General features: G+C 41.6%; 2 protein-coding genes and 2 long non-coding RNA genes across 10 annotated transcripts; 3 read left to right on the top strand and 1 right to left on the bottom strand.

Moving 5' to 3' along the window:
* Positions 1 to 222,168: 222,168 nt before the first annotated feature.
* Positions 222,169 to 330,012, top strand: LOC126458520 (ubiquitin-like modifier-activating enzyme ATG7). Its single transcript, XM_050095624.1, has 13 exons — positions 222,169 to 222,610; positions 222,719 to 222,914; positions 223,103 to 223,216; positions 233,555 to 233,808; positions 243,617 to 243,844; positions 247,732 to 247,876; positions 257,359 to 257,517; positions 266,177 to 266,365; positions 273,233 to 273,376; positions 307,791 to 307,906; positions 319,037 to 319,205; positions 329,399 to 329,518; positions 329,828 to 330,012. Exons 1-13 carry the CDS (start codon positions 222,408 to 222,410, stop codon positions 329,861 to 329,863), a joined length of 2,073 nt encoding a protein of 690 aa, XP_049951581.1. The 5' UTR covers positions 222,169 to 222,407; the 3' UTR covers positions 329,864 to 330,012.
* Positions 330,013 to 330,687: 675 nt separating this feature from the next.
* On the bottom strand, positions 330,688 to 576,290 carry LOC126458519 (nitric oxide-associated protein 1). Of its 6 annotated transcripts, none has more exons than XR_007585648.1 (3): positions 576,003 to 576,290; positions 342,280 to 342,389; positions 330,688 to 331,242 (listed from the first exon to the last, which is right to left on the bottom strand). XR_007585648.1 is itself a non-coding variant. In XM_050095623.1 (2 exons), the coding sequence occupies exon 1, from the start codon at positions 353,333 to 353,335 to the stop codon at positions 351,137 to 351,139; it is 2,199 nt and encodes a 732-aa protein (XP_049951580.1). In that variant the 5' UTR covers positions 353,336 to 353,426; the 3' UTR covers positions 330,734 to 331,242; positions 351,112 to 351,136. The 6 variants fall into 6 exon arrangements, 2 of the variants coding, with proteins under 2 accessions (XP_049951580.1, XP_049951578.1); XR_007585647.1 differs by lacking the exon at positions 576,003 to 576,290 and adding an exon at positions 431,780 to 431,929; XR_007585646.1 differs by lacking the exon at positions 576,003 to 576,290 and adding an exon at positions 351,112 to 353,426 and having other exon boundaries at positions 330,734 to 331,242; positions 342,276 to 342,389.
* LOC126458522 (uncharacterized) lies at positions 465,938 to 482,417 on the top strand. The gene is made up of 4 exons (XR_007585651.1): positions 465,938 to 466,034; positions 474,983 to 475,088; positions 475,220 to 475,389; positions 481,286 to 482,417. It is a non-coding gene; the product is annotated as an uncharacterized LOC126458522 (long non-coding RNA).
* LOC126458521 (uncharacterized) lies at positions 517,752 to 531,348 on the top strand. 2 transcript variants are annotated; one of them, XR_007585650.1, is made up of 4 exons: positions 517,752 to 517,909; positions 519,423 to 519,529; positions 519,692 to 519,794; positions 530,397 to 531,348. It is a non-coding gene; the product is annotated as an uncharacterized LOC126458521 (long non-coding RNA). The 2 variants fall into 2 exon arrangements; XR_007585649.1 differs by lacking the exon at positions 517,752 to 517,909 and having other exon boundaries at positions 519,412 to 519,529.
* Positions 576,291 to 576,716: the final 426 nt, after the last annotated feature.

Genomic DNA, 576,716 nt, shown 5'->3' with positions numbered 1-576,716 from the left:
TAAGTTTTTACGTCTGAATCATACCAAGACTAGCGAATAAGTGAAGTTAAGCTTCCGCTCTCAAGAGACAAGAGTAGCTAGAAAACAAAAAGAGTTACAATTTTTGTACCTTAATTTTCTTATAAATATTTTCTCTGCCGTCGAGCGCTCATACAGCTGCGACGGTATAATTTATATCTGAGGGCAGGAATGTAGCGCGGCGAAATTCAAAGTCCCGCTACACAACGTATATTAAATGTCTTATGTCTCGGAAACCATTAAGAATAGGGCTTAGTCTACATGAAGGTTTTTGTTCAGAATCACTGTCACCCCTCAAAGCATGTACTTTTCTTTCTTCCTGACTCAATCTGAATACGGGGAGTTGCGTCAGGATCATATTCAAAGTGGCATAATGAGTTAAGTTAGCATAATTTTTGTTATAGTCATTTGGAAATGTCAAAATTACGATAATAGCACCATGACCACTTTCGTAATAAAATCCGAGGTGCGGAATTAGCATCTCTCAGGCGAAGATTTGATTATTTGTAACGTTGTATAGTCATAGAACTATATCAAATAAAGAAAAAATATTGCATGACACCCTTGACTCAACAGAGCTTCAACTTTGTGATAGCATTGACATTCAGATCTTCCTAGCACCGCCAGAGTAAAGCTAGCAGCTGAGCTCTTGGTGCGTCTACATGCAAAACGTTCTCTGGCAGCGTCGTGAATCTATCTGACGCCAGCGATGCCCGCAGAGTGTGTTTCATCTCGCTAATGCAGCTGCTACTAATGTACCAGCAGCGAAGTGCGAGGTTTCTGATTTCTGAAAGCTCGTCTCCGCGGTGCATTCATTTAAGCTGGGGAGAAAAGCAAGGATGTGCAAGTTCCCTATAGAAACATGACTAAGTGCAACGATTTATTACTTAGTTTCAACCTGCTACGTATCTCTTGTACAATTAGTGTATATGTGAAAAGTGTCACATTGTGTCGTGGTTAATTTGCAGAACAAAACAGTATTTACGTTAATGGGGCAAGCTACCTAGGAAGTCGATAACTTGTGCCCTTTAAGTTATCATCGGGGAAGTACGACGAAACAGTCCTTTCTTTACTACACTGCATGCTAAATACCAGTACTAGAAATTATTTATCATCTTTGGCGTACAGTAACTATAAAACGATAGTAAAATTATAGCGTTTAATGGAGATAATCGTCACAACTCATGTGTCGTAACAGTTGTGGCTAATAAGAAATCAACAAATGCAGTACTGTAGTAAATCTACTTCTTTCTAGCATGCCGTGAAACATGTCGTCTAAATTTTTCCGAACTACACTGTTACGTATTTTTTGCCGCGTAACTCACTGTCAATGGAAAAATTACAATCACTGAGGGTATTTTAATTCCGTCTTCGTTCTATTTAAATAAATTTTTATTCCATATGCGATTGCAGTCTTTCTCGGCGTACTCCACTGTTGAATTCTTCTCACACTTCGCCAGAACATGATGGGTACGAAACTCATCAAAAGGTTGCGACAAGACGACACCGCCACTCGGCTGATACCCCGAGAAGAATTTATCAATTATTATTCTGTCTTCTTTTTATTGAAATAAAACGTCATCAGTGGTGTGTTACAAAAGACGTTTACAATTTGTCTTGCTTTCTAGATCGGGAAACTGTTCGTTACAAGGCGTTGATTTTTATATGTGATATTTCATGCCTGATGACGTCAGGAAATGCAAACTGGTTGCGCGTGTTTTGGTCATTCCTTCGTCTGACACTGTTGATTCTGGTCTAATCCCACACTGCTTGGCAAAATTATGCGTTTTTTATGTTAAACACTATGTAGTACAACCACTGTTTTTTTTGTATCCCTAAAAGAGTAAAAGTCGACATTTGTACCCAACTGTTGCTCGATCTAGAAAGCAAGTAAAAATTGAAAACATCTTTCACACAGACCACTGACGATGTTTTATTTCAATAAAACGAAACGCCTCCGGTGACAAAACTCGTATTTTCCTTTAGTTGCAAAAGCGGAATTAACTTAAATTGGAAAGAACACATAGAAAATGTTGTGGGGAAAGCTAACCAAAGGCTGCGTTTTATTGGCAGGGCACTTAAAAAACGTAACAGACCTACGAAGGAGACTGCCTACACTACGCTTGTCCGTCCTGTTTTAGAATACTGCTGCGCGGTGTGGGATCCTTACCAGATAGGACTGACGGAGTACATCGAAAAAGTTCCAAGAAAGGCAGCACGTTTTGTATTATCGCAAAATATGGGAGACAGTGTCACAGAAATGATATAGGATTTGGGCTGGAAATCATTAGAAGAAAGGCGTTTTTCGTTGCGACGGAATCGTCTCACGAACTTCCAATCACCAACTTTCTCCTCCGAATGCGAAAATATTTTGTTGACACCGACCTACATAGGGAGAAACGATCACCACGATAAAATATGGGAAATCATAGCTCGTACGGAAAGATATAGGTGTTCATTCTTTCCGCGCGCTATACGAGATTGGAATAATAGAGAATTGCGAAGATGGTTCGATGAACCCTCTACCAGGCACTTAAACGTGATTTGCAGAGTATCCATGTAGATGTAGATGTAGAAAATGCTCTCAGTAATTTTAAAGCAACTACGGAGATTATAGTCACACAATGAAGAATTTAAACAAAAATTATAATTCGGCCGAAAACGGGAAAAAATCAATATTTTTAATAAGACTAACTGCTACGCGTACGGCCACATCTCTCAGTGCCATCTGCCGGAGAATTATTCTCGCGTTATCAACTCTGAAAGAAACTGAGGAATCTCTCGTTTCATTTTATTTCCAAATGCAACTCGTGTCATAACAGATAATTTCTGAAGGAACCAAACTCAGACGAACATATTCACTGATGGAATAAACACATATCGTGTGACTCCCACGCTGATGCTACCCTTTCGCTTAAGACCAAGTGACTGCCAATCCCGCTATCTTTCCGGGCGCGGTGGCCGAGCGGTTCTATGCGCTATGATTTGGAACTGCGCGACCGCTACGGTCGCAGGTTCGAATCGTGCGTCGGGCATGGATGTGTGTGATGTCCTTAGGTTAGTTAGGTTTAAGTAGTTCTAAGTTCTAGGGGACTGATGACCTCAGAAGTAAAGTCCCATAGTGTTCAGAGCCATTTGAATTTTTTTTGAACCCGCTTTCTTTTCGGTCGATAATAGAGCGCCAAGTCCTGCAAACGACGTTAAACAATGGACCACGGAGGCTGTCCTTGATGCATTGTCAGTAACTTACATGCTAAAAAGTTTCCCATTGCGCACACTCATTGTTACTTTGTTGGGTAACGTTATAAAAACTATTTCGCTATTTTTGGGGCCGAGATGTAAGTAGAACTAGTTTCAAAATTTGCACGCTTATGGTGTTCAAACGAATGACAGCTATCTCGTAATGACGAATCTGCAAGCGGCAACGGCAGCTGCTTCACGATGTCTGCGATAGTATGAAGTAGATATTTTTCAAAAAAATGTTTGTTTCCCAGCACAATCACATACATGATGAGTCAAAACATTATGACCACTGGCACTGCGAACTTTAATGCCTCTTGGTGTTGTTGTGGGCACGTGACGCAGCATGGAAAGCATGTAAGCGGAAGAGAGACGAATGGGCAGTCACTATAGCAAAGATACGGGCCGCAAATGCGGAAAGCCACTGACATAAGCGGTTTTGACAAAGGACACATTGTTATGGTCATGCGGCTGGAAATGAGAATCTCTGAAATGGCGAAGCCGGTCGCCTGTTGGTGTACTGCTATCGTGAGCACCTACGGAAAGTGGTTGAAGAATGGTGAAACAACGAGTAGGCCGTATGGAATTGGATGACCACGTCTCATCACAAAACATAGAGGTAGGAGGATACCCCAGTGTGTAATACAGGATAGGCAGCGATCTGTGGCAGATTCGACGACAAGGTACGATGCTTGTGAAGGCACAAATGTTTCGGAGCACACCGTTCAAAAGCCGTTGATGCACATGGAGCTCCACATCACACGACCCCTACGTGCTCCTGCGGCATCATCAGCATCACTGAGTTTTCACCGTGGTGGCTGTCGAGTGAATCGCATTTCATGTTACACCAGCTCAATGGTAGGGTCCTTACACGCCGTCCTCCAGGCGAATGCTGCACAAAACATGCACTGCGCTTTATGTTGAACACAATGTAGTACTACCACTGTTTATTTGTATCCCTAAAAGAGTAAAAGTCGACATTTGTAACCAACTGTTGCTCGATCTAGAAAGCTAGTAAAAAGTGAAAACATCTTTCATACAGACCACTGATGATGTTTTATTCCAATAAAACGAAACCGGTGAGGGCAGAATTATGCTCTGGGGTACTTTGAGTTGGGCTTCCGTGGGATCTGTTGGGTAATCAAAGGCATCATGGCAGCAGTGAACTGCTGTCCTCGATGGTGAGTGTTCATCGGAGGTTTCATCTGGAGTGCCCCAGGGAAGTGTTGTAGGTGCGCTGTTGTTTCCTATCTACATAAATGATCTTTTGGATAGGGTGGATAGCAATGTGCGGCTGTTTGCTGATGATGCTGTGGTGTACGCGAACGTGTCGTCGTTGAGTGACTGCAGGAGGATACAAGATGACTTGGACAGGATTTGCGACTGGTGTAAAGAATGGCAGCTAACTCTAAATATAGATAAATGTAAATTAATGTAGATGAATAGGAAAAAGAATCCCGCAATGTTTGAATACTCCATTAGTAGTGTAGCGCTTGACACAGTCGATTAAATATTTGGGCGTAACATTGCAGAGCGATATGAAGTGGGACAAGCTTGTAATGGCAGTTGTGGGGAAGGCGGGTAGTCGTCTTCGGTTCATTGGTAGAATTTTGGGAAGATGTGCTTCATCTGTAAAGGAGACCGCTTATAAAACACGAATACAACCTATTCTTGAGTACTGCTCGAGCGTTTGGGATCCCTATCAGGTCGGATTGAGGGAGGACTTAGAAGCAATTCAGAGGCGGGCTGCTAGGTTTGTTACTGGTAGGTCTGATCATCACGCGAGTGTTACGGAAATGCTTCAGGAACTCGGGTGGGAGTCTCTAGAGGAAAGGAGGCGCTCTTTTCGTGAATCGCTACTGAGGAAATTTAGAGAACCAGCATTTGAGATTGACTGCAGTACAATTTTACTGCCGCCAACTTCCATTTCGCGGAAAGACCACAGAGATAAGATAAATTAGGTCTCGTACAGAGGCATATAGACAGTCAATTTTCCCTCGTTCTGTTTGGGAGTGGAACAGGGAGAGAAGATGCTAGTTGTGGTAAGAGGTACCCTCCGCCACGCACCGTGTGGTGGATTGCGGAGTATGTATGTAGATGTAGATGTAGAACAGTTCTGCGGACCACCTGCATCGCTTCATGCAAGAAGTCCCCCCTAGACATTGACTACCTTTCAGCACATTGCAAGGTCAGAATCGTACTAGAGTGGTTTGAGGGTCATTATAGTGAATTCACGTTGATGTCTTGGCCAGCAAATGTGCCTGATCTGTACCCACTGGAACACATATTGGACGCCAGCTGCGCGCCCGTAAACGACCGTCCCGTCATTTGCGGGAGTTGCTTGACCTGTGCGTAGCCGGCTGGAGTCACATACTTCTGGAATCCTGTGAATGACTTGTAAAATCCATGCCAAGAATCTCTGTTCTACTTTGTTAGAAAATCGTACTACAGTGGTTTGAGGGGCATTATAGTGAATTCACGTTGATGTCTTGGCCAGCAAATGTGCCTGATCTATACCCACTGGAACACATTTTGGACGCCAGCTGCGCGCGCGTAAACGACCGTCCCGTCATTTGCGGGAGTTGCTTGACCTGTGTGTAGCCGTCTGGAGTCACATACTTCTGGAATCCTGTGAAGGACTTGTAAAATCCATGCCAAGAATCTCTGTTCTACTTTGTTAGAAAAGTCAACAACACGCTATTAAACAGGTGGTCATAATGTTTTGTCTCATCAGTGCACAATTCATTGCCCATTTCGACTGTCATCGGTCATCTTCAGCTACCATACTGATGAGGCTGAACATTATGACCATGTGCTTAACGGCGTATTTGTCCACCTTTGGAAAGCAATACAGCAGTGATTCTGGGGCAGCATGAATTCGATGAGGCCGTAGTAAGTTTTCGGAGACATCCGTGCACGGTCATAAAATTTCTGTAAATTACGGGTGCAGAACTGGCGCCCCACAGCATCCCAGATACGTTCCATTCGGATCGGATCAGGCGAATTTGGTAGCCAATACAACAACGTGAGTTTTCTGCTATGTTCCCTAGACCACTGAAGCACGATTCTGGCTTTGTGACGTGGACAGCTACCGCGCTGGAGATGCTGACACCATCGGGGAAGATTTAAAGCATGAAAGGATACAGGGGGTGCGTAATAATGTCCACGTGGTCCACTGCTGTCATGGTGATTTTGGTTACTGCCAGAGGTTCCATCAAGGACGTAGTTGAAGAGGTGGGTGGGAAGGGGGAGGGGTTTCGGGCCCCCTCTATCGCCTAAATTAAATTTCACAAGATCTAGTTGCCGTAAATTCGAAAACGACAGATATTTTGATTTTCAGTTATTCTACGAAAAAGGGACACGCACTATCGAGATAGTCAGCAAAGCTATCGATAGAGAAATAGCGCTGATCGGCTATCGTCCATGCCTATTTTAGACAAGACCAATCGTTGGCCTTGCTTGAGCCCAGTTGTTGTTTTGTTATCAGTTCAGTTCTTAATTGCCGTTGAATTTAATGTAAGTGCTACTGCTCACTGTTTTTGTGTTCTGAGCTGTTGTGATAGCTTATGCATTAGTTTGTACCAAGAAAGAAGAGGAGGACTGATTTCGATTCGTCCGCTAGCGTTACGGCAAGTTAAAAGTGTGTACGCACTTCTACTATAGACTAATTACCTATCTATAGCAGTTTCATGTTGGCACTGGAGCCGTTAATTGTAGGCTGGTAGGACTTTGCGATTGCAATATTTTAGTATTTCACAAGGCAGCGAAGCGGTATATATCATTACAAATAAAATTAAATGAAAATAAATACATAAAAATCCACTTGAATTTGTCGGTGTCGCCCAGAAATCGCGCTGATAACAAAAATACCCCGCAAACGGCGATGGTTGCATTTCTTTGACAAAATGTCGCCCAATCCGGTCATCCAAGCGGTATTCATTTGAGAAAAACACTACCGATAGGAAAGAATGGGGAGGGGTTTCTGGAGAGCGGAAGAGGTATGTGATGGAATAACATTCTATATTTCTTTCGTTTCTGAAAGATTGTTTTTTCAGCTGGAATTCGTCCGAGCCAGCTGAGCCCTGCATCCCTCTTTCCCACTTTCGTCGAAAATCTATTTACGCTCTAGTAATACTGTAGCTGAAGCTAGCGATTGCACCCACAATTAAATCTTAAAATATGCATGAGATCATGCAGATGACTAAACATGCACAATTAAAGAAAAAACATGCAATGTCAGGCCGGCTGCGGTGGCCGTGCGGTTTTAGGCGCTGCAGTCCGGAACCGCGGGACTGCTACGGTTGCAGGTTCGAATCCTTCTCGGGCATGGATGTGTGTGGTGTCCTTAGGTTAGTTAGGTTTAAGTAGTTCTAAGTTCTAGGGGACTGATGACCTAAGATGTTAAGTCCCATAGTGCTCACAGCCATTGGAACCATGCAATGTCAGAATTCAATCTTTTGTTGTGACGCATTTTATTTTCTTTTAAAACAATGTACAACAACTCCTTTTTTTCCAAATTCTCCACCGACTTGATGTAGCTCTGTTCTGAACTAGCTAATCCTGGATCTGGGAGGCGAAGTAATTTGAATCCATCCACCGGCAACCTGTGGTTTTCCATTTTACATTTGAGGATTGGTCCCTTACATAGACCACAGGCAATTCCTTCCGAATTCCTTTCTTTCCTGACGGATTCCAATTCCCTTAAAGATGCTGCAACTCTGCTTAGATCATAAGAGCTGCATAGAAGGCTCGCCGAGCTTCTCTTCACAAAGTCCCTACATTAAAAGCGATGAGATAAATAATACAAATTCTCCTCATTTAGGCTCGTGCATTTCCCTGTCGGGACCTTCTTTCATGCAAAAAATGATCTTTCTTACATTGCAACAAGCGGCAGATGCATAATCAAGTGAGAAAATTTGGCGAATTCTAAGGATTAATTATTTCAAATCCTTCGTATTGTTCCCACCAAAAACGTTTCTAGCTTCCGTGTAAAATGCAAATCTCTTTATTCCAATAGTCTTCTCGGTAATAGTCAAGTTGTCCCAAAAAATTACGCTCGTCCACTGCCGATCGCTTCCTCAGCTCAGATCAAGACCGAAAGAAGAGCTTAAAATGATCTACGAGGGCGAAGCGAGATTGGAGCACGACTGTTTCTTAATGGCTTGCCAAAATACAGCACTCGTAAGTAACGAGATTATATGTCTGCTTGGTGAAAACCCAAAGTTCATCGTCGAATAAAATGCTTTATCGTTCTTTATGGAAATTTTCAGAATAACTTAGAAACATCGGTCTTTTTAAAGTTAACTTTAACAAAATGGTGTCCCCCACCCTTTGACATAATCCTCGCTACGTCCTTGGTTCAATCGAAGTGCGGGTGAATATCGCCATAGTAAAATCCTGCCAGTCCACAGTGTCACCTTCATTTGTGTTACTACCATAGGTTCCATAGAAGGCCAGGTGAATGTCCCTACAGCATAATATTGTCCCCGTATGGCTGCTTCTGCGACGGAGTGCATGTTTTAGAGCATCCATTTGCCTGCGCGACCATCAACCTGGTGCACCAAAAAATGTGATTCATCTGACCAGACGACATGTTTCCATTGACCCACTTCCCAGTCCTGATGACTGCGTGAACAATGCAGTGTAACTGACGATGTCTTTGGGTCAACATGAGAGCACAAAGGGCCCACCTGCTCCGGAGCGCTAATTCAAAAAATGTGCTCTGAATGGTGTGCTCCGAGACACTTGTGCCTGGACCAGCACTGTACTCTATCGTCAGATCTACCATACATCGCCGCCTATTCAGCTTGGCAGTGCAGGCTAGCTGCCGAGATCCACTTATAACCTACTGGAGGTTCATCATTGTCCAACCACTTTCTGTAAATGCTCACGATAATACGAACTTTGTCGTTTCCTAAATATTCGTTTCCAAGGGCGGTTTTCAAAATTTATGGCACGAATCATTGCAAAAATGCATCTAAATTTTTTGTACTTTTAATTTCTAGTCTAATGAATAGAGCAGACTCAGATATGGCCCATTGCAGAGTCGTGAGCTAGCGGTGTGGCACAGAAGTTCCCCAGTTACATACTTACTGGATAGGTGTGTGTGCATATGTTTCAGTTACCTCATGTGCCACAAGATCGATTTCGACCAAATTTGGTACACAACTACTTGCTGTCTTGTAAGAAGTAATGTGGGGGTAAGAACCATTTGCTCCCATATGAGTGAGAGTGGGGATGAAAAGAGTTGGTAGCCCATGACGTCTAAGTTGCCCTATACAACAGGTGTGTTTTGCAGGTAGTATGAGAATGCTTTCCAAGGGGTATACATGGAGATGGGCGCAGCTGAATAGAGAGAGGGCAGGAGGAAATCGATAGTGAGAGAGATGAGGAGATGGATATTGAGAGTGGGGAGGATGACATGGGCAGAGAAAGAGAGAAGGAGGAGATGGAGATATATAGGTGGAAGTAGGAGATGGACAGAGAGAGCGAGAGGCGGATCTGGAGAGACAGTGAAGAGAGAGGACAGAGAGGAATACTTTAGTCCAAAGTTGCCCAGGTTTAAGATCCATAAATGAGTAATCGTCATAATCAAGGAATAATTATCTCTCCCTGAAAACGTTAATATTCACTTAACGAAAAGAAAAGTCGCCCTGCAAATTAGTAAAATAACCATCAAACTGTCAATCATGCCTCTCAATGAAAAATAATGAATACCGAACATCAATCTTTCCAAAATATTCTGAAACACAGTTTTACATTGACTGCACCTCGTATCATCTAATTATCCTTTCTTTTCGAGAACAAGTCAAGAATAAGACAATCAATTATTCTGCCCTGATGCAACAAAAATTATTATGTCAGTCAGGAATGGATACAATGCTAAGACTTGGAATAAAAATTATTAGAGAATCTTAATGTTTCTCATCAACAGATACTGTGAGTTCTACAGTGCCCAGGGCGTCGTTGTTCTGCCGTCACCACCGGCCACCCCTCCTCCATTCAGGTACCGCATTATCTGATGCTTTGAAATACTGTGTGGTGGCTCTTTATTCAACCTGAAACCCATACTTGCTGCCTTAACAATATTACTCAGCAAACGTTTTCACTGCATCCACCTAGAGGTATTAATATATAGAGGGGAATTAAAAAGTGTATTTACGGCCAGCTGGCATAGTTGCACCGTTACAAGCTGATAAATAAAGATATGTGGGATAAAGCCCCCGGACCTGGTAAAAACCCACACCGACTTTTTGAATCGACTGCCATCGATTCAGGAGATGATCATAGGGTGACAGGTTTGTGTCATTGTAACTTATTGTTCCATAAGCCATGTTGCCTCTACAGCCATCCATAATCGCGAAATATTGTCGGTGCAGTGTTTTGTACGTGAACTGAACTCTCTATTATGCCCCATAAATGTTCGATGGGATTCACGTTGTGCAGTCTGGGTGGCCATTCGCTCGTTTTGTCCAGAATGTTCTTCAAACCAGTCACGAACAGTTATGGTGCGGCGAAATGTAGCAATGTTTGAGAACTTGAAGTCCATAAATGGCTTCAAATGGTTTCCAAGTAGCCGAACATAACCATTTTCAGTCAATAATCGGCTCAGTTGGACCAGAGGACCCAGTCCATTAGATGTAATCACATGCCAAACCGTTAAGGAGCCACCACTAGCTTGCACTGTGCCTTGTTGACAACCTCGGTCCATGGCTTCGTGGGGTCTGCACCACATTCGAGCCCGACCATCAGCTGTTACCAAATGAAGTGGGACTCTTCTCAGCAGACCACGATTTTCCAATCATCTAGGGTCCAACCGTGGTGATCAAGAGTCCAGGAGACGTGTAGCAGGCGACGTTGTGCTGGTAGCAAAGACACTCGCGTCTCTCGTCTTCTGCCATAGCCCGTTAGCGCCAAATTTCGCCCCTGTCCTAATGCATGTCCGTCGTACGTCCGACATTGATTTCTGTGGTTATTCAGGCAGTGTTGCTTGTCTGTTAGCACTAACAAGGGAACCTCCCCATCGCACCCCCCTCAGATATAGTTATAAGTTGGCACAGTGGATAGGCCTTGAAAAACTGAACACAGATCAATCGAGAAAACAGGAAGAAGTTGTGTGGAACTATGAAAAAATAAGCAAAATACAAAAACTGAGTAGTACATGAGGAAGATAGGCAACATTTAGGATTACATGAGCTCAGGAGCGCCGTGGTCCCGTGGTTAGCGTGAGCAGTTGCGGAACGAGAGGTTCAAGTCTCCCTTCTAGTGAAAAATTAAATTTTTTATTTTCAGACAATTATCAGAGTTCAGGTACTCACACATAATCAACTTCGCTCTCCAAAATTCCAGGACATGTTCAGATTTGCTTGGACATATACAGGATTTGACGGTCTACACACGGAAAAATTTGAAAACTTTAAGAACATATGTTTTGACAGAGCACAGAGAAAACTGTGCGACTGTGAAACCGTTGCATTCATTTGTTGCAGTTTATGTGACACTCTCTTACGTTTCCATCACTTTTTTAGGAGTGATTATCACATCCATAAGAAAACCTAAATCGGGCAAGGTAGAAGAATCTTTTTACCAATTTGCCAAGTGTGCAAGTTAGGTGGGTCGACAACATATTCCTGTCATGTGACGCACATCCCGTCACCAGCGTTGTATAGAATGTATCAGACCTGTTTTCCTGTGGAATCGGTTGACCTATGACCTTGCGATCAAATGTTTTCGGTTCCCATTGGAGAGGCACGTCCTTTCGTCTACTAATCGCACAGTTTTGCGGTGCGGTCGCAAAACACAGACACTAAACTTATTACAGTGAACAGAGACGTCTATGAACGAACGGACAGATCATAACTTTGCAAACATAAAGTAAGTAAACTGTCGCTTGAGAGTAGACTCGAACCAAGGACCTCTGGGTCCGCAGCTGCTCACGCTAACCACGGGACCACGGCGCTCTTGTGCTCATACCATCCTTTATGTTGTCTATGTTGCCTATGGACTACTCAGTTTGTATATTTTGCTTATTTTTTCATAGTTCCACACAACGTCTTCCTGTATTCTCGATTGATGTGTGTTCAGTTTTTCAATGCCGATCCACTGTGCCAAATTATAACTAAATCTGAGGGGGGTGCGATGGGGAGGTTCCCTTGTAAGAACTTTACGCAAACGCCGCTGCTCTCGGTCGTTAAGTGAAGGCTGTCGGCCACTACATTGTACGTGGCGAGAGATAATACCTGAAATATGGTATTCATGGCACACTCTTGTCCCTGTAGTACACAAAATATTGCATTTCCTAAAGGGAATGTTCCATTCTTCTAGCTCCGATTACCATTCTGTGTTCAACACTTGTTAATTCATGTCGTACGGTCATAATCACGTCGGAAACCCTTTCACACGAATCACCCGAGGACAAATGACAGCTCTGCCAATGCACTGCCTCGACCATGGGTATGTGTGATGTTCTTAGGTTAGTTAGGTTTAAGTAGTTCTAAGTTCTAGGGGCCTGATGACCTCAGATGTTCAGTCCCATAGTGCACAGAGCCATTTTAACCATTTTGAACCACCGGACTAGTTATATCGAACGACGTCATTACTTGACTTCAGACCTATTGCTTCAAGAAACTTGTAGTTTGCATGTGTTACTACTTTGATGTTCTGTTGCAAAGTGCCATGCTGCACATTCTGCACTTTGGTTTTATACCTCACATCCATCCTGTCCTGAAACACGGGAATACTACGGTCCCTGACTCATTGAAGCTCATTGCTGACGCTTCCGGTCCTTCAAGCCGATTCTGCCTCCAACAGGTCTCAACTTGTTGAAGACAACCTCACCTTCTGGGTCTCTGCACGTTCAAGGTCACTGCTGGTTCCGCTTTAGATATAGTGGTGCCGCGAAAATCGACAAGTTGATTATCCTGGTCCACAATATGCAGTTCCCGATATTCCACAGCGTGAAATGTTACTGGGAGTAAATAGCGAAGGTGAGGTCTCAACGGTCTTAAACTCTGTTCCCACTGATGGAAAGAATTCGTAATTGTGTGAATCAATCGGTTTTTGAGATAAGAATTTGTTGCAATGTTTTATTAGGATCCTTCTTCAAAACCTATTCTTTTGTGAAACGCAGTAGCCGTCCTATTCATCCTTTCTGGTTAAAGTCAATCGTTTCACTCGTTGTCTTTATTTCAGATTCAAGTGTATTGATTCTTGTACGTAGTGCAATCCCTTTTCCAGACCATTTCAAAACTTCATTTAAATCGTCAGTATCGTGTGCACCAGCCTCTATTTCCATTTATTTTCCACCATTAATTTTCAGATGAAGTTTATTGTTAGCCTCTGTGACACTCGGAATGCTATTGTAAGTCTCCAGTCCGGTAAGCGCAATATTCCATTCCCCTTTGCTTAAATCAATCGGTGGGAAGTAATTTGGGCATAATACTGGCATCGATCTTTTAAAGTCGGAGTATACGACATTGCATCTGAACCTTGACTGAGGGTGGATGCTTGATTCATCTCCTTATACATATGCTTCTTTATAAACGTTAGGATCAACATGAGGCACAAATGCGCACATGAGTGGGTATTAAACTCTTGTTAGAGATGAAAGTTGTAGAACACACGTCTTCTGTCGGTGTAGTATCGTTGTAGCTCTTCTGGCTGCTGCAAATCTCCAAATGAGTCGAAGTAGTAGACTTTATTTGTGTTTTTTACGCCACCTAGTGGGTTCCTAGTCCCCCAGGACGTCTAAATTCACAATTCCACATTCTCCGGATTTCCACATAGTCTTCGCAAATGTATCCCCCAAAAACACACTTCAGAACCTTGGAATGCTGAATTTTTTCCTGGCAAACTTGAGCAGATCTGTGTTTCTAAGCGGTCTGTCCGGTTGGATAGCTAACAGGTTATTTTTTTCTTTGATGAAGAGATTTAGTCTTTCTTGTATGGTTTTAGTGTGGTTTCAGATGTAGTCCTTCTCCGATGGCTGCTGCTTCCATCATGCGGTTATATCTTCTTGCTTCCTCTAGCAGTTCCTGGAAGTGCTGTGCGTTCTTCTCTGTTCTGGAAATAGCAGCAGCACCACCAACCAGCCAGTGAAACCATCACTGAGAGACCTGCGAGAGACGTCTTGCGTATTGGCGGAACCCTGGGTGCTTTAACCAGTCCTTTACGCTTCAGGGCACTTTTAGCTGCATACATTGCAGTCGGGATACGATTCTTATACACATCTGCCCTTACTTCTTCTTCTTCATAGTTGTCTTCTTCAGTGCACGACGTACAGCGTCCACAACTTGCTTGAAATTCACACCCAAGTCGAACTTAATTTTACCACACACAGTTTTGTCAACCACAAATGCTGCAGTGCGCTTTCCTGTACCAATATCCTTTCTCGGACGTATTGTCGTGGCTCTGTCAGTTAAAATTCAATCGGTAGCGTGGTGATCTTTACGTTCTGCGCATGCAGTGTCGTACCCAAACACACCTCGCCAAGCTGGTTAATCTCCATATCGCCACGAGCGAAATGTTTCTGAAGCTTTGTACCAGGTACACAGTAATTATACCCCGGTATGTGCAGTTCAGTGGGAAACTTGTCGAGAATACCACAGCCTCCTATAATGCGCCTCCTATCACGCTTGTTATGCTACAATGTCGGTTGTGCTCTGTGCATCCCATTATATAGCAAATCATCAGCGTCAATCCAGCTGCTTTGTGTTTCAGGAGAACCATACCATTTAACTATTGCTCCATTGCCAAGACGTCTTATGATGCGCCCTATGAGAAACATCTGTGGTTCTGAGCTCTTCTGCATTTCCTCTGTGTAAAAGCACCCTAAAATTTCAGTGACATTGCTATACTTTAAGATGCAAGTTCTGAGATTTGTTCGCAAAGCTTCGGAAACCGTAAATGACCCACTCGACCAATTTGGGAGGTATGACTTCTCAAATGTCTTATGTTTTGAAATACGTACCAAATCACTGATTAAAATTTCTGTTTACGTGACCCCAGCATTTTGGTACGATAGTACACAGTATGAGTCCATTATCGTGAACATCGATTGGTCTAATTTTTATTATGGTATGTTTGGTTCGATTACACTGTGCAATTATTTGTGGGAGGATATCTGTTCATTTGTATGAGAAGCGAAGGTTAAATCACATCCACATTTGACTTTTTATTGGCCTGTTCAGACGTTCCACGATATTCGCCTTCAGGTGGGTGAATATTGGGTGGAGATTTATTCCATAACGCTGCATCACGGTCTTACCTATTGTGAAACTCTCCACAGTGATCGGTCTGGAGGTTGTCCGGGCGTCGATTCTTCGAAGTGTGCATCAGACGCTCAGACACATCCGTGATATTCTCCCCGTTGCCTACGAGGGTATGTTTTGCGTGCGTGCTGGTTTGTGCAATTCTCGGAGTACTGTCTCCTTACTCATTCGGTTATACCTCTCTCTCTAAGCTCTGAAATTACTGAGCCAACTTCATTCGAATAAGTCGGACTGTCTGCAGCATCTGATGCCATGAGCAGTCATAGTAGGTGTACAGTATCATATCATTTGGGTCATCGTAGTATACAGGGTGAGTCACCTAACGTTGCCGCTGGATGTATTTCGTAAACCACATCAAATACTGACGAACCGATTCCACAGACCGAACGTGAGGAGACGGGCTAGTGTAATTGTTTAATACAAACCATACAAAAATGCACGGAAGTATGTTTTTTAACACAAACCTAAGTTTTTTTAAATGGAACCACGTTAGTTTTGTTAGCACATCTGAACATATAAACAAATACGTAATCAGTGCCGTTTGTTGCATTGTAAAATGTTAATTACATCCGGAGATATTGTAACGTAAAGTTGACGCTTGAAACCTCCGACGTTCAGTTGCGTGTTGTAACAAACACGGGCCACGGTCGGCGAGCAGCATCTGCAGGGACATGTTTACGATGACGACCGGTTTTACGAGTGTGGCTGTAGTGCACTGTTGTGGTTTGGTCTAGCTGTCGCAGTGTCCGCATGTAGCGCTTGCTGCTATTGTTATTCTGCATTCGTCTCCGCACGCAGGCCAACTGTAGTACACCGTGTTACCAGACGTCTGTGATAGTGTAGTGTTGTAGGAACTGTGACCATGGTGTATTCGAACTCTGAAAAGGCGGAGATGATACTCATCCATGGCGAGTGTCGACGAAATGCAGCTGAAGCCTGCAGGGTGTATGCAGAACGGTACCCGGACAGAGAGCATCCAACGTACCGCACATTGCAAAACATCTACCGCCAACTGTATGCAGCAGGTATGGTCGTAGCACGCAAACGGGTCCGTAACAGGCCCGTCACAGGAGAAGCGGGTGCAGTTGGTGTGTTAGCTGCTGTTGCCATGAACCCACACATGAGTACACAGGACATTGCGAGAGCCGGTGGACTGAATCAAAGTAGTGTCATGGGCATACTGCATCGTCACCGCTTTCACCTGTTCCATGTGTCGCTACATCAGCAATTACATGGTGATGACATTAATCATCGAGTGCAATTCTGTCAATGGGCATTAACAGAGAATGCGTTGCAGTTCTACCTGTTTACCGATGAAGCGGGTTTCACAAACCACGGGGCAGTGAATCTACGGAACATGCATTACTGGTCCGTGGACAATCCTCGCTGGCTCAGACAGGTAGAGCGACAGCGACCGTGGACTGTAAACGTATGGTGCGGAATCATTGGCGACCACCTCATTGGTCCTCACTTCATTGCAGGGGCCCAAACAGCTGCAACATACATCGCATTTCTACAGAATGATCTGCCAACGTTGCTCGAAAATGTCTCACCGGAAACGCGTCGACGTATGTGGTATCAGCATGATGGTGCACCTGCACATTCCGCAATTAACACTAGGCTGACCCTTGACAGGATGTTCGACGGGCGTTTCATAGGACGTGGAGGACGCATAAATTGGCCAGCCCGTTCTCCTGATCTTACATCTCTGGACTTCTTTCTGTGGGGTACGTTAAAGGAGAATGTGTACCGTGATGTGCCTACAACCCCAGAGGATATGAAACAACGTATTGTGGCAGCCTGCGGCGACATTACACCAGATGTACTGCGGCGTGTACGACATTCATTACGCCAGAGATTGCAATTGTGTGCAGCAAATGATGGCCACCACATTGAACATCTATTGGCCTGACACGTCGGGACACACCCTATTCCACTCCGTAATTGAAAACGGAAACCACGTGTGTACGTGTACCTCACCCCTCATGGTAATGAACATGTGAGTCAGTGAAAAAGACCAATAAAAAGGTGTTAGCATGTGGACGTAATGTGCTGTTACAGTCTCTTCTGTACCTAAGGTCCATCACCGTTCCCTTTGGATCCCTACGTAATTCGGTGCTCTCCGATACACACGATCGAACAGCGGAGGAGTGGTACCCAAGCGTCAACTTTAGGTTACAATATCTCCGGATGTAATTAACATTTTACAATGCAACAAACGGCACTGATTACGTATTTGTTTATATGTTCAGATATAAATAACGGGGTTCCATTTAAAAAACGTAGGTTTGTGTTAAAAAACATACTTCCGTGCATTTTTTTATGGTTTGTATTAAACAATTACACTAGCCCCTCTCCTCAAGTTCGGTCTGTGGAATCGATTCGTCAGTATTTGATGTGGTTTACGAAATATATCCAGCGGTAATGTTAGGTGACTCACCCTGTATATACTCAGGAGGCTGATTGCTGACTCTTTTATGCTGAATGTCAATACCATCAACGCCGCTATACCGACCTTCTAATAATGTCTCTGTATTTCGCACTGTGTTGATCTCCTGCTTTCCTATGTACACTGGTAGTTGTACTACTTCACCACACTTAATCGTATTTCACAACGGCTGTAAGGAACTTTGCATAGTAATCAGAATAACACAGGCACTGCAATATCGTATTTCTCTGCCAGTACTGGGCAAGCTACTTTCAAGGACAACGTCTCACCTTTATGGGAATGTACATAATGAATGTGCGAGTACAGGTCGTACATGCGTGGTAGACGACATATGGGAGTTTGGATGTCTCTGTGAGATGAGCACGGATAGCCGAATTGTAAGGTGAGCACTCGCGATAAGTGGAAAATCCTGGTTCGAGTTGCGGTCTGGCACAAATCTTCGAGTCGTCATTCCGTTTTACAGCTGATGGTTGTCCTTATTCGCAATTCTGAATTCATTTACTGGATGACCTTATGCATAGTTGACATATTGCTATGTACTAATTGGACTACTTCTCAGGTTGCAACTTACATGCATTTCGCTCATCCTTTACAGTTAAGTCATGTACTTTCTTTTCAGTTCCATCAGCCTTTACAGCTGTCTCCTTTCTGTCTCAGAATGATACGGGTGTACATCTCTAGTTTCTTAATCCTAGCATCTAATTCGTTGATCAGTCTCAGAAGGGTCTGGGCTTAGCTCCTTAACTTTGCGTTCGAGAGACTGAAATGTTCCATTTATGTCCAGACGCAGTATAGATCTATGTATACCCATCTTCTTGGGCTGAGTGCCTGACATAAGTGCAAACTTGTCCGTGGTGTGATGCATACTAACACAATCATCACATTTCCATAGCTATATACACATCAAAAAAAGTTTTGCATCATCCTGGTTCCCAGAACTCCTGAAGATAGACGATGATTGTGGGTATTGTCTCACAGACACAGTCCCTTTGAGTGTTCAGATTTGCCACTACACCCGCCCAAAGATGTAAACAAACTCGCATGAACAGCGCCTATTAGACGGAGGGGTTCGACAGCCGATCAGTTCCAGTCTTTCCATCTGGGAGGAGGTACACGGCTCGTGTCGTCTGTAGTTCAACCGTGGCTACACGATCAATACCGCGGTTCGATCGTGTCCGCATTGTTACTCTGTGCCAGGAAGGGCTCTCAACAAGGGAAGTGTACAGGCGTCTCGGAGTGAACCAAAGCGATGTTGTTCAGACATGGAGGACATACAGAAAGACGGGAACTGTTGATGACATGAGTCGCTTAGGCCACCCAAGGGCTACTACTGCAGTGGATGACCGCTACCTACGGATTATGGCTCGGAGGAAACCTGACAGCAAGACCACCATGTTGAATAATGCTTTTCGTGCAGCCACAGGACGCCGTGTTAGTCTGTATGATGCGCAACTTCACTCCCGAAGTCCATGGCGAGGTCCATCTTTGCAACCACGACACCATGCAGTGCGGTACAGGTAGGCCCTTCAACATGCTGAATGGACCGCTCAGAATTGGCATCACGTTCTCTTCACCGATGAGTGTCGCATATGCCTTCAACCAGACAAACGCCGGAGACGTGTTTGGAGGCAACCCAGTCAGACTGAACGCCTTAGACGCACTGTCCAGCGAGTGCAGCAAGGTGGAGCTTCCCTGCTGTTTTGGGGTGGCACTATGTGGGGCTGACCTACGCCGCTGGTGGTCATGGAAGGCGCCGTAACGGCTGTATAATACGTGAATTCCATCCTCCGACCGATGGCGCAATCATATCGGCAGCATATTGGCGAGGCATTCGTCTTCATGGACGACAATTCGCGGCCCAGTCGTGCACGTCTTGTGAATGACTTCCTTCAGGAAAACGACGTCGCTCGACTAGAGTGGCCAGCATGATCACCAGACATGAAACCTATCGAATATGCCTGCGATGGATTGAAAAGGGCTGCTTATGGACGATGTGACCCACTAACCACTCTGAGGGCTCTACGCCGAATCGCCGTCGAGGAGTGGAACAGTCTGGATCAACAGTGCCTTGTGGATAGTATACCATGCATCAATGCGAGAGGGCGTGCTACTGAGTATTAGAGGTACCGGTGTGTACAGCAATCTGGACCACCACCACTGAAGGTCTCGCTGTATGGTGGTACAACATACAATGTGTATTTTTCATGAGCAATAAAAAGGGTGGAAATGGTGTTTATGTCGATGTTGTTGTTTGTTGTGGTCTTCAGTCCTGAGACTGGTTTGATGCAGCTCTCCATGCTAATCTATCCTGTGCAAGCTCCTTCACCTCTCCTTGCCTATTGCAACCTACATCCTTCTGAATCTGCTTAGTGTATTCATCTCTTGGTCTCCCTATACGATTTTTACCCTCCACGCTGCCCTCCAATGCTAAATTTGTGATCCCTTGATGCCTCAGGACATGTCCTACCAACCGATCCCTTCTTCTAGTCAAGTTGTGCCACAAACTTCTCTTCTCCCCAATCCTATTCAATACCTCCTCATTAGTTACTTGATCTACCCACCTAATCTTCAACATTCTTCTGCAGCACCACATTTCGAAAGCTTCTATTCTCTTCTTGTCCAAACTATTTATCGTCCATGTTTCACTTCCATACATGGCTACACTCCATACAAATACTTTCAGAAACGACTTCCTGACACTTAAATCTATACTCGATGTTAACAAATTTCAGTCTACATTTTATATCCTCTCTACTTCGACCATCATCAGTTATTTTGCTCCCAAAATAGCAAAACTCCTTTACTACTTTATGTGTCTCATTTCCTAATCTAATTCCCTCAGCATCACCCGACTTAATTCGACTACATTCCATTATCCTCGTTTTGCTTTTGTTGATGTTCATCTTATATCCTCCTTTCAAGACACTGTCCATTCCGTTCAACTGCTCTTCCAAATCCTTTGCTGTCTCTGACAGAATTACAATGTCATCGGCGATACTCAAAGTTCTTATTTCTTCTCCCTGTATTTTAATACCTATTCCAAATTTTTCTTTTGTTTCCTTTACTGCTTGCTCAATATACAGATTGAATAACATCGGGGAGAGGCTACAACCCTGTCTAACTCCCTTCCCAACCACTGCTGCCCTTTCATGCCCCTTGACTCTTATAACTGCCATCTGGTTTCAGTACAAATTTTAAATAGCCTTTCGCTCCCTGTATTTTACCCTTGCACTCAAAAAGCACTCCGTCTTCAGGCCACAAGTGGCCCATCGGGACCATCATCCTCAGTTGAGGATGCGGATAGGAGGGGCGTGTGGTCAGCACACCGCTCTCCCAGTCGTTATGATGGTTTTCTTTGACCGGAGCCGCTATTATTAGGTCGAGTAGCTCCTCAATTGGCATCATGAGGCTGAGTGCACCTCGAAAAATGGCAACAGCACATGGCGGCTGGATGGTTACCCATCCAAGTGCCGACCACGCCCAACAGCGCATAACTTCGGTGACCTCACGGGAACCGGTGTATCCACTGCGGCAAGGCCGTTGCCTATTTTACCCTTCCCACCTTTAGAATTTGAAAGAGAGTATTCCAGTCAACATTGTCAAAAGCTTTCTCTAAGTCAACAAATGCTAGAAACGTAGGTTTGCCTTTCCTTAATCTTTCTTCTAAAATAAGTCGAAAGGTCAGAATTGCCTCACGTGTTCCAATATTTCTACGGAATCCAAACTGATCTTCCCCGAGCTCAGCTTCTACCAGTTTTTCCATTCGTATGTAAAGAATTCGCGTTAGTATTTTGCAGCCGTGACTTATTAGACTGATAGTTCGGTAATTTTCACAACTGTCAACACCTGCTTACTTTGGGATTGGAATTATTATATTCTTCTTGAAGTCTGAGGGTATTTCGCCTGTCTCGTACATCTTGCTCACCAGATGGTAGAGTTTTGTCAGGACTGGCTCTCCCAAGACCGTCAGTAGTTCCAATGGAATGTTGTCTACTCCCGGGGTCTTGTTTCGACTCGGGTCTTTCAGTGCTCTGTCAAACTCTTCACGCAGTATCGTATCTCCCATTTCATCTTCATCTACATCCTCTTCCGTTTCCATAATATTGTCCTCAAGTACATCGCCCTTGTATAGGCCCTCTATATACTCCTTCCACCTTTCTGCTTTCCCTTCTTTGCTTAGAACTGGGTTTCCATCTGAGCTCTTGATATTCATACAAGTGGTTCTCTTTTCTCCAAAGGTCTCTTTAATTTTCCTGTAGGCAGTATCTATCTTACCCCTAGTGAGATAAGCCTCTACATCCTTACATTTGTCCTCTAGCCATCCCTGCTTAGCCATTTTGCACTTTCTGTCGATCTCATTTTTGAGACGTTTGTATTCCTTTTTGCATGCTTCATTTACTGCATTTTTATATTTTCTCCTTTCATCAATTAAATTCAATATTTCTTCTGTTCCCAAGGATTTCTACTAGCCCTCGTCTTTTTACCTACTTGATCCTCTGCTGCCTTCACTACTTCATTCCTCAGAGCTACCCATTCTTCTTCTACTGTATTTCTTTCCCCCATTCCTGTCAATTGTTCCCTTATGCTCTCCCTGAAACTCTGTACAACCTCTGGTTTAGTCAGTTTTTCCAGGTCCCATCTCCTTAAATTCCCACCTTTTTGCAATTTCTTCAGTTTTAGTCTACAGTTCAGAACCAATAGATTGTGGTCAGAGTCGACATCCGCCCCTGGAAATGTCTTACAATTTAAAACCTGGTTCCTGAATCTCTGTCTTACCATTATATAATCTATCTGATACCTTTTAGTATCTCCAGGATTCTTCCATGTATACAACCTTCTTTTATGATTCTTGAACCAAGTGTTAGCTATGATTAAGTTATGCTCTGTGCAAAATTCTATCAGACGGCTTCCTCTTTCATTTCTTCCCCCCAATCCATATTCACCTACTATGTTTCCTTCTCTCCCTTTTCCTACTGTCGAATTCCAGTCACCCATGACTATTAAATTTTCGTCTCCCTTCACTACCTGAGTAATTTCTTTTATCTCATCATACTTTTCTTCAATTTCTTCGTCATCTGCAGAGCTAGTTGGCATGTAAACCTGTACTACTGTAGTAGGCATGGGCTTCTTGTCTATCTTGGCCACTATAATACGTTCACTATGCTCTTTGTAGTAGCTTACCCGCACTCCTATTTTTTTATTCATTATTAAACCTACTCCTGCATTACCCCTATTTGATTTTGTATTTATAACCCTATATTCACCTGACCAGAAGTATTGTTCCTCCTGCCACCGAACGTCACTAATTCCCACTATATCTAACTTTAACCTATCCAATTCCCTTTTTAAATTTTCTAACCTACCTGCCCGATTAAGGGATCTGACATTCCACGCTCCGATCCGTAGAACGCCAGTTTTCTTTCTCCTGATAACAACGTCGTCTTGAGGAGTCCCCGCCCGGAGATCCGAATGGGGGACTATTTTACCACCGGAATATTTTACCCAAGAGGACGCCATCATCATTTAACCATACAGTAAAGCTGCATGCCCCCGGGAAAAATTACGGCTGTAGTTTCCCCTTGCTTTCAGCCGTTCGCAGTACCACAACAGCAAGGCCGTTTTGGTTAATGTTACAAGGCCAGATCAGTCAATCATCCAGACTGTTGCCCCTGCAACTACTGAAAGGGCTGCTGCCCCTCTTCAGGAACCACACGTTTGTCTGGCCTCTCAACAGATACCCCTCCGTTGTGGTTGCACCTACGGTACGGCTATCTGTATCGTTGAGGTACGCAAGCCTCCCCACCAACGGCAAGGTCCTTGGTTCATGGGGGGATATCTATCTATATCGATATCTATTCCAATTTTCTGTACAGGTTCGGAACTCTCTGAACCGAGGTGATGCAATGCTTTTTTTGATGTGTGTATATAGAAACTCTTGGAAGTTCTGTCTATACCTACGGTCATTCAGTTTTCTTGATTTATCAATAACAAGAAACCCGCACTGCGTGTAATTCCAGCAATTACCTTTACAAAATCATTGAACGACATGTCGCTTCCTACATATGTCTGGTAAATGTGTTTTAAATTCACTTTGTCTTGTCTGAAAACTGTAATGAGTTTTGCATTATCGATCACAAACTGTTTCGGGATTCTGGAATATGTCGATTCTAATAAAATACGTCAATAACCACATGACGACCAGACAGAAACATCACAGAATTTGATCTTGGCTTTTCACAGCAACATCGTCAAATATTAACATTGTGTTTGGCTTTTTGGCTTTACTTTTTCTGAGGAGGGGATTTGACTGCTTTGACTGAACGTCGTATACGTTATATCATCACAGCTGCTTTTGCAGTAGCTGGTACTTGGGTTGAAACAGCGTTTTTGAAAATACACCCACAAGCTCAAAGTGGTCTCCATCCGGGTGTGTTAGTAGTGACATGCGAACATCTGTCTTGTCGCAGTTGCATGGACCTACAATTATCACTGGTATATTATTGTGTAGGAGTACCGCAACAATTTTCTTCTTCTTCTTCTTCTTCCGAGTTTCTTTCTCTCCATCACAGGACATGTCACTTACAACAAAGTCCTGATGCTTCACCCACCCAGCCATGATACTATGTCAGGTTTTGGTGTGTAATGGGCTTTTATAGAAAAATAATATATGTACCCACTACAGCGCAGTCATCTTACCGACTGAGCTGCAGTAGCTATGCCTTACATAATGACAGAGTAGTTAAATAAGGAAAACAACAAAAGTTTGCGATTATATATATACATAAGACAACGAGTGTCTGGGGCAGTTGTTAGATCGGTTACTGATGCTACAAAGGCAAGTTATCAGACAGGGTGTTTGGGGAGGAAAGGTCAATATTTCACACAGTGATAGTATAAGTAATTCGGAACAAAAAATGTTTTATGAACATAGGTCCGCAAATGCTTCGGTAGGGAGGTATAGGTATTGAAAGGAACTTTAATTCACGAAACTGATGTGCACAAGGTGAACGTGTACGCAATACAATTGGACCGTAACGTCAGTGAATAGAATGTATGGAAGAATGACTATTCTCAATTACCCAGTGACAGAATTCAAGTCTTTGGGCATTGTCGCCAACATCATGATTTTGGACACGCTGTATGTGAAACAGATACAGGTTTTCCGCATGTAATGTTCGCATACAAGTGTTTGTGGAACATTCACACGCAGGGACATTCATCGTATGCTCGTCCCGGGACTTTGCTCAACACTTACGATAATTTCTTCCTGTTCTCGCAAAGTTCGTTGACGTGCACGCTCGGACGAAAAATGTCTACTTGGAAGAGAGCCTGTTGCACGCAAAGTGATAAACACTTTGGTAAACACCCAGCGATCAGGTAATCGTCGAGACTGAAAGCTCCTGTGGTATTCTTCTCTTGTAGCGGTAGCACTACCGTCGCAGAAGCCATAAATATACACCATATCTGCGTATTCCTCATTACTGTAGACGTGTAGCATTGTTAGCAGCGCTTGTGCGAACACAGTTAATACCGTACACCACACAGCTAACCGATCCGTCGCCGATACACTACACAATGCGGCTTACACGGCACAACTGCGAAAACAACGGGTGATTGTACTACGTACGTCACATGACCATAATACGTTGTAGGTTGCATAGGGAAAACATGGCATGTACCCGTGCATTGTTTGCAAGAAAATCACGTTACGGTCCAGTTGTATTGCGAATAATTTCACATTGTGCACATCAGTTTTGCAGAATTAAGGTTCCTTTCAATCCCCATACCTCCATAACGAAGCATTTGCGGAACTATGTTCATATAATATTTTTTGTTCAGATTTACTTACACTATTACTGTTTAAAATATTGACCTTTCCTCCTGTGGTGTGCGTACTGTAAGACCTTTGGTACACACACCATCAGATTATTTGACTTGTCGCTCTAGCGAAATAGGCGAGTGTCAGCAATATGTCTCGTGGTCTTATCGTGGAGTGTTTATCTTCTGCCATTAGGTCAGACGATAGAAATGCCACTTGCACGCTTAGAGTAGCAGATTGACGGTGACCAACTTTAAACAGAACTTGATTAATTTTCACACACATTTATTAAAATAATAAAAATCATAGATATTACGTAACTTGATTCTGGATGCTGTTTACAATTGACAATCTGAAGTTCGTTTGGTCTTGGTACATTGATCTTATTCTCACATATCTCTGATACTTGACAAAGTGTCTACACATTTCTCTTAATGGCTATGTACAGGAATATGACAAACTTATTAGGCGCAGACTGAAACTTGACTACAGACTAATGCAGACTGACTAATCAGAGGCCTGTACACTTGTTATAATACCTTGCGCGTTCAGGTATCACTGCGTGAGTGTGATCCGCGAAGAGAAAAGGTTCTACGTTAGCAGCAATCTCATTGGCTGCGTTACATATTAATACGTGGATCGGCGGAAACAGAATTTGGTCCGTCTCTAAGACAGCGCCATCTCGTAGTGCGTAGACAGACGAGCGCTGCGCCTGCGCTGTTGTGCTTAGCGGGGCGCGCTCTATTGGGAAAGTTGTGTACGTGCTGACTATGCGGAACTATATACACAACACCTCCCCAAACATCCTATGTACATACAGGGAGTCCCATTTATCTTGACCACTCTAAATAACTGTTTGTCCAGATGCAAATTACAAAATGTTTCAAGCAAATGTACTTTAGCCGTCAGGGGGGGGACATCAATCAGCGGTGGCAGAGCGGTTCTAGGTGCTTCAGTCCGGAACCGCGCGACTTCTACTGTCGCAGCTTCGAATCCTGCCTCGGGCATGGATGTGTGTGATATCCTTAGCATAGTTAGGTTTAAGTAGTGCTAAGTTCTAGGGGGCTGATGATCTCCGATGTTAAGTCCCATAGTGCTCAGAGCCATTTGAACCATCAATCAACATCATTGCCTTCGTTGTAGCTTTGTTTTTTACAAAGGTATGAACAGCGGTATGACTTTTTTCAATGTAACCCTGTATTTTTTATTCGGTAATTCATTTCCCCTCGTACTGACCTATTCAAAAATCTATCACAGTGTACCATTCACTGAAACACAAAGTTATTAATTAGATAACACAACATTGACGTTGACGCTCCCAGCGCTTAATGCAAATACTCGGGGTAATGGAACACATCCATGAGCTGACGTTGACAGAGGACTAATGTAAACATAAGTAGAATGCCCATCCGTCAACCATCGTCACTTCAAGAGTTGTGTGAGTAGAACGTACACCAATGAAGAGGAGGTAGAAATGCTACTCATCTATGGGGAATGTAAATCAGCAGAGCGGTAATTGCAGTACTGATTTCTTATGTATGGGTACATTTAGTACAGTAGTTTAGTCCTTTGAAATAATGTTGTGTAGAGTAGCCATACAGTAAAGGCAGTCCTTCCTACAAACTGCAGCGACGTAACGTTTCTTTTATTGTTGTAGTTATTGAAGGTAGGCGAAATGCTACGCAGGCAGCGGAACTGTACAGAGAGCGATATCCTGACAAGAACCCACCTTCCCAACGGGTGTTTTCTCCTCTTGCTGCGACGCTACAGGAAACAGGAAGTTTCAACCCACGACAACGCAATCGTCGTAGCACCGGCGCAGACGAAGCTCCCGAAGTTACTGTTCACGCTTCAGTTGCTGCGAATCCACATGTGAACACAGAACTTGAACACAAGATTGCCATTCGTAAAACCAGTGTACATCGTATTCTTACACGTCACCGGTTCCATCCTTACCATGTGCACCTATATCAAGAATTGCATGGGAATGATTTCCAGAATTGTGCACAGTTCTGTCAGTGGACACAGCAGCAAATCCTCGCCAACCCGAACTTCTTTTCCAATGTTGTATTTACCGATGAATGTACCTTCTAAAACTAAGAACAGGTAAATACAGGGAACATGCATTATTGGTCCAGCGATAACCCACGATGGCTTAGACAGGTAAAACATCAGCGTCAATGGAGAGTTAACGTCTGGTGTGGGATGCTTGGTTCTACAATTATTGGCCCTTATTTCATCAATGGTAGCCTAAACGGCACAGCGTATGGTTCCTCCTCTTCTGGAAGAAGTGCCGCTAAGTACCAGAATGCTTTTGTGGTATCAACACGATGGATGTTCAACACATACTGCCTTGCGTGCACGTCGTGTTCTAACCGAAGGTATCCTGCCAGATGGAATGGTCGAGAAGGAACAGTTCCTTGGCCTGCTCGGTCTCCTGATTTAAATCCTCTGGACTATTTTCTTTGGGGATGCATTAAAGATGTTGTCTATCGTGATATTCCAACAACTCCAGAAGACATGTTTGCTCGTAATTTTCTTCAGCAGGCATCACTGGATGCGGTAAACAATTCTTCTATTCAACGAGTGCACCAGTGTATCGGTGTCCAAGGTCACCACTTTGAGCACCTTTGAATGTTCTAGTCCTGGACAATGGTACAGGAGAGTCAAAGTCAATTCTGTGTTATGTTTGACGAGTTCGTGATCCCGGGCTCAAAGTTACTGTTGTGTTATGTAATTAATAACGTTGTGTTTCAGTGAATGGTACACTGTGATACATTTTTGAACACGTCTTTAGGAGACGAAATCAATTACCGAATAAAAAATACAGGGTGCCACTTAAAAAAGTCGTACTGCTGTTCTTATTATTATAAAAAACAAAGCTACAACGAAGGCAATCATGCTGATTGATGTTCCCCTGACGGCTAAAGAACATTTGCTTGAAACATTTTGTAATTTGCATCTGGACAAACAGTTATTTAGGGTGGTCAAGATAAATGGGAAACCCATCTGCATTACATAAACAACAAAACCATTGATTCATTTTTTACAGTAACTGTTTCATGCAGTTACTGTTTCTTGCATACAGTAAATTCTTCGTATATTTCTCTCAAACTATGGCTGTTCTTAGCTCCTTCTTTTGACACTGTACTGATACACTATTCTAAATCGTCTGCATGCACACTATATGTAGAGGAATAGTTCACAAGGTCTTTATACACAGTTTTAACACACAGCAACCCACGGTTCAGTCTTAGTAGCACAAGGAGTAGCACCATCCATAGGCCAAAGAAATTTATAATGGTGGAGGGTTGCAGATAAATGTATCGACCTCCAGATCTCACTATGAGTGCCACACCGTTGCACAGTGATGTTACAGGTAGCGTCAGACCAGCACACTAATTGTCAGGAGACAGGGAATACTCAGAGATCATATATTGCTTGATATAGTGTTCTGCACGAAACAGTTCATCCCATTCCAACTCCATAAACTGCACTTTAACACTTCTTGATGCATTTTCAATCTCTAACACAACACTCCAGTCATGTCCACTGTTCCATATATACCAATATTTAAGCGCTTTGAACCGCTAGCTGTTAAATTAAGTTGAAGCGGAAACCAGTAGAACACTGAGAGGAGTCAGCAGAGTCTCATCCAGCACTTCAACACTCTGTCCTTGCAATACCATATACCATCAGAATGTTGCGGTATGGCACATAGTCAGAGACCAGTACTGACCTGTACAGTGTGGCATAGGGCCCCCAGCACAGTCCTTCTGAGAATCGGGGACTTTTTGTGTGTCTTCATTAAGCGAATCAAGTGGGCGAATCAAGTGGTGCTACTAGGGCTGCTGCTCCTGACAGGCCAGAGTTCGCTGCAGGTCCTGAAGAGCTGGTGGTAGTTGTTGCTGGTCCAGACACAATGGATGTTGCTGCCGGACCAGACACACCAAAGGGAGAAGCAAAGACTGACTGCGACTGAGGTTAGTGAGCTACGGTCAGGAACTTGCCTTGGAAGGAGTTTTCGCGTACGCTGGCATCCAGCAGAGGAAAGTTTGGGGGTTTCTCACGTAAACGCTGCTTTATTTGCTGTTGGGTCTGGCGGTGGCTGACGGCGCGTGCGGGGTTGGGTTGAGGTTGGGCTGTTTGGGGGGGAAGAGACCAAACTGCGAGGTCATCGGTCTCATCGGATTAGGGAAGGATGAGGAAGGAAGTCGGCCGTTCCCTTTCAAAGGAACCATCCCAGCATTTGCCCGGAGCGATTTAGGGAAATAACGGAAAACCTAAATCAGGATGGCCGGACGCGGTATTGAACCGACGTCCTCCCGAATGCGAGTCCAGTGTGCTAACCACTGCGCCACCTCGTTCGGTGGCGCGTGCGGGCCCAGCAGTGATACGCAACAGGAAGTGGGTACTTGGTGTGCCAATACCGTGGGCTGCTGCAATCTCCCCCCCCCCCCCCCCCGCTTCCTTCTTCCACCTAGTGACCACATTAAACAATGCCCAGCTCATGGAATTAATAAGCAAAGTCTTTTATGAAGATTTTGAGAGGAGTGAAGGTTACAATAAACTTTCAAGTTTACTTAGCTTGTCATGTTGAGATAGCTCCAGTTCTTTTTGTCCAGGGGCCTGATTCTTGAAGCTGAAAATCTAACATCAGGTTCTCACAGTTGGGTTGAGCTAAATTAATTGGAAGACTATTGCTGCAGAATTTTTTACGTAAATTTATTTTCCGCTAATTTTCTCACATTTTAGTATATCATACAGTACTTTGATTTTTCACATTAACAAAGCCAAAATTACATTGTTCGCACCTGTTATAATATAAAAAATACGTCCGATCACATCAGAGGCAAGCTTACGAATCTTACACTCTGCGGAAATAACAATATTCCAAAGGGTTTACAATTTTTCTTAACAAATGCATTCCTACTGGTTTTCGCTATATTATTAATTTCGATTATTATATCGCAAATGAATCCAGAAATAAACATAGTAAACAGTACAGGATTACTGGTTGGTTGGTTGATCAGGGGGAGGGGACCAAACAGCGAGGTCAACGGGCCCATCGGATTACGGAATGATGGGGAAGGATGTCGGCCGTGCCCTTTCAAAGAAACCAGCCTGGCATTTGCCTGAAGCGATTTAGGGAAATCACGGAAAACCTAAATCGGGATGGTCAGAAGCGAGTTTGATCAGCCGTCCTTCCGAATGTGAAATTAGTGTGCTAACCACTGCGCCACCTCACTCGGTACAGGATTGCGTAATTAATAATAGAAATTTGAAGTGTGCAAATAATACGTGTTTCAAATGTTACAAAAAAATAATTTTAACACTAGATTCAGAACTATTACTTATCGATTGTAGCATCGAAACTAAAATATTTTGTAAAGTAAGTCCTTTTCATAAATTTTAGCTTGAAATATAACATTCTGTGTATAACATTATATGAAAGTTTTCAGAAAAGCAACTGAGATAATGTTGACCTGTCCAAAATTCGAAAACTAATACTGGTCTCGACATCCACTATTGAGGAGTATGTCCCATTACAGGGTCCAAGTGGGCGTAGAGCAGTCTCTTGGACACTGACTCACAGTGCAGCCCAGTGAATGGGTGGTGCATGGGCGCGCAGTGTCCCATCCAGCACATCTGCCCTTTGGTGGGTGCAAAGATGGGATCCAAAGGTTTTAATAGTGTATTTACGTGCGGTGAGCCATGTTGACGTCGATTTTGTGATGGTACTCCTTGTGCAATCAGAGAAAAAAGCGATCTACACTCCTGGAAATGGAAAAAAGAACACATTGACACCGGTGTGTCAGACCCAGCATACTTGCTCCGGACACTGCGAGAGGGCTGTACAATTAATGATCACACGCACGGCACAGCGGACACGCCAGAAACCGCGGTGTTGGCCGTCGAATGGCGCTAGCTGCACAGCATTTGTGCACCGCCGCCGTCAGTGTCAGCCAGTTTGCCGTGGCATACGGAGCTCCATCGCAGTCTTTAACACTGGTAGCATGCCGCGACAGCGTGGACGTGAACCGTATGTGCAGTTGACGGACTTTGAGCGAGGGCGTATAGTGGGCATGCGGGAGGCCGGCTGGACGTACCGCCGAATTGCTCAACACGTGGGGCGTGAGGTCTCCACAGTACATCGATGTTGTCGCCAGTGGTCGGCGGAAGGTGCACGTGCCCGTCGACCTGGTACCGGACCGCAGCGACGCACGGATGCACGCCAAGACCGTAGGATCCTACGCAGTGCCGTAGGGGACCGCACCGCCACTTCCCAGCAAATTAGGGACACTGTTGCTCCTGGGGTATCGGCGAGGACCATTCGCAACCGTCTCCATGAAGCTGGGCTACGGTCCCGCACACCGTTAGGCCGTCTTCCGCTCACGCCCCAACATCGTGCAGCCCGCCTCCAGTGGTGTCGCGACAGGCGTGAATGGAGGGACGAATGGAGACGTGTCGTCTTCAGCGATGAGAGTCGCTTCTGCCTTGGTGCCAGTGATGGTCGTATGCGTGTTTGGCGCCGTGCAGGTGAGCGCCACAATCAGGACTGCATACGACCGAGGCACACAGGGCCAACACCCGGCATCATGGTGTGGGGAGCGATCTCCTACACTGGCCGTACACCACTGGTGATCGTCGAGGGGACACTGAATAGTGCACGGTACATCCAAACCGTCATCGAACCCATCGTTCTACCATTCCTAGACCGGCAAGGGAACTTGCTGTTCCAACAGGACAATGCACGTCCGCATGTATCCCGTGCCACCCAACGTGCTCTAGAAGGTGTAAGTCAACTACCCTGGCCAGCAAGATCTCCGGATCTGTCCCCCATTGAGCATGTTTGGGACTGGATGAAGCGTCGTCTCACGCGGTCTGCACGTCCAGCACGAACGCTGGTCCAACTGAGGCGCCAGGTGGAAATGGCATGGCAAGCCGTTCCACAGGACTACGTCCAGCATCTCTACGATCGTCTCCATGGGAGAATAGCAGCCTGCATTGCTGCGAAAGGTGGATATACACTGTACTAGTGCCGACATTGTGCATGCTCTGTTGCCTGTGTCTATGTGCCTGTGGTTCTGTCAGTGTGATCATGTGATGTATCTGACCCCAGGAATGTGTCAATAAAGTTTCCCCTTCCTGGGACAATGAATTCACGGTGTTCTTATTTCAATTTCCAGGAGTGTATTTAATTACTTCTATTTTACAAGACCTGCATCTTCAAAAACAGCAGAGAATGATGAACTTTTCCCACTAAATAAAAGAGAGATCCAACAACTGTGAAATGAATATTATGATATCGAGAGATCCTTTCTCCCCACCTCAGCCTGAGTCCTTTTCCCACAAGTTACCAGATGGGGTTGGGGAGGGGGAGTGGAATGTTGAAGGGGAGGGCCAGGGGATTTCCCAGAGGTGGAGGGTTAATTAATTTATCGATTTACTTAGTTTGTCAATTTGATACCAAAAGTGTGCTTGTATCAGCTAGTGGATTTCCCACAGATGCAGATGACGAAGAGGGGAGGGGTAGAGGGATTTCTCAGAAGGGCAGAACATACTCAGGGGGTCATAAATCAACCCCTAGGGAGTCATAAATCAACTAACAGAACAATAGATTAAGGGTAGCGGGAGGGGGTCATAAATCAATCGAGGTTGCCCCTGAATGTATGCAACCTGCACTAACTGCTATAACCAGGAATAACACAATAACCTCGTCAGTCTGGTTTATTAAATCACAAATCACTTTTTAACAATTATCTTAGCCACGCGTCTAACCAGGCTCACACTCAGAAGTAATGCATAATTAAAGTTTGGTTATACCAATGTCCAAATGTGCATAGTGGGGTGCACGTCCCGTAATTATTCTCAAGTCCAGTGAAGTTCAGTCTCTCCAAGTGAAGTCGCTAGATTTCCGCCGAGCAGCCAGGTAGCCTCGAATGGTGCGGCGAGTCATCCACAAGCAGCTGGAACACGGCGTACTGCACTTCCCGATGAGAACTGTCGTTTGCGGCGGCGGCCGGGTTTATATAAGGCTTGCTAGTTAATGGAGCCGTCGGCTGGGGTCGCTGTTTTCCATGGAAAACCAATCGCAATGATTCCTGGCGTAGCCAATTGCTGTGTGCTGACAAACGCGCGCGCGCGAAGGCGGCCAGCGATGGTAGCCGCGAGCCGCCCGGAGCAGTGCGGCCAGCGATGTATTTCTCGGCCACGTAAGGGAGCGTGCGTGTGAAGATGGCCAGTGATGGAAGCAGCGGGCCGCCCAGGGAAGTGCGGCCAGCGATGTATTTGGCGGCCGCGTACTGAAGCGCGTTGTTCGGTGTTTGTTAGAAGTGGTGTATACCACACTAACATAATGCACTGAGACGCCCATTAGCCTCGAATTCCAATGGAATGCTTCTACTGAGCTACACTTCGAGAGGCTCTGTACTAAGAGCGCTCTCTGCCGCCACAACATAGGATGGCCAGCTCCCGCCACTCAGCACACTTGCACTAGCAGCTGCAACGATATGACACCTTCGTTCATGCTTCAAATGGTTCAAATGGCTCTGAGCACTATGGGACTTAACATCTGAGGTCATCAGTCCGCTAGAGCTTAGAGCTACTTAAACCTAACTAACCTAAGGACTTCGCACACATCCATGCCCAAGGCAGGATTCGAACCTGCGACTGTAGCAGCAGCGCGGTTCCAGACTGACGCGCCTAGAACCGCTCGGCCACACCGGCCGGCGTTCATGCTTCATCCTTTTTGACATTGAGAAAGCTGGACTTCATTCCTTACTGCAATGTTTGTAAGTAGTCTTCATTCACTTGGAGAAATGCAAGTTAAATAAATCTTCTGTTCGTTGTGTTAACTCGCTCAGTAATCTTTTCTGCTCCAGTGCAGCTTTCCTACGATGACAGTTGCTGCACCACTGTGCACCCCACCTCTTCTCACAGTTGTGTACAAAGCCATACACACACTTTCAGGTTACACCATTAACGGTCCTTTCGTGGAGGAGAAAGCATAATTTTTGTACAAGTATTCTTAAGCATTACATACTAATTTACGAGACCTGTCAGTTCAGTATTCTGTTAGGTAACGTGGTTAGAGTACAAAAATGTTACAAAGGACTATTTCAATTTTTTTTACAATGCAGTCATTCACTTTTATTCATGTTTACTTTATTAAATGGGGCAAAGACCCACACTGAATGACTTTACCCCATTTCGTGGGGTAAAACCTACAACTTTTGTATGAGCTAACTTGTAAATTTCTCTGTTAGTAATAATCAGACAGTGGTGGTATTTGGCTGGTTTATAGATAACAGCGCAGACCCATAGATTAATTTTGAAATCGTTGGAATATCTATCCCTGACAAAACACAGCACACTGAAGAGACAAAAATCAGCAGATTGTAAATAAATAAATGTCGTGTGACTAGGGTCTCCCGTTGGGTAGATAGTTCGCCAGGTGCAAGTCTTTCGATTTGGCACCACTTCGGCGATTTGCGCGTCGATAGGGATGAAATGATGATGATGATTAGGACAACACAACACCCAGTCCCTGAGCGGAGAAAATCTCCGACCCAGCCGGTTATCGAACCCGGCCCCTTAGGATTGACATTCTGTCGCGCTGACCACTCAACTACTGGGGGCGGACAGCAGATAGTGATATGTACATATATAGATGTTGGTAGTACTGTCCACGCCGCACGGGATTAGCCGAGCAGTCTGCGGCGCTGCAGTCATGGACATTGCGGCTGGTCCCGGCGGAGGTTCGAGTCCTCCCTAGGGCATGGGTGTGTGTGTTTGCCCTTAGGACAATTTAGATTAAGTAGTGTGTAAGCTTAGTGACTGATGACCTTAGCAGTTAAGTCCCATAAGCTTTCACACACATTTGAATATTTTTTTAGTACCTGACAGCCTTTGAACGCGGAATGGTAGCTCGAGCTAGACGCATGGGAAATCGTTGGAGAGTTCAATATTCCGACGTCTAGAGTGTCAAATGTACTGAGAATATCAAATTTCAGGCATTACTTCTCATCACCGACAACGTAGTGGCCGACCACAGACTTGTCAGTGCTTTCAGACAAGCAACGCTGCGTGAGAGAACGGCAGAAATTAATGCAACACGTACAACGGACGTATCCGTTAGGGCAGTGCGGTGGAGTTTGGCGTTAATTGGCTATGGCAGCAGATGCCTTTGCTAACACCACGAAATCGCCTGCGGCGCCTTTCCTGGCTCGTGACCAAATCGGTTGGACTTTAGACGACAGAAAAACGGCACCCTGATCCGATGACTCCCGACTTCACTTGATAAGAGCTGATGGAAGGGCTACAGTATTGTGCAGACCCCACGAAGCCATGAACCCAAGTCGCCAACAAGGCACTGTGCAAGCTGGTGGTGACTCCATAATGGTGTGCGCTGTGTTTGCACGAATAATTAACTGGAAATGGTTAAGTTCGGCCACTTGGAGACCATTTTCAGCCATACATGGACTTTATATTCACAACCAACAATGGATTCTTTTATGGATGATAGTGCGCCATACCGCAATTGGTTTGAAGAACATTCTGCACAAGTAGAGCGAATGGTTTGGCCACCCTGCTTGCGCGACAGGAGTCCCATCGAGTATTTATTGGACGAAATCGAGAGGTCGGTTAGTGCATAACGTCCTCCACCGGCTATAGGAAGAGCATGGCTCAATGTTTCTGCAGAGCTTCCAGCGACTTGTTGACTGAATGGCACGTCGGGTTGCTGCCCTACGGCGGGAGGAAAGAGTTCTGACACGACACGATTTTGTCACCTCACTGCATTAGAATAACAACATTGAAGGGCTCTACTCCCGTCTACCGTAGTATGAAGTAATGCGGTATTTTTATTAAAAGCTCATGGAGTGAAATCTTAGGATGATTGAGGAATGGACAATTTTTTATTATTTATTTATTGCCAAATTATAGACCTGTTACCTGATGTTTAAAACAGGTCGTACTGTAACGTCTACGCTCGGGCGTACGTTAACTCTTTAAAGCCTGTACTATGGTAAGTTGACGGGCTTCACCTTATAAGAAAGGATTTTAGTAAATATGTTGACCGCGTGTACCTGAATGGAGGCAAAATCAGACTTACACCCACTCAGTAACAACAACGATACGTCAAGCAAGTCTAAAGTGCAACTACACGTTAGGACGGGCAAGAAATATACACAGCAGATGCTACCAATTGTTAATAATACGGTCGCCAGCCTAATTAGGCATTAAGTGAGTTTTTTCCTTGTACAAGTGGATGTACGTACAAGCATAACAACACGTAGTAATACTGCATTATATGGTAAATTTTAGAACCAGAAAAATCTACTGAACTAATATTTTCCCTTTCTGTACTAATTTGGACAAGCTATAAATACACAACATTACACTATAATGATTACTACAAACTGCGTTTTGTCTATTGATCCGACTGAAATCGGGCATAGGTTACCCTAGAAATAGCACTTTTGAAACACACATACAATGTCAATTTTAAGAAGGGTAAAACACTGATAAATTTAGTTTTTATATTGACTTTAACTTTGCTGGTCAAATCAGTTCAGTACACTTCAGAATTTAAATGAATAGAAAAGAAAAGGGGGGTTGGGGGGGGGGAGGGACCCTGAAACTGTAATTGTCACTGTATTGACATTCTTTGACTATTGAACTCATTAAGCACTCAAGGTTTCCAATATATGAATTACTACTCTTTTTGTCTTATTTCTTGCTTATTTAACTACCATTATTTTTGTCTCAAATTAATTATACTTCATTACTAAACCAATTTCAACATTATCTTCCAACTTTGTCAGACCTATGTTCTTTACTTGTATATTCATTAACAATAAAGTTCCTTAAACATCATTCAAGCATAGATAGGTCTGCAGGTAATTCTTATTAACATAAACTTTAACTCTTCATTTCGGGACACTCGGATTGCACAACATGTGGAAAGGACCCTGTCTAGGTTAGTGATGAGGATAATTAAATGATAGGACAATTCTGGTAAAAGTTAAGTTGTTATTGAACAGTCAGGAACAAAATTAACACTGATCCACACGAATACAGTACTAAATGTTTCAACCTGTTCGTGTCGATGCGGCGGTTGGCGGGCGGCGAGATGGCGAGGCGCACAGCACACGTACAATCACAGCTATGGCTCTTGATGTATCGGCACTTTGCTTCTTCTTAGCGTCACAATCCTTTTCCATTTAGTGCCTCTGGAATATAGCCATGCTGTATAGTCGTCGGAAACAGCACATCCGAGGCTCAATGAAATCACGTTTTCCAGGAGAGCCTCCTCGATCCAGAGCGTGTTTCTCAGACCGATGCCCAACTCCGACTACTCTGCTGAGCCCGTTATGCCGTGCAGCGCCCGTGTGCATTTTCCCGCGCTCGCCTGCCTCCACCTTTTACCGCTCCCCTACAGACAGGGTATTCACCAAAGGTTTTACATTCCACATATCCTGATACATTGCCTACGTATGGACCAGGCGCACAATTACAATTTTAAACATGTTACAATAGATTCAACATGGGTTACACTTCAATTCTGTTATAGCATTGCTTGAAATTTGACATAAATATTAATATTCACATCGAAAGTTGCTTACAGTTTCTTTAACATAATGACACGAAAAGAAAAAGAAATGAAATCAAAACATTGCTTACACTAATTTATGGAAAATCAGAAGAAAAAAATTTTTATATGTACAGTTGTTGTTACACTTGCCCTGTTTCCAGTAAATTTTACTAAGTACAAATTTGATGGGAACACTAAATTTTACATTTATACAGTGGTTCTGAATCTTTACGTGAATTTCCCATCAAAAAACAAAAATTTTTATACCACAAGCTTCCTTTCACTCACATTATATGGGTCTACACTTTTTAACATATCAAGAACATATACTTATCATTTACTTAAATGCCTTTGGCACAGTCCACTCTCCTATCACAACATTATTTAAATAGCAAATTACTCATTTTTACTAAATTTCTCAAAGAAATAATTTCAAAATCTGGAACACAACCACTTAACTACAAAAGCAAACACAAATATCTATACACCCTATAAGACAATTTGTTACTGCTTGCATTGAATGGCAGTCCATTTCCCTATTTACTAAAAAAAACACACACAATAATATTTAGAAAATTACTACACACACTTGCTGCCTATTATTCAGATTTGGGCAGCCCTTTTCACCTCATATTGTCACATCTCCTGTATCACACTTACAGTTCTCCATTGACCATTTATCTGCCCTCATTGGTGTTTGGCAGTCCTCTATATTATGACTCATACACTGCCCATTTTCATTTTTGAGAGTCCCATCTTTTATCTGGCTGATAGCATTTATCCTTTCTTTTCAGCCCTTTTTCTCCATACCTCTTTACATTTATAGTACAATTGGTAATCTGCAACTCACATAATTACATTAGTACACTGATATTGGTCTACCTAAGTTCCAAAGGTTAGTTACATTTGGCATAAATTAGCTTCAGCATAATATACAGCATATTTACTGTAAATTGTTTTCTGATTGTACTTAATTCACTCACTTCTAAGAACATACAGTTTCAGGTCCACAATATTTCTTACACCTAAAGGCCTTTTGGATTTTGGGTAGATCAGGTAGTAAGCATTATCGTGTGGAATGTTCTGTATTATATATGCTCCATTATAAATATTTTTAAATTTGGAAATTTCATGGTTCAGTTCACTAGATTTTTCATGGGTCTTTAAAAGAACATAATCTCCAATTTTAAATTTTGAAACTTTCAGATTTTTATCATGTCTTTTAGATCTCGATTCAGCTTTTTGCTTTGCCCTTTTTCTGACTAATTCTTTCTTTTGACTCAACCCCAAGCTTGTACAAGGCGGAAACTCTATTTTTTCCTCAATTAAACTTTTACTTCTGCTGCCTAACAAAATTTCTTCCGGTGGGAATCCAGTAGTTTCATGATGTAATGTGTTCATGACAGTCCCAAAGTCCAATATAAATCTGCCCCAGATTCTAAATCATGCCCCTTCCTGTTTTTTCCACAACGCACCTTGATCGACTGTGACATTGTCCCAAGATACGTTCCTGACCTGTGAACCATTTATATCTGGCGGCTTTTTCGGTTTCTGGAGTTCAAAGTCTTTACTTACTTGAACTCGTTGCAAAATAAACACTGAGTCGTCCGGTGGCTCTTTCTTTCTTTGTTCAGTCTCAACATCTGGATTTTGTTTTGAAACTTCGTCATCAATAGGTACAATATCGCAATTAGCTGTATTTCTATTATTTCCACTATTACCGAAATATTCGCCATTTGAACTATCGTCAGAATCCGACCATTCTGGATCGCTTTCAGGTTCTAACATAAAAGCTTTTCTGAGACAGGCACTGAGTTCTTCCTCTGCGTTTTCGTCAGGTTTAGATTTTAACTCAGTATCCTCTTTCGACAAACCGGCCTCATTATCAGCTTTACTCACATCCACTGTTACTTCATATTTAGTGTAATCCTCGTGGACTTCAATTACTTTTAGGTAATCACCTGCCTCTTCCCCACGGTGCCTTTCGGTAGCAGCTCGTACTGTTGGCGGATCGTTAATAGAAGTTACTTCCTCGTCAATGCTTAGTATTTCATCCTCCAATTCCTTCCTATCTTTAATCATCGTCCTATCGACAGCACGTGTATTCAGCGCGGCGCTATTTACTCTCTCCTCTTCAAATTTGGGCCACGTCACTTTATCGACGTCCCTACTATCTCCTTTTCCACTAACTAACTTCCTTGCCTCATACTCCTTCTTAAAATCCTCCCACTCACATTGCTTTAGGCCCTTGTACAGATCGTCGATCTGCACACACCAATCAGTTACTTCTGCTAGATCATTCTCGCCATTTACTTTTTTGCTAACACCGCTAACCGCGCCTCTCTGTGTCTCCACCGTTTCATCTATTATTTCCTTCGCCACGGAATTACCACTCGTAATGTATGCACCAGTACTTACGGCAGTGCTCGTATCTAATGCTGCCGCATTGCTATCGGTTTCTCTCTGAACAGCTGTTTTGCTAGGCTGGGCCATTGCCCTCTGATGCTCCACTCGCATGTTAACATGTAGCGCTCTGCGCGGCAACGATGACTCATTTATGCCCGCACCTGACGCTTGTTTCGCAACAACACGTTGCGTCTTTCCACGCCTGTCTCTAACCTGTCTCATAACTTTACTGTCGGTCCGGTAACATTTCTTAAATCGGGGCCGGTATGTACTGTCCGCTTCCGTTTGGCCCGCAACGTTCGCGGAAATCAGTTTCCCGCGTCATTATTATCTTGCGGGGTATACCCTCTACCGCGACCTAGATAACTTCCCCTTCCTCTTCCTCTGCCTCTTCCTCTCTGTATCACGTTGACGCGAAACCCTTCGCCGTCATTTCTCTCGTCATTGTTACGATTATTCCTGTTACCAATATTTTGATAATTGGCACGACTTTCGCGCCAGTGGTCTTCGTCTTAGACCCTTTCGAGAAACGCTTGGAAGCTACGATGATTGCTTCCCACGTATCTCTTCGAATCTTCTGGAAGCTTTTTATACAACTCCCATATTATTTCAGAATCTGATCTTCTTCCTCTTAAATGCGTCAACTTCCGGTACCAATATTCGCAGAAATCTTTTAAAGAATTCCTGCCCCTGTTATCATGAAGTTTGGCCATGATAAACTCGCGCCACAAATGATCCTGTTTTTGTTCGGACCAATATTCTTCCGTAAATTTTTGCTTAAATTCTTCGAACGTCATTCGTTCGGTATTCATATTAATTCCCCAGCGCTTAGCGTCACCTGCTAAGGCGCTAATTACTACGTTTATCTTTTCCTGATCAGACAAGTGTTCAGGAAATATTCTCTCGCAATTTTTGATGAAATCTAACGGATGCCATCCGTTATGTTTCTTGGCGGGATCGAAGCGTTCCTCACCTTCCAATAGCTTCGTAAGTGGTGTGCCATTACAGACAACACCAGGCCTATCTTTAATTTTACCCTCAAGATCGAAAATTTTGCCTTGAATTTTCGATGTATTTTGTTCACACTTTAGTACACATCCGGTCACCTTTTCGCCTAATTCTCTTTCAGTGTCTGAAACTGCCTTTTTCAACTGTGATATTCCGTGTTGACATTCGCTTACGATCTCAGTTTTAAGACCGAAAACTTTTTCGTCTACTTTCGTTTCAACTAGAGGCTCTACTTTCTCTTGGATGTTGAGAATTTCGACATCAAACCTACTGTTAATGTTGTCAATTTCCGCCTGCATAGTATCCATATTTTTGTTAATTGTGTCAATTTCAAATTTCATAATATTTACCACAGAACTTAAATTACCCACTTTTTGTTCTACCTGTTCTATTTGTTTACTAATTTTAATTCCTTGTTCTTCGACCTGTGCTTTAATCTGATTACTTTGTGTTTTAAGCTGCTCGTCAATGTGTGTTTTAAGCTGACTAACCCGTGTTTTAAGCTGATTATTCTGTGTTTTAAGCTGCTCTGCAACGTGTGTTTTAAGTTGATCATTCTGTGTTTTGAGCTGCTCTGCAATGTGTGTTTTAAGTTGATCATTCTTTGTTTTGAGCTGACTAACCTTATTACTGACTTGTTTTTGAAGCTGATCACTCTGTCCTACAATTTGTTTGGTTAATTGTTCAAATAAATCGTTCATGCTTAAAATTTTCATACCGTTTTGTTCTACGGAATCAGTGTGTTCCGATCCTACCTCAAAAGTTTCTTTCGGTTGTTTCTTTATCTGTGGAGAATCAAACATGTCAGTGGATTCGTTCACGTACCCACTATCGTCTAAAAAGTCATCCCCTACTTCTTGTTTTATCTCTTGCTGTGTTCGAAGCTATCTCGACATTTCAATCTGTTCATTAACATGTTCGTGATATTGTATATACGCCAATTGCCTTTCGCTAACGCCATCTGTTATCTGGCCGCGTAAACTCCTGCTATTGCCATGCGCTCTTCCATTACGCTCGGCACATCTACTCTGTCTACTCTCCCGTCCATACTGAATGCAAATTGCACTACACTATCATATTTGACGTTCATTGTTATTTATTTTACTAAATAATATTGCAATTCGTGCCACTGAACATCCACTGCTCGGTATTCACATTAATTTGTGACCGATAACAGTTGGATGTCCTGTCACCGGGAAGCCACTTGTAACGTCTACGCTCGGACGTACGTTAACTCTTTAAAGCCTGTACTATGGTAAGTTGACGGGCTTCACCTTATAAGAAAGGATTTTAGTAAATATGTTGACCGCGTGTACCTGAATGGAGGCAAAATCAGACTTACACCCACTCAGTAACAACAACGATACGTCAAGCAAGTCTAAAGTGCAACTACACGTTAGGACGGGCAAGAAATATACACAGCAGATGCTACCAATTGTTAATAATACGGTCGCCAGCCTAATTAGGCATTGAGTTTTTTCCTTGTACAAGTGGATGTACGTACAAGCATAACAACACGCAGTAATACTGCATTATATGGTAAATTTTAGAACCAGAAAAATCTACTGAACTAATATTTTCCCTTTCTGTACTAATTTGGACAAGCTATAAATACACAACATTACACTATAATGATTACTACAAACTGCGTTTTGTCTATTGATCCGACTGAAATCGGGCATAGGTTACCCTAGAAATAGCACTTTTGAAACACACATACAATGTCAATTTTAAGAAGGGTAAAACACTGATAAATTTAGTTTTTATATTGACTTTAACTTTGCTGGTCAAATCAGTTCAGTACACTTCAGAATTTAAATGAATAGAAAAGAAAAGGGGGGTTGGGGGGGGGGGGGGGGGGAGGGACCCTGAAACTGTAATTGTCACTGTATTGAAATTCTTTGACTATTGAACTCATTAAGCACTCAAGGTTTCCAATATATGAATTACTACTCTTTTTGTCTTATCTCTTGCTTATTTAACTACCATTATTTTTGTCTCAAATTAATTATACTTCATTACTAAACCAATTTCAACATTATCTTCCAACTTTGTCAGACCTATGTTCTTTACTTGTATATTCATTAACAATAAAGTTCCTTAAACATCATTCAAGCATAGATAGGTCTGCAGGTAATTCTTATTAACATAAACTTTAACTCTTCATTTCGGGACACTCGGGTTGCACAACATGTGGAAAGGACCCTGTCTAGGTTAGTGATGAGGATAATTAAATGATAGGACAATTCTGGTAAAAGTTAAGTTGTTATTGAACAGTCAGGAACAAAATTAACACTGATCCACACGAATACAGTACTAAATGTTTCAACCTGTTCGTGTCGATGCGGCGGTTGGCGGGCGGCGAGATGGCGAGGCGCACAGCACACGTACAATCACAGCTATGGCTCTTGATGTATCGGCACTTTGCTTCTTCTTAGCGTCACAATCCTTTTCCATTTAGTGCCTCTGGAATATAGCCATGCTGTATAGTCGTCGGAAACAGCACATCCGAGGCTCAATGAAATCACGTTTTCCAGGAGAGCCTCCTCGATCCAGAGCGTGTTTCTCAGACCGATGCCCAACTCCGACTACTCTGCTGAGCCCGTTATGCCGTGCAGCGCCCGTGTGCATTTTCCCGCGCTCGCCTGCCTCCACCTTTTACCGCTCCCCTACAGACAGGGTATTCACCAAAGGTTTTACATTCCACATATCCTGATACATTGCCTACGTATGGACCAGGCGCACAATTACAATTTTAAACATGTTACAATAGATTCAACATGGGTTACACTTCAATTCTGTTATAGCATTGCTTGAAATTTGACATAAATATTAATATTCACATCGAAAGTTGCTTACAGTTTCTTTAACATAATGACACGAAAAGAAAAAGAAATGAAATCAAAACATTGCTTACACTAATTTATGGAAAATCAGAAGAAAAAAATTTTTATATGTACAGTTGTTGTTACACTTGCCCTGTTTCCAGTAAATTTTACTAAGTACAAATTTGATGGGAACACTAAATTTTACATTTATACAGTGGTTCTGAATCTTTACGTGAATTTCCCATCAAAAAACAAAAATTTTTATACCACAAGCTTCCTTTCACTCACATTATATGGGTCTACACTTTTTAACATATCAAGAACATATACTTATCATTTACTTAAATGCCTTTGGCACAGTCCACTCTCCTATCACAACATTATTTAAATAGCAAATTACTCATTTTTACTAAATTTCTCAAAGAAATAATTTCAAAATCTGGAACACAACCACTTAACTACAAAAGCAAACACAAATATCTATACACCCTATAAGACAATTTGTTACTGCTTGCATTGAATGGCAGTCCATTTCCCTATTTACTAAAAAAAACACACACAATAATATTTAGAAAATTACTACACACACTTGCTGCCTATTATTCAGATTTGGGCAGCCCTTTTCACCTCATATTGTCACATCTCCTGTATCACACTTACAGTTCTCCATTGACCATTTATCTGCCCTCATTGGTGTTTGGCAGTCCTCTATATTATGACTCATACACTGCCCATTTTCATTTTTGAGAGTCCCATCTTTTATCTGGCTGATAGCATTTATCCTTTCTTTTCAGCCCTTTTTCTCCATACCTCTTTACATTTATAGTACAATTGGTAATCTGCAACTCACATAATTACATTAGTACACTGATATTGGTCTACCTAAGTTCCAAAGGTTAGTTACATTTGGCATAAATTAGCTTCAGCATAATATACAGCATATTTACTGTAAATTGTTTTCTGATTGTACTTAATTCACTCACTTCTAAGAACATACAGTTTCAGGTCCACAATATTTCTTACACCTAAAGGCCTTTTGGATTTTGGGTAGATCAGGTAGTAAGCATTATCGTGTGGAATGTTCTGTATTATATATGCTCCATTATAAATATTTTTAAATTTGGAAATTTCATGGTTCAGTTCACTAGATTTTTCATGGGTCTTTAAAAGAACATAATCTCCAATTTTAAATTTTGAAACTTTCAGATTTTTATCATGTCTTTTAGATCTCGATTCAGCTTTTTGCTTTGCCCTTTTTCTGACTAATTCTTTCTTTTGACTCAACCCCAAGCTTGTACAAGGCGGAAACTCTATTTTTTCCTCAATTAAACTTTTACTTCTGCTGCCTAACAAAATTTCTTCCGGTGGGAATCCAGTAGTTTCATGATGTAATGTGTTCATGACAGTCCCAAAGTCCAATATAAATCTGCCCCAGATTCTAAATCATGCCCCTTCCTGTTTTTTCCACAACGCACCTTGATCGACTGTGACATTGTCCCAAGATACGTTCCTGACCTGTGAACCATTTATATCTGGCGGCTTTTTCGGTTTCTGGAGTTCAAAGTCTTTACTTACTTGAACTCGTTGCAAAATAAACACTGAGTCGTCCGGTGGCTCTTTCTTTCTTTGTTCAGTCTCAACATCTGGATTTTGTTTTGAAACTTCGTCATCAATAGGTACAATATCGCAATTAGCTGTATTTCTATTATTTCCACTATTACCGAAATATTCGCCATTTGAACTATCGTCAGAATCCGACCATTCTGGATCGCTTTCAGGTTCTAACATAAAAGCTTTTCTGAGACAGGCACTGAGTTCTTCCTCTGCGTTTTCGTCAGGTTTAGATTTTAACTCAGTATCCTCTTTCGACAAACCGGCCTCATTATCAGCTTTACTCACATCCACTGTTACTTCATATTTAGTGTAATCCTCGTGGACTTCAATTACTTTTAGGTAATCACCTGCCTCTTCCCCACGGTGCCTTTCGGTAGCAGCTCGTACTGTTGGCGGATCGTTAATAGAAGTTACTTCCTCGTCAATGCTTAGTATTTCATCCTCCAATTCCTTCCTATCTTTAATCATCGTCCTATCGACAGCACGTGTATTCAGCGCGGCGCTATTTACTCTCTCCTCTTCAAATTTGGGCCACGTCACTTTATCGACGTCCCTACTATCTCCTTTTCCACTAACTAACTTCCTTGCCTCATACTCCTTCTTAAAATCCTCCCACTCACATTGCTTTAGGCCCTTGTACAGATCGTCGATCTGCACACACCAATCAGTTACTTCTGCTAGATCATTCTCGCCATTTACTTTTTTGCTAACACCGCTAACCGCGCCTCTCTGTGTCTCCACCGTTTCATCTATTATTTCCTTCGCCACGGAATTACCACTCGTAATGTATGCACCAGTACTTACGGCAGTGCTCGTATCTAATGCTGCCGCATTGCTATCGGTTTCTCTCTGAACAGCTGTTTTGCTAGGCTGGGCCATTGCCCTCTGATGCTCCACTCGCATGTTAACATGTAGCGCTCTGCGCGGCAACGATGACTCATTTATGCCCGCACCTGACGCTTGTTTCGCAACAACACGTTGCGTCGTTCCACGCCTGTCTCTAACCTGTCTCATAACTTTACTGTCGGTCCGGTAACATTTCTTAAATCGGGGCCGGTATGTACTGTCCGCTTCCGTTTGGCCCGCAACGTTCGCGGAAATCAGTTTCCCGCGTCATTATTATCTTGCGGGGTATACCCTCTACCGCGACCTAGATAACTTCCCCTTCCTCTTCCTCTGCCTCTTCCTCTCTGTATCACGTTGACGCGAAACCCTTCGCCGTCATTTCTCTCGTCATTGTTACGATTATTCCTGTTACCAATATTTTGATAATTGGCACGACTTTCGCGCCAGTGGTCTTCGTCTTAGACCCTTTCGAGAAACGCTTGGAAGCTACGATGATTGCTTCCCACGTATCTCTTCGAATCTTCTGGAAGCTTTTTATACAACTCCCATATTATTTCAGAATCTGATCTTCTTCCTCTTAAATGCGTCAACTTCCGGTACCAATATTCGCAGAAATCTTTTAAAGAATTCCTGCCCCTGTTATCATGAAGTTTGGCCATGATAAACTCGCGCCACAAATGATCCTGTTTTTGTTCGGACCAATATTCTTCCGTAAATTTTTGCTTAAATTCTTCGAACGTCATTCGTTCGGTATTCATATTAATTCCCCAGCGCTTAGCGTCACCTGCTAAGGCGCTAATTACTACGTTTATCTTTTCCTGATCAGACAAGTGTTCAGGAAATATTCTCTCGCAATTTTTGATGAAATCTAACGGATGCCATCCGTTATGTTTCTTGGCGGGATCGAAGCGTTCCTCACCTTCCAATAGCTTCGTAAGTGGTGTGCCATTACAGACAACACCAGGCCTATCTTTAATTTTACCCTCAAGATCGAAAATTTTGCCTTGAATTTTCGATGTATTTTGTTCACACTTTAGTACACATCCGGTCACCTTTTCGCCTAATTCTCTTTCAGTGTCTGAAACTGCCTTTTTCAACTGTGATATTCCGTGTTGACATTCGCTTACGATCTCAGTTTTAAGACCGAAAACTTTTTCGTCTACTTTCGTTTCAACTAGAGGCTCTACTTTCTCTTGGATGTTGAGAATTTCGACATCAAACCTACTGTTAATGTTGTCAATTTCCGCCTGCATAGTATCCATATTTTTGTTAATTGTGTCAATTTCAAATTTCATAATATTTACCACAGAACTTAAATTACCCACTTTTTGTTCTACCTGTTCTATTTGTTTACTAATTTTAATTCCTTGTTCTTCGACCTGTGCTTTAATCTGATTACTTTGTGTTTTAAGCTGCTCGTCAATGTGTGTTTTAAGCTGACTAACCCGTGTTTTAAGCTGATTATTCTGTGTTTTAAGCTGCTCTGCAACGTGTGTTTTAAGTTGATCATTCTGTGTTTTGAGCTGCTCTGCAATGTGTGTTTTAAGTTGATCATTCTTTGTTTTGAGCTGACTAACCTTATTACTGACTTGTTTTTGAAGCTGATCACTCTGTCCTACAATTTGTTTGGTTAATTGTTCAAATAAATCGTTCATGCTTAAAATTTTCATACCGTTTTGTTCTACGGAATCAGTGTGTTCCGATCCTACCTCAAAAGTTTCTTTCGGTTGTTTCTTTATCTGTGGAGAATCAAACATGTCAGTGGATTCGTTCACGTACCCACTATCGTCTAAAAAGTCATCCCCTACTTCTTGTTTTATCTCTTGCTGTGTTCGAAGCAATCTCGACATTTCAATCTGTTCATTAACATGTTCGTGATATTGTATATACGCCAATTGCCTTTCGCTAACGCCATCTGTTATCTGGCCGCGTAAACTCCTGCTATTGCCATGCGCTCTTCCATTACGCTCGGCACATCTACTCTGTCTACTCTCCCGTCCATACTGAATGCAAATTGCACTACACTATCATATTTGACGTTCATTGTTATTTATTTTACTAAATAATATTGCAATTCGTGCCACTGAACATCCACTGCTCGGTATTCACATTAATTTGTGACCGATAACAGTTGGATGTCCTGTCACCGGGAAGCCACTTGTAACGTCTACGCTCGGACGTACGTTAACTCTTTAAAGCCTGTACTATGGTAAGTTGACGGGCTTCACCTTATAAGAAAGGATTTTAGTAAATATGTTGACCGCGTGTACCTGAATGGAGGCAAAATCAGACTTACACCCACTCAGTAACAACAACGATACGTCAAGCAAGTCTAAAGTGCAACTACACGTTAGGACGGGCAAGAAATATACACAGCAGATGCTACCAATTGTTAATAATACGGTCGCCAGCCTAATTAGGCATTAAGTGAGTTTTTTCCTTGTACAAGTGGATGTACGTACAAGCATAACAACACGTAGTAATACTGCATTATATGGTAAATTTTAGAACCAGAAAAATCTACTGAACTAATATTTTCCCTTTCTGTACTAATTTCGACAAGCTATAAATACACAACATTACACTATAATGATTACTACAAACTGCGTGCCGGCCGAAGTGGCCGTGCGGTTAAAGGCGCTGCAGTCTGGAACCGCAAGACCGCTACGGTCGCAGGTTCGAATCCTGCCTCGGGCATGGATGTTTGTGATGTCCTTAGGTTAGTTAGGGTTAACTAGTTCTAAGTTCTAGGGGACTAATGACCTCAGCAGTTGAGTCCCATAGTGCTCAGAGCCATTTGAACCATTTTGAACAAACTGCGTTTTGTCTATTGATCCGACTGAAATCGGGCATAGGTTACCCTAGAAATAGCACTTTTGAAACACACATACAATGTCAATTTTAAGAAGGGTAAAACACTGATAAATTTAGTTTTTATATTGACTTTAACTTTGCTGGTCAAATCAGTTCAGTACACTTCAGAATTTAAATGAATAGAAAAGAAAAGGGGGGTTGGGGGGGGGGGGAGGGACCCTGAAACTGTAATTGTCACTGTATTGAAATTCTTTGACTATTGAACTCATTAAGCACTCAAGGTTTCCAATATATGAATTACTACTCTTTTTGTCTTATTTCTTGCTTATTTAACTACCATTATTTTTGTCTCAAATTAATTATACTTCATTACTAAACCAATTTCAACATTATCTTCCAACTTTGTCAGACCTATGTTCTTTACTTGTATATTCATTAACAATAAAGTTCCTTAAACATCATTCAAGCATAGATAGGTCTGCAGGTAATTCTTATTAACATAAACTTTAACTCTTCATTTCGGGACACTCGGATTGCACAACATGTGGAAAGGACCCTGTCTAGGTTAGTGATGAGGATAATTAAATGATAGGACAATTCTGGTAAAAGTTAAGTTGTTATTGAACAGTCAGGAACAAAATTAACACTGATCCACACGAATACAGTACTAAATGTTTCAACCTGTTCGTGTCGATGCGGCGGTTGGCGGGCGGCGAGATGGCGAGGCGCACAGCACACGTACAATCACAGCTATGGCTCTTGATGTATCGGCACTTTGCTTCTTCTTAGCGTCACAATCCTTTTCCATTTAGTGCCTCTGGAATATAGCCATGCTGTATAGTCGTCGGAAACAGCACATCCGAGGCTCAATGAAATCACGTTTTCCAGGAGAGCCTCCTCGATCCAGAGCGTGTTTCTCAGACCGATGCCCAACTCCGACTACTCTGCTGAGCCCGTTATGCCGTGCAGCGCCCGTGTGCATTTTCCCGCGCTCGCCTGCCTCCACCTTTTACCGCTCCCCTACAGACAGGGTATTCACCAAAGGTTTTACATTCCACATATCCTGATACATTGCCTACGTATGGACCAGGCGCACAATTACAATTTTAAACATGTTACAATAGATTCAACATGGGTTACACTTCAATTCTGTTATAGCATTGCTTGAAATTTGACATAAATATTAATATTCACATCGAAAGTTGCTTACAGTTTCTTTAACATAATGACACGAAAAGAAAAAGAAATGAAATCAAAACATTGCTTACACTAATTTATGGAAAATCAGAAGAAAAAAATTTTTATATGTACAGTTGTTGTTACACTTGCCCTGTTTCCAGTAAATTTTACTAAGTACAAATTTGATGGGAACACTAAATTTTACATTTATACAGTGGTTCTGAATCTTTACGTGAATTTCCCATCAAAAAACAAAAATTTTTATACCACAAGCTTCCTTTCACTCACATTATATGGGTCTACACTTTTTAACATATCAAGAACATATACTTATCATTTACTTAAATGCCTTTGGCACAGTCCACTCTCCTATCACAACATTATTTAAATAGCAAATTACTCATTTTTACTAAATTTCTCAAAGAAATAATTTCAAAATCTGGAACACAACCACTTAACTACAAAAGCAAACACAAATATCTATACACCCTATAAGACAATTTGTTACTGCTTGCATTGAATGGCAGTCCATTTCCCTATTTACTAAAAAAAACACACACAATAATATTTAGAAAATTACTACACACACTTGCTGCCTATTATTCAGATTTGGGCAGCCCTTTTCACCTCATATTGTCACATCTCCTGTATCACACTTACAGTTCTCCATTGACCATTTATCTGCCCTCATTGGTGTTTGGCAGTCCTCTATATTATGACTCATACACTGCCCATTTTCATTTTTGAGAGTCCCATCTTTTATCTGGCTGATAGCATTTATCCTTTCTTTTCAGCCCTTTTTCTCCATACCTCTTTACATTTATAGTACAATTGGTAATCTGCAACTCACATAATTACATTAGTACACTGATATTGGTCTACCTAAGTTCCAAAGGTTAGTTACATTTGGCATAAATTAGCTTCAGCATAATATACAGCATATTTACTGTAAATTGTTTTCTGATTGTACTTAATTCACTCACTTCTAAGAACATACAGTTTCAGGTCCACAATATTTCTTACACCTAAAGGCCTTTTGGATTTTGGGTAGATCAGGTAGTAAGCATTATCGTGTGGAATGTTCTGTATTATATATGCTCCATTATAAATATTTTTAAATTTGGAAATTTCATGGTTCAGTTCACTAGATTTTTCATGGGTCTTTAAAAGAACATAATCTCCAATTTTAAATTTTGAAACTTTCAGATTTTTATCATGTCTTTTAGATCTCGATTCAGCTTTTTGCTTTGCCCTTTTTCTGACTAATTCTTTCTTTTGACTCAACCCCAAGCTTGTACAAGGCGGAAACTCTATTTTTTCCTCAATTAAACTTTTACTTCTGCTGCCTAACAAAATTTCTTCCGGTGGGAATCCAGTAGTTTCATGATGTAATGTGTTCATGACAGTCCCAAAGTCCAATATAAATCTGCCCCAGATTCTAAATCATGCCCCTTCCTGTTTTTTCCACAACGCACCTTGATCGACTGTGACATTGTCCCAAGATACGTTCCTGACCTGTGAACCATTTATATCTGGCGGCTTTTTCGGTTTCTGGAGTTCAAAGTCTTTACTTACTTGAACTCGTTGCAAAATAAACACTGAGTCGTCCGGTGGCTCTTTCTTTCTTTGTTCAGTCTCAACATCTGGATTTTGTTTTGAAACTTCGTCATCAATAGGTACAATATCGCAATTAGCTGTATTTCTATTATTTCCACTATTACCGAAATATTCGCCATTTGAACTATCGTCAGAATCCGACCATTCTGGATCGCTTTCAGGTTCTAACATAAAAGCTTTTCTGAGACAGGCACTGAGTTCTTCCTCTGCGTTTTCGTCAGGTTTAGATTTTAACTCAGTATCCTCTTTCGACAAACCGGCCTCATTATCAGCTTTACTCACATCCACTGTTACTTCATATTTAGTGTAATCCTCGTGGACTTCAATTACTTTTAGGTAATCACCTGCCTCTTCCCCACGGTGCCTTTCGGTAGCAGCTCGTACTGTTGGCGGATCGTTAATAGAAGTTACTTCCTCGTCAATGCTTAGTATTTCATCCTCCAATTCCTTCCTATCTTTAATCATCGTCCTATCGACAGCACGTGTATTCAGCGCGGCGCTATTTACTCTCTCCTCTTCAAATTTGGGCCACGTCACTTTATCGACGTCCCTACTATCTCCTTTTCCACTAACTAACTTCCTTGCCTCATACTCCTTCTTAAAATCCTCCCACTCACATTGCTTTAGGCCCTTGTACAGATCGTCGATCTGCACACACCAATCAGTTACTTCTGCTAGATCATTCTCGCCATTTACTTTTTTGCTAACACCGCTAACCGCGCCTCTCTGTGTCTCCACCGTTTCATCTATTATTTCCTTCGCCACGGAATTACCACTCGTAATGTATGCACCAGTACTTACGGCAGTGCTCGTATCTAATGCTGCCGCATTGCTATCGGTTTCTCTCTGAACAGCTGTTTTGCTAGGCTGGGCCATTGCCCTCTGATGCTCCACTCGCATGTTAACATGTAGCGCTCTGCGCGGCAACGATGACTCATTTATGCCCGCACCTGACGCTTGTTTCGCAACAACACGTTGCGTCGTTCCACGCCTGTCTCTAACCTGTCTCATAACTTTACTGTCGGTCCGGTAACATTTCTTAAATCGGGGCCGGTATGTACTGTCCGCTTCCGTTTGGCCCGCAACGTTCGCGGAAATCAGTTTCCCGCGTCATTATTATCTTGCGGGGTATACCCTCTACCGCGACCTAGATAACTTCCCCTTCCTCTTCCTCTGCCTCTTCCTCTCTGTATCACGTTGACGCGAAACCCTTCGCCGTCATTTCTCTCGTCATTGTTACGATTATTCCTGTTACCAATATTTTGATAATTGGCACGACTTTCGCGCCAGTGGTCTTCGTCTTAGACCCTTTCGAGAAACGCTTGGAAGCTACGATGATTGCTTCCCACGTATCTCTTCGAATCTTCTGGAAGCTTTTTATACAACTCCCATATTATTTCAGAATCTGATCTTCTTCCTCTTAAATGCGTCAACTTCCGGTACCAATATTCGCAGAAATCTTTTAAAGAATTCCTGCCCCTGTTATCATGAAGTTTGGCCATGATAAACTCGCGCCACAAATGATCCTGTTTTTGTTCGGACCAATATTCTTCCGTAAATTTTTGCTTAAATTCTTCGAACGTCATTCGTTCGGTATTCATATTAATTCCCCAGCGCTTAGCGTCACCTGCTAAGGCGCTAATTACTACGTTTATCTTTTCCTGATCAGACAAGTGTTCAGGAAATATTCTCTCGCAATTTTTGATGAAATCTAACGGATGCCATCCGTTATGTTTCTTGGCGGGATCGAAGCGTTCCTCACCTTCCAATAGCTTCGTAAGTGGTGTGCCATTACAGACAACACCAGGCCTATCTTTAATTTTACCCTCAAGATCGAAAATTTTGCCTTGAATTTTCGATGTATTTTGTTCACACTTTAGTACACATCCGGTCACCTTTTCGCCTAATTCTCTTTCAGTGTCTGAAACTGCCTTTTTCAACTGTGATATTCCGTGTTGACATTCGCTTACGATCTCAGTTTTAAGACCGAAAACTTTTTCGTCTACTTTCGTTTCAACTAGAGGCTCTACTTTCTCTTGGATGTTGAGAATTTCGACATCAAACCTACTGTTAATGTTGTCAATTTCCGCCTGCATAGTATCCATATTTTTGTTAATTGTGTCAATTTCAAATTTCATAATATTTACCACAGAACTTAAATTACCCACTTTTTGTTCTACCTGTTCTATTTGTTTACTAATTTTAATTCCTTGTTCTTCGACCTGTGCTTTAATCTGATTACTTTGTGTTTTAAGCTGCTCGTCAATGTGTGTTTTAAGCTGACTAACCCGTGTTTTAAGCTGATTATTCTGTGTTTTAAGCTGCTCTGCAACGTGTGTTTTAAGTTGATCATTCTGTGTTTTGAGCTGCTCTGCAATGTGTGTTTTAAGTTGATCATTCTTTGTTTTGAGCTGACTAACCTTATTACTGACTTGTTTTTGAAGCTGATCACTCTGTCCTACAATTTGTTTGGTTAATTGTTCAAATAAATCGTTCATGCTTAAAATTTTCATACCGTTTTGTTCTACGGAATCAGTGTGTTCCGATCCTACCTCAAAAGTTTCTTTCGGTTGTTTCTTTATCTGTGGAGAATCAAACATGTCAGTGGATTCGTTCACGTACCCACTATCGTCTAAAAAGTCATCCCCTACTTCTTGTTTTATCTCTTGCTGTGTTCGAAGCAATCTCGACATTTCAATCTGTTCATTAACATGTTCGTGATATTGTATATACGCCAATTGCCTTTCGCTAACGCCATCTGTTATCTGGCCGCGTAAACTCCTGCTATTGCCATGCGCTCTTCCATTACGCTCGGCACATCTACTCTGTCTACTCTCCCGTCCATACTGAATGCAAATTGCACTACACTATCATATTTGACGTTCATTGTTATTTATTTTACTAAATAATATTGCAATTCGTGCCACTGAACATCCACTGCTCGGTATTCACATTAATTTGTGACCGATAACAGTTGGATGTCCTGTCACCGGGAAGCCACTTGTAACGTCTACGCTCGGACGTACGTTAACTCTTTAAAGCCTGTACTATGGTAAGTTGACGGGCTTCACCTTATAAGAAAGGATTTTAGTAAATATGTTGACCGCGTGTACCTGAATGGAGGCAAAATCAGACTTACACCCACTCAGTAACAACAACGATACGTCAAGCAAGTCTAAAGTGCAACTACACGTTAGGACGGGCAAGAAATATACACAGCAGATGCTACCAATTGTTAATAATACGGTCGCCAGCCTAATTAGGCATTAAGTGAGTTTTTTCCTTGTACAAGTGGATGTACGTACAAGCATAACAACACGTAGTAATACTGCATTATATGGCAAATTTTAGAACCAGAAAAATCTACTGAACTAATATTTTCCCTTTCTGTACTAATTTGGACAAGCTATAAATACACAACATTACACTATAATGATTACTACAAACTGCGTTTTGTCTATTGATCCGACTGAAATCGGGCATAGGTTACCCTAGAAATAGCACTTTTGAAACACACATACAATGTCAATTTTAAGAAGGGTAAAACACTGATAAATTTAGTTTTTATATTGACTTTAACTTTGCTGGTCAAATCAGTTCAGTACACTTCAGAATTTAAATGAATAGAAAAGAAAAGGGGGGTTGGGGGGGGGGGGGGGGGGAGGGACCCTGAAACTGTAATTGTCACTGTATTGAAATTCTTTGACTATTGAACTCATTAAGCACTCAAGGTTTCCAATATATGAATTATTACTCTTTTTGTCTTATTTCTTGCTTATTTAACTACCATTATTTTTGTCTCAAATTAATTATACTTCATTACTAAACCAATTTCAACATTATCTTCCAACTTTGTCAGACCTATGTTCTTTACTTGTATATTCATTAACAATAAAGTTCCTTAAACATCATTCTAGCATAGATAGGTCTGCAGGTAATTCTTATTAACATAAACTTTAACTCTTCATTTCGGGACACTCGGATTGCACAACATGTGGAAAGGACCCTGTCTCGGTTAGTGATGAGGATAATTAAATGATAGGACAATTCTGGTAAAAGTTAAGTTGTTATTGAACAGTCAGGAACAAAATTAACACTGGTCCACACGAATACAGTACTAAATGTTTCAACCTGTTCGTGTCGATGCGGCGGTTGGCGGGCGGCGAGATGGCGAGGCGCACAGCACACGTACAATCACAGCTATGGCTCTTGATGTATCGGCACTTTGCTTCTTCTAAGCGTCACAATCCTTTTCCATTTAGTGCCTCTGGAATATAGCCATGCTGTATAGTCGTCGGAAACAGCACATCCGAGGCTCAATGAAATCACGTTTTCCAGGAGAGCCTCCTCGATCCAGAGCGTGTTTCTCAGACCGATGCCCAACTCCGACTACTCTGCTGAGCCCGTTATGCCGTACAGTGCCCGTGTGCATTTTCCCGCGATCGCCTGCCTCCCCCTCTTACCGCTCCCCTACAGACAGGGTATTCACCAAAGGTTTTACATTCCACATATCCTGATACATTGCCTACGTATGGACCAGGCGCACAATTACAATTTTAAACATGTTACAATAGATTCAACATGGGTTACACTTCAATTCTGTTATAGCATTGCTTGAAATTTGACATAAATATTAATATTCACATCGAAAGTTGCTTACAGTTTCTTTAACATAATGACACGAAAAGAAAAAGAAATGAAATCAAAACATTGCTTACGCTAATTTATCGAAAATCAGAAGAAAAAATTTTTATATGTACAGTTGTTGTTACAGTACATCTTACAGTTTTCGTTTTTCATCTTTTTACAGTTTTCTTTTCTTTTGTTTTATCTACAACATTTACAAAGAATGATACTTTTCAAAATAACAATAATTTAAGGTTGAAATATAAATAAAATTTTGTTGTTTTTTAAGAAGAATATAAAAAGAAGATAGGATAGAGGAGAGATTTGCTAGTACCATCACCGAATGTGACTGACGGTGAATACCTCGGAATGGTTTCTTCGAGCCGTTTACCGCTAGTCACACACACACACACACACACACACACACACAAATGTTTATTAGTAGAGAAATAATGTTGCTTATCCTATTTATTACTGACCCTATATATTAACTACTGTAGGTGCCCATCCATGTACAGTGTTTGGTGTATTCTTGTCTAGATAGCCAGCACTTTTGCTTATTCCTCCTGTTCATCCTCATTGTCGCTACTTTCGCTGTCACTGTGGGTATCGCTGTCCATCCTCTGGAGATTGTTGTTACGCTGCACATAGGCATGTCTGTAACGTCGTGTCCTCATGTACTCTTCATGTGTTGTTTTTGAAGTACTGTTTGTCAGTGCGTTTAATTTTGTCCATTGTTCTTCGTCTCTTATTGCTTTGTATATATCTATGTCTGTATCTGTGTAGTCTAAGTGTAGTGCATGTCTATTGTTCGCGTATTGCCCGCAGAAAAAGACAGCGTGTTCTGGGGAACCTTCTTCCCCGCATGTGCATGAAGGTGTCTGCCTCAGACACACGCGGTTTAAGTGCGTGGGATAAGATCCGTGTCCGGTTAAGAAATGTACCATACCGCGGCTGGGATCGATATGTCTCATTCTCAACCGCTCCCCTATGTCAGGGAGGAAGTCGTGCAGTCTGCGTCCCTTATCACTTACGTCCCACTCACCTTGCCATGTACATCTACATCTAGCCGGCCACGGTGGCTGTGCGGTTCTAGGCGCTCCAGTCCGGAGCCGCGCTGCTGCTACGGTCGCAGCTTCGAATCCTGCTTCGGGCATGGGCGTGTGTGATGTCCTTAGGTTAGTTAGGTTTAAGTAGTTCTAAGTTCTAGGGGACTGATGACCACAGCAGTTGAGTCCCATAGTGCTCACAGCCATTTGAACCATTTGAACATCTACATCTACATTTACACTCCACAAGCCACGCAACGGTGTGTGGTGGAGGTCACTTTACGTGCCACTGTCATTACCTCCCTTTTCTGTTCCAGTCGCGTATGGTTCGCGGGAAGAACGACTGTCTGAAAGCCTCCGTGCGCGCTCGAATCTCTCTAATTTTACATTTGTGATCTCCTCGGGAGGTATAAGTAGGGGGAAGCAATATATTTGATACCTCATCCAGAAATGCACCCTCTCGAAACCTGGCGAGCAAGCTACACCGCGATGCAGAGCGCCTCTCTCGCAGAGTCTGCCACTTGAGTTTGCTAAACATCTCCGTAACGCTATCACGCTTACCAAATAACCCTGTGACGAAACGCGCCGCTCTTCTTTGGATCTTCTCTATCTCCTCCATCAACCCGATCTGGTACGCATCCCACACTGATGAGCAATCTAAAGTACAGGTCGAACGAGTGTTTTGTAAGCCACCTCCTTTGTTGATGGACTACATTTTCTAAGGACTTTCCCAATGAATCTCAACCTGGTACCCGCCTTACCAACAATTAATTTTATATGATCATTCCACTTCAAATCGTTCCGTACGCATACTCCCAGATATTTTACAAAAGTAACTGCTACCAATGTTTGTTCCGCTATCATATAATCATACAATAAAGGAGCCTTCTTTCTATGTATTCGCAATACATTACATGTATCTATGTTAAGGGTCAGTTGCCACTCCCTGCACCAAGTGCCTATCCGCTGCAGATCTTCCTGCATTTCGCTGCAATTTTCTAATGCTGCAACTTCTCTGTATACTACAGCATCATCCGCGAAAAGCCGCATGGAACTTCCGACACTATCTACTAGGCCATTTATATATATTGTGAAAAGCAATGGTCCCATAACACTCCCCTGTGGCACGCCAGAGGTTACCTTAACGTCTGTAGACGTCTCTCCATTGATAACAACATGCTGTGTTCTGTAAGGAGGAATGGACAAGAGAGGCTTGCATTTTTTTAGCAACTTAGCTTGCCTAAGTAAAAAACGGAAGCCTGCGGTGTTGTGTAAACAGTAAAGCTGTCGGCGGCTGACAGCACTCGCGGCGGCACGCAGCGGCGAAGACGCGGCAATCGATGCCGCGCCATGACGTGGCGTGCGGTCCCGACCCGCTGTCGGCTGCCCACCAGAGCGCCCACCAACCCCTTCCCCGGCGGCCGCTTCTAATGAAACGTCAATTTCTCAGCGCACGCCACGCCACCGCTTGGCGCCGTCATTAATTCTGGCCGCCACTCTCTCACCCCAAACACCCACCCCGCACCGCCCCCTTATTGCCGCCTTCCACGCAGAACACCCCAACGGAAGGAAGACGATAATTTTATCTTTCAATTTTCCCTGGTCGCCCTACATCATTTAGACTCCACACCCCCAGGTTCTTCCTTTGTTTTTTTGTGCTTCAGAAGTCTCGCTTTGCTAACAGGCTGGTGAAGCTTGTTCGCGGTACCTGTCATGCTGAGCCTCATGCTGTTCCAACGTGGTCCTATTTAATAGATGATAACGAGTAGCAGGTAAACAGCACAAACTTTAGGCAATTCCTACACTACCGGCCATTAAAATTGCTACACCACGAAGATGACGTGCTAAAGATGCGAAATTTAACCGACAGGAAAAAGTTGCTGTGATACGAAAATGATCAGCTTTTCAGACCATTCACACAAGGTTGGCGCCGTGGCGACACCTACAACGTGCTGACATGAGAAAAGTTTCCAACCGATTTCTCATACACAAACAGCAGTTGACGAGCGTTGCCTGACGAAACGTTGTTGTGATGCCTCGTGTAAGGAGGAGAAACGCGTACCATCACGTTTCCGACTTTGATGAAGGTCGGATTGTAGCCTATCGCGATTGCGGTTTATCGTATAGCGACATTGCTGCTCGCGTTGGTCGAGATCCAATGACTGTTAGCAGAATATGAAATCGGTGGGTTCAGGAGAGTAATACGGAACGCCGTGCTGGATCCCAATGGTCTCGTATCACTAGCAGTCGAGATGACAGGCATCTTATCCGCATGGCTGTAACGGATCGTGCAGCCACGTCTCGATCCCTGAGTCAACAGATGGGGACGTTTGCAGGACAACAACCATCTGCACGAACAGTTGGCTGACGTTTGCAGCAGCGTGGACTATCAGCTCGGAGACCATGGCTGCGGTTACCCTTGACGCTGCATCACAGACAGGAGCAGCGACGAACCTGGGTGCACGAATGGCAAAACGTCATTTTTTCGGATGAATCCAGGTTCTGTTTACAGCATCATGATGGTCGCATCCGTGTTTGGCGACAACGCGGTGAACGCTCATTGGAAGCGTGTATTCGTCATCGTCATACTGGCGTATCACCTGGCGTGATGGTATTGGGTGCCATTGGTTACACGTCTCGGTCACCTCTTATTCGCATTGACGGCATTTTGAACAGTGGACGTTACATTTCAGATGTGTTACGAACCTTGGGTCTACCTGTCATTCGATCCCTGCGAAACCCTACATTTCAGCAGGATAATGCACTACCGCATGCTGCAGGTCGTGTACGGGCCTTTCTGGATAAAGAAAATGTTCGACTGCTGCCCTGACCAGCACATTCTCCAGATCTCTCACTAATTGAAAACGTCTGGTCAATGGTGGCCGAGCGACTGGCTCGTCAGAATACGCCAGTCAATACTCTTGATGAACTGTGGTATCGTGTTGAAGCTGCATGGGCAGCTGTACCTGTACACGCCATCTAAGCTATGTTTGGCTCAATGCCCAGGCGTATCAAGGCCATTATTACGGCCAGAGGTGGTTGTTCTGGGTACTGATTTCTCAGGATCTATGCACCCAAATTGCGTGATAATGTAATCACATGTCAGTTCTAGTATAATATATTTGTCCAATGAATACCAGTTTATCATCTGCATTTCTTCTTGGTGTGGCAATTTTAATGGTCAGTAGTGTACATAGGGTCTTTTCTGATTTAGGAAGCTTCTGCATTCCGAATGTTATCTGCACACGTAATTTGATAAACATTGTCTACTTGTCTCCATTCTAAACTAAACTAAACTAAACTCCGTCTGAACAAGTCTTGGAAGGCCCAGCTGTACCGACCGGCCGCCGTGTCATCCTCAGTCCACAGGAGTCACTGGATGCGGTTATGGAGGGGTATGTGGTCGGTACACTGCTCTCCCGCCGTATTTCAGTTTACGAGACCGGAACGCTACTCCTCAATCAAGTAGCTCCTCAGTTTGCCTCACAAGGGTCGAGTGCACCCCGCTTGCCAACAGCGCTCGGCAGATCGGATGGTCACCTAGCCAAGTGCTAGCCCAGCCCGACAGCGCTTAACTTTGGTGATCTGACGGGAACCGGTGTTACCAATGCGGCAAGGCCGTTGGCACGTATCCATTCTAGAGGACAGAAGTATTGTTCTTCCATTTCGTATTGACAATATGATTAAGAAACTGCATATCATAAGGAAACGCGTGGTCCTGGGCACGTTCAGCTATCACTACACCTAATGGAATCTTTACATTGAGGTTACAAAACTCATGGGTTACCTTCTAATATCGTGTCGGACTCCCTTTTGCCCGACGTAGTGCAGCAACTCGATGTGATGTGGACTCAACAAGTTGTTGGTAGTCCCCTGCAGAAATATTGAGCCATGCTGCCCCTATAGCCGAGAAAGAGCTGCCGTTGCAGGATTTTGTGCACTAACCTATCTCCCAATTATGTCCCATAAACGTTTGATGGGTGGCCAAGTCATTCGCTCATATTGTTTATAATGTTCTCAAAACCAGACTTGAACAATCGTGGCCGGTGACATTGAGCACTGTCACCCACAAAAATTCCATCGTTGTTTGGCTACATTGAGTATAGGAATGGCTGTAAATGGTCTCCAGGTAGCCGAAGATAACGAGTTCCAGTCAAAGATCGGTTTAGTCGGACGAGAGGACCCAGACAATTTCATGAAAACACAGTCAACACCTTTTTGAACAGTTCTCGGGTATCCGAGCGGGTAGCGTCGTAATTTCTCCACAATATTTCGGCAGACATACACTCTGCCATCTTCAGGTGGTTCCTGACGAATGCTGTGCTGTTCCTCTCGGCGCCCTATATATACTAGCCGTTACCCCCTCCACCGTTCCTCTCCTGGCGTCTTTGGTGCGGCGGCTACTGGAGGTGTTGGGGGAAGCGGCGCCTGGGTCTGAACTGGGGTCTGCAGTCTCCCTGCTGCCGCCATCGGGGGCGGTCCTCGATCTCTGGGACCGCACATTTCTCTCCAGGTTGAGTGTCCCCTACGGCGGCAGCAGGGAGACTGCAGATCCCAGTTCAGACCCAGGCGCCGCTTCCCCCAACACCTCCAGTAGCCGCCGCGCCGGCCGCACCAAAGACACCAGGAGAGGAACGGTGGAGGGGGTAACGGCTAGTATATATATGGCGACGAGAGGAACAGCCCAGGGCTAGTATATATAGGGCGACGAGAGGAACAGCACAGCGTTAGTCGCGTGACTGAAATGGGCAAAGGCACATGATACACGCGACTGCGACAAGCCGCCACACGTCGCGCCAACGTGCGTTAACTGTGGCGGCGCGCACGCCGCAAACGCACGCAGCTGCGCATATCTGAAGCAGCGGACACCAACAACCGCCAAGAAAGCGGTACAGGAAGAAGAGGCAGCCGTCCCGCCACCCCCACCCAAGGGGGAAAACGGGGCGGCCGCGCAATCCCGCCCAGCGTCGCTACCGATGACGCCGTGGCCGCCCTCAAAGCCGCGATGGCGGCAGAGAGAGCGGCCATGCAGAAGGGGATCGTCGGTCTCCACCGGCAGCTGCAAGAGTTGCGGGAAGAAATCCGGACGACGCAAAAGAAGACACACGCCCCCGTTGCCACCCCCACGGTGGTACAACAAGTTGGAGTGGATGTGTCCACGCAAACGGACGTCGCCCCGGAACCTGTAGCAACACAGGAGACCGGGGAGACGCCCATGGATGTGGTGCAGTCCGTCCCGCCGCCGCCGCCCCATGTGGTGAAGCAGCAGCAGCAGGACAAACACAAGAGGCGGAAGGGATGTACTCCGAAACCATCCCCTCCCCGGACTTAACCAACCTCCCAGCGGTCCTGAAGAAGATCGCGACCATGGTGCGAGATGGGAGGTACGACGTCCGAAGAAAACCGTACCTTTTCGCGGAAGCGGAAGGGAAACGGAAGCCACCGCTTCCACACCGGCCGTTCGAGCTTCGTGGCGGATATCGGGCAATTATGCTCGAATTCGTCACGAAGAAGGACCTCCACACCATAAACTCCAACCCGATCTTCACGCCGCGGGACTGGGGCTTCATCTTGGAGGACGCGGTCGCGCGGCTGAAGAAAGAGGTTGGAGATGGCGCGAGGAAGCTCACACCCGAGCTGGAGTCCGCGCTGAACAACATAGCGCGGGATGGGAAGAACACCTAGTATCACAGGGACATCCAACGACACCGCCAGCATGTCTGCATGCTGGCAACCAGGATTTACGACCAGGCAACACGCAAGGACCATGCAGAACGAGAGGGAACACCATTCCAACAAATGAGGAACCTGGAGGAACAGCTGTACCAAGCTTAGACTCCATACCTCGGGCCAAGGTTCAGGCCCGTATGTTTAGCGTCAGTGTCAACAGCACAGCGTTCGTCAGGAACCACCTGAAGATGGCAGCGTGTACGTCTGCCGAAATATTGTAGAGAAATTACGACGCTACCCGGTCGGATACCCGAGAACTGTTCAAATTGGAAATATGCCGGTAAAACGTCAGATCGCATAACAGCCACACCGTTATGGAGCCTCCATCAGCTTTCACGTTGCCTTCTTGGCAACCTGAGCCATAGATTCGCCGGGTCTGAGCCACACTCGAACCGTGTCATCAGGCATTACCAACTGAAATCGGGACACACCTGACGAGGAATGGTTTTCTAGTCGTCCAAGGTGCAAACGACATGGTCACGAGACCAGGACAGGAGCTGCAGGCGATATCGTGTTGACAGCAACGGCACTTGTGCCACTCGTCTACTGCCACAGCCCATTAACTCCAGCTTCCGCCGCACTGTCCTAACGGATGCATTCGTCTTACGTCCCGCATTGATTTCTGCTGTCATTTCACGCAGTGTTGCTTGTCTGTTAGCACTTACATCTCTGCGCAAACGCCGCTGCTCCCGGTCGTCGGTCACTGCGTTGTCTGTGGCGAGAGGTAATACCTGAAATTTGGTGTTCTCGGCATACTCTTCACACTGTGGATCACGGAATATTGTATTCCCTATCAATTTCCGAAACTGCGTGTCCCATACGCTAGCCTAGCTCCAGCTACCGTTCAGCGTTCAGAGTCTATTAATTCCCATCGTGTGGCCATATAACATCGGAAACCTTTTCACATGAATCACCTGAGTACAAATGACAGCGCCGTCAATGGATTGCCCTTTTATGTATTGTGTTCGTGATACAACCACCATCTGTATACTGGGTAAATCACTAAAACTGGCACAGCTAATATTGCGAAATGGGAAGCTCTATTGATATGCGGTGTTCACAGAATGCGTTGGCTGTAAGGGGCTCCTGTCGCTAACCAACATACAGATTGTAATAATACTCAGAAAATATATTTATTGTGCAAACATACTCTTTTTATATCTAACAATGCCTATTAGTAGTAGGTGGGGACGTTGAGCGCACTCGCAGATAAATTTAATGATGTTTTTCTATTTTCTTATAATAGACTAGGCTGAGCACACTAGCCACCTACTTACTAACATTTTTTTATAAACGGATGCAAACCAACACACCCACAAAAATAAAAAATTTCAGAAATTTTCAACCAAAATTCTACGCTGCGAATCATATGTCCAATTCTTTCTGCCTTACATTACTGCATAAATAACTGCATCTTTCGGAATTTTCTCATTAAAAGTTGCACACAGCTTCATTGTTGTTTTCTGAGTAGCTAACACATTCATTCTTCTAGAGATATTTATTACACAGATAGGGTAATTTTGAATAACATCACCATTCAATTCTGTAGTTTTCTTAAAATCTAGGAAAGCATTATAAGCTACTAGATAATTACTGGCGGATCTAGATTCCACATTTCTAGAGGAAAAATCTCGTTTCTTCCATTTTTAATATAGATCTTCTGTAATTTAACATTATCGAATAAGGAAGAGTCAACTAATTAATTATTTTTCCTTTTAGTCCGGAAAACAACGAAGATGACATAAGGCATATCAAATTCTGCAGAGTTATAGAAATTTGTAATATCTAACTCAAAATTTCTTTTTTCATCCAATCTTGTTCTAATTCAAGCGAATATTCTTGTTCAAATTTAACAACACGAACACGAATTTCCATCGATTCTACAACAATTTTTCCCTCTTTTGGAAGTGTGGTCACATCTTCAACTCCAGCTTGGGTGTACTCTGACCAACGAAGAAAAGAATCTCCAGCACTTGATGAACATTTAAAATTAGTGTTAAATCTCCTTCCCACGTTGTTTCTTTATAATCTTTAAAAAATCCACCGAATAATTCTAATGTATAAAGTACTTCATTTTTCTTACTTTTTTATCTTTCCATTATTAAGAATATGGCCTTCCATGGTTAACTCATTGGCTAGAGTCGAAGTAAATCGAATAAGAGCCGATGAAGAAATAAACGGAAATTCTATTCTAGACAAAATATTGTTACCTTTCTTTATGGTGATAAATCGAACAGGTTTGCTACATCATTAACAATTAATTTTTATACCCCTAGTGATATGTGCCTCTACATCCTTACATTTGTCCTCTAGCCATTCCTGCTTAGCCATTTTGCACTTCCTGTCGATCTCATTTTTGAGACGTTTGTATTCCTTTTTGCCTGCTTCATTTACTGCATTTTTATATTTTCTCCTTTCATCAATTAAATTCAATATCTCTTCTGTTACCCAGTGATTTCTATTAGCTCTCGTCTTTTTACCCACTTGATCCTCTGCCACCTTCACTATTTCATCTCTGAAAGCCTTCCATTCTTCTTCTACTGTATTTCTTTCCCCCATTCTTGTCAATCGTTCCCTAATGCTCACCGTGAAGCTCTCTAAAACCTCTGGTTCTTTCAGTTTATCCAGGTCCCATCTTCTCAAATTCCCACCTTTTTGCAGTTTCTTCAGTTTTGATCTTCATTTCATAACCAATAGATTGCGGTCAGAGTCCACATCTGCACCTGGAAATCTCTTACAATTTAAAACCTGGTTCCTGATTCTGTCTTACCACTATAGAATCTATCTGTGACCTTCCAGTATCTCCACGCTTCTTCCATGTATACAACCTTCTTTTATGATTCTTGAACCAAGTGTTAGCTATGATTAAGTTATGCTCTGTGCGAAATTCTACCAGGCGGCTTCCTCTTTCATTCCTTACTCCCATTCCATGTTCACCTACTACGTTTCCTTCTCTTCCTCTTCCTACTATAGAGTTCCAGTCACCCATGACTATTAAATTTTCGTCTCCCTTCACTATCTGAATAATTTCTTTTATCTCATCATACATTTCATCAATCTCTTCGTCATCTACAGAGCTAGTTGGCCTATAAACTTGTACTACTGTGGTAAGCGTGGGCTCCATATCTATCTTGGCCACAATAATGCGTTCATTATGTTGTTTGTAGTAGCTCACCCCCATTCCAATTTTCCTATTCATTACTAAAACTACTCCTACATTACCCCTATTTGATTTTGTATTTATAACACGATATTCACCTGACCAGAAGTCTTGTTCCTCCTTCTACTGAATTTCACTAATTCCCACTATATCTAACTTTAACCTATCCATTTCCCTTTTTAAAGTTTCTAACCTACCTGCCCGATTAAGGAATCTGACATTCCACTGCCCGATCCGTAGAACGCCACTTATGATGATTACGTCCTCCTGAGTAGTCCCCACCCGGAGATCCGAATGGGGGACTATTTTACCACCGGAATATTTTATCCAAGAGGACGCCATCATCATTTAACCATACAGTAAAGCTGCTTGCAATATACAAAAATTTTTTTTCGTTGCACTTTTGTATCACATTTGATCACTAGCTTGTGGGTTCTCTGCTTGTTCGATAAACACATAACCAGCACGGTAAACACTTCACGTGGGATTCATGACGGTGTCACTGCTCTGCGTCAAATGAATTTGTTGATAAACATCCCATCGTCCGTGGCCTGCTCGGTAGGGCGACTGCGCAGAGAAGTGCTCTGGCGGGAGTGGGGAAAGAGTTGTTATGATGAGTACGCCGCTTGCTGAAGTACAGCGGCGGCAGTTGTGTAGCATGACTGGATGTCGCCATGCGCTTCTCGACGGAAAACTCGTAAAGTAGAGGATGACTAGTCTTTCTGTCGCAGTGTGTTGGTGGCGGTAACGTAGCATGAATGGTTGTCGCCGTGAGCTACTCGTCGGAGGATTCGTGAACTGTCGGATGTCACGTGTTGTGACGTTGGTTACCTCCCATGAGCCAGAGCAGCTTGCATGCTCTACATCTACATCCATACTCCGCAAGCCACCTAACGGTGTGTGGCGGAGGGCATTCTGAGTACCTCTATCGATTCTCCCTTCTGATGCAGCGGTGACGTACTGTCGCCACGTTACAGAACCTTGTCACTTTACGGATAGCGCCACAACAAAAACTAAATGCAATCATCACAAGCACACAGTAAAACCCAACATGGTGCAATGACGAACTTGAAATACATTCACAGTGTAATAATTAACATAGAAATTAATTTTGAAAATCGTCACATGTGATATCACCTCACAGAACTTGCAAAAAATCAAACTATTCATAAGTTCACTGTTATTAACACCTCACTAACAGGGAGAAAACTCAGCCAGTTTCTTATCCTAACTCAATGGGAAAAATCGTCAACCAGTCACTAATACTTAAATATCAGTGGCGCCTCTGGCGTGAAGCGTCATGTCTTTGGACCTGATGATCTTTGACTCTGAACCTTGCTAGCTCATTCAGCGCACTATGTTCGTACAGCCATATTGTATTCGCCTTGTTCGGTATTCAAATAAATGTTCATTCAACTGCAAAAGTGTGTTATTACCGATCTACGACTCATAATATCCACAATCGTACCGCGACATCGTCGTCGTGTGTTAGGGAATTGTTTTGCGCTTCTTTCATCATTAATAGACTTCGTGTGCCAGTCCACACTGTCTTCGGGACAATGGATCTATCAGTGTCGTTTTTTGCCAGTGCCTCGCAGCCTATTAACTGTGCTTGTGTTTTTACTAGTGTTCCTAATATACACTTGGTTAAATGTGAACAATTACCTGACCCCAGCTATGCCGGCTGCCACTTAACCATAACCAGCTCGACATGAGTGCAACTATGCAGCAATGGCCGCTTAGTGACATCGTGAACGAGAATCCAGTGAAGGACGTTGTGTTTCACACCTCAGTGACACAGTCTCCTTCGGTTTGGTTTGATATGCCAACGAAGTTCAAGAACTGTAACCCAGACATTCAAGTGCATGGGGTCACACATTCTTATTTGTTATTTGACTAACGTCTCAACATCCCCCCCCCCCCCCTACCGTACGCCGTCTCAGCGACGCCAGTCGCCTCGACCACGCCGGTTTCCATGCCCATCGCTCCATGGTCACACCACAATCGCCTTCCACCTGTGCCATTCCACCTGTGCCGGTTACCAGACCAGCCCCCCTGTGGCTGCACCACAACCACCTTCCACCCACTGCTGCAACGGCACCGGCCATTACACCCACGTCACATTCGCCATCGGACTTGTAGTTAGGACATATCGTGTCGTTGGTTGCACCTGCTCACTCCACATTGTGTGCTGCTTGTGTGCTGCCCTCAGGCTATGTACTATCCACCACTACTGCACTGCCAGTATAGGGGCTTCCTGCCCTGCTCACACAGATCTTCGCCTACCAGTGCTGCATCAACATCTGTTACACAGCAGGTTTCCTAAGCTGCTTGCATTGCAAAAGGACAACCCTAAGACTTGGTTCACATTGGTGGATCACCTAGTGGATATCCACGGCATTTTGAGTGATGACACATGTTTTGTCTGCCTGGTGAGCCACCTCCATGCTCACCTGGACTCATCAGGGTCCTACTCCTCTCACCACCCGTCTCGCCCAAGTATTTAACGGCGAAACCATTTCTCATCGAATGCCTTTCTCACCCACCAGCAGAGGCTACCCACCACATCATCCATGACAAGCACCTCGACAACCAAAACACGCCTTCGCAGCTTTGGCGGCACCTTTGTGCATTAATTGATGATCAAACACTACCAGACGCCATGCTGTGGACTTTGTGGATAGTCAAACTTCAGTCACACCTACAACTACACCTGCTATCTCACGTCGCCGACCCCTCGAGATTCGCCTACGCATGGCCGATCGGGCCTACACAGTCATTCGTCACTGACATCACCTGTCACAGACGACATCCTTGTCCCCATCAGCTGGCACGCCTCCACCTTCTGTTCCACACCCTGCCAGCAGAAACCAGTGTGCTCACATCAGCACCTTAGCTGACTGTCAGGAGCTGCCACCTAGTGGCCTACAGGATGTACTGCCTGCTGCCCCCTGACAGCCGCCAACCTCGCCCGAGCAGCAACCCAATCAGCTTCTGGCCCCGACACAGTCAGCTGCGCTGTGCTGGTTCCACGCTACTTACAGGGATGCCGCCCACAACTGCCGTGCTCCATGTGCCTTTCCCAACCGAGACCGGCAGGCATGCTTAGGCACCACATCCCGCCACAATCCCTCACGGCGCCTACCGCCTGACCCCACACCACTCGCTCTGGTGGTGCATCACATCTACATCACTGACTTGTCATCGGGCACTCGCTTTCTCGTCGACACCGGCGCTGACGTCAGCGTTATCCCAGCTAAGCATGCAGTCAACATGCTTTCTCCTGCTAACTTCGCTTTGATTTCCGCAAATCACTCTCCTATCACGTTCCTTGGCTCCATCAAGATGTCGCTTTCCTTAGTATTTCCATGTCGCCGACGTGGATGGACCTGTGATCAGGCTGGACCTCCTACACCATTACGAAATTTCGCCAGACCTGCAGGCCGCAATGCTCTGCCACATGTCTGTTTCTACCATTCCATGCTTGAACAAGTTCAACATGACTCCACTCTCCATCTCCTTAGCTATGCTTTCCACATGTGCATCTCTGCTCGATCATATTACTACACAGCTCTAGGATTTGCTGGCCATGCGCCCACAAATCGACCAGCTACATACACAGAATGAGGTGTTACATGCCCGCATTACCGCCAGCTCTGCTGAATTGTCACACACACGGAGTACGATCAGCTGCCTGTCTGCAGAGCTGCAACAAGGTGAACCAACACTCCCATCTAATGTGTCTTCACACTACATAGCTCCTGTGTCAAGCCTTCCTCTGCCTGCTGCCATTTCCATACTGTCAGGGACAAATCCACAGGATGCTCAAGTTCTCACTTTGCAGCATTCCTGGCATCGCATGGCTGCTCACCATGCCCCTGTCATCATCTGCTGCTAACGCCCCACTCACGCCACTCCAGCGTGGCAAGGTCAGTGAACCGTCATCGCAACAGCCCCCCCCTCTCATTCCCCCATGCCTGCCCCCCTTCGCGGGTTTTGGCCATCAGTAATGGATGGACCTGTATGTCATAAAGCTGGGCATCTTAACACTTCCAAACTTCTGTGTGTGCGTGTTGCCTGCCTTCAACCATCCGTGCCTCGCACTCATTCCATGCCGCTGGTTCAAATGTTCAAATGTAGTTGAAATCTTATGGGATGTAACTGCTAAGGTCATCAGTGCCTAAGCTTACACACTACTTAACCTAAATTATCCTAAGGACAAACACACACACCCATGCCCGAGGGAGGACTTAACCTCCGTCGGGACACCATGCCACTGGTGTTAGTACACACTGACCTGGCATCATGCGAATTCATCATGCTACAAGACGACTCTGTACATGCGGCCCTGCAACTCCTTACTCCGATCCGCACCCTGTCTTACGCCACAGAGTGAATACTTTCGTGACACTACTCAATGGACGATCGAATATGGTCCCTCTCTGAGCAACGTTCTGATGCACCCGGCCGGCATGTCATCGCCGACACATCGCCCGCTGACGCCTCCACGTCGCCTCCAGGGACTCTCCAGCGCCTGTGCAGCAGTCTGACACACATGACTCTATCGGCGCGGTTCCGAGGCGCCCACTTCACGCGCTGGACGCCGCCTTCATCCGCCGCACTGGCACAATGATTTTTATGTTGAAGTGAGTTAGCTTTTCCCAGCTGTGCTGGGATGCTGGGGGTGGCTTTGTGGCGCCTCTGGCGCGAAGCGTTATGTCTTTGGGCCCGATTATCTTTGACTCTGCTTCTTGCTAGCTCAGTATGCGCGTTATGTTCGTAGTCATATTGTATTTGCCTTGTTCAATGTTTAAATAAATGTTCTTCCGACTGCAAAAGTGTGTTATTACCAATCTATGACATAATATCCACACATCCTCTTCCATAATCAATCTTATATCTTCTCTCTGCCAGCCAATCATTGCCAAAAATCCTATCCACCGTCAAAGAATCAAGAATCAATACCACCACATCAAAGTGTCTGTTTAAAATCTTTCATGTAATAAGTGCCTATACTTCTGTGCCCAGTTGCTGTAATGATATGTACGCCATTGATGGGGAAAGCAGGTAGCTCTTCTATTTCACGAAGCTGTTCATGCAAACTTCTAGAGATCGCTGTACTATCACTATCAGAATCTAAAATTGCTGTAATTTTCCGATCACTTAAAATATGTTCAATCATTGGATTCAACATTAACTTCGGTTAGAGGGTCTCAGAAAACCACAGGTAGGGCGTCCGTCTAAAAGCGGGCAGGTAAAACCAGTAAGGTAGTTGTAGAAACGATCGGTATTGTTGTTGTAAACTGCCATAGCTGTGTTGTGAAAGAACCAGAGCTCCAAGCCCTAATAGAACGCAATGAAGCTCAAATAGTTATAGGTACGGAAAGCTGGCTAAAGCCGGAAATAAGTTCAGCCGAAATTTTTTCAAACGATCTAACAGTGTTCAGAAAGGATAGATTAAATACAGTTGGTGGTGGAGTATTTATTGCTGTCAGAAATAGTTTACCTTGTAGTAAAATTGAAGTACATAGTTCCTACGAAATAGTGTAGGTATAGGTTATACTTGACAATCAGGCTAAACTACTAGTTGGATCGTTTTACCGACACCCCGACACAGAAGATATAGTTGCTGAACAGTTCAAAGAAAACTTGAGTCTCATTTCAAATATATACCCTAATCATACAATTATTGTCGGTGGTGACTTCAATCTACCATCGATATACTGGAAAAATTATACGTTTAAAGCCGACAGCAGACATAACACGTCATCCGAAATTATACTGAATGCTTTCTCAGAAACTTATTTTGAACAGTTGGAACATGAGCCCACTCGAAACGTAAATGGTTGCGAGAACATACTCGACGTCTTCGCAACAAATAATCCTGGACAAATAGGGAGTATCATGACGAATACAGCGATTATCGACCAAAAGTCAGTTGCTGGTAGGCTGAATACCGTAACACCCTCAATCATTAAAAGAAAACGCAAAGTACATCTATTTAAAGAGCTGATAAAAATGCTCTTAACGCCTTTTTTAACAGACAGTCTCCACTCTTTCCGTTCTGAATACGTAAGTGTAGAAAAGACGTGGAATGATTTCAAAGAAATAGTATCGACGGCAGTTGAGAGAGGTATACCACATAATTTAATAAGTGATGGTACTGATCCCCCCTGGTACACAAGACGGGTCAGATCGCTGTTGCAGAAGCAACGAAAAAAGCATGCCAACTATAAAAGAACGCAAAATCCCCAAGATTGACAAAGTTTTACAGACGTTCGAAATATAGCGCGTACTTCAATGCGAGATGCTTTTAGTAATTTCTACAACGAAACGCTGTCTCGGAATCTGGCAGAAAACCCAAAGAGATTTTGGTAATACTTAAAGCACACTAGTGGCAAGACGCAATGCATACCTTTACTGTGCAATAGCAACGGTGACGTCATAGATGACAGTGCCACTAAATCAGAGTTATTAAACACTGTTTTCCGAAACTCCTTCACCAAAGAAGACGAAGTAAATATTCCTGAATTCCAGTCAAGAACAACTACCAAGACGAGAAACACAGAAGCAGATATCCTTGGTATAGCAAATCAGCTTAAATCAATAAAGTTGAGGTCTCCGGCCCAGATTGTATACCAGTCAGGTTCCTTTCAGAGTACACTGATACAATAGCTCCAAATATAGCAATTATATACAACCACTAACTCATAGAAAGTTCCGTACCTAAAGACTGGAAAATTACTCAAGTCACACCAATACCGAAAAAAGAAAATAGGATTAATCCTCTGAATTACAGGCCCATAGCACGAACGTCGATTTACAGTAGGATTTTGGAACATATAGTGTGTTCGAACTTTATGAAGTACCTCGAAGATAACGATTTATTGACACATAGTCAGCACGGATTCAGAAAATATCGTTCTTGTTAAACACAACTAGCTCTTTATACTCATGAAGTAATTCTTGAAACTGTCCTTGACCAAGCAAACTGTTAATTTTACATCAGCCTGTGCCACGATTTTCTCGCATTAACATTTCTACTTCATGTCGGATAACGTTTGTGTCCCCTGGGGTACGGGAAATTTTCACATTCTTCATTGTGTCTTACAGTGTCTGTATTTATGATGCTAGATCGGAACATTGTTATTGCACATCTGATACTACTTTAATGACTGATTTCTTATTTTCCTCACATGCAGTTTGTGCTTGAACTACCTCATGATTTGTAAGGGCACTGCTCAGTAAAGCTTGTGTTACTACTTTCATTTGTGAGTTGACTTGTTTCTGTATCTCAGTTAGATCTGCTTCGATCTTTTGACACTGTATTGTAACCTTATGCATGATTTCCGATTGTTTCTCGCCAAGTGATTTCCTACATTCCTGGGCAAAATTATTAAACTGATTCTGACTCTCATTACAAAAATCCTATATCTTCTGATGTAGTATTTTGTCCTATGTTTACTTTCTTGCTCGAATTTTTTGTTCAGATTTGCTCATTATCCAATAGTTTTTTGTTCATATCTAAGTTCATTTTTTTCTAAAACTGCATCAGTACGTCGTCTCTTCCTACAACCGCAACCCTGTTGTTATCTGTTACTGCCTCACGTGGTTCAGTATTTACATTCAAGTTTGTTTTCGCTTTCTGGGGCATCTACATTTTGAATTTTACCACATATTACTGATTCATTAACAAGACTGATATCACCACTGTCCTGATTAACACTGTCCTCCCCGTCGATTATGTTACCATTCTCTGTTTGATTAGGCATTGTTGTTCAGTTCTATACCGTAACGGAAATTATAATTGAAATGAGATTATTCACAGTATATCATTCTTTTCCTGTCCAACGCTGCTTGGAAGTCAACCTAAAAACGTCTATTTCACTCAACATAGGTAGACACTGGCAATCAAGGTCCAGTGCATAACTTGAATTTCATTTCTTTCATGTACCCTGTAAGCAGCAGTGGTATTGATACAGTAATCATAATATGGTTTTATTAAATTGGAGATCTTAATATAATTGTTCATTTCAACAAATAATGTACGCATCACATATAAAAATAAATCTTGGATAAAAATAAATGGTTCAAATGTTCAAATGTGTGTGAAATCTTATGGGACTTAACTGCTAAGGTCATCAGTCCCTAAGCTTACACACTACTTAACCTAAATTATCCTAAGGACAAACACACACACACCCATGCCCGGGGGAGGACTCGAACCTCCGCCGGGACCAGCCGCACAGTCCATGACTGCAGCGCCTCAGACCGCTCGGCTAATCCCGAGCGGCAAAATAAATGGTATTTATGCGACGGATAAGTAAGTTAAACTAGATGTAGTCAATGATGTGTTTCCTCAACAGCATCAATACCCAGAAAAAAATATGAAAATTAATTATCTTTGAAACATCAGTAACTGAAAGGTACTCGAAACCAAATCAACTGCGCTCGTAGTACAGTTCAGCAAACGCTCCTGCCATCTATTAATATCTGTAGTAATAATTATATTGTTATCTTAAAGATTGAAGGAGAAGGGTAAGGAGTCCCTCTAAACGCTAGAAGATATGAAAGAAGAGGTAAGTTACAGAAAAAATTGTTATAAACAACTGTTGAACGAAACCCAGATAGTGTAGCCTTCAAATATACCCACTGAGCCATTACACAACACAACAGTACGTGTTCTACCATTTAATTCTACTCTACTTGTGGTGCAGTCCGGAAGATACCACAATGGAATTTCTATGTACCATTATTTTATTGTAACACATTTTATAGGCAACGATGCGTTTTCGAAGGATCTTTGATGCACCAGTGCTTACATTTGATTATTTATTTATTTTTGCACACATGCTGCAGTATAAAAACCACCAAATACGATACTTTACCATAAGAACTATAACATCTACCATTTAATTCTACTCTACTTGTGGTGCAGTCCGGAAGATACCACAATGGAATTTCTATGTACCATTATTTTATTGTAACACATTTTATAGGCAACGATGCGTTTTCGAAGGATCTTTGATGCACCAGTGCTTACATTTGATTATTTATTTATTTTTGCACACATGCTGCAGTATAAAAACCACCAAATACGATACTTTACCATAAGAACTATAACATCTACCATTTAATTCTACTCTACTTGTGGTGCAGTCCGGAAGATACCACAATGGAATTTCTATGTACCATTATTTTATTGTAACACATTTTATAGGCAACGATGCGTTTTCGAAGGATCTTTGATGCACCAGTGCTTACATTTGATTATTTATTTATTTTTGCACACATGCTACAATATAAAAACCACCAAATACCATACTCTACCATAAGAACTATAACATCTACCATTTAATTCTACTCTACTTGTGGTGCAGTCCGGAAGATACCACAATGGAATTTCTGTGTACCATTATTTTATTGTAACACATTTTATAGGCAACGATGGGTTTTCAAAGGATCTTTGATGCACCAGTGCTCACATTTGATTATTTATTTATTTTTGCACACATGCTGCAGTATAAAAACCACCAAATACGATACTTTACCATAAGAACTATAACATCTACCATTTAATTCTACTCTACTTGTGGTGCAGTCCGGAAGATACCACAATGGAATTTCTATGTACCATTTTTTTATTGTAACACATTTTATAGGCAACGATGCGTTTTCGAAGGATCTTTGATGCACCAGTGCTTACATTTGATTATTTATTTATTTTTGCACACATGCTGCAGTATAAAAACCACCAAATACGATACTTTACCATAAGAACTATAACATCTACCATTTAATTCTATTCTACTTGTGGTGCAGTCCGGAAGATACCACAATGGAATTTCTGTGTACCATTATTTTATTGTAACACATTTTATAGGCAACGATGCGTTTTCGAAGGATCTTTGATGCACCAGTGCTTACATTTGATTATTTATTTATTTTTGCACACATGCTGCAGTATAAAAACCACCAAATACGATACTTTACCATAAGAACTATAACATCTACCATTTAATTCTATTCTACTTGTGGTGCAGTCCGGAAGATACCACAATGGAATTTCTGTGTACCATTATTTTATTGTAACACATTTTATAGGCAACGATGCGTTTTCGAAGGATCTTTGATGCACCAGTGCTTACATTTGATTATTTATTTATTTTTGCACACATGCTGCAGTATAAAAACCACCAAATACGATACTTTACCATAAGTACTATAACATCGAATATGGGGACTTGCCGTCTGTTCTCCATCAGCCGATCACAGCACCGGTAACGACATGTCTGTGGGCAGACGTGTTTAGTAAAGAAAGTAATGATTCATGAACATTTTATGTAGGGTTCATTGCTCCACAGCATCGAACACGAAGACGTGATGAAAAGTAATATCTTTGAATTTTTTATGTAAAAACTTTTTAAATAACAAATACTTCATGAGCCTTCTATGTCTTTATTCTTCATATCTGCATATTTATTTCTCAACATGGCCACTCTCTGAGGGACCAGTTTGTTGATACCATCACAGTGGAATGTCTGATTACGTTGACTGGGCCACAACGTCACTTCCGGTTGCAGCGCTTCATTCCTATCAAAGTAAAGTCTCAAATGAGTTCTTTAAGTTTTGTAAACAGATGAAAATCGGATGGAGCCAAGTCGGGACTATATAGAGCAGGGCCTGCAACGATGTGCCGAACTTCGCGCGGGCCGAGTGTGTGGGCCATGAGCGGGCCAACGTTCCACTTTGGTAGTTCCTTCCAGAATTACTCTGTACAACGCAAAATCTCATTTAGTACTGCAGTGTGACGTATTTTGCGGCTGGTCCAGGCGGAGGTTCGAGTCCTCCCTCGGGCACGGGTGTGTGTGTTTGTCCGTAGGATAATTTAGGTTAAGTAGTGTGTAAGCTCAGGGACTGATGACCTTAGCAGTTAAGTCCCATAAGATTTCACACACATTTGAACATTTTTGCGACGTATTTTGGTCGACACCACTCTCTTCAGTTCAGAAGAATCGTGGTGTCACCTCTGTTCACCCTATTTATACGTTGTATGAAGAACGTTCACAGGAGCAGCGGCCGTTTGCACAAAAAGAGGCATTCTAATGGTCTATAGTTACAAGCCCTTTATAATGACTGGTAATGACAGAAGAGAGGGATGAAGATTCTCAATATACATGACGCAGCCTCATAAGCGGCGGATACCGCAAATTTATTGTGTAAAACAATACTACAACATGCAGAAAGTCTTCAAACACTTAGTTGACAATGAAAGAGCAAAAAATTACAATGGTTAACAGATGGGATCCATTGTTCTGTGCATCAAGAAGCTCTTTCAGGTAAAATGGCAGGTATGCAGCACGTCAAGAAATTGCCAATATGAACAGTAAAATTTCTGAAGACGTACGCATTACTCCGCTATCAGCTGCAACAGTTTTGATGGAATTGAGCGAATAATATGGAGACTTTATATATTGCTGCAAGGTATTCTCCTTATTAGGCTTGCCTGGAACGATTTTCGATTTAAAATTCGCTATTGTTGACTTTATGACGGAAAAATGAGTGCAGGAACGAAGATCAGAACATCTAGAGTGGATTGCAGACCTCCCATTGTAAAAGGACTTGATTGCACACTGCCCACAATAAGGCGTTGCAAAGTGAGAAACAACTTATTTCCCACTTAACGTGGATGCAGTTAAAAGTAAATTCGCATTGCAGAAGGAACAAATTCTGATAAAAAGAATCCCAGCCACTTCTCCAAACTCACTGGCGTTTAACAAAACCCTTGGTTTGAAGAATTCATTGTGACTTTCAAAGACTTACGAGGATAGATTCCTAAACGTTTTGAGGAGACTGCCAATCTTAGATCTGTTTTCGAGGCTGTTTGTCGCTTCAATTGAAAGCGCCCGTGTGTATGTGCAGATGTAACTGACTAACTTGCAAGGTAATTCCCATCTTAATGATAAATCCTTTTACGTTAAAAGTATTCGGGACGTCTACACTGCTTTCCTCGGGTAGAATTTCCACATCTCCGTAATGCGATTGCAAAAGTGTTACAATATTTCTATCAACATATTGTGTGTGAAACTAAATATGTCATGATTACTTGGAAACTTGAGCGCGAAAATCTGTGAAATCATCTGCGTCTGTTTGTATGCCGACACTTTGTACCAGGTAAAAATTATATTTTGTCTTCAGACGCTGATAATTATTAAATAAAACTAAAAGTTTGTCTTCTTTGTGATCTACGTTGTTGCCAAATATGAAATACGAAACCAAGTCATTCACAGTGCGACTGCACTGCCATTTAAATGTGACGCGTTCGCAGTATCCCTTCACCTCCCATCTTTCGCTCAGATAGCGTAATGTGGCAGTGGGGGAAATGTGAAGCGAAGCTAAGCGCTATGGAATTCGTGTCCAGGCATGGCTATCAAGCCGAACTCTTGACCGTCCCTGGTACAGAGAATGATCGATAAAAGTCGGATTGACTGTTAGATGTTCTGAGGGTCTCTCACGCAGCGACACAGTTATGTTACACAACGACACGTTACACGTTACAATTCAGAGCCCTCCTTTACCGAAATACAGAAAACAGAACAACCTTGGCCGGTAAGTCCATCTTCAGTGTCCAGGACACGCCACTCTGCAGCTAACTACATACGTAAGTTTGGCTGTAGTGTATACCAGGCTGGTGTCTGCCTCCACTTCTCGCAAGGCCACCCCACCTTCTTGTTGTACTACTTGATCGAACCAATAGCTTACCTTTAGTTTGTACATACGCCTTTTTCTGCGCTAGAAGACAGAGCTACACAATAACATGTCAACCTGGCAAGACGAGGGCCGTCGTGACTGTTAACAGTCGGTTCTGTCGACCAACTAGACATTTCAAAACACGTTTATTTAACTTTAGTTACGCCAGTCAGTATCAAAACATGGAGGACCTGAAAAAATGCTATTTATCCATTTACATGACGAAATGTGAAGTTTCTTTAACCAGACAGTGTTGTAGATGGCATCAAAGTTGAATAAGCGTTTTTAAAGTATCTTTCCTTTCCTACACTTTGAAGAGAATTAATGGAATCTTTCACTGTTTATTGTTGTTGATATCCAAAGGGGTTTCTCTGTCATTCTGATATTTTTCTATTCGAGATTTTTTTATAATCTCTTGTGTCAAATCAACATTATGAGTATATCAATAAAAATATCTTTAGCGAATATTTTCGAGCTTGCTAATTCGCTGGATAACTTCAGATCATTAACTTAAAAAACTGTTTCAATCATCAAGTTAACAGTATAAAAACGTGTTTGTTAGACATCAAAGAAATCTACCTTCTGAATTACACTAAATGTTTAACTCTTAGGGGTTTGAGACCTCTTGTCAAAGTTCGTTCGCGTCTTAGGAACGACTCACCCTAAAACTCACAGACTCTGTTACATAAAAATTGCATTTCTATTATCTTGCACCCTCTTACATAAAGTTATGCAGACGTCCTTGCACCCTTCTGGAAACCCAGCTTGTGGCTCACACATTGTAGTAGTAGTAGTAGTAGTAGCAGTAGCTTTATTCACCTGTAGATCTCTTTTTACAAGGATATAGAACATATTTACAGGCTTCTAGTTGGAGACAATCATTGGATTTACTCCTGGTATACAATACTTTTTTTTACAAATAATTTATTAAATAATGTAATGCCACACTGTTCACTTATATCTCACTATCAGTCACTGCACACAGTATACACAGGTTGTTTCATAACATTTCACCCACTACACACACGCACACACACACACTGGTGATCTCTGGGCCATTTTCTGTACTGCAACTTTCCATTTGCTATCCTGAAAAGCCGAGTCAGCACCCCTCCATAATGAGTGAGATGTTGAGCTCAGAAAGAGGAAGAGGTGTTAGTATTGTGCTATGCATAGCTTGGAAGTAAGTATTTCTAGAAAGGAAAAAAGAAGGGAAAAAAACATTAAGTGAAGATGTTATGTGGAATGTTGTATGTTTCATAATCATTATTATTATTATTTATTTGTATAACATTTTTTATCAAACCCCTACCCTGTTTTATCTAAGTGATCCTTCAACATATAAAATGTATTGCACAACAGGTACTGTTTAGCTGCCTTTATAAATAAGTGTATTTTTGCAATTTCTTTAATTTCTTTTGGTAATTTGAAAAATTCTTTCATTGCATGTATCGTTTGTGGATGTTCATAAGTAAAATATTGACGTATACTCCCAAAAAATTAAGACACAGATGCATTGGCCTTAACCTAAGTTCGCCGGACAAAAAATTAATCACCCCACTTCGCAGAGATGAATCATTCAGCCTTTACAGATGGCGCAGCGATCGAGTCACGCGCTCAACAGCGTATGCACTGTCTCAATGTGAACATAAGGCAGTAGCTGTCAGCGAACATCTGTGTTTCAAGCGGACACTGTACGTAAACATGGGTAAATGTGAGGACGTGACAGAGTGCCAAAAAGGAGCAATCGTCTTTTGCTGGATTTGTTAATGTTTTGCAGCGGATTATTAACCGTGTCTACAAGTAGTGGTGTAACACACGTGGCCACGACAAATGACGTCAGAACTGTGGTCGGAAAAAGAACTCAACTGAAGGTACAGTTCCTGTAATGTGGCTGGCGGCTGCGGCCATCGCAGTGTGCCTGACGTTCGCGTCAGTTGCATTAACGAGGGCTTCCGACGAAGCGGCTGTGGTTTGCGGTTGATGCAGTATATGAGAAAAATGCGCTTTTCGAATACCTTCTGTTAAAAATATTGTGCCTAAATGAAGCAACGCTTTATCAACTCCTGAAGTTAGTTTTTCTGTTTTCACTTTAAAAAATTAAAAACCAATTCTTTCAGATTTGTGCAGTTTCTTCTCATTCGATTCTAAAGGAACTAACTGGCACACAAAACTGATTTTTCACATCTTTTATATCACAGCTTGATTCAGTGTGTATTTTTTCCATATTTGGCATAGTCATTTTGATACGTAGTTTCCAAATAACATATCTCATAGAATTTGAAGGGTTTGCAATGTAAAATATGGTCACTGGCTGCTTTACGTTTGTATCATTCTAGGTGATATGTTGCTGTGTACTAAATGTGTTTCGTTTTAGGTGATATGTTGCTGTGTACTAAATGTAACTAACTTGTCGAATTGTTTTTAACCGTGGAACGAAAGCCGTGTCTCTCTACAGTATAGAGGAAACATGAGTTGAAGTATCTTGTTAGAGGGCGTTAGCGCGGCGCGATGTATGTGCGCGTTGCGTGCAAATAACCTGCAGTTCAGTCGTGGACAGTTCGTCGTAGTAGACACACGCTTCTCACAATGAAAGATCACGATTTATTGTTGTATTTACTCCTGGAAGAAAATGATGAAGATGAAGGCATTCTCTCGTCCATGAAATAAAATCAGATACACAAACACTCAACGGCAGTGGAGTGAGCAAAGTGTCATGCCCCAGTTCACCAGCCTACTATATAGGCAAAACAGGCAGAAACTTCAGTGCCCGTTTTCAACAACACATAAATGCTTTCAGGCTCAGCCACTTCGAAAAATCAGTTATTGCACAACATATGTTGGAATAACGAAGCCAATGGCAATCTGTTAGGACAACTGAAAGTATAGGTCCATAAAATCAAAAGCCAAAATCTATTTTTAATGAACAGACAGATTTCGCAAGGTACACCTACTTGAGTAACTTTAAAGACCTATTGTAACGTCATTCCCTGCCTGTGTCCATTGTTTAATATTTATATATCTGGCACTATGAATAATTTCATCTTTGGTAACACCATATACAACGACATCAGTGAAGCGTTTACAAAAATATGTACGCAAATGTGCCTGTTGAGTGAAGTGATATGCATGAACAGGATGGAGAAACAAATGTATGATAGTGTTAAAAAGTTAGAAACGCTATTCTTGTATTATGTGGTAAGTTTACACTGTTCATTTTCTCCACTATTTCGCATATATTTTCCGCATTTGACTTAGGAAATTCACAGCCTAACATCAAACCTTTTCATGACAGTAACAGGCATTTCACCTTATTCAAGAGCAAAAATAAATCATGTATCAAAACGATCTACACCTGAGGATGGATCCACAGGGTCCGAAATGCATCAAGTATTTAATAAAACACGAAGGCGTTTTTTAAATCGTATTTCCAGTATACTGAATACAATCATGTTAGGAACTACAAAATATACAGGGTGAAAAGTATTTAAACCGACAAACTCTGGGAGGTTGTAGGGGACATCAAAACAAATATTTTTCCCTAATGTCATTTTTTCCTATGAGGATTATTTAAACCGGTGGAGGCCGTATTACGCTCTTCAGTTGTTTGAGCCCGTATTACGATCTTCAGTTGTTAAAGGGCGTATTACGCTCTTCAGTTGTAGGCAACTGCTGCATTGCCTCTGTTTACTAATGGAGCGTACACCTGGAGTGAGTACACTGATATGGTTGGTGCGTACTACGTAGCGCACCACAACGGACGGTCTTGCACAGCGGGTTTATCAACAACAATATCCTAATCGCTGTATTCCGCATCATACAACCTTTGCTGCTGTGTACCCGTGGCCTAGGGGTAGCGTCTTTGATTCATAATCAAACTGCCTAAATTTTGATAAATAATCAGCATTGGCGGCCGAAGACTTCCGGCATAAGAAGTCAGCCTCATTCTGCCAACGGTCTTGTCAAAGAGGGCGGAGGAGTGGATAGAGGTTCAGGGCACTCTCTTGTCCTAGGGGTGGGAAATTGCCCCTAAAGGCAGAAGAATCAGCAATGATCAACGACATGAGGATGCAGAAGGCGATGGAAACCACTGCATTAAAGACACGTAACGTGTATCCACAGGACATGTGGCCTGTAATTGAAGAAGTATCATGATGATCTCTCCATTGGCAAAAGATTCCGGAATAGTCCCCCATTCGGATATCCGGGAGGGAACTGCCAAGGGGGAGGTTACCATGAGAAAAATATTGAATAATCAACGAAAGGATAACGTTCTACGAGTCGGGGCTTGGAATGTCAGAAGCTTGAACGTGGTAGGGAAACTAGAAAATCTGAAAAGGGAAATGCAAAGGCTCAATCTAGATATAGTAGGGGTCAGTGAAGTGAAGCGGAAGGAAGACAAGGACTTCTGGTCAGATGAGTATCGGGTAATATCAACAGCAGCAGAAAATGGTATAACAGGTGTAGAATTCGTTATGAATAGGAAGGTAGGGCAGAGGGTGTGTTACTGTGAACATTTCAGTGACCGGGTTGTTCTAATCAGAATTGACAGCAGACCAACACCGACAACGATAGTTCAGGTATGCATGCCGATGTCGCAAGCTGAAGATCAACAGATAGAGAAAGTGTATGAGGACATTGGAAGGGTAATGCAGTATGTAAAGGGGGACGAAAATCTAATAGTCATGGGCGACTGAAATGCAGTTGTAGGGGAAGGAGTAGAAGAAAAGGTTACAGGAGAATATGGGCTTGGGACAAGGAATGGAAGAGGAGAAAGACTAATTCAGTTCTGTAACAAGTTTCAGCTAGTAATAGCGAATACCCTGTTCAAGAATCACAAGAGGAGGACATTAGTCAGGAAGAATCAATACGCAAAGAAGTGGGATACGGAAGTACTAAGGAATGACGAGATACGTTTGAAGTTCTCTAACGCTATAGATACAGCAATAAGGCATAGCGCAGTAGGCAGTACAGTTGAAAAGGAATGGACATCTCTAAAAAGGGCCATCACAGAAGTTGGGAAGGAAAACATAGGTACAAAGAAGGTAGCTGCGAAGAAACCATGGGTAACAGAAGAAATACTTCAGTTGATTGATGAAAGGAGGAAGTACAAACATGTTCCGGGAAAATCAGGAATACAGAAATACAAGTCGCTGAGGAATGAAATAAATAGGAAGTGCAGGGAAGCTAAGACGAAATGGCTGCAGGAAAAATGTGAAGACATCGAAAAAGATATGATTGTCGGAAGGACAGACTCAGCATACAGGAAAGCCAAAACAACCTTTGGTGACATTAAAAGCAACGGTGGTAACATTAAGAGTGCAACGGGAATTCCACTGTTAAATGCAGAGGAGAAAGCAGATAGGTGGAAAGAATACATTGAAAGCCTCTATGAGGGTGAAGATTTGTCTGATGTGATAGAAGAAGAAACAGGAGTCGATTTAGAAGAGATAGGGGATCCAGTATTAGAATAGGAATTTAAAAGAGCTTTGGAGGACTTACGGTCAAATAAGGCAGAAGGGATAGATAACATTCCATCAGAATTGCTAAAATCGTTGGGGGAAGTGGCAACAAAACGACTATTCACGTTGGTGTGTAGAATATGTGAGTCTGGCGATATACCATCTGACTTTCGGAAAAGCATCATCCACACAATTCCGAAGACGACAAGAGCTGACAAGTGCGAGAATTATCGCACAATCAGCTTGACAGCTCATGCATCGAAGCTGCTTACAAGAATAATATACAGAAGAATGGAAAAGAAAATTGAGAATGCGCTAGGTGACGATCAGTTTGGCTTTAGGAAAAGTAGAGGGACGAGAGAGGCAATTCTGACGTTTCGGCTAGTAATGGAAGCAAGGCTAAAGAAAAATCAAGACACTTTCATAGGATTTGTCGACCTGGAAAAAGCGTTCGACAATATAAAATGGTGCAAGCTGTTCGAGATTCTGAAAAAAGTAGGGGTAAGCTATAGGGAGAGACGGGTCATATACAATATGTACAACAACCAAGAGGGAATAATAAGAGTGGATGATCAAGAACGAAGCGCTCCTATTAAGAAGGGTGTAAGACAAGGCTGTTGCCTTTCGCCCCTACTCTTCAATCTGTACATCGAGGAAGCAATGATGGAAATAAAAGAAAGGTTCAGGAGTGGAATTAAAATACAAGGTGAAAGGATATCAATGATACGGTTCGCTGATGACATTGCTATCCTGAGTGAAAGTGATCTGCTGAACGGAATGAACAGTCTAATGAGTACACAGTATGGTTTGAGAGTGAATCGGAGAAAGACGAAGGTAATGAGAAGTAGTAGAAATGAGAACAGCGAGAAACTTAACATCAGGATTGATGGTCACGAAGTCAATGAAGTTAAGGAATTCTGCTACCTAGGCAGTAAAATAACCAATGACGGACGGAGCAAGGAGGACACCAAAAGCAGACTCGCTATGGCAAAAAAGGCATTTCTGGCCAAGAGAAGTCTACTAATATCAAATACCGGCCTTAATTTCAGGAAGAAATTCTGAGGATGTACGTCTGGAGTACAGTGAAACATGGATTGTGGGAAAACCGGAACAGAAGAGAATCGAAGCATTTGAGATGTGGTGCTATAGACGAATGTTGAAAATTAGGTGGACTGATAAGGTAAGGAATGAGGAGGTTCTACGCAGAATCGGAGAGGAAAGGAATATGTGGAAAACACTGATAAGGAGAAGGGACAGGGAAACATATTTGCCGGCCGGTGTGGCCGAGCGGTTCTAAGCGCTACAGTCTGGAACCGCGCGACCGCTACGGTCGCAGGTTCGAATCCTGCCTCGGGCATGGATGTGTGTGATGTCCTTAGGTTAGGAAGGTTTAAGTAGTTCTAAGTTCTAGGGACTGATGACCAAAGAAGTTAAGTCCCATAGTGCTCAGAGCCATTTGAACCATGTTTTTAGGAAACATATTTGTTTCGATGTCCTCTACAACCTCCCAGAGTTTGTCGGTTTAAATACTTTTTACCCTGTAGATCAAATTACAAAGAAGGCATTCTGTTTCAACAACTATATAATGCGAAAGCTGTAACACATCCCATCTTCAGAACGAGGCTTGTCGAAAGTTTCTTTACATTTATCAATCGTCATTTATTAAACGACGACAAATGGTTTCGTGAGTTCTTCACATTCAACAGTGCCCAGCTTAACTACGTCCTAGACCTGTTCAAGGACGATCTCAGTAAGATTTCATCAAACAGAGTGTAGCGATCTCGAGAAATTATTTTGTGACATATAACATGAAAACTACCAGCGGTATCGCCCCACACTGGGAGCCAACAACTAACAATGGATGAAGGGTATCAGACGGATGCCTTAATCCTTGACTTCCGGGAAGCGTTTGACTCGGTGCCCCACTGCAGACTCCTAACTAAGGTACGAGCAATGGGATCGGTTACCAAGTATGTGAGTGGCTCGAAGACTTCTTAAGTAACAGAACCCAGTACGTTGTCCTCGATGGTGAGTGTTCATCGGAGGTGAGGGTATCATCTGGAGTGCCCCAGGGAAGTGTGGTAGGTCCGCTGCTGTTTTCTACCTACATAAATGATCTTTTGGATAGGGTGGATAGCAATGTGCGACTGTTTGCTGATGATGCTGTGGTGTACGGGAAGGTGTCGTCGTTGAGTGACTGTAGGAGGATACAAGATGACTTGGACACGATTTGTGATTGGTGTAAAGAATGGCAGCTAACTCTAAATATAGATAAATGTAAATTAATGCAGATCAATAGGAAAAAGAATCCCGCAATGTTTGAATACTCCATTAGTAGTGTAGCGCTTGACACAGTCACGTCGATTAAATATTTGGGCGTAACTTTGCAGAGCGATATGAAGTGGGACAAGCATGTAATGGCAGTCGTGGGGAAGGTGGATAGTCGTCTTCGGTTCATTGGTAGAATTTTGGGAAGATTTGGTTCATCTGTAAAGGAGACCGCTTATAAAAAACTAATACGACCTATTCTTGAGTACTGCTCGAGCGTTTGGGATCCCTATCAGGTCGGATTGAGGGAGGACATAGAAGCAATTCAGAGGTGGCATGCTAGATTTGTTACTGGTAGGTCTGATCATCACGCGAGTGTTACGGAAATGCTTCAGGAACTCGGGTGGGAGTCTCTATAGGAAAGGAGGCGATCTTTTCGTGAATCGCTACTGAGGAAATTTAGAGAACCAGCATTTGAGGCTGACTGCAGCACAATTTTACTGCCGCCAACTTACATTTCGCGGAGAGACCACGGAGATTAGATAAGAGAGATTAGGGCTCGTACAGAGGCATATAGGCAGTCACTTTTACCTCGTTCTGTTTGGGAGTGGAACAGGGAGAGAAGATGCTAGTTGTGGTACGAGGTACCCTCCGCCACGCACCGTATGGTTGGATTGCGGAGTATGTATGTAGATGTAGAAGTGACATCAGTAATTAAATGAAATCCAACACAAATGGCTGATGTATGAAAGGAACAAATTGCTTAGATCAGTAAAACATGAAAGACATGTATCTGTTTCAGTACAGTTTACGCAAAAAAGGAAAAATCGCGAATCTCAGGATTGATTTGACTTGGCATAGACACAGTTATGCGGGAGAAGGAGGTGGGACGAATCGTGTCACCATTATTCGTGATCATTCTTTGGATACTGCCGTCGGCGGCAGGCGCTGCGTCGGTCGGTGCGGCGCGTCGCCTCGGGTCTGTGCGGCGCGAGTCGGCTGCCCTCGTCAGAAAATGGTTCAAATGGCTCTGAGCACTATGGGACTTAACATCTATGGTCATCAGTCCCCTAGAACTTAGAACTACTTAAACCTAACTAACCTAAGGACAGCACACAACACCCAGCCATCACGAGGCAGAGAAAATCCCTGACCCCGCCGGGAATCGAACCCGGGAACTGCCCTCGTCAGAAATCGCGGCTTTGCGGCGAGGCCCGGGTACGGTCTCCGCCTGTTGTCGGTTGCGTGGCCGAAGCTGCTGTGTCACGCTGTTGGAAGGCGAAGTTAGCGATGGATGGGACGGCGCTCATGCCTCTCGCATCCGCGCTGTCTCATCGATCGCACCTTCACGCTCCATCCATCCCTCAGCTCAACTAACCTTCGAAATTTTCTCCTCTCGCGGCGTTGTCATTGGCGCACTAAATTTGCAATGACGCCCAAAGGCTCATAAGCGTTTCGTGGCCCCGCCTCACCGTGCAGGATGGAAATTTCCTATCTGGCGTGGGCTGGTGTGTGCCTCGGGGATTGGCGTCTTTCTCACAATTTCACATTCTTACAAGTTTTTTCTGCACTCCGAAGCTGTAGTGAGAGCAGCTACACAACACTTTTTTGTAACCGCTGACTAAAGACCTGAGTCGAAACAAGGCCTCGGGAGTTGACAACATTCCATTAGAACTACTGACGGCCTTGGGAGAGCCACTCATGAAAATACCATCTGGTGAGCAAGATGTATGAGACAGGCGAAATACCCTCGGACTTCAAGAAGAATATAATAATTCCAATCCCAAAGAAAGAAGGTTTCGACAGATGTGAAAATTACCGAACTATCAGTTTAATAAGTCACGGCTGCAAAATACTAACGCGAATTCTTTACAGACGAATGGAAAAACTGGTAGAATCCGACCTCGGGGAAGATCAGTTTGGATTCCGTAGAAATACTGGAACACGTGAGGCAATACTGACCTTACGACTTATCTTAGAAGAAAGATTAAGGGAAGGCAAACCTACGTTTCTAGCATTTGTAGACTTAGAGAAAGCTTTTGACAATGTTGGCTGGAATACTCTTGTTCAAATTCTACATGTGGCAGGGGTAAAATACAGGGAGCGAAAGGCTATTTGCAATTTGTACAGAAACCAGATGGCAGTTGTAAGAGTCGAGGGACATGAAAGGGAAGCAGTGGTTGGGAAGAGAGTGAGACAGGGTTGTAGCCTCTCCCCGATGTTATTCAATCTGAATATTGAGCAAGCAGTAATGGAAACAAAAGAAAAATTCGGAGTAGGTATTAAAATCCATGGAGAAGAAATTAAAACTTTGAGGTTCGCCGATGACATTGTAATTCTGTCAGAGACAGCAAAGGACTTCGAAGAGCAGTTGAACGGAACGAACAGTGTCTTGAAATGAGGATATAAGATGAACATCAAAGCAAAACGAGGATAATGGAATGTAGTGCTGACGGAATTAGATTAGGAAATGAGACACTTAAAGTAGTAAAGGAGTTTTGCTATTTGGGGAGCAACATAACTCATGATGGTAGAAGTAGAGAGGATATAAAATGTAGACTGGCAATGCCAAGGAAAGCGTTTCTGAAGAAGAGAAATTTGTTGACATCGAGTACAGATGTAAGTGTCAGGAAGTCGTTTCTGAAAGTATTTGTATGGAGTGTAGCCATGTATGGAAGTGAAACATGGACGATAAATAGTTTGGACAAGAAGAGAATAGAAGCTTTCGAAATGTGGTGCTACGGAAGAATGCTGAAGATTACATGGGTAGATCACATAACTAATGAGGAGGTATTGAATACAATTGGGGAGAAGAGGAGTTTGTGGCACAACTTGACAAGAGGAAGGGACCGGTTGGTAAGACATGTTCTGAGGTATCAGGGGATCACAAATTTAGCATTGGAGGGCAGCGTGGAGGGTAAAAATCGTAGAGGGAGGCCAAGAGATGAATACACTAAGCAGATTCAGAAGGATGTAGGTTGCATTAAGTACTGGGGGATGAACAAGCTTGCACAGGATAGAGTGGCATGGAGAGCTTCATCAAACCAGTCTCAGGACTGAAGACAACAACATCTCTGCGTGAGCCCTGGACAGACTGGTGTTTGAGCTTCGTCTCAGAGTCTTCTGGCACCCGTGATTTATAACGAATATCCTCACTGCCTGGAAAACATTTTTTTTAAGATGGCTAACTTCTTTCACACGCCTTCCCGTGCGAATTCTTCGCGCTTATATGCGCTCCTCACAGTGCCTGTGGGGTGCTGGAAACGTCAGCATATTCCTGCTTTCTAAGGCAGTTAACTTGACTGCTGTCAGCCCAAAAGAACTCACACGTTTCTCGTGTTCATTCTTGACGTTCCACGCTAATGGCTAAAGGGGCCCATCAGTTTTCTGTATACGTCTCATTGTCCGCCAGATTCTTCGCAACGTGTCCATTCTTAAGCGAGGCGAGGACGTCTGCCAGCTACCGGCTGTGTGGTTGCAGAATGGGTCCAGTGTCCGCTGCACGGGGTCCGGATCCCTCCTCCTCCTCGGCCTCCGGAGCTGTGAGTTGGCGAAAGTGGCCCTGCGCGGAGAAATCCCAAGATATATTTGTATCTTATAACAACGACAAAAAATTGGCCAAAACGCTAAGGTAATAAAAGTCAAAACACTTTCTAGATTACAGTGATTTTGTAAGTAGGCTTGAGGCGTAGCGCCGTATACCGATCCTGCCTTGGAGGCGGTTAAGTGGGAGGTGTATCTCAAAGCTGGATAGTGACAGATGGTGACACGAGACTGGACGCGCACGTAGTTTATGTATCAGCCGATAGAGGACAATATTGGATAGGGGGACTGTGATTTTAGTTTCGATTGTGCTATCTAGAGTGCACTAAAGTAATAGAATGTTTTTCATAAACTGTTCTAGTATTTTCATAAAGTGTTATTATGTCTTTTTGTGTACGTAAAATGTTATAAATGTGTTTTAGCAGTATGAATGATGCGTGAGTGTGGTTTAAGGTTAATATTAAGATAATTGTTTAAAGAGTCATGTAGTAGGATTTAGTGTGGAAACATTACGAAGAAGTATGGATATGGACAAAGGGGATTTTTGTAGAATAGATTTGTAAAGTAAGTTTATGGTAAAGGGAAAGTTAATTCGGGTATAAATAACAACAGTAAATAACTTTATGCATAAACAAAACTTCAGCATGTTAGATAATTACGTCGGTAAAAAGTGCAGTCGTTAGGTTTACCCTTTTGCGTTTGGTTATTGATGAAAAGCGCGGACTGACGCGGGAGAATGTAGTTTTGCTATTGGCTGTTGAGCAAACTGACAAATGGTAAAGCAATATTCTTCGTGAGCCTTTCTCTGCTGTTAGAGAAGACTTAGAGTGTTCTAGAGAAGAGTGGGAGCCTAGCCATGAAACGGAATGTACGTGTGTAGTAGTAGTTCCGATGGAAACGATAACTTGCCGGATCTAGCAGCGTTTCATACATCAAAAGTGTGGTAAAGTGACGGCATAATTATTCCGATGGGTGTATGGAAATTTCACAATTTTTAAGTGAATTTTGTGAAGATAAAAGACATAAATTCCGCGTGGCGTATTGAGCAGGTCGGTGGGTAAAAACTGTGACTGCATTTGGTACCGACAGACTTAATATTTGGCGAGCATTCTCAATCAAAAACAATCCGTATTTTTGTAGCTATTGCGTTTTCGGGAAATGCAACACCATAAACTTGCTAACGTGAGTGAAACGGATTGTGAGTGACTGTGTTGAGACTAGCACTGACTTGGCAGTGATATTTGTTCATCAAAGTTTCAGAATATATAAATTAAGGACAAAATTTCCAGCCTTTCATTTCGTGTGAAAATTTTCTCCCGAAACATAGATTAGTGACTTTAATTGCAGCCTGGTTCACGTCGAAGTACAGTAGGTTTCACTCGGCTTTCCTACTGATGAAATGCTGAGACAATGTTCACAGGTAGGTACAGGTACGTCGAAAAGGGACGGAAGGAACCGCCCCGCTGTTTAGGTATATATGTTGGTATTTGTATGGAGTGTAGCCATGTATGGAAGTGAAACATGAACGATAAATAGTTTGGACAAGAAGAGAATAGAAGCTTTCGAAATGTGGTGCTACAGAAGAATGTTGAAGATTAGGTGGGTAGATCACATAACTAATGAGGAGGTATTGAATAGGTTTGGGAAGAATTTTGTGGCACAACTTGACTAGAAGAAGGGATCGGTTGGTAGGACATGTTCTGAGGCATCAAGGAATTACAAATTTAGCATTGGAGGGCAGCGTGGAGGGTAAAAATCGTAGAGTGAGAGCAAGAGATGAATACACTAAGCAGATTCAGAAGGATGTAGGTTGCAGTAGGTACTGGGAGATGAAGGAGCTTGCACAGGATAGAGTAGCATGCAGAGCTGCATCAAACCAGTCTCAGGACTGAAAACCACAACAACAACGCCACGTAGCGCTCTGCGTGAAAATCACTGACTGTGCTGTGTGCAGTCTGCGGCTGGTTTGCAATGTTGGAATATTTGCTATTGTAGTGTTGGGCAGCTGGATGTGAACAGCGTGTAGCGTTGCGCAGTTGGAGGTGAGCCGCCAGCAGCGTTGGATGTGGGCAGAGAGATGGCAGAGTTTTGAGAGCGGACCATCTGGACGTGTGTCCGTCAGAAAAAGGAAATTTGTAAGACTGGGTGTCCTGGGTGTCATGAACATTATATGCCTACCAGTAGTTACTGCCTTCAGTAGTTAGATTCTTTTATTTAGCTGGCAGTATTGGCGCACGCTGTATTACAGTAGTTCGAGTAACGAAGATTTTTGTGACGTAAGTGATTCATGAAAGGTATAGGTTAGTGTTAGTCAGGGCCATTCTTTTGTAGGGATTATTGAAAGTCAGATTGCGTTGCGCTAAATAAAAATATTGTGTATCAGTTTAGTGTTGATCAGAAAAAGTAAAGAGAGAAATGTCTGAGTACGTTCAGTTTTGCTCAGCTGTTTGAAAATCAAATAACGTAGAGGTTTTCCAGCACTGTCATTTATAAATTTTTCTAATGGGATGTTTCATTTTATTTAACACTTCCTTCCCTGTTGAACGATGGAAAAGATTTACATTGTCAATAGCATTTTGCGAATAATCAGTTACATTTAGTGGCATGTTTGTTAGTAAAATCAACATTTTGTGATGATAAAGATTTTATATTATTAATGACAGGGGATTCTGAACATGCTGTTTGTTGGTTACGATTTTCTAGATTGACAACCATCTGTAGTGGTCTCATTGTTGCCTCTTTTATTGAGTCCGGACTCAGTTTTTTGACAGACATTGCAATACTTCTGAAAAACAAATCGACATTGTCATCATGCATCTAGCCTCCAAAAGTTCCAAGATCTTATCACTTCGTTTCTGCTTTCTGCTAGTTGATGGAACGCAATCAACAACTGTAACTTCATTCTCTGTCGAAGAATGTTCCATTGTACTGATTTTACCTTCATCTTCCTGAATACTGATATGAGAATTCTGTAAGTTCAATATACTTCTGTAAAGTAAAATGAAATTTGCAGTTCAGCGAATTACAGTTTAATGATAAAGAGTGAAAATTAAGGGCACAAGCAATGGTGAGTAACTCTCTCTTGTGGTCCACCCTTCCAAGAAAAGTCAACATATCACCCAGTGGCTATTGCTCACATAAATTAGAAGTGGGCGATCCAATTACTTGTCCTTTTTTTGTCTTTTTTGATACGTATCCTTAATATTCTTCCTTCTTCTCTCACAGTCTTCACCTGCAATGCGTCGGTGTTAATTACTAACAAATCATTCCGTCGCATTCTATTCTAAATTAGATAATGTACTTACCTATAACTTTCAATCCCATGCGCATCTCGATCTTATTTTCTGCATTTTAATTATTTTTTTATGGCAACAGGAGAGTCATTCAGATCGTTAGCCTTTTCATTCAGAGCACCACAGTCTTACATCGGCTTCTGCACAAAGCACAGTCAGTACGTCAAAAGCAATTAGTACCTCTATTTCTCTAGCCACCATCGTTTAATGATTTGCAAACGAAATCTCAGGAATTTGAAGGTAAATGGAATTTCTCAAATTGTGTTGGAGCTGTCGATGGAAACCATGTGCGAATTCTTTCCCCTTCCAATAGCGTCTCCCTGTTCTATAATTATAAATACTTTTTTCTCCATTGTGCTGCTTTCTATCCTCGATACTAACTACAAGATCATGTTCACTGATTTCGGCTCCTACGGAAAGGAAGGTGACTGCAAAATTTTTGGCAAGAGAAATACAGGGCAACGCTCCAGACGTGGCACAATGTTTCCAACTCCTTGTAAACTTCCCAATTCTGACATCGTTGTGCCACATGTTCTTGTAGAGAATGAGGCATTTCGAGTGAGTGCTAACATGATGAAACCCTATTATCGGCCAGATATAAGTGTCGACAACAGGAAAGCAATTTTCAATTACCGTCTCTGCCAAGGTCGTAAGCCTGGTCTGAAGCCTGATACAGCAGTGGATTTAACCGTTGTAAGTTGTTGTCTGCACAGTCTACTTGAGGATTCTTTCCCAGAGAGCAGCAACAAACCATATAATGACACCACATAATCATCTAGCCGGCCGGAGTGACCGAGCGGTTCTAGGCGCTTCAGTCTGGAACCGCGCGGCCGCTACAGTCGCAGGTTCGAATCCTCCCTCGGGCATGGATGTGTGTGATGTCCTTAGGTTAACTAGGTTTAAGTAGTTCTAAGTTCTAGGGGACTGCTGACCTCCACTGTTAAGTCCCATAGTGCTCAGAACCATTTTTGAACCATCATCTAAAAATCTTGTACCACTTGCTAGTGGTAGTGGTTTTGCCCATATGGAAGGTTTCCCTGTGCGAGATTCATATGTGAACTATTTCAACAGCCTTGCACAGGCAAGAGGATGGCAAAATAATTAGGTTACTAGGGCCATTTAGAATAGCTGCTTCTGGTTGTATGACACTGGATATAATTGTAGGACACATTACTAATAACTCACCCAACTAGAGTACCAGTATTAATCTCACTTTATCTCTGAACAATTTCTCCAGTCTTCTTCAAAACACTGTCTTTCACGTTCTTATCTTTATACACGGCACTGGCTACATCAGACATACATGGAAACTTGTGTACCATTTCAACTAGTTTTTCGTCTTCTACAACAATGAATGACACTTTTGTAGCAGATATTTTCAGTGAGTGGTTCCGGAACAGCAGTGTACTGCAGGCTGCGGCTGCGACTAGACTGCTCTCCGAGAGGTGTAGCTTCGAAGCTGATGCGGCACACCTGTAGCCGCAGACTGCAGAAGCTGCTGAGGAATCGTTCCCCATGCTTTCCGATGGGACAGCAGGCTGCATCAGCTGCCGCAGCCGCCAGCCACACGATGGAACCGCACCTTAAAAAGGGACCGGAGACGTTTCTCAAGGCTTGTGAATCACAATCGCTTCCAAACCCGGCAGGAACTGCTGCAGGCAGTGAATGCAGCTCCACTCCAGCCTGTTTGCGAGAGAGCATTGCGACGGGAACTGTATGCTCACACAGGCACACAAAGACGGCAACAGTAAAGTTCACCGGACTGGGGGAATATGTGACTGGTTTTCTGAACACTCCCCCACCCCATTACATCTCGAGTGACCTGGAAAATCATCCGGTTTCAACCTCACAAAAAATCTGTGGGACGTGTTGGAACAACGTACATGATACCTCGTGTGGGAGGGAGAAAGAGGTGTGAATTTCATTTAGATTCTATAAATGAAATGCAATGAGTGCTGTTCAACATATAAGTGGTTTATTCAGTGAAACTGCATTAAACTGCCTATGCAATATTTATTGAAGTTTTATGAAAATCATTCAACATTCACTCACAAATTATTCAAATAATGATAAACAAAAATTAACAAATTTGGGTCGCCAGATACTGTAGAAAGTACCAAAAAAAAAAAACGACAAATTGAATTGAATTGACACCAAGAGTTCACAATAAGTGAATTATATAAGGTGCCTGCCTTGGTATTTGCCTTTTAGCATGAGCATTGTATGACTTCATTCTAATTTAACATATAAATAAATTACACGAGACGGGTTGACCTGGTGTAATAAATGAGGAAGGAATAAAAAAAATTAAAAATAAAAAAACAGCTGAACGTATGACTCTCTCAGCGGGCAAACGGTGAATACTGTGCCTTGCGTCTTTATGAGCATCTAACACATTGCAAGGAAACTGAAGAAAGCGAAAAAAGAATGCGCAGCTCGGAAAGCGGGCGTTTTCTGTATTATCATGTTCATAGCGTGGTCGGCGTGGCGGTGGAGACGGCTGATTGAGTGTGGCTGCATCAAGACTCTGCCGGCGACGTAGGTGATAGCATCTAACATGCCCTACGCTGAAAGTAGTCACCGAAACCTGCTACTGGAAGTTATCATTACTGGACGACGGTATGCGTCCATCTGCAAGTGCAAACCTACGTGAAACTGCATTAAACAAAGCTCAAAACTGTTCTAACAGTACTACCGTCATCGGACATGCAGTAAATCAAAATGTGATCCTGAGTTTAGCTCTTGATAACGCGCACAGTGAGTGAAGCTCGCCTACTTGGATCTAACAAACTTTGCCCTCTACGCTGTTTGCGACGAATGCAAAGTGCATCGTCTCATGACAAGCGATAAGAGAATTCTTGTGACTTATCGGAAGCAGTCAAGAGTGAACTTCTGCCTCCTCAGAAGCAATATTCGGAGAGCCTAATATTAGTGCGCTCCTCGCACCTGGAAAGAGAGAGCCGCTCCCCTCCAGCGTCTTGTCTCCGCCCTTCCGCAAATTACGTAGCTCGTACTATTTTTCAAAGCGAACATGAGATTCTTCCCAATGAAGAGGTCCGTTTCAAAATTTCCTCCCTCCTTGCCATCGCATTCCGCGAGGAAAGGAGAGCGATACACTGTGTGAGACAGAGTATACGTATAAACGAAGACTGCTCTCTTTGAGTATTGCCGCTACGTTCCTAGGTGTTCTGCTTGCGGGAAACAGCCAAAATTCCCCGGGCCACTTGAGATTCTTGGACACACAAGTCGTGCTGTTGCTATTCAACTCGCCACTTTGTCCTTGTTACCTAGAATCGTGGCAAAGCTGTTTTTCGCTCTAAGTTTATAGCTTCCACTGCCTCGAGCACACGTGCGAATGTCCAAGGCTTCAATTGGCAGCGTGTTGATGTATGCAGCGTCTTCGCCTGTCGCTAATCCTCTGGGGGCCTGCCCTTTGTGAAGCGTGCCGACATAGGCCCGCGACCGCCGCTCGCCCCTGGGCACTACCTGTGTCCACCTGGTCGCCGGGCTAGGAACTCATCAGAAAAATTCCTTTCATGCACGAAGTGTACGTAGCTTGCAAAGAGAAGAATCATAGCCCTTTACCGACGCTTAGTGACACAATAATTCACCCCCATCACACTTCATATACTGCAATAAACTAATGACTGATTTTAAAAGCAATTATCTCCTTTAATTATAAACATGAAAAGCTTTGACGCTTCCCACAACAAGTAAAAGGCCGACATCAGCAACTCAGTAATTTGGTGGAGTTGCGCGAACAAATCCTCAGAGAGTGGCTTAACCCTTTCAGACCCTCGGTTACAGTTATACACATTAGCTTTTGCTGTGTCTTAGTGCAAGAGAAGTATTTTTTTCTCAATGGAAACCTGAGGTACACATTTGTGAATGTTCGCATTTTCATGATGCGCGAGTGCTTCCAATGCTGGGCATCACTGTGAACATATCAGAAAGTCAGCGTAGCAGTGCGCAGCAGCCCATGACCACCAGAACACACGGATGTGGCTGGTTTGCTATATTTCACTGTATAACTGAACATTGTTATTATTTTGCATGGTTGTTATTGAATGACCATTTTACGTTTTATTACAACAGAGAATATTTCGTAATTAGTTATTTTAACTTAACTCCGTCCGAACAGGCCTTGGAAGGCCCAACGGTACCGACCGGCCGCCGTGTCATCTTCAGTCGACAGGCATCACTGGATGCGGATATGGAGGGGCAAGTGGTCAGCACACCGCTCTCCCGGCCGTATGTCAGTTGACGAGACCGGAGCCGCTACTCCTCAGTTCAGTACATCCTCAGTTTGCCTCACAAGGGCTGAGTGCACCCCGCTTGCTGACAGCGCTCGCTAGACTGGATGGTCACCCATCCGAGTGTTAGCCCAGCCCGACAACACTTAACTTCGGTGATCTGACGGGAACCTGTGTTACCACTGCGGCAAGGCCTTTGACAATTAAATATTTTAGTCCATAAAAATGAAACCAAGTGTACAAAGTATACTCTGAAGACGGGTACATATTTTTGCATAAATATTGCAACTAAAATCGTTAAAACATCGAACCGCGCGACCGCAACAGTCGCAGGTTCGAATCCTGCCTCGGGCATGGATGTGTGTGATGTTCTTACGTTAGTTAGGTTTAAGTAGTTCTAAGTTCTAGGGGACTGATGACCTCAGAAGTTGTCCCATAGTGCTCAGAGCCATTTGAACCATTAAAACATCACCTAAGAGAATTACCACATAAAGAATAATTTTCTTCCCTTCAAAAAAAAAAAATCTGGTCTGAATGGGTTAAGCTGGATGCGACGTACCTGCACACCCTTGTGGACGAATTTCCTCGCCGAATCCAGACAGTTATCACGTGCAATGGCCGAATTAAATGGTATTAAATGATGTTTGTAATGATTTCTCTAGGAATGACTTCTTTTTTGTTCGGTGAACTTGTTTCGATCCTTTCAGCTTGCAAAGTATTTTGAAGTCGTTACTCAACACACGTTGATGACAATGGTAACTATTTACGAGCGCATGAGGACTGCGTAACCATGTACTTGTGTTGCTGTAGATATTCTACGTTGCCGGGAGGTGAAGAGTGAAACAACGCAATATACCGAGAAATTAACGCACAGTGTTACTTTGTAACAGCTGCATAGATAGAGGCACGGTATTTATTTGTGCTAGTTGGAAGCTTTGCAGAACAAAGTTAGTGTATGCTAAATAAATTGACCAGTTGAAAATAGTGTGTTTGTTCATTAGTTAACGCCATGATTCATTATTTTAAACGCATTTATTATTTGAAAATATTTACTTTCGCACGCAAGTTCTGTGTTTATCTTATCTAGATAGAGTTTTTTAACGTCAGTGTGCAGAATTCTCGAGTTCAGACTTTGGCAGTACAAGAGTAAAAAACATCAAAGGACTTGTTATAGGTAGCTAAAAGCGAAATACACTAGAACGTTCGCATGTACGATGGAAGGTGGGCTAAAGATGAACGCGAATATATGATATTTATTTATTGCGCCGTGAGCATAAAAAGAGTTTCAGTTGCAGCCACAACGAGCTACTCTTAATTTGATAGCGCCTCTTGTGAAGCTCGAACCGACGGGGGAAACTCGTCGTTCTCATTTAGTCTAATTATTCCGTTTCCAACGGAGGCCCTCAGTGAGCTCCCACTTCCCAGTATAACACTTCTGTGACGCAAGCACAGGGAGAAGAGATATTACATAATTTCTCCGTGTTCAGTACGTCTGCTTCTGTCAATCTTATATTACATGTTACATTTACCTTCAGCATGACTTTCCACACTCCACAACCTGAATTTCACAGAAACCTTCGTATTCATTCCTGGAAAGTCTGTTTCCTGTTAATGTCGTGGGGGGTGGCTGTCTCACTTCACTGCCAACTGCAAAGGATTCAACAACTTTAGAGTTGGACTGACTGGGACTGCAGAGGAACGAAGGACTAGACCAACTAGTTCAATTATTGAATTTTCAAACAAGACTCTAGAAGAGAAATACCCAGTAATAATGAACTATGCAAACACATGCCAAGTGCGCCAATCACTGTACTAAAAACTCAAGCTCATTTGATCTAAATATAGGTCTGAACTAACTCATGAACAGTAAAATAAATTCGTACGAACTGCGTTCGTCAGTTTTCGGCCAGATTTCAATTCGCTCACAGCAAAAATGAACATTCTAGCAAGCACAATAGTACCGTCTTATTTCTTGTTGGGTAATGAAACGTTATTAAATTCATTTTATGATAAATCTATTTGTTTCTTTATTAATGATAACTATTAGTCTTTAAACTATGTGGCTCTCTTCGCATATTTTATGAATAAAGCCGCCTATATCGCTTAACATATTTGTTTATTTATCATATCGTTTTGGCTACTGCCGTCGTCAGATCAGAATTTAGAATATGTTGGTATCAACAAAATCCGTGACTAAGAAAAACTGATCGCAGGCCCATTTAGGAAATTTTTTCCTTTATTAACATCTCTTGAATCTACATCTACATCTACATGATTACTCTGCAATTCACATTTAAGTGCTTGGCAGAGGGTTTGTAGGGAAACAGCATACTCACGCCTTATAAAATTCACATCAGTCTTTCCATTGTGTGCCAGAACAGTCCGCTGTAACTAGGCTCCGACGTCATAAATATTGCGCAATACTTTAAAATGAAGTAAATAACCTGAAACGTTCCTAGCATGTCAGGAGTAATACAAAATCAATATGTGTTGGATATCAGTTCAATAACTTTAACCATTTTCGAAATTTGGATGTTTTTCTTAAAAATCATTGGCGCAACAGAAAAGAGATAGAAACTTAAAAATTTATATTTAGATTCCTTTTGCATAATAATTTAGAAGAAACAATATTCTGGATCTCACAAATTAAAATTTTAGTTGAAATTCATGATTTTCTGGTTTTTGTCTTAGAGGTTAAGGAAGCAAGATAGATTAAGTAGGCGAATAAATAAAGCTAGGATGTTTAAATTTGAGCAGAAGGGAGATCCGCTATAATCATAAAGATGTGAGAAGTTTCAACAGAATAACTATAAAACTATAGCTATAGCGTATCTCCAAAGAGCAAGTTCAGAGCTCGTCTACTGCGTGTAGTGTAATTAAATTAATTCTCTCGCCCAAAATATTTGACTTAGCCACGTCAGACTTTTATTATGATTACTTACTTGTGTGCTGATTGCATAATTAAATTTAAAGATTCATCGGCCATCAGCAAAGGAAGCAATGATTTATTCGATAACTTAAAGTGGTGCATTACTAGCCCAGCGGCTAGTCGGGTGAGCAGATTTGATGAGGCGTTACCTTAGCTGTCCGCACCGCGGCTTTATATGTAAGAACGCTGCACGAGAAGAGGAAGACCCCAGTTCCCTCCAGATGCTGATTAGCGCACCACCTGTGCCGGGAGTCGCGTCGCGTAGCGTCGGTATCATTGCTATAAACAGACTCGGATGCCGTAATAAGTTACTCGGGATACGCGTAACCATGAAATCGTTTTCAAGTGAAGTGTTAATTCTGGGATGACTTTAATGATCAATCTTCAGTTTACGTATGTCGTATTTTCAAGTGCCGCCACGGGACAGACATTCTACCATTATTTAGCGTGGCGTTTGATGAACATTATCATCAAATTATGGCGAGCATTCACTTAAACATTTAATTTGAACAGTTATAGTGGCATCAGCGCATTAGACTCCGAACTGCTCTGGTAGTTAGATTGTGTGGATTCTTTTTGGTCTGTGACTTTCAGAATATAGTGAACATTTTAGAGAGAATGGTTTTTGATTATGAATCCCAGACAATCTCCTAATTCCTCAGAGCTATAAGCTGTAGCTATAAATGTATTTCTCAGATAAAGTGGGCATTAGGAATTCTAGTTAAAGGCTTCACGTTTTGCTAATTACTTTCTGGTTGCCAATATTGTAGTTAGAGAGTCAGTGTTGAGAACGGCAAACAGCATAAATTGAAAACATTTATTCTATTATTCCACCCGCCGCCCCACAGGTTCATCGAAAAAATGGTTCAAATGGCTCTGAGCACTATGGGACTCAACTTCTCAGGTCATTAGTCCCCTAGAACTTAGAACTAGTTAAACCTAACTAACCTAAGGACATCACAAACATCCATGCCCGAGGTAGGATTCGAACCTGCGACCATAGCAGTCTTGCGGTTCCAGACTGCAGCGCCTTTAACCGCACGGCCACTTCGGCCGGCTGTTCATCGAACCACAATCATACCATCTCTCTACCATTCCACTCCCGAACAGCTCTGATTTCTCTTATTTTATTTTGATGATCATTCCTACCTATGTACATTGGGCTCAACAAAATATTTTCGCATTCGGAAGACAAAGTTGGTGACTGAAATTTCGTAAATAGATCTCGCCGCGACGAAAAACGTCTCTACTTTTATGACTTCCATCCCAAATCGCGTATCATATCTGCCACACTCTCTCCCCTATTACGTGATAATACAAAACGAGCTGCCCTTTTTTGCACCCTTTCGATGTCCTCCGTCAATCACACCTGGTAAGGATCCCACACCACACAGCAATATTCTAACAGAGGGCGAACGAGTGTAGTGTAAGCTGACTCTTTAGTGGACTTGTTGCATCTTCAAAGTGTCCTGCCAATGAAACGCAACCTTTGGCTCGCCTTCCCCACAATATTATCTATGTGGTCTTTCAAACTAAAGTTGTTCGTAATTTTAACACCCAGGTACTTAGTTGAATTGACAGCCTTGAGAATTGTACTATTTATCGAGTAATCGAATTCCAACGGATTTCTTTTGGAACTCATGTGGATCACCTCACACTTTTCGTTATTTAGCGTCAACTGCCACCTGCCACACCATCGCTTTGCAACTGATACTGGTCTTCGGATGACCTTACTAGACGGTAAATTACAGCATCATCTGTGAACAACCTAAGAGAACTGCTCAGATTGTCACCCAGGTCATTTATATAGTTCAGGAACAGCAGAGGTCCCAGGACGCTTCCCTGGGGAACACCTGATATCACTTCAGTTTTACTCGATGATTTGCCGTCTATTACTACGAACTGCGACCTTCCTGACAGGAAATCACGAATCCAGTCGCACAACTGAGACGATACCCCACAGGCCCGCAGCTTGATTAGAAGTCGCTTGTGAGGAACGGTGTCAAAAGCTTTCCGGAAATCTAGAAATACGGAATAAACTGAGATCCCCTGTCGATAGCGGCAATTACTTCGTGCGAATAAAGAGCTAGCTGCGTTGCACAAGAACGATGTTTTCTGAAGCCATGCTGATTACGTATCAATAGATCGTTCCCTTCGAGGTGATTCATAATGTTTGAATACAGTATATGCTCCAAAACCCTACTGCAAACCGACGTCAATGATATGGGTCTGTAGTTCGATGGATTACTCCTACTACCCTTCTTAAACACTGGTGCGACCTGCGCAATTTTCCAATCTGTAGGTACAGATCTATCGGTGAGCGAGCGGTTGTATATGATTGCTAAGTAGGGAGCTATTGTATCAGCGTAATCTGAAAGGAACCTAATCGGTATACAATCTGGACCTGAAGACTTGCCCGTGTCAAGCGCTTTGAGTTGCTTCGCAACCCCTAAGGTATCTACTTCTAAGAAACTCATGCTTGCAGCTGTTCGTGTTTCAAATTCTGGAATATTCCATTCGTCTTCCCTGGTGAAGGAATTTCGGAAAACTGCGTTCAATAACTCCGCTTTAGCGGCACAGTCGTCGGTAACAGTGCCATCGGCACTGCGCAGCGAAGGTATTGACTGCGTCTTGCCGCTTGTGTACTTTACATACGACCAGAATTTCTTCGGATTTTCTACCAAATTTCGAGACAATGTTTCGTTGTGGAACCTATTAAAGGCATCTCGCATTGAAGTCCGTGCCAAATTTCGCGCGTCTGTAAATTTTAGCTAATCTTCGGTATTTCGCGTTGTTCTGAACTTCGCATGCTTTTTCCGTTGCCTCTGCAACAGCGTTCGGACCTGTTTTGTGTACCATGGGGGATCAGTTCCATCTCTTACCAGTTTATGATGTATGAATCTCTCAACTGCTGTTGCTACTATATCTTTGAATTTGAGCCACATCTCGTCTACATTTGCATACTCAGTTCGGAAGGAATGGAGATTGTCTCTTAGGAAGGCTTCTATTGACACTTTATCCGCTTTTTTAAATAAAATTATTTTGCGTTTGTTTCTGGTGGATTTGGAAGAAACGGTATTGAGCCTAGCTACAACGACCTTGTGATCACTTACACCTGTATCAGTAAAATTTCGTTGATCAAAACATAAGGCTAGTGGCCACCCCTAACCTATATCGTAACTGTAACTAAAGTAAACAACGGGTGCTAACTCATTAACAGTTACTGTAGCTTTGGAAGACATGTCTGCCCCTAAAGAAAATATTTGTTTCGGTAAGAGAGTGAATTAACAAACGCTATGGTTTTAGAGCAAGAACCTAATTAAAAAACTTAGCGGGATCAACAACAGTACTGGAACATCACAAGAATAGCTGCCGTGTAGAAGGAAGAAATACTGCTTGCAGCTGTACTCAGAAAAGCAAAATCGTTATTATACTGGTTTTAAAATCCAGTAGCAGTCGAAATTTTAAAATTGGTGTTAAGTTCGTATGGGATCAAACTGCTGAAGTCATCGGACCCTAGCCTTACACACTACTTAATTTAACTTGAACTAACTTATGCTAAGGACAACACACACACCCATGCCAGAGGGAGGACTCGAACCTCCGACGGGGGGAGCCACGAGAACCGTGACAAGGCGCAAAGACCACGCGGCTTCCCAGCGGGCGTCGCAGACAAACCTCACTGCAAAGAAACTTCTAAAAAAATAGTGATTACTGCATTATAGGTATGAAACAAAGTGTAGGGCTATTGGCTGTCGAGAGAGCAATGCGTGAGGCCCTCCATGACTACCGTAACAGAATACTGTCAAATGATCATTCATGGTACCCAAAGAAATTTTGGTCGTGTGTAAAGACTGTTAGGGGAACCAAAGTTAGTGATCACACAGGCTCTGTTGTGCTTAAAGCAGGTGGTAGATTTCGGTTTATTGGTAGAATACTCGGGAAGTGCAATCTACAAAGGAGACGGTTCTAGAATTTAGCTCAAATGTGTAACACCCATACCAAATAGGACTAATATTGAACGTATACAGAGAAGGGCAGCACGAATGGTCACAGACGAAGTCTGTTACCATGATGACTCTAGGAGTATACTATAACCCCCTACGTATCGCTCACTGAGGTATCGCAAGGATAATATTAGATTAATTACTCCACGCAGAAAGGCATTCAAACGATCATTAATTTCCGTGCTTCGTACGTGCTTGGAACGGGGAGAAATCCTAATGACTAGTACAATGGGACGCACTCTCTGCCATGTATTCCACGGTGGTTTGCAGAGGGTAGATTAGATGTGCCGCAGTTCTGAAATCGTCTTCCACCGGATGACACGTATCTGTACGACAACACCGTTTCTGTGGGAACCAATGGCGTCGGTTCATCACTGTCTCTGCTGGCATACGATCTACAAGTTTCAGAAGAATCTCCACGGATGGCTATCGATGTTCTCACAACCAATTATTGTTGGTTATCTCTTCTATTTATTTATCGCATATCGACGAAATGTTAACAGCACTTATTTTATATAATGTAATCTAACAATTTCTTCATTTGTTATTAGCTTTGGGTAGCTATTCTGTATGTGCCTTATTGTAAAAACTTTTTTACGTCCTGTACACAAGACTGGCTACCGATTACGTAATTCGGCATACAGTGGACGGAGCTTCGAGTATTTGAGCAACAACTACGTTGCACGCCTTCACAGCTGACATTAATGGAGCCGTAACACCTGCTCCTTTCACCACCACCGCCTAAATCCATTGTGTGTTCATATTTCAGTATAAATGGTCTGAAGACGTTCACGCTATGACCGAAAGCGGTAACTACCGTCAATAAATCTTTTATTTCGGTCGAGACTGTTTTTAACCCATTTTAAAGTACTATTAGCCAGACTGCGGTTTTCCCAAGATAAATGTTCTCAAAAATTACCAATCTCCTTTATGGTTTGAAGTACCTACCAAGAGGAGGGCAAAGCTGCTACGAGCACAGTTTTTATATCAAATTGAGATACAGATTGATTAATTGATCAATTAATTAAACCCCCCACCCCTCCCCGTCCCCTCCCCTCCACCACTTGCCCTATTGGTGGGAGTCCCGAATTTTGGCGGGAATCCTGAATTTTGCTAGGAAATTAAAAAATGGTGACAATTTCAATATAGCGGGAATTTCTTTGTCCCAAGGCTGTGCTGACGTCCCACCCTCACGTGCCATCCGGGAACTGGTGGGAAATTCAAAGTGTCAGACGCACATTCTGGGACTGGAGCGCCGGTTCTCTGCGCGGGAAGCCCAAGTGCACCCGCCGCACAGAGAAAAGTTGATCTCTGTCGAGCTGCAAGACAAGAAGGTTAGTTTAGTGCACGTGGGAAACTGGAGTAAAGATCTGCCCTAATTACACAACTATAAACATAGTGCTACATAAGAAGAGCCTAAAATCGCAATATAGTTCAAAAATTGATGATGTCACGCAACTGGTGTTATCCTGCTGGGAAAAAAATTCACAATACCACTCAAAACCAGTATCATATGTATTCGAAATGAAACTCTACATAGGTGATCCCTTTCTCTATTCCACTGCCCCCGAGAGGTCACCTCACTATAATTGCTGAGTAAGGAGGGATAGGCTAACAAACCATCACTGAAGTGTAAGAAGGCCGATACACACTACCACAACTGATGGAAAATGCTTCACTGTTCTTATTACGCATTCAAATTGTCGTGAAAAAACCAGCATTAGTGAACAACAGGTCATAATGCAACCCGTGCATTGGGGACAGAAAAATCGTCGTAATAACACAACTACTGCAAAAAACGACCCCAAAAGGCAGCGCCAGGAGAGAGGGTGACATCAGCACGTGTGTTCTCCTCCAGGTGCAGTTGCGAACTAACCAGGTTAGAGCTAGTCTTAAACTCCCCTCCTACCACCCCTTATCTCTCCCTCTCCTGCTTATAGGTATGGAGACACGCCTGTTATCCACCTGCTAGCAGTGATATACTGTCTCCAGTCTGTGGAAATCAGTCACACATTAACAAAGATTCAAGAACAGAATCCTTTCTGCAAGCTGCTAAATGCATCTGTCCGAAAGACTAGCCCTTCCCTGCAACAACAACGAAATTTCAGAGAACTTCCCAGAACACTTTTGGTCAACATCTGCTGGTTCGAAAACGGGAAGCTGCCATTACTTCAGACCATTTTCTTTTAGTTTTATGAGCAAAATCGGTTTAGTTTTTTACATTTGACTGCAGGAAACAGTTCATATCTCTCTCTCTCCCTCTCCCTCTCTCTCTCTCTCTCTCTCTCTCTCGCGCGCGCGCTCGTTCTCTCTCTCTCTCTCTCTCTCTCTCTCTCTCCCTCTCTCCCCACCCCCTGTCATTCTGTGACATCCAAAAACATAGCAAAAAACTGCAGCACAGCAAAGGTTAGAGTTCCATAGCGATACACCTGACAGATGTATTAACTAATCTCATATCTCCTATAAATTTCCACCCTACGTAAAATCGATAAAACTTCCACTTTATTTACTGCAAAAACTACTGATCACTGCAGAATGTCTTCGTTATTTCGTAACTTTCATCGGAGTAACGAAAAATTGAGAATTTAAACTTGAAACGTCCCCTTAGAAAAATTATAAATGACTGTGCTTAAACTGACACACAATATTTTTTGCGCAACGCAATCTGACTTTCAAAAATCCCTACAAAAGAATGGCCCTGACTAACAATAACCTATACCTTTCATGAATCACTTACCTCACAAAAATCTTCGTTACTCGAACTACTGCAAAACAGCGAGCGCCAATACTGCCAGCTAAATAAAGGGTTCTCACTACTGAAGGCACTAACTACTGATAAGCATAGTTAGTAAAGGAAAGATTTTGATAGAGAACAAACAAGGTGTTTACCCTAATAGTGTTAAAAAGTCATTATATATATATATATATATATATATATATATATATATATATATATATATATCAGTTCATGGGTCCAGTCTTACGAATTTATTGTCTCCGATGGACACACGTCCAGATCATCCGCTCTCAAAACTCCGCCATCTCTCTCCCCACATCCACCACTGCTGGCGGCTCACCTCCAACTGCGCAACGCTACGCGCTGTTAACAGCCAACTGTCCAACACTACAATAGCAAATTCCAACAATGCAAACCAGCCACAGACTGCAAACAGCACAGTCAGTGATTTTCACATAGAGCGCTACATGGCGTTACCAACATAAAAACCTAAACAACCTACTTACAGACTCAGAATTTAATCTCTGAAGAAAAAACATACTGTCTAACGAAACGTCTATGATAAGCGATTTCTTTTAGTTCGATGGACAAAATTACGTGGTTTGCGAGCGTACCTGGCGTTCAAATCAGAGACTGTAAACAAACTGTCATGCATATGTGTATTATAAACATTTCAGACGTATGAAACACTGGTGCAGATCAGCATCTTTACAGTCATTTATTGTGTTCTAGAGCATTCCTCTCCGCTATTTCGTAACATCTAAATTAGATAAGAAAAAACTATAAGCTATCTTCATCCAAACTGTAGCCAGACATACCTCTCCTTGTAATAGAATCTCCTAACGTCACCCTATAACATTTTACCGCGTCTCTCTTCCGATATATCAAAAACCAAATAGCGTCAGCATGCTGACATCAACCATAATTGCTCTATAACTTATTGCTTAGCAGATGAGCTTCGCTACTTATGTTTATACTTTCCAACTCCGATACATTCCCAGATCCTACAATCTGTAAATTCGAGGTGTAATTAGAGCAGTGAAGCATTTTCTGTCAGTTGTGGAGGCTTGTTTTCGCCTACCTACACTTCAGTGATGGTTTGCTGCCCTTTCTCTTCTTACTATGTATCAGTGTACAAGCTATTCAGCAGTTACACCAAGGTGACCTCACGGGGGGCAGTGGAATAGTTAAAAGGGTCATCCTAAGTAGAGTTACTATTTCAGTGTATCTGCTACTAGTTTCGAGTGGTATCTTGATTCTTATTCCGGGCAGGAAAACACTGGTTGTATGATATCGTCAGTTTTTGAAATGTATTGCGGTTTTAGACGCTCCTTGTGTAGCGCTGTGTATACAGTTGTACAATGAGGGCAGATTTGTAACTCAGTTTCCCACCGAGAAGTCTGGAACCACGCGACCGCTACGGTCGCAGTTTCGAATCCTGCCTCGTCCATGGATGTGTGTGATGTCCTTAGGTTAGTTAGGTTTAATTAGTTCTAAGTTCTATCGGACTGATGACCTCAAATGTTAAGTCCCATAGTGCTTAGAGCCATTTGAACCATTTTCAACCCACCGAGAAATAAATAAAGCACATTAACGTAACCTTCCTCACCTGCAACTGGACAATGACTAACCATTTACCTGTGCAGCAGGGTCCACTTCGGCTTCCCGCCCAGAGGGCCTGGGGTTCAAGTCGTAGCATGGGCACCCCCCATTTTGAACTTCACATCGATTCCCAGATGGTGGTGGGCGGGGGAATGTCAACACAGCCTTGGGACAAAGAAATTCCCAGCATTTTTAAATTCTTACAATTTTTTTAATTTACCGCCAAAATTCAGAATTCTTGCCAAAATTCGAAGTTCCCGCCAATAGGGGTGATGAGGGTGGGGGAGGGGGAAGGGAGGGATGGGGAGTGGTGAGGAAGGGAGGCGAGGGGAGGGGTAAGGCCGGTGACCCATGTGCAAGCTGGAGAAAATCCATGACGTCATCCGGAGGTGATTGGGTGTAGTTAATTGATCGATTATTTGTATATCAATTTGGTATCAAAATTGTGCTCTTAACGATTTTGCCCTAGTGTTCGTACCAACTAGTTATTAACAGTTCATTCTGTACCGACTGAACTTCATTCTAGCAGTCATTGTACATATCTGCATACATAAATGTACATTCCATTGTGCAGCTGAATTTATTAATCAATCATCTCTGATTCACGTAAAATCTGGAGTGTAGAAAAATGATTTTGAGGTTGATTATAACTTGTTTGAGTTTCAAAGAAGCAATTATTTCAGACATAATTTTGTGAACTGATATTCACTTATTGCTTAAATAATTAATTGTTAGTTATTTAACGGTGGAACAGACTTGAAAAAAATAAACTCTTACATTAAAGCATAGGAGTCGTGTTTAGGCGACCCAAAAGATAAAAATATGACCAGCTTCTATTGCACAGCTAAACTGCGCTCTCACCGTGGCGGCTTTCCATTGTAAAACAGGTGCCCTTACGTGAAGCAATTAACGCGTGCTGGGAGAAATTTACTTCACATACATCACTAATGATGAATGAGAATTGCCCTCATTAGTGTTTACCACAGTTTTGAGATTATAAAGAGTTTCTATTGCTATAACTAACGCAGTTTATTGGTTTAATGCCGTACAAAGCGTACACTAGCTTCTATAACGTTTGTGTATTGAGTACATAAATGTGGCAAGCCATTTGCGCAACCCACTGCCGAGCATCAGCACATCATAGCATACACCAACATCAAGCGAGAATGTTCCATAGCGACCCTGCTCAACGATTGCTACCTCCGTAATGTTTTGTTAAACGCAGTTAGAATCGGCACGGTGAGACACGATTTAGTGTGCAGAATATTGTTGTAGCGACCATTTTGCTTTCACCGCTTCGGTTACTTGCACTTTTGACAGTTTTGCTAGCGAGATTTATATGTTTTATTTGTATGTTTTATTTGTTGACCCTAAATAACGAAAAGGAATTCGTTAAACTTCGGTTACACGATAAATCAGTCTAATCTAAAAGCCGTAAATTCAACTAAATACCCAGGTATTAGAATTACGAACAACTTCAACTAGAAGGAAGACACAGAAAAGATTGTGGGGAAGGCTAACCAAAGACTGCGTGTTATTGGCAGGACACTTAGAAAATGTAACAGATCTACTAAGGAGACTGGCTACACTACGCTTGTATGTTCTCTTTTAGAATACTGCTGCGCGGTGTGGGATCCTTACCAGATAGGACTGACGGAGTACATCGGAAAAGTTCAAAGAAGGGCAGCGAAATATGGGACAGAGTGTCACAAAAATGTTACAGGATTTGGGCTGGACATCATTAAAAGAAAGGTGTTTTTCGTTGTGACGGAATCTTCTCACGAAATTCCAATCACCAACTTTCTCCTCAGAAAGAGAAAATATTTTGTTGACACCGACCTACATAGGGAGAAACGATCACCACTATATAATAAGGAAAATCAGAGCTCATACGGAAAGATTTAGGTGTTCGTTCTTTCCGCGCACTATAAGAGATTGGAATAATAGAGAATTGTGAATATGTTTCGATGAACGCTCTGCCAGGCACTTAAATATGATTTGCAGAGTATCCATGTAGATGTAGATGTAGATGTATTTTAGGGCTTTGTTTTCTTAATGCGCTGTGATGTTGTGAGTAATGATAAATTAAATTGTGTGTGAAGATATTTTATGCGTTTTTGATGTTTGTTTATTGTATTTTTATTAGTTTCTGTTTGTTGAATAGTAGATTACATTTGCGTGGTATTCATGATGGTACTCTTATCCGTCCTTACATTCTTCGTGAAAGATTGAATGCACAGAGGTATGTTCATATGCTACAAACTTATCTGTCCTTACTACATTCTCTTTTCTCTGCGAGGTACTAGATGGGCTAAACAAAAGGTTTCGAAAGCTTGGCATATTTTTGATTTAACAAAGGCATTTGATTGGGTTGATCACAAAATATTGCTCCAGAAGTTGGACTATTACAGAATACTGGGAGTAGCTCTCAATTTGTTCACCCCTTACTTTAGCAACAGGCAGCAAAAGGTCATTATTCACAATGTTGATAACGGCTGTGATGAGGGGTCTGAGTGGGGTATTGTCAAGTGCGGGGTGCCCCAGGGATCAGTGTTGGAGCCACTCCTGTTCCTTATTTATATAAATGATATACCCTCTAGTATTATGGGTAACTCCAAAATATTTCTGTTTGCTGATGATACGAGCTTGGTAGTCTAAAGGATGTTGTGTGCAACATTGGCTCGGTTTCAAATAGTGCAGTACATGACCTAATTTCTTGGCTTGTAGAAAATAAACTAACGCTAAATCACAGTAAGACTTAGTTTTTACACTTTCTAAAACACAATTCAACAAAACCTGACGTTTTAATTTCACAGAACGGGCATATGATTAGTGAAACTGAACAGTTCTAACTTCTACGTTTTCAGATAGATAGTAAGTTGTCGTGGAAAGCCCACGTTCAGGATCTTGATCAAAGACTTAATACTGCCATTTTTACTATTCGAAAGGTATCAGAAATGAGTCATCGTTCGACGCGAAAATTAGTCTACTTTGCTTGCTTTCATTCGCTTATGTCGTATGGTATTATATTTTGGGGTAACTCTTCCCATTCTAAAAGGATATTTTTGGCTCAGAAACGGGCTGTTCGGGCAATAAGTGGTGTAAGTTCACGAACCTCTTGTCGACCCCTTGTTCACGAGTCTGGGTATTTTGACATTGGCCTTAAAATATATATATTCCTTACTGTCATTTCTTGTCAACAATATCATATTATTCCCAAGAACAAGCAGCTTTCACTCGGTTAATACTCAGCAGAAATCAAACCTGCATTTGAATCGGACTTCCTTAACTCTTGAGCAATAAGGTGTGCAGTATACTGCTGCATCCATTTTCAATACGCTACCACCCGAACTCATAAATCTTAGCAGTAATCCATGCACTTTCAAATCGAAACTGAAGAGTTTCCTCAGGGGACACTCCTTCTATTCTGTCGAGGAGTTCCTTGAAAAATTAAGCTGATTCTTATAGTACTGTTGACTGCGTTTACTTAAACTTATGGACTGACTTTTTTCGGGTTCATAAACATTTACGGAACTTGACGTGTAAATAAACAATAAAATAAATACAATTTTCGTGAAACAATGCATGTGCATAGGTATGTGCATATGCTACAAACTTTTGTTCATCCCATAGTTTTAAACAGGGACGGTGTGGACAAGGTGCGCTTTATGCACGATGGGACACCTCCCCATTTTGCGTTGACTTCGCGAGAGTTATTGACATTGCTTTTTCAGGCCGCGTTGTGGACGGCGCGGAAATGTTGATAACCACCGTGAAATCCAGAACAGACCCCGTTGGATTTTTTTTCCTCTGGGGATATTTGGAAGAGAAAGTGTATGCGAGAATACCGAGTGACTTGGACAACTTAGAAGCAGTCATTTGGGAAGAGAGTGCACGGGTACCAAACGATATGTTGCAACGGTGTGTCAGAAACATGGTACTCCGACAGCAACGGTGTGTTGCTAATGCTGGCGCCTATGCGGAAATAAGAAGTGGTAAGGACCGTAGAACGTAATAGAATTGAAAGCAAACACGTAACACCGTTAACGAGTTTTTTTGGCTGAGGCAATATTTTGCGCACTTTGCTGTGTGTGTGTGTGTGTGTGTGTGTGTGTGTGTGTGTGACTGTATACACAAATGTTGTTTTCGCACTTACAACCATTGTCAGAAAGCTAATTCACGTTTAGGACTGTTATAGATAAACTGATGCAGCGGCGAACTACCAAAAAAAAAAAAAAAAATGGCTCTGAGCACTATGGGACTTAACTTCTGGGGTCATCAGTCCCCCAGAACTTAGAACTACGTAAACCTAACTAACCTAAGGACATCACACACACCCATGACCCAGCCAGGATTCGAACCTGCGACCGAAGCGGTCGCGCGGTTCCAGACTGTAACACCTACAACCGCTTGGCCACTCCGGCCGGCAAACTACCAAAACCATCGGCTTTGTTTGCTGAGCGATGTCTTCTGTCAGAAGTATGGAGAGAACTGAGGAAAGTAACAAAGTATCGTCTAACATTCTGTTCCACATTTATATCCTCTTCATTATCTCTTGCACAGTGCCTCTTTTATTTTTTGGGTTGTTAGTTCCAAGTATGAAAAGTAGTTTTACTGTTTTACTGTTATGATATTTCGGATTTATTCTATTTTTGTGAGACTGTTTGTTGGCGGGAGAGTCCTCTTTAATATGGATATGTCATAGTATTTTGGGTTTCCTGCCGACTGCGATTGTGCGCCCCGGGGAAATAACCGTCTGCTTTTCTTAATGTTTCTTGCCAGCGGCCGGCACATCTTGCCGTCGTCCTAGCAGACCACACCGTGAATGCAGTGAATATATTGCGTACCCCCAACCATGTAGAAATTCCAACTCATGATTGCCTATCACGAGGACAGACTTGCGAATGAAAGTATCAAATGTACATTTGGGTGTAAGTTCTGGGGGAACAAACAAACATTCTTCTTGCAATTTGTGTACAAGGCTTTAGCCATTCTTTCTTGCGCTTTGCCTTTGTGGCGGAAACCATGTTCGTTTTGTAACAGAAGGCATTCTAAATATAAATGAAACATATAAGTCCTTCTACGGTTCCACTTTCATGAAAGATTAATATATTAGGATTGACTTGCGGGGCTGTAAAGGAGGGGAAAGAATAGACGTTTTGCTCTCTGCAGCTTTTGGATGTTTCAGGCACAGCAGTTTTGCCTGCACCGGGAGCAGTTGCCTGAGGCGAATGGAGACAGAGGGCGGGTGAGCGCTGTCCACACCTGCGGCTAATCCCTCAAATGGTGGCAGGTGGAATACCCATGGAGGTAAGAATAAGGGGAGATGGCGCTACGTATCCCAGCCGTACTACGTTTTGAAGCCATGGAGGCGTGGCTCGCTGCCATGACACTCTGACCAAAACATTGCCAGTGTGCTATAGCGCTGCGTCTATTAAAGTCGCTAATTGCACCATATACGCATGTAACGTCATCAGATTGGTTATTTCAAAGTTTTTGTTTAAAATAAAATCTCGTAAAGGCGAAATTCCGCGTTTCTTCTGATTAAAAATAGTTTTTAATGTAATATTACGAATAGCTAGCCTTCAATGTAAACGATACAATTTTGATAATTCAGTAATAAACGTGTATCACAAACTAAATAACAGAAACTGAAAACTAAGTTAGCTATACCCTCCCTCCAAAGCCCTATAAATACATCTTGTTTGTAATACGTACTGGGACATTTCAGTTACGTTACACTACTGGGAAACACTGTTCATTACCACCAATATTTACTGAAATACGGTACATAGAATGGCAAATCTACACAGTGTCCTATTTAGGCCTATACTTTACGCCAGTTAATTTGGTACATGATGAAGACAAAGTGAGTTACTCAACACTTCGATTATCGACGATACGCACGTATTATACTGAAACGTGAACTTGAAAACTAAGAATTTAATTCTTTGAATTAACATACCTTTTGCAAATGTTTTGGGTGCGTAGGGAAAACTGATGGTACAGCATTTTCTCGGAGCCTTACTGTTGAAAGGAAAGTTCGGTCTATGTCCTCTTCTCGGAAGTGCTGAGAACATATAGTGCTCCATTTAGACGCACGCCAATTCTTCCTCCTCACGGCATTCTCCCACAGAACTTTCCGACTTTCATTTTTAGGAAATCAAAAATCATACAGGAGAAAAACTCGCTACAGTACAAGTACCGATGTAGCACACGTTCATTCACAATGAAGTTGTAAAATCACACTTAACGAGACAACTTACACATGAAATGTTATTCCCTTTGATTTCGCGTCACAATCAGAACGATTCCTACATCCGAACACCACACAAGTCACCATAATAGCGCAAAATCCTTCCAAAAGCGAGCGACAAGCCTAGGCACACAAGCTTACAGCAGCAATGTTTTGGTCGGATTGAGATGGCTACCCTCGGCTTCACATAGCTTCACAGCTGTGACGTCACGGCGTCTCCCTCTACTCTTACCTCCATGGGAATACCACTAGTATCGCCATGCCCGGATCAGCTCCGCATACGCGTCAGCCATCTGAGTGCATTCTCACCTGAGGCAAACGATTTAGTCACACTAAACTAGCTCAGTTATTTTGGCTGTTGTCCCACAAAAGCACTTGTGCAGACATACTTGTTTTATTAACCTCCCCCCCCCCCCACACACACACACACAAACAAACAAACGCGCGCGAACACAAGACGCCTTGAGGCGCTAGAATGAGTGAAATAAAGCAAGCTTATATTTTTTCTTCTTTTGAGCCGATTATCCTGAAACTGACTTAGCACTTAAATTTTTCTTTTGATTTTATACGTGTGTCTGCCACTACCAACTTATTGTGCTTATGATTATTTATGCAAACAATCGTATTTAATTTTCATAGTGTCTACATGTTCAAGTAATTTGAAACACTATCTTAGTAAATGTTCTTACCAGACTTTCTAAGGGAACAGTCTGGTAAGAAAATACTGAATTTTTGTGAAAAAAAATCTTAAATACGTTCATTCGTATTTGCACTGTTATTAAAAGAAAGGATTTCGTGAAACTCGAAAGAGTAATATAGAAGAAAATGTAATTAGTTCAACTGAATGTCTACGGAAACGCAGAAATTGTGAGGGAAGAGTGTGTGAATCACATTGTGAAACAACTTGGGAGAGGGCTGAGAAATGTGGCGAAGGAGAGTCAGGCACAAAACGTGACTCTCGCTGGAAAAGCATATGTAAGTTTGATAGAAGAAACAATTGTAAACCTGATCTCGTTATTACAGAAGAGATATTGTTGACAATGCTCCATAAACTACGGCAATCAAGAGTGCAATCTATCCAACACTGTACCCGAGCACCGATAAGACAATGCAACACATGAAGTGTCCAAAAGGTGAGAATTCTTGATGCTTCTTCAGTCGTGCCCTTGCCACAGGAGAACAACCAGAATCGCATAAAACTGCTATCCATACTGCTCTGAGACCTTCTGTTGTTGTTACAAAGGTATCTGTTTATCAGAGGCTGGCATCTGATACAATTCTCTCCAGATACACTGCTGGAAAGACTCAAAATGCAAATGAGTGTCCACATAGTATATTTGTATCCAAAAGAAAAACGGGCATAGCTGTGACAGAACCTGCTTCACTGTTCAATCTAGGGTGCCATCTGCCAGAAGTAACAGGAACCACGAAGGCCAAACCACTGTTAGCAATAAGGACGTGAAGGAGCAAAGTTAGAGACGAGCGAAGAAGGAACCAAAAGGTCAGACGGTGTCCAGAAGTTGAGAAAGGGAAGACGACATGCATCCAGATTGACGGCCATACAAAAGAAGCTCAGAAGAGAACAGAAAGAACACCTTACAGCCCAGGTGGATCTAAAGCAAGGACTGGGGAGTGATTGTGTTGTGTAACTTCGACTGCATCCATCTCCAATTTGTGAAATTGAACATTCAAATATAACATTTTCATAGTAAATATTCCCTAAATTGGATGACCTTTTTAGAGAAAATTCTTACTGTCAGTGCTAACAATCTTGACCATATTTTTTTTAATATTTAGAAAAGAAAATATTGATAAGTGAATGTTTTGATTATTTCAATAAAAAGATTCAGAACTTCCAAAACTTAATTTTAAGATCACTGCAAAAATAGTTCAAATGGCACTGAGCACTATGGGACTTAACTGCTGTGGTCATCAGTCCCCTAGAACCTGTGTGTGTGTGTGTGTGTGTGTGTGTGTGTGTGTGTGTGTGTGTGTGTGGTCTTCAGTCCTGAGAATGGTTTGATGCAGCTCTCCATGCTACTCTATCCTCTCCAAGCTTCTTCATCTCCCAGTACTTACTGCAACCTACATCCTTCTGAATCTGCTTTGTGTATTCGTCTCTTGATCTCCCTGTACAATTTTTACCCTTCACGCTGCCCTCCAATACTAAATTGGTTATCCCTTGATGCCTCAGAACATGTCCTACCAACCGGTCCCTTCTTCTAGTCAAGTTGTGCCACAAACTCCTCTTCTCCCAATTCTATACAATACCTCCTCATTAGTTATGTGATCTACCCATCTAATCTACAGCAACCTTCTGTAGCACCACATTTCCAAAGCTTCTATTCTCTTCTTCTCTAAACTGTTTATCGTCCACGTCTCACATCCATACATGGCCACACTCCATACAAATACTTTCAGAAACGACTTCCTGACACTTTAATCTATACTCGATGTTAACAAATTCCATTATCCTCGTTTTGCTTTTGTTGATGTTCATCTTATATCCTCCTTTCAAGACACTGTCTATTCCGTTCAACTGCTCTTCCAAGTCCTTTGCTGTCTCTGACAGAATTACAATGTCAGCGGCGAACCTCAAAGTTTTTTGTTTCTTCTCCATGGATTTGAATACCTACTCCGAATTTTTCGTTTGTTTCCTTTTCTGCTTGCTCACTATACAGATTGAATAACATCGGGGAGAGGCTACAACCCTGTCTCACTCCCTTCCCAACTACTGCTTCCCTTTCATGCCCCTCGACTCTTATAACTGCTATCTGGTTTCTGTACAAATTGTAAATAGCCCTTCGGTCCCTGTATTTTACCCCTGCCACTTTCAGAATTTGAAAGAGAGTATTCCAGTCAACATTGTCAAAAGCTTTCTCTAAGTCTACAAATGCTAGAACGTAGGTTATCCTTTTCTTAATATAGCTTCTAAGATAAGTCGTAGGGTCAGTATTCCCTCACGCGTTCCCATATTTCTACGGAATCCAAACTCATCTTCCCCGAGGTTGGCTTCTACAAGTTTTTCCATTCGTATGTAAAGAATTCGCGTTAGTATTTTGCAGCCGTGACTTATTAAATTGATAGTTCGGTAATTTTCACATCTGTCAACACCTGCTTTCTTTGGGATTGGAATTATTATATTCTTCTTGAAGTCTGAGGGTATTTCGCCTGTCTCATACATTTTTCTCACCAGATGGTAGAGTTTTGTCAGGACTGGCTCTCCCAAGGCTATCAGTAGTTCTAATGGAATGTTGTCTACTCCGGGGGCCTTGTTAGCAACACACAAAAACCGTATGTTTAAAATTTGAGACCAACTGCTTAATAAGAGAATCGATTCTAGGACGAAGTTTCCCATATTTTATTTTATTTCATTTTTCTTAGCGTTGAATGGAAGATTGGTGAGAGTTTCGTGTGTTTTACATTTCCGGTGATTAATCAGAAGCAGAATTATTTTCTGTCATCGCGTCATTAATCAGTGACGATCGGGGATTGCCATCGAGGGAAGTTTTATTCATTCAAACGGGGGGTTTAATGGGGTGATGTGACAGTGTAGTCAGATACTGTGTAAGTGGGCTGCTTCTGTGTTGGCAGCGCTGTGTAGCGCTTTGTATGGGATCTCTGACTTTCTTTGTAAGAGACTCTGAGGCTGGTTGGACTCGTTGTTGGAAGTTAATCGCCAGTAGTGTTGGGCAGTAGAGATGGACAAACTGAAACACGTAACTGTTTCGAAACAAATGAAACAGTACAATGTAATGTTTCGATACGCTGTTTCGAAACAGTGAAACAGTTTGTGTTTTGTAATCTAATAAACCTATACATTTTATCATCTTGAATGTCTACTGTATAAGTATGTCCATATAAACAAAAATGAGGTGCGAGAGCGATAATCATATCGCAGAAAGTATGAAACTTATCACTCAGGAGTCTTGGTAGTTTCGTATTTCCTGCAGCAAATGCGTTGCTTTCGTGTCGTGTGACTTTCATTCTTTTCAATTGGCTGAGGACAGCCATAGCTGATGACAGATGAACCACCACGAACAGAACTGGAGGTGGGAGCAAACTGCAGAAACAACGGATATGCTACTGGGATTCCCACATTCCGTTTGTATGGGTAATACACCCATCCTGCTAATGTCCATTCACACAAATGGAATCATTGTGGATAATAGGCACAGTGACTATAGACTCACAAATAACGCCAAATAATTCGAATAAATAACAGAAAAAATTTTGTCTTTCAAGGTGTTTCGAACCGTTACTATAAATTCACCATGTTTCCCAGCCCTTCCCGTTCACCATTACGCTATCAATGATATGTCAAACAGATTGCTTGCAATTATACCTACGTCAGATTTATGTATCTGTCTAATAACTGTCACTCTACGCCTTTTTTTATTCAAAATGTTGTAGGCTTACTTGCGTTGCTTAATATGATTACTGTACATGAACAGAGAAGCGTGTGTTATAAAAAAAGGGTAATTTAACTGAATGATTTTCAAATATTTATTATTTTGAATGTGAATAGTATGCGTTGTTTTATTGTTTGGTTAGTGTTTGTAAAGCAGATGTTACGCCATTTCGAAACAGGACAGTCAGCTAGAGACGAAGCTTTATTTTCGGATAACTTAAGCTTGATGCTATTGCTTGTCAAAAAGATTTCGACGTTCTTGAAAGTGTTTCATGAAGTGGTATGTTGTGTTTCAGTACCTGTGCCGAGCCCGAATCTCGTCCGACACAGAGCGGAATGAAACATCACTGTTTCGATACAATTAGTCCGTTCCAAGCACAGGTGGACTGAAACAGCCTTATTTTGAAACAACGATACAGTTTCTGTGGCTGGCTCGAGATCGAATCTGGTCCGGATATTCGAGACAGGAACGGAATGAAACACCACTGTTTCGAAACAGTGAACCACAGCCGTTCCGAAACACTGAAACAGTTCCACGTATCGATACACTGTATCGAAACATAGAAACAGTGGCCAAGTCTATTGGGCAGTTGGAAGGTAGTCGCCAGCAGTAATGGAAGTACTGTTGGACAGTTGGAGGTGAACAGCCAGCAGTGATGGATGTTAGATGTGAGAAGTTAGCATCGATGGCGGGTAGGGGTCTGAAGTGTTAGCGTAGGCTAACGATCTGGAAGTATCCGACTTGGAGATTGGCAATTATTCATGATTATCTTTGTACTGGATGTCAATGACGATTTATATTCGTGGTTGAACTGAATGTCACATTATTAAGGTAAAAAATACAGTATTTGGTTTGCAACACAATCTTTCCTTTGCTTACCACATGCCTAGTAATAGTTAGTGGCTTTAGTAGTTAGAATCTTTTATTTAGCTGGCAGTATTGGCGCTCGTTGTACTGCAGTAGTTCGCGTAATGAAGATTTTTGTGAGGTAAGTGCCTAATGAAATGCGTAGGTTATTGACAGGATTACTTCTTATTCAGGGCCATTCTTTTGTATTAATTAATTATCTGAAGTCAGGTTTTTTTTTTTTTTTTTTTGCGCAGTCAGATTGCGTTGCGCGAGAGCATTGTGGGTCAGTGTTGACATGATAAGAAAAAGTAAAGAGAAAGTAGGCTCAGTACGTTCAGTTTTACTCAGCTGTTTCAGAATCAAATAACGTAAAAGTTTCGTCTTCTCAGTCATTCAGCAATTTAAGTACAGACACACTCATTTATATAAAGAAGTTTCATCTGTCGACCCTCAGCCGAGGATGCCGCAGTGGAATCTTCCGATGTTTCTGGTATTTTGAATAATTAGTGCATGATTAGAAATTAGCTATTGTTACTGCTAACGCGTATTTGAATAGAGAATTTCCTTTGTAGTTGTAGTTTTTCATTGTTGTACAATACTGTAATGAGAAAATCAGTTGTGGCATGCATGTGGATTTGCACTAAATATTTTGCAGTCGCTTTTGCAATTAATTAGATATTTATTATTTTCAATGCTATTTTTGCTCTTCAAATTGTGTTTTTCTGTGAAGTTCTGGGATAATCATGGCGTATGAAAAGCGCATCACTAGGCTACAAAGTAAATGGAGAAATGATAGTGACGATGAGCGTAACGTGTCAGCACTCCCTTTTAATGAAGTGACAAATGTCCAAAATAATTTGGTAACTGTGCATAGCGATATGGACCATGCAGTAAATAATGGTGTAGACAGTGAAACAATTAGTGAACACGGAAGTATTGTCGATCGATCGGTCAGCAATAGCTCGCCTCAGGAATGCGAAATGACGGAACAAAATCTAGCAAATACCGTAGATTCAAGTTTTGCGTCCTTACTCTTTTCTCAACTAAGTCAAGACTCACTCTCTGCTTTTCAAAATGCGAATGTTGCCGGTGCAAATGCTCTGCCGAAAAGCACAAAGGAATATCTTCCAGACACTAATATATTATTATTTCAATTAATGCAACAAATCACAGCAACAAATGGAACAAAATCGCAGAGTTACTTAAAATCGAATCGAAAAGTCAAAAAATTTGTGAGCATTTTCAGCCTATTCTTTCGCGACATGAAAACGCATTACAGAATCGTGAAGCAGCCATAAAAGAACTGCAGACTATTGTTCACGAAAATCACACCTTGCAGGCTAAAATTGACTCAGTTGCGTCTGTCGATACGATCACGCAACTTGTACAAAATCAGGAAAACCTAAAGGACACAGTAGATACGATTTCGACACCAATGGACACTCTGAAACTTGGTTCAGAAAAATACACGGAGGAAATCAGTACATTATCGGAAAAAGTAGTCGTACTTTCAGATCAGCTAACTAATTTATCTACGAAGGTAGATGATGATCTGAATGACACAAGACTGGTAGCCTTTACTGACTCAGAAGAGTACGAGCAAATTAGGAAATTCAAACAAAATCAGAAACGAATCAGTATGCAGTACAAAAGAGAAATGCGGGAAGTACAAGATCAGTTGACTCACGTAATACAAGAATTATGTATATTTCAGAGGGCACTCGTACTCCGACACGGGAAGAGGAATTCAAAAATACGGAAAAGTCACAAAGTAACAACAAAGGGTATTTCGGAGTTTTTGGAAGGAACTGGCAACGTACACCGAATCTTGAGACGGAACCGCCGACACGACGTAACAGTTAGCGATTTGCAACTCGCTGACACGATGATTTTGTGATTTTGACTATAAACTCTTTATCACTACACGTAAATTTAAAACATTCAAGAATTGCGGTAATGATATACATCCACAAGCTTGGCTTCATCAGTTTGCTCTTTGCTTTCCTCCTAATTGAAGCACAGACTAGAATTTATGTGTGACTATCATGAAAATGAACCAGCAATAAGTATGCGGTCGGTCACTTCTGTCATGCCTTCCTTTCTGGTCACAGGCTACTCAAGATAGAGTAAAACACAGCATTGTAATGATGAAACATTTAGAACAGTCTGAATTCTCCAGCCCGGTAAAATATTTTGAAGATATGTTCCACATAAATCAGTATTTGTCAATCCCGTACAGCCCCTCGGAACTCATCTGCATTTAATAGAATTGCCTGAACATTTAAGACATATTATTTCGGCAGGACGGTCTAAAGACGACATCGAAGCTTTTTACGGATTTTTACAAGAATTGTAAATCGACACAGACTGTCGCGGGATGCGAAAACAAGAACACAACAGTTACAGATCACATCCGTCACAATTCCGTGACAACAGAAATATCAACTAGACATGACAAGACTACTTTTATAACGCAAATCGTACCCGAAATAGACACCACCCATACGATATCCGTTGGCAGAATAGCAACAGCAACAAGGTAAGATCACCTCTCCGTGGTAATGATTACGACAGATACAATCGTAGAAACAGACAATCTGGGAACCAGAATAATTTTTATCAAAGGAGACAGGGTAATATCAGATGCAACGGTCCACCTTGCAGTTACGATTCCGGGAGAAATTCTCCACCACTTAACCGACAAGAAAGAAACTACAGAAACTACCGACATGACGACAGACGATATAATCGTGACGACAGACGTGAATTTAATCAGAACTGGCGGGATTCAAACAGGGCAGGGCCGGGCCCTATTGACAAGTTTAAATTGTAGAAGTTAGATCTCAGAATCCCAGTAATTACGCTCGACAATAAAGAGATAACAGACAATGACTCGCACTGCAGGCAGTCATGTGCGCCGGCTGGCCCCGAGAAAAATAACATAGAAGCTAAACTTGAAAAAAAATTCACTATTCTTTACCGATGTATACTGCATGATGATTGTGTTGAAGTTGAAACTCTGCTACTAACAAAAGTAAAGGACTACACCACATTTCTCATGTAAAACCATTTATTGAGAGATAATTTGCTTTCTAACTTAGTCTTAGTTGTAAAATGTTTTACTTCATGTTACTATTACGCTTTGTCACACTTAGAAACTGTTAACATGCAACAATGTTTTGAAGTCAACTATCCAGTCAAGAACCTATGGAACTTATTAAGACACTAACTTTACAAGTCCACTTTTATAGGGAGCAGACGACACAATCTTATTATGTGTACTTTTTTGCTTGTTAGTTGCAGAATTACGTAATGACTATAAGGCTTAAATACTTGGAGCATATACTGCTAATGAGATTTTACTGCAATATGTTGGTTTACTTGAAAAGAGATATTTTATTTAAAGTACTTTCTGAGAGATTACATATGACAGAGTAATCAGTTTGTTTGACAGTTACATGATTATACTGTGATACTACTAATGAGTGACACAGTTTTTATTATTATTTTTGCGCTGCAGTTGTTTCATGCCTGCACAGTTTTCTGCATTCTTCTGGAAAGTAAAACATCTTTTGGTAGTGACTTTTGTGACATAGCTGCAACGAGATAGGTATTTTTCGTAGCACAACAGTACATTACAGTACAGTACTTTCTTGGTCACGGTAATGTTCGTAATAACTACGACATCTATATGCATAGCATTTTTACTTTTGTGTATGACAAGGTGAGTACATTGACTTCCGGAGAACTTTGCTTGTGAATAGCGATAACTACGACACTTGGCACGTTTTTACCGTTAGCCAGTGACAGAAATTACCTTACAGCAAAACGCACAGTTTAGCGCTACGTGACACGCATTTGAGTGATTATCTTTCGTACTTGGAATATTTTTAGAAATATTTTAGAACTACTACGATATAGAGAAAGTTCTCGACGATACATTCCGTTCCGTTGATGTTATCTGTAACATCTGAGGGTATAATTACATCGACCCTCATGGGGGTTACACACTTACTTTTGTACCATGCGTGTGGCAAGGACAAGGAGCCCTAGCTAATGTGGTATTTGCTTATACAACTTTACACATCGGTACCATATTTCTCTAACACAGAATTACACAGCTATCTGATCATTTAACTGAGATAGACAAACGCTTTTTTGCTATCTCAGTGACACATATTTACGTAATTACACAGTTAGATTACTTCACACTTATAAAATTGTACTTTGTCTGCATTTTGGGAACTTTTCACATTTACTTTAGGAACCACTGTGATACTACGAGAGATTTGAGTGATGTATTTGTATGGGATCATGATTTTTTAAGTACGTTTTAGGTATATAACTCTATTGAAGCGAGCAGAGACAATTTTTTATAGGTTTTGAGATTATTGAAGGAAGCTACGCCGATTTTGAGATGAGATGTTATTACAGAATCGTACTTATGTTATCAATTAGAATCAGAATATCAGTTAGAATTATGAGATGTGAATATATAAATGTGAATGTGAGTACCACAATGCCGACGGAAATTTTTGGACACGGTTATTCATGAGATTTCGTTTCTACACACTGCTAATGTAAATTTTCAAGCGAAATTTTTTTGTATGTATGTGACCTTGACATATTACTGTGCTGGGCGCAGCTACGCGCTACCTGCTTTGAAATATACTTATTGTTGTGTGGACTTTTAACTTTCCTTGTGCTGCTTTAGCCGCTTTGAAGCTACTTGCACATTTGCAAGTGCTCACATGGTTGGAGAAAAGAGAGGCTGTTGACCTTGTTATTGACGTCTCTTTACAGAATACATCACAAACACGACACGCTATTACTTGGAAACATATGATTACACTGTGGGGCTTGTACTTTGTGCTGTTTACTGAAATGCTTATGAAGTGATGAGAAATATTTTTACGTCTGCACACCTGATTATGCCAAGTATCTTCCTCCGAGAGTTGAGAGAATTTTTACTGACTTATGAAACGTCATATGGCTAGTGGATGATGCTTTTTTTGCATTGCCTTGCACATATTTGTTTATTTTATTTGATGTCTAATTTCTAGTTGCGCTGTAGCATTCGTTTTATAAAATAAAATTTAATAGATATACTAATGTACACACTTTCTATCTACAGATCTATTAAATAATAATTTTATGATCTACATGCTTTAAAAAAAGGAGCACTAGGAAACGAAAGAAGCATATGAAGGAGAAGTGATTGATAACAGGAACTGTGTACAGAATTTCCTTTTTTGGTAGAATAGGTTGTTGTGGTGCATCACTTTAGTGATAAGATATGACGTAGGCATTAAGATGTAAGTAGACATTCCCTTATCTGCATTGCTATCCCTATTGTAATACTTTTTCTGCTTGTGCTTTGTCATGTTTAGGTATAAGTTATTGCACTTGCTGCTACTGTTTGCCAGTCATTGTCCTACTGAATGTTACTTTGTACTACTCTGATAAGCCAGTTACCACCAATTTATTTTACTTGTTTGCTGAATATTGCCTTATATTAGTTTAACGTTGCATTTGCTTTGCTAATTTAGATATACTGGTGCTTGCTTTGCCTATTTGCATTTTTTTCATTGCGGGTTTGTGTTAACTGTTTTGTGCTGCTGCATTGCCTCTTTCTCTAGTTTATGTAATTGAGCTCAGTAGATTTAAGTTAGCTTAAGGTTAGGCTATATAAGAGAATGAGTTGTGATGAATTGGGAAGAAATGTATTGAGAAGCTATAGAAAAAAAGGTTGACCAAAAGAGTATTGTATATTGAGGAATAGGTTTTTGAAAGAGGAGATGAACTGATAAGTAGGGTTTAGGGACAACAGGTTTAGGTAGGATTTTATTGGGAATAAATGATGAGGTAAGATAATAGAAAATAAATGATGAGGTAGGAAATATGTGAAAGTAAATACAGAAAGCATGCTTAGATAGGATTTTTCTTTTTGGGAACAAATGTTGAAACAAGAAGAAAAGACCTATGGGAAAACGAAGTTTCGATTGAAAATGAAGTATCACACGTACTGTAGTACCAAATTTTACACTGAAAACAACCCCCTGTCCTTTCCTTTTGTGTTATTTCGCTATGTCTTTATGTGTACCCTTGTGTATCTGTGTTCTTCCTGTCTCTGTATATTTACCTGATAAGATTAAATGAATTTTTCTGTTCTAGTACTAAGCTGCATTTACTATGATGAGGAATATTGTTATCCTCAAATTTAATATATTCTTTACTTTGGAAAGATGTTTAGACATTATTTATCCTGTTCTGTTTTCTTTTAATGCTCGTGTGTCAAGTTGATATTTCAATGTATATTCTCATTTTTCATTTATTTACTTATGTCACTATTCCTGTAATACTCTTGTATTTGCTTACTTCTGTTCCTCTGTAAAGCCTGTATTACTATAAATGTTATCTATATTATTATGTTCTTTAATAATGTTTTCTGTACCTTTGTAATTGTATTCTTATATTGTAAAACTGTAAATTGTATAGACACCAGTTCTTCAAATTAAGTAAATAGTAGGGATTCATTTTAATGCACACATTTCTGTTGGTCATGCTGTATGTGTAAAATCTCAGAGGCTAAATGACTGTGTTAGTGTTTGGACATGTGTTGATAATTCAGCAAGGGACTGGTTAACAGCATTGCTGGTTCTAAGGACATTGCAAAAGAAAATTGTGAGTGCACAAGTGGTGGTTTATAGACTTGCTTTTATTATCCACAATACTCTTCAATTGTGATTGTGCACCTGCACAGTCGCAATGGATGGTTGCTGGCCATCTCTACAAGGACTACAGTGGGTCTGCACCCTTGGTGGCCCACTACTACCATAATCTCTACATGGCCTACAGTGGGTCTGCACCCTTGGTGGCCCACTACTACCATAATCTCTACAAGGACTACAATGGGTCTGCACCCTTGGTGGCCCACTACTACCATAATCTCTACAAGGACTACAGTGGGTCTGCACCCTTGGTGGCCCACTACTACCATAATCTCTACAAGGACTACACTGGATCTGCACCCTTGGTGGCCCACTACTACCATAATCTCTACAAGGACTACAGTGGGTCTGCACCCTTGGTGGCCCACTACTACCATAATCTCTACAAGGACTTCAGTGGGTCTGCACCCTTGGTGGCCCACTACTACCATAATCTCTACAAGGACTACAGTGGGTCTGCACCCTTGGTGGCCCACTACTACCATAATCTCTACAAGGACTACAATGGGTCTGCACCCTTGGTGGCCCACTACTACCATAATCTCTACAAGGACTACAGTGGGTCTGCACCCTTGGTGGCCCACTACTATCATAATCTCTACAAGGACTACACTGGATCTGCACCCTTGGTGGCCCACTACTACCATAATCTCTACAAGGACTACAGTGGGTCTGCACCCTTGGTGGCCCACTACTACCATAATCTCTACAAGGACTTCAGTGGGTCTGCACCCTTGGTGGCCCACTACTACCATAATCTCTACAAGGACTACAGTGGGTCTGCACCCTTGGTGGCCCACTACTACCATAATCTCTACAAGGACTACAATGGGTCTGCACCCTTGGTGGCCCACTACTACCATAATCTCTACAAGGACTACAGTGGGTCTGCACCCTTGGTGGCCCACTACTACCATAATCTCTACAAGGACTACACTGGGTCTGCGCCCTTGGTGGCCCACTACTACCATAATCTCTAAAAGAAATACTGTGAGTCTGCTCTGTGGTGACCTACTATTCTACCAGTATTCTTCAAGACTTCAAATGACTCTGCTGTGGGTTTGCTCTGTTGTGGCCCATTATCAATCTTCATATCAAGAGTAAGCACTGTGTTTTCGTTGTGAGGACAACACTTCTTCAAGACTGCATGACGATCCACTACTTGTGTGTGCATTTTGTTTTACTGCTCAGAGCCGGCCGCGGTGGTCTAGCGGTTCTAGGCGCTCAATCCGGAACCGCGCGACTGCTACGGTCGCAGGTTCGAATCCTGCCTCGGGCACGGATGTGTGTGATGTCCTTAGGTTAGTTAGGTTTAAGTAGTTCTAAGTTCTAGGGGATTGATGACCACAGATGTTAAGTCCCATAGTGCTCAGAGCCATTTGAACCATTTTACTGCTCAGACTTTGGGCATAAAACTGTCATAGACTACTGCTCTGATATATGATTAAGACTGTCTTTAGGTACTGTGAGGACAATATTTCCTTTGGACCAACAGTACATTAATAATTTTGTGCATTTGATCTATTTTATGTTACAAATATAAAAAAAATTTAACAAATTGTGCTGGCCACTACCCAAAATAATTAGTAAAATTTTTTGTGGGGAGCAGGATGGCTATGTAAGTGGGCTGCTTCTGTGTTGGCAGCGCTGTGTAGCGCTTTGCATTGGATCTCTGACTGCGCTTTCATTGTAAGAGACTCTGTGGCTGGCTGGACTCGTTGTTGGAAGTTAATCGCCAGTAGTGTTGCGCAGTTGGAAGTTAGTCACCAGCAGTAATGGAAGTACTGTTGGGCAGTTGGTGGTGAACAGCCAGCAGTGATGGATGTTAGATGTGAGAAGTTAGCATTGATGGAGGGTAGAGGTCTGAAATGTTTGCGTATGCTAACTCTCTGGAAGTATCCGACTTGGAGATTGAAAATTATTCATGATTATATATCTTTGTACTCGATGTCACATTATTAAGGTAAAAAAATACATTGTTCGGTTTGCAAAAAAATCATTCCTTTGCTAACCACATTCCTATTAGTAGTTATTGGCTTTAGTAGTTAGAGACTTTTATGTAGCTGGCAGTATTGACGCTCACTGTATTGCAGTAGTTCGCGTAATGAAGATTTTTGTGTGGTACAGACTTGAGAAAAAAATCAGATGTTAAAGCTTCAGAGTATTCTTGGTTTCGTTCTACGTATGTCAAAGGTAGGTGACCCTAGTTTAAAGATAAAAATATGCCTGGCTTCTTTTTAATAGTGAATTTGCCGCGCGGGATTAGCCGAACGGTCTTGGGCGCTACAGTCATGGACTGTGCGGCTGGTCCTGGCGGAGGTTCGAGTCCTCCCTCGGGCATGTGTTTGTCCTTCGGATAATTTAGGTTAAGTAGTGTGTAAGTTTAGGGACTGATGACCTTAGCAGTTAAGTCGCATAATATTTCACACACATTTGAACATTTTTGATTAGCGAATTTGTGCTCTCACTGTGATGGCGTTCCATTGAAACATTTAATGTAGCCTCTAGGAAATTTACTACATTTACATCACTAATGATTAATGAGATTTGCTCTCATTTGTATTTATCAGAGCGTTGAAATTATAGAAAGTTTCATTTCCTGTAACTAGCGCAATTTATACGTTAGGCAGTTTGCACACCCTCCCGCAGTGTTCCAGCACGTCACAACACACTCCAACAACAAGTGAGAGTATTTCAAATCGTCAGCTAACCTGCGGGTGGGAAGTCGTCTACGGCACCTAATTAGGAGCACATTTTAACGGTTTTTGTATTTTGTTTTGTGAGGCAGAGATGTGGGACTAGCCCTGCATTTGGCGTGGGAAACCGCCTATAAACCACTCTCGCACTAGGCTAGTATACCAGAGCCAGAGTCTTTAACCCCCCTCGCAGATTCGATCCGGATGTGGCGCACCTCACCGGTTAAGCCATGTAAGGCGGTCACTCATACATGAGTACCAATCTCTCTAGGTTAATATTCGTTTCAGTTGTGTGATATCATGAACATGGTAAATTTAGTCCTGTTGGGTCCCTATAGTAATGACAAATGCAATCTGGCGTCGTTCGTTCAACTCACAGCCTCCACTCACGGATACGTCCATCTGGATGCTGCATGCAGAACCGGCATTTGTCTGAAATGGCGACTTGGTGCTAGCCTTGCGTCCAGTGCTGTGCACACAGTCCGCCTCTCCCAGCTGCTGCGCCAAGAGAAGCCGCAACAATTGGCTCTACGCTGACAGTCATCGGTCTCCAGCTAGACCTCGTCGCACTGTCTGTGTAGATACTTATCTTGCTGCAAAACAAGCTCATTTTCTGACTCGAGGTAGTCACATGGCTGTATGATACTGCACGGCCGAATGAACACCATGTCTGCCCTATCGAGCAGTAGTCGTGAGCGGCCGTTTAGATCCTTCATGGTGTTGAGGACGACCCGCCTTTTTCATATTCACACTGGCGTGATCCTGATCGATGCGAGAAGTAATATCATGAAACGATAAATTACGGTAACCATAAACGATGATCCTGCTACTGTCAAACTAGACATAATACGATCTTGTCATAACCAATCAACATTCAAATGCGATTCGTGACAGAGAACCCACTCGGTAATTTTTCCCTATGCAGGGTCATTCAGCTGCCACTACCAATCCGCTTTATGCCACCCGCACTAATCTGTGTCAGGAACTGTCTCCAGAGAGGCGACAGCCACGTAGTCGATGTAAGTTCCTTCTCAGAGCTTTGGCGTTTGTTAACAAACAGAATCACATCGTAAAAAAATACTAAGTGCGGACTGAACATAAGTTACACTTTTTTTTTATCAAGACATACCCTACTTATGCCATGCTAATCCAAGTGTCTCCGATCTTTCTTTGTGTAATTAGCGGTGTAGTCAGAGAGGTTTCTGATGTCTTTGGAAGTTTATTCTGTTTATAGGACTTAATCTTCCGTAAATGGTTCAGAAACGTTCCTTATGAAGTGTGATTCACCATCAGAAACAAGGAACTTAACAGGAGACATGATAATGGAGAGCATGGAAATAACAACTTTCCAGTACATAACCCAATGAAAAGATTAATTAATACATGACTCGCCACGTGAAAGTACTAAAGTAGTTTCATAAACAAAATTTGTGCGATAGGTCTAAGACGTCTTAGCATACCTTTTCAGTTATTCCGCAACATTTTGAAAATGTGCTTCATATCTCCAGAGCGAACTGGACAACAATATTGTCCTGGGGTAGCATAAAATGGAATCGGTAGGGACAGCTGAATCACACTTTATATTAATCTTTCCATTGGGTTATATACTGGAAAGTTGTTACTTGCAGTGCGGTAGCGTTCTTGCTTCCCACGCCCGGGTTCCCGGGTTCGATTCCCGGCGGGGTCAGGGAGTTTCTCTACCTCGTGATGTCTGGGTGTTGTGTGATGTCCTTAGGTTAGTTAGGTTTAAGTAGTTCTAAGTTCTAGGGGACTGATGACCATAAATGTTACGTCCCATAGTGCTCAGAGCCATTTGAACCATTTGTTACTTGCACACGTCCCATAGCGATAGCTCCTGTTAATTTCGTTGTTTCTTATGGTGAAACACACTTCATAACGCAAAGTTTCTGAGCCATTTAAGGAAGATTAAGTACTATAAACGGAATAAACTTACAGATGCTCCGATACCTATATGACTACACTGCTAATTACACTACTGACCATTAAAATTGCTACACCACGAAAACGACGTGCTACACACGCGAAATTTAACCAACAGGAAGAAGATGCTGTGATATGCAAATGATTAGCTTTTCAGAGCATTCACACAAGGTTGGCGCCGGTGGCGACACCTACAACGTGCTGACATGAGGAAACTTTACAACCGATTTCTCATACACAAACAGCAGTTGACCGCCGTTGCCTGGTGAAAAGTTGTTGTGATGCCTCATGTAAGGAGGAGAAATGATACCATCACGTTTCCGACTTTCATAAAGGTAGGATTGTAGCCTATCGCGATTGCGGTTTATCGTATCGCGACATTGCTGCTCGCTTTGGTCGAGATCCAATGACTGTTAGCAGAATATGGAATCGGTGGGTTCAGAAGGGTAATACGGAACGCCGTGCTGGATCCCAACGGCCTCGTATCACTAGCAGTTGAGATGACAGGCATCTTATCCACATGGCTGTAACGGATCCTGAGTCAACAGATGGGGACCTTTGCAAGACAACAACCATCTGCACGAACAGTTCGACGACGTCTGCAGGAGCATGGACTATCAGCTCGGAGACCATGGCTGCCGATACCCTTGACGCTGCATCACAGACAGGAGCGCGTGCGATGATGTACTCAACGACGAACCTGGGTGCACGAATGGCAAAACGTCATTTCTTCGGATGAATCCAGGTTCTGTTTACAGCATCATGATGGTCGCATCCGTGTTTGGCGACATCGCGGTGAACGCACATTGGAAGCGTGTATTCGTCATCGCCATACTTGCGTATCACCCGGCGTGATGGTATGGGGTGACACGTCTCGGTCATTGAGGGCACTTTGGACAGTGGACTCTACATTTCAGAATTGTTACGACCCGTGTCTTTACCCTTCATTCGATCCCTGCGAAACCCCACATTTCAGCAGGATAATGCACGACCGTAGGTTGCAGGTCCTGTACGGGCCTTTCTGGGCACAGAAAATGTTCGACTGCTGCCCTGGATAGCACGTTCTCCAGATCTCTCACCAATTCAAAACGTCTGGTCAATGGTGGCTGAGCAACTGGCTCGTCACAATACGCCAGTCACTACTCTTGATGGACTGTGGTATCGTGTTGAAGCTGCATGGGCAGCTGTACCTGTACACGCCATCCAAGCTCTGTTTGACTCAATGCCCAGGCGTATCAAGGCCGTTATTACGGCCAGAGGTGGTTGTTCTGGCTACTTATTTCTCAGGATCTATGTACCCAAATTGTGTGAAAATGTAATCATATGTCAGTTCTAATATAATATATTTGTCCAACGAATACCCGTATATCATCTGCATTTCTTCTTGGTGTAGCAATTTTAATCGCCAGTAGTGTACAAAGAATGCTTGGGGACATTTGGATACGTATGACTAAAGTAAGGTATATCTCGGTCCAAAAATATCGAATAATTTATGGTCAATCCTCGTTAGTATTTTTTACAGTATTATTCCATCTGCTAACAGTCGCTCAAGCTCTGAGAGGGAACTTGTATCGATTACGTGGCTGTCGCCAGTCTGGATACATTTCCTGATACATATGTAGCGTGGGTTGCATAAAACGAATCGATAGGGGCAACTGAGTCACCCAGTATGGAGAGTGTAAATGATGTTATTCCAGGCTTCCTTCTGTGGCTGCAATGGAATACTAATAATTTGCATGTCCTACCATGTATTACACTTGTCACCATTTTGAAGTTTATTGTAAGGCGCCGCCATGGTGTCGCAGTTTTAATGGCCAATAGTGCATCTGATTAACTGTAAGAACCGTCAAACACTACTGCAGGCTACGTGATACATGGACTTTAAGCGGAGACTGATTGCGTTTCAGAGTTGAACTCGGTTATCCTGAGTGATGTCCATATTGTATAGCAGATATTGAGAATCTTCCTCCTTATCTTTAGTGTGCCTAAAAGGTTACCAGAGCTTCACATCTGCAGCTCTGTAAGCGGGACACGCATTATATCATAAAGTATCATCTATTTAAAATAAGGTATATACTACCGATTTAATTTGAAAACCACTTTTTACCAGGAAATATGTCGGCGCTTTTGCTGTGATGGTACAGTAAACTTAAGTACATCGAAGTACGACTGCTTTTGGGAACTGCTGTATCTACTCCTTCGCTGCCGCTTATAGTCTGTTTTTTACTTAATCTTAACCATTTCTTGAGAAATACGAAAATGTTAAAAAAAATGATAGCGACGTCACTCAGAACATCGTCGTTCACCCTAAAACAGCGACTCGGTTACCAATCGTCATCGAAGACCTCGCAAATAATGCGCGACACGTGAATCAAAACCTAAAAAACACGATTAGGAACATTCCATGTAGGCTTTCACGGCCGGCGTCTTTATCAGTAAACTCTTCCGGGCTAAGTTGCCGTGGTCGATCTGTAGAACTTCTTCTCCCTGACGTTTCGTTCTCAACTACGGAGAACATCTTCCGAGGTGAGTCGACGACTGGCTGCTAGGAGCTGGGGCCGCCGCTTATATAGAGATCGTAGGGGGCGCCACCACACGTCACATGGCGTCGATGTGCAGCTGTCTCTGGCTATCGTCTGTTCTCTCGATTGCAGGCAATCGATTGTCACGTGATTGATGCAACGTCGACCGCCATATCTTATCCAATTTTAATCCGTCTTCTTTACGATTAAAATTGTATTGATGTTTGTGGATTTCAATTGCCTCTCTATACATACGTGTATAATAGTGCGACGTCCTCGCTAGCACGCTTGTTTCACCAAATTTTATGTCGTGATCTCCATCCTTAAAAACATGTTCCGCTACTGCCGATTTGTCGATATGTCCCAAGCGACAGTTTCTTTTGTGCTCCGTCAACCGTGTATTGATGCTTCTTTTTGTAGTTCCTATGTAAACCCTGCCGCAACTACACGGAATTTTATATACCCCTGGGGTGGCTAGGGGGTGACGAGCATCTTTTGTTGGTCTTAGGCATTCACTAATTTTCTTAGTAGGTCTAAAAATGGTCTCTACCTGAAACTTGGCTAGTACTTTTCCAATGCGATCCGTGATATTATGGATGAACGGAAGAAATACTTTTCCAGCTGATGGTTGTTGCTGTCTCCTATTTTTAGGCATTTTTCTATTTGGGTGAAGTGCTCGATTAATCTCGTTTTTTGTATAACCATTTTTCACAAAGGCCATTTGTAAATGATTTAGTTCTTCTTGTAAGTAGCCTGGTTCACAAATATTATTGGCCCTATCCACTAGTGTTTTTATGACCCCCCTCTTTTGCCTAGGGTGGTGGTTTGAGTTCTTATGGAGGTAGCGATCGGTATGTGTACCTTTCCTGTAGACCTTATGGCCTAAGGTCCCATCCGCCCGTTTGATAACGGATACATCCAAGAAGTTAAGTTGTCCATTCTTCTCCTTCTCCATAGTAAATTTGATCTTTGGGTTGATGCTATTTAAGTGCAGCAGGAAATCATTCAATTCCTCTTCCTCATGATTCCATATTACAAAGGTATCATCCACATACCGATACCACTTCGAGGGGCTTTTCTTTTGGCCGACTGCAATGCTTGATGTTCAAAATATTCCATGAATAAATTCGCAATTGCGGGACTTAGGGGGCTTCCCATGGCTACCCCATCGATCTGTTCATAAAATTCACCATTGTACTGAAAATAGGTTGAGGATAGACAGTGTTGGAACAAGGCTACTATATCAGTAGGGAACATATTGGCTATATGGGAGAGAGCTTCATCAACTGGAACCATCGTGAACAAAGACACTATATCAAAACTGACAAGTATGTCATTAGGACCGACAGTAATTTCCCTCAATTTCTCAATGAAGTGTAGAGAGTTTTTAATATGACTCTCAGTTTTGCCTATGTGAGGTTGTAACAAAGAGGCAAGGTGTCTGGCTAGTTCTTGGGTAGGAGCTCCAATTGCGCTGACTATTGGTCTCAAAGGAACATCAGGTTTATGTATCTTTGGTAATCCATATAGGAACAGTTGCGCTATTTTTGTAGCCTAAACATGCTTAGGTTACGAGGGGACCATGAGACCCGGATTTCGATAAGTTTAGGTATGTTGTACAGTGACCTGTCCTGAGCACCTGGCTAGCGGCTTTTAATGGGACCGCCTCTACTTTCCGAGCTAATCGACCCTGAAGTTTCATGTGCACCTCCTACAGATGGGAACGGGACTGAGACTGGAACGAAAGCGTAGCGCAGCGGTTAATGTTCACTCCAATCACGCTGGCAATATGTGTTCAAATCCTGCCCAGCTACCTACGAGGGCTATTCGCATAGTAAGGAAAGATAGGTCGCGAGACGGAAACCACAGTGAAAATTAAAACCGTTTTATTTGCAACAGTTAGCTACAACTTCCAGCTGCTTATCTCCATAGTCGCCGATGTGATCGACGGGCATACTATACATACTGCCCAACACACCTGTGCAAAACTTCATCGGATTTCCACTGTGGTTTGCATTTCGCGACCGATCGTTCCTTACTTTCCGAATAACCCTCGTATTTTCAGAGTATCATTAAATAGTATATGTCGTGCAAAATTATTCCAGATTAGCCATTTTCACTATAGCAATTTCATTAATAAATCAATCATTACAGCAAACTTTCTCCATTGTGTATTCCGTTTGTTACAGAATACAGTATCGTCTTACTCACTATTGCTTGCATGGCTTTCTGTGCTAGAACAGAATTCGGGATGCTGTTTGTCGCAAAATCGTAGAATTCGTAGAGCACCACGGACATTTAATAGAAGCTACTGCCTTGCACGTACACAGATTTTTCAGAAGTAATACCAGAAAGCAAAGTTCATGTAAATCAAAGACAGTGGTCTTTCTTCGATCAACTTTGATACGAACCTCGAAAATTTGATCGTTCCTTTGAAAGCAGGTGCACTAAATTGGACCAGAATTAAACTATGTGTTTTTTATGGACTCTTCCCTCGAAGCGATTTCTCTATTATTCTTTGAATATTTTTCGTGAAAATTTTAACCTGCATGCTACTGGCAAAGTGGAATACATTTGGATGGGATCATTTTTACAGTGCACGTGCATGTTTCTCTTTCATCTGCAAAGTATGCTCCAGTGATTGGTTTATTTGTGAAATTAGCTCGGCAAGAAAGACTATTTTTAATACTGTTGTGTGTCACGTACTTTTCAGTGATATTCTTTACGATGAAACTGAAAAGAAGCACATGGACAGAATTTGAAAACATATTAGCAGCATCGTAGCGGTACACCGTAGCCACTGCGTCTCGCTGGCTTGGTCGGAACATAACTAACGTTATGGATATAGAACTGACGCGTCTGTTCTGCTCCTGTAGTCTTAGCAATTGTCATACTGTGCACTGGTTATAGAATATGACTCATGCGTTCAGAACATATTACCGTCGCAAGTAAATGTGATTAACAGTGATAGCAGGCGATATGCCGTATAGATCTCTCACAGAAATGAAAAGAACAAACAAACTGGTGTGAACTATGCTACAACAAAGGAATTCAAGAGTCAAAACTTCCAAAACGGAACGCAAGGGTCATAACATGTGGTACTCACGTAGGCCAAACAGGAGGTACGTACATCTGTAGGTCCTTTCCTTACACCTCGCTGTTGAAGACGGACGTTACACCACAACTCAAACACAAATTTGAATATAACGAACAGGCACGTCAATGACCAGATGGGCAGTTCATAATTTTGTAAAAAAGAATATTTGGAATACAAAAGATTTGAACGCCGTCGGTCTCTTGCACAGTCCGTGACCCGAACCGCAGAAACACGACGGCACACTAGTTACGTTCGCTCGATGTTGCACTCTTGAGCTTGTACCGTACCACTAAATCTGAAGGGGATGCGACGGGGAGTTTCACTTGTGAGAGTACTCCCAACAACTATTCCTACAACATCGCTAACGTTTTCCTTGCCTGAGAGAAGTGGCGAGCTGTTTCCCAGTTTGAAAGTTTCCGTTTACACGAGTCTTAACTCTTAACGCGAGGCCATCGAAATACAGCCTTTAGTTCTCGGACAGTGCTAGAAAGTAGAGATGTAACTTTCGCCGCTGTTTACTCTACGACTAGCCCTTACACACAGACTCTGAGAGCAGCGAACTCCCACGCGTTTAGCAGCCAGCCGTCCTTCCTGCTCCACCATTTACAGAGGCTATTAAATTACATGGCTAGTCTGTTACTACCTACAAAAGATCGTTTATCTCGTCTCACTGTTTTCAGGGTAATACCACCGAAGTATGACATTTGTGGTATTTTACAGGTAATTACAAACTATCAAAAGTTACATTACAAAAATTTGGAAGAACCTTCACCAACCATCATATCAACTGAACTGCTTATTTCTAAAAGGAGACAACTCACGATTAATAAATTATTCCCGAAGAATAAAAAATATTCCACAACCTTGTTTAGTAATTTAATGACGAACTCCTTTTTTCATCTTATGAAAGGTGTAAGGCTAATACTACCTAGGCTGAAAAGTAATTATTGCTGTAACGTAATATAAAGTAAATATGTCTGTCTTGAGCGTACAATTACACAGAAAAATGCATTACCACCATACACTATCACGATGTTATGAATTACATTTAAATGATAACCAAAGAATGACTGTTTCTCAATGATTCTGAACCAAAACCTCTGACTGTTGTTGTTGTGGTCTTCAGTCCAGAGAATAGTTTCATGAAGCTCTCCATGCTGCTCTATCCGGTGCAAGCTTCTTCATCTCCGAGTAACTACTGCAACATACATCCTTCTGAATGTGCTTAGTGTATTCATCTCTTGGTCTCCCTCTAAAATTTTTACCCTCCAGGCTTCCCTCCATCACTAAATTGGTAATCGCTTGAAGCCGCAGAACGTGTCCTACTAACCGATTCCTTCTTCTAGTCAAGTTGTGCCTCAAACTCCTCTTCTCCCCGATTCTGTTCAGTACCTCCTCATTAGTTAGGTGGTCCGCCCCGATAGCTGAATGGGCTGCGTGACGGACTGCCGTCCTAAGAGGCCCGGGTTCGATTCCCGGCTGGGTGGGGGATTTTCTCCGCTCAGGGACTGGATGTTGTGTTGTCTTCATCATCATTTCATCCCCATCTGGCGCAGGTTGTCCAATGTGGCGTCGAAAGTAATAAGACCTGCACCAAGGCAGCCGGACCTGCCTCGTAAGGAGCCTCCCGACCAATGACGCAAAACGCTCATTTCCATTTTCCATTAGTTACGTGATCTTCCCATCTAATCTTCAGCATTCTTCTGTAGCACCACATTTCGAAAGCTTCTTCCTCGTCTTGTCTAAGCAATTTATCGTCCATATTTCACTTCCATACATGGCTACACTCCATACGAATACTTTCAAAACGACTTCCTGACTCTTAAATCTATACTCGATGTTAACAAATTTCTCTTCTTCAGAAATGCTTACCTTGTCATTGTCAGTCCACATTTTATATCCTCTCTACTTCGACCATCACCAGCTATTTTGTGGCCGAGAGGTTCTAGGCGCTACAGTCTGGAACCGCGCGATCGCTACGGTCGCAGGTTCGAATCCTGCCTCGGGCATGGGTGTGTGTGATGTCCTTAGGTTAGTTAGGTTTAAGTAGTTCTAAGTTCTAGGGGACTGATGACCTTAGAAGTTAAGTCCCGTAGTGCTCAGAGCCATTTGAACCATTTGAACCAGTTATTTTGCTCCCCAAATAGCAAAACTCCTTTACTACTTCAAGTGACTCATTTCCTAATTAAATTCCCTCAGCATCACCCGACTTAATTCGACTACATTCCATTATCCTCGTTTTGCTTTTGTTGATGTTCATCTTATATCCTCATTTCAAGACACTGTTCATTCCGTTCAACTGCTCTTCCAAGTCCTTTGCTGTCTTTGACAGCATTACTATGTCATCGGTGAACGTTAAAGTTTTTTTTTTCTTCTCCATGGATTTTAATACCTACATCGAATTTTTCTTTTGTTTCCTTTACTGCTTGCTCAATATACAGATTGAATAACATCGGGGAGAGGCTACAACCCTGTCTCACTCCCTTCCCCTTTCATGCCCCTCGACTGTTATAACTGCCATCTGGTTTCTGTAAAAAAATTCTAAATAGCCTTTCGCTCCTTGTATTTTACCCCTGCCACCTTCAGAATTTGGAAGAGAGTATTCCAGTCAACATTGTCAAAAGCTTTCTCTGAGTCTACAAATGCTAGAACGTAGGTTTTCCTTTTCTTAATCTAGCTTCTAAGATAAGTCGTAGGGTCAGTATTCCCTCACGTGTTCCCATATTTCTACGGAATCCACTGATTTTCCCCGAGGTTGGCTTCTACCAGTTTTTCCATTCGTATGTAAAGAATACGCATTAGTATTTTGCATCCGTGACTTATTTAACTTAGAGTTCGGTAATTTTCGCATCTGTCAACACCTGCTTTCGTTGCGATTGAAATTATTATATTCTTCTTGAAGTCTGAGGGTATTTCGCCTGTCTCATACATCTTGCTCACCAGACGGTAGAGTTTTGTTAGGACTGGCACTCCCAAGGCTATCAGTAGTTCTAATGGAATGTTGTCTACTCCCGGGGCCTTGTTTCGACTTAGGTCTTTCAGTGCTCTGTCAGACTCTTCACGCAGTATCATATCTCCCATTTCATCTTCATCTACATCCTCTTCCATTTCCATAATATTGTCCTCAAGTACATCGCCCTTGTATAGACCCTCTATATACTCCTTCCACCTTTCTGCTTTCCCTTCTTTGCTTAGAACTGGGTTTCCATCTGAGCTCTTGATATTCATACAAGGGGTTCTCTTTTCTCCAAAGGTCTCTTTAATTTTCCTGTAGGCTGTATCTATCTTACCCCTAGTGAGATAACCCTCTACATCCTTACATTTGTCTTCTAGCCATCCCTGCTTAGCCATTTTGCACTTCCTGTCGATCTTATTTTTGAGACGTTTGTATTCCTTTTTGCCTGCTTCATTTACTGCATTTTTATATTTTTTTCCTTTCATCAATTAAATTCAATATTTCTTCTGTTACCCAAGGATTTCTACTAGCCATCGTCTTTTTACCTACTTGATCCTCTGCTGCCTTCACTACTTCATCCCTCAAAGCTACCCATTCTTCTTCTACTGTATTTCTTTCCCCCATTCTTGTCAATTGTTCCCTTATGCTCTCCCTGAAACTCTGTACAACCTCTGGTTTAGTCAGTTTATCCAGGTCCCATCTTATTAAATTCCCACCTTTTTGCAGTTTCTTCAGTTTTAATCTACAGTTCATAATCAATAGATTGTGGTCAGAGTCCACATCTGCCCCTGGAAATGTCTTACAATTTAAAGCCTGGTTCCTATATCTCTGTCTTACCATTATATAATCTAGCTGAAACCTGTCAGTATCTCCAGGCTTCTTCCATGTATACAACCTCCTTGCTTAAAGAACCTCAAACCGTGCAGTGGATTTTTGGTCAACAATAATTATTTATCTGTACCACGGCTAACACTAGAGCATGAGACTATCATTATCAAACAGAAAATGATTTTTCTATAACTTTTACCAGTCCAGAATTTTTGCATAGCAAGATTTCCTTTTGAAGCATGAAAGTATTTTAACTTTGACACTGTTAAAGTTTACAATATTAGCAGCCCGCGTCCGCCTGTGAAACACAACGTAAAATCTGCTACTTTGCACTCGGATCTAGAACTGCCGCAAGAAACAATTTTAAATTCACTTTTTACCTGACCGCTTACTGCGGTATGATTGCCGTTATTATCAGATTTGAATCTACCGCGGCGGCGGCTCGTTCCGCCGTGTCACAGCTCTGCACCACAAACACTGTTTAAAAAGCTCAAAATGTTTTAAATAAATGGGTAAAATACCAGGCAAGCTTTCTAATAATAACAAGCAAGTTCTCATTAAATAACTATATTTAAAACTCGAATAATAACAAGTTCACACACCTTTCTTTATAATCAGCGCCTAATGGCGTCCTTACAATCTTGACAAACGAAAGCTACATATGCGTTAAACATAGCGTCACAGGTTCCTCCTCTCAACGTGACTCCAAGAAGACGACAACGACATTATTATTCTTACACTATTATTTATACAATGGCTGATTGTCGTGAAAACTCTGAGTTTTTCTTTACCAATTCTTTTCTGTGGCGGTTTCACAACTCGCCGACACAGATATTATTTCACGAATCCAGTACTTAATCCTTTACAAATACAAAATATAACATAATTGTCTCTATTTTATTATTATTCAGAGTCCACAGACGTAATCAGTGCCTATATATAAATAAAATTGTAATTGATAGTTATAAAAAGCATGTTTTACCAGGAAACGTTGTAGTTCTGAAGGTGATAAAATTCCGCACGCAACTGCTCAGCTCGGTCATGGCTTAACAGCACAATAATGCAGCTCTGACCATACGAAACCACTCGTACGCGGCTTCCCCAGCCAGTATATCTCGTACCCCAATAATCCTTCATACAAGCAGCGACGTCGTAATATCGAACGCGATCTAGCATTGCTCACCCAGAGGTGAATCTCAGGTCGGATATGAACTACTTTGGATCGGGCAAAATGCTTCAAATGGCTCTGAGCACTATGGGACTCAACTGCTGAGGTCATTAGTCCCCTAGAACTTAGAACTAGTTAAACCTAACTAACCTAAGGACATCACACACATCCATGCCCGAGGCAGGATTCGAACCTGCGACCGTAGCGGTCTTGCGGTTCCAGACTGCAGCGCCTTTAACCGCACGGCCACTTCGGCCGGCTGAGCATGAAGCAGGTTACCCGGTCCTCTGCGTGCGTTATAAGGAAGATAGTTCCCACTGTCAGTATTTACTGCAACATGTGTTTCATTGCAGCTTGCTTATTTTCTTCCAGTTGTGACTGCACCTTAAGCGGAATTGAGTTATGACACAAGGGGAAAATGATTCTCGGCTTTTGGAAACATAAGGGTCCTGTGAGAAACAGAGCTGTTAAGAAAAATATCGGTTAGCGATACGAAGGAACCCAACCCGTCATATCTGACAGACTGTATCATATGAAGCACATATGAGTCTCCGCAGGCGGAGTTGGGTGGTGCCGTGTCGGTTACGATCCACGAAACAGATCTGATTCCACCCCTTCGATGAAACCTGAAGCATGAATAGACATAACTGTTACAGAATAGTACAGAAAGTAACTGAACAACTGACGATGTTCTCATGGATATTAAAAATTGTGGGACATGGTTCTTAATAGGGAGCGTGATCGCCTCATATGGCAGTGAATTCTCTGCAACGTGCTTCCATACTGGCCACATGGCTTCCTTTTCTAAGAAATCCTTTCCTCGATTTGAGAGGTTGACAACTGCTTTATGGTCGTTGGTGCATGTGGACATGTTGCAGTACTGCTCCCTAAACCATTCCACACACGCTCGTTGAGATTTATGTCGGGGCATCGAACAGGCCAGTCCATTCGTCAAATATCCTCTCGTTTCAAGAAGCTGTCTATCTCTTATGTTCAATGTGGTCGCGCATTGTCATCCATAGCTATGAAGTCAGGGCCAAATGCACACCTGGAAAGACGCACAAGGGAGAGGAGTACAGTGTCACAATAACGCTCACCGTAAGTGTACCTTGGTCAAAATTGTGGAGGTCAGTACGCCCATGTAAGATTACGCCTACCATATCGTAACACCTAGGCTACCAACAGGATAATGTTCGACAGTGTTCCTACATGCATTACGTATTCCCACCTCTCGTCATATGAAGCTACGTACAGCCTGCGAACATGATCGTTTTGGTAGTCCAGATGTTATGAAGTGGGCAGACATAATGTTGCATGGACGTTTTATTTTTTGAGTCATCAGTTTCCTGACTGGTTCGATGCATCCCAGCACGAGTTCCTCTCCTGTGTTAACCTCTTCATCTCAGAGTATCACTTGTAATCTACGTACTCAATTGTTTGATAGTTAAATGGACACCCTAGCCGCAAACAGGCGTTGATATACTTAATTGGGGACATGTTGAAAATGTGTGTCCCGACAGGGACTCGAACCCGGGATCTCCTGCCTACGTGGCAGACGCTCCATCCACTGAGCCACCGAGGGCACAGAGGATAGTGCGCCTGCAAGGACTTATCCCTTGCACACTCCCCGTGAGACCCACATTCCCATTGGGAATGTTGGGAATGTGGGTCTCACGGGGAGCGTGTAAGGGATGTCCCCAATGAAGTATATTAACGCCTGTCTGCAGCTAGAGTGTCCATTTAATTATCATTTCATTTTAGCGAAGCTGCATGGTCATCAACGTAACTGTTCTTTCGGGAACAGATACTACCTTCATATACATACTCAATTATTTGCTGGATGTGTCCCAATCTCCGTCTTCCTCTATAGGTTTTAACCTCTATAGCTTCCTCTGGTGCCACGGAAGTTCTCCTACAATCCTGTCCCTTCTTCTTGTCAATGTTTTCCACATATTTCTTTCCTGGCCAATTCTGTGGAGAACCTTCTCATTTCTCGCCTTATAAATTCAATTAATTTTCAACATTCTTCTGTAGCACCACATATCGAACGTTTCGATTCTCATATGTTCCGGCTTTCCCACAGTCCATTCTTCACTGCCATACAATTATGTGCTCCAGAAGTACATTCTCAGAAATTTCTTCCTCAAATTAAGGCCTCGCTTTGATACTAGTAGACTTCTCTTGGCCAGGAATGCCCTTTTTACCAGTGCCAGTCTCCTTTTTATGTCCTGCTAGCTCCGTTTGTTACTGGTTATTTTGCTGCCTAGTTAGCAGAATTCCTTAAAGTCATCTACTTCACGATCACCAACCATGATAAGCTTCTCACTGTTCTCATTCCTGCTTCTTCTCATTACTTTCGTTTTTCTTCTATTTACTCTCAGTCCATATTCTGAACTCATTATGCTCAGTAAATCCCGTAATTTTTCTTAATTTTCGCTCAGGATAACAATGTCATCAGCGGATCTCATCGTTGCTATCCTTTCACCTCGAATTTTAATTCGGCTCTTGAATCTTGTTTTTATTTCCGTCATTGCTTCTTCGACGTATAAATTGAGTAGTAGAGGTGAAAGATTACATCCCTGTCTTACAACATTTTAAATCCGAGCACTTCGTTCTTGGTCTTAAATTCTTGTTGTTCCATCTTGGTTCTTATATATATAGTTTATATTAGCCGTCTTTCCGTATAACTTACCCTTTTTTTCAGAATTTAGAACATATTGCACCAATTTACATTCTCTAACGCTTTTTCCAAGTCGACAAATCCTATGAACGGATCTTTATTTTTCTTTAGTCTCGCTATCATTATCAGATGCGACGTCTGAACTGCTTGTCTGGTGCCTTTCTTTCCTAAAGCCAAGCTGATCGTCATCTAACAGATCATCAATTTTCTTATTCGTTCTTATGTATATTCTTCTTGTCAGCAACTTGTATGTATGAGCTTTTAAGCTGACTGTGCGATAATTTTCGCAATTTTCAGCACTTGCAATCTGCATAACTGTGTGGAGGATTCTTTTCCGAAAGTCAGATGGTACATCGTCAGACTCATACTGTTGCCGCTTCCCCGAACGTTTTTAGAAATTCTGGTGGAATGTTATCTGTCCCTTCTGCCTCATTTAAACTTAAATCTTCCAAATAACTTTTAAATTCTTCGATTTACTCTCAGTCTCTTCTATATCGACTGCTGTTTCTCCTTCTGTCACTTCACCAGACAAGTCTTCTCCCTCACAGAGGTCTTGAACAAACTCTTTCCACCCATCCGATCCCTCCTCTGCATTTAACAGTGGAATTCCAATTGCACTCGTACTGTTACCACCCTTGCTTTTAATTCCATCGAAGATTGTTTTGACTTTTCTGTACGCTCAGTCAGTTCTTTTCAAGTTCTTCACATATTTCATGCAGCCATTTCACCCTAGCTTCCCTGCACTTCCTATTTATTTCATTCCTAAGTGACTTCTATTTCCACACCCCTGAATGTCCCTGAACATTTTTGTACTACCTTTTTTCATTGATCAACTAAAGAATTAATTCTGTTACCCATGGTTTCTTCGGAGTCACTTTCATTGTACCTATGGTTTTCTCTCCAACTTCTGTTACTGCTCTTTTTAGAGATGTCCATTCCTCTTCAATTGAACTGCCTATTGAGCTATTCGTTATCGCAGTATCTATAGCCTCAGAGATATTGAAGCGTATCTCTTCATTCCTTAATACTTCCATATCCCACTTCTTTATGAACTTATTCTTCCCAACTAGTTTCTTAAACTTTATCCTACTGTTCATCGCTTCTAAATTATGCTCTGAGTCTATATCTGCTCGTGGGTACTATCCAGTAAATGATTTAGGAGTCCCTGCCTGACCTTGATGTAATCTAGCTGAAATCTTGCCGTATCTCCCACCTTTTTCCAAGTATACCTCCTCCTCATGTGATTCTTGAAAGGATTATTCACTGTTACTAGCTGAAATTTATTGTAGAATTCAATTAGTCATTTAGTCTTCCTTCTCTCTAGTTCCTGCTACAAAGCTTATATTTTCTCGTATACCTTCGTCTACTCCTTCCTCCACAACCTCATTCCAATCCCCCATGACTATTAGATTTTCATCTTGCTTTACGTACTGAACTGCCTGGTCAATATCCTCATATACTTTCTCTGTCTCATCTCCTGCTTGCGACGTTGCATGTATTTCTGAAGTGTCGTTGTCGGTGTTGGTTTGCTGTCGATTCTGATACGAACAAACCCATCGCTGAACTGTTCACAATAGTTCACTCTCTACCCTACCTTCCTATTCATAACGAATCCCACTCCCGTTATACCATTTTCTGCTGGTGTTGGAATTAGCTTGTACTCGTCTGACCAGAACTCCTTGTCTTCCTTCCATTTCACTTCACTGACGCCTCCACGTCTAGATTGAGCATCAGCATTTCCCTTTTCACATTTTATAGCTTCCCTACCACATGCAAACTTCTGAAATTCCACTCTCCTACTTGTCGAACGTTATTCTTTCGTTGCTTATCGATTAGGAATGCAACCTGACAACGATCATTCTGCTCTAAGCCTCAACATACAGATACGTCCGTCACGATACTGTATGCAGACCTGGGACTCGTTGGAAAAGATGACGTTTCGCCACTCTTTTGTCCAAAGTTGTCATTGGGCGCACCACTGCCCACGCACCTCTTTCTTCTGTCACATCGAGAGAAATGCCAACAGTCACCGTGCTGACAGTCCATGGTACTTTGTCCTTGGTGAATGCTGGTATTGCTGGAGACAATCCTATTCCCTGACTTGAGGCAAGTTATGCGGCTGTGTGATTCTGCACAGCCAAAAAAACAGAGTGTCTTCCCCTCAGGCGCTAATCTGTGGGGATATTTCAAATCCTTCGTGACAGTGAGTATGGACTTCCGAACCCGTCAATTCCATATTCGCATGACAGTTCTGGTGTCCCGAGCAGTTCGAGAAACAATATCGCGCAACGAAAAACCACAGCGCTGATAGGCCACGACCCAATCGCTGTTGAAGTCTGACGCATGCTGGTAGACCTTTCTCCATCTTCTTCGTGGCATAAGACGACATTCATACAATCAATGCGTTTTCTTGGTTAGGAACCTCCTGTGTAAACTTTCCTTATACAGAGAACGTAACCTACCTGATAAAAAGTATCTACACACATATTAGTGATCACCAGTATAAGATGAATCCACCCTTCGCCTTTACAAAGGCTAGAATTCTTCAGGTACTTCCAGTTAGATGTCTGAATGGCTATTGAGGAATGTCAGCCCATTCTTGCTCAAGAGCCGAAACCGGAGAAAGTAGCGATCTTGGACAGCCCAGAAGTGTTCCATTGGGTTCGGGTGGAGACACTGGGCAGGCCAGTCCGTTTCAGGAATGTTACAGTCCACAAACCATCACCTGACAAATGCTGCTTCATGGCAGGCTGCATTGTCATGCTGATACAATCATCATCTCCTGTTCCTCTAATGTAAAATGTGTTCATTTACTTCCACATTTAGACTTTTCACGATCGCTTTAAGGGGATCACACCCTAACCACGAAAAACACCCCAATACCGTAACACAACCTCCTCTGTACTTCAGTTCTGGCACTACCTTTGCTGGCAGGTAATGTTAGACGTACACAAAATCTTCCATCGGATTGACACAGGCTGCAGCGTGAATCATAACTCAAAACCAATCGTTTACAGCCGTCCACTGTCCAATGGCCTCACCTCATGCAAAGGTTAGCACCGACTACAGAAATGTGTACGAGGAACTGCTCGATCATTGTATCCCTTTTAACTCACTGTGCTAACTGACCTGCTGGTACAACTTTGGAATTCACGAGTTATTCCTTCCCTTGATTTCGTGTGATTGTATACAACACCCTCCCACCTCCACAGTATTAGGTAGACCCTGTCTGTCACTATTTGTGGTCTGCCTGATCTTGGTTTAGTTGTGATTTTTCCATCGTTTTTCCACTGCACAACCACATCGTGAAAAGTCGACCTGGGCAGCTATGGAATGATTGAAATGCCCCTGATGGATTTGATACTGACGTCTAGACAACGTATATAGTCGATGAGATGTCCAGACTGACTGAGCTTATAAAATGAATTTTATCTTAATAATACGAATATTTATATATGTGTTTGGAGAGAGATTGATTTTGATTGAGACTTTACTTTAAGTCGTAACTGGTACCTGAATTTTGGTTGCTGTCTCCTTAAATGATCAGCTTCTGCACCAGTTGGTGACATAATTTGTAGGAAGTTGTTGTTCATTAAGGTTTAAAATACAACTCTTTTAGTTACTTGGCCGTATTGCGGATAGGTTTGAGCCCAAGTTTTCGTAGATTTTCATACCTAAGGGACCACTGTTTGAGGCGTAGAGCCTTCGCATCGCTCCTATCACTTGTTAGGACGATATCGTTATAGGCATGAGTCATCGACAGATGTCACCAGCTGACATGGACCTGAGTTACAGAGCTGCACGTAGTTGTGCTAGTAGGCGGCAGAGGTCAGCAGTTGACGGACAGTGCTAGCAGTCGTAGTCAAAACAATGTTGTAAAGTTATGTTTGATTAATATTTAATGTATTTGCATAATTATAATTGTTTTATATGTGTAGTAATTAGCAGTGTGAGTGTTGTATGAGTGAAGAAGAACAGAAGTAAATGAAAATTGTTTTGTTTATTCACGAAGTACCAGTTAAACTATACAGGGGATTTACTATAATTAAATGTGTAGTCAGTTTATGGTACTAATAAATCGTGAGTAGAACACAAATTAATCGGTAATTTCAGAAGGAGAATTTTATATTTCATAATTTTCTAAATTTATTTATTTAGCAATTGCCATAGAAAGAAATGATTGGTCATTGAAGTAAAGCGCGGGTTAGTGTGGGATAATACTGCAACCTGATTTGCTGTTTGTGATATCAGCCAATCAGAAAAATGCAGGCTCGCGCCAATCTATGCTGGGAACAAAGCGTTTGGTGTGATCTATGGTCAGTCGGAGCTGAAGGTTCGAACGAGTAACATCTCATTGAAAGCAGCTCCGGCGAAAGTACTGTAAAATCGCGGAAAAATGCTAATTACGAGTTCGCGAAGTAGTACAAAGTGTATTTAAGTGAACGGTATAGTGGAAGTCGTATGGAATTTCGGACGGAATATCAAAATTATTGCTTTTGGCTGTTAGTTAAAACCGTGTGGCGTGTTGTGCGATCTAAGACTGGAACAGGTATTATGTGTAGAGCAGAGTGCACAAAATTTGAGCGAGCATTTTCATAACATAACGATCCGGTGAACTCTATTAACTTCGGTAACGGGTGTAAATACCATAAACTGGCTACGTGTGTGATTGTGGTGTGCGTGTGAACTTAACATTGTGTTGCCACTTAGTACGGACTTGGCAGTATTAACTGTGATCTTTATCGTAAAAATACACCTGAAAATTTACATTGCCAAGTTAAAACTTTTACTTCAGGAGCTAGACACATCCCGTTTACCAGACAATTCTATGTATGTTGCGACCTGCAATAGACAGTAGTGGTCTAGTATTTTCTACTACAGCTTTTATCTGGACAAATGAACATTGCTGGACACTAGCAGGGCGGTAAAAAGTAGCGTGCCGCGCCGCATGTTGTAAGTAAATAAGATCAAACAGAAATCTGCTTTTCGTGGGAAAAAGAGATTGCTTGGCACACAAACTTCCTTCAAACTACACGCCCTGCTACATCAAAATTGGTCAGTGTAGTTCAGCACCATACTATTGTACAAGAACATAATCCAGTTACTGTAATTAAGAAATTATGAGAGGTTGTTACTTACTGAATGAAAACTATAGAGAATGCAAATCTTCTCCTGTGTTTTAGTGAACTTTGTACACTTACAATTCTGTCGATTGATAGACGGCGACGACAATGAAGTTCACCTCCTTTCCCAAAAACAAGATATTTCTATACTTCACTTCCAGAAAATTTGTATACATAAATGTTTATCAACTGTTACACGTACTTTACTCGGTTTTATCACTAAAATATCAATTTTCATTAAATGTAACAATACGTTCTGGGGGACGGCCTTGCAACACGTCCTTTTTCCACAAGATACAGATTAACAGTCCTCTTTTTTTTAATAAATCAGTTGTCTTTTTTTTAGAGTCCATACTCAAAGATTCACAACTACTATAGTTGCGGGGATTGCGCGCTAAAGAGTTTCTTGCTGTCCGGCTGCGCTTCGCTTCAAGTACTTTTTGAATCACATTTACATTTACGGTATTTACATACATTACTGAGCTTCTCAGAATAAAATCAGGCACAAATCAGTTTTTAAAAAAAGCAGTGAGGCACACATAACTTTACAAGCTATTCTGCTGTTGCTGCGTCTCTACTATCAACACAGTACTCTCCACCTCTTTTCTACTGGCGGCTCCGCCTCCCATGACACAGCGGTGTCTGGATACGTCTGACCAGGTAGCGCGCACAGCATCACTTCTTCCTACTTTGTGCCGTTGGGGTGAAGTGCTAATCATCAGCATATTCGAGCGAGTAGTGTTCGCCATAGCAATCTGATATCTTTTCCACACCGCCTTCATTGCTTTGCAATTTTAATGGCCAATAGCCAGCAGTGTAGTTAGCTCCCGTAACAAGTGTATGAGAACAGCACACTGAAAACAGCAGCAGCGGCTGCGTGTTGCTGGACTCTTCTCTGCGCCCTGTGGCCCACAGCCGACCACCTTCCCCAGGAGCAAACGCCAGTGATTCCCATTACGCCGGCGTCGTCCATCTTGCGGCCGGCTCCCGCCTGCCAAGCGGCGCACTAGCTGGCTGCGTCTGTGGATCTCTGCTCTCTAGGGGGCACAAAGTTCCGCAAAGGCGCGATAACACCAATACGCACACAGGGACCACGAGTAGCGTGAAAAAAGAGGTTTCCGAGTATTTGACGACGGAAGTTTTACACTGCAAACGCTACTTTAACTAACACCGTTCATATTATATACACTCCTGGAAATGGAAAAAAGAACACATTGACACCGGTGTGTCAGACCCACCATACTTGCTCCGGACACTGCGAGAGGGCTGTACAAGCAATGATCACACGCACGGCACAGCGGACACACCAGGAACCGCGGTGTTGGCCGTCGAATGGCGCTAGCTGCGCAGCATTTGTGCACCGCCGCCGTCAGTGTCAGCCAGTTTGCCGTGGCATACGGAGCTCCATCACAGTCTTTAACACTGGTAGCATGCCGCGACAGCGTGGATGTGAACCGTATGTGCAGTTGACGGACTTTGAGCGAGGGTGTATAGTGGGCATGCGGGAGGCCGGGTGGACGTACCGCCGAATTGCTCAACACGTGGGGCGTGAGGTCTCCGCAGTACATCGATGTTGTCGCCAGTGGTCGGCGGAAGGTGCACGTGCCCGTCGACCTGGGACCGGACCGCAGCGTCGCACGGATGCACGCCAAGACCGTAGGATCCTACGCAGTGCCGTAGGGGACCGCACCGCCACTTCCCAGCAAATTAGGGACACTGTTGCTCCTGGGGTATCGGCGAGGACCATTCACAACCGTCTCCATGAAGCTGGGCTACGGTCCCGCACACCGTTAGGCCGTCTTCCGCTCACGCCCCAACATCGTGCAGCCCGCCTCCAATGGTGTCGCGACAGGCGTGAATGGAGGGACGAATGGAGACGTGTCGTCTTCAGCAATGAGAGTCGCTTCTGCCTTGGTGCCAATGATGGTCGTATGCGTGTTTGGCGCCGTGCAGGTGAGCGCCACAATCAGGACTGCATACGACCGAGGCACACAGGGCCAACACCCGGCATCATGGTGTGGGGAGTGATCTCCTACACTGGCCGTACACCACTGGTGATCGTCGAGGGGACACTGAATAGTGCACGGTACATCCAAACCGTCATCGAACCCATCGTTCTACCATTCCTAGACCGGCAAGGGAACTTGCTGTTCCAACAGGACAATGCACGTCCGCATGTATCCCGTGCCACCCAACGTGCTCTAGAAGGTGTAAGTCAACTACCCTGGCCAGCAAGATCTCCGGATCTGCCCCCATTGAGCATGTTTGGGACTGGATGAAGCGTCGTCTCACGCGGTCTGCACGTCCAGCACAAACGCTGGTCCAACTGAGGCGCCAGGTGGAAATGGCATGGCAAGCCGTTCCACAGGACTACATCCAGCATCTCTACGATCGTCTCCATGGGAGAATAGCAGCCTGCATTGCTGCGAAAGGTGGATATACACTGTACTAGTGCCGACAGTGTGCATGCTCTGTTGCCTGTGTCTATGTGCCTGTGGTTCTGTCAGTGTGATCATGTGATGTATCTGACCCCAGGAATGTGTCAATAAAGTTTCCCCTTCCTGGGACAATGAATTCACGGTGTTCTTATTTCAATTTCCAGGAGTGTAGTAAGGGTGGCATCTAACCTTAAAACTTTGAGAACCGTATACTTGTTATTGTTGTTGTTGTTGTTCTCAGTTCGAAGACTGGTTTGATGCAGCTCCCGCTGCTGCTCTGTCCTGTGTAAGCCATCATTTGTTGTTGTTGTTGTTGTTGCTGTTGTCCTCAGTCCGAAGACTGTGCAAGCCATCGCCTCCGTATAACCACTTCTAAATATACCACCACTTGCAAAGTAGGTTAGAAATCAGAATAATAATGTTGCTCAAGCAGCATATGTTCGCTTTATCGGCAACAACAAAGTTATTGACTGTGGATGGTATCGTCAGAATGGAAATAATGAGTCACTGTAAAAAAGTCATTCATTTTGGCATTTATCTTGAATGGATTCCCACGTAGATTTCCTCGAAGTTGTTATGGTTCATCTTGTTGAATCTAAGATGATTCCACTTTGACTGCCAGAAGGTCCAGATCTGTTCAAAAATGTTGCAAATGGCTCTGAGCACTATGGGACTTAACATCGGAGGTCATCAGTCCCCTAGAACTCAGAACTACTTAAACCTAACTAACCTAAGGACATCACACACATCCATACCCGAGGCAGGATTCGAACCTGCGACCGTAGCGGTCGCGCTGTTCCAGACTGTAGCGCCTAGAACTGCTCGGCCACCCCGACCGGCGGTCCAGATCTGTATTTTAGCAATATTTGAAGACCTAACAAATGCGTTTTTCAGGAAATTCATAATGCTCAAACAATCCCAGATCAGAACAATGGTATGGTAGAAATAATTTTTGACTTGGTGTTGACGGTCCACATTTTTATTAAACTTCTTGTAAATTCACATATACTTCTTCTTAATTCTCACATCATCAAGAAAACAGTTTTGTATCAATCTTCATATATTTTATTTCCACTTTAACCAAACACAAGACTTCACTGTTCTTTTACAAAGCGAAATAACAACTTAACTTCTGCAAAGCGAAACAAAGACTGCTCTGTGCGCATTCGCGCCAAAACGGTTACAAGTAAGCCAAAGATTATGACAGTCTCACAGAAATGAATACACACAAGAACCGTATCACTGTAATATATCGATACATCGGAGTACCTATACAGTAATAAAACCAAATGTGAATATTGTCACAAAAATATGTCTCTTACTTCGCAGAAATGTAGTACGATATTACTGGTATCGAGAACTGGGGTTGGAGTGCCGTAATGGTCACGTAAATAAAGAACGATTACACACTGCAACCTACATCCTTCTGAATCTGCTCACTGTATACATCTCTTGATGTCCCTCTATCGCCCCACGCTTTCCTCCAATACTAAATTGGTGATCCCTTGATGTCTCAGAATGTGTCCTATGAACCGACACCTTCTGCTACTCGGGTTGTGTCACAAATTTCTTTTCTCCCTAGTTCTGTTCAGTACCTCTTCATTAGTTATTTGATCTGCCCATCTAATCTTCATCATTCTGTAGCAGCACATTTCAAAAGCTTCAATTCTCTTCTTATCTAAACCGTTTAGTGACCATGTTTCACTTCCATACATGGCTACGTCCATACAAATACTTTCAGAAAAGCCTTCCTAACACCTAAATCGATATTCGTTGTTAGCAAATTTCTTTTCTTCAGAAACGCTTTTCATACCATTTCCAGCCTACGTTTTATAACCTCTCTATTTCGGCCATCGTCAGTTATTTTACTGCCCGGATACCAAAACTAAGCTTCTACTTCCTCTTCCTTTAAGTGCCTTTCCCTCAGCAATAGATGATTTAATTCGACTACATTTCATTACTCTTGTTGCTTTTGTTGTTCATCTTATATCCTCCTTTCAAAACACTATCCATCCCAATGAGCTGCTGCTCCAAGTCTTTTGCTGTCTCTGACAGCCTTACATTGTAAATAGCTTTTCGCTCCCTGTGTTTTACCCAGCCTGCCTTCAGAATTTCAATTCCAGTCAACTTTGTCAAAAGCTTTCTCTAAGTTTACAAATGCCATAAACATAGGTTTGCCTTTCCTTAACCTATCTTCTAAGATAAGTCGTAGAGTCAATACCGCGTCACGTGTGCCCACATTTCTCCAGAATCCAAACTGATCTTCTTAGAGGTCTGCTTCTATCAGTTTTTACCTCTTCTGTAAATTATTTGTGTCAGTATTCTGCAACCACGACAACTAATAGTTTGATAATATTCACACCTGTCAGCTTTTCCTTTCTTTGGAACTTGGATTACTACATTCTTCTTGAAATCTGAGAGTATTTCTCCGGTCTCATACACCTTGCACATCAGTTGAAGAGTTTTGTCATGGCTGTTATACTTACGGAACTGATTCAAAGTGAGCCGCATTGTTTACACGGTAGTAATTAAAATTAATGAACAAACGCTTGTATTTAATTAATGAAGCAACAGTTTTGAAACTATTAAACGAACATCATTATGCAACATTTCATTATACAAAGTACCTTCACTAAACAATACGGAGGTACAACATCCGCAAGCTCGGCATTGTTCATTTCTTCTCCGAGGGAATTGAACTGTCGGTGTGCTTCGGCAGTTCAGCGGATGTAGTTACCAAATTTTTGGAGCTACCTATCGTTTGTAATACTGTCAGTCTTACCGATAGTGGCTGAATAGGTACTACTAAAAGACTAGAACTGACCTGGTCACCCAAAACCTGTTCCAAGTTGCCTGTCTAACGGCTTCCTGGGGCTATAAAAAACTGATTTTCAGTATTTTATATAACTGTTGATCGAATTTAAAAATTTAAAATCGTCTCATAAATTGCTCATTAAGAGCAATAATCACACGTTAAAGAATTGACACAGTAAATCAAGTATTGGGGTTAGAAACTGTGTATACGACTCGAGGTAGCGTAAATCACGGCGCGCAAATTATCCAGACTGTATTCATCCAGTACTTAGCTACTTCCAGAAAACTTTATACATAATGTTAAACTTCTTCGATTTTTTTCCTCGGTGACACTCACACAAAATCATGACAGGAAAGAAGCTGATCACTTAGGCTACTGTATTTTCGTTGTTAGTGCAGTAAAACTTCAGCATCAAGCGCCACATTTTAATATATAACTTCTTTATTATTAATTATGTTCACAACATATTTTGCAAACAGTATGCACATATACTAGTGAACGTACTTGCAAAATTATGTCATTGTCAAACACGTAGTACAGGAGATGTGACATCATAAACGTTGACACATGTGAAAAATTAAGGTTTTGCATTTCAACTCTAAAGGTTTTACGTGCTTAACCACAAATATTAACAGATTAACTCATTTTTAAAGTAATCAGATGTTTGAAGCTGTCGTATATGCTTACATGGAATTCGATTCTTTAAAGGATCATTATCCAAGGCTTCTTTAATGTCAAAAACTTGAGTAGTATCCAGTAATGTAAATCGGTCTAAGAATTCTTCCACCTCATCCAAGTAATTTGACGCACATTTTGTACCTAACGTAAGTTGTAGTTCATCTCTCGTAGTTAACAGTAAGGAGAGCAAAGAGTAGCGGTCGTTGAGATAAATCACACAACCGTTCATATCGTTTGCAGTGCAATTAAATTGATGGTGCCTCAGATGAACTATTCATGAATCAGTTATCTATTGCATGTGACTCACGTTCTTCATTTTAAATGTTACAAGTACTGTCAAGCGCAGTTTTTCAGAGCTATTTGTATGGGGTTAGGGATCTTTATGAAGCTAGAAGAAATTACTTTATACTTTTTAGTCCGTTTTAAAAACATTTTGTATTAAAAAGGTTTTTATTTAAATAATTTTAACGTTTATAAGAGCATAAATATGACAAAGATTTTTAATCGAACAACGAGGGGCGTTCACTAACTAACGCAACATTTTTTTCGGGGCCAATTTCGGCTGAAAAAATGCAGCATTTCTTGTGGAAGATAGTGGAATATTCCTGTTTCAGCCCCGATAGTTTCACGAAGTTCCGATAGGAGGCAGCGCTATACGTAGCCTTCAAAATCGCGTTTGTAACGGAAGTGCGTTCCAAGCAGAGAGCTGTCACCGAGTTTCTTTTGGCGAAGAACGAGCATCGCAGATATTCTTAGGCACTTGCACAATGTCTACGGAGACGTGGCAGTAAACAAAAGCACGGTAGATCGTTGAGATCTCCAGCGTGCCTGCCGGCCGCACACAGCTGTGCCTCCTGTGATGTTGGGTCGTGCGGACGCTCTCATTCGAGGCGATCGACAGATCACAATCAAACACCTCGCTGCACAATTGGACGTATCGGTTGGTAGTACTGACACACTCGTCCATCAGTTGGAATACTCAATGGTGTGTGCCCGCTGGGTTGCTCGCCGCTTAACAGAAGACCATAAAGAGCAACAAAGGACCTACTGTGCGGAATTGTTTGTGCGTTACGAGGCTAATCGAGACAATTTTTGGTCGAACATCGTCGCAGGCAATGAGACATGAGTTCATCCTTCGAACTGGGAACAAAACGGCATTCCATGGAGTGGTGCCACTCAACCTCTCCTCCAAAGAAACAGTTGAAAGCAGCACCCTGTAACGCCGGAAATGCTATTCCCATCTATTGTACTACAAATTTCTCCTTATTTTGTTACCTGAAGATATGACATTTCTGTGTCTTGTAATTGTTTATGCATTTATGTCGATGTATAATTGGTTTGTTTTGTAAATATTATTTGTACTTTTACACTGGGTCTCGCCTAGGGAAAACTATGCTATCGAACGATTACATCGATAGGTCGTGTGGAGAACCAAAGTGTTTAGGATGTTTAGGATCTTTGGGAAGTGTTAACTCTGCCGCGTGGAGCGCGGGCAGAGCAGAGTCTGGATGGAGTAGGGCGGTGGAGCACGTGTGTTGAGTGACGCTCCCGCGAGTTGCCGCGCTTTCGGAGTCTGGCAGCATGTAATTGCGCTCGACTTGCTATGATAGTTTCTGGCGTGGACTGGAAACATTAGCTGGCACACATCAAGAGCCCGTTTCGCCTAGTAAGGGTGTCGAGAAGAAGGCGCGCCAACATCCAGCTTCTGCAACAGCGACGGCCGACAATGAGTGACTGTCACCACCTCCTCGATCGACGACTTCAAACCTTCAATCAACCAACAAGGAAGACTGAAAGCACGTAAAGTTTTAGAACTGTATGGCAGACCTCAGCTTTTCAAACTGTTCCATTTGCATCACTAAAATACAGCAACTTCGGATGAATCTTTGTTGCTCATTGTCCCAATTGCATTACAAAGCAGATACCCTTTCTTTTCCGAAATGAACCCGAGTGTCGTTGAAATTCAAACGCCAGCATTAAAGTAATATCATTCCATTTCACTGCTTTGCTTTCAAAGTTCAGTTAAAGTATTCATAGCTGGCTACAAAACCAAACAGAACTATATTTAGATTACACAAGCACAAATTAAGAGTGCGAATTTTGTTACCATATTTTAGCTTACCTGTGACTGTAGCTCAGCTTTGTTGAACTAAATTTTACTATTGTTAATTGTTCAAAATCATTTAATTCAAGTTCAAAGTTAAATCTCTTGTTTCTAAATTACGTAGATTCAAGTTGCTTTTGAGATGATTGTTGACGTAGTCCAAGACTAACCTTATTTTATTGAATTTCGTAGTGCTTCAGAAACAAAGTTCACTATTAATTTCAGTCACTAAATTTACTTTCAATTTTCCGGTTTTATTAATTCTTTTGCTAAATTAGGTCAGAGTGTAGCAAAATTTATTACTTCTGACAAATATTCAGTTTTCACACAAAGCGTGTCAACCTTCAGTTGCCACGCTTTTAGATCTATTATATGTGCATTAACCTTTCTTTTTCAGTTATTATAATAGTTGTCCATAGGACTGGCGACCGTAGTTTTTCCCCAAATCCCAAATGTCTAATTAACGCCAGTTAATTGTTAATGTAACGACCGCTTATTTACTTTCTTTATTAGCTTTACCCTTTTTCAAAATTAATTACCACCAATTTCATTTGCATTTTTCCTTTCATTTAGATGTAACCCTTCCTCCCTCTTTACCGACAGATTAACTTCGATGACGATTGCTTTTCCCAAATTTCCATTAGGTACACGTGGTTTAATTTTTCACTGTCATTAAGATCGATAAGTGGGGAGGAGGTTACAATCCTCTGCCGGTAAAGTCATGACGGCGGACTTCTGTGACTCTGAAGGGGTTATTCTGTTTGATGTCCTCCGTCATGATGCAACGATGAACTCTGAAGTGTACTGTGCTACCTTCAGGAAATTGAAGAAGCGACTTCAGCGTGTTCATCGTCACAAAAAGGCAGACAAACTTCTGCTTCTCCATGACAAGGTCTCACGCAAGTCTGCGCACACGAGAGGAGCTTGCAAAAATTTATGGGACTGTTCTTCCTCAGCCACCCTACAGCCCGATGTCACATCTTCAGACTTCCACCTGTTTGGCCCAATGAAGAATGCGCTCCGGAGGAAGCAGCACAAGGATGCAGCAAGACGTTCTCTGCGACGTCGACCAGTACATTGAGGGCATACAGGCCCCTCGCAGTAAGGTGGCGCAAGGCTGTCTCATCGGGCCGGCCGCGGTGGCCGAGCGGTTCTAGGCGCTACAGTCTGGAACCGCGCGACCACTACGGTCGCAGGTTGGAATCCTGCCGCGGGCATAGATGTGTGTGGTGTCCTTAGGTTAGTTAGGTTTAAGCAGTTCTAAGTTCTAGGGGACTGATGACCTCAGAAGTTAAGTCCCATAGTGCTGAGAGCCATTTGAACCATTTTTTTTTTTTTTTTTTTTGTCTCGTTGGATGGAGATTACGTCTGTAGCCGCAGGAGTGGGGGATAATATGGTGTATTGGAATCCTGAATAAAACCAACCAGCTTTCAAAAAAAAAAAATGTGTTGCGTCACTTATTGAACACCCATCGTATTAAAAAGTTTTTTATTTGCATAATTTTAACGTATACAACTCCACAATTATGACTTTCTGTTAAAATGGAACTTTACATTTTTTCTGTGGTAAGCGAAAGAACATTCGAAGAGGACTTGAGTGACATAACGTGTATGGAACATGATCAAACAGCATTAAGATAACAGCGTCGAAAGTCACCGCTCCATCGTCAGAAGAAGAGGTCCAACGAACGTCTGTGCCGCTTTACCAAATGAAAGCAAAGTCGTAACTCAGGTATGATTTGTGTGTTTATTAAATATAAACGTAGGCCATGTGATATTCGCTATTTTTGGCTTCATTAAAACAGCAAATAGTTAACACTTTCAGCCAGAAGGCGAATACTTGTTTATAAAGAATGATTAATGTGTAATAAGGCGTCGCATAGCGACGGTGGAATTTCCTAAATAATGTAATTCGTCGTCTTTGCGCTGCACTATAAACAGAAGAATACCGTTCGATATGTTATCCTTCACTATTTTGTTCGCTGGAAAACAAATGAAGTCCTGAGCGCTAAACACTTGTACTGTTTTTCTTAGTTAAGACGGACGCAGATCTGTGGTGGTCTGATCTAATTTTTACTAAATGTATAAAAACGTGTTCCGTCTAAGTTTGAGTGAAGTGTAAAAAGAAGAAATATTATAACTTATCGTGACGACGCACGGGCGACTCAAGAGGACAATGGCTACATAAGAGAGCGCTCAATGGACATAAGACGGACATAAAAATCTACCGTCATTGTTGTACTAAGCATAAGGTACGGTATATGTTTTAGTTATAATAAATATTTGTTCTGGGAATATTGAATCATTTAGCAGTGCTCATTCCTATCATCTCCTCAGTATTATTTTCATTTTAATTATGAATTTTGCTAAGATTACAGACACCAAGATCAGCAGTCCAAAGCGCGTGTTACATTAAAAAAAGAAACTGTTTTATCGTCTTCTTGCATCAGCTTTAAAATTGATTTCCCCTTTTGTGTGATGTTACAATTGTTTTTGCACCCTTAAGAACTTTCTGGTCCCTTAGGAAATTGTTTTGTCATAATAATAACTTCACAACCGGGTATGGTCGTATCTACGATCATGAAGTAATTAGAAAGACGATAATGCAATTTGTTAATCAATAGCACGCTAGCTGTGACTGCTTCAAGCCACGCGAAACTGCAAGTAAAGACTATCCACATTTCATAATGCAATATTTTATGACAGTGGTCAATCCATGATTCTTACGCCAATTGTGATTGATAAAAAGGTAAGCGAAATCTCAATTTCCAACTTTTCCATTGAACAACAACATCACTTTTATTTTGTTACATCACAGCTTCCGCGGCCATTGTCACAGTCAATAAAAATTTTCTGGGTTTGTGACCGCATTGTCAATGTAAAACTACCGACGTTTCGGTCACTGTCGCAAGTGACCTTCACTGGCCACTGTGTCCGAAACGTAGGTAGTTTCACATTGACAATACGGTCACAGTCCAGAAAAAATTAATGACTGTGTGTTTATTGTTATGAATGTCGTAACACGTGCTCTGACACGTGCCACAAAATGAAGTCTGGGAGACAGTATAGCGCGTTGAAAATCGTATATAACATTTCATACTGTTGGCAGTCGTCGGTTTTTCCTTTTAGACCTCTTGTTTTAATTTTCCCTCAGATAAAAATCCAGAGGTGTTACGTGCGGTGAGTGTGCTGGCCATTTTGTGTTTCCTGAATGCCATTTCCCACAATCTCCAAATGCTCTGTTATGGAGGCCTGTAATTATCCGTTCGAGATGCGGTGGCTTTCATCGTGTTGGTACCATATAGGTTACACTGTGTCCAGTGGAATGTCTTCCAACGGCAGCATACTGGTAGGAACCGCAAAAACTTGATGGTATGCGCCACTGGCGTAAGTTTGCCTGAGAGTGGAAGGACCGGGCAAAATAAGTACTGAACATAATTCATATCAATATTTTTACTAACACTCTTCGTGAAAAGCAACTTTAACAATTAGGTCAAAAGGATCTTGACATATTAAAATAAAACCACCCAATTAGGCAAAACAGTTACTGATAACCGATAAAACAACTTCTTTAAGTAGAAGACTCAAGAATTCCCCAAATACCAGTGCTTTATAACAAATACAACATAATAAAAAAAAACAGTCCTCAAAACAAGCAGGCAATAAACATCTTTAGAATGTGTATGACTAAAATGCAACAAATAACCTAAAAGGAGTTCATTAGAAGGTAAGAAAAACAAGTAAAGCTGCTTGCTATGAAAACACTAACCGTCGGGCAGAATGGTCCGGCCGAAGGGCACCGAAATTACTTAGGACCCGCCCCATCCGCTGCTCACCAAACTGCTTTTCTAAGCAACCAGTGGATACACGCCCCAAGGCACAAATGTATAATGATAGCATGATGAACAAACAAGTAACTTATAAGTAAAATGAGTAAAATCTTAAGTCATCAGACTACACGTTGGCAGCATAGACAAAACAGTTGTAACAAGTCGTTAAAAGATGATAAGATAACTGGCTAAGGCAACCACCTCCACTTACACCTGATTGAAAAGAAGGTCAGGGACAACTGAGACTGAGCTTGAAATCACGGCACGAGGCAGAAACAGTAAAACTTAACCGTCGCATGGCATACGAAAGATAGGTGGAAGGAAGACACGAATGGTTGACAGATGAACCTCACCTGCGTTAACACAATCTTGGCTTGGAAATATAACGCAACAAAATACATGCAATAAGATTTGCCCCCGTAAGACGTACACTATGCAATCAAGAGTATCCGCACACCTGCCTGAAAATGACATAAGTTCGTGGCGCCCTCCATCAGTAATGCTGGAATTCAATAAGGTGTTGTCCCACCCTTAGCCTTGATGACAACTACCACTTCCGCAGGCATACGTTTAATCAGGTTCTGGAAGGTTTCTTGGGGAATGGCAGCCCATTCTTCACGGAGTGCTGCACTGAGCAGAGGTATCGATGTCGGTCGGTGAGGTCTGGCACGAAGTCGGCGTTCCAAAACATTCCAAAGGTGATCTATAGGATTCAGGCCAGGATTCTGTGCAGGCCAGTCGATTACAGGGATGTTATTGTCGTGTAACTACTCCGCCACAGGCCGTGCATTATGAACAGGTGCTCGATCGTCTTGAAAGATGCAATCGCCATCCCCGAATCGCTCCTCAACAGTGGGAAACAAGAAGGTGCTTAAAACATCAATGTAGGCCTGTGCTGTGATAGAGCCACGCAAAAGTATAAGGGGTGCAAGTCCCTCCTTGAAAAACACGATCACACCATACCACCGCCTGTTGGAACTACACACGCTGGCAGATGACGTTCACCGAGCATTCGCCATACCCACACCCAGCCATCGGATTGCCACATTGTGTACCGTGATTCGTCACTCCACACAACGTTTTCCCACTGTTCAGTCGTTCAATGTTTACGCTCCTTACACCAAGCGAGGCGTCGTTTGGCATTTACTGGCGTGATGTGTGGCTTATGAGCAGCCGCTCAACCATGAAATCCAATTTTTCTCACCTCCCGCTTAACTGTCATAGTGCTTGCAGTGGATCCTGATGCAGTTTGGAATTCCTGTATGATGGTCTGGCTAGATGTCTGCCTATTACACATTAAAACCCTCTTCAACTATCGGCGGTCTCTGTCAGTCAACAGACGAGGTCGGGCTATACGCTTTTGTACTGTACATGTCCCTTCACGTTTCCACTTCACTATCACACTGGAATCAGTGGACACGGGGATGTTTAGGAGTGTGGAAATCTGGCGTACAGACGTATGACACAAGTGACACCCAATCACCTGACCACGTTCGAAGTTCAACCACCCCTAGAGGGTCAATACCGCTGTTAGATCGCGTCCGCATTGTTACTTTGTCCCAGGAAGAGCTCTCAACAAGCGAAGTGTTCAGGCGTCTCGGAGTGAACCAAAGCGATGTTGTTCGGACATGGAGGAGATACAGAGCGACAGGAACTGTCGATTACATGCCTCGCTCAGGCCGCCCAAGGACTAATACTACAGTGGATGACCGCTACCTACGGACCATGGCTCGGAGGGACCCTGACACCAACGCCACCATGTTAAATGATGCTTTTCGTGCAGCAACAGGAAGTCGTGTTACGACTCAAACTGTGCGCAATAGGCTGCATGATGCGCAACTTCACTCCCGACGTCCATGGCGAGGTCCATCTTTGCAACCACGACACCATGCAGCGCGGTAGAAATGGGCCCAACAACATGCCGAATGGCATGTGCATCACATGCTTTTGGCCTTCAACCACATAATCGTCCGAGACGTGTTTGGAGGCAACCCGGTCAGGCTGAATGCCTAAGACACACTATTCAGCGAGTGCAGCAAGGTGGAGGATGCCTGATGTTTTGAGGTGGCATTATGTGGGGTCGACGTACGTCGCTGGTGGTCATGGAAGGCGCCGCAACGGCTGTACGATATGTGAATACTATCCTCCGACCGATAGTGCAGCCATATCGGCAGCATATTGACGAGGCATTCGTCTTCATGGACGACAATTAACGCCCCCATCGTGCACATCGTGTGAATTACATCCTTCAGGATAACGACAACGCTCGACTAAAGTGGCCAGCATGTTCTCCAGACATGAACCCTATCGAATATGCCTGGGACAGATTGAAAAAGGCTGTTTATGGACGACGTGACCCACCAACCACTCTGAGGGATCTACGCCGAATTGTCGTCGAGGAGTGGGACAATCTGGACCAACAGTGCCTTGATTAACTTGTGGATAGTATGCCACGGTGAATATAGGCATGCCTCAATGCAAGAGGACGTGCTACTGGGTATTAGAGGTACCGGTGTGTACAGCAATCTAGACCACCGCCTCTGAAGGTCTCGCTGTGTGGTAGTACAACATGCAATGTGCGGTTTTCATGAACAATAAAAATGCGGAAATGATGTTTGTCTTGATCTCTATTCCAATTTTCTGTACAGGTTCCGGAACTCTCGGGACCGAGGTGAGCCAAACTTTTTTTTATGTGCGTGTTTTGAACATCACGAATAATGATGCATTGAACATTAAAATAAAATTACATAACCACAAGCAGTTCAAAACCCCAATAATTTAAAATGTGTAATCAAATCTCAACTCTATGAGAATAACCAAATTGAAGCTATTATGTTTTCATGCGAGCTACACGTTCCTCAAATCGCCCGACCACACACAGGAACAGGATACAACAACAACAGGAGACTTAACCAAGTCCAGTATAGAAGCAGCAAGACATAAACATGCGCGAGAATGAGCCAGTCACAATTATCATGCTCACAATGTGGAGCAAGACCAGTCTTTATGAATGCCGCTTGGTTTCGGCACCAAAGCAATGAACTAAAAGTAGCTCACTTGACACCCAAAGGCGCTGTGTGGTGACAAATGGTAGAAAAGCTAGCTTAGTACCACAAGAAGACGCGTGGATGACGATGACACATCGCCTGCATCCCACTCTGGTCGGCAAAAGAAATAATGTGTCCTCTCCCCTTTCCGGTGCACGTCCCTTATGTGATGATGCTCAGCCAGACAAACTTGGAAGTCACATGCGAGGTAGAAGAAACAGCCAGACCGCTGCCCGTGCACTGTCCGTGCTGCTTCACCCACTGCCTCTCTTACAAAACGACCTCATCGCCACTCGCCGCAAACATTCCTACCCCCGTCAGTTTGGGTTGGGGTTGCGTGAGCATTACTTTATCTTAAATACACTACTGACACTTAAAACTGCTACACCACGAAGATGACGTGCTATAGACGTGAAATTTAACAGACAGGAAGAAGATGATGTGATATGCAAATGATTAGCTTTTCAGAGCATCCACACAAGGTTGGCGCCGGTGGCGATACCTACAACGTGCTGACATGAGGAAACTTTACAACCGATTTCTCATACACAAACAGCAGTTGACCGGCGTTGTCTGGTGAAACGTTGTTGTGATGCCTCGTGTAAGGAATGAGAAATGCGTACCATCACGTTTCCGACTTTGATAAAGGTCGGATTGTAGCCTATCGCGATTGCGGTTTATCGTATCGCGACATTGCTGCTCGCGTTTGTCGAGATCCAATGACTGTTAGCAGAATATGGAATCGGTGGTTTTAGGTGGGTAATACGGAACACCGTGCTGGATCCCAACGGCCTCGTATCACTAGCAGTCGAGATGACAGGCATCTTATTCGCATGGCTGTAACGGATCGTGTAGCTACGTCTCGATCCCTGAGCCAACAGATGGGGACGTTTGCAAGACAACAACCATCTGCACGAACAGTTCGACGACGTTTGCAGCAGCATGGACTATCAGCTCGGAGACAATGGCTGCGGTTACCTCTGACGCTGCATCTCAGACAGGAGTGCCTGCGATGGTGTTCTCAACGACGAACGATTGGCAAAACGCCATTTTTTCGGATGAATCCAGTATCTATTTACAGCATCATGATGGTCGCATCCGTGTTTGGAGACATCGCGGTGAACGCACATTGGAAGCGTGTATTCGTCATCGCCATACTGGGGTATCAGCTGGCGTGATGGATGGGGTGCCATTGGTTACACGTCTCGGTCACCTCTTGTTCGCATTGACGGCACCTTGAACAGTGGACGTTACATTTCAGATGTGTTACGACCCGTGGCTCTACCCATCATTCGATCCCTGCGAAACCCTACATTTCACTAGGATAGTGCACGACCGCATGTTGGAGGTCCTGTACGGGCCTTCCTGGATACAGAAAATGTTTGACTGCTGCCCTGGCCAGCACATTCTCCAGATCTCTCACCAACTGAAAACGTCTGGTCAATGGTGGCCGAGCAACTGTCTCGTCACAATACGCCAGTCACTACTCTTGATAAACTATGGTATCGTGTTGAAGCTGCATGGGCAGCTGTACCTGTACACGCCATCCAAGCTCTGTTTGATTCGATGCCCAGGCGTACCAAGGCCGTTATTACGGTTCAAATGGTTCAAATGGCTCTGAGCACTATGGGACTCAACTGCTGTGGTCATAAGTCCCCTAGAACTTAGAACTACTTAAACCTAACTAACCTAAGGACAGCACACAACACCCAGCCATCACGAGGCAGAGAAAATCCCTGACCCCGCCGGGAATCGAACCCGGGAACCCGGGCGTGGGAAGCGAGAACGCTACCGCACGACCACGCGGGCCGTTATTACGGCCAGAGGTGGTTGTTCTGGGTACTGATTTCACAGAATCTATGCACCCAAATCGCGAGAAAACGTAATCATATATCAGTTCTAGTATAATATATTTGTCCAATGAATACCCGTTTATCATCTGCATTTCTTCTTGGCACAGCAATTTTAATGGCCAGTAGTGTATTCTTCAATTCAATCTGCATATACTTTATTTAATCAGTATGTGGGAGACAGGGCTTCCCCACTTTGGTAGAGCTCATGTCTGTACTCCCCCATCCCTACTTTACGCCCTGTTCCATCGCACTTCCTCCGGTCACGTGTATATATATGTCTACTTCGAAGTTTGAAGACCGACTGCTCTAGTTCGCAATATTGCTACCAGAGGTCGCTCGAAGCTGGCCTACGGCCACCACCATCTACCCCCATTTTCCGTTGCCCCTCGCCCACAGTTTTTCCGATCGCGTGTGTATTTGTTCACCCTGCTCTGTGCCCTAGACCACAGAACCACACGAAATTGGCAGGACATCGTTAAAACGATAACTGAAACAATCCTATAAACTGGTCTACACGTCGAAAAATAGTTTGCGAATTCTCTGATCACAACTGCATACCGTGAAAGAAACTGTGAACTACACAAAGAGAAATTGTGAAGAAGACGAAAGCGCTTGTTCGTGGTGGGAAATAGTCCATTTTCACTACTCTACGAAGCTAATTGTTTAACAATTTACAGGCGTCAGTTACATCACTTAAAACACTCACCACCACTTTACGATGATTCTTCTTCGTAATAAACGATATTTTCAACGTTTTATAATCACACACATGCATTTCGCAAAACAAGTAATTAAAATTCCGTTACAAACAGATCGTAGCACTAAATATATCTGAGGACTTATATGCATCAACATTTGAGAACACAAGCACCCTACGCCACCACAACGTTTACATTTTACACTAAACACATCTGACGAAAGAGCCTTCTGATCGCACAGACTCGTGACCTGAGAATGCCTCTAAATTGGCATAGCATTTGCACAATGGCAGTTGCAGTATTGGAATGAGAATATTGGTCAATATCACTAGAATCAGTCGGTTGTACAAGTTTGGAGCATGTGTTATACTCTCTACAAAAGCAAAATATCGCAGTGTTCTGTTCTTTCATGAGACGTCGCTTGTAGCGATATAGTACCCTCCTGCTTCTGGTCAGTTCCAAATTAAATTGGAGACAATGTTGCTGGGAGAGTTGGTTAACGACACACGAAGAGTTAGGAGATGCTTAGAAACAGAGCGAGACGATCTAGAGTTTTGTCAGGATCCTTAGCTGATAGGTTCAAAGGAGAGGAAGCCCATTTCGAAATAGAGGACAGAGTGCTCCTATGAATATCATTCGTTTGTTGGGGGTGGTAATTAACAGAGGTGTTTGTGAGACCTTTCAGTCTTCGACTTTATACCATTCACATATGGGGAGATGGTGAGTCGTAATAAAATCTTATCGAATTTATTAAGCATTTCGGCTAAGGAACGTAGTTTTTTCACCTCCTCTCTGCTACTGTCTATTTCCCACACTACAAAACAGTAGTGTCATGTGATGTAGGCAGCGTAACAAGGTTCACGATATGTCCACATGTATATAGCACTCGCAAAGTATTGGAGGTGGTGGTTTAGCAATGATGCAGAAATTGAGAACCAAGCTGTAATGTCATTGGGTGACGGCATCACGAGATTGACGCGATGAGACGTTTCTTGATGTGTGAATTAGTCGAAAGCAGTGGTTTTCAACTCGAGTAATTGGGTAAAATGAGTTGAAATTACGGAAAAACCTGACAAAATTGCTAAATTGTGGAAAATACGTAAAATTGAGGAAAAATACAACAAAACGATTGTTATAGAGTTCCGACCTCAGCAGTTAGCTCATTCGTCATAGACAACAGTATCATAGAGCGAGTTCGTAGTTGTTCTCAATTGGACATTAAGAAATAATGAAGAAGGAGGTATGCGAGTTGTAGATTCCTATTTGGTGTAAAAATTACTGTTTTTTTCCGACTTGTGAATAGATAGTGTGAAAGCCGCTGTTCTGTATTGGTACACTAAGCGCCATTCAAATTGCCACACCACGAAGATGACGTGCTACAGACGCGAAATTTAACCAACTGGAAGAAGACGATGTGGTAAGCAAATGATTAGCTTTTCAGAGCATCCACACAAGGTTGGCGCCGGTGGCGACACCTACAAAGTGCTGACATGGGATAGTTTCCAACCGATTTCTCATAAACAAACAGCAGTTGACCGGCGTTGCCTGGTGAAACGTTGTTGTGATGCCTCGTGTAAGGAATGAGAAATGCGTACCATCACGTTTCCGACTTAGATAAAGGTCGGATTGTAGCCTATCGCGACTGCGGTTTATCGTATCGCGACATTGCTGCTCGCGTTGGTCGAGATCCAATGACTGTTAGCAGAATATGGAATCGGTGGGTTCAGGAGGGTAATACTGAACGCCATGCTGGATCCCAACGGCCTCGTATCACTAGCAATCGAGATGACAGGCGTGTTATCCGCATGGCTGTAACGGATCGTGCAGCCACGGCTCGATCCCTGAGTGAACAGATGGGGACGTTTGCAAGACAACAACCATCTGCACGAACAATTCGACGACATGGACTATCAGCTAGGAGACCATGGCTGCGGTTACCCTTGACGCTGCATCACATACAGGAGCGCCTGCGTTGGTGTGCTCAACGACGAACCTGGGTGCACGAGTGGCAAAACGTCATTTTTTCGGATGAATCCAGTATCTGTTTACAGCATCATGATGGTCGCATCCGTGTTTGGAGACATCGCGGTGAACGCACGTTGGAAGCGTGTATTCGTCACCGCCATACTGGCGTCTCGCCCGGGGTGATGGTTTGGGGTGCCATTGGTTACACGTCTGGGTCACCTCTAGTTCGCATTGACGGCACTTTGAACAGTGGACGTTACATTTCAGATGTGTTACGACCCGTGGCTCTACCCTTCATTCGATCCCTGCGAAACCCTACATTTCAGCAGGATAATGCACGACCGTATGTTGCAGGTCCTGTACCGGCCTTTCTGGATACAGAAAATGTTCGACTGCTGCCCTGGCCAGCACATTCTCCAGATCTCTCACCAATTCTGGTCAATGGTGGCCGAGCAACTGGCTCGTCACACTACTCCAGTCACTACTCTCGATGAACTGTGGTGTCGTGTTGAAGCTGCATGGGCAGCTGTACCTGTACATGCCATCCAAGCTGTTGTGGATTGGCAAGAGGGCCAACCCCCTAATATAAGAGGAAGCCGAAAGGCACGCGTTTTAGCTCACGCTGGCTGGCGTGAGGTCTGGAACAGGACAAGGAAGTTAGACTAGAAAAAAAGGATGTAGCTGTTGGAATACTTAACTTTAATCCATTAATGTTGGACGTAGCTCTTGTCTGTACATTCTTTACATTATCAATAGCAACTGATAATGGCGCCTTGCTAGGTCGTAGCAAATCACGTAGCTGAAGGCTATGCTAACTATCGTCTCGGCAAATGAGAGCGTATTTTGTCAGTGAACCATCGCTAGCAAAGTCGGTTGTACAACTGGGGCAGGTGCTAGGAAGTCTCTCTAGACCTGCCGTGTGGCGGCGCTCGGTCTGCAATCACTGATAGTGGCGACACGCGGGTCCGACGTATACTAATGCACCGCGGCCGATTTAAAGGCTACCACCTAGCAAGTGTGGTGTCTGGCGGTGACACCACATTCCTCCCCCGCAAATCGGCGCACGGTTGTGGCATAAGGCTTCCGCCCGCTGTGGGGAGGACCCCATGTTGACGTATGCGACGAGGTGGGTGGGGAGCCTCACAACAGGCGAGGCTGTGCCACCCGCATCCTGCCATTCGGTCCGAGGGGAGCTAGGAAACGCCTGAAAATCTGCTCCAGGGTGCACGCCAACATGCGGTGTATGCGCCCACAGAGAGACAGGAGGAGTCGAAGGGTCGACCTCCATCAGGTCGGGGCACCCGACGGGCGAAGACGCCATATGGTCCGGAGCGGGCAAGAGGTCCATGTCGGAGGACAATTGGTCACGGGAAGCGATCGGCGGCGCGTGACCCAGGGAGGCGCCCGGCGGTTGCAGCGACGCGTCCACTGCGGGCGTCGCCGGCGGGAGAACAGGCGGCGGCGGCGGCGCGTCGCCATGGGGCAAAATGGAAGGCAGCGTTGGTAACACCTGGGGCTGAGGCGAGCCAGTAGATGGGTCCCCAGGCCGCTGACCGGACGGCACCATCGCTGAAAGCAGACGGCGAGCGGCAGAGCCCGTGCGACGACAGAGGCGCAGCTGAGTGAGATGCCGACGCACCTCACCAGAGGCCCCAAAAACCAGATACATAGCGCGGCCGAGGCAGCGAAGAATGCGCCCTTCGAGCCAACGCCGTGAACCTCGATAGTGACGATAGTAGACAACGTCGCCTGGAGCAAAAGCAGGTGTCTGCCGCTGCACAGGAACCTGATGCTGCGGATGTAGCAAAGACATCAAGGTTCGATGAAGGCCACCGTGGAGCAACGCAGCCGGCGAGCGACCATCTCGGGGCTGAGAGCGATACGAAGACAAAAAGAGCAATAACGCGTCCTCCCGTGAATGCGACTCTTTTAATTTCAACATCTGTGAGTTGAAAGTCCGGACCAATCGTTCAGCGGCACCGTTTGACTGAGGCGAAAACGGCGCGGATGTCGGATGTTGAATACCATTGGCCTTGCAGAATGACTCAAATTCTGTGGACATGAATTGTGGGCCATTGTCGGAAACAATAGTCTGTGGCTGACCTTCAATGCAAAAGATAGTAGATAACGCTTGGATGGTGGCAGATGACGTCGTGGAAGACATCCGGACAACAAAAGGAAAATTACTGAATGAATCTACCACATCCAACCATCGAGCATTCCTGAATGGACCAGCAAAATCGATGTGTAAGCGTTGCCAAGGGGAAGTGGCTTTTGACCATGCAAAGAATTTCCGCGGTCGTGCGGATTGTTGTTCGGCACACGCCATGCAAGAAGAGCACATATTCGTAATCGCAGCATCGATGCCGCACCGAGTACAGTGCTGACGAGCAAGTTGTTTCGTTCGCACTATACCCCAATGTCCTTGGTGGAGAAGCCGTAAGACAGAAGACTGTAACGAACGTGGGACCACGACCCTGGACTGATCATTATCAGAACGCAACAGCAAAACACCACGTCGAACAAAAAGTCTCTCCTTGTGAGCAAAAAATCGGTGAACCAACAGATCCTCGATCCGTAACTTTGACAAGGGCCATTGCGTAGCAACAAAACGCAAAACGGTAGCAAGGACAGGGTCGGCAGCTGTGGCTGCAGCTACACGATGAAAATCAATCGGAAACGATTCGACCACGTCATCGGTTTCCGCATCAATGAACATGCAAGCAAGTTCGGGGGAATCGAATGCTCTATCCTCAGCAACAGGCAAATGGGACAACGCATCGGCGTTTCCGTGCTTAGCAGTGGACCGATACAAGATATCGTAGCGGTACTGCGATAGGAAAATAGACCAGCGAATGAATTTCTGTGATGTACGTGGAGGTACAGGCTTGTTCGGATGAAAAAGCGATGTCAAAGGTTTGTGGTCTGTGATGATGGTAAAGTGAAATCATGAAACTTAGTAACACCAAATATGAGAGCCAATGCTTCTTTCTCGATCTGTGAATAATTTCTTTGCGCAGGCGAGAGCAATTTGGACGCAAAGGCAATAGGGCGATCGTGCGATCCATCTTTGTGTGCAAGCACAGCACCGATCCCGAAATTCGATGCATCCACCACCAACAAAAGGGGTTTCTGGGGATCGAATGGCGTAAGGCAAGTATGGGAAAGCAACGCCGATTTCAACTGGCGAAAGGCGCGTTCGCATTCCGTCGTCCAGACGAACGGAACACCTTTACGGCGTAAGCGCTGAAGCGGAGCTGAAATGGAAGTGGCGTGCGGCACATATTTGTTATAATAATTAATTTTTCCCAGCACACTCAGTAGCTGCTTCAAATTCTGCGGCAAAGGCAAGTCTTGTATGGCACGGAGGTGCTCGGGACTAGGATGTATGCCTTGGGTATTGAGTACATGTCCCAGGTAGGGTAAGTCACGAGCAAAAAACACACATTTGTCCTTCCGCAAGCGAAGACCATTTTGTCGCAAGACCTGAAATAATGTTCTGAGATTGGCTAAATGTTCTTCTTCCGTCTGTCCGGAGATCACTATATCGTCCAGATAGTTTGCTGCAGTAGGGACCGACGCACAAACAGTTTGTAGATATTGCTGAAACAATGCAGGGGCAGATGCACACCCGAATGGCAGTCGTTTGAATCGATACAAACCAAGACGCATGTTAACCACCAAAATGCGCTGGTATTTTTCGTCCACCGGTATTTGCAAGTACGTATCTGCTAGGTCAACTTCGAAAAATATTTACCCGGGCACAGTTTGTCAAAAAGATCTTCCGAGCGGGGTAAAGGAAAAGTTGCAATCACTAGTTTTGGATTCACTGTTGCCTTGAAGTCCACACAAAGTCTCAATTTTCCGGAAGGTTTTGGCAAAATTACTGAGGGTGATGCCCAGAGAGAAGCCTGCACACGTTCAACCACACCTTGTGTTTCCAAATCGTGTAATGTTTTTGCGACCTCATCACGCAATGCGTGGGGAACATTGCGCGCTCTGAAAAATTTCGGTTGCACGTTGACTTTCAGTTCCAAATGTGCTTTATAGCTCTCAGCGCAACCAAGGCCCGGTGCAAAAATGTCTCCAAGTTCTTCACATAGACGAGAAACACTGTCTGAAGGCACAGTCTGGTTCACTGATAGGACCTGATTTACTATAGACAAGTTAAACAACTGAAATAAATCGAAACCAAACAAGTTCACTGCAGAAGAAGAATGAAGGACGTACAATGACACAAGTTTTGTTTGTCTCTTGTATGTTGCAAGAAGGCTGCACTGTCCTAACACAGGGAGCCCGTGACCTGAATATGCAGTTAGCTTAACATTTGCGGCACGCAACGGAGGTGTGCCCAGCTGTTTGTACGTGTCTTGATTGATCAGTGAAACTGCAGCTCCGGTATCGAGCTGGAATGGTATCACTTTGCCGTTAATGTCCAAGTCTACAAAAAGTTTATTGTCCTGTTGACAACAAGAGCGGCTGTCTCGTGTAACATGAACTGACACTGGTACAAAATCACTTGTGACATGACGGGATTTCCGTCGATGTCGACGCACACTATTTGTGGGACGAACACAGTCACTGTTAGAGAGAGTGGCACTGGGCGGAGTGGAATCAACCACATGAATTTCCATGGGCGAAGGTTCACGAGCCGGAGTATCCTTGGTTCAATTCAAATTCTGGCGCGAAGCAAAGGGCCTGGAATGGATGTGAGTGTCCGATCTGAGCTTTTTCTGGCAAACACTCTGAACATGTCCTTTTTTATTACAGAAAAAGCAAATAGCTTGGCGTGACGGGCAATTCTCACACAAATGTCTAGTAGCACACCGCGGGCATGATTTTAGCACTGCATTTGCTTGCCTGCGCAGCACACGTGGCTGAGAGCCTGGTGGCAGCTGCGCGGATGGGCGCGAGGGTTCCGTGCAGCGCGCCCGGCGGGCCGGTTAACGTGACACATGGCTGGTGAAGTTTCAAATAATTCCTGAGCAAAGTCAAGCGTGTCCTGCCGATCCAATATGTCCATCACTTGTTGAAGGGAGGGACTGACTAGTTTCAAAATCTGTTCCCGTATACGAACATCAGAAACGTTCTGTGCAATTGCATCACGTACCATAGTATCTGAATAAGGGAGTCCACATTGACACTCAAAAGCACAATCCCTAGTAAGGCCTTGCAAGGTTGCAACCCACTCCCTACTAGTCTGACCTGCCGTACGTTTTGTACGAAAGAAGGTATGCCGTTTGGCAACTACATTGACTGATTCTTAGAAATATGCGTCTAATGAAGAGAAAATTTCGTCGTAGGACAGAGTTGCTATGCCGCGTCGGGGAAATAATTTGACTATCACACAGTACATGGTCACCCCAACGGAGGAAAGGAGAAAAGGCTGCCGCTCATTACCTTGAATTCTGTAGGCGGCGAGATGGAATCCAAATTGGCGTGAACACTCCGTCCAGCTTTCCAGTGCAGCATCGAAAGGTCGAAAAGTTGGTGCAACTGCGTGTTGTGGCTGCGTGAGCGGTGGAGCGGCGGCCGCCGCATCGTTTTGCATTGCACGTTGACCCTGAACGAACTGTCCAAGGGCATCCAGTAAGGCCTGCGTCTGCTGATTCTGTAAGCGATAAAATTCGGACAGTACATCTGGAGATTGTGGCGAAACCATGACACAAGTAAATCAGAAAGTAGAGTTACGAACGCGAAATCCTCGTCGCCATTTGTTGTGACTTGGGAAGACAGCCAAGCCACTAGGAGGTGAAGCCGAAAGGCACGCGTTTAAGCTCACGCAGGCTTTCGTGAGGTCTGGAACAGTTAAAGGATTTGAGTCTAGCAAATAAAGTACGTAGCTGTTGGAATACTTAACTTTAATCCATTAATGTTGGACGCAGCTCTTGTCTGTACATTCTTTACATTATCAATAGCAACTGATAATGGCGCCTTGCTAGGTCGTAGCAAATCACGTAGCTGAAGGCTATGCTAACTATCGTCTCGGCAAATGAGAGCGTATTTTGTCAGTGAACCATCGCTAGCAAAGTCGGTTGTACAACTGGGGCGAGTGCTAGGAAGTCTCTCTAGACCTGCCGTGTGGCGGCGCTCGGTCTGCAATCACTGATAGTGGCGACACGCGGGTCCGACGTATACTAATGCACCGCGGCCGATTTAAAGGCTACCACCTAGCAAGTGTGGTGTCTGGCGGTGACACCACACAAGCCCTGTTTGACTCAATGCCCAAGCATATCAAGGCCGTTATTACGGCTAGAGGTGGTTGTTCTGGGTACTGATTTCTCAGGATCTAAGCACCCAAATTGCGTGAAAATGTAATCACATGTCAGTTCTAGTATAATATATTTGTCCAATGAATACACATTTATCATCTGCATTTCTTCTTGGTGTAGCAATTTTAATGACCAGTAGTGTATTTATGTGTCTGAAATCTTCGTAATACCCACGTGCATGACAGTTTATTTACATGACTTCTACGGACACTAATTTTGAGCGCTCGGACTACAAGAGGCTGCTGGAAGCGGACAGCGGCAATGATGTGGTCGGCGCCAGCGTACTGAATAGTGACTGCCCAGTCACAGCGTCCACCCCTCTGGCGAGTGCTGCCTCTGCTGCAAGATGTACCCGAGGGCTGTAGCATGCTGTTGACCATTCAGTGACGAACAGTCAAATATTTCGTTATTTTTCCAGGGTCGGCATATCCTAGAAATACATTTGATTTCTGTATACTTGAAGCAGTATATCGTTGTTAACCCGACACTGACCAAAGCAGAGCATCGCCAGCAGATGGATCACTTTGTGCACCATCAGCGAGAGGCCAGAACAGGCCTGCGAAAGGTGAACCACTATGTCCAGGAGGGCCCAGCTGCAGACCGGAAACAGTATATCACTGTCAACCAAACACCTGCAGTGCATGGAGCTCTTTGTGTATCATCAGCGACAGGATAGAACAGGCCTGGAAAACCACTATCCCTACCTCTGGGGGGAGGAGAAGGAGCGAGAACGGGAGGTAGGATTGGAGGTAAGACCGCTTCTAAGCTGCTTAGTCTCCATCCACACTTCAAGGTGAAGACACGTGCATAGTTCTAATGGAAGGTTTCTTTTTTCGATAGTTTTGTGATGTTATCACTGTGTTTCATCTTCCTGTAGAACCAAGGTTGGGATGCACTCGTAGAGTAACATATTAATTGCTATTGCGTTTTTTTTTATAGTTGCTCCCTTATAAAACGATTACGTCTCTCTCCTCCTAAGACACACTGGCACCACTCATAAGAAAAACACATATATCCATACCGGAATGTTCTATCGATATTGATTATTATCGTGTTGTTTGGTCCTACCAGCACAATGTTACACAACTGGCCATTAAAATTGCTATACCACGAAAATGACGTCCTACAGACGCGAAATTTAACCGACGGGAAGAAGATGCTGTGATATGCAAATGATTAGCTTTTCAGAGCATTCACCCAAGGTTGGCGCCGGTGGCGACACCTACAACGTGCTGACATGAGGAAAGTTTCCAACCGATTTCTCATACACAAACAGAAGTTGACCGGCGTAGCCTGGTGAAACGTTGTTGTGATGCCTCGTGTAAGGAGGAGAAATGCGTACCATCACGTTTCCGACCTTGATAAAGGTCGGATTACAGCCTATCGTGATTACGGTTTATCGTATCGCTACATTGCTGCTCGCGTTGGTCGAGATCCAATGACTGTTAGCAGAATATGGAATCGGTGGGTTCAGGAGGGTAATACGGAACGCGGTGCTGGATCCCAACGGCCTCGTATCACTAGCAGTCGAGATGACAGGCATCTTATCCGCACGGCTGTAACGGATCGTGCTGCCACGTCTCGATCCCTGAGTTAACAGATGGGGACGTTTGCAAGACAACAACCATCTGCACGAAAAGTTCGGCGACGTTTGCAGCAGCATGGACTATCAGCTCGGAGACCATGGCTGCGGTTACCCTTGACGCTGCATCACAGACAGGAGTGCCTGCGATGGTGTACTCAACGACGAACCTGGGTGCACGAATGGCAAAACGTCATTTTTTCGGATGAATGCAGGTTCTGTTTACCGCATCATGATGGTCGCATCCGTGTTTGGAGACATTGCGGTGAACGCACATTGGAAGCGTGTATTCGTCATCGTCATACTGGCGTATCACCGCTTGTTCGCATTGACGGCACTTTGAACAGTGGACGTTACATTTCAGATGTGTTACGACCCGTGGCTCTACCCTTCATTCGATCCCTGCGAAACCCTACATTTCAGCAGGATAATGCACGACCGTAGGTTGCAGGTCCTGTACGTGCTTTTCTGGACACAGAAAATGTTGACTGCTGCCCTGGCCAGCACGTTCTCCAGATCTCTCAACAATTGAAAACCTCTGGTCAATGGTGGCCGAGCAACTGGCTCGTCACAATAAGCCAGTCACTACTCTTGATGAACTGTGGTATCGTGTTGAAGCTGTATGGGCAGCTGTAGCTCTACACGCCATCCAAACTCTGTTTGACTCAATGCCCAGGCGTATCAAGGGCGTTATTACGGCCAGAGGTTGTTGTTCTGGGTACTGATTTCTCAGGACCTATGCACCCAAATTGCGTGAAAATGTATGGTTCAAATGTCTCTGAGCACTATGCGACTTAACTTCTGAGGTCATCAGTCGCCTAGAACTTAGACTCATTAAACCTAACTAACCTAAGGACATCACACACATCCATGCCAGAGGCAGGATTCGAACCTGCGACCGTAGCGGTCGCTCGGCGCCAGACTGTAGCGCCTAGAACCGCACGGGTGAAAATGTAATCACATGTCAGTTCTAGTATAATATATTTGCCCAATGAATACCCGTTTATCATCTGCATTTCTTCTAGGTGTAGCAATTTTAATGGCCATTAGTGTATTTTTTTAAGTCTTTTACTCACCATAGTGTAAGGAACTTGCAAGCTAAATGTGTGTTTAAGAACTGCTAGACGATGTTAAGAGTTTATTTTGTAGTGTATGCAGTGCAAGATTCAATGTTCTCATTTCAACAATCATTGTAGCAAGCATAAGTTCACACCACATGGTGACTTTACACCTATTTACCAGAAGATTTCATTGATTTTAGTATCATATCAGCTATTAGTCATGTTGGCGCCACAGTATATATTTTAAAAACGTAAGACTACTCACTTGTCAGCCCCCGATAGCTGAGTGATAGCCAGCACGGTAGCTCAGCTTGTTCGGTCAGAGGGCTGCTTGCCCTCTGTAATAAAAAAACTGAGTAAAGGAATCAACGATCACCTTGAACGGATGTCTTGTGACGTTCGGCCAGACCAAACGCAACGAACAATACCGAACAAAATGAAGGGCCCGGGCTCGATTCCCGGTTGGGTAGGATATTTTCTCCGCTCAGGGACTGGGTGTTGCGTTGTCCTAATCATCACCATTTCATCCCCAGTGACGCGCAAGTCGCCGAAGTGGCGTCAAATCGAAAGGCTTGCACCAGGCCATCGGTCTACCCGGCAAGAGGCCATAGTCACACGGCATTTACATTTTATTTTTCCTACACCCTTTACACGATGTGAGATGATGTCTCTCAGAACAATATTCGTTGTAGCTAGCATAAGAATCATACCTGGAGAATACGCAAAAGTACTTCATGCACAAAATAAGAGTTCGTGTTTATTCAGTCACTTTTTTTTAAATAAATGAGCTGACATTACAGCAGCTGAGCTGCAAAGAACGGCGACACTTTTGGCAGGCTTTTTACCGAGAGACAACTAGCAGCATAAGTTCCGTCTTTTGGTTTCTCGATAAATATGAGACAACTTTCTTCCGTGAGTTTTGTGTGCCTATAAATGGGTGGAGTGATATCTTCATAGATAGACTAAATTTACATTTAAATCTATATGCTTACTTCACAAACCACTGTACAGTGTGTGATGGAGGGTACCCTGTCTCACTTCTAATCAAAAAAAAAAGGTTCAAATGGCTCTGAGCACTATGCGACTTAACTTCTGAGGTCATCAGTCCCCTAGAACTTAGAACTACTTAAACCTAACTAACCTAAGGACATCAGACACATTCATGCCCGAGGCAGGATTCGAACCTGCGACTGTAGCAGCTGCGTGGTTCCGGACTGAAGAGCCAAGAATCGCTCGGCCACTGCGGCCGGCGTTTCCTATTCCACTAGCAAATAGAGAGATGGAAAAAGACTATCTATACGCCTCCATATGAGCGCTAATTTCTCGAATCTTAACTTCATGGTCCCTATGCGAAATGTATGTTGGTAATGGCAGTAGAAACCTTCTGCAGTCAGCTTCAAATGTTGGTTCTCTAAATTTTCTCAACAGTGTTCCTCGAAAAGAACATCATCTTGCCTCCAGGGGTTCCCATTTGAACTACCTGGCGAGTGTAGTCCCACTGCAGGAGAAAAAGGGATTCTCATGATCAGGTCAATTAATTAGTCAATCAATTTGATACCGATGGCGTGCCGCCAGGTGCCTGGGGGCGAGGGCTAGAGTACCACGGATACGATTCGTGAGCTGCAGCGGTAATCAGGTGTCTTTTTCGCTGCAGCGAGATCTTTTAACAAAATTTCGATCTCCCACCTACACATGAAGAGATGACCATCGCAATAAAATCAGCTATATTAGCAAACTTACAAAGTGATACGTAGTATAAACTTCATATTTGCGACGCCTCTGTACTGTGACTTTAAGGAACTTCATAGATGATGAGGCATTTGATTACTTTAAGAGAGTTCAAAAGTGAGGAGGCATCCTGTGACAGAGAAAGAACATGATTTTATCACTCCATCACAGGCCAAAAATGAGTTTAATATTCTAGTCTTGTGTTGCAGGACGTAACAGACCTTAAGCTGATGAGAACAGGTTCCTTTTTTTTTATTTGATGAGAGAATACTTACAGGAAACTTAGCCTATACCAGACTGTTGTACAGGATTTTCACAAGTAACGATATTTTAGCGATGTGAAAACGTGTGTATGCTTCGATTTCTTCTGTCTTCGAAAATATCTCGTACAAAAGGGAGGAATCTACATTTTGCGTGAGAAATTCGGAGGTGTATAGACAACTGGAGAAGAAATAAAAACTTTGAGGTTCGCCGATGACATTGTAATTCTGTCAGAGACAGCAAAGGACTTGGAAGAGCAGTTGAACGGAATGGACAGTGTCTTGAAAGGAAGATATAAGATGAACATCAACAAAAGCAAAACGAGGATAATGGAATGTAGTCGAATTAAGTCGGGTGGTGCTGAGGGAATTAGATTAGGAAATGAGACACTTAAAGTAGTTTTGCTATTTGGGGAGCAAAATAACTTATGATGGTCGAAGTAGAGAGGATATAAAATGTAGACTGGCAATGGCAAGGAAAGCGTTTCTGAAGAAGATAAATTTGTTAACATCGAGTATTGATTTAAATGTCAGGAAGTCGTTTCTGAAAGTATTTGTATGGAGTGTAGCCATGTATGGAAGTGAAACGTGGACGATAAATAGTTTAGACAAGAAGAGAATAGAAGCTTTCGAAATGTGGTGCTACAGAAGAATGCTGAAGATTACATGGGTAGATCACATAACTAATGAGGAGGTATTGAATAGAATTGGGGAGAAGAGGAGTTTGTGGCACTACCTGACTAGAAGAAGGGATCGGTTGCTAGGACATGTTCTGAGGCATCAAGCGATCACCAATTTAGTACTCGAGGGCAGGGTGGAGGGTAAAAATCGTAGAGGGAGACCAAGAGATGAATACACTAAGCAGATTCAGAAGGATGTAGGCTGCAGTAGGTACTGGGAGATGAAGAAGCTTGCACAGGATAGAGTAGCATGGAGAGCTGCATCAAACCAGTCTCAGGACTGAAGACCACAACAACAACAACAACATCGACAACTGCCCTTCTCGGATTGCGTAAAGCGGATTTTTGAAACTGGGGAGAGTATCTGTCGGAGTGGAATTGCAGTTAGAACTATACGTCCAAACCCTGCAACTGCCTGTCTCTCAGTGTGCCGCAGTCAGCAGCAGGAGCAGTCATGGGAGGTGGGGGGGGGGGGGGGGGGAGGGGGGCGCTTGGCCAACTGGAAGGCGCGGCTTAGCCTGCGACAATCGGTTAGTTACAAAGAATGCTCCAACCTGTCAGCTCTTGTCTGTAGCTGGGGGACAGGTCTTGGCAGCGCCGCTCTCTCGATTGCTGAATAGCGAAGTAACTATTATGTTGGTTGACCAGCGACAGAAGCAGTCTTGTGTGTCGCATGAGAAGATTCAATATGGCGTGTGATTGCGTTGGACGATTATCCTCCCCCACGACATCTACATCTACATGGTTACTCTGCAATTCACACTTAAGTGCCTGGCAGAGGATTTATCGAACCATTTTCATACTGCTTCTCTACCATTCCATCCTCGAATGGCGCGTGGGAAAGAGGAACACCTAAATCTTTCCGTTCGAGCTCTGATTTCTCTTATTTTATTATGATGATCATTTCTCCCTACGTAGGTGGGTGTCAACAAAATATTTATGCATTCGGAAGAGAAAGTTGGTGATTGAAATTTCGTAAACATATCTCGCCGCAAAGAAAACCGCCTTTGTTTCAGTGACTGCCACTCCAACTCTCGTATCATATCAGTGACACTCTCACCCCTATTGGGCGATAACACGAAACGAGCTGCCCTTCTTTGCACTTTTTCGACGTCCTTCGTCAATCCTACCTGATAAGGATCCCATACCGCGCAGCAATATTCCAGCAGAGGACGGACAAGTGTAATGTAGGCTGTCTCTTTAGTGGGTTTGTCGCATCTTCTAAGCGTTCTGCCAACAAAACGGTCTTTGTTTCGCCTTACCCACAATATTATCTATGGGGTCTTTCCAATTTAAGTTGCTTGTAATTGTAATTCCTAGGTATTTAGTCGAATTGACAGTCCTTACATTTGAGCGATTTATCGTATACCCAAAATTTATCGGATTTCTTTTAGTACCCATATGGATGACCTCACACTTTTCTTTGTTTAGTGCTAATTGCCACTTTTCGCACAATACAGAAATTCTCTCTAGATCGTTTTGTAATTGGAATTGATCGTCTGATGATTTTACTAGACGGTAAATTACAGCGTCATCTGCAAACAATGGAAGGGGGGCTGCTCAGATTATCACCTAGATCATTTATCTAAATCAGGAACAGCAGAGGGCCTTTGACATATCCTTGCGGAAAGCCAGATATCACTTCTGTTCTACTCGATGATTTACCGTCTATCACTACAAACTATGACCTCTCTCAGAGGAAATCACGAATCCAGTCACACAACTGAGACGATACTCGATATGCACCCAATTTGATTAATAGTCGCTTGTGAGGAACGGTATCAAAAGCCTTCTGGAAATCTAGGAATGTGGTATCGATCTGACATCCCTTGTCGACAGCACTCACTACTTCATGTTGCACAAGAACGATATTTTTTGAATCCGTGTTGGTTATGTATCAATAAGTCATTTTGTTCAAGGTGATTCATTATGTTCTAGTACACTATATGCTCCAAAATTCTACTGCAAATTGAGGTCAGTGATATGGGTCTGTAATTCAATGCGTTACTCCTATTTCCCTTCTTGAATATTGGTGTGACCTGTGCTACTTTCCAGTCTTTACGAACGGACCCTTCGTCAAGTGAGCGGTTGTATACGATTGCTAAGAAAGGCGCTATTGTGTCTGCATCCTCTGAGAGGTATACCATCTGGACCAGAAGACTTGCCTTTCTTAAGTGATTTGAGTTGTTTCGCAATACCTAAGATATCTACTTTCATGTCACTCATGCTAACAGCTGTTCTGGTTTCGAATTCTGGAGTATTTACATCGTCTTCTTTCGCGAAGGAATTACGGAAAACTGTATTTAGTAACTCCGCTTTAGTGGCACAATCATCGGCAACATTTCCATCGCTATCGTGCAGCGACGATATTGACTGTTTTTTTTGCCACTGGTGTACTTTACATACGACCAGAATCTCTACCATATTTTGAGACAATATTTCATAGTGGAAACAATTAAAAGCATCTCGCATTGACGTCCGCACTAAATTTCGAGCTTTTATGAAACTTAGCCAGTCTTAGAGATTTTGCGTTCTTCTGAATTTGGCATGCTTTTTTCGTTGCTTCTGCGACAGTGTTCTGACGTGTTTTGTGTACCGTAGTGGAACAGTCACGTCTCTTACTAACTTATGCGATATGAGTGTATGTATTGCTGTCGATCTTTGAGCCATATCCGGTCTACACTCAAAAAATAAAAAAAAATGTTCCAATGTGTGTGAAATCTTATGGGACTTAACTGCTAAGGTCATCAGTCCCTAAGCTGACACACTACTTAACGTAAATTACCCTAAGGAGCAACACACACACCCATACCCGAGGGAGGACTCGAACCTCCGCCGGCACCAGCTGCACAGTCCATGACTGCAGGGCCCCCTAGACCGCTCGGCTAATCCCGCGCTGCGTCTACACTCACATAATTAGCTTGGAAGGAATGGAGACTCTCTCTCAGGAGGGCATCAAGCGAATTTTTATCTGCTGTTTTAAATAGATAAATATATTTTGCGTTTATTTTTAGTGGTTTTGGTTGATATGGTTTTGAGCCTCGCTACAATGACCTGGTGTTCACTAATCCCTGTATCCGTCATGACGCTCTCTATTAGATCAGTATTATTTGTGGTTAAGAGGTCAAGTGTGTTTTCGCAACCATTTACAATTCGTATGAGCTCATGAACTAATTGTTCAACGTAATTCTCAGAGAAAGAAAATTGAAAGGTTTACTCCTTGGTGCTCACAGTGACAGTCTCACCGGCCTCTGGGCGTCTGGTACCTTTGGAAATGAGCGTGCAACTGCTGGGGTGGCCGATGCGTGTACGCAGCTCTCCCGAACGGCGTGGCCGCATCTACCCGGTAGTCGGCGGACGCCGCGCTCTCCGCAGATGGCAGGTGTACACGATCGGAAGGTTGTTCCGCTAGATATTTTTAGTGTAAGGTGGAATCATTATGGTGGAGTAGCAAACTTGCGTTCTCAAACGTCGGTAGATATGAGCCTCAGATATACCGGGTGATCAAAAAGTCAGTATAAATTTGAAAACTGAATAAATCGCGGAATAATGTAGATAGAAAGGTACAAATTGACACACATGCTTGGAATGACATGGGGTTTTATTAGAACCAAAAAAGTACAAAAGTTCAAAAAATGTCCGACAGATGGCACTTCATCTAATCAGAATAGCAATAATTAGCATAACAAAGTAAGACAAAGCAAAGATGATGTTCTTTACAGGAAATGCTCAATATGTCCACCATCATTCCTCAACAATAGCTGTAGTCGAGGAATAATGTTGTGAACAGCACTGTAAAGCATTTCCGGAGTTATGGTGAGGCATTGGCGTCGAATGTTGTCTTTCAGCATCCCTAGAGATGTCGGTCGATCACAATACACTTGCGACTTCAGGTAACCTCAAAGCCAATAATCGCACGGACTGAGGTCAGGGGACCCGGGAGGCCAAGCATGACGAAAGTGGCGGCTGAGCACACGATCATCACCAAACGACGCGCTCAAGAGATATTTCACGCGTCTAGCAATATGGGGTGGAGCGCCATCCTGCATAAACATCGTACGTTCCAGCAGGTGTTTATCAGCCAGGCTGGGGATGATGCAATTCTGTAACATATCGGCGTACGTCTCACCCGTCACGGTAGCAGTTACAAAACCAGAATCACGCATTTCCTCGAAGAAAAAAGGCCCGAAAACGGTAGATGTGGTAAATCCAACCCATATCGTGGCTTTCTCGTCGTGCAATGGAGTTTCCACGACAGTTCTAGGATTTTCAGTAGTTCTGCAGTTGTGGGCTTTGACAGACCCTCGGAGCGTGAAATGAGCTTCGTCGGTCCACAACACGTTACTCAACCAATCGTCATCTTCCGCCATCTTTTGAAACACCCACACCGCAAATGCCCTCCGCTTCACTAAATCGCCAGGTAACACTTCAAGATGCCGATGGATTTTGTACAGACAGCATCGGAGGGTACGCCTAAGTGCCAACCGAACAGTAGTGTATGGAATGCCGGTGCGACGTGCGACTGCACGAGCGCTGACTTCCCCGTACATAGACGAACCCGCTACAGTCTCCATTTCTTCCTGAACTGTCTCAGCAGCATTACGCCTTGTGCTCGGTCAGCCACTATGGGGTCTAACGTCTAAACATACCGTGGCTTCAAACTTCGAAATCATTCTCACCACAGCTGCATTTGTCAACGGACCTTTACCCGTTTGAATCCCCTTCCTACGGTGATAGGACCGTAACGCTGAACTAGCACATTCTCCATTCTGATAATACAGCGCCTTTTCAGGTAACGTCAACATGCTGCGACTGCTGGCGCATCTGATTCTCTCTCTCATTACAGCTCCTTTTATACACGATTGTCATGCGCAGTCACTGACGTTTTGCTGTCCAGCGCCATCTGTCGGACATTTTGTGAACTTTGTTTTTTTTCTGTTCTAATACAAACCCATGTCATTCCAAGCATGTGTGTCAATTTTTACCTCTCTATCTACATTATTCCGTGGTTTATTAAGTTTTCAAATTTATACTGACTTTTTGATCACCCAGTATTTAGCGCTACGATCTGTTTGCGTCGGAAATTTAATTACTTGATTTGCTAAATGTATGTGTGTGATTCTCAAGCGGCGAAAATATCTTTCATTACGAAGAAGAATCGTCGTAATGTGGTGGTGAGTGTTTTAAGCTATCTACACTGAAGCGCCGAAGAAACTGGTATAGGCATATGTATTCAAATACAGAGATATATCAACAGGCAGAATACGGAGCTGTGGTCGGCAATGGCTGTATAAGACATCAAGTATCTGGCGCAGTTATTAGATCGGTTACTGCTGCTACAATGGCTGGTGATCAAGATTTAAGTGAGTTTGAGCGTGGTGTTAAAGCCGGCGGGCGAGCGATGGAACACAGCATCTCCGAGGTAGCGATGAAGTGGGGATTTTCCCGTACGACCATTTCAGTAGCGTACCGTGAATATCAGGAATTCGGTAAAACATCAAATCTCCGACATCGCTGCGGCCGAGAAAACATCCTGTAAGAATGGGACCAAGGACGACTGAACAGAATCGTTCAACGTGACAGAAGTGCAACCTTCCCGCAAACTGCTGCAGATTTCATTGATGGGCCATCAACAAGTGCCAGTGTGCGAACCACTCAACTAAACATAATCCATATGGGTTTTCGGAGCCTAAGGCCCACTCATGTACCTTTGATGACCGTACAACACAAAGCTTTAGGCCTCGCCTGGACCCGTCAACACCGACATTGGACTGTTGATGACTGGAAACATATTGCCTGGTCTAGTATCAAATTGTATCGAGCGGATGGACGTGTACGAGTATGGAGACAACCTCATGAATCCATGGACCCTGCATGTCATCAGGAGAGTGTTCAAGCTGGTGGAGGCTCTGTAATGGTGTGGGACTTGTGCAGTTGGAGTGATATGGGACCCGTGATACGTTGCGATACGACTCTGGCAGGTGACACGTATATAACCATCCTGTCTGATTAGCTGCATCCATTCATGTCCATTGCCGGCCGGTGTGGCCGTGCGGTTCTAGGCGCTACAGTCTGGAACCGAGCGACCGCTACGGTCGCAGGTTCGAATCCTGCCTCGGGCATGGATGTGTGTGATGTCCTTAGGTTAGTTAGGTTTAATTAGTTCTAAGTTCTAGGCGACTGATGATCTCAGAAGTTAAGTCGCATAGTGCTCAGAGCCATTTGAACCATTTTAACAATCCACATGTCCAGAATTGCTACAGAGTGACTCCAGGAACACTCTGCTGAGTTTAAACACTTCCGCTTGCCACCACACTCCCCAGACATGAACATTATTGAGCATATCTGGGATGCCTTGCTACTTGCGGATCAGGATAGATCTCCACCCCCTTGTACTCTTACGGATTTACGGACAATACTGAAGGAACCTTCGTGTCAGTTCCCTCCAGCACTACTTCAGACATTAGTCGAGTCCATGGCACGTCGTGTTGCGGCATTTCTGCGTGCTCGCGGGGACCCTACAACGATATTAGACAGGTCTACCAGTTTCTTTGGCTCTTCAGTGTATTTGACTTCTGCAGATAGTTTAACAATTAATTTGATACGGTGGTGCAAATGGACTGCATCCCGCCAAGAACAAGTGGTTTCTTCTTCTTCGAAATTTTGCTGTGTGTAGTTCAAAGTTTCTTTCGCTGTATGCAGTTATGGTTACACAATTTACAAAGTGTTTTTCGATGTGCAGACAGTTTATAGGTTTCAGTTATCGTTTTAACAATATCCTGCCAATTTTGAGTGGTGTTGTCGACTAGAATACACAGCAGGATGAACATATTTGTACATAGCCGATCGGAAAAACTGCGCGCAGGGGCCGGCGGAAAGGGGGGGGGGCGCGTGATGGCGGTTGTCGCACAGTTCCGAGCACCCACTACTGGCGATATTGTTGACTAGAGCAGTCGGTCTCCAGTCTTCGATACAAACATATACACAGACACGACTGGAAAAAGTGGGGTGGCAGGCGGCAGACACTGGGTACAGGGACGTGAACTCTGCCAAAGTAGGGAAGCCGTATCTCCCACAAACTAATTAAATAAAGAATATGCAAATTAAATTGATAAATATATTATTGACATTCATTAATCAACCCCAGGGGGGTCATGAATCAATTCGCCGAACAATAGGTTAAGGGAGGGGAAGAGAAGGAATGGTTTAATTGGTCAAATTACTTAATTAGCAAATCAATTTGAAATCGAAAGTGCTCCGGATTGGCTTTGTTCCAATATTTACATAAGCACATACACTTGTAACTCTTGTACTTGATCGCAAAAATATCTTTAAACTAATAATAGTAAACAATATTTCGTCTGTAATCAGACACATTAAATATTCTTATTTAAAATAGGCACAGTAAAATAATAACATAAGAAACTTATTCTAAACAGATCCACGTATTTCTTAGAGAATAATCTAAATCAGTCTAGGGGCCCCAGCAAACGAAAATCAGTATTAGTCGGCAATAACTTTACAACTTCGAATATTTTCTTCATGAATCACAAGGAAATCACTTGAAAAAGATTAGGAGATACAGGAAGGTTTCAGTTACATTACATCATGGTCAGGCAGAGATTCCAAAATCAGATATTGGATTGTAAGGTGTACCCAGGAGCAGACCACGATTTGGTAACGATAAAGAGTAGTCTGAAGTTTAAGAGACTAGTCAGGAAGAATCAATGTGCATAGAATGGGACACGGAAGTACTAAGGAATGAAGAAATACGCTTAAGGTTCTCTGAGGCTGTAGATACTGCGATAAGAAATAGCTCAGTAGGCACTACAGTTGAAAAGGAATGGACATCTCTAGAAAGGGACTCACAGGAGTTGAAAAGAAAAATATAGATACAAAGTAGGTAACTGCGAAGGGACCATGGGTAACAGAAAAAATGAAAGATGTTCATGGAAATTCAAGAACACAGAAATACAAGTCACTTACAAATGAAATAAATCAGAAGTGCATGAAAAAGAAAAGACTCTCAGAAAATCGAAAAAGAAAAGATTGTCAGAAGGACTGACAGAGCATTCATAAAAGTCAAAACAGCCTTCGGTGAAATTATAAGCAAGGGTGGTAACATTAAGAGTACAATGGGAATTTCATTGTTAAAAGCAGAGGAGAGGGAGGATATGTGGAAAAAGTACATTGAAACCTCTATGAGGGGAAGACTTGTCTGATGACGTGATAGAAGAAGAAACAGGAGTCAATATACGAGAGACAGGGGATCTAGTATTAGAATCATGATTTAAAACCGCTTTGGAAGACTTAAAATTAAATAAGGCAGCACGGGTACATAACATTCCACCAGAATTTCTAAAAATCATTTGGCAACGAAGCAACTACTCACGTTGGTGTGTAGAATGTACGAGTCTGGTAATACGCTATCTGACTTTCGGAATAACATCATCCACACAATTCCGAAAACTGCAAGAGCCGACAAGTGCGATAATTAGTAAACAATCAGTTTAATAGTTCCTGACAAGAATAATATGCAGAAGAGTGGAAAAGAAAGTTAAGGGTATATTAGATGACGGTCAGTTTGACTTTAGCAAAGATAAAGACACTAGAGAGACGGTTCTGATGTTGCAGCTGATAATGGAAGCAAGCCTAAGCATTCGACAATGTAAAATGGTGCAAGATGTTCGAAAGTCTGAGAGAAATAGGGGTAATCTATAGGGAGAGACAGATAATATCCAATATGTAGAAGAACCAAGAGGGAACAATAAGAGTGGAAGACTAAGAACGAAATACTCCTATCAGAAAGTGTATAAGACGGGGATGTAGTCTTTCGCCCCTGCTGTTCAATCTACACATCGAAGAAGTAATAGCGGAAATAAAAGAAAGGCTCATTAGTGGATTTAAAATTCAAGGTGAAAGGATATCAACGATAAGATTCACTGATTACATTGCTATCCTCAGTGAAACTGAAGAAGAGTTACAGGATCTGCTGAATATCATGAACACTCTAATGAATACAGAATATGGATTGAGAATAAATTTAAGAAAGACGAGAGTAATGAGAAGTATTAGAAATGAGAACAGCGAGAAACTTAACATCATGATTGGTGGTCACAAAGTAGATGAAGTTAAGAAATTCTGCTACCTAGCCAGCAAAATAATCCAAGACAGACGGAGCTAGGATAACATAAAAAGTACACTATCACTGGCGAAAAGGGCATTCCTGGCCGAGGGAAGTCCACTAGCATCAAATATGGACCTTACTTTGAGGAAGAAATTTCTGGTAATGTGCGTTTGAAGCATTGCGTTGTATGGTAGTGAAACATGGACAGTGGGAAAACCGGTACTGAAGAGAATCGAAGCATTTGAGATTTGATGTTACAGAAAAATGTTGAAAATTAGGTAGACTGATAATATAAGGAATTAGGAGGTTCTCCGCAGTATCGATGAGGAAAGGAGCAGATGGAAAACACTGACAAGCAGAAGGGACAGGGTGGTAGAACATCCATTAACACATCAGTGAATAACTTACATGATACTAGAGGGAGCTGTAGAGGGTAAAAACTGTAGAGGAAGACAGAAATGGAAATACATCCAACAAATAACTGAGGACATAGGTTGCAAGTGCTACTCTGAGATGAAGAGGTTGGCACAGGAGAGGAATTCATGGCAGGCTGCACCAAATCAGTCATAGGACTGATGACTCAAAAACAAAAAAAATTACAAATGGGCACGTAGGATGACACTGAATAACTCAAACAAGCAACTGCCTCTGAAATATCTGACCTCTACTACCAGCGACCTTCACCCTCTATGCTAACTGTCGGGGGTCCTTTGGCTCCTGCCGCATCCTGCATCTCAGCCTCCATAGGTCTACTCCTTTGTATACCTTGAATCCATTCAAGTCAAGATCTTCCTCTGTGCCTTCTGTTACCTGGTCTGTTTGCAAATATATTCTTGGTATTCATTCTTTTCCTATTCTCATTAAGTGTACAAACCAGGAAAATTGCTGTGCTCTACTTTATCCAATATGGTATGTTTCGTGTGTAATATTTCGTATATCTTCATTTGTTGTATGTCCCAACAGGAGGTCCTCTATGCTCGTCTTAGAAATTCTTCAGCTTTGATCTTCTTGCAGCTCTTCTCCCTACTCCATCCACAGACGGTAATTGCCTCAATAATGGCTTTATGTGTGTTAAGTTTTGTTTTCAATCTGATTTTTGTGGAACATAAAATGTTCAGTTCTGATTTTGTTCTCCTTCCAGAGCTCAGTCTGTTTCTCAAGTCTTCTTCACTTGTTCCAGTTTTATTGATTATACTCCCTAGGTATTTATATATTTCACAGTTACTAACACCCCCCTGCGGATTCAGGGGTAAGAATAGGCCCGCGGTATTCCTGCCTGTCGTAAGAGGCGACTAAAAAGGAGTCTTACACGTTTCGGCCTTTATGTGATGGTCCCCTCTCAGGTTTGACCTCCATATTTCAAAATTATTCCGAAGAGCGAGCCGATTTGGGAAGGGCACCTTACTTGGTGCATTGTGTCCATCGTGCGTTGAGACCTTTCGCCAGCTTCTTCGTCGTTGCATTGCAGTCCTGTCCGCTCTCCATCTCTTGGGCACGGATTCGTTCCTAGGTGCACTTTCCGCCGTGCAATGTGCAGTGTCGCTTTCTGCAGTACGAGGACTACTTGTCACCTAATATCCAGCATGGTAGCCAGTCTGTTGTGGTGGGGCCGCCATGCACCCTGTTAGTTGTAGCCCCCTGACAACACAGGGATCGCTCTACTGCTTTCTGCAGTACGAGGACCATGGACTACTTGTCACCTAATATCCAGCATGGTAGCCAGTCTGTTGTGGTGGGGCCGCCATGCACCCTGTTAGTTGTAGCCCCCTGACAACACAGGGATCGCTCTACTGATGCCTGTGCCGTTAACTCCCCACGTATGCCAAGGAGTAGATGCCCATCTCTCTGGGGCATCAGGACTCCTGGCAATGGCCATCCTGACAGGTGGCCCTTGCTGTGGCTGGGTGGAGCCCATGGGGAGGGCCCTTGGTCAGAGGGGGTGGCATCAGGGTGGATGACACGCAATGAAGCGTGGCACATCTTCTCTTGCTGGTGGTCAACCACCAGCAGTCTCTAAGTGTTCAAGGGCTCACTTTAATGTTAACATGTATCACCCCAAATCGTTCCCGTCTCTGGCCACACCATGGGAGGAACGAAAGCCTATGAATGGCAGTGAAACGTATTCGTCCCGGTATCTAGTGTGTACCAGAGCTGATGGGGAATCCTTTGTGTCTATGAAGCCTCAGTTCTTTGTAGAGCATTTAGAGGAGAAGTTCGGGGAGGTGGAGGGCTGTCGTCCGGCGCGTCCACCATCGCGTCTGAGGGATAATCAGGTTGCTACCAGTGCCTTCATATCCGTCCCCCAATGCGGTGCTTCAAGTGTTGCAAGTTCGGCCATATGTCTTCCTGCTGTGCTTCCAGCCTCATACGTGGCGATTGTGGTCGTCAGTCCCATCCTGATACTCCATGTGCCCCGCCTCCACTTTGTCAGCTGCGGAGAGCACCATCCCCCTTGCTCACCGGACTGTAAGATTCTACAGAAGGAAAGGAAAATAATGGAATACAAGTCCCTGGACCGACTGACCTACACTGAGGCCAAATGGAAATTTGAATGGCTTCATCCTGTGCACATGACATCTTATGCTACCACCATCACTACTGTTACAGCTCCATCAGCTGCACCACATACGGTCAGCTCTCAGAGCCGAAGGACCATACCTGCCCCCTTGATGATGGGGGGGGGCACTACCCTCCTTGTTGCTCCCACACCACCTGCCTCGGGAGCAGCACCCCCCCCCAACCACTGGGAACACCAGTCCCCACTTCTAAGCTGGAGAAGCGTAAGTCTTCTTCGGCTTCTCTCGCTAGCAAGGGATCCCTTGGGTCACTCCCTTCGCAGGCTCCTACCAGTGGCACAGCAGGCACCCGCTAGTGGCTGAAGAAGCCACAGGTCGCTGGTTGTAGAGCTTCACGGTCCTCTTCAGTCCCAGAGACTGAATCAAAGAAGCCCTCCCAGCAAGGGCAACCAAAGGAACAGCATGAGAAATCGAAATTGAAGACCCCTAAGGCCAAGGAACCTGCCGTGGCACCCACTCCATCGCTACCTACAAGCTCTGCATCTGAGGATGAGGTGCAGATTCTGGCGTCCGCTGAGGACCTAGATCCAGCTGGTCCCTCAGACATGATGGATATCCCTCCTGTCAGTACTCAACCGGTGGCAGTAGGTGACCCAGTGGCGTAATTTGCCTCCTTGGTCCCTTCACGCCTTTCTCAGCCATGGACAGTGTCATCCTCCAGTGGAACTGCAGCGCTTTTTTCCACCATCTTGCTGGGCTCCGACAGCTTCTCAGCTTTCACTCTTTCCTCTGCATTGCTCTTCAGGAAACTTGGTTTCCGGCGATGCGAACCCCCGCCCTCCGTGGCTACCGGGGCTATTATAGGAACCAGGCAGCTTATGAGAGTGTATTAGGTGGCATCTTCATCTATGTCCTTCACTCCCTTTACAAAGGGTCTGTCCCTCTACAAATACCTTTAAAGGCTGTCGCTGTTCAGGTGTGGATGCCTCAGGCTGTTACTGTCTGCAGTCTCTACCTCCCACTGGATGGTGATGTCCCACAGCATGTCCTGGCTGCGCTGATAGCCCAATTGCAACCACCTTTTCTGTTACTGGGCTACTCCAACGCCTGTAACCCTCTTTTAAATACTGGTGCTTTCACACACTTCAGTGTGGCGCATGGCATGTACTCAGCCATCGACCTTTCGATCTGCAGCCCTGGCCTATTACCATATATCCAATGGAGTGTGCATGATGACTTGTGCGGTAGTGACAACTTTCCAGTCTTTCTTTCATTACCACAGCGTCACTCTTCTGGGCGCCCCTGCAGCTGGGCTATGAATAAGGCTGACTGGAACTTGTTCACCCCCATTGCCACTATTGAGCGTCTTTCCAATGACGCCATTGATGTGGTGGTTCACTCGGTCACCACCGGCATCGCTACTGCTGTAGCATTTGCCATTCCGTGTTCGTCCGGGTCCCCTTGGCGGAGGACTGTGCCTTGGTGGTCGCCCGAGATCACTGACACGATTAAAGATCGCAGGCAGGCACTCCAGCGTCACAAGCGACATCCCTCATTGGAACACCTCATTGCCTTTAAACGGCTCCATGCGCGAGCCCACTGTCTCATTCGCCATCGCAAGCAGGAGTGCTGGGAAAGATATGTCTCCACCATTGACCTCCGTACCTCTCCATCACAGGTTTGGGCCACGATTAGGCACCTCTATGGCTATTGGACCCCTGTCAGTGCACCTGCGTTTTCACTGAATGGAGCAGTCTGTACTGACTCCAACACAATTGCAAACCGCTTAGCAGAGCATTTTGCTCAGAGTGCCGCTTCTGCAAACTACCCACTGGCCTTCGGCTCCCTGAAAGAGCGATTGGAACATCGGAGCCTTTCATTTCACATGCGCCACCCTGAATTGTACAATGTTCCGTTCAGTGAGTGGGAATTCCAAAGTGCCCTCGCCACTTGCCCTGATATGGATCATGGGCCAGATCGCATCCACTGTCAGATGCTCAAACACCTCTAGGTGTACTGCCAGCGACGCCTCCTCGACCTTTACAACTGTATCTGAGTTGAGGGTGAGTTCCCATCGCAATGGCGGGAAAGCGTCGTAATCCCCATGTTGAAACCTGGCAAGAACCCACTGGAGATGGACAGCTACCGCCCCATTAGCCTCACCAACGTTCTTTGCAAGTTGCACGAATCCATGGTGAGCCAGAGATTCAGTTGGCTACTTGAGTCTCAGGGCCTTCTGGCTCCATCTCAGGGTGGGTTCCGTAAGGCCCGCTCTGCCACTGATAATCTTGTGTGCCTAGAGTCTGCCATCCATATGGCCTTTGCTGGCCGTCAGCATCTGGTCGCCGTCTTTCTTGACATGCGGAAGGCATATGATACAACATGGCGACATCACATCCTCTCTACACTTCATGGTTGGGGTCTTTGGGGTCCGCTCCCGATTTTCATACAAAATTTTCTGTCGCTTCATTCCTTCTGTGTGCAAGCTGCAGCCTGCAATAGTTCCTCCCGAGTTCAGGAGAATGGGGTACCACAAGGATCTGTCTTAAGTGTCTGCCTCTTTTTGACTGCAATTAATGGGCTTGCTGCGGCAGTGGGAACGTCTGTCTCATCTTTCTTATATGCTGACGACTTCTGCCTATACTATAGATCCACTGGCATTGCAGCTGCTGAACGGCAACTGCAGGGCGCTATCCACAAGGCGCAGTCTTGGGCTGTAGCGCATGGCTTCCAGTTTTCGGCTGCCAAGACCTGCGTTGTGCATTTCTGCCAGCGACGCACTGTTCATCCTGAGCCATGGCTTTATCTTGACGGCGAACCTCTTGCTGTGGTGGAGACACATCGGTTTTTGGGACTGGTTTTTGATACCTGGTTGACTTGGCTCCCTCATATTCGGCACCTTAAACAGACATATTGGTGGCATCTTAATGCTCTTCATTGCTTGAGACACACCAGCTGAGATGCCGATTGGTCTACCCTCCTACAGCTCTACCAGGTACCAGGCGTTAATTCAGTCCCATCTAGATTATGGGAGCCTGGATTACGGTTCAGCATCCCCTTCCACATTGCGGTTGCTGGACCCCATCCTTCACAGTGGGATCTAACTTGCCACTGGAGCTTTCCGGACAAGCCCTGTCAACAGCATACTTGTGGAGGCAGGTGTCCCTCCACTGCGGTTCCGGCACCAACGATTACTGGCCGCTTATGCTACACACGTTTGTATCTTGCCCGGGCATCCCAATTATCATCTCCTGTTCCCTCAGTCTGCCATCCATCTTCCAGAATGGCGGCCCCGGTCGGGTTGTACGATCACAGTTCGCATCAGAGCTCTTCTCTCTGGGCTTGAGGTTTTCCCTCTTCCACCTCTTTTCCGGGCCCCTCTGCGTACACCCCCGTGGTGTGTGCCCCACTCGATTTGGCACGGGGCCCAAAGGACTCTGTCCCTTCTGAGGCCCTCCACCGCCACTTTCTTTCAATCCTTTCCGCGTTTCAAGACTCTGACATTGTCTATACTGACGGTTCGATGGTTGCTGGTCATGTCGGTTATGCTCTCACTCTAGGGGATCATTATGAACAACACTCATTGCCGGCTGGCTGCAGCGTTTTCACTGCTGAGCTGGTCGCCATCTCTCGCGCCCTAGAGTATATCCACTCGTGCTCAGGTGGGTCTTTCATTATCTGTAGTGACTCCCTGAGCAGTTTACGAGCTGTCAACCTGTGATCCTCTCACTCTCGCCTGGCGATGGCTATCCAGGAGTCCCTTCATACTCTTGCCCGTTGCAGAAGCTCTGTGGTCTTTGTGTGGACTCCGGGTGATGTCAGCATCCCAGGAAATGAACATGTTGACTTGCTGGCCAAACAGGCTATCAGTGCACCAGCCTTGGCTATTGGCCTTTCGGAGAGTGACCTCAGGTCAGTTTTGTGGCAGAAGGTACTTCACACCTGGGGTGAAGAATGGCGCACCCTTCCTTTACCCATTAAACTTCGGGCCATCAAGGAGGCTACTGGTACGTGGCGCTCCTCCTTACGGGTCTCTCGCAAGGATCTGTTGTTCTCTGCCGGCTGCACATTGGCCGCACCCGCATGATGCACAGCTATTTATTGCGCCGTGAGGACCCACCTCTATGTCGCTGTGGGTCAGCTTTGACAGTGGTACTCATTTTGTTGGCCTGCCCCTTTTAATTGTGCTCAGGCAGACGTTTGCGATGCCTGATATGCTGCCTGCACTTTTAACAGATGGCACTGCCATGGCAGGCTTAGCTTTGCGTTTTATTCGGGCAGGGGGCTTTTATCACTTGATCTAATTGTTTGTCCTTTTTTTTGTTACGTCTGGCCTTTGGCCTACGATTTTAGACTGGGTTTTTTAGTGTGTTTCTTAGTGGTTGGCTTTTCCTTTTTTGGTCTCTATGGTTGGCCAACCACTGTCACCCTGTGTAGTTTTAATTCCTTTTGTCTGGTCTCTGTCTGAGTCGTTTTTGTTCGGTGTCGTCTCTTGTGATCTCCATCGCTTGTTTTTATTCTTTGTGGGTGTTTAAAGTTCGTGGAAAAAGGGACCGATGGCCCTAGCAGTTTGGTCCCTTCAATCCCACATACCAACCAACCAGTTACTAACAGCTACAGTGTCTGATATTTCAAGATCTACTGATTGCGTTCCCATGGTTAAATGTTCTGTCTTCTTGATGTTCATCTTCAGTACCATTTGTTGTTTTCTTCTGTTAATTTTGTTACCATATACGAGATATCTTCTTCATCAATAGCAAACAACACTTGGTCATCTGCGAATAAAGTGGGCTACTTACAGTGGCCTTCTAACTGACTTTCTGTTTTACTACTTTTACTTCTCCAGTTCTCCGAGGTGATTTGTAGATATATGTATATTGAAAGATGTTGAAGGTAAACAACGACCTTGTCTCAATCGTTTGTTTATCTTAAACAGTTTATGAATGACAGATCCAGTCATTTTTCCGTGCACATCTTTATATAAGTTACATACACACTGCCCAAAAAAATTAGGGGATCAGGTGAGATATCATACACAATAGACATGTGGTAAGGTAATTTATTCAGATATCGGTTACAATTGTAATTTGTGTGTGATACAATACAATATTTTGCTGTCTCAACTCTTTACTTGAGGTTTACATGGCGTTTAAGTAGAGTGGAGCACCATGGGGCTACCATAATAGTGAAACACTCATTCTCATCGCCCTCTAATATGGTGTGTGATCATCTCGGATGGCCAGTACAGTTGCGCACCTGCATGGCATGGACTGTATGAGGTTATCAATAAGTTCTTGAGGGATATTTGGTCATTCTCCCACGAGTGCAGTATCCAGCTCTTCAACTGTTGTAGAAAGTGCTGGTCTGGCTGCAGTGCATCTGCCAAGTGCATCCCAGACAGGCATAATCGGGTTAAGTCCAGTGAACAAGCTGACCACTCCATTCGTTCAGTTACCTCAGCTTGAAGCATGTCGTCTACCAGTGCAGCCCTGTGTGGATGAGCGTTAACGTCCACCAGAAGGAACCCATCTCCTATGGCACCAACGTAGAGCACAACTAAAGGTCGAAGGATCTCCATACCTCTCAGCAGTCAAAGCGCCATTCTGAACGGCATGGAGATCCATACGTCCGCCAATAGTGACTCTTGCCCACACGATTCGTCCACCACCATGATATGGTGATGTTTCCTGCAAATAAGCAGGATTGTTCCGAGTTCCATTTCTTTCCAGATGAGGGAACGACGATTGTCCAGCTGAACATAAAATCTTGACTCATCTGTGAATAGCAACCGGCGCCATTCGTTATGACTCCAATCCTAATGTTCCTCCGCCCAGTTTCTGCAGGCTAAACAGTGTCGTGGTTCTAATGGGACACACAGTATAGGCCTCCGTGCATAGAGGCCACATTCCAGAAGGCGATTTCGGACTGTTTGTGTTGATATTGCACATCCTGTTGCTGCCTGGAGGATGCGTTGCAGCTGAGTTGCATTCAGCCTACTGCCTCGACTGGCTGTTAATCGGAGACAACGGTCATCTCTTGCTGATGTTACTCATGGACAACCTTGGCCTTGACTTCTTTTAACGGTTCCTGGTGTCTAAAGTCGCGTCCAGATCCTGGAAATTACACTTTGGGACACTTCAATAGCTGCAGTCAACTCCCTCTGTGTCTGTCCCCTTCCAACCATCCTATGGCTGTCCATGCCATAGCTTCGAGTAAGTCACGTTGACGTTGCAGTGCATTACCTGCTCACTACACTATCTGAACCCAGCTGCTTGTGTAATTCGTTTGGTAAACACAACTCAACACCAACCCTCTCTGCAGAAAATTTCCGCTATTACCACTATCTCAGTGACCATAATGTTGTCTCCACTCCATAGAACTGACAGAAAGGCGTCGAACCATTTTAGTTCATTCTGCCGATGACAATACTTCAGAATCTAGATACCTCAACTGATCCTCTAATTTTTTTGACCAGTGTACTTATTATGTGTAACATATCAATGCTATAAAGTTTCCGTGCTTCAGACAGCTTGGCTAGTGGGACACTGTTAAGAAAATGGCTCTGAGCACTATGGGACTCAACTGCTGAGGTCATTAGTCCCCTAGAACTTAGAACTAGTTAAACCTAACTAACCTAAGGACATCACAAACATCCATGCCCGAGGCAGGATTCGAACCTGCGACCGTAGCGGTCTTGCGGTTCCAGACTGCAGCGCCTTTAACCGCACGGCCACTTCGGCCGGCCACTGTTAAGAGTCTTCGCCATTGTTGACTGGTGGCCAATGCTAAATACGAGGGTCACTCCAAAAGAAATGCACACTATTTTTTTTTAAATCCATCTTTTATTCTACATGTTTGAAAGTTTTACAGTGTGTAGATACATCCTTTAGGAACAATGTTTTCATTTCTCCACATAATTTCCATCCATCTCAACTGCCTTACGCTGTCTTGGAACCAGCGCCTGTATACCCGCACGGTAAAATTCTGGACCAACCTGTTGGAGCCATTGTTTGGCAGCGTGCACAAAGGAGTCATCATCTTCAAACCTTGTTTCAAGAAGAGAGTCTTTCAGTTTCCCAAAGAGATGACAGTCACATGGAGCCAGGTCAGGACTGTGAGGTGGGTGTTTCAGTGTTGTCCATCCGAGTTTTGTGATCGCTTCCATGGTTTTTTGACGGACATGTGGCCGCGCATTGTCGTGCAACAGCAAATCATCCTGCTTTTGCCAATGTGGTCGAACACGACTCAGTCGAGCTTGCAGTTTCTTCAGTGTCGTCACATATGCATCAGAATTTATGGTGGTTCCACTTGGTATGATGTCCACAAGCAAGAGTCCTTCGTAATAGAAAACACCGTAACCATAACTTTTCCAGCAGAAGGTGTCGTTTTGAATTTTTTTTTCTTGGGTGAATTTGCATGATGCCACTCCATTGATTGCATCTTCGTCTCTGGCGAAAAATTATGGAGCCATGTTTCATCACCTGTCACAATTCTTCCAAGAAATTCATCTCCACAATTCTTGTACTGTTCCAAAAGTTCGCTGCATACCGTTTTTCTTGTTTCCTTGTGAGCCACTGTTCTGGGAACCCAACTGGCACAAACCTTTTTTAACGCCAACACTTTCAGTATTTTGCAAACACTTCCTTCCCCTATCCCAACATAGCGTGACAATTCGTTCACTGTGATGTATCTGTCAGTCACGTTTTCGTTAACTCTCTGCACATTGTCTGGAGTGTGTGCAGTATGAGGCCTTCTGCTGCGAGGACAATCCTCAAAATTGCCATGCCCACTTTCATCACATAACCCGCTTGCCCACCAATTAACTGTACTGCGATCGACAGCAGCATCTCTATACACCTTTTTCAACCTCTTGTGGATGTTTCCCACAGTCTCGTTTTCACAGCACAGGAATTCTATGACAGTAAGTTGTTTCTGACGAACGTCAAGTGTAGCAGCCATCTTGAAGACATGCAGTGACGGCGCCACTCATGGGAACAGGTTGAACCAAGTTTGAAAACAAGTATCTACACACTGTAAAACTTTCACACATGCAGAATAAAAACTGTATTTTTACAACAATAGTGTGCATTTCTTTTGGAGTGACCCTTGTAGAAACATATAAATCACAGCAGGTTTGTAAGAAACGTCGATAAGGTGTTGGTACATTGGTCTGGATCTGCAAAGAGTAAAATAATTAGAAGTCTTTGGCAAAAATGGTTGTACAGGATTCTTCTTAGCTGCATATATATAATTATAAACAGATAGCTATTGACACCTTAGATTTAAGGGGGGAGGCACCGCCATAAATGGTAAAATACCGGTGGTTACAGGTTTTGGAGCAGCACCTTTTTTAGGCTAGGTAAGATAGAAAGATTTCAAGTTCTACGAGGAGTCAGGATTGAAACAAATCTTCAGTTTAGGAAAGAAATTAAACAGCACAATTCTAGCACATTGGATCACCAATCACAGCTGTCAATTATAAATTTTCACCAATCACCAGAAATTTTGTCTCCACCAAGTTGTAGGGAAGCAGCCTACTCACGCTGTAGTAAATTCACATCAGTTTCCATTGTGTGCCAGCCAGTCTGCTGTAACTAGCTCTGACGTCATAAACGTTGCGCAATACCTTAAAAATCAAGCAAATTACCTAAAACTTTTCTAGCATGTCAGGAATAATACTAATTAATGTGTGTTAAATATCAGTTCGATAACTTCAGCCATTTTCGAAATTTGGACGTTTTTCTAAAAAAATCATTGGCGCAACAGAAAAGAGCTAGAGACTCCAAAATTTATATTTAGATTCATCTTTCATAATGATTTAATAAAAACAGTACTTTGGATTTCACAAATTAAGATTTTAGTGGAAATTCATGATTTTCTGGTTTTCATCTCAAAACTGAAGGAAGCAAGATAGATTAAGTAGGCTAATAAATAAGGCTAGGATGTTTAGATTTAAATAGGTTGGAGGTCCGCTATGACTATGAAGATGTGTAAAGTTTCTTTTTAATACCTATAAAAATTATAGCGATAGCGGATCTCAAAAGGGCCAGTTCAGAGCTCATCTACTGCGTGCAGTGTAATTAAATTAATTCTCTCGCCCAAACTATTTAACTTAGCCACGTCAAAATTATATTATCAATACTTACCTGCGTGCTGAATGCACGTTTAAATTAAGAGCTTCATCGGCCATCAGCAAAAGAAGCTATAAATTATTATGTAACTTGAAGTGGTGCGTTACTAGTCCAGCGGCTAGTCGGGAGAGGCGATTTGATCAGGCGTTCCCTTAGCCGTCCGCACCGCGGCTTTATATATAAGAACGCTGCGCGAGGAAGCAAGGCCCCAGTTCTCTCCAGACGCTGAATGACACGCCATCTGTGTCGGGAGTCGCGCCGCATCGGTATCACTGCTACAAACAGCCTCGGGTGCCGTATTAAGTTAGTAGAGATATGCGGAACCATGAAAACATTTCAAGTGAAGTGTTCATTCTGGGATGATTTTCGTTATCTAGCTTCAGTTTGCATATTGTCGTATTTTCACGTGCCGTCGCGGGACAGACATTCTACCAAATATTTAGCATGGCGTTTGATGAAATATTTTCATCAAATTATGGCGAGCATTCTTTTTAACATTTAATTCGGACATTTATAGTTGCATCAGCGCATTAGACTCTGAACTGCTCTGTTAGTTAGGTTGTAGGGATACTTGTGTTTTATATCAGTGAATTTCAGAATATACTCAACTATTTTGGAAAATCGTTTTTGATTAGAAATCCCGGACAATTTCCTAATTCCTCAGAGCTATAAGCTGCAACTATAATGGTACTCTCAGATGAAGTGGGCACTAGGAACTCTATTTACAGGCTTCACATTTTGTTAAATCACTTTCTGGGTGCTAAAAAAGTAAATAGAGAGCCAGTGTTGAGAACGGCGAAAGACAGCATTAACAACATTCTAAAAGCCTGAAACGGATTCAACGTGCAAGCATTTATACAGCAATCAGCAATTATTTTATTTTTACAACTTAACCGCTGCCCCACAAAGTTGTATCTCAGTCCTAGGTTATTGCATTGATGAATTAAAGTCACCCAACCCAGTTGACATAATCTGCCTCTCTGAACACCATGTGACCACTGGTATAGGAACTAGGCCTAAGCACAATGAGAAACTCAGACAGGAGAGTACTACAAATGTTAGAATAAGCAAAGGTTCTCATAAAAGTATAATTAAAAATAATGTAAGTATATTTCATCAAAATATTGGAAGTTTAAAGAATAAAATAGATGAGCTTTTGGTTTGTTTAGAAGATTTAGAAGCTGAGGATGAAATAGATATACTATGCCTGTCTGAGCATCACATTGTTACTGATATGGATAAGGTAAATGTAAGTGGATATAAGCTCTCTGCACATGTAATTAGAGAAAATATGGAGGAAGGAGGAGTTGCCATATATGTCAAAAGTTATCATTGTGCAAAAAATATAGAAACAAAAAAGTTTTGTGGAGAGAAACATATAGAAGCATGTGCCTGTGAGCTTAAATTAAATAAAGGCACATTTATAATTGTAACTGTATATAGGTCCCCATCAGGAAATTTTCATCTATTTCTGAAAAATTTGGAATCCTTGTTGTGCGATCTGTCAGACATGGGGAAGCAAATCATTATTTGTGGGGACTTCAATGTAGATTCTCTGAAAGAGGGTAATAGGAAAAGGACCTTGAAGTATTACTCGGTTCTTTCAATTTGACATTCGTTATAGATTTTCCTACTTGGGTGGTAAAGGATAGCAGCTCACTGATAGATAACTTCTTTATAGACCAAGATAGGTTTAACCAGATAAATGCTCAGCCTGTTGAGAATGCTCTTTCTGATCATGGTGCACAGCTAGATACAGTATATGACATGGCTCCATTCAGCAGTACTAAACAGTCCTCCAAAGTAGTACGTTCAGTCAGCGATTTAACAATTGCAAATTTCAGGGAAAGCCTACAGCAGTTAGACTGGGATGAGGTGTACCATGAACCTGATGCCAATTTAAAATATAATTTATTTCATGACACTTTTGTAAATGCATTTGAAAACTGCTTCCCCAAGAAAATAGTTAAATATACTCGTAAGAAACCATGTAACAAAGCATGGCTTACTAAGGGAATAAAAATATCTTGTAACCGGAAAGGGAAATGTTTCCGACAGCAACAAAGAGTAGTGGCCCAGAAACTATCAAACATTATAAAAACTAGTGTGCTATATTAAGAAAAGTTATTAAAAATCCAGAAGTATGTGTATCATGTCTGAAATCAGCAACTCTGATAATAAAATTAAAACAATTTGGAATATTATTAAAAGAGAAACAGGTCAACCAAGAGCACATGAAGATAGTTTTACCATCAAATTGAATGAAAACTTTACGAACAAAAAGTCAGAAGTTGAAAATATTTTTAATAATCATTTTCTAAATGTTGTGGATATAATAGGATCCAGGTGTTCATTAGAAGATGCTAGGCTGTTAATGGAAGAGGCCATACCTATGCAATTTGATACAATTGAAAGCTCACCCACTTCTCCCTCTGAAATTAGGAAAATAATAAACTTGCTTAAAAGCAAAAACTCACATGGAATTGATGGCATTTCCAGCAAAAAAATTCTAAAAGCTTGTTTTCAACAGATAATTAAGATTCTCAGCCACTTGTGTAATAGCTCTCTGGAACAGGGCATTTTCCCTGATAGACTGAAACATGCTATTCTTATACCTTTGCATAAAAAAGGGGATAGATCTGATGCCAACAATTACCAACCAATCTCCCTTCTAACAGCTTTATCCAAAATTTTTGAGAAAGTAATGTATTCAAGAGTAGCTTCACATATCTGTAAAAATGAAGTACTAACAAAATGTCAGTTTGGTTTCCAGAAAGGTTTTTCAACAAAAAATGCCATATATGCTTTCACCAATCAAATTTTGAATGATCTGAATAACCAAACACCACCCATTGGGATTTTTTGTGATCTCTCAAAGGCTTTTGATTGTGTAAATCATGAAATTCTGCTAGACAAGCTCAAGTATTGTGGCATGAGTGAGACAGTGCATAAATGGTTTAATTCGTACCTGACTGGAAGAGTGCAGAAAGTTGAAATAAGCAATTCTCATAATATGCAAAGATCAGCACATTCCTCAAGCTGAGGAACTATCAAGAATGGGGTTCCACAAGGGTCAGTCTTGGGTCCTTTGTTGTTCTTAATATATATTAATGACTTGCCATTCTATATTCATGAAGAGGCAAAGTTAGTTCTCTTTGCTGATGATACAAGTACAGTAATCACACCTGACAAACAAGAATTAACTGATGAAATTGTAAATAATGTCTTTCAGAAAATTACTAAGTGGTTCCTTGTAAATGGACTCTCACTGAATTTTGATAAGACACAGTACATACAGTTCTGTACAGTAAATGGTATGACGCCATTAATAAATATAGACCTTAATCAGAAGCATATAGCTAAGGTAGAATATTCAAAATTTTTAGGTGTGTCCATTGATGAGAGATTAAATTGGAAGAAACACATTGATGATCTGCTGAAACGTTTGAGTTCAGCTACTTATGCAATAAGGGTCATTGCAAATTTTGGTGATTAACATCTTAGTAAATTAGCTTACTACGCCTATTTTCACTCATTGCTTGGATATGGCATCATATTTTGGGGTAATTCATCACTGAGGAATAAAGTATTTATTGCACAAAAGCGTGTAATCAGAATAATAGCTGGAGTCCACCCAAGATCATCCTGCAGACATTTATGTAAGGATGTAGGGATATTCACAGTAGCTTCTCAGTATATATTCTCTCTTATGCAATTTGTTATTAACAACCAAACTCAATTCAAAAGTAATAGCAGAGCGCATAACTACAATACTAGGAGAAAGGATGATCTTCACCATTCAAGATATAACTTTGTCACAGAAAGGGGTGAATTATACTGCCACTAAAGTCTTTGGTCACTTACCAAATAGTATCAAAAGTATAACAGATAACCAACAAGTATTTAAAAAGAAATTAAAAGAATTTATGAATGACAACTCCTTCTACTCCACAGAGGAATTTTTAGATATAAATTTTAAAAAAAGAAAAAAAACAAAAAATTATTTAAAAAATTTAAAAAACAACAAAAATAAAAAGTCGTTATATTAACTTAATTATGTTGTTAAATTAATTATGTCATGTATTGGAAAATTTGACTCATTCCACATCGTTACGAAATATCGTATTCATGATCCATGGAACTAGTATTAATCCATTCTAATCTAATCTCTAATCTTAGGCCATACGTTACTAAGTGCCTTGTTAGAGGTTGCTTCCTACCAGCTGAAGGCTATGCTGCTTTACTACTGGACGTTCCAAGCAAAAGTGGACAAGAGCTCACTAGAAACTTGATACAAGCTGTGGAGCAGGGATAGCAGCGCTGGTCGCGACTCGCGGGTCCAATGGTACTTATACAGACCACGGTCGATAATTGCAACCCCTAACAAGTGTGGTATCGAACGTTGAAACCAAACTTCCGACTGCATCTATATTTGGTGTTAACAAATTTCTCTTTCAAGAACCGTTGCCAGTCTCTATTCTATATCCTCTCTACTTCAGCCATCATCAGTTATTTTGCTGCCCACATAACAAAACTCGTTTACTACTTTCAGTCTCATTTCCTAATCTTTCCCTTAGCATCACCTGATTTAATTCGACTACATTCCGTTATCCATGTTTCGCTTTTGTTGGCATTCATCTTATATCCTCCTTTTGACACACTGTTCATTCTGTTCAACTACTCCTCTAAGACCAGCAGAATTACAGTGTCATTAGCAAAACTAAAAGTGTTTATTTCTTCTCCATGAACATTCGTTCCTATTCCAGATTTTTCTTTTGTTTCCTTTACTACTTGCTCAATGTACAAATTGAATAACATCAGCAATAGGCTACGACCCTGTCTCACTCCCGTGTCAACCCCTTCTTCACTTTCATGCCACTCAACTCTTATAAGTGCTGTCTGGCTTCTGCACAAATTGTAAATAGTCTTTAGCTCCCTGTATTTTATCCCTGCCACCTTCTGAATTTCGAAGCCAACATTGGCAAAAGCTTTCTCCAAGTCTACAACGCTGTAAACGTAAGTTTGCCTTTTCTTACCCTATCATCGAAGATAATTCGTAAGGTCGGTATAGCCTCATTTCTCCAGAATCTAAACTGATCTTCCCAAAGGTCGGCTTCCAGCAGTTTTCCATTCTTCTGTGAAGAATTCATGTTAGTATTTTGCAACCATGATTTACTAAACTGGTAGTTCGGTAATGTTTACACCTGTCAGCACCTGCTTTCTTTGGAATTGGAATTATTGTACCTTCTTGAAATTTAAGGGTATTTCCCCCATTTCACACATTGTCCTCACCAGATGGAAGAGTTCGGTCATGGCTGGCTCCTCCAATGGTATCAGTAGTTCTCATAGAATGTCATCTACTCCCAGGGCCTTGTTTCAACGTAGATCTTTCAGAGCTCTGTCACATTCTTCTCACAGCATCATATCTCCCATTTCACCTTCATCTACATCCTTTTCCATCTCTACAATATTGTCTTTAAATTCATCTCCCTTGCAAAACCTTCTATATACCTACTCCACCTTTCAGCTTTCCCTTCTTTACTTAGAAGTGGTTTTCCATCTGAGCTCTTGATATTCATACAGTTGCTCCCCTTTTCTCCAAACGCCTCTTTATTTTTCCCCATGTGTGGTATCTATCTTTTCCCTGGCAATATATACTTCTAACTCCCTGCATTTATCCTCTAGCCATTTTGCACTTCCTGTCATTCTCAGTATTTAAATGTTCGTGTTCCTTTTTGCCTACTTCACTTGGTGCATTTTTATATTCTCTCTTTTCATCAGTTAAATGCAATATCTCTTGTGATATCCAAAGGTTTCTTATAGGCCTTGCCTTTTTACCTATTTGGTTCTCTGCTGCCTTCACTATTTCATCTCTCAAAACTACTCATTCATCTTCTTCTCTATTCCTTTCCCCTGTTCTAGTCAATTGTTGCCTAATGCCCCTCTGAAACTCTCAAAAACCTCTGGTTCTTTCAACTTATCCATTTGTCATCTCCTTAATTTCCTACCTTTTTTGCAGTTTGTTCAGTTTTAATCTACATTTTCTAACCAATAAATTGTAGTCAGAGTCTCCGCATGGCACTCAGAATGTCTTACAGTTCATAATCAAGTTCCAAACTCTCTCTCTCTTGCCATTAAATAATCAATCTGAAGCCTTCTGGTGTCTCCAGATCACTTCTGTGTATACAAGCTCTTGTATGATTCTTAAACCAAGAGTTAATGATGATTAAATTGTGCTCTGTGCTAAATTCTGCCAGGCAGCTCCCTATTTTACTCCTTTCTTCCAGCCCATATTCACCTACTATTTTTCCCTCTCTTCCTTTTCCTACTGGCAAACTCATATCCCCCATCACAGTTAAATTTTGTCTCTCCTTTAACTATCTGAATAATTTATTTTATGTTATACACTTTTTGAATCTCTTCATCATCTGCAGAGCTAATTGACATATAAACTTGTATTACTGTGATACAATAAAGCCTGTTTTGCAGCCAAGATTTTTGTATCTCCACAGAACAGTATGTTTCATTGTGCAGCACTATAGAGCACACTATGTAAGGCCACTGCTGGACAGATACCCCATACCTCATGTAACAGACTTCATTAATATAACACGTGAACGCCGAGATATTTACCTTCATTGATTGTGAGAAAGAGTACTCACAGATACTGCTCACCCCAGAAGATGTGAAAGAAACAGCCATCGTTACCCTGTTTAGTCTGTTCGAGTATCAGTACATCCCTTACAGTTCAAAGAACACAGTGTAAACCTGACAACTGTTCATTCAGTGCTTTAGCAGGACCTGTACTTACCAGCACTCAGTACCAGTAGTTATAGGGTTGACCATATAGAGTACCAGAAGTACTAATACCTGCAACTCTATGGCAATATGGACAAGCTCTTAGAATACCAGTCCTACAATTCTTTAAAAATTCTATGAATTTTCTGAGTTGGTCAGTTAACAGAAAATAATCTCATATGCTACATCTAATAATGAGTGAGACATTAATATTAAAGACAGATATCGTTTGCGGTACATTACAAAGGACTACAAAGAAAAATGTGCTTCAGCAATGACATTAACCATCATCGACTGCTTATACCAAACCAAGTTAAATGTTAATCAGTAATAGTCAATACAATACCTCAATGTTTAGCTTTAAGACAAAGATCTAATCTATGTTTTATGTTAAAGAGACCCATTATGTCTAGAGTTTGTTTACATTTGAAAGAGAATCTCTATTCCAGTAGCATTTGGTACGGTGACTTATTAGGAACCAGTAGTTATGTATGTGGGCATGAAATAAGAAGCAAATGAGTTTGCTAAAGAGATTAAAACAAAATAAATGTGCCGAAACCGGTGAAGGTGAAAATAATATTGCAAATATTTTGAATAAAGATAGTGACAGTGCTGAAAGTGCAGCGAAAAGGCCCATTTCAGTGGAGAGTGTAGTAGGTGCCTCTGAAAGCTCTTCAAGAAACTGTGTAACATGGTCATTCAATGACACCACTCTTTTGCCTCACTGTTTTATCTCAGATCAATGGAGTTATTTTAATGCTGAGAATCCATGAATAATTATTAATAAATATAACTTAGGATGTAAGATATGTTCAGAAGTAAATTTTATTCCTAACAAGCCGCAGGGACTTCATATTTCACTGTGTAAGTTAGCAAAAATTTTAGTTACAGCACTGTGAACCAGTTTTTGTGCTAAAAACAAGACAATGTGGAATAACGAATGTCTTTTTTTGCTGGTATTGTAATTATTTACATCATTGTTCCTTCTGAAGTGCAATTAATTTTTTACAACAATCTTCATAAGGGAATAAATGTACTGTGAAGCAGTAGTTAGAATGTCCAACTTCCTAAACAGATGTCTACAAGATGATCTTGGATGAGCACACATATTATTCTTACAGAGTGCTTTTGAGCAATGAAGACTTTCTTTTTTAAAGATAGGTTCCCACAGAACGTTATTCCAAGTGACATCTCTGAATGAAAATATGCAAATTATGTCTACTTGCTGATTTCTCTGTCCCCAAGATTTCCAATGTGACTGAACTAAGTTGTTTTAGGAGTTTCAAAGTGTGCTTTTTCCACTTTAAATTCTCATCAATATGGACACCTAAGGATTTTGAGGTGTCAACAATATTTATTATTTCCTCACAATGTGTTATGCTTGTCATTGGTTTAGTAAACCCGGTCATCTGCAAAAACAACTAATTCTGCATGTTGTATACCAACAACCCATGAAATTCAGTTTAAGAGAAGCCTAAAGGATTTATTGGTGGCCAACTCCATCTACTCCATTGATGAATTTCTCAGTAGAACCAACTGATCTCTGTGTGTATATATATATATATATATATATATATATATATATATATATATATATATATATATATATATACAATATAACTTCTGCACAATTTCAGTGCAGTAATGTATTCATTGTAAATAAGTGTGTGTGTGTGTGTGTGTGTGTGTGTCTGTGCGTGTGTGTGTGTGTGTGTGTGTGTGTTAAAAAGTGTTAAAAAGTCAACAACTGCGTTTGAGGAAAAATATTCGTGAACATAAATTAAGTAAATCATACATATTTGCATCAGAAATGGTAGAATTAACGAAAAAGCAATAGTTAGAACCAGGAGCTATAAAAATGTAACAAGAAGAAGATAAAACTACTGCTCATGTTTTTTGTACAGCTTAAAAAATTGCAAAATATCAAAGACCTTATAGTGATATGACAGTTGATGTAGATATCCACTCTCTTTAACAGGCTCAATATGGAGTGAATCGTTCATATAAATTTCTCTTGCACTAATATCATATCTCATATCGCTAAAAGACTGCATGAAAGGATCATGAAATGTGCTGTAAAAAACAAATAGAAAATAAATGTATTAATAGAGGAACCTACCACACTATAGATATGGTTGAACTATACAGTGGAACAGCTTCTAATGTTACTACTGCTCTTTTAAAAAAACTCAGCTTCTTTGGAATGAGTAAGGAATATTGAAAAGAATGTGTTATATCCAGTTTCAATGTGTTATATGTTTTTTTTATGTGATGGTGCCTAAACAATGATGAACATAAACAATGGTGTAGGGGCACAACTTAAAAATTTGTTTCCCTCTATTGTATACTGGCATTTTAGCAACCACTGACTGGAGCTGGCTATTAATGGCTCCTTCATAGAAGTCCATGGAATAAATTACATTCCGATGTTTGTAGAAAACCTGTATGTGCTAAACAATCAGTTTCCTAAGAACCAAAGGGAACTAAACCCCCGTGTCAACGCTTAAGGGCAGTGAATGTTGCATATTGGTGAAATTTTCGCAGTTCCATGGTTTTCATTATGAAAAAGATCTCTACAAGCTGTATAGATGAACTTACATATTGTTTGACACATTCAGAAAACAATTTGGAATAATTTATTGGAAAGCTTTGACAGTTTATATTCGTATTTCTACAAGGCTGTGAATGAAGTTTCAAGACATCAGAAAGAAAGAGGCAAATATTCTGGTTTACAGAAATATTTTGTAGGTGCTGAGTTTGTATAAAATTTTAGAATAATTTGGATGCATTGATAGAATAGGTGATCTTACATGTGAGCTTCAAAAGAGGGAAATGAGACTCCTAACAGCAGACAAACTGATATAAAGAAGTGTTAGAGTATTTCAGTCATTACAGCAAAATCCTGGTCATTATGTCAACGTAGATGACAGTATGACTAAATTAAGAGAATTCAGATCTGTGCCTCTGTCAGGAGCCAATAAAAAGCAAATCATTCATGTGGGAAAGTTTTACAGGACTCTTCCTGCCAATTTAGAATCAGTATTGTTAACTACTCAGTACTCTTACACTGGAATGTCTCAGGGTTTGCAAAATAGTAGTAGTTATTATCTCCTCTGTCATGTAACTGTGTTAAGTACACGTGAATGGACCAAGAACTTCGATAAAATGTGTGGAGAAGAAAATAGAGTTAAATTCTGCAAACAGTCTCAGACAACAGGAAAATTATAATAGCTTTCGGGAAGTACAAGGAATACAGAAATATTGAAAGGAAGCCTTTTGATCAACTGCCACTGCTTTGTGCTTCAGACACTATTGCTATATCAACAGTTGAGTTTTGAATGCTCATTTATCTCCATGAGTGAGAGTATAGCCCCTTCAATAAGTGCTCTTTTGGTGGATCGTATGTCTAATTTGATGTACGTCAATTTAAATGGACCTCCTCTTTCTGACTTCAACCTACTACCATATGCGAAATCCTGGCTTACAACTAGGGGGCCATCAGCAGAGGAAGTCCCCTGCTGTAAAATAAAAATGACACCAGAGTAACATCTCTTCAAGCCTGTCTGGAAAATTTTGAAGGATTAAGTGAGTACCAGAAATTATATTTTTCCAACTAAAGCCCTGGATTCTTAAACCAAGTTCTTCGTATTCTGTTATTTAGATGACATCCTAGTGTTCACCATCTCACTGTAACAACACAGATTACATTTCAGGCAGCTCTTTCAATTACAAAGGTAGCACAAGACAGTCTTAAATAAAGACAAATGTTTAGGCAGAGAGAATGTGGACATCCTTGGTTTCAGAATGTCAGCAGCAGGCATCCTGCCATCTCACCAGAGAGAGTGTTTAGCAATCAAAATATACCAGTTCTGCATACCTACAAGGGACTAAAACTCTTTTTGGGAATGCTAAACTAGTACCATCAGCACATGCCCATAGTCACAGCACTAAAAGTGATGTGTCGACAGAAGTGCCGACACAGTGTGTCTTGAGGAGACCGAAATGCACGCTATAAGCTCACGCAGGATGGCGTGAGGTCTGAAACAGGATACGTAATGAATGCTATAAAGAAAAGTACGTAGCTTCTGGAATACTTAACTTTAATCCATCATTTGTATACAGCGTTCTTGATGATACAAGTGAGACTCTCTCTATTAAATGGTTAATGGCACCTTGCTAGGTCGTAGCCATGGACTTAGCTGAAGGCTATTCTAACTATCTTCTCTGCAAATAAACGAGGCTTCGTCAGTGTAGTCGCTAACAAAGTCGTCCGTACAACTGGGGCGAGTGCTAGTACGTCTCTCGAGACCTGCCGTGTGGTGGCGCTCGGTCTGCGATCACTGACAGTGGCGACACACGGGTCCGACATGTACTAATGGACCGCAGCCGATTTAAAGCTACCACCTAGCAAGTGTGGTGTCTGGCAGTGACACCACAAAAAGCACCGCTGACAGACATCTTAAAATGTAAGTAATCTGAAAGACAAAAAGTGAAGTAACCACAGGATCAGTTAGATGTGTTCCATAAACTCAAGGACTACCCAGCTCATGCTGTGCTTCTTACACATCCTTATCATGACACACCAATACTATTAATGGTAGACGCCAGCATTGCAGCAGCATGTCAGAGGAACAAGGCAACCATTGGCACTCTTTTTAACAGCTGCTCATTCAACCACAGCAAACGTGGAGTGCAAAACATAGGAAACTGTACACAATCTACATACAGTACCCGTTTCAGAGGCTCAGTAGAAGGAAATCGTTTCATAGTCTACACTTATTGCACTCTATTAACAGCATTTTTTGCTGTGGACCACGGCTAGCCAAGGAACTGTCAGTAGTATACACCTTGCAGTTCACCATCAACATAACTCACATCAGTGGTAAACACAACAATGTAGTGAACTTCTTCTCGCACTGCTGCGCTAAGGTGCAGGCTATTCCAGGAAAATAAATTGCAGAGTGAAAACAGGCAGACAGCAGGCTGCAACAACTACTTGTGCAGCAAAATTCCGCACTCAACCTAACGCAGTTTTACATGCCTCTAACTACAACCAATGTTGTGGTGTAACATGGCCCACAACATGCAGTTCCCATGTACACCACAAGAGTTTTGACATCAGATATTTGTGGCCTTCCATAACATAGAGCATCTGATGTCAAGGCATCAGTCAAGTTGGTCACCTAGAAGGCTATTTGGCCAGGCATAAAGAACGATTGCTGTCAATGTGTATAATCCTATGAGATCTGTCAGCAGAACAAGATTGCCAGTCACAGCTTGGCGCCATTAGGTGCAATGCATGTGTATGTGGATTTGGTAAGACTGTTCCCATCACAGATATGGAAGCAGAACAGTTGGAAGAGCCCTGATTTCGAACTGGATCACAAGATTTAAGGATATCCCTAACAACTGATGGTGGGAGACAGTTCAAGTCTCAGTGTTCCACGAGTTCCTGTATCAATGTGATTGCAACCATATCAGAAGCACCAACTAGGTTCCACAGAGTCTTAAAAGCAGCTTTAATATCCAACAATGGCCAGTGGGCAGAATCAAAATCACTAGTGCTGTTAGGTCTAAGAACAGTGGTTAAAAATGACCAGAACTGCTCCACAGTACAGATGGTGCATGGAGAACAATTATGACTCTGCTGATCTCATCCCTACCAAACCACAGCATCTTCCAACAACAGAAGCCATGGTATAGTCAGCCAATGGATAATGTCAAATCTAACCAAAAGAATGTAGAAAGCTGTACTTAGTAATTCAACCAGTGTAGTCTGGGGACATTCTGACTGGAGAGGATAAATGTAAGGGGTTCCCCAAGGCTCAGTCTTAGGTATATTATTGTTTTTTATATAAGATTAGATTAGATTTACTTTCATTCCAATTGATCCATAGTGAGTAGGTCATCCAGGATGTGGAACATGTTGGAAAAACAACAATACTTGACAAATATTTACAACTCAAACAAATAAGCTAATGTACCATTCCACAGGTCCCAAGTGGAATGATCGTCATTTTTTAATGAACACTATATGAAAGAATCAATTTACGAATACAAATGCACTGCATTTAAAATAAAAAAGGTTTTTTATTTATTTATAATGTAATAAACGTGTAATACAACTACTATAATACTTATTTACAATGAACACATTACTGCACTGAAATTGTGCAGAAGTTATATTGTACTTATATATATATATATATATATATATATATATATATATATATATATATATACAGAAATCAATTGGTTCTACTGAGAAATTCATCAATGGAGTAGATGGAGTTGGCCACCAATAAATCCTTTAGGCTTCTCTTAAACTGAATTTCATGGGTTGTTGGTATACAACATGCAGAATTAGTTGTTTTTGCAGATGACCGGGTTTACTAAACCAATGACAAGCATAACACATTGTGAGGAAATAATAAATATTGTTGACACCTCAAAATCCTTAGGTGTCCATATTGATGAGAATTTAAAGTGGAAAAAGCACACTTTGAAACTCCTAAAACAACTTAGTTCAGTCACATTGGAAATCTTGGGGACAGAGAAATCAGCAAGTAGACATAATTTGCATATTTTCATTCAGAGATGTCACTTGGAATAACGTTCTGTGGGAACCTATCTTTAAAAAAGAAAGTCTTCATTGCTCAAAAGCACTCTGTAAGAATAATATGTGTGCTCATCCAAGATCATCTTGTAGACATCTGTTTAGGAAGTTGGACATTCTAACTACTGCTTCACAGTACATTTATTCCCTTATGAAGATTGTTGTAAAAAATTAATTGCACTTCAGAAGGAACAATGATGTAAATAATTACAATACCAGCAAAAAAAGACATTCGTTATTCCACATTGTCTTGTTTTTAGCACAAAAACTGGTTCACAGTGCTGTAACTAAAATTTTTGCTAACTTACACAGTGACATAAAATGACTGACAGACAGTAAAGTAATATTTGAAAACAAACTGAAAAGGTTTTGCCTTGACAACTCCTTTTTATTTATTTTATTTTATGTATTTATTTAGCATGTGTGTCATCATACAAACGATATTGCACTTGTCATACATAGAAGTTAACAATATAGAATATACAAAATGAAATTGTCTACAATTGGATTTGTCATACACAGAAATTAAAATATAGAATGTACAAAATGAAATTGTCTATAATAAATGACAGCAAACTTACAGTTTCTTTCCACATACATGGTTTATAGTAATTTGTTTCTCAGTAATAATATATAACTAGTACTATAGATGGTAAAGTATAATAAAGGCTGAAACAAACGAAGATGGAAAATTTTGGTGGTTAGTAAGTAAAGTCATTTTCTTGTTCTTCAAGATATTCATTTATTGAGCAGCAACATTTATTAATTAAAAATTTTCTAAGTTCCAATTTCAAATTTGTATTGTCCTTTAAATCTTTAATGTACTGAGGCAGTGCATTATAGAGCTTAATGCCCATGTGGCTTACATGCTTCTGAGTTCGTGTTCTTCTTACTTGTTCTATGTGGAGACCATTCTTGTTACTTGTGTTATAGTTGTGACAGTGTGCATTTCTGTGGAGATTGCTTAGATTAGCTTTGGTTAAGTGTACATATTTAAGTATATATAGACTGATGGCAGAGTAAGTATTCCTAACTTTTTGAAAAGAGATCTGCAGTGAGCTTGTGTCAGACTGTGGGTAATTATTCGAACAGCCCATTTTGTAAAATAAAAATGTCTTTCAAATTAGATTTTGAGCTGACCCAGAACACTATTCCAAATGAGGCAACAGAATGAAAGTATCCTAAGTACGCCATTGATGCCTTCTAGGGTGCAAACATTTGCAATAACTATCAGTGCAAAGCAGGCTGAGTTAAGTCTGTGTGTAAGAAATTTTTCATGGTGTTTCCAATTCATAGCTTCATCTATATGCATTCCTAACACTTTTGCAAAATGCACTCTCTCTATTAGTCTGTCATCCAGTTCTAGATTAATGCCTACATCCTGAATCATTTTACCAAACTGTATGTAATTTGTTTTCTTTGCATTGAGTGTGAGGAGTGTGTTCAGGTTGGTTGCACCAATAATCACACCCCTTTAGCATTAGTTCATTTATTAACCTTAACACATACAAGGATTACAAAGAACTAAACATGGCGGAACAGCCAAAGATAATGCTTAGAGTCCAAAGGTGAATGCATATCGATGTTGGTGTCGATTTCATCGGCGCCACAAGTGTAAGTTTATTTGCACTGAACCAAGTCTCAATACTTTTTAGGATTTTGTCAGTAGTTGACTGTAACGAGTTTTTAAAGTCGCTCACTATCAGAATTGTGTCATCTGCATATAGCACAATTTTGGCTGTACCATATTGTAACGGTAAATGATTGACGTATATGACAATGAGTAGCAGCCCTAAGATGCTGCCCCAGGGTGTTCCTAAAGGAACTATTTTTGCTTCTGAAACTAACCTTATTTTTTTATTTGAATTTACAGTTTTGAGCTCTACAATCTGAGATCTGTTTTTGAGATATGACTCAAACCACATTTTACCTCTTCCTCTAATACCTACTGCTTCCAGCGTATCAAGGAGGATTTCATGGCAGACCGCATCGAAAGCTTTAGATAAATCTAAATTGATTCCTACTACACTTTTGTTTTTCTCCGAATTTTTAATTATTTCTTGAGTGTAGTCTATGACTGCAGTTTCTGTGCTTCGTTTTGCACGAAAACTATGTTGATTACTATTCCAAAATTTATTATTGTCTAGGTAACTAGTGACTCTCAATTTCGTCAATTACCCAATTGGAGGAAGCAGGAAGAAGTGATATGGGGCGGTAGTTTTCTATTTTATGTCTGTCTCCATTTTTAAATAGTGGCCTCACTTTTGAGATCTTCAGTCGCTGAGGAAACACACATTCGCTAAAGGATAAATTTGCAATATGTGCTAGAGGTTTTGCAATCTACACTGCAGTCCTTATTATGATTGAAACTGGTACTTCATCAACACCCACTGCCATTTTTGGTTTTAAGCTTCTAATCACTCTAATTACTTCCTGTTCATTTGTTGAAGGAATATTCATGCTGCAGACAACCCTTGGAGCATGTATTATTTTTTGTTTTGTGAAGTTTACGTTTAGTGAATGTGATACATTTAAAAAATAGTTATTAATATGGTTTACCATTTCCTTCTTTTCTATATTGCAATTTTCACTGCTTTTGAGTGTTATTTCTTCCTCTTCTCCCAAGGTAGTAGTTTCATTCCTCACAATGTCCCATCTAGTTTGTGGTTTGTTGTCTGAGTTACTGATTAAATTGTCATTATATAGCAACTTTGCCTTTGCTATTGCCTTTTGGTGTATTTTCTGTATGTTTTTAGATATTCTACAAACTGTGTATCTGAGCAACTTTTAATTTCTTGGTTCAGTCTTTTCATGGTTACACTGGAAATCCTGATGCCTGTAGTTATCCAAGGTTTGTGTGCTTTTTGTTCTGAAGACTCGGACCTCACCAACTTCTTAGGGAAACACATTTCAAATTGTGACATGAATATCGAAGAAAACATATTATATGCCTTATTTTCACTTGATTCTGATCTCACATCATTGGTTGGACAGTAAACAAGATGTGTGCAGTTTTCTTTAGAAAAAATTCTTTTATAAGTGTGGCAATATGTTTTTTTTTCACATGCTTTTTGGAAACAGTAAGCACAAGAGCATTGTGATCAGATAAACCAAGGTCAGTGTTATTTACCTCCATTTCAGTGGAATCTATGTTTGAGAATATATTATCTGTGAGGGTCTGTGATGTGTGTGTTATTCGGGTAGGACCTATTACATGGGGTAACATGTTAAAACTCTGTAAAATATTCAGAAATTTATCTTTAACCATATTTTTGCACATAAGATTTATGTTAAAATCCCCACAAAGAAGCACAGTAGCTTTTTCATTTTACCCAATGTTTAACATAATTTCTAGTTTTGAAAACAATTTATCTACATCTCCATTTACATCTATCATTTTCCTTTGCTTACCATACAACTCAATAGCAGCTGCTTCAAAATGCTTTTCTGCACTTAACTTTTCAATATCACGTCTCATTTTGAATTTTGTCCCTGTTTTTATATAAATACAGTCACCACCACCTCTGGCATTTTCCCTACAGTAAGAGCTAGCTAGTCTAAAAGGGTGTATAATGATGTTGTTTAATTCATATTGCTGACACCAATGCTTCAAAAGACACAAGCACTCAATGTTAAACTCATATAAAGCAACTTCTAGTTCAAGGTATTTATTTCATAGGGACTGAATATTTAGATTCATAACTTGAAAAGAATTTGATGGGAGCCTAGATTTAGTTACACTTACAGTTTATTTTATCGAACTGGCCATAGAGAAGTTGGTTGTCTGCACATTTGTAGAAAGTTCTATACTTCAACTTTTCCGTTCTGGGGTAGAAAAAATCCTGGTACATTCTTGAAGGTCATTTTGGCCTTAAGCTCATGTTTCCATTCTTCGGTGTGTCGGTTGTCATTGTAGGCTGCACTGGTCTTGTTTTTCCGTTATTCTTGCAACTACTTGGAATGTGGAGTGTTTCCTTGGTTTGTTGATCTCGCTTTCAGACTTCTGTGTGCTTGTTCCAGCAGGATTGAGCTGTACTGCATTTGTTATTACATTGGTTCTTGAAGCTGTTGGAGTGCACAATTTGTTTTGGACTAGTCCTTTAGGCACAGCTTTCATAGTTACAGAAGGTGCCATGGTTGTTACCATATTAGAGTACTGTGTTGGGTCTTCTGCTTCTGTTTGTAATACAATAGGATCATCATCTTTCTTGTCAATAAATTTTCAGATGAGCTTTCTTATTTGTGTACAGACATATTGTTTTCCCATATTATTCAAATGTATACCATGTCTGGTATAATGCACTCTTTCTAAGCCATCAAGTTTTAAAAACAATGTATTTGGGAAGGCTTTGGTAATCTTTTCAAGTTTTCTGTCCGTGACTTCAATTTCCTTGTTTACACACAAACTTGGAACTAGGCCTAGATCTTTTCTGAATGGTATGCTTGATAACACTACATTTAGATTTTTTAAATTATTCAGGGCCCTTCTGGCTGATCTGATAGCTTCTCTGTCGTTGTTTTGGTAGACATCATTTGCACCACCAAATATTAAAAAAAAGTCCTTTTTAGTTAGTGGGCCTGCTAGTGTTTTTCAGTCCTGCGTGACTTCATTCATTGAAGCACCCAGCTGTTGCATTAGCTTCTACTCCATACAAGAATTTCTTCTATTACTGTAAAGTGTAAACGGTAGTCAGTAGGAATTACTAAGTCACGTCTATATGTTAAAAAGAAGAAGAGGAAGCTTATAAACGTTCAGCATGTAGCCAAATTTAAAAATTAATTTCCGATGTGAATGCAAAATGACTTGCTCCACATCATTACGATTGATCGTGCAAAATGATCCATGGAACATGAAACTAAATACCAGAGGTGACTACAGAGTCAGCAGTTACAAAGAAAGATGGCACAAGTATGTTCCATGACAACACAGAATCAAGGAGCTAAAACGAACTTCGTACACAAGACCAGACAACGACGCAATTCTGGCCGAGAAATGAGAGCTTACGGCTTGCTTTAAGACCGCCCTACACTGGACCCAAGTGTGTTCAAAAGAGAGACGTGTACACCTTGATAACAGAACGGAACGCCAAAGAAGTGACGGTTCAGTCACTGACACAAATAAGAGTCGAATACGCCCACCAGATTGGAGGGTGCACACCGCTCTCCCCCTCACATGCCCTCAGACTCTGAAAACCAGGAAGAAGCTCGAGCCATTCCACCGAATCAATTAAGGCTGTAGATACCATCACCGCTGCAAAGCGGAGAAGCCTGTGTCACGTAATGTACAAAAGGAAAGTGCAATAAATGTGTAATGTGCAAACTACTCTTGAATCATTCAGTGTAGAGTCATAGCTCACCAAGCAAACAAAATCTTAGAAGTATTAAAACGCAACGTTAGTTATAAAAAAATAATTAATTACAAGACTGAAGAAAACAATGAACTCAGTACCATTGTTGACTTCTAAATTTTGATGGCTTAAAAGTATTAAAAAAAAATAGATGTATTGACTAAAATGTACACATAACGTGATAGAATCGACAGTTGGCATCGACTTCTGTCAATTTGTTTCGAGTCGACAGTAAAGATTTCGATTCTATTTGGAAACAAATGTCACGTGCACAGTGCTGTGTTGTTTCGTAATTTTTAATTAAAAAAACATTATGGTGCTTGACGAAAATGATATGACATTGGTCGGGCCATGAAGTACTTAATAAATGTTGTTCACTGTATTCGCTTAATGTGCTCGCCAGTGTATGCGTAGAGTGTCCACATAATTCTTGCCAGAAAATCAATCTGCTCGCGTTGTTTAAAACGTCAAAAGTATCACAAGCGATATGAGTCAGGAAAAAGACCGAGATGTTTTGTTGTATGCACCTTTCGAGTCATTCGTACATACAACGTTTTGGCACAAACTCTCGCAAATTAAACTTGAAATAGACAAACTGAAAGAAGAAGCCAGATCAGTATGGGGTTGTTATACTTGTACCACACCTCCCGCAATGTGTTCTGTCCATGTTGATTTTAGTTCGTATAATCAGTGAGTAATATACATATAAACATTCCTTCCACCATTAAAGTAAGCCAATCATCATATACAATATTTACCTAGATAACGACTGTTAACAATGTACATTTCGTTGTACAGAGACTTTCAAGATCAACCACTTGCATTACCGATGCATGGGACTATTATAAATAAGAACACATTAGAGTCATTCAAGGAATATAACAAAGTGCAGCTTTTAGATGAATATGGACAAAACTTATTGTCTTCAATAAGGACAGCAGAAGCTTTGAAAAATCCGTCTCTGCTTTCCAGGTTTATCTTGCTGACATACGCTGTAAGTGTTATAATCAGAATTTCTGCAAAAAAAAGTGTTTTTCATGGAAGAATATTTTCCGTCACTATCATTGTGTTAACTAATAAGTCGTGACTTTCCATCAGTTACAAGGAAACAATATCTAATTCTATTGATTTTTTTCTGAATAACAGTTATTTCAGGAGTACTAATCATCACATCTTTTGCAGGATTTAAAAAAATACCACTTCTATTACTGGTTTGCATTCCCAGCCATAAACTTGCCATCCATTAAACTGTTTCGACCGCCAAGAAAACTGAACACATTATTTAGTGGAGATCAGGTAAGTATATAGTGTGTGTAATTTTTAGCAGAGTATGTGCTGTAGTGTTCATTAATGGTAACCTTGAACTGAGACTTGAACCTGGATACTTGCTTTTCATGGGCTCTATAAAATTGACAAGTCCTTAAAGCTGAACTGTAAGGGCACTGGTGTTTGTCAACATAAAAGTGATTGCTGCTCATATGCTCAATATTATGTTATTGAATCAAATTAAATATCAGTGTAAATATCATTTGCTTGAAGTCAGGAGCAGCAAAGTGTTAACAGTAATCCTTGTAAATGAACCCTACCACAGTATTACCCTCTGCAGTGAACAATATTTCTGTAATATATAGTGAATTTGAAGTCATACCTGCCCCCTGCAACATCTGACATGACCCTTTCTTGCACTCAGGCTGTCAAATCCTGTTGCCACTATTGGTAAAGATATGTCAAATAAGTTGTAAATTATTTTGGTAATGTTGTATCATCTGGTCAGCTGATAACATAATATGTTGGTGCCCTTTGTGTTCTACACCAGCTGTATTGTGGTGCTTAGTCCATAACCATATGAAGCAATTCTCTGCATGTCCATCTTTTTAGAGATGGTTGTGGGACTCAGCTGTTCACTACAGGATGTCAGTTCCAACACCTTTCAGCCGTCTAATTCCAGGAGAGAAATATAAGGCAGTAACTTACTGTACAAAATATTCGCAAGTATAGGCCTACTGTCTTACAGATAAAAGCTATGTATTGGAGCCCCCTTGCATTTTCCAATGTGGCGGACATATATATTAGGTTTCACTACCGGTCAGTCTGTTACAACAACCAGATTTTCTACTTTCACATTCACTGACTTCCCCAGCTCACAACCACCCTAACATAGATCTTGGGCTACACTACAAATCAGTCTGTCACCACAAATAAGATTTCAGGGGGAGTCCAACACAAAAAATAATGTGTCTGGTGATTGACTTTATTTATCAGAAATGTTGTGACATGTGCTAGGGGTGTGGGACACATTCATAGGTGCATGTGTTTGTGGATACCAGTGAATAAAGAATTTTATGTTCGAAATTTGACTCTGTAAGTTACTAGTATTTCTTTCACTGTTTTAACCAGCCATACCCCCTGAAAACATTAGCCTATAATGACGGCATATGGCAACATCTCTGTGTCCTCCACCCTCCTCTCTGTAAGATGAAAACACACACATTTTAAGTTGTGTAAACTAGTCTATATGTGATAAAACCTGGTCAAGCTTCCAACACAATTAATGGAGTTCAATATGGTGGTGGATTGACTGAAATTACATTTTGGAGGAGTGGTCATCGAAATCCTTATGTGATACTCTATATTTAGGCTTTTCATTGTTTCTCTAAATCACTTAAAGTGACTGCAACTTTGTTTGTTTGAAAATATTCACATAGAAACTAGCATGGTGAGTGAGAATGAGGAAGAGTAGCAACTGTGACCATTAAAGAACAAAAGCTAACTGAAACAAATAGATTTGCATGACCAGTAAATTAGAGAAAGGAACATTAGCATCGTATCTCAAGGAAGAATTTCAACCATTTAGTTGTGGACAGAAGTGGGTAGAAGAACTATGCATCAGATTTAGCGAAATGGTTGACTTAATGCTATATAGATATGTAAATAGTAAAAACAGTTCCTGGTGAGAGGGATGCTCAACAGTATACAGTCTGTGTAAGGACACAACATTTACTATACATTGGCTGAAAACCGAAGCATAGGGCTATAGTTTCAGATAAGCTAACTGAAACAAGTTTGGTTGTCAAGAGGGCAATGAACAACAAAGCCACAGTGGCTGCCATAGCTCAGTCTTATCGAAACACCCATCCCAAAATGGAAAGAAATAGTGGTTGTCTGTAAGGACTTTTAGTATCACCAAAGTTATTGTTCTGACACTTAAGAATGACACTGGAATTGAGTATAACAAACCAAAAGCATGAATGCCGAAGTCCATTTGCAAGTGTTTCTGTACAAAGGAGGACCCAGGATACTGCTCCAGTTTAATTCTCTCGTCATTGCCAAAATATATAGATATTAGTTTCAGAAGAATTGTGGAATGACTGAAGTTACCAAAACTGAAAAAGGACCTAATGGGTACCCTCTTAAAGCTATACAAGATTTACAGATGAGTTAGCCCATCTTTTAACCATAATATGCTACAGATCCCTCAAACAAAAAACTGTGCCCAGTAGTTGGAAGAAAGCTTAGGTATCATGTGTATTACAGTATTCTGCTTTAAATGTTTTAAATATATATTATATGTATATATTTTTTAAATATATATTCAAATTTGATGCTGTTGTGAAAGTCTGAATAGCTGTAATTTAAAATTTTGTCTCGGGCCATGCCAGAGTAGCTTGCTAGACCTTATTACCATTACAGTTGCGCCTATGCTGGAATGTGATAATTTTCGCCAATTTTTTAACCTTCTATGAAGGAAAACAGCATACTTCTTCTCTTAAGAAGTGCGTATATTGCATCTCAGTGTACAATCACTTATTGTGCAACTTCTAACAACAGGGAAACATTACTCATATGTACAATCTGAGTTTGTATATTTGACTAATGACTTTTTTACAGTTCTCTAGAACTCTTCTGTTCTGCCGTGACATCATTCAACATCGTCATGCACATGTGTTTTCTCGATGGTGCACTGCACTGCTCTGGAGTGGGATGCCGACTCATGGAGATTACACACCCTGTGCATTTACTGCAACTCATGGTAACAGTGTGATTGCTGTCCTGGCTTGGAGACAAGCAGCATCCATGCTTATAAGTGTTACGTCCAAAACAGATGACAGAAACCCACAAACAGTTTTCCATCCATAACTATTAAACTAATACATGGTTACAGCTATCATGACCACAATTTCATTACACTTCACTTTGCCTGAGTGACATGATACACCATCAACATTTGTCTTCAAATAACAGCCATGGTCTCCAACCATGTCATCATATGACAAAATTACAGTACCTGTTGCTGCAATGAGAGATGGGAATACACTAATCATGTCCTTTATCAGAACAGGTAGCAGAAAGACAGATTAGCTTAGCATCTTGCAGAAAGTTTAATGTGTGCCATGAGCATTCAACACAGTATCACACTGTCTGTCTTTATAGTTGAGAGGTGTGTGCATCTGCTTGCTGTGTGGTGGCTTCAGATTCAATTCCTAGTACTGCCATGGATATTTTTCTTTGATGAAAGGGTGGTAACAGGGTACACTCAACCTCGTGAGTCTAGTTGAGGTATTACTGGTCTCTGTCCTGGCTGGTAGAGTGGTGAGATGTGTACAGCGAAGGTGATGCAGTGGCCAGTTAGTATTGTGTGGCTAACTGAGTGTTTCAGACATCCCCCAAGAAGTTTGTTGGGGCACTTGCTGTTTGTGTTGTATATTAATGATCTGATCTACAATATTAATAGTAACCTTAGACATTTTGCAGACGATGCAGTTAGCTGTAATGAAGCACTGTATGGAAAAAGCTGCACAAATATTCATTGAGATCTTGATAAGATTTGTAAATGGTGCAATGATTGGTTGTGTGCTTTATACTAGAGATGTAAAATTTTGCACTTCATGAAACACAAAATTGTAGTTTTCTGTGACTGCGATATCAGTGAGTCACTATTAGAATCAGTCAACTCATACAATCTTGTTGTAGCTATTTATCAGAATATGAAATAGAATAACCACATACTCTCAGTCCTGTCCTAAGCAAGTATCAGACATCTGCTCAGTAATTGGATACTAGGAATATTCAGTCAGCCTCTAAGAGAGATTTCATACAAGATACTCATGCAGCCCATCATGTTGCTTAAGTTGTGAGACCAATACCAAATAGGCCTAACAGGGAGTATTGGATGTATACAAAGGAGGGCAGCACTAATGGTCAACTTGTATGACCCATAGGATAGTGTCATGGAAATGCTGTAACATGTGAACTGGCAGCTGCTTGAAGATAGATGCAAACTATTACACAAAAGCCCATTTCAAAAATTTGAAGTAAGTAGTCTAGCAGTATAGTACTGCTCCCCACATTTGGCTCTTGTAAGTACCCCATTACAGCATTAGACTAATTATGGTGTGCACAGAGGACTTCACCCAATCTTTCTCCCTGAGCTATATATGTGAATGGAACAGATAGAAACCTTAATAAATAGTACAATGGGGGAAGGGGGCGGGGGGTTACCTTTTGTGATTCACTTCTCAGTGGTTAGCAGAATATGAGTGTAGATGAGAGTAGGAGATGGCCAGTTTTTTGCCAGAATATGTACTCTCTGTCTAATGACGTCATTGTTGATAGGCTCTTAAACACCAATATCTACACTTCTTCATTCTCCATCACGTCATTAAATTTTCACAAGATTTCAGTAGAGTACTTCTGAAGCATTGTTGATTGGTAACACAATGTTATGTGGTTGATGACTTCATCCTTATGTTGCCATGCTGTTAGTTGTGACATCAGTGGTGCTTAGTCCATAACCGTATGAAGCAATTCTCTGCATGTCCATCTTTTTAGAGATGGTTGTGGGACTCAGCTGTTCACTACAGGATGTCAGTTCCAACACCTTTCAGCCGTCTAATTTACAAACTGTTATTTTATTTGGCTACCAGTTATGGTGATTTGCTATGCCATCTTCAGGCCCCTGATTGATTTATAGGAAGATTCCAACCTCGTTTCCAGTCAAAATGGGGTCCAGCCTTCAGATGCTGGTATCTGCAGGTTTCTGCTTGCTAGAGCAATCCCTTCAGCTATCATCTGCCGACTCTTCCTACACATCGGTCAGGGGCCTGAAGATACACATTGGTGAGGTACCTGAAGATGGCATAGTAAATCGCCAAAATTGGTAGCTGAACAAAATAACAGCTTCAAAATTAGATGGCTGAAAGGTTTTTGATTTGGCATGCTGTATGAAGCAATATTTGGTGCTTTGCAACTCCTGCTTCAACTTTGAAATTGCCATGTCCTAACTAAACCGAACGCAGCTATAAGCCACCATGTTAGTTGTGTGTGTTTTCATTAGGCACTCAATCACAGCTTTTATTTTACTAGCCCAGAAATTTGGTGGCAGGCCCATTATTGACTAAAATTCTGTGCAGATTTTCTAACGCATCTTTCATCATAGGTGATTTCGTGAAAGAATTTAGGTGTCAACAGTTTCGGTATACCCAGTTTTGTTGCTCTATAATGTGCACTGTCTGCCTAAGGTAATAGCGCCCACTCACAAGGATTCTTCTATGCGCTTGACATTCTTAGTCCTACAACACTTTTCAAGGGCATTATGGGTTATCGCATAACCCCCCCCCCCCCCCCCTCTCTCTCTCTCTCTCTCTCTCTCTCTCTCTCTCTCTCTCTCTCTCTCTCTCTCTCTCTCTCTCTCTCTCTCTGTAAACCTCAATACTGATTTAATGTTGTCTCTCTTCAACAACACAAAATTCTTTTTCTGTTCCTTGGAGGCCACCTGCTTGTGTATCCATCCTCAAATATGATCTGAAGTGTCTGTCATTGGCTGTAGGCGTTGTGAAGATGTTTAATAAATGGTACTTTTTGTGCCAGAATTTCTTTACTTAAGGTTGAAGTATCACATATTAACATTCATAAACACATACAGGAAGCACGAAGTGGCGAACGCAGTAACAGTCACTGCAACACTAGATGCATGTTCAGGAGATAATGCCGATGTTACTCCTAACACACAGGAACTGATGTCAACGAGTCTAAATACTTTCCAAGAAAAATTAGGCCCATAATTTAAGTCACTGACATCTTCTGCTTAGCAAGACAATGATTGTGAACACAATTTTACAGGGACGAGAGCAAGCAGTATCAGATTTACCAATCAGGTACTGCTTAACAGTGGCTGAGAAGTGAGCTGTTGAAAGGTATACCTGGCACAGCTGAAAACTCAGCATGATTTTATTGATTCTTATTGCTGCAAGGTTATGCGTTAATATGTTTGGTCCATCTATGTTTCCACAGATTGGTGTTATTACATTCTGGGTACATTAATCACAACACGAGCAATGGGAGGAAGTGTACCAGGCAGTTACAGTGAATGAGAAATTCTGTTCATTCCTGGATTTATTTCTCAAACATTTTGAAGTCTGCTTCCCCCAAAGAAAGATTAAAATATCAACCTGTTGTGGGAGGAAAGCGTGGATAACAGCTGGTATCAAAATATCATGTGCTAAAAAGAAAGACTTAGGTGTAGAACATAGGGCTAGAACAAACCTAGCAGTGAAACTACAATACAAAAAATACACTGGAATTCTAATGTGGGTAATCAAGAAGGCTAAACAAATGCTTTTTGACTAAAAATTTAGCAAGTTAAACAACAAAGTAAAAGCCATATGGAACATCATAAAAAGTGAGACAAATAAGAACATAAAATCTGAACTAGCAGGGACTCCATAGTCCTCTGGTTGTGTTTCAGACAAGAATAACCAAAAAGTTGCAGCCTCGATTTTAATAACTTTTTTCTCACTATAGCTGGAAGTGCAGGGAACCATAATAAACAGTCTCCCATAGAAGCCATAGACCTACTAAATCACATTCAAATCACACCAAATGTAGCACTTCATTTCGAAAGGACAGCTCCTAAAGAAATTGAAAAAAAAAAAAAAAATTACTTAAAAGCCCTGGATCTTCCAGATATGATGGAATATCAAATTGTATTTTAAAATCATGTGCAGACTTAATCAGTCACATATTATACTATTCAGTCAATGAAAACTGAGACATTTCCCGAGAAACTAAAACATGCAGTAGTGACGCCCATCCACAAAAGTGGGCCAATGAATGTACTATCCAGTTATTGGCCCATCTCTTTGCTGCCAGTGTTCTCAAAGGTGTTCGAAAGAATAGTTTATGATAGGATTTGTGGCCACATGACACAAAATGGCTTACTGACATCTACAAAGTTCGACTTTAATAAGGGATTCTCCACAGAGAGAACAATATTTAGCCTAACAGATGAAATTCAACGTGAATTAAGTCTCAGAAAGTATCCAATTGGGATCTCTTGTGACCTATCTAAAGCCTTTGACTGTGTAGATCAGAACATGTTGCTAAAAAAATCTTCCACACTATGGCATCAAAGACAAACTTTTGACATGGCTAGAATCTTATCTACACAACAGGCAGCAAAGCGTTATCTTAATAGGGGCTAGTCTAACAGTTAACTCAAACTGGGAAATTTATGAGGTGTGATTGGAAAGTGGGGAATACGGTGGTTGTGGAAGGGCACGAATTTTGAATTTGGTCAGAAATTCAATGGTGGAGAAGGCACGATGAGCCAGAGCATTGTCATGGTGTAGCACCCAACTCCTGTCTTTCCACAATGCAGGCATTTTCTTCCACACCTTTTCATGCAAATGCTCAAGGACACATTTGTAGTATTCCTGGTTAATTGTCTATCATCCAGGGGTAAATTCATGCTGCACAATACCGGTAGAATCGAAAAAAGTCATAAACATTGTCTTCACCTTCGACAGACTTTGACGTGCTTTTTTTGGTCTTGGTGAACCTGGGGTCTTCCACTGCAAAGACTATACTTTGGTTTCAGGATCATATTCAAATACTCACTATTTGTCACCTGTAATTATCCTATTAACAAATCTGGGTCATTTTTAGTCCGATTAAACAGTTCTTGGCACACTTCAAGTTGGTATTGTCTCTGGTCACTTGACAACACTTTTCAAATGAATTTGCGAACACTCGATGCATGTTCAGATCTTCAGTTAAAAATTGAATGAACTACATAGAAACTTAAATTAAGTTCATCAGCCATCTCCCTAATTGTAAATCTATGATCAGAGCACACTAAGTCACGAACTTTCACATTTTCATTTGTTTTTGAGGTGGAAGGATGGCCAGACAGTGGTTCATCTTCAAATGATTCACAACCATTTTTATATCTGTTGAACCAGACAAAAACATTTGACTGACTCATAAAATTATCTCCAAAGGTTGTTTTTAATAGTTGGTAAGTCTCAGAAGCTGATTTCTCGGTTTTAAACAAAATTTCACACAAACTCGTTGGTCCCTTTCTACATCCATTTTCACACAGACAGAATGCGGCAACAAGCCCTAACACACACACACTCAACCAGCTGCCTCAATGAACTGAATAAAGGAAACACAGTTTCCTGTCAGAGGACGTTCAAGGACAAGGCAATGACTCACTCCCCCCCCCCCCCCCCCCCCTCCGTGTACCTGCCCACCAAACCAGTAAGCAGTAGCGGATCCATTCTTAAAACTTTTCAATCACACCTCATAAAATATGGAGTTCCCCAGGGCTCATTCCTTGGGCCACTGACTTTCCTGATCTGCATTAATGATCTACCAGTTACAATTAATGGCAGAGCAAAAATAGTCATGTTTGCGGGTGATACAATTATTCTGATCAAGGGTCCCAACTCCGCAATGCAGGATACAGCCCTCTCAGTCACTAACCAAGTACACAAATGGTTCATACCATATAGCCTAACCCTAAATTTTGAAAAACTAACATTATACAGTTTCAGACAGTAAATAAAAGACTTCAGCTTCCTGAAATGGAGATCAACATCCAAAAAATTTATGAAACCATTCATACACAATTCATAGGCATCCAGATAGACAGATAGCTTGGATGGAAAGAGCAAGTTGATCAGCTGGTCAAAAAATTAGCACAGCTTGGTTTTCCCTCAGAACTATTTCTCACATTGTTGGCAGAGAAATATTGCTCTTGTCATAGTTTGCATATTTCTGTTGTGTTCTGTCCTATGGTATTATCTTCTGGGGAAATGCTACAGGAGTTGAAAAAGTGTTCAAACAGCAAAAACAAGCAGTGAGGTTAATATGTGGGTTCTCTAACAGAACATCCTGCAGTGGTCTCTCTCTAAGACTCTCAGAATATTTACTGTTACAGATCAATATGTATACTCAATGCCTAACATGTCTTCTTCATGGTAAGCAGCACATTGTTGATACTTCTACCTGGGGTTTCCATTGTTTGATATACTCACTGATGTTTGTAGCCAGCAACAAGGAATTATTCTAGGTGGGGGGGGGGGGGGGGGGGGGGGGGGGACTTGTGACATTCACAAGAATAACACGAGATTGGGGAAAAATTTCAACCAAGTCTCTGCAACTCTCACTAAAGCCCATAGGGGAGCAACTAAGCTTCCCATCAGTATAAAAAAGGAAATTAATAGCATACAGATATTCCAAGGGAAACTAAAAACATTCCTCAGAGAACAAACTTATCATAAAATGAATTAATTCGTAGTGGAATAAAACAACCTTTTGAGTCAAAATAGGGAAAACCACTTAGATTAAATAACGAAAAAACATTCGTAAAATAAAATCTTTATTTAAATTATGAAGACAAAATTGAACAAAGGAAAATCGAGGATGGAATGTAACAAAATTGTGTATTTCTGCCGTAAATTATAATGATAAAATGTAAATTTATTTATGTCATAGGTTAAAATGTGCACACTTTAACTTATACCAGTGAAATGCAGGTTGTAATATTGTCCGCAAACAATCATTCATAGAAAATAACTACTTGTATCAAACAGTGGAAAATCCGAGATGGAATGTGACAGTATTATGAAAAGGATAGTTGCTTCTCACCATGTAGCAGAGATGCTAAGTCACAGATAAGCACAACAAAAAGAACGTCATAAATTGAGCTTTTGGCCAACAAGACAAAACACACTCATGCACACACGTACACACATATAGAGTGTGTGTTGTCTATTTTCGACAAAGGCCTTGTTCGTCGAAAGCTCACTCTCAGACAGTCTTTTTGTCGTGCCTGTCTGCAATTCAGCATCTCCCATATATGTAAGCAAATATCCTTTTCATAATGTAAGTATTTGTATAATATATAAATTGCTCACATAATTTTCTATTATTTCACTTGACTTGTCCTATACTACTTGTACACCATTTGTAGAATATGTAGTCAACATGATCAAGTAAGAAATCAAATCAGACCAATCAAGAAAACTGAACTTTTTTAGGAAACCTGTTAATTAGTAGCTTCATCATTAAGTGATCCTCTCCATAATCGAAAAAAATTCTGAGTCATCTATTTTTTGTAGCTAACAACTAATTAATTGAAACAATGTCAACTTTTTGTGTAAAGAACTCTGTGCATCTTGACAGTGGTCAGAATTTTACCTCTGATAAGAAAATTTATGCTGTCAAAAAAGCAAGTACTCAGTGTCATTCCAGGTGACTTCCTCTCCAAGATGGTTTTACCACATATTTACATATGCTCATATGAGCATTAAGAACATGAACTTATATGTACATTGCTTATCTCATTAGATGCAGCAACTTCTGGATGCCTATACAAATATTAAAGACTGGAAACAACGTCCATTTTTCTTAGTACAAGTACAAAGTGGTAAAGTTTCCATACTTCCACTATGTGACATTGATTTACTGAAACAAGAATGTCATATAGAAAATGAAAATAATATAACAAATGGATTGTATCTTGGGTTTGCTGATCCATCAGTATTACCTGCTAATCCTGGATGGCCATTACGGAACCTACTGGCGCTTGTCATCTACCACTGGTATGTTGTCTAGGAGTTTGCCTGAATTGTAATTTGTGATTTTTCTCTCACTGCATTTATCTCTTAAAGTACAATAGTAATGGAAACAAAGTTTGGTCTTCATTCTTGATTATATTGTGTTAAAAATCTTTTAATTCTTTAAAGTTGAAATTTTTCTGTGGCTGACTGATGTCATATATTGAGTACAAGACTTCTCAGTAATCAGTAACTTCATAACAAAGCAGTATTAATTTCAGGCAGTGAAATACTACTGGTTTCTTTTTCACTTACTATTTTGTTCAATTTCCATCATCAGTGTTTATTGATGTCTTTTAAGTAATGCTTATTTCTAATCCATCTAATGCATTGTGGCAAAATGAAATTGTCCACCAAGAAATAGTAGTAATTTCATTGACCTCGGCTCTTTGTAAATTAAGGAACAGGTATAAACTGACATCTGTAGTAATACAAAGAATGAGTTGTTTATGAACATATCTGTGTTTGTGTCACAGACCAGTTCATAGTTTCAATATCCATAATTACAAATCAATATTTGGCAAGTAATATATTAAAAAAAATGTGACCACTTTGTGAATTTCAAGAGCTGAGTCATCGATGTTGTAGCATAAGAAATAGAATTTTTTGAGTGCATGCAAATTATTTATATAATTTAATTTTTTTTAAAACTGTGATTTAAAAACCTTAATCATTTTATATTTTTAATGTATATTTGTACATACTCTTCTGAACTCCTCAGAAACTCTACTGCTTATCATAAAGGATAAAATGTTATGCGAGGAAAGACTTGACTACAACCGTTGTATTGTTTATAACTGAAGCTAGTAACGTGGTAAAGCACTGATCCTGTCTGTGACAGAACACCACATATGAAGAAATAAATTCAGATTTAATTCATCTTCTGGGACACAGTTGCAACCTCTCAACATTTTTCACTTTGCTGACTTCTCTTCCAGAGAGTGAAAGTTTTCATTTCAGAACAGACCCGCACGCTAAGATCTTTTCTCCACAGGGGTGAAATTTATATATAGAAAAGAACTGTCTCTAGGGTTTCCAAGTCAAGGAGAGAAACAGAGTACCAAGTGTTCTCTTCCCCCCAGGCGGCCCACAGTCCCTTTTGTGGGTACGTGTCTAGCGTGCACGGGGCCCCAAGCTATTGCAGCCTTCTTCCTTTTTCCAGACTGCATTACCATCCCTGTTCCTCTCCTTCCTCTCCTTCTTTGTCCTTGAACCTTTCTTCCTGCCCCCTCCCTTCCCTCTTGGTGGACTTCTTTATATTGAAACATTTTCCATTCAGTGTGAGCCATTTGGGGATGAACTCCCAACCTAGTTTCCATGGTGCAGGCTCCTCTCCCCCTCCCTTTTCCCCTTGCACCCTGGTTCCCTTCCTGCTAGGCCACCAGCAAGGTGCCAGTCCGTGTGGTGGGGCTGTTAAGTATCCACTTGGCTGAGCCCCCTGACAACACAGGGATCACACTGCTAGTACCTGAGCTGTTAACGCCATGTGTGTGCCAAGGAGTCAATGCTCATCACTTTGGGGCATCAGAACTCCCGGCAATGGCCGCCGTGCCAGACGGCCCTTGCTGTGGCTGGGTGGCGCCAACAGGGTGAGCCCCTGGTCAGAGTGGGTGGTATTAGGGCGGACACCTTGCACATGAAGCGACAAAAGTGTCAACATCCTGGCCATTCTGTGGCCATCTCTCAGAGTGATAGAAGACATGACACTCCTTCTTCTGATCCTTCGGCCTTCCACTCCCTGGCCACCCCCTGGGAAGAGGGTCAAGCTCGCCGGCTTGGGTTGAAACTCGGTACCTGGTTTGTACCAGGACAGATGGTGAAAGTTTTGCCATGACCAAGCCTTTGTTTTTCATGTAGACGATTGAAGATAAGTGTGGCGAAGTGGAATCCTTGAGTAAAATGCGGTCCAGTTCTTTGCTCATAAAGACATCTTTTACTGCCCATTCTGAAGCCCTGCATGCTTGTGACCATCTCGGGGACATCGCAATCTCTGTCGCACCCCACCAATCCTTGAACTCAGTACAGGGCATCATTTTCCACAAGGATCTTCTTCTCCGAACTGACAAGGAGCTCCGTGCAAACCTCGAGCGGTGAGGAGTTCGATTTATCCGCCATGTACAACGAGGCCCTAAAAATAATCACACCGATACAGGTGCCTTTATCCTGGCTTTCAAGGGGAATATGCTCGCAGAGAAGGTCGAAGTGATGGTGTATCGTTGTGATATAAAAACTTACATTCCACCACTGATGTGATGCTTTAAATGCTTACGGTTTGGACATGTCTTGCCGCTGCACCCATGATCCCCTCTGCAGTGACTGTGGGCACCCCTCCCTTCCATGAGGAGAGTGCCCGTGCTCCCCGAAAGAACAGCGGATTCAAGAATATAAGACCTTAGATCAACTTACCTGCACTGAGGCTTGTTGAAAGTATGACCAGCTCCATCCCGTGCCTATAACTTCTACTTTTGCTTCAGTTATGTCCATCCCCCTCCTACCCCCTCCTCTTCCCAGCCCCACCCCATTTGTACTGCACCTTCCTCCTCACCCTCCTGCTCCCACTCCCCTTCCCCCTCCCCATCAGTGCCCATACCCACCACTTCGAATGCTGCTCCCCCACTGGAGAAGTGCTCCCCGTCTTCGGCAGCCGCTGGTGCTGGAGCTCACTCCCGGGACTCCTCTTCCTGGTACCCCCCTGAAAGGCGACCTGCAGCTCCACATCAGCCGTGTGGTCCACGACCGGTGGGCGCCATGATTGCTAGGTGTAATTTCATGCTCGACCTTGCTGCAGTCTGCCCTTCTCTTCCTCCACAAGAGAAGAAGCAGAAACACAAGAACAAGAGCAAGGCCCCTCTGGTACCCCATGAGGTGGCACCTTCCCCTCCTCCAGCCAATGAACCAACAGAGTCTGACCCCAACTATATGGACATTACCCCATCCTTATCGGTGATGGATGGCAACTCAGCGGAGTGACCAGCTCTGGTCTGTTCGCTTCCCATTTGGATTCCAGCTTGAGAATCCTCCAGTAGAATTGTAATGGATAATTGTGTCTCCTCCCAGAGTTGCAGCCCCTTCTTTCCTCCTACTCTGCTGCTTGCATTGCTCTCCAGGAGACCCATTTTGTCAATTCTTACTCACCCACCCTTCATGGGTTCCACACTTTCTGTCGTAACCGAATCGGCCCCGTTGTGGGCTTCTGGTGGTGTTTGCACCTTGGTCCACAAGGACATTGTTAGTAAATGGGTTCCCCTCCATACCACTCAGGAAGCAATAACTGTCAGGGTCCATCTGGCCACTCCAATCACAATCTGTAATCTCTACCTCCCGCCTGACAGGCCGCCCTTTATCCCTTGCTCTAACCACCCTTCTTCAACAACTCCCTTCTCCCTTCCTGCTTCTAGGGGACTTTAATGCCAGCAACCCTCTTTGGGGTGGTTACACGACTACTACCCTGGGCAGGACAGTTGAAGCTGTTCTGTCAGGGCTTGACCTCTGTCTACTAAACACCAATGCTCCCACACACTTTAGTGTGGCACACAGCACTTTCTCTGCCATTGACCTCTCCAACTGCAGTCCCAGCCTTCTTCCCTCCATTCAGTGAGGTGTCCACGATGACTTACGTGACAGCGATCATTACCCGATTGTTTAGACCTTCCTTCAGTGTATCTCGCTCCATCACCCTCCCAGGTGGGCGTTCTCTAAAGCTGATAGGGGTGCCTTCTCCTTTGCTACCATCCCCCCTTTTACTACCACCAGCAGTATTGATGAATCTACACAGACTTTGACTGCCGCCATTCTTTCCGCAGCTATTTCAGCCATCGCTTCTTCCTCAGGTTACCCCCGTCGGAAGGTGGTCCCTTGGTGGACTGTGGAAATTGCTGTGGCCATAAAAGTCCGCTGCCATGCTCATCAACACTTCAAGTGGCACCCTTATACTGCTCTCCTTCTAGTCTTTAAACAACTCCGCACCTGGGCGCATTAATCAAATTTCAGAAACTGATTTGCTGAGAGCAATATGTGGCTGCCATAGGACCACACACCTCCTCTTCACAAGTCTGGGCAAAACTCAGGCGAATTTTTGGCCCTCGTCCTCCTACCGGCATTGCAGGAATTTCTGTGCATGGTGTTGTCCTTACCCATCCGGACTTTGTCGCAGAGCATTTCGCTCAATACTTTGCCCAAGCCTCTGCATCTACTCAGTATCTGCCCAAATTCCTCCTCCTGAAAGAGTGCTCAGAATGACTGCCTTTGTCTTTTGTTTCTCGCTGCTTAGAGCCCCATTTACCGAGTGGGAATTCACCAGTGCCCTCACCCTTTGCCCTGACATGGCTCCTGGACCGGATTAGATGCATAACCAAATGCTCCAACACTTATCAGTGGCTGGCCACCATCGTATACTGACCCTTTTCAACCGTCTGTGGAGTGAGGGGGTATTTCCTACCCTGTGGCAGGAAAGCACTGTTATTCTGGTGTTGAATCCTGGGAAGCCATCTCTTCAGTTGGATAGCTACTGTCCAATTAACCTTACCAACACTCTCTGCAAGCTCCTTGAATGCCTGGTGAGTCAGTGGCTTGAATCCGACAACCTTTTATCATTGACTCAAGGTGGTTTTCACTGTGGCCACTCTATGGTGAATAACTTGGTCCACCTGGAGTCTGCTATCTGGTCAGCTTTTGCCCATCGGCACACATTGCAGTCTTCTTTGACCTTCATAAAGCCTACAACACCACCTGGCGCCACCAGATCCTCACCACCCTTCACGAATGGGGCCTTCGTGGCACTCTGCCCGTTTTTATCCGTAACTTTCTTTCTTGTCACTCTTTCTGGGTCCAAATTGGTTCCACCTACAGCACTTCCCATCTGCAAGAAAATGGGGTTCCACAGGGTTCCTTGCTGAGCGTCCCTCTATTTCTTGTAGCCATTAATGGACTGGTGGTGGCTGCTGGTCTGACAGTGTCCCCCTTTTTGTATGCTGACGATTTTTGTATCTACACTCATGCTCATAAATTAAGGATAATTGTAGAATGTGGTGCCACACAACATGGCACTACACAAAACTGGTGCTAATAGCACAAGCACATAGGGAACACAGACGGTACAGATCTTTAAGTGCACAGTATTGGTTATATGTCGAGAAAACCATCCCAAAACACATGCTGCAAAATGCCGCTGTTTCCTGCGCATGTACCCTGACATCAGTATGGGATATGATCACCATGCACACGTACACAGGCCGCACAACGGGTTGGCATACTCTGGATCAGGTGGTTGAGCAGCTGCTTGGGTATAGCCTCCCATTCTTGCACCAGTGCCTGTCGGAGCTCCTGAAGTGTCACAGGGGTTTGAATACGTGCAGCGATACGTCGACTGAGAGCATGCCAGACGTGCTCGATGGGGTTTAGGTCTGGAGAACAGGCAGGCCATTCCATTCGCCTGATATCTTCTGTTTCGAGGCTCTCATCCACGATGGCAGCTCAGTGTGGCCGTGCATTATCATCCATCAGGAGGAAGGTGGGAGCCACTCACCCCTGAAAAGGCAGACATACTGGTGCAAAATGATGTCCCTATACACCTGACCTGTTACAGTTCTTCTGTCAAAGACATGCAGGGGTGTACGTGCACCAATCATAATCCCACCCCACACCATCAAACGACGACCTCCATACAGGTCCCTTTCAAGGACATTAAGAGGTTGGTATCTGGTTCCCGGTTCACACCAGATGAAAACCCAGTGAGAATCACTGTTCAGACTATACCTGGACTCGTCTGTGAACATAACCTGGGACCTCTGTTCCAATGACCATATACTGTGTTCTTGACACCAGGCACTACTGGCTCTCCTGTGACCAGGGATCAGTGGAATGCACCTTGCAGGTCTCCAGGCAAATAAACTATGTCTTCTCAGTCATCTGTAGGCTGTGTGTCTGCAGACAATTGTTCCAGTGGCTGCAGTAAGGTCCTGAGCAAGGCTACCTGCCGTACTCCGTGGCCGTCTGCGGGCACTAATGGTGAGATATCGGTCTTCTTGTGGTATTGTACACTGTGGACGTCCTGGACAATTTCCTGTCTGCTGGAATCATTGCCATAATCTTGAGATCACACTTTGTGGCACACGGAGGACCTGTACTACGACCTGCTGTGTTTAACCAGCCTCCAGTCGCCCTAGTATACTACCCCTCATAACGCCATCAATATGTGTGTTCTATGAGCCGTTTTCAACACACAATCACCATTAGCACGTCTGAAAACATCTGCACACTTACTCGCTGCACCATACTCTGACATGCACCAGCATACCTCTGCGTATGTGGACTGCTGCCAGCGCCACTGTGCGATGACTGCAGGTCAAATGCACCACATGGTCATACCCTGAGGTGATTTAAACCCGCAAACCACCAACCAGACCATTGTTTCACCATGTATCATCATTATTCTTAATTTATGAGCATGAGTGTACGTTGCTTCCTCCGTCATGGGAACTGCAGAATGCCGTCTACAGGGGGCAATCTACCTCTCGCAATCTTGGGCTCTCTCCCATGGTTTTCAGTTTTCGGTGGCCAAGTTGCATGTCGTGCATTTCTGCTGTTGCCGTACAGTCCATCCCCATCTGGACCTGTTCCTCGATGGCCAGTCCCTCGAGGTGGTGGACGGCCAGCGCTTCTTGGGTCTGGTCTTCGATTCCCAGTTGACATGGCTCCCTCATCTTCGCCATCTGAAGAGGACATGCTGGTTACATCTCAATGTTCTTAGATGTCTGTGCAATACCACCTGGGGTGCAAACTGCTCTATTCTACTGTAATTGTACAAAGCACTGGTCCAGTCTCATTTAGACTACAGGAGTCATGTCTATGGTTCTGCGTCACCTTTGGCATTCCAGATACTAGACCCCATCCACCACCGTGGGGTATGACTTAAATATGGTCTCCTTTATCCAGACGCGGAGATCAACCTCCCGCGGCGGCGGCCACAATGTGGGCTTACCATGGCTGCCCGCATTCAGTTGCTCTTTTCTGAGCTCCAGCACTTCCCTGTACCGCCTCTTTTCTCCTCTCACACACGTACCCCTCTCTGGTGCATCTCTCGGCCACAGCTCTGTCTTGATCTCTCCATGAATTCAAAGGATTCTGTCCCTCCGGAGGCCCTTCACCACCATTTCTACTGTCTCCTCAGTTCATTCCAGGGTTCAGAAGTGATTTATGTTGATGGCTCCATGGTTGCTGGTCACACTGGTTATGCTTACACCTATGCGAGACACAAGGAACTTCATTCCTTGCCAGATGGCTGCAGTGTTTTTACTGCAGAATTGAGAGCCATCTTGCACGCACTGGACCGTATCCGCTTCTGCTCAGGACTGTCCTTCGCTATCTGTAGTGACTCCTTGAGTAGTTTGCAAGCTATCGCCCAGTGCTTCCCTCGCCATCTGTTGGTCATAGCTATCCAGGACTCCCTTTCTCTTCTTGATCAACATGGATACTCAGTGGTTTTCACTTGGACCCCAGGCCATGTCGGGATCCATGGCAATGAACTTGCTGATCAACTGGCTAAATTGGCTACTAACTTGCTGTTGGCATTCCGGAAATAGATCTTCACTTGGCATTACATCACCAGGTTTTGGGACTTTGGAATGCAGAATGGTACACTTTTTCTTCTCTGAACAAGCTCAGGATGATAAAGGATTCTACAACTATGTGGCGGTCCTCCTTACCGGCCTCTCGTAAGGCCTCTGTCGTCCTTTGCTGGCTCTGCATCAGCCATGCTTGGCTGACTCACAGCTATCTCCTCCATTGTGAGGACTCCCCTCTCTGTCGTTGTGGATTGATGTTGACTGTGGTTCACCTCTTAATGGACTGTCCCAACTTAACTGTCATGTGACAGAATTTTGGCTTTCCTGACTCGCAACCCCTGGTGTTGGCTGACAATGCCTCAGCGGCTGATCTCATTTTACAGTATTTTTTTTTTTTTTAATTGCTTTATTTAAGGGTGGAACCTTCAACCTTATTGGTGTGTGGAGGGGATGGCAGGCTGTCTTGCTCCCCCCTTCGCCCCGACTGGACTGGCTTTGATTGGGCTTGGTGGTTCACCCCAGCCATCTGTCTTCCCACTCCTCTGCTTATGGAGTCTGTTTTATCTTGAGTGTCTACCTTGTCTACCTGTGCTTCTTTCTTCATGCTGCTGTCATTCATTGCTTTCTTTCCCTCCTTTCTTCTTCTGCCTTCTTCCTTCCTACTCTGTCAATAGTTTGTAATTTTATGGCCATTGTATTTCCCTCTTATAGTGTGAGGTTTTATCGGTTTTAGTTATCCCAAGGTCGGAGGGACTGATGACCACATAGTTTGATCCCTTCTCCAACCCAACCAGCCAACCAAATGTTCTCTTGGTCACTATTTAAGGCGTGCCCAGATAGTGTGGTTGTTACAAGATTTCCCAATAAATCCCAGGGATTCAGAGATCCTCTGAGATACACTGCCTGGCACTAGTGGTTACTTTCAGTGAACCCTCAATCTAACCTGGAAAAATACCATTTTGTAATTTCCTGCACATATAACATGTAGGATACCTATCTGTGAAATGTTCAAATACATTATGAATAATTAAGGAAACAAAAATGAGTAACATTGTGTTAAAATGTAATAGCAGGGTGTGTATCAAATTTGCAGTGGAAATTTATTTGACTGAAATACTGTTGTAACCTAAGGTCATGATGAACTATGCTGCCATTACTTTATGTGACTTGCTGCAAATAAACAGCAGCTATACAAGGTGGAAGTTGTTCAGTAACAAACTGACCGGTCACTACAAGTATCTGGAGTCGTGCTCTCTGCAGCATTTCCCACGGATGCAGAAGAGTGCATATAGGAGTCACAGTTGTCCCACAGCCTGTGGGTCCTGTTGTATACTACATAATTTGTCAGCGCACATCATCTAATGTATGTAGAGAGCAGCATGCTGTTGCTGTCAAATCTAAGACCTGCCGTAACAGTGTGTCTCAATCATGTGACTGGGAGTCGTGTTACATGTTGAGAAAATCTGATTCACTAAGTAACAACGAAAATAATCAGTTTTTGACAATATAATGTAACTGGATAGATAAAAAAATCTACTCAACAAGTGGGAATGGAAGAACACACATATATATTTAAAAAAAAAAAAAGTTTTAAGTATGCAAGCTTTTGAAGCCAGTGGCTCCTCCTTCCACCAGAATGGAAAGGAAGAAGGGTGAAGGAAAAGGACTGGATAGGTTTAGGGAAAAGGGTAGAGTTCAGAAAAGCCACGAGAACTCCATGTCTGGGGAGACTTACCGGACACTAAGTCTCCTCTGATCCATGATTCTGGGTGACTTTTCCGAACTCTACTCCTTTCCCTAAACCACTCCAGTCCTTTTCCTTCAACCCTCTTCCTTCCCTTCAACTCTTCTGCTGGAAGAAGGAGCCACTGGCTTTGCAAGCGTGCATACTGAAAACCTTTTTTTGTATGTGTGTTCTTCTGCCACCACTTGGTGAGTAGATTTTTTACCTACCTAGTTACATTATAAATCATTAAGTAAACTATCGAAAAACACTGAAGGGAGCTGTACTGATAAATTTTTCCAGTGTTTCACTCTACTTGCGTACCATTCTATAGTCTGCTTTTGCATGTTTATAAGGGCCCATTTCACAAAAGTAAGATCCTTACTTTTCTTCGTTCATACTTCAGCTTTAGCATGCTATCTTTTCAGATGATGAAATAATCCTAAACATATATTAAGTTATAATTTCTCATTACATAATGTGTATAATACATATTATTTCTTTTTAGTAAAGAGATTTTAGGTAAACCACTTCAGTTAATAGCTCTACGCCTACAAAAATGTGGAGATGGTCAAAGTTGGTCTGCATTCTCCAGTCTTGTACTAAATATTGAACTACCTACTGAAGATAATGCGCCACCAAAGATAACTCCATCATGGATTGGTTGGCAACGCAATGAAAAAGGAAAATTTGGTCCTCGACTTGCCAAACTCAGTGCTTCTATGGATCCTGCCAAGTGAGTTCCTCAAAGAGTTTTTTTTCCAAAAAACACAGAACTTCTTGAGACTGTAAATGTAAATTATTAAATCAGAAAACATAACAGTTACTAAGAAACTGAGTTATATGTGTGTATATTGTGTTATCTGGTTGTGCTGTTACAGAATTGTCCTAGAGAAACTCAAATATGATGGTATTGGAGAGCTCACTGGTGTCTAGTTTTCATCCTATCTAACTAAAACGACAGTGTGTTACCTTACAGAACTCAGTGTACACAATGAAACAGCATCTTCAGAATGGGGAATAATCACTACAGGTGTAGCATGGGGATTGATACTGGGTCCACTCTTGTTCTTGTTATGTATAAATTACCTCCCATAATATCTGCTAGATTTCCCACTTTATGTGAGCAGTCACCTTAACCAATTCTGCTGTCTGAGCATGCTTCCAGGACTGGCCCAAGTTTCCTTATCACCATGTGTCCACATCCAGCACTTGCACAATAGCTGTTATTCGCACACAGTTGCTGTGATTCCCACACTGGAGGAGACTTACTTGTTATTGTTGTGGCTTTGCCTAGTCATTTAAATACTGTTTGTAGTGTCTGTATTTGGCAGTCTAGTATGCATTGTCTGCTGTGCACTGCTGCGATCTACACCTGAGTGAAGTACAAGAAACGTATGAAACTGCAAATACAATGAGACTTCAGCTGTACATTTCATTTGTGAGACAGAAAAATTTGTGCCAAACTGGGACTTGAACCTGGATTTTCCACTCCAGAACTGACCCAAACCTCTATATGTCACCAGGTGTCCACATCCAGCACTTCCACAATACTATTTACTTGCCCAGGGAAAGGCCACGACAGTCATGAGTAAGTCTCTTCCTGTGTGAGAATAATAGCAGTTGACACATTGGACAATCTGCATTGATGCACCAGTAGATATGACAACTTCATTCACTGTGGAGTCATGGGCTCACTCAAACACAATATCTCCTTTCTGCCATTCTATCACATCTCCATGTTGATCAATCCTTCTAAGTTGATTACCGTATTTACTCGAACCTAAGCCGCACTCGAATCTAAGCTGCACCTGAAAAATGAGACTCGAAATCAAGAAAAAAAAAAGTTTCCCAAATCTAAGCTGCACCTGAAATTTGAGACTCGAAATTCAAGGGGAGAGAAAAGTTTTAGGCCACACCTACAAATCGAAACAAAGTTGGTCCATTGTAATATGAGACACAATTTAGGTCGAATGAATGATGATACAGCTACAGTAGGTTCGAGTCGTAAGCTTAGCAGTTAAGCTTTACTGGGTAGCCATTGCTATGCGTCACGCACTCCGTCCGTATTTATACAGGTACCTTTCCTTTTTCACGTCTGGTTTGAATTGATTGCTTATTTTGCTTTGATCTGGTAAGTGCCGTTCTCTTTGTTATAGGTGTTTACGTCACTCTAAGCTGAAAATGCATTACTGTACTGTGTCATGAATTGTTTGTCGCATTCTAATATGAGTGTATACGGCCTGTCCCCACTCGTGGCATGGCTTGTTTTCGTGCGCGCTACCGCCACTTACAATAAAAAAAGAGAGAAATCATTTCATTAGCAAAACAACGGCAAGAGAGTGCTATTTGTTGTTACTTACACTGCTTCTTTCTTTGATAATGATCAACAAGAACCAAATAATAGACTGCTTTTGATGGGAGACATTCTGAATGAGAGTTTAGCGAAAATTTTTCTCCGTTTGAAAATCTTTGCAGAGGCCTCTTCAGTACATTACATTCTGCACAGAAATTAGAGTCATCTTAGATTTAAGAATCTAATCAATTGCCGTGCTTCATTTCTGACTGTATCACTATTAGGCATAAGAATAATACGAATATAAACATGACATGATATGTATATTCTTCCGCGTTTGCTGTTGTCTCACCCAAGTTTCGTAGTTTATTAGGCAGGCAGGATTTAAATGAGATAGCAGCAAACATGAAAGAATACACGGCAAAATGTTTATATTCGTATTATTCTTATGGCGAAGAGAGTACTGTATGTGATTCACAATTCATAAAAGTTCCTATTAGCAACCATCTCTTCTCACAGGTAGGAAAAAATTCAGAACGTGGGGTTGGCCGTATTGACAAACATCCCAAACAGTCTTGCCAGTCGGATTTTCGTAGTACATTGAAATGCTGCTACATTCGAAGATGAACAATACGGAATTTGTATTTATTTCGTTGGATAATGTATAAAATGCAGTGGTCGAAACTCGGGGCGGAGAAGAAGGCTCGTGTTCCACCCTTATTTTTTTAATTTATTTACTGACGCGGAGGTTTTGGCGCTAGTATTTATCTTTGTGCCTGCAAAGCATGCCTATGCAGCGCTACCTATATTCGATGGCAGAAGTCACTTGTGGCGGCACCTACCAACATTTTTCAGAACTTCCGCTTACTTTGCACTTGATTCTAAGCCGCAGGCGGTTTTTTGGATTACAAAAACCGGAAAAAAAGTGTGGCTTAGATTCGAGTAAATACGGTACATACAACCAGCTAGCACATTCACACCACATGACTGCCACAACTGGGGTGACCAGTGGAGGGTCACCATTTCTACACCATCAACATCCCTTTGAAGTGAGCAGTGTACTGCTTTAAGAGGATGACTAATATTTTGTCTGGTGAACTTAGGTGCGATGGTCCTTAGCTCAGATAGTCATTACATTTAGAAGATATCCTCATTGCCCATGTGCTGTTACCAAATCTAGTACTTCCTTATCCAGTCTTCAGTGTACCATATACATATTTTTTGTAATCCTCTGCATTTAATTTCTTAAAGTATTGTTGTTACATAGAATATGACAGTTGCTTTGGATCCTTGTTTCTAAATGTCAGTACTAGCTTCGCCCTTCTGTTGTTCCTAGTGAAGGGAATTACATGAGTTCTGCTACAATATTTTCTTTTTATCCTGCCTCATCTGCTTGCAATGATTTTTATTCTACAACTAATGTTTGCAACATTGCCAGTGGCTTAGCAATAACTGTAAAGGCTGCTCTTCAGTCCATTGGAAAATAAATGCCACATTTATTAGCTTGACCTTCACATCATTCCATCTCCGACCATGACAGCTGTCAGGTAGCATGGCTGGTGACTTACTTTTCTGGAGTAGACCAAATGTTCAGTATTATGGGTTTGGTAGGACCACTGCCTTGCAGCCATAGAAAGGATTTAAATGGCACCATTTTCAGCCTCCTTTGGCTGGATGTTCAACAGTTCAGAATGGTTTTTGGTTGGAAAGACATTCAGTTTGAAAAGTAAACAATTTGAGCAACGTGTGTCTGCAATCAGTGTTATTTAAACAAGTTCAGTATTAGATCTACATAATTTACCATTTGAGCTATCCTTGCTCTGTACTCACTTTTTGTGTTACACCTAATAACCAAACACTAAATTTAAATATTTTCAAATTATGTGCATAATATTCATATAATGCAAACCGTGTGGGTAAAGGTCTTGCAATTGATGTACCAGAATCTGTGCCATGGGGAGCCATTGGTATATGAGAGAGGCAGATCAGTCTCAGTGTGAGCTAGTAAATGTAATTGGAGTGTCCTTAAGAGTTATTTCATGTCTGCGTACTTGCTGTCAAACAGTTAGAAATATAAAAAAACTCCAGTACAGAATCATTCATAAGAAGCAACTCTGAGGGGTGTGGACTTCCTCAAGGAGCATAATAACAACTTATTTTCCAGCTTTGTGTGTCTTTTGATCTTTCATTTCCATTTTAGCTGCAAACTGAAGGAATTTTTTTCTGTATAGCCTTTGCTATTACATTCTAGTACATGTTTGTCATTTCTTCTTATTCAGTTTCAGTACTCATTATTAATTAATGAAGTTATTAACCCTTTTACACAGGCTTGCTGAAACATCTGTACAGCTGAACTTAAAACTGATGAAGTGGCGACTTGTGCCAAATCTGGATCTTGATGTGGTGCGACAAACTCGCTGCCTCCTCCTTGGAGCTGGAACATTGGGCTGTGCCGTTGCGCGTACTCTTCTTGTTAGTTCAGTGAATTCCATCCTACCTACCTAATTTCTTATATATATCTTGTTAGCAGATAAGTAATTTGCTTTGTTGTAATATTTGGAAAAATATTAATGGTTTTCATCAAATGAAGGTATGAGCAGTATGTATTTATCAGTTGCTAACATGAAAACATTCATAGCTAGAGTGGCGTAAACACAAATGCAAATGTTAAATCAGATGCAACAACTGGCAAATCCCACATTAAGAAGAAAACATGACACAGATAATGGGTCAAGATAAAGAAAATTTATTCTAGTGACGTATCAAAGGAAAAGTTATCACTTTTTCTCCCAATCCTCAAAACTTAAAGAGAATATTCTTTTCCTATTCCCGTCTGTCAGCCTTGATCTTGTAGTTTTCTTTTACACAAGTGTGGTTGTTTTTCTGGAGTTTCATATGTTTATCTTCTGTACTTACTTCTGTATGCCACAATATATAATATATTAATTTCCATAATGTTTATATGCTAATATACACTGCTTGACAGCTGCTAAGGAACAGAGAAATTTTTGTGCAGTGTACCACGTCAGCATTGGTACCATCTATTTTCTATCTTCCTCCTTCTGTAAGGATAGAGCTCATGGTCTACACCACACAATGGCATGACGAGGTCACACGCTCCCACACGCGCTAGATGGTGCAGTGACGAATGGAGCTGGCAGCGACAGCCCTCCTTCTGTAAGGATAGAGTGCATGGTCAACACCACACAATGGCATGACGAGGTCGCACGCGCTAGATGGTGCAGTGACGAATGGAGCTGGGAGCGATAGCCAGGATAGAGGTGGACATTTATGATGTGACAGCAAACTTGGGTGGATTGTGGATTATGTGGTGTGCCCATATTGCTGGTCTCTGGAATCACATGCCCAAGCTGTCTGTCAACTCTGGTGGTTTGGCAGAACAGCTCCAAGAACTATGTGTGACTTTTGTTCTCGGAGGCATGCATTAGTCCTGGATGAATTGGTATCATTAACCCAGTGGGGCAATCTATCCCCCTTCAGACTTGTAATAGGTGAATGCAGGTCATAGTAGGAAAGTAAGACACATTAAAAGTTGTGTAACTTCCGTGAGACATGACTGGTGCAGACATTTTGTGATTGTGCGAGGTACTTACCCTTTTGTCGCCACACAGAGAGTAATGTAAGATATGTTATGTCTTTTAAACCTCAGGGTGCTGTTTTAGTGTATGCTCATTCTACAAAGTGTAATTCATGAAGAACTCAAGGTAACGATGTATTTAACGGAATCATTTTAATGCACCCATGTTATTTCCCTATCGAGGATTCTTGAAGGCGGTGCATTTCAAAGTGTTGGTTGTAATGTATGACTATTTGGCTAAGACTGATTAGCTAAATACTTGATGTGATGATTTTCCTAAATTAGCCTTTCTAATGCACTGATGTTAATTATTAGTTTTCCACTTTGAGAATTCGTTAAATCCATTTCTCATGTTTACGAGATTAATGGTGATATGGAATGAGTAATTTTATGGCCTGTTGGCTAGTTTCTTATTAATGTCAGTTAATGATTAATTTTGTGCTGAATGTGGGTTTTTTTCCAAATATTTGTGCATTACTGAGAAAGCTTTTGATCGATATGTTGAAAGATCATTTGGATCTGCTATATCAGTGGTTATTAACTTCTGTGTTTTTATGGTGGCACGGGTATTGATCCATCAGTCTGTTTGAGTCTAGTCTCTATTTACAAAATATCATATTTTATTGCTGTTTTCTTAAGATTGTCTCAACATTGCTTATATTAATAAATGTATTTCAAAATTGTATCCCAACTCACACTCAATCAGTTGCTCCATGCCTTTACATCTACCTTCCCATTTATAATTAAAAATGGTACAGATTACACCATATGGGAAAGCAGGATAACAGATATAAATAACATTCATGTCTGACACAGGTCAGACTATCAGTGAAGAATATGCCCTCCTCAGGCACTAATGCACATTCTGCACTTGTTAGTCATGCTGGGCTACCAAACTGTTGCGGAGTCTTGGGGGATACTGTCCCACTTCTCTCTCAAGGCTGCTTTCAGTTCTTGCATGGGTAAGGGAAGGGTGTTCATTGAGAAACACGTCTGCCAAGAGCATCCCAGGTATGCTCTGAAGAGTTTAGGTTTGGGAAGTGTCCAGGCTCCCCCATACATTCAATACCATTACTTTCCAGTGTATCCGAATCTCAATGGTCCTGTGTGGGCAGGCATTGCCATCCATAAACAGATGAACGTGATCCAGAATATTCTCCCTGCAACACCACTGTACTGTAACAGTACCTCATGCAAAGATATACAGCCGTGTTTGGTCATCATGCACAGTGCCTGCTCACTCAATAATGCCTAGGCCATACGGATGATGTCCGTGAACGTTGTTTGGTATTTAACATGTTCCCTTCTCTCTCCACAGTAATTGCTGCCCCAAATCACTTGCCACTGTGAAGTGGAATCATTAAAGAACACCACTCTGGGCCACTGTTGCTGACCACAACCAACATGCTCTGTACACCAACGAACTCTTTCTCAATGATGTCGTGGTTGAAGTGGGATGCACTTTACAGGCTCCTGGGCATATAAACCATCCTGACATAATCATAGCAGAATGATTCTGACAGACAGTTGTACTGGTAGTGGTTGCAATGTGTCCAGCGATCTGCCTAGGCATGAGCTGTCTGATCCTTTTCGTCTTTTACTATCACAATCCTCTTGTGGTGCGGTGGTCCAGATGTGACTACTGACATGCTTTTGTATAGCATTTCCACCGTCAGTGGCCTGTTTTTTTTTATTGTGTGAAACACCCAGTTATTGTGGCTGTAGTAGTAACACTTTAACTGACTTCAAACCATCAGACTGCTCATCCACAATCGTAAGCACTCAGATGGTGTTTTGCAGACATGTTGTGACACCACACAGAATGTCTCACTAATCGGTTCCACAACAATCATCAAACACCTTGCTGCATGAATTGTCAAATGCGTACAGAATGTTTGTGCACAAGCTTTAGTGCAGTTAACACATCTGCCCTCTACATTTCATTTTACTATCATTGGTTGGGTGTTCCGTAGCTATTGTCTGCGGTTACATAGCAATTGGCAGTTGTTCCTTAGAAGTTGTCAAGCAGTGTTCTAATGATGTACCTTCATTGTAAACATGTACATGCCATTATAAACTTAGTGATCAAAAGACACGGGAAGGTTCATCCCAGCTGAAAATGAGCCATGTATGATGTCTGAATGTTGTGGTTGGATGATGCTTAAAGTGTGAGTATAGGCATGATATGTGAGCCATCTGTTACAGACATGCATGCTGTAATCATGGCTCCACATCACGTGTTTACCCAGTTTGAACATGGGGTTGTGATAATGCAAGAGGCATGGGGCACAGCATATAGGAGAATACACAAGAATTCAGTTTTCCAAGTGAAACTTTGTCTGGAGTGGATTGTCAGTATTGTTGAGACAGTATTTCCACATGCAAAAAACCACTGCACAGGATAACCACAAGTGTCTGAAGGATGGACACCATGTCACCTCTGCATATCTTTAAAGGACAATGTCAGATCACTGCCATTTTGAATGAGGTGCATCATGCTTCCAGAATCCATTTCTAACAAGACAATATAGAGACAAATGCACCACATAGGCTTCAGCTGCCAGCAACTGATTCATGTCACAGTGCTTTCCCATGTCTTTTGCTCACTCAGTGTGCAGAAAGGCCAGTGGCCCTATTACAAAAGAAAAAAATAAGAGAGAGCGTTACATTGTTGCATTTCAGCCATAATGCATATAAATTCATACTATTTATCAACTTAATATAATTCAGATAAATGTAAACCACTACAGCACAGTAGTTATCAGGCAATCAGAAGATATCCTGTTCAGAATTTCAAAGAGAGAAAATAAAATTAGGATTCAATATAAATAATATCTCTTATCTATAAACTCTTCCCCCAACATTCATTAAAATACGTGCTTGTCTGTTTTTCATTGTTTTATATTTTAGCTTGCTATTGCATGTTTTCTTGGATATGTTTCACTTTCTGCAGAATTAATCTTTTAGTTATCTGCAACTCCTTTTTTTTCTTTTCCCCATTGCATCAACAGTCAACTATATTGTCTGCTAGTCAGTGAGAGGATTTAGTATTCCTTTGTTTCTCACACTGTTTTTATAGTCTGTTTTTCTTTGAAGAATCTATGATTTTGTTCCCATTATAGATACTGGAGATACCATTTGTGTTTCAGTATTTGCTCATGGGTGGACAAAGTATCATCCTTTTTTCCCTATTCACATCTAGTGTCTAATTACATTCAGAGAGAACTGATAGTGGTTGGTGCCTAATAACTACACTTTACAATTTTTTTTATGTTTTTGTTTAGTATGAATTGTTCTTGTTATCTTCCTGTGACAATTATTTTGCTTTCTGTTCTGTCTTGGTGTGTTAATTTCAGCTAAAAAACTCTCAATTAATGTTTGTACAAACTACAGAATTTCTGAAACTTTGGGAAGTAATGCAATTGCTGAAAGTCATAAAGATTAACATTGTCACTATGTTTATCACATTGCTTGGATATGAAGTGTTTCTGCAGAACATTTGCTAACAATTCTTGATGAATCCTAGTTGTAATTAATATATCATTTTCAAGAAGAATATAGGTAATCTGATCTCTCAGATTTTCTTGACGTGATTGATTAAGATGTACTTCCAGGTGTTCAGTCAAGTCTGTATTTCTGTTTTTGCAAATATATTAATGACTGACACAGTTGTTTTCTCCAGGTACTGTGAGTTATGCTATAATGTGTATTCATTGCCTGTATTCCGATGGCCTGGTTGGAGTATAGGCAATGTGTACACACAATAGTGTAATTCATCACACCTGAAGAAGACAACTGGGTCGTTGGACGAAGTATTGTGCAGAAATGGAAGATTAGATTAGATTAGATTAGATTTACTTTCATTCCAATTGATCCGTAGTGAGGAGGTCCTCCAGGATGTGGAACATGTCAGAAAAACAACAATACATGACAAATATTTACAACTAAAACAAATAAGCTAATGTACCATTCCACAGGTCCCAAGTGGAATGATCGTCATTTTTTAATGAACACTAAGAGTCATTTTACAAATACTATTGCACTGAATTTAAAATAAAAAAGTTTTTTATTTATTTATAAGGTAAGAAACATGTAATACAACTACTGTAATACTTATTTACAATGAACACATTACTGCACTGAAATGGTGCAGAAGTTAGATTATACTTACACACTTACACACACACAAGCACACACACACACACACACACACACACACACACACACACACACACACAAATTTTCAGTGAACACATTACTGCACTGAAATTGTGCAGAAGTTATGTTGTACTTATATACAAATCAGTTGGTTTTCCTAAGAAATTCATCAATGGAGTAGAAGGAGTTGGCCACCAATAAATCCTTTAGGCTTCTCTTAAACTGAATTTCATTGGTTGTTAAGCTTTTTATGGCTGCTGGCAAGTTATTGAAAATGTGTGTTCCTGAATAATGCACACCTTTTTGTACAAGACTAAGTGACTTTAAATCCTTGTGAAGATTATTCTTATTTCTAGTATTGATTCCATGAATTGAGCTGTTGGTTTGAAAAAGTGATATATTTTTAATGACAAATTTCATTAAGGAATAAATATATTGGGAAGCTGTAGTTAGTATCCCTAGTTCCCTAAACAGGCTTCTGCAGGATGTTCTTGAGTTCACACCACATATAATTCTTACTGCACGTTTTTGTGCCCGGAAAACTTTAGCTTGGCTTGATGAATTACCCCAGAAAATAATCCCATATGACATTATGGAATGAAAGTAAGCATAGTATGCCAGCTTTTTCATTTTTATATCCCCTATGTCTGACAAAATTCGCATTGCAAACAGAGATTTGTTAAGACGCTTCAGCAGTTCTGTGGTGTGCTCCTCCCAGTTGAATTTATTATCAAGCTGTAATCCCAAGAATTTAACACCGTCCACTTCTTCTATCTTCTTGTCATCATATGTTAGACATATACTCTTGGGACACCCCTTACAAGTTCTGAACTGCATGTAGTGTGTTTTTTCAAAGTTTAGTGACAAAGAATTGGCTAGGAACCAGTGATTAATGTCCACAAATATTTTATTGGCTGATCTTTCTAAGACTACACTTGATTTGCTATTTATTGCAATGTTTGTATCATCAGCAAACAAAACAAACTTGGCATCTGGTAATGTTACTGATGACAGGTCATTGATATACACAAGAAAAAGTAAGGGCCCCAAAATGGAACCTTGTGGGACCCCACATGTAATTAGTTCCCAGTTGGATGATGCCTGATAGCTTGATACATGTCTCTTTCCTAATAACACCCTTTGTTTCCTGCCAGAGATATAAGATTTGAACCATTTTGCAGCATTTCCTGTTACACTATAATATTCTAGTTTACTTAAAAGGATATTGTGATTTACACAGTCAAATGCCTTTGACAGATCACAAAATATACCAGTTGCCTGCAATTTTTTGTCTAATGAATTAAGTACATTTTCACTGTAAGTGTAGATAGCCTTCTCAATATCAGAACCTTTTAGAAATCCAAACTGTGACTTTGACAGTATGTTATTTGAGATAAGATGGTTATAAAGACGACTGTACATTACTTTTTCGAAAATTTTTGAGAATGCTGGCAACAGTGAAATTGGACGGAAATTTGATGCTATTTCTTTATCTCCCTTCTTAAACAGTGGCTTAACTTCAGCATATTTCAGCCATTCGGGAAATATTCCACTGATAAACGACTGGTTACACAGATAGCTTAATATGTTCCTTAGCTCAGAATCACATTCTTTAATTAACTTTGTTGATATTTCATCATACCCACTAGATGTTTTTGATTTTAAAGATTTTATGATGGACGTTATTTCTGTTGGGGTAGTGAGGGTCAAATTCATATTATGGAAGTTACTTGAAATGTCTGGTCTAAGGTAATCCATAGCAGCATCTACCGAACCTGACAACCCCATCTTTTCAGTAACAGTTATAAAATGTTTGTTAAAAAGTTCTGCAACACTATACACATCTGTCACCAATGCATCATTTACTCTTAATGCTATTTGTTCCTTTTCATGTCTGGTTCTACCGGTCTCCTCCACTATATCCCATATTGTCTTTATTTTGTTATCTGATATGACTATCTTTTCCTTGTAATATATTTGCTTTGACATCCGTATTACAGTCTTTAATATTTTGCAGTATTTCTTATAATGTGCTATAGCATCAACATTGGAAATGTTTCGGATTGACAGATACAGTTTTCTTTTTGTTTTACAAGATACCCCTATTCCTCGAGTAATCCATGGCTTCTTTGTAGACTTTGCTCTAACCTTGGTAAGTTTTGGGGGAAAGCAGTGTTCAAATAAGGTAAGCACTTTATTAGCAAAAATGTTATATTTTTCATTCATGCCATGAGCACTGTAAACATCAGTCCAGTGAATGTCTCTGAGGAGTGTCCTAAAATAATCAATTTTTGGCTTACTGATTACCCTCTTGAGCTCAGATTTAACAGATTTTATATCCTGTTCAGTATTAACATTTAACAGAAGGAACTGCATGTCATGGTCTGAGAGGCCATTGACTATTGGTTTTGTAATATAATTTTGTTCATTTGACTTTTCTATAAAGATATTATCAATAGCTGTTTGTGAGCAAGTGGTTATCCTAGTGGGGAACTTTACTGTGGGAATTAAGTTGAATGATAGTGTTACTAACTCAAATAGGTTCTTATTGGGAGAGTCTTTAAGGAAATCTACATTGAAATCACCAGCAACCACTATTTCTTTGTTTTTGGTTGTTAAATGGGCCAGTACAGCTTCAAGGTGGTTTACAAACAGATTAAAGTTACCTGCAGGTGCTCGATATACACTTAATATTATGAAAGATTTTTTGTGAAAATCTAATTCTGTTGCACATGCTTCCATATGCTGTTCTAGGCAAAATTTATGAATGTCTATGTTCTTAAATTTATGACCGTTCCTGATGAATGTGGCAACTCCTCCTTTCTCCATTTCTGATCTACAAAAATGAGATGCTAACCTAAACCCTGTAACACTTAAAAGTTCTATACCAGTGGTCACATGATGTTCAGAGAGGCAGATTATGTCAGCTGGGTTTGAAGACTCTAATTCATCTATGCAGATAGTTAATTCATTAATTTTATTTCTCAGTCCTCGAATATTTTGATGCAATAAAGATAGCTGACATTTCACATTGACTGACTTAAAATTGGGTGGAGTTAAAATATCTGCTGACAGTTGAAAATTCTTAACCAATGGCTGTTTATGTTGATGTAATAAGCTGGGATTATGTTTTTTGATTTCTTTCTCAAACTGAAGGTTTGTCTCAGTTCTAACCTCTCTTAAAATTTGTTTTCTTTCTGTCCTCCCTATCCTAAAAAAGGGTCTTTTCTGAATCCTATAACCACTGGTATTTTACCACTCATGACAGTGCCTCCCCCCTTTAACTTTCTTGCTATTTCCCCAGCCAATTTACCCTTCCCCTTCCTGTTGAGGTGAAGGCCATGCCTAGTATAATCCCACCTACTGATAGAATCAACATGAACCACACCAATGTGTGACCCCGCACCCGACATGAGCAGCCGTTCCAGCTCCAAATTAACTCTCTTGACAGAAGAGTTCAAATGAGGTCGGTCATGGCGCCCAAGAACAGATACAAACTCAACACTGGTATGCCTCGATGCTGATGCAATCTTCGCCAGGTCACACTCTACGCTGTACCCAGGATCTCTGTCAATACTGTTACCTGCCCCACCCACTATAACCACGGTGTCTTCCTTAGTGAAATCTTTGCAAAGTGATCCTAAATCCTCTGTCACCTGCTCCAGACCAGCACTAGGTTTAAAAAAATTGGTGACCTGGTATTCTGATCCTAGTTCATCCTGCAAGAGTTGGCCAACACCTCTTCCATGGGAACTACCTAACAACAACACTTTCTTTCTCTTTACTGATTTCCCTACATTCTTACTTTTCAATTTGCTGCTGAAAGTTTGTTGTGCCCTGTCTACACCTGTAACTGCTTGAGGCTCACCAGCTTCTAACTGAAGCAACAGGTCAAATCTATTTTCCACATTCACCATAAAGCTGTCAGACAAAGTTCTAGGCCTGTTCCTCCTGTTGCCTGTTGCCACTTCCCACCTCTCTTTACCCTTCTCCCTCCTTAACCTGTCAAGATCTCCCCTGGCCTTGTCTAACTCAGCCTGAAGGGCAGCAATTTTCCCCTCCTGTTCCAGTATCTTCCTATCTCTACTACAAATCCTACAAAACCACTGATGAGTCTCAAAACTCAATTGAACACCTGGAAGTACGTCATTAATACCTGTAATGTTTGATCTCTAGCTTTTTTGTATTTTCTTTACAGGCATGGGGAGTGCACACCATAACATTTGTAGACAGTGGCACTGTTTCTTTTTCAAATCCAGTTAGGCAGTCACTGTACAAATATGAAGACTGTTTGCATGGGGGCCATCCTAAGGCTGTTGCAGCAGCTGAATCTTTGAAAACTATTTTTCCTGGAGTTGTAAGTAATTAAAGTTAAGAGTTTTATCAGTTTGAAAATTCAAATGAGAAAACTGGTGTATTATAAGGAGGCAAATGGCTGGTCAGTAGTTATCTTCATGGGCTAAAAATTTTTGGTAACATAAACAAAAACAAGAGTATAAAATACTAATTGTAGCTTTAGGAACTTAATTTTCCTCCAGAGAGGAAAGAAAAATTGGTCAGGGAAGGTTGGAAAGAGGGATTATTCACTCAGACCATAGATTAGGTAGGATCCATTTGTTGAGTGGATGAAGGGAGACAAATGTTAAGGAGCAGGCATCAGAGAGTAGGTCTCATACAGCCAGCATCAGTTTGGAGATGACAGAACAGACAAGAGTGAAGTAAAAAATTTAATATTTGTCATCCCTATAAGAAAAAACAGGACTGTGCATTGAACACATGATAGTTGGTAAACAAATCATGAAGATTCATGTGTTGCACTGTCTTGGACACTTTAGAATGTATCAGTGGTGTGGTTAGGGTAAATGGAGTGAAGTGGGTACATCGGACAGATTTTACTGTGGGAACCATTGTAGTTGTCGAAATGACAGCCTTGGAATCTCATATGTTTCATGAGTATGTTACAGAGGTTAGGAGGCTGGCAGAATATGACAGTGGTGGTATAAGGAGGAAATTAGTGATGGATGATCTGATTTCAGGGCCTGATTTGAGAAAGTCATATTCTTGGTGATGTAACGTATCGGGGCATTCAGGTCCTGGGTGAAAGTAAGAGCCATATTTGTCAGAGGAAGAGACTGCCAGGAGATTTGTTTGTAGGAAATATCTGAGTCTGTGAGCACACACAATATAATTGACCTTCAAACTAACCATAAAATTAAGCAAAATGTCTCACACTAGGTGAGGAAGCTACTCATACCATTGGTTAAATACTTCAAAAGTTGATGTCCATCTACCTCACCCCTCACTCGAAACTACCATCCACAACTAGTATGCACTGGAACTCGGTACATACAGATAAAACAGCAGTAAAGTAGATTAGAAATAACGACCTGTTCATTCGGGATACAGGTACAGGAATAAATAACATTATCAAGCAACTGTACAATCTGTGTGGGTACAGGGAGACAGCATTTAGCAAGTAATCACCTAGGGCAGGGGCGGGCAGGAATCCTGCACGTGTGCAGTGCACTTGCACGCATGCAGTTAACAGGTGTTCTGCGTGCACACAGGGGCAAGCTGGCAACCCGCTTATCTCCCCTCCACACCATACCGTCTGTCCACTCCTTTCTCTGTAATGTGTTTTGTCTCCTAGCTTGCTTTATTGAATGAAGGAATAATGTTATTAGGAGTGCTTGAAAGAAATCATGGTTTGAAAGAGTACTTATTACCTACGATACGTTTTATTTAATTATCACTGGTGGAGTTTACAATACATATAATATCTGGAACAAAATTTCTGCATTCAGACAAACGCAAACAGTTACGCAAACTTTCATCACTGATGTTTGCTCTTAACCGAGACGTATTAATTCAGCCAATGGTTTTCCAGCTCTCGCTATATTAAGCGCAATCTTATGACTTGCACATACCGCTGGGCTATCACTGTTGTGCTGAAAAATTGAAAACAGTGCTCCATAAAATGTTAAATCAGTTACACGAGAGACATGATGAAAGAAAGTCGCAGATCTCACTGGACAACAGCAACTATGACAGATTCCTCTCCTGTGGTCTAAGGCGCTGCAGTCGTGGACTGTGCGGCTGGTTCCGGCGGAGGTTCGAGTCCTGCCCTTAAACTCAGTCAGTTTCCCCATCCGCTCAGAATCTGACAATAAATTGTACTCGTCGTTGTGAAATTTATTATAATGGTCTTCAATACTAAACTTCCACTGACCAGGAAGAATATTGCCAGATATTAAAAACTTCGAATTTTCACGTTTTTGCACAAAGAAAAAATGATTCTCCCACTCCTTTTTAAAAGATAGCAAATCTCCACTTCTCCGTTTCCTTGTTTCACTCTGCATTTTCCGGTACTTCAAATATAACATTCACTATGTAGCGGTCGCTTCGCATCAACGTCCGCAGCTTAGCCAGGCACTACACTGCCGCAACCTGCCGGCTGTCACCACTGCCCCGGTCGATGACTGCACGCGAGCAGCACACGTGCAGCGCTGTGCGCTCATGAGCCGCGTGCAATGTTTGCCCGCCCCTGACCTAGGGAGTTTTTTGAGTCATCAGCCTTTTGACTGGTTTGACATGACTCCACAATTTCCTCTCATGTGCCGACTTCTTCACCTCAGAGTAGAATTTAGTAACATACTTCCTCACTTATTTACTGGATGTATTCTAGTCTCTGTTTTCCCCTACAGTTAACATCTACAGCTTCCTTGTAGTCCAGGCACCCATGGCCTAGGGGGAGCATCATTGATTGGTAATAAAAAAAGTCCTCAGTCCTGCATTCAAACCCTGGCACTGCTTACATTTTGAATAAAAAATATCTGTAATGGTGGCCAAAGAGTTCAGGCATAAGAAGTCACCCTCATTCAGCCAATGGCCTTGTCAGAGAGGGAAGAGGAGCGGACAAAGGTTCAGGGCACTCTCTTGCCCTTGAGATGGGAATAATCAACAATGACCAATGGCATAAGGACGCAAAGGCAGTGGAAACTACAGTGTTAAAGACACACAATGTGTATCCATGGGACATAGGTCCTATGTAATTGAAAAAGTGTCATGATTATCTCCCTATTCAAAAAAGATTGCAGTATATCTCTCCCCCCCCCCCCCCCCCCCCACCACCACCACCACCACCACCTTTGGATCTCTAGAAGGGCACATCCAAGGGAGGAATGACCATGAGAAAAAGAGTGAATAACCAACAAAAAGATAACATTCTATGAGTCATAGTGTGGAATGTCAGAAGTGTAAACATGGTAGGGAAAATTTGAAAAGGGAAATGCTGAGTATCAATCTAGATATTGTGGGGGTCAGCAACGTAAAATGGAAAGAAGACAAAGATTTCTGGTCAGAAGATTGTGGAGTAATAGAAGAAGCAGCAGCAGCAGAAAATGGAATTATGGGAGTAGAATTCATTATGAACAGGAAGGTAGAGCAGAGAGTGAATTACTGTGAACAGTGCAGTGGTAAGGTTGTTCTCATCAGAATCGACAGCAAACCAACACCGACAACAATACTTCACGTTTATGTGCTGAAGTCACAAGCTGAAGATAAAGAGAGAGAGAAAGCATGTGATGATATTGAATAGATAGTTCAATACATAAAGGGAGGTGAAAATCAAATAGTCATGGGGCACTGGAATGTGGTTGTAGGGGAAGGAGTAGAACAAAGGCCTACGACAGAATGTGGGCTAGTTACTAGGAATGAGAAACAAGAAAGACTAGTTGAGTTCTGCAATAAATTTCAGCTAGTAGTACTGAATACTCTGTTCAAGAATTATATAGGAGGAAGGATAAATGGAGAAGGCCAGGAAATATGGCAAGATTTCAGTTAAATTACATCAAGGTCAGCAGAGATCCCGAAATCAGATTCTGGATTGTAAGGTGTAGGCATGAGGAAATATAGACTCGCAACACAAGTTAGTAATGATGAAGAGTAGGCTGAAGTGTAAGAGACTAATCAAGAAGACTCAATGCACAAAGAAATGGGATGCAGAAGTACTATGAAATGAAGAGAGATGCTTTAAGATCTCTGAGGCTATAGATACTGCGATAAGGAATAGCTCAGTAGGCAGTTCATTTGAAGAGGAATGGATATCTCTAAAAAGAACAATCACAGAAGTTGGAAAGAAAACATACATGCAAAGAAGGCAATTGTGAAGAAACCATGGGTAACAGAAGAAATACTTCAGTTGATCAATGAAAGAAGGAAGTGCAAAAATGTGTAGGGAAATTCAAGAATACAGAAATACAGGTCACTCAGGAATGAAATAAATAGGAAGTGCGAGGATGCTAAGACAAAATGACTGCATGGAAAATATGGAGAAATTGAAAAAGAAATGATTGATGGAAGGACAGACTGAGAATATAGAAAAGTGAAGACAACCTTTGGTGAAATTAAAAGCAAGGATGGTAACGTTAAGAGTACAATGGGAATTCCATTGTTAAGTGCAGAGGAGAGAGCTGATAGGTGGAAAGAGTGCATTGAAGTCCTCTATGAGGAGGAAAACTTATCTGATGACATGGTAGAAGAAGAAGAAGAAGAAGAAGAAGAAACAGGAGTCAATATTGAAGATATACGGAATCCGATATTAGAATCAGAATTTAAAAGAGTTTTGGAACTGGAAGACTTATGATCAAATAAGGCAGAGGTTATAGGTAACTTTCCAATAGAATTTCTAAAATCATTGGGGGCAGTGGCAGCAAAATGACTATTCTCATTGGCAAAATACCATATGGCATTCGTAAAAAACATCATCACACAAGTCTGAAGATAGCAAGAAATGCCATGTACAAAAATTATTTCACAATTAGCCTAACAGCTCATTCATCCAAGTTTCTGACAAGAGTAATATACAGAAAAATGGAAAAGAAAACCAAGGATGTTTTATATGATGATCAGTTTGGTTTTAGGAAAGGTAAAGGAAGTCGTTTCTGAAAGTATTTGTATGGAGTGTAGCCATGTATGGAAGTGAAACATGGACAATAACTAGTGTGGGCAAGAAGAGAATAGAAGCTTTTGAAATGTGGTGCTACAGAAGAATGCTGAAGATAAGGTGGGTAGATCACGTAACTAATGAGGAGGTATTGAATAGGATTGGGGAGAAGAGAAGTTTGTGGCACAACTTGACTAGAAGAAGGGATCGGTTGGTAGGACATGTTTTGAGGCATCAAGGGATCACAAATTTAGCATTGGAGGGCAGCGTGGAGGGTAAAAATCGTAGAGGGAGACCAAGAGATGAATACACTAAGCAGATTCAGAAGGATGTAGGTTGCAGTAGGTACTGGGAGATGAAGAAGCTTGCACAGGATAGAGTAGCATGGAGAGCTGCATCAAACCAGTCTCAGGACTGAAGACCACAACAACAACAACAACAACAACAAAGGCACCAGAGAGGCAATTCTGATGTTGCAGTTGGTAGGGGAAGCAAGACTAAAGGAAAACCATGACAGGTTCATAGGATTTGTTGACCTGGAGAAACCAATCAACTGTGTCAAATGGTGCAAGATGTTCAAAATTCTGAGAAAAAAATATGGGGGTATGTCAGAGGGAAAGATGGATAATATGCAATATGTACAAGAGCCATGAGAGAACAATAAGAGTGGAAGAGCAAGAACAAAGTGCTTGGATTAAAAAGGGTGCAAGACAGAGATGTGGTCTCCTGCCACCATTGTTCAGTCTATATATATTGAAGAAGCAATGATGGAAATAAAAGAAAGGTTCAAGAGTGGAATTAAAATTCAATTTGAAGGGATATCTGTGGTAAGGTTCACTGACAACATTGCTATCCTCAGTGAAAGTGAAGAAGAATTACAGGATCTGCTGAATGGAATGAACAGTCTAATGTGTACAGAATATATATATTAAGAGTAGACCAAAGATAGACAAAAATAAGAAGGAGTAGCAGAAATGAGAACAGCGGGAAACTTAACATCGAGATTGATGGTAATGAAGTTAAGGAATTCTGCTACCTAGGCAGCAGAATAACACGTGATTGATGGAGCAAGCAGACTAGCACTGGCAAAAAGGCCATTCCTGGGCAAGAGAAGTCTACAAGTAGCAAACATAGGCCTTAATTTGATGATGAAATTTCTGTGACTGTACATCTGGAACACAGTATTGTATGGTAGTGAAGCATGGACTGTGGGAAAACCAGAAAATAAGAGAATCGAAGCATTTGATATGTGGTGCTTCAGAAAAATGCTGAAAATTAGGTGGGTTGATAAGGTACAGAAGAGGATATTCTCCACAGAATCAACATAGAAAGGCATATAGGGAAAACACTGATAAGAAAAAGGGGAAAGATCATAGGACATCTGTTAAGACATCATGGAATAACTTACATGACACTTGAGGAAGCTTATTTTAATTTTATTTTATTTTCTGAGCCATCTGTCTTCTGAATTGTTTGATGCAGCAAGCCATGAATTTCTCCCCTGTACCATCCTCTTCACCTCACAGTAGCACTTGCAACCTATGTTCTCAATTATTTGCTGGATGTGTTGCTATCTCTGTCTTCCTCCACAGTTTTTACACTCCACAGCTCCCTGAAGTACCATGGAAGTTATTCCATGATGTCTTAATAAATGTCCTACACTGCTGGCACTTCTTCTTGTCAGTGCCATCTATGTATTCCTTTCCTCAGTGATTCTGTGGGGTACCTCCTCATTCCTTACCTTATCAGTCCACCTAATTTTCAACATTCTTCTATAGGACTATATCTCAAATGCATTGATTCTTCTTTTTTCCAGTATTTCCACAGCCCACATTTCACTGCCATATAATGCTGTACTCCAAACATACATTCTCAGAAATTTCTTCCTCAAATTGAGGCCTATGTTTGATACCAGTAGACTTCTCTTGACCAGGAATGGCCTTTCTGTCAGTCTGCCACCTCTGTCTTGCATCCTCTTTACTCTGAGTGCTTTTTTCTTGGATTTCCACCCTTATTGTTTCCTCTTGGCTCTTTTACATTTTGCATATTATCCATCTCTCCCTATGGCACACCCCTATATTTTTTTGTCAGAATTTTGAACATTTTCCACCATTGGACATTGTCGATTGTTTTCTCCAGGTCGACAAATCCTGTGAACATGTCGTGATTTTCCTTTAGTCTTGCTTCCATTACCAGCCACAACATCAGAATTGTCACACTGGTGCCTTTACCTTTCCTAAAGCCAAACTGATCATCATCTAACACATCCTCAGGTTTTCTTTTAGAGTATTCTGTATATTACTCTTGTCAGCAACTTGAATGCATGAGCTATTAAGCTGATTGTGTAATAATTTTCACACTTGGTGGCTCTTGCTATCTTCAGAATTGTGTGGATGATGTTTTTCCAAAAGTCAGATGGTATTTCGCCAATGTGAATAGTCATTGTGTTGCCACTTCCCCCAGTGATTTTAGGAATTCTGATGGAATGTTATCTATAACTTCTACCTCATTTTATCATAAGTCTTCCAAAGCTCTTTCAAATTCTGATTCTAATACTGGATTCCATATCTCTTCTATATTGATTCCTGTTTCTTCTTCTTCTATCATGTAATGAGATGAGTTTTCCCTCTCATAGAGGACACCAATGTACCCTTTCCACCTATCAGCTCTCTCTTCTGCACTTAACAGTGGAACTGTTACGTCATCAAAAATACATGTTGAACCATGTTTAAATTTGTTGAATCAACATCTAACTGTTGACACTGATAGCAAAGCACCACTATAAATGAAATACATTTTCATTTTTATCTAATCATGAGTGGTTTCATTCAAAAGCGAAAAGTGAATTGTCAAACAATAGGGCACTTTTTTTTCATTTTTGGCAAGAACCATAAAGCACATCTTAATGAAATGGCTGCCAAATTCAAACTAATGTACAAATCAGTGTCATTTTTATTTTAATAACAGCACATGGTGGCATCACTACCAACAACACTATTTTCGATATGGAAATGTAGTCAAAGAAGTTTTACTAACATGACACCTTGCAAAAGCTGACTGGGGATGTACTGTGACAGATTATGTACCCGTCCTACACACACTCATTTCACTGTTGAGGAAAGCACAGTGTCATGTGTCCACAGTTGAATGAATGGCCTAAAATTGGAGACCATAAGCTACAGGTAGCCAATGACCTAGCCGAGGTGTACTGTTTTTGTCATCCAGCTGAGATGAAATACTTGTAACACTATTTTTTAATATAAGACTGCCCTTTGATGCATTGATCACTTCTCTGGTGAGAGGTCCCACAGTTGTCTGGTGCTTATTGTGTGACTGGATATGATATAAAATGAAACATTTTGTGTAATGTCCAGACCTCTTCTTAGGTTGCTAGAGAGGAAATTTAAGTGTATTGTCAAATCGGATGTCTTTCTTGTTTTATATCTGTAAGGGATGAGCCTTAAAATTCTTTCTGAGTTCTCTCTTCAGCCTCTGTTCTGGTTATCCAATCTAATTGCAACAGAATATTTTAAAACAAAGGATATATTCATGCTCAAGTTTGTCTGTTAGTGAATGTGTGAAATGGGAGAGATTGAATATGATTCTAGTTAAAATTATACCTCACCAGTTTTAGCATTTTAGATGGTTTAGAAATACTCATCTGAAATTATTTTTATAAGAGCACTTATTATTACATGGCTAGTCTTTCAAACATGTAAGTACATGCATGTGTGACATGATCATCATTGTAATCTGTATAGTTATGTTTTCTTTAACTTATTGCAGTTAACAAAATTTGAAAATATTTGAAAGCAAACCATCTGAATGCCTCCATGTTCAATACGTGTATGAGAGACTGAGACATGTTCCACTGTTTAAAAGAAAAATCTGTGAGCTCCTGCGAATTACAGACACAGATTATTTTGTGTGCAAATGTAGACCATATAATGATAAAAACAGGCATTCTATCCTCACTGAAGTGGAATAACATTGAAATGTCAAAAGATTTCAAAAACCATATACATCTTTATCTACTTTCAGCTGCCTGCTGAAACTCTCTGAACATTTGCAGAATGCGTCTGGCTATCAGTTACATATGCCGATGCCAGGACACACTGTTGGGGAAGTCATGCTTCCTGAGGTCCAAAAAGCTGTTCTGAAACTGGAGCAGCTGATAGAGAACCACGATGTGATATTTCTTCTGACAGATTCAAGAGAAAGTCGTTGGCTACCAACAGTTATTGCGACCAGTAAGGAAAAGGTAAACATTATTTTCATAATAGCAAGCTATGTTATCCTTATCAATTGTAATTACTCATTATTATTATTATTATTATTATTATTATTACTATTATTAATATTATTATTTATTTTATGGCCTTCATTGGACCACTCTAGTCAAAAATACAAAGTTCTAAACAAGTTGTTACACAGGGATACAATTTGGTTCAACAATAACTTAATATGATATTTAGGTAATATAATTATTAGAGTCTATTCTTATATGAAAGGTGTTTTGCTCTTCTGTCTGCCCAATATTTCTTCATTCTTTCAGATATTTTCTTTCTTTCTTCATCTGAGACCACTCTTCCTGTACTCCTTTTATTGATTTTCATTTGTAGTCTGGTTTGCGGGTCTTGCAGTATTCTGGTTTTCTCTGTCTTGTTTTTTAGGTCATCTACTGTAATTTGAAGTTCTTTTATATCTTCCTTAATTTCTGTGATCCATTTAATGTCCTCTTGCTATTCCACAATTTTTGTATTATTTTTTTACTAATTCTGTTTTCTGGAGTTCTCATCAGATGTCCAAAGAATGAGATGCGTTTCTTCCTGATTGTGCTCATGACTGGTTCTATTTTCTTGTATACTGTTTCATTTGATGCTATTCTCCAATGTCCATTTATTTTATACTGTTTATTTATACATGTCCTAATTATTCTTCTTTCTATTTTTAGTATTCTGTCAATTTCTGCTGTATTAGTTGTTCTGAAGATAGTTTCAGCTGCATACATTATTTCTGGTTGTGTAACTGTTTTATGGTGTTTTAATTTTGCATCTATAGATAGGCTTTTTTTGTTGTATGTAGTTTTGGTAATGTAATTTGTGTAGTTCAGTTTTTTTATTCTATTCTGCCATGATGGCTTCTCATTTAGATTGTATGTTATTTTTTTGCCTAAATATTTAAATTTATCAACAATTTTGTTTGCAAGTGGTGGATCAGTTAGCATAATCTCCGTTTCTTCAAATGATATTCTAAGGCCTACTTTCTCTGCTATTTCTTGTAGTGATTTCACTTGTTGCCTGGCTTCTTGAACGGTGTTGGCTGGGAGAGCAAGATCCTCAGCAAATCCCAAGCAGTTTAAGCTAATGTCATCTTTTGCACTTCCAATTCTTATCCTCTTTGGATTGTCCTTGTACCATTCTCTCATTATGTATTCCAGTGTGCAGTTGAACAGTAATGGTGATAGGCAGTCGCCTTGTCTTAAGCCTGTTTTTATGAGGAATGGTTCCGATATTTCTCCTCTAAACTTCACTTTTGATTTGGTGTTGGTTAGAGTGAGTTGTATTATTTTAATTAGTTTTGGATGGAGTCCTAGATTTCTTAAAATTTTTGATACTGAAGGTCTGTGGAGACAGTCATATGCCTTCTTAAAATCTACAAATGTTATTGCCAGAGGTTTGTTCCATTTCTTGTAGTATCCATAATCAATTTTAAACTAATTATCTGCTCTGCACAGCTTCTCCATGGTCTGAAACCTCCCTGATATTCCCCTAACTCATGTTCTAATTGCTCTTTGATTCTTTCATATAGGATCTTGGATAGAATTTTGTATGCAATCTAGGAGAGAGATTCCTCTGTAGTTGTCTGGGTTGCTCTTATCTCCCTTTTTGTGTAGTGGGTGGATGATAGCTGTGGTCGAATGTTCGGGAAATTGTTCTGTTACCCAAATTTTTGTTAGATCTTCTCCACATGCCTTATAATTTTTTTGTTCTTTAAGAATTTTTTCCACTTCTTGGAAAGTTGGAGGGTCTAGTTTGTTAGGTTTGGTTTTTATTGGGGTATTTATGTTGATTTGTAAGAGTTCTTTGGGTTCCTCGCAATTCAGAAGTTTGTTAAATGCTTTTGCCATGATTTCTACATTTTCCTTGTTACTGTGTGTCATTCTTCCATCTTCATCTTTCAGTATTAGTGTAGGGGCCTCATATTGTTGTAGTTGTTTCCCAAAGATTTTATAGTAGTTCCTGGAGTTGGTTTTATGATAATTACCTTCTATAGAGTTTATAATATCTTTATGAAATCCTCTCTTGATTCTTCTAATATTTTGAGTGAAATTTTTTCTTTCATTTTTTAGGTTGATGGCATTTTCTTCAGTTTTGTGTGTTTGAAACTTTAACCATGCTTGGTGTCTATCTTCATGGAATTTGTCACATTCTGATGTCCACCACGCATGTTTCCTTCGTGGGTTCAAGGGAGCTAGATTCTCTGCTTCTTTTTTAAGATTAGGCACTAATTGTTCTAGATCATCTGTTAATTTGATGGTTTGTGTTATTTGTTGGTACCTATTATTTTTAATTAGCTGATGTGGGTCAAACCTCCTTTTTATTTTATTAGTTTTTCCGGTCCTCTTCTTTAACGGAGTGAATTTGATTTTAATTTTAACCATATAATGGTCTGAGCCTGTCTCTACTCCTCTCATTACTTTAACATTGTGGATCTCCTTATGAAAATTTTTGGCCATACAGATGTGGTCTAGCTGCCACTCGCCCTTCCTCCAGTCTGGATGTTTCCATGTTTTAAGTTTACTTGGCTTCCTCTTAAAGTATGTTGATTTAGATATACAGTTGTGTTCTCTGCAGAGTTCTACAAGTCTTTGACCGTTTTTGTTCGTAAATTTATGTGGACTCCGTTTTCCAATTATATCTTTATATTTCCTTTCTTTTCCCAACTGAGCATTGAAATCTCCCAATAAGATTTTTACATTCTTTTTATTTACTCTGTTCACAGTTTGTTCTAGAAGGTCCCAAAATTTATCTTCCTCTTCCTTTGTTTTTGTTAGACAATTTTTTTTTCATTTGTTGGGGCATGAGCATTTAATATTGTATAGGTTTTATTCATTATTTTAAAGCTTAGAGTTGCAATTCTTGGTGATACTGCTTGGAAATCCGTTACTGAATCCATTATTTTTATGTTTACTAAAAACCCTGTTCCAAACTGGGGACATTGTTTCATTGACCTTGGTCCTGGTTTCCCATTATAAATTCTGTATCCTTGTGATTCAAATGGGTCCTCTGTGGTGTTCCTCGTTTCTTGGATCCCTGTTATTAAAATTTTTTGTTTATTTAGTTCATCTGTGAGCTCCTTGAGTTTTCCGGTCTGAAGTAGTGAGTTTATGTTGTGTGTTGCTATATAATTTATTTGCTCATGTTTAATCTTCTTTTTGTGTTTTAGTGTGCATTTGGATGGTTGCAAACACTTCGATTCATTGCTGTCTTCTAGTTGACTACCCACTGAATCCGATGTAGCCTTTTCCTGCCCTTTTCCTGCCTTTTTGAGCAGGACGGTGGAATTTTTTTCATAAAAAACCTTTCCATTTTTGACTTTTGAAGGTTGTCAACTTTAGTTGGAGCAAGATCCGATTTACAACTACAGTTGTTAACCGCAGAGGGTGTGTTTGGTCCGTGAGAGCTATTTTATTTCACTCGAGTCCGCCAGTAAACCAGTGAGGACTTCCCTATCCGCCACCTGGGACGCGCCACGTAGGAGTATCACCTCTCCTCCTACTATGACAGCATAGTAGGTTCGTGGTGTAATTACTCTATTGAAGGTTACAACAAATATATAGCAGTTAGTTAGAAAACAATTTGTTCACTTATTATTATTTGGTGAAAAAACATTTCCAGTTTCCAGGGTGCTGTTTGAGCCTCTACCACTTCCTTCTGCCCATTATAACCTGTCATGGAGAACATTATCCATTGCCCCTCCTTTGGCAGCGAGGTCATCCATGATCATGTCCATACAACTGGTTCTGGATCTTCCTACAGGAAGATATCCTTCCACTTTTCTTTCCAAATTTATTCAGGCTGTTCTTGTACCACCGTAGTCTTGATGTCCTGAGTAGGTCTAAAAGGGAGTCTTGATTCCATCTTTCTTTCTTGCCTCCTCATTCCTTAACTTATTCATCATGGTCTGCCAGAAAGTGGATCCAAGGAATCTCACTTCTGATGCCTGGAGTGTCAATGACTGTCTCTTTGTGAGGGTGCCTGCTTCAAAACCATAGGTCAGTATTAGTGAGAAGTAGCTGCTGAATATAACTGATTCCAGTGGTGAGTACCATAATATTATATAAAATTACAAAGCTTCAAGACAGATCAAACCTGTGTGCTACTCTGAAGCTTGGTACTTTAACCTTGTCTTACAGAGGCAATCATCATACTGCCTGTGTTGCCCAGGCACAAGCTATGGTGTGCCCTCATGTTTTTTTTAATCTACCCACACTATCCTGCAGAGTGAAAGATCTAATTCAGGAATAATTTGTAGAGTGCAATTAAGACATTGCCCTGCAGTATCCCTTGTTCCAGGAGTGAAAGCAAGCTTCCATCAAGTTTGTAAAGTAGGAACAGGTAATGGTGGAACTGAAGCTGTGAGGGTAAGTCATGAGTTGTGCACTGATAGCTCACTTGGTAGGACCATTGCCTGGAAAGACAAAGGTTCCAGTATCAAGTCCTAGTCCAGTACATAGTTTTTAATGTCAAAAACAAGTTTAAAAACAGTGCACATCCCACTGCAGAGAGAAAGATTCATTCTGAAAATAACATTACGCTTTTTCATAAGAATGCCTCCAATAGAATGTGTGTTATTTCAGGGAAATTTCCCCCTGAAAGCTGCATCACCAAGAACATTTATTACAATGTGAAAGTCACTTCTAAGAAATGATATCCTGCTCTAAATAGAAAATTTTACAAAATTTACACTCCAGTCGCATTTTGCACAGTATAAGTTAACGATCATTGACTTGAAGTTCCTTTAACAAAGCTACGGTTTATGTAATTATGGCCTTTAGGTTGATGTACTTTATCCATCAGGGGAGTGAATCATATTAAAGCGTCTGCTTCCAGAACACAGAGAACTGCACTGGCTCCAGATGAAATCCGCTTTGTGGATAAACAACAGGAGTGGTGTGCTGGCCAGCCTGGATGTGGTTATTAGGTGGTTTTCTATATCCACCCAGGTAAATACTGACCTGCTTCCCTCATCACACCTCAGGCACATAATGCATGAGCACTTTGGAAAACATTGTCACATTTAATCACTAGTTGCAGATAGAGGGGGTACACGGATTCATCGCTTGGGTGTCCTGGCAGTAGCTTTAAAATGCCTTTGGGAGCAGTGACTCCATCATAATAATAACCTATACACTGATATGGTTTGTGCTTCATGAAAATTGGAGAATTACCATACCAGTCCCAACTCTGCACTTGCTGTATAAAGAGTCCTGGAAAGATAGAGAGGGAGGCTGATGTATTTTGAATACAAAAGAATTTGATAGGTTTCCAAATTAATCTTTCTGTTATCAGTGGTCTATACACAGACCCTTGCCTTCACAGGCAGTGCTCGTATTGAGTGATTTGTCAAGTACATCTCTACATCTACATCTACTCCGCAAGCCATGTGACAGTGTGAATTTCAGTGACAACTGTGTTTGATGACAATGCTGATGGACACTACTGAAGGCTCAGAACTAAAACCAAACTGATGTGACTTAGCATTTAGTAAGGTTTTATTCATCAGGTTCACTGTGTAAAATTGTGTACAGTAAAATGAGATATAAACTTGCCAACCTTAATATATAAAAAATGTATATCCATTTTGCAGAGGTTAAAGGTTTATGAATTGTGGTGAAGAGTAGTGGAAAATGTTGCACCATAAAACAAACTTCAGAAACAAAATACCATGTAAGTTAAATGGAAGATGTGCAACAGCTGTATGGAAAGGGGTTATACACTAAAAGTTTGACATAAATATTTCACATTTTTTGTCAACCCTGAAATGATGCTCCACAATGTCAGTCACAATTCTCTCTTTCACCTGTACCACTGAACACTGCAGTAGATTATAAAGCTTAAATGATTAAGTTGTGAAGTACATTATGTGATTGTCCATTACAATTTTTGTTTCTTTTGTCACAAATTATAATTCCAAGTACTTGTTTTGACTGTTAATCAGTCTTCTTCAAATCTCAAAAGGATAGAAGAGCAAAATTCCTGCTTGTAGTCTGTTATAAATACATGGGTTAAAGAGAAGGGAATGATCCCAATCATTTGTTCGATTTCATGTGAAGCAATATTCACACAAACTCAGTGCTGGCCGTTCACTATAGTTTACCTGCTGACTTCAGCACATTAAGAAATCATCTTTCAAATGACACGTCAGATTAGATTCAATATTTCATTCCTTAAACTAGTGTTTTTACTTATGTTTACATGCCTAACATGTTTCTAAGGTACTTGGTTGAATACTAGCTGACATAAACATGGACAGCACTGAGCAGAATAACTGTAGTTCATTGTTACAGATTAAGTTTCTATGATATGCTTGTATTTAATTAAGGTACATCTTGATTCATCCAGTCTCTGAAGGTTGTCAGTCTTGATGGGATTTACGGTACATAATGAATGAATGAATGAATGAATGAACGAATTCATAGCCATGCGGAGTGGCCACGCAGTTTGAGGTGCCATGTCACACATTGCGCGGCCCCTCCTGCTGGAGGTTTGAATCCTCCCTCGGACATAGGTTTTTGTGTGTTGTTGTTAGCATACGTTAATTTAAGTAGTGTGTAAGTCTAGGGACCGATGACCTCAGCAGTTTGGTCCCTTAGTATTTCACACACATTTGAACATTTAAATTTTGAGCGAATTCATATCCTGTGTCCAGAGAAAAAAATCAGATTAAAACTTTTAAAAACCAGAATTTAACAATACAATCAAACAATTTCATAATATTGTTGAATTCAACAGTACAAATTGATATCTGTCAATGCAAGTAAAATAATTAGTGATGATGATTTATTTTTGAAATTCTATGAACATTTAATTTCTATGTTATTAATTTTATTTGTATCTTTCAGTTAGTGATGACAGCTGCTTTGGGCTTTGATACATTTGTCGTCATAAGACACGGGATGCGCAATCAGAAGAAGGATGTAGCTGTTGCACCAGATGGTCCTCAGCTTGGATGCTACTTCTGCAGTGATGTGCTAGCACCTGGGAATGTTAGTATCAATTTAAATACTTGAACATTTAATTTTGCTTGATAAGATACTTTATTTATCATTTAATCTAATTTTTACTGTTGTGTATTCCTTCTGGTTTACAGTATCATTACCACTTGGAGAAACAAATGTTTGACACAGTTTTAAAGGATGCTATTTCATTTATTCCTTAGCGACATCCTAATTAATGTAACCAGTTTTCTCAAATGCTGTGCAGAAAACTGGAGGGGGGGGGGGGGGGTGGTAACTATATCTGCCAGTAAACTCCAGGTATACCGAACGAGGTGGCGCAGTGGTTAGACACTGGACTCACATTCAGGAGGACGACGGTTCAATGCCGCGTCCGGCCATCCTGATTTAGGCTTTCCGTGATTTCCCTAAATCGCTCCAAGCAAATGCCGGGATGGTTCCTTTCAAAGGGCACGGCCGACTTCTTTCCCTGTCCTTCCCTAATCTGATGAGACCGATGACCTCGCTGTCTGGTCTCCTTCCCCAAACAACCCAACCCCAACTCCAGATATACAATCCACTACCCTCTACCACAAATAGAACTGATAAGAAATAGCCACACAATCTTATGGAAAAATGGAAATCCATCATTGTCAGCCGTTTGACATCCACCATTGCTAGATAAAGGTGCTCTCTAGATGTATTCTTGCATTATGTGGTTTTCAGGAATTCATACCCAATTTGTTTCTACCTTCCTTTCTAATGTCAGCTACCCATCTTCTGTAGATCATCATTTCATTCTTTTCCTGTGTTTTGAATTCAGCACAGAATGACCTTGGTACATTCTATATCCATTCATCTGGCTACATCTACCTCCATTTCATTTCCATTAAAGTCATAATTACATCTACACATCTGGCTAATACTTAGCTCCAGAATGTGAAATTCCATCACTGCCAATAGACTCATTTAAATGTGAGAGTACCAATCATAGTTTCTGGAAATATCAGTTCCTTATGCTGAGATGAAAGAGGGATGGTTTGGAAAGATTAGAAAAGAGTGACAGGTAACTCAGACCACAGGATAAGAGGGAGCCAATTGCTTTCAGGACAAGTGCAAACCCCTCCGTCTGATTCCTGGTCGATATTTTTTTCTCTCTCTTAGTAATTCTTAACATTCATGTCTCCATTGTTCAGTAATGCTCCAGTTTTTTTAGTTATGTTTGCAGTGAAAGTATGTGTATCGCTGCCATAAGTCAAAACTGGTAATACCCATTGATTGTAAATTTTCTTTTTCATGTATATTGGGAAGTTAGTTTTCACTCTTGTTTTTTATGTCTTTTTCCTGTCAATCCGGTCATTGTCTTCAGCATCCTCAAATATATCAGCTGCTTTTGTGGCTGCATTATTAATTTTGTAAAAATGAGAAGTCTGCAGTTCCTTAGATCTATCACTCACTCAGCACACTTTCATAGGTCGGGGAATATCTGCCTCTGGACTCCTACAACATACCTCTTGCAAGAGTCCTTTCTTACCTCACCTGTGGCATGTTATGCACCAATGGGGACACATGCTGTGAGTATGGTGAGGGAAACAATATTTACAGCTATGCATCAGAGCTGCTGCTGACACAGCCCATCACCTTAGATGGGGTTGTTTATGAGGTCATCTGGCTTGTGGAGCAGTGGGGGGGACTGTCGAAGGTGATGTGATGTTTGCGTGACCAGTGCCCGCCAGGGGCACCATAACATACCTGATTAGTGTGCCCACATAAATGTTTGCACAAACTTTTAAAACTTGGGCTTTTAAAACTAGTGCTTCATGCTCATCCTCAGTCCTGCAGACTGAGCCAGTGAAGCCCTCCCAGCCAGGGAAACCCAAGGAGCAGTGAGAGAAATCCAAAGAGAAGACCCCTAAGACCAAGGAAATTGTGGTGGCACCCACACCACCGTTATCTACAAGCTCTGCGTCTGAGGATGGGGTGGAGATTCTGGCGTCCACTGAGGACCTAGATCTCGCCAGAACCTCAGACACAATGGATATAGACTGCTCAGGCAAAAAGTCGGTGGCAGCAGGTGACTCTGAGGCCTCATTGAATGTTCCATGCCTTCCCAGTCTCACAATGACGTCATCCTCCAGTGGAATTGCGGCAGATTTTTCCACCGCCTGGCTGAGCTACGACAACTGTTAAGCCTTACACCTGCTATCAGCATTGCCCTCCAGGAAACCTGGTTCCCGGCAATGCTGACCCCGGCCCTCCATGGCTATAAGGGATATTAAAGGAACCATGTGACTATAATTGAGTGTTGGGTGGAGTTTGCGTTTATGTCCTAAACTCAGTCTGTAGTGACACTGTGCCCCTTCAAACCCCTCTTGAAGCTGTGGCTGTCAGAATCCAGAGGTGTCGAAACTTTACTGTCTCAGTTCGACCTCTGCCTCTTAAATACTGGGGCCACCACTCATTTCAGTGTGGCTCATGGTAATTACTTGGCCATTGATTTATCAATTTGCAGCCCTCTATCCACTGGAGAGCACATGACAGCCTGTGTGTTTGTGACCATTTCCCCATCTTCCTGTCACTGCCCCGGCGTCAGGCCCATGGATGCCTGCCCAGATGGGCTATAAACAAGGCGGACTGGGAAACTTTCACCTCTGCTGTCACTGTTGAATCTCCCCCACATGGTAACATCGATGTCATGGTTGAGCAGGTGACTACCACAATTGTTGCTGCAGCAGAAAACACGATCCCTCACTTTTTAGGGTGCCCGTGGCATAAGGCAGTCCCTTGGTGGTCTCACCAGAAGTCGCTGAAGCAATTAAAGAACGTCAGTGAGCTCTACAGTGGCATAAGCCGCACCCTTACCTGGAGCACCTCATAGCATTTAAACGGCTCCGTGCCCGCATTCACCAGCTTATCAAACGACGGAAGCAGGAACGTTGGGAGAGATACGTCTCAACCATTGGGTGCCATACATCACCTTCCCAAGTCTGGGCAAAGATCAAACGTCTTTTTGGGTACTAAATCCCAACAGGTGTTCCCGGTGTTACCATAAATGGCGTGTTATCTACCAATGCTAACGCGGTTGCCGAGAACTTTTCTGAGCACTCGCTTGAGCCTGTTTGTTGGAGAACTACCCCCCAGCCTTTCGCACTCTCAAACAGCGGCTGGAACGGAAAGTCCTCTCATTCACTACATGCCACAGTGACCCCGTAACATGCCATTTACAGAGTGGGAGCTCCTCAGTGCCCTTGTACATTGCCCCAACGCAGTTCCTGGGCCTGATCAGATCCACAGCCAGATGATTAAACATCTCTCATCTGCCTACAAGCGACATATCCTCCTCACCTCCAACCAGATCTGGTACAATGGCATCTTTCCATCACAATGGCGGGAAAGCACCACCATTCCGGTGCTCAAACCCGGTAAAAATCCACTTTATGTCAATAGCTATCAGCACATCAGCCTTACCAACGTTCATTGTAAGCTGCTGAAACAACCTGGTGATGTCATATCCTTGCCACATTGTATGAGTGGGGTCTCTGGGGCCCGCTCCCGATTTTTATCCAAAACTTCCTGTCGCTCTGTACTTTCCATGTCCAAGTTGCTGCCTCCCATAGTCCCATCCATATCCAGGAGAATGGAGTCCTGCAGGGCTCTGTATTGAGTGTCTCTCTATTTTTAGTGTCCATTAACAGTCTAGCAGCAGCTATCGGGCCGTCCATCTCACCTTCTCTGTATGCAGACAACTTCTGCATTTTGTACTGCTGCTCCAGTAGTGGTGTTGCTGAGCTGCGCCTACAGGGAGCCATCCACAAGGTGCAGTCATGGGCTCTAGCCCATGGCTTCAAGTTTTCAGCTGCAAAGTCGTGCGTCATGCAGTTCTGTCGGCATCGTACCATTCATCCGGACCCAGAACTTTAACTTCATGACGATCCATTCACTGTAGTGGAGATGTATTGATTCTTAGGACTGGTTTTTGATGCTCGATTGACGTGGCTTCCTTATCTTCGTCAGCTTAAGAGGAAGTGCTGGCGGCACCTCAATGCCCTCTGTTACCCCAGCAGCACCAGTTGGGGTGCAGATTGCTCTACGCTGCTGCAGCTCTACAGAACCCTTGTCCAATCCCGAATTGACTATGGGAGTGTGGTTTATGATTCGGCAGCGCCCTCAGCATTCCATTTACTCGACCCTGTGCACCACTGCAGGGTTCGACTAGTGACAGGAGCTTTCAGAATGAGTCCAGTGACCAGCGTACTGGTGAAGGCTGGCATCCCTCCATTGCAAATCAGACATGCACAACTGCTTGCCAGTTATGCTGCACACATTCATAGTTCTTCTGAGCATCCGAATTACTGTCTCCTTTTCCCACCCGCGGTGGTCCATCTCTCGCATCGGCAGCGCAGGTTGGAGCTAACAATTGCAGTTCGCGTGCAGTCCCTTCTCTCCGAACTGGAGTCCTTCCCTTTACCACCTCTACTTCAGATCCATTCACGTATGCCTCCATGGTGTACGCCTCGGCTGCAGCTTCGTCTGGACCTTTTGCATGGCCCTAAGGACTCTGTTAACCCCGCTGCTCTCTGCTGTCACTTCCTCTCGATTCGTGACGTGTTCCGGGGCTCTGACATGGTTTACACCGACGGTCGATGGCTGATGGTCACATAGGCTTTGCGTATGTTCCTGGAAGACATATTGAACAGCACTCCTTGCCAGATAGCTGCAGTGTTTTCACTACAGAGCTGGCGGCCATATCTCGTGCTCTTGAGCACATCCGCTCATGCCCTGGCGCGTCATTTCTCCTGTGCACTGACTCGTTGAGCAGCCTACAAGCTATCGACCAGTGCTACCCTTACCATCGTCTGGTAGTGTCCATCCAGAAGTCCATCTATGCTCTGGAATGGTCCCGTTGTTCAGTGGTGTTTGTGTGGACCCCAGGACACGTCAGAACCCAGGCAACTAACTTGCCGACAGGCTGGCCAAACAGGCGACGCGGTAACCACTTCTGGAGATGGGCATCTCCGAAGCTGGCCTGCGTTTTGTCTTACGCCGCACGGTTTTTTCAGGCTTTTGGAGACGGAATGGCATAACAGTATGCACAGCAAGCTGTGTGTCATTAAGGAGATAAAGAATGTGTGGAAGTCTTCCATGCGGTCCTCTCACAGGGAATCAGTTGTTCTCTGGCAGCTTCGCATTGGCCATACATGGCTAACACATGGTTACCTGCTTCACGACAAGGACTCACCTCTGTGTCACTGTGACTCCCAAATGACAGTCGTCCACCTCTTGCTGGACTGCCCATTTTTAGCCGCTCTTTGGCGGACTTTTAACTTTCCCAGTTCCCTACCTTCAGTGTTGGGCAACGATACCTCAACAGCAGCTTTAGTTTTACATTTTATCTGTGAGAATGGGTTTTATACTTCTATGTAGGTTTTAGCACATGTTGTTTGTCCCTCTGTGTCCTCCACCCTAGTGCTTTTAGGGTAGAAGTTTTAATGTGTTGCAGAGTGGCTGGCTTTTCCTTTTTATTCTCGTGGTCAGCCAGCCCCTTTATCTGCTTTCTTGGTTTACTCTCTTCTGTTTCTAGCATCTCTCAGTTGTTTTCTTGTCCTCTTGTGTTACTTTTGGTGTTTGTTGCCTTTCCTCTGTTCTTGTGGTTTTTCCTTTCTTTCCATTTTGTGTTATATGTCTTGTCCATTTTAATCTCACACTTGTGGCATTGTTTTATTAGGAACAAGGGACCGATGACCTCGTAGTTTGGTCCCTTGCTCCCTCTTTTAAACCAACCAATTCCTCCTTTCAATCAAATTGTGTCACACATTTCTTCCCCCCCCCCCCCCCCCCCCCCTCCCAATTTAATTCAGTATCACCTCATTAGTTATTCAACCTACCCATCTAATTTTCAGCTTTCTGTTGTAGCACCATATTTCAAAAGCTGTATATTTTCTTCTTGTCTGAACTGCTTATTATTGTAAATACCAAAAGTCTTCCACAATGTTTCGTGTCTCATTTCCTAGTGTCCATGGTGTCATGTGATGTAATTTCACTACAATCCATGCTTTACTTTTGTTGATTTTTGTGTGGGGGAAGAGGTGGGGGCGGGGGGCAATGCTGCCCATACCTATGGGTCGTGGCCCCTCCTAGCTCTCAGAGAAATGAAAGAATGTAGTGTATTCAGGTGTTATCCCAGGTCAAGTCCCCACTTACAAACTCCTGTTGTATGGACACCCTTGGAGAGAGAGAGAGAGAGAGAGAGAGAGAGAGAGAGAGAGAGAGAGAGAGAGAGAGAGAGGGGGGGGGGGGATGTTCATAAGGACAGGAGCCACCCCTAGCCAGCCACATCAGCAAGGAATCACATTCCTGTATATGTCATCCAAGCTCAGTTCAACTCGATGCCCAGCCAGATTAGAGCAGTTGTTGTGGTAGATGTAAAGCTCTGGCTACTAAATTTTACATACTGCATTCTACCAAATAACTTTCAAATTTCGTTACGTATTCTTCCTAGTGTACTGTATATACACAGTAAGTAAATTTTCATTATTTGCTTCATTTGTGGTGTTGCAACTTTAATGGCCATAAATATGGGTATGGTTTAAAGATAGAACAGGACATTTCACAGATTGGATAGGCACCTAATACCAATTTGGGAGTGATGGGAAGGCCTGTGGATTAGAAGTTCCTCCTTTCCAGGCATGGTAATAAGAAGTCATTGCCCTGGTCAGTCATTTGCTCCAATCCATTGTGACGGGCTGGGTGCTTCTTTGTAGTTGGTTCATGGGGGTAGTTGAAGGGTTATGGGCCTGTATGGATATGGCTTAGAAGATCTGCTCGTTTGCTAGTTGGAGGGTAGTGCCTGCCTGTGAAGTCCTTAGTAAGAATTTCAGCATACTGGGCCAGTGTTCATCATAGAAGATTTGCTGTCTCTGTGGCCCAACTATACGTGAGATACAAGGGTGAGTCAAATGAAAACCTTAAATTTGTAATAACAAATCAAAATTTCACACTGTTATCCTGTAAGTTCATAAGCGTGCTACAAACAGCGTGCAGAACGGCCTGTAGGTGGCAGCATAGTGCAGATGCACACATACCGTCGCAGTATCAGTATAAAGATGGCCGCCCCACTTGCAACTTGCACCAGGGAAGAACAGCGTTCTGTTATTAGGTTTTTGCGTAGTGAAGGTGTGAAACCTATTGAAATTCATCGACGAATGAAGGTTCAGTACAGTGATGCATGTTTGTCACAGCAGCAAGTCTACAAATGGAGTAGGAAGTTCGCAAATGGTGTGACTTGTGGAAGATGCTCCTCGTCCAGGTCAGGCACAATGAGTTGTGACTCCACAGAATGTTGCAGCAGTTGAAGCCATAGTGAAGGAAAACTGCTGAGTGACACTGAATGACATTACAGATTAGTCATGGGTCAGCACACCACATTGTGCATGATGTGCTCCAGTTTCACAAAGTGTCTGCAAGATGGGTGCCACGGCAACTGACTCCTGAAATGAGAGAACGATGTGTTGCTGCTTGTGAAGAACTTCTTTGGCACTTTGAATGAGAAGGGCGTGGCTTCCTTGCAAGAATCGTTACTGGGGACGAAACCTGGGTTCACTTGCACCAACCGGAAATGAAGAGAGTGAGCAAGGAATGGCGCCATTCCTCATCACCAAAACCAAAGAAGTTTCGAACAGAACCATCAGCTGGGAAGGTTATGCTGACTCTCTTTTGGGATGAAAAAGGCATCATTTTGGAGCATTACATACCTAGAGGGACCACTGTCACCAGTGAATCATACACATATCTCCTAAAAAATCATCTGCGGCCTGCAATCAAATCAAAGCGACGTGGATTGGTGTCAGCAGGTGTCCTTTTGCAACATGACAATGCAAGGCCCCACACTGCCCATACAACAGTTGCAACAATCGTAGACTGCATTTTGAGTGTCTTCTTCATCCACCATACTCACCAGACCTTGCCCCCAAGTGATTTCCATGTGTTTGGACCACTCAAAGACGAAATGGGAGGAAAAAAGTTCCATTCTGATGAAGAGGTATGCCATGCGGTGCATGAGTGATTGCACGGACTGCCAAAAGAATTTTTTTCTAAAGGAATTTATGCACTTTGTCACTTTGTAAGTGCTGGAGGACTTGTACCACTGAGCGTGGGGGAGATTGTGTAGAAAAGTGGTGCAGCTTTGTACCACTTCTGCACAATAAATAATATTTAAAAAAATATTTAAGGTTTTCATTTGACTCACACTCGTACTTTGTACTGTGAGAGGAATGGTACCTATCAAAAAGAAGGTACTATTAATAGTTGGTGTGCTTAATTTGGACAGAGAAGGATAGGGTGAGGAACAATCTGTGTCTGTTTTCTGATGATGTTATAGTATATAGGAAAGTATTGTTGTTGCGTGACTGTAGAAGGGTACAGGATGACTTGGACAGAATTTCTATTTGGTACACTGAATGGCAGCATGCTGTCAGTGTAAAAAGCTCAGAGTTAATGAGTAGGAAATATAATATTGTAGTGTTCAAACACAGTATTAGTGGTGTGCAGCTTGACAAAGACATTTTTATTAAATATATAGGCATAGCAGTGCAAAGCGATATGAAATGGATAAAGCACATAAGAGTAGTAATAAGGAAGGTAAATGGTTGACTTTGGTTTATTGGGAGAGTTTAGGAAAGTGTAGTTCAATTACAAAGGAAACCGCATATAAAACTGCTGTGCAACCCACTGCTTAAGCATTTGGGATGTCCACCAGGTCAGATTAAAGAGGAGGAGGAGGAGATTAGTGTTTAACGTCCCATTGACAATGAGGTCATTAGAGATGGAGCACAAGCTTGGATTAGGGAAGGATGGGGAAGGAAACCAGCCATGCCCTTTCAAAGGAACCATCCCAGCATTTGCCTGAAACGATTTAGGGAAATCACGGAAAACCTAAATCAGGATGGCCAGAGATGGGGTTGAGCCCTCATGCTCCCGAATGCGAATCCAGTGTGCTAACCACTGCACCACCTTGCTCAGTCAGATTAAAGAAAGACATTGAAGCAATGCAGAGGTGTGCCACTATATTTGTTACCAGTACAGTTGATCAACACAAGAGTGTTGCAGTGGTGTTACATGAACTCAAATGGGAATCCGTAGAAGGAAGACACTGTTCTATTCATGAAACATGATTTGAGAATATTTAAAGAATAGACATTTGCAGCTGACTACAATACTATCATATTGTCGCCAATGTACATTTCGTGTAAGGAACACGAAGACAACATAAGAGAAATTGGGTCTCATGCGGAAGGATATAGACCAGGGTCGGCCAGAAATTCTGCACGCGTGCGGTGCTCCTGCACATGTGCAACTTCCGGGTCACAGCGTGCACGCCGCAGCCGTCAGCGTTCATGTAGTGCATGTTTCTACCCACAGATGTCGCTTTATCCACTTGCTGGGAGAGACTGTACCGGCGCATTCTAGTGCTCTTTCCACAGCTTGCATGCCAACCATGGGAAGGTATTTCGCGTATTAAACATTTAAAATACTGTCACAGTCTACTCATTGAGACGTCTACTTTTATGTTAACAGTTTAACCCAGTAAGACAAGTAATACAGTTAACAACCATGGGTTTTTATTAAGGCAGCTTGACTGACGGCACGTAAATACGCGTAATGTTTTTGATCTAGTATTTAAGAAAGAGAGCACTTAGCAACTTCCAACGAACCTTATTCATGATTTCAAATAACATTAAACTAATGCAAGGTTTCCTATAACTAATTCTCGGTGCCCTCAGTTACACTCACATAATTTCTGTCTCACTGACATCTGAACAGAATGATAACTGCAGACCTCTCGATGATCACCTGTTTTTTCAATACGATTATTGCTACATTTTTCATCAGTTCCGTCTGAAATGTGCATAATAACCGACAATCAGATGAATGTTATGTTTTATCGACTTCAGCTGGGCGTAGCCCTTCACACATTTTAAAAAAAAAAAACCTAAATGTAAGTATACATTGGAACAATCGGTTTAATGACCAACTTTCCTGATAATAATGTAACATGGAGCAGAACGAGGCAATAATGCACAGTTAGTAAACAATAATTTTTAATTATGAAAGGAATAAATCCAAACACGTATATCACTGGTCATGAGAAATGATAATCGAGTTGATGTGTCTCATCCATTTTCTTAAGGACATTTAATTTTGCTTGCCGTTCTTCACTGTTGAGTACACTACATTCGTCTTTGTGATTTGTATTGTAGTGTCTTTCAATTGAAAACTTATGCTGGCCGCCTATTATTCGGCGGCATAGCAAACACTGTGAGTTTTCATCAACGGCTACAAAAAAGAATTGCAGCTCCCAGTCGTTTTTAAACGACTGAGAACATAGATCTTCCGTCCTTTGCTTTTTCACAGTACCTGCCATTTCTCAGTACTTCTCTGTTAAGTTTACGGTTACCAGGGCTAAACGAGACTTGGTATGTTGCGCTCTTGCTTGTACCACATAAACAGGCAAGTGGAGCCGCTGCCATTCATTTAGGACACATGTCTAATAACAGATGTCGCTGTCGCACACGTGCGCACATGTGCAGCACTTCCGCACATCTGCACACTGTGCAGCGTTTGGCTGGCCCTGATATAGACAGTTGTTTTACCCTCACTCCAGTTGTGAGTGGAATAGGAAAGAAAATGACTTGTTGTGGTACATGATACCCTCCACCATACACCATATGGTGGCTTGCAGAAAATGTGTGTAGATGTAGATGTCGAATGAAGATGATTGGGGATCAGATGTTGAGGCTGTGGATGATCGAGGATAGAGTTTCATGGCCCTGCATCCAGACTATAGAGTGATCGCCAATGAATCTGGACCAGGCTAAAGGTTAAGATTCTTGGGTGACTTGGAAGGTTTCTCCAGGATGACATATGAACAAGATAGAGCTATGAAGTTACTATGTGAGTGCCCATGGCCAACAAGTGCTGAGACTGTTTCCATGGGAACATGTAACCAGCTGCAATGGAGTGTCCAGTTTTATGGATTTTCTGGGGCTGTATGTGAGAGATGAGGAGGAGTAAGATTAAGTTTGATGAGGAAGGAGACGCATTTGAGGGAGAGCTTCTGAGATGGAACTATGAATTTGGGTAGTGACTGGAAATTATCCTGGATTTCTGGGATGGGACCACTGCTGCAGGGATTGTGTATGGAACACTCAGGCAGTTGGTGGATACCTTCTGTCACTTACTGTGGGTAATCAAAACAGTGGTGTAGCCTTTCTTCTTAGGGAGATGATCAACTCAAGATTTGCTTAATAGTTGTGAGTAGCTGTTCATTCCTCTGTAAAAATGTTTTTGTTCATGGCAAGTGACCTTGGAAAGGACGGTAAGGCCATGTTGAAGGTAAGGAATTCCTGGAAGGTAACCATGGGATTAGAGTGTGGTTGATGATGGTTGGGTGGAGGTTTGAAGTGAGAGAGGCATGGTTCAGTGTTAGCTTTTGGCTTGGTTTGGTCAGAGAGGGGAAGCTAAGTTGATCTTTGAGCAGTCCAGCTTGACTGAATTTGTGCATGATGCTGAAGGACTTTGTAAAGGGCTGAAGTTTCAGTCAGAGTGAGGTTCTTGCTGTATAGGATGTACAATGTGACAACAGTGTTCTCTGTTTGTTTGGTTCTGGGTTTTGTGAAATGTTTGAGAGGGGATTTTGGGGAATGTGGAAGACATACAGATGGAAAAAGTGTGCAAGGCAGTGTCTGGTTGGTAAGAGGAGTTTTGAGAAGGAGTGGATTTGGGAGGGGGGGGGGCATTGTTGGGCTTAGAACAGGTGCCATTGGGCAGGTGTAGGAAGACAGTAAATTAAAATACATTTGGCTATGATGCATGGAGTACAGCCTCTGTCAGCATTTGCATTCATTTTTCTCTCTGCCTAGGGACTTACCATCCTGAATGGAGCCTTTTCCATCTATCTGAATACAATGCCTCTGATCCATCACTGGTAGCCAAACTTTCCACATAAATGGCACATATTGCTGCCTTCCTTTTACATCTCAACCATCTCCATCCCCCCTCCCAATGAGGCTCAATAGTGCACTGTGTTGAGCCAAACTGCACCATGCTGATAATGTCTGGAACAATAAGGTCTGTGTCTAACTGTTACTCCCTCTGTTTATTCACATTCACCCTCCTACAAACTCCTCTCTTTTCAGAGAAGTCAGTAAAATAATGACTAAACCTTTACTCCCAGTTCACCAAATCTTCAAATGTGTATAAATCGACAGAGTACTCTACAGAACCCTTTTGTACTTGAAATCAAAGAAACTACTTATTAACAACTGTAATATTAATGAAGTGTGGAAAAACCATGGGAAAAGTCTTCACCAATATGTGTGGACACGCTTCCCTTTATCACAGAAAAACCCCAAGGCTTCAGCTTGCACAGAAAGAAAAGTACAGCCTCAACAGGATAATAACAACCCAAAGCAGATGTGTGGACTCATTATATCAGTGGTTTCACTAGAATGTCAATCTGGAGCCAACAGACAAACCATCCATCATGTACACCAGAAAATCCTTTATGATCTTACTCTGAACAGTAGTCGATCTTCTTCACTGTGACCCAACATGCAAACAAATACATAAAAAAATCCGAGTGTTTATTTTGTTTTACAACTGTTTTTGTCTTGTGTATGTAATCAGTTGTGACATGCTGTGCCATATGCTAAATAAGTCACTACACTATTCTCACAGCCAGTTTCCATCCGCATCCTTCCCCAATCTTAGCTTGTGTTTCATCTCTAATTTATTTGAAACTTCCTGCTTTTCCTTCCATAATCCTACCAACTCCAAAATCACCACCTCATTCCTTATACATCGAACTTTATCCTTACTCATAACTACTTCTCTTTCAGAGGGAAATTTAGCATTTCCATGGGCTCCTACACAGCATCCTGACCTACTGACCTGTGTTTGGGGCGTTAAGATGATACCTTCTTAGCTACCCAAGAACATAAACATTTTACCAAGTTCAGATTCATTGATGATATCTTCATGTCTGAATCCAGGGCCAAGACACTGTGTCTTAATTCATCAACAGCCTCAACACATTCTCTCCTATCTTCTTCACCTGATTCTCCTCAGCCCAACACGCTGCCTTTTCAGATGGCTCTGTAGAAGCCTTAGTCTCTGTCAAGCTCTCCAACTATCATTTTGATAGCTGCCATCTCTTTCACACTTTCACACTAAAAAATCTGTCCCATATAGTGTAGTCATCTGTGTACACCACATCTTCAGTTATGAGCAATCCCATGGCCGATTGCTGAAGGAGTTCATAAGAGGTTCACCCACAGGCTCTGTCCTTCAGACATTGTCCACAAACATACGCCCCATGTTATATTTATATGTATCCCTCATCCTTCAACTACACTCACAAACCAACTGCAAACAAGCAACTCACCCCCTCAAATCTCTGTCCACTATCGCGCTGGATTAGAGCAATGTAACCAGTGCCTTTGCAAAGTTAACCAACAGCCATCATTATACCTGGAGATGAACATCTGACCCACAACTCTTCCTATCACTCCCAAAGTAACATTTGTTGCTATCTTTACATCAACCTACAGTGCTAGCCTTTACAATTGCAACACTAGGAAGGAATTAAATATCAAAATTTTACTTTCTGTGAATGTACAGTATAGTAGAAAGAATACATGACTTAATTTGTAGTTGATTTGGTGCTATGCAGACTGCGGAATTTAGTAGTCATTAACCCAGCAGATACTGAATCATACTAAGTTGGATTTTGGCAAAAGCCTTACTAGGACTTTACAGGGTAAGGTTATATTTAGTTCAAGATTTCATAATTAGTTTTAAAATGAATATACTATCCTGGTGAAGGAGAGCTGCTTTCTTAGTAACAGTTGATGAGATATGATTAGCTGTTATATGAAATCAATTTGCTTGTTTGCATATAGTTTATATTTTTAAAAATGTGAATGATACCTTCTACTGTTACTCCATCACATTTGAAATAAGGATAATCCTGAAAATGGATTTCAGTGAAGATGGGAGGTGAATGATCCATGATTAAATCTCATGCGAATTGTGGAACTTGGAAATTTTTTATACCTTAATTGTCTTGAACCAAAGCTTCAGGGGAATGTTTGGCTGTGTTTGTCCATAATATTTCCCTTCTCTACATATCAATAACTGATATTTGTCTTCTTATTGGTTCTTATTTTGCTATACAGTATTAACATTATTTAAAATGACAAACTCTGGGAGGTTGCATGGGGCACTAAAACAGACATTTTTCTCTAGTGCTGTAATTACCTGTTAGCATTTTTTAATCTGGTAGAGGGTGTAATCACTCTCAGCACTCGTGCAATTGTGCTTAACATGGGGATGAATCAGATGAAATTAAGAAATGTCCTTCATGAGTCATTGTTAATCCATTTGACTTAACAGCTTGTGCGCAACCTGGTACCATGTGATTAACCATTCAGAGCACAGTTTTTTACAGTCGTTCCTGGAGCAGTGTCAAATGCATCCTACACTTCCGTCCTCTGTGCTGTTTACAGATGATGCAATGTTCAGGCATGATGGCATCTTCAATATCCACAATTCACGTCTTGTGAACGAAGTTAATGCACATGGCATATTTATTGATGCTCATAAAGTGCAGTTCTATGTGAATATGTGGGCAGATGTTGGAGACTGTTTAAGTGGGCTATATCTCCTACCTAGACCATTAAAGGACATGCATTATTACCACTCCCTCACTGGAGCATTGCCATAGTTAATGAATGAAGTGCCATTCACTACAAGACAGTGCATGTGGTTCCAGCATGATGAGACACTGGCACATTTTAAACACCCTGTGCATTGATTCTTGAATCAACAGTTTCCAGAATAGTGGATTGGCAGTGGTGGTCCTGTACCACAGCCTACTCTATTCGCTGATTTGATCCCTCTGGACTTTTTTGTGTGAGGAGAGATATGCAGACTAGTTCACAAAACCCCTGTCAAATCACAGAAGGATCTGGTTGTCCAGATAGTAGCAGCAGCTGTAGGTATTAAGGACACTCCTGTAGCTTTTGACCATGTTAGACAGAACGTGTCTCACCAGTGTAACCTATGTTTACAAGTCAATGGAAGCATTTTTGAGCTTCATCTGTAGCTGAAGTAATTGTGTTAATGGTGATGTCTCTTGGTAATAAAGAATTGTTTGTGTCTCTCTTTGTCCTCAGAGGAAAACCCATTAGAAAAGGTGTTTTCATTGTCCCATGCTTTTTAGCTTGATTGATTTTCATCCAGTGAAAACTACTACTACCAGTTTAAAAAATCCTCACAGAAAAATAACCCCCCACAGGGGGCTCACCACACTTTGGCGGGTTCATCCTTGGCTACCACGGGGCCCCAGCCTTTGCAGCATCTTTTCCCTTCTGTGCTGTATGTCTCTACTCCTGTTATTCCTTTTCCCCTCCCTTGGGGAATATGACTGGGGTGTTTTTAGGAATGTGTTCCGCATTTTCTGTACCTGACGCGAGAACTGTTTCACCACTGTTTTTTGTTCACCTTCTCCTATCCTTCTTCTGCTTTGGCGTTTGATGCGCTCCTTTTTCTTCTTCCTCCCTATGGGCTCCTGAAGGCTGGCCCATGCATCTGATGCATAACAGTTGACTGGGTAATGTGTAATTCCCAACCCCAGGTTGACAGATAGGGTTCGCACGTACCCCCTGGTACAGGCCAGGCCCAGGGTGGGGTGATTGCCTGAGCTGCTACCTGCCCAAATTGCCGATTGGTCCCTATGTCAGGCATTTGGGAGGTGTAACCTGAATTTTGAACAATCACCTAAGACGGGTGAGTCCCCCTCAGAGGGTGGGCCCCTAGTTGGAAGGAGCATGCCATCAGAGATGGTGGCAACCATGGGGGATTTTCTCGCAATGCGCCAATCATCATCTTCATAGCCCACGTCCACCAAACATAAATGGAATGAACATCCTGATTCAGAGACCCTTCCAGCTGCACCACGGTTCCTCATGGTTTCACTTACTGGAGACAGTCAGTCCTTTGTAACAGTAAATCCATTTCTTATTCAGAAAAGTGTTGGTGCAATTGCCGGCCCTGTGAAATCCTGCTCTCGTTTATGCAATGGCACTTTGCTTTTGGAGACTACTTCTGATTCTCAAGCACAACAAATGCATGCCACTTCACTTTTCCACAGCTATCCTGTTCAAGTTGAGGCCCATAGAACTCTGAGTTCTTCCCATGGTGTTATTTACACTAGACTACTCAATGGTCTCACTGAGGCAGAAATCCAAATGTACCTCTCTGATCAGTGTCTCACTGCCGTCCATCAGGTGATGAAAAAGTGCCCACATGCACTCTTTTTCTCACCTTTGATAGAGTGGTGCTTCGTCCAAGATCAAAGCAAACTATGGTTATCACATTCTGACTGTACATTCCGAACCCAGTGCGCTGCTACCAGTGTCATATCAACCACATTTGAATGTCTTGTTGACACCCAGCCAAATGTATATCCAGTGGTAAGGAGGCACACTAGGGCAATTGTCCGCCTCCTTCTCTCCACTGTATCAACTGCAATGGTGACCATGCTACCTCCTCTCTGTCCCATGTATCTCAATGAGTGGGCTGTCCAGGAGATCCAGGTACTGGAAAAAGTGTCCAGGAGATCTGGTAAAGGAAAAAGCATCTTACCCGGTCACTCACAAGTTATTGGCTAGTCGCAGACCCTGTGTTCTATCATCTGGCACTTACAGTACTGTCCTTGCTACATCTCGCTCCGTGAAGGACATGGCCACGCAGACATGCGACCTCAGATTCAGCACTGCAGTTGAGAAATCGCCCAGTGTCATGGGAGCATCGCCATCTCCTCATCCAGCTGTGCCACAAACCACCAAACATTTGCCTTGCAAGGTGAAGTCACCTGCTACACAACTGGCAGGATGGTATGGATAGAAGGAATATTCTCACATAGGCTCCCTATGGCCCTCCAGACAGCAAACATCTGAATCTTCCTCTTCCAACTGGAAAGGCTCCAAGAAGTCAAACAAAGATAATGGTCTTCTCCTTCACCAACTTGGACATCCTCTTCAATGGTGTTGCCACGTGATACCCTCACACGGCCAACCTGTGTATTGCCAGTGTGCATCACCAACCATTTTTCTGCCCTGGACTCCGCAGAACGACAGAGGGAGAAAGCCAGTGTCTCTTTAGATCCCTTGGAGCAGGATTCTCCACCCTTTGCTCCCTGTAGCCATGAGTCTTCGAAGATTGGCACTCAGCAGCCGCCGAAGTGACATCCCTTCATTTTTTCCCTCCTCCCCTATCCTCATTATGACTCTCCTCCAATGGAACATTTGTGGCCTTCAATCTAACAGAGTATTTTTCAGCTGCTCTTAGAATCACAGCGTCAGTGTCCTCATGACCACTTTGAGCTCTCACATTTCTTCCCAGTCCGTTTTGACCTCACTGAGGACGGCATTCCATCTCCAGGGGAGTCATGCTGTTCATATGGGATGATGATCATAGTCAACCCATCTCCGTGACTACCTGTCTTCAAGCTGTTGCACTTCGCCTTTTCCTTCCTTTCGTGACCTTTTCCCTCTGTACAGTTTACATCCCACCATCATTCGATGTCAGCAGGGCAGACATCCTCCAGCTCATTAGGCAGCTACCTCACTCCTTTCTGCTGCTCGGTAGCTTTAATTCGCAAAATCCCCTTTGGGGTTCTCACACAACCTGTCCAAGAGGTGCCCTCTTGGCTGACTTCCTCAATCAAGGCAGGAGCATCCACATTCCTTTCAGATTCCACGCACACCTATTCCCATTTGGACCTCTCCTTCTGCACTACCCAGCTTGCCCATCGTCTCGAGTGGTCCGTTCTCTCTGGCGCATACTCAAGCAACCATTTCCCCTGTACTGTCCATTTGCTGACTTGTACCCCATCTACGTGCCACCCAAATGTCAGATTACTAAGGCCGACTGGAGGCTTTACTCCTCCCTGGTGACCTTCAGTGAACAACATTTCCCCAGTCGTGATTGCTGGATAGAATATCTTACAAACATTATCCTTACCACTGCAGAATGTTCCATTCCTCACACTTCCTCTTCATCACACCGTGTCTCAGTCCCTTGGTGGACTATGGCATGCCATGATGCAATTCACACTTGGAGACGTGCTCTTCCTGTTTTTAACCATTGTCGTTCAATGACAAACTGCACTCATTATAAATAGTTGCCTGTACAGTGTCATTGTGTTCTTAGGGACAGCAAGAAAGCTAGCTGGATTTCATTCACTAGTTCTTTTAACAGTTCCGCTCAATGTTCCATCATGTGGGCCAACCTCCAACAGCTCTCTGAGAACAAGATCTATTCCCCAATTTCCGGCCTGACAGTAGCAGACAATGTCATCATGGACCGTATTGCTATCTCCAACACCTTGGGCTGCCATTTTGCGGAAATTTAGATCTCTTCCCACTATCACACTGCCTTCCTCCATTGGAAACAAGTGAAGGAGGCTCAGGCGATAGCCTTCTCTTCTCCGAATCATGAGTGCTACAGTGCAGCCTTTACTATGAGGGTGTTAGATAATGCTCTCATATCATCCCAATCCTTCACTCCAGGGCCAGACAATGTTCACATTCAGATGTTGCACCGTGCTCTTGTGGGCAAGCACTTTCTGCTTCATATGTACAACTGCATTTGGGCCTGGTAAGGACAAACGCCTTCCTTCTAGCTATTGTCCCATTTCTCCTACCAGCTGTGTTTGTAAGGTGATGGAATATATAATTCATGCCCAGCTGGTATGGTGGCTCGAGTCTCGCAATTTACTAACCACTGCACAGTGTGGATTTCACGTGCACCATTCTGTAGTTGACCATTTCATCACTTCTCCACCCATCTCATGAATAGTTTTCTGCAGAAATCCCAGACTGTGGCCGTGTTTTTCAATTTGGAGAAAGCCTACAACACCTGCTGGAGGACCGGTATCCTACTTATTCTATACATGTGGGGCTTCCATGGCTACATGTCCCGTTCCTGATCAGGAATTTTTAAAAGACTGAGTTTTCAAGGTACGTGTGGGTTCTGCCTTGTTGAACACCTTTATCCAGGAAAATGGTGTACCTCAGGGTTCCATCTTGAGTGTCATCCTTTTAGCTATTTCCATTAACCCTATAATGCTCTATCTCCCACGGGGCATCTCCGGCTCCCTTTTCATTGACGATTTTGCCACCTATTGCAGTTCTCCATGAACTTGTCTCATTGAGTGGCGTCTTTAGCAATGTCTCGATCATCTTTACTCATGGAGCATCAACAATGGCTTTCATTTTTCCACTGACAAAACCGTTTGTATGAATTTGTGGCAGTGCAACTAGTTTCTTCCAATGTCTTTACATCTTGGGCCTGTTTGCTCTTCCGTTCACCAAAACTATGAAATTCCTGGGGCTCATGCTCAATAGGAAACATTCTTGGTCCTCCTGTGTGTCTTACCTGGCAGTACACTATATGTGGTCCCTCAGTGTCCGTGTCCTCAGTGGTACTACCTGGGGAGTAGATTGAACCACCCTCATCTGCTTGTACTGATCCCTTGTCTGTTCAAAACTAGACTATGGGTGTTTCATTTATGCATCTGCACATCCACCCCTCTTATGCCATCTCAGTACTATCCCCATCGTGGCATCTGTTTGGCCACTGGTGCCTTTTACACTAGCCCAGTTGAGAGTCTGAAGACAGAAGCTGCCAAACTACCGCTGTCCTACTGCCATGACTTTCTCCTCAGCAGATATATGCATGTCATTTGTCTGCCATGTGTGGCCACCTATCCTATGCCTCCTTCTTCGATGACTCCTTTGATCACGAGTATGGGGTGCATCCTGGAGTTCACTTTCGGCTCTTGCTCCAGCAGCTTAACTTCACACTACCTGCAACTGTCCCAGTGGGTGTAAAGTCTTCACCACCTTGGCTTCGTGCAGCAGCCCGTGTTCACCTTGAGCTTCATTTGCTTCCTAAGGACACTACACCAACTTTGCTCTATCGCCTTCATTTTCATTACCTTCGCACACAACTCAGCGATAGTACATTTTGTGTACACTGATAGCTCTCAGACTGACTGTGGTGTGCCTTTGTCATTGGCACCAACATTTTTGGGTATTGGCTTCCAGAACATTGCTCAATATTTACAGCAGAGCTCTTTGTCCTGTATCAGACCACACAGTACATCTGGCGACACAGACTTCTCAGTTGCATCATCTGCTCCAACTCTCTCAGTGCCCTTCAAAGTCTCTGTATGCTTTGCAAAGAGTCCAGGAAAGCTGTCACTTGCTCACTCTTGATGGAGCCACTGTGATGTTTATGTGGGTTCCTGGTCACGTTGATCTGACAGGAAACGAGGCTGCTGACACTTCTACCAAAGCTGCAGTCCTCATACCTCAGCCTGCTAGTTCTTACATTCCCTCTGATGATCTCTGTGTTGCCTTCTGTCAGCAGGTGGAGGAGGAGGAGATTAGTGTTTAACGTCCCGTCGACAACGAGGTCATGAGAGACGGAGCGCAAGCTCGGGTGAGGGAAGGATGGGGAAGGAAATCGGCCGTGCCCTTTCAAAGGAACCATCCCGGCATTTGCCTGAAGCGATTTAGGGAAATCATGGAAAACCTAAATCAGGATGGCCGGAGACGGGATTGAACCGTCGTCCTCCCGAATGCGAGTCCAGTGTGCTAACCACTGCGCCACCTCGCTCGGTCTGTCAGCAGGTGGTGTCACTTTGGCATCACCACCGGTTCTCCCTTCGTGGGAACAAGCTCCAGGTTATTAAGCCACTCCCAGCAGCTTGGACCACATCCTCTTGGCCCTCTCTCTGTGAGGAGATCATTTTAGCCAATTTGCATATCAGGCATTGTCTTTTTAGCCATTGCCATTTGTTAAGTGGTGCTCCCCACCACTTTGTACTCATTGTCCACAACATCTGACAGTCTACCATTTCTTGATAGAATATCCTTTTTTTAACCACTTATGTCCTCATTTGTGTTTGCCATCTGAGTTATTGGCCATTTTGGCAAACAACACGTGGGCTGTTGACCGCGTTCTACTTTTTATCTGTCATAGCAATATGGTAAAGGCCATTTAATTTTTAGTTCAGGACCTCCGTTTATCTATGGTGTGTTGCTTAGACCTTTCTCCACATCCCTGTTTTTAGCAGTCTTCTCTTCCGTCTATTGGGATTAACATGTAGTTGTTTTTAACTCTTCTCTTCGTCTTCGTGTTCTACAGTCCTGCCATGGACGCGTATGACCGTAGTTGTTTTTGTACCCTAAAACAAAACAAAACAAATGACAGAAAAATAAAAATTAGAGAAAAATATTTGTTTCAGTGTCCTGTGCAACTTCCCAGAGTTTGTCCACTGAAATAATTTTTCATCCTATGTAGCATAGTCTGTAGGCCCGATGGCAGTAAGAAGATGGTTCTAAATGTGCTGTTTTGAGCAGAAGTCTTCACTAAGTCATCAACTATTTCATTATATTTAATGATCCCCTTGACCCATGTCAATTATACCTTCTTCCCAAGATTACTATTTTTCTTGTGGCTTTCATAGTGTCCATTACCGGTGGATTAATCTTCCTGAGAAGAGCTTTGTATGCATATCTTGAAGCGAGTGTCTACAATCCATTTAAATCAAAATGTACTGATACAAGTATGTCTTTCTATGCTGCTTCAGCTCATAGTTAGCATTGGACAGTTTGGTAAGTGATGGCGTGGCAGTATGTTGGCGACCCATGACCAAAGGTTTTTCAGTGGGTGAGAGATCTGGAGAATGTGCTGACCAGGGCAACAGTTGAATCGATGTAGGTCTGGAGAATGTGCTGACCAATCAATGTAGATCAGGACAGCACAAGGATCATGCAGTCTTGCAATATTATCTTGAAAGATAATGTCACAGGAACCTTGAAGATAGGGCATAGTCAGCAACATTAACACACCATAAATGTAATGATTGCTGTCGAAATTATTGATTATGCAAACCAGACGTGATAGAGTTCATGTCCCCAGTGGCATTCTCCATCATCACACCAGGTGATTAGCTCATATGATGACAATGAATGCAGTCAAGCTATGTTTGTGCTCCTCAAAGGCTTCACCCACAAATATGTCCATCGTGGTGCTGTATCCAGAACCAAGACTTGTCTAAAAAGATGATGTGATGTCACTTCTGTGTTCTGTAGTGTCATGGAGCACACCACTGTCAGTATATATATCTTTTCTGCCACATCAAACAAAGCTTTGACAGTGGTCACTGTGCTGATAGTTCGTAGAGTACTCCAGATGTCATCACACTGACTGTGTGGATACTTGTCTTGCTGCAAACAGTCTTAACTGAAGGTATGCAATGTGGCTGTACAGACCTGCATGGTGGAGTGAACAATATGTGTATTCTCTCAGGCTCTAATCATGTGGGGACCATTGAAGTCCATCATGGCACTGAGTAAGACTATCCTGAACCCATCAGTTCCATGGTAGTTGATAGGATCCAGAGCAACATGAACAGCAGTACCACAGTCCCATAAACTGCAGTCTTGATAGAGCACAATCATGCTGTTGCCAAATTCCACCCTGTGCCAATTGACATTTCTCTTTGTCACAGAAAATTTAACACAATCTTCTCACAAACAACCAGCATTCAACTGTGATTCATGAATGAGAAACCAACTTCATAATCCTTCCTTTACTACGGAATGTAGAAAGCATTACTCCTACCTACTTTCTGTGGTTGCACTGAAATGCATTTTCAATCAATTACTTCATGTTGTGCAAATTTGACATGTGTTGTATTCTGCCTTTATGATACACTCATGGAAATTGAAATAAGAACACCATGAATTCATTGTCCCAGGAAGGGGAAACTTTACTGACACATTCCTGGGGTCAGATACATCACATGATCACACTGACGGAACCACAGGCACATAGACATAGACACAGGCAACAGAGCATGCACAATGTCGGCACTAGTACAGTGTATATCCACCTTTCGCAGCAATCCAGGCTGCTATTCTCCCATGGAGACGATCGTAGAGATGCTGGATGTAGTCCTGTGGAACGGCTTGCCATGCCATTTCCACCTGGCGCCTCAGTTGGACCAGCGTTCGTGCTGGACGTGCAGACCGCTTGAGACGACGCTTCATCCAGTCCCAAACATGCTCAATGGGGGACAGATCCGGAGATCTTGCTGGCCAGGGTAGTTGACTTACACCTTCTAGAGCACGTTGGGTGGCACGGGATACATGCGGACGTGCATTGTCCTGTTGGAACAGCAAGTTCCCTTGCCGGTCTAGGAATGGTAGAACGATGGGTTCGATGACGGTTTGGATGTACCGTGCACTATTCAGTGTCCCCTCGACGATCACCAGTGGTGTACGGCCAGTGTAGGAGATCGCTCCGCACACCATGATGCCGGGTGTTGGCCCTGTGTGCCTCGGTCATATGCAGTCCTGATTGTGGCGCTCACCTGCACGGCGCCAAACACGCATACGACCATCATTGGCACCAAGGCAGAAGCAACTCTCATCGCTGAAGACGACACGTCTCCATTCGTCCCTCCATTCACGCCTGTCGCGACACCACTGGAGGCGGGCTGCACGATGTTGGGGCGTGAGCGGAAGACGGCCTAACGGTGTGCGGGACCGTAGCCCAGCTTCATGGAGACGGTTGCGAATGGTCCTCGCCGATACCCCAGGAGCAACAGTGTCCCTAATTTGCTGGGAAGTGGCGGTGCGGTCCCCTATGGCACTGCGTAGGATCCTACGGTCTTGGCGTGCATCCGTGCGTCGCTGCGGTCCGGTCCCTGGTCGACGGGCACGTGCACCTTCCACCGACCACTGGCGACAACATCGATGTACTGTGGAGACCTCACGCCCCACGTGTTGAGCAATTCGGCGGTACGCCCACCCGGCCTCCCGCATGCCCACTATACGCCCTCGCTCAAAGTCCGTCAACTGCACATACGGTTCACGTCCACGCTGTCGCGGCATGCTACCAGTGTTAAAGACTGCGATGGAGCTCCGTATGCCACGGCAAACTGGCTGACACTGACGGCGGTGGTGCACAAATGTTGCGCAGCTAGCGCCATTCGACGGCCAACACCGCGGTTCCTGGTGTGTCCGCTGTGCCGTGCATGTGATCATTGCTTGTACAGCCCTCTCGCAGTGTCCGGAGCAAGTATGGTGGGTCTGACACACCGGTGTCAGTGTGTTCTTTTTTCCATTTCCAGGAGTGTATTTCAATTTCATGCACCAGCAGTGTACCACCAGCCCCTTGCCGAATGAGTTATATGCTGGGGTGTCAAAAGTCATGGGATAGCAATAAGCACATATACAGATGACAATACTGTCACGTACACAAGGTATAAAAGGGCAGCGAATTGACAGTTGACATTTGCGTTTAAGTGATTCTTGTGAAAAGGTTTCCGACATGGTTATGGTCGGCCAATGGGAATTAACAGAGCACAGATTCTTTCATCTGAAGTACAGTGGCCAGCTTTAACGTGGTAACTAAGATCATTGGGTTTATGGATTCTGGGAAGCATGGAAAATGTGGGTGTGCAGAGGTCATTAAGGAGATGAAGATGGATTCATGGGAGAGGTTCTGGGACGGGTTTAAGGATTCAAATTAGGACTTGAAGTTTTTTTTGGACTTCTGGCATGGGATCACTGTGACAGTCGCCAGATGCTTTCTGTAAGGTGACAGCTGTGATTCATCACAACGCCTGTGGAGCCTTTGTCTTCTGTAACAGTCATTAAATCAAGGTGTGTCTTGAAGTTGTGATGGCTGTTTTTCCTTCCATTGAGAATGACCTTGGGAAGGAGGGTGAGCCCAATTTGGAGTTAATGAATACCTGTATGGTAACCATCATGTGGTTAGATGGGAGAGAGGAGATTCACAGTTGGATGGTGATACGAACTGGTACAGGCACGATTTAATGTTGGGATTAGGATAGTGTCCAGAATTAACACAACTTGAATTAAAGTTGTGAAAAACCATTTGTAGGTCAGATTGCAATCAATCACTTGGCAGAAATGGTGTCAGAAACCACTGAAGTATAACTAATAGTAGGTGGGCTTCACTATATTGAGATTCCAAGCAGGTCCAGGTGTCATGAACAAATAATATGATCAGTCCAAAAAATATCCAGATATAAACAGTTAACTGCAAAGTTGTCGCCAGTCCTTTGGTCAGTCATGTAGAGAAACAACAGTTTTCAGACAAAAGTGAGAATTGACCTGAAACCACATGGTCTTAAATTGGCCAGCTGATGGGCCCATGTAACCTGTAGGCCAGAGATGTGATTCGATGTAGCACACCACACCATTAGACATAGATGTAAAGAAGTGTACTGATAGTATGGCATCATCCTCCAATACGTCCGGCAGAATTGGAAATGGAAGTGTGAGAGCTTGTGATTGAATACTCTCATATGCAAAAGTGTGCTGGCCTTTATGGAAATGCTTTCGCTTGCCAGAATCTTTGTAATGACAGCTTTCAGTACTCTCATGTGTGCTGTAATACAGGTCAATGATGCCAAAAATATACCATTAGTGCTTTCAGACACTTGCTTCATACTAATTGCTTATTCTGTTTTAATAATTGTGCACACACACACACACAGCATGTTACTAGCTACATTTACAATAACTTCCAAGCAGCTGCATCACTTCGAAACTTCACATCTCAGTATTCAACACACAAATGTGCAGACACTTTATCTCATTTACGTGGAAACCAACTCACTTTTTTCTCACCTGAAGGGCATATAAACTCCGACATAATGAACAGTAAATTAAATATTCAAAAGTATAATTGATTTGTTCTTGGTAAATGGTCTGTCACTTAACTTAAAAAAGAACACAGCTTGTTCAATTCAGTGCTGCGCTAAAAATATCTTCATCAGTAACAATACATAATGGGGGAGAGCAAATACTGGCACATAAAACTGATTGTTCAGAATTCCTGAGTGTAGATATTGAAGAGAACATGAATTAGAAATCTCATATCAAGCTGCTGTGAAGGATGTGGCACATTCATTGCTCAGAAATTTCCTGTAAGGATAATATATGCTGTCCACCCTTAAGCTACATGTAAGCAACAGTTAAAAAAAAATAGATGTGTTAACAATAGCCTAACATACATGTACACTTTTGTGAAATGTGTTGTGAAGAATCAGGCATTTTTTGAAAATAGTAATAGTAGTCATAAATATACCACTGGGGACAAAAATAGCCTCTACTATCCACAATCCACAACTTATCCTTGTCTTCATACAGAAAGGAGCAAAGTATTCATCCATAAAAATATTTGACTACCTCCCTTGAGGATTAAAGGTGCTGGCAGATGCTGAAAGTCTTAAAAACAAATTGAAATCAGTTCCCTTGGCAACAAATCATAATCCATATCTGAATCTCTAATTAGTATGTATGTGTGTGGATTACTGATATCAAATTTTGTAGTAGATCAAGGTTAAAACAAAAACTAGTTATGTAAATGGCCAGCACGTAGTCATGCTTTCACAGTGAATTATTTTTTTTTTACTTGTGAACTAACTGACATGTTCCACATCATGAGGAGCTGTCATTGGGATAAAAGAATTCTAACATAAATACCAAAACTAATCCATAATGAAGTACTGGCCAGCCAATACCTTCGCTGCGCAGTGCCATTGGTACTGTTACCGACGACTGTGCTGCTAAAGTGGAGTTATTGAACGCAGTTTTCCGAAATTCCATCACCAGGGAAGACGAATGGAATATTCCAGAATCTGAAACACGAACAGCTGCTAGCATGAGTTTCTTAGAAGTAGGTACCTTAGGGGTTGCGAAGCAACTCAAATCGCTTGATATGGGCAAGTCTTCAGATCCAGATTGTATACCGATTAGGATCCTTTCAGATTATGCTGATACAATAGCTCCCTACTTAGCAATCATATACAACCGCTCGCTCACCGATAGATCTGTACCTACAGATTGGAAAATTGCGCAGGTCGCACCAGTGTTTAAGAAGGGTAGTAGGAGTAATCCATCGAACTACAGACCTATATCATTGATGATTTTCAGTTATGGACCGTCTGACAGCAACTGAATAAAACACAATTTTAGTGCCATACACGTTTCGCCTTTATTTTCTGCAAGGCATCATCAGTGGCCTGTAATATGTACATATGTTAGCTATTTTATTTACATTTTTGTCACTGTGCCTATAGGTTATAAACAGTTCTGGTGGTTGGTATTTCCTATTAAGTAGTAATGTTTTGAACTGTACTTACAGGTTGCGTAGACAGTTTCTTACATATTACGCTCCTGTTGCATTTTTGGTCTTGTTCTTCTTCCTATGAGCGCCAATTTGCTGTTTTTTCCGCATTCCACAGCACTATGCACTGAACGCTTGTTTTAATGCAATGTTTTGGTTTCTGTTGCCGACTGTCAAATGTTTTTGCCAAAGATCGAATATTACTGCCAAACTTATGAGTGTAACTATCGAAGTATCTGTGGTCTGTTCGTGTATGCATTTGTGTGTGTGTGTGTGTGTGTGTGTGTGTGTGTGTGTGTGTGTGTATTTTGGTGTTATATACTTTTTTTTTATTAATTACTATTAAAAACAGTCTTGATCACGATTTAATCGTGATCAAGACTGTTTTTAATAGTAATTATTTACAAGACATTGATCACTGCTGTTCCCATAATGCATTCAAAAGTAATTTTTTTTTATGTTATCATTTCCTTTATTAAGTGTAGTAAGGAGCCTGTGCTGATGTGTGTTTGTTCATTTATCACATGTTTGTTTTCTGCTATGGCTTTCTGGATGTGGAAGTTTTCTTGCATTTGTATAAGATGTTTGTCATGGTTGCTTATTCTCATTATTCTCATTTCTTGTTCCATGTTTGTAGGATGATGGTTGTAGTGTTTTAAATGTCTGCAAATGTGGAATGGTTTGTTTCATACTTCCAACATCTGATATGTTCTTTGTATCTTGTTTCAAAATTCCTGCATGTCATGCCTATGTATACTGCATCACAACTTTGACATTCAAGTTTATATATTCCTGATTGTTGGAATTTGTCCCTCTTGGTAGCTGGCTGGCTTAGGTGTGATTGAAGGGTTTGCCCAGGCTTATATGCTATTTTGAAGCCCTGTCTCTTTAGGATGTTTGCAACTCTGTGTGTTAGTTTATGTGTGTAGGTCATGGTGTACCATCTGGTTCTTTTCTGTGTGGTGTTGTCATTGTGTGTGTTTGTTGAGTGTGTTTGTAAGTTTTCAGCTTGTGAGTTCTTTTGTATTGTGGAAATGTTGTGTTTGTTTTTTATTTGTGTTTTTATTTTTTGATTGAGTCTGTGTACCACATGTGTGTCATACCCGTTGTTCCTAGCTATTTGTATGATCGTGTTCATTTCTTGTTCATAGTTTCTCTTACTGAGTGGAATTCTGTTTAATCTATGTAACATGTGTCTTAGTGCTGCAAATTTCTGGCTTTGGGGGTTGTTGGATGTGGAATGTATTATTGTGTCCGTGGCTGTTGGTTTTCTAAAGATGTTAAATGTATGTTTTCCATTTTCTTTTTTAATTGTAATGTCAAGAAAATTTATTTGATTTTCTTTTTCTTTTTCAAGTGTGAATTTTATGTTCTTATGAGCTTTGTTTATTTCTGAATGGAGTTCATCTATTTTTTCACTTGGCTCATCTACCAAACAAGTAATGTCATCCACGTATCTGTACCAATATATGATTTTGAAACTTTCATTTGTGGTTATCTTATCAAATATCTGATTTTCAAGGTGACTGATGAAAATGTTTGCTAGTGTTCCTGATATTGGGGATCCCATGGGCAGTCCATCAGTTTGTAGATAATATTCTTCCTCAAACAGAAAGTAGTTTTGTTCAGTTGTCAGTCTGAGCATATCTGTTATTTCTTTTATTGCGTCTGTGGTGAGGTTGCTGTGGGATGAGAGATTTTGTTCTATGATTTCTATTGTTTCTGTGATAGGGATGGAGGTATACATATTTTCTATATCGAATGAAATCAGTGATGCTGTGTGTGGTACCTGTATGATCTGTATATTTTCTATTAGGTTTCCTGTGTTTATCACTGTTCTGTTGTTTTCTGCTTTATAGTGTTTTGTAACTAACTTTTGGAGGTGTTTGGCTATGCAGTATGTTGGGGCTTTCTTGAAGCTGATAACAGGTCTCATTGGCATCCCGTCTTTATGTACTTTCGGTTGACTGCGGAGTGTTGGTGCTTGTGGGTTTTTCTGTGTTAAGTAGTATTTCTGTTTGTCTGTGAGCGTGTGTTCAATGTTTTTCAGTGTTCGTTTCACATTTGCCTGGAATCGTGTAGTTGGATCTGACAAATAAAAAACAAACACAACATTTCCACAATACAAAAGAACTCACAAGCTGAAAACTTACAAACACACTCAACAAACACACACAATGACAACACCACACAGAAAAGAACCAGATGGTACACCATGACCTACACACACAAACTAACACACAGAGTTGCAAACATCCTAAAGAGACAGGGCTTCAAAATAGCATATAAGCCTGGGCAAACCCTTCAATCACACCTAAGCCAGCCAGCTACCAAGAGGGACAAATTCCAACAATCAGGAATATATAAACTTGAATGTCAAAGTTGTGATGCAGTATACATAGGCATGACATGCAGGAATTTTGAAACAAGATACAAAGAACATATCAGATGTTGTAAGTATGAAACAAACCATTCCACATTTGCAGAGCATTTAAAACACTACAACCATCATCCTACAAACATGGAACAAGAAATGAGAATAAGCAACCATGACAAACATCTTATACAAATGCAAGAAAACTTCCACATCCAGAAAGACATAGCAGAAAACAAACATGTGATAAATGAACAAACACACATCAGCACAGGCTCCTTACTACACTTAATAAAGGAAATGATAACATAAAAAAAAGTATATAACACCAAAATACACACACACACACACACACACACACACACAAATGCATACACGAACAGACCACAGATGCTTCGATAGTTACACTCATAAGTTTGGCAGTAATATTCGATCTTTGGCAAAAACATTTGACAGTCGGCAACAGAAACCAAAACATTGCATTAAAACAAGCGTTCAGTGCATAGTGCTGTGGAATGCGGAAAAAACAGCAAATTGGCGCTCATAGGAAGAAGAACAAGACCAAAAATGCAACAGGAGCGTAATATGTAAGAAACTGTCTACGCAACCTGTAAGTACAGTTCAAAACATTACTACTTAATAGGAAATACCAACCACCAGAACTGTTTATAACCTATAGGCACAGTGACAAAAATGTAAATAAAATAGCTAACATATGTACATATTACAGGCCACTGATGATGCCTTGCAGAAAATAAAGGCGAAACGCGTATGGCACTAAAATTGTGTTTTATTCAGTTGCTGTCAGACGGTCCATAACTGAAAATCATCAACATACCGTAGTATTACGCGCAACTGAGGAGGACAGGACCACAAAAGTTGAAGATGTCTATATCATTGACGTCGGTTTGCAGTAGGGTTTTGGAACATATACTGTATTCAAACATTATGAATCACCTCGAAGGGAACGATCTATTGATACGTAATCAGCAAGGTTTCAGAAAACATCGTTCTTGTGCAACGCAGCTAGCTCTTTATTCGCACGAAGTAATGGCCGCTATCGACAGGGGATCTCAAGTTGATTCCGTATTTCTAGATTTCCAGAAAGCTTTTGACACCGTTCCTCACAAGTGACTTCTAATCAAGCTGCGGGCCTATGGGGTACCGTCTCAGTTGTGCGACTGGATTCGTGATTTCCTGTCAGGAAGGTCACAGTTTGTAGTAATAGACGGCCAATCATCGAGTAAAACTGAAGTGATATCAGGTGTTCCCCAGGGAAGCGTCCTGGGACCTCTGCTGTTCCTGATCTGTATAAATGACCTGCGTGACAATCTGAGCAGTTCTCTTAGATTGTTCGCAGATGATGCTGTAATTTACTGTCTAGTAAGGTCATCCAAAGACCAGTATCAGTTGCAAAGCGATTTAGAAAAGATTGCTGTATGGTGTGGCAGGTGGCAGTTGACGCTAAATAACGAAAAGTGTGAGGTGATCCACATGAGTTCCAAAAGAAATCCGTTGGAATTCGATTACTCGATAAATAGTACAATTCTCAGGGCTGTCAATTCAACTGAGTACCTGGGTGTTAAAATTACGAACAACTTCAGTTGGAAAGACCACATAGGTAATATTGTGGGGAAGGCGAGCCAAAGGTTGCGTTTCATTGGCGGGACACTTAGAAGATGCAACAACTCCACTAAAGAGGCAGCTTACACTACAGTTGTTTGTCCTCTGTTAGAATACTGTTGCGCGGTGTGGGATCCTTATCAGGTGGGATTGACGGAGGACATCGAAAGGGTGCAAAAAAGGGCAGCTCGTTTAGTATTATCATGTAATAGGGGAGAGAATGTGGCAGATATGATACGCGAATTGTGATGGAAGTCATTAAAGCAAAGACGTTTTTCGTCGCGGCGAGGTCTATTTACGAAATTTCAGTCACCAACTTTCTCTTCCGAATGCAAAAATATTTTGTTGAGCCCAACCTACATAGGTAGGAATGATCATCAAAATAAAATAAGAGAAATCAGAGCTTGAACAGAAAGGTTTAGGTGTTCGTTTTTCCCGGGCGCTGTTCGGGAGTGGAATGGTAGAGCGATAGTATGATTGTGGTTCGATGAACCCTCTGCCAAGCACTTAAATGTGAATTGCAGAGTAGTCATGTAGATATAGATGTAGACTGTCCTAAAACATTGCAGTCTGAAGTTAGGGGCCAAATGTCCTGAAAGTGTCTTCCAAAGTTTCAAGAACCAGTACTAAGCAAGAAATTAACAATTATATTACAACTTTTTTTTTTTTTTTGTATAATTCCCTTCATCATCTGCAACTCAGTTCTGAGTGTGCATAACTCCTTCCTGCATAGAGTGAGCATTTCAACTCAGCTTATGGATGTCTTTCTGATGACTGAAAGACTGGTTCTGATATTAACATGCACCCATACAAATTGCACTAAGTGGTTGGAAGAAAGTGGGAGTGTGATTGATGGAGCTTTCTTGCTTGTCACCTGAACAGCAGTGGGTGTAGTGTACCTCCACAGTAACCAATCTGCAGCATGTTCTTCCCAAGATGTATATCAGTCTTCATGATGTGTTTCAGCTTGTGCTTAAGATGGGTTCCATGAGGTCTTCTGCCAGAACAGAGTTCACCAGAGAGGATTTGGTGGGGAAGCTTGGTATTGCTCATGTGGTGATCATGGCCTAACATCTCAGTTGATGAGTGATGATGATTTCCTCAGTGCTGTTTAGATTCATTTTCTTGAGAATGACTTTGTTGGTCACATAGTTCTCCCATGTAATGTTTAAGATGTATCTCATTTTTAGCTGATGGATGCTCTCAAGTTTTTTGATAACACAGCAGTAGTGTCCAACTTTCACAGTGTTATAGGAATGTGGGAATGACAACAAATCTGTGCACCATGAGTTTGGTATGCAACTTTGGTCTTTATTCTCTGACTGAACATTAACCATCTGAAAGCTGTGTGGGCAGCCCCAATTCTTTCAACAACATCCTGTTTGCAGGTACACCTTTTAGACAAGTTGCTTCCAAGATTTGAAAAGCGATCAGCCTAATCCAGTGTTGTGTTTAAGATGGAGATATTGATCTCAGGAAGAATTAATCCTGGGCAGGTTGTGCAAGTACCTTTATTTTTTTTATTTTTTTATTTTTTTTTATTTTTTATTTTTTTTGTTTTTTTGTATTGATGGTAAGACTAAAATAATTTTGCGCAGATTTAAAGCAGTTGAGTTACTGTTGTAACTCTGCAAGTGTTAGAACAGAGGATGCAGTGTCGTCAGCATTCTGTAGTTCTGTCATCCACGTAACCTGGATCCTGGGTATGACTTTATGAATGAAGTATTGCCATACTGAAGAGATGCCCATCAAAATGAAACTTAATCCCTATGCCTTGGTTGTTTGCAGATGATTCATGTGCACAGAAGTCATGTACAGTGCAAAGACTGTTGGAACAAGCACACAGCCTTGTACTGAACCCTGAGTAATTGGGAATGAACCCAATGCAGAGGTACAGTAAAGAACATACCAAAATGAAGAACCTGATACAATCCCCCAGGACATCCAGAGCGTCTCAGTACTTCCCACATGGCAAATCTAGGTACTGAATCAAAGACTTTTCCTAGGTCATGAAAACTAAATATTGAGGTCTGTGTTGCTGTTTGCATTTCCCTGGAGTTGTGTAACACAGGATATCATATCTGTTGTGCCGCTGTAGGTTTGGAAACTGCATTGAGGTTCAGGCAGAACCCTGTCTGAAATAATTTGGAGTCAATTTCCAGAAAAGATTTGTCTTTTGCGTTTCTATCAAGTTGCTGGAGGCATCATCATGTCATTTTTTTTGTTCAGGAGTCAGTGTGTCAAGAATAAACTTTGTATCCACTTCTCTCTTCTTCAAAACATTCTGGAAAACATGTTGAACACTTGATTTAGAGATACTTCTCGACTGTGATTTATGACACAACAGCATCAACACGCTACAGTCGTACGTCCACCACTTAACGCTGCCTGCTCACAACTAATTGGTTGAATGCATATTTGTTATTTACAGCTGTTAGCCCAAGCTACCATAGTTACTGTGCTGCCATCGTCTGTACACCAGGAATAAAATCAAATAATAGAAAGTCCAAGTTGGAGTATCAACAACCTTATGAAAAGGCTAGATTGCTACTCACCGTAAAGATGACACATTGAGGTGCAGACAGCCACGATGAATAGACAGTTACACATCTGAGCTTTAGGCCAAAACCTTCTTCAGAATGGCAACACGTACACACAAAACAACTCTCTCTGGCCACTCTAGCCACAGTGCAAACATGTCACATCGAACAGAAACAGAAATCCAGAGTGGGGTGGGATAGCAGAGTACAGGTGGGAGGAAAGGTGTCAGTGCCGCCTGCTGGAGTGTATAGGGACTAGATGATGGCAGGACAAAGTTGCCACCAGGTGCAGCATCGGAAGGATGTGCAAGGCGGTGGAGGGGAGTGGGGGGGGGGGGGGGGGCAGGGATGGGAAACAGAAAAGAAGAGGAACAGAGAAGGAGAAAAGGTCGGTGGTTGTATTGGCAGAGAGTGGTGCACAGTGAGGGTCAGGGACATGAATCGGCATGAGATGATAGAGATGATAGGACAGAGGGGGAGAAACTAATGCAATGTTTTCCTCTTGTTTCAGTACTTATGTCATTTAGACTCCTGTGTCAAATGCTATATTTTTAACTTACCTTTGTTAGATGAATTTTTGCTGGACAATGATTTATGCGACCCTGATCCACTTTTCAAATTATGACAGTCACAGGTAGATCGAACTTTGGATCAGCAGTGCACTGTGACGAGGCCAGGAGTCTCAGCAGTTGCAGCAGCATTGGCTGCCGAGCTACTGGTGTCAGTCTTGCAACATCCACTAAGGTAAGGCATCAGAACACTTCACAATTTACTCAGCTAGGTGGAACAATGATCAGAAAATTGAATTCACATTCTGGAGGACTGGAATTTGAATCCCTCGCCCTCCCTCCAGAATGTACGTTGGTTTCCTTAAATCACATTAAACAAATCACCAATTGGTATCTAATGACCTCAGTGTTGACTTATCATTAAATCATACTCATTTTATGCTTACTTGTGATTATTCATTTTGTCCTTACTTCTATTTAGTATAAGAGAAGATGAACATAAAGGTATATTATTTAATGACTTTCAGCAGAGTGTAGCAATATATTTTGCCAGAAGAATTATTTTTGTATCTTATATATGTATTTGTATACACCCTTGGAAAAAGGCTTGCTTATCATTTGTAAACACATTTAGTACGTACAGTGCAGTAAATTTTATATGGTGTAAAATTTACATGGTAAATAGTTTGTAGCTTATACATGCAGTTTAGCTATCAAAATGCAAACTTTTCCCACTCATTCTGATCTAATCTGTACCATAGGTGTTTTTGTATCCAACATGTACACATTCCGATGTAAATTATATATATATATATGTTTTTGCAAGTATACAGGTATGATTCTGCGATTGTTTTTGTAGTTGGGGGAAGGGGGTGGGGGAGGGGAACTGTAGGATATATGATATTAAAATTTAGTTGAAACATTACTGACACAGTAGAGCTGTGTGCTAACCAAGACATGGATGCAGACAGAGATTGCCTTTTGCAGATATCACTACATATTATAAATTGAAGTCCTTCACCATATTTTTCATCTGCCTATAAATGTTAGTATCAAGAACTACTGTAAACATTTTAGGCATTTTGATATGGTTCTCAATGATAAGACAGATTTGTCAGAGAGATTTGTGTATATAATTTATTAATAATTTCACACCATTTGGCTAAACTATGATAAATTCAAGCCCCAGATGTGTTTTCCTATTTGTATGTGAAGTCTGACCTCAAGAATTACTTTAGGGAGTTTGGTACAGTTCTCGCTAATGGATAGACCGATTCATGAAGAAGGTTTGTGTATCTAATTTATTATTTCTATGCCAGACTAGTCATCTGGCCGAAAGTATTTACACTAGGTGCAAATTGAGACATGTATAGCACAGTGCAGGGCAACATGCATTTTTGTAACTTAATAGGTTCAAGTGAGACCGCGCAATTTGGGATGTAACACAGTTGTGCCACAACTCACGCCTGTGCCAAGCCATGTGGCATTGTGGTAGTGGCACAGTTTCTTGGCTGCGTGCCATACTAGCACCGTGGGAGAGGTGAACTGGGCAGTGGGAAAGCAGTCCTCCTATATGCTCCCTTCGATACCGCGCATATGGGTGGTTGTGTTAGTTTTCAGGAAAATATTGACTTGTTACTGTACTTATTGTCATAGAGTAGTGTTTCGTTTTTCCATTTAAGCTCTCGATCTTTATTCATTAGTACATTATGTTTTCCATTTATTTATATCTGTTTAGTTTTGCTTTTTATTTTGTTATTGTTTTTATTTTGTCAAGAACAATCCACAGTTCAGTCACTCATAAACCTTTAGTCACTGAGATTATATCTTATGCCTCCACAGTGTCTTCAGATCGCAAGAAGGGACAGATGATTCATTGTGAGGTTAGTTAAATAGTAAGGAGTATTATAAAATTGTGTGATCAAGAAGCAAGGTGGGACATTTTAAATATTATACTCAGTGAAACTAGATTGTCTACGTGCTGTATATTATGCTAGCGTAATACAAAAATTTGAAAAGTGGGAATTTCTACGAGTGTATACCCTTTGTGCTCCTGGTAAAAAGCGTCCAAGATCTGAGGTAGCATCCAAGAGCTGAAGTACGTATTAAGTTTCACTGTGATAACTTTTTGTACTGTGTGTATGCAGACATCACATTGTCACTGTAAGTTAGAAACAGTCAAGAAACCCCAGTGAATTAGAATGTTGTAATTGGTGCAAAGTGATGAGCAAAATCATATTAGTGCTTGTATACATAGTATTAGAGTCAATAAACTAATTATACAACAGGCTGAACAAATGGAGAACATGCTCGGTATTATTCCAAAAGTATCAGTATCCTGGAAGAGTCTGGTGATTTGGTACTACATTTAATTTTCTGAAATGTATTGCTGACTAAGGCAGCTCTACATCCATGGCAATGTTTTTCGAACAACGTGAACTCTTTCCCTGACAAGGCACACCTGGCTAGCTTCCACATTCCTTCCACATGCATTATCTCACCTGCTTACAGTGCACTAACCATCTTGTGGTGGATCAGGTATTTACTTTTCTCAATAATAATTCTTTTATCATGAATGACGTTGTCAGTTTGGCAAGCTGTAGGCCTTGAGGGCACGCTCATCATTATTTTCATATTTGTCAGATGAAGAACAGGAAGAAAATCCTTTGGTAAGTTTCCATTCCAGTCATTCACTGTTAAAAACATGATGTGTTATGGGAATTCTGCCAAAACTCCTACAGAACAGGTGATTTATTTTTCTGTGAATTGTTGATCTTTTCTCATTTTAGAAGCATCATTTATGAGTAACAGCTACATTTTTCTTGTTGACAGGTTTAATTGTGCTTCTTTTGCCAAAACACAGTATAGTTTGCAAAGGCGCATCTTGCAGTAGCTATTGCAACAGAATCCTGAAACAGTACCTCATTAAATAAGCACCTGACAGCCAGGGATGTCAATAACCTACAGAAAACATCATTGTGTCAGTTTGCAGTAACATAAGGAAACAAAATTTACTGTTTATTTTCATACTAGGAAATTCTGTTTTCACTTGCTGTCAATGACTCATAAAAAATTACAGTAAGGAATTAAAAATAAAATAAAGTAAAAGCTATAGCTTCAGCTATATCAATGTAGATAAGAAATTTCCATGCATTAACCATTTGGCAAAACACACTCCACCTCGCATGCTATCTTTTGCCAAAATATTGTTTTGATATCTCGACTAGTGCAGGAGTTACGAGGGATGTTACAAATACTTCATTCTTGTGTGTGCACGATTGGAAGTGAATGGCGACATATGATACATTTTCTGAAGATTGGAGACAGATACAGCCCTCCTCCTAAGTCTAAAGAAAAATTCAATATGTTAGTCTAAATTTCATTTGCAACAACATATTGTGTAATATGCACCAAACACAAAATCTTAGTGAAAATCAATTTTTTTTTACTGAATAGTTTCCATGAAATTGTTTGACAAAGATTGCAGGGTGCCTGCCTCATTTCTGTCAGAGCAATGCATCACCAACAGGTGCAGGCAAAGAATGCTTGTGCATCTCAATATACGAAGGACCTGCACAACACCCAGAACTTGGGTGTCACACTGTTATGCCGTGTCACTTCACATGTGCCATACATGTCTCAATTTGCGCGTAGCCTTAGTGCTACCCATGTGAAGCTGAAGCGTGTTACTATTATGAAATAAAATATCTGGTTGTATGTCCTAGTTCAGTACATAGTTTTAATACTCATGCTCTTCCACAGTGATTTTTATTTAGGATATCTTGGGAACATTTAGCAGGTGTTTAACAAATGTAATTTTTGCAACATGGGTGTTCCTCAATAGTTTGTAAATTATTACAGTATGAAATAAAATTAAGATACTGGCCATTCTCTCTTTGATTCAAGCATGATTCCTATTTCTGATGAAACTTACTTATGTAAAATACGTTTTTTCTCAAAATTTACAGTACTATAAATAGTTCTATTCTGTGAATGTGTAATTTTTTTTAATTTTGCAATAGCAGAGCACATTGATGAAAAAGTTTCCTATAGGGAAATGCTTGTTCATTTTGCATTTACAATGAAAGTGACGCTGCAGCTATGCTGTTCAGGTGGTGAATATCTTTTATTTGTCACAGCTTTATTTTAGTATAATATATTAGCTGCTAAAGAAATACAAAATATGTAAATTTTGTTCAGATTTAAGACCTGTTCCTCATTAAATATAGTACCAGACTATTTGTAACATATTGAAAAGAGAAGTAATACATTTCATATAATAGAAAATTTTCAACGCAATCAGGATGTCGGTCTGAGCTTCAGTGCAGAAATTCAAAGTGTGTCAGCTTCACCACTTGCCCACCACATGAACTTGCCAACTTATTATAGTTATGTTGACTGAAGCCCACAACTTTTTGATTTATTTATACACTGTAGAGAGATAAGCTAAAAGCCAAAATAACTGTCAAGATTTCTTCACTGGAGACTGTATCTGTGAAATTTCATCTATTCAGTGCCTCACAATTATCTACCTCTGCTTGTAAAACTATTATTAGCCACAGTTGATATGGTTTTCCCCTGTTCTAATTGTAATTTACTTGTTGTTGATATAAACATTGCATCCATTGTGTCTATCAATTTTCTGGTGCTGTTGCAGAATCAGGGTAAAGGTAACTGTCACCATGTAGGTATATGTCAGTATGTTAGTTTGTTAGAGAAGAGTAGAGTAGAGTCGACTAGAGTTTTATTGGTCCTGGTAATCATATAGTACACAAATAGTACAGTCTGATGCAAGGAAAGTCAATGTATAACAAAATATAATATTACATTTGATTAATGTCATTATTTCTACCTTAAATGATCACTGAGTTACATTACACAGAGCAAATATTGTACAAAAAAAAAGTAGATATTTTAAAGCAGAAAGAGAATTTATTGTACTGGCAGATTAATATTTGTAGTACAGTAACATTTACGTGGTAAATCATTAAAGTTCTAGTAACATTTATATGATACATCACTAAGGCAAAGGCACAAATCGTTAGTGAACTTTCTGAAGGAACTCATGGAGGCTGTAGAAGCAGTGATGAGTCAAATATGCCATAGCATTGACTTGAAATTTGCCAGGTCTTTTATTGATTTAATTTGTGGGGAAGTTTCTTATAAATAACTTTCCCATAATACAGGGTTCCTTTTTTATTCAGAGTGGTGTTGGTGGGCTCTAGATGAAAGTCTCCTTTTTGCTTGGTGTTATAGGAGTGGATATTTTCATTTTTCTGGAAGAGAGTGGGATTTTCCATTGAATATTTTTTCACAAATACGGTTATCTCATACACATATATACATGGAAGTGGGAGGATTTCTAGCTTTTTAAAGAGTGGTCTACAGGTTTTGTTCCATTTTACACCTTCCATTACTCTTATAATTCTTTTTTGTAGCCTAAAGAGCTTTTGGCTAAGAGAAAATTAAACCCAGAAAATAATTCCATGTTTCAGTTGTGAGTGTGTATAGGCATAATACACAGTTTTCAGAGAATCTTTGTTGCAGCATTCCTCTAATATTCTCATTAAGTAGCATGTAGTGCTTAATTTCTTACGAACTTTTTCAATATGTGTCCCCCATTCAAGATTATCTTGGAGCCATATTCCTAAGAACTTAATGTTGTCTACATTCTAAAGGTCTTATATCTAAAAACAAAGATGATGTAACTTACCAAATGAAAGCGTTGGTATGTTGATAGAGACACTAACAAACACACAAAATTCAAGCTTTCGCAACCCATGGTTGCTTCATCAGGAAAGAGAAAAGGAGAGGGAAAGACAAAAGGATGTGGGTTTTAAGAGAGAGGGTAAGGAGTCATTCCAATCCCGGGAGCGGAAAGACTTACCTTAGGGGGAAAAAGGGACAGGTATACACTCGCGCACACACACACACATATATCCATCTGCACATATACAGACACAAGCAGACATATGTAAAGGCAAAGAGTTTGGGCAGAGATGTCAGTCGGGGCGGAAGTACAGAGGCAAAGACGTTGTTGAATGACAGGTGAGGTATGAGCGGCGGCAACTTGAAATTAGCGGAGGTTGAGGCCTGGTGGGTAACGGGAAGAGAGGATATGTTGAAGGGCAAGTTCCCATCTCCAGAGTTCTGATAGGTTGGTGTTAGTGGGAAGTATCCAGATGACACGGACGGTGTAACACTGTGCCAGTTGATCGACCTTCCCTGGACCATGTTGTGCTGTGGATACTATTTTGTGCTCTTCCAGAAAAACTACTACTCTTCTTTGAAAAAAATTTCCTATGGTTTTTGAGAATACAGATAGTAGAGCAATGGGCCTTTAGTTGGCCACTTCATCCTCGTTCGAATAGTGGTTTGAACTAATCTGTTTTTAGGCACGATGGCAAAATTCTGGTTTGAAAGGAATTATTTTAAAGGTGAGCTAATGGTACACTAATGAGATCTCCACATTTTTTAATAAGGCTGCCTGGGATGCCATCTATTCCAGTGGAATGATTCACTTTTAAAGTTCAAATAACTGATAGGACTTCTTTCTGTGTTGTTGGAAAGAGAAACAGTGAAGTGGGATTTATGTTGGTATTCACAGATGATACTGGGCAGTTTGTATTGCAAGGTTTGATTTCAACGATTAATTGCTCACTTATATTGGTAGAATAAGTATTGAACACATTTGCTATTTCTTTAGGATCATTAATTTCTTTGCCATGACAATTCAGTTTAATATTGGAATTTAGAGGAGAAACATTGTCAGTTTGCTGTTTCAATACACTCCACACAGCTTTCATTTTGTTATTGGCATTATTTATATAGCAGTCATTTGCCATTACTTTAGCTTCTTTGATCACTTTTTTAAGTATCATTTTACAATTCTTGAAATATGCAAGAAATTCATTGGATACTATGGAAGACTTGGCGATCTCATATAATCTTCGTTTTTCTGCACGACTTTTTTATACCTGTTGTCAACCAGCAATTTTTTCTGTTAAGCCTACTACATTTGATTTTCTGGTTTTTAGCTGTAAATGACATGTTAAAATCATATGTAAATATATCCATAAATATGTTGAACTTCTCATCTGTGCTTTCATATCCGTACATTTCAGTCCATGTTTCCTTCTTTAGTAAATTCTTAAAGTATTCAATGTTTTGAGGGCTGAAGGTTCTTCCTATTTTTATTGTTTCTGATTGTTTAATTAAGTTCAGCACCGAAGATATTTCAAGAATCTGATCATAGTGGTCACTGAAACCTGTGTTGAAGTTTCTAGCTGCATATTCATGGCTTTCCTTGTTTATCAGTATCATATCAATAGTGGTGCTGGATACACCTGTAACTCTGGTAGGGGAATTTATAATTGGGAGCAGGTTGTATGTTGCACAAATAGCCATTAGATCATCTCTATCTTTTGAAACTTTGTTAAAGTCAATGTTAAAGTCTCCACATATTATAACTGTTTTGTTTAGGTCCCTTATACTGTCAAGACTACCTTCAAGTTGGTTAAAGGATATTTTTATGTTTGAGTTTGGACTTCTGTACAGGCAGATGATGATTGTTTTTATTTAGGTTAGTTCTACAACAAAGATTTCAAAATCGCCTTCTTTTCCTAAATTTCCGAGAGATTTTAGGCAGCAGTAGCTGTTACTGTCTTTGACAAATATACATGTTCCTCCATGTGTAGATATTTTTCTACAGAAACGAGATGTCATAACATAACCCTGTATACTTGTGATTGCTAACACCTCATCAGTTAGACTACGTTCACTGAAACACATTACAGATACTTCTTTTAATTGATCTGACAATAAAACTTCTTGCTCATTAATTTTGTTTCACAATGACTGCACATTTTGATGGACAATTATAAACTTGGGGTTTCTGCTTGGCATATCTGATTCATCACTTACTTTTATTTGTCTCTCCCTTCCTTTTGTTTTAAGCTGAAGAACACTTCCGGGATGAACTATGGAGGTGCTATCTGTATCTGTGGCCAGTAAAAATCCTCACTTCTTGATGGTGGTTGTCTTGCTCTAGCAAGTTGTGTCCCCTCACTGTTGTTGGGAGGATATATAAAGGAAGCTAATAGATTGTTCTATTCCTTAGAAGTCTTTCTTTAATTATTTCACTAACATGATCACAAACAAACCTTTTCCCTTCATAGTTCAAATGCATTCCATGCTTTGTGTGCAGATTTCAATGCAGCTTGTTTATATCAAGTACATTGCACTTAGTGTATTGAGAGCAAACTTTCCTTATTTTAATGTTTGTTTTCCGAATTTCTTTGTTTACACACGAACTATAAATTAGATCGTGCTTATGAGGCAGAGTGGCAACTACTGTGTTTCTGCATTTGTTAGCTTGTAGAAAATTCTGCAGTGTTTTCATGCAAACCTCTGCTTCATTTTTTGCCACTTCGCTTGAACCCATTATACAGAGAATAAAGTCATTTTCCATTTCTTCTGAGAGTTAGTGTCTACAACATTTTGACATCCCGCTCCTGGTTTCACTACACTAGTCACTGCTGTCGTGATTTTTCTCATGGAGCATGCTGGATAGATTTCTGCCATGACTGTCTGTTAGTAATAGTACATTATACTTCTTCCGTGATGGTCTGTGTTTGTTGTTTACATTTCTTGCAAAAACACTATTCATTTTCAGTTCACTAATTTTTGCAAGTTCACGATCATTTGGAGTCGCTATCACAGTCACTTGTTTGCAAAATGTGACAGTTTTAACAGAATTTGTTGATCTTTTTGCAGTTGGAAAACTATCTTTATATGACACTTTTATCCACTCAGACGATTTATTACTTTTGACTTGCATCACTTCACTTGGTGTTGGCTTCGATCGTAGATCCCGATTTTCTTTCTTGAGTGAATCAATATCGCTTCTTAAAGCACTGAGTGCAAATTGTAAGCTTACAATTCATTCTTTTAGCATTGTTATTTCAGTGTTACAATTCTTATAAACTCCTTTTTTAACCGCATAACTATAACTATTTTTCAAGTTAGAATCACACACTTCTACTCTCACAGCCATCTTGTCTGTTAGACAGGAATACTTCCCCTATATGAGAAAACTTGTGATATAATTCAACTAAGTGAATGTAACAATTTGTTCCAAAGTACAAAGGGCAACTAAAACAAGTTGGAAGATTAGTGTGTTCATTAAAGTAGAAAAAGGCAGGTAGTAGTGTTGTATCCCAAAGAGGAATTCAAGACATTCAGATCTGTGCAGGGTCATGTAGAAAACTGTGGCTCAAATTCACAACAATAGTTGACCAAGCATTAGGTAAATATGTACCTAGCATAAGAGTTCACGTTGGTGGGAGGGAACCTCCATAATATACAGTCTCTGTGAACAAACTGCAAGAGAAACTGTATTGCAGTGAAAGACTGCATAGGGCTACAAAAAGAGTTATACCTAATGAACCACTTTTGGCTGTCATAAGGACAGTGCTTGAAGCCTTCAGTGACTATCATAAAATCATCTCTAATAAAATGAAAATAAATTATAGTCGTGTGTAAAGAGTGTCAAGGGTGCCAAAGTTAGTGTCATTTTTCAGGGCTGGCACACAAACTGAAGCTGAGAGTAACAAAGCAAAATCAGAAGTTCTGAACTCCCTTTTCAAATGTTTCTTTACAAGGGAGGCTCCATGAGTATTGCCCTAATTTAATACTGTCACCACTGTAAAGGTGAGAGATGTAGATAATGGTGTCAGTAGTGTTGACAAATATCAGAGACCCTACAGTTGTTCAAGACCACAGAACCCAATGGAATCCCTACCAGATTCTATATAGAATTTTCCATTGAGTTAGCCACTGTTTCTAACTGTAATATGTCTTACACCCATCACTTGAGATGCTATAAACAATAGTTGCAAGAAATCATAGGTCACATCAGTCTACAAGATGGGTAGCAGAAGTGAACCAGAAAACTACCATCCAGTATCTTTGACTTCCATGTGTTGTAGAATTGTAGAACATATTCTGAGCTCAAACGTATGGAGGTTTTTCAAAAAGAATTATCTCCCTCATGTCAACCAGCAAGGACTCCAAAAACATCTGTCAGAATACACATGAGGGATGGTAAAATGTTCCTTGTGGGAGCATTCAGGGATGAGGTGGAGAGACAGTAGGGCAGCTAAGTGCTGTCGGGAGGTTAGACGGAGGGCCGGGAGGCCTCCTCCTTATCCCCACCACCCAGTTGCCTCTCCCATTGTGTGCTGCTCCTCACAGTCTGGCTTCAGCAGCCAGAGACAGTGATCATGCATAGGTGTGTATGTGTGTGTGTGTGTGTGTGTGTGTGTGTGTGTGTTGTCTATTTATAACAAAGGCGCTGTTGGCCAAAAGCTCACTTTCTGACTGTCATTTTGTTACGCCTCTCTGTGACTCAGCATCTCCACTATATGGTGAGTAGCAACTATCCTTTTTGTATTACCATTACATTCAGCCCTGGATTTTCCATTGTTTGAAATGCAAAATTGTTTGACAAAATGCTAAAATGTATCATGTGGCCACAATATCAATGTGAGGCGACTGTAATCAGCCAATTCATGCAAATACCTGGGTGAAACAGTTTGTGCAGATTTTAAATTATTTTATCACTTAGGCTTAGCCATAGATAAAGTAAGTAGCAGACTTCAAGTGCATTGATGGAATGCTGAGAAATTGCAGTCAGTATAAAGAGAAGATAAAACTCTTTTGTGATTTATCATAGAATCTTGGGCAATGCACTTACAAAACAGAACTATCAGAGGATACTACGTATTCAAAGAAGAGGCAGCAGAGAGTATCATGGTAAACATCAACTACCCGACACTCAAAGATGATGCCAGGCTTCCCACAAATGTCTACTTGTAAATGTCCAAGGACAATGATTAATTGAGGACTCTAGGAATATATTCTGTGTATTGACACCATAGGGATTCGAAAGACAAGATTATATTAATTACAGTGCACACTGTGGCATTTAAGCTGCCATTCTTCCCACACACTATAAGTGATTGGAAGAGGATGAAACCCTAGTGCGTGTAACTGTGAGAAGTACTATCTCCCATGCACTTCACGGTGACCTGTAGTGTATGGAAGTACATGTAGATAATGAAAGGTACTTGCTATCATTGGAAAACTGAAATAGTATTGGTACTGTCATGTAAATACTTATAGTGAATATATTGTGGTTGGTTTCTATTGTGTGACACCAGTGTATCAACATTGAAAGAATCCAGGAGATCCATATCTGTTACAGATAACCCATTGTGATGTGAAAAACATCCACTCAGAGGAAGGACACAATAAATGTATTATTTGCCTCATGATCTGCAACTGCATCTGCTTTGTTTTACAGAGGGCATGCCCCAGCAGAGGGTGTGTTGGACTCAAATAAGACGCTGTCTTATGACAGTCAGTGTCCACTGGGCATTGTCCCTCATTCAATAAGAGGTTTCTTATCATCATATGAACAATTGATATGCGTCAGCCATGCATTCCAGAGCTGCACAGCTTGTTCCAAAATGGTGAGCCTTTCTCTCTACTGTATTCTGTTCATACAAATATATGTGCACTTCCAATAAAAATTTGCATGAAAAAATATAACTTTCAGAAAGCTTATTTCTTGTAAAATGTGCATGTGATACACTGTCGCTACGGGTATGTAAATACTGTAAGCTTCTCATTAGAACAAAAACAGACATTTGCAGGTAGTGAGAAAACTTTTACTATGTACTTCTAAAGTGCGTGTAATATGGTAAAATAGGCAGATTCTCACAACGCCTGCCATGAATCTCTAGAATGAAAATTAATTCCATTGTTTATTTCTACAGACTATTTAGTAGAGTAAAATAGCTAGTATGTCATTAAATGTCATTGTTCATTAAGGAGTTGTTAGCCTACAACATTTATAAGTTTTTTATCCTGATGAGGTAGCAGTGTGTCATGAAGTGTAACAGTCAGTGCTCGCCCATGTAGTTGATGCACCAGTTGCACCCATTTTAAATCTACTTTTTCTGGCACCCTTTATAGCATATAAAGTTCATTAGGAAAATTTCGTACATCAAACGCAACAGTGAAAACCAAACTTAGCAATTCATACAGGTAGGAATTAAAGAAGATCGTTTTGTGCAGTAAGAAAATCAGTGCCACAAATGTAATTTCTGACCTCAATATGCATATATAGAACATGGCTCCAATTATCACAGAGTGACAGGAGCTACAAACACAAAATACTCATAGTGGATTTGCTATTGCCAAAATATAAATTGGGCACATACAAAGGAGGGGGGCTTCAGTGGTGCAAAGAGCATGATATCAGCATTACTGAGCAGTGGAAATGTGTAGTAATTCCGCTGCAGGAGGCTTTTGGAAAGAAGCTGGATGCTTGTGAGTGAGATTAACATGCATTTATTTCAAACAATGGAGTGTATAGAAAGATCACATGGATACAGTACACAATCATTCACAGCAAGCTTAGGACAGCTCGAGTGAGAAAAGATATTTGTCCCTGTGGTAGGTCTAAATAAACTCATTTCCAAAGAGTTTTGCTTCTGTTATATTTTGCATCATTGATGATGAGGTCCCCCAGAGCTGCCCACAGACTGTCTGACTGCCTGTGTTTGCCTGCCTGCAGCAATTCGTTGATAGTGGTTTTGATCACTTTTAGCATTTCTGATGCCAACCAGTTCGCTTTATGGTAGACTGGTGGGCTAGCATGGTGTTGATTTTGTCCATTGTGTCACGTCTAATGCTTCTCTGTTTATACATTGCACACATTGCATTGAGAATATAGGTTCACACACACACACACACACACACACACACACACACACACACAGTGGATGCATGCATACTCGCAGAAAGCTTCTACAGACATGTATTTGTTGCGACTCGTGTGGGGTAGGATTCACCAACGGTCCGCATGTGCAGTCTGGCAACACTTCAGTGGGTGCTGTTCCTGCTTTAAGTGCCTGTTTTGTGGCATCCAAGTCACCTCACAAATGTGCCCAAGCTTCCAATGCAAAATTATCATTGGGTAGCCTGAGACTCTCCTTTTCTGTTCTTCATAACTCTTTGTCACCACTTATATTTGGACTCCAAAGCCCCATGGTTGTTAAGTAGTTGTTGGGTAAGATTTGAAGGAGGTTGTACTGAAGTTTCCCCTCTGACACTTCATGTGACTATGCTGGCAGACTGCCAGGTACTGAGTCTCCACTGCTAGTTTGTGTGGGGGATCAATAGTGATATATCAGGGGAGAAGTGAAATCAATGGACGAAATTCGTGCCCAAAATCAGTTCATGACAATAAACTGCTATGTAAATTTCTTATGCAAACCAAGGACAACAGTGTGCGTAATGGTTTCAAATAGCCTGATAAAAGTGGCGTTTTGCGGCATGCAGTTAGATGTCATATGTTCCATTTGTGGCATTTCCCCAGGAATGCTGCTCACTTCAGAGCCAGTGTCTACAAGGAACTATTGATTTGTTGAGATATATAGCACATATACTGTAACACCACCACTTTTAGATGGGGCAGAATTAGTTTGGCCCACTTGCTTGAGCTATAGGCAGCTTTGTTGTGCATCATGATCCAGGGCATCTACTGCAGACTGCAGTTTGCCTTTAGGTTATTGCATGGCATGGAGCAGCTGCATGCCTGGTTGCTGAAACATGAGTGAAGCCAACACAGTCACAGCCATGCCCCTTCACTGCCATGAGGTATGTTATTGTTGGTCACAGGTGTGGAAGTTATGACCAGCCAGTGATCACTGCTCTTGGAGTCGTCATTCGTAACATCAGTCTTGTCAGTGTACATAATCTCTCAAGTTTCAGTGTCTCCTCATGGCTGCAGCCAGCATGTTGTGCCAGAACTTTGGTGGTGGTGTTTATTGTTACATCACACTTGAGTATTGCTGTTGCTGTGGGATTCCGAAAAGTCTGTCAGCCAGAAAAAATTTGCTTTCCCTCATATCATATTTGTGTACAATTATCATTGACTCTATCTGAGGCAGTACTTTAATTAACCAGTGTGTGCTATGTAACATGGCAATCAGGTTGATCAATTCATAAGATATCTCCACATCTGGGAGAGTGTCCTTGCATGACACAGATGGAAAACCAAGAGGCTTCTTCCGATGTGGCTCAACTGGCTGGGCCCCACAATCGATTATGAATGAATTTGTCTGGATCATTCCCGAAACAGATTGACCAGTAAAATAACATGAAGCCTTGTCACGCAGACATGAAATAGTTGCCCAAATGATGTCTTGTTGATGTGAAGCAAGATTTTCATCATCACCAAAAGCACAAAGGCGTTCAAAATGCATTGAAATTGTTTGTGCACATGTTGAGCATAGTTGCCGTCAATGGTAAGATACAGAAGAATCTCATTTTCATGTTTCATATCTGATCCAAGTGGAAGAGAATATCGTGTGAGTCACTCTTAGTGTCACCATTCCATACGAATTGTCTGAAAAGATATCAAAGCTAACACTCCATTTTAAAGTACACTTGTTATGTCAAGATAAAGGCTGCTGCTTGTTGTGGGGTCAAGACTGTCGAAATTGCAATGCAGGAGGCTTGCAGAATGAAGCTGGTTGCTAGTGAGTGAGGTTAACACTTGTTTATTACTAGCAATGGAACAAACAGAAAGGTCATGTGCTTACAATACAATCATTCACAATGAACTGAGGATGGCTCAAGTGACAAAGATATCCCTCCCTTTGTGAGGGCTAAGTAACATCGCTGTCGGAGAGTTTTAGCTGGGTGATACTTCATGTCACCAGTGGTGTGGTCTCCATCACAGGTAGTGTGGTCTGACAAGTGTAATTTTACATTATTATCTACCACAGGATGTACTGTATTGTCCCAAAAAAAGCTGCCAACTTTACCCAAATTTCCCTCTCGAAAATTTAGGCTTCAGCTTGTATCCACTACTTTGTCTTTTTACATACACTTTCTGTAAAAGTGTTATGCTCATGTGCAGCTGTACAATTAGTGCATTTAATGGAAACTGCTGGCAAGGCATTCTGCTACACAACAATGCAAACTTTTGCCAGTATTTTATTGGCTTTAACATTATGTAGGTCTATTGTTATAGTTTTGTTAGTTTATAATTCAGTTTCAGGTGGATACTGGTAAGAAAAACAGATTTATGCCGATATGAATGACCATTTACAGTGCAAAGCATCATCAAGCCAAGGAATTTGATGTACTTATGATGCAAGCTTCAAACTACAGTTGTTCGTTATGCCAAAACCACAACCGACAGAGAAGCCAGATAAAGTATGGCCTGGACAAATGTAATGTGCAACATTATGTTGCTCCAGAAAAAAAATGGAAGAAAGCAGTTTCCACAAGAAAATCTTTCAGGGCACCAAAATGTGGCATATATCTGGAACTAGAAGCTAAGGTTCTTTCCTATGTGCAATGTAAGAGGAAAGATGGGATGCCTATCTCTTGAGATATAATCTAACTGAAGGCCCTGGATATTGCAAGAGTCTTAAACAAGCCACAAGAAGACTTGTGTGTGAGTACTGGTTGGTGTCATTGGTTTATGCAGAAAAATGGCCTTGCTCTCCTGTGAAATACTACTCTAGCACAGAGAATCCTGGCAGATTTCGTGGAGAAACCAGTTAACTTCCATTGGTATGTCATCCAGTTGCTGAAAGTGTGAATCATGCTCTGTTCATCAGAGTGGCAATGCTGATGAAGTACCATTATTTTTTGACATGCCAAACAGTATGACTGTAGACATGAAACAAGCATAAACTATCTCATTTAAGAGGAACTGCGAATGAAAAATAGAATAAGTGTGATATTAGCTACTACTGCCGATGGGAGGAAGTTACCTCTTTATGTCATTCTGAAGATAAAAACAATGTGGAAAGAAATCTTTCCTAAGGACTTAATGATTCACTGCCGAGGAGAGGGTGGGATGCCAGTGCAACTGATTGTTGACTGGCTGTCTGCTGTTTGGAGTCACAGACCTGGCACACAGCTTGCTAAGAGAGTGATACTAGTTTTTGGATGCTTTTAAGGGACATCTAACTGCTGAAGTACAAAATAAACTTGCTGCATAAGAGACAGATCGTGTCATAATACCCAGAGGAATACCTTCAAAACTACAGGTTCTAGATCTGGACAAGGACAAGTCATTCAAGGACAGTCTATGAAAAATGTTTTCAGTTTGGCTCGTGGAAGAAGACCATCCCTTTCACCACCTGGTAAGAAGAAGAAGCCATCAGTCACCCTTCTGTGCCAGCGGATTCTTGCTTCTTGGTCCTCCATATTCTCAGGGTCTGTCATAAAGGGGTTCAAGAAATGCTGTATACTGAATGCATTGGATGTCAGCGAGTGCAAAATGCTGTGGGAAGAGAATAAGAAAATGATGGGAATGAGAGTGATGAAGCAAATACTGGCACTGGTTGTGATGTGAGTGAATAGAACAAAGTATGGTACCAGTATGTTAGGTGCCAATGTTCCGTGTCATATGTTAGAACAAATGTTTACAGCACATACTTCATGTAACTACAAGTAAATTTCTGGCAATTTTTCTTTTCTGTCAATTTGTGGCTCATTTTATAGAAAAAGATTTTTTTTTTAAATTTCTTCTTCATAATTCAAGGGTGTAGCTTACAAGTAGTGGCAACTTATTATCGGGCCAATATGGTAACTACATGTAGGAAACACAGGGAGAAGGATACAATTCAGCCGGTGTTCTGCCAACTTTGAAGCATGGTGGAGTTTCTGGAATGATTTGGGCACTAATAATATGTTTTTTGTCACAGCTGTTGTTTCCAGCATGGCATCACATCTGCAGCATGACAGTTGAAAATACCTTAAAAATGGTTAGATGTGAAAGAGATGTGGAACCTATTGACTGAGACTACATTGTTGTGGCACATTGGCATAACTGCTGCATAGTTTCCAAAGCAGTTTTTATTGTACATAGAGCAACTAAAAGTTTTTAATGTGTCTGGAGCCATACCTACTGCAGTGTTTCGCATAGACTTTGTATGAAGTATGGCAGAAGATCCATATGGCAAACAATATGGTCAAGATAACCTACAGATGTTAGTTGGTGTGGGATATGAGGAAACTAGGAACCACAGATAGATCTGATGTCTTAATCATTTTCTAGCAGTATTTATAGCTCAAGAGAGGAGCTGGCAAGGCATGCTATATTGCCGAAAGACAATCAATAAGACAGCCCACCTCCTAGATGAATATGATGCCCACCAAAACTTGATTCTACTCCCACTAGTTACAGTCTTACAGTAATAGTTTGACTAGTTGTTCTGGCATTTCTCTCCAGGCATGCCAACACTCATTTATCATATAAAACTGGCAATTTGATTTATGGGAGAAGGGTACTCACTGCCAATCAGCAGCAGTACAGTTCGGATATTATTGGCGATATTAAAGTACTGTATTTGCTCTTAGTGAACTGACATTAATATGGCTGCACACTGTTTCCATCTACAACAGGATTCCCATAGCAACTCCCTGGTTTATTTGAACAGAGATATGTTTCGTTGTATCAAGTCATTTGGCCATAACATGCCATTGTATGATGAGTGTTCAAAAGAAAAGGTACTTATCCAAAAGCAATCACCAGACGGCTGAGCACAATTATTCCGCTGTTTCATAAGCTGAAGGATTCCCTGTTCCTAGAACTCCTGTGGCTGTGATAGGAGCCAGTCCTCCATTGTGTCCTTCAGTTTGCTGTCCGAGTTGAAGCGGTTCCTTTTGAGATATTTTTTCATGGACCAAAGCACATGGAAGTCATGAGGTTATATGTCTGGACTGTAGGGCGGATACTCAAGCTGCTCCCACTTGGAACTTGGCCATTAAAGTTTGTGTGAAGTTGGAGACATGTGGACACACGTTATCATGAAGAAGGATCACTCCCACTGTGGGCAGCCCACACCATTTGCTCTTGACAAACTTGTGTAGGCTACGGAGGATTTGACAGTGCATGCCACATTAATGGTTTTTCTGTGTTCAAGAAATTCTGTGAGTATCTGACCTGGGATGCTGAAAAAGACAGTGGGCATCACCTTGCCTGCTGTGGGCACAGCTTTGAATTTTTTAGGGGGAGGTGGTGACACATTTCGCATTCCTAGATGTCACAGTACTTTATCCCAAAGCAACATAATCAAATTTCAGCTGGTTTTGTTGTTATACCATTTTGTACCTTGTCATTTGAACATTCCTTACAATTCACATTCACCTCTTTCTACAACAGTAAATAGAGCTCTGCAATTTCTACAAAAGGTTCACAATGCTGTCATTAGCATACTCGCATATACGTGAAAAATCTACAAACTTCATATTTTCAAAAATCTAGCTTCCTTGGTCTCGAAGACTATGATCGCCTGTTTTCCCAGTGTGGATGCAGGACTTCTGGTGTCAAGGAGAGCATTGAGTATAGAGTTTCAGGCAGTCTGTCAGTACTCATAGATACTTACTTTGTATCTGGAGATAATGTGATGTACATTGTGAATTATGCACTTCACTCTTAACATCTAGGAGGTAGTCATTATAAGGTGACTCGACAGGACACGTACAGCTGCTTAGGATAAGGATCTCTTCATTATGAAACACTGCAGAGTGAACAGTTCCATTTAGATGACATGGACTTGGAGAATAATTCCTCTCCAAGGCATCTGACTCACCTGTGTGGGTACTCTGCAGGTTCATTTTAAGTAACTGGCGTCCTTAATCACACATTTACTTCATGGAGCTATGAATTGGCTTTCTGAAGTACTAGATCACTTGGCAGTTTTGTGAACACTACAATGCTCCCTTAACAGACAAGGAACTTACTATCTTACATGTATAGTCCACTCACATAGTACTTTTTATCTTTTTGCACAAACCTTATGTACAGGTGCTCCAAGGAAAAATGATGCTTCAGATTACAAGAGTGCTTTTTGATGCACCCTCAAGGGAGAAAGGCTTTGTTTTTATTCATTAGCATTTTCTAAGCATTGCATATGTAATGAGTTTCATTAATTAATGAAGATAACATTCATATGTACAGTCACAGTTAGCTTTATTTTCAGTAATGCATGATTCAATGTAAAATTATTTGTGACCGAGGGCGGCATTTGAACATACACACACGCATCAAAAAAAGTTTTGCATCACCCCAATTCCCAGAACTCCTGAAGATAGATGTTGACTGTGGATATTGTATTACAGGCACAGTCCCTTTGACTGTTCAGAGATGTCACTAAACCCATCCAGCGATGTAAACAACCATGCATGAGCAGCGCCTATTAGACGGAGAGGGTCCAACAGCCGATCAGTTCCAGTCATTCCAGCAGGAAGGAGGTACATGGCTCGTGTTGTCTGTAGTTCAACCATGCCTAGACGGTCAATATCGTGGTTCGATCATGTATGCATTGTTACTTTGTGCCAGGAAGGGCTCTCAACAAGGGAAGTGTACTGGCGTCTCGGAGTGAACCAAAGCGGTGTTGTTCGAACATGGAGGAGATACAGAGAGACAGGAACTGCCGATGACATGCCTCGCTCAGGCCGCCCAAGGGCTACTACTACAGTGGATGACCGCTACCTATGAATTATGGCTCAGAGGAACCCTGACAGCAACGCCACCATGTTGAATAATGCTTTTCGTGCAACCACAGGACGTCATGTTATGACTCAAACTGTGCGCAATAGGCTGCATGATGTGCAACTTTACTCTCGATGTCCATGGCGAGGTCCATCTTTGCAACCATGCAGAGATGGTACAGATGGGCCCAACAACATGCCAAATGGACCGCTCAGGATTGGCATCATGTTCTCTTCACCAGTGAGTGTCACATATGCCTTCAACCAGACAATCATCAGAGGCAACCCGGTCAGGCTGAATGCCTTAGACACACTGTCCAGCGAGTGCAGCATGGTGGAGGTTGCCTTCTGTTTTGGTGTGGCATTATGTGGGCCGAGGTATGCTGCTGGTGGTCATGGAAGGTGCCGTAACAGCTGTACAATACGTGAATGCCATCCTTCGACCAATAGTGCAACCATATCAGCAGCATATTGGCGAGGCATTCATTTTCATGGACAACAATTCACGCCCCCATCGTGCACATCTCGTAAATGACTTTCTTCAGGATAATGACATGCTCGACTATAGAGTGGCCAGCATGTCCTCCAGGCATGAACCCTATCAAACATGCCTGGGATAGACTGAAAAGGGCTGTTTGTGGATGCTGTGACCCACCAACCACTCCGAGGGATCTACGCCTAATCTCTGTTGAGGGGTGGGACAATCTGGACCAACGGTGCCTTGATGAACTTGTGGATAGTATGCCACGATGAATACAGGCATGCGTAAATGCAAGACGACGTGCTACTGGGTATTAGAGGTACCGGTGTAAACAGCAATCTGGACCACCACCTATGAAGATCTCGCTGTATGGTGGTACAACATGCAATTTGTGGTTTTCATGAGCAATAAAAAGGGTGGAAATGATGTTTATGTTGATCTCTATTCCAATTTTCTGTACAGGTTCCGGAACTCTCGGAACCGAGGTGATGCAAAAGTTTTTTTGATGTGTCTACATTCATTAAAATTACAATCTTGTGTGTTTTAGATGTAATTGATCAACTTAAGTAGGCCTGCTATTACTTTGTAAGTAGCAGCATTAAGATAGGCCTGGAATTTCTGCTCTAAACCCACCTACCCTAGCATGTCTAAAATAAATTGTTTCAGTGGATCTGATGTTACTGAATATTTCCATCTAGTATTGCATGTTGTTTGCTTCAGAAGACTGCAATGAATGTATTTACCTTAATTATTTTATGTCAATTTCACCTTTTAAGACCCAATGTCATCCAAATCTGAATTTGTGTATTACTATTTTGTGTAGCTCATAATCTGGTGCAATCATGTTTGTTCATTGGTCTTAAACGTAACTATTGAGTTTAGTTAACTGTGATACACACACTTACATTCTAATGTCATGTTTTCTTCTACAGACTATTTAGTAAAGTTATGCTCTGAAAAAGTCGCACCCATATGACCGACTGAGATGGCACAATGGTAATGCATTCACATGAGGAGTGAAGTTTAAATCCCACCCAGCACCCAGATGTAGTTTTTCTGTGGTATCTTTAAATTGCATTAGGCAAATGTATGGATGGTTCCGTCACAGAGCAAATTTACTTCTCTATCCTTTTCCTCCCATACATTGTGCTCTGTTTCCGGTGACCTCATTGTTGTCATTGTGGAAGGGCATCCCAAATCCTAATCCTCCTCCTTCCTTTACAGCAATCACATTCAGAAAGCACAATTGAACCTCATAACGTATGCCTGAAAAATTTCATTTTCTCTTGCCTGTCAGCATAATATAAATTGAACAATCGAGGAAACATAATCAAATGTATGTTAGATCCCAGAGCTCTTACTGAGCAGGTCCATTCTTTGGATTCTGAATAGAGGCAACACTTATGAAACATAGGATGGTATTCTATGTATATCATCTGGTTTCTCCTCCACTGTCATACCACATTCAGGTGTAGCCTGTTGTTAAGATGAATATGGAAATCTTTTCTTAGAAACAACTATCTTGTATAGCCGTGTGTGTGTGTGTGTGTGTGTGTGTGTGTGTGTGTGTGTGTGTGTGTGTTTTACATTCTCTCTCTGACATTTTCACCCAGTACCTTCTGCAATAGTTTCTGATCATTTCCTATGCAATTTTAGGTGATTCAAGAATATCAGCAGCAAGGATTTGCTTTCTTGATGGCAGCTTTTAACAATCCTCATCATCTGGAAGATCTCACAGGCCTCACAGAAATACACCAAAAGAGTGAAGATGCAGAGGTAATGATATTTTCCCCTTGTATTTTAAGTTAGTTGATTATCAGCCATGTACTGACTGACATACTAATTTTTGAGGGTATAAAAGATAAAGAGTTCACTGTAATTTTCAGTGTCATGGGCTAGATTTTACATTTGAATACACAAAAGTTCTACATTTTATTTCCTACAGTTTTTATGAATTTTTGTATTACTTTTGTCATAGAGAAAATATTTAAAAAATTATGCTTTGATTAATGTTCTAGTGTAAGTCACACTTACTCCACAACATATGGCAATAAAGACTGACATCCTACTTGCTTTCTGTTTCAGGTGTGGGAGCTCAGTGACACGAGTGATACAGAATAAGAGATAGCATATGTTTCATGCTCTGATGCATGTAATTAAAATACATTGCTATATTTCATTTTCAGACTGCTGCTTTACCTTGGTTTGATGCTCAGTAAAAAGTTTGCTAGTCTTATTCACAATAAACATGCCACAAATTTTGGACTTTATATTATATAATTTGTTTACAAAGTTTCCTTTTAGATTTCCTGTCAACCATCACACATTCTGTGAAAACTGTTAGTAGTATTGCAGCCATACTTTTTGCATCTCTTGTACAAAGATGTTTATACCAAAAAAGCTTGCTACTCTGTTGGCAGAGTATATGTTTGTGTGTGTGTGTGTGTGTGTGTGTGTGTGTGTGTGTCAAGTTTAGTCAGGTATATTTGTTTAATGTTTCATATCATTCTCTACTTTTTGTTCATTCATTGCTGTATCATTATACACTTCCTTTAGTTGATAGTAAATTTTTGCAGGGTTCACTTCCCAGCATTCCAACAGCAAATAACATCTCTGACAGACAGCCAGTTGTATCTCTCAGTTCATGTTAAACAATCACAAGAACATCTTGTTCTGACTGACACTCACAGAATGCTGAGATTAGTTTTTGAGGAAAGCATTCAACCATAAACAGATGCCAGATATTCATCTGCACAGTGAGAATACGTGATAGGGGTACTATTGCATTTCAAGGTTTTGTAATATGCTAGTATTAAAACAATAATGGAAAATCCTTGTTGGAATATAAAAATTCATTTGAGTAAAGACAAGCACTCATCATGATAATGTGTTGAGTGTTCGATAAGCACATAAATTAGAAATTCAACAACGTAGTTCAGGTTCTGAATTTTCGTTCTCATTTTAATGCTGTGACACTGGGTCTTTATTTTACACAATCTGTTTAAGGATCTGCATTTATCAGTCTTTTGTACAATTGGAGTGCAAATTCAAAAGTTGAACTTCTTGTTTATCTGCCTATATAATGCACAAGGCTTCCAAATTGTCTGCTGTGTAAAGTCTTTACATTGTACTGACATTCCGTTTGCAGTCACACACATTTTTCTCAAAATCTGAGACAGTGGTAGGATATAGATATATTCTTAGCTTTGTGTACTAGACAGATGCAAAGTGATATATTAATTTTGAACAGTGTGTCCTAGTAAATTCGTGTACTACGTTAAGAGTATGTCTCTTTTTGTAGGATTGCATTTCCCAGCTTGTTTTTAACTGTAACTTCTGAAAATAATACATTTTCAACATTTCTTTTCATGTGAAATGTATGCTTTTATTATAAAAAATATGTTCAAGAGTTTACTGTATGTAATATACACAAACACACACTACTTCATACAATATGAAGCACTGTTGATGTCACAGTTCCTTTGTGCTGCACAAAGCACCTGAAAAGAAAAGGCATTTGTAACATTAATTAGGTAGTTACAAAATTAAGCAATAATATACAGATGTTCAGGGCATCACAATGCATACGGGTTTGGATACAATATAACCAGTGTGAAGAAGGATGCGGGAGCGGAGAAGGGGGGGGGGGGGGGGTGTCCCACAGCTGTTGCCACACCTGCATCCACTGCCAAATGCCTCAACCGTGCCATGCTTCCTCATACTCTTTTACTCCTCTTCTCTCCATTGTTTTTTGGATACTCCTTAACCACACTTTCTGTGGTCTTCCTCTTCTTCTCCTTCCCGGTGGTTGCCATGAAAGTATTCTCTTGGGGTCATCTGTCTCCATTCATTCTTCCTTACATGCTCTACCATGCTTGCTGTCTTTCTTCTTTTCTATCCACAATATTACGAGTGTGGTTTGAAAAGTTCTCGGAATCACCACGAGAGGTCAGCGCTCGCGCAAAGAGTTGTTCATGTGATAATCATTGGACTGTTGCCTGTAAACACGTGCCATGTCAGTGCTCTTGGAAGAGAGCTGTGACAATGACATGGCTCGGTTGTTGTTCCTGCGTAGTGATTAACAAAGATGGAAAAAAATCGAGATTTGAGCAGTGATTAAGTACTTCATAAAGAAAGGTTACAAAGCAAAGGACATTCAAGCCAATTTTCAGAATACACTGAGGGACTCTGCTCCTTCATATTCAACTGTTGCCATGTGGACAAATGAATTTAAATTTGGTTGGGAGAGCTTAGATGCTGATCCATGCAGTGGTTGGCTAAGATGTGTCACTTCTCCAGAAATCATTGCAGAAGTGCACAAAATGGTCATGGCGGCTCTGCTTGCCAGATGTCATCTTAAAGGATACATAAAATTTTACCTGAAGAATTAGAAATGAAAAAATTATCTGCAAGGTGGGTGTGCCAACTCTTGATGCTGGATCAAAAACACATGACAATGGACATATCAGAACAATGTCTAGCCTGTTTCGGGAGAAACGAACAAGATTTTTTGCGCCAGAGACAAAACAACAGTCAAAGCAGTGGAAACATGCTGATTCTCCACCACCAAATAAAGCAAAGACAATTTCTTTGGTGGGAACATGGCATCAGTGTTGTGGGATGCGAAGGGGATTGTGTTTGTAGATTAAATCCCCACTGGGCAAATAATTACTGGAGAATACTATGCTAACCTCCTGGACAAATTGCAACAAAAGATACACAAAAAAGGCCAGGTTTAGCAAGGAAGAAAGTCATCTTCCATCAAGACAGTGTGCGCCCGCACACATGTGCCGTCGCCTTAGCAAAATTACACGAACTAAGGTATGAATTGTTGCCACACCTGCCTTATTCACCTGATATGACTCTGTCAGACTTCGATCTCTTACCGAAACTGAAAATTTTTCTTGGTAGGTGAAGATTCACTTCAAATGAAGAACTGATAGCCAGAGTTGACAACTATTTTGCAGGTCTGGAGAAAACTCATTTTCGAAATGGGATCTAGGAACTGGAAAATCGTTGGACCAAGTGCATTAACCTACAAGGAGACTACATTGAGAAATAAAAAAGTTTCAGTGATGTAAGTACTTTTTTTTCCAATTCCATTCTGAGAACTTTTCAAACCACCCTCGTATAATGAGTCTGCATCCTTTCTCTTATTTTCTCATTTCTTATGTGGCCATGTCAGGAAATTCTACATGCTCTTCTGAAGTGGTCGATTTCTAAGTCTCTTTTTACTTCTTTCTGTGAGTTACCAGCACTCGCTCTCATAGCTTGTTATTGGTTCTATGATGGATTTGTATAAATGCATTTGTATGAAGAAGAGCCCACAACATAGGACACCAATGAGGAAGAAAACTGCAATCATCCACACTTTTTGAATGGATGATTTATTTAAGTGTGACTGGTTGCAGTTTTCTCCCTCAGTGACATTGCTGAAAACGGATGTGGTGTTCTTAAGCCACCATGGATCTACTCTACATCAATACTCCAAAATCCACCTGACAGTGTGTCATGGAAGGTACTTCTGGTATCACTGACCGACCTCCTCCCCACCCCTTCCCTGTTGCACTCGTGAATGAAATATGCCACTCCTCATTGGATTTTTCCTCTATCTTCTATCAGTCCCACTTGGTAAGGGTCCCAGATTGATGACCAATACTCAAGAATCGGTTGACCAAGGGCCTTGTAAACCACTTCTTTGGTGGATAAATTACGTTTTCTTAAGATTCTTCCTACGAATCTGTCTTGCATCTGCTTTTCCTACAGTTTGTTTTATGTGCCCTTCCACTTCATATCAGCTCGACAGATATTCCTAGATATTTTACAGTGGTTACTGTGCCCAGCTATTTGTCATCAATAGTGCAGGTCTAAGTACTGGATTTCTTTTCCTATGTATGTGCAATATGTTATATTTATTTACATTCAGGGTCAACTGCCAGAGCCTGCACCATTCATCAAACCACCGTAGGTCTTTCTGCAGATTGTTGCTAACTTCTGGCATTGTTACCACTTTACAAACAACCACATCATCTGTGAACAGCCTGAATGACGCATTCTACTAGATCACATTTATACACACTGTAAACAGAAACTGTCCTTTCATGCTTGCTTGGGGTACCTCTGAAAGTATCTTTACATCTGTCGATTTTGTTCTGTTAAGAGCGACATGTTGAGTTCTATCTGTAAGGAAGTCTTGAATCAACTCAAAAATCTGGTTTGATGTTTGGTGAGCTCATATTATTTCCACTAAATGGCAGTGCAGGACAGTGTCAAATGCCTTTCTGTAAGTTGAGCAACATGCCATCAAACCGACCGTGAGTGCCAGTGTCCACTGTGCCTTGAATCTCATGGTGGAATAGAGCAAGCTGAGTTCTGTAAGATCTCTGTCTGCGGAATCAATTTTGAATTTCACAGAGGAGATTTCCATCCTCCAAAAGTCATAATACTTTACATGGACATAAAATATGTTCCATTGTTCTAAACTGATAAACATCAATGATACAGGCCAGTAATTATGTGCATCTGCCCTACAACTCTACTTGAAAATAGGACTGACCTGCACTTTTTTCCCCGTGGCTAGTACCTTTTGTTGCTCCAACGACCTATGATAAACTTCTGCTAGAAGGGGAGAGAGTGGCATCTTACAGGTAACTCATCTTGTCCAGGTGCCTTTGCACTACAAAGTGAATTTAGTTGTTTTTCCATTCCTTGATCAGTTATTTCAGTGTCTGCCATTTCAGAAAGTTCATATGATAATTGAAATGAAGGATCGTGTTATGATCATCTGCTGTGAAACGGTTTCTGAACAGAAAATTCAGTATTTCAGCCTTCTCTCTACCATTTTCCAGTTCAGTGCCACTATGGGGACTGAGTGACCGAGTAGACGATTTTGAACCACTTATAGGTTTTATGTAAGACCATAACCTCTTAGGGTTTTTGTCAAATCAGTTAACAAAATTTTACTTTCAAAGTTATTGAATGCTTCTTTGATTCCTCCTCCTTACACTCATTCTCAAGGACAAAATAATCAAGAAATATGCTGGACATATTTGCCTGTAAAACTCCAAAGTTCTTAATACTTGGAAGAGACCTTGGACTAGGAGTGGATTAAAAATGACAGGTATAAGCATGTATCATACATCATCAAAATCAATTAAAGTAATACATCTTCCTACTGGTCATATGCTTTATACTACAAAATGGACAATAAGTAAAACATCCTCTCCTTTCCACATTTTACACATGAAAGACACTGAAACACCATTAAAACTGTAACTAGTACAGTATTCTCAGTGTAACCCGACATTTAGTAAAAGGAGTGCTGATAACCTAAGTATGCAATCCCCACCTTGCACATGGAGTAATTACAAGAGAGGAATGGTGTGGTTGGAACAAATCTGCCTTGAATAATCACACTGGAAAGATGTTGTCCAGAAATGCAGCTGCACATCTTAGGAAACCAATCTTGGACCTAAAATCTTCCCATGCTGTGGTACATTTGGTTTGCCAACCTCTGCCACACATTAGGTTACTTTCATCCTGCACTTATCCAGATACATTACGAAATAGGTCCCAAAATATTTCTTTCATAACGCATGTACCTTGACTCAGGATCTCTCCATCTTCAGTCCCCTCCCATCCCACTCCCTCAAACCTGGCATAAGTTTACTAAAGTTAAATGTACTTTAGTAAGTCAGATTCTTAAGCACTTTAACAACCCATCTGTTAAAATCCTATAATCTTTATGGAGGTCATCATTCCTTTGCTTACAAGGGAACCTCCCCATCGCACCCCCCTCAGATTTAGTTATAAGTTTGCACAGTGGATAGGCCTTGAAAAACTGAACACACATCAATCGAGAAAACAGGAAGAACTTGTATGGAACTATGAAAAAAATAAGCAAAATATACAAACTGAGCAGTCCATGTGCAAGATAGGCAACATCAAGGATAATCGGAGCTCAGGAGCGCCGTGGTCCCGTGGTTAGCGTGAGCAGCTGCGAAACAAGAGGTCCTGGGTTCAAGTCTTCCCTCGAGTGAAAAGTTTACTTTCTTTATTTTCGCAAAGTTATGATCTGTCCGTTCGTTCATTGACGTCTCTGTTCCCTGTAATAAGTTTAGTGTCTGTGTTTTGCGACCGCACCGCAAAACCATGCGATTAGTAGACGAAAGGACGTGCCTCTCCAATGGGAACCGAAAACATTTGATCACAAAGTCATAGGTCAACCGATTCCTCCACAGGAAAACACGTCTGATATATTCTATACGACACTGGTGATGGCATGTGTGTCACATGACAGGAATATGTTGTCGACCCACCTAACTTGTACACTTGATGAATGGGTAAAAAGATTCTTCTAACTTGCCCGATTTAGGTTTTCTTGTGGATGTGATAATCACTCCCAAAAAAGTGATGAAAATATAAGAGTTTGTGACATAAACTGCAACAAATGAATGCAACAGTTTCACAGTCGCACAGTTTTCCCTGTGGTCTGTCAAAACATATGTTTTAATGTTTTCAAATTTTTCCGTGTGTAGACCGTCAAATCCTGCATATGTCCAAGCAAATCTGAACATGTCTTGGAATTTTGGAGAGCGAAGTTGATTGTGTGTGTGTGCCTGAACTTTGATAATTGACACACGATCACGTAAACAAAACTACTCTGTGTACCTGTGCTGCTTCGCAAAATCATAGAATCTTTTCACAAAGTATTTCACTTGCCGAAAACCAAACACATATAACAGTTGAACAAGAGGTGTACAACCTGCAAGAATAGTAATTACGTCTGCTCCCACACTATGGCGCAGTTACCTCGCATCGGATGGACAGATAATAGTTGTCTGAAAATAAAAAATTAAACTTTTCACTCGAGGGTAGACTTGAACCAAGGACCTCTCATGCCGCAGCTGCTCACGCTAACCACGGGATCACAGCGCTCTGAGCTCAAACTATCCTTGATGTTGCTTATCTTGCGCGTGGACTACTCAGTTTGTATATTTTGCTTATTTTTTTCACAGTTCCACACAACTTTTTCCTGTTTTCTCGATTGATCTGTGTTCAGTTTTTCAAGGCCTATCCACTGTGCCAACTTATAACTAAATCTGAGGGGGGTGCGATGGGGAGGTTCCCTTGTTAGAATGGTTTTGAAGAAAAATATTTTTCAGAATGATGAGCTGCATTTTTCACTGAATTTATAAGGGATATTCAAAAAATAACCCCCAACTGGCTATTAAAAATAATCAAATGCTTGTGCTTCATGATGCCTGCGTGGTTTAAGAAAGAAACTTTTAAGGTCATGTTGTATCAGTCAGGTCTGTCACATTCAATAGTGTGTAACTAGCAGGTAACTGAAATGGATGGTTTTATTACCTCTCATGGCAGTTGATACATAAGTATTGTTATTCGCTTCCCGCAAGCCAGAGGAGCCAATGCCACCAAGGCAAATTGACAATTGTGTTCTATGTATTGGGATGGGATTATTAGTGATTTGTGCAGAACATTCAAGGCTAGTCGCACTGATGAACATGTCGAAAGTGATTGAGAAAGACATTCAGACTGATGAAATTGTGCAACATGCTGACAAATTGCGTGTGCAAGAAATCCATGTACAATTTCCGAACTTTCTGAATATGCCCTGCAGATATCAAGAACAACCCTCTTTAACATTTGTGAGATACCATTTTCTTCTGATCACAATCTCTGTCTATTTCCCTTTCACCTCCTCCTCCTCCTCCCATCCTGCCCCAAATCATAATGTCGAACCGCTTTATGGCGACGTATATTCTATATGTTTATGTTAATACACTGGTAGACAGGAAAAGGAGTATATTTTGATTCTCAAGCCAGGCATAGTGTTGCATGTATAACTGGTAGAATATTGTATAGTGTCACATTGGGAGATTTTTAATGCAGGGTAGAAGACAACGCCTGAAGAAGGAAGACATCTGTTTTTGTTTGGTACGTTGAAAAGTGCAAGTGCCATGTAGGACTAGCTCTGACTGTTTCTATGAGTAGCCCTATGCAACCTGAAGTATTAGAGAAGTAGTGGGATTATCAGATTCTTTCTTGACTAAGCTCCATGCCGATCACTATATATATATATATATATATGTTTTGATTAAATAAGTGTTACTGTGATCAATAATAAAGTTTTCTGATTCAGTAGACAAAAAAGGTTGTGATGATCGCTACCACTATGGTTTCCATGTCGGTAACTGGTTCCAATTTTGCCAATATTCAAGAAATATATACATCGAACAACAACACTGAAATACACAGTCCGGTGCAAAAGAAATTTTATAGATAAAAAAAGAAATGGAGGGCTGTTTGTATGTTCTTGTGGTTAAATAACAAATGTATTTTTCTGCAGCATCTGCGTGTCAGAGATAATGCACAGGCAGCTAGCAGCACATTAAAAGAATTATCACCACTTATAACATGATTACACATTCTCTTTTGAAGATAAAAATTAAAATGTATTGACGATTAAATATAGAATTCAGAGTTCATGAGAACACATTACACTCGGCAAACCTCATAATATAAAAGTCATTGTATCAAAGAGCAATTAAGACTTGAGGGTTCCTCTGAAGCCATAATATTGATCCGATTACATTATAATAGTCTCACAAAACATATCACGTACCACTATTTTCCAATAAACAGGACCAAAATCATTAATAACCAGTGAGACATATTTGACATTTGTCATCACTGCTACTTTATGTAGTCAGAAATGAGAAAAGAAAATTATGGTACCTGATATGTTGTCACAGAGATGTTAGGTTACCATAGGTTTTGTGCATGATGGGTACCGAAATGTTCACAAAACTGAAAGAATGGGCTTGACATTCCTTCAGTGCTACCATGAAGAGGATGAGGAACTTCTGAACAGAACTGTGACGAGTGCAGTAAGTGAACTCTGAAGCTAAGTAACAGTGCAAACAGTGAATGCACACTCATTCTTCCAATAAGTTCAAAGAATTCTAGTAATGTCAAACCACAAAATGATGGTTACACTGTTTTGGGATCACAAAAGAAATTTGGCAATACATTTCATGAGAGTAAGACAAGAGAATGCCGTGACATGGCGGATGTAGTGAGAGATTTGTGAAACTCCGAAAGTCAATCCCAAACCAATAACACATGATGATTAGCAAAGGCATCACTGATCTTCACAACAGTACACAACCCCATACTGTGAGTTACACAAAGTAAAAACTCATGACGTTTTTGCTGGGAGGTTTTTCAACATTTTCCCTATACTCTGGAATTGGCACAAGCAACTTTTGTCACTTCCCCTACAGGAAGACCTGGCTGGCTACTCTGCACTTACAACTGATGATGAGCACAAGGATGCTGTCAGTAACTGGCTGAAGCATCAAGTGAGACCATTCTTTGGTGAAGGGATAAAGAAGCTGGTGTCATGAAACAACAAACACTTGGATAAATAATGACAACATTTTTTTATAGCCAATCGGATGAGTTTAAGAATAGCCACTGTATTTAAAAGTATGGTAAGATTAAATAAATAGTCTATAAACAAGCACTGTTGTGTGTTGTACAAAGTGCTTTGGAAGTAATAACATGTACTTTTAGAATATTTAAACCTAAAAGATGGTTATCGAACAGAAAAATTAAAACTGCAGCTGACCACTTCTTACCACAAGTTTTGAGCACTTCACCAGGTGTGTGTGTGTTTGAGGTTTACGGGCGCTAAACAGCGGGGTCATCAGCGCCCAAACGCATAAAAACAGGAACACATGCAGTGAAGGGACTAAGACGAACAGCGAACAAGGGGAACAGCTAAAAGACACAGACCTGACGCAGTTCCAAATCCTCACATACAGAGGCAAAACAAGAGGAGAAGGAGTGCACTAAAAAAGGAAAGGAAACACAAGGAAGGGAGGACAGAAACCGAAGGGAAACAAGGAGGTATTCGTGACTGGCGGACCTCTTACCTAAAATCTGGGTGAGCCAGTCATCCAGCAGCACATTAAAACCCTCTCCCTAAAATCCGTGGCAACAAATTGGACAGGACACAAAACCGTAAAACCTTAACCACAGACGTTGCGTCGTCTTTCAAAATAGAGGGCAAATCCGGTGGCAAAGAAACCACCGCCCTCTGGTCAGAGAATAAAAGACAGTCAAGTAAAATGTGGCGGACAGTAATCTGGACGCCACAAGCACTGCAGTTTGGGGGATCCTCCCGCCGGAGTAAAAAACCATGTGTGAAGGGACTGTGCCCGATGCGGAGGCGAGTGAGGAGAACCTCATCCCGCCTGCACGACTGGTAGGACGTACGCCATGGCCGCGTGGTGGCCTTGACCAGACGCAGCTTATTTTCACCGACTGCCAGCCACTCCTCTTCCCACTGACGCATAACGCAAAAACGCAGGAGGGAGGTAACAGCATGGAGGGGGACGGCACATTCAACAACCTGAGGGAGGGAACATGCATCTTTGGCAGCCACATCCGCCAGTTCGTTTCCCCTAATACCCACGTGCCCCGGCACCCAGCAGAAGGAAACCTCCTTCCCCTGCCGCTGCAGGTGGAGTAGGGCATCCTGGATGTTCTGGACGACCGTATCCGCTGGGTACAAGTGTTGCATGGTCTGAAGGGCACTCAGGGAGTCAGAACAGATGAGGAACTTACGACTGGGGACACATCTCATCTGCTCCAATGCCCGCAAGATCGCAAACAATTCGGCATCAAAGATGGTAAACGCCGCAGGAAGCCGTAACTTGACGAGTCGATCAGGGAAAACAACAGCACAACCAACAGAGTCCCCCTGTTTAGAGCCATCCATAAATACTGGTACATGGTCGGGATGCTGGTTTAAAATATCATAAAATAAGGAGGTACACTTCACCAGGATGAGTCCTGTAAAACTTCATAGTTGTAGCAGAATTTGCTCATTTTTGCCATGTGTGGGTTATTGTGTGAAGCAGTTCAAGCTGTTCTTTTTCTCTATCACAGAATTTCGAAATGTTCAACCTAATTCTACATGCAATGCCAACCTCTGTGAAGGACCAAGTGTGATTTGGCACCCATTTCTAAATTAAATAAAAGATATGAGGATTGGAACTTTAATAGTGGCAACTATTTATTTACAGCTTGTACAAAATAGATAAGTGTTTCAGAGTTTTATTGACCTTCAAACTAGTCACCAACATTGTGTGTAATCCATTGCCAGCAATGTGGAAGTCGTAGGATACTCTTAGCAGTGACAGTTGTGTTGACAGTTCGAGCGGCGCGGTCTACTGCCCGACAAATTTGTAGCAGTTCTGAAGCAAATGCCGTTAAGTGTTTCCTTCAGTTTAGAAATTGAGTTGAACTTACGAGGGCTTTAAGTCAGGGAAGTGCAATGGGTGGTATAGCAATTAGCAGCCCCATCAGTCAAACAAATCAGTAACAGCTTGCACTGTATGTGCTTGAGGTCAGGTCCTGCAGACAGTGTCATCACTTCTGTCTCTATGCTGTTCATTTTTGGAACACAACCTACGACCAGCTTAGAGAAGGAAGCGATGACACTTTCTGCAGGACCTGACTATCATTTTGCAGCTGTTACTGATTTGTTTGACTGATGGGGCTGCTACGTGCTAGACCACCTACTGCACTCCTCTGATTTGAGCCCTCGTGAGTTCAACTCAGTTTCTGAACTGAAGGAAACGCTTCACGGCATTCGCTTCAGAATTGCTACAAATTCGTCGTACAACAGAACACGCTGCTCTAACTGTCAACACAGCTGGTAATGGGTTATACACAATGCTGGTGACTACTTTGAAGGTCAGTAAAACTTTGAAACATGTATCTATTTTGAGAAGCTGTAAATAAATAGTTGCCACTATTAAAGTTTCAACCCTCATATTTTGTCAATAATTGAGTTTGGTGGGATTGTGGCTTTGTAAAAATACAGGTTAATTCTTACAAAATGTAAAAAACAGCAATCAGCCACTGTTAATAAAGCTGCTGCTTAAGAACAAATAATGATATTACTCATTTCAAATCAATGGGTTGATTGTCAGATGGCTATTTATGTTCACCTTATGCTGTACATGCGACTTCGGCTGTTTTTCATTACGGTGTTGGTCCCGTCGAAAAATCCTGCATCAGTTTATGGCATAAAGTATAAAATGACACATCGCCTTCTGTCACCATGAAAAGTGGCCAACATCTCGTGTACAGCATAAGGCAAATGTAGTTTTAAACACAAAAAGTCATCTGAAGATGACCTGTTGCTGTTTTTACTTTTTTGTAAGAGCTAACCTGTAAAATAATATACTAACCACGGAAATGGACAGTGGGGTAACCATTGCATCCAAATGGCTACTACAATGCTATCTGCTAATGAGACTGGCAACAGCTATAAACAATTCAGTACCTGCCTGAAGTCATCAGACATCTGCCGCCTCCTCCACTCCCAACAGTCCCCACAATAAGTGAGAAGTTATTATCTCTGCACTGTTCTTTCACAGATATAACACATGAAGAGAGAAAGGAAGAAACATCTGACTAACTTAATTGTTTTTACCTACATGCAGAAACTGCTTCACTCTGTATGCTGTGCTGCCTTAAGCCATATGATGTAAGGCAAACATGTTTTGATCAATCCGAATCATTTCTTTAGCTGGTTCGAACAAGACAACTGAAAAAGAACACTACATATTAGAAATAAACAATATCACTGACCTACAATGTCACAAATATAGTAATGTAACATTAGTTATGAGAACATGACATAATCAATGGTCATTTCAGATTTGTTGTCTCTTCAAATCATTATCAAAATTGTTAATTGTTTCAGATCAAATGAATATCATTATTCTGTTTCCAACTAGATGAGAGAGAGATCGATAAAGGATTCATGCCAGAGGTGGCAAAGTTCTGAATCTTGCTTATGTGCCTGTCAATGCCTCTACCATTCAGTGAATTGTTACTTTTACTCCTAACTCAATTACATTTTACCAGAAATTTCCAGTACCATATAGATCTATTGTAAGATTGTGAACTGCTGCTCCAGTAAAAGTTATTATTAATTACATACATACACTAGCTGAGCACCCGGCATTGTCTGAGTATGTATTATTTCAATCTTCTATTAGTCCATCGTATGCTTCTCCCTCTCTCTGTGTCCATCTCCTCCATCCCCCTCTCTCTCCATCCACTTCTTTCACCCTCCTGCTCCGCTCTGCCCACCTGCTCCTCCCTCCTCTCACGGTCCATCTCCTCCTCTCTCTGTCCATCTCCTCCTCTTTCCTTTCTTTGCCATTCCCAACTGTCCCTCCTGTCTCTCTCTCTCCATCTCCCCCTCTTCCCTTTCTCTGACCATTCCTCCTACCTGTCTTCCAGGACAACTACTCCTCCAACCTATCTGTGTCCATCCCCTCCTTCTCCCCCCCCCCCCTTATCTGCCCAGCTCCTCCTTCCCTCTTCTCTCTCTAATAATCACCCTCACCCATATGTGCAGTTGCTGGTTCTTACCTCCACAATATTTCTTTCAGATAGTAAGTAATATGTGTACGTAATTTGGCTGAAATCAATCAAGGGGTTTATGAGGAGGTTTCTACCCTAGGCTTTGCCCGCGTAAGAACTTTCCCATATATGTAACATATTTCATGCATATTTTTACACATCTTTCACCTTATTTGTATCAAAATCACAATCCAGCTTTGTTATCATGCAGCTCAATGTTCATGGTCCGTATCTCCACAACTATGTATCTTAAAATGATCCAATTTTGCACAGGTATAGATGGATACTGTCCGTGAAAGGTATTACGAACAGAGTTAGTAGCAAAGAAGTAATAAATTAAAACATTACGCATAATGCGGCAGTTTTCATGCGTCTCAATATCTGACATCATATCTCCTGGACAATATGTCATACGATGATATATTTTCATAGCTACATCCAGTGGAATATATGGATACTGTCTGCAAAATTTGTTGCGAACAACAGTATGCGTGATGCAGCAGTTTTTGACACATCCTACCATTTATGATGTCGTATCTCCTGATGTATGTCATACAATGATATAATTTTGCTGGTACATTCAATGGTATACATGAATACTATACTGCATGAACATCAAAAATGTAGTAAGCAATAAACTTCATTCCTTTCATTAATTTGAGTTGGGGGGGGGGGGGGGGGGTGCCAGTAAGAAAAAGTTTTATGTAAAATTACATGTAAAATTTGTTGCAAATCAGTAAGTTCTCTCATCCTTAAATACTGAACAAATACAGTCTGGCTACTCATGCACCATGAGCTACCCTACTTTTCAGATAAGGTTCATGTGACCACTCACTTTAAGTGGGAAATCTGAGTTTGAATACTGGCCAGGCACAAATTTTCACCTGTTACCATTGATTGATTTCAATGCCCAAATGCAGCTAACACCATTAAAGGCTTTGCATGATCATTTATTATGTTACATTATACACATCCCCACTGGGCAACAAGCACCGATTTGAAATTCGTTATGGACAGAGGAATTTTTTTGTACGGTATTCAAATATCAATTTTGCCATTGTGCCGAGCATTTCAAAAACTGATGGGGGCATAAACTCCAAAGTAAGAATGGTTGGCAAAAAGCTGTCACAAAATCTAAATTCAGAAGCTTGGAAGATGAATCTCTTGAATCTAGACACCAAGGTATACAAGAGAGCTACACACAGCTGTTCAAGAGAACAGTAGGATCTGTTTGGCATTTAATGACCCATTGAACCACCACCTAACTAAAATTAAGTTACTTTGGAATGTGCAAGACTTAAAACCAGCAAACTAACAATTGGGATATTGTAATGCGAGAACCATTTAAACTTACAACAAATATCATTTGGGCAGTTTGTCAACTCAATGCAGAAAAGTAACATTTTCAAACTGATCATATCAGATTTCTTTCAAATTTGGTGCATCCAATGATCCAGATAAGAGATGGAAATCTACCAATTTCCAAAGGTATACGAGCATTGTGAAGAATGTTACATGTCTGCAAAGTTTGGAGATTGGGTGAAATTTACATGTTTGCCTCAACACACATGACTATAATTCTGTATGTAATTCAGACACAGCAATGCAGCTTGTATCTTTGAAAAGCTGCAGAGTAGAGCTTTACATTGACATGCAACACGGTTGGTTTCTAGGAATTTTTACATTCAGCATCATTGATCTTAAACTTTGTCTTTTTAAAAACGTCTTCAATATGCTGCTATAAACATGGTATGTATCAAGATGGCACACTAATTGATCATGCCCAAAAGTTTATTTTTTCAACATCAGTACACTATCAAAATGCATAAGGTAGCACATAAATATGGAATACAAATTATTAAAAAATATAATTCATAAGTAATGTACAGAAATATAGTTTATATAATTTTAGTGGTATTATTAATCATTTACAGTATAGCTTCACTGGAAAGGGAATAAAAAGTGATTACATCTTATTTCACAAGTCTCTAATAATTACATTGTTAATGTTAACCAGGTCTGATGCAGGGAACGAGTATGACCTCCCAGTTTGTGTCACTGGAGCCATTCTTGTAGGAATATCACATCTCCTGATAACACAAGTGTCTCGTATTGTAGGAAACATAAGTGAAGGAGATGGTCTGTACTTCATCTGTTTCTTCATAATTTTGTAAGACATAAGCAACTCACCAATCAATGGCACTCATACCTGCAACAAATCCATGTGTCTCTTAACAGCAGTTCTTTCCAAATAGCAATCACTGACTCTCCAATGCCCATTAAAGAATCCAGTGATTACATCTGGGAATGTGTCTTTGAAATACACATATAATTCTTTCAGATTGTGCAATCCTAGCTGCTTCGGCTTATGTGCTCTAATTTGAGTTTCTTCCTTGCGTCACAAGGCTCACATTATAGTCACGGTAAAAATCATGTAGTTCAATGGTTTTTTAAGGGCATGTCTTACCTGTCTTTGGATTTTTTGTCACTGATATACCATGTTCTGCTGCTAACTCCTTGCTCTTCACACTATGGAATCTGAAGCGGAAAATTCTTTCATGTTTCTCATCATACGCCAGCTCTTCGAAAGTACTGTCAAAATTTGTATTTTGTCACACACACACATACTGTATTGTGAAAATCAAAAAGTCAGTATAAATTTGAAAACTGAATAAATCACAGAATAATGTAGATAGAGGTACAAATTGACACACATGCTTGGAATGATATGGGGTTTTATTAGAACCAAAAAAATACAAAAGTTCAAAAAAATGTCTGACATATGGCACTTCATCTGATCAGAATAGCAATAATTAGCGTAACAAAGTAAGACAAAGCAAAGATGATGTTCTTTACAGGAAATGCTCAATATGTCCACCACCATAGCTGTAGTCAAGGAATAATGTTGTGAACAGCACAGTAAAGCATGTCCGGAGTTATGGTGAGGCATTTGCGTCGGATGTTGTCTTTCAGCATCCCTAGAGATGTCGGTCAATCACGATACACTTGCGACTTCAGATAACCCCAAAGCCAATAACCGCACGGACTGAGGTCTGGGGACCTGGGAGGCCAAGCATGACGAAAGTGGTGGCTGAACACACGATCATCACCAAACGACGCGCGCAAGAGATCTTTCACGCATCTAGCAATATGGGGTGGAGCGCCATCCTGCATAAACATCGTACGTTCCAGCAGGTGTTTATCAGCCAGGCTGAGGATGATGCGATTCTGTAACATATCGGCGTACCTCTCACCCGGCCCAGTAGCAGTTACAAAACCAGAATCACGCATTTCCTCGAAGAAAAAAGGCCCAATAACGGTAGATGTGGTAAATCCAACCCATACCATGACTTTCTCGTCATGCAATGGAGTTTCCATGACAGTTCTAGGATTTGCGGTAGCCCAGATTCTGCAGTTGTGGGCACTGACAGACCCTCGGAGCATGAAATGAGCTTCGTCGGTCCACAACACATTACTCAACCAATCGTCATCTTCCGCCATCTTTTGAAACGCCCACACCACAAATGCCCCCCACTTCACTAAATCGTCAGGTAACAGTTCATGATGCCAATGGATTTTGTATGGATAGCATCAGAGGCTACGCCTAAGTGCCAACCAAACAGTAGTGTATGGAATGGCGGTGCGACGTGCAACTGCATGAGCACTGACTTCCCCGTCCATAGACGAACCCGCTACAGTCTCCATTTCTTCCTGAACTGTCTCAGCAGCATTACGCCTTGTGCTCGGTCGGCCACTACGGGGTCTATGTCCAAACAACCCGTGGCTTCGAACTTCGAAATCATTCTCGCCACAGCTGCATTTGTCAACGGACCTTTACCCATTCGAATCCCCTTCCCTTTTCAGGTAACGTCAACATGCTGGGACTGCTGGCGCATCTGATTCTCTCTCTCATTACGGCTCCTTTTATACACAATTGTCATGCGCAGTCACTGACATTCTGCTGTCCAGTGCCATCTGTCGGACATTTTTTGAACTTTTGTATTTATTTGGTTCTAATAAGACCCCATGTCATTCCAAGCATGTGTGTCAATTTTTACCTCTCTATCTACATTATTCTGTGGTTTATTAAGTTTTCAAATTTATACTGACTTTTTGATCACCTGGTATATAAGCTCCAACACTAGGGCAACATTTTTCAGTTTTTGCTTTTTGTTATATTTCTCATGCTGAGGTCGATTTTTCTTCAAGGGATATTCACCTGGCTAGTATTTAAAGAATCCAGTGCCAGATCCGATGCTATTTCATCTGCACTTAATATCGTCTCTCAAAATACCTAGCACAGCTAAGGCAACACCTGCAGGAATTGACAGGTTTTGTGATATTTGCTGCAAATTTCCCACCTGGCAATATATCAGGAGATTTGTTTACCATCCACTCCTGAACATTCCTTGAATTCTTCTGTACCCTTGCATTATGTTCTTCTTTAAATGAAGTACAACAATACAATTTTGGCTTGAAATCCATTTTTTACAAACTATAACTAAATATAGTACTACTTCCCAGCACTTGTATACTGTAGTTTGAGTAAACAATCCACTCCCATGAAACAAGCTAATGACAACAGGTTGAAATGAAAGTACCTCTGATTGGCTCTTCACAGCAGGAAATTTTCACCAATTTGTTAGCATAATAGTGAGTGCTACTGTCTGCTGTTATGGAAAAAAAAGGAAACAGGTAGCTGTGTGTGTGTGTGTGTGTGTGTGTGTGTGTGTGTGTTTTAAAAGTGGGGTGTTTTGATGTATTCATGGTCAAGGTCAATGACTCTAAATGTAGCAAGTCTTAGAAACTCACCATATCACATATCAGTGTAAAGCTCTACTCACTCATTTTTGAATTATACAAGTTTTGTTGCTGTATCTGGAGTAGAACCAGAATTATAGTTATTTATGTTGAGACAGACACATGAAGATTTCACAATTCACACATTTTGCAGACCTGTACCTTATTTCACAACTGTCATTTGCAAATTTGTAGTTTTCCATTTCTTATCTGGATTACTGAATGCACCAAATATAAAAGAAATCTGAGTGGGCTGGATTCAGTGCTGTGTCAAACTGAAATGTAACTACACATTTAGTTAATTCCTGAATACTATACACATCAAAAAAAGTTTTGCAACATCCCGGTTCCCAGAACTCCTGAAGACAGATGTTGACTGTGGATATTGTATCACAGTTACAGTCCCTTTGACAGCTCAGAGAGGTCACTAAACCTGCCCAAAGATGTGAACAATCGTGAATGAGCAGTGCCTATTAGACGGAGGCGGTCCAACAGCCGATGAATTCCCGTCATTCCACAAGGAAGGAGGTAAACGGCTCATGTTGTCTGTAGTTCAACCATGCCTAGACGGTCAGTACTGCGGTTTGATCATGTTCGCATTGTTACTTTGTGCCAGGAAGGGCTCACAACAAGGGAATTGTCCAGATGTCTCAGAGTGAACCAAAGCGATGTTGTTCTGACATGGAGGAGATACAGACGGACAGCAACTGCTGATGACATGCCTCGCTCAGGCCGCCCAAGGGCTACTACTGCAGTGGATGACCGTCACATAAGGATTATGGCTCAGAGGAGCCCTGACAGCAACGCCACCATGTTGAATAATGCTTTTCGTGCAGCCACAGGATGTCGTGTTATGACTCAAACTGTGCACAACAGGCTGCATGATGCAGAACTTCACTCCCGACATCCATGGCAAGGTCCATCTTTACAACCACGACACCATGTAGCATGGTAAAGATGGGCCCAAAACCATGCGACATGAACCACTCACGATTGGCATCATGTTCTCTTCACCAATGAGTGTCGCATATGCTTTCAATCAGACAATCGTAGGAGACATGTTTGGAGGCAACCTGGTCAGATACACTGTCTAGCGAATGCAGCAAGGTGGAGGTTGCCTGCTGTTTTGGGGTGGCATTATGTGGGGCTGACGTACGCCGCTGGTGGTCATGGAAGGTGCCGTAATGGCTGCACAATATGTGAATGCCATCCTCCCACCGATAGTGCACCTATAGCGGCAGCATATTGGTGAGGCACCCATCTTCATGGACGACAATTCGCGCCCCTATCATGCACATCTTGTGGCCAGCATGTTCTCCAGACATGAACCCTATCAAACATGCCTGGGATAGATTGAAAAGGGCTGTTTATGGACAATGTGACCCACCAATCACTCAGAGGGATCTATGCCGAATCGCTATTGAAAAGTGTGACAGTCTGGACCAACAGTGCCTTGACGAACTTGTGGATAGTATGCCATGATGAATACAGGCATACATCAATGGAAGAGGACATGGTACTGGGTATTAGAGGTACCGGTGTGTACAGCAATCTGGACCACCACCTCTGAAGGTCTCGCTGTATGGTGGTACAACATGCAATTTGTAGTTTTCATGAGCAACAAAAACAGCAGAAATGATGTTTATGTTGATCTCTATTACAATTATCTGTACAGGTTCTGGAACTCTCAGAAACGAAGTGATGCAAAACTTTTTGATATGTGAATTTTGATAAATCCGTAATGCTACAGTTTATCTTACATCCAGAACAGCTTATAAGCCATTTGGGAAGTAGTCAAGAGATGTCAGCAGTATTGATTCTGTGAATGAAATTGGGTAATGGGGTCTTGCCATGATACCTATCAGAAAGAGCAATGCCTGATGTCAACACAAGTCCCAGTCTGGCAAAGTTTTGATGTCAAAAATTTGGTGAAAGGTACCTTTTGGACCTCCTTGCATTTTTCGTAGTTTATGCATGATACACATATGCAATATGCTTCAAAATACTTGGAGACAGGTTCATTGCCTAATATAGGTCTTTTGAATTTACTTTGCAATTTTTTGGTTTTATGATGAACGGTGTGTTACTTGTGGTGCGACGTAAACATTAAGGCACATGAAAGGTCAATTTGTAACCACAACCTTTCTTTGGGATTCACATTTGTTGGCTTTGAAAACTTACAAACAAATTGTCACCTTCCAACCCAACATAGACCACGGGCTACACGTCAGATCAGTCTGTCACCATAACCAAGATTTCAAGAGGTGGCTGAAATACCACATTGTTAACAAGAATTTTCATAATAGCATACAGTATGTTCCATTTAAAATATCAAGCATTTGAATATCTACACATACATTTATCATATTAGCAATCTTGGAAGGGTCAACTGAACCTACCAGTATCAGATGACTCCTCCTTCTTGTCAGGTAACAATGCTGTGGTGTATGAAGTTATGCATGCACAAACAGTAAGAGAACAGAACACTGACAATACCTGTGTTGTGTCCACATTATTTTTTGGAATGTAGGTTGCTGCGACAGACTTACCTGCAGCAAAGCTAAAAGTCTAGTTTATGCTGGAAGGTGAGGATTTAAGGGAATAGGAAATCTTAGTTGTGGCAACATACCGATCTGTAGTGTAGCCCAAGGCCAAGGTTCAGTTGAAAATTTACAATTTTGGTGTGAATTGGTGAAGCACTGCAGTAGCGAAGACTTCAGTTAATCTCACTGGTAAAATATAATGAATCTGACCTGAATGGTTACTGAAGTATTCTAGTTCAGTCAAAAATTTATCATTTTGTTGGTCCTAAAATGTTATTCACACTGCCACTTGTTTCAGTTCTACTGTCTATTTCACTAGAAATTTAGAATGGTATCTGTTAAGAACAATGTTGTTTCAAAACAAAAAGTTTCATTGTAAAATCTGTCAATTAAATCTTTAAATGCTTGTTTTAAATTAAGACATTTCTCTAGAGCAAAAGGGGCAAGTTATACCAGACGAAAACTACTGGTGAGCTATAATTTAACTTTATTCTTAATAATTACTGATAAGCCAAATATAATTCATTTTTTATATATTTGTATTAGATGTACCTGAGCAGTTTGCATCATGTCAAAATTAATTTTTGACATAAACAGCACGCCCCATTCTGTATGCTGGAGTTTTACGTATTCTGGCACCACGCAGGTTAACAGAATACCGCAGTAAGGCAGGCTGACGCACATATATTCCTCTTGCATCTGGAGTCCATGCTTGCAATTTGCATACATGATCCTTAGGAGGAGTGACAGCAATCCATCCAGCAGATGACAACACAATATCAGTGCAGCTTTCTTTTGAACTGATACCCACAACAGAAATGCTCTTTGGAGTAGTTGCAAGTTGTGGCCACTGTGATAATCTTTTGTCTCCACCACATGGTACAACAAACAGTGAAGAGCCCAGCAGCGACGAATATACAGTGTCTGCAATGTCCGTTTGGCATATAGTGACAGGCAGACAATCTGATGCAAATACTGTGAACCTAACAGATTCGTTTCCATCAACATAGTCTAGTCTTCCTAGACCAGCAATAAACAAAGTTCTTTGGGGTTTTAAGCAAAATGAGCGAGGGATCAACATCTTCTTTGGCAATGTCAAAATAAGTTCTTCTGTAGTAAGCAAATTCAGGATCTGGTCAGGTTGAACTGTTCCTGGTGTATCAAAACACCATCTGCTTTCACTAAATTCAGGATCTTCTGGATTTATACCTGACTGTTGGATAGTGAGTGATTTACTAACAGAAAATGGATCGTTCACTTCAGGTTGTTCTTCATTTTGAAATGTCCTTCCAATGTGACCTACAAGTGTGGCGTACTGAACATCATTCATACGTTTCAACTGAAAATGTCGGAGTTTATCTTCTGCTTGTTTGCGTTCTCTCTCAGCCAAAAGACGCTTAGTGCGCATATATAGCCTCCATCCAGACGGGCGAAGTATAGGAAACTTGAGCAAATTCATTGTTGTTCCAGGCCAAGGGGATGTAGTAGCTCTCTCAATAAGGTCCACTGCCTTTACTTTGCAGAAATCGGATTGCAGAAGAGCATTAAACAGGCTAGACTTTCCAACATTGGTACAACCTACCAGATATACATCACCTTTGTAGTGCCACATATTTTGTAACCTTGTAATAAGTTCCTCAATCCCATATCCAGTGCGAGCACTTATCAGCTCTACATGTTTTATGTTTGCAGCAGACAAGCCAGTCTGATCAAGACTTTTAATGATACATTTCTTGACATGATCAAGAAAACCACTGCAGTCCTGTGGAAGTAAATCAATCTTATTCCCAACAACCACCACTGGTCGTTTTCTGCCAATTATATCAAGTATTTGTGGCCAAATGCTACACGGAAAATCAGTGAGATCTACCATCAAAACAACAAGTGCAAGTTTGTTCCTGATTTCGGATAAAAGTTTCGGATACTCAGTAGCAGGTACTGTGACACTAAGAACAGTGTTGTAATACCTAATGAAATGACATCGTTGACACAGGGTCCCACTAATGTTACTTTCATTCAGACGAAGAAATATCTCACTTGGTAGATAGCCAGGTATTGCAGTGTCCCGACAGTGTAATAAAGCACCACATCCCCCACATGAGGTATTACTCACAGGAATATTTGTATCAGGTGTACCATAGTTAAGTTCCCAGGGTGGTTCTATATCATCACCATCATAACACTCATAATCATTCATCCAGCTTTTTATATAATGCTCACTGGTCTGTTCTTTTGGAACAGGTTCTGTAGTAAACTCAGACACCATTATTTTTCCAGTACCATTTTCACCAGAATTATTCCGAGAAGAATGGAGACTACTACTGCCAAATTCACTGTAAGTCCTGTACGGAAAGTCCACTTTTTCATCTTTGAACACCGCTTCTGGCTGTTCTTCCGTCTCGCTATCTGCAATGTCTTCTACGTACTTTAATGCGACAGGGCTGCAGTGATATGACTCACCGCGATTCAACGTTTTTCTTTTCTTCTTGAAGCCTGCCAATCTATTTTCCCATTCTAATCGGTGCAGAACAGAATTGTATATAATTTTAGACCTAATTTCGCCTAAAACAAAATTCTCTCTATTATCGTTTCTGATGATTTTTTCATAATTTAAATTATGTTGCGAATGTGTAAAATGATAAAGTCTTTTGGTACTTGCAGACGAACATCGAATCACCAAATCTCTTAGGCAGGTTCCGAATGTTAGTATACCGAATTCATGTGACACGGGTGGTATGTGCAGTCTACCCACATGCACAAATCGCAGAGTTCGCATTCTGGTACTATAGTACACTAAACAAACACATAACCATAAAACCAACGCACTCACTCAAGTTTCTATCGTTTTGTTTACAAACATTTTGAAGTTTTAAACCACAGATATGCTTTGTGATCCTAGATGACTATCGAAACCACAGTCGTAACAGTCGCGACCACATAACAAGAGTGATACTTCACGTCGATTTTGTTACTACTGCGCGAGCAGCTTGCCAATTGGCCAGTAAGTAAAAATGTTGAGTTTGGCGCGATCGTGAAAGCGAATAGTAGTTGTGTATTTTGGTTTTTCAAACAGGAGCGTCTGCAGCGCAATAAATTGCAACAACAACAAGAAGAAGACGTCACATCTGTCCTTTTAGGTTTCCTAAGGACCCTGAGAGGTGTATACCATCATGTTACTATACTGTGTCGTTAGGACTGGCTTGCAAACTATATGTGTATTAATGATTAATGTTTCGTTAAGAGCAGAAAATGGGTAGTGAATAGAAGAAGATCTTATGAAAAAAGACCCTCTTTACGTTTATAGTAATGCCAAGTTTTGTTCATGAATGCCGACAATAATAAACCCATGCGGAATGTTTGACATCCCAAATTTGCCACGTCAACCGACAATGAAGAAGAAATTGCCACAAAGGTTCGACAATCCGTCTAAAGCTGTAAAACCGTCCTATGACACAGAAGCGGCCACTTCAACTCTTCACACATCAGTGTCGAATTCATCTGAATCGTCACCATAGACCTGCTTTGGCGATGGAATGGTTAGGTTAAGTGCAGTTATTTGTGTCTTGCAAATGCGTGCGGAGTGTCAGAATGTGCAGATCGCCAGACTTCGCGCAAAAGTATTACAGGACAAGGAAAGTGTCTATCTTTTAATTACAGACAGCAACAGAAACTGTATGAGTAGGATCAAGCGAAGGAGGACAAGCAAATTTCGAAGACTATGAAATCCTGATATTTTAAAACAGTTGCCATTTATTCGTTGTTAAGCAAAGTTAGCATACTATAGAAGGAGAAACGTGCTGCAAGATGGAAAGACGAGAATAAGCTGTTTGCTCTAAATTTGTCACATTACAGCCCTCTGGTATACGGATTTTGTCAGAATGTTTCATGCTTCCATCAGTGCGTACATTACAAAGGTATATGGAAGGCATACAAATAAAATGTGGGATAAGTGACAGTATATTCCACCTTTTAAAGCACAAGGTATATGGCATTTCTCCGATACTGATAAACTAGTGAATATGTCATTGGACGAAATGTCTCTAATGGCAAATTTAATAGAAAACAGCATGTCTGAAAGTGTTATTGGCTTTGAGGACGTGGAGTTTACACGCATAGCATATTTGTCCCACTATTTGGCAGTTGCTTGTTCCACTTAGAATAATATAAAGATGAAAGTCGTACTTGTGGCAGCAAGCGACAAAGACCAAAACACAGTAGGCCTACCAAACGGCAAATGGGTCGTCGATACCTTTTGCACATAGAGGCGGATGTCTGTGCTTCTTACGTGTGAATCTGTCTGTTTATACTCTTTGGATATAAACATGGTAAGCTGCAGTTCTATCACAGACTGTGGTTCTATCCAATGTCACAAGTGTTTCTTCATGAATGTGTTGTAGTTTGTCACTGGATTCATGATTTTTTTTATCTCTACTTGCTCTTAGTTTATAACCATCTATGTCTTCTGATATTACACAAGCTCTTGTAGGCAAAAAATAAATCAAATACTTCGTAAATCACGCAACAAAGGCATACAAAACAAACATTATGCATCTGACGTTCTCCTTTCTCGCCGCTTGGAACGCTAGTGTCGCTCCAGCTGTCAAATGGTGACAACTATTACAGCAGTGAGTGCCGCGACAATTTATTGTGCTACAGACACTCCCGTTTGTAAAAACCATTGTACAAAACGAAATACCCAACTACTATTCGCTTTCGCTTTCACGATCGCACCGAACTCAACATTTTTACTTACTGCCCACTTGGCGAACTGCTGGTGCAGTAGGCAATAAAAAAGGCGCGAAATGTCGCGACTGTTATGTTAGACTGTAATCGAAACTATCTATGGATGAAGCAGAGCGTTTGTAAAAGGAACCAGACTCCAAAAGAGCGATGCAGTTGCAGTAGTTCATTGTGGCGTGCAAGGACACGGATCGAACATTACGTATTTATTGGGGAATATACACAGTATTTGCCTGTCGTAATTGCTGTCTACACTTTACAGTTTATGTGAAGAAAACTAACGAAGATAGCATTTAAATGCATAAATAAAGTCGATAAAGTAACCAATCACTTTGTTTGCATGGGGCACCCAAAAGCGGATTTTGTAAGCCAATTTCACAATGCCGTTTCTATTTGATCATGTAAACATGCCTGTATCGGTTCTGGAAATCCGTTTTTAGCTGCCGGTTTTCCTCTTCTACAATCGAATTTTGCTCCCATGTAAAGGCACAATCGTTTTTGAAACTTACTTTGACTGTCAGGTTATGGCTTGATTTCAAAATATTCGCCTAATATGGACAGTGTGACTTATTGTTATTATGTTGGGCTGAGCATGAAAGTGTCTACCTCTAATATTTAAGTGAAAAGAAATAGCAACTGTGCTGGCTAAATCAGAAACTAGAATAGCTGTTTCCCAGGCGCCATATTCAACTGGGCTAGCAAATCGGTGTCAGACCTTAACACGTAAACACGATTGCGAAAAACGACCTCCGAAGATCCGTTTTCGTATCTAAGAAGAAGTGTCGCATGTAAACGTAATGAATGTTGCCTTCCACAGGTACAATGATACATTTAGATGTTTTGTATGTTAATGCACTTGTCTGATAAAAATGTAACAACATGATAATGAATGTGCATTTAATCGAGTGTTCTCTGTTTCATAACCACAGCTTTTAGAAAAATGGTTAAATGGCGTCAAAAGGCAAGGTTTTCGACTGACAGAAAACCATTTTCTATTTTCAGAACAATCTGAGGAAAGTTGTTTCCTTGCAAACTAGGCAAACTGCAAGAGACTGAAAGATAGTGTAGTTCCATCTATCTTTCGTATCTCTAAACATATACAGCAGAATATAAATTATAATTGTAAACCATAGGGCCCATCATATTTTGTTTTGACTATCTAACTTTAAAGACACTACGATACAAACAAAAGCAGATTTCGGGCGTAATTCTACCAGCATAGTGCCCGCTATTCAATTTGTCCGCTATTCACCGTAGGCCATTTGCGGGATTTTGGGGCCTTGGGTCGAAGTTAGAGTGAGAATATATTGCCTCTAACGCAGTGATCTCTGCTGTAATGTCTCGACTAAAGTTCACTTGCAAGCACCTCGCGTTCTTCACTGGCCCAGACATATCCCATTCAAAAGTGTCATGGATACTACACATACGATTCATAAGCATTTTTGTAATTTGTATTCCATATGTAGAACAAGAGCTTTTAAAGCTCTGAAGAGATATACGCAAGGGCGTTTCCCTTCTTTGCAACAACACTTACAGTTCACATTTCGACATTTTTTATTATTGGCTGGAAGAAATGGCCAAAGATATTTCTTAAATTTTTCCTGCACGTTGTTGTGCTGTTTTGTCTGTGTTGTAATAAATTATGCTGCGGCAGCGTTGTGATATGGCTTCCTAGAACACCAAATGAAAGTGTACCCAAAGACCTGACAGTTGGCACAATAGCGATTTATCAATGTTTGCAATATTTCGTAGCGAAGAACTTCCTTCAGTTTTACTTTCTGGTATGCTCATTCCTAGGGGAAACTAAAATATTAATCGCTTATAACTACTCGCACGTCATAGTTGAGGTAGATTGAAAGTCGATGGAACAGAATGTGAAAATGTGCCACAATGCAATGCAAATCGTAGTATTCACACATGCCGAGCGAAACGATAGTCAGCATCAAGGTTTCTTGGGAAGAAAGTTTTGTCGTTGATGTTTGTGGATGGAAGAGTCACATCGTCTGTTATCATGGGAAGTTGCGTCGCGTCCACTAACTCTATAGTGGTAGAGTTCGTGCTTCTGTGTTTTCTCTACAGTAAGTAGTAGAGTTCGCGCTTCTGTATTTTCGCAGACTTTATTTTATTGTTTGCTTTGTTTTCGTAGTACGTTGCAAAGCCTCCATGAGCACTTCAAAATTTTTCCTCAGAAGGTCAATTCACACTGGCCGTCAAATCGCGTCACATCAAAACATTCCACAGTGCATTTCGAAAGGCAGCATTCACGCAGGCCGTTAGCAAACCGTCACGTCACTTCACGTCACGTCCATCTGTCTCGCGAAGAAAGTTTTGACGGTGTTGTCGTCTGCTAAGTTAATCTATTTTCACCGTTCTTGGTCATTTCATAGTAGTGGACTTCGTGCCTTTACGTCTTAATTTTTATTTAACACTGATCAGCCAGAACATTAAGACCACCTACCTAAAAGTCGATATGTCCACATTTGGCACAGGCAGCAGCGGCGACGCGCCGTGTCGTGGAAGAAATGCGGCCTTGGTAGGTCGCTGGAGGGAGTTGGCACCACATCTGTACACAGTCACCAAAAGCCCATAAATTCTGGGGAGGGAGGTGATGAGTTCTGACACCACGTTCAAATCACATCCAAAATATGTTCCATCAGGTACACATCTGGTGAATTGGGGCCAGCATATCAATTGGAACTAGTCAGAGTGTTCCTCCAAGTGCTCTATCACACTAATGGCCTAATGACATGGTGCATTACCTTCCAGAAAAATACCACTACCGTGGGAAACAATCACCATAAAGGAGTGTACGTGGTCTGCTACTAGCTTACGATACTCCTTGGGCATCATGGTACCTTGCACAAGCCCGACTGGAGTCAAGGATGTCCATGTGAATGTTCTACAGAGCATAATGGACCTGCTGCCAGCTTGTCTCCATCTCGCAGTACACATGTCAAGGAGCTGTTCCGCTGGTAGACGACGGATTCGCGCTCTCCCATCAGCATGATAGAGACAATATCAGGATTCATCAAACGATGCAATGCTCTCCCACTGCACGAGTGTTCAGTGCTGATGCTCATGTGTCCAGGTCAGTCATTGTTGCCTATGTCTTGGTGCTAATATTGGCACATGCATAGGTGGTCAGCTGCAGAGGCCCATTGTTAGGAGTGTTTCGTACAGTGTTTGTTCGGACACACTAGTACTGTGCTCAATATTAAAGTCTGATGTAAGTTCCATCACAGTTCGCTGCCAGTCCTAGTTCACTGCCTGTCCTGTTTTACTGATCTTTCTAGTCTACAACATCCGTCATCTGTAATGAGGAGTGGCCACCCAGATGTGGTTTCCCCTTAGTTTCGCCATGTGTTGAAGAAACTGATCATTGCACTCCTCAAACACCCAAAAAGTGATGCAGTTTCCGAAATGCTAGTGCCAAGCCTCTGGGCCATTACAACCTGCCCTCGGTCAAACTCAGATAGATTGCACACCTTCCCCATTCTCCACATGGACAGCACATTCACTGATAAGACATGCTCTGTTGATAATCAAAATATCCACGGGTATGCTGCCGGTCTATAGTGTCCAACGGGCACAATATTTCGGCGATCATACATGTCACCATCATCAGGTGAACTGACGAACTGAGCTCCTGTGAACGTGCCGGCACGGAGATCCGTACGCTATGGCTGCTCAGAGGGAATTGGGTTCGGTCGCGGCGGCGGCCGATTTAAATACCCTCCGCCCGCGACGCGCTCCCTCCGCCGTCCGCGCCCCGCGCCACGGTCACGCGGTGGAACAGATTGCGACGGCGTCTGAGATGACGTCGGTGTGATGGCTCTGTCCGCCGTGGTCGTCATAACTATACGTTTGCTCGATTTACTCTTGATTAACCTGATTGCTGGTTCCCAAGCCTTGCTGAGATTATAGCCACAGTCACGGTTTATGAGGTCGTCATTGGTGCGAATTTCGATGGCCTCTCTAACAACGCTGTCCCAGTATCTCGACGTCTGTACCAGAATCCTCGTGCAGTCATACTCCATGGCGTGATTTTCCGACAAACAATGTTCAGCAACCGCCGACTTGCTCGGATACATCAGTCGAGTGTGCCTCTGGTGTTCACGTCATCGATCCTCGACGGTACGCATCGTCTGACCAATATACGACTTGCCACATTGACAAGGAATCTGGTTCACGCCGGCCTTCCTCAAACCGAGGTCATCTTTGGCGCTCCCCACCAGTGCACGAGTTTTATTTGGAGGACAAAACACAGTTTCGACCCGGTGTTTCTTCAGAATGCGGGCGATTTTCCCCGAGAGTGCGCCTGTGTATGGAATAAATGCAGTGCCTACCTCCTCCCTCGTGACTTCATCCATCTCAACAGGTTGTGCTGCAGTGGTTGGGCGGAGAGCACGTTGAATCTGCCACTCTGAGTACCCATTTTTTCGAAATACAGTTCTCAGATGTTCCAATTCCTGGGGTAGACTCTCTGCGTCAGAGATAGTGCGCGCCGTATGTACTAGAGTTTTAAGTACCCCATTCCTCTGTGAAGGGTGGTGGCAGCTGTCTGCGTGCAAATACAGATCAGTGTGCGTAGTCTTCCGATACACCCCATGACCTAGGGTGCTGTCAGCCCTTCTCTTGACCAAGACGTCAAGGAAAGGTAATTTACCCTCTGATTCAGTCTCCATAGTGAATTTGATGTTGGGGTGTATGGAGTTTAGATGTGTAAGGAAGTCAAGGAGTTTATCCATACCATGTGGCCAGATGACGAAAGTGTCGTCCACGTAACGGAAAAAGCAAGTAGGTTTCCATACGGATGACGACAGGGCTTCCTCCTCGAAGTTCTCCATGTACAAATTCGCTATCACCGGTGAGAGTGGGCTACCCATGGCGACTCCCTCCGTTTGTTCGTAGTATTCTCCATTAAAAAGAAAATACATGGAAGTCAAGACATGCCTAAAAAGTTCAGTGGTGTTCTCGTCAAACTTCTGACTAATCAATTCTAGTGATTCTCGCAGGGGTACCCTCGTAAACAAGGAAATGACGTCAAAACTCACCATGATATCTGACTCATACAACCTGAAGCTATCAAGGCGTTTAACAAAATCCACGGAATTACGGATGTGATGAGGGCATTTACCCACATAAGGACTTAATATTCCCGTCAGGTATTTGTCCAACTAATATGTAGGTGCCCTGATGTAGCTGACAATGGGGCGTAATGGTACCCCCTCTTTGTGAATCTTCGGGAGTCCATATAGTCTAGGCGGTACCGGACCTTGGGGTAACAATTTCTTAGCGTCACCCTCCGGTAAATCTGCGTCCTTGAGAAGCGCCCTCGTCTTGTTCTACACCTTCTTTGTAGGGTCAACGCTGATCTTCCGGTAGGAATCGTTATTTAGCAGGCTCTGCATCCTATCAGTGTAGTCCTTATGGGAGACAACAACTGTAGCATTGCCTTTGTCAGCCGGTAAGACAATTTGTACATGGAGAACTTCGAGGAGGAAGCCCTGTCGTCATCCGTATGGAAACCTACTTGCTTTTTCCGTTACGTGGACGACACTTTCGTCATCTGGCCACATGGTATGGATAAACTCCTTGACTTCCTTACACATCTAAACTCCATACACCCCAACATCAAATTCACTATGGAGACTGAATCGGAGGGTAAATTACCTTTCCTTGACGTCTTGGTCAAGAGAAGGGCTGACGGCACCCTAGGTCATGGGATGTATCGGAAGACTACGCACACTGATCTGTATTTGCACGTAGACAGCTGCCACCACCCTTCACAGAGGAATGGGGTACTTAAAACTCTAGTACATACGGCGCGCACTATCTCTGACGCAGAGAGTCTACCCCAGGAATTGGAACATCTGAGAACTGTATTTCGAAAAAATGGGTACTCAGAGTGGCAGATTCAACGTGCTCTCCCCCCAACCACTGCAGCACAACCTGTTGAGATGGATGAAGTCACGAGGGAGGAGGTAGGCACTGCATTTATTCCATACACAGGCGCATTCTCGGGGAAAATCGCCCGCATTCTGAAGAAACACCGGGTCGGAACTGTGTTTTGTCCTCCAAATAAAACTCGTGCACTGGTGGGGAGCGCCAAAGATGACCTTGGTTTGAGGAAGGCCGGCGTGTACCAGATTCCGTGTCAATGTGGCAAGTCGTATATTGGTCAGACGATGCTTACCGTCGAGGATCGATGCTGTGAACACCAGAGGCACACTCGACTGATGTATCCGAGCAAGTCGGCGGTTGCTGAACATTGTTTGTCGGAAAATCACGCCATGGAGTATGACCGCACGAGGATTCTGGTACAGACGTCGAGATACTGGGAGAGCGTTGTTAGAGAGGCCATCGAAATTCGCACCAATGACGACCTCATAAACCGTGACTGTGGCTATAATCTTAGCAAGGCTTGGCAACCAGCGATCGGGTTAATCAAGAGTAAATCGAGCAAACGTATAGTTGTGACGACCACGGCGGACAGAGCCATCACACCGACGTCATCTCAGACGCCGTCGCAATCTGTTCCACCGCGCGACCGTGGCGCGGGGCGCGGGGCGCGGACGGCGGAGGGAGCGCGCCGCGGGCGGAGGGTATTTAAATCGGCCGCCGCCGCGACCGAACCCAATTCCCTCTGAGCAGCCATAGCGTACGGATCTCCGTGCCGGCACGTTCACAGGAGCTCAGTTCGTCAGTTCACCTGATGATGGCGACATGTATGATCGCCGAAATATTGTGCCCGTTGGACACTATAGACCGGCAGCATACCCGTGGATATTTTGATTATCAAATACGCCGGGAGAAACTCAAGAATCACATGCTCTGTTGATGTTTCTGACTAGCGGTCTTTCCTCTCTTGGTGTCGCTGTTATCGCCTGAACGGGTTTATATCGATAGTAGGTCATTGGTCATTATGTTCTGGCTGGCCAATGTGTTATTATGCTTTGTTTTCGTGGCAAAATTCAAATTTTCCATTATATTTCCTCCATTGAGTGTTCTTCCATAAGTGAGAACACATATCTGAGAGTGAAAATTTATTTAAGTTTCACAATAACAGAACTGCTGCCTATGCTGTATATAATTAAGAACATCAGTTGATGAAGCAATTTTCATTAAATAACATTTCACGTGAAAATGTCAGCTCTAATGAAATACAGTTGTTTATTACATTATTAGTTATGTAAGAAAATAAACATAATGAATAAGGTTAACAGGCTTTATTTATTCTCTTATAAATATTTTTTGATGTGTCTATATGTACATATTTTCGTATCAAATAACTGACGGTATTTTGAAATGTTCTTTTACTTTGCAGCACATTACCACACAATACAGATCAACACCATAACTTTATGAAGTTTGCCATGGCCATTAATAAACTTTATCATTGTTAGTTCCTCAATTGCTATACTATACTTCAACTTTTTGCATCACGAATGGTAACTTGTAGCCTTGCTTTCACTGTTTGGACTGCGTTAAGCAAATGGATGTGACTTGATGTGATGGGCAATGTGAATACACCCTGATGTGATGGTGCACAACGTGGTGGTGGATGGAGCTGTGACACGATGTGATGACCAGTGTGAACTGGCATTAAGAGCTCTTGCACAAAAGACGCCACACATTTAAAAGCGAAAAATTGGCCAGGTTCTGGTAGGACTCGCGTGCTGAGTGTTCCATACAAATTGAATTTTGAATACAGACAGTTCATCCGTGCTGGAAACCGAGGAGCTCGATAATTTTTACCTTTTATGGACACTGATACTGGCAATATATTGGTCCCAGGGATTCAAAGGCTTTCGAGAACGTTTTAATTTCAAGTCTGAAATCAGATGACAAATGAAAAGAGAACTATTTTTTTGCAATCTTTTCCTTTACTTGTACTGTGAAACCCTTCTTCATCGAACATTCATGATTCTATGTCAAGGGGAAGTTCTATGTAGGTTTTAATGAGTGAGTTTGCTAGTACAAAATATATCTGACATAAATGGTCATACCTTTTGACTGAAATGACATAGAATATTAACAATTTTTACACCACCAAAGGATTACAGACATCTAAATGTGACAAAAATTAATCTACCCATTCCTGAGAAAAAGGGATCTTAACAAATGGAGAGACAAACAAACAGACGGATAACAAAGACAAAAAATCTTTTCGTTTGATATAATCACAAATTAATGACTTCAGATTTTCTCTATTACTTGAACTGTGAAACCTTTCTTCTTGCCGAATTTCATGATCCTAGACCTATGGAATGTATCCTACAGGTTATGATAAGTGTCAAAATATGTGACAGAAGTGGCCATACCTTCTGAGGCCATATCTTCTGATTGCACTGAGTTAAAATCTAACGTTTATTATACCGCCAACGGAGCATAGACCTTAACATGTGACATAAATTTCAACTTGATACGTATAAGGGGTCTTAACGGACATACAGATAAACAGACAGTCTGATAACATCCACATTTACATTTACATGGATTTTCTCCAAATCACGCCTAAGTGCTTGGCAGAGGGTTCATCGAAGCACCTTCAAAATTTATGTTATTTCACTCTCGAACATTGTGTGGAAAAAACGAAAACATACATCTTTCCATGTGAGTTCCGGTTTCCCTTATTTTATTATGATGATGGTTTCTCCCTATGTAGGTCAGCGTCAACAAAATATTTTCGCATTTGGAGGAGAAAGTTGGTGATAGAAATTTCGTGAGACAGTCCTACCGCAACGAAAACGACTATTTTAATGATGTCCTCCCTAAATCCTGTACCATGTCCGTGACTCCCCTATTTCTCCACAATACAAAACGTGCTGCCCTTCTTTGAATTTTCTCCATGTGCTCCATTAATCCTATCTGGTAAGGATCCTACACTGTGCAGCAGTGACAGCAACATCTGAAGATGTTGAGCAGCTGAATTGACGAAACATTGTGAGATTTACACAGTACTATCTGGCAGCAAACCTGAGAAGTGGATTTGCAACATACCCATTGGAAAACCCTGGGAAGTCAATATAGAATCAATTTGAAATCCTTTGTCATCAGCACTCAACACTTCGTGTGACTAAAGAGCTAGTTGTGTTTCACAAGAACGATGTTTTCTAAATCCATTTTGATTCTATGTCAATAGACCCTTCTCTTCAAGGTAATTCATATTGCTCGTACACAATACATATTTCAAAATCCTGCTGCATACCGATGTTAATGATATGGCCCTGTAATTTAGTGGATTACTGCTATTGCCTTTCTTGAATACTGGTGTGACCTGTGTAACTTTTCAATCTTTGGGTATGGATCTTTTCGTGAGCGATCGGTTACATATGATTTTTAAGTATGGAGCTATTGCATCAGAGTACGCTGAAAGCAGCCTATGTCTGGACTAGAAGACTTGCTTTTATTAAGTGATTTAAGCTACTTCACTACTCTGAGTATATCTACATCCAAGTTACTCAAGTTGGAAGCTGTTCTTGATTCGAATTCAGGAATACTTACTTCGTCTTCTTTGGTGAAGGAATTTCAGTAAGCTGTGTTTAGTAACTCTGTTTTAGCAGCACTGTCATCGATTATTGCCGCTAGCATACTTTACATACGACAAGAATATATTTGGATTTTCTGCCACGTTTCGAGACAAAGTTTCATTGTGAAAACTATTATAAGCATCTTGCATTGAAGTTCATGCTAAATTTCGAAGTTCTGTAAAAGATCGCCAATCTTCAGGGTATTGCGTTGGTTTAAAATTGGCATACTTTTTTCGTAGTTCCTGCAACAGTGTTCTGACCTGTTTTGTGTACCATGGGGGATCAGTTTCATCGTTTCTTAATTTATTTGGTATAAGTCGCTCAACTCCTGTCGATACTATTTCTTTGAATTCAAGCTACATCCGTTCTACTCTTAAACTGTCAATTTGGAAGGAGTGGAGATTGTCTCTCAGGAAGACGTCAAGCGAATTTTTATCTGCCTTTTTCATAGATATATTTCTGATTTATTTTTGGTAGATTTGGGAGTTACGGTTTTCAGTCTCACTACGACAACCCTGAGTTGACTAATACCTATATCCGTTTTGATGCTCGTTATTAGCTCAGGATTATTTGTTGCTAAGAGATCAAGTGTGTTTTCACAACTGTTTACTATTCGAGTATGCTCATGAGCTAACTGTTTGAAATAATTTTCAGAAAATGCATTTAGTACAGTTTTGGATGATGTTCCATGCATACCTCCGAATTTAAACATGTATTTTCGCTAACACATCGAAGGTGAATTGAATTCACCACCAACTATAATTGTACGAGTTGGGTTCGTGTTTGAAATTAATCTCAAGTTTTCTTTGAAGCTTTCAGCAATCATATCATCTGAGTTTCGAGGTCAGTAAAAGGATTCAATTACTGTGCCACTCTGGTTGCCATGAATGACCATTATCCATACTAATTCACAGTGACTATCTGTTTCAGTTTCGCTACAAGACAATCTACTCCTAACAGCAGCAAACGTTGGGTTGTCTTTATCATCATCATCTCATCCCCATCGACACGCAGGTCGCCGAAGTGGCGTCAACTAAAAAGACTTGCCCCAGGCGACCGGTCTACCTGACCAGAGGCCCTAACCACATGACATTTCATTTCAGCAGCAAACACGCTACCTCTAACTGTATTTAGCCTAAATTTTCTGAACACCATTAGGTCTTTTGCAAAAATTTCAGCTGAACTTATGTCCAGGTTTAGCCAGCTTTCAGTGTCCGTAACGATTTGAGCATCAGCGCTTTCTATTAGAGCTTGGAGCTCTAGTAGTTTCCCAACACAACTACGACAATTTACAACTTTTATACCGATGGTTGCTAGATCTGTGTTCGATCTGCACCTATTGAGACTGAAGCCCTTTCTGTATTTACTCAAGACCATCTAACATAAAAAACCGCCCGGTCCACGATATGCGTCCCCTGCTACCCTTATTGCCACCCCCTGCATGTAATGGACTCCTGACCTATTTAGTGGAGCCAAAAACTCCACTTCCCTATGGCGCAAGTAGAGGAATCTGTAGCATACACCATCGCAGAACTATCTGAGCCTTCGATTCAGATCCCTCCACTCAGCTCTATACCAGAGGTCCGCAATCAGTCCTGTCGACTATGCTACAAATGGTGAGCTCTGCTTTCATCTCACAAACAAGACTGACAGCCGCTACCACTTCTGATAGCCGCTCGAAACCAGAGAGAATATCTCTTCTGATCCAAAGCTACACACTTCGTTTGTACCAACATGAGACACCACCTGCGGTTGGCTATACCCTTGTGCTTTTCATGGTAATCAGAAGGACCTGTTCTACACGTGGAATGACTCCACTCAGTATGCGCACAGATTGCACACTGTCTTTCTTGCTCTCCTTGGCATCCATGTTTCCAAGCAGCCCCATAATGCACCTAACATTGGAGCTTCCAGCCACCAATATTTCCACCCTCTATGACTGCTTCAGTCTTGCAGTCTGAGAGGTTTCCCTGAAATAGGACAAGTGACTGCATCTGGCTGGGGGACATTGCCAGTCAAAGAGAACACCTAAAACCTTTCTGTCAGACTAACTGGGGAGACCTTATATTCGGCCCCCTGGGAAGTCCTACACAGCCTCTCACACCCTGAGGCGACTTCCCACTCGACCACAGGTAAGGGGTCAACCTCACTGCAAGCAGTACCTGGGCCAGCTGCCGGTGCGGGCCAATCAGCGGACCAGCGGACTCGTGGATCGTGCTAGACGTCCATTGGGTCCCCATGGCTCGTCCACAGTAGGGATTCCTATTCACTGCAGCCTCAAGCTGTGTAACTGAAGCCTGGGGCTGAAAGAGAAGTGTCACCAACTCAGCTCGCATCCACACACAGCAATTACAATCCCTATCCATACTGAAGACGGCAGAAAACTACACTACACAAACAAACGACTTTCACCACACACTACTAGGTTTTACTGTACACACTGACGATAATGCAAGAACCGCGTTTTATAAATTTGATTAACACACAGAGATTTCGGCTACTTTCTGACACAAACGAAACGCGATAACTATGTATATTAAATATTACATTAACATTCAGAAAAATCAAAATTAAACTACCAAAGCACACAGATGAAGCGGTATAATTTGCTCCTGGTTAAGAACTCGTAAAATGTCAGAAAGTCTGTTATTTTCATGTTGCTGCTCGTGTCTCGACCGGCTCATGCTGTCTGCCTGCCTGATTGACTGTCTAACGTCGACGAGCGATCACTAGCTTTTAAAACAAACGAAAAAACGACCACCGACACACACTACGCAATTTTACTTTAGGCACTAACTAAAACCCAAGAACTGTGTTAAATAAAATAGATTAACACGCAGAGATTCGAAAACTAGACTATCAAAGCACATAGATGAGACTAAATAATTCACTCCTGGTTAGAAACTCGTAAAATGTGACAAAATCGGCTACTTTCCCACACAAACGAAAACGCGAGAACTGTCTCTATTAAATATTAAATTAACACGCAGAAATTCAACAACTAAACGACCAAAGCACAGAGATGAAATTATATAATTCGCTTCTGGCTAGGAACTCGTAAAATGTCACAAAATCGGTTACTTCCCTGTTGCTGCTGCTTGTATTTCGGCTGTCTGCTGCTGCCTGACTGCAACAAATGAAAAAAAATCGTGTAATATAAACACAAATTCACAATTTTCGGATTTTTTTCCTTTAGTTGTAGTGCGAAACCTTGCTTCTTGCCCAATTTCATGATTCTCGATCATCGATAAGTACCCTGTAGGTTTTTATGAGCGAGTTTTCGAGCATCAAAACATGTGCCATAAATGGCCACGTCTTTTAACTGCGTTGACTTAGAAATTTCCTTTTTTACGTCTGCAAAGGACTGTGGACCTTCAAATGTGACATAAATTTCAATGGGTTATGTCTACCCATTCTCGAGTAAAACGGTTTTGAACAGTCAGATAGACAGACAAAGAGAGAGACAACAAAGTGATTTATAAGGGTTCCGTTTTTACCGATTGAGGTGCGTAATTCTACAAATGGTTTAGGCTTTACAATTCCTGGACAATGAAAAAGCCTACAGTGAACTTGAATAACGACATAAATTGATGAAACAATTTTCATTCAGTGACATTGGCTAAGATTGATCCACACCAGATGTCAGCAGAATGGAACAGACTGTCAGGTAAAGAAACCATCAAATGGTGGAGGTACAGCCAAGTGTACAGTAGGCTATGGTGGAGGATATGAGGAATGTGACGTGATCCAACCTGAACTCCGGTTGTAGCTTGCTCAATTTAATCACTTGTCTAGACAGAACATCAGCACAACATAAATACCCTTAGCTAGTACCAAAAGGTGAAAGTGAGTTTATAAGATACTATCCACGACAAAAAATCAAAGTATTGTACCGGAATTAAGGAGATAATAACTATCAAGTTTATTAATGGCCAAAGAAAATATCATAATGGATATTCATGGTAACTTTTGTGTCTTTTTACTTTATAAATTATCTGATTTTTCCTGTGTAGCAAATAACATGAGATCAACAGTATTTTTTACCTGCAATACAGATGACGTTTTCACTTAAGAAAAGGTTATTTAATGAAAATTGCTTCATCAGTTTACATTCTTACTTATTCATAAGGTAAGAATTCATTCTGTCCTGTTATTGTAAAACATAAATAACTTCATACTTTCAGATATCTTGCCATTTGTGTGAAAGTATTCTCTTAAAAAATATTTGAGTCATCATGGAACATTTTGAATATGTCACGAAAATAAAAAACGATTATGAAATAAAGACTAACAATTAATAAAAGCCTAAAATCCATTATTATAACATGTGCACAGAAAATAACAATTTTGTAAGGGATCCTCACTCCCTCATTCAAATACGAGCATAAGCCGAGGATTGGCCAATAATCCACAGTCAAGCACAGAGTGTGCCCAGTGGGTGCTATTGTTGTCAGATACTGTTGAACAGGAGAGAGAGTGGGAGGAGTGGGATGAGGCAATATCGAATGGGCTGAAGATGTGTCCCAGTCGGAATGGGTTGAATGATACTCAATTGTGACAGGTGTTTTTAACAAGAAGTGATCATAAATACGGAGTGCCGAAATTACGTGTTGCATCGTTTGGCCAACGAAATGCAGTGAGGATAACGCGTGCAAATTCTTACAACAGTGTATGATGATGTTTCAAAATATTTGACCTGTGATGAACTCAAACGTGAATAGAAATGTATGACAATGATAGTGACTGCCTTCAAATGTCTTTAAAGTGAACATATAGCTTTGTTTTGCACAAACCTTTCATGACCTTCATTAATCTAAAATCCCTGTTCCTTTCAAGTAGCATTACTGAGTAACCAAAATCCGACTGAAACACTCCCATAGTGGTCAAACCTGATAGTACTTATCCCTTAGGTCACAGTCATTTAAACAAAACGGTTACGCCATTACGTTATTAGACCGCTAACAATACCATAATTTAATCTGGGGGTGTTTCATCTTGGCTACTGCAACTGGGACTTGTTCTTCAAGTTGAACAATAGTGCATCTTAAACTGTGGAGACTGTGATAAATGTAATTCTGGAAGTCAAAAATCGCTGGAAGGAAGAATATAATTTTGACTATACAGTGCAATAATATCTTGTATATCATGAACAAACTTGTTTTCATCACATCAAACAACAGACGCAGTGTTAAAGAACAGTGTCATAAAGTGTCAACGTGAAACTCTGCATGTAAGACTGTGAAATTCAAGTGCTAAAGTAAGACACATGTGGACATTATTCCGACGAAACCGGTCAAATATTCATGACGAACTTACCAGAGAAGTGTTTTTTTTTTTGTGATTTTGTTTCCAGATTAGATATCTAAACGGTTAAAATCGGTTGAGTTTACACGGCCCTATAAACTATAATGTGTATGCTAGTTCTCACAATGGTAGCGTAACTGTTAAGCGACGTCACACATGGGTGCGTGGGGCCCACGAGAAATATGGGCCCTGCTATGAACTCATGAGGTCACACTAGTTGCTTTGCCGCACATACATTGCGAACACTCGTTTCTGTCTGGGGCCTATGGGAAATCAGTATATCAAGGAAATGGTATCCATTAAAGGTCTTAATGTTATTTGTTATCAAGAACTTGCATGCATTTAAATGTACATTATTAAATTCATCGGAAATACTAACTCTTTCCCCGCCAGAGATGGTCGCTGGAACTTCTAAGACCCATAGTGTCAAGTGCTGTGAATCATACCACATAGCATATACATCTCGTTAGTCCCGGGCGAGCAGGAAAGCTGTGCCAAAGAATAATATGGTGATTCTACAGGCTGCTAGACCTGATGAAGGATTTTGGACATCGTGAACAATTACATCAAGTTGTGTGATAGTAGAGACTTCAAGTGGCAAAACTGGGAACACAAGCGGCAGCCTCAAAATCTAGTGGAGAAACTCCACATTAATACATCAATAGCATCACCTTGTAGCCGGTCTGCGAACTGCCACAACCACATCACCACCAAGTGGCCAAGCACTAAACAACTATGGCCAGTAGACTTCATCAGCGCTAGCATTCCGAGAGACTGGGCAGACTGCCTGTGTGACGCCGCCAGTGGAACACATGTGGTCAGCGAATTAACGTAAAACAAAGGCATACCCAAATCAGAGGGCAAAAACTCTAGACTCATGTCAAGGGGTGAGTGAGGACGATCTGCTGACACTATTGCAATCATATTACGCAATCTTTAGAACATGTAATTGGCTTAAAATAGTATTTTGCATTAATGTACAGATTTATAAAGAGTGTTCTCAATATTTTCGAGATATTGCTCTGAAGTACTATATACTTAACTGTGCATGTTTACACAACTAAGCTATGACTGTAGCAAGCAACAGGAATTTTACAGGCGCTATTTATTTTGAATTACAGGTTCAAATGTATATTAATTTACGATGTATATCTTGTTTAAATGTTTTGTGCATAACTGTGAATGCTAATGTTGGTGTTTGGTGTTTGAAGGCTGTACAGTCGTGATAGCTATTTAGTTACTTTGGGTGAATTTAAGTAACAAATAGCTACTTTGAGTGAATTTCAGTGGAACAATGAAGGCTTACTTAATTAGTTGTTAATTAGGGAGAGCATTTGGGTTACAAAGGAGTTCTTTAACAGTACCTGCCAGTGGATTTTGAACAGTCAGGATGTCTTCTCAGCCAATGCAGAAGGTTGGGAATGAAGTATCTGGAAAATAGAGGTGGTGCAGGAAGATAAAGATGATTCAGGAATCAGGGGGGGGGAGAGGAGCTTAGTGTTTAACGTCCCATCGACAACGAGGTCATTAGAGACGGAGCGCAAGCTCGGGTGAGGGAAGGATGGGGAAGGATATCGGCCGTGCCCTTTCAAAGGAACCATCCCGGCATTTGCCTGAAGCGATTTAGGGAAATCACGGAAAACCTAAATCAGGATGGCCGGAGACGGGATTGAACCGTCGTCCTCCCGAATGCGAGTCCAGTGTGCTAACCACTGCGCCACCACGCTCGGTGCATCAGGAATCAGTGATTGTGCATTGTCAGTTGATGGCCCTTTAGGTCACTCAATGAGTTACCCTCAGACACCAGTAAAACCAGCAAAACGAGCAAAAGGCAAGCTAGGTATGGGAGACTTAATCACCTACATATCGAAAGAAAACTTATGAGTATCTCAAAACATGAGAGAGTATAAAGGAAATATTACAAGAAAATTCGAAAACATTACAAGAAAGTAAGAAAATATCCCAGGAAACTAAAGGGAGTACAGAAAAGATGTTACAAGAAAAGTGGAAGGTATGCAAGGAACATTTGGGAACTCGTCCTATATATTTGTTATGGAAGAATACAAAGGGTTACTTCAAATAACTATTTATTTCTACCACACAAACACATACTACAAAGAAAAAAACACAAGAGAGCCAAACATGTTGCTAGGCCGACAGCAGCAAAAGATAATCCTTTTACACTCCAAAGATATCACTATTCACTTATTGTAGTGCATCATCTGATTGATGGACTTTACTTAATAGCCAGTCCTCATGCAAACAGAGGGTGCTGGCATAGGCTGTTCCTGTCCGGTAGCTGAACTGTCAGGTTCGATGTCTGATGTGATCTGTTCCAGGGAACTGCCGTGGCTTGTCAGTTTCCTGCTTAGAAAGTAGAAAGTGATGTATCGGGCTGAGTAAGAAGGGTACCATCTTCCATGCAAACTGATTTCAGACTCTCGATGTAAATCACTTCTTGTCTCCCATCTTTATCGATTTTGAAGGTGTGTCTTCCTCTTTACATCACTTTGTAAGGAACAGCTTACAACAGAATAAGTACGAGATGAACTGCATCATCTCGAAGCCACAAATGGGTTGTTGTTTCCAACTCCTTGTGCACAAATACCTTCCGTTTAGCATGTCTGTTTAGGTTGGTTCGTTGTATGTCCCTCATTCGATTTCTGAGTTATTGTACATACTGCATACAAAACTGTGGTTCCATTTGCTGTGTGGAATATAGGAAGATTAATTCCCCTGGAACCTGCAACAGTTACCTGTGAACTAACTGTCTTGTAGAACATTGAATATCCTCCTTCATTGCTTTGCTTATTCCCAGTAAGATGAAAGGTAGTGCTTGTGTCCACTCTGACTGACTACACATTAGCAATATCTTGACTGTGCGATGGAAATATTCCACCATGCCATTACTGGCAGGATGTTTGCTTGTCATGTGCAGATGGGTGCAGCCACATAATGACATGAGCACTTTGAATAGCTGACTCTCGAATTGCCTTCTGCCATTTGTGAAAATGGCCGCACGAAAAAGTAGGACTCCCAGGTACATTGCAAGCAGTTCACAGTCTTTGGCGCTCCATTTCTGTTGTTGCGTCAAATTCGTAGAGAAAAATGCCAGTGGCTGCCACTTCCTGTCTTCCTTTAGTTGCAACACTGCGCCTACTGCTGTCTGGCTTGCCTCTACCATAACGGCTACAGGAATCTTCTGGCTACCTGTAGTATTCTTTCTGGTTAGCAACGTTGTGAGTGGTTCCTGGGCTACTGCTAGCCCAGGCCGATGGCGTCTATATTAATTTAGCACGTCCAAAAATGTGTGAAGACCTTTGTATGTACTGGGAAGAGGCATTTGCTGCACAGCTCTGACCCGTTCAGGTAATGGTGTCAAACATGCCACTGACACTAAGTATCCCAGGAAATGAACTTCACTCTTTCCCATGGCATACTTCATTTCATTAATAATGGTGCCATAATGTTGCAGATGGTGGTCTGTGTGCTGATCCACTGAAGAAGAGAATATTAGAATGTCTTCCATGCAACAAAACACTAATAGCAACTCCCATAGCACTTCGTGCATGAACCTCTGGCGAGTCTGTGCAGTGTTCTTGATACCAAATGGTATAAAATGGTATTCGAAAAGCCCAAAGAGTGTGGTAACTGCTTTGTTTTTAGTATCCCCTGGAGCCATCAGAATTTTAGAATGCACTTTCACACAGTCTCACACTAAATATTGTAGCATCACTAATGGTATCGTTGAAGTCTTTCATGTTAGGAATGGGGTGCCAATCTAGAATTGTCCATGCATTGAGTGCTCTACTATCGCCACATATCCTCCAGGATTTATCTTTGTTGGGAACAATGTGAACTGGTGATGCCCATGCATTGTTAGATCTAATTACAATACTTGCTTTTAGCAGCCAGTCGAACTCTACCTGTGTTGCAAGCAGCTTCTCTGGAGCCAGGGGTCACAGACAACAGGAGACGGGCTGCCTTTGAGTCATATGGATGTGATGCTGTGTGTGATGCTCGCAGTCGTAATGGCACTTGCGGGTTCCATAACTTGTGGGAAATCGTGCAGTAAATTGTGAAACGGACTGTCCATGGATAGTGCTGTAATGTCGTGTATCATAACCGAACTGTAGCGCTATTCGGACTTCTTCTTGCATGGAGCACCCATGTATTCCCCGTGTCGTTGCAGATACGGAACTGCAGCATTGAATCCTAATGCAAATGGCGTGGAAGAGGTACCGGACATCGTTCTGAGATTAACCATGAGCAACTCACACTGTATGAAACCTGACTCAGAAGGCATTGTAGACAATATTTCTCCTGTATGAACAGGGACCAACCGACAGTTGACTAAATCCCACATGAGGCGGTAATTGTACAGAAAATCTGCACCTATGATAAGAACAGGCACATCTGCAACTATGAAAGTCCGCGACAGATGCAAATTTTTGTTCAGTTGTAATTCCAATCGTCTCTCGCCATTTGTCAAAATTCTCGAATTGTTGGCTGCTGTCAGTACATGTTCTGTTGTTGCTCTCATTGTAGCCTTTCTTGGATAGACATTGATTTCTGACCCTTTGTGCACAAGAAATTTCTCACCCCCAACATAGTCTTGCACAAATAATCGTTGCAAACTATTGCTTGACGTCAAGGGTGTGTTTGTACTTACACATATTTTTTACTATTCTGGACATTTAAGTTGTTGCTGTGTTCGCGCTCTTTAACGCCTGTCTTTGCGGTTTAGGCTTCTGCATGGTTGAGTGCAATGGTGCACAAGGTTCTTAAAACGTTTGTGACCAGGACCATTGTCCCATTGATGGTTGTGGTCCAGTATTCCTGCACTGTGACTACATATCTGTTGCTGATGGGTAGCTACTTGCATATTGGGCTTGGCAACTTGTCTGCCACAGTGTATCCTGTCAGCGTGCATGGTAAGTGTGAAACCTTCGTATTTTTTACAGAGTTCATACTTGTCTCATCTATTCCCATATCTGCTTCAGGCCTCTCCTCTCGCTTATCGTTGATTGTTGCACACATAGAAGCCTGTCCTAAAGTGTTTGCGACAGTGTCTGCTGTCTTAGTTAGCTAAGTCCTGTAAAGGGGTATTTGTATGTGCTGCTATGACGTTACGGATGTTGGCCGAAGTTTTAGTAACCATAGCACCCAGAAGGATTGTTCAGGAAGAATATCTGTTTCCGCCAAAGTGCAAAGGGTTCTGAGTATCTGTGACACGTTTCTGTCCACATATGGTGTACTGCAAAAATTTTTCGTAAACGTAGCTCTGGTGAGGAGGTAACCATTGTATCAACGCATCCTTATCTGTTGTCCCAAGGCATCCATAATTTTTTCTGTAACTTCCAAACTCAAGTGTGCAATCGCTATATTGAATTTATCACTGTTTGTGAACACTTTGCATTGCTCAAAAATACACTCGGATGTGTGAACCAAAGCTGTGATCTCATGATCCACAATGACAAAAGCTTAACATTCCCTCTCCAGACGTTTGCAATCCTCTCTTGAACATTATTCTCTATAGTTGTTGATGGCAGATTAACTGTCGAGCATCCTGAGTCCAATGAGAAACCCTGACCATCTTAATTCCCGCTGCTGATCTTTTGGTTGGCGAATCCATTTCTTCTGGCAACATATGTTTCTCCATTTCTTTCTTTACGGGGTCGCCACTTTGGGAACTTACCATATATATATTTGTTGTGGAAGGGTTACTTCAAATAACTATTTATATCTATCTTGCAAATACTCACAACAAAGAACAAAACATAAGAGAGCAAAACAAAAGTTGCTTTGCTGACAGCAACAAGGATAATCCTTTTACTTTCCAATTTGTTGTGTTGCATCACCTGACTGATGTTGCCACAAAGAAATGAAGAGCGATCCGACGAGAGAGGGGGCAAACTGCATCAGAGCATGGACCAGCTCTGCAAAGATATGGGCAAAATGGAAGAGGAAGTAGCAGGAAAAGCTGAGGAAGATATTAGCAGAGTTAAAACTGAATTAGAAGGAAAGATCTGTGAAGTAGAAACACATCATAACCAATAGATTAAAGAATTAACTTAGACGCAACAACAATGTATATTGCTATTAATGGACTGATTGTAAATTTAAAGAATGCAATAGCAGTACAGAGGCATGAAGACAATCAGAGAGTCACGGCAGAGATGAAACATTTACAGGAAAGGAAACACCAACTGGAGAAAAAAAGCTTAAGAGATTGATAGGAGGATCAGCAGTACAACGTTGACAGAGGAGGAAGATACTGTTGCTGTGTTAGTGAACAGTGACAATGGGCACACTCAAGTTAAAATGGGGCAGAAGTATACACCAAAGGGGACATTACACCCAGCGACCTTTACTAAGTGGTTAAGAGGAGTTTTTCCAGCACATTTCATAGCAGTTCACAATAAACATAATGAAAGTCAAAGCTCTCACATAGAAAGTTAAGGAAAAAAGTCGAGATTCATGGTTACAATCAATTTGAAAAGGTATTTCTGAAGAAGTGCTAGTTAGACAGATATATCAAGATGCAACAACTGAATATTTACAGAATTTTAAATTTCGTAATATATCTAGGGGTAACACAGACAACACAGTATAATTAAAAAGACATAAGGAACCAGCAACTCTTCTGCTCATAAACCAATTGACAAATGGTATGCTCCCATTAATAGTCAAGGTCTATAATCTGCTAGATGAAATGAGTGATTTGAGTGAGTTGTCAAAATAAGTCTAATATACTTCTCTAGAATATAAAGAACTTAAGATTGAGAAATCATTGGCTTGAATTATAGCAACTGCTGATTCTAGGACTAGTAAAAGTATTTGTGCAATAATTAATAAAGAGTTTAAATTTATTCATGTTAAAGGTCCTGCATTTCCTAAAAATGTTAGCAGCAGGTGTTGAGCGATTATATCTGTGGCTAATCATACAACTAATGTTCCTGGTCGAAAACATTTCTAATGCTTTCAATTAAAACCATAAATAATATTAGTGTGAGTGGAATACCTTAAGGTACAAGGTGTGCAAACATGTCATTGTTGTGATGAATTCAACCAAATAATCTAAACCTTAATCACATAGGTAAGGTAATTGCAAATGTTAATGCTAGAGGTCATGTTCTAGAGAAAATATATGGAAATAATTTCATAGAATTATTTATTAGCATGATAATAAAATATTGAGATGAAGATGAATATTGTTCCATTGAACGATTTTGGTCCTAACAAGGTTTTGAACTCATTGTGTAAGATTGGATTTAATTTATTTAAGATAATATTGATCTGTGATGGTGTAAGCCAGATTAGTGATGGGATTCATAGTAGTCCTAGGAATGTTCTAGTTCAATTTAGTGATAAATTAAAGATGTTAGGAAGATAAGTAGTAATGGTTATAATCAGTCTAAAAGGGGATTTTTGAAGAAATGCTGGTCAAAAAGTTATCAAGATGCAATAATTGAATATTTACTGAACTGCAAATTTCTTTACATATTTAGGGGTAACCCAGACAACAGAGCAGAATAAAACAAGGTGTAAGGAACCAGCAACTATTTTGGTGGTATACCAATAGATGAACGGTATATTCCAAGCTGGGAGAGATTTTGCTTTGTGTTTCAATTGCTCTCCCATCTTCCCTACCCCTATTTTTAGAAAACTGTAGAAATGTTATGTATATTAAGTAGTGGTTGTCAAGGGTTTTCAATTATAAACAGTGTAGTAAGACCTGTGGTATATTCATCACAAAAATATGAAGTCAGTTTTAAAGTAATAATTGAGATATCAGAAAATATGTAATTTGTGTACCTGTTCGAAGTCGGAACTAGAGATATACTATTGTCAAAAGAATAATGATGAATGCCATACCTGAAAGGAAATGCCTGTTTAAATTCTGAGTGAAGCTAATTCTCATCAGTAAATAATTCTGTGTAATCATCTAGAATTACTTCATGGGTCATGAAACAGCAGAGGAACTATAAAGAGCTGGAGTTCCAGAAGAGCTGATGGTAGTGATAAATACACTCCTGGAAATGGAAAAAAGAACACATTGACACCGGTGTGTCAGACCCACCATACTTGCTCCGGACACTGCGAGAGGGCTGTACAAGCAATGATCACATGCACGGCACAGCGGACACACCAGGAACCGCGGTGTTGGCCGTCGAATGGCGCTAGCTGCGCAGCATTTGTGCACCGCCGCCGTCAGTGTCAGCCAGTTTGCCGTGGCATACGGAGCTCCATCGCAGTCTTTAACACTGGTAGCATGCCGCGACAGCGTGGACGTGAACCGTATGTGCAGTTGACGGACTTTGAGCGAGGGCGTATAGTGGGCATGCGGGAAGCCGGGTGGACGTACCGCCGAATTGCTCAACACGTGGGGCGTGAGGTCTCCACAGTACATCGATGTTGTCGCCAGTGGTCGGCGGAAGGTGCACGTGCCCGTCGACCTGGGACCGGACCGCAGCGACGCACGGATGCACGCCAAGACCATAGGATCCTACGCAGTGCCGTAGGGGACCGCACCGCCACTTCCCAGCAAATTAGGAACACTGTTGCTCCTGGGGTATCGGCGAGGACCATTCGCAACCGTCTCCATGAAGCTGGGCTACGGTCCCGCACACCGTTAGGCCGTCTTCCGCTCACGCCCAAACATCGTGCAGCCCGCCTCCAGTGGTGTCGCGACAAGCGTGAATGGAGGGACGAATGGAGACGTGTCGTCTTCAGCGATGAGAATCGCTTCTGCCTTGGTGCCAATGATGGTCGTATGCGTGTTTGGCGCCGTGCAGGTGAGCGCCACAATCAGGACTGCATACGACCGAGGCACACAGGGCCAACACCCGGCATCATGGTGTGGGGAGCGATCTCCTACACTGGCCGTACACCACTGGTGATCGTCGAGGGGACACTGAATAGTGCACGGTACATCCAAACCGTCATCGAACCCATCGTTCTACCATTCCTAGACCGGCAAGGGAACTTGCTGTTCCAACAGGACAATGCACGTCCGCATGTATCCCGTGCCACCCAATGTGCTCTAGAAGGTGTAAGTCAACTACCCTGGCCAGCAAGATCTCCGGATCTGTCCCCCATTGAGCATGTTTGGGACTGGATGAAGCGTCGTCTCGCGCGGTCTGCACGTCCAGCACGAACGCTGGTCCAACTGAGGCGCCAGGTGGAAATGGCATGGCAAGCCGTTCCACAGGACTACATCCAGCATCTCTACGATCGTCTCCATGGGAGAATAGCAGCCTGCATTGCTGCGAAAGGTGGATATACACTGTACTAGTGCCGACATTGTGCATGCTCTGTTGCCTGTGTCTATGTGCCTGTGGTTCTGTCGGTGTGATCATGTGATGTATCTGACCCCAGGAATGTGTCAATAAAGTTTCCCTTTCCTGGGACAATGTATTCACGGTGTTCTTATTTCAATTTCCAGGAGTGTAGAAAAAGGTGTAAAACGACGTAGACACGTCTATTCAAATGTTGTAAATTACGTTTTAAATCGTGAGCTTAATGTTGAATTTTTGTTTTTCTCCAGTAATCAACAACAGTGCCCCAGCACACAGTTCAAGAAAGGGTGGAAGTGGTTCTTATCTGTACTGCAGGCAAGAGTCTATGGGAAGCTGCAGAGGAATATCACAGACAGCATAGAGATCAACCACCCCTACATCACATAACCATTTGTCATTTAGTGGAGTGGTTAAAGGCAACAAGCTGTATCTATGACAAATGACAGTGTGGGAGGTCCAATACAGCAACAGATCATGCAATGAGTCCAACACAGTTGACATGAAAAGTGGCTCAAGAATGAGGCATCAATCAAGCATCCATGTCCATGGTACTATCTAGCAATCATTGACATCCATACCACATGCATTTTGTCCAGGAACTTCATGCAGATGACACAGGTAGACAGGTGGAGTTCTGTGAGTGGTTTACAGTAAGACCCTTTGGCTTATATTCTTTTCAGCAGTATAGCCTGTTACCATGTGAACAGAACAGTGAATACACACAATACTTTTTATTGGGCAATCAAGAACCCATACATTGCTGTAGATGCTCATCATCAGACTGACACAATGTTTAAAATATGGTGTGGCATACAAAGGGATGTTATCATGAGTCCTGTATTCCTTAACAACTAGCTCACTGATGAACTTTATAGAGAGTGTCTTCGGGTGACATACTCGCCATGTTTAGATAATCTACTCCTAGCAAAACGTCGGGAGCTTTTCTTTCAGAAAGACAGAGCATCATTGCATTTAGGATAAATGACTTGCAAATTGTTGAATGAAATTTTTCCTGAGTGTTGGATAGGTCGAAGGGGGTCCTCTGGAATGACTGCCTAGGTTGCCAGACTTTACAACACTTAACTTTTTCCTCAAGGGCTTTCTGAAATCTGTAGCATACACAAACAGGCCCCAAACACTACAGGAACTCCAGAGGAGCCTGTACAGCAATAACCCTATGGTACTACGTAAAGTATACAAGAGTTATGTGAACTTTATTCAGAAGTGTTATCAACAGGACAACAATAAATTTGAACAATACATTCAGTAGTGTCCAAGCAGTGCAGATGCATAGCATGGCAGTTCAAGTCAATAATTATTTTTTTGTTCAGTTTGGCACTTCAAGGGTTTGCTACTGCGATTGTCAGTTTTGTTGTTAAGTCATACATGGTATATAGATAAGACAATGATTTCTGTGTGTTTGCTTCAGTTTGCCATTTTGACAGTCATTTTGTTTTGTTAAATTTGTGATTTCATACACACCAGTAAAGTACTCAACCATAAACTTGAATGGTGAATGTTATGTTACAAAAATGAAGCTCATGATTTCTAACAATGTATTTCCAAGAATTTTGCCCTGTATCGTTTTTTCAGTATCAGCACAAATAACAAAGTGGTCCTATGTTGGACAACTTTTGAGTCACCCTGGAGATGAGGAGATACTTGTTTAGATAAATGCTGTAGAATATGAGGCTGATTAATGTAATGAGGTAGATGACATATGGAGAGATTAAAAAGTATGGAGGAATATTAATGTAATTATTGACGTGAAAAAGGAGGATTAATAGATGTTGAAGGAGTATATATTTGAGGTGAAGATGATATTGAGTTGAGAGAGATATGAGTAATTGAGGTTTATGCGAGTTAAAAGTTATATGGAATATGAAATACTTTAAGCACTAATATTTTATTTACAAACAAGGTGTTATCTTTGTATCTACATGGGTTTACATGTAAGTCATGATGAAAAGAGAATGTTGACAACAGTAAAGTATTACTGATGGATGGCAAAAAAATAATCATGTAATGATCTAGTTAACTGTCAAGGTTGACAATGCATATACTGGTATTGAACTTCAAAAGTAAAGTTCTAATGAATAATGAGTACCAATATTTCATATTTCGAACCATATGTTGACTGAACAAGAAAGTACTGCACCAACCCTATTTACAATAATAATAATTACATAACCAAAATAAGTACCCTATGGTAAACTCAAATAGCCATTTCTTCTCTGATCCAGCATATTAACTATATTTGTGATAATTATAAATCAAGAGAATTCTAACTCTTGAAATATTCTTTGATAACAGAGACATACAGACAAATAAATTAAGTAGAGTCAATTGTGTATAATCAATTGTGAGGGACATTTATCTGAAAGGAAAGAGATATTGCCAAATTATTTGGGCTTAAGTTATGTAAGACATTTTTGGAGTGTTAATATTTAATAAAGAGTAAAGACTGTCAGTTAGTTCTACAATGTGACATACTGGAATCATGTTTTGTTTAACAATTATTTGTTTTTCACAGTCGACACTAACTACTGAAAGGAAAGATTAGTCATGGAACAAAATTTGGGAAAATATTTACCATTTGTCATTAAGATATACTCAATTTCAGTATGATATTTTTATAGAGGCAGGTCTCTATCAGAGTCAAAGAGAATTTATGCAAGATACATTATATTTTTTATTGTTTGCTCTTGGACGTAATGTTCTCTATATTCCGTTTTTGCAATCTTTATCAACTTCTTCTATCTTCTTTTTCACTTTTGTCTCCAAAGAGGTCTTTTAGGATGGAATGTAAGGGACCCGTGGTCCCTTACTCAAAGATGAGCATATTTTACTCTCCCAGGTCGAGGATAGGCCAACAATGGATAGTCGAGTGCAGTGTGTGCGCCATGACTGATACTGCTGTCAGATGCAGCTGAGCAAGAGAGAGAAAGAGAGAGAGAGAGAGACGTTGTTGTAATGGTGCAGTGGGAGGAGGCAAAATTGTGCCAATGAGAGTGTCCCCACTGTCATGACTGATCCCTAGAAAAAAGAACTATACTGCATTGTGACAAGTGTTTTTACCAAGAAGAGATTATACACTGAAAGAACGTTATGATCACCAACTTACTATTGATATAAACTTGCCTAGGTGATAGCAGCGTCACTTGGTGAGGAATGGCAGCTACTCAGACACACGAATGGTGTATGTAGTATCAGTGAGTGTGCTATCTGTGTGTTGAATGGGTAAGGTGTGCAATCTAGCTGAGTTTGACAGAAGGCAGATTGTGATGGCCCAGGGTCTCATTGCAAGCATTTCGGAAACTGCACGACTGACTGGGTGTTCGAGGAGTGCTGTGGTCAATGTCTTCAACACAAGGCAAAACCAGGGTGAAACCACGTCCAGACATCTTGGTGTTGGGTGGCCACTCCTCATTATAGATGGCGGACATTGTAGGCTGGGAAAACTTATAAAATAGGACAGACAGCGAACTGTGGCGGAACTAACATCAGACTTTAATGCTGGACAGAGTGCAAGTGTGTCTGAAAACACAGTACATTGAACACTCTTAATGACGAGCCTCTGTAGCTGACAATCCATTTATATGCCAATGTTAACACCATGACATTGGCAACTATGACTGAAATGGGGATGTGATCATTAGCATTGGATGTTGGCGCAGTGGAAGGGCGTTGCACGGTCTGATGAATTCCGATACCTTCTTCATCATACTGATGGGAGGGCACAGTTTCTTGACACATGTACTGTGGGAAGGAGACAAGCTGGCAGCCACTCACGATGCTCTGTGGAACATTCACATGGGCATCCATGGGTCCAGTGGAGTTCGTGCAAAGCACCACGATGGCCAAGGAGTATCATACACTGGTTGAAACCACATACAACCCTTCATGACGGTCATGTTTCCCAAGGGAAGTGGCATTATTCAGCAAGATAGTGCGTCATGTCACAGGGCGGGGAGTGTGATGGAGTGGTTCGACGAATACAGCAGCGAGTTTCACTCGATGTGCTGGGCCTCCAACTCGCCAGATATGAACCCGATCGAATGTGGCGTCAGAGCTCTTCGCCCCTCCCTGGAATTTATAGGAATTAGGTGATTTGAGTGTGCGGTTGTTGTGTCAACTCCCTCCAGCGACCTACCACGGTCTCATTGCCTTCATGCTATGACGTGTCGCTGCTGTTATCCGTACCAAATGTGGACATACTGGCTGTTAGCTAGGTGGTCATAATGTTCAGGCTGATCAGTGTAAACACTGAGTGCCGAAATTAAGCATTCATATGTACCATGCCAGCCAATGGATTGCAGTGATGATAACATATGCAGATTGCTACAACATGATATGACAATATTTTAATATATTTTATCTGTGCCGAGCTTAAACGTGAATGAGAAAATGTACGAGAATGATAGTGACTGTCTGCAACTGTGTTTAAGGTGTAAATATAACTTTTGTGATTAATGCAAAAATCTGTATTCTTGATTGTAGCATTACTGAGCCGCCAAAATCCGACTGAAACAACTCACATACTGGTCAGACCGGTTAGCAATTATCCATTACATCATAGTCATTTACATAAAAAGATTAGGCTGCTACATTACTAGCAATACCATGAATTTAACGGGGGAATTTCAATTTCCAGTGTTAGTCTACGAAGACTATGTCAATAAAAAACTTCTTCCTGGAAAGCCTCAGGTGTGGTCGCTGATTCTGTGCTGCTGATGGCCTATGCAAATGCCACCATTCGAAACGTACTGTGAATGTTTTGACATAACGTTTTCTTCTATTAGTGTGTATTGCCTTATACTGGTCAGTTCCATTGAAGGACAAGTACGGTTGTTTTGACATTTTCTTAATACTTATAAAGAAAAAGCAAGATGGATAGAGTAAAAAAGATTCTATGTATTGCTTTCCAAATACTAACTGACTTGTTTGTATGTTTATATTTTTTCTTCCAAATAAAGGTCAGTGTTTCAGAATCTTTAGATGACAGTTTGCATATTGGTTCACTTCTCAGCAATATCAATGTTATTCCTTAATTCTGAAATTATAATCTGATCGTTCGGTATCACTAACCTCAATTTCACTATTTGTTACTGGGATAATCTAAGTGATGTAACGTTGACATTCAATGTTGCAAGTCACCTACCATCTTGTACAGTTGATGCGAATCAGCCTTCTCCACCATAAATAATGTAACAAGGAATATTTGTTTGTATTAATTATATGGAGTATATACTCCACTGTTGACAATATTATCACTGTAGGTAACCATTTAAACTTTATTTGACCTTAAACGGTAGCTAGCCATTGTAATTTTCGTCTTCAAATCGTTTTCGGTTTTTTGCTGCAAGATGAGAAGGTGGTTGGCAAATGTCCTCCAAGGAGCAGTGCTATAGAACCTCACTCTTTTGCTTCTGACTCATCAGCTACCTATTTTGCTAAATATGATTATGTGAGGAATGATATTAGCATACCAATTACATTTTTTTAAATTTTTTACATATTTTGCAGCTGTGAAGTTGACAGTATTCAGTACACAGGAAGTCTGTATAAAAATGCCACCAGTCACTATTTTGAATTGTGTTCTATTAAATTACACTATGCATTTAGAGCTCTTGGATCCATCATCAGGAGTAAATAGTCTAATACACATTTACAATAGTTCCTGAATGAGATGCAATCCACCTTCCTGTTAAGGGAAAGTGACATGTTAGGTTACATATTTCGTGAATAAAGTGCAAAAAAAATTTTTAGGAACTGTGGGAAAAAATTGAAAAACTTACTGAGCAGACAAGGATGATTATTTTTAACCTTTTGAGATCAGCATACATTGGTTTATTCATTCTGCCATAACACATTACGTCACTCAAGCACACATTTGTTTCCACATTTTAAATACGCTTTGCAGATGTAGTTTAACATGATGTGATCAAAGTTGAAATTTATCACATTGTGTCAAGTCATGGTCAGAGATCTGAGTACTGAGAGAAGTTTGACATATTCTAGAAATACATTTAAAATAAGTCTTTAAAATTACTAAAATAATTATGGCTAGTGTAACATATTCAAGGAACAAACTTAAATAATTGTTTAAAATTAGTACAATAAATATGACTAGCGAAATCTGTCTCATTTAACATAGATTCAGATGATTTAATGCCCATCAACACTGGCAGTCATGTCACGTCATGTCCTGTTGCATCAAAACCTTTGGCAATGCATTTCAAGTGGCAGCATCCACACTGGCCATCCCATCTCATCAATACATGTCACAGCTGCATCTAGGTTTCTCAGGAAGAAATTTCGACAGCTGATGTCATCTGTCCATTGTTGATCAAGTGACGCTAACCTCATTTCCTCCTGATACAGGGCCATTCACGCATCTCCATATTTCGTATCGTTGTGGTTTTCGTGGTTGATATCAGCTGTTCATTGTTCGTTATAAATTGTTTCATTTCATTATTTCTTTTGTAGAGATTTATAATAAACGATGAAAGATTAACTGCAGCAGTGAGGCAGCAGTCTGAATTGCATCACATGACAGTACTAAATACTTGCACTCTATTACATTTACAAAATGGATTTTTATACATAGCGGTACTGTATTTAATATTTTACAATGAAATGGATTACAATATCGCTGCAACTTGACGTGAACAAATTCTTGTGAGTAGAATCAGATTGATCAGTTGGTTGAATTTATTCGTATGTCGTCAGGCATTTGCAGTGTTTCATAAAGAAATGGACTGCAACCTTCATACACTGCAAGTTGATTGTTTAAACATGTGTTTGTGGCAGGTTTATTTATTGTTAAGTATCTCTCCGGATTGTGTATAAAACAGTTTTATGTGGTTTTGCTAGCTAACCCCAGCACAAATAAGGCACTTGAACTATTTAAAAGTCCAATACAAGATGTAAAGACTACCAATAAATCTTGAATGGAAAGTTATTGAGGGAGATTATTGCACAAAAATTGGCACTGAGCTAGTAATTAAACCTAACCTTAAACAAACCAGTTTTTGACACGATGTTATGGTAACTTGTAACACTGTGTTTTTCCCTTTAGTAATTTTGGATGAAATTTACTGTACAAACGAAAAAATTGGTCCTTCGAGTTTCTAAAATATTTATAAACTGCAGATTCCTCCTACTCGAGTTTCTTGTAGTGTCTGAAATTCCTCTCTTCTACCATTTAATGATATTTTTCAGACCCACACTCTTTTTTCAAGTTGTTTCACACTTTTGTCTCCCTTCTCTAAAATACAAGCTATTCCTGCAAGTTGGAAACCGTTTGAGTTCGATAAATGTCATTTTCGTATACGTCTGGGCCCCCAGCATCGATGTATATAAGCTACCACATTGTGTATGGGCATTTCAGGCATAAAAACAGTTGAAAATCATCTTGCAAAAATCGCAGTTCCCACGAAAAAAGCAGCTGAGGACACCATGCGAGTTGAGTTCACATGACATGAATTGACTTGATATGTCGTGATGTATGAATACACATTGACATGACGGTGCCGAGATGTGACAGGGCCATGGCAGCCAGGTGAATTGAGTTTAAAGTCTTACTAATGGCTTCTATCCCGCTGATAATGTGGTAGATTTCTAGCATGTCCTGTGCAATAACTGATTTTTCAAAGTGTTTGAATCTGGAAGCACTCATGCGTTTTTGGAAACAGGTTTCGAAATTTCTATGTGTTTCCGATTCATAGTAAGCAGGACAATTTTGACATGATACTTTATACACTTCAATGCCATTGAACGTTTTGTTATCTGTTTTTATGTTGTGGAGTAATAATTACTTTAACAAAACACGAAATAAATTGTGAGTGAAGGGTTTTTATTCAATTGTCCTGCATATACCAGTTATAATTCGTTCCCTACACCCATAAGTCATATTACTGTAGTAATATAACACTGATTTTAAAGACACACTCAGAAAAATGCGTGGAAGTAATCGGAATTTGTGGCAGAAGCCATGGGGGTTTAATGTAAGCACTAGAAATAAGAAAGGGATGATGTTACATGTCTGTATATTAATAGGTAAAAGAAGAAAAATTCTCGAGACATGGTGTCACAACGACACTGTCATTTCTCTTACACAAAAGCAATACTGTGGCAGCAAGAGGCACAATGGAAAAAAATAGCAAGCAAGCATTTGAAACCATTTCGAGAAAATCATGTAACTTGACTATATAAAGAGGAACTGGTTGACATTAAAATAAATATTCTAATGGACCAGTTTCCTAGACTATTGCAACAGTTTCGTATAGAAGACTATTTAGCTTATGGATGTGGATATAATACAATATTTTACTACAGTTTTTAACAAAATGAAGATGTGTGCCTACCTAACAACGAATCTTGTGTAAGTAAACGGTGATATTATTGTAAGCAATGATAACACTGCTTAACGTGGATAGGCTGCAGCTGTAGAATACATAACAGATTTGTATGTCAAATCACAAATGTAGGAGTGAGCGAAGTTATCGGTAACTATCTCGTCAGTTTCATAAAGTTACCTAAGACACATCTAGCAAAAACACTTATATCTTCCCTGGCTAAAGAACATAGTATTATCAGAATACTAGCATCAGGCTACAAACTAAGTTTTGTAGCTATGGAATGGATATACATGTTTGACTCAGTGGAGGACTGTATAACAGCGTTAAATCAAGAACAAGAGAACTAACTATATTCTGTCTGCCTAAGGCTTTAATCAGTTGCCAGTAAACTATACAGAGGTTGTTAATGCAGACTCCAACAAGGGCGACATAAGTGTTATTCAGAGATGTTATACTAAAGCTGGAGAAATACACTTTTCTCAAACCAGGCCAATGTTCGTCACAAGCCCATAAATACAGATATTACTAAAGTAGGATTGGCTCCTACAAACACTGCTATTCTACAAGTCTTAACAGCAAGACCCAGTGTGTTGAACAAACTTGAACAGTTCCCTATTAACCAGTGTAAAAAGTGCGCCAGCAGCAAATTATGTTGTCTTAAACCAGTCCATTGTTCTTTTACTATTGTGAGCCTGTACCTACTCATTCATTATTGCTTCATCTAACACAGTGATAAGTTGTGTTACCATTCATCCAAGTGAGAAGCAATAATATAAAATAAACAGCGAGCTAGATGAGAAAAAATTTACGATATGTGCAAGAAAAGCCCCCTGATTCTGAGCTAGCAGTACAATCCCACAATGAGGTAGTCATCTGCAAAATAATCGGTAACGGAGTATGCAACTGGTTGGTATCTGATGCAACTGTGCCATTTAATGCCTCGAGTGGGTCATTACTCCGCAGTAACACTTATACATGGCAGCAGAGTTACATAATGAAAGTTTATTTTATTATATTTTAATTAAACAGTGGTTTAGCTCATATGTAGAATAAGTTCATTTTATCGTTATGTAATTAAATTAAGATTAAGCTATGATTTTTCTCATACATCTTTACCTAGGTAACATAAAAGAACAACTATTCTTTACGTCAGTACAAAGTACGCTGCGTGCCTGCTCTTGTTACGAAAATTGATGCACCCACTTGAGAGCTAAAGATTTTGAATATAAAACACATATATAAAACTACTGTAATATATCCATACACATTTGTTTACATTTACATTGGACATGGGAGACATGGAAGATAAGAGGCAGTTTACATATTCTCCATAGCCTACATTGCATTAGGGACACATGATCACATATCTTACAATAAAGTTAACAAAATGCCAACTGCTCCAGTGCAGTGATTGGGCAGGCTCCTGTGGATACCCTGGCAGTCTGTAGACATTCACATAATATCCAAATAAATAAAACTGCTTCCCAACACTAGAATAAAATGTCGACCAACCTCACTATCCTGGTATATACAGGGACTGTAGCACAATAAATGTTTAAATAAAACGATGTGACATAGACATTTAGGACTGTATAATCATCTTATAAAACGCTCTGATATGTGTCTTCCGACTAAAAAGCATAGTATGAGCTAGTGTTTATACTCTATGATGCTGGTGCGCATTTTTCAGACACAAGCAGTATTCATAATAGGTATCTCTAATAGGTAAATTGTGATGTATACTGACAAACAGACATTCGTTTGATTCGGTAGTCGACTTATCAGTGTTGTAAGGAGCTCTGACTTAAGAACATTTTAGTACCACAGCCCATCGTCAGTGTGCAAGCAAACTTGCAGATTATTTAAAACACCATATATGGAAAAAATCAGAATATGAATGGAAAATACAAGATATCTATATTTACTGTAAATAGCAACTGAAAATTACCACACATTGGTATAAAATGTAAATGTAAACTTCATCCACAGGTATTGAATGAGCCCATCAGTACCAACTGACTGCCATATCATCCTCTGCCAATGTGATCATTCGATGTGGTATGGTGGGGTATGGGGTCAATACTACTCTCTCAGACACTGTCGGTTTTCAAGACCTGTAACTGCTGCTTTTCAGCCAAGTAGCTTCTCAATTAACCCCACAAGGATGAATGCACCCTGTTGCAGTCCTCCCACCAAGGAAAAATCCGAGGCAGTATCAAAAATCGAACCAAGATCCTCCACATGGCATTCAGCCACATTGACCCCTAGCATTGGTGTACTTGTGGAAAATGATGGATTAGAGGACATTTACTATATTAAAACATGCAAGAAAAACCTGTTTATATACCTCCTTTTGCATTTAGATCAGCTCAGTGAGATGGTTACATTGTATCTAAATGTGGAGAACTGCATAATGTGTATAAAATCCGACACTATTACGATTCGCTAGTCAACATATTGACATTATGAAGTGCCCTGATATGCCACTTCCAGACAAAATAGCATGATATTAAGCTGTTATTTGTAGCTCCAGTCATTACTATGTTGCAGCAAAACAGTTGTAACAAACTGCTCTCCTATCAGTAAAATTTTAGTTCGAACATCTTTGGGCTGTTTAGTAGAATATAACATCTGCAACAAGTCAAAATTGCGTTGTCATATGTTAAATGTGAATTACACAGCAAAATTGAGAAGAAAAGTCAGTTTCAACCCTTTCTTTGCAGAGGAATCGGTGGCAATGTTCTATAAATAAAGGGGGAATGCTTTACATTAATTCTTGTAGGTATGTTTTAAATGTGTTGGATAGTCCAGAACACGAATCTCTTACCTAGAACTCCATACGGTACACACTTCGTAGTAAGGCACTGTCAGAAGGCACTACTCCACTCAGTCGATGTATATTGTATGGGATTATGATCATCAAAAACGTTGCAAATATAGTCGGTCTTTGCAGTATAAATCTCTTTACTGCACAAGGATGTAATACTCTTGTCAAGCTATGGTATTATATAAGTGATCCTTAAATGCACATAGACCGCTAAATATGCTAGATAGGGGCTTTAGGGCAGAGAGCAATGGCATATGTACAATTAATACTTAGGCAACTTGTCATGATATGCAAGTTTGATTACAGATCACAAATAAAATCGTTTTACATGATTGATTTAGTAGTGCCTGAACGGCGAAACAAGTGTAGTAACATAAATCCAGCAGATAATGTCAGAAGCTCCATGAGACTATAAGCAGCAATACATAAACCAGCAGGAGTTATACTCAGATTGTTTACGAGTTTACAGCGGTGTTACATATGCTGCTGCGGATACTGGTTTGCTTTTGCATGATATTTTGCCTGACAATTCAAGCTCAACCACAGTGTTATCATAGAGGGCCTGATGATGGCATAAAGGAATGAGAAAGCCGGTTGCCTATAGAATAAATCAGAGATGAAAATACTGCTGTTGGTTTATTTATAGCTGGTTACATCTGTATTCTCTGTCGACCTGTCGTCCCTCGCAGTAAGGATGGAAGAAGTGAAACTCCATAAGCATGGTCATAGATTATGTGGTTGTCAATAAGAATAAAATATAGCAGCACTGGAAGGCTGTAGTGAATTGCAGAGGACAGATGATTGGTACTGAGACTGAATACAAAAATAAATATAACTCACTGCATATACATAGGGGAATAAATCATGTGCTCCATGATTACACTACTGGTGGAAACAGTAACAGCCATACAATACCTGTTGTTGTTGTTGTGGTCTTTAGTCCACAGACTAGTTTGATGCAGCTCACCATGCTACTTTATCCTGTGCAAGCTTCTTCATCTCCCAATACCTACTGCAACCTACATCCTTCTAAATCTGTTAAGTGTATTCATCTCTTGGTCTCCCTCTACGATTTTTACCCTCCACACTGCCCTCCAATACTAAATTGGTGATCCCTTGATGCCTCAGAATATATCCTACCAAGCGATCCCTTCTCCTAGTCAAGTTGTGCCACAAATTTCTCTTCTCCCCAATTCTGTTCAATACCTCCTCATTAGTTATATGATCGACCCATCTAAACTTCATCATTCTTCTGTAGAACCACATTTCGAAAGCTACTATTCTCTTCTTACCTAAACTATTTATCTTCCACGTTTACTTCCATATATGGCTACACTCCATACAAATACTTTCAGAAACGACTTCCTGACACTTAAATCTATACTCGATGTTAACAAATTTCTCTTCTTCAGAAACGTTTTCGTTGCCATTGCCAGTTAACATTTTATATACTCTCTACTTCGACCACCATAAGTTATTTTGCTCCCCAAAAAGCAAAACTCCTTTACTACTTTAAGCGTTTCATTTCCTAATCTAATTCCCACAGTGTCACTCGATTTCATTCAGCTACATTCCATTATCCTTGTTTTGCTTTTGTTGATGTTCATCTTATCTCCTCCTTTCAAGACACTGTCCATTCCGTTCAACTGCTCTTCCAAGTCCTTTGCTGTCTCTAACAGAATTACAATCTCATCGGCAAACCTCAAAGTTATTATTTCTTCTCCCTGGATTTTAATTCCTGCTCCGAATTTTTCTTTTGTTTCCTTTACTGCTTGCTCAATATACAGATTGAATAACATCGGAGAGAGGCTACAACCCTGTCTCACTCCCTTCCCAACCACTGCTTCCCTTTCATGCCCCTTGACTCTTATAACTGCCATCTGGTTTCTGTACAAATTGTAAATAGCCTTTTGCTCCCTGTATTTGGCGCCTGCCACCTTCAGAATTTGTAAGAGAGTATTCCAGTCAATATTGACAAATGCTTTCTGTAAGTCTACAATTGCTAGAACGTAGGTTTGCCTTTCCTTAATCTATTTTCTAAGATAAGTCGTAGGGTCAGTATTGCCTCACGTGCTCCAACATTTCTACGGAATCCAAACTGATCTTCTCCGAGGTCGGCTTCTACCAGTTTTTCCATTCGTCTGTAAAGAATTCATGGTAGTATTTTGCAGCCGTGAGTTGTTAAACTGATTGTTCGGTAATTTTCACATCTGTCAACACCTCCTTTCTTTGGGATTGGAATTATTACATTCTTCTTGAAGTCTGAGGGTATTTCGCATGTCTCATACACCTTGCTCACCAGATGGTAGAGTTTTGTCAAGGCTGGCTCTCCCAAGGCTATTAGTATTTCTAATGGAATGTTGTCTACCCCCAGAGTCTTGTTTAGACTTAGGTCTTTCACTGTTCTGTCAAACTCTTCATGCAGTATCATATCTCCCATTTCATCTTCATCTACATACTGTTCCATTTCCATAATATTGTCCTCAAGAACATCGCCCTTGTATAGACCCTCTATATACTCCTTCCACCTTTCTGCTTTTCCTTCTTTGCTTAGAACTAGGTTTCCATCTGAGCTCTTGATATTCGTACAAGTGGTTCCCTTTTCTCCATGGGTCTCTTTAATTTTCCTGCAGGCAGTATCTATCTTACCCCTAGTGATATACGCCTCTACATCCTTACATATGTCCTCTAGCCATCCGTGCTTAGCCATTTTGCACTTCCTGTCGATCTCATTTTTGAGACATTTGTATTCCTTTTTGACTGCTTCATTTACTGCATTTTTATATTTTCTCCTTTCATCAATTAAATTCAATATTTCTTCTGTTACCCAAGGATTTCTATTAGCCCTCGTCTTTTTACCTACTTGATCCTCTGCTGCCTTCACTATTTCATCTCTCGAAGCTACCCAGTCTTCTTATATTGTATTTCTTTCCCCCATTCTTGTCAATGGTTCCCTAATGCTCTCCCTGAAACTCTCTAAAACCTCTGGTTCTGTCAGTTTATCCAGGTCCCACCTCCTTAAATTCTCACCTTTTTTGCAGTGTCTTCAGTTTTAATCTACAGTTCATAACCAATAGATTGTGATCAGAGTCCACATCTGCCCCTGGAAATGTCTTACAATTTAAAACCTGGTTCCTAAACCTCTGTCTTACCATTACATAATCTATCTGACACCTTCCAGTATCTCCAGGCTTCTTCCATGTACACAACCTTCTTTCATGATTCTTGAACAAATTGTTAGCTATACCCCACTTCCATATTCACCTACTGCGTTTCCTTCTCTTCCTTTTCCTACTATCGAATTGCATTCACCCATGAATTTTAAATTATTGTCTCCCTTCACTATCTGAATAATTTCTTTTGTCTCATCATACATGTCATCAATTTCTTCATCATCTGCAGAGCTAGTTGGCATATAAAGTTGTACTACTGTGTTAGGCGTGGGCTTCGTGTCTATCTTGGCCACAATAATGCTTTCACTATGCTGTTTGTAGTAGCTTACCCGTCCTCCTATTTTTTATTCATTATTAAACATACTCCTGCATTACCCCTATTTGATTTTGTATTTATAACCCTGTATTCACCTGACCAGAAATCTTGTTCCTCCTGCCACTGAACTTCACCAATTCCCACTATATCTAACTTTAACCTATCCATTTCCCTTTTGAAATTTTCTATTCTACCTACCCAATTAAGGGATATGACACTCCACGGTCCGGCCCGTAGAATGCCAGTTTTCTTTCTCCTGATAATGTCCTCCTGAGTAGTCCCCACCTGGAGATCCAAATGGGGTACTGTTTTACCTCCGGGATATTTTATCCAAGAGGACGCCATCATCATTTAACCATATAGTAAAGCTGCATGGCCTCGGGAAAAATTACGGCTGTACTTTCCCCTTGCTTTGAGCTGTTCGCAGTACCAGCACTGCAAGGCCGTTTTGGTTAGTGTTACAAGGCCAGCTCAGTCAATCTTCCAGACTGTTGCCTCTGCAACTACTGAAAAGGCTGCTGCCCCTCTCCAGGAACCATACATTTGTCTGGCCTCTCAACAGATAACCCTCTGTTGTGGTTGCACCTACGGTACAGCTATCTGTATCACTGAGGCACGCAAGCCTCCCACCAACAGCACGGTTCATGGCTCATGGGGCGGATACAATACCTAGGAGCAACCATTCGAAGTGATCTAAAGTGAGGTGACTACGTAAAAGAAAAGCAAGTGCTGGGCTGAGAGAAACTGTAACGAAATGTAATTCATCCATGAAAGAGGTGGTTTACAAAATCACTACTAGCGATAAAATAACGTTACGTGATTGGTTGTGACTGACCTGCTTGGCAGCTGCATCAACATAAATTATGTGGTCGATAGTATCAGAAGCTCCATGGCAGGTCAGTGTACCCAATTCGAAAACTCGTGCCAGAAAAGCTTGGAAAAAATACAGCCTATTTTTCGCTAAAAGCTATTATGTTAGTTTAGAGAAACTGCATTCAGCGACGAAGATATCCTTGTATATCTGATGTAGCGATCATGGGAATAAAAGATAGATTAGGGCACATAAAGAGGTATCTAGATGATCACTTTTTCCACCGTCAGTATGTGAGAGATAATCGACAGCACTGTTACTGTATGACTAACGCCGTCGTGCCCTATACACTGGCTTGCACAGTACGTGTTTTTTAGATTGTGTACATAGGAGAAGAAATACAGTGTTCTTCTATTTCACTATCGGTAGAAACAGTAGCAGCCGTATAATACCTAGAAGAAACCGCCTGGACTGATTTGAAGTGGAATGGTACATAAAAAAAGGCAGATGCCTGACAGAGAGAAATCTTAAGATGAATTTACATACACCAGCAACACGACGGTGCTGCGACCGGCCTATGATTCTACGACTTCGTTGAAGTATTGTTGTAGGAATTTAAAGGGCATGTTCACCATCACTCGTGGCGTGACTGTATCAGTGCAAATGTACTATCACTGACGCCCCACCACTACCACCACATTGCTTGTGGCTGATATTTTCTCACTTCGTGGCTATGGCGCTGTCAGATTTTTGAGTTTGATAACAAAGGCAGAGGCCCAACCTCAAAACAGAAGTATTCAGTGAATATTTCTGTTGCTGTGCTCCCTGCTTGCGAATGCGGATTTTGTTATGTGTGACCCTCACTATCGAAAACCATTTGCTGTGTGACATAATTATTCGTATCACTATCTTACTTTCTAATAAAATTACGCAGTAAGCAAGTGATCGTGATTATACTTTGAAGTGGTTTAAATTTGTCCACTATAAAGTCTAAATTTTTGAGAAAATGTATCAAAACTGTTTTCTAATGTCCCTCTGGCATGACTCAATGGAAGTTGAAGTTATGCTTATGATCGTTCAGATTATCCCCTGGATATGGTCGCATTAATACGTTTTTAGAGAAAATGCTTGGAACTCGAGTATCAGTGTTTCGAGGGTAGATTTTGCTAGTATATTCAAAGAGCCCTGTCGAAGAGCTTCACCTAAATTTTCATTGGAAAATATTATTCCCCCATCACTTTCCTTTCCTTATGCCCTAACATCAGTAGTAACAAAGTTACATCAGTCATCTGCGAGAGTCAACAAAATTGTGGAGAATATCTTTTTGTAATTAAAGAATAGTGATTCATTGTTCCAAGGAACCTAAACAGTAATGTGTTCCCATCCCTAAGGCGCTGCAGTCGTGGACTATGTGGCTGGTCCCGGTGTAGGTTTGAGTCCTCCCTCGGGCATGGGTGTGTGTGTTTGTCCTTAGGATAATTTAGGTTAAGTGGTGTGTAAGCTTAGGGACTGATGGCCTTAGCAGTTAAGTCCCATAAGATTTCACACACATTTGAACATTTGTTCCCATCCAAATTCCCATACGGTTAGGGAAATTCCACATTTCATAAAAATCCTTTGCAATGCTCCTCCACACTTTTTCTGTTGGAGTAGGCACAAATTCGTCCATCATATTGTCTGTAACTATCTTGCAGGTTTCTCGTATGATCCTGTGAACTGTAAAACATGTGATAAAAGAAAATGAGATCATGTAACGCTTTTTCAGATGAACTTCCAACTTGCTCAGTAGTAAGTTGGATAAATTTTCTGTAATTTCTGTTATATTCATAAAACTTTGCTCCATCATTGATCCGTCCACTGTACAGAGTGGCAGACTGCCCTTCTGTTTGTTTGTGACAGGCCTCATGGACCTACTTCGCATTTTCACTTTTTTCCTCTTATTTATCCAAAATCACAGCACACAGTAAGAGATCATTGGCCCAGAACTTCGCCATCCAGGATGCTCAAGTGTACTACCACACACTGGAGGAATAGGTATCCCTGTGACATCATGGGCAAATCATGGTACTGTCACATAACTGGTGTGTTTGAATCCATCTTGAAGGAAATGCAACCCATACACAAAATAAGATGCTTACAAATCACTTGTTCAACAGATTTTTGATTATTGCTAGTCAGTCTGGAATCCATGCCAAACTGGATTAATAAAAGAGAGAGAGAAAATCCAATAAAGAGTGACACTAACTCAGTTGTGTAGTTACTGCAAGACGACAAAGTCCGGTGGTACACACCGCAAGAGAGGCTTTGGCATCATGGAGAGCTTTTACTGTCAAGAATCTGAGAGAGTATGTCCTGTGCAATGTATATAAAATATTGCTTCCTACCGTACATCGTTGAAAATTTACAGCAGCTCTGTATTGTGTCTTAGCATCTTGCGGAAGATACTGTTGTATGAGGTAATGTAGATCTTTGTAGCAAGACATGTATAATTAAAGATGCTGCTGCAAGTCTTTTTTGATCATTGCTCTGGAGAAGTATTAATCTGCCTTTCTTTATATTCTATTCCTTAAAACTTTTCTCCTCTAGACTATTGTCTAACAGTGTACCCATCCCATAGGTGGCACAGGGTACTTGTTACCCCAAAACTCCACACAACACGTTGGCAGCCATAATATCTGGGTAACTATGTCACCAAGCGCACTTAAGAACTGTAGGAGGGTGCTGTATAAGGTGGATCGAACTGGGAAACTGGAACGTTTTTGTTAATGGCACCGATATAGGGAAAGGCTGCACCATGTAGCAATATTCTGATGTAAGAACCTATACAGCACACAAATGACAAGAGAATGTACTCTTAATGGATTGGATGGCGTCTGTGTATTTGGTATTTAGCTGATATGGATGTATTAGTGGTGTGCTCCACCTCACTTTGCTGGAGTATTGGCTATTCTTTGTGTTCTAACTTCTCTATTAACGTATTTCACTTAAACATTTGTCACAATGAGTGGATGCTTAAAATCATTTTTTTCATAACAGCAAACAAACTGAAGCTTTCCCTCGACATTGGGCGCCATATTAACGCTATGATTTAAGAATATTTGTTTGAGTCTACTCCAAGTACAAACTGCAAAAAAACGAAATTGACAATATCTACTGAAACACCACAAAAAATGTGCCTGACAACTCTTAGGAGGGACAGTCTGTATCTCTGATTGCTAAATAGTGTTAGCATTATGGTATTTAATTGAGGGAAAGCCATGTACTATAATTGGAACATCTGTTCTGATAGACGGGTTAAATTATATATATGATGCTGAACAGGTTGAGTTCGTAGTTATGTAGCACTTGCAGCACATCATTAAACACAGTCGATGTATTTCGTTTATGGGTATATGTATTAAGTTAATAACTTGCTTCTCCCACTTGAGTATTAACATAATTTTGACTAACCATATATACATATATATATATATATATATATATATATATATATATATATATGTGTGTGTGTGTGTGTGTGTATGTATATATATATATATATATGTATGTATATATATGTATACAGAGTTAGTCAAAATTATGTTAACACTGAAATGGAAATAAAATGTAGAGGGCAGAAACAGTTTATTGAAATGTATCATAAAAAGTATTGTATTGTATTTTGTTGTTGTACGGCTGATCACTATAACTTCTTCAATTCCTTCTGTTTTTAGTTGACAATGGTTGAACGTGACTCACCCAAAACGAATGTTTTGTGTGATGTGACTTCTGCAGGAGTAATCAGATTCTACTTTTTTAATACACAACAGTAATGTTTGACCTCTGTTCACAGATGTTGCAGCAGTACTGATGAACTATCGATAGAAATCAGCTATGCAGGGTATTTCCAACAAGATGGCGCTCTACAACACTGGGCCCGTACTGTTGGAGACTATCTCCATGCAACGTTTCCATGTCGATGGATTGGTCGTGATGGATCATTGTGCTGACCTCCAAAATCTCCTGATTTAACACAATGTGCTTTCTTGTTATTGGGTGTAGTAAAGGAGCAAGTTTATAGAAGCAAATTTCGCGACATCAATGAACCATATATGGGATCTGATATCATCCATTCCCAGTGGAATGTGTATGGGGTTTAAATGCTGCTGTTAACCGTGGAAATAAAAGAAATTATAAAAGAAATTATTCAGATAGTGAAAGGCAATGAAAATTTAATAGTCATGGGTGACCGGAATTCGGTAGTAGGAAAAGGGAGAGATGGAAACATAGTACGTGAATATGGATTGGGGGGAAGAAATGAAAGAGGAAGCCGCCTGATAGAATTTTGCACAGAGCACAACTTAATCATAGCTAATACCTGGTTCAAGAATCATAAAAGAAGGTTGTATACATGGAAGAAGCCTGGAGATACTGACAGGTTTCAGATAGATTATATAATGGTAAGACAGAGATTTAGGAACCAGGTTTTAAATTGTAAGACATTTTCAGGGGCACATGTGGACTCTGACCACAATCTATTGGTTATGAACTGTAGATTAAAACTGAAGAAATTGCAAAAAGGTGGGAATTTAAGGAGATGGGACCTGGATAAACTGACTAAACTAGAAGTTGTACAGAGTTTCATGGAGAGCATAAAGGGAACAATTGACAGGAATGGGGGAAAGAAATACAGTAGAAGAAGAATGGGTAGCTTTGAGAGATGAAGCAGTGAAGGCAGCAGAGGATGTAGTAGGTAAAAAAAACGAGGGCTAGTAGAAATCCTTGGGTAACAGAAGAAATATTGAATTTAATTGATGAAAGGGGAAAATATAAAAATGTAGTAAATGAAGCAGGCAAAACGGAATACAAACCTCTCAAAAATGGCTAAGCAGGGATGGCTAGAGGACAAATGTAAGGATGTAGAGGCTTATCTCAGTAGGGGTAAGATAGATACTGCCTACAGGAAAATTAAAGAGTCCTTTGGAGAAAAGAGAACCACTTGTACGAATATCAAGAGAGTTTGACAGAGCACTGAAAGATCTGAGTCGAAACAAGGCCCCGGGAGTAGACAACATTCCATTAGAACTACTGACCGCCTTGGGAGAGCCAGTCTTGACAAAACTCGACCATCTGGTGAGCAAGATGTATGAGACAGGCGAAATTCCCTCAGACTTCAAGAAGAATATAATAATTCCAATCCCAAAGAAAGCAGGTGCTGACAGATGTGAAAATTACCGAACAATCAGTTTAATAAGTCACGGATGCAAAATACTAACGCGAATTCTTTACAGACGAATGGAAAAGCTGGTAGAAGCTGACCTCGGGGATGATCAGTTTGGATTTCGTAGAAATACTGGAACACGCGAGGCAATACTGACCCTACAGCTTATCTTAGAAGCTAGATTAAGGAAAGGCAAACCTACGTTTCTAGCATTTGTAGACTTAGAGAAATCTTTTGACAATGTTGACTGGACTACTCTCTTTCAAATTCTAAAGGTGGCAGGGGTAAAATACAGGGAGCGAAAGGCTATTTACAATTTGTACACAAACCAGATAGCAGTTATAAGAGTTGAGGGGCATGAAAGGGAAGCAGTGGTTCGGAAGGGAGTGAGACAGGGTTGTAGCCTCTCCCCGATGTTATTCAATCTGTATATTGAGCAAGCAGTGAAGGAAACAAAAGAAAAATTCGGAGTAGGTATTAAAATCCACGGAGAAGAAATAAAAACTTTGAGGTTCGCCGATGACATTGTAATTCTGTCAGAGACAGCAAAGGACTTGGAAGACCAGCTGAACGGACAGTGTCTTGAAAGGAGGGTATAAGATGAACATCAACAAAAGCAAAACGAGGATAATGGAATGTAGCCGAATTAAGTCGTGTGGTGCTGAGTGAATTAGATCAGGAAATGATACACTTAAAGTAGTAAAGGAGTTTTGGTATTTGGGGAGCAAAATAACTGATGATGGTCGAAGTAGAGAGGATATCAAATGTAGACTGGCAATGGCAAGGAAAGCGTTTCTGAAGAAGAGAAATTTGTTAACATCGAGTATAGATTTAAGTATCAGGAAGCCGTTCCCGAGGGTATTTGTATGGAGTGTAGCCATGTATGGAAGTGAAACATGGACGTTAAATAGTTTGGACAAGAAGAGAATAGAAGCTTTTGAAGTGTGGTGCTACAGAAGAATGCTGAAGATTAGATGGGTAGATCACATAACTAATGAGGAGGTATTGAATAGGATTGGGGAGAAGATACGTTTGTGGCACAACTTGACTAGAAGAAGGGACCGGTTGGTAGGACATGTTCTGAGGCATCAAGGGATCACCAATTGAGTACTGGAGGGCAGCGTGGAGGGTAAAAATCGTAGAGGGAGACCAAGAGATGAATACACTAAGCAGATTCAGAAGGACGTAGCCTGCAATAGGTACTGGGAGATGAAGAAGCTAACACAGGATAGAGTAGCATGGAGAGTTGCATCAAACCAGTCTCAGGACTGAAGACCACAACAACAACAACAACAATCGTGGATTGTTATGTGTTGAAAGTGATGACGAAGAGTAGAGAAAGGGAGAGCGAGAACAGAGATCAATCATTTATCACAATTAAGTATGTGGTTGTTGAAGTCACTATGTGGCTACCATACCTGTACTGTTAAAGTCTGTGACCACCATATGTCTAGAGTCTATACGAATAGAAATAGTATGTCCGGATGTTAGGATTCCTCGAAGTACCCCCAATGAATAAGATATAAGATTATTAAACTGTGTAAGGTGTCCACAGCAGTGGCTCTTGGCACATACTTTCATCTGTGCAGAGTGCTTGCCACTGTAGAGACAAGTAGGATCTGGTTGTACAGTGAGTCGATTATCTACAGGTCTCCACAGGCCTGCTGCTGTTGCAGCTGTTCCTGTTCTTAATTTTTAATTACATCTCACGAAAAACATATTTCTTTTGTCTTTTGTTATCCCATTTCAAACTTGAAATTGAAACAATCAGCAGTTCTGCATTCAGGCTGAGTGTATCGCAATGGTAAAAGTCAAATATCAGGTAAGGAATAATTTCATTGCTGGTCTGCGAATTTTCGTTTCGCATACAACTTGAAAAGCCATATCTACGAGCAGCTGTCACTCCTGGTTCTCTGACACCGAAATGTGTCGCATGAGCAGAATGTTTAGCTTTTACCGATGCGGCGGCGCAGTCAGCCTGAATGGCGAACTCCTGATTATTCTAACAATGGTCGCCTGCCTCCTGTACAACTGTATGTCACATCTATGTTACTGAAATTGAAACATTCTCGAAACCTTGGAATCCCCGGGACGAATATCGTGCCAGCATCAATGTCGATAACGGGCAAAGTGGTCAAGATTCTCGATTCCAGGAATGGATGAACTGTCTGTATACATAAGTATGTGTGGAGCCCTCAGTGCGCGGGTCCTGTTCGCACCTGGCCATTTTTTCAAATCTGGATTGTAATTTTCACAGCCAGCAGTCCTTTACAATTATCAGAAAGGGCTTTCTCATCTATAGACATAATCATACAACATCGCAGAATACCCACGTACGTTTGTCTTTGTATTACGAATTAGGAAAGAAGAAACTGGTCTCTGTCACAATTAGATTTTTCGTAACGGATCGCTTTTTATCGCCGAGGTCGCACAGTATAGAAGCCACATTGTAGCCAGATTCTGTTAGGCTACATACCAGATCAGAATTTAACTCGTCCGCTGTTCTCTATGTATCAAAATTACAGTAAACTGACTAGTATCATACTGGAGAACTACACGTAGCATAACGAGAAAGAGTTATCCTATGACAAAATCTTCGATGAAATCTCTCTACGTTCACGTCATGGGTGGAGACTACACATAAACATTCAAATTCTAGCAGCACTGATACTTGGACTTTCATTCATTGTAAAACGTCAGCAAGTGCACAAGGACTAGCATCTGAAAGAGATTGATATCCAGTGTTGATACTCCTGGAGGTAGGAAAGCAGCCTTTTTTCCCTTAAAACCAAATAGCTCTTTCTGCGTGGAACACGAGGTTTTAGAACATAGCTGATGTCTTCTCTTTGTTACTACATTCGTTTGTTTATGAGTGACAGATAGTTAATCTATGTTCTTGACAATAAATTTCAACCACTTCGCCTTGTACTTTTTTTTTGTACTTGTCCTATTTTTTTCATTTCTGGGCTCAACATGTCACAGTTAGTTTAACACAGTCTCTTCTATAGTTCTGTTTTGTACGCTCAGCTATCAGTTAACTGTTTTCGAATTCCGGTTCTTTCCCACCTTTCACAGAACTGCTAATTCAAAATGCCACATTCTTCAGTATATGTTGTCTAGTCTCTATTTTTTTAGGTGTCAAATTATCAAGGCGTCGACGTGCACTTTCTTTGTCCGCATTGTCTGTAACTTGACTGCTCGACTCCGATCACAGCTGTTACATTCGAAACTGTTGATATGAACTGCTGTTACCACGAACAATGGGAAAACTTCCTTGTAATCGTATATTTACACTCGACCCCTCGTCTGCCTTACCTCCTCGTCTTAGATTAAGCAGTTCTCCTCGCAGGTCTAGAACATAGCCATCGGGCGTGAAATGTAACGAACACACTGAATAATAAGTCGATGAAGCAATCTTTCTAGTGAAACGCTGTAATACAAATATTCTGCAACATCCTTCCAAATGTCTTTTGTGTTACATATCCCACTACAGGTAGCTACAATCTCAGCTTGTAAATACACCTGTGTACCTGTTTGGGTTTCATGAACTAGTGAGTTCCGATATCAGGAGTGTTGTGGTCAGGTGACCTAATTGGCGTGGGAACAGAATCCTTTATTCCACCGTCGCGCAAATGTAGAACTGAAACAATGGACGTCCGCACAAAACCGATCAGTACGTCGGCATGCAGCAACCACTTATATTCACAGATTATACTTACAGAACATATGTTGATGATTCATAGCTTCTTGGGTCATTTGAAAGGCAGGGCTATCTCCTGGATGATAAGTCAAGGCTTTGAGCGGATTTCCAAATAAGGCAAACAGTCCGCTGTGGTGTCCATATCTCCTAAAGCTGGCTTCGCAGACCACACGTTTCTGTTTCATATTAAACTCTGCACGCTTCGACAAGAACATCCAGCAAATTACGTACAGCGTTTCTGGTTTTTAGCCAGTTCGTTTTGGTATGCACATTAAATTGTCTAAATATTCCCGCTACATCCTTAGGTATTGCGTAAACAATCTTAGAAGTTTCGGAGCGTTTGTTGTTGTTTCTGTACGCGCAATCCATACATAAATAAAAATCAATAGTTTTGCATTCAGGCTGACTGGGTATATCCATGGAACGATTACTGCACGTGGGTATGATGTTTCAAGTTGTATGTGAAACAAACATCCTCATACTAGTCTGCGAATGTCTCTTTCACAAACAACCTGAAATGCCATATCTAGCTGCAGTAATCGCTCCTGGATATCTAATGACGAATAATTTCCGAAACCGGACATACGAGCAATAGACTCACTCCTTGCCTGCTGTTTGACTTTTACCACTGCGGCCCAGTCAGCCTGAATGCAGAGCAGCTGATTATTGTATTAATGGTCGCCTGCCTCCTACACGAATTTATGTCACATTTATATTACTGAAATTAAAACATTCACGAATATCTTGGACTCCCTGAGTCTGATATCTTGCCAGTATCAATGTCGATAACAGGCAAAAATGCTCAAGATTCTCGATTCTCAGAATTGATGAACTAGTTATACACATAATTAAGTTTGTGCGTAACCATCAGTGGGCGAGTACTTCTCGCGTCTGACTTTTTTTTTTCGTCTCAATCTGCTTCATCCATCCAACTTGGTAAGTGTCCCAGACCGAGAGGTAATACGTAAGAATTGGTCGAACGACAGATTTGCAAGCAGCCTGACTTACCCAACCTTAGGATTCTTCCGATAAATCTGAGCTTGTCCACCGCCTACCTAGCTAGTTTTCTGTGGTCATTCCACCTCAACTCACTTCGGAAAGATACTTCCAGATTTTTGACGGTTGTGACTGTTTCCAGCGACTGACCACCGTTTCTGTGATCAGGTCTTTCCACTCATTCACCTGCATTACTTTCGTGTTTGTGGGTCATACAGGGTGCTCCATTGATCGTGATCAGGCCAAATATCTCACGAAATAAGCGTCAAACGATAAAACTACAAAGAACTAAACTTGTCTAGCTTGAAGAGGGGAACCAGATGCCGCTATGGTTGGCCCGCTAGATGGCGCTGCCATAGGTCAAACGGATATCAACTGCGTTTTTTTAAATAGGAACCCCCATTTTTATCACATATTCGTGTAGTACGTAAAGAAATATGAATGTTTTAGTTTTACCACTTTTCTCGCTTTGTGATAGATGGCGTTGTAATAGTCACAAACATATGGCTCACAATTTTAGACGAACAGTTGGTAAAAGGTAGGTTTTTTTCAATTAAAATGCAGAACGTAGGTACGATTGAACATTTTATTTCGGTTGTTTCAATGCGATACACGTACCTTTGTGAACTTATCATTTCTGAGAACGCATGCTGTTACAGCGTGATTACCTGTAAATACCACATTAATGCAATAAATGCTCCAAGTGCTGTCCGTCAACCTCAATGCATTTGCCAATACGTGTAACGACATTCCTCTCCACAGCGAGTAGTTCGCCTTCCGTAATGTTCGCACATGCATTAACAATGCGCTGACGCATGTTAACAGGCGTTGTCGGTGGATCACGATAGCAAATATCCTTCAACTTTCCCCACAGAAAGAAATCCGGGGTCGTTAGATTCGGTGAACGTGCGGGCCATGGTATGGTGCTTCGACGACCAATCCACCTGTCATGAAATATGCTATTCAATATCGCTTCAACGGCACGCAAGTTATGTAACGGACATCATTCATGTTGGAAGTACATCGCCATTCTGTCAAGCAGTGAAACATCTTGTAGTAACATCGATAGAACATTACGTAGGAAATCAGCATACATTGCACAATTGAGATTGCCATCGATGAAATGCGGGCCAATTATCCTTCGTCCCATAATGCCGCACCATACATTAACCCGCCAAGGTCGCTGATGTTCCACTTGTCGCAGCCATCGTGGATTTTTCGTTGCCCAATAGTGCATATTACGCCGGTTTAAGTTACAATGGCTCTGAGCACTATGGGACTTGGCATCTGAGGTCATCAGTCCCCTAGAACTTAGAACTACTTAAACCTAGCTAACCTAAGGACATCACACACATCCATGCCCGAGGCAGGATTCGAACCTGCGACCGTAGCGGTCGCGCGGTTCCAGGCTGTAGCGCCTAGAACCGCTCGGCCACCCCGGCCGGCAGAATGCATGGAGAAAATCTGTCATCGTCCCGTAATTTCTCTTGTGCCCAGTGGCAGAACTTTACACGACGTTCGAAGTCGTCGCCATGCAATTCCTGGTGCATAGAAATGTGGTACGGGTGCAATCGATGTTGATGTAGGATTCTCAACACCGACATTTTTGAGATTCCCGATTCTCGCGCAGTTTTTCTGCTACTGATGTGCGAATTAGCCGCGACAGCAGCTAAAACGCCTACGTAGGTATCAACATTTGTTGCAGGTCGTGGTAAATGTGGTCCAACTAAAACATTCATATTCCTTTACGTATTACACGAATATGTAATAAAAAATGAGCGGGCCAACCATAGCGCCATCTGGTTCCCCCCTTCAAGCTAGACGAGTTTCGTTCTTTGTAGTTTTTCGTTTGATGCTTATTTCGTGAGATATTTGGCCCGGTCATTATCAATGGACCACCCTATATATATATATATATATATATATATATATATATATATATATATATATGTGTGTGTGTGTGTGTGTGTGTGTGTGTGTGTGTGTGTGTGTGCGTGTGTGTTTTAGGTGCTGGCTGTGAACTTTTGCCTGTGGAGTGATCTGCCTGGTCATTCAAGTAATTCACAAACATTAAAGGACCTAACAATCTTCCTTGAGCTATGCTAGGTTCTTCTGATGACGCCTCCCCATTAGGAACAACGTATTGGTATTTTTATAGCTAGGAAATATTTAAGCCACTCTCATCCTGTTCCGATATTCCGGAAAGTACGTGTATTATTTATTACGTGACGCTCCAAAACTGCATCGAAGGCTTTCAGAAAGTCAAAAAACGGCATTAAGCTGTGCGTCGCTATATAAAGCCTTCTGGGTCTCCTGAACGGACAGAAAAAGCTCTTCCACTTGAGTGGTGCAAGCGGAATCGGGGAGGGAAAACTTGTGCAGAGTGACACTTCTGGGAAGAGACATTTCTACGTGGCCAGGGGCTCTTGCTGGGATAAGCGGCTTTTCGCAGGCATCATACAGGCACACTAAGAATTTGTTGCCTCTTTAATAGTGGTGCACAGCGTGCTGTAGTCAACGACACATATTACGAGCAAATAGTTTCAATATATGCTGAAACGTCGAAAAAATGCGACCAGTCACTTGTTTATGATAAGTTATTTTGCCTTTGCCAGTTTCATGCTGGTTGCTCATCTTCTGACGACGTCTAGGTTAGGTTGGAATGTGACAGTTTGGTTGTGAGGTGCCAGGGCTAACGAATGTGAAAGCGAGAAACCTGGATGTGGCGAAAAATTGATTTGTGCCTCACGCCGAGGTCTTGGTTAGGTTGGAGCGTGTCAGTTTGATTGTGAAAGCAAAAAACTATCTGAAGTGTCTCGGGCTCCGCAGACATGTCAGCACATTCAATCTCCGCGCAATTGTCACTCCGGACAACTGTCACAATGTTTGCGGAATCCATTTTGGTGCCTACAGATCAGGTTTTCGAGTTCTAAAACAGTTTTCATACACGAGCATTAGTGACATCATTAGTGGCGTCAGTTGAGGTCTACAGTTCCGCTTATCTGTCCTCAGAACCCTCTCGAATACCATCTGCACCTTTTTTCTAACTGAGTGAGACGATCCATCTTTACAGCGACTTACAGCAGACCACTGCTAGAAGACGGGCGTTATCTTCCACATGTTCAATGTACCGAGTATCCTATCATGATCCACAAAGTTTTCTCTGTCGGTCGTGTTTAGTCACATTTTTTTTACTCCGTAATCACTTATTAGAATATAGTCTCATTTTTGCGTCCGTGTGATGGTATGAAATAAGAAATGTATTGTTATATCCTTCCAAAAAGCAATTTTGGAAGATAACATAGTGTAACTTCCTCGCAGATTAAAACTGTGTGCCCGACCAAGACTCGAACTCGGGACCTTTGCCTTTTGCTGGCAAGTGCTCTACCATCAGACCTACCGAAGCACGACTCACGTCCGGTCCTCACAGCTTCACTTTTGCCAGTATCTCGTCTCCTACCTTCCAAACTTTGTGTGCATCGGACGGGAGTCGTGCTTTGGTAGCTCAGATGGTACAGCACTTGCCCACGAAAGGCAAAGGTCCCGAGTTCGAGTCTCAGTCGGGCACACAGTTTTAATGTGCCAGGAAGTTTCATATCAGCGCACACTCCGCTGCAGAGTGAAAATCTCATTCTGGAAACATCCCATGTCTAAACCATGTCTCCGCAGTATCCTTTCTTTCAGGAGTGCTAGTTCTGCAAGGTTCGCAGGAGAGCTTCTGTAAAGTTTGGAAGGTAGGAGACGAGATACTGGCAGAAGTAAATCTGTGAGGACCGGACGTGAGTCGTGCTTCGGTAGCTCAGATGGTAGAGCACCTGCCCGCGAAAGGCCAAGGTCCCGAGTTCGAGTCCCGGTCGGGCACACAGTTTTAATCTGCCAGGAAGTTTCAACATAGTGTATACACTATTTTATCATTCTTAGAAGTAAACTAAACGTGGCTTCCTCTCATCTCGTTCACGAAATTTAAATCAGAAGCGAGCTGCAGACAATATTAGATGTCCCGCTCCAACAATGTGTTTTCGAACGAGTACGCAAATTATTTACAGAAAATTAAAAAAAAGACGACATATCTTAGAAGGTTAGTCGAAGAGGGGCAAACCTATGTTAATAAGTTTTATGTGGAGGACGTTGAACAACGAGCGTTGCAGACTGCCAGCAAAAGATCAGTCAGGTGATACTGTTACGTCGAGGATTCTTTCGTAGTATGGACACACGATGCAGAGGAATTTGATGCCTTTCTGATACATCTCAACAGCACCGAACGGAAAATAGAATTTACTACGGAGACGGACAATAATGGACAAGTGTATTTCTTGGATGTGTCTGTTATCAAGCGAGGGGACGGATGTTTGGCCATAGGGTATACAGAAAAGCCACGCATATTGAAGGTTACCTGCGCGAAGGTTCTAACCACCACCCAAGACACAAAAAGAGGTACGATTAAAACTTTGGTAGACAAGGCGCACAAAATTTGTGAACCGGCTTGTTTAAAAGATGAGCTTGAACATCTACGGTCGACATTGAAGAAGAATATTTATTCTAACAAGGAGACAGATCGAGCACTTCGACCGAGGGAGGGAATCAGGATCGACGACGAACGACGGCCGCCCAAAGTGAATGTTTTCCTTCCGTTCATCAGTACGATTACAGGTTGCATTGGGAGAGTGTTGAGCAAGTATGGGATGGAAACTGCACTACTGGCCATTAAAATTGCTACACCACGAAGATGACGAGCTACAGACGCGAGATTTAACCGACAGGAAGAAGATGCTGTGATATGCAAATGATTAGCTTTTCAGAGCAATCACACAAGGCTGGCGCTGGTGGCAACACCTACTACTTGCTGACATGAGGAAAGTTTCCAACCGATTTCTCATACACAAACAGCAGTTGACCGGCGTTGCCTGGTGAAACGTTGTTGTGATGCCTCGTGTAAGGAGGAGAAATGCGTACCATCTCGTTTCCGACTTTGATAAAGGTCGGATTGTAGCCTATCGCGATTGCGGTATATCGTATCGCGACATTGCTGCTCGTGTTGGTCGAGATCCAATGACTGTTAGCAGAATATGGAATCGGTGGGTTCAGGAGGGTAATATGGAACGTCGTGCTGGATCCCAACGGCCTCGTATCACTAGCAGTCGAGATGACAGGCATCTTATTCGCATGGCTGTAACGGATCGTGCAGCCACGTCTCGATCCCTGAGTCAACAGATGGGGACGTTTCAAGACAACCATCTGCACGAACAGTTCGAAAACGTTTGCAGCAGCATGGACTATCAGCTCGGAGACCATGGCTGCGGTTACCATTGACGCTGCATCACAGACAAGAGCGCCCGCGATGGTGTACTCAGCGACGAACCTGGGTGCACGAATGGCAAAACGTCATTTTTTCGGATGAACCCAGGTTCTGTTTACAGCACCATGATGGTCGCATCCGTGTTTGGCGACATCGTGGTGAACGCACATTGGAAGCGTGTATTCGTCATCGCCATACTGGCATATCACCCAGCGTGATGGTATGGGGTGCCATTGGTTACACGCCTCGGTCACCTCTTGTTCGCATTAACGGCACAGTGGATGTTACATTTTAGATGTGTTACGACCCGTGGCTCTACCCTTCATTCGATCCCTGCGAAACCCTACCTTTCAGCAGGATAATGCACGACCGCATGTTGCAGGTCCTGTACGGGCCTTTCTGGATACAGAAAATGTTCGACTGCTGCCCTGGCCAGCACATTCTCCAGATCTCTCACCAATTGAAAACGTCTGGTCAATGGTGGCCGAGCAACTGGCTCGTCACAATACGCCAGTCACTACTCTTGATGAACTGTGGTATCGTGTTGAAGCTGCATGGGCAGCTGTACCTGTACACGTCATTCAAGCTCTGTTTGACTCAATGCCCAGGCGTATCAAGGCCGTTATTACAGCCAGAGGTGGTTGTTCTGGGTACTGATTTCTCAGGATCTACGCACCCAAATTGTATGAAAATGTAATCACATGTCAGTTCTAGTATAATATATTTGTCCAATGAATACCCGTTTATCATCTGCATTTCTTCTTGGTGTAGCAATTTTAATGGCCAGTAGTGTACGTTCAGACCCATTACGAAGATGAAAGAATGTTTAAGATCAGCAAAAGATATACAACATCCTTTGGCTACACCGGGTGTATTCCTTGAAGTTTTGGACTGGTTCATATTGGTACCACAAAAAGATGTGTTAACAGTCGTTTGGTTGAACACAAGCGGAACTGCCACCTTGGGCGTACTGTTGAGTCGGTCGTAGCGGAACGTCTTTACCAAGAGGGTGATCATCAAATAAAATTCACTGGAACGAATGTCGCACAGAAAATATCGCATTGTCACGCGCGTATGAGATTTAGAAACTCAGTAATAATTTAAACAGAAATGAGTAAGATGTGAAATTAGATCAAACTTGTATGTCAACACAGCAACTGAAACGAACTAGGCAAAAGTTAAATTTCATGGCACAACTTGATTCAAAGACGACATCACTGGATAGGTCACATCCTGAGACAGCACTGAATAACAAGTTTTAAATTGGAGGGAAGTGTGAGTGGTTAAAAACTGTAGAACGAGTTTTAGGCATGTATACAATAAGCAGGTTGAAAAATATGTAGGTTGCAGTAGTTATTCAGGTATGAAGAGGCTTGCTCAGGATAGACTAGCAGTGTAGAGGTGTGTAAGTGACTTGTCCTCTACAAGGAGGTGGATGAGTCGTTCTTCTAAGAAGTGGTGTTGCAGCAAGGTGGTGCACAGGAACCAGATTGACGTCTTCTGATAAACTAAGAAGGTAACAATGTCACATGTTTATCCAATAGTCTACAGGGATGGACATTGATCCTGGTATGTGTCAAGAATGACGATCGATTACTTTCAGTCGAAAAAGCTGGCATTACCGGAGATAATCCCGTAGCCGACATCACGTGATGGAGTGTGGTGGCCTCTGCACTGCCCATATACTCGGCGATCCTTCGAGTTCTGGTTGCAGTTCGCCGCTTTACCTTCTAAGATGTCTCCCGCAGTCGGAGACGAAATGTTAGGAGAAAGTTTTAGCCCGGAACTTTTAAGAGATGTCTAGGTTAACAGAATTTGTATATTTACAGAAACCTTTTCACATCATTAACTGGAGGACAGTCTTTGGAAGTTTGAAGATAGCAGGGATGAAATACAGGGAGTGAAAGACACTTTCACTTGTAGAGAAGCCGAACTGCAGTCGTAAGACCCGAAAGACATGAAAAGGAAGCAGTGGTTGAGAAAGAAATGATACAGTGTTGAACCCTATCCCTGACGTTATTCAATGTGTAAATTGAGCAAGCAGTAACGGAAACAAGGAGTAATTAGGCTCTGAGCACTATGGTCATCAGTCCCCTAGAACTTAGAACTACTTAAACCCAAATAACCTAAGGACATCACACAACACCCAGTCATCACGAGGCAGCGAAAATCCCTGACCCCGCCGGGAATCGAACCCGGGAACCCGGGCGTGGGAAGCGAGAACGCTACCGCACGACCACGAGCTGCGGACAAGGAGTAATTAGGAAAAGGTATTACAGCCCAGGGAGAAGAAATACAAGCTTTATAAATTTTGCCGAGGACACTGTTATTGTCAGAGATGGCAATGGACTGGGAAGAGCAGTTGAACAGAATGGATAGTGTCTTGAATGTGATGCTGTAGGAATTAGCAAATAAGACGCTAAAAGTAGTAGATGAGTTTTGCTATTGGGGCAGCAAAATAACTGATGATGCACGAAGTACAGAGGACATAAAATGCAGACTGGCAATAGCAATAAAAGCGTTTCTGAAAAACTGGAATTTATTAACATCTGACATAAATTTTAAGTGCTAGGAAGTCTTTTCTAACGGTATTTGTCTGAAATGTAGCCTTGCTCAGAAGTGAAACACGAACAATCAGCAGTCCAGACAATGGAAGGGAATAGAAGCTTTTGAAATGCGGTCCCAGAAGGTTGTTGAAAATTAAACTGAAACGCAGCAATCCTCTTCTTTGGGCATCTTTAAGTATACAAATGTAGGGGAGTTGAATTAGCTGAACGGAATACATAGTATCGCAGTGATGGGATGTGATGAGTTCACTTCCTCTTCTTAATTTTCTTATAATCTGACTTGCTGCTGGGCACTTCCAACCGCTTTCTGAGCTTGCTTTAGAAACGAGGAGTGCTGTGAACATGAGACTGGCGTCACACTGCGAGGCCCGGTGAAGTGAACAGCCCTTTTCAGAAACAGGGAAGAATGGCAGATGGGGCGACTACGTCCTGCCCAAGGGATGAAAGTCACTTAGGCAGATGGAGCGCTGGAGGATAAGCCATTGCCCATTTATAATGTTCAGTGGGTGGCCGGTATAAAAAGGCCTTTGCTGCATAAAATGGAAATCGACCGGTGGGCGATAGGCACTAGGAGCTTGTGAAATGACGCACGCTATGTGATCAAAAGTATCCGGAAACCTGGCTGAAAATGGCTTACAAGTTGGTGGCGCCCTCCATCGGTAATGCAGGCATTCAGTATGGTGTTGGCCCACCCTTAGCCTTGATGACAGCATCCGCTCTCGCAGGCATACGTTCAATCAGGTGCTGGAGGGTTTCTTGGGGAATGGCAGCCCATTCTTCACGGAGTGCTGCACCGAGGAGAGGTATCGATGTCGGTCGGTGAGGCCTGGCACGAAGTCGCCGTTCCAAAACATCCCATAGGTGTTCTGTAGGTTTCAGGTCAGGACTCTGTGCAGGCCAGTCCATTACACGGATGTCGTGTAACCACTCTGCCACAGGCCGTGCATTATGTACAGGTGCTCGATCGTGTTGAAAGATGCAATCGCCATCCCCGAATTGCTCTTCAACAGTGGGAAGCAAGAAGGTACTTAAAACATCCATGCAGGCCTGTGCTGTGATAGTGTCACGCAAAACAACAAGGGGTGCAAACCCGCTCGATGAAAAATACGACCACACCATAACACCACCGCCTCCGAATTTTACTGTCGCCACTTCACACGATGGCAGATGACGTTCACCGGGCATTCGCCATACTCATACCCTGCCATCGGATCGCCACAGTGTGTACCGTGATTCGTCACTCCACACAACGTGTTTCCACTGTTCAATCGTCCAACGTTTATGCTCCTTGCACCAAGCGAGACGTCGTCTGGCATTTACCGGCGTGATGTGTGGCTTATGAGCAGCCGCTCGACCATGAAATCAAAGTTTTCTCACCTCCCGCCTAACTGTCATAGTACTTGCAGTGGATACTCTTGCTGTGTGGAATTCCTGTGTGATGGTCTGGATAGATGTGTGCCTATTACACGTTACGACCCTCTTTAACTGTCGGCGGTCTCTGTCAGTCAACAGACGAGGTCGGCCTGTACGCTTCTGTGCTGTACGTGTCCCTTCACGTTTCCGCTTCACTATCACATTGGAAACAGTGGACCTAGGGACGTTTAGGAGAGTGGAAATCTCGCGTAGCGCATGTGACACAAGTGACACCCAATCACCTGACCACGTTCGAAGTTTGTGAGTTCTGCGGAGCACCCCATTCTGCTCTCTCACGATGTCTTATGACTACTGAAGTTGCTGATATGGAGTACCTGGCAGTAGGTGGCAGCACAATGCACCTAATATGAAAAACCTATGTTTTTTAGGGTGTCCGGATGCTTTTGATCACATAATGTACTTGGGGAGATAAACATCTGCTAGCATTCCTACAAAACTCAAAAACAGCTCTGCCCTACAGAATAAGCACCGATTGGCTGTTAGTTGTGGTATCGTGTGGATGTAGCACACGGCACAAAGTTTTTTTTAGAAAAGAAGCGAATAAATACGATTCATTGGCTTGTTGGTGGTTCGGCATTTGTGGGCATGAAATATTTCATATGAAACAGTTACAACATTGCCTGGCACTGGCAACTTTTTAGAGGATTGGTCGATGCACAGTGTTGGTAGGAAGACAGCAAGAACCATCGTTTTCAGAGACGCCAAAAGGAGTCAGTGGGACAACGATGCCAAAGGGAAGCGATGGGGAGGCGTGGACGAGGAGTATCGTGTCTGGGAAACGGAAGAGAGGACGTGTTCGAGAGACGTGGAGGCTAGATTGTAATGGCACTTTCACGTTGTGTGGTCGTTGTGTCTCCTCTCTGCTCATAGTTACAAGATTATGGTTAGCATCGCTTACAGCTCCGACGTACTAGGAAAATCGAGAGTATTGTAATTCAGTTGCAAGATAGCTGCCACTCTCTCAGTTCTCTAGGGTCCGCCCCGGGTAGCTGAGTGGTCGGCGCGACGGAATGTCAATCCTAAGGGCCCGGGTTCGATTCCCGCTTAGGGACTGGGTGTTGTGTTGTCTTAATCATCATCATTTCATCCGTATCGACGCGCAAATTGCCGAAGTGGCGTCAAATCGAAAGACTTACACCCGGCGAACGGTCTACCCGACGGGAGGCCCTAGTCACACGACATTTACATTTTAGTTCTGTAGGATCTTTGGGTGTCTGTCGGCCTCCTTAGCTGGATGGTAACGTGCTTGCTTCCCATGCAGCGGGCTCGGGTTCGATTCCCGGCCGGGTTGGAGATTTTCTCCGCTCGTGGACTGGGTGTTGTGTTGTCCTCATCATCATTTTATCCTTATTACCGGCATGCGAGTCGCCCAGTGTGGCATCGACTGCCATAAGACTCGCACTTGGCGGCCGAAGTTCCCTGGACGGGCCTCCTGGCCAGCAATACCATACGCTCATTTCATTTCGTTTTGGGTGTCTGTGATCATCATAGTCAGGCTACTGTGACGATTTCACAGAATTAGATCCGAGATTTGATGCAACTCCATCCCTTTCAGCAAATTTTCCAATTCAGAGCGTTAGTTTGCAATACGTATAGCAGAGAACATCTTTGAAACGTTCTTGTCATCAAAACTGTGTTTTGCTGCATTAATATCCATAGGTTTTCTGATAATAAGCCATAGTATTATTTAAATCTTGGGTTCATTATCATAACCTGTTCCTTTAAATAATTGTATTGTATCAATTCCCCACCTTCAGATTCTTTTCTAGGGCCAATCAATTAAAGCGTTAGTAAATCTGTTGGGCACAATAAATTTAGTCCTGGGTCTCAAGGGTGTAACTGATTTTCGATTAATCTCAGAGTCAGATAGATCTCACATTTTTCCCTTGCATGTGGCGTTTTGCAACATGTGTAGATCGAGTAACTGATGAGGAGGTACTGAAACGAATAAGGGAAAAGTTAAATTTCAAGGCACAACTTGATTCAAAGACATCTTGTGACAGTACTGAGTAGTGGGTTTGAAATTGGAGGGAAGTATGAGTGGTTAAAATTGTAGAACGAGATCTAGGCTTGTATACAGTAAGCAGGTTTAAAAATATGCAGTAGTTATTCATAGCTGAAGAGGATTGCTCAGGATAGACTAGCAATGTAGAGGTGTGTAGGCGACGTCCTTTACACGGAGATGGATGGGTCGGTCTTCTAATTGTTGAGGCGGTGTTGCAGCAAGGTAGTTGGCAGGAACCATGTGGATGTCTTCTAATAAACTAAGAGGGTAACAATATCATACATTTATTCGTTAGTATACGGGGATGGACGTTGGCCCTGGTATGTGTCAAGGGCGCCTGGTGCCCCCACAGGATGAACTGCTGTCAGTCTAGTACACCCACATGACGTAAATAGGCAGCAAGTAGAGTACCCCTGCACAATACAGCTGGACAGACAGGCACGAACTAGAGATCCCCGAGACATTACCTGCAGCTGGTTGAAGTGTCATCCAAACTTAGAGATAGCAGGAAGGCCAACAGTTTAGTAGAAACAGCATCTAGCTGTGACAGCTACATGACCTATTTCAGGATGATGACTGGCGCAGACTTCCTCTCGTAGCTGGCTCCTGGTGGTGACTGATACTGACAGGCTAACATGGGCAGTACTCGGGCAGACGTGGCCCAGCACAGTTTTTCCAGGCTAGCACTCGTTGTCACGTAGGAGAGAGAGGTGCGCAGTGCATGAGTGTGCTCTATTTTAACCCTGTCATCGTTGCTCCAGACTGGCTTCATACTTCGTTGTTTCAGCAGAGCTCATCTCCGTCAGTTGTGGTGTGACCTAGATATGTGGTAACTTTGCAAACAGTATGGCCTGAAGTGATTCTTGTACATCTACATCTACATTTATACTCCGCAAGCCGCCCAATGGTGTGTGGCGGAGGGCACTTTACGTGCCACTGTCATTACCTCCCTTTCCTGTTCCAGTCGCGTATGGTTCGCGGGAAGAACGACTGCCGGAAAGCCTCCGTGCGCGCTCGAATCTCTCTAATTTTACATTCGTGATCTCCTCGGGAGGTACAAGTAGGGGGAAGCAATATATTCGATACCTCATCCAGAAACGCACCCTCTCGAAACCTGGACAGCAAGCTACACCGCGATGCAGAGCGCCTCTCTTGCAGAGTCTGCCACTTCAGTTTGCTAAACATCTCCGTAACGTTATCACGCTTACCAAATAACCCTGTGACGAAACGCGCCGCTCTTCTTTGGATCTTCTCTATCTCCTCTGTCAACCCGACCTGGTACGGATCCCACAATGATGAGCAATACTCAAGTATAGTTCGAACGAGTGTTTTGTAAGCCACCTCCTTTGTTGGTGGACTACATTTTCTAAGGACTTTCCCAATGAATCTCAATCTGGCACCCGCCTTACCAACAATTACTTTTATATGATCATTCCACCTCAAATCGTTCCGCACGCATACTCCCAGATATTTTACAGAAGTAACTGCTACCAGTGTTTGTTCCGCTATCATATAATCATACAATAAAGGATCCTTCTTTCTATGTATTCGCAATACATTACATTTGTCTATGTTAAGGGTCAGTTGCCACTCCCTGCACCAAGTGCCTATCCGCTGCAGATCTTCCTGCATTTCGCTGCAATTTTCTAATGTTGCAACTTCCCTGTATACTACAGCATCATCCGCGAAAAGCCACATGGAACTTCCGACACTATCTACTAGGTCATTTATATATATTGTGAAAAGTAATGGTTCCATAACACTCCCCTGTGGCACGCCAGAGGTTACTTTAACTTCTGTAGACGTCTCTCCATTGAGAACAACATGCTGTGTTCTGTTTGCTAAAAACTCTTCAATCCAGCCACACATCTGGTCTGATATTCCGTAGGCTCTTACTTTGCTTATCAGGCGACAGTGCGGAACTGTATCGAACGCCTTCCGGAAGTCAAGGAAAATAGTATCTACCTGGCAGCCTGTATCTAATATTTTCTGGGTCTCATGAACAAATAAAGCGGGTTGGGTCTCACACGATCGCTGTTTCCGGAATCCATGTTGATTCCTACAGAGTAGATTCTAGGTTTCCAGAAATGACATGATACTCGAGAAAAAAACATGTTCTAAAATTCTACAACAGATCGATGTCAGAGATATAGATCTATAGTTTTGCGCATCTGCTCTACTACCCTTCTTGAAGACTGGGACTACCTGTGCTCTTTTCCAATCATTTGGAACCTTCCGTTCCTCTAGAGACTTGCGGTACACGGCTGTTAGAAGGGGGGAAAGTTCTTTCGCGTACTCTGTGTAGAATTGAATTGGTATCCCGTCGGGTCCAGTGGACTTTCCTCTGTTAAGTGATTTCAGTTGCTTTTCTATTCCTTGGACACTTATTTCGATGTCAGCCAATTTTTCGTTTGAGCGAGGATTAAGAGAAGGAACTGCAGTGCGGTCTTCCTCTGTGAAACAGCTTTGGAAAAAGGTGTTTAGTATTTCAGCTTTACGCATGTAATCCTCTGTTTCAATGCCATCATCATCCCAGAGTGGCTGGATATGCTGTTTCGAGCCACTTACTGATTTAAAGTAAGACCAGAACTTCCTAGGATTTCCTGTCAAGTCGGTACATAGAATTTTACTTTCGAATTCAGTGAACGCTTCACGCATAGCCCTCCTTACGCTAACTTATAGTGTCAGCACTAGCCCTTCTTGCCAAAGAAAGCTTCAGTGTTCTGCTTACCCGTGATGATCCTTGCATCAAGTCGTGATGGTGTCGTTCATTACTTCAGCCAAGCCATGTACAGAGTCTGTGATGCAACACACCTACCCCTTTTGGAAGTTCCAGTTCACCGCATAGCAGATTGCAGACACCTCGGAAAATAGCTCCATTCAGGTTCCTAATAATAATTCAACTTAATATTTAATGTTAATCATTATTTACTAACGTTAACCCAACCGACACGGGTCTGGTGTGAAGAAAGCTTGGGTGGGTAGGCAGTTTTCCACTACAAATCGATACAGGCTTCACCAAGAAGAGTCAAGACTATGCATTTCGTTATTATCAGTTCTGAGCCACATGTTCTAACAAAGCTTGCGCTGTCTCTTGCGTGGTAACTCCTGTGCCTTTGTCTCAGACGTTGCGGAATCTCTATCCAAAAATCATAATACGACAACAAAACAAAAGTAATAACAACACAGGGAATCGTTACATTAAAACATTATTCCTAATTCTTTTTTTAGCTGCAGCTTCCAGCCACTGCTCTACATAGTCACCACTCCGACTTAGACATTTGTCGTAGCGTTGTACCAACTTTCCAATACCCTCCTCAAGGACGGCAGCCGCCTGTGCTTCCCGCCAATTCTCTACGCTCATCTATGGCTCGTTGTCTGTGCGAAAATGCTGTCTTCATAGCCAGTAGTTATGTGAGCAGAGATGAAACACAGAGGGAGCCAATTACGGGCTGTAGTGCGGGTGATCAAACACTTCCCATCGAAAACGCTGCAGGAGCATTTTCATTGCTCCTGCAGATTGCGACCGAGAATTGTCACAAAGTAGGAACCGTATGACAGTTCTGTAATGGGGGCTGCATAACATCAGGCAAAATCTCTCACCAGGACCTCATACTTGGCGGGAGACACTATTTTCTATGCATCTTTATGTGCACTCAGAACTGAAAAAGAGCTAAATGATGTAACCGATAGGCATACTAGAGACACTGTCGAATACATATGTGCAAAGCTTTATTAGATTTTACAGTGGTTTCCATTTCTTGACCAATCGGGACTTACTTTTCGAATATCCCTCGTAACATAGAACTGGGGCCAATTCCATACATGGCACACTGTAGCCTAATAAGTTACACAGGATGCATGCCAGTATAGTCCTCCCTAGTATTACAAGTCTACGCCCTCACCCGACCTGAAAGGTTTCACGTTCAGGTTCCCATGGCGCTCATTCATTAGTCTGTTAAACATGTGCACCAAAAGTGAGAAGAAATCAGTTATTACACTCATTCAATTCCAGTTTTGAAGTTGCACATCGTCGCTGTCAACGTCATCCACAATCCAGGTGCAGAGGCGGTAGAAACAACTTATTTCACCAAACTTAAAGGTCGGAGGTGCCTTCACCTCTGCACAGGGAGGGGAGGAAGAGGTGGACGAGACATTTTTCTAGTTGTCAGGACGGTGTTCAACTCTCCACCCTGGGCATGGTTGTTGTGGTTAAGAAGCGGTTGGATGACTTCTGATAAAACAAGAGGGTAACAATATCACACGATTTTTCATCAGCGTACAACACTGTGTTGTCGCAGACAATGGCCAAGGACGGACGTTGACTCTGGTGAGCATTCACGGTGCTAAGTTCAGCAAGCAGTCCCCACTGGTGTGGTTCGAATCCTGCCTGGGGCATGGATGTGTGTGATGTCCTTAGGTTAGTTAGGTTTAATTAGTTCTAAGTTCTAGGCGGCTGATGATCTCAGAAGTTAAGTCGTATAGTGCTCAGAGCCATTTTGAACCCACTGGTGTGGCCAGGCCGTGGCATAAGCAGGCTGTGGTAGCGCAGCGACCCAACGTCAGCAGTATGGCGGTGAGGAACCGCTGAGTCCAGAATTCGTCATCACAACATGAAGCTGTGGTGCCCTCCGGGAAGGATCCACACAGGCTGGCATCAATGCTCGACTTGGTCACAGATTGTGGAGCTGAACTGTAGATCTCAGAGGAAGTGGCAGAGGATATCAGCGCTAAAGTGTGCCCATACAGTGTGACAAGCGGCACTTGAGTATGCTTGCACTAGATGAACGGGCGGCGGTAGAGTATACCCACCCAACACACCTAGGCGGACTGATGTATGAAATGGCTCCCCCAGTTGTGGGACGTGCAGTTGGTGGAAGTCAGCCAGCAGGTGGCCTGCTGGCTGGAAGACTCCAGTTCCACTCCCAGCGGCATTCAGACTTAGAAGCAGCAGCCAGTCCTGCAGTTTAACGGAGACAACATCTAGCTGTGACAGCTAGGTAATGCATTTCGGAATGGTGAGTGCCGTAGATTTTCCTCTTGTAGCTGGCTGGTACTGACTAGTCAAAATGGGTAGTATTTGTCAGGCTAACTACAGCCGTAATTTTTCCCGAGGGCATGCAGCTTTATTGTATGATTAAATGATGATGGCGTCCTCTTGGGTAAAATATTCCGGAGGTAAAATAGTCCCCCAATCGGATCTCCGGGCGGGGACTACTCAAGAGGACGTCGTTATCAGTAGAAAGAAAACTGGCTTTCTACGGATCGGAGGGTGGAATGTCAGATCCCTTAATCGGGCAGGTAGGCTAGAAAATTTAAAAACGAAAATGAATAGGTTAAAGTTAGATATAGTGGGAATTAGTGATTCTGAAGGTGGCAGGGGTAAAATACAAGGAGCCAAAGGCTATTTACAATTTGTACAGAAACCAGATGGCAGTTATAAGAGTCGAGGGACATGAAAGGGAAGCAGTGGTTGGGAAGGGAGTGACACAGGGTTGTAGCCTCTCCCCGATGCTATTCAATCTGTATATTGAGCAAGCAGTAAAGGAAACAAAAGAAAAATTCGGAGTAGGTATTAAAATCCATGGAGAAGAAATAAAAACTTTGAGGTTCGCCGATGACATTGTAATTCTGTCAGAGACAGCAAAAGACTTGGAAAAGCAGCTTCACGGAATGGACAGTGTCTTGAAAGGAGGGTATAAGATGAACATCAACAAAAGCAAAACGAGGATAATGGAATGTAGTCGAATTAAGTCGGGTGGTGCTGAGGGACTTAGATTAGGAAATGAGACACTTAAAGTAGTAAAGGAGTTTTGCTATTTGGGGAGCAAAATAACTGATGATGGTCGAAGTCGAGAGGATATCAAATGTACACTGGCAATGGCAAGGAAAGCGTTTCTGAAGAAGAGAAATTTGTTAACATCGAGTATAGATTCAAGTATCAGGAAGTCATTTCTGAAAGTATTTGTATGGAGTGTAGCCATGTATGGAAGTGAATCATGAACGATAAATAGTTTGGACAAGAAGAGAATAGAAGCTTTTGAAATGTGTTGCTACAGAAGAATGCTGAAGATTAGATGGGTAGATCACATAACTAATGAGGAGGTCTTGAATAGGATTGGGGAGAAGAGACATTTGTGCTACAACTTGACTAGAAGAAGGGACCGGTTGGTAGGACATGTTCTGAGGCATCAAGGGATCACCAATTGAGTATTGGAGGGCAGCGTGGAGGGTAAAAATCGTAGAGGGAGACCAAGAGATGAATACACTAAGCAGATTCAGAAGGATGTAGGTTGCAGTAAGTACTGGGAGATGAAGAAGCTTGCACAGGATAGAGTAGCATGGAGAGCTGCATCAAACCAGTCTCAGGACTGAAGACCACAACAACAACAGCATTCCTTGTGATTTAGGACCGAGGGGGGGGGGGGGGGGGGGGGGGAAGCCCTTTGCCTGGGCTAGACGTTGTTGTAACCCCAGTCTGCGCTACTCCAGCCTGGCTTCATACTTCCGCTGTGTGCAATACTCAGTTCTGTAGATGGTCACACGACTTACATACATGGTAACTTCTGTACAGTATGGTGAGGCACTGACTCATGCAGCGTCTGCTGTGTCCTGCTTCCCTGCTGCTTCCTGCATCAAACATCTTTCGTTACTCGTTACAGCGCGGCTGTGATCCAACAGCGTGGAGAGCTGCATCAAACCATTCTTCAGACTGAAAGCCCTAACGACGCCAACAACGTTTATACTGTTGGTTTTCGGTTTCATTTGTTTCTTTTGCGTGGGATACTACGAATCTGCTCAGGGGAGCCTTTGGCAGAAGTACAATGAATTAGTTCACAGTACCTCCAATTTTTTATTTGCAGACTTTTGTGTATTGCATTCTAGTTAGTTTTTTGCAAGAACATTTTCTCTGTATTCTACTGATTCAAAAAAAAAAAAATTTTTTTCTATAATTCAAGGTTAAAGCATCTGCTCGTTCTGGCTTTAAACTTTGCTCCATGTGCCGCTCCTATATTGCTCTTCTATTTCATATGTTAGTGCATTACTTGTTTAGATAATCTCATATTCCAGTCATGTAAATATATTGACGAAATGGGAAATGTTACACCGTATACGCCTTGATCGAATGCTACCAAACTGATATTCCAGCATTTCCATGCCTGTATGTTGATTAAAATTTCCTATTTATGTGAATTTTGCTTCAGGATTTTCAGTACTTTTCAGTACTTTCATAGCAACCACCGTTCAGAAATATTCATAAACTGACACAACATGCTGAAAGTTAATTGTGTGTCTATTGACTTTCCCCCTGAGCAGCACTCGACAGGTTTAAGCTCAATGTTTATCAAAACAACTTAACACAACAGATGCATAGGGAAGGAACCAGCAGCGAAGGGAAGTAACTGTTTAGAAGTGTTTGGAACACAGTCTGACCGATAAATAACCAAGTGGGATTCTCATTTAATTAATGACTAAATCAATGTTATTTCAGAAGATAAATATGTCCAGGATTGCGTTATTATGTGGCGTCAGGTGACTGAAATTACTAGCGTGAACAATGCGATGGTAATTCTCGTTTAAAGATACAATTTATTATGTCACTCATAGGAGGACAAGACATTCAGAGCATATTTAACGCACTGAGGGCGCTTAACATCTATACCTAAGCGATATCGTAACTTACTATGCACTCGAGTGGGAGGAAAACATGATGCTATCGGGTCTATGGTGGTTCTCATGCGTAACTTCCATACTCATGCCACCTACATCATTGTTAACAACTACCATTACTAATAATTATGCACACAACAAGGTTACTTGGGTCAGAATAGATTTGGCAGGAATAGTAAGTATGTAATCACAAGATTTCATAAAGGGTCAGGTCAAGGACACACAGTACATATATATCAACTGTAAATCCTAACAAATCTTCACACGTTTAGCCTGTCATGAAATTTTTCAAGATCGATCATCACTCATCAATCGTGCAGCCAACGCCATGTGGGTGATTGGAAATCAATGGCGAAGTCATGTACTCACCATGTTTGATCATTCTTGGATTATTAACAAAATGGCACACAAATCACTCACAAAACTTCATATGAAATTCCTCAAGAACGATCATCGCTTATTGATTGTGCACTCAACAGCGTGTGGATGATTGGAATTCAATGGCAAAACTATGTACTTATCATATTGGATCGTTCTTAGATTATTAGCAAAACTGCACACGCATCACGCAAATTCTACCCTAAGCTAACTTAGGAAGCAGACAGTCCTTTCTCCACGCAGTTGTGCTCTCGTGTGAGCAAGGAAACAAGTACCAAGCAAGAAATAAAAAAATAAAAACCAAATAATTTTACACACAAGAATACTTAAGTACCTCACACTCTCCACACAACTATAAATCTAACAAAAGCTGAAACAGCTGTATGATACTGTCTACTCTTTTTTAGATTGGTTGCAACCACATGGCTGTCTGGTTGACAATGGGCGAAGCCCATATCACAAAGAAAAAACATTAAAGAATCTGCAAAAAAAAGTTAGATGGCCTTGGGCAAGTACAGAGAGGGCAACAGCCTCAACGGGTGCGGGGCAAAGTCAGGACATGCGGGGACCAAGCAGCAATCGGTATTGTAATTGTCAACTGTCGACGCTGCGTTGGTAAAGTACCGGAACTTCAAGCGCTGATAGAAAGCACCGAAGCTGAAATCGTTATAGGTACAGAAAGCTGGCTTAAGCCAGAGATAAATTCTGCCGAAATTTTTACAAAGGTACAGACGGTGTTTAGAAAGGATAGATTGCATGCAACCGGTGGTGGAGTGTTCGTCGCTGGTAGTAGTAGTAGTTTATCCTGTAGTGAAGTAGAAGTGGATAGTTCCTGTGAATTATTATGGGTGGAGGTTACACTCAACAACCGAGCTAGGTTAATAATTGGCTCCTTTTACCGACCTCCCGACTCAGCAGCAGAACAACTGAGAGAAAATTTGGAATACATTTCACATAAATTTTCTCAGCATGTTATAGTCTTAGGTGGAGATTTCAATTTACCAGATATAGACTGGGACACTCAGATGTTTAGGACGGGTGGTAGGGACAGAGCATCGAGTGACATTATACTGAGTGCACTATCCGAAAACTACCTCGAGCAATTAAACACAGAACCGACTCGTGGAGATAACATCTTGGACCTACTGATAACAAACAGACCCGAACTTTTCGACTCTTTAAGTGCAGAACAGGGAATCAATGATCATAAGGCCGTTGCAGCATCCCTGAATATGGAAGTTAATAGGAATATAAAAACAGGGAGGAAGGTTTATCTGTTTAGCAAGAGTAATAGAAGGCAGATTTCAGACTACCTAACAGATCAAAACGAAAATTTCTGTTCCAACACTGACAATGTTGAGTGTTTATGGAAAAAGTTCAAGGCAATCGTAAAATGCGTTTTAGACAGGTACGTGCCGAGTAAAACTGTGAGGGACGAGAAAAACCCACCGTGGTACAACAACAAAGTTAGGAAACTACTGCGAAAGCAAAGAGAGCTTCACTCCAAGTTTAAGCGCAGCCAAAACCTCTCAGACAAACAGAAGCTAAACGATGTCAAAGTTAGCGTAAGGAGGGCTATGCGTGAAGCGTTCACTGAATTCGAAAGTAAAATTCTATGTACCGACTTGATAGAAAATCCTAGGAAGTTCTGGTCTTACGTTAAATCAGTAAGTGGCTCGAAACAGCATATCCAGACACTCCGGGATGATGATGGCATTGAAACAGAGGATGACACGCGTAAAGCTGAAATACTAAACACTTTTTTCCAAAGCTGTTTCACAGAGGAAGACCGCACTGCAGTTCCTTCTCTAAATCCTCGCACAAACGAAAAAATGACTGACATCGAAATAAGTGTCCAAGGAATAGAAAAGCAACTGGAATCACTCAACAGAGGAAAGTCCACTGGACCTGACGGGATACCAATTAGATTCTACACAGAGTACGCGAAAGAACTTGCCCCCCTTCTAACAGCCGTGTACCGCAAGTATCTAGAGGAACGGAGGGTTCCAAATGATTGGAAAAGAGCACAGGTAGTCCCAGTCTTCAAGAAGGGTCGTCGAGCAGATGCGCAAAACTATAGACCTATATCTCTGACGTCGATCTGTTGTAGAATTTTAGAACATGTTTTTTGCTCGAGTATCATGTCGTTTTTGGAAACCCAGAATCTACTATGTAGGAATCAACATGGATTCCGGAAACAGCGATCGTGTGAGACCCAACTCGCTTTATTTGTTCATGAGACCCAGAAAATATTAGATACAGGCTCCCAGGTAGATGCTATTTTTCTTGACTTCCGGAAGGCGTTCGATACAGTTCCGCACTGTCGCCTGATAAACAAAGTAAGAGCCTACGGAATAACAGACCAGCTGTGTGGCTGGATTGAAGAGTTTTTAGCAAACAGAACACAGCATGTTGTTATCAATGGAGAGGCGTCTACAGACGTTAAAGTAACCTCTGGCGTGCCACAGGGGAGTGTTATGGGACCATTGCTTTTCACAATATATATAAATGACCTAGTAGATAGTGTCGGAAGTTCCATGCGGCTTTTCGCGGATGATGCTGTAGTATACAGAGAAGTTGCAGCATTAGAAAATTGTAGCGAAATGCAGGAAGATCTGCAGCGGATAGGCACTTGGTGCAGGGAGTGGCAACTGTCCCTTAATATAGACAAATGTAATGTATTGCGAATACACAGAAAGAAGGATCCTTTATTGTATGATTATATGATAGCGGAACAAACACTGGTAGCAGTTACTTCTGTAAAATATCTGGGAGTATGCGTGCGGAACGATTTGAAGTGGAATGATCATATAAAATTAATTGTTGGTAAGGCGGGTACCAGGTTGAGATTCATTGGGAGAGTGCTTAGAAAATGTAGTCCATCAACAAAGGAGGTGGCTTACAAAACACTCGTTCGACCTATACTTGAGTATTGTTCATCAGTGTGGGATCGTACCAGATCGGGTTGACGGAGGAGATAGAGAAGATCCAAAGAAGAGCGGCGCGTTTCGTCACAGTGTTATTTGGTAACCGTGATATCGTTACGGAGATGTTTAATAAACTCAAGTGGCAGACTCTGCAAGAGAGGCGCTCTGCATCGCGGTGTAGCTTGCTCGCCAGGTTTCGAGAGGGTGCGTTTCTGGATGAGGTATCGAATATATTGCTTTCCCCTACTCATACCTCCCGAGGAGATCACGAATGTAAAATTAGAGAGATTAGAGCGCGCACGGAGGCTTTCAGACAGTCGTTCTTCCCGCGAACCGTACGCGACTGGAACAGGAAAGGGAGGTAATGACAGTGGCACGTAAAGTGCCCTCCGCCACACAGCGTTGGGTGGCTTGCGGAGTATAAATGTAGGTGTAGATGTAGAATAAACTAGAAAAAAGTTAACAAAACGAATAAACTAGAGCTCACTCTGATATTAAGTTGTCAAACATTAAATCTACTGAAGGCAGCACTTGATTAACTTCAGTCCGGCGGATTTAATTGTGCAGAATGGCCTCGATAGGAACGTAAGTCCTAACCACTGAATTTACTTGGAAAATAATAACACTAGGTACACGTGACACTAGTATTTGTATTTGCGTAGTACTTGTGCATTTGTTGTTGTCATTCACTGAGCTGATGTCAGATTGAATAAAGCTGCTTAGACGTATCCCCATTTTAAAACGCGACACGCTGCGGACGTGCGCTTGTACTTGAGGCGCGACGCTAGCTTCACCGGAAGTTTTCAGGAACTGTTGGCTATGTTCACCTCCAGATTAACTTTGACCTGATAAGAGACATGTGTAGACTGTGGCATTCATCCTGCAAACACTTACAGAGCATGTGTTGCCACTCAATGTTTATTATTACACTGTCAGTGTAGGTATGTTTGTACCCTAAATAATTAATTTCTGTTACTTTTGTATGCACTATTCACTGACAACTGTGTAGTATTTTTGTAGCTACAGTAGGCCAGGTCTGAAAATTAATCTGTAAGGTTCGAAACTAGTCTCCTATTAAACACTGCATCTGTTGATACAACCATTATAAACGCTTTAAGGAATTTAAGTAAAGTTGCTGTTCTCTGTTAACCAAATGCTAAAACTGAAGAAATGAAAGTTTAAAATCTGAAGTTTGGCCTTGAGTGAAAATTTAGTTGCTACAGAGGGACACATTGAAGATGGACGTAAACTATCCCGCGAAAGTCTACTAACAAAGTTTCAAGAACCGGCTTTAAATGATGGCTCTAGGAATATACTACAGCCCCTACGTATTGCTCACATAGGGATCATGAGGATAAATTACAATAATTACAGCACGCGCAGAGGCTTTCAAAAAATCATTCTTTTCGCTCTCCATACGTGGACGAAACAGGAACAAACCCTGATAACTGGTACAATTAGACGTATCCTCTGCCATGTACTTCACGGTGGTTTGCAGAGTGTAGATGTAGATGTATTTTCTGGAATTTGTATAAGCCTTTCCTTTGAATAATAAAACTAAATTTCTTTTATTCTAAAATCTAGTTGTTATTTTTTGCTTCCGTTTTAAAGAATACGAATGTTATTGAAACTACAATACTGTTTTTTAACATTACTTTTGTAGGAGATTACCTCTTTTCTTGATTCCATCTTCAGCAGTCGAGCTTTCGTCAAATCTAACTCTCAAGTGTTTTAACTTTTTCTGATGTCTCTTCAACTTATAATTACCGAGCACTGACTGTACCTAAATCTGGGTGTCTTACATAGAATTTGAACTCTGTGGAATGCAAGTCCACCAGCCATCTCACTGCCCCTGGGGGTGATGCAATGCAATCAGTCTCGCTCTGCATTACTAACGCCTCTGTACTTTCTTGCTCTTTTGGATCGATAAGGTATCTCTTCTGAGTCTTAGTTGTGTAGTTGACACCCGTCAGAAATCATAAAACAATTTCGACTGGGAAAAGTCCGAGAAACAAAAATCGATCCAAAGAATGGATTTCAAATACCTTCAACACTGTTAAAATTTTAGAGGATTTGTGCTCAAAATTTGTCTCTCCGCAAATTTCTACGACTGCTAGTTCGCCTATACGTTAAGCGGCCTCTAGACGGTAAATATTTCTGTACAATAATATTGTGCAAGCAGAAGAAAAAAGAAAGATGGATGATAAATTAGTGTAAAGAAGCGTTACAAAATTGTAATCACCAATAAAACTCATCTCCTCGAAATGACACAATGATGGTTCCACTATTTGGTCGGCGTCTGTGCTACTTTTCTTTCAGTCTCTTGTTCGTTGAGCTTCCTTTTTGAAACTGTTCTTGAAAATTATTATTATTTTTTTTTTAATAGCATCTTCACTCTCAGCTGAAGAGTTCCGCTCTCTGTATTGCGTACGCAACAACTCGGAAGAAACACGGTTTTCCAATTGTTATTCTCATTTCCCCGTACCTTCTAGAATGGCAGAAGTAATTTGTATATTTCAATGCATTCTAATGTAAATCACCGTTCTTCTTGCTCTGAACTCATTTTAAGAAGATAAACGCGGCAGCGAACACAAATTAGCTCTGAGACCTGTAGTTCAACGAAGCACGTGAGCGACTGGGAAGGATATTGTCAATATTTACCACAGATGCAGTCTTTCCTCATTGAGTTTTCGAAATTCCCCTACAGCAAACAAACAAATTTTCAAAACTGATGCCATTGCGGCAACTTTTCCCCAAATATCTTAAACCTACCAATTCCCTTAAATTATTATTTGTTATCAGTGTTGACAGCTTCAAGAGGTGGAATTATGCGTCAGCATACATAAACAAAAAATTAATCTGTAAATAAAAAAACAATAATTTGACCACAGAAATAAAATCTCTGCTGTAGGGGCGCCATCTTTGTTTTCGTCATACCTTATTCATTGTTCTGTTGATTTACCTTTAGTGAACAACCTGTACCCCACTTCGCAAATCGACACGCCCATCATCATCCACTACACACTTCCATCCATTATGCTACTGCGAACACATCCTAAGTATTTGAAACAGCATATATTCATGGGACATATGTGATAATGTAAAACCCGTCAAATACAGACTTCAACGAAAGCGACGAAATCCAATATGGCGTCTCCTCGGAATTCGATACTACCACGAAACTCAATAGACATCCCAAACGGTCGAAACTGGGCATGTACAAGTGATAGTGACGTCAAGGAGAGGTATCACCGCAGTGAGTCGATTGATTAGAAGAGACAGTGACATTTAGTGAACATCTAGAAAAATAAATATGTGTTGTTTGAGCTAAAATATCCGAGATGGCTTTAGGCAGATAAAATACTTCCCGAATTTCCAGGGTATCGTAGTTTTCTTCCCCAGTAATTTCCCCATGTTTTCGGTTTCCCCAAAAGTTCCCACAGAAAAATATTTTGCCTCAAAACTGTGAAAAAACCACAATCTGGGTCGCTGTACAGACAACACAACATTTTTCAGACAGCGCAATATATTTCAGAAGTTTGTAATCTGCTGAATATTATTGCACAACCTATCAGCCAAACCTACACAAGTTCAATATTATTGAACATCTGCAGATATCGAGCAACAATATTGAAAGTGCAAAGGCCGTTTTTTTCTTTTAGTTCTGGTCCTGAATTTGTATTTGCCAGCATTTATTGTTTAGCAATAACAATAACTTTAGAGCGAATTTTCAAACACGGCCGTGAATGATACAGACTTGAGAGACGTAACCATATAAAATGAGTAAGACAGCTTTGCGCAGGACGCGATTGCACGCTCTAGAGATACACACTGTAAAAGGAGAGTGTATCTGCGCCGCTGCTTCCCGCTTGCATGGCACACGCCACGTTGCCTCCGCGTCAGCTTCCCGCTGCAAGCTGAGCGTGGGCGCGTTCCATTTAGCTTGGCAGAGATAGCGTCTTCTTATCGCACGCGCGCGGTCAGAGGAAGCTGGTCGCTGCGTCACTGCAGGCCTCTGCTATTCAGACTGCAGCTGCAGGCGACTTCTGTGACCACTGCGCTGTACAAAACAGAAACCACTTTTAATGTGTACACCCCCAGCGCCTATGCCTTTAGGCTATTAACCTGTATCGCTACTTAAATGCCCAAAGGAGACTGTGAACTATAATTTGTTGCGCAAGAATTTTTTTTTATTAATGCTAAATTATGGCCCTGCTGACTTCAAAAGGGTGGTGGAATAGTGACACTGTAATTTAATTTTGTGACCACGTCAGATACGAATGTAATGAAAGCCAAAGTGGCCATAAGTTCTATTATTTCCTGTAAATTTTCACACAAAACGAGTGCAGAAGCTGCACTGAAGTATAACACGAACATGTTTAATAACAATTCACTGAGAAATTATCACAAGGACATGAAACAGTTACAAGTAACTATGGTTGGCGGAGATTCAAGACAAGGAGCCGAGAGGTAGCTTACTACGTTATTAGCGCACCGATCCGTTTCCGCGATCTGACGATAGTGATTGCCAAAATCTTATATCGTAAAATTCAGCATGCTAGAACGGCGTCTTCCTCCTACTCACCAACAATCTAATGTTTATATACTAAGATGGTATCTGTTCTTTCGGACATGCAGCTTGTTAGAATGAAATTACAATGAAATGAACACCCTTACCTGCTTACAGGCGTTGACATACGTCAGCGGGGACAGATAAAAATGCGTGCCTCGACCGGGACTCGAACCCGGGATCGCCTGCTTATATGGCAGACGCTCTATCCACCTGACCCACCGAGGACATAGAGGACAGTGCGACTGCAGGGATTTATCTCTGGCACGCCTCCCGCGAAACCCATCTTAGTATGTATATATAGTTAAGGCTCACCGACCACTTGACCATCTTCTTCTTCTGTGCGAATGCACACACAGTGCCCGAACTCTTACGGGACTCGACAACGCGCCGCGAGTAATGAGTATAATGGGCGGGGGCACTACAAATGTAGTGCGGGACAATTCGTTGAGAATGTGGGTTTCGTGGGAGGCGTGCCAGAGATAAATCCCTGCAGTCGCACTATCCTCTATGTCCTCGGTGACTCAGATGGATAGAGCGTCTGCCATGTAAGCAGAAGATCCCGGTTTCGAGTCCCGGTCGGGGCACACATTTTCATCTGTCCCCGTTGACGTATGTCAACGCCTGTAAGCAGCTAAGGGTGTTCATTTCATTGTAATCTAATGTTTACTGAGTACATTACGACCTTTATACGCCCAAGCCAATTGCAATTCTTTTTAACAGCGTCGTGTTGTCCGCTAGTGCTACTGTCGAAGGTTACTGTGTCGGACAACGGCTGTGAATCTCGAAAAGCTACCTAGGGCAAACTTTACATGACGCTCTAATTTGAGCTACAGAGTGAAATGACTACTTCTCACACCGAATTCTACGAGCAGAATTCATAGTAATTCTCCCACTAGCAGTGGAAGAAGTGCCTTCTTAGTTTCTCCTGTCTTCCCTCGTAACATTCGCCTCTTCTTCGAGAGCCAATCCTAGCTTCTCACGAACAGTAATCCAGTGACAAGTCTCCACTTTCCTGGGCCGTCCTCCCGCTTCTCAATAATTTTCCAAAACTACTACCTCAGACCAGGCTGACCAACGAAATTCCCACACTTTCGCGCCCAGAGGTTTACAATTAAAGAAAGGAATTTGTTTTGGATCTGTCCTGTCGTTGCTTCAAAAGAGCGCGTTAACTAGTTGTTTCCTACAACCACCAAAAGATTTCTATCCGCTTTATATAAATGAGAGCACAGCCACAGGTATTTGTTGGACGGGAAAGTTGCACTCTCATAGAATATTTCCACCTTGCCTGCCAAGACCATAGAGCCACAAATACCTGTTGCTTTCTGTTGTGGATTGGCAGGAGCCAACCCACGGAGTTTGGAGGAAGCCGAAAGGCACGCGTTTAAGCTGACTCAGGCTGGCGTGAGGTCTAGAACAGGGCAAGGAATTTAGACTTCAGAAAAAAGGTGGTACTTGGTGGAATACTTAACTTTAATCTATTAATGTTGAACGTAGCTCTTGTCTGTACATCCTTTACAATATCAATAGCAACTGATAATGGCACCTTGCTAGGTCGTAGCAAATGAAGTAGCTGAAGGCTATGCTAACTATCGTCTCGGCAAATGAGAACGTATTTTGTCAGTGAACCATCGCTAGCAAAGTCGGTTGTACAACTGGGGCGAGTGCTAGGAAGTCTCTCTAGACCTGCCGTGTGGCGGCGCTCGGTCTGCAATCACTGATAGTGGCGACACGCGGGTCCGACGTATACTAACGGACCGCGGCCGATTTAAAGGCTATCACCTAGCAAGTGTGGTGTCTGGCGGTGACACCACACTTTCAAAGAGCCACGATAGTGTCCACCGGTATATTGCTCTCCTGTCGGCAGACTGGCTCCGTCTTCTCTGCATTCTCCGCCTTAGGCTCATTGTTGCCCGCCTTCCCGGACCTTTTACTGTACTTTACCACGCCCTCATCGCCAGCCCAGGTAAACTTAATTTTGAAGAAATAAAAACGCCTATAAGTACTTCATCTATTGCCAATCACTATTGGATAATCTTTAAAAAAAAGAAACAAATAAGCTACTGGGTCTACAACTTTGCTTCCGCCGTTTTCTCTCGAAGTTCGGGGCTTTATTGTGAAAAACTTACAAAAAAAATATGATTCATAGTATTGCCCATCGCTGGGCACTACATTCTGCCATCTTTCGGATAGCATACGAATCCCGTGGTAGAAGAACTGGGCGTCTTTTGTGGGGATCCATGAATCGACTCAAATTTGGATTTGTTCATATGATCGGAAGTGCTGGTCAGCCAGACTGTATGCCACTGATCGAAAAAGGTGTTAGTCAGAGAGAGTAACGTATGGAGAATACGGCGGGACGGATAGGACTTCTCATTTCAACGTTTCCATGTATATTTTGACGGGTTTTGCGACATGGGGTCGAGCACTGACCTGCTGCAAAATCACCCTTACGTGTCTATCGCTGTATTGTGGCCGTTTGTATTTCAGTGCTGGGCTGGAACGCATCAAATGCTTTCGATAATGAGGTCTTGTGACTGCCTTCGTCTGTTTCAGTAGCTACGAAAACGTTCTGTCTGCCACCGCCATGCTGGTCTTCGACATCAAATTCACCGTTATTAAGGCATTGAAAGCATTTTCTGCACGTTCTTCCACTAATAGTTCCCTCACCTTTGGTCTTACCAGCATTTTAAGAGCCACAGCCGCAGATTTCTTCATGTTAAAGCAGGAAATTAAAACTTGCCGCAAATGGCGAGAAATAGGTACGTAAGCTGACATACTTACCGAGAATAACCTTATGATGCAATCACAAATCATTTTTATGGTATTATATTTACAGGTGCCTAAGCTCATTGTATTACACCTATGGCCAACCACCTGAACCCCACTTGCAGCTACTGCCGTCTATTGCAAAGTTGTAGACCTAATATTTTCAAAGCAAAGTAATTCGAACTACATATCACTACATATAAATTGCATCTCAAATATCGATAATGTGAAAGTCCACGAAACCGTCGGTTAAGCCATCTTTCAAATGTATCAAGAATAAATGCGGGATAAGTGCAGAGTCATGCATATGCAGGGCGTCTCAGAATGAACTGTGAGTTTTGCCGCAATGAATACGTCTACAATTTCTAGTTTAAAAGTCGCATTTACGTGCCACTACGAGACATCACACTCAGGCAAGTACCGTCTACAGCAGATTGGCACAGGAAACATTCTATGGCCTTTTTTTTAGGGTTCCATGCCTCACTTGGTAAAAATGGAAACCTTATACGGTTGCTTTGTTGTCATCTGTCTGTCCGCTGTTAAAACCATTCTTCTGAGAAAGAGGTCGACGTATCACGTTGAAATTTATGTCATATACTGAGGTGTAGAGTCCCTTGGCGGTGTAAAAAATTGAAGCTTCTAAGTCAATGCAGTAAATAGTTACGGCCATTTATGTTACACATTTTAATAATCGCAAACTCACTCATCAAAACCTATAGGATACTTCCCGTTGGCCTAGAATCATGAAATTTGGCAAATAGCAGGATTTCACGTAATACCAAAGGAAAAAAGGGAAACTGTAAATTTGTAATTATAACACACGAAAAAAAATTTTATCATTTGTTATTAGACTGTCTGTCCATCCGTCTGTCGAGACCCCCTTTTCTCAGGAACGGTTAGACGTAACAAGTAGAAATTTATGCTGCATACTTAGGCCTAAGGTCGCTTGGCGGTGTAGTAAACGTTAGCTTCTAAGTCAATGCCGTCAAAGAGTACGCCATTTATGTCACATTTTGATTGTTAGAAACTCTCTCATCAAAACCCATAGGGTAGTTCCATTTGATCTACAGTGATAAAATTTGGCAGGAAGTAAGGTTTCACAGTACAAGTAAAGGAAAAAATCCGAATGTGGTTAATTTGTAACTGCATCACATGAAAAAAATTTCTTTTCTCATTTGTTATCCGACGTCAAACTTGAAATTAGAACAGTGATTTTGATTGTCAAAGTCAAAGTCAAATATCAGGCAAGGAATGACTTTATTGCTAGTCCGCGAATGTTTGTTTCACATACAACATGAAACGCCGTGTCTATGTGCAACAATCACTCCTTGATATCTGATGATGGATACATTCCGAAACGAATCATATGAGCTATAAAGTCACTCCTTGCCCAATGTTTGACTTTTACCATTGCGACTCAGTCAGCCTGGACCGGAGGACTACTGATTATGATAATAATGGTCGCCTGCCTCCTGCATGACTTTATGTCACTGAAATTAAAACATTCTCGAACTTCTGAGACTCCCTAGGACCGGAATCTTGCCAATATCAATTTCGATAACAAGCCAAAATGGTAGAGATTCTCTATTACCCGAATAGAAATGTCTATATACATAACTAATTTTTTACGGAACCCTCAGTGCCAGACTCCTACTTGCTCCTGGCCTATTTTTTATACTCATCGTGTACTGTTGATGTAGGAAAGCTGTTTGGACCTACAACTAAGATCCTTCGTCTTCTCCCCTGCGTTCATCCCGTCTAACACGGGTTCCACTTTTCCGGGATTTGGCAGATTATATTTTAGTGTTTAATTTTGTGGCCAGACGCCTCTTGCCCCTTCCCTTCTGGCTCCAAAGTCGTCTAGGCAACCGGGGGGGGGGGGGAGAAGTAATTGTGCTCCATCCGTCTGTGAATCGTGTAAATGATGGGTTAAACTTTCTTCCATATTATGTTACTAATCATCTGAATACTTTAATTCCTATTGGTACAGCATTAATTATTATTGTAATGACAAGTATGCTTGTGGGCATTACCGTATTTTAGCTATTCGTGTATCGTACTCTCGGAGGAAATTGATTAAAACATTAAAACATTTGCATAAATAGGCGTTGAAATATTATAGAATGGAAGAGGATGTACTGTAGACGAAGGTGAGATGGGGGATATGGTACTGCGAGAAAAATTTGACGGAGCACTGAGAGACCTGTCTAAACAAGGCCCTGGGAGTAGACGATATTCCATCTGAACCGCTGATAGCCTTGGGAGCGCCAGCCATGACAAAAGCTCGCTATATGATGTGCAAGAAGTATGAGACATGCGAAAAACCTTCAGACTTCAAAAAGAATGTAATAATTCCAATTCGAAAGAAAGCAGGTGCTGACATGTGTGAATATTATCGAAGTATCGGTTTAATAAATCATGGTTGCAAAATAGTAACAGGAATTTTTTTCGGAAGAATGAGAAAATTAGTAGAAGCCAACCTCGCGGAATCACTTTGGGTTCCGGAGAAATGTAGGAAGACGTGAGACATTACAGCGATAATGGAATGTAGTCGAATTAAATAAGGTGATGCTGAGGGAATTAGATTCGAAAACGAGATACTCAAGGTAGCAGATGAGCTTTGTTATTTGTGCAGCATAATAACTTATGACGCCGAGGTAAAGACAATATAAAATGTAGACTGGTAATGGCAAGAAAAGCGTTTCTGAAAAAAAATTGTTACCATCGAATATACGTGTTAGGAAGTCTTTTCTGAAACTACTTATATGAAATGTAGTCATGTATAAAACTGAAAAAGGGCGATAAATAATATAGACAAAAAGAGAATAGAAGCTTGTGGTGCCACAGCAGAATGCTGAAGACTGGATGGGTAAATCACTTGAGTAGTGGAGGAGGTAATGAACAGAATTGGGAAGAAATGAAATTTGTGGCATAACCTGACTAGAAGATGGAATTGGTTGATGGAACACATTCTGATACATCAAGGAATCACGTATTGTGTGTGGGAGGAGGAGGGGAGGTAACAACTGTTGAGAGAGACCAAGAGACGAATCCAGCAAGCAGATTCAGAAGGATGCAAGTAGCAGTAGCTATTCAGAGTTGAAGAGGCTTGCACAAGATAGGGTATCATGGAGAGTTGCATCAAGCTAGTCTTCGGACTGAAGACCACAACAAAAAAGAAGTGTCAAAGATCGCGAGGTGGCGAAGTGTAGTAGTATAATTTTTCATCGATACCGTGAGGCAAAGCTATGTCAGTGTCCTAAAACATGACGATAGTTTCATTTTCGCGCACAGATTGTTTAATTTCAGTCTAAATTTCCGTTTCCCAGTGCACCACGATGCTAATGTCTAGCTGCACACGATCCAGAAAATAATGTTACGGGGTCAGGGATTTTCTCTGCCTCGTGATGACTGGGTGTTGTGTGATGTTCTTAGTTTAGTTAGGCTTAAGTAGTTCTAAGTTCTAGGGGACTGATGACCATAGATGTTAAGTCCCATAGTGCTCAGAGCCATTTGAACCATTTGAAATAATGTTACTGTGAATATCTTAGATTGCTGTGGCTAGAAAACTAATTAACGGTACAAGAAATCGTATCAAATTTAAAAACCGACTGGTTTCATATCACACCTACATAAATCACCCCTTATTTTCTGTGAAACCTAAAGCTGCTTCCATACCGGTAGTGCTGGGTCGCGCAAAACCGTGGAAAGGGATTTGGCTTAACGTGGAGCGTCCGGTGTGGACGTCAAACTGCTCCGGTCTGCAACAACGAACAAATTCCGCCCAGTGTCGGTGCATCAAAGGAAATAGTTCGAGCGCGGCTCTTTTTGGACAGCCGGCCGAAGTGGCCGTGCGGTTAAAGGCGCTGCAGTCTGGAACCGCAAGACCGCTACGGTCGCAGGTTCGAATCCTGCCTCGGGCATGGATGTTTGTGATGTCCTTAGGTTAGTTAGGTTTAACTAGTTCTAAGTTCTAGGGGACTAATGACCTCAGCAGTTGAGTCCCATAGTGCTCAGAGCCATTTGAACCATCTCTTTGGACAGCGTTTCCTGTTTTCCATTGTTATTGAAGCGGGCGCTTGCATAATGGAAATTGCTGCGCACCTACGAACACATTTTTTTTTTATTCTCTTGATCGGACAGCTTTTTGAATAGAATTACCTGTATCCGATGTGCAGTAACCACAATCAGATTCTATAACAGAAGTAAACGAATGTACATTACTAGGTACTACATGACGAGATTGGAAACAAATGACAGAAGTGCTGCTCTGCGCTACGCGCTTGTCCACGTGATACTCGCACCACATCACTCACAGGGAACTGACAGCGAACATGGAGTGTGTGGGGAGCAGGACGGTGCGAATGGTCTGACACTCGAGAGAATGTAATAGAAATAGAGCAAAATTTCAATACTCGAACAGGGACGCCATTTATCTCTATAGCAAATTTTAGGAGCCAGCTTTCAGGATTAAATCTACGTATAGTAGCCTAGGAAATCAGGTTTCCAGGTCCAAAAATAGGAAAACCGGACTCGGCGTTTTATTTAGTTGGACATTTTTGCCCTGAAGTTGGATAACGTATTTTAAATAAAAATAGTCAGTTGGGCGTTTTCAGTTGTTTATTAATCACCGATTGCAGTCAGTTTCTTTTGCGAGGTCAACCTTAAACGCTCTTAAACAAAACAAAACAAAACAAAACAAAAAACAGTCAGTAAACACGCTTATAATTTCGCAGTTCTGATAGCAACTTCGTGCTCAGTTTTCTTAATTGCTCAGTTGTCCTGCTAAAAATTTTCATTAAACAAAATAAACAGTTATCCGTTCTTCTGGGGTGGAATACGAAAAAATATTTTATAACGCCTGTCATTTCAATAACATTTATAAAGAGATAGCCATAATATGTAGTTTTCATATTTCTCGTTCGAACTCATTTCATCCGCACTGTTATTTTTCTTGGAAATCTTTTTGTGGAACTCTTAACAGGATAATTTTAAGTTACACAACAACAACAACATCTTTGTGATTGTGTCGGTTGGCACTTTATTGCCTTTCGTTGTCTGCAGGACTTTCATCGAAAATTGGAAATTTGTGGTAAGTTCTATGGGACCAAACTGGTGAGGTCATCGGTCCCTAAGCTTACACACTACTTAATCTAACACGCTAAGGACAACACACACACACCCATGCCCTCCGACGAGGGGAGCTGTGCGAACCGTGAAAGCCACCCGAGACCGCGCGGCGACGTTTCTGAAAGGTCACGGTTTCGATGTTGGCATTGTGACCTAAAATTGCAAAGTACAATTTTACCAATTTCAATAATTTTGAGTAAAATTCTTTATTAGGCAGTAATTTGAAACAGTGGCGTAAATAATGGACCGGCAGTGCAGGAGAGGGGGCGGTAAGGTGGGGAGCATATTTTGGGGGACTCCAAACTGACTTTAATGATCTATTTAAAAACGTGTTCTTATACTCCGTTTAGCCGTGGAAACACTTTAATGAGATATCAAGTTGTGTTCAGCTGTGCGCGGCGTTTGATTAGTGTTATTTACAGCACCTTACCTTAATATCGTCCGATCGGTGTCAAAATCCTTATATCAATTTCCGGGAGTCTCATGAGTATATTTTAAAACTGCGGCCTATAGCACGGTAACCATTCACTCACATGACGAGGCATTAGCCTTTTTTAAGATCGTCCGATGACCGTCCAAATCTTACAGCAAATTCAGAGTGTCTCATAAGCGTATTTTCATATTCGAGCCTGTAGTGTGCCATCCACTCATGCTCGTGACGAGGCATTTGGCTGCCTTAAGATCGTCAGGTGGCCGACAAACTATTATAGCAAATTCCACATCTATCACCATCTTCAGAATTTTATATCAACATAATCAAAATTGTTCTCTGCACTGCGGCAGCCGCTCACGTTCGTAGCAAGGCATTTGGCTACTAGATCGCCGACTAAAACTGCTCTCAAGAATAAAAAATGTACTAGTGCGTTGCAGGTTTATACAGGGTGGTCCACGGATAGTGACCGGGCCAAATATCTCACGAAATAAGCATCAAACGAAAAAACTACAAAGAACGAAACTTGTCTAGTTTGAAGGGGGAAACCAGATGGCGCTATGGTTGGCCCGCTAGATGGCGCTGTCATAGGTCAAACGGATATCAACTGCGTTTCATTAAATAAGAAACTCCATTTTTTATTACATATTCGTGTAGTACGTAAAGAAATATGAATGTTTTAGCTGGACCACATTTTTCGCTTTGTAATAGATGGCGTTGTAATAGTCACAAACGTATAAGTACGTGGTATCACGTAACATTCAGCCAGTGCGGACGGTATTTGCTTCGTGATACATTACCCGTGTTAAAATGGACCGTTTACCAATTGCGGAAAAGGTCGATATGTTGTTGATGTATGGCTATTGTGATCAAAATTCCCAACGGGCGTGTGCTTTGGATGCTGCTCGGTATCCTGGACGACATCATCCAAGTGTCCGGACCGTTCGCCGGTTAGTTGTTATCTAAGGAAACAGGAAGTGTTCAGCCACATGTGAAAGGTCAACCACGACCTGCAACAAATGATGATGCCCAAGTAGGTGTTTTAGCTGCTGTCGCGGCTAATCCGCACATCAGTAGCAGACAAATTGCACGAGAATCGGGAATCTCGAAAACGTTGGTGTTGAGAATGCTACATCAACATAGATGGCACCCGTACCATATTTCTATGTACCCGGAATTGCATGGCGACGACTTTGAACGTCGTGTACAGTTCTGCCACTGGGCACAAGAGAAATTACGGGACGATGACAGATTTTTTGCACGCTTTCTATTTAGCGACGAAGCGTCGTTCACCAACAGCGGTAACGTAAATCGGCATAATATGCACTATTGGGCAATGGAAAATCCACGGTGGCTGCGGCAAGTGGAACATCAGCGACCTTGGCGGGTTAATGTATGGTGCGGCATTGTGGGAGGAAGGATAATTGGCCCCCATTTTATCGACGGCAATCTAAATGGTGCAGTGTATGCTGATTTCCTACGTAATGTTCTACCGATGTTACTACAAGATGTTTCACTGCATGACAGAATGGCGATGTACTTCCAACATGATGGATGTCCGGCACATAGCTCGCGTGCGGTTGAAGCGGTATTGAATAGCATATTTCATGATGGGTGGATTGGTCGTCGAAGCACCATACCATGGCCCGGACGTTCACCGGATCTGACGTCCCCGGATTTCTTTCTGTGGGGAAAGTTGAAGGATAGTTGCTACCGTGATCCACCGACAACGCCTGACAACATGCGTCAGCGCATTGTCAGTGCATGTGCGAACATCACGGAAGGCGAACTACTCGCTGTTGATAGGAATGTCGTTACACGAATTGCCAAATGCATTGAGGTTGACGGACATCATTTTGAGTATTTACTGCAGTAATATGGTATTTACTGGTAATCACGCTGTAAGAGCATGCGTTCTCAGCAATGATAAGTTCACAAAGGTACACATATCACATTGGAACAATCGAACTAAAATGTTCAAACGTACCTACGTTCTGTATTTTAATTTAAAAAACCTACCTGTTACCAACTGTTCGTCTAAAATTGTGAGCTGTATGTTTGTGACTATTACAGCACCATCTATCACGAAGCGAAAAAAGTGGTCCAACTAAAACAGTCATATTTCTTTACGTACTACACGAATATGTAACAAAAAATGGGGGTTCCTGATTTTAAAAAACGCAGTTGACATCCGTTTGACCTATGGCAGCGCCATCTAGCGAGCCAACCATAGCGCCATCTGGTTTCCCCCTTCAAACTAGACAAGTTTAGTTCTTTGTAGTTTCTTCGTTTGACGCTTATTTCGTGAGATATTTGGCCCGGTCACGATCAGTGGACCATCCTGTATAATGTTGTGTGTGTAGCTTCTAAGAAGAAAATTGCAATAGGTGGGGCATATTGTTTGACATCATATATTTGCATGCCAGGCAATTTAAAAAGTGTTTTCAGTTTGATCGCCGGTTTCAAATTAGAAACAAAACTCCCGTCAAATCGGTTTGCAAACCACGCAAATGCTAACGAAAGAAATGAACGCTGTTAGAACTTTCCTAAAACTCGGTTTGGATATCGTGTCTTAAGAAAAGTTAACAAGCCGAGCAGACGTTAATTTAGCTTTTACTGCCAAGTCTGTCAGAATGAGCTTATAGTCGTCTTGGCTTATGAAACGGTCTAAGTCGAGATGAAGGGGTTGAGTGGTGAGCGGCGTTGAGTTAACGATTTGTTTAGCGCTAGTTCAGAGCTCACTGCCTCGTTCGCACCGACCGCAGACCGAGTTACAGTGTCAGATGTCTATACCTTCAGCAACACACGCGAACTAAACGTCACTGATTTTGAAAGTGCAGTAACTTTTGATGAGATGTTTCATTTGATCTAAGTTCGTGAAGTGCTTGATAAATGTTATTAGTTACATTACTTTTATAGTGTGTCAGATTGGGAGCCGGCCGGAGTGGCCGAGCGGTTCTAGGCGCTACAGTCTGGAGCCGCGCGACCACTACGGTCGCAGGTTCGAATCCTGCCTCGGGCATGGATGTGTGTGATGTCCTTAGGTTAGTTAGGTTTAAGTAGTTCTAAGTTCTAGGGGACTGATGACCTCAGAAGTGAAGTCCCATAGTGCTCAGAGCCATTTGAACCAGACTGGGAAATTTTTGATTCGCCTGTAGATGAGGAAGTGCAAAAAATGTTCAGATACTTACAAATATGAAGAATATATAAGCATAAATCACATAAAGCATGAATCACATAAAAAGGCATACTAGTGAATCCTGTAGACTCGAGGTAGATAACTATACTTCGGCATCTAAGAGTACCGGTAATCGTTCCTCGAACGCGACATCGCTATCAGCGCCGTCTTTTTCATCTGTTGATATTGACCCTTCAACAAAACGATTCAGGCAAACTCGTTTGATCGTCCCACGAAACATTATGCAGACTAGGGAGATGATTTGCTGGTTCATATGATATTTAATGATTACCGAACATTGCAAACTGTCGAGTATGAAGTTTTCCACGAATACACCAAAAAAATTAATAGCTGTTGATGGCACAGCTTATAAGAACAAATGCAGAAGGTTGAAAACATTGCTTTAAATAAACATCTGGTATTTGGACTTCAGAAAGTAACAAATGATTTATTAGTGTGGCCGCCCATTTTATAGAAGAAATAAAATTGCTGTCAATTTTGATTTCTACTTCGGAAATACAGCTGGAAACATAGGAAATGTTATTCGACATGTATTGGAAGGCTGGCACAGAAGTTGAAAAATAGTGACTGTAGCTGCAGACACTGCAGCTTCAACGGGAAAGCCCATTAGTGTAATTTTTTTAAACGAAATCATTTCTGTGTCGCTCATGCTCTCAATCTTGCAGCCAAAGGCTGTATAGAAACAAGACAGGCTAAATGTACGATACAGCACAGCGAATAATAATAATAATAATAAGTAACTAGCTGTGAAACTTGATTTTCTAAAATTGTAGGATAGTAAAAAAAATTTACAAACGTGCAACAACAAATTATGAAACAACTAAAGCGTTGCTGGAAATAATATTACAACAAGCATCTAAAGACAGCAATAATGGTTTACTCAGAGTTGACATACGCCCATCTACAACGTCAGAACTGATGAAGGCAATGAAGCCGTAATAAGCTTATATACTAAAATAAAACATCAAGCAGCATACTGTTTTCCAATTCTCTGCATAATAATAATCAGTTATTGCAAGTATTAAGTAAATGCCGAGCCATTGTTTCATTTTAAACATAGCTCAAAATCTTCGTGTGCCTTGGTCACGATGTGGAAGCAAATGAATCTGGACGTAATCAAACTAAAGCAAGTAGTTCACACTCGCTGGAACAGTACATTTTACATGCTCGATTGCCTACTAAAGCTCTGCCACTTTACAAACACAGAAATCACACCCAGCAAATCTGGATTCGCTAGAGTGGTTATTGGTAGAAGACATCATGGCTCGCTTACGTCCATTTGACAAGGTAACTGCAATTTTATCGGGGGAAAAATATCCGTCATTATCATCTGTTATAACACTTGTATGCAGTCTACAAAATGCCATAAATATGTAGCAAAATCCCAGTGACAGAGACAGGCAAATACTTACCAAAGGTAAGAGGAGGACACCCATAACATTCCAGGTCTTGAATGGCAGCAAACTTGTAGATTCAAAGCATCCATGAGATCTTCTCCATTCCCTTCACCTTGATGATGGTATCCATGTGGTCGAATAATCAAAGTGACGTTACCATATCTTTATACGGTATGCAAGGATAATCCCAGTCAATTCCTTGGCAGAAACGTGTTAAGGGGACATTCTATATCCTATGCCGCTAACGTTAAATTAACGAATTTTGTGACCCATAATCTTGGAAAAATTTTAAGATACCAACTTACAGTTTTCCATAATCATTGAATGCGCCTTTCTAGATACACTTAACTAGAATTATTACTAAAATTGTATTGTGGGGCATGTTCTTGTGATCGCTCTAAGCCTGTTGATACCAGTGCCTGCCAATTTTAAGTGTATATTACAGCACTGAGGATTTTGCGGATAATAAAACAAAAAAATACGACCAATGCTGTTTCTCCTTCCAATTGTATCCTGGAATGTGCAAATCGACTGGCAGTTTGTCTAGAATACCACTTCCTTCTGTAATACGTGTTATGCTGCTGCGCTGGTTGTGTTCTGTGTACCCCATTATATAGCAAATCATCAGCGTCAATGCAGCTGTTTTGTGTCGTGGGGCCGGCCGCGGTGACCGAGCGGTTCTAGGTGCTGCAGTCCGGAACCGCGGGACTGCTACGGTCGCAGGTTCGAATCCTGCCTCGGGCATGGATGTGTGTGATGTCCTTAGGTTAGTTAGGTTTAAGTAGTTCTAAGTTCTAGGGGACTGATGACCTAAAATGTTAAGTCCCATAGTGCTCAGAGCCATTTGAACCAACCATTTTTGTGTCGTGGGAAAACCGAGCCATTTAACTAGTGTTCCATTCCCTCGACGTCTTATGACGCGCTCTATGAGAAAAACGTGTGGTTCTGAGCTCTTCTGCATTTCCTCGGTGTAAAATCATCCCGAAATTTCAGTGCCATTGCTATCCTTTAAGATCTAAGTACTGGGATTTCTTCTCTACACTTTGGAAACTGCCAATATCTCACTCAACCAGTTTGGGAGGTATGGCTTCTCAAATGCCGTCTTGTGTTTTAAGATATGCGCCAACACCTGCTTTAAATTTCTGTTTACGTGGATGCAGCATTTTAATACAATTGTACACCGTATCTGTGAGTCCATTATCACGAACTTCGATTGGTCTCATTTTTATTGTGCTCTGTTTGCCTCGATTATGCTGCGCATTTATTTCTGGGAGGATATATGTCCATTTGTATGAGCAGCGAAGATTAAAATCCATCAAAATTTGTGCTTTTATTGTTCTATTCAGACGTTCCACGATACTCGCCTTCAGGTGGGTAAATATTGAGTAGAGATGTAACCCATACCGCTGCATCACAGTCTTGAAATACCAATTATAAAACCCTCCACCGTGATCGGTTTGGAGGTTGTCGGGGCATCGATTCGTCCTTGTCTGCAACAAACGCTCAAACACATTCTCGACACTTCTGCCCGTTTTTGTTATACCTTTGCATAAAAAGGGGGATAGATCTGATGTCAACAATTACCGTCCAATCTCCCTTCTAACAGCTTTATCCAAAATTTTTGAGAAAGTAATGTATTCAAGAGTAGCTTTACATATCTGTAAAAATGAAATACTAACAAAATGTCAGTTTGGTTTCCAGAAAGGTTTTTCAACAGAAAATGCCATATATGCTTTCACCAGTCAAATTTTGAATGATCTGAATAACCGAACACCTCCCATTGGGATTTTTTGTGATCTCTCAAAGGCTTTTGATTGTGTAAATCATGAAATTCTGCTAGACAAGCTCAAGTATTGTGGCATGAGTGGGACAGTGCACAAATGGTTTAATTCGTACCTAACTGGAAGAGTGCAGAAAGTTGAAATAAGTAGTTCTCGTAACATGCAAAGATCAGCACATTCCTCAAACTGGGGAACTATCAAGAATGGGGTTCCACAAGGGTCAGTCTTGGGTCCTTTGTTGTTCTTATTATATATTAATGATTTGCCATTCTATATTCATGAAGAGGCAAAGTTAGTTCTCTTTGCTGATGATACAAGTATAGTAATCACACCTGAGAAACAAGAATTAACTGATGAAATTGTCAATACTGTCTCTCAGAAAATTACTAAGTTGTTTCTTTGTAAACGGACTCTCACTGAATTTTGATAAGACACAGTACATACAGTTCCGTACAGTGAATGGTATGACGCCATTAATAAATATAGACCTTAATCAGAAGCATATAGCTAAGGTAGAGTATTCCAAATTTTTAGGTATGTCCATTGATGAGAGATTAAATTGGAAGAAACACATTGATGATCTGCTGAAACGTTTGAGTTCAGCTACTTATGCAATAAGGGTCATTGCAAATTTTGGTGATAAACATCTTAGTAAATTAGCTTACTATGCATATTTTCACTCATTGCTTTCATATGGCATCATATTTTGGGGTAATTCATCACTGAGGAATAAAGTATTTATTGCACAGAAGCGTGTAATCAGAATAATAGCTGGAGTCCACCCAAGATCATCCTGCAGACATTTATTTAAGGATCTAGGGATATTCACAGTAGCTTCTCAGTATATATACTCTCTTATGAAATTTGTTATTAACAACCAAACCCAATTCAAAAGTAATAGCAGTGTGCATAACTACAATACTAGGAGAAAGGACGATCTTCACTATTCAAGATTAAATCTAACTTTGGCACAGAAAGGGGTGGATTATACTGGCACTAAAGTCTTTGGTCACTTACCAAATAGTATCAAAAGTCTGACAGATAACCAACAAGTATTTAAGAAGAAATTAAAAGAATTTCTGAATGACAACTCCTTCTACTCCATAGAGGAATTTTTAGATATAAATTAAGAAAAAAATATTAAAAAAAATTAAAAATAAAAAACACAAAAAAAGTAGTTATATTAACTTAAGTATGTTGTTAAATTAACCTAATTATGTCATGTATTGGAAAATTCGACTCGTTCCACATCATTACGAAATATCGTATTCATGATCCATGGAACTAGTATTAATCTAATCTAATCTAATCTAACAGGTGATGCCCACGCAAATTTGGTGTATGTATCAGTAACCAGTAAAATATATTTGAATCCATTATTCTCATGTGAATATTCTCTCACATCTATAAGATCGGCCTGCCATATGCCATTCAAACCTTTAATCATAACATGCCTACAAGGGTATGTTTTTCGTGTTGGTTTGTGCAGTTCTCGAACTACTGTCTCCATACTTATTCGATCACACCTCTCTCTAAGCTCTGACGTCATTGAGACAACCTCATTCGAATGAGCCGTATTGCCTGCAGCAGCTGTTGCCATGAGCAGTTGTAGTCGAGCTGTTATCTCATTGGGGTCATCGTAGTATGAGGGCACTGACTGCTGACTCTTTTATGCTGAATTTCAGTACCATCACCACTGCTATACCGAACGTCTAATAACAATGGTTTTATAATGTTTCTGTATTTCGCACTGCACTTGTTTCCTGCTTTCCTGTGTACACCGGTCAATTGTTGCATTTCACCATACAACTCCAGATCTTTGGGGGGAAACTTTACTGTTTTGAGTGTTTGAGGAAAATGAGATTCCGTAGACCTGGTTTTCTTTGAAATTCCCTATCCCTTATCTGTAATAATTTTTCATTTAAACTTATAGGCTGTAAGCCCAACGTGTATGGTTTCTCGCCACTGACGCCGAATATTTTGTCTATTGCTGTGATGGTTAATGAAACCGACAATAGCATCATCATCGTTTTGTAATTTCGCAAAGAGTTCATCGAGAGATCCAGTAACTGGTTTAAACGTTTCTCGCAGTGTCTGCTACCGATCCAAAAACCCTACCCTCAGCAACCGTAATTTCTCATGAGTCGCCGTCCGTGCAGCAATGATATCATGCTTAATTGGCATCTTGCTATATACTAAGCGGGGTGTCTCACAGGATACACCCTACACAAATTTCACTCAATCTTTACAGTTAAGTCATGCAGTTTCTTTTGGTTTCCTTTAACTTTTACAGCTAAGCCGTCTACTTCCTTTCTCTGAATGATGTCGGTGTGCACCTTCCTCAATCGTAGCATTTAATTCATTGATCAGTCTCAGAAGGGTCCGGGCATACGTCTATAGCTCCGTAACTTTACGTTCGAAGGACTGAAATTTTCCATCTATGTACAGACGCATTCCCTATCTATGCACACCTATCTCTCAGGCTGATTGCCTGACGTATGTGCGAATTTGTCCATGGTGTGATGTATACTGACATACTCATCGCTTTTTTCATAGTTATGTATACAGAAACTCCTGTAATTTCGTCTATAACTACCTTCAGTTTTCTTGTTTTATCAATAACAAGAAACCCGCACCGTGTGTGATTCCAAGAATCGGCAATTATCTTTACAAAATCCCTCGATTTTCCCCAGTGCCTCACTTAATAAACCACTGTTTCAGAATTCTCTCGCAAGTCTCTGCACACTCCGCTGTATTTTGGCAAAAGACGTAAATTTCAATATGGCAACAAGAGAAGTGTGTAGGTTTTACTCCAAATTCGCCACTCATGACATTTCCCTAAAAGTTACAAATGCTTAACAAACCAGGCAAAAATAAATCGCTGAATTTTTGGTGGAATCCTTTTTAGATGCAAACCAAAACAGCAGTGATACATCTTGAATGATCCCATGCAAGTGTGGGCGTGTATAGGTTCCACTTAATATTTATAAAAAAAGATATGTGCTCGGATTTGAAATTTCCTGGCAGATTAAAACTGTGCGATGGAATGGCACTCGAAACTGGGAACTTCGCCTTTTGTGAGCACCTGCTCTATCGACTTTTCCGACTGATCTGTCTAAGCATGACTCACTAACCTCCCTCATAGCTATACTTCCGACAGTATTTTATGTCTTACGTTCCAACTCAGTTCAAACGGTAGAGTGCTTGTTTGTGGAAAGCGGAAGTTCCAAGTTCAAGTTCCCGTGTGGCACACAGTTTTAATCTGCCAGGAAGTTCCAGATGTGATATATCGGTTGTGATCTACATCTACATCCAGGGGCGGATCCAGGATCTCGGTCAGGGGGGGGGGGGCAAATTTTTTGGTACCTGCCTTCCAAAAAATTAATTCCAAAAAAAACCATTAATACTCTATAAGCGCACACACAAACACACACACACATATATATATGTATATATATGTATATAACAGAATTATGTATGTATATATATATATATATATATATATATATATATATATATATATATATATATTTCTGTTTTTAGTTTAATTGTGTATCGCTATGTGTTAAGTGTGTTTAATGAAATAACTTACTGTATTACCTAAAAAATATTCTTCAAATACGACACGTGCACTTGAAAAACTCTGTTTGTCTGCTAATGTAAAATAATCTATAAAAATGCTAATGTTCATTTGTTTCCATTCTTAAATCTTCGAAATCAATTTCTTTCATTTGACAGAATGTTGCCATCGAATTCGCGCATGTGTTTATACGCAGCAATGACGATACGACTGCGAAAAGTTATAATAGGATATTTGACTGTGCTCAGGAAATCATCTTATATTGTTAATTACGTCATTTTATGCTCATAATAAGCTGTTTTTCCTCATGAATGTAAATATTAATAATAAGAAATTTATTTATTTCTTCTTGTAAAAAAAAAGAAATGAAATAAAAATGCAAAAGTATAAATAAAATGAAATTTAATATTAAATATGTATATTCAAAATACTGCTCTTAAATATTAAATTGTAATCTCCTTCTAAGCCCACCTTTTTAAAATCTTGTAATTACTTTTTCTACATCTACAGGAATCAGGTAATGAATATGCATAAGTGCAAGACCAAGGAGGCGGTTTTCATTCATCGATGTTCTTAAATAAGTTTTCAGGCGCCGCAACGACGAAAACGATCTTTCAGCAGATGCAATTGTCACTGGAAGCGTTGCCAGGACCAATAAGAGCTTACGTATTAGAGGATATGCATCCTTATCACATCTAGCTAATATGTCAAGGGCGATGGTTGGAAGCTCTTTTTGTCGTTTCTTTTCTTGATTCCATTTCTCTCGCCACAACATAATTTCATCCCGTAACATAAGAGAAGCAATGCCTTCGTCCACGTCAAGCAACGAACCGAAGCGGTTGGTGAGGGACTCTGCAATGTTTTCAGTTTCACCTGCAGAGATCTTCACAATACTTTCTGGACTGGAAACAGAAAGGTTGAACACACCCAAAGTTTCACAGAGAATCTTTCTCGTAAATCAGTTATAATGAAGTCCAGTAGGGGAGCATAGACTGTTACTCTGTAATATTCTTCTGCCAAATTTGTTTGAGGGTTGTCACGATAAACTTGGCGTCGACCGTGGCGAGGTATGCGAGGGATATTGAGCTCGATGCCGGTGGCCACCCAAAGTGTTCGCACGCTGTCAGTTTCTTAACAGTCAAACCGCACCTCAACACAACCTTCTTGACTTCAGCGGTTCGCAGTAGTTTCTAATATATGATATTTTTTCTGTCAAATCACGCTTCTAGGCCTACTACAGTGGTGACTTACATTATCACAATCGTGTTTCAATGAATTTGAGAAGCAAAAAATGCGAAGCCTACGATTTTTTTACGTTGGTGTTTTACGTCCTATTGACAATGTGGTCATTTGAGACAGTTTATTGCTAACGTATGGTAGCTTAATCTACAGACATCACTAACACCGATACCCAAGGGGGAACACGAACACAGTCTTCGGGTACCCGCGGCTCATGACAGCGCCTAAAGCTGTTCCGCTACAGCGACCGAGTACCATTGGGTTTTCAGAGTCCTGTGAAATACTTATGAACTGGTGGCGAAATATATATTATCAATAAAATCATGTGGGAGGAAAGCAGGTGGGGGATGATGGCATTGCCCGCAGCTCGTGGTCGTGCGGTAGCGTTCTCGCTTCCCACGCCCGGGTTCCCGGGTTCGATTCCCGGCGGGGTCAGGTGTTTTCTCTGCCTCGTGATGGCTGGGTGTTGTGTGATGTCCTTAGGTTAGTTAGGTTTAAGTAGTTCTAAGTTCTATGGGACTGATGACCATAGATGTTAAGTCCCATAGTGCTCAGAGCCATTTTTTGATGATGGCATTATAGGATTCAGAAACAGGACGTAAACAATAAAAATTCATGAACTAGCAACAGGAGCTCAAACACTGTTATGAAATTCATGCTTTTTTCAGATTGCGGCAGAAGCGTACGCTTAGTACCTCAGAATAAATTATATTGATGAGGAAAACGCATCTTCCTCAGTCTTTGGCAGAGTTGTCCTCTGCACTCTGGAGAAAGAGGAATGAATCTGAGTTTTCTAGATTTCAGTATCTGTTTGAATCTGCTGACCGCACCATTTGTATTCTTACTGGACAAAATAAAAAATAAAATGGGAGAATGGATTGTGAATGAATCCACAGACGTTATTTTCGTGTACATTATTACGTTTGGCTAATTAATGTTTGTTCACATTCCGCATCAAAAGTGAGAAGAAAGCCAAAACGGGGGAGAAGCGTTCATCCAGATCGAAAGGTGCAATTTGCAACTAATGAGAATATTTTCAAGTATTCCTTCGGTGCTCATTGTCTAATTATCAACACCATCTCTTTGCAAATTGCCACTAGAAACAAAATCTTACATGCGCACTGCAGGGAAAGTGCTAAAAAAGGGGCACACATCGCTCATGCCTCAGCGAATATTATCATTTTATTCGCAAGTATAGTTGTTTCTTCTGTAGTTTATTCGCTAAATGGAAGAGGCTTCAAGGTCTCTTTTTGAATTGTTACATCAAACTGCGTGCCATTGTTTACATCTTCGACTTCAAGTAAAACGTACTAGATAGGCCGACGTAATCAGCCCATAAAGCAGTCGGAAAACAAGATCGGTCAAGCACTAGAGGGGGGGGGGGGGCAATTGCCCCCATTGCCCCCCCCCCCTTGGATCCGCCCCTGTCTACTATATCTATACTATATCTACATCTACATCTATGCGTACAAGGATACTGAACAAATCGCACTTAAGTGCCTGGCAGAGGGTTCTTCGAACCACCTTCATAATGACTCTCCATTGTTCTACTCTCGAAAAACATGCGGAAAAAACGAACACCCGTATCTTTCCGTGCGAGCTCTGATTTCCCTTATTTTATTACGATGATCGTTTCTCCATACATAGGTCAGCGTCAACAAAATATTTTCGCAGTCGGAAGGGGAAGTTGGTGACCGAAAGTTCGTGAGAAGATCCAACCGCAACGAAAAACGCCTTTGTTTTAATTATGTACACCCCAAATTCCGTATCATATCCGTGACTTTCTCTCCTCTGTTTCTCGATACTACAAAACGTGTTGCCCTTCTTTGAACATTCTCAGTGTACTCCGTTAATTGATAATGATCCCACACTGCACAACAGCACTCCACAACAGGACGGACAAGCATAGTGTAGACAGTTTCTTTAGCATTGTATCTTAATGTTCTGCCAATAAAACGCCGTCTTTGGTTCGCTTTCCCCACAATATTTTCTATGTGTTCTTTCCAATTTAAGTTGTTCGTAATTGTAATTCCTAGGTATTTAGACGAATTTATTGTCTTTAGATTTGACTGATTTATCGTGTAACCGAAGTCTGACGGATTCCCTTTAACACACATGTGGCTAACATCTCACTTTTCTTTATTTAGGGTCAGTTGCCAATTTTTGCACCATATGGATATATTTTCTAAATCTTTTTGCGACTAGTTTTGATCTTCTGATGACTTTACTAGTGATAAGCGACACCTTGCCTCTAAACAACCTAAGATGGCCGCTCAGATTGTCTCCTAAATCGTTGTTATAGATAAGGAACAGCAGGGGGCCTATAACACTACCTTGGGGAACACTAGAAATCACTTCTGTTTTACTCGGTGACTTTCAGTCAATTACTACGAACTGTGACCTCTTCGATAGGAAATCACGAATCCAGTTTCACAACTGAGACAATATTCCATAAGCAAGAATTTGATTAGAAGCCTTTTGTGAGGTACGGTGTAAAAACCTTTTGGAAATCTGGAAATACGAAATCATTTTGAAATCCTTTGTCGACAGCACTCAACACTTCGTGTGTTTCACAAGAACGATGTTTTCTAATTTCATGTTGACTGTGTATCAATGGACCATTCTCTTCGAGTTGATGTTTGAACACAATACATGTTCCAAAATCCTGCTGCATATAAACGTTAATGATATAGACCTTTGAATTATGTATTACTCCTATTGCCTTTCTTGAATATTGGTGTGACTTGTACAACTTTCCAGTCTTTGTCGAGCGAGCGGTTGTATATGATAGTTAAGTACGGCGCTATTGTTCCAGCACACTCTGAAAGGAACCTGGTTGGTTTACGGTCTGGACCGGAAGACTTGCTTTTATTAAGTGATTTAAGTTGCTTCACTACTCTGTTATTCATGTTGGCAGCTATTCTTGATTCGAAATATGGAATGTTTACTTCATCTTCTTTGGTGATGGAATTTCGGAAGGCTACGCTTACCTCTGTTTTAGCAGTACTGTCATCGATTCTTGCCGCTAGCGTATGGGGCTTTTCTATTCCCAACCTAAAGTCCTCCAGCAAGTTGTAACACGCTTTTGCATCAGGTTATAAAACTCCATTCCGAATTCTAGGTAAGTATTCATTATCTAGACCTATATGTAAAGTTTTACTTTTAGTATAGTAGTAGCGAATTGTAGAGTTAACCTTTAATTCACTCTAGCTATGATCCACATATTCAATGAAGCGTAAAGCCTTGACACCCAAGTGTAAGGATCCCTATGTCGCTAAAGACACTGCTGCAAAGTGTTTATTATCAACTTAACACTATATGTTGACTACATTCTTCTGCAAAATAAGCTCTTTTCTTTGGTTTCAGCTACACTGTCACAAACGATTATGGCACAGGACAGAAATGAGGGAAAGAGTGCTGGTGGCCCCTTATTAAGGTCATCAGAATCAGAGAGATTTCTATTACGGAACCAATACACTTGATCATTATTGTAGGGTTGGTCTCACGAGTGATTTGTAAAGAACCTCCTTTGTAGGCTGACTGCATCCGCCCGGTGTTCTACCAATAAACCAAAGACTGTCACCTGCTTTATCTGACTCTGAGCACTTTGGGACTTAACTTCTGAGGTCATAAATCCCCTAGAACTTAGAACTACTTAAACCTAACTAACCTAAGGACATCACAAACATCCATGCCCGAGGCAGGATTTGAACCTGCGACCGTAGCGGCCGCGCCGTTCCACACCGAAGCGCGTAGAACCGATCGGCCACTCCGGCCGGCTCTGCTTTATCTACGACTGAGCCTATGTCATCGTTCCATTTCATAGCTGGGAATTCAAAGATTTGGCCGATTTCACCTGCGACTCTTTGTTAATGTAGTTTTTTTTCGGTTTGTGAAGCGAATAATTTTGCATTTATGAACATTTAAAGTAAGTTGCCAATCTTTACACCACTTTCAAATCTTATCAAGACCTGAGTGAATATCTGTGTAGCTTTTCTCAGACAGTACTTCTATATATATGTCTGCCTCCGTAGCTGAATGGTCAGTGTGGGTGACTGCCATGAGGAGGATCCCAGTTCGTTTCCCGGTACTTCCATGGACTTTTCCTTGCTGGGAGGACTGATAGGGGGTGCACTCAGCCTCTTGAAGCCAATTGAGGAGCTGCTCGACGGATTAATAGTGGTTCCAAGGTCAATACATCCTACAGCGACCAGAAGAACGGTGTATTGAGCACATACCCCGCCATAATGCATCCAATAATACCATTGGCAGAGGATGATACAGAGATCGGTCGGGCGAGGAATTTCACCTTACTTCCTTACTGATAACTGTGACCGAGCGAGGTGGCGCAGTGGGTAGACACTGGACTCGCATTCGGGACGACGACGGTTCAATCCCACGTCCGGCCATCCTGATTTAGGTTTTCCGTGATTTCCCTAAATCGCTCCAGGCAAATGCCGGGATGGTTCCTTTCAAAGGGCACGGCCGAGTTCCTTCCCTGTCCTCCCATAATCCGATGAGACCGATGACCTCGCTGTCTGGTCTCCTTCCCCTACAACAGCAACTGATAGCTGTGTCATTTGCGAAGAGACTGAGGTGACTGTTAACATTGCCTGCAAGATCATTAATATGAAGCATAAACAGCAAGTGTCCTACACACTAGTAGGGGGACAAAGACAGCATGAGGACGTTTTGTTTTTTTATTTATTTATTTATTGTTCCGTGGGACCACATTTAGGAGAAGTCTCCATGGTCATGGAACGAGTCAATACATGAAATTATAACACGATGGTAGAAACAGTTAAAATGAAATATAAGAAACATATTCAGGCGACAAGTCGTTAGTTTAAATAAAGAAAATCAAGAATGTAACACTGGAATTTGCTTAATTTTTTAGCTCTTCCAGGAGCTCCTCCACAGAATAGAAGGAGTGAACCATGAGGAAACTCTTCAGTTTAGACTTAAAAGTGTTTGGGCTACTGCTAAGATTTTTGAGTTCTTGTGGTAGCTTATTGAAAATGGACGCAGCAGAATACTGCACTCCTTTCTGCACAAGAGTCAAGGAAGTGAATTCCACATGCAGATTTGATTTCTGCCTAGTATTAACTGAGTGAAAGCTGCTAACTCTTGGGAATAAGCTAATATTGCTAACAACAAACGACATTAAAGAAAATACATACTGTGACGGCAATGTCAAAATTCCCAGACTATTGAATAGGGGTCGACAAAAGGTTTTCGAACTTACACCATACATAGCTCGAAAAGCCCGTTTTTGAGCCAAAAATACCCTTTTTGAATCAGAAGAATTACCCCAAAAAATAATACCATATGACATAAGCGTATGAAAATATGCGAAGTATACTACTTTTCGTGTTGAAATGTCACTTATTTCAGATACTGTTCTAATGGTAAATAAAGCGGCATTTAGTTTCTGAACAAGATCCTGAACATGGGCTTTCCACAACAGCTTACTATCTATCCGTACGCCTAGGAACTTGAACTGTTCCGTCTCGCTTATAACATGCCCATTCTGTCTGATTAAAATGTCAGTTCTTGTTGAATTGTGGGTTAGAAACTGTAAAAACTGAGTCTTACTGTGATTTAGCATCAAATTATTTTCCACAAGCCACGAACTTACATCATGAACTACATTATTTGATAATGTTTCAATATTACACACAAGATCCTTCACTACCAAGGTGGTGTCATCAGCAAACAGAAATATTTTTGAATCACCTGTAATACTAGAAGGCATATCATTTACATAAATAAGAAACAGCAGTGGCCCCAGCACCGACCCTTGGGGAACGCCCCATTTAACAGTGCCCCATTGGGACTGAACATCATTACCACTCTCAATATTGCGGAGGATTACCTTCTGCTTTCTGTTCTTAAAGTAGGAGGCGAACCAATTGTAAGCTACTCCCCTTACTCCATAATGTTCCAACTTCTGCAGTAATATTTTGTGGTCAACACAGTCAAAAGCCTTCGTTAAATCAAAGAAAACACCTAACGTTCGCAACCTTTTATTTAATCCGTCCAAAACCTCACAGAGAAAAGAGACTATAGCATTTTCAGTTGTTAAGCCATTTCTAAAACCAAACTGTACATTTGACAGCAAATTATGTGAATTTAAATGCTGCAGTAACCTTGTATCTACAACCCTCTCGATAACTTTAGCAAACACCGATGGCATAGAAATAGGTCTATAATTGTCAACATTATCCCTGTCTCCCTTTTTATAAAGTGGCTTCACTACTGAGTACTTTAATCGGTCAGGAAACCGACCACTCCTAAAGGAAAAGTTACAGATATGGCTAAGTACTGAGCTAACATACGTGGAACAATACTTCAGTATTCTGCTAGATACCCCGTCATATCCATGAGAGTTCTTGGTCTTTAGTGATTTAATTATTAACTCAATCTCCCTCTTGTCAGTATCATGGAGGAGCATTTCAGGTAACAGTCTCGGAACACTTTTTTCTAAGAGCGCTATATGATTCCCTGTTGGGACTAGGTTTCTATTTAGTTCACCTGCTATATTCAGAAAGTGATTATTAAGTACTGTACATATTTGCGACTTATCAGTAACACGGACATCCCCACTACGCACTGATTCTATATTCTCGACCTGTCTCTGCAGACCAGCCACTTCCTTTACGACTGACCATATGGTTTTAATTTTATCCTGAGACTTAGCTATTCTATCTGCATACCACATACTTTTTGCCTTCCTAATAACTTTTTTAAGCACCTTACAATACTGTTTGTAATGGGCTGCTGCATTTAGATTTTGACTGTTTCTAATGTTTTGATATAATTGCCACTTTGTTCTACAAGATATTCTTATCCCTTTAGTCAGCCACCCAGGCTGCCTGTTTGTGCTAGTACCCTGTTTTGAACGTTCTAACGGAAAGCAACTTTCAAAGAGCACGAGAAAAGTCTTGAGGAAAGCGTTATATTTATCGTCTACTGTATCAGCACTATAAACATCTTGCCACTCTTGTTCCTTGATAAGGTTTACAAAAGTCTGTACAGCAACTGGATCAGCTTTCCTAAAAAGTTGGTAACTATATTTAACATGTGTTGCAGCACAAAAATCTTTTAGACTTAAAATTTGTGCATCATGATCTGAAAGGCCATTCACCTTTTTGCTAACAGAATGCCCTTCTAATAATGACGAATGAACAAAAATATTGTCTATGGTTGTTCTACTGTTCCCTTGCACTCTCGTTGGAAAGAATACGGTTTGCATAAGATTATATGAATTAAGGAGGTCTACCAGCATCCTTTTCCTTGCACAATCACTTATACAATTAATATTGAAGTCACCACATATAACTAACTTCTTGTATTTCCTATAAAGTGAACCAAGAACCTCCTCTTGCTTTAGCAAAAATGTTGTGAAATCGGAGTCTGGGGATCTATAAATAACAACAGTAAGAAGTTTAGCTCCACTAAATTTAACCACACCTGCACAACATTCAAACACCTTTTCAGTGCAGTACTTTGAAACATCAATTGACTCAAATGGGATACCGTTTTTCACATACATGGCTACTCCCCCACACCGCAAAGAGCTCCTAGAAAAGCTGCCAGCCAACCTGTATCCTGGTAAAGGAAGCCTCTGAATTATCTCCTTATTTAAGAAGTGTTCAGATATACCAATAATTTCAGAGTCAACATCTATAAGCAGTTCACTAACTTTATCTCTAATACCTTGTATATTTTGATGAAATATACTAATTCCCTCATTAATCGGATACCCAAGCTTTGTAGAAAGTGGTTTCTTTGTTAGAGAGACTTCCCTTAAGCAGGAATACCTATCAGCTGACTTCAATCTAAAAAAGGTACAGCTCTAACACCCACAACTACCGGAATTTTCCCATGAGTGATCCCACCAACCCCACCTATGCTATCACCTATAAGCTTTGCCAACCTCCCCTTCCCATACCTGTTGAGGTGCAGGTCATGTCTAGTGAAACCCGTCCTACTGATAGACTCCACCGACACCACTGAAATGTGACTCATGCCTTCTGTCATCAGCGCACCCCCAAGTCTCATGTTATTACGCCTGACGGCTGTATTAAGATGAGGCCGATCGTGACGCTGAAACAGTTCCACGAAATGCACATTCGTGTTGCCAGTCTGAGTGGCTATCTTTTCCAGGTCACCATCTATGTCATACTCCCCATCCCTATCAATACTATTACCAGCCCCACCCACAATCACTACCTGATCCTCTTTAGTAAAATCCCTACATAGCACCCCTATGTTAAAAGTCACCTGAGCCAATCCTGCATTAGGCTTCACAATGCTGGTGACCTGGTACTCACTCCCCAAAACTTCCTGCAACTGCTGGCCTACAACTCTACCATGAGAACTACCTAACAGCAGAACCTTCTTCTTTCTCTTAGACTTTGCAACTGTCCTAGCCACCGTAACTGCTGAGGTTACATCCAAGAGGGACAAGTATACACTCAGGGGCAAACCTACTGCTCTCTTTTGATTGACAGGACCTTAACCTATTCTTCTATCCCCAGGGGATAATCTGTCCTTCTGAGAAACCTCCCCCCCCCCCACTCCTTCCCCTCCTCCTTACAAAACCTCAGGAAATGTCCATCTGTCCCCCCTCCCCCTCACTGATATAGGTACACTTTCAGGCCTGAGTTATTCGATTACCCCCTCCCACTATCAATTTGATTGACTAATTAATTAAATTGATCAATTAATTAAGCCTCACGCCTTCTGGTAAATCCCCCAACCCTCCCCTAGAATCCCCCCTACCTGGAAAATGGCGGCTCTGTGCTGGAAAGGAAGGATCTCACAGGAAATTCAATTACACAGCAGAGGGCATATTGTTTATTTGTAAAAAAAAATTCAATTTGTCAGGGTTGGATCTCTCTCGCTCATCATTCTCTGCTGTCTGGGAAGATGCAGGTCTTGTAAAATATATCAGAAAGCAGTAAATCGATTGCGTTTTTTAATTCCAATCACACAAGGAATACCATCATGAAACACTCATAACATGTAATTACTCAAAAATCTGTCGATCGTGAAGCACACACGGTCCACTGTCAACCGACCGCTGGCCCGCACAGTGAGGTGGTCACGCCACCACACATGCAGGCCACTCAGGGTTCTGCAGGGTGATGCGTCTGTCAGCAGCTGTGCCATACACCAGTATCCAAGAGGTGTCCACTTGGGCCCTGCGACTGACAGACCAGATGTCGTGCTAACGCCCGAACAAAAGCGTCAGGCGGCTGTAACCCTTTGATATTCGACACTCAAGAAATTCCTGTCGAATTACCTGCTCTCTCTCTCTCTCACTCGTCCTGTAGCATGCTACAGCCAGTCCTGCACACGCTGTCAGTCATGGTTGGACCAAACCGCAAACAAAGCAGAATTTACCTGGTAAACCCCCAAAACTCCCATCTGTGGAATACCAATGCATGCAACGTCTCCTTCCAAGGCAAATGCTTCACTGAGAATCGTTCCAGAAATACTGCTGCAGTCAATAAATTGAATGAGTAATTAATTTCTGGTCACGTGATCGTCATGCAGGGGATATAAGGTGGGCACGATAGGTCACTGCTCCCACTCGCAGTCAGTCTCTGGAAGAAGAAGAACCATGAAGCTTGTCAGCAGTTGAGACCGTCATCTGCCTCTCCGTTGCAGAAGAAGCGTAAAAGTAAGTGCTCATTACAAGTCATTGCTACTATTATTGCATGTAACGGTTCCTCCTTCTCCTCCCCTCCTTTGTCTAGTTCTCTTTCTTTATTCAACGAAATGTCATTGTCTGTGGATTCTTATTGTTTCATCTGCTTTGTTCAGCGGCCTCTGGGGTGTCCGTATCAGCAACAGCCGCCATCAGCTCGTCAGGACTTGCAGCAAACTCTGGCCTCTCAGGATCAGCAGCAGTAGCAGTACTGTGGGATCCTATACTACTCCTACCAGCATGCTGGAGCAGGACAACGAGCTGCTATAATCCATCCTGCGCATTGATTTGGACACCCAGCAAGTCCCTGACTCTCAGAAAAACTGTGCTGAGGGCCCTACACCACATGATGTGGGTCAGTACTGGTCTCTGAGGTATGATCCATCCCAGAACATTCTGGTGCTACTGCAAGGGCAGAATGTTGATGTGGTGGATGAGAAGCTGCTGATTTCTCCCAGTGCTCTACTGCTTTTCACTTCAACTTATAATTTAACAGCTAGTCCTTCAAAACACTTAAATATCGGTATAGAAGTATCAGTGGACAGTGGGTGGCATGTTCTGTTAGAGATTTAACATGCATTGAGAAGTGTTAAAGTGGGGTTTACAGAGATGGATTTGGATGAACTGTGTCATGCAGAACATTACATCAACCAACAGATGACCCCCGAGTATTCTCCATCTCTGGACATTTACTGAGTGGGTCTGACGCTTTCTATAACATCACTGTATGACGGCGTGAAACTCATGGTGAGATCTGGAGGTCAATCCATTTATCTGCAGCACTCCACCATTACAAACTTGTTCGGTCTACTGACGGTGCTATCCCTTGTGCTGGAAAGACTGAACAGGAGGCTGCTGTGTCTTCAAATTGTGTAGGAAGACATAATGAATTATCTCCGTATGTATAGTGTGCATGAAGATGATTTAGAACAGTGCACCAATACGGTGTCAAAAGAAGAAGCTAAAGGAACTGCCATCAGTTTGAGAGAAATACATGCTGAATTTACTGCATACAAGAAACAGTTATTTGGATAGTACTGTAAAAAATGAATCAGTTGTTTTTGTTGTTGTTGACGTAATGCAATCTGTGTATCATTGCTGAAATATAAATGAAATAAATGTAATCGCAAATCTTTGTTGGTTTTCTTATTCAACTACCCCATCATTATATACTGTAAGGTGTACCCATTTTACCTCACCAAGTAAGAGGACTGCACTATAGAGGATACATATGCTGTTGTTATCATTGCTAGTATTATTATTACAAGCGTTCATTTTTTCTATACAAGCCCTTTGCAAGCCAAAATCTGATGGAGTTGGTAACACGGGTAACACGGAAGGGTGGGTGAAGCATCAGAACTTTGTTGTAGGTGACTGTCCTGTGATGCTGCAGAAGAAGACTGGGAGAAGAAGAAGAGGAAGAAGAATGGGCTACTCCCCTCCAATAACATAAGACCGATGATTGTAGGTCCGTCCAAATGCAACAAGATAAAAGTTCTCATGTCACTACTAACACACCCAGATGGAGTCCGCTTTGAGCATGTATGTGTATTTTCAAAAACGCTGTTTCAACCAAAGTACCTGCTACTGCAAAAGATACGCTGGGTGTTGACAGTGTAACATACACGACATTCAGTCAAAGCGTTCAAATTCCCCCACCAGAAAAAATAAAGCCAAACACAGTGTTCGTATTTGACGACTTCACGGTGGAAAACCAAGATCAAATTCTATAATATTTCTGTTTTGGTCGTCATATGGGTATTAGAAGTATTTTATATGAATCAGACACATTCCAGAATCCCGAAACAGTTGGTGAGGGACAATACAAATCTCATTATGGCTTTCAGACAAGACAATTTGAATCTAAAACACATTTACCAGGCACATGTAGGAACTGACATGTCGTTCAATGATGTGGTTAGCACAATGGACTCGCATTCGGGAGGACGACGGTTCAGACCCGCGTCTGGCCATCCTGATTTCCTTAAATTGCTTCAGGCAAATGCCGGGATGGTTCATTTGAAAAGGCATGGACGACTTCCTTCGCCATCCTTCCCTAATCCCTTCCCCAAATCAACCAACCATCCACTGAGGAAAAGCAAGATCATCAGTAGCTCGTATCCCCGATAAAAAGTAAACGTGTTATGTCTTCACGTACGTTGTTCCAAAAACCATAGCATTTCTCATTTCTCCAGCTGCCAACGCCCCTTAAAAATTACATTCTTTCATCAACTGGCGTTGGTGGAGTAACACAGTAGATAATGAAGTTATGCATAATAATTGTATGGTAAAATACTCCTCTTTGTGCGCTGTCATTGGCCAACATCTCATTTCGATGTCTCAAACCATTTGTGGAATATGAGAAATATTGTGGATATTTCACTCTAGATTTATCACTGGCGCGGCGCGATCGCAAATGAGTGTTACATCAGATCAATTTTCTTGAGATTGGCGACGGAGACAAGCTTCGACCCAAGTCTAAGGAAAAAATCAGTATGTTAGTTAGATTTCATGTGTATGAAAGGTGCAGCAAACGCAATATCATAGCGACTCTTATTTTTCACTGCAGACTTTTTCGAATTTCGCGCAGAGTCTTACTTCCAGGCAAATATCACAGTAACTACGACCATTAACGAAAAGAGAGACACATTATTATGAACCTGACTTATAAAGCTCTAAATAACGCAAAAATGTTGTTTTTATTAAATAGTTTCTGTAAAATCGATTGGGAAAGGTTGCAGGACGTGCGCCTCGATTCTATCATTGCCGACGGAGTGAAAGGTGGCAAACCCAGTCGGCCTCCCCTTCCGAACAAACGAATGAACTCGCCCAACCCTTTGGAGTAAAATTGGTCACTGCGAGTCTGCCTGCTTAGCTGGGTGGTAACGCACTCGCCTCCCATGCAAGCGGGCCCGTGTTGTTCGATTCCCAGCCGGCTTGGAGATTTCTCCGCCCGGGGACTGAGTATTGTGTTGTCCTCATCATCATTTCATCCTCGTAACCGGCGCGCAAGTCGCCCAGTGTGGCATCAAATGAAATAAGACTTGTACTTGGCGGCAGAACTTCCCCGAATGGGAGCCTCCCGGCCAACGATGCCATACGCTCATTTCCATTTTTTTGGTCACTGCGCACTCAAACCACATCCACTTCAGATCCGCGGTGCGCAAACGTTCATAAAACGTTCCCACAGTTCCACATGTGATTAACTCCAGACGCAGGTAGGACACGCAATTTCCGTCTTTGGTGTTAGTAGGAGGCTGATGACTCCAAAACCCTTAATTTTCGTCAGAAGCCTCTGCGCAGACCAGTCGTTGCATGTTTAAAGGCCTTAAGCGTACAGCCCGCTTTCTCTCACGTACCCCGTAGTTTCCCGCCTCCTACCGTGAGACACAACAGGTTATATGTTCCTCGAGACATGGTTTCCAGATTTCCCGGTTTTCCGGGACAGTCCGGGTTTCAGATGAAAGAAATCGGTGTCCCGAAAAATACGCACTGGACAGCAGTTTGTCTCAGGTTCCAGATTTCAGAGAAATATTGTCGTACTACCTGTTTTTTCTTCAAATTCTTGCTTGGATCTATATTTCAACTCTCGCTGTTAAGCTAAATACCGGAAGTTTTCATTATTTTAAAGAGCATTATTGCGTGTTTAGCTGCTGAGTTTCCATTATTGTCCCTTATCTCAGTTCAGTTTAATCTTTGCAGCAATGGGGTTCTCTGTTTCTCCGCTGAATCATATCGCGATTAATCTGTTATTAAAATGTTTCACGTAAACTCTAAATGCCAAAGAGGAACTGTTCTATCACAGAAAAATACTCAGCAGAATGTTTCTTCATAAAACGAGGGAGAAATGACTGCGAAATAGAATGTGTAATTTGTCTTCTGTTTCCATTGCACATGGGAGAAGAGCAAATATTAAGGATCATTTAGCTAGCGTAAAGCATAAATCAAATGTGTACTCCGCAAGTACTTACAAAAATGGACAGTTATTTTGTTGCAAATTCATTTAAACAGGGCAAATTAATGACAGTAGCGGAATTAGCAATGTACTGTATCATACCGTTAAACATCAAATGTCTTTGACATCACTGGACTGTACTTCTAGGCTAGGCTCCAAACTTTTCAATGATTCCGAAGCATCAAAAACTGCAACGTTGGCAGAACAAAATTAAAAGCAATTGTGAAATCAGTGTTAGCGCGCGGAACTGTCAAACAAATATGGAATGACCATTCAAAGATCCCTTATTTTGCTATAGCTCAGACAGTAGTAATCACAAAGCCGAGAAAATATTTCCATTAATTAATTCACTGTTTAAGCTTAAGAGAAGTGTCACGATTCGTCCCGGTTTTCGCTTCCCAAATCACTTCCAGTCTTAGTCAGTTTAACAGCAATGTCTCGGTTTGTCAGAGAGAAATTATGGCAGCCCCAACTATAGAGCCTCTATCTAGGCTCACTATAAATATCCCATCGTTCGGCTGTCGCAAATATGAAACAGAAAACTCAAGCTACCCAGTCCTCAGCACATTCATCTGATGGACACATCTAATCTAGTTGCGGCCGATCAGATACAGAAATCACGATGCAGTTTGATGCAGCAAATTTTAATAGCGGTCCGAACTTGTAAACAGTAAGACTGATAACTCAGGTATGCGATTAGATTAGTAGGAGATTGCATTTGTTTTGTTGAGCAAGAAGATGGAAGACGTGGACGATGAGATAACAGATCAAGGAAAGAAAGTAAATTCATTTGAAACTGAGTTACCTCCACTAATCAGTAACATCGACAGCCAACTAGCAGCACAAAAAGTAGAAACTCAAAGTCCAGTCAAATCAGTTGTTAGCAATGTACATGATAAAATTGTTGATTGTCTCTCACGAGGTCGGTAATTCCTCACTTTCCCCAACTAGCATCACAAAGAGTAGAAAATGAAGGTCTAGGCTAATCAGTACTTAGCGGTGTACGTGATAAGATTGCTGAATATCTTTCACGAGGTCGGTAGTTTCCCCACCTCCATGCTGTGACACGGAACGGGCTATATAAGATCAGAGAAAGAGGCAAAGGCCCCTTTCCTGTCGAGAATGAAGGCGCTCCCCGCGTAAAGGGCAGGAAGCCGCATCAAAGTAAGTAAAATAGTGTGTGCGTAGTCTGCTATTTGTTTTCTTATTTTAATATTACGGTATCATTACTATTCTGTCCTGTTACTGTACACTAAGAAATAATCCTAAGATTGAGTAACGGCTTGGTTTGATTTCATTGTTTTTGTGGCTAGACGATGGGAATTTATCACGACTTGCTATGGTAAAACATAATAATAACTTTACAAGGAGCCATAAACCGCAAAGAAATTAAATTTATTTTTATGGCAGTTCTTTGCCCATTAATGTCCTACGAAGGCAGACAAAGATATGTGTTGCTGTTTGAAGCTCTTTCATTCTATTAGATTAAATACTACTACTTTTAGTTGGCTATCGATGAGGCAAATTGGCTAGTGTGTGAAAGGGGGCACACCCTTGCTCCCCGCAAACACCAGTGCCAACATATTTTTAATTTAGGTGATTCGTATTTAGACTATTTTGATGCAATCCGCCATGAATTCCTTCCCTCTACCAGCCTCTTCATCTCAGTCTAACATGTACACCGAATGTCCTCATTTGTTGAATGTATTCCAATTTCTGTCTTCCCTTACGGTATTTATCCTCCACAATTCTCTCGGGTATCACTGAAATTATTCCCTGCTGTGTTAACACTTATCCTATCATCATGTCATAATTACAGACAATATTTTTCTTCTCCTCACCGAGTCTGTGGCGAACCTCCTCATTTCTTATCTTATCAGTCCACCTAATCTTCAATACTCTTCAACAGCACCACAACTCTTCTTCTCCAGATTTCCCTCATTCCATGATTCCTTTCTGTACAATACTGTGCAACAGATGTACATTTTCAGAAGTTTCTTCTTCCATGTGAACTCTATGTTTGATTTTAGTAGACTTGGTTTGGCGAAAAATGCACTCTTTGCCTGCGCTAGTCCGAAATTCATGTCCCCTTGCTTCGCCCACTATGAGTTATTTTGTTTCCAATGTAGCAGAATTTCTTTATTTCGTCTGCGTCGTGGTCACAAATGTCCATGTTAGGTTTATCGCTTATTTCATTTCTGATTTTTCTCGGTATGTTCGATTTCCTTGGTTAACTCTCAACCAGTAATGGGTTCTCATTAGTATGTTCATTCCTTTCCATCGACCTGGCAATTCTTCCTCACTTTCACTGAGGATAGCAATGTCATTAGGGGATGTTTTTATCGATATCCTTTCATCCTGAATTTTAATTGAACTTCTAATACTTTCTGTTATTTCGGCCACTGCTTCTTTGATTTATAGATTGAGCAGTAGACTACATACTTGTCTTACACTCTTTCAAATCAGTCACAACTTCAGGACTGGCTTTCTGCTGCATTTACTTTTCTTAAAACCGAACTGTTTATTTATTATTTGACAGATCATCAACTTTCTTTTCCATTCTACTGCATATTATTCTTGTCAGTAATTTAACAATAGAATTCTTCTTGCATTATTAAAGTTGATGCCTTTGCTTTTAACTTCACCGAATATTGTTCAGACTGTTTATTCTGAATCAGTCCTTTAACGAATATGTCTCTTTCGATTACTTCATATTTTTCCTGAAGCCATTTCACCTTGATTTCCCAAAACGTCATGTTTATTCCATTCCTAAGTGTACAACTTCAGTGATTGCCCTTTTTAGGGATATCCACTCCTCCTCAAAGGAACTATCTATTTTGATATTCACAATCGCAGTACCTACGCCTTAGAGAACTTCAAATACACCCAGTCATTCTTTAGTACTTCAGAATCCCACTTCTTTGCTTAGTGATTCTTCCGGATGATTCTCTTAAATTACAGCCTACTCCTCACCATAAGTAAATTGTAAGCTGAGTCTATATCATCCTCTGGGTATATCTTACAATTAAATCACTGTGTGACCGCAATCTTTTCCAAGTACATTTCCTCCTCTTTTGAATTCTGAACTGTCCATTCGCTGGCTGAAATTTTTATTGCAAAATGCAATTAGACTTTCTCTTTTCTCATTGCAACTACCAAGCCTATATTCTCACACTACGCTCTCTCCTATTCATATCTCCAGTAGAGCATTTCAGTCACCTGTGATTATTTGATTTTCATCTCTCTTCACATACTGAATTACACATTCAAATTTCTCATTGACTTTCTCTATCTCTTCATTTTCTATTTGTGATGTCAGCATTTATACCTGAGCTGTTGTTGCTGATGCTGGTTTACAGTCAATTTTTCTGATAGTTAAAACTGCAAACTGCACCTTCCATTTATTTTATACGAAAATTTTCGTTATTTGTGAATGCATAAATATGCCCTTAATGCAAATACAGTTAACAGTTTGTAGTAATTAAGGAAAGGATTCACAAAAATTATTTTTGCACTGTATTCAGTAGTTTTATGTTCAAGCAGTGGTACAAGTAAAGAATTCCTTGTAGTAAGCTGTTCCATTTTTATTATCGAACCACAAGATAAATTAATCGCTTGGATACAGATGGCAACAAATGACTCTTATCAAATAGTCTTTTAGAATCTTAAATATTCCTCACATCAATGCACTAATCCACAAAGGGACAGTTAGTTTTTCAATCTTGAAAATATTCTTGTTGAAAGTTATTTTAGTCTTGCATATAATTATAGGATGTTGATGTTTGTGCCAAACAATACTCTGCTACTGTTAACAAAATAGCCTTCTTCTGCATAGCTGTGAAACAGAAATTTTCTTTTCTGTCTTCTTGTATTGTTCTTAACATTTTCTGTAGCTAACAGAACAGTGCTACGTTAGTAGGGCAAGTGTTATCTGTCTTCTGGTAGATGAAAGTAATCTTCTGATGATTTAAAATGTCTTCTTGTAGACACTAAAATTGGCTCCTTGCCACATAAATGAAAAAATAAGACTAGATTAGTACTTTTTCCATATAACATGAATATGACACTTCGTAATGATGTGGAACGTGTCAGGTTAATAAAAGGTGTCTGTACAAGATATTACATTACACAAAATATTACATGACAGTTAATATTTTTAATTTTTTTGTGGGGGTTGGGGTAATTACCCACTTACTATATCCAAAATTTCATCTAATGAGTAGAAGGAGTTGCCATTAAGAAATTCTTTTAATTTCCTTTTAAATGCTATATGGCTGTCTGTCAGACTTTTGATGCTATTAGGTAAGTGACCAAAGACTTTTGTAGCAGCATAATGTACCCCCTTCTGAGCCAAAGTTAGATTTAACCTTGAGTAGTGAAGATCATCCTTTCTCCTAGTGTTGTAACCATGTACACCGCTATTACTTTTGAATTCGTTCGGATTGTTAACAACAAATTTCATAAGTGAATATATATATATTGTGAGGCTACAGTGAAGATCTCTAGTTCTTTAAATAAATGTCTGCAGGATGATCTTGGATGAGCTCCAGCAATTATTCTGATTACACGCTTTTGTGCAATGAACACTCTTTTACTCAATGATGAGTTACCCCAGAATATGATGCCATACAAAAGCAGAGAATGAAAATAGGTGTGGTAAGCTAATTTACTCAGATATATATCGCCAAAATTTGCAATGACCCTAATAGCATAAGTAGCTGAACTCAAGCGTTTCAGCAGATCCTCAGTGTGCATTTTCCAGTTCAACCCCTCATCAATGCATACACCTAGAAATTTTGAATATTCTACCTTAGCTACCGATTTCTGATCAAAGTCTATATTTATTAATGGTGTCATTCCATTTATTGTGTGGAAATGTATATACTGTGTTTTGTCAAAGTTTTATGAGAGCCCATTTGCAGAAAACCACCTAATGATTTTCTGAAAAACATAGTTTACAATTTCACTAGTTAGTTCTTGTCTGTTGGGTGTGATAGCTATACTTGTATCATCAGCAAAAAGTACCTGCTTTGCATTTTCATGAATATAGAATGGCAAGTCATTAATATATATTAAGAACAGCAGAGGACCCAAGACCGAACCTTCCGGCACCCCATTCTTGATTGTTCCCCAGTTTGAGAAATCACCAGTTTTTTGCATATCATGTGAACTGCTTATTTCAACTTTCTGCAGTCTTCCAGTTAGGCATGATTTAAACCATTTGAGCACTGTCCCATTCATACCACAGTACTTGAGCTTATCTAGAAGTATTCCATGATTTACACAAGCAAAAGCCTTTGATAGATCACAAAAAATCCCAACAGCTGACTTCCGGTTACTCAGAGCATTTATTATTTCATTAGTGAAAATATATATAGCATTTTCCGTTGAAAAACCCTTGTGGAAACCAAACTGACATTTTGTTAAAACTTTATTTTTACAAAAGTGTGAAGCTACTCTACAATACATTACTTTTTCAAGAATTTTGGATGACACAGTCAGAAGAGAGATTGGGTGGTAGTTGTTGACATCAGACGTATCTTTCTCTGCCTCGTGATGACTGGGTGTTGTGTGATGTCCTTAGGTTAGTTAGGTTTAAGTAGTTCTAAGTTCTAGGGGACTGATGACCATAGATGTTAAGTCCCATAGTGCTCAGAGCCATTTGAACCATTTTTTTTTCAGACGTATCCCCTTTCTTATGCAGTGGTTTGACAATGGCATACTTCAGTCTATCTGGGAAAATACCCTGCTTCAGAGAGCTATTACATATGTGACTAAGAATCCCACTTATTCTTTGGGAACAAGCTTTTATTATCCTGCTGGAAATGCCATCAATTCCATGTGAGCATTTATTCTTGAGAGAGTTTATTATCTTCCTAATTTCAGAAGGAGAGGTGGATGGAATTTCAATTGTATCAAATGGTGTGGGTAAGGCCTCTTCCATTAACTGCCTTGCTTCTTCTAATGAACATTTAGATCCTATTTTCTCTACAACATTTAAAAAATGATTATTCAAAATATTTTCGACTTCCAGTTTGTTGTTTATCAAGTTTCCATTTGCTTTGATGGTGATGCTGTCAACCTGTACTCTTGGTTGTCCTGTCTCCCTTGTAATAATATTCCAAATTGTTTTGATTTTGTTATCAGAGGTATTAATGTCAGACATGATGCACATGCTTTTGGACTTTTTAATATCCTTTCTTAATGTAGCACAGTAGTTTTTATAATATTTGGCTGTTTTTGGGTTATTACTCTTTCTTGTTGTTAGATACAGTTCCCTTTTGTGGTTACAAGATATTTTTATTCCTTTAGTAAGCGAAGATTTTTTGCATGGTTTCTTATAATTAAATTTAACTACTTTCTTGGGAAAACAGTTTTCATATTCTCTTAAAAGTGTATCATGAAATAAGTTATATTTTAAATTAGCATCGGGTTCCTTGTACACCTCATCCCAGTCTAACTGCTGAAGATTTTCTCTGAAATTTCTAATTGTTGAGGGAGTAATTGAATGCACAACTTTGGAGGGTAGTTTTGAATTACTGAATGAAGCTATGTCATATACTGTAACTAGCTGAGCATCATGATCTGAAAGGCCATTCTCAACAGGACAAGAATTTATGTTTTTAAACCTATCTTGGTCTATAAAAGTGGTATCTATCGATGTGCTATTGTCCTTTACTACCCAAGTAGGAAAATTAATGACAGATGTCAAATTGAAAAAACCGAGCAAGACTTACAGGTCATTCTTCCTATTACACTCTTTCAGTGAATCAACATTGAAGTCCCCACAAATAATAATTTGCTTTCCCCTATCTGACAGCACAACAAGGCATCCAAGTTTTCCAGGAATAAATGAAAGTTTCCTAAAGGGGATCTATATACTGTTACAGTTATAAAAGAGCCCTCCTTCATTTTAAGTTGACAGGCACATGCTTCTATATGTTGCTCTAGACAAAACTTTTTTGTATGTAAGCTTTTTACACAGCGATAACTTTTGACATATGTGGCAACTCCTCCTCTCACCTTAGTCTCTCTACTCATATGTGCAGCTAGTTTATAACCACTGATATTTACCTTTTCCATATCAGACACAATGTGATGCTCAGACAGGCATAGTATATCTATTACATTACCAGATTCAATGTCATCTAAACAAACCAGGAGCTCATCTGCTTTATTCTTCAATCCCGGAATATTTTGGTGAAAAATGGTAACATTATTTTTCACTTTACTTTCGTGAGAATCTACTTTTTTCTTTAATCCACCAATATTCTGGTTAAGTATGGTAACATTATTATTTACTTTCCTATTGTGAGAATTTTCTGAGTTCTGGACCTCTTTAGCACCTGCCTGCCTGAACTTCTCATTGGACACTGATATTAGTCCAAAAGAGAGGTACATCCATTAGTACTACTGTCCCCCCTTATGCATTTCGCTAACAACCCTGTCAATTTACCCTTCCCTTTCCTATTGAGAAATAATAATGATGTTAACATAGCATAGTTCTGTAAGTTTTGCTGGTTTTTTCATGTTTTGTGATACATTGTTTTGTATTAAGTAGTGACTTAAATAAATTGATTCATATCTGCACCATAATTTTCAACATGTTACAATATGTGTCAAAGTAATCTCTTTGTCCTCTTACCTTTGCTTGTTCGTATTCCATATATGCTTAGTATTCTTCAAGTGTTGTATGACAATGGTTGATAATACAAGCAGCGGTGTAACATAAAATCAAATGGCGGCATTTTGCTTCCTGCGGGGATATCGCGTTTTTTCTGGTCTGGTTAATTCCATGATGCCGATGTGCGGAACCGTGCGGCCAATTATCAGAAGTCTACTTCACATGTGTGCCGTGATTAGTCCAGCTGTGCCACAGGTGAACCTATGGATTAAGGTGTCCACGTGACCGGATATCGTACAGGCGGGTGTGGGGCTCAGGTGGATGTTGTGGAGCTTCTCACTGGCTGATGATTAGGTACCATATAGAGCGGATGCGTGATGGCAATGCAGGGCTATGGATATTTCGTGAGATGGTATTCCACTTAGCTTGTGGGTATTTTTAAATGACCGTGGTCTCTACCATCTGTTGTGAGAAAACTATAGATTTTCACGTTGTAATGAAGTGGATGGATGTTGTCAGCTTGTAGTATGTAACTGAACTCGCAGTAGTAGAGCCTAATATGGCGGAAGGTTACTGGAATATAGCTTCATTAATTGGTAGAATTATACTGCATCGCTTGCAATTTAGCATTAAGCTCTTAATTAAGATCGGTGTGCCATTAGTGATAGTTCTAGGCATACGGTTGATTGGTGAGGTCCGACACTTATGTTGGCTCTGATAAGACCAATCTCTCCTAATGAGGTTGGTAAGGTCAACGTTTCAAAGCTTACTTTGAAAATGTGGCCTCTGATGAGATATCAATAGAACGCCTTCTGTATGCTGTCTGCTAGGTGATTTGAGGCTGGTAGGTTATGGCCCAGGTAGTGCATTCTAGTCACTATAGATATTCTGACTGTGTGCATTCTTTGCAAGAGATCTAATTCCCTGTCACAATAATTGCATGTGGTGGCTCAGATCTCGTGCAGCATGTCTGTCCAGTTTTTTTGTCGCCATCACGTCTGGCACTGCACCCCAGCAGACCCAGAGAGCTTTGTGTTTTGCCCTACATGGAGCAACGTAGCCTTCTCTTGTTTAGTTTCGCACCTGTGACTGTGTTGAAGTCGTTGACGAGGTTCTTCACTTCCGTCAGATTGGCGGCAACCTTTCCTGATAGATGGTTCAAATGGCTCTGAGCACTATGGGACTCAACTGCTGAGGTCATTAGTCCCCTAGAACTTAGAACTAGTTAAACCTAACTAACCTAAGGACATCACAAACACCCATGCCCGAGGCAGGATTCGAACCTGCGACCGTAGTGGTCTTGCGGTTCCAGACTGCAGCGCCTTTAACCGCACGGCCACTTCGGCCGGCGTTTCCTGATAGATCTCCTAGTTACAGTTTTGTCGGATTAATCAAGATCTTCGTCAGAACCTTAATCAGATATTCATGGTTTATGCTGTCATACGCTTTTTTAAAGTCTAAAAATAGTAGCACGCTGGGGTATTTATTGTCCGCCAGAGTACAAATGACATCCCGTAGATTGCAGGCAGCTAATATTACATTGCATCCAGGTACCGCACCATATTGGTGTTTTCCTAGTATTTTATGTAAGTTATAACAGACAATATCGATTATTCCCTCTGCTTAAAACATTGTTGAAAACTTAAAATTGTGAGAAAGTCCGTGTCTTTTGTACAAGTGGCGTTTCTCTTTAGTTCAGGCGAGACTAAGGCTGCGTAAAAACACGGAAAATACCACAATATATGGGATTTCTCTATATCGTGATCGGCCTATATGTTTAAAATACAAATTCGGGGGTAATTCAACTTTGTCGAAAAATTGGACGTGTGGGGTTTCTCAATATTCCCATTCATTTGTTGTCTAATACACTGCACTCTCATAAAAAATACTTCCGTCTGACTCTTCACAGTATTCAAACCACATTGCAGCAAAGCATTAGTAGAAAATTACCATTTTCCATATAATGCGATTTACATGCCGACACGCCACTGTCCAGCTTACGCAAGTCGTGACACAAGTTGACTGCCTCGAGCGCCAACTGGCGCCAATGATCAGCTGTGGCGACAGTGCTTCGCACCAAATTACAAGCGCCAGCGTGGCTACCTTAATTTTCAGCTATTGCATAAAGTGGAATTACAGTACGCTATCAACGTGTGTGATAAACTGCATTACAGTTGTAATACATATTTAATATTTAATTCTGTATTACCTGTTCACTTGTTCTAGATCCGTAATGTGTCATACTACTGAAATAGATAAATGAAATAGCATGAGGCCTCTGCGTTTCTTTTAGCCAGATATGTGTGGTAATGAAACAGTAGATACGGTGTATCTTGTTGATAAGAACTGATTACTTTGTCTGTCAAGATGAAAGGGCAGGTACTATAATGCATCTGGTAATTTTACTTTGTAAATATCCATTTCGTTTGTTTTTGAAATAATCATACCATGACCACTTCAAGTAATATATAATTATTTCTTATTCCAGCATTACATAAAATGAGATGACATGACATCATCACATCATCGACTACACACCCGTATTAGCCCCAGGGTGTGTTATGTTAATATTTATTACCATCATCAGACGTCAGGTGGGTTCATTTAACACATAAAATTCTGTAACTTTTATTTACTCTAAAGATTTTTCCATTAGTATTGTCAGAGTATTTCATGTGACTTTCTCGTACCCTTCGTCTTTATCACTGGATACTTCGGTTTACAGAAAATAAGCCCAACTATCATTTCGTCACAACATAAAATGACGGGTCTTTTATTGAGTCTTCAAGGAAAAAGTAATCTGAAAATGAAATGTGCCACACTTTCTTGTGCTGATGCAAATCTCAGCTCTGCAGATCATCTTTGTAAAAGAAATGAGTCAACTGTTTTCTCCTGGTAAGTAAAGTAATACTTTACGACCGACATTAGCCTCAGATTATTAGTTTCCTAATTTTGTGCTGTTCTACTCGGTATAAACCTGTAGCACAAATTCTGTGATGTATTACTTTAAACATGCTTGGCAGACACAGATTGCATGCCATAATTGCAAACTACACGACAAAGAATAAGGTTTGGAGGAAGACAAGAAAGCACTCATAAACTGTTCAAAGAATAAAGACAAAAGTGCGGTAGCTGTATAACTGTCGATATTCGTCAGGGGTAACACAGTAATGAAACAACAGGGGAAGAATAGCGGCTAGGTATTCTAGAGATTTTGGTGATGAATTCTTTTTTTAGATTCCAGCATAGTACTCTAATTCATAATAAACCTTCCCAAAATTTTGTCAGGTGGAAGGGATGTAGCTAACATTTGTTACATTTTTATTTTGTTTGTGACTACATTTTCTGCGGTTTTGTAAGAAGCTTTCCCTTCACATTTTGATTTAAATCTATGAATCGTTTGCTTTTAACATTGCGCAAGTTGAAATTACTGTTATCTTTATGGACATTGCAGTTCTTTCTCATAAACGTTCAGTGCTCAGTGGTGCAACCAAATTTTCATAGTTTCTCATTAAATGTTAATGAATTACACATGTGTCTGCAGTAACTTTACATGGTAAATTGCAGCTGCACTTTTCCATTTTGACAGCGGTTGGTGACACCTGCTGTTAAGAAGGGTTCCGTATTAATTACTTTTCATTTTAAGTGGTTTTAATAGAACATCCCCTCCAGGGGAATAAATGCTTTGTCACACACCCAACCACCCACCGAGCAATTAGTTTATTTGTGTGATCATGCAGGTTAAAGGTGTACAAAGATTTACTCTAGTGAGAGTGTGTAGAAGTTAACAAAATACTGTATATCACTTTGGTTCGTAGTGCAATAATAGGCGTATAAAGGTTTATAAATACTGAAGTAAAAAGTAAAATAGTTGGACAAAGTAAGAATATTCGTCTACCGTGATTCATGACCACCTTTGGCCTCCAAATCTTGAGTTGTAGACAACGACATTTTATAATATCGTCTACAAAGAATTATAATATTTCATTCTCATGAAAAATTCTGTGATGGAGGAAGTAATAACAGGCCCTGAGCTATTTATTCCATACAACAGCTAGATTCTATTCAATTCTTGCATTTGTAGAGGCTAACGGAGACATGTTGTTTCAGCCTCATTCTCACGAGATTTGTCTCGGTATATTCATCGCAGTTTGCGTGGTGGGATTTTATCGAATGAAAGATTCAGTCCTTTGCAGTGCATATTGCGTATGTTGAAGAAACTTGTTTCATAGACTGCACAGAGTTGCCTTTCCTCTGCGTGACCAATAGAACCGTTATACACATAGAACAATTACAAGATTTCTCACATGCTTCATTCACAGAAAGGTGACCTGGATTGTACTCGTTCTCTAGTATTCCCTACAGGTAAACATGTTCAGTGTTTTGGACAGTGCAAAAGTAGAATTGTCAACCTCCTACATGTTTCTATAGATTTATAGAGCTAACTGTTTGCTTATTGCACACAAGATCAGCCAAATAAATTACATGTCTAAGTCGTACTATTATTGGATTGAAATATGTAACAAAGAAATTAACTACAGTAAAACCAGTGCACAAACTGCTGGTCCATTAACATAAAATTTCAGACTTTAAACCTGTGAAGTGTCAGCAAATGGAAACTAGATAATAGCAGAACACACGAGAAAGCTGTACTAGAAAGAAGAGCAGTAACCTGAACGACTTTTGCATTTGGCTTCAGAATGACTGCGTACATGTCGCAGTGCGGTCTATAATCAGTTTAATCTTGCCTATAGGTTCCGCACAGGCGCGAGTCTTATATGCCACCTAGCTCCGCAGATGATGAAGATATTGAAGAAATTATTCAGATAGGTAAGGGAGACGAAATTTAAGGAAATGGGACCTGGATAAACCGAAAGAGCCAGAGGTTGTAGAGAGTTTCAGAAAGAGTATTAGGGAAAGGCTTCCCCCCAAGAAGAGATCAGTTATTTACAAATATTAATAATGAATAAAAAATAGGAGCGCGGATAACATACTACAAACAGCATAATGAACACATTATTGCAGCCAAGATTGACACGAAGCACACACCTACCACTGTAGTACAAGTTTGTATGCCACCTAGCTCCGCAGATGATGAAGAGATTGAAGAAATTATTCAGATAGGTAAAGGAGACGAAAATGGGGGTTGGAATTCGATAGCGGGGAAGGAAGAGCAGGAAAAGTAGTAGGTGAATATGAACTGGGAGTAAGGAATGAAAGAGGAAGCCGCCTGGTAGAATTTTGCTTAGAGCAGGCTTAATCATAGCTAAGGTTTGGTTTAAGAATCATGAAAGAAGGCTGTATTCGTGGAAGAGGCCTGGAGACACTGGAAGATTTCAGGTAGACTATATAATGGTAAGACAGAGATTCAGAAACCACGTTTTAAATTGTAAGACATTTTCAGAGGCAGATGAGGACTCTGACCATAATTTATTGGTTATGAACTGTAGATTAAAACTGAAGAAACCGCAAAAAGGTGGAAATTTAAGGAAATGGGACCTGGATAAACCGAAAGAACCAGAGGTTGTAGAGAGTTTCAGAAAGAGTATTAGGGAAAGGCTGACAAACACAAGAGAAAGAAAAACGGTAGAAGAAGAATGGGTAGCTTTGAGAGATGAAATAGTGAAGGCAGCAGAGGACCAAGTAGGTAAAAAGACGAGGGCTAGTAGATAGCCTTGGGTAACCGAAGAGATATTGAATTTAACTGATGAAAGGAGAAAATATAAAAATGCAGTAAACGAAGAAGGTGAAAAGAAATACAAACGTCTCAAAAATGAGATCGACAGGAAGTGAAAAATGGCTAAGCAAGGACGGCTAGAGGACAAATGTGAGGATATAGAAGCATATATCACTAGGGGTAAGATAGTTACAGCCTAGAGGAAAATTTAAGAGACCTTTGCAGAAAAGAGAACCACCTGTATGAATATCAAGAGCTCGTATGGAAAACCGGTCCTAAGCAGAGAAGGGAAAGCAGAAAGGTGGAAGGAGTATACAGAGGGTCTATACATGGGCGGTGCACATGAGGGCAATATTATGGAGATGGAAGAGGACGTAGATGGAGATGAAGTGGGAAATGTGATACTACTCGAGGAGTTTGACAGATCACTGAAAGACCTGAGTCAAAACAAGGCCCCGGAAGCAGACAACATTTCGTTAGATCTACTGACAGCACTGGGAGAGCCAGCGATGATAAAACTCTACCATCTGGTGAGCAAGATGTATGAGACAGGCGAAATATCATATGACTTCAAGAAGAATATAATAATTCTAATCCCAAAGAAGGCAGGTGCTAACAGGTGTGAAAATTACCGAACTATCGATTTAATAAGTCACAGCTGAAAAATACTAAGACGAATCCTTTACAGACGAATGGAAAAACTGGTAGAAGCTGCTCTTCGGGAAAATCATTTTGAATTCCGCAGAAATGTGGGAACACGAGAGGCAATACTGACCCTACGCTTTATCTTAAAAGATAGATTAAAGAAAGGCAAACCTACGTTTCTAGCATTTGTAGACTTAGAGAAAGCTTTTGACTATGTTGGCTGGAATACTCTCTTTCAAATTCCGAAGATGACAGTGGTCAAATACGGGGAACGAAAGGCCATTTACAATTTGTACAGAAACTAGATGGCAGTTATAAGAGTCGAGGGGCATGAAAGGGAAGCAGTGGATGGGAAGGGAGTGAGACAGGGTTGTAGCCTCTCCCCGATGTTATCCAATCTGTATATTGAGCAAGCAGTAAAGGAAACAAAAGAAAAATGTGGAGTAGGTATTAAAATCCATGGAGAAGAAATAAAAACTTTGTGGTTCGCCGATGACATTGTAATTCTGTCAGAGAGAGCAAAGGACCTGGAAGAGCAGTTGAACGGAACAGACAGAGGTTATAAGATGAACACCAACAAAAGCAAAACAAGGATAATGGAATGTAGTCGAATTAATTCGGGTGGTGCTGAGGGAATTAGATCAGGAAATGAGACACTTAAAGTAGTAAAGGAGTTTTGCGATTTGGGAAGAAAAATAGCTGTAGATGGTCGAAGTTGAGAGGATATACAATGTAGGCTTGCAATGGCAAGGAAAGTCTCGTTGTGATGAGCTGAGGTATTTCCATTTCTGTGAACAAAGTGAGTGACTGTTACAAAACATTTCCATGCAAACATCAGGCCAGCTTACAAAGTGACATCGCCTCTTATTAGGTTTTCTCTTTTTCCGCAGGATAACCACTGCATTTATGAACAGACTGTTTAACATCTGCACGATCTTTTGTAAAAGTGTTTTTGTAATGCCATGTAGCCTGATGATGAGGTATTCCCTCGAAAAATATCGCATAATAAATAAATAATACATTACTTAACAAATTTTGTGACTGGTAGCTGTAATAAAAACCTTTGCATATTTCTCGAGAGCTCTAGCATTTATTTTTCTATTTACAATCGGTGGTATTAGCAGGAACTGGAACTAGTATTTTTTTCACCACACTCCACGAGCGCACTGCTCAGTGAACCTACGATGTTTCAGCGTCTAATGATTTATACATCCCGCACTGCAGCACTCGGAACACCATCAGTTTAATTATAACAACCCGGCATTACTCAGACAAAAAAATATGGTGTGCGAAATCCAAGGATTTTGTGCTTAACTGGTTCTGTAACGCCTTCTAATTTAATGTGCGAAAGATAAACACTCAAGCACCAGCAATTTTTGGGAACATATCTCTTTGGAGTAAATTGGCTTATTTATTATTTAAAACTGCATATAAACAGTCACATCGCAAAAAACTTTTTTTTTATTTTTGTATGTAAGGTTACCAGTTTCGGTCTGTTTTAGAGCATCTTCAGACCCACATCATGATGTAGATGGTGGCTGTGAGCTGAGCAGGCGCTGCTCCTCCATGAATGCAAACTACTGCTCAGTTCACAGCCACCATCTACATCATGAAGTGGGTCTGAAGATGCTCTAAAACAGACCGAAACTGGTAACCTTACATACAAAAATAAAATAAAAATTTATTGCAGTTGTGATGGCTTATATTCAATTTTACTCAAGCACCAGTTTAACATACTAAAATCGAATCCTCTCCCTGAGGCGGCTAAAGATGCGACCTGTGCAAGATTGCGAATGTAAAAGATAGTTTACAAATTCTATCGCTTGAAGACCTGTATGGATCAATTGTGCACATAAAAATAAAACAAACTGCTTTACAAAAAAATGGTTCAAATTGCTCTGAGCACTATGGGACTTAACATCTGAGGTCATCAGTCACCTAGAACTTAGAACTACTTAAACCTAACTAACCTAAGGACAACACACACATCCATGCCCGAGGCAGGATTCGAGCCTGCGACCGTAGTGGTCGCGCGGTTCCAGACTGTAGCGCCTAGAACCGCTTGGCCACCAAGGCCGGCAAACTGCTTTACATATTAGCTTTCAAAAAATATAACTTCTCTTGCAGTTCACAGTGCATCATGGCATGTACAGGCACTAAAATACTTATTTACTACTAAGATCAACTTTAGTTGTGCTATTTAGTGACGGAGCAACTCCAGTAAACGATGTTTGCAGAACAGTTTATATTTAAAAGGGTTGAAGGTTGAACATGCTCAGTAAACTGTAATTTCATATTTGATATGTTTTTACAATCATTTAAATGTGTCCACTACTGTCACATGTAAATTCTGCACAGTTCAATTTTTGTAACAAATCTGCATAGCTTTAACATATTAAAAGCGCTTTAACATATTACAAGTATTTTCTTGATTGTATATAATAAATCTGCTCTATTTTCTTTTTGCAGGTGTACTGGTTTGAGACCGTGAGCTCCTACAAAAAAATACAAAATTGTCTGATCTTTGTGAGATGAACATGTGTAATCATGTTGTGTGTGTGTGTGTGTGTGTGTGTGTGTGTGTGTGTGTGCTCGGGGAGAGCTCTTGTGCTCTTGGCTCTCTTAGGTAGCACCCCAATCCTATGACAGAAAAATATAAGCCCTATGTATACATATGTAACATGAAAACTATGTAATAAAAGAACCGTGCCTCTAAAGAAAACATGAGAACTGTATCCAAAGGAAGAACTGTACCACAAAAGAAAACATGATAACTGTATGTGAAGAAAGAACTGTACCTCAAAAGAAATATGGAAACTGTATGTGAAGAAGAAATTGTGCCTCGAAAAGAGGCTCAAAAACCTTATGCAAAGAACGAAATGTGCCTCAAAAGAAAGCATGAAAACTGTAAGCGAAGAGAGAACTGTGCCTCACTGAAAAACTCAACAAATCTACTAAAGCTGAATATGGGAAACTAATGATGCTCGCAAATTACTTATTTATATGCCTTTATTCTTAGTTGTTAGTGAACATTTTTCACTTTGGATGAGATTGTTGAAGGGGCCAGTCAGATGAGTTCACACACTGGAGATCTTGGTGTGAACCATCTGCACCTGTTTTGAGGCGGGGACAATAGTGTCCCAACTTCCTGCAGTACAGTTCTTTATTGTTACCAGCCTAGTTACAGTATCACAGACTATTCACAGTTCTCACCTGGGTGAGGGTTTTTTATGCCCTCCCCTTTCCCCCTCTTCCATAAATTAACTGGGCTGCAGTGGGTGAGGATGCTATCCTAAGTAGACTTTACTCTGCACATGTAGCACTCCCCATGCTGGGGGAACAAGCTACTGAAAATAATCCCCCTTATATCTTCATTTCGTCACACATTATAATGATACAGTGTGCCTGGAAAACAGCCATGCATATTTCCACAATTCAAAATTGTGTGTATAAATCGAGAATCTTAAAAAAAAATTATGTGAAAACGTTGGTGATCAAGAATGTAACGTTTAAAGTAGTCATTAAGTTGTAACTAAACAGCATCTTCACCTCTTTTTGTGTAATGTTTGTTAATAATAAAATAAATGGGGCTCAAATAGGATGCTTTTTTATTTAATTATTTAAATGCTTTTTAAATTTCAGAACAAAAATGCGATGAAAAAGTTAATGGATTCCTGTTGGTGCTTGGTAGAACAGTTTCATATTCATAAATGGAAACAGCTTCTTTTTGTACAGCATATTTGTTCCTGTTATCCTGCTTCTGGCGTCCTATGGTGTCACAGATATGAAATCAAGAACAGAAAATGAAGCTGTTTATTACATGAGTAGCTACCCCAAGACCTGGAAAGAAACAAACCACACTTAAGAGGATGTGGTACTGGTTGGCTGAGTACTTAAAAGGCGATGTGAAATTAGAGATTGTTGCTATGGTAACGCCAGCCCAAGACCAATTTTTGAGAATAATTTATCTTTATTTTCTGGCATTTTATCTTTAATTGTAAACTTTGGCCGGCCGTGGTGGCCGAGCGGTTATAGGCGCTCCAGTCCGGAACCGCGCTGCTGCTACGGCCGCAGGTTCGAATCCTGCCTCGGGCATGGTTGTTTGTGATGTCCTTAGGTTTAAGTAGTTCTAAGTCTAGGGGACTGATGACCTCAGAAGTTGAGTCCCACAGTGCTCAGAGCCATTTGAACCATTTGTAAACTTTGTATTTATGGCATTTATTTCTCTACACTTGCTCAGAGTTAAATAGGTTAAATTAAAATACAATTTTACCTTTTTTAGTGTAGAGTCTTGACTGTAGGAGCAAGGGAGAGGATGTTATTATGGGTGGCCAGTGTCCTCTTCCTGCAGCACAAATGCACACGTGGATTAACATGGTTCTTTATTTACTGTAAGACGTCGTGGTCTCCTGACTTTCAATGCTTACATATTCCGCCCTCACAGTCATATTCCGCACATCAACACGCTTCATTCGAACCCAAACTCGATAAGATAAAGTCAATGTTGTATGAATTCATGTAAACGCTATGCAAATAAGAAGTAAATCGCAAGTGCGTACCGAGATTGAAATACTTGAGGCTGGCGCGCACACACACACACACACACACATTCAAGACACGACGGTCACAAAAGCTTTTAGTTCAGGAGAGGTAAACCGCATGCCAGGAGGCTCGTCCCTTCAGAGGATGAGTCAACCTATCTACATCGGCCGGCGACCGCCTGTAGAGCAGACAGCGTTTGCCGGAGTGAAAGGGAGAACGACCCCGTGTTCGGCTTAAAAGCAAATTCCGCTACATTGTGTGGGAGCGCCCAGCCTACGCATTCTTTACAAACATAGAATGCATTTTCAGAGGTTTTCACAGGGAGACAGCGCACGCAAAATGCCAATGCTACAGATTTCCGCATTGGTCGCCTTAAACGAAACGTCATTCTCCCGTTTTAGAAGAGCAAAGCTGATTGGCAGACGATATTCCTGACGCTTTGAGCTGGAGGAGAAATGGAAGAGACCGAAAGATATACCCCTTCACATCTGGCGTGAAGAGGGGCCGTTCCGTTGTCGCTCTTGGAGCGAGAACACGTAACGAGAGCATGTACTCTCGTACATGTACTCAAAGAGCATGGAACAAGTCTCACCTCAGTACTTCGCTCTGTATTGAGTCCTTGCGATTAAGCATTGTTCACAGTGCTGGCTGCCACACTTATTGTGCGGTGTGAACGGACAGAGTTATAGTTAAACGCCTGCGAGCGAATTTTTGAGTGGCATCACGGTGGACTGGTTATCTGACTGGTGTACCATGCCAATAGTTAGACTAGGAGCGAATAGGAGTCCTCGACTTCATCAAGGCGTAGGGAAAGTTTGATTGGCGAAGGTCAATCCAGATAGAACGAGAGTTATCTTATTTGTCAGCAGCGAGCGGCGCAGCCAGCAGTCATCACAGCTTACGGTATTGTGCGCTACAGGTCTTGCGAGCCCCATATTTCCTCCACAACAGTACACTTCACTGTATTTCACACGCGACTGCCTCAACCGTACCTAGCAACATTCTAACGGAGGCCCTCGTCACACGACATTTCCAACGGATAATTATTCAAGTTGAGTAGGCGCGGCTATCAGCCATTCTGCCAAGTCAATAACAATCTTAAACTTTGTATAGAAACTTCATTAGCGAATCTTATCCTTAAGAGGTAACTTCACATTCCGAAAAGAACCCGGAAATAATTTGTTTAGTTCATAACTAAAAGTGCCATTGTGATTTCTAAGAATTTTTGCGAAAAAAATTATAATTTTCGTTAGTTTCATGTTTTTCTTACACTAACTAGCGCCACTTCAGTAGCCAAGTATCCCACTAGTTACGTAAGAAATTTCGTGAATTTTTGTGTCATTTCCTTACAGCGGACGACTCCAGAAGATATTTATCGCTGAAAGTTTTCCAGGCATTCCTCTTTAGATCGTTAGGAGCGTCTGTCTGACCTCTGTAGTAGCGTGGGGATGGAAATTGCATCTTGCAGGTGCCACAGGGTAAAGGGTACATCTCAGATTAATCCGTTGTGCAGAATGACAGAATAGCACCCACACGTTCACCACAGATTACTTGTACGGGGTACTTAACATGAATAAAGTCTGTGTGTTGTGGTACAAGCTCATCAGTAATAGTCCTCTTGCAGACAATATCAGTAATCTTGCTATCAAAAACTTAAGTCACACTGCCGCTCTGCAATTGAACTGACAGATGCCTAACTGGTGTGTGAGTTAATCAGTCAGTGCGGCCCTCCGGTCAGCAGCAGCGGCCTAAATACTTGCTGTCGAGAGGGCGTTGGTGGAATGTTGCTTATCTGTGTGTCTCTGGCCTCTCTCGTGACAGGCACACTTGATCCAGCGCTCTACTGTCGATCTTTGCCGGCCGGTGTGCTGGCGACAGCTTACACCAGCACACTGAGTATGAGACTAGCAGACTGTTACCCTACCTACATTGTAAAAAATGAGACTGCTGAAATTTATTCGCATTTGTCTGACACAGGAGAAAATTGATACAGTTAACTGACTTGTGAGCAAAGCATAAATTCACAGCCAGTCCTGACAAAACTCTGGTGATCAAGATGTGTGAGACAAGCGAAATACCCTCAGACTACAACAAGAGTACGATAATTCCAATCCCGAAGAAAGCAGGTGTTGACAGATGTGAAAATTACCGAACAATCAGTTTAATAAGTCACGGCTGCAAAATACTAGCACAAATTCTTTACAGACGAATGGAAAAACTAGTAGAAGATCAATTTGGATTCCGTAGAAATATTGGAACACGTGAGGCAATACTGACCCTAAGACTTATCTTAGAAGCTAGATTAAGGAAAGGTAAACCCACGTTTATAGCATTTGTAGACTTAGAGAAAGCTTTTGACAATGTTGACTGGAATACTCTCTTTCAAATTCTGAAGGTGGCAGGGGTAAAATACAGAGAGCGAAAAGCTATTTACAATTTGTACAGAAACCAGATGGCAGTTATAAGAGTCGAGGGACATCAAAGGGTAGCAGTGGTTGGGAAGGGAGTGAGGCAGGGTTGTAGCCTATCCACGACGTTATTCAATCTGTATATTGAGCAAGCAGTAAAAGAAACAAAAGTAAAATTCGGGGTAGGTATTAAAATCCATGGAAAAGAAATAAAAACTTTGAGGTTCGCCGATGATATTGTAATTCTGTCAGAGATAGCAAAGGACTTCGGAGAGCAGTTGAACGGAATGGACAGTGTCTTGAAAGGAGGGTATAAGATGAACATCAACAAAAGCAAAACGAGGATAATGGAATGTAGTTGAATTAAATCAGGTGATGCTGAGGGAATTAGATTAGGAAATGAGACACTTAAAGTAGTAAAGGAGTTTTGTTATTTGGGGAGCAAAGTAACTGACGATGGTCGAAGTAGAGAGGATATAAAATGTAGACTTGCAATGGCAAGGAAAGCGTTTCTGAAGAAGAGAAATTTGTTAACATCGAGTATAGATTTAAATGTCAGGAAGTCGTTTCTGAAAGTATTTGTATGGAGTGTAGCCATGTATGGAAGTGAAACATGGATGATAAATAGCTTGGACAAGAAGAGAATAGAAGCTTTCGAAATGTGGTGTTACAGAAGAATGCTGAAGATTAGATGGGTAGATCACATAACTAATGAGGAGGTATTGAATAGAATTGGTGAGAAGAGGAGTTTGTGGTACAACTTGACGAGAACAAGGGACCGGTTGGTAGGACATGTTCTGAGGCATCAAGGGATCACAAATTTAGCATTGGAGGGCAGCGTGAAGGGTAAAAATGGTAGAGGGAGACCAAGAGATGAATTCACTAAGCAGATTCAGAAGGATGTAGGTTGCAGTAAGTACTGGGGGATGAAGAAACTTGCACAGGATAGGGTAGCATGGAGAGGTGCATCAAACCAGTCTCAGGACTGAAGACCACAACAACAACAACAATTTATTACTACTGCGGCACACAAGGAGATTTTCGTACTTAGAGCGAAGTCGCAGCGACGTGTTAGTTATTTTATACTATTTATAGATTAAGCACCAAAATAAATTTTAGCACGTATCTCTTCCTGGCCGCAAATTCGGCTTACGAGACGGGAGTGGCTACTTCAAGAGCTTATCTGTGAATGCATCATCTAAATACAGGCAACATTTTTTTAAGTACTGATTTTTCGGATTCACTTGCAAACAGTTATAACAATTACAATGTTGACAGTGAACCTAAAATTAATTGAACATTACATAGGCTTGGAATCCTGCCTCAGTGAAACACAAAGATCGTCACATAAAATTGATATTACACAGGGTGATTCACGAAGATAAGCAAGTATTTTAATATGTTATTCAACAAGTAAAACTAAAGAAAAAAGTTCATATAAACATAGCTCCACAAATGTTTAGTTACAGAGTTATGGCTAGTAAAAGATTGTGCCTGATGGAATTTAGCAACTTCGCTAATATGAAGTCATCGCAAAACTGTACGAGGTTAAAGCACGATTTCCATTTATTGCGTTATTATTGGTCTGGTGAATCTAATAAAACATGTCTCAGACGTATTTTATGAGGACAAAGTCAATACACGTGAGGTATTACTTGCTCGCATTATGGATGCAATAGACGAAATTAAGAACAACACTGTGAAACTGAAACGAACAGCAAAATCTGTTCATACACGTACATCTAAATGCATGGAACTTGGTGGAGATATTTTTGAACGTTTATTGTGAATGTATTGTGAAGCTGTATGTACTAACTTCCTTAACACTGAACCTTGTTTTTTTCCGGTTTAACATGAATTCACGTGTGGTATGGTATTAATAAAAGCAGATTATCTGACACATTCATGCAGTTTCAGTTAACATTATTACCATCATTTTTCCTAAATTAAATTCTCTACAACTTCTGTTGAAACCTTTGTGCAATTGTCTAGAATTTAAAAAACAAATTGGGCCCAGTAGTTTATAAATTAAAAATTTAACGAAATTATGTCTTTTTTTCTCTGGATGTTCTGGAGAACTACTGCAGATACACTTCTGGGACATGTATTTAATTCACCAGATCAATAAAAACAAAATAAATGGAAACTGTACTTTACTTTCGCCTCGTACAGTTCTGTTATGGCTTTATATTGGCAAAGTTGCTAAATTTCATCAGGCAAAATCTTTTATTAGCCACAACTCTGTAACTAAACATTTGCGGACTTATGTTTACATGAACTTTTTTCTTTAGTTTTACTTGTAGAGTAACATATTAAAATATTTGCATATCTTCGTGAATCAAACTGTATATGTCAGCCTGAGGTCAATCAAATGGTATCATAACCACCGTCGCCTCATTTCCAATTCATCATCAGATGATCTGTTAGAAAAGAAAGAAAAAGAGAATACTAAAAGGCTAGGAAATTAAACGAATCATCAAACCAACTACTATATATACATACATCTTCATCTACTTCGACACACACTCAACGGTGTGTGGCAGGCTTATTATACATACAATTATTTGTACCCTCTCCCCCCTCTCCCTGTTCCATTCGAGAATAACACATGGAGACAATGATTGTCAGTAGAACTCTGTATGAGTTCTAATTGCTCTGATTCTCTCGTCGTGGTCACTTCGTACGTATGTGGCAGGTAGTAATTCACTGAGGTGAGAAAAGGCATGGGGTAGCAATATGCACATATACAGAGGGCCGTAGCAACGCGTGCACAAGGTATGAAAGGCGAGCGCATCGGTGGAGCTGTCATTTGTACTCGGGTGATCCATGTGAAAAGGTTTCCGACATGATTATGGCCCCACGACCGGAATTAACAGACTTTGAACGCTGAGTGGGAGTTGGAACTAGCTCCATGTGACATTACATTTCCGAATTCGTTAGGGAATTCCATATTCCTAGATCCACAGTGTCAAGAATGTGCCGAGAATACCACATTTCAGGCATTACCTTGAAAATAGGTACAACATTCTTCGTTATTCTTTTCAGAACAACATATTTTTTGTAATAATAACTCAATTTCACTTAATACACCGAAGCCGGATACCAGTGTAGGAAGGATTGACAATTTATTTATTTAATTGATCACATGTGCACCCCCACAAAATAAATCCCTACACCCAACTTGGTGAGATCTGTGAAATAAATGAATGTATGGTCGTCTGCTAACCGCAGGTAGTGAATGTGCAGTATATGATCATCTTTGAGACGGTCCTTTGGTCACCTTTGGTAGAACCAAAGAGATGAAATTTACCTGAGCTTTGAGCGCCTGAAATGTGGCTGACCAATGGGTAGCATGGTCTTCCCCCAACCTCGACAGAGATGCGAGATGACCTAAAGAACGGCCATGTTTCAGCACTCTGCCGCTGGATCTAGTGTTGGTAAAGACCCGTTTTAGGTGTGCTCCGTAAAGACAAAAGAGTGGAGACGTGGTATGCATGTGAAATACTTAAGAGTAGTTTGGAATAATAATTTCTCTATTACAGGAACTTTTGTAGGGAGAATTAAATGTCAGGCAGGTAATATTGAGGGGATCGTAGTAATCTTCGGAAGTGACCAAAGGTCACAATGAAACCACGTGTAGCAATAAGTTGAAATACTTCCAAGTGCTTAAATTAAGCTGAATTACTAGCGTGTGTACTATAAGTTGGAAATATTTAAGAAATGGCGTGTGCAGGACTTGAAATTAGAGACGAGTACTTCCACGTGGTGAGTACTGTGTGAGTCTCAAACTGTGTATGAGACGAAAGATAAAGAGAAGTACTCGTCCATGGTATCAGTTGAGGACTCGCGTGAGTGATGAATATGTTCTTAATATTACTTTACGTGTTATGTTTCCGTGTGACACTTGATCCAAAAATGGTTCAACTGGCTCTGAGCACTATGGTCATCAGTCCCCTAGAACTGAGAACTACTTAAACCTAGCTAACCTAAGGACAGCACACAACACCCAGTCATCACGAGGCAGAGAAAATCCCTGACCCCGCCGGGAATCGAACCCAGGAACCCGGGCGTGGGAAGCGAGAACGCTACCGCACGACCACGAGCTGCGGGCGCTTGACTCAAACTATAATACTCTGAGAGAGAAGCAAGGTGAGTCAGCCGTCTATCCAGCAACGCCACTTGGCTTGCATTGCACAGGAAGACGTGCATATATCCTCCAGAGTTCATAGTAGGAAAGAAAAGTTGTGAAGTGGGGCAGTGTCGTGTGAAACTGGTATAAATACTAATCGAAGTGGGAAAGCTGAAAGTGATAGTGTTGTGACTATTTATTGTATTGTATTCCATGTTGTAGTGTGGTGTATGTCATGCAATTTGGGTATGTGTGGTTTGCATGGGAGAGTAGCAAGGTAGTTTCAAAAGATTAGTGGGTTATGCTTGTTCCTTCGGTACCGCTCGATCTCGAGGAAATTTTCGTGATGATGGGTATGAGAGTCGAAGTGTGAGATATAGCAAAAGATCCACCATCCTATCCAGAAAGTGCACTGTAGCGTTAAATAATTACGAGACCATAAGATAGAGAATCACCAATGTAAAGTCATGCCCACTGGGCGGAATTTCTCATGTGTTATTGTTGTAGGTTATAGAATTTGTGTGTTTAGGTTATAGAATTTATCGGAATAAATAAGATAGTGAAAAGAAAAAGATTGGTGGCCTTTTCCTTCGAATAGTATGTTGTCATGATACCCAGAATTTATAATGTGTGCGCCACTCATATTCAGTGTGATGGCCATGTGTTGTTCAAAGCCGTTAAATAAGAAAGAAAATGTGGTATTGCCGATGGGTAGTGAACAGTCAGAGTTGTGTAAATTACTAATAGTCAGATGTGCGTTTCCGTTTCCGTTGCGTAATATTCAAACAGGAGAATAACTTGTAACTTAATTGTGAGTACTAGAGTTCATGTTACTCGATAAATAAGAATGAGTCCACTCGCTTGGCAGACCACTCATCTTGCAGGCCTGACTGCAGACAACCGGCGCGAGTGCCTTTGTTAACAGCACGACATGGCCTGCAGCTCCTCTACTGGGCTCGTGATTGGAATACTGTGGCCTGATCACATGAGTCCCGGTTTCAGTTGGTAAGAGTTGATGGCAGGGTTCGAATGTGGCGCAGACCCCATGGTTGTCAACAAGGCACTTTGCAAGCTGGTAAGGCTCCTTAATGGTGTGAGCCGTGTTTACATGGAATGGACACGGTCGTCTGGTCCAACTGAACCGATCATTGACTGAAAATAGTTATGTCACTTACTTGGAGACATTTGCAGCCATTCATGGACTTCATATTCCCAACCAACGATGGAATTTTTATGGATGATAATGCGCCATGTCACCAGGCCACAATTGTTCGCGATTGGTTTAAAAACAAATCTGGACAGTTCGAGCGAGTGATTTGGCCATCCAGATCGCCTGAAATGAATCCCACCTAACATTCGTGGGACATAATCGAGAGTTCAGTTCATACACAAAATCTTGCACCTATAACATTTTCGCATTTATAGATAGTTCTGAAGAAGAGAAATTTGTTAACATCGAGTATAGATTTAAGTGTCAGGAAGTCGTTTCTGAAAGTATTTGTATGGAGTGTAGCCATGTATGGAAGTAAAACATGGACGATAAATAGTTTAGACAAGAAGAGAATAGAAGCTTTCGAAATGTGGTGCTACAGAAGAATGCTGAAGATTAGATGGGTAGATCACATAACTAATGAGAAGTTTTGTGGCACAACTTGACTAGAAGAAGGGATCGATTGGTAGGACATGTTCTGAGGCATCAAGGGATCACCAATTTAATATTGGAGGGCAGCGTGGAGGGTAAAAATCGTAGAGGGAGACCAAGAGATGAATACACCAAGCAGATTCAGAAGGATGTAGGTTGCAGTAGGTACTGGGAAATGAAGAAGCTTGCATAGGATAGAGTAGTATGGAGAGCTGCATCAAACCAGTCTCAGGACTGAAAACCACAACAACAACAACAGATAGTTATAGAAACAGCATGGCTCAGTATTTCTTCAGGGGGCTTCCAACGCCTTGTAGAGTCCGTGCCACATCGACATGCTGCACTACTACTGGCAAAAGGATGTGCGGCACGATATTAGGAGGTATAGAACCCAGTACGTTGTCCTCGATGGTGAGTGTTCATCGGAGGTGAGGGTATCATCTGGAGTGCTCCAGGGAAGTGTGGTAGGTCCGCTGCTGTTTCTGTCTACATAAATGATCTTTTGGATAGGGCGCATATCAATGTGGGGCTGTTTGCTGATGATGCTGTGGTGTACGGGAAGGTGTCGTCGTTGAGTGACTGTAGGAGGATACAAGATGACTTGGACAGGATTTTTGATTGGTGAAAAGAATGGCAGCTAACTCTAAATATACACTCCTGGAAATTGAAATAAGAACACCGTGAATTCATTGTCCCAGGAAGGGGAAACTTTATTGACACATTCCTGGGGTCAGATATATCACATGATCACACTGACAGAACCACAGGGACATAGACACAGGCAACAGAGCATGCACAATGTCGGCACTAGTACAGTGTATATCCACCTTTCGCAGCAATGCAGGCTGCTATTCTCCCATGGAGACGATCGTAGAGATGCTGGATGTAGTCCTGTGGAACGGCTTGCCATGCCATTTCCACCTGGCGCCTCAGTTGGACCAGCGTTCGTGCTGGACGTGCAGACCGCGTGAGACGACGCTTCATCCAGTCCCAAACATGCTCAATGGGGGACAGATCCGGAGATCTTGCTGGCCAGGGTAGTTGACTTACACCTTCTAGAGCACGTTGGGTGGCACGGGATACATGCGGACGTGCATTGTCCTGTTGGAACAGCAAGTTCCCTTGCCGGTCTAGGAATGGTAGAACGATGGGTTCGATGACGGTTTGGATGTACCGTGCACTATTCAGTGTCCCCTCGACGATCACCAGTGGTATACGGCCAGTGTAGGAGATCGCTCCCCACACCATGATGCCGGGTGTTGGCCCTGTGTGCCTCGGTCGTATGCAGTCCTGATTGTGGCGCTCACCTGCACGGCGCCAAACACGCATACGACCATCATTGGCACCAAGGCAGAAGCGACTCTCATCGCTGAAGACGACACGTCTCCATTCCTCCCTCCATTCACGCCTGTCGCGACACCACTGGAGGCGGGCTGCACGATGTTGGGGCGTGAGCGGAAGACGGCCTAACGGTGTGCGGAATCATAGCCCAGCTTCATGGAGACGGTTGCGAATGGTCCTCGCCGATACCCCAGGAGCAACAGTGTCCCTAATTTGCTGGGAAGTGGCGGTGCGGTCCCCTAAGGCACTGTGTAGGATCCTACGATCTTGGCGTGCATCCGTGCGTCGCTGCGGTCCGGTCCCAGGTCGACGGGCACGTGCACCTTCCGCCGACCACTGGCGACAACATCCATGTACTGTGGAGACCTCACGCCCCACGTGTTGAGCAATTCGGCGGTACGTCCACCCGGCCTCCCGCATGCCCACTATACGCCCTCGCTCAAAGTCCGTCAACTGCACATACGGTTCACGTCCACGCTGTCGCGGCATGCTACCAGTGTTAAAGACTGCGATAGAGCTCCGTATGCCACGGCAAACTGGCTGACACTGATGGCGGCGGTGCACAAATGCTGCGCAGCTAGCGCCATTCGACGGCCAACACCGCGGTTCCTGGTGTGTCCGCTGTGCCGTGCGTGTGATCATTGCTTGTACAGCCCTCTCGCAGTGTCCGGAGCAAGTATGGTGGGTCTGACACACCGGTGTCAATGTGTTCTTTTTTCCATTTCCAGGTGTATAGATACATGTAAATTAATGCAGATGAATAGGACAAAGAATCCTTTTAATGTTTGAATACTCCATTAGTAGTGTAGCTCTTGACACAGTCACGTCGATTCAATATTTGGGCGTAAGATTGCAGAGCGATATGATGTGGGATAAGCATGTAATGGCAGTTGTGGGGAAGGCGGATAGTCGTCTTCGGTTCATTGGTAGAATTTTGGGAAGATGTAGTTCATCTGTAAAGGGGACAGTTTATAAAACACTAATACGACCTATTCTCGAGTACTGCTCGAGCGTTTGGGATCCCTATCAGGTCGGATTGAGGGAGGACATTGAAGCAATTCAGAGGCGGGCTGCTAGATTTGTTACTGGTAGGTTTGATCATCACGCGAGTGTTACGGAAATGCTTCAGGAACTCAGGTGGGAGTCTCTAGAGGAAAGGAGGCGTTCTTTTCGTGAATCGCTACTGAGGACATTTAGAGAACCAGCATTTGAGGCTGACTGCAGTACAATTTTACTGCCGCCAACTTCCATTTCGCGGAAAGACCACAAAGATAAGATAAGAGAGGTTAGGGCTCATACAGAGGCATATAGGCAGTCATTTTTCCCTCGTTCTGTTTGGGTGTGGAACAGGGAGAGAAGATACTAGTTGTGGTACGAGGGTATCCCATGACTTATGGCACCTCAGTGTACGTTGTACTATTCTTTCTCGAATGTCTGCTTCTGAAGTTTCAACAGTAAACCTCTATGTGATATAGAATGACCCTCTCACAGAGCCTGTCGCTGGAGTTTGTTGACCAACTTTGTAAGGCCAGGCGCACGCAGGCGATTTTCCGTCACGCGATTAGTTTGTCGCAAGAATGAAAGCTGGTGGCTGGAATACGAGCGTGCACACCTGCGATCAAACAGTAGCAGTGATTTAAAAAGCGCAACCTTCTCTATTTCACGTGCCACGTGATAGTCACAGATGTTGACTGGATCACACGCAGTGGCATGAGCCCGCGTGCACTGGAGACGCTGTTTCTCAGTTGCTCTCAAGGTGTGTTTGCAGGCAGACACGTTCTGTGCGCCAGCAGGTATGATAACGATAATTGCTCAACGGAAGACATTGTAAATTTTGTTGTCGATTCAGAAAGACGGATTGCAGAAGTAGAAAAGAGGCCAGCTCTCAACACCAGGAAGTTAAAAGAATACGGTGATCGCAATTTGAAAGAGAAACTGTAGGGTAAACTGTGCTGCGGCATCATTCGGAACTGGACTGAATTTTCTGGACCAGAAAAGAGCAACAAAGGTATTTTGAGGTTCAATAATTTTATTCATTCATGTAGACAACGTCATTACTGCATTAATGTTTTGACATATTGCCAAGATACTGATGGCCGGCCGGGGTGGCCGAGCGGTTCTAGGCGCTACAGTCTGGAACCGCTCGACCGCTATGATCGCAGGTTCGAATCCTGCCTCGGCCGTGGATGTGTGTGATGTCCTTAGGTTAGTTAGGTTTAAGTAGTTCTAAGTTCTAGGGGACTGATGACCTCAGAAGTTAAGTCCCATAGTGCTCAGAGCTATTCCAAGATACTGATCCTTGTGGGGTCACAAAGCAGTTTTGCAAAGTAATCCCTAACCTGCACACCAGAAATATGGCAGTGTGCGAATCGAAGACGAGTCATATGAATATCTTCTACAACTCTGTGAGCCTAATTCATATAGGCTCACAGTGTTGTAGAAGACATTCATAAGACTCGTCTTCGATTCACACACTGCAATTTCTTCTTACGAAATTATGTAGAATCATTTTCATTGGGCCTTTGTCCCACAATAACGAGAGGTCGGCGTTGTTGCTACGGATTTGGCAATGTTAGTGCCAGAGGGTGGCCGGATACACTTCCTGTCGCCAACCCATACGCTCTGGTACGGGATTAGTTTACCACAGCTGTCTGCATTTAGTGTAAACAATGAAACACTGCGAACGTTTTCCAATGTCTGCGAGTCGTGTAGCTGAGGCGGGACGTGGGGGCCAGCCTGGTATTCACGTAGTGGGATGTGGAAAAACGCCCAAAAATCTCATCCAGATTGGCCACCACACGAGCCAGGCGGATTCGATCCGGGGCCGGCGCGCTACCTGAGTCCTGGAAGCAGCACATTAGCGCTCTTGGTTAACCTGGCGGGTCGAAATTACGTAGAATACAACATGCTTTTATGATTATGTCTCAAAATCGACATCCACATCGATATGCCGATGAAATGTTCTCTATTTGTTGGCAAAAATCCCAAAAGTACATCCCACCATTCCAAGAGCACGACGAAGTCTATAGTGAAAAACAGGCTGTTTCATTGTCAGGTTTCTTTTAGAATAATAATAATAATGGCGTGTGACGAGGGCCTCCCGTCGGGTAGACCGCTCGTCTGTTGCAAGTCTTTCGATTTGACGCCACTTCGGCGACTTGCGCGTCGATGGGGATGAAATGATGATGATTAGGACAACACAACACCCAGTCCCTGAGCAGAGAAAATCTCCGACCCAGCCGGGAATCGAACCCAGGCCCTTAGGACTGACAGTCTGTCGTGCTGACCACTCAGCTACCGGGGGCGGACTCTTTTAGAATAAAGCCGCAGAATATGCCTGGATAGTGCAATTGCTTCATTTCCTACAAAATTAATAGACTGAAGTTCTTCTTTCTCGTCCTCAGGTAATTTTTCAGGATTTGGAAAGTTTAACTGGTTAGCTTTCAGTATTTTAACTGATTAGCTTTCAGTCTTTGATAGAAGATGGATGTCTTGAATACATCAGAATCCCCGCTGGTGCCGTATGAGCCCACACGTATCATAGCGAAACAATAGTCAGCGCTAAAACTCTGAGGCCCTGTCAGCAGGTTCCTTCAGTCTTACATACTTTCTGTCCACAGCACCAATACAACTTGGAAAATCCATTCTGTCTAAAAACGGTTTGGCAATAATCATCAAGTCATTCTGAGTTTTTTCTGCCATATGAAAGGGCTGTAAACATGTCCACAACTGTTTGCATGTATCATTCGCGGTTTTTCTGATTTTAGTGGCCCCTAGCAGATATTCGTAGTACAATGAGTGCAAGCTATTTCCATTTGCAAGATATCTGTAAGAAATAATATTGAGTTACAGCATTCATATTTAATCATAGGAAAATTAGGCTACATACTTACATTGAAGTGTAGGCAGCGTTAATTTCATTCATGACAGGTAAAGAAATTGAAAAAGAAGTGGAAGAATCTGAATGACTGTTTCGCGAGAGAACTGGCATCACTGGAAAGGGCTCCGTCTGGCGAGACTGCAAGGAAATGGAGGAAGTATCTGTACTTCGATGCGTCGTTATTTCTGCTCCCTAAAATGGAAGACAGGCTGATCACTAGCTACATCGAAATTCTGGCAAGTAACAAAGGAAACATGGACGGATATCCACCCCCCACAAAACAAAACAACAATGATGCAGCATAGAGCACAAAAGTAAGACATCCTACTATGTATGTATTAAACTGGGAACCTAGAAAAGACAGTGAGGCTTTGTCCCACCGTGGCCCTCAGTGGTTCACAACCCCACAACAGGCCACAGCAATCCACCCACCCCACCGCCGCCCCACACAGAACCCAGTGTTATTGTGCAGTCCGGCCCCCCGTGGACGCCCCTGGGAACGTCTCACACCAGACGAGTGTAACGGCAAGTGTTTGCGTGGTAGAATAATTATGGTGTAAGCATACATGAAAACGGTGTTTGTGCAGCACTTGCCGACACAGTGTAACTGAGGCACAACAAGGGGAACCAGCCCGCATTTGCCGAGGTAGATGGAAAACCGCCTTAAAAACCATCCACAGGCTGGCCTGCACACCGCACCTTGACGCTAATTCCCCGGGCAAATTCGTGCCGGGGACTGGAACGCCTTCCCGCTCGGGAAGCAGCGCGTTAGACCATATGGCTAGCCGGGCAGACAAGACGTCCTACTAAAAGGGAAACCGAGAAGGTTACTTTATTCAGGGATCACTCTTAAATATATTAACACAGAAACAAAACGAAGAAATTAACCAGGACAAAAATTTTGCTTTAATGCTTGTGCCGATGCTGGTGAAATTAAACGAAGAACGAAAACATGACACGAAAGTGGAAATACAGAACGTGATGAGGAATACCAGATATTACCAGCAACCAACAATTTTTCCACAGCATCCGAACATGTGGCATGCCAACATCACTCGAGCAACTTGTTCTCCAGCAACTTCATTCGTTCAACCATACTCGTCAAATGCATTAAATGAAACGTAACCTCCACAAACCGTGTTCCTGTGCCCCTCTGCTGACAACCGCAACAACTCAGAAACTTCCTCTTTTCAGAGGAAACAAGTTCGCCAATTTCGACTTGTAGTAGTGATTTTCTTGATATATCTGGTCAGTAATGCATCACGAATGTAAAAGGCCAATAAAAGTTGTTGAATGAAATGATGTGTGCTTACCTCAAGACCACTGATGGCCACTTCTCAGGTGGTACAGACTTCCTCCATGTCGTGTCTTGTTTAGTTATTTCCGGTTGAAGCAGTGCGTCCAAACTATTCTTACTCATTCAATAGTATGGAAAGAATTTATTTGGGTGATTTTGTAACTCTTAGGTGTAATTTGTCAAAATGGCCTTTCTCCAGTGTTTGACTTACAGCTGGGTGCACCCAGTAACGATATTTTAGCTGTTTTTTCGCTCTTCTTCACAGCAAAAGCGCTACCAAACATGTTGTTTCCATAAAATGCATGGCGATACTGAGACTACTTGGGATTTTCCTGTCGCTGTGTGCGCATCAGCCGCAAGGGATTAGCCGAGCGGTCTAGCGCGCTGCAGTCATGGACTGTGCGGCTGGTCCCGGTGGAGGTTCGAGTCCTCCCTCGGGCATGGTTCAAAATGGTTCAAATGGCTCTGAGCACTATGGGACTTAACATCTGAGGTCATCAGTCCTCTAGAACTTCGCCATTGTCGTCATACTTGGCCTCCCAGGTCCCCAGACCTCAGTCCGTGCGATTATTGGCTTTGGGGTTACCTGAAGTCGCAAGTGTATCGTGATCGACCGACATCACTAGGGATGCTGAAAGACAACATCCGACGCCAATGCCTCACCATAACTCCTGACATGCTTTATAATGCTGTTCACAACATTATTCTTCGACTACAGCTATTGTTGAGGAATGATGGTGGACATATTGAGCATTTCCTGTAAAGAACATCATCTTTGCCTTGTCTTACTTTGTTATGCTAATTATTGCTATTTTGATCAGATGAAGCGCCATCTGTCGGACATTTTGTGAAATTTTGTATTTTTTTTTGGTTCTAATAAAACCTCATGACATTCCAAGCATGTGTGTTAATTTGTACCTCTCTATCTACATTATTCCGTGATTTATTCAGTTTTCAAATTTATACTGACTTTTTGATCACCCGGTACTTCCGCGACAGAAAATTCGCCTGTGTCCGCCTAGCTTAACGCTCTCGCATCGACTAAGCGATTCCGTGACGAAACGTGCTATTCTTCGTTGTATCTCCTCTGTCTTTTCTATTAGCCGAAACTGGCAGGTGCACCGGCTCTTCTTTCGTATGCAAAATCCCTTCGCAGTACTAAACCGTTATAAAAGTTTCTCAGCTTAGCCGCGATTCCGTAGAACGTGATGTAGGTGACGCACAGAATAACTGGTCATCCCTTCCCATCCGAAGCTGCGCTAGTTATGCTAATCCTTTTCTTGATTATCTTAATCAATCGTCGCGTAGGACTTCCTCCTACCTGTCTTCGGTGAATTTCTCGTAAGTGTTGTCCCTTGGTGCAACTCTTGTAGCCTATTGGATTCTTCAAAATGGTTCAAATGGCTCTGAGCACTATGGGACTCAACTGCTGAGGTCATTAGTCCCCTAGAACTTAGAACTAATTAAACTTAACTAACTTAAGGACATCACAAACATCCATGCCCGAGGCAGGATTCGAACCTGCGACCGTAGCGGTCTTGCGGTTCCAGACTGCAGCGCCTTTAACCGCACGGCCACTTCGGCCGGCTTTGGATTCTTCAGAAGTGGTGGTTGCTTCCAGGGTGTATGTGGCAAATGTCTGCATGGATGTCTTGCGAAGCCTGGACGTTCAAGTAATGGTATGGCCGGCGGTGACTACCGGCCTAAACCCTATCGTGTATCTGCGAAACGTGCTTGACAGACGCGGTCATGATCGACCTGTTCCACCACAGACTCTCCTAGATCTCTCACGGGGTGTCATTGAAAAAGGGCAACGGATGCCACAAGTGGCGGTAGACTCATACGGAGCATGTCACGCAGATGTCAAGCAGTGATAAACACTCACATACCGTATACACGTTATTGAAGATCTCTAAGTCCTGTCGAAAGCATCCTATATGACGGGATGAAAGATTGTTTCGACTTTGTTTTCGACACCTGTCGGACATTTCAGTTCTTTTTATGTAAACGATTGAAGATGTAATGACGTTTCGTTGTGTACTTAAATTGTGAAAGGTAAAGGTATAATATGGTAACATACTCAGACCGAGAGCGGTGGCGCAGTGGTTAGCACACTGGACTCGCATTCGGAAGGACGACGGTTCAGTCCCGCGTCCGCTCATCCTGATTTAGGTTTTCCGTTATTTCCCTAAATCGTTCCAGGCAAAGGCCGGGATGGTTGGTTTGAAAGGTCACGGCCGGCTTCCTTCCCTATCCTTCCATAATCCGATGAGACCGGTGACCTCGCTGTTTGGTGTCTTCCCCCAAACAACCCAAACCAACATACTCAGTCCTTAGTTATTGCTCAATGGAGTGCGACAGACGTTCCCATATTTCTTTTGAGCAACGTAAGTTGACGATTCCTTGATGTCTCAGAATGTGTTCTATGTGACTATCCCGTCTTTACTCCAGTTGTGCCGCAAGTTTCTTTCCTTGCCAATTATATTCAGTACCTTGTCATTAGTTACGCGATATACCCACCAAATCTTCAACATTCTTCTGTAGATCCACATTTCTAAAGCTTCTATTCTCTTCTTCTCTGAACTGCTTATCGCCCTCGTTTCACTTCCCGACAAGTCTACACTCCAGAAAAATCCATTCAGAAACGCTTCTGTTGCCATTGCCAGTCTACATTTTATACACTCTCTACTTCGGCCATCATCAGTTTTTTACTGCTCAGATAGCAAAACACATCTACTAATTTTAGTGTCCCATTTCCTAATCTAATTCGCTGAGCATCGGCTGATTTAATTCAATTACATTCCATTACCCTTATTTTGCTTTTGTGAATGTTCATCTTGTATCCTCTTTTTCAAAACATTGTTCATTTTGTTCAACTGCACTTCCTAGGTTTATATGAGTTGCTCGAAGACTTCTTAAGTAACAGAACCCAGTACGTTGTCCTCGATGGTGAGTGTTCATCGGAGGTGAGGGTATCATCTGGAGTGCCCCAGGGAAGTGTGGTAGGTCCGCTGTTGTTTTCTATCTACATAAATGATCTTTTGGATAGGGTGGATAGCAATGTGTGGCTGTTTGTTGATGATGTTGTGGTGCACGGGAAGGTGCCGTCGTTGAGTGACTGTAGGAGGATACAAGATGACTTGGACAGGATTTGTGATTGGTGTAAAGAATGGCACCTAACTCTAAATATAGATAAATGTAAATTAATGAATAGGAAAAAGAATCCCGTAATGTTTGAATACCCCATTAGTAGTGTAGCGCTTGACACAATCACGTCGATTAAATATTTGGGCGTAACATTGCAGAGCGATATGAAGTGCGACAAGCATGTAATGGCCGTTGTGGGGAAGGCGGATAGTCGTCTTCGGTTCATTGGATGAATTTTGGGAAGATGTGGTTCATCTGTAAAGGAGACCGCTTATAAAACACTAATACGACCTATTCTTGAGTACTGCTCGAGCGTTTGGGATCCCATCAGGTCGGATTGAGGGAGGACATAGAAGCAATTCAGAGGCGGGCTGCTAGATTTGTTACTGGTAGGTTTGATCATCATATAGGCAGTCATTTTTCCCTCGTTCTGTATGGGTGTGGAACAGGGAGCGAAGATGCTAGTTATGGTAGGAGGTACCCTCCTCCACGCACCGTATGGTGGATTGCGGAGTATGTATGTAGATGTAGATGCAAGCGGGCTACCTATGATTATCCATGGAAGAGCGGATAGATAATTTACTTGAAATTAGTTCCGGGATGTCTTTACGATGCGTTTTTATTAACAAATGTCGTAAATCAATAACAATTTAAGCTTTTGAAACGATTCCTCTCAAAAAGTTAATAAAACTCGAGAGGCTACAAGTACATCTACCGCCGACTTACGTCGTAAAACTACGTAGCTCTTCGTACATCTTCGTAAATTTAATAAATATTCATCTGTCTACTGAATTAACTGGTTTTCTGCGTAGCAATATCAAGGTATTAAAGCCCTGATGACCTGCAGTCTCCTCCTAGTATTTGCTATGTCAAAAGTGGCCTTCAACAACTAATATTTAACAAAGAAAATTCTTAGTTTCACGCCAGAACACTTGTGTTTCTCCTGCGTATTGACTACCAAGGAAGATTCACTCTCAAGGATAGAGTATTTCTTCCCATTCCGATGATTCATTACCACGCCATGTGGTCCACTTGTCAGCATTACCTTCGTAGGAACCAGCTTCGTACTCGCTGCTATTGTATTCTGCAGCCCTACTTAAGGCAGCGAATTACTTCTGCGATTTACCGAGTTCTAGTGAACGTAAAATTTATAAAGAAAAATACATTCCAAAAATAAGAGGAACCTCACATACGCCCTTCGGTGATTTATTTTCAAAATTCGGTATTTTGAAACAAAATTCCAAATTTGAAAATAACGGAATGACAGTATTAGAGTTCATAGGCCGGCCGGAGTGGCCGCGCGTTTCTAGGCGCTACAATCTGAAACCTCGCGACTGCTACGGTCGCAGGTTCGAATCCTGCCTCGGGCATGGATGTGTGTGATGTCCTTAGGTTAGTTAGGTTTAAGTAGTTCTAAGTTCTAAGGGACTGATGAACTCAGAAGTTAAGTCCCATAGTGCTCAGAGCCATTTGAACCATTTTTGAACAGTTCATTGGCGTAGCCAGTACAATTTGGCCCTTACTTCTTTCCTGTGCAGTTAGCTTAAGCTTTTACCGAACATGAAAAACTGATATAGAATCTCATAATAATCTGCCCTCAATAAATTTTCTATCGTTAAATTACGTTGTTCGAAATTTACCAAAAACGAACAGATCCACCCTCTAATTTCATTCTCACTATTCTCTATTGGACTACTAGTTTTAGCCACCTTACTCGTCGAACCCACATGCACTTTAGCCATTTCTTGCTCATAATTTTCTACATAAACACTCATCCTAACTTCTTGGTACTCTCCCACATTTCCACAGATACTTTCATTACATTTTCCTCCTCACGATCCATTAAATCGCTCATTCTGACTTCTTGGACTTTTGTGCAGCGTGATTCAAAGTTCCTATCAGAACTTTTTATTTCCCCATCTATATGTATCCAGATATTTGCTAAAAACTCTTCGTCAGTAACTTCTATTTGTACTTTCGGTATCCCTATTGCATTCTCCTACTTTTGTATTTATATGCTTCATCACCTTGTCAGCATTTTCAACAGACTTCCCTATCCCTTCATCGAGAGCACTTAGTTTCTCTTTAATATCCCACAGCACATCAAACTCAGCCCAGGATTCATCCATTCATCAAGTTCATGATTGATTAAGACCGCACATTTCGGATGGGTCCCTATAGATTTCGCGTAATTTTTCTGTATCCTCCTTGACAGCGTCCTGCTAGATACTGTTCATATGTCGTACGTATCTTTGTACTCTGTCAATTTTATTACTAATAAAATCTAAAACTCACTTGTTCTCTCATGAACCTCGGCTTGTTTTCCTTCCATCTTTTCATAATATCCGTAATATCTTCACTTCGCTTGACCTGAAGAACCTGATCCTCTTCGCAATTACATTTTGTTAAATGTACAGTTCTTTTAGTTCTCATTGGCTCCTCACATGCTTCTAATGTACTCATTTCGCTTCCCATTATTTTAACTCTTCTCAAAAGAGCAGACGTACCACGGTACTCAATTACTAAAATACAAGCACACTTATGCCTAATGTAAATCACGACTTACTTTATGTAAGTTTCTGCACTCTCCTGACGATTCTGGTGCCAACAGAGCACCCATACGTCGAACTCCGGACCACCGCGCGCAGTCCGTGTACGTGACTGGACTCGCGACGTCTGCTGCTTTCTTCTTCCTTGCGATTTATTCTTGATGATCGTTATGTTTCACTCACAAAATCTTCAGAGTCCTTGGATGCGATTTAAATTTTCCACGGTGTGAACATATTGTTTCGTGACACACTTCTCGCACTCCACAACACGTACAATTTTAAATCGACGTTGCGAGCCACAAGCCACAAATTTCACTCACCATTAATTCGCAGTCCACTTCCTGCGTCTCTTCCCAATGCACTTGATTTTCAAACTGTTTTTCAGAATAGTTTTTTTCCGACGCAAGGTTATCACTAGGTTAGGGATGCCATGTGCAAAATCTACCGTGTGTATACTTATCCACAACACTCAGTTTCTAACAATATTTTCTGCATACAAGGGATCCCATGTGCAAAATCCTCTCTTTGCACCAAACCAATACAAGTTTATCGCGGTTCGGTGGAAAGTCGTATAGGTTACGAACAATATAACTGGTCATACCTTCCCACCCGAGACTGCATGCACTAGCTAAGCTAATCCTTCCGTGGTTTATCTTAATGACTGGGTGCGTGGGATTTCCTCCTATGTGTTTTCTGTGGATCTCTCGTAGATGTTGTCCCTCGAAGCAGCCCTTGTGGCGTACTGGATTCTTCAGAAGATGCAAGCGGGCTACCTGTGATTATAAGTGGATGAGCGGATGCTTGAAATAAGTTCTGGCTTCCATTAAGATGCGTTTATTCGCAAACATCACAAAACAATAACAATTTAATATTTTGAAACGATTACTCTCAAAAAGTTAATAAAATCCGAGAGCATGGTAAAATCGATTATCACATGTTAAAGCCGACTGGCGAGATTGATGCGCAAGAGAAATCTCTTGTTTACATCGTAAAACTTCGTAGTTCTTCGTGCATCTTCGGTAATTTGATCGGTCAACTGGATTAATTGGCTTACTGCATAGTAATATGATGGTACTGACGTCCTGATATACAGTAGGCTCCTCCTAATATTTGCTATGTCTAAAGTGGAGTTTAATAACTAATATTTAATAAAGATAATTCTTAGTTTCGCGCCTGTACTGACTGCCGAGAAAGATTGGTTCTCAAGGCTCGCACACTTCTCCCCACTCCCATGATTTACAAGCGCGCCATGTGGTCCACTCATCATCATTATCTTTGTATGGACCAGCTTACTACTCACTGCTATTGTATTCTGCAGTACTGCTTACGGCAGCGAATTACCTCTCCTATTTGCCATGTTAAAATTTAGAAAGTAAAATACATTCCAAAACAGGAGGATCGTCACATTTGGATGAGATACATTCCCTTAAGATTCTCCGAATGATTCTCAGTCTGGCATTAGCTTTCCCTGCAATTTTTTTTATGTTGTCATTCCACTCGTGGGCACTCCTGGTGTCCTAGATGTTTTACAGTAGTCACTGATTACAGTGATTTGTCACCAATAGTGTAATCATATGGTAGTAGATTTCTTCATCTACTCATGAGCAATACGTTGCATTTATTTATCTTAAGGCCAGCTGTCTATCCCTGCACCTATTATCAACACTATGCAGGCCTTCACACAGTTCGCTACAGTCAACTGGTGTTATCACAGGGTGACAATTACTGAAATATAGGGAAAAAAAACGTAAATTAGTTACAAACTACGGCGTGCACAAAGTTTATTCAACATGTAAACGTCACTACAGATATTCGGATTTAGGTTGTGGCACGTTCGACATTGAGCCGTGCGTGGATCGTGTTCATGCCATATCTCATTTGACATCCTGTTTTTACTGTACTACCAGCTCGATATGTTAATTTCAATTACTGGTGTCACTGAGTTGCTTCCACAGTCTAATATAACTGTGGTTGCTTCCTTGCCTGCCCGTGATCGACAGCAGCGGCGCTTATCGATATAAGCCCTGGTGTATTATCTTTGCTGACTGCTATTAGGTTGTCGATTGTTCGGGGTTAGTTCGGCTCTGCCAGTCAGTTGGAACGCGCTAGCAGTGGAGTTCGGACCTGGCAGTGTTTGGGGTCGGACACGGCAGAAGTTCAGTCAGGGCGCGGCTGCAGTGATGTCCGGACAGCCATGACTGGCCCGACAGTTGCCGATACATATCACTTGAGTGCGGACCACCCTGGTTGGCCGTTGGTCGGTCGTCTGGTCGGACGACGTGTATTTGGCCGGCGATCGCTTATGGGTTGGCTGTGTGTGCTGACTCGTGATTCGTCCTTGTTACTGCACTGCCACTGCCGTTAGTATTGTCTAGTTCTTCGTGCAAGTGTTCGTGAAACTGTGTGTACTTTGTGTGATTTCGACTGACAAGTTATTTCAAATGCTGTCGACGTGTACCGAGTCCGTCGGTTGGTGTGGATCAGCCAGGAAATCTCCACGCGGCATCGTGGGCCTGGCCCACTGGCGGTCTCTACACAGTGTCAGAGTCTGTGGGAGCTGTTCCGATTGCTACGAGGTTCGTGGCTCACCGACCGACGACATCATAGTTGAGTGGTGATTTAATTACCGAAGACAGACTGTTCACAGTGTGCCGTTGGATTTCATGGTTGCCTGTTGAGGACATTCCCGTGAGCAACAACGAGTGTTCGAGTTGGCGAAAGTTTGGCCACCATCTGGTGGAGTTTAACTGTATTTTGGTTATTTGAAGTCCGAGTGCACCAGCGGAATTTTCTGCCCTGGCCGCAGATATAAAATTCAGGCAGTGTCTTTTCCTCACCGTGTTGTCACTGTCCATCACGTGTGTGTAGTTTTGACAGCTTATGTATACTTGGTTGTGGGCGGCTACGCCTTTTACGTTTTGGCTTTCGAGTTCCTTGTGCACTGGTCGGGTGGAAAGCAAATCGTCTAGTCAGTGGGTCTGTTGACTGTCTCTTGGTTGGGTTGCTAACGGATCAGATATAGTTGGGCCGACTACCTGTCTCCCCTAAGCGAACGTTAATATTTCAAGTGCAGACCGACCCCCGGAAACTTCTAAGCTCTGCTGGCTGTACTGCCTTTTCTTATTGGTGTTTGGTTGTGTATTTTAATGGCTTATAGCCCACAGTTTGAATTTGTATGTTTTTAGCTGGGTTTTAAGTAATGGGCCTTCAGCCGCTTTAAAACTGAAAGTTCCTTACTTGTCAAGTCTTGCATTGTTTGGGCCTTCAGCCTCATTTTAAATATTTTTTTTGGATGAGGCTTTGGGCCTTCTGCTTTTTGAAAATTTATTGTAGTTGTGTTTTTCAATAATGGGCCTTCATCCACTTTAAAATTTAAATTCCTTACTTGCTAAATCTTAGATTGTTTGGGGCTTCAGACTGTGTAAAATATTGTTTAAAGATAAAGCTTTGGGCCTTCTGCCTACTAAAAATTATTTCAGTTGTTTTAGGTAATCGGCCTTCAGCCATCTTTAAATTAAATTTCTTGTCTTTCAAGAATCAGACTGTGTGGGGCCTTCAGTCTAATTGAAGATAAGGCCTTCTGCCTTGTGTTTTTTTTTTTTTTTTTTTTTTTTATAGTTTTACCTGCAGTCTTAAATCATGGGCCTTCAGCCGTCTTTAAATTAAACTTGTTTGCTTTTCAAGTGTTAGATTTGTTGGGCCTTCAGCCAAGTTATACACCTTACTTACGTGAGGCCTTCTGCCTTCTAAATATTCTATTTTGAGTCTGAATTTTACGTTAATGGCTTTCAGCCATTTTTAAATTTAAGTGCTTGTGCCCTTAGGGCATAAGATAGTGTGGCCTATTCATCTACATCTACATGATTACTCTGCAATTCACATTTAAGTGCTTTGGCAGAGGGTTCATCGAACCACAGTCATACTATCTCCCTACGCCGATAACTAAGTTCAAAAATTTTTGCTGTATTGTTTGGACAACTAAATAAAGTTACATGTGTTAGAGTGTAACTGACAGCCCCCTTTTGGCCCCTTTCCACAATTCCAACTACCTGTTCTGTCCTGGGGATTTAAGCAGGGCGTTTCAGATGTGCCCAGCATAATTGGCGATGTTGTGACGCAGACGAATAGCGAAATTCTGTATGGCCCGCTGAAGTGTCGGAACACTGATGCTGTCGATGATCCCCTGAATGGCTGTTTTCAGTTCGGAAATGGTTTTGGGGTTATTGCTGTACACCTTGTTTTTAATGCAGCCCCGCAAAAAGGAGTCGCGTGTGTTCTGATCCGGAGAATATGACGGCCAATCGAGGCCTATGCCAGTGGCCTCTGGGTATTCAAGAGCTAGAATGTGGTCCCAAAACTGCTCCTGCAGGACATCAAACCCTCTCCTGCTTCGATGGAGATGAACTCCGTCTTGAATGAACCACATCTTATCGAAATCAGTCACTTTGGATAATGGGGATGAAATCATCTTCCAAAACCTTCATGTGCCTTTCGGTAGTCACTGTGCCACCGAGGAATATCGCACCGATATTTCCGTGACTGGACATTGCAAACGACACAGTCACCCATTGAGGGTGAAGAGTCTTCTCGATCGCGAAATGAGGATTCTGAGTCCCCCAAAAGGACCAATTTTACTTATTGATGAACCCATCCAAATGAAATTGGGCTTCGTCGCTAAACCAAACCGTACGCACACATACTAATTCCCATCATGCCCCGCAGCCAACCATGCAGTTTGAACGTCATAAAGCAAACCGTTAAGACGTTATGACGATTTTATTTCGTATAGTTCAATAATTGTCACCCTGTACCTCCTTATACACAACCGCATCATCTGTGAATAGCCTCATGAAACTTCTGACGTTATCCAGGAAAGGTCCTATCACACTTCCTTGCAGTACTCTTGAAATCTGTCGATATTATTCTGTTAAGGGCATTGTGTTACCTTCTAACTGTAAGGAAGTCCTCAATCCAGTCACAAAGCTTGTCCCATGATCGGTAAACTCTTTTTTTGTCACAAAACGACAGTGCAGTATGATGTTAAATGCTTCCCTAGAATAAAGGAACGTGGCTTCAACCTAGGCGCCAATGTGTACGTCGCTCTGAAACTAATGAACGAACACAGCGAGCTGAGTTTAGCAGGATCTCTGTCTGCGAGAAACATGTTTATTTTTATAGGGGAGACATTCGCTCTCCAGAAACATTATGATACGTCAGCATAAAATAGATTCCATAATTCTACAACAGATTGACTTTAGCGATATAGGTTTATAATTGTGTGCACCTGTACTACAGCCCCTTTTGAAAATGAGAACGACCTTTCTTTCTCTGTGATTAGGTATCTTTCGTTGTTTCAGCGACCTACGATGAACTACCGCTAGAGGGAGAGGAAGTTCTTTCACGTAACCCCTGTAGAATCTTGCTGGTATCCCATTTGACCCAGATGCCTTTCCTGTATTAAGCAGTTGTAATCGATTTTCTATTTCGCCACCTGCCATTTCGGACTTCATGCTATAATTGAAACCAGGAACCGTATGGATCTTCCATGGTGAAACGGTTTCGGAAAACCGAATTCAATATTTCGATCTGTAACACTGTCGGCCTCAGCTTAGGTGCATGTATGGTTACTGAGCGAACGAATATATATTAATCCACTTACTGACTTTACATTTTTGCCAAAACTTCTTCGGGTTTTCAGTCACATTGTGACATATATCTTACGGAATATTAAAAAAATTGCATTACCTCTGGTTTGGTTAGAGTTTACGTAACGGTGCAGAGGAATGGATGGCGCGGAATATGAAACCTTCCCAACACTGACATGACTCGCTGGTCACTACAGAATAATATAACGGTTAACTGCGTCCGTTTTAAAACCCCACTCGTTCTCAGTTACTGGTCGAGTACAGTCGTCGTAATAAAAAAAAGTATTTGTTTGCTATGCTGTAATAAAAATAATTACGTGTTCTTAATGCATTCCTTCCAGTTCAGAAAACGTGTCAATTTAAAGAAGTGATGTTTTTAATGAGATTTCAGTCTTATTCTATAGAAACGTAATATGTGGGGTATCAGACCTTACCTGGAACGGCAATTAGACGAGACGAGAAGTCAGTGGTCTAACCTACCGCCTTATCCATTACCAGAGATTATCTTTTATTGCAGTAATATGCAAAAGAATTAATTTACTGATTAGCTGTGTGCCACCAGATAGGGCAGGCGAGGATATCAGTTCATTCGCCTGTATTCCGTATACAGGTTGTTCATAATTAAAGTTCCAGATTCAAAACGCTGTAGGCAGAGAACCACTGCTTAGAATAATGTCAAATATCAACAGCATATTATTGACGCAGGGAAAACGGCGTGGAACAAAAAAATTAACGAAACTTTTACCAATACATATTGCTGTAAGTGTCTTAACGTAAATGGGTCGGCTACAAATGACAGATATATCGCAATACGACGGCTGTGGTTTGAGTTGTACATTACGCCATCCATACTGTTCAATGTGCATGACAGCACAAGTTCAGCAGTCTACAATTGTTGTTACGCAAGTCCATCCAGCATGGCAAGGTCGTGCGAGATTGGATGTGAAACATAGGTTTTTAATCGTGCTGAAGCCAAAAACCGTATAAAAATGACAATGACATCTGTTTTTAATTGTCTTGGGTTCAAAACACGCATAAAAAGCAAAATGACATCGGTTTCTAATTGTAATGAGACTGGTGCAAGACATTTTCATATGCTGTCCACCGCTAACGGCAGCAAGCTAAAATCGGGAAACAGCACGTACCACAACAGATCCAAGTGTCTCGAAGCTCACGTTCAGAATGCTTTGCGCACTGCGTGGCTTCAGTTCAGCTGCGCTCTTAACTGGACTACTGAACACGACATCTTTGAGATAACCCCACAGCCAAAAGTCACACGGATTAAAATCAGGTGCTCTGGACGGCCAGGCTACAGGGAAATGACGGTTGATAATTCTAGCATTTGCGAAATTACCCTGCAGCAGCCGCTTCGCATGGTTACGCGATGTGCGGAAGGCCACCACCTTGCATAAAAATGGTCCCACCCACAGATCCAAGCCGTTGAAGGACTGGAACGGCATTAGTGTACAAAATACTCTCATAGTGTGTACCAGTGACGGTACGAGACTCATCTCCTAGAAAGAAATAGGGTCCTAAGATAAACAATGCCGTCAAACTGCAGTGCACAGTCACCTTTGCTCAGCGAAGCGGTACCGGTTGATGTGTGTCCGGATTTTCCGTTTCTCACATTCTGCAATTCTGCGTACTGGGGTGTCCACGGAGACGAATGTGGGCTTCGTCTCTCCACAGAATGGACCATCGCCGTTCATTGTCCACTTCCATGCGAGCAGCAAATTGCAGAGTGAACGTCTTGCTGGCAGGTCAGTAGAAAGCAGCTCCTCAAGATGGGTGATTTTGTATGGATAGCAATGCAGGATGTTTCGTTTGATTTTGTCCACAGCGCCTGCAGGCATGTTCAACGTTTGGGCAATGCCCCCTACACTGCGTGTTTGCACACCACCGCTCGACCCCTCCTGCAATGTTGTGGCCATATCTTCGACAGACATCGGATCAACTGCTTTCCTCCCTCTGCCACACGGCACTTCAAATGAAGCTTTCTTTCCGAATTGTGTGATAATTTTCTCCATTTCCTTAGCACACATCGCACCAGTGCCTTTTTTCATATCCTTGAGTGTCCGGAACTTCTGCTGGTCTATTGGCGCACGTTGCCGTTCTTGTAAAAGAACTGTACCAGAATCGCGCGATCCTTCGTGGAGACGGTCGTGTCGGGCATCTCGGACGTAAACTGCGGAACAGCTGCATGCCACTGCTCTGTTGTTGTGCGTATTCTGACGCTTACAGCGCCATCTATCCATCAAACTTTCGTTAAACTTTATTGTGTTCCATGACGTTTCCTTCAGCGTCAATAATGTGTTGCATAAAACTAACGTCGTTTTGAGCAGTGGTTCTCTTTATACAGCACTTTCGAACTTAGACTTAATTGTGGCTAGCCAGTACTGCAAGATCAGTAACTGAAATTTCCGCGGCTTGTGGTCTTGCGGTAGCGCACTCGCCTCTCGCCTACGGGGTCCCGGGTTCGATGCCCGGTGGGGTCAGGGATTTTCTCTGCCTCGAGATGAGTGGATGTGGTGTGTCTTTCATCATTATTTCATCCCCATTCACTCGCAAGTCGCTATAGTGGCATTAAAGAACTTGTGGAGCGGCGAAATTTTATTTTAAGATTTATTGAAAGCTTCTCTCATTGTCTTCGACACCTTGTGCTCTTCAGTTTGGAGAAAATGCGAGTATGTTATATTATTAATGACATATTTGCAACTTTTGCAAACTGCAGAGCACCAAAGGCTTAAGACATTTGTGTTGCCCCCAGATAGCATAGAAGGTGCTGGTCTACCAGATGACACGATCGAAAATTTAAAAAAAAGCAGCGTACGTCAAACACATTATTAATATGACATATATGGAGCTTTTCGCATCGCTCTTCTTACTCTCATTCTCGCATCTTTCAGCTTCTATTGGTCAGCTTTGCTTTGAATTCGCTTATCGAGAGAATAGGCTGATAATAAATGGAGGTGGTATATTCGTAGCAATAGACTTAAATCCACTAAAATAGAGACTGAAGCTGCATGCAAGGTTGTTTGGATAAAACTCAAAAATGGTTCAAATGGCTCTGAGCACTATGGGACTTAACTTCTGAGGTCATCAGTCCCCTAGAACTTAGCACTACTTAAACCTAACTAACCTAAGGACATCACACACATCCATGCCCGAGGCAGGATTCGAACCTGCGACCGTAGCGGTCGCGCGGCTCCAGACTGTAGCGCCTAGAACCGCTCGGCCTCTCCGGCTGGCGATAAGACTCACCACTGGAATGGGGATAAAATTTCAGTTAGATCCTTCTATCGACCACCAGACTCATGATTAACCGAAAACTTTAGAGAAAACCTCAGTTTGCTTGTACATAAGGTCCCTAGTCATAAAGTAATCTTGGGTGGAGACTTTAATCATCCAACAATCAACTCCTATTAACACAGTTTTGATCGTGGTGGGCGTGACAAGACATCCTGTGAAACAGTACTAGAACGTTTTCTCCGAAAACTACTTAGAAGAGATAGTTCAGAGCCCCACTCATGATGAAAATCTATTCGATCTAATGACAAGAAAGAGACATGAGTCTTTGAGGATGTCTGCAACGAAACAGGCATCAGTGACCGTGAGGCAGTTGTAGCTACGATGATTAGCCAAGTACAGATGGCAACTAAAACAAGTAGAAGGATTTATATGTTCAGTAAACTAGACAAAAGAGCAGTAGTGTCATAGCGCAATGAGAGACGTGAAACCTTTAGCAGATGACATGAATACGTAGAGGAACTATGGATCAAGTTGAAAAAAAAAAGATAATAGTTGACCACACACTGGATAATACAGAACGGTTCGTGGTGGGTGGGGCTCTCCATGGTATACAGTCACTGTAAGGAAATTTCTGAAGAAACAGAGACTACTGTACAATAGGTGTAAAACAAAGCATAGGACTACAAATAGAGAGATGCTGAAGGAAATGCATTTGATAAGAGCAATGTGTAAAGCCTTCAGTGACTGCTGCAGCGGATTATTGCCAAATGACGTTTCAAAAATCCCATAGAAATTCTGGTCATATGTAAAGGCTGTCAGGAACACAAAAGTTGGCGTCCACTGACTTTCAGATGAAGCAGGAACTGAAATTAAGGGTAGCAAATCAAAAGCAGCAATGCTGAACTTCATCCCAAATGTTCCTTTACAAAGTAAAAACGAGAATAGCCTCAATATAATACTCGTAGCATTGAAAAGATGAGAGAAATGTGAATAAGTATTGGTGTCAGTGATGTTGAGAAAAAGGTGAAACTGTTAAAACTGCACTAAGTTCCAGGACCTGCTGGAATCGCTATCAGATTCTGCACTGAATCTGCGGTTGACTTAGCCCCTCTTCTAACTCTGATCTATTTCAACACCTCGAAAAACTGTGCTCAATAGTTGGAAGAAAGCACAGGTCACACCCATCTACATGGTGGACAGCAAAAGTGATCCCCAAAACTACTGTCCCAATATCCCAGACATCAATTTGCTGGAGAATCTTAGAACATATTTTGAGCTCAAACATGATGAAGTATCTCCAACGGAATGACCTCCTTCAAACCAACCAGCATGGATTTCGAATACATCACACATGTGAAACTCAACTCGCACTTTTCACATATGACATACTGAATGCTTTGGATCAAGGCAGTCAAGTGGATGCAGTATTTCTAGACGTCCAAAAAGCATTTAAATCAGTACCACATCTACACTTGTTATCAAAAGTACGATTGTATGGTGTATCAAGCGAAATTCGAGAGTGGACTGAGGATTTTTTGGTAGTGAGGACGCGTAAGTTATCTTGGATGGAGAGTCAGCGACAGATGTAGAAGTAACTTCGGGTGTGTTCCAGGGAAGTGTGCTGGGGCACTTGCTGTTCATGTTATCTATTAATGACATCGAGGACAATATTAATGGTAACCTTAGACTTTTCACAGATGAGGCGTTGATCTCTAATGAAGTGCTGTCTGCAACAAGCTGCATAAATACTCAGTCAGATCTTTATAAGATTTCAAAGTTGAGCAAAGACTGGCAACTTGCTTTAAGTCTTCAGGGATCTAAAACTGTTCACTTCATAAACAAAAAAATGGTAGTATCCTATAATATCAGTGAGTCACACTTGGAATAGATCAACACATACAAATACCTGGCTGTAAATCTTGGTAGGTTTATAAATAGAAAGATGGCATAGGGTCAGTTTTGGGTAAAGCAGGTGGCAAACAGATTTATTGGCAGAATATGGGAAAAGCAATCACTTTACAAATAATACTGCTTAAAATCACTCATGCAGCCTATCGGACAATATTGCTCAAGTGTGTGGGACCCGTAGCAAATAGTACTAACAGGGGATATCGAACGTATACAGAAAAGGGTAGTACTAATGGTCACAGGTGTGTTTGACCAATGGGAGAGTGTAACGGAGATTCTGAAGAAACCGAACTGGCAGACTCTTGAAGATAGACGTAAATTATCCCGAGAAAGCCTTCTTACACAGTTTCAAGAGTTGACTTTAAATGATGGCTATAGTAATATACTACAACCCCCGCACCTGTCACTGCCGTAGAAATCTTGAAGAAAGGATTAGGTTTATTGCAGCATGCACAGAGTCATTTAAGCAATCAGTTTTCCCGCGCTCCATACATGAATGGGACGGGAAAAAACAGTGATAACTGATACAATGGGACGTAATAAAACCTTGATAAACGCATGTTGTGTTCACATTATTACTACCTGGGTTCTGCAGTTCGTTATTAGTGAAATTAAGGTTGGAAAGTACTAGAAATTTTCCGAATTTCCACAGACTGACGTCAACTGATACTGAGGTGTTGCTTCAGATGATGACCGGACGGACCATGGAGCAAGATAAAAAGTTGAGGGAAACTATTGCAGCCTCTCTTCGACTGGCACTATGCAGACTGCGGCTGCACACACACACACACACACACACACACACACATACACTCTATGTATTTATCAGCTTCAAAAAAATGGTTCAAATGGCTCTGAGCACTATGGGACTTAACTTCTGAGGTCATCAGTCCCCTAGAACTTTAGAACTACTTAAACCTAACTAACCTAAGGCATCACACAGATCCATACCCGAGGCAGGATTCGAACCTGCGACCTTAGCAGTCACATGGCTCCAGACTGAAGCACCTAGAACCGCTCGGCCACTCCGAACGACACTTACAGGTGTTTCAAAAATGAGTGGTATATTTGAAACGGCAATAAAAACTAAACGAGCAGCGATAGAAATACACCGTTTGTTGCAATATGCTTGGGACAACAGTACATTTTCAGGCAGACAAACTTTCGAAATTACAGTAGTTACAATTTTCAACAACAGATGGCGCTGCGGTCTGGGAAACTCTATAGTACGATATTTTCCACATATCCACCATGCGTAGCAATAATATGGCGTAGTCTCTGAATGAAATTACCCGAAACCTTTGACAACGTGTCTGGCGGAATGGCTTCACATGCAGATGAGATGTACTGCTTCAGCTGTTCAATTGTTTCTGGATTCTGGCGGTACACCTGGTCTTTCAAGTGTCCCCACAGAAAGAAGTCACAGGGGTTCATGTCTGGCGAATAGGGAGGCCAATCCACGCCGCCTCCTGTATGTTTCGGATAGCCCAAAGCAATCACACGATCATCGAAATATTCATTCAGGAAATTAAAGACGTCGGCCGTGCGATGTGGCCGGGCACCATCTTGCATAAACCACGAGGTGTTCGCAGTGTCGTCTAAGGCAGTTTGTACCGCCACAAATTCACGAAGAATGTCCAGATAGCGTGATGCAGTAATCGTTTCGGATCTGAAAAATGGGCCAATGATTCCTTTGGAAGAAATGGCGGCCCAGACCAGTGCTTTTTGAGGATGCAGGGACGATGGGACTGCAACATGGGGCTTTTCGGTTGCCCATATGCGCCAGTTCTGTTTATTGACGAAGCCGTCCAGGTAAAAATAAGCTTCGTCAGTAAACCAAATGCTGCCCACATGCATATCGCCGTCATCAATCCTGTGCACTATATCGGTAGCAAATGTCTCTCGTGCAGCAATGGTAGCAGCGCTGAGGGGTTGCCGCGTTTGAATTTTGTGTGGATAGAGGTGTAAACTCTGGCACATGAGACGATACGTGGACGTTGGCGTCATTTTGACCGCAGCTGCAACACGGCGAACGGAAACCCGAGGCCGCTGTTGGATCACCTGCTGCACTAGCTGTGCGTTGCCCTCTGTGGTTGCCGTACGCGGTCGCCCTACCTTTCCAGCACGTTCATCCGTCACGTTCCCACTCCGTTGAAATTTTTCAAACAGATCCTTTATTTTATCGCTTTTCGGTCCTTTGGTTACATTAAACCTCCGTTGAAAACTTCGTCTTGTTGCAACAACACTGTGTTCTAGGCGGTGGAATTCCAACACCAGAAAAATCCTCTGTTCTAAGGAATAAACCATGTTGTCTACAGCACACTTGCACGTTGTGAACAGCACACGCTTACAGCAGAAAGACGACGTACAGAATGGTGCACCCACAGAATGCGTTGTCTTCTATATCTTTCACATCACTTGCAGCGCCATCTGTTGTTGAAAATTGTAACTACTGTAATTTCGAAAGTTTGTCTGCCTGAAAATGTACTGTTGTCCCAAGCATATTGCAACAAACGGTGTATTTCTATCGCTGCTCGTTTAGTTTTTATTGCCGTTTCAAATATACCGGTCATTTTTGAAACACCCTGTATCTGCTTCGACAGACCTTTTATTCGTATGCTGTTAGGTGAAATAGGAATTAATCGTACGTATCCCAAGTGAACTCTTTAGGAGAGCTGCTATTCGCCAGCTTACTGCTTACTTCTATAAATATTGCGGTTTCAGTTAAATGAAATTTTCATGTTTTCGACTATTTCTGTCACAGGTTTGAAGCTAATGATTGGAGCGTGATTTTAGTTTAATAAGGTACTTCTAGTCGGAACTCTTTGCGCCCCACAGATTAACAACTGCTTCATAACATTCAAAACCAGGAAGCTGAAACACTTTCATATTCGATCCCATTTTCAGTCAAAAACAAGGAATTAAAAATAGAGAAAGTTGCGAATGAAATGCCGAAGGATATGGAAGCGCAAGAGAGACTGGCGTGTCGTCACACAAAACGTCCACACTATTATCTTTTTCGCAATAGTTTACAGTTGCTCCTTGTCCGCCATTCCGAACCGATACCGATCACCATTTTTGATTCACCAAAGAAATGTGAACTAGTGGCCCGTCTTAAGCTGTAAAATGTCTATAAGCAATACACTCCGCGTGTCTGTAAAACTAAAATCGTGCAACACGTCTACGAGTGTGAACTAGGCGTACAGCGTGAGTATTTGCTCGAGGTCGGTAGTTCCCCCACTTCACTGCTGACACGCGCAGCAAGCTATATAAGACCAGGTACAGCAGAACACGCCGCTTTCCTGTCGAGAATGGATGGATAAGTAAGAGTGCGATGCGTGGAAAGCCACAGCAAAGTAAGTGATAGATCTAGTATGTTGTCATAGTTTTGTAGGTTAGACGAACCAGGATCATAATAAGTATTGCATCGTGAGACCGTACACTAATAGGTATTCCTAAGAACTCTAATAATTTTTGTAGGTCCTGTCGATTTTCCATGACTTGCCGGTATATTACAGCATTATCCCTGCTGTAGAATGAGTTGCAAATGGCAAAGAATTTAAATTGCTTTCAATGGTCATTAATTAACCCTTCTTTGCCTGTTAAGACTGGCGGTATTTGTCAAACTTTGGAGGCCTATTTTCACAACAAAATAAGGGGAAAGTTTTATTCATTCTACTAGATTGGTGTTAAATTAGCCATTTCACTCCGCGAATCTTGGATATGACAGCGTGATCTGTAGCACAGCTCGACTTCTAGATTAGGCAAGGAGGCGAAGCTACCACATGTGGATGTGAATCGTTTTAACAGATTGCTACGTAGCGCGCGGTAGCCTAATACAAACAGTCTCTCATATGTAACACACTTTTCCTTATAAAAGCTAAAGCTGCGAGATAACTTCTATGTCTGCGGTACTTAATAGAAAAGCCTCGAACGAATATTTTGAGGAGTAAGAGGAGATTAGTGCCCCCTCGACAACGAGGTCATAGACACAGAGCACAAGCTCGGATTAGGGATGGATAGAGAAGGAAAACGACCGTGCCCTTTCGAAAGAACCATCCCGGCATTTGCCGTAATCAATTTAGGGAAATCATGGAAAACTAAATCAGGATGGCTAGGCGGATGTTTGAACCGTCGTCCACAAATGTTTTTAAGCGTCTATATAAATCACGAAAAATGCAGGAGGAGCCAAAACCGGTATCACTTATTTCAACTGTTTCTTGTTTGAAAGTATTCTGAAATGTTCCACATTCACGAGAATCATATCATTTTTTGGGTGTTTAGTACGAAAACAAACTAATCTAATGGGAGGCCAAAAAATAACTCGGTGGGTGTTGTTTTCCGTGAAATTTGTTTTATTCAGGGATAAAGAACAAGCCATCCGACAGTAGACAGACATTAAATCCACATAATAATTAAGAACATTATACGATTGCTGTTTCGAGCATTTCGTAATATTTTATTAGATGTGTGCTTACGTTGTCGAATAGCACAGTCAGTGTATTTTGTAAATGTATTTTTTGTCAAAAATTCACGGCCACAGGAATACAACTGGTAAATTTAAACTATAAAATTCCACTTCTTTGGACAGTGGAATTCATTTAGAATAAAATGCTGTAGCCCATGTGAAATAATAAAGAAAACTCTTACTAGTATAGTCTTTACCTAATCTCTTTAATGATGATTGGAATACCTAATTTTCTCTCGGTAATATGGATATTGTTTTAGTTCGGATTCCACTAACTTTTTCAATAGGCCTAACTTTGTTGTTGTTAATACCGGTACCCAAAAAGTTGTTTGTTTTTTAAGTAATAGACCATTTGTGATGATACATGGTGGTTTTTTACTTTTTTCCGGCATTACATGAAGTGAGATGACATGCCATGTTCACATCACCACCTACACATCTCTATCAACCCCAGGATGTGTTAATGTTCAATGCAAAATTTTAAAATTTTGCCAACATCAGACTTCAGGTGGGAATATGCAGCATAAAAAATGCAGTTTTGCGTGTGTGTGTGTGTGTGTGTGTGTGTGTGTGTGTGTGTGTGTGTGTGTGTTCCATTAATATAGCTGGAATATGTCATATGGCTTTCTCGTAAATTAGATCTTTATGACTGAATGTTTCTGCTTTTCAGTATTAGGTCATGAATGACATGTGCCAGGCAGTCACGTGCTATTGCAAATATCATCTTTGCAGTTCATCTTGGTAACAAAGACTGAATCAACTGTTTTCTCAAGGTATGGAAACATAACTTCTGCATTATATTGTACAGTCTTCCAACATTAAACTTAGATTTTATTTTTCTTAATTGTATGCTGTTCTGTTTAGTATCCAGAAATGGCACAGAAACATTCTTGGAAGGCATGTGTTGCATGTCATACTCATGTAAAATACAGCCCCCGGAAGAAGACAAGGAAACACTGATAAGCTGCCCAAAGAATAAATAAAAACAATTATTTTGTGTGTTCTTATCAATATTAGTCAGGGGTAAATGATATGGAAAATAAGCGCAGCTAGGTGGCCAGAAAATGTGGAGTGTTTGAAGCCAGGTGTTCATTATAATGAATAATTAATTACCAATCCTTCCAGTGTTTCATCGGATGGAAGGTGTGTAGCTACATGTGCAGCAGCTGTCACATGTGCTGCAGCTTTGTAACAAGCCTTCCGTCCACATTTTGAATTGTTTCCTGTGAAGAGTTCAAGCTAACAATACCTATCATCTTTCATTGCTGAAGAATTTAATACTAATTAACAATATTAGGGAAATTATAGTTGCTACTCACCGTATAGTGGAGATCCCGAGTTGCAGACAAGCACAGAAAACAGACGGACAGCCAGTAAGCTTTTGCCAAAAAGGTCCTCATCAGGTAAAAGCAACATGCACGCACACACTCACACAAACGCAACTCTCACACACATGAACAGTGTCTCTGGCTCTCTGGCCACTGAGGCCAGACTGCTAAGTGAGATAATCAAAGTTGGTTGTTAATGGGTTTTGCAGTAACATTACACAGTGAATTGCAGCTGTATGTTGTTTTGGCAGTGAATCCTGAAGCCAGCTGTTATGAATTGTTTTACACTGTGAACCAGCTGCAAAGTAGTCAGATGTGGCCCCCCTCATTCTTCCTTTTGAAGTGCTTTTGGTAAGAACTCTATTGGGAATTAATTGCTAAAATACTCCCCCCCCCCCCCCCCCCCCCCCCTCCTAAGTCACACCAGGCCAGTTTTATTTATTTTTATTTGCTTATTATTAGTCCTGTAGCTCATGGTATAGGGAACTCACTTAAAAATTATGGTAGGATGGTAATGTTGGTACATACTTCGCATAGGAGAATACATCTAAGAGATGTAGACAGGAAAATAAAGCTCTGTCTATAAGATAGACTAGTTTTATATGATCTTACTAAGCAGAGATAGATAAAAGTGAATAAGATTACTAAGAAATAATCTGCATGTTGTGCATAGTCATCACTATCAAGAATATTCCATACAGATGGGTCCCAGATGGAGATTAGTGTTACCAAATTTTGTTAACATGATGCACACACAGATAAAAATTACGTGCCGTACATTATAGGCAAAACAGAGTGCAGCTTATTACAAGGAATTAAAATTTAGTTTCAAGAAATTTGCTCACAGAATAGAAACACTGACTTGGTAATAATTCCTTTAACTTAATTCTAGTTATTTTTGGATTTTTGCTTGTTTTGGTGTTTGATGGGAGGTGGTTTTATGTTTAATGCCATGCACTAAAACCCATTAGCGTATAATTTTGTGTTGTGAGCTATAATTTGTAATTGTTTTGTTTCTGGTGTTGTGTTTGGTGACCTACATTGTGTTTGGTGACCTACATTGCTGTGTAGGGATTTAAAGTGCTTTACAGTAAAACAAGCAAATTCCATTATATACAGGCATGGCAGTGACAGGGTTTTTAACTTTTTAAACTATGGTTTACAGAACTCACTTCTTTCTATAATCATTATTTTCACTATTTATTTTTGGTGTTTGAAAATGGAGAGCTATTTGGTCACACAATCAGGCCATAGCTCAAGACAGACTCAAACAGGTATGGTACACTGGCTCTGCCTTTTAGTGATCTTAATAAACAACAGATTTTGTTAAACTTTCGTGACCAATGCCTCAATATGTAGTTTCAAATGTAGTGTTGGTGATGGTAAGTCCAAAAAATTTGGTGTCCTGTCTATTTGTAATGTTGTCTTTGCCAATAACTATAATTGCATTGGAGGGGTAAGATTTTTGTCTTATGTGGAAGTTCATACTTAAAGTTTTCTGTGTATTTATGAGTAGTCTATTTGCTTCAAACCAAGGTTGTAATTGACGGGTAGTTTCATTGATTGTATCTTGCAGTATATCACCTCTACTGATTATCAAAATTTTGTGTCATTGGTGTACAAAAAAGCGCTCGCATTTGATGTGTGTTCCAGGAGGTCATTGATGAAAAATTTAGAAAGAACAGGGCCAAGAAGAGATCTGAGGGACACAATTTTTTGTATGTAGTGTATCTGACCTGCAATACCTGGATGTCTTAGAATTTCTTATTTCTACTTTTTTTGCCCCCCCACTGAGGTAGCTACAGAACCAGTTGTGAGCCACACATCAAATTCCATACTTACGGAGTTTCATAAGGAGTAGCTTGTGGCTGACCATGTCAAATGCCCTGGACTTATAAAGAAATATAACAGGTTGTTTATGGTCAACAAAGCGTGAGCACTTTTTCAAAAATGCATACAAAGCATATGTGGTAGACCTATTTTTGTGAAATCCCTATAGGGACGATCAGAATATGGCACACAGTATTCAAAGATTTTTGAGAAAGCTGGTAGTATAGCAATTGGTCTATAGTTTGCTATGTCAGATTTCTCTCCCTTCTTGTAGAGAAGTATAATTTTAGCAAGTTTTTGCTGGTTTGGAAACATTCCTCCTGAAAGTGGGGTATTTCTGATATTTGACAGGGTCCCACTGATGTAGTTTGAACACTTAAGTGAGAAGTTGTTAGTTTATTGGTGTGAAATTCAGTGAATAGAGGTTAAGAAAAATCTACCAGTTTGGAATCACATTGTAGTTTAAGACCTGTAAAGCTTAATAAATAAGATACAGTAAAAGAGTGGTAACAAAGGCACAACACCTGACCTAGTTCAGGCCGCCTTTAGCCTCCAACACAGCCCCAGACTTCCTGGCCAATGCATGTGAATCCTGAGTTACAGTTATTGGTATTTCTTCTGTAAGGGAGAAATTGATAACAGGCTAGCAAATATTTATACCACTGTAAGCAACAATTAGGTAACATTCAAAGTTGGCAGTTTGGGTGGGGGGCTGTGGAAAAGCATTGAGTCTCATTCACGTGATATTTGCATTGATATATTTGACAATTTAAGTAGGCACTACGGGAGCCCTAAAGGATGTGCACTAAGTTTATACACAATGTAGGAATTATTTGACTGATGACTTTCTCCAAACTTAGTAAATAAATTCATAAAATATAAGTTGACCAGAAATGTATTTTACAGTAAAATGTTTGATTTGTTTAAATAAGTTATGTCTCGTATTATTTGTATTGTAATTTACTGGTATTGTAAATTTGATGCAGTCTCTATAGCTAGGGCTGGTGAATGATGCAAGCCTTATATTAAATGATGACCTTCTGAAAGATTCAATCCTTTTCTGCGATTATTGTGTATGCCGCAGAATGGTCACAAAAACTGTTTCATAGACTTAATACAATTACTTGTCCTCTGTGTGACTGGTTAGACTTTCAAACTATTACAAAATGTGTACCACTTGTTGATTACATAAATATGCTCTTGTCACACAAGGTAAGTGAAATAGGCTATATGCCGAAGTCATGCTATGACTAAATAGAAATTTGTAATCAAGCATTTAAGTATGGTACAAACAATACACAAATTCCTGGTTTATAAAATGCATATGCATTTATGTAGAAACAAGGTAACAGCAGGCCACAAAGAGGTACCAGAAAACAGGGAATCTTACATATTAGTAGTCTGATTTTAAAAGGCAACTTTCAGGAATTCATGTTGAATGAAACTGTCAGTTCTGTTCTTCTCCCCCCTTCCTGTTTGGACTCCATGAGACTGGGAGCCAGTTTGTACAGGATGCTGTAAACAGAAATGCAACATAGATGGTTTTTTGTGAGGTATCAATGTTACATTTTCTGTGTGTTCTGTGTCAATAGATCCACTCAGTAAAATTTCTCATGTTTGCCATTGTTGATGTTTCCTGAGTTGGCACTGCTGTGTAGTTCCACCTAACATTGTTGTTGCAGTCTTCATAGTACTTAGTCTCTTTGTGCTTGGGTGGGTGCTGTAAGAGAGCGTTAATTGCCTTCCAAGTTACTTGACTGACGTAAGCAACTAAACTTTAAATCTTCTGTATTAACACTTTGTCCTGTAAAACCATCATGTCTGAATATAGTTTTTTGTAAGATGCAGGTTGACACACATTTTTAAAACTGATCGAGCTTAGCTAAGATAAAGACAAGAAGCTTCCTCTGCTCAGTCCAGTTCAGCAAGTCATTCCTGTTTTCAAAGCATTCATTGCAGCCATGGTCTTCTCTTTTTCTCCTTGTCGTCCAAACATTCAAACCGTGACATCACCGCACTCGCAGCAGGTGGAGGCGCTCACTTGCTGTACCACCTTGATGTGATGAGTGCAAGATGTTCCCCACCTGCACACAGTGTATGAAGGAGGCTGTGACATGCTAACATGTAAATGAGAAGAAATAGCTTCATCTACATCTACATGGATACTCTGCAAATCACATTTAAGTGCCTGGCAGAGGGTTCATCAAACCACCTTCACAATTCTCTATTATTCCAATCTCGTGTAGCTTGCACGGGGGAAGAATGAACATCTATATCTTTCCATACGAGCTCTGATTTCCCTTATTTTATCGTGGTGATCATTCCTCCCTGTGTAGGTCGGTGCCAACAAAATATTTTCGCATTCTGAGGAGAAAGTTGTTGATTGGAATTTTGTGGGAAGATTCCATCGCAACGAAACTTTCTTTTAAAGATGTCCAGCCCAAATCCTGTATCATTTCTGTGACTCTCTCCAATATTTTGCGATAATACAAAATGTGCTGCCTTTCTTTGAACTTTTTCGATGTACTCAGTCAGTCCTATCTGGTAAGGATCCCACATTGTGCGCCAGTATTGGACAGACAAGTGTAATGTAGGCAGTCTCCTTAGTAGGTCTGTTACATTTTCTAAGTGTCCTGCCAATAAAACATAGTCTTTGGTTAGCCTCCCCCAGAACATTATCTGTGTGTTCCTTCTAATTTAAGTTGTTTGTAATTGTAATACCTAGGTATTTAGTTGAATTTATAGCTTTTAGATTAGACTGATTTATTGTGGAACCGAAGTTTAATGAGTTCCTTTTAGCACTCATGTGGATGACCTCACACTTTTCATTATTTAGGATCAACTGCCACTTTTCTCCCCATTCAGATATCTTTTCAAAAGCGTTTTGCAGTTTTTTTTATCTTCTGATGACTTTAGTAGTCGATAAATGACTGCGTCATCTGCAAAAAACCGAAGACGGCTGTTCAGATTGTCTCCCAAATCGTTTATACAGATAAGGAACAGCAAAGGGCCTATAACACCACCTTTGGGAACGCCAGAGATCACTTCTGTTTTACTCAATGACTTTCTGTCAATTACTGCGATCTGTGACCTCTCTGACAGGAAATCGCAAATCCAGTCGCATAACTGAGATGGTATTCCATAAGCACGCAATTTCACTAAGAGCCGCTTCTGTGGTACAGTGTCAAAAGCCTTCTGGAAATCCAGAAATTCGGAATCAATCTGAAATCCCTTGTCAATAGCACTCAACACTTCATGTGAATAAAGAGCTAGTTGCGTTTCACAGGAACGATGTTTCCTAAACCCATGTTGACTGTGTGTCAATAGACTGTTTTCTTCGAGGTAATTCATTATGTTCGAACACAATATATGTTCTAATATCCTGCTGCATATCGACGTTAACGATATGGGCCTGGAATTTAGTGGATTAATCCTACTACCTTTCTTGAATATTGGTGTGACCTGTCCAACTTTGCAGTCTTTGGGTACGGATCTTCCGTCGAGCGAACGGTTGTATGTGATTGTTAAGTATGAAGCTAATGCATCAGCATACTCCGAAAGGAACCTAATTGATATACAGTCTTAGCGTGTAAATTTTTTGTTGCTGAAGTTATGAAATTAGGCAAGTCTAGTATTATCACTGAAGAGAGTGCACTTATTCATAAGTGGTGTGTGAAGAGCTGTTCCCAGAGGAATTCCTGTTGTGGATGCTTCTATAATACAAGCCATGACTGTGAAGGTATGAGAGATTAAGAGAAGCAAAACCTTAAGACTCGTAATACTTCTTAGGGTTTTAAAAAGAGAGTACTTTCGGAGCTAGCACAGTTTAACATAACTAAAATATGACCAACGATATTTTAAGATAGAAAGTATGGAGGAAGATTTTATAGACGTCGCACACTACTGAAATGATCAGTGGTCTGAATTATGGTAATGTAAGTAATAACCTACATGTTATAACAGCACTGGGATACCAAATGATAAGAAGTGTAGCTGGAAGTGCACATTTGGAAGAGTATGGGAACATAAGTGTTTAGTAACCAGGAAGAGTCAAAAGTTTATGGAGCAACATCTTCATTTAAATGAGTAGGGGGGAAAAGGGTAGGATGCATTGCATATTGTTGAATATTCGTGATGTGATGTACCCAATATAATGAATATATTGGAGAGTAAATGGTAGGCAGACCCATCGAAGGGATGGCCTACACCTACATCAAGTGAATTCGTGGGAGGAATGACCTGAACTATATTAAGCAAGTTGGACTTTTAAAGGGACACTAGCATAAATTAAAGATAATTAAGAATTATCTGCCCATAGAGGAGGGTGTAGAAGCAACTAATTTTTATTCCCAGTCACCAAGGGTTGTCGATAATAGTTCAATGTGGAGAGACTTAGTTAGCATGATGACATTATGTAGAATGTAGATATTATCTAAAGCAGGGCTTCCCAACTTCTGGTCCGCGGACCCCTTAGGGGTCCGCCGGCTCTTTCTAGGGGATCCGCGGCCACCTTTCAACAAATTGTGTAAAATAATGAGTAAAATTATTGAATAAAGATGTGAAAATCGAATTCACCACTTTTTTGTGTGTGAAAAACGTGTACTTTTACTTCAGATTGTATTCCCAAGCAGCCTTTGCGGTTCCTAAGTGAAAACGCATACACAGTTTAGTGCCAGAAAATGCGGCTTCTCTGATAGACTGTTTCGCATCAATACGGGCGTCGTTTGTGCCCCGGCTCACGATGCTAGATGCGCTGAAACCTTTTATGCATGCGCGGAGCGAGCTTTGTCGACCAATCACAGTGCTCGCTGGCACATATGCGGCCCCAGGCATCGTTAAATGTTAAACTTGCTTTGTCAGTGCACTACCTATTTCATAAGTCGATTTTTGACCAGTTTATTACTTCTAACATGGCTCTGTGGCTGAAGTCGGGATCATTGAAGAAGGGTGCAGTTTCTCCATCGCCTTCACAACAAAGGAAGTTTCCAGTTGAAATGAATGAGGAGGGAGGACGACCAAAGGAAGAACAATCACAAGAAGCTCCAAAGACTATTGATACTTTGGGGGGGGGGGGGGTGTCATTGGAAACACGGCACTTGCATTAAGAAGCTTTCAGTTCAGTTCCCATGGGTTTCGCTCTGAAATTTAAAGTTACTATGCTCTTGACTGACTAGGGGTCTGCCATGTATTTTTGACTGTAGAAGGGGTCTGCCAGCTGAAAAGGTTGGGAAGTGCTGATCTAAAGTGAAGTCGAAGCAATCCACGAACCTCGTCTGGGAGTAAGTGGATGCATCGGGAATAGGTTTTTTAAGGGATTGTGATGCCTAGGCAATGGAACTGTGCACGTATATTAAGAATGTGATGACTTAACAAGAAAGTCTCTTGGCATAGTGAAATATAAGTTACGCATATAAGTAAATCTAAAGTAGAAGGTAATTTTAGGATATAATGATTGAAGTGGAGAGCAAAGTTCTTGTTGATTCCTGAAAAGGAAGTTAGTATATGTGGAAATGGCACAGTCACATATACAGAGATGGGTTAGCTAATTATGCAGATTTCACAAAATGTAAGGGGTGATCAAAAAGGTGCCATTTGAGGGTGTCGCTGCAATGTATATGCAATATAGCACAACTGCAATGTAGGCACCAAAATGTTGGCATAGGATTAGTGTGGCATTCAGGTCTTTCCAACGTGCTTGTGGTAAGTGCAAATACGGTGACATTATTACCAGATGTGTCCAAACAGGACCAACATGAAACTTCCTGGCAGATTAAAACTGTGTGCCGGACCGAGACTCGAACATGGGAGGAGGTAGGAGACAAGGTACTGGCAGAAGTAAAGCTGTGAGGACGGGGCGTGAGTCATGCTTGGGTAGCTGAGTTGATAGAGCACTTGCCCGTGAAAGGCAAAGATCCCGAGTTCGAGTCTGTTTTGTCTCGAGATAAGCCTGTGATAGAATTTACTGATTCCCTGAAGCTACTAAGGACACCCCCTTCCCCTCTCTCTCATGAGGCTGCAACCCCCCCCCACCACCACACACCAAAAAAAAATACCTGTATGTATTATGTGGACAGTATATCGTGGCAGTCTGCCACAACTGTAAACAAGTGAGAACTTGCTCTGTTTGAGGGGACAGGAGCGGTGTGGGGGAATAAGCCCCGCCTCCCTCTCAAATGGCTGTCATCCTACATATATGTTCCATGCTTCCCCAAAAGTAGAACTGACTTAACGGTTATAGGGATTGTTGATTTCTATTTTCGTAGTGAGAGTCATTTGAATCCCTTTATGCAGCAGGATTAGTCTCTACACTCATTTCATAATGAGAAAAAAAATTAAGCAATCCACAATGCAAAGCAAATTGGAGTATACAAAGCATTTGGTAGTGGCTACAGTGCAATTGTTTGCAGCAGCTGGCAGCGGTAGTTAAAGCCCGACCTCTAGCTGTATCTTACACAATCATTGTTCAGAACACTCCCCACCTATAACTGCCATGATATAGTGTCCGTACAACAAAAACCTCAACTAGCAGAAAATGATGATAAATACATAAAGTATACACTCACTTTTAAAGGTAAAATTGACTATTACCCATGATACTTTCAGTATATGCCACAGCAGCTGTAACTTGAAAATGCTGATATACTTCAATATGAATTATGCATGACACTTGTAATTTCCAAAAATTGTAATAATCGGACATAACTGAAATACCGCACGTTAACTTACTACATAGTACTTAAATAAGCATGCAAAATTTTTGTACTTTTCACTTAGCTGCTGAAATAACAATACTAATAGTATGAATATACACAATACATCATTTGTTTCTATTAAAAAATTTGTCAATGGAGTAGAAGGAGTTGGCCACTAGTAAGTCTTTCAGGTTCCTTTTAAATTGATCTTTATTTGTAACTTAATTTTTTATGTTTGCTGGCACATTGTTGAAGATGAGTGTTCCTGAGTAGTGGACCCCTTTTTGAACTAAAGTAAGTGCTTTTAAGTCATTGTGCAGATCATTTTTGTTCCTGGTATTGTATGTATGAACTGAGCTGTTTGTGGGAAAAAGAGATATATTATTTAGGACAAATTTCATTAAGGAGTAAATATACTGAGAGGCAGTGGTTAGTATACCCAGTTCTTTGAAGAGGTTTCTACATGACGTCCGTGAATTTACTCCACAAATAATACATATTACACCTTTTTGGACTCTGAAAACTTTTGTTTGACTTGAAGAGTTACCCCAAAATATTATACCATATGACATTATGGAATGAAAGTAGGCAAAGTATGCAAGCTTTTTAATTTTTATGTCGCCTATGTCTGCTAACACTCGAATTGCAAATACAGATTTGTTAAGGCGTTTCTATAGTTCTGTGGTTTGCTCCTCCGTACTGAATTTATTATCAAGTTGTAATCCCAGGAATTTAAGACTGTCAACCTCTTCTATCTGCTCTTCTTCATACTTTATGCATATGCTGGGTGGAAACCTCTTACAGGTTCTGAATTGCATGTAGTGAGTCTTTTCAAAGTTTAATGTCAGTGAGTTGGCTTTAAACCATTTATTAATATCCATGAAAATATCATTAGCAGATCTTTCTAGAACTACACTCGACATACTATTTATTGCAATACTTGTGTCATCTGCAAACAAAACGAACTCTGCTTCTGGCAGTCTAACTGATGAGAGATCATTAATGTACACAAGAAAAAGCAATTCCAGTTGGACAGCAGTGCAGCCTGTGGAAGGTTGTGAGTGTAAAAGATAATTTCCAAATTTTTATGCTTGAAGATGTGCATTGTTTAATCACTATATCTGGATTAAATGTGCATATCAAGGTATTAAAATAAAGTGCATTGACATAGTCTTCATTAAGTGTAATTTCACATGCAGTCCACTATGAACAATCATATGCTCAGCCACGCTTATACTCATTTGCTACTATAGGTAACACAATTTTTGATGTTCAATAATAGCACATATCTAATCAGTGATGTTCGTGAAACAATTTATATTGTAAAATAGATTGAAAGTTGAACATGTTCAAAAAATGTAATTTTTTGTTTTATATTCTTTCTTTTATTGTTTGACCTTGCCGAGTACTGCTACAGGCAAATTCTACAAAGTTTTACTTTTGTAGCAAATTTGTATAATTTGTACATATTAAGAGTAATTTTTGATATTGTAACTAATAGAGCTGCTTTATTTTTGTTCTGCAGGAATACTGGTTTGAGATGGTGGGCTCCAGTAGAAAATAAAAAATTTGTCAAATCAAAATTATATTTCACCATGCTTGATGTATAAACATACGAAACAGTGTTGAGTGTGCATACTAGGGGAGAGCTCGTGTGCTATTGACTCTCTTAGGGTAGCACCCCAACCCGATAAATGTATTTAAGAAAACTATAAGCTATAAAAATATATGCTATATCTATTTGTAGATGTGTTGTACATAAATTGTGCTGTGAAAGAACTGTGACTAAGAAGAAAACTGTGTGTGAATAAAAGAACTGTGTAAGAAGACTAATATGTGAAGAAAGAACTGTGCCTCTCTTAAAGCTGAATGTGAGAAATTTGTTACGTAATGAACTATATGCCCTCTTGCTTCTTAAGTGGGGGGAGGGGCCAGTCAGATGAGTCACACAGCAGAGATCTTAGTGTGAACCATCTGCACCTGTTATGAGGCGGGGACAGCTGTCCCAACTTCCTGCAGTACAGTTCTTAATGTAAAAACATAACAACAAAGGAATTCACAGTTCTCACTTACAATAATTATTTTATTGTTCTCCTACTCCTACTCCCACTCCCACTCCCACTACCTTACCTCCCTTTCTGCCAGTCAACTGGACTGCAGTGGGTGAGGATGCTATCTTAAGTAGACTTTACACAGCACATGTAGCACTCTCCTTGCTTGGGGAAGTTCCTCACAAAAACCCCCATTGTATCTTTATTTTGTCAAATCATGATAACACAGTGTACCTGGAAAACAGTTGTATATATTTGTGTGTTTCAAATTTTCTGTGTATAAATACAGAAGCTGAAATGTAAAGTGAACATATTGGTAAAAAGAAATTTTAATATTTGAAATAGTCGTAACTTGTAGCTGGGCAATATCTTTCACTTCATGTAATGTTTGTTGTAGTAATAAAATACATGGGGTTTCAAATGGAACATGTGTTTGATTTTATTCATCATAATTTTAAAACAAAATTGTAATAAAATTAATGGATTTATGATCATTGGTAGAACATTTAATCATTAATGAAAGGGAAAAGCAAACTGTCTCTCTAAACAGTATTTTTTCCCTCATTTCTGTTTTCAGAGATCCCATAAATATGAAATCAAAAAGTGTGTTTGATAAGACTAGTTACATGAAAGCCTTTGAAAGACACAAAACACTTTAACGCTACAGTTCTGTGAGGCTCATTACAACGAGCCTCGTATTGGTAATGTGAGACTAGAGACTTTGTTCATGTTGCACCAATCCAAGAGTGACCTGTCCTTATCAATGAATGAAATTCCCCACACCCCTCTTGCCGCCGCCCCCCCCCCCCCCCCCCCCCTTCTTCTGACATCGATTCTCTATGTGTTAACTTTGTATTTGTGGTAGTGAAGAAATTTTTTCTGGGCCAGTTTGTGTGACACATTCCCACTGTGAATATGAGCCTATCAAGCCTTTACCCAATCTAAATTGTAAAAATGCAAACTGATGAAATTGACTCATCACTTGCCTCATACAATAGAAAATTAACCCTTAACTGATTAGTCAGCAAAGGATGTTGTTGTCTTCAGTCCTGAGACTGGTTTGATGCAGCTCTCCATGCTACTCTTATCCTGTGCAAGCTTCATCTCCCAGTACCTACTGCAACCTACATCCTTCTGAATCTGCTTGGTGTATTCATCTCTTGGTCTCCCTCTAAGATTTTTACCCTCCACGCTGCCCTCCAACGCTAAATTGGTGATCCCTTGATGCATCAGAACATGTCCTACCAACCGATCCCTTCTTCTAATCAAGTTGTGCCACAAACTTCTCTTCTCCCCAATCCTATTCAGTACTTCCTCAATAGTTATGTGATCTACCCATCTAATATTCAGCATTCTTCTGTAGCACCACATTTCGAAAGCTTCTATTCTCTTCTCTAAACTATTTATCATCCATGTTTCAATTCCATACATGGCTACACTCCATATAAATACTTTCAGAAATGACTTCCTGACACTTAAATCTATACTCGATGTTAACAAATTTCTCTTCTTCAGAAACGCTTTCCTTCCCATTGCCAGTCTACATTTTATATCCTCTCTACTTCGGCCATCATCAGTTAGGTAGGAATCTCCATGGTATACAGTCACTCTAAAGAAACAGAGATTACTGCGTAATAGGTGTAGAATGAAGCACAGGGCTATAGATACAGAGATGCTGAATGAAACACATTTAGCTGTCAAGATATGCTTTTACTTGTCCTTTGTGCTTTGGTAATCATTGTTGCCACAACCATGTCATGATCACTGATACCAGTTTCAATGTGGACATCCTCAAGGAGGCTAGGTCCATTCATTGGCATTAGATCCAGTATGTTTCCGTCATGAGTGGGATTCCTAACTATCTGTTCTTGGTAGTTTTCAGAGAAGGCATTTAGTATTGTTTCACAGGGTGTCTTCTTATGCCCACCACCTAACAAAATTGTAATTTTCCCAATTAATTGTCTCCATCAATGATGACAGTGTGATGGAGGAACTTACGTACAAGTGAACTGAGGTTTCCTCTTAAGTTTTCGGTTACATCAAAACATGAATCTTGTGGGCAATAAAAGGATATAATTATCATTTTATGCCCACCCCTGATACTGAGCCTTGGCCAAACATTCTTACAAGCAGCTTCAATTTCTACCTTAGCAGATTTGCGTTTCTTGTCTTCTACAAAAAATACACCACCTCCATTTCCCATTTACCTATTCTTTCAATATACACTTAAATTTCCTCCAAAAATCTCACTGCTATCAGTTTCTGGTTACAACAAGCTTTCTGTACCTAGTATTACGTGAGCTGCACGGCTTTTCATGAGCATTCCAAACTCTGCACTTTGTTGTGAATGCTTCTGCAGTTTACCATTAGGATTTTAATACTCTCACATGTGGGAGGCATTTCTTTCGATCTTACACTGACACTTCTGGGTTTCCTACAGCTATTGTCATCTGGATTGGGTGCAGAGTCGCCTGATCCAAAAAAACCTTGTGTGCACCCCCACATATAGTCTGATACCTGAATAGTAGCTTTTGACGTGTAGTGCAGACCTTACCCACTATGGGGATGCTACAGTTCTCAATCCTATGGCGCAATTCCAGAAAGTCGCAGCCTAGCGTGTCACAGAATCTTCGAAGCCCCTGGTTCAGTGTTTCCACTTGACTCAGAATCAAATGGTGATGATCAGTTCTGGCAACAATGCTGCTAATTGTGAGCTTCATTGAAATTCCATGCACGAGGCTGGTCTACTCATCCTTCTCTGCCAGCTGCTGAAATGATGCAAGTATGACCTCACAGTTGCACTCTGTTTCCTCAATGGCTGCTGGAATAGCCTCTTCAAAAAAAAATTAGGCCCCCAGTGCTATATAGTGAGTACTCTGGTCAGTGTCCGATGATTGATAGTCCTCTACCCTTTTGTGTTTGCCTCCTCTTTACACGGAACAAAATAGGTTTCGCCAAAACAGGTGAAGCGAGTCTCATTGGCTAAGTTTCAGTGACAGGCAGCACCTCAAACCACACTGAGGGTAAAATGCTTTTATATACCTAGATATGTTGGCTTGGGGGCTTATTTAGTAGGTGAAACACTGTTGCCACAATGTCGGGTGAAGATACAAGGTAAGGTAATATTAATTTTACATATGCAAGATATTAAAAATAAAGCATTATAATTTATACAGTACAACTTAAAGAAGTCGTCCATTGTAAACTCTCAAGTATTTGGACAGTTAGTTTCTTTTTTGCTCTCAATAAGTACTGTAGTCAAATCCTTATGCTAACAAAGATTTAATGTCCCTGGAAACTTGTGTAAAGAATTACTTGTAGATTTTGTGGAATGAAACAGGAGTGTCTTAGGTTACCTTCAGCATATCAGTAAAAAAAAGCTGCCTATTATTGCAACAAAATGCAGGTTTCAGATACCAGCACAACTAGTTATGTCCTCTGTATCACTTCATGTTCCTAATGACTGGATTTACTGTACCTCTTGAATAATACAGTCCATTGATTTGGTATGTGAGATATTAATAATGTAAAAGCAGCATATAAATAAATAATAACAAATAAGAACAAATGCTGTTTATCACTGAATTACATCAGTGAAGATTAAAGAAACAGAAAGAACCCAGTTTCCCCAACAGATCTGCAACACAAAACTTCTCTAGTAGTATACATTGGGGGTTTAGATTATATGGCACATTTACAAGCTAGACATGTACTGTGTTGCTTAAAAATACACTCTATCCTCTTTGATTACTTGGTTATTAGTCAGCCTTATTATGCACTTGTAATATCAGTTTTTATTCTATAAACTCTATAAAAGAATAAAAACTATTATTTAACTTAGTGAATATGCTTTATGACATGTTTTAAATTTACACAATTCAAGACACAAATGAATTAAAGATATTAGCTGCCAGTGGGGATAGATTTATATCAATGGAGCAAGTTGAAAATTTGTGCCCTCTGGTTATTAGGCATACACACTGACTATTACACTATCCAGACAGAGTGCTCACTGTAACTGCATGGACTACCCTAGCACACGTCTCATCAGACTCAAATTCTCAACCTATACGAGCTTGGTGTGCATCTGCACTTATGGGATCATCATCTTAATTGTGTATGTAATGTCTATTCTATTTGAGCAAACTGTGTGGGAATCAACAACATTCTGTGAGTAATGAGGCTACTGAGCATGGACACTATCAGTCGTGTGTGGTATAAGTCGAAAATTTGGGTCTGACGAGAAGTGAGCTAGGGTAGTCCGTGCAGTTGCAGCAACACCACATATATGTTTACTCAATTCATTTACATCTTTCATTTATTATGTAGCTTGACTCTTTGCTAAAACATGGCGATTCATTCTTAACTTTATCCTTTCAGTCCATGTTCAATCAACGATTGTATCTGTGTGGCAGCTGTTTGCCACATATTGCTTAATGTTTTTCTGGATAAAATACTGTTGCCTGAAAGATGTATTCACATGGAACTGTCAGCACTTTTTAAATAGCTTTTGTGACTTTTGGTCTATTCTGATTGTCCATTATTGTAGTCTGAACACGTTTTCCATACTATCAGTTTTTGCACTCCAAAATATTATGCCATTAACTAATAATAGAATGCATATGTGCAAAGTATGTTTTTCTTCAGTGTGAGCTATTACACATGGTGGTTAGTATTTGTAGGGCATAGCATGATGTTCTAATTATTTTGCCAGCTACTCTGATATGTTCATCCGATTTTCATTGCTGATCAATAGGTACCCAAAATTTTTGTGCTAGTTACGAATTCTATAGTGTCATTGTGGACTTCAAGTTATTTTGTATTAGGTCTTTTATACTTATACAGAAGTTCATATTACCATACTTTTTTATGTTAAGAGTTACCTTATTGTTTGTGGATCACCATAAGTACATTGTCAGTTTTTACTCTTAACATTTTTGGTCTCCTGTCTGCAAATATTATGTTGATGTCATCAGTAAATAGCACCATTTCATCATATGTGCCCCATAGTGTGCAGTATCAACAATGTAGGAAAAGACAGATTGCTATTTACCATAAGGGAGACATATTAACTTGCACACAGGCACAATTAAAAGACGCTTACATAAAGCTTTCAGCCCAGCATTCATCAGTAAAAGAGAGACACACACTATTGATACACACAGGCAAGCACACCTCGTGCACACATCACCACCAACTCCAGCATGTTAAGTCGGAATGCATATAAGAAACTATATTAGACCTAACACAGTACCTTTAGTCACTCCAAGATTCACATTTTCTGGATCTGAAAGGTGTTTCACTATATGTTTTGAACCACTTGGATTTTGGGAGATCTCTGCCTTCTGCACTTTGTTTCATAGGTAAGACATAAACTATTTATTTACAATAGCAAAATCCTTAGTACATGATCTCCTTCATCCAAGGCTTCTAAAATTACCTTTGTAAATTTTGCTACACAGCCTCTGTTCCCTTTCTAGAACTGAAACCAAACTATTCTGTGCACAGAAGCTGGTATTTGTTTAGATAATCCATATGTGTTTTTCATAACTGTTTCTAATATTTCTGAAAAATAAAGTAGTGGGAATTCAGTAATCTATACTACTGAACAAAGACTAGTCATTGTTTAATGTTGTTACCAAAAATCTTGAAAAGTTTGAGACTGATTCACTTCAAATTTGTACATGATACTCTAATAAAAGTTCTGTCTGAAATAACTATGTACTGTATAACAGGGAAAAGTTATTAGCAAAAATCTTGAAGAGTTCTTTACCATTCACTTCCAATTTTTACCCAATACTCTAACAAACGTTCAGATGATCATAGGCAACATTTTTAATACATCTGGCATATACACTGTACAGTCACATTAATGTGACCTGTCAAAAGCCTGAACACAGTCCCTGAGAATAGATGCACACTTGCATTGATCCACTGTGTCTTCCAGTACTCTGCACAGACTTCCTTCGAAACTTTCGTTGGTTCCTGATCTGTATGGTGGCATTTTGAAATACACTGCTAGCAGCCGGAGTGGTGTTCGTCAGCCACGGTGGCTCAGCACAACGGAGCCGCCCACTTTAAGCATGAGCTTGTGCCACCTAGCAGAACGCCCATCAACCAGCAGTACTTTCAGGACTGCCTTCATGCCATCGATCGCATTCAGAAGCTACAGCAGCTCTGTTTCTACACATGTGCGATGAACATAACATCCATCTGCAACATGAAAATGATGCCACCGAGCACAGAATTAACGAAGTTGATGAGGACTCATTGTGGCATGGCGTCGTCTTGACAAGCTTCGTCGACTGCCTATGCTCAATCCTAGTGTACCCTCTTTCTCATCTCACCAACCTGAATCTGCAACTCTTTCACCATCTGTGGATACACCTGCAGCATGGTCACCATCCGTCAACACGAAGGTCAGTACCATGTTTTTAGATTCTCCTGCTGTCGTGTCTTCAGGCTCTTCCCTTCAGACCTGATCTGTGCAGTGCTGCATTAAAAATGCAATGGGTCTTGGTTCATAACATCAACAGTACACCTGCCCCTCTACCGCTGTGCGCCACCAACGCAGAACAAATAGACTACGGCCAGATCCACTCAAAGTCGCTAGGGCAGCAGTAGATGATCTCCTACAGGCTGGCATTTTGGGACCCCCCAGCAGTTCTTCACTTCATCCATCAAACTAGTCCCCAAAAACGATGGGTCTGTAGCACCGTGTGATGACTACAGAGTTCTCAATGCTCATACAATACTGCGCAGCTACCCAGTCCCTAACGTTTAGAACTTCAGTCATTATCTGGTAGATGCCTCTGTGTTTAGCGTAACTGACTGCAAGGAAGCATACCTGCAAATCACTATATGCCTGGACGATATTCACAAAACATCTATTATCATGCCATTTGACTTCCATTAGTTTATGCTGTACAGGCTTAAGACAGCTGTTCAAACATGGGAGCACTTTATTAACTGTATACTATTCAAGTCCATATCCTGAATGAGATATCTCTCTGCACTCTATATCCACTCTGCAGTGGAGTGTGCACTGATATGAAACTTCCTGGCAGATTAAAACTGTGTGCCGGACCGGGACTCGAGCTCGGGACCTTTGCCTTTTGCGGGCAAGTGCTCTACCATCTGAGCTACCCAAGCACGACTCACGCCCCGTCCTCGCAGCTTTACTTCTGCCAGTACCTCGTCTCCTACCTTCCAAACTTAACAGAAGCTGTCCTGCGAACCTAGCAGAACTAGCACTACTGAAAGAAAGGATATTGTGGAGACATGGCTTAGCCACAGCCTGGGGGATGTTTCCAGAATGAGATTTTCACTCTGCAGCGGAGTGTGCGCTGACATGAAACTTCCTGGCAGATTAAAACTGTGTGCTGGACCGAGACTCGAACTCGGGACCTTTGCCTTTTGCGGGCAAGTGCTCTACCAACTGCTCTACTCCGCTGCGGAGTGAAAATCTCATTCTGGAAACATCCCCCACGCTATGGCTAAGCCATGTCTCCGCAATATCCTTTGTTTCAGGAGTGCCAGTTCTGCTAGGTTCGCAGGAGAGCTTCTGTTAAGTTTGGAAGACGAGGTACTGGCAGAAGTAAAGCTGTGAGGATGGGGCGTGAGTGATGCTTGGGTAGCTCAGTTGGTAGAGCACTTGCCCGCGGAAGGCAAAGGTTCTGAGTTCGAGTCTCAGTCCGGCACACAGTTTTAATCTGCCAGGAAGTTTTAAGTCCATATCCCGTTTGCTTACCTTGGCGATATCTTTAGTTTCTCGCCGTATGAGGACTCTCATAACCACCACTCCGTCTCCTCAGAGGAGGATGCGGATAGGAGGGGCATGGGTTCAGCACACCGCTCTCCCGGTCGTTATGATGGTTTTCTGTGACAGGAGCCGCTACTACTCGGTCGAATAGCTCCTCAGTTGGCATCACGAGGCTGAGTGCACCCCGAAAAATGGCAACAGCGCATGGCGGCCTGGATGGTCACCCATCCAAGTGCCGACCTCGCCCGACAGCGCTTAACTTCGGTGATCTCACGGGAACCGGTGTATACACTGCGGCAAGGCCTCCCATAACACGTATCTCAAACAAGATTTCGACACAGTCTCTGGCAGTGGAGTTTTGACCAACGAAGGAAAATGTCAACTCCAACAAAAGGATATTGTTTTCCTCAATCACATGGCTAATGCCCACAGAATTTAACCCTACATCACAGAGCATGGAGAGATTCAACAACTGTTGCCACCACAGGACTACGAGGAATTACGTTGGTTTCTAGGCACGGTAGATTTTTAATGCAGACACCTTCCACAGTCAGCTTCTCTTCAGGCGCCGCTCACCCACCCTCTCATTGGTAAGAACACTACCGGCAAACGTAAACTCACGTGGACTTTAGGGACGCAGTCCACTTTGGAGCTCATTAAAGACTAACTTGTCCAAGCCATTACTTTGGCGCAGCTCCTCCGCGATACTCAGCCAATCATAACAGAGGATGTGAGCAGCTCTGTTATTGGTACTGTCCTGCCACAAGATGTGGGGTGTGTTCAAGAGCCTCTCTGTTTTTTCTCTCACACAATCGCAAGGACACCTGCCACCGAGTATTGTGGCCCTTAGACTACATCGCACTGTTCGCTACTGAGGTCCATCATATGAAAAGCGCGGAAAACGTCGTAGCAGATTACCTGTCGTGCACCAGCGCCATGTCATCCCGTTGACTCTGATCAGACGTAGATGTAGATGTAGATCAGTTTGCAGAAGCGCAAGAGCAAGACCTACTCCAAGTTCGATCCGTCCGATTCTTTGTGACGTCTCCCAAAACGCACACGCTCGCTTGCTCCACAGCCATTTTGCTGCGTCATCTTCGACCCAGCGTACACCCGACTATACGCCTGGTGACGGACCGTTTCATATGGCGTAATGTGAAGAGTTGTAAGCTCTGGACTCGTGCATATGTTCTGTGCCAAAGGAGGAAGGTATGATACAACACTCAACCACCCCTGGGTCGCTCTGAATTCCCAAATGATCGTTTTCAGCACGTATGCATTGATCTCGTGGGCCCACTACCCATCTCTGATGACTGTCGATACATTCTGTTGGCGATCGACGGCGTCGCTCGGAGGGTAGAATCAGTGGCGGGTCATGAAAATTTTACCAAAGTGCTACAACGTGGTGGCCTATAGCATTTTGAGTTACAAAAGTAGGCATCATAACTAATTTCAATATATTAATTTTCTGTATATAAATTAAACTGTTTAACTATATTTAAATTTTATAATTAATCGTTTAACATTGTGAGGAATAAAATAAAACAAAAAAAAAAAAAGATTTTGGTAGCAGTGGGAATCGAACCTGAGCCAACGAGTAGCCAGTTGCACTTGACCACAAGGTTACTGTGCCATTTCATGAACTGCCGCTCAAGTATCTCATACACTCTGTGCATAAATCTTTAGAGAGTGTTTTACCTTTTCCTGCGGCACACTCAGCAGGAGTATTCCAGGAACTCAAAAAGTGTGTCTTCCTGCTTCTACACACATATTGAGCCAAATTCGTGAGCCTCATCCCACATCCTTCTGTTGTCAGATTCATAATTGGTAGAGATCTACCTGACTCTTTAAACCTCACTTTGCTCTCCAGAGATGTAGTGGAAAGGGTCTCTTTCGCAGATTATCTACAGAAAAGACTTTCGTACTAAAATTTTCTCGGCTCGTACACTCGCTTTTTTACCACCATCTACTGTGTCTTGTCTTACAAGGGTAGTAATCGTAACTAAATTGAACTGTTTAAATATACTGATATTTTATAATCAATAGTTTAACATTGCAAGGAATAAAATAAAACGAAAAAAATGTTGGTGGTAGCAGAAACCGAACACGAGCCGACAAATTGCTAGTCAGTGTGCTTGACCACCTTTTCTTCACTGATTTTTTTTAATTCCTCAAAACCAGTAATATAAATGACTAGCTTACAATGAAATGACATAAATGAGGTGACAGCTAATTATACTCATGAATTACAGCATTCAAATAATGAAGAATGGTATTCAGTTTTTAAAAGAAGCATATGGAAACTAATTTAACAAGGTCCTCCATTCGAGAGGCATCTTTACTGTTATTTTCAACTGGTGGCAGTTGAACATCCTCAGTTTCTTCTTCTGAAGCCTGAGGTTCCCCTTCATCAGTGCCCAGACGAAACTTAATCAGTCGTAAATCCTTGATGTATGCACCTTAGTCTTTCCCACAGTTAACTGCAGGGACAGAAGAGCAGTCTCCAACAGAAAAACGCAAAGTCCCGTATTGGCTTGTAATTCTTGTCGGTTTCAGCCTTCTGAAAGCATCCTTAGGTAGTTCAAGATTTTACTTTGTAAACGACACCTGATGTTTGTCGTCATATTCTTTTATCTGCTGTACTCCTGATTAGGTTTTCATGTGTGACTTGTGGGGGTGGTTAGGGTCTGGAGCGTGCAGTGGCGGATTGAAAAATTTTGCGCCCCTAGGCAGCAGAAAATTGCAGAGTTAGTAGGCAGTTATTCTTTCTTATGTCTGTTCCAAACCTTAAAAGCAATATTTGATGACATGTTTCCGGTAAGACCAGTGAAGAATCCTCTGGACAAATCACAAGGCAGGCAGAAAGTTATCAATGTGAAACAATGGTACACCGCCGCGCTCAATAAATTGAAGTATATTGTAACAATTACGGTATACTAATAATTTTTTATTGTAACAATGTGCAAGGACCGAATGAAATCAGCTTTAGACATTCCAGCTAAAGAATTACATCACCGCAACTACCTAAAAGCCATAAAAGTTTATAGGAAGGCAGCAGAGGAAGCAAAAAAGAAATATAATGATACATACATTAAAGAGGCCCAAAATCCTTGTAAAGCTGCCTGGAATCTTGTAAATGAGAACAGAAAGAAGACTACCTCCTGCTTAAATTCGTGTAGCCCTGATGACTTCAATGAATATTTTGTCAGAATAGTGGAAAAGACAGTGAGTGAAATTCCACACTCTGACCTAGATCCGACTGCAAACATAAGAAATGCAGACAGTTGCAGTATTCAAAACTGGAAGGAAGTACACCCTGAAGACATGATAAAAATTGTGAACTCCTACAAACACTCAGAAAGTGTAGACATCTATGGCATGTCCTGCACACTGCCAAAGAAAATTATTGCAGAATTAGCTCAGCCACTAGCCATAGCAATAAACAAATGTCTATCTTCTGGTATCTTCCCAGACTTCCTTAAACTGGCGCACACAATACCAATATATAAGAAGGGGGATCCTTGTGAGGTGTCCAGCTTCAGACCAATCTCAGTGGTACCAGTACTAGCCAAAGTTACTGAGTCTGTGATGCACCACCAGGTACTGAATTACTTTGAGGAAAACAACTTATTCCAAAACACACAGCACGGATTCCGCAAAGGGAGATCAACAGTGACAGCCACACAATTGGACAGAGTATTGAAGAGAGAGAGAGTGTGGCACTGACACTCTGTGACCTAAGCAAAGCCTTTGACTGCATCTCACACACAACACTAATAGCCAAGTTAAGATGCTATGATGTAGGAGGTGTTGTTCTATCAACACTCCAATCTTATTTGGAAAACCGAAAGCAGGTAGTATCAGTGCACGGAGCAACTTCCCTTGAACTCAGACTGGAACATGGAGTGACCCAAGGATCAGTCTTAGGACCTCTCCTATTCCTCATATATGTCAATGATATGACTTGTAATAGTCAAATGTTGCAGTTTGCAGATGACACTACCCTTATTGCCAAAGGACATACAGCTGCAGAAGCTCTTGGTGCATCAAATTTGATGTTTGAAGAAATAAAAGAATGGTTTGTAATAAACAAAACGAAGATCAATGAAGAAAAAACCCAACATTTGATATGCAGTCTAACCAACATTGAAGACCAAGAAAACATGGAGACTGTCAGACTACTGGCCTTCAAGATTGACAGCAAACTCTCCATGAATGATCACACTGCATATGTATGCACCAAATTTTTTCGTGTGATATACCTCCTGAGGAAGCTGAAGAGGGTAATAACTGACCAGTTTCTCACAATAGTCTACCATGCACTCTTCCGCAGCCACATTAGCTATGGTCTGTTGTTGTGGGGACACTCCTCAGACAGCAAAGATGTGTTGCTATTACAAAAAAAAGCCATCAGGATCATATCCTCTAGCAAAAGACTGGACCACTGTAAGCCTATTTTCACCAGGCTAGGCATAATGACTGTTTTTAGCCAGTATGTGTTTTTCTGCCTCATGTATATAAAAGAAAATCAAGGGAATTTTAGCATAAGACAAGAAATACATAATCATGACACTCGCTGTAAGAGGGACATTGCAGTGCCAAGGTGTCGCCTATCAAGTACACAAGACAGCTTTCCAACAGTCGCCATAAAAATGTACAATCACCTGCCTCCAGAAGTGAAATCCCTGCTACCTGGATTATTTCGGAAAAAAATTGCTCAGGACTTGAAACAACATCCACTATATTCCTTGGAAGAGTTTTTCAACAGCGGTTCTAGTGAACGGACAAAATAATAAATATTGTTATGTTTTATATATAATTTTGCCTACATTTAATCTTCTTTTTATGTTAACTGCACATTCAATTTTGTGTTTTACTTAAAGTACATATTTTGCCAAAATGAAACTTTGTGTGTGTGTGATCTACATGGACTTGTAAACATTTTTCTTTATGGTATTTTTATTTGCTCCTATGAAGTTTTACTTTCCTGTTTAGTTATATTTCATTCCTGCTATGTTCTATGTGTTTTTGTGCACTGCATAAATATTTTCTTTTGTTTGTAATACAAATTCTGTATATGGTGTTGTATAAATGTTAGTTGATAAACATTGTATTTGTGACGCAGTCTGTCCAGCCATGGCTGGTAAACGACGAAGATATAGTAATATAGTAATAAAGTAATTTTATATGTGCCCCCCCCCCATAAAAACATGTTTTAAATAATAACTATTACCCGATCATTTCACAATTGCCGTTTTGGGTGGGAGCGCTGTGAGCTGTTTCCGTAATCTGCTATTCGTTGTTCTGAAGGACGCGTCAGCGGTCTAGTTGCGCTCAATCAAAATGTAATATGGTTCCTGAACTGTACTTGGCGTACGGCAGTGGATAGAACAAACTTAGAACTGCATTTTGTTAACATATTCTTCAACAGAGCGTGTAAGAGACAACGGATTTTTGTTATACATTCACTTTTAATATGTTCTTTTACACGAAACCGTTCAAAATGAAAATAAAGAAGTTATATTATGACCTAAAACGTGTCATACATTAGAAATTAATAAGTACTTCTACAGAGATGCTTGCAAAATTAAAATTAAACTGTCGTTTCACGATCTAATAACTTGAATGTGTAGAAGATAAAAAAACAAGTTCGGTATGAATACGTGAATCTATAGGAAAGCGTAAGAGATGAAAACGAGATAGAGATTTCGGAGCACGAACTAATAACTAAACATAGACGAGCAAACACAGAATTGGATTTGCTATTACATAATTTTACAGACTAGTGTGGAAAAATCATATTTGTTTTATAATGTAATAGTTAACATGTAAAGCATTAGGGTCTGTGTAGCTAGATGCTGCATAATAAGTGTACACAGTACCTTTAATCCATGTGAGGGCTGAACAGTTTTGTACTGCAGGTACTGCTCTCACCATAGTCCTTTCTAACGGTATTAACAAAGCTTTTACGTATTTATTGACAGAACTGAACCACGTCATTTATTAATACTTTTTCATCTCAGCGTACTCTCCAATAACGTATATTTACGTGACAGCTATAAATTTCAGCGGGCGCCAAGAATACGCATCAGCTGTAATATACTACAGTATCAGTACGACTTGACTGTACAGCGCCGAGCGGCCTGGGTCATTAGGGTATTGTTTAGTATTGTCGGGCGCCTTCAGTCACGTCTGCACGTATACGAGGTTTAGTTCCGCGTTCTGCCATCGTCAGTTGTAAAATAAATAGGTAATACGTTGTTTGTAAATCCAATGAATGTGCTCTAAGTTATAATTAAAATCATATTATAATCTTAAATTTTGAAGACTAATATGAATAAATAAACAAACTCATCAGTCAGCATAGTTTGTGTCTGGCTTTGAGGGCAGGAAACTCGTTTATCATATCTTCATAGTTCAGACGGTTATCACTTAGGAGGTCGGCTTCGATGTGAATAATGGACAAGGCGTTCAATCTCTCCCCAGACAACGTAGAATGTAGGTAGCATTTCAGTCTTTTAACAGCCGAAAACGAGCGTTCTGCTGAACAATTTGTAAGTGCCATACATAAAAATATTCTAAGAACAATTTCAACATTCGGAAACACGGACTCTAACCTCTCTTTTCGCAAATAATTTACTCATTTCGACTGGTATATCACTAACCTCAGAAGATTTCAAACGTTCTGCGAAATGTACACATTCACTATGGAAGGCTCTAAATCTGTGTCATATGACGCTTGGAGTTTGGCTGCACGTTCAGCAATATCGTCAGGTGAACTGGAACTGTTCCCAAGGTTACTGAAAACTGTGAAGAAGTCCAACAGTGTTCTGTAGCTTTCCTTCCTCCTCACTAATTCGGCGAGCAAGTTGTCGAGTACTGGGAGAAATGTATCGACTATAAATTTTTCCCTTCCAGTCAGAAAAACTTCTTCAGAGTCCGCTGCTTCGTCGTCATGAAGTTTTCGTTTTCGTGATCTTTCATGGGTGCTTCATAGTCTATATCAGTCACAATCTCCATGGATTTATTTTCATAATGTCAACATGCCCGTCGCGTCCACACAGCACCCGGATGCTGTCTACGCCTCCATGTTGCATAATGCTCGTTTCACATTACTTCTCACACACGTGACGTCATTTGTCACGAGCAACATCGACTTTGTGAGGAAGAAAAATATGAATGTTATTGCTCCTCGATTCACTCGCAGCAATTTAAACTGTTCTCTTAGGTTCCTATCTAACTACACACTCGGAAGTAGCCACATAGTATGAAATAAAGAGCTAAATATTTATGTAAAGGCAGAATATGAAATTTATTGCAGCTCGTTTTAGTCGCAGAATTTAAATCTGTACTGATTGGTTCCTACCTAACCACACACTCGGAACTCGCCACACATTCGTAAATAAACAGCTCAATATTTGTGACAAGGAAGAACATAAATTTTGTTGTTGATTGTTTCAGTCTCAGCAATTTAAACTGTCCTTTTAGGTCCCTTCCTAACCACATGAAAAAAATATATATTTGCATGTGATAGGATGCAAACCCACAACTTTTGACTCGAGAAACCACATCGTTATAAATTACACTAGCACTTAATCATGTAATGTCGGTCTCCTGTCTGGGTTATCATATTATCTCTTGAAGGCTTAAATCATTGACTAATCAGTAAGTGACATTTAATGATAATGATGACTTTTTGTGATTGATTTTCAATGTTCTGTTACCTTGAAACGGCATGCTACGAGCTATAAAACAACTGTGTTTCATGCTTAATTTGTAAATTATTGACGATAATAACTCATTCCTGAAAGAGCACTCTTGTATGAGGGCATTGATGATGATGATGATGATGATGATGATGAGGTCCCATACTCCGAGGAGCGTAGGAGACGATGCGGGCATTAACCGTTGATAAATCATTGTTTCGCTTTTTATTATAGCAGCAATTTTGATAAATCATTCCAACAATGACTTTTTTTTTAATCTCCGGCGGGACGCATGCATGAAATGTTGTGAGGGGCTCGTATTGAACTCTAACAAAAGTCAATAGCTGATCATGTGGTCGTTGATATTGCATGTAATGTCAAAATATCGTTACGTGTGCGGGAACTGTTGTGAAACGAGCGTTACCCCTCCATGTTGCCTCATCTCCTTTTCACTCCATGCATCTTCCCTCACAGTGCTATGCACCAACCGCGGGGGGGGGGGGGGGGGGGGGGTATCGTTGGGAACCACCGTGTAACTTGTGATGCGAAAGTTGCTACCATTTGTCAGCTAGAGCGACACTAACGTTCTAAGTGGTGAGAAAGCAGACATTTACATTCACATTCGTCGTAAGCACAATGTTTGTTTTTAGTTATTTTATATTTAATTAACTAAATAGTTATTACATTTTATTATATTATTTGCAACAGATATTTAGTAGCATTGAATACATACGAAAAACAGCCAAACCACGATGACATAAGCTACAACTTATTCATGAAGACTTTCTTTCGAATATGTGTATTTGCAGCTTACTCCGCTGAAAGTAAGAGAATGCAAAAACGTTTTATGCGTGAGAAGCATATATTTCTGTTATTATCACAGGCACTTATCTTCACACTTAAAAAAAATTATGGAGTCAAATGTTTCGCCGTTTCTTACACTTCATTCGACTTTCTAATACCCGCATATTTTTATAAATTTAATTTCTGCCGTTATTGCCAAAAATTGTTGAATTGGTTTCTTCTGTATTAGAAAACAGTTTTATTTATTTGACAATTTATTATCACATCTGTGTGATTTTCCCCTAAGCTATAGGTGTCGTGGCTTATATGGTACGTTAAATAATATAGGTATTACATTCCATATAGGTTTTCTACGTTCAACGTTCACTGGTTTCACTGAAAGTGTAGCAAATAAAACTGCACTTTTTTGGGTAGATATACGGCATATTTATGCAGAGGACCAGGTTTTCTGGAGTTTACTAGCACTTTCTTGTTATTAAACTAAAGCAACATTTTTCAGTAAATTTCTGTACATTACAAGAGACTCGCAAATAAACTGCCCTGTAATGTACCGTTTCATGCCTCCAAGGGTGCTTAGGAAAGTAAAGGTAGAGAAATGTGGTGTCATTTTTTAGTTATTGTTGATTGTTATGGCCCTACATAGTCTCCTTGTTGTAAAAACTATGTTGCAAATCGGTATAAACGTTAGTATTCGCCGTCATCCAATACCGTATTCAGAATTCGCGCTTGCTTGCTGGTTGGGGCGCTGCTATCATTGTCGGCAACAAAATCGAGACGGAATGTCGCGACTTCTACGTTAGACAGTGGTGGGAACTCTCCAACAATAAACAATGTCGCTGGCAGTCGACTGATACCATGTGTGAGCAATTTCTGACAGACAGTTCAGTTAATGGCATCTGCCTTGTCATAATAAAGTCTGTGCTTATCTAGATATTCCATCTATAGGGGAGCACTACATACGAGCATATAATACGTAAAGGGGAAATATTGTAAGCTGTAAGACAATATCTTGAAAAATTTTTGACCTATTTACATGAAATTTTTACATAATGCTCTAATAAATATTCAGACAAATACAAACTAAATTCATTAAAACATACTGCCAGAAAGAAAATACTGTGCTGTGAAAATGTGCATTCCGTTTTCTTTCCTGCTGTCACTTTTAAATACAATAGTTGGGCATTTAAACCATTAGATAAATTGTTTGTTTCTCCTTATATATAATTTTAATCAAAAATTTTATATATGACTATGTGTTTTTTTCTTTTCTTCCTAGCAGTCGGTTTCCAGAGAAAACAGGAACGTTCTACTTACGGATTATCAGCTTATGATTAGAATCCTACTACAGAATCTGAGTCATATGAAACGCTGTAATCCTACCAGTTTTCAGATTAAAATACTGTAATGAACTACTATCCTCGAAGATCTAGCAGCCAGAGAGATCTCTCATACCCCATTTACCAATGATCCCAACCAATTTACCCCTTCTTCTTAAGCAACTCCAATTTCCAATCGAGGATTTGTTGGCAATAACGATAACCAAGGCTCAAGATCAGAGAGAGGGGGAAGAGTAGAGGGACATGAAGGGGGGAAGTAATGGATATAGAGAGAGCAGAGGAGGAGATGGACAGAGAGAGGAGCGAGGAGGAGATGGAGAGAGACAGGAGAATGAGGAGATGGATAGAGAGAGCGGTGAGGAGGTGATGGACGGAGAGAGAGTGGAGGAGGAAATTGGGACTTCTATCCGGTTCCCATACATATTTAGCAATTGTGAAGCATTGCCAGGTTCGCTAGTTATCTATATTTTCTGTATCAACATTTGTTTTGTGGATGGGAAGAATGTGCACATGCTTTAGGTAATTAGTGAAGCAACCAGACGAAGGACTCATTTACAGTGTCTGGAAACATTGCTTTCATGGTGCTAATGCAGTCTTTCAGTAGACACATTAGAACCTTGTCTAGATCTGTGGACATTTTACCCTTTAATCTATACACAGTTCTACTGATCTCCTCTATGGTGGTGTGTAGCAGCAGCATTATGTAAAGTACATTTTTATCTGTAGCTGTATCACTTATTTTTGGAAGCTTTTCTTGCAATTTGGTGTTTTATCAAAGTAATTGTTTACAAATTTGGGTAGGTCCTTGGGGTTATCTATTAAACTATCCATTTCTGATTTCTATGTTTGTCTGTTTTGGCTCTACGCTATCAATTTTCTGTTTCACTATATTTCAAATTGCTTTGTTTTTTATTGTTTGACTTCTGCATAGTCTTCTTATTTAGGATTCTTTTTGAAACATGGTGCGACTTCCTGTACATCCTTTTGTGTCTGAGAAAAGTGCAGTTAGAAGGCTAGGTCCCTTCATTATTTTTGATATTTTTTTCGGGAAGTTATGTGATGCCTTTTTGTTGCACAGTTCTTTCTGCTTGATTGCCTAATAGGGAAATGCTCTAGCATTTAGGAAAATTTCTCCTCAATCCATTGTATGTCGAACTGTTGGACACCACATATTTTACACAGTTCTGTGCAACAAACACTTTCTTCCTCAGTAATGAGTTACCCTGGAATATCATGCCATAAGACATTAGCGAATAAACACAGGAAGAGTAAACCAGCTGTTCAACATTTCCATTTCCAAAACCTTATTTTATCTGTAATATAAAAGATGCAAAGCTTACATGCTTCAAATGATTTGTAAAATGTGACTCCAAGCCCAGGTTCTTATCAATATAATCACCTAAGAATTTAGAGAATTCTCTTTCGTTTATTGATTTAAACTCGTGTATTATTATCAATGTTGTGGCCAAACCTTGTACAGTACAGAGATGAAAGCACTGTGTTTTACCTCATTTCAGTGACAGTCCATTTGCAGGAACCAAGAAATCTTCGAAAAAAATTTATTTACAATTTCAAGTGTTGAAATTTCTCATTAAACACAAGAGACTAATTAGATGCTCACATTGTCAACAGTACTAACCACATAAAAATACCTAGAAGTTCTCAGCCATTCTCTCATGTAATGTTGATATTTAAGAGATCTGTACCACGCAATAAAGGCGTCTGTGGAATTTTTGAAAATTTAATTTCAGTAGATACAAATGATTTGTATGATTTTCCATTAGTAAATTGTTTCAGTGGGTTACATACATTCAGTTAATTATTTTTATGAGTGGCATGCAAAACATTTAAACAGCTGAAACTTTATATCTATTGGAAATTTATTATTACCTGGAGGAAACAATAAAAAAATAAAGGAAAGGCAGGCACTCAGCTACAGCTGACCAACGTGTGACACATAGAAACAAGCAACACACAACAGAAATGATATTCGCACTAGCTTTGGAGCTTGTGCTCTTTATCTAGAGAAAGTGCACAAATTCACACACACAGTCACCCAAAACTACACACCCACAACCATGGCGAGACTCGTTATAAGATTTTTTAATGTGGAATTAGACAATTTCTATATTACTAAATAAAAAAAGGACTTACTGTTGCCACAGAACTACATCAAATAACCTACTGCTACTCCAGGAAAGTATTTGTTAGTTATGTGATCAAACGGGAGGTAGATCCATGTTTATTTCTAATGACCTCGTTGTCGAGAGGTATTTAAACCAGATCTTCCTTTCATTTTATTTCTAATGCAGGTTTTTAGCTTCGTTAGAGTTGTGAAACATCTTTGGGGGGTGTGGCTAAAACGATAAAAAGGTTTGGGAAGAACTGTTTATCGCTGTGATCGACACCTTCTATTGTAGTAGCAGGTTTCTGTTGTAAAGATTTCCAGTGCTTGTCCCCTATCTCCACTCAGAAATACTGTGCCTATATTTTTATCAAAAAATATTTTTTTTCTGTCTTTTTAAGACTTTCTTTTGCCATAGAGTCATTACTGGCTTTTTCACGCACTATGTTTGCATGAGGCTCCCAAAACTGGATTTCATAAACCAGCTACCCAATACCGCTTCTGGGTGCTCGCGTAAATACTCCAAAATCAATTCTGGAAATCCAGCTCTAGCTGCCGGTTTTCCTCTTCCACAGTCGAGTTTCGCTCTCATTTAAACGCACAATCGTGTTTGAAACGTGCTTGGGTTGTCAGGCTACGTCATGTCTTTAAAAAATTTAGGCTGATATGGATAGAGTTACTTTTTGTACAGTGAAGCAGAAGTAGAAATATTAGACTGACCATGAAGATGTCTACACCTCTAATATTTAACTGAAGAGAAATAGCAATCGTGCTGACTAAATCAGAAACTGGACCAGCTGTTTTCCAGGCGCACATTTGGCTGGCTAGCAAATTCGCTTCAGGCCTTAAACATGTCAACACTACAGCGAAAAACGTACACCGAAATTTGGTTTTCGTATTCCGGCAGACGTGTCTCATGTAAACATAGTGAGGCGGAAGAGTCTGAATCCCTTTTATTGTTTCTTAATGTGGTTTAAGACGAACATCAAGTTCTGCAGTCACATGTTAAACAAAAGGGTAAAATAAGTTTCGACGACAATGTATTTTGGCAGTATTTCCGCGTACATAGCTGCGCTGAATTTGCCTTAAGCCGCGTACACACCTAGCAACAAAGTCGCGGGACTTTGTATGGGGACAGTCGTGATACAATGTCTCGAGACTCGCTAAACAATGTCACGCGTCCACATGTACGAAGCCAGTTGCGATACAGAAATCAGAACGCGATGTCACAAGAAATAGCTGTTTGTGCTGTTCGTCTCTGTTTAAATAATTTAATGTTGTTAAGAAGCAAACAGCGTAAACCTAAACGGTACTGGACGAGGAATTTATTTTCTGGAGGAGTTACTGCAGCTTTGAATCTTCTTGAAAAACTGAAGCTATGGTAAGAGTAAAAAATGACTGTGTAAATTGTTAAAGTAAATAAAGTTCACTTACTACGGTATATGTTTCTTCTTCCGCTTCATCACAATCAGTGTCCCGGCTTCCTCTGGATTCCGTTCCTTGTAACAAAACGGTAATGGTTTGTACCCAAACCAGTTGCACTTTTTGGAGGACGAACCACCTTTTTTGACTCGGATAACTTTTTATGCTCGCGCCTAAACTGTGATTTTAAATTGTGGATTTTTTTTCTTCATTTCATGGTGTGACATCTGGTATTTCTTTTTTTTTTAGCTAGAGATGCCATAGCCTTCCCCCCCATGAACCATGGACCTTGCCGTTGGTGGGGAGGCTTGCGTGCCTCAGCGATACAGATAGCCGTACCGTAGGTACAACCACAACGGAGGGGTATCTGTTGAGAGGCTAGACAAACGTGTGGTTCCTGAAGAGGGGCAGCAGCCTTTTCAGTAGTTGCAAGGGCAACAGTCTGGATGATTGACTGATCTGGCCTTGTAACAATAACCAAAACGGCCTTGCTGTGCTGGTACTGCGAACGGCTGAAAGCAAGGGGAAACTACGGCCGTAATTTTTCCCGAGGGCATGCAGCTTTACTGTATGATTAAATGATGATGGCGTCCTCTTGGGTAAAATATTCCGGAGGTAAAATAGTCCCCCATTCGGATCTTCGGGCGGGGACTACTCAAGAGGATGTCGTTATCAGGAGTAATTCCACGTATGGAAGTGAAACATGGACGGTAAATAGTTTGGACAAGAAGAGAATAGAAGCTTTTGAAATGTGGTGCTACAGAAGAATGCTGAAGATTAGATGGGTAGATCACATAACTAATGATGAAGTATTGAATAGGATTGGGGAGAAGAGAAGTTTGTGGCACAACTTGACCAGAAGAAGGGATCGGTTGATAGGACATGTTCTGAGGCATCAAGGGATCACCAATTTAGTATTGGAGGGCAGCGTGGAGGGTGAAAATCATAGGGGGAGACCAAGAGATGAATACGCTAAGCAGATTCAGAAGGATGTAGGTTGCAGTAGGTACTGGGAGATGAAGAGGCTTGCACAGGATAGAGTAGCATGGAGAGCTGCATCAAACCAGTCTCAGGACTGAAGACCACAACAACAACAAAAATGCCATAGCATCCCTCCTCATATTTCTGTTTTTATATTCCGCACATGTCACATCCCAAAGACAAGGGCAAACTTCAAAATTTTCAGTTAATTTCATTGTTGTCTCTATTGTGGTCAGATACAAAATGACGCACACGTCAAAGTACACGTACAGACTGCGAAATGTCGCGCGACATTACATCATGTTCCCCGTTTTGACGGGGAACCTGAGACTCGAGACTTTTGTATATCGACGGTCTCGCTACACGAGAAAATGTCCCGGAACAACACTGAGACCTGTCTCGGGACACGTGTTCCGCGACTTTTGTTGCTAGGTGTGTACGCGGCTTTACAGTCGTTCTTGGAACAACTATGTTGCTTGAATTCATCTGCTTTGCCTGAAAAGCGGTTTTTATTGTTTTCGTGTAACTGCAAGTGTTTATCAAGTTCACATTGACCTTGTGCCCTGCTTTGTTTAGGTTTGCTGTATATGAAAAAACATTTCTTTCAAGGGAACAGTCCAGTCCGACATGACGAAAGCTGATCTGAAATTTTATATACAGAAAGAAACACAGGGTCAAAATTTTAGCTGCTAAAACACACACCAAGAATTTATTTTGTTTAAATGTTGAAAATTACCAGATTCGCGGATAGCCAGGTGGCTGGAAAAATGTATACCCCTGCCATGGCTGTAGCAGACAGAACACGCGCAACACGGTGGGCACACATCCTTCGTTGACAGCACATCGGTAAACAGATTACATCGCAATACGCGATCGTAATTTGAGAAGAGAATTTCAGTTGCCATTGATAGATTATCTGACGCAATAGTTCACAGTTACTATTCGCTCGAATGCGCATCTCATTTAATATCCACAATAATTAGGTAATAACACCTGTCATAAAACAATCATAAAAGAAGGTTGTACACGTGGAAGAATCCTGGAAATACTAGAAGGTGTCAGATAGATTATGTAATGGTAAGACAGAGATTTAGGAACCAGGTTTCAAATTGTAAGACATTTCCAGGGGCAGATGTGGACTCTGACCACAATCTATTGGTAGATTAAAACTGAAGAAACTGCAGAAAGGTGGGAATTTAAGCAGATGGGACCTAGACAAACTGATAAAACCAGAGGTTGTACAGAGTTTCAGGCAGAGCATAAGGATACAATTGACAGAAATGGGGGGAAAAATACAGTAGAAGAAGAATGGGTAGTTCTGTGGGATGAAGTAATGAAGGCAGCAGAGGATCAAGTAGGTAAAAAGGCGAGGGCTAGTAGAAATCTTTGGGTAACAGAAGAAATATTGAATTTAATTGATGAAAGCAGAAAAAATAAAAATGCAGTAAATGAAGCAGGCAAACAGGAATACAAACGATTCAAAAATGAGATCGACAGGAAGTGCAAAATGGCTAAGCAGGGATGGATAGAGGACAAATGTAAGGATGTAGAGGCTTATCTCACTAGGGGTAAGATAGATACTGCCTACAGGAAAATTAAAGAGACCTTTGGAGGAAAGAGAACCATCTGTATGAATATCAAGAGCTCTGACGGAAACCCAGTTCTAAGCAAAGAAGGGAAAGCAGAAAGGTGGAAGGAGTATATAGAGGGTCTATACAAGGGCGACGTACTTGAGGACAATCTTCTGGAAATGGAAGAGAATGTAGATGAAGACGAAATGGGAGACACAATACTGCGTGAAGAGTTTGACAGAGCAGTGAAAGACCTGAGTCGAAACAAGGCCCCGGGAGTAGACAACATTCCTTTAGAACTACTGACGGCCTTGGGAGAACCAGTCCTGACAAAACTCTACCATCTGGTGAACAAGATGTATGAGACAGGCGAAATACCCTCAGACTTCAAGAAGAATATAATAATTCCAATCCCAAAGAAAGCAGGTGTTGACAGATGTGAAAATTACCGAACAATCAGTTTAATAAGCCACAGCTGCAAAATACTAACGCGAATTCTTTACAGACGAATGGAAAAACTAGTAGAAGCCAACCTTGGGGAAGATCAGTTTGGATTCCGTAGGAATATTGGAACACGTGAGGAAATACTGACCCTACGACTTAGCTTAGAAGAAAGATTAAGGAAAGGCAAACCTACGTTTCTAGCATTTGTAGACTTAGAGAAAGCTTTTGACAATGTTGACTGGAATACTCTCTTTCAAATTCTAAAGGTGGCAGTGGTAAAATACAGGGAGCGAAAGGCTATTTACAATTTGTACAGAAACCGGATGGCAGTTATAAGAGTCGAGGGGCATGAAAGGGAAGCAGTGGTTGGGAAGGGAGTGAGACAGGGTTGTAGCCTCTCCCCGATGTTATTCAATCTGTATATTGAGCAAGCAGTAAAGGAAACAAAAGAAAAATTCGGAGTAGATATTAAAATCCATGGAGAAGAAATAAAAACTTTGAGGTTCGCCGATGACATTGTAATTCTGTCAGAGACGGCAAAGGACTTAGAAGAGCAGTTGAACGGAATGGACAGTGTCTTGAAAGGAGGATATAAGATGAACATCAACAAAAGCAAAACGAGGAGAATGGAATGAAGTCGGATGATGCTGAGGGAATGAGATTAGGAAATGAGACACTTAAAGTAGTAAAGGAGTTTTGCTATTTGGGGAGCAAAATAACTGATGATGGTCGAAGTAGACCGGCAATGGCAAGGAAAGCGTTTCTGGAAGAAGAGAAATTTGTTAACATCGAGTATAGATTTAAGTGTCAGGAAGTCATTTCTGAAAGTATTTGTATGGAGTGTAGCCATATATGGAAGTGAAACATGGACGACAAATAATTTGGACAAGAAGAGAATAGAAGCTTTCGAAGTGTGGTGCTACAGAAGAATGCTGAAGATTATATGGGTAGATCACATAACTAATGAGGAGGTATTGAGTAGAATTGGGGAGAAGAGGAGTTTGTTGCACAACTTGACAAGAAGAAGGGACCGGTTGGTAGGACATGTTGTGAGGCATCAAGGAATCACAAAATTAGCATTGGAGGGCAGCGTGGTGGGTAAAAATCGTAGAGGGAGACCAAGAGATGAATACATTAAGCAGACTCAGAAGGATGTAGGCTGCAGTAGGTACTGGGAGATGAAGAAGCTTGCACAGGATAGAGTAGCATGGAGAGCTGCATCAAACCAGTTTCAGGACTGAAGACCACAACAACAACAACAACAACCTGTCTTTTCGCAGGTTCCAAAGTTTAACCGTCATGTGGAAACCAATTACTGTTTTCAACCTTGCACAGATGAAATACGAAGAACGGTTTGTGCATTCGGAAACACCTGCTTCTGCTGAAGACCTACATATGTGGTATTTATTAGTGAATTTCTTGGACATTCATTCGAATGATACCGACATTTCATTAGAAGTTGCAGAAATACGAGTATTAGAAGAAACACCAAATAACTCGGACGATTCCATGAATCATAGTTAGAACAGTGATTGTTATGCTAATTAAAGTCCACTAGAAAAACAGACTACTTTCATAGGCCAAAGGAAACATATGCAGTAATATCTTTAACGGACAAAGAAAAGGCTGAATTTTGGTTAAACGAAGGCGTGAGAAAACTCTTCAACTTGAGCACTGTGCAAAGCCGATTTCGTTTCGCAAAATCTGAGCATGAATTGTATATAAATGGAAGAAAGATTTACATGAAGTACGAAATAGGCTCCAGAATGAAACTCGCAAAAGCGTGCGAGAAAAACTATTTGAAAAATTTAAAACTGCTCGTGAGAGTCAGTGCACTGTTACCGAGGGAGATCTATAAGACTATGAATTACAAGCGACCTAGTTGAACAGATTCAGGAAATTATACGAAAAGGAAGGCGGAACATTGCGAAACTTACCGCAAGTAAACGTGTAGAGGAGATTTCATTAACCGGTAGAGAAATTTGTAGCTGAGGTGAAAACGAAGCTTCTTGCGGAATGAAATTTTCACTCTGCAGCGGAGTGGATGCTGATATGAAACTTCCTGGCTGATTAAAACTGTGTGCCGGACCGAGACTCGAACTCGTGACCTTTGTCTTTAGCGGGCAAGTGCTCTATCGAGGTTTTTAATTTTGTTCGATATTGTTCTTCGAAACTTGTTGTTCAACCCTTACCCAGCAACCAGCTCTATGACCGAACACGCTGAGCTACCGCGCCGGCTGCCGGCTAAGCTATCGAAGCACGACTCACGACCCCTCCTCACAGCTTCAGTTCTGCCAGTATCTCGTCTCCTACCTTCCAAAATTTACAGAAGCTATTCTCCGAAACTAGCAAAAGTAGCACTCTTGAAAGAAAGCACATTGCGGAGACCTGGCTTAGGCATAGCCTGGGGGATATTTCCAGAATGAAATCTTCACACTGCAGTGGAGTGTGCGCTGATATGAAACTTCCTGACAAATTAAAACCGTGTGGCGGACCGAGACTCGAACTCGAGACCTTTGCCTTTTGTGGGCAAATGCTGTGTTCAGAAACACAGATATAAACTAGGACAAAGTTTTAAAAAAAAAACATTGTTTACTTGCAACAATCTTGTAATCCACGTAGAAAAATGCGGAAAAATAGAGTAATTTTCAATATTATAACCGAAACATATTCTTATCATTTGCAGAATATAGTTCATTACTTTTGTTGTACTCCTGGCCTAGCCATAACGACACCTCTGTCTTTAGGCCGACGAATAAGCCTGTTAACATAATTCGGATTCCATCGAGAACTAATAGCGTAATTCAGCCACTTGATTAAAAAATTTTCAATAGTGTAAATCATTTTTAAGAAAATTGTTGGACGATATAATTTCCGAAAGCTCTTTGTCATTTCAGGCGTACCAGCGGAACGGTGTTGTTAAACTTCAGTTGTTTCTGCATTCGCAGTTTTCATCTCCACATTTTACAGATTTATAAAGTATGTATGGTACGCAGCACAACATACAGAACAACAGTTTCTTAATTCATTACAATTCCGTATAAATAAAACTAGTAATTACTGTGAAGCATATGCGTCTCCAGTATTTGATATCCGTGGAGAAAGGGGAGGGGGGTTCAACAAACGGTCATCATTATAAAGTGGACTTGTAACAGAACACAAAACGGCACTCTATAAAATTTAAGATATTGTCATTTAGCGAGTAAATCATAACATTTAACATCAAGCAGAAATCAGTCAATAAAATGCTTTTGTCGATGGTTTCTCCATGGAGGTGTGTTCTGTATGGCAGTAAACGTTGCTTAGAGTTGGCAGTGAACATTTGCGCATACATGTCGGCAGTCCACATCTTTCAACATGCAGCACAGTTTCAACAATAATGAGTTAGTGGGTGGGGGCAGCAACATACAATTACCGCCACGAAGAGCAGAGAAGTACGTGGAAAAGATTTTCCATCTTGCACAATGCTGACAAAAGACGCACGGTTTCCACTTCGTAGGCCCATCGATCGTCTGATATGGTTGAAATGAGAAAGTAAGTATAGTGTCTTATATCTCATCGACAGCTAAGCCACAAGAGACGGGGTTGCTCCACTTTTCAGATACTGGAGTTGAAGGAAGCGGTGTGACAATTTCAAAGCACCATCCCGGCATTCGTCTCGCGTGAAGCCACAGAAAAGCTAAATCCACAGAAAAGCTAAATCTGGACGGCGACTTTGGGAATGAACTCGGGTCTCACGAATGCGAGTCTAATGGGATGGGCACTACGCCACCCCGCTCAGTGCCGTGGTGGGAACTGCAGACCACAGTCATAAAGTTTCGTGACAGTGCAGAATAGAAGCGTTTACGTTCAAACGTGGTACTTATTAATAGTAATGAATCTGAAATTAAATAAAGCATGTTGTAAAAATGTTTGATCGGAAAAGTTGAAAATGGCCGGCTACTGCACGAAGTTCACCGAATTTAGCTGACACATACGCCTAGCCATTCCAACTATAGCTTGTAAAGGCTTTCTTGGCAGTTTCACCCCATTTTTCTGACCGGTACTTGTCGGTAAAGTCGGAAATCGTCGTGTCGTAGTTCTGCTTGCGGTCCCTGTCAACCTTACCAGTCGATGGATAATTAGGCCTACTTCAAATAAGCACCACATTTGTACGTGAACATATCTAAATATTATTATTATTATTATTTCCACGCCTTCCTCATAACAGTACATGAGTAAACGCTAGTTCTTCACCGTTCGATAAACATCTGTTTCATCGCCGTAAAACGTGCAACATCTGAGAACTTACCTATTTGACGATAACATTGCTCGGAGAAAAGTTGTAGAGCCTTAAAATGTGTTTTCTAAAAGTCAAAAAAGTTTCAAAAAACCTAGTTGGTCAGTAAATATCGTCGTTTATCAGTTTTATGGAAATCGCGTGGTTAATGACCGTCAATTTTTTACTTCCTATTCCATTTTTTCTGTATTCACTCTTGTTGTTTCAGTGAATCGTTCTCTTGTATTTTGTTGCTCCGCTGTCGAGAACGTGTGCTTTCTGCGGGATATTTTATTGACCACTGCTAACCATCGTCCCCTACGCTCCTCGGAGTATGGGACCTCGTAATCAAATATGACAATGGAGGAGGCATCAGTGTCAACTGACCATTGTTTAGTCACGTTCGTCTGTGGAAGTCAGCGTGACATCTGGACGGGGTTGATCGGACACAGTTAATGAAAATGGTATACAAAACTTTTATTGACGGTGTCTGTGTGTGTGTGTGTGTGTGTGTGTGTGTGTATATGTTGTTCTCAGCATAAGTTAGTTTAAGTTAAAGCAGTGAGTAGTGTGTAAGTCTAGGGACCGATGACCTCAGCAGTTTGGTGCGTTAGGAATTCACACACACACACACACACACACACACACACACATGCCCGAGGGAGGACTCGAACCTCCGGCAGGAGGGGGCGCGCAATCCGTGACATGGCGCCCCATACCGCACGGCTTTAAGAGGGATTAAGACGAGAAAAAATGGTAAACATGTTATTTTGGTGAACTGCACAGATGTTGTTCATAAAAAGTGCTGGAAATTTTGTGCTAGAACAAGTACGGAGGAGCGGAAAATGATTCCCACATTTATCGATCGTTGGTTCAAAAATTTTAGCTTAAAAGAAATTGTTTATTTTGTGGGACAGACGCATCACAGGATTACATATAAAACGAAGTGAAGAATCCGATTTTCTTTTATGTTGATTGTGACATTACAAAGATATTTTCAAGATCTGTCACGCAAATGGTGACAAAATGGAATAATGGCCGGGGTACTCAAGTAAAACTCCCAGAAGGCACATAGAAGATCTTCCTCTTGTTGAAGGTAGAGACCATGGTAACTGAGCGAAAAGGTTTTTCAAATCTGATGTTGCAGTTCAGAGTTGTGTAGAACGATAAAATGGTGATGAGGTATCATTCCAAATGAAGATGAATAACAGTTCACATTCTAAGACGTTCTGAAGAAATATAATCAGTACTTTCCGACGACCGACACGAAGCAAAGATGGCGGTTCTAAAGATTATATGAAGATTTGTTATTCGTTCGAAAAATACATCATCACTTTAGACATGTTCTCGGATAAACTTGCACACGACAGCCAGAGTCAGGGAAATTACTTCTTAGAGTGACCAGTTGTCCGGAAAAGAAAGAAGACGGTTCAAATCTAAAGACAACAATGAACTGCCTTTCACATTTGTCAATGGGGTTAGAATCGAACTGTGTCATGATAAGATATGCCAGAAATAGTTTATTTATGAGTAAACATGCATATTACGCTACAAGTGTGATTCTCGATTCATACATGTAATGCCTTAGTTGGTGAAAGCTGACGTCGACGCGGTGGCTGATGGTAGCGATAGTAAATGGGAAATGCCTTCACGCTCGTTCCCGTCAGCCACCGCCAAGTGTCAGCTTGGTTTTCACGAGTAATATTACGGCCCAAGAACTTCGTTTGTTCGTTCCGAGCTTCCTTTGTTCACACGCATCCTCCACTTGACTGCCATCTGGCGGTCGTAATCATTCGGCACGACTCGGCATGATTCGGAAGTTGCATTCGAAGCATAGCGAACTAAGAATCGATGAATCGTTGGAACTTGGAATCGTCACGACTCGGAAACATGCAATCGTTCTTACGATTCTTTTGAACGACGATTCGTCGGTATCACGATTCGATTCTTTATTTAGAGTCGTTCAAATGAACGATTCATTCACGAATCGCCACAACTCTAGTTACTAATACACAAGTAGATGGAGAGAAAATATTTGGCGAATGGACTGGCTTTCCCATTCCTCCGAAATGGTTCAAATAGCTCTGAGCACTATGGGACTTAACATCTATGGTCATCAGTCCCCTAGAACTTAGAACTACTTAAACCTAACTAGCCTAAGGACATCACACAACACCCAGTCATCACGAGGCAGAGAAAATCCCTGACTCTGCCGGGAATCGAACCCGGGCGCGGGAAGCGAGAACGCTACCGCACGACCACGAGCTGCGGACCCATTCCTCCCACTTAAATCTCATCGAGTACGTGTAGTGTCCGTTGGGGAGGGGTAATACAGCAAGTCCACATGCAGCAACGAGCATCCAGCTGTTTTCAACCCCACTGAGGGAGTATGAAACGCTTTACCACTAGAACTCTTCGCCAAACTTGTGCCCAGAATGAAAGCACGTTGCACACGCCATCTGTGGTGATTAGTATACGAGGTGTTATCCAAAATTTTCGGGACTGGTGCTGCCATCTGTTGAAAATCTTACCTTTGGACTAATGGTCACCATCACCCTCGAAGTAGTTCCCATCCGCACATACACACTGGTCCCAGCACTTCTGCCACTGGTCAAACGTTTTCTGGAAGTCCTGTTCTTTGAGTGTGTTTAATACCACCAGCGTTGCTTCTGGAATCCTCTCTACAGTGTCGAACCGACAGCCTTTCAACCTGAGTTTCGGTTTTGGGAATAGTGCAAAGTCGCAAGGTGCCAAATCTGCCGAGTACAGTGGGTGGGGTACAACCGCCATGTTGTTTTTTGCCAAAAAGTCCTGGTGAGCAAGGATGTGTGATAGGGCGCGTTGTCGTGATGCAGCAGCCAATTCCCTTGACGCCAAAGTTCGGGTCATCGTCGCCGCACGTTTTCACTGAGTCACAGTAGTATGCGGAATTCACTGTTTGGTTGGGTGGTACGAATTCTTTGTGCACAATTCCCTTGGCATCAAAGAAAACGATGATCGTGCTCTTCACTTTGCTCTTCACCTGCCTCGCTTTTTTGGGTCTTGGAGAGCCCAGACACTTCCACTCGGACGATTGTTGCTTTGTCTCTGGCTCATAACCGAAAACCCAGCTCTTGTCGCCAGTGATAACCCATGACAAGAAGGTTGGATCACCAGATAAGGTCTGACGAAGGTCCTTGCACACTTCAACATGCTGTGCCTTCTGATCAGCAGTCAAAACCTTGGCATAAATTTTGCAGCTACACGATGCATGCCCAACTCATCAGTCAACATTCGTTGACATATCCCATAACCAATGCCCACTTCATCTGCAAGGTCTTGAATGGTTCGACGTCGATCTGCACGAACCAACTGTTGAAGTTTGGCAACAATGTCTGGTATTGTGTGGTTAGCGGGCCTTCCAGTGTGAGCGTCATCTTCGACGTCTGTACGGCCTTGCTTGAACCGAGCATGCCTCTCAAACACACGCATACAGCTCATGCTCTGTCCCTCAAACACTTGTTGAATCATTGCAAGGGTCTCCGTAGCACTTTTCCCGAGATTCTCACAAAAAATGGTTCAAATGGCTCTGAGCACTATGGGACTCAACTGCTGAGGTCATTAGTCCCCTAGAACTTAGAACTAGTTAAACCTAACTAACCTAAGGACATCACAAACATCCATGCCCGAGGCAGGATTCGAACCTGCGACCGTAGCGGTCTTGCGGTTCCAGACTGCAGCGCCTTTAACCGCACGGCCACTTCGGCCGGCGAGATTCGCACAGAATTTGATACAAACGCGCTGTTCTGTTCGCGGATCCATCGTAAAATCACCACACACCAAACACATAGAGTATTACAGAAATCACTGTGGACACATAACACATCCTCCCAGCTGAATGCCCCTCAAACACTGACTCGTCAGATATGCAGCTCTCACCACCTAGTGGTGCAGAGATCTACTACTCCTACTTTCCAGACGGCAGCACCAGTCTCGAAAATTTTTTCCACCTCGTATTATCATGATGCACGCGATTTCTATTAAGTTGATAAATGGTGACATTTACTCACCAACTAGGTTTTCCGTCACTTTTGCAGACTTTTTGAAAGCTCACTTTGATAATTTATAACTTTTCTCTCATACAGTTTTGTGTCAAACTGGACAATGCTCAGATATTGCACGTATCATGTAAATATAACAAAAAAAGAGAGATTATTTTAGTGTGCATGCTAGCCATTTCTCTCTCCTACTTAACATCGCTTAAAATAAACATCTAAAATCCTTACCACGATAATTATAATAATTTCAATGGTTTGCACGAAGCACGATGACGACGATTGTTCTAAGCTGCTGTCGTGTAATCAGGTCTTCTCACTGCGCCCGCTCTCAGCAGCCATGACAATTAAGTTAGCTCTCGTGCAGAACAGCAGTACCTCTGCATTCCAGGACTATGGACAAACCACATTTCACTGAGGCTCAGTCCACACATTGGTGCCAGTTTTGTTGCCAGCTCTGGCTCATCGCTGCCGCATTCCGCCCAAGATCTGTGTCACGCTGGCAACAACCACGGTTTGAAAACGCGGTAATATTGAAATAAATATTACGCTGCAATGGATTCTAAGATTACTTATCCCATTTTTTAGCTTTATGAAAATTTCGGGAGTAATTTGAACCCCCAAAGCCCTCCCCTCTGGCTACGGCCACGCTGTGAAGTGTCTCAATACATCAATATTTGATAAATTCTCTAAGCTGATATTTACACTTGCAATACGTGTGTGGATAACCGATTAAAGTGTTGTTAACATCGTATTAATACGTTCCAAGAGTTTTAATCGCCCAGCCCAAACCACTAACGATAGAAACTTGAAATCTGCAGAGGATGTTGATTTTATACTGTAGGCGTCGTTCAAGAAGAGATTGAAACAGGGTATAAAAGGTTTTTTCGAAAATATATCGCTTTTAAGGCAGTTTTGAAACTAACACACGAAAATCGGTATTTGGTTTCTCGATCAGAAATAAAGAAACACATATTCAGATTTTTTTTAATTTAGCCCCTATGGGGGTCAAATAATGGATGAGCGTTTTTTTGAAAATAAATCATTATTAAAGATCTACTAAAGTATTTTTAGAGCTAGATATATGAAAATTAGTATTTGACTTTGGAAATTCAACTCCTAAAAGGGTGTTTTATGAAATATTTCATTATAAAAGGATTTTAAAGTTAAATCTATGAAAATATGAATTTGGACTCTTGGTTAGAAATAAAACATATGTGTTTCACTGTTTTTGGAAACTGTACAGCTATGGGGACGACAGAGGGATGAAAGTTTTTATGGAAATATTTCATTATGCAAGCATGTTTGAAGATAAACGTTCAAGAATTTGTATTTGGCTTCTCTGTTATAAATTCAAAAAAAAAAAAAAACGCATATCGCTGTTCCTGGATAGTCAACCCATAAGGGGATGAAATAGAGGGGTTAAATGTTTAATGAAAATATTTCATTGTTAAAATATTTTAAAGCTGTCTCTATGACAATTGGTATTTGGCTTCTCGGCTAGAGTCCGCCCCAGTAGCTGAGTGGTCAGCGTGACGGATTGCCGTCCTCTGGGCCCGGGTTCGATTCCCGGCTGGGTCGGAGATTTTCTCCGCTCAGGGACCGGGTGTTGTGTTGTGTTCATCATCATTTCCTCCCCATCCGGCGTGCAGGTCGCCCAATGTGGCGCCGAATGTAATAAGACCTGCGATATGGCGGCCGGACCTGCCCCGCGAGGGGCCTCCCGGCCAATGACGCCAAACGCTCATTTCCATTTCTCGGCTAGAAATGAAAAAATACGTGTTTCACTGTTTTTGAGAATTCACGCCCTACTGGGGTGTAATAGGGCCATTACTCTGACTCACTATCGCGCTGCCCGAACCGCTAAGGATAACTAACTCCGTCCGAACAGACCTTGAAAGGCCCAACGGTGCCAATCGGCCGCCGAGTCATCCTCAGACCACAGGCGTCACTGGATGTGGATATGAAGGGGTATGTAGTCAGCACACTGCTCTCCCGGCCGTATGTTAGTTTACGAGACCGGAGCCGCTACTTCTCAGTCAAGCAGCTCCTCAGTTTGCCTCACAAGGGCTGAGTGCACCCCGCTTGCCAACAGCGCTCGGCTGACCGGATGGTCACCCCTCCAAGTGCTAGCCCAGCCCGACGGCGCTTAATTTCGGTGATCCGACGCGAACCAATGTTACCACCGGGTATATGAACTTGAAATTTGGAGAGGGTATGGATCTTATACCGCAGGCGTCGTTTATGAAGGGATTGTTCGAAATTACCCTCCTAAGGGACTGAAATAGGGGATGAAAGGCTTTTGGAAATTATATCGCTAGTAAGGGAATTTTGAAGCTAGAACTACAAAAATTAATATTTAGTTTCACAGTCAGAAATAAAAAAACGTGTTTCAGCATTTTTGAAAATTCTCCCACTAAGGGGGTAAAATGGCGATGAAAATTTTTTAAAAAATATTTCGTTACATTACAAAACTTTTTAAACGTAAATCCATGAAAATCATTTGTCGGTTAGATACAAAGAAATATTTGTTGGGGGATGAAGTTTCTACGGAAACACCACCATAAGAACGCAAAAGGCATGATCAACAAAAACGTGGGACTCCAGCTACCAGAATCGCTTTTTTGTCAGAAGTTTATTCACAAAAATCATGCTTCTACGAAGTTATTATGCGTGAAAAGTACAGAAGGTGTCGCTGTTTGTGAACAACATAAAAATTCGATTAAAGAGAAACAGTAGAATAATTGTGCAGATCATACAGTTTACGAGAACGAATCAGCGGGTGCTAAGCTAGTCATCAAGAACGGAGAAATAATGTAGCTTCGATTGTCATTTAATTTGTGAACAGAATTAAATAAATATGATAAAGTCCGCCAATAAGCTTCTTAGGGGACCAGATGGGAAACATAACACGCTCTCGTTCTTAGTTAAGCCACTGAAAGTATCATTTACATTTAGTCATCGGTAATCTCTCAAATTCTTCCATATCCAAATCCGAGGAATACATTTCAGTAGTTCAACTGGTGATCTGCTACGCTGATAACGAGGCGACCAACAACAGAACCCACGAAGACACTCATGCGCAAAATTTTCCTCTCTTCTTTTAATGATGTGCTATTCTGCATCCCGCCAGCATTCGGCACTGATGTGCGGCAAAGCTTCGTACAATAGCTCCAGCACGTCTCGAAGCTTAAATGTCTTGTTATTTCTCGTGATAAATCGCTTAACTAGGATCCAAATTAGTTATATTGAGTTCACAGTGCAATGATGCTGTAGAAAGCGTAAAAAATGCAGATTTGCACGGTATACTCGATGCCATGAAAACTATTTCCCTTGTTTCTCTACGCTTGTCTCTCTGGCTCGTATGATACCACGCCGGTGGTATAAAACAAATGGACATAGTCCAAATAAAGACTATTTGACGTTTCATTTGTGTCCTAATAATTTAATTTGTAATGTTTTCTTAATTCACATTCTCTTTATCAACAGTCTTTTACGAAAAAAATCGATTACTAAGAATTCGCATTTGCAGCGAAATCTGGAATTTTGCATATGATATACAATTAGAAACAAGAAGACGAATTTTCATAAAAGACGATTAGTTAATCAGCATACATCTGATGAGTTTTTGTATACAGACGGTGTAAGAATTCGAACTGATTGGAAAATGAATGACTACACTGATAACCAACGATGCACAGAACACACAGTTACCATACTCCGACACTACCGATTTAACCACGCATCTCGTAAATAACAACGTTTTAACTTTATGTACTAAACATCACTGGAATACTTCAAAACCGAATTTCTCTGTAAGCTAGTGAAAAACATGAACAACCCGTTTCTCGCCATCTTCGGCGGTGTTCCAAGTGCGTGTTTCACTACGGTGCAGGCACCACCGTCAGCCATTTTCAGACTTGTTGCTGTTGTGGTCTTCGGTCCTGAGACTGGTTTGATGCAGCTCTCCATGCTACTCTATCCTGTGCAAGCTTCTTCATCTCCCAATACGTACTGCACCCTACATCCTTCTGAATCTGTTTAGTGTATTCATCTCTTGGTCTCCCTCTACAATTTTTACCCTCCACGCTGCCCTCCAAAACTAAATTGGTGATCCCTTGATGCCTCAGAACATGTCCTACCAACCTATCCCTTCTTCTTGTCAAGTTGTGCCGCAAACTCCTCTTCTCCCCAATCCTATTCAATACTTCCTCATTAGTTACGTGATCTACCCATCTGATCTTCAGCATTCTTCTGTAGCACCACATTTCAAAGGCTTCTATTCTCTTCTTGTCCAAACTATTTATCGCCCATGTTTCACTTCCATACATGGCTACACTCCATACAAATACTTTCACAAACGACTTCCTGACATTTAAGTCTATACTCGGTTTTAAAAAATTTCTCTTCTTCAGAAACGCTTTCCTTGCCATTGCCAGTCTACATTTTATATCCTCTCTACTTCGACCATCATCACTTATTTTGCTCCCCAAATAGCAAAACTCCTCTACTACTTTAAGTGTCTCATTTCCTAATCTAATTCCCTCAGCATCTCCAGACTTAATTCGACTACATTCCATTATCCTCGTTTTGCTTTTGTTGATGTTCATCTTATATCCGCCTTTCAAGACACCGTCCATTCCGTTCAACTGCTCTTCCAAGTCCTTTGCTGTCTCTGACAGAATTACAATGTCATCGGCGAACCTCAAAGTTTTTATTTCTTCTCCATGGATTTTAATACCTACTCCGAATTTTTCTTTTGTTTCCTTTACTGCTTGCTCAATATACAGATTGAATAACATCGTGGAGAGGCTACAACCCTGTCTCACTCCCTTCCCAACCACTGCTTCCCCTTCATGCCCCTCGACCCTTATAACTGCCATCTGCTTTCTGTACAAATTGTAAATAGCCTTTCGCTCCCTGTACTTTACCCCTGCCACCTTCAGAATTTGAAAGAGATTATTCCAGTCGACATTGTCAAAAGCTTTCTCCAAGTCTACAAATGCTAGAAACGTAGGTTTGCCTTTCCTTAATCTAGCTTCTAAGATAAGTCGTAGGGTCAGTATTGCCTCACGTGTTCCGATATTCTACGGAATCCAATCTGATCTTCCCCGAGGTCGGCATCTACGAGTTTTTCCATTCGTCTGTACAGCATTCGCGTTAGTATTTTGCAGCCGTGACTTAATAAACTGATAGTTCGGTAATTTTCACATCTGTCAACACCTGCTTTCTTTGGGATTGGAATTATTATATTCTTTTTGAAGTCTGAGGGAATTTCGCCTGTCTCATACATGTTGCTCACCAGATGGTAGAGTTTTGTCAGGACTGGCTCTCACAAGGCTATCAGTAGTTCTAACGGAATGTTGTCTACTCCTGGGACCTTGTTTCGACTTAGGTCTTTCAGTGCTCTTTAAGCCTAGCTTAAACGACGACACTAGGTTGCAGTAAACTGCGCTACCGGCCACTGCGAAATGCGCGCCATGCGTTTACGCAACTCATCGGTGGAGCTGAACACTTTCGGCGTGTTCAAACTTTGGCGTCACTAGTTGCATGAGTTTTGAAGTTATGTGCGTTTGCAGAGTGTGGGCAAACTGAAATATGAAGTGGGGAACGGAGAATTTTGTTCGCTTTTTGGAGGTCTATGCTTTGTATAGGTGTTTGTGGGATTTCAGTGATGCTGATTACAAAAATAAGCACCATATTGGTGCTCCTGAGTCCAGAACACAGATAGTTTGACAATATCTGAGCTGCAGGGCAAAATTTATTGAATTAGGAGTACATATACTAATGAATTAAGAAAAATACAAGCAAATGTAATTCTAGCTGTGGAAATGCTCTCGGCTACGAGACTAGAATCCCTTGTTCGAGTTGGCCAACTTTTTTAAAAAAGGGATACTGTTGACAGAAGGGAAGTCCACAGAAATCAAGAAGCTGCACTCTTTATTCAATATTTATCTAGTTAAAACGTCGCATCAGTGTTCCCCATTGACATACGTTTGAATTTTGAAATATTGCCACTAAACATATCTATCTTCAAGAGAGTAATTTGCAAACCATTGTCTTCTTAATGCGGCCTGCTTAGAATAAATACTGCTGTCAATGTTAATAATTATTACTGTCAATGTTAATAATTATTGGTGTTAATGAAAAAGCGTTATCAGCAGCTAAAACCGCATCTAAGATGCCGAGTATTCTCGATTGCAATGCACGCAATGCGATATGTAATTTCAGTACTGGCGGCAGTGGTTCACGCATTACAGTATCTTTATTCCTAATCGCACAGTTAACTCTATTTAGAAGAAACGTGAACAGTTCTGGTGACATTCTAGGATAATTAAAAGAACTTCTTGGGTCTTCCATTACAAATTATTTCAGCAAGGATGCTGAGCAATCGATCTGACGTCTTTTCTTCATCCAGTCACGAATCGAAACACGTTTCTTATTTTTTTCTTATGCAGCGATTCCAAGTGACAAGCTTTAACTCCATCACAACTCATGCGTCGTGCAGCTGCCAAAACTTTCATTTCAGACACAACTCGGGAAACCACAAAACGACGAAACTGAAGTATATACTGGTTTCGCCGTGTCCACAGTCAAATATGAAACCATTTGCGTGCAACTCATTCCACGCAACGAGTGGCGCAACCCAATGTCGTCGTGTAAACTAGGCTTAAGTATTAACAATCAAAGCATGACTAGCGTTTACAGAGACTGAAACTAGACAGGATTTTTGAAGTAAAAACTACGTAGCTTAAGTATGATTAAGAAAAACGTTGATCTGTGTTAATACATTAGAATATCTTTAACTTTCTCTTACAGTAACGTAGTAATAAGATGTCTAATACGTAAGTAGGACCTGCTTCCACGAGTGTGACAACTTCAGAGTACGTGTACTGCTGCTGCTCGCTTTACGCAGAAGCAAGAAGGAAGGATTTCACAACTTTGGCGTGACATTGAAATTTATTGAGATAACTTACAGAATTGGTAGATGTGTCATTGTGTAGCAAACAACCTAAAGTTTCACATACAGGGTGTTTCAAAAATGACCGGTATATTTGAAACGGCAATAAAAACTAAACGAGCAGCGATAGAAATACACCGTTTGTTGCAATATGCTTGGGACAACAGTACATTTTCAGGCAGACAAACTTTCGAAATCACAGTAGTTACAATTTTCAACAACAGATGGCGCTGCAAGTGATGTGAAAGATATAGAAGACAACGCAGTCTGTGGGTGCGCCATTCTGTACGTCGTCTTTCTGCTGTAAGCGTGTGCTGTTCACAACGTGCAAGTGTGCTGTAGACAACATGGTTTATTCCTTAGAACAGAGGATTTTTCTGGTGTTGGAATTCCACCGCCTAGAACACAGTGTTGTTGCAACAAGACGAAGTTTTCAACGGAGGTTTAATGTAACCAAAGGACCGAAAAGCGATACAATAAAGGATCTGTTTGAAAAATTTCAACGGACTGGGAACGTGACGGATGAACGTGCTGGAAAGGTAGGGCGACCGCGTACGGCAACCACAGAGGGCAACGCGCAGCTAGTGCAGCGGGTGATCCAACAGCGGCCTCGGGTTTCCATTCGCCGTGTTGCAGCTACGGTCCAAATGACGCCAACGTCCACGTATCGTCTCATGCGCCAGAGTTTACACCTCTATCCATACAAATTTAATTCAAACGCGGCAACCTCTCAGCGCCGCTACCATTGCTGCACGAGAGACATTCGCTAATGATATAGTGCACAGGATTGATGACGGCGATATGCATGTGGGCAGCATTTGGTTTACTGACGCCTGCATCCTCAAAAAGTACTGGTCTGGCCCGCCATTTCTTCCAAAGGAATCATTGGCCCATTTTTCAGATCCGAAACGATTACTGCATCACGCTATCTGGACATTCTTCGTGAATTTGTGGCGGTACAAACTGCCTTAGACGACACTGCGAACACCTCGTGGTTTGTGCAAGATGGTGCCCGGCCACATCGCACGGCCGACGTCTTTAATTTCCTGAATGAATATTTCGATGATCGTGTGATTGCTTTGGGCTATCCGAAACATACAGGAGGCGGCGTGGATTGGCCTCCCTATTCGCCAGACATGAACCCCTGTGACTTCTTTCTGTGGGGACACTTGAAAGACCAGGTGTACCGCCAGAATCCAGAAACAATTGAACAGCTGAAGCAGTACATCTCATCTGCATGTGAAGCCATTCCGCCAGACACGTTGTCAAAGGTTTCGGGTAATTTCATTCAGAGACTACGCCATATTTTTGCTACGCATGGTGGATATGTGGAAAATATCGTACTATAGAGTTTCCCAGACCGCAGCGCCATCTGTTGTTGAAAATTGTAACTACTGTAATTTCGAAAGTTTGTCTGCCTGAAAATGTACTGTTGTCCCAAGCATATTGCAACAAACGGTGTATTTCTATCGCTGCTCGTTTAGTTTTTATTGCCGTTTCAAATATACCGGTCATTTTTGAAACACCCTGTAAGAGTGTCAAGTGATATTTTGGTTAGATGTGAAAACCATTCTGGTGCTGCAAACATCCCACCGGTAACCAATTTCTTCCCACACTGGTTGCAGTAAATGTTGCGTAACTTGTGCGACGGCAGCGTAGATTCGATTTTTCAGATCGGCTAACTGTAGGCCTGCTTGGAGGTTCTTTAGCGTATTCGGTGTGAAATTTACGCCGAACAGTTCTTGCTGAGTTCGATTCATCACACCAAAACCCACTATGAAAGTCGCCATTTTAACTGTGCACTATGCTGGCGTTCCTGGTAGCGGAATGGGGTACTGATGCACTATGTGAATCAAATTTCTCAATTAGTTTACATATCATTCCAAAGTTGTAAAATCCTTGTTCACTCACCCTGTACTTCACAGGCTCCGTTCTTGGACCCTTCCTCTTTATTGTCTACGTCAATGACTTCTGAAACTATATGGCCTGCAAAAATGTCTTATATGCTGATGATATGACCATGATCTCCAAAGGTGAGAGTATGTATGAGGTGGTAAACAAAAATAATGAACATTTTGAAAAATGTAGGGTATGGTGTGTTGCTAACAAGTTATGTGTAAGCAATACAAAAACGGAGGAAATTTATTTTAATCTCAAGGTAGGGAAAGAAGAGAATTACAGTTTCAGACTAAAAATAGACCAAAGGCTCTCATGGGTTGACCATATAAGCTATCTGGTTGGTTCAAATGGCTCTGAGCACTGTGGGACTTAACTTCTGAGGTCATCAGTCCCCTAGAACTTAGAACTACTTAAACCTAACTAACCTAAGGACATCACACACATCCATGCCCGAGGAGGATTCGAACCTGCGACCGTAGCGGTCGCGCGGTTCCAGAATGTATAAGCTATCTGACAGGCAAACTTGCACATGTGATATTCCTGCTGTATAAACCTAGATATTCTGTCAGTAAAAGTTTATTGACGCTTTGCTACTATGTATTCTTTCAGTCACAGCTACGATATGGGATTCTGTTAGGGAGTAATTCAACAGGCACAAACTGTGTATTCAAATGGCAAAAAAAAAAAAAAGTAATTAGATGTATACAAGGACTGGGTCCAAGAGAAACCTGTAAGGAGCACTTCAGCCTATTAACCATAATTACCCTCCCAAGTCTCTATATGTATAACTGCTTAATATACGTAAAAGAGAATATACAACAATTTACACAGAGAATGAATTTACATTTGCACAGCACTAGAAACAACTGCATGCTTGATGTACCGTATTCTAGGCTGTCACTGACAAAAACAGTCGCAAACACCTAAGTCTAAAGTTACATAATAAACAGCCGCAATCAGTCAATCCCCGCACCCTCTTTAAATTTAAGGAGGTATTAAACACATGGTTTAAAAATAAAGCATTCTACTCAATTGAAAAATACCTTGGAAGTAATTTGGAAGGAATGTATAAACAATGAAATAATGTAATTGTCATTAACTAAACGTGTAAAACTATAATTAATTCTTGAATGAAATAAACAAACAAGTACTGTAACTATCATTAACTAAATGTGTAGTACTGTATAATTAATTCTTGATTGTAAACTATATAATGATTATTAATGAAATCTTCTAATTAGTCTGAAGTTTATGTATTTATGTGTGTATATAAAATGATGATGTGTAAAATGTAAAAATTACTAACTACTAAACATGCCAGAAGAGACGCAATTTTATCGGCAACGCAGACTACTACAGCAAATGCATGTGGTGCGTTACTTCGAATTGGACAGAGAATAAATACAGAAGCACGGGAAATGGAAGTGGTGGCAGCGTTCACATTTGATATATTCTTCACGCTAACTGAATGGTCCGTAACATGCGCCCTTCCCGCATGTTCAATGGAAACAAAACCCTTACAAATTGCATATTCTACTTCATAGTCACTTCTCCCGCGTTTTATGAAGAGCCATTCTTCTGAATATTTTACTTGGAATGAACACTTCCTTTTTGGAATTTTGAATTTACTTGAAACAACCAAACACTTACGGTTACAAATTAACCGCGATACGACTCTGACGCGATAGCTAAAACTTTCGTTATTTAGCTGTAGTTAAAATTTAGATCCATGAAAGTATTTGGAGAAGAAATAGTGCGAGAAAAATAGTACGAGAATATTTCTCAGAAATCCGAAATCCGGCACAAACTACAGTCCCGAAAGTATTTTTCGGGACACCGATTTCTTTAATCTGAAACCATGACTGTCCCTAAAAAACCGGGGCATCCTTAATATATGGTATGATAAAAAGTACCATCTGCCCCGCACAATAGATTAATCCGAAGCGTATTAATGCAGCTTTTCTCCGGCTGAGAGGGCCTTTGTACTCTGCAGAGCAGTTCTCGTCATACGAACACAGTTCTCTTTCAGCGAGCTGTTCTCAGGAAGCGTGCGTCATCCGCCTTGTCAGCTTGCAGGCAGCGACGTGCCTGTTGCACAAGATGATATACTAGACGCCCAAGCGAGGTGCGTGTCAGAAACGGTCTATGTACAAATGATATTCCACGTCTCGTGTGTCAGGCTTTTAGTATATCACGTTAATGAATTTCGCTGTTTTCTCATTGTCCGCTTGTACTTACCTCTAGTAAACAATATTACCGATAACCTTTCAAAGACATGATCGCACTGCATAAAGGGTAGCACGCTTCATTCACAGCCCGGAGGGTTAGGCCGGTATTACACTGTCAAATTTCTTTGTCATAGATTTGATCAAAGATGTGATCAAATATTCCGTCAAATATATTTGGCAAAGATCTTTGACGTAGCGCTAGAAGGGGTATTACATTGTCATCATATTATTCATCAAAGTTCAAGATGGCTGACAACAACTTGTTAGTAACCGCAGCAGTTGCATGCACCACAATTGCACTGTGTGCACATGCGGAAGAGAAGCGGGGAAAAAAAAGAAACATACCTGGGTGAAGCCGTGGGTTTTACAACGACACGATAAAAGCATTCAACAAAACTTGTTACGTGAGCTTATAGTGGAGGACGTCAAGTCGTACATCAATTACTTAAGAATGGATGAGCATACATTTCTGTATGTGCTCAGTGAAGTGTATCCTCATATCACAAAGCACAATATTCACTTAAGAACTGCTACATCTGCAGAAGACAGGTTCACTGTAACACTCCGAGCCGGCCGGAGTGGCCGAGCGGTTCTAGGCGCTTCAGTCTGGAACCGCGCGACCGCTACGGTCGTAGGTTCGAATCCTGCCGCGGGCATGGATGTGTGTGATGTCCTTAGGTTAGTTAGGTTTAAGTAGTTCTAAGTTCTAGGGGACTGATGACCTCAGAAGTTGAGTCCCATAGTGCTCAGAGCCATTTGTAACACTCTGATTCCCTGCTACAGGAGAGGGTTGGGTTGGGTTAGGTTAGGTTAGGTTAGGTTAGGTTAGGTTAGGTCAGGTCAGGTCAGGTCTCCAATCTTCTTAATCTATTTTTGTATTCAGGGTGCCTCACGTTCTAAAGCGCCTCATCATCTTCATGCATCTCTATTAATTCTGTAGTTGTCGGCACACACCAATTGTATTTACTGGCAATGTTTATAAAAACACTACAGACGACAGTGATGCCAGCGCTCCATGTGGTAACATGTCACACTGCAGTGTACAGAAGACAAGCGACTTGTTTGATCAAATCTACAGCGAGGCCCTAGATTTGATCTAATATTGGAAGACATTTGACAAAGTACCCAATTACATTATCAAATATCTTTGACAAAGATTTTTGACAAAGTTATTTGACAAATAAATTTGATAGTGTAATACCGGCCTTAGCTAGTTTCAAGTCGGATTCCAGAGTCTAATTAACAGCCCTAATTCCGGTACGCCAGCTGTGTGAGTGTCCTTTTTTAGGCGTATAGCGTCCCTGACTTTTACACGAAATTTGCCCAATGTAATGTAACTATGCCAGACATCTCTGGATAATATATCGATAATTATACAAAGATCATAATGTGTAATTAGTATAAATAGCCGTGAAACAAGAATACCGCTCTCTTTTTCTTTTTGCTCTGCTCTTTTGCTCTTTTCTTTTTGCCACTTGTGGCGAAATAAATAAAAAACATTTTATATTTTTAATTCCGCGTCATTGTTGATTTAATCAGAGTTCTCACCTTAGACGTAGAATTAGTCCTTCTGCCACAATATTAATTCATTAGTCGCCATCGATGTTCTTCTCTTTGCTGACCGTGTGTACCATCATGAGTCGGCATCGGTTCACTTCACGAAGACGGTGGAAACCAAGGAATACTATGCTACGTCGCTATAAATAATTTTCGTAACACTTCGATACTTTTCACTATTTTTTTATTCACAACACAATAAGACTTGCTGTGCTCGTCGCACAAACCATAATTACCAACCATATGGCTGCCTTTCCGCACAGTCCAAAAATCACGTCCATCCTCCACAAGGCAACAATCGAAAGTGTCCCTTAGCTCCTTGGAGTATTAAACAAAAGAGAATCCAATGTGAACTTTACAAAGATTATAATATACATGCCTCTCAATTTATCTTTGGCGCAGCTTTTAAGATATTGTATGTCTCTGCATAGGAATGTGTCATTACAACTGCCCCCCTACTGTATACTGTCACTAGAAAATTTTATTTGACTGACAGGATACAGTAGTCGACCTTGCAATTGATAGGTTTGGGGGTCTTTTATTTTCACACTTCATTTTTATTGTCTCATTTTCATGGCACTGTGAATTCTTTGGTATTTCTGAGTGTGTGTCAGTTTTTTGGTATACTTATGCTAATATTTACAAACCTTAATCCTAATATACAAAGTTCTGGTTAATACTGAGAAAATGACATGTAGTAAAGTC

This window comes from Schistocerca serialis, chromosome 2 (genome assembly GCF_023864345.2).
Source record: "Schistocerca serialis cubense isolate TAMUIC-IGC-003099 chromosome 2, iqSchSeri2.2, whole genome shotgun sequence".
Taxonomy (NCBI): domain Eukaryota; kingdom Metazoa; phylum Arthropoda; class Insecta; order Orthoptera; family Acrididae; genus Schistocerca; species Schistocerca serialis.
Note: the sequence above shows the minus strand (reverse complement) of the source record. Positions and strands in the feature narration are given on the sequence as shown.

Excerpts from the sequence above, each read along its gene's own strand:
- LOC126458520 (XM_050095624.1), top strand. The coding sequence starts at position 222,408 with ATGAGTCAGGAAAAAGACCGAGATGTTTTGTTGTATGCACCTTTCGAG. Across the intron at positions 222,611-222,718 it reads GATTTTAGTTCGTATAATCA|AGACTTTCAAGATCAACCAC; the intron begins GTGAGTAATATA and ends TTCGTTGTACAG. Across the intron at positions 257,518-266,176 it reads AAACTATTTTTCCTGGAGTT|AATGCGTCTGGCTATCAGTT; the intron begins GTAAGTAATTAA and ends GAACATTTGCAG.
- LOC126458519 (XM_050095623.1), bottom strand. The coding sequence starts at position 353,335 with ATGCGAACTCTGCGATTTGTGCATGTGGGTAGACTGCACATACCACCC.